This window comes from Homo sapiens, chromosome 6, assembly GCF_000001405.40.
Source record: "Homo sapiens chromosome 6, GRCh38.p14 Primary Assembly".
Taxonomy (NCBI): domain Eukaryota; kingdom Metazoa; phylum Chordata; class Mammalia; order Primates; family Hominidae; genus Homo; species Homo sapiens.
The window spans coordinates 157800562-158225479 of record NC_000006.12 but is presented as its reverse complement, the minus strand read 5'-3'; the positions used below and the strand labels follow the sequence as shown (position 1 = coordinate 158225479).

The window sequence follows — 424918 nt, the reverse complement described above, 5'->3', positions numbered from 1 at the left end:
GGGGGTCTCACCATCCTGGCTAACAGTAGTGAAACCCCGTCTCTACTAAAAATACAAAAAAATTAGCTGGGCATGGTGGCAGGTGCCTGTGGTCCCAGCTACACGGGAGGCTGAGACAGGAGAATGGCGTGAACCTAGGAGGCGGAGCTTGCAGTGAGCCGAGATTGCGCCACTGCACTCCAGCCTGGGCGACAGAGCAAGACTCTGTCTCAAAAAAAAAAAAAAAAAGGGGGGGGTCTCACTATGTTGCCCAGGTTGGTCTCAAACTCCTGGGCTCAAGCAATCCACCCACCTCGGCCTCCCAGAGTATTGGAATTACAGGTGGGAGCTGCTGCACCTCGCCCACACTTTCTTTAAGCAGGATGGTGGACAGTTCAAAAGGCATTGACTTGGGGCCAGAAGCAGTGGCTCACATCTGTAATCCCAGCACTTTGGGAGACCAAGGTTGGTGGATCACCTGAGGTCAGGAGTTTGAGACCAGACTGGCCAACATAGTGAAACCTCGTCTTTACTAAAAATATAAAAATTAGCTGGGTGTGGTGACGCACGCCTGTAATCCCAGCTACTCAGGAGGCTGAGGCAGGAGAATCACTTCAACCCGGGAGGCGGAGGTTGCAGTGAGCTAAGATAGTGCTACTGCACTCCAGCCTGGGGATAGAGCAAGACTCCGTCTCAAAACAAACAAACAGCAACAACAATAAAAAGGCACTGACTTGGTCTTAGGTAAGCAGCTGTTAAGGCAGGTAGCCATGACTCTTTGGGGAACAATTTTTTTCTGGTAGTTTTCGAAAAGCTTCCCCACCTCTTGTGTAGAAGTGTTCCCTGGGGCCGGACACGGTGGCTCATGCCTGTAATCCCAACACTTTGGGAGGCTGAGGTGGGTGGATTATCTGAGGTCAGGAGTTCGAGACCAGCCTGGCCAACATGGTGAAACCCCCATCTCTACTAAAAATACAAAAAAAATTAGCTGGGTGTGGTGGCACGCACCTGTAGTCCCAGCTACTCGGGAGGCTGAGGCACGAGGATTGCTTGAACCTGGGAGGTGGAGGTTGCAGTGAGCTGAGGTCGCACCACTGTACTCCAGCCAGGGTGACAGAGTGAGACTCCATCCCAAAAAAGAAAAAAAAGGAAAATGTTCTCTGGGACAGAGGAAGAGTGATTTTATTAAAGAAACTCGCGTTCCTCCTGGAGGAAAGGGATCAATGACCCCCACACCTTCCTCTACAAGGCTCAGCGTGAAGGGTGTGACAGGCTGGCCCTGTACAAGGCCTGAGGCAGGGGAGGGCTGGAGGCCTTGAAGTTTGGTGACTGAGAGAGCAAAGTGAGATGGAATCCGTGATTTACTTGTGGGGCCACGTGGGAAGGAGCCAGAATGGAGGCCCAGGGCTGGGAGGTGTCCGTGCTGGAGCCAGTTTTGAGCCAAGCCTCAGGAAGCTGGCTGCCTTCTGCAGAGCTGCTGGGTGGGAGAGCCGTGGAGCTGGCAGCCGAGGGTTGTCACATCTGAGCCTGAAGACTACTATAGCTGAAGCATCATTCACTGGACGTGACTTCTCTCAAATAGTGATCCCCTTAAATGCTTTGGTCTTATCTGTCGTGTAGAATCTGTTCTATCTGGTTTTGTGTTTGTGTTCACCACCACTTGGAAGAACTAACTGAGACTTCTGAAGAATAGACGGTCACATGGCCTGGGTTCTCATCTGTGCCGCCACCTGGGCACACCACTACATCTCTCCAGCCTCCATTTCAGAGTCTATGAAATGGGCAGGGGGCATTGTTCCCTGACCCTTCCCAACTCAAAAGCCCTGTAGCTCTTTAAATTCACTCATATAAATATATATAGGGCTCTTTTCTGACCCATGATTTTGCTGTAGTTTGGAATATTTATATCAACCTCCCATAAGAAGTATCTTGAAAACATTTTTTTAGGGCCAGGCGCGGTGGCTCCTGCCTGTAATCCCAGCACTTTGGGAGTCCAAGGCGGGTGGATCACCTGAGATCAGGAGTTCAAGACCAGCCTGGCTGATCTGGTGAAACCCTGTCTCTACTAAAAATACAAAAATTAGCTGGGTGTGGTGGTGGCTGCCTGTAATCCCAGCTACTCTGGAGGCTGAGGCAGGAGAATCACTTGAACCCAGGAGGTGGAGGTGGCAGTGAGCCGAGATCGCACCATTGGCCTGGAGCAAGACTCTTGCACCGTTGGAGCAAGACTGTGTCTCAAAAAAAGAAAAAAATAAACAAACTTTTTTTTAGAAACAGAGTCTCGTTCTGTCACCTAGGCTGGAGTGCAGTGGCATGCTCTTAGCTCACTGTAGCCTCCAATTCCAGGGCTGAAGGAATCCTCCCGCTTCCGCCTCTTGAGTAGCTAGGACTACAAGCACACACCTCCATGGCCAACTAATTTTTTAATTTTTTGTACAGATGAGGTCTCAGTCTGTAGCCAAGGCTGGTCTTGAACTCTCGGCCTCAAGCAATCCTCCCACCTCGCCCTTGCAAAGTGCTGGGATTATGGGGATGAGCTGCCACACTTGGCTCCCAATTATATTTTGTTTTTCCTCAGCAAGTTCATCCAATGTAAATTTCTCAAGCCAGGAGGGCTATAAAGAGAAAAACAAACAAAATAACAGCAACAACAAAAAAACAAACTGGGGCATTTTAAAGTTAAATTTCTTTCTTTCTTTCTTTTTAATAGATAGGGGTCTCAATATGTTGCCCAGGCTGTTCTCAAACTTCTGGGCTCAAGTGATGTTCCTGCCTCCATCTCCTAAAGTGTTGGGATTACAGGTGTGAGCCACGTGTTAGGCCCTAAAGTTAAATTTCTATCTCAATGCCATGCTTTCCTTTTTTTCCCTTTCGCCCTCCCCCACCCTTTTCTTCCCTTGACCGTGAATCCAAGATATACTTGATAACCAGTAAAAAGTCACTAACAGGACCATTGTTCAAGCATTTATTTTGGAGGAGTCCACCATAAATTTTCTGAGAATATAAGGATAGCAAATACTGTTGGTTGTACCCGCAGCCATTCTCCCGACTTGCTTGCTAATGAACCCTAGTTTATTAAGATATCCGCGTGTATCCATATCACAGTCCACTCCAGGAAGCCTGGCCACATCCCCACATCCTGATTGGGCTGTGCCAGTGGTTCCCACCATGTGGTCCCTGGCCCAGCAGCAGAAGCAGTCATGGGGATTGTTAAAAATGGACATTTTCAGGCTCCATGCCAAACTTCCTGAATGAGAGCCCTGCTGTTGGGGGCCTGAACAGTCCGTGGTTTAACACACTCCACAGGTGATTCTGATGCACACCAAGTTTGAGAGCCATTGGTATAAGCAAATCCTGCCAATGCTATTCTCTTTCCTTAGAAACAGGCAAATGATCCAGTTCTGGTCAGTTACGCTCGGGGGGGGTACCGTACTGGGAAAGCCTTTCAGAAACCGTTTCTTAGCCTTTATTTTTTTAATTTTATGTATTTTTTTTTTCAGATGGAGTCTAGCTCTGTCACCCAGGCTGGAGGGCAGTGGTGCAATCTCAGCTCACTGTAACCTCTGCCTCCCAAGTTCAAGCGATTCTCCTGCCTCAGCCTCCTGAGTAGCTGGGATTACAGGCACATGCAACCACGCCCGGCTAATTTTGTATTTTTAGTAGAGACTAGAAATGGGGTTTCACCATGTTGGCCAGGCTGGTCTCGAACTCCTGACCTCAAGTAATCCACCCACCTCGGCCTCCCAGAGTGCTGGGATTACAGGCATGAGCCCCTGAGCCCAGCCCGTTTCTTAGCTTTTGAAAGAGGCATAAGGACTCTCCCTTTCAGGGGGTCTTTGGGTCAAATCGTTTTCATAATAATAGTAAGATGTCATTTCCACTCTCACCTCTTGCGAGTGTACGCTGAACTCTTCCAGAGGCTATGTGATGATGTGCAATGTACAACAGATTGCATGAGAAGCAGATAGGAGAAACCGCCTGTCCTCACTGGAGCCCACATCAAAGACATGTAAAAATGTAAAACAGTGCCACCTTCTCACTAAATTTTTTATATAGTTTTTTAATAATTTTTAATAGTTATATAAATTTATTTGTATAAGTTTATATAGTTATATAAATTTATTTGTATAAGTTTATATAGTTATATAAATTTTTTATAGTTATTTTTGTCATAAAAATGTATGGTGTATGTTAACGTAATAGATTTATTATTTTTTAAATAATAAATCAATATTTTAAAATTTTCAGTTTATTATTTATAAAATGGTAAATATTGATTAACATTACATATATGTATTTTATATATATATATATTTTTTAATTTTTTTATTTTTTTATTTTTTTTTAAAGCTCTTTGGCGTCTTGGTTTTTAAGCCTGTGATAAGGAAGTAGTCCTGAGTCGGAGAACCGCTCCTCCAGGAAGGCTGCGGTGCCCGCGGCTGCTGCTGCCACCTTGTGGCCGTGAGAGGACACAGCCAACACAGTGAGGCCGGAGGACCAGAGACAATGGCCAGGTCACTGTCCCTCTGAAACAGCCAACCTGTGTATGTGCCACATGCCTTCACCATCTTTAAACCTCTTGTTCTCTGAGATGAGAAACTCCCTTGTTCCTTAAACAATTTTAGGTTGGGCTTTCTCGTACATACAAAATCTTCCCAGCTGTTTCAAGTTTGCCCTGAGGACCTCAGTAATTTTTTTTTTTTTTTGGCAATGTCTCCTTCTGTCACTCAGGCTGGAGTGCAATGGCACGATCTCGGCTCACTGCAACCTCCACCTCCCGGGTTCAAGCGATTCTCCTGCCTCAGCCTTCCGAGTAGCTGGGATTACAGGCGCGCACCACCATGCCCGGCTAATTTTTGTATTTTTAATAGAGACGAGGTTTCACCATGTTGACCAGGCTGGTCTCGAAGTCCTGGCCTCATGTGATTTGCCCACCTCGGCTTCCCAAAGTGCTGGGATTACAGGCCTGAGCCATTGCATCCGGTCCTCAATGACTTTTCTATGCACTGTTTGTTACCAGGTCTTTGTGGATGATGACACTATTTTCCAAATGAAGACACTGAAGCCTTAAGACAAAACTTTAAAAAAAAAGATCATAGATTGAAATGTGATAAAGGTGTCATTCATGAAATTAACAGAAATCATCAGCACTGTAAAAAAGCAGATGTCAAAAAGACAAAACCTAGTGAAAATACACTGGCACTCACATGCTCTTAGGAAAGTAAGCCTTCTAATTAGGACTGTGTGCCATTATCACTTCTATTTTGCAAAATTGTCCATTTTTATGTAAATGCTAGCCATTTTCAGTTTTACTCAGTAAAAAACTTAGATTTTGTAACTGCAAACTTCATACTCTGCAACTGATGTTTATTAATAGGACCAATGGATACAAATGTCATGTCATAACTTTATACTGTAATTAAGCATTGCTCCAAAGAGAATCACTTAGCAGACACTGAATAAATAAATTTTGTTATATTAAAAAAAAGCCACGCACTGTAGCTCAGCCTTGTAATCCCAGCAATTTGGGAGGCCTAGGTGGGAAGATAGCCTGAACCAAGGAGTTTATATATATATGTATTATATAACATATATAATACATATGTTATATATGTTATAACTGGGCAACACAGGGAAACGCCCATCTCTAAAAAAATTTTTAAAAATTAGTCAGGCATGGTGGCACAGGCTTGTAGTCCCAGCTACTCAGGAGGCTGAGGTGGGAGGATTGCTTGAACTTGGGAGGTTGAGGCTACAGTAAGCCATGATCATGCCATGGCACACTCCAGCCTGGGTGACAGAGCAAGACCTTGTATCAGAAAAAAAGAAAAATAAGGTAAACAAAACAAAAAAAATTAGATGGAGGAAGATAATCTCTGAAAGACTTAAACATTTAAGTATTATATAAGTATTAGACCACAAAAGTAAGCAATCCCAGCAGTGATTTATCTATGTCGAAATAATCTTACTCACAGCTGCAAAATCATGCAAGTGTTTTGGGTATTGCAGCAGAGACAGCTAATTGTACACCACGAGTCCTCTCATGTGATAGAACTGTAACCAGGAAGTCTCTGCCCAGCAAGAGACTGTATTTCCTAGTACCTCCCTACCTCCAAGTGGAGCCATGTGACTGATACTTGCAATCGGAATGATGTATCTCACTCCTGGCCAAGGCAGTTAAGAAATGGGTGTGTTTCTCCACATGTTCTCTTCCCCTGCCAGCCAGCTAGGTGTAAAGAACTTGAGGCCCTAGAGAATGAAGCCACCAGATGGAAAGGGCTGGGATTCCTGAATCACTTGTGATGGAGGGCTGACTACCAAGAAACATCTACATGGGACTGCTAAAGGAGTATAAAATAATCCCAGTGAAGTGGGAGCAGAAAAAAAAAAGTTAAAAAATAAAGACAAAAAACAGAAGAATAAAAACAATTTTAAAATTCCATTTTGTGAAGTCTCTGAAAACTACGCTAATATTAACATAGATACTAAGCTATTTTGAAGCACTGAAGCTCTACGTAGGCATCAGGAACATTTTGGGCCTTAGGAGAAAAAAGAGCAAGTTTCATGTTTACTGTTTTTTCCCTATTCCCATGCCGAGCCCAGCAGCAGGTAGTGAGTATGTGATGAATAATTGAATGGATGGTAAATAAACAAATTAACAGATGAATGGATGAGTGAATGGATGGATAAATTAGGAATTCACATAAAAATTGTCTTATTTCATTTTCTGTTGCTCTAAATGGAATATCACAGATGGGGTAATTTATTAAAAAGATGTTTATTTGGCTCATGGGTTCTGGAGGCTGGGAAGTCCAAGAGCATGGCACCAGCATCTGGTGAGGCTCATCCCATGGCCAAAGCCAGAGATGCAAGGCATCACATGGCAAGCAAGCACATGAAACAGAGTGGGGAATTGGGGTCGAACTTATCCTTGTATTAGGAGCCCACTCCCTCTAAAACTAAGCCACTCCCATAATAATAGCCTTAGTCCATTCAGAGGGCTGAGCCCTCATGGCCTAATTACCTCTTAAAGGCTCCACCTGTCGGCCAGGCACAGTGGCTCACGCCTGTAATCCCAGCACTTTGGGAGGCCGAGGCAGGTGGATCATAAGGTCAGGAGATCGAGACCATCCTGGCTAACACGGTGAAACCCCAACTCTACTAAAAATACAAAAAAATTAGCCGGACATGGTAGCAGGCACCTGTAGTCCCAGCTACTTGGGAGGCTGAGGCAAGAGAATGGCATGAACCTGGGAGGCAGAGCTTGCAGTGAGCTGAGATAGCACCACTGCACTCCAGCCTGGGAGACAGAGCAAGATTCTGTCTCAAAAAAAAAAAAAAAAAAAAAGCTCCACCTGTCAATGTGGTCACAATGGCAATGAAATTTCCTTTTTTTTTTTAAACAGTGTCTTGCTGTGTCACCCAGGCTGGAGTGCAGTGGTGCAATCTCGGCTCACTGCAACCTCCACCTCCCAGATTCAAACGATTCTCCTGTCTCAGCCTCCTGAGTAGCTGGGATTACAGGCGCACGCCATCATGCCTGGCTAATTTTTGTATTTTTAGTAGAGATGGGGTTTCACCAATGTTGGTCAGGCTGGTCTTGAACTCCTGACCTCATGATTCGCCCACCTCGGCTTCCCAAAGTGCTGGGATTACGACGTGAGCCACTACGCCCAGCCAGCAATGAAATTTCAACATGAGTTTAGAAGGGGACATTCAAATCATAGCAAAAGCTACAATAGTCTCAAATAAAATAATACTAAACATTTGTGGGAAAGGTTCTACAGATTAACTAGTATTTATTTATGTATATTTTAGGTAAAGAGAGAACTAGAGAAAGCTATGCTAAAAGGTAGTGAGTTTTCCTGGAGATACTAAAGACTAGACCAAGCAACAACTTGGCAGGGGTAGAACATGGGACAGAGAAGGTTCAAGCTTGGAAAGGTGGTTGGACTAGTTTTGCCTTGATATTACCTGACCTTTAAATAAAGTGATGAGGGATACTAGTTAAGGATTCTATCTTTAGCAATTTTAATAATGAGTGCTATTTTTAGGTTTTTAATTATTATTTTAAGAAGTACAAATATGAGATGAAAAATTCATATTTCTAAATGATTTCAGATCACATACCAAACGAATCATCATAAACTGAGTACATTTAATTATAGGCAAGAGTCCCTACACGAAATCATCAACCACTGAAGTTCAGGCCTTGCAGCCCTAAACACATACAGTGACAATAATGCCAGTACTAAAAAGACTTGCCTTTGATATCAGTTTTAAGAAAAACAGATTTTGGCTGGGTGCATTGGCTTACGCCTGTAATCCCAGCACTTTGGGAGGCCAAGGCGGGCGGATCACGAGGTCAGGAGATCGAGACCATCCTGGCTAACACGATGAAACCCCGTCTCTACTAAAAAAAATTCAAAAAATTATCCGGGCGTGGTGGCGGGCACCTGTAGTCCCAGCTACTCGGGAGGCTGAAGCAGGAGAATGGCGTGAACTCGGGAGGCGGAGCTGGCAGTGAGCTGAGATCGAGCCACTGCACTCCAGCCTGGGCGACAGAGTGAGACTCCATCTCAAAAGAAAAAAAGAAAAAAAAAAATAGCCGGGTATGGTGACACGCGCCTGTAATCCCAGTACTCGGGAGGCTGAGAGGCACGAGAATTGCTTGTACCCGGGAGGCGGAGGTTGCAGTGAGCCGAGATCGCACCATTGCACTCCAGCCTGGGCAACACGAGTGAAACTCTGTCTCAAAAACAAAACAAAACAAACAAACAAAAAAGAACAAAACAAAAATTAGCCGGGCATGGTGGCACGTGCCTGTGATCCCAGCTACTCGGGAGGATGAGGCAGGAGAGTCACTTGAACCCAGGAGGCGGAGGGTGCGGTGGGATCGTGCCAGTGCACCCCAGCCTGGGCAACAGAGCGAGACTCCTTCTGAAATAATAATAATAATAATGATAATAATAATAATAGTTGTCTTAGAAATGATTCTATTTTAGAAAAAATTATCTATCTATCTATCTATCTATCTATCTATCTATCTATCTATCTATCTAATATATATTTAACCTAAATAGTACATACTTTCTCCCAACCTTTCTGTATCTCCAGAGCAATAGAAGAGATGTAGTGGAATCGACTAGTTGCCTAGCAACCTGAAATTAGTGAGACATCTCCCCTTTCATTGATTTGATTTTAAATCATGCTTTTCTTTCTTTCTTTTTTTTTTTTTGAGACAGAGTCTCGCTCTGTTGCCCAGGCTGGAGTGCAGTGGCGCGATCTCGGCTCACTGCAAGCTCCGCCTCCCGGGTTCACGCCATTCTCCTGCCTCAGCCTCCTGAGTAGCTGGGACTACAGGCGCCCGCCACCACGCCCGGCTAATTTTTTGTATTTTTAGTAGAGATGGGGTTTCACCGTGTTAGTCAGGATAGTCTCAATCTCCTGACCTCATGATCTGTCCGCCTCAGCCTCCCAAAGTGCTGGGATTACAGGCGGGAGCCACAGCGCCTGGCCTAAATCATGCTTTTCAAGGGCGACTATGAAATAAATGACAAACATGTAAAAGCTCGGGATGCCAGCATGGTACAATGAGATTCAGGAACAAGCTACATATGTGGTCCACATGTTAGGATATTGTGGTTTATTTGGAAAATAATTTTAGTCCAGAATCCTCTTTTTCCTGTAATGATTAAAATTATTTAAAATTATTTTTGCTAATGGGGATCTCCAGAGTGTCTGTGTAGCTTTTTATATATACCATGTAATAAAATGCTGCTACAAACTCTATATAACCATATATATATACACTATAGCTATATATATAGTTGTACAGGTTCTTTATAGACTTTTTTATATGGAAACATAAGGGTAAATTTGAAGTCTGAGGCCAAGAAAGCCTCGTAAACTTTTTTACATGGGTGGCATAAAAAGAAGAGAGGCTGGGTGCAGTGGCTCAAGCCTGTAATTTCAGCACTTTGGGAGGCCAAGGTGGGCAGATCACGAGGTCAAGAGATTGAGACCATCCTGGCCAACATGCTGAAACCCTGTCTCTACTAAAAATACAAAAATTAGCTGGGCGTGGTGGTGCACACCTGTAGTCCCAGCTACTCAGGAGGCTGAGGCAGGAGAATCACTTGAACCCGGGAGGTGGAGGTTGCAGTGAGCCGAGATGGCGCCACTGCACTCCAGCCTGGGTGACAGAGTGAGACTCCAGCCTGGGTGACAGATTGAGACTCCATCTAAAAAAAAATAAAAATAAAAATAAAAATAAATAGAAGAGAAACATATAAAGAGACTGTAACCTCCAAATATAGAAGTTTATAAGTTAGGAATTCATACTTTTTTTTTTTTTTTTTGAGATGGAGTTTCACTCTTGTTGCCCAGGCTGGAGTGCAATGGCGTGATCTTGGCTCCCGGGTTCAACCTCCACCTCCCGGTTCAAGCGATTTTCCTGCCTCAGCCTCCCAAGTAACTGGGATTACAGGCATGCGCCACCACACCCGGCTTATTTTGTATTTTTAGTTAGAGACAGGGTTTCTCCATGTGGGTCAGGCTGGTCTCGAACTCTTGACTTCAGGTGATCTGCCCTCCTCGGCCTCCCGAAGTGCTGGGATTAGAGGCATGAGCCACCACGCCCGGCCCAGCAATTTATACTTTTTTTTTTTTTTTTACCAATACAACATGAATGCATTATTTCTCTAGTGGAAATTAAGTCTGAAATCTGAAACAAATTCATTTATTCCAATGTACTGCTTCTAAGGGAAAAAGATAGATAGATAGATAGATGATAGATAGATAGATAGATAGATAGATAGATAGATAGATAGATAGATAGTTTGTAGCAGCATTTTATTTCCTTATTGCCCTACCATGACACAGAGAGCTAAGTAAGGACAAATTCTAGAGACATGGAAGGTCTGGCTCCCCCAGGGACCTTATCGATGTTTTTGTTTTGTTTTGTTTTGTTTTGTTTTGTTTTTTTGAGACAGAGTCTCACTATGTTGCCCAGGCTGGAGCAGTGGCTATTCATTGTGCCCTACAGCCTTGAACTGCTGGGCTGAAGCTATCCTCCCACTCTAGCCGCCCAAGTAGCTGAGACTGCAGGCGGGCTGGGCTCTGTGTCTGTGCTTTTAAACTCTTGCTGAGAGCTCCTCCTACTGGAATAACGCATTCAGTACCATGTCATATCAGACTGCATCACGATTCAAAATTTTAATACATGTAACACAGTGTTGCAGACTCACTACACCACAAATTCCTTCTTTGTGGCAGGGAAAAGATTTCACATTAACTGCTGATTTTTAAAAAATGCTTATCACCTCTTCCATTTACCTTATAATTGATCTGTACATTGAGATTTGGCTTAACATTTACATAGGGCTTATGACCTGCCTAGTACTATTCTAAGTGTTTAAATATAACTATTCACTTGATCCTTACAACAACCATGTAAAGGAGGTACTGCTAATCTTCGTTTCACAGGTGAGAAAGTGAGATACAGAAACGAAGTATTTTAAAAACTTGCCCAATGTCACACAGCTGGTAAATGACAGACTCAGAATTTGAGCCAAGGCAGTCTGACTCCAGACTCCAGTGCTCCTAATCACAGGTTATGCTGTCACAACTTGGAGTAACCAAAAAATGTCACCATATGTATTGAACACATTCTGAAGTGTTAAGAGTCAACGATGTCAAGATGATCTTTTAAAGTAGCTTTTGTTGTTGTTATTGAGATATAATTAACATATAATAAAATGAACAAAACTTAAGTGTTTAGTTGAATGAGTTTCACAAATGTATCCATGTGTGCAAACACCACCCACAATAAGAAATAGTTTATTTCCACCAATTTTGGAAGTTGCTCTATTACAATCAAACCTCACCCCTCTCCCTGCACCCCCACCTCTGAACACTACAGTTCTAATTTCCATCACCATAAATTATTCTTGTCTGTTTCTCGACTTCATATGAATTATACAATATGTATTCTTTTGTATCTGGCTTTGCTTTCTCACTATAATTTTTTTTTTTTTTTTTGAGGCAGAGTCTTGCTCTGTCGCCCAGGCTGGAGTGCAGTGGTGCAATCTCGGCTCACTGCAAGCTCCACCTCCCGGGTTCACACCATTCTCCTGCCTCAGCCTCCCGAGTAGCTGGGACTACAGGCGCCCGCCACCGCCCGGCTAATTTTTTGTATTTTTAGTAGAGACAAGGTTTCACCATGTTAGCTAGGATGGTCTCGATTTCTTGACCTCGTGATCTGCCCACCTCGGCCTCCTAAAGTGCTGGGATTACAGGCGTGAGCCACTGTGCCTGGCCTCACTATAATGTTTTTGATATGCATCCATGTGTTAATTCAACTTATTGAATTTGCTTCTGCAATTTGCATATTTGCTTCTGCAATTCCTCTGTTGATGGACTTTTTTTTTTTTTCTTGAGATGGAGACTCACTCTGTCGCCCAGGCTGGAGTGCAGTGGCGCAATTTCAGCTCGCTGCAACCTCCACCTCACGGGTACAAGCAATTCTCCTGTCTCAGCCTCCTGAGTAGCTGGGACTACAGGTGCCCGCCACCACGTGGTCTCGAACTCCTGACATCAGGTGATCCACCTGCCTTGGCCTCCCAAAGTGCTGGGATTGCAGGTGTGAGCCACTGCGCCCAGCCGATGGATGTTTAAGATGCTGCTAGTTTTTCGCTATTATGAATAATGCTGCCATGAACTTTATTGTACAGGTTCTTTGTAGACTTTTTAATTTTTAATTTTTTTTTTTTTGAGACAGGGTCTCTGTTGCAAAAACTGGGGTACAGTAGCATGGTCTCAGCTCACTGCAGCCTCAGCCTCCCGGGCTCAAGCAATCCTCCCGTCTCAGCCCCACAAGTAGCTGGGATTATAGGTGCACACCAACATACCCAGCTAATTTTTTTTTTTTTTTTTGTAGACAGGGTCTTACCATTTTGCCCAGGCTGGTCTTGAACTCCTGAGCTCAAGGGATCCACCCACCTCGGCCTCCCAAAGTGCTAGGGTTACAGGTGTGAGCCACCATGCCCAGCCAACATGTGTTTTCATTTCTCCTGAGGTGATACCTAGGAGAGGAATTGTTGGGCCATGGAATAGATGATCATTTAACTTTATAAAAACTGTCAGGCCAGGTGCAGAGGCTCACGCTTGTAATCCCAGCACTTTGGGAGGCAGAGGCGGGTGGATTATGAGGTCAGGAGTTCGAGACCAGCCTGGCCAACACAGGGAAACTCCGTCTCTACTAAAAATACAAAAATTAGCTAGGCGTGGTGGCAGGCGCCTGTAATCCCAGCTATGCGGGAGGCTGAGGCAGGAGAATCGCTTGAACCCAGGAGGTGAAGGTTGCAGTGAGCTGAGATCGCACCACTGCACTCCAGCCTAAGCAACAGAGCTAGACTCCGTCTCAAAAAAAAAAAAAAAAAAAAAAAAGAACAGTCAAATAGCTCTCCAAAGTGGATGCACCACTTCACACAACCAGCAATGTGTGAGTCCCAGCTGCGCCACATCCTCCTCAACACTGGGTACTGTCAGTCTTTTTGCTTTCAGCCATTCCAGCCAGTGTAAAATGGAATTGCATTGTGATTTTAACTTGGATTTCTCTAATGATGTTGAGCAACATTTTACATACTGTTTGGCCATGTGAATATTTTCTTTTGTTGAATGTTGTTAAATCTTGTTAAATGATGAAGTCTGTTGGTCATTTTATAATTTTTGTTTTGGTTTTTGCTCATTTTAGAATTTGAATTGACTTTTTGCTGATTCATGGAGTACTTCATACTCTGAATATGAGTCATTTATCAGATATACATATTGAAAATATTTTTCCTAATCTGTGGCTTCAGTTTTTTAAAATGGTATCTACTGATTAGAAGAAATGTTAGCCTTTACATTCAGTTTATTAATTTTTAATTTTATAGTTATGCCTATCTCAATGCTGTAAAGATATTCTACAATATTCTCTTCCATTAAGTCACGGGTCCATCACAACTTAATATATAAAGAGAGGCAAACATCTGTTTAAGATTTTCCTTTCCATATGGTCTTGGCCTGGCTCTTTTGTCAAAACTCAACTGAACAGATATGTGTGGGTCTATTTCCTAGGTATGTGATATTTTTAATGCTATGGAAATTATATTGTTAAAACTTTATTTTCCAGGGTCGGGCATGGTGGCTCATGCCTGTAATCCCAACACTTCCAGAGGCCAAGGTGGGTGGATCACCTGAGGTCAGGAGTTTGTGAACAGCCTGGCCAACATGATGAAACCCTGTCTCTACTAAAAATACAAAAATTAGCGGGATGTGTTAGCAGGCGCCTGTAATCCCAGCTACCGGGGAGGCTGAGGCACACTGCTTGAACCCGGGAGGCGGATTTTGCAGTGAGCCGAGATTGTGCCACTGCACCCCAGCCTGGGTGACAGAGCGAGACTCTGTCTCAAAACAAAATGAAAGGCTGGGCTGGGCGCAGTGGCTCACGCCTGTAATCCCAGCACTTTAGGAGGCCCAGGCGGGTGGATCAAGAGGTCAGGAGTTCGAGACCATCCTGGCTAACACGGTGAAACCCTGCCTCTACTAAAAATACAAAAAATTAGCCAGGCATGGTGGCGGGTGCCTGTAGTCCCAGCTACTCTGGGAGGATGAGGCAGGAGAATGGCGTGAACCCAGGAAGCAGAGCTTGCAGTGAGCTGAGATTGCCCCACTGCACTCTAGCCTGGGGGACAGAGCAAAACTCTGTCTCAAAAAAAAAAAAAAAAAAAAAAACCAAAAAAACCCAAGAAAGGCTGGGCACAGTAGCTCATGCCTGTAATCCCAGCACTCTGAGAGGCCGAGGAGGGTGGATCACCTCCTGAGTTCAGGAGTTCGAGATCAGCCTCACCAACATGGAGAAACTAAAAATACAAAATTAGCCTGGCGTGGTGGCGCATGCCTGTAATTCCAGCTACTTGAGAGGCTGAGGCAGGAGGATTGCTTGAACCCCGGGAGGTGGAGGTTGGGGTGAGCCGAGATTGCGCCATTGCACTCCAGCCTGAGCAACAAGAGCAAAACTCCATATCAAAACAAAACAAAACCACTTCATTTTCCAATCAATGTTTTTATTGTTAGTATGTAGAAAAATGATTTTTATTTATTATTGAGAGGTGACAGAGTGCAGGCAGTCCTCACAGCCCTTGCTCGCTCTCGGCGCCTCCTCTGCCTGGGCTCCCACTTTGGCGGCACTTGAGGAGCCCTTCAGCCCACCGCTGCACTGTGGGAGCCCCCTTCTAGGCTGGCCAAGGCCAGAGCCGGCTCCCTCAGCTTGCAGGGAGGTGTGGAGCAAGAGGCGCGAGCGGGAACCCGGCCTGTGCGCGGCGCTTGCGGGCCAGCTGGAGTTCTGAGTGGGCGTGGGCTTGGCGGGCCCCGCACTCGGAGCAGCCGGCCGGCCCTGCTGGCCCCGGGCAATGAGGGGCTTAGCACCCGGGCCAGCGGCTGCGGAGGGTGTACTGGGTCCCCCAGCAGTGCCGGCCCACCAGCGCTGCGCTCGATTTCTCGCCGGGCCTTAGCTGCCTTCCCGCGAGGCAGGGCTCGGGACCTGCAGCCCGCCATGCCTGAGCCTCCCACCCCCTCCACGGGCTCCTGTGCAGCCCGAGCCTCCCACCCGCTCCATGGGCTCCTGTGCAGCCCGAGCCTCCCCGATGAGCGCCGCCTCCTGCTCCAGGGCACCCAGTCCCATCGACCACCCAAAGGCTGAGGAGTGCGGGCGCACGGCGCGGGACTGGCGGGCAGCTCCACCTGCAGCCCCGGTGCGGGGATCCACTGGGTGAAACCAGCTGGGCTCCTGAGTCTGGTGGAGACGTGGAGAACCTTTACGTCTAGCTCAGGGATTGTAAATACACCAATGGGCACTCTGTGTCTAGCTCAAGGTTTGTAAATACACCAGTCAGCACCCTGTGTCTAGCTCAGGGTTTGTGAATGCACCAATGGACACTCTGTATCTAGTTACTCTGGTGGGGCCTTGGAGAACCTTTGTGTCCACACTCTGTATCTAGCTAATCTGGTGGAGACGTGGAGAACCTTTGTGTCCACACTCTGTATCTAGCTAATCTGGTGGGGACGTGGAGAACCTTTGTGTCTAGCTCTGGGATTGTAAACGCACCAATCAGCGCCCTGTCAAAACAGACCACTCAGCTCTGCCAATCAGCAGGATGTGAGTGGGGCCAGATAAGAGAATAAAAGCAGGCTGCCCGAGCCAGCAGTGGCAACCCACTCGGGTCCCCTTCCACACTGGAAGCTTTGTTCTTTCGCTCTTTGCAATAAATCTTGCTACTGCTCACTCTTTGGGTCCACGCTGCTTTTATGAGCTGTAACACTCACCGCGAAGGTCTGCAGCTTCACTCCTGAAGCCAGCGAGACCACGAGCCCACTGGGAGGAACAAACAACTCCAGACGCGCTGCTTTAAGAGCTGTAACACTCATCGCGAAGGTCTGCAGCTTCACTCCTGAGCCAGCGAGACCACGAACCCACCAGAAGGAAGAAACTCCGGACACATCCGAACATCAGAAGGAACAAACTCCAGACGCACCAACTTAAGAGCTGTAACACTCATCGCGAGGGTCTGCGGCTTCATTCTTGAAGTCAGTGAGACCAAGAACCCACCAATTCCGGACACATTATCACTATAGCATCCTATGACTTAGCTAAATTCTTTTTTTTTTTTTTTAAACAGAGTCTTGCTCTATCATGCGGGTTGGAGTGCCGAGGCCCAATCTCGGCTCACTGCAAACTGCACCTCCAGGTTCAAGTGATTCTCGTGCCTCAGCCTCCCAAGTAGCTGGGATTACAGGATTGCGCCACCGCACCCAGCTAATTTTTGTTTTGTAAAGATGGGGTTTCACCATGTTGGCCAGGCTGGTCTTGAACTCCTGACCTCAGGTGATCTGCCCACCTTGGCCTCCCAAAGTGCTGGGATTTTTCTAATGACTAATGATGTTGAGCAACAGTTCAGATACTTATTGGCCATGTGGATATTTATCTCTTGACACCAAAGCTCTCTTTTTCCTTCGAAGAGCTCACAAAGAAGAGGTCATATGAGAACATAGTGAGAAGGCTGCAAGCCAGGAAGAGAGCCTTCACCAGGGAACCAAACCAGCTGACACCCTGATCTTGAATTTCCCAGCCTCTAGAACTGTGGAAAATAAATGTTTTTTGAGGAGTCTCCCTCTGTTTCCCAGGCTGGAGTGAAGTGGTGCGATCTCTCTCGGCTTACTGTAACCTCCACCTCCCAGGTTCAAGTGATTCTCCTGCTTCAGCTTCCTGAGTAGCTGGGATTACAGGCACACACCACCATGCCCAGCTAATTTTTGTATTTTTTAGTAGAGATGGGGTTACACCATGCTGGCCAGGCTGGTATCAAAATCCTGACCTCATGATCTGCCCACCTCAGCCTCCCAAAGTGCTAGGATTACATGCGTGAGCCACCGTACCTGGCAGAGACAACTTCTTAATGAGTTCTGCTTCTGGTCCACTTCCACTCCATTCATTCTTCATACTCCTGCCAATGGCTTTTTGCTTTTATAAAAAGATACCAGAAACAAATCTATATCAGAATCTATAATCAGGGGTAAATGAAGGCAAATCATGAAATTATTTTGCTTAAAATGCTTCCGTGGCTTCCCATTGCCTACAGGATGAAATCCAGACATTTTGTCATAAAAGTACAAACTTCTACAGGATCTCCTCTCCTGCCCTTCTCCCAAACACACTCTATTTGTCTGCAAGCCTAACTGAACAGCTTTTTTGCCATTCTTGGAACATGACGTGCTATTCACCTCCATTGTTTGGTTTTGCCCGTGTTGTTGTCTCTGCTTGAAAGCCCTCTCTTTTCCTGTTGCCTGGTGAATCACTCATTCTTTCAATTTCAGTATGAATGTCATCTCCTCTGTGAAGTTTCAGGCAGCATTAGATGTTCCCATCTGTCTCATGTAGCATCTGATAAGTACTTACGTGATGGTATTTTCCATGTTGTTGTCTCTTTCCTGCACTGGAATCTGAGCTCTGCAGCAGCAAGAATTTTGTTTTCATCTCACCAGCCCCTAAGACAGTACCTGTTTGTTGAAGGATGAAAGAAGACATTCTGAGCAATGTGCTGTGAAACCAGTATGCCTAGACATCACTGGTGGCATTTTCAGCTGGTACCGTCATTTTGGAGAGCAATTTGAGAAATATATACCAAGGACCACAAAAATATTGAAATTCTGTAAACCAGTGACTCTACATCTAGGAATGTTTCTTAGGAAAATAATTCAAAATTTTTGGTACAAGTTATTCATCACTGTATTAGTTAGGTATTCAAAATATTGGAAACCACCTCAATTCCAGCAATTGGGAAATGGCTAAGCAAATTATGACATGTTACAAAGATACGTCAGTCATTAAAATTTGATTTTAAAGAATTATCGGGCAACATGGAAAACATTTTATTTTACACCATAGGACACACATTTGCATGCTTACTCGATTGCAAATGCTCCTCTAGGATTGCCTCAGGACCTCGCTGAGAAGAGGTCGGCTTTGGGAATTGTCAAGGGCAGACAGAGCAAAGAACTTGACTAACTTGAATCCAAACCAAAACCCTTCCAGGCTGGGCGTGGTGGTTCATGCCTGTAATCCCAGCACTTTGGGAGGCTGAGGCAGGAGGATCACTGGAGGTCAGGAGTTTGAGACCAGCCTGGCCAACATGGTGAAACCTCATCTCTACTAAAATAAAAAAAAATTAGCTGGGCATGGTGGCGGGTGCCTGTAATCCCAGCTACTTGGGAGGCTGAGGCACAAGAATCACTTGAACCTGGGAGGTGGAGGTTGCAGTGAGCTGAGATGGCGGCATTGCACTCCAGACTGGGCGACAGAGCAAGACTCCGTCTCACCATCTCAAAAAAAGAAAAGAAAAGAAAAGAAAAGAAAAGAAAAGAAAAGAAAAGAAAAGAAGAAACCCTTCCAGAGCAGAAAGTCAGAAGTCAGAGAAACTAGGCACAACTCAGGTTACTCAGATTCAAAATAATCTCAGCTGGCTAACTTCTTGTGCATTTGGAATCCCTCCTGCAGGGCTTGTCCATCTGGCGATGTGTGGATCTCAAGATCAGCTGTTAGAACTAATATGATATTTTAAAAACTTGTTTGAAGATTTTTTTAATATTCAAAAAGCCACAATAAGATTTTTCAAAAGAGGATTGGTGGTGCATTAAAGGCCAAATGAGTACAAACAGAAAGGAGGGTTTGGGTACTTGCTGTGAACTCTGTTGATCTCGGGAGGCCCTATAGCTGAAATGACTTAAGGCGTAGGGTCAAGGCAGACAGCAATCAAGTAAGATGATATATGCATATAGGAAAAGGACCCAAATTCCATCCGCTGGGTTCAAGGCGGGAAGGAAATGGTTCTGGACTATACCATTTGGTCAACGTAGAGATCATAGTTAGCTGGGCTCTGGACTGAGCCAAGTGGGAGCTTTCCCCAGGCCAACTGCCTAAAGAGGCCCTGAGCTACGGAGGAGCAAGCAAATTGGCAACGAGGGGGTGGGGAGAGAAGGAGTGGGCATCACAAGTCAGGAGGGGGCCTAAGGTGCTGACCAACAGATCACCAAACTCAAGATCAGAGACAATGGGAAGACAGCTGCACGGGGAAGGGATGGGAACCAGGAGGGAGAGCTCATATCACTGTGCAGGGGGACTGAAGGCCGGTTCTGACATGAGTTTCTAGAATGTGCTCATCTTCCCTACACGCAGGGCCTGGAATGTGTCACTGGGCCAGGAGATGTCCACAGAGCAGCAGCGCTCACCTGAGGAGATTTGGAGGAAATACACCAAAATGCTAATTTGCATTAGATTAGGGTAGTGAGGTTGTGGCTGACGTTTTTCTTATTTTTCTGTAATATGATGATATTCTTTTTGTAAGGAGAAAATTAACATTTAAAAATAAGAAGTGGGCATTGTCAATAGATTCGAATAAATTCTGTTACCATGCTGGATAAGACCAGCAGATGACGCTGTTTTCTTGACTGACATAGCTGGAGGGACCCTGAGTGACCTGGCGCACAGGTGTTGGCCGCCCTGCTCTCTGGTCACATGTCTTTTCTGTTCTGTGGGTTTCCAGGTCACAGCTTAGGGCTGTACCCAAGGTATCCTGCTGACAGGGTGCATGGGGGCTGGAACCATGTGGAAGAGGGGCACCTCTTCCTTCACCTAAACGTGCTGTCCAGTAGCAAAGCCGGCTTCTGCCACCTTTTTCTAAGTCACACAAAGACACTGTATGTGGCAGGTGGGTGCTTCCCCTCGGTAAGGTGGGGCATCATGGAATTTATATTGCTTTTACTAATGTAACTTTGGCCCTATTTCTTGTGAAGTAATGAGCCTGGCTTTATTTTGCTAAAGGCGCATTTGCCCCCGGTTGGCATCCTAAAGCTTCTTCACATTAATGCCAGACCTTGTCTTTAATCCCCAAGTTTCTCCCCGGAACGGGGGTGGAAGTAGAAAGGAGTTTTAGGTCAGTGTTTGTGAGGTGCTAGGTGGATTGACAGCTAGATAATGAGTGCCGGGGAGACCCTCATCTGACGCCTTAACTTGCCATTTCTGTGGTTCCTGGAGTCAGCTTTCAAATCCTCCCCCTTGCCCCACAGTGGCTCCCTCATGGCCAGATTTAATGTGCATCCGACTCCTCTGGGAAACCCGGTAAGATGCAGATTCTGATTCAGTTAAGTTAGGAATGCGCTCCCAGGTTGGGGCCAGTGCTGCTGGTCTGGAAACCCTCTTGGTTTCTCAGGTCTCTGGAGCCTCCAGACTCCTCTGGCAGTGGCAGAAAAGAAGTTGGGGACTCCCCAGAGAAACCTGGTTAGTGGAAGAAAAGGGTACTTCCTTCACGGGGTCACTGCTCCTCCGAGTGGATTGTGGACTCACGGAGGGACGTTCTAGAACACTCTAGCCTGGCAGCCCAAAATTTGGCTTTCCAGGGAAGAAGAGGCCTCAACTGTGGTGATTCTGAGGCTCTTGGTTTCATAAGAAGAGAGGAAGATGCAGAGGGGACGGGGAAGACCTTTGATCATCACTTGAGGCCATGGAGTTTGTGGGCTTTGGGAGTGCTGAGGCTTCCTATGGACAGCTGTTCTCCTGGAGACCCAAGAGAGAGACCTGGCCCTCCCCTCCTTTAAGGCAAAATGATTTCAACATCACCTCACCTGGCTAACTTCTGGTGCATTTGGAATCCCTTCCACAGGGCTTGGCCACCTGGCAATGTGTAGATCTCAAGATCAGCTGTTAGAACTAATATTATTTTTAAAAAACTTGTTTGAAGAGTTAATGTGTTCAGCTGCTTTTGTTCTTCCCAAACGGAAGTGTCACATGAGCAAATAACATACTCTATGATTTGGGGATGGCAGAAAAAGAATCACCAAGCAGAATAAACTTCTATTTTTCTTTGGAGCTCTGTTAAGTACCCCATTGGACTGAATCTGGGTTTTAAGGAAACAGAAATCATTACAATCTACAAAGCAGTCGTATTTCCTTCTCATTACTCTTCCTCAGATTACTCCCTCTGCATTAATTCCTCCTGAGGATACGATTCAGAAAATGTGAACTGCTCAGGTCATCACGTTTCAAATCCTATGCCTGTCTTTCTTGCTGTGTTGATTAATATTTTCGGCTGTGCCTGCTTAATTGTCAATCAATAATGTTCCTTTCTGGCTTCTGCCAATATTTTATGTTCATTTTAGAATTTCCAATACAGAAGTTTAACCCAATATATTAATATCAATTTAGCAGAGAGAGTATATCTCCTAAAACATTACCACTTGTGAAGTATTAGAATGTTTATTTATTTATTTATTTATTTATTTATTTACTGAGACAGAGTCTTACTGTGTCACCCAGGCTGAAGTGCAGTGGTGCAGTATCGGCTCACCACAACGTCTGCCTCCCTGGTTTAAGCGATTCTCCTGCCTCAGCCTCCCAAGTAGCTGGGATTACAGGTGCTTGCCACCATGCCCGGCTAATTTTTGTATTTTTAGTGGAGATGGGGTTTCGCCATGTTGCCCAGGCTGGTCTTGAACTCCTGACCTCAGGTGATCTGCCCACCTCAGCCTCCCAAAGTGCTGGGATTACAGGCGTGAACCACCGTGCCCGGCCTAGAACATTTTATCAAGTATAAGGTTCTAAAACATCTGGTGTGAATATTTGTTATTAAGGACAGTTAACTTTGCCAAGTACTTGGGATTAAATTAAATTTGGAGATTAAATTTAAGTTTTTGTGACCTGAAGATTTTAATAATTTCTAGACACTTGCAGGAACAAGCCTGTCAAGAGAATTTATTGTATATCTTTTCTTCTTAACTAACAATCAAATGATCAATTGATAGATCAATTGGTGTATTTATGCAATACTTATTATCCCTTTCAAAAAAACGGTTTTGGGTTTGGGGAAGGAGACAGTATATATGCCATAAAGCAATCAGTTCAAGAAACTTGACAATCGAATACTTAATCATCATGAGGAGAAAGATATTGATGATAATGAATCTTTTATCTTTTAAAGGGAATCTACTGTCAGTTTTGTTCCACTTAAAACTTTGGGAGACGGATACATATAACACATATAGAATATTATCTATCCATATGGTCATGGTCTCTGCCTCATTAAACATTTTTCTTTTTCTTTTTTTTTGTTTTTTGGAGACAGAGTCTCACTCTGTTACCCAGGCTGGAGTGCAGTGGCATGATCTCGGCTCACTGCAATCTCCGCCTCCCAGATTCAAGTGATTCTCCTGTCTCAGCCTCCTGAGTAACTGGGATTACAAGCATGCACCACAACGCCTGGCTAATTTTTTGTATTTTTAGTAGAGATGGGGTTTCGCCATGTTGCCCAGGCTGGTCTTGAGCTCCTGAGCTCGGGTGATCCCCTGCCTTGGCCTCCCAAAATGCTGGGATTACAGGGTTGAGCCACTGCGTCCGGCCTAAACATTTTTCTTTAACTTCTATTTCTCTATGACACCATCACTTTGGGTGTTTGAGCTTAGCTACTCAAAATGTGACCTGCCAGACAGCAGCACTGCCATCCCCTGGAAGCCTTCTAGAAATGCAGAATCTCAGGCCCCAGCCCACACCCACTTAATCGGAATCTGCATTCTAAGGACTTCCAGATGATTTGTAAGTACTTTAAAGTTGAAAAGCACTGATATAGACTAAGAAGCCCTCAAAGGCATATCTGCCTCAGTCAAGACCATAACAACTTTATGCTGGAAAATTTTCAGAGTGGCTTTTGGACCAATTGCCCAGTATAGTCATAGTTAGAGGTTTAAACACTCATAGAACATTTACTTTTAGACATGGTAGCTTCTACTACCATATCCAAAGTGCAATAGTTACAAATTACAGCTGCAAATAGCACCTGATTTAATGTGTTTTTTTTTGTTTGTTTTTTTCTCTGTTGCCCAGGCTGGAGTGCAGTGGCACGATCTCGGCTCACTGCAACCTCCGCCTCCCGGGTTCAAGCAATTCTCCTGCCTCAGCCTCCTGAGTAGCTGGGATTACAGGTGCCCGCTACCACGCCCAGCTAATTTTTTTGTATTTTTAGTAGAGACGGGGTTTCACCATGTTGGTCAGGCTGGTCTCGAACCCCTGACCTCGTGATCCACCCGCCTTGGCCCCCCGAAGTGCTGGGATTATAGGCATGAGCCACCGCGCCCGGCAGATTTAATGTGTTTGATAAAACTGACATAAGACTAACCCTTCCATTCCATGTCCACAGAAGTTCAAAACCTTCCAAGATTTCTGTGAATTCTTCATGTCACTAAATTAGTTGTGTTTGTTTATCTCTCACGGACCTGCCTCTGCTCTCCCTGTTTTTGTGTGTCAAACTCAACTTCTGTCCTTAATTTAATAAAATATAAGTCACACATCCAAATACCTTATGTAAGTGCAGATGTTACTGAGGGCTTGAGGGAGCCGGAGGAGTGATGAGAGCTAGGTAAACCAGTTAATACTGAATTAGACATCTACCTCCGAAAGACTCTGCCTGAGAAAGGATATGCTGACATAGCTTAAGAGTTTGTTTCACACACACACACACACACACACACACACACACACACACACACACAAAAGCATGGTAAACAGTAAATAAACACAAGACTAAAATATCTTAGTGAATTTATGTTTAAAAAAAAAAAACTTAACCAATTATGAGTGCTGCAATGACTTTCCTCCGTCTAACCAAAGGATCCAACTCAAGCTAGCTACTGTCAATAAATAAGATCCTGCAACGACTTGGGGAATCAGTTATCTAATTAGTGAATTTTAACAAAAGCTGGTTCCTTGCTGGGCAGACTCAGCATTTCCTTGGCAGTAAAAGGAAACAGCTGTGCTGGTAGATTAGCCTACTGGAAACCGAACGAAACCCAAAAACAAAACCTCCTACCCAGAGTCTCCATTGTGCACACACCGGCCCAGGAGTTCTCAGCTCTGAATGCACAGCAGAAGCACCAGGCAGGCCTTTTAAAGATGCTGACGCTTGGGTCATATCCCAGAACAACTAAATTTGAATGACTGGGGGCTGAGGCCAGGCATCAACATTTTTAGAAAGCTCCCCATCTAAAATCAGAAAAAAAAACTTTCCTCTGAAATAGAAATCCTGCTTCAGGTTTTTCATAAAGGAGCATGAAAAATTAAGGGAAAAGGCAAGTGTCAAAGCAGTGTGATCTCATTGGGATAGGGAGTAGAACTCTTTTTTTTTTTTTTTTTTTTTGAGACAGTCTTGCTCTGTTGCCCGGGTTGGAGTGCAGTGGCGTGATCTCTGCATACTGCAAGCTCTGCCTCCCGGGTTCATGCCATTCTCCTATCTCAGCCTCCCAAGTAGCTGAGACTACAGGTGCCCGCCACCACGCCCGGCTAGTTTTTTGTATTTTTAGTAGAGACGGGGTTTCGCCGTGTCAGCCAAGATGGTCTCGATCTCCTGACCTCGTGATCTGCCTGCCTTGGCCTCCCAAAGTGCTGGGATTACAGGCGTGAGCCACCACGCCCAGCCAAAACTCTTTTTATATTCTTTAAAAAAGTGAAGATTGTCATTAGCTTTTAAAATTTTTTTTGAGGCTGGGCGTGGTGCCTCACGCCTGTAATCCCAGCACTTTGGGAGGCCAAGGCGGGTGGATCATGAGGTAAGGAGATCGAGACCATCCTGGCTAACACGGTGAAACCCCGTCTCTACTAAAAATACAAAAAACTAGCCGGGTGTGGTGGTGGGTGCCTGTAGTCCCAGCTACTTGGGAGGCTGAGGCAGGAGAATGGCGTGAACCCGGGAGGCGGAGCTTGCAGTGAGCCAAGATCGTGCCACTGCACTCCAGCCTGGGAGACAGCAAGACTCCGTCTAAAAAAAAAATGTTTTTTGACACAGGGTCTCACTTTGTTGCCCAGGCTGAAGTGCAGTGGTGCAATCACGGCTCACTACAGCCTTGACCTCGTGCTCAAGCGATCTTCCTGCCTCAGCACCTCCCCCAGCCCCAGTAGCTGGGACTACAGGCATGCATCATCATGCCGGTCTTTTTTTTTTTTTTTTTTTTTTGAGGCAGAGTCATGCTCTGTCATCCAGGGTGGAGTGCAGTGGTGCCATCTTAGCCCACTGCAACCTCTGCCTCTTGGGTTCAAGCGATTCTCATGCCTCAGCTTCCCCAGTAGCTGTGTGTGCACACCACCACATCTGGCTAACTTTCGTATTTTTAGTAGAGATGGGGTTTCGCAATGTTGGCCAGGTGGGTTTCGAACTTCTGGCCTCAAGTATCCACCCGCCTTGGGCTCCCAAAGTTCTGGGATTACAGGTGTGAGACCACGCCTGGCCTAATTTTTTTGATTTTTTTAGTGGAGACAAGGTCTATGTTACCCAAGCTGTTCTGGAACTCCTAAGCTCAAGGGATCCTCCTGCCTTGGCCTCCCAAAGTGCTAGGATTACAGGTGTGAACCATCATACCCAGCCTGTTATTAACATTTTAATTGTGGCTACTCCTGAGTGGTGGGATTATGGTTGAGTTGTATTTTCTTTTGTTTCCCTTTTTCAATCTGCCTGCAATGAATGTGTATCGCTCATAAAAAGAGAACTTCAATTAAAAATAAAAACAGGCTGTGACAGATATAGTTTTTTTAAAATTTTTATTTTAGACTCAGGGGGTGCATGTACATGCTTGTCCCATGGATATATTGGGTATAGGTGGGGATTGGGCTTCTATTGTACACATTACCCAAAGAGTGAACACTGTACTTAAACGGAGTAATTTTAAAGGGAGTGCAACGTAACCAAAAGCTCAGTAGCCAAGATTAAATCATGTTGGGAGCAGCAGAAACAGGTTTTCAAGAAAGTAAATCAATTTTAGTGACGAATTTGACAAGCATTCCTAAAACAGAGAATTAAAAAGGAATGAAAATAATGAGATAACCACATAAAGGTGCTAATCATGGAGAATTAACAAATTTCTGAAGAAAACAAACAAGACAGGTATTAAAGTTGTTAACAGCTTATTCAAAAACGTCAAAAGAATTCTCCCCAAAGCAAAACAAAACAAACCCCGTTTGAAGAGATCAGGAAGACTCATGTATTCCAGGCAACATTAAGAAGTTTTAAAATTTCAAAGAAATAATTAACTGCAGGAAAGGGAGGGAGGGATGAAGAATGATGGCCAACTAGAAGAAGAACAGCTGGGTGAGAAAACAAGAGATGAGCCGAGAGAACGCTCCTGCAATCTAAACAGAAAGAGTTCTTCAGAAGTTAAGTCCAGGCCGGGCGCGCTGGCTCACGCCTGTAATCCCACCACTTTGGGAGGCCAGATTACTTGAGGTTGGGAGTTCGAGACCAGCCTGGCCAACATGGTGCAAACCCCGTCTCTACCAAAAATACAAGATTAGCAAAGTGTGGTGGCGCATGCCTATAGGGATGGCTGAGGCACGAGAATTGCTTGAACCTGGGAGGTTGCAGTGAGCCGAGTTTGCGCTATTGCACTTCAGCCTGAGCAACAGAGCGAGATCTTGTTTCAAAAAAAATAAAATAAAATAAAGTCCAAACTGGACTCAGTAAATGTCTGAGGACAGTGAAAAAATAGCCTAGTCTTTCAATGGATTGTGATCCAAACATTCGAGACTAATTATCATTCAAGAATGAAGGCAAAGATAAAAATGGTTTCAGAAATGTTAACCCTCCAGACAACTTTCCTGGTAGAGTTACTCAGAGACAGTTTTGAGATCAATGAAAGCATCAGACCGCTGGTGGACTAGCTACCCAATGCTCTGTTTTTAGGGATTCTCCTCCTTCATCTGTTAGTTTCTGCACGGCATTGTGAAAGTGGGGAAAACAACGCATATGTGTGTGTTTCTATCTTCCCCTTTATCATTGTACTCTTCTAGATTCAAGGTAACTCAGTTTCATAACGTTCTGCTTTATATCTGAGGGGACTTCAAAAAGTTCATGGAAAAATAGAATTAAAAGATAAAAATAAAATATAATTTCTTTTATTTCTCAACATAAGCTCCATTAAGTTCAAGCAATGATACCAGCCATTCAGTCTATCCCTAAAGAACTGAGGGTCCTGGGAAATTAACCATGTCTTTTTTATTAGCTGAAGAAAAACAGGTGCCCTTCAGGGATTTTTTTAAGATTGGGAAACAAAAAGAAGTCAGAAGGAGCCAAATCAGGACTGGGAGATGGATACCTAATGATTTTTGATAGAAATTCTAGCTAAACTGCCCTTGCTTTATGAGAGGAATGCGCAGGGGAACTGTCACGGTGGAAGACCCTCTGGTGAAGCTTTCCCAGGCGTTTCTCTGCTAAGCTTTGGATTTCTCTCGAAACACTCTCATAATAAGCAGATGATATCTTTATTTGGCCCTCCAAAAAGTCAACAAGCAAAATGACTTGAGGATCCAAAAAACTGTTACCATGACCTTTGCTCTTGATCAATCTGCTCTTGCTGTGACTGGGCCACTTCCACCTCTTGGTAGCCATTGTTTTGTATTTTGTCTTGAGGGTCATACTGGTAAAGCCATGTTTCTGTTACAATTCTTTTTTTTTTCTTTTATGTTTGCAAAATAATTATTTTACAGCTCAGCAAAAGAAATATTATTGGATATTTTGAGCATAACGACTCAGACAACTATAGAGTTTTTGAATGAGTAGTGACTATTTTGCATGACGACTGTGCTTTTCTTTCTGCATTTGGGTATCTTATTTAAATGTGTGTTAGTGGGTTGGTTTGGCTGCCATGTTAAATTCTTGTTGTATCTGGTCATTTTCTGAAGATGATCTCTCCCAAAATGATCTCAGTCCTTTCAAAATCACCAAGCAGTCTTTATACCTGTCTCTGAATTCAAGGTTTTAAAAGTCTGTTTTTGCTACAATTCTTTGAAGAAATGCTTCAGGATCTTGATCTCACTTGTTTGACATTTCCATCGAAAGCTCTGCTTTTGTCTGCAGCTGACCTGGGCTGGATGGTTTTGGTATCCATTGAGTGGAAAGTGTGCTCAACTTTAATTTTTCAGTCAGATTTATAAAAGCTGAACCAACTGAGGAGCATATTGTGTTGGCTATCGTTTCTGCTGTTAATCATTGGTCCTCTTCAAGTAGGGCATGAATGAGATAATTTTTTCCTCACGAAGTGGCATGGTCTGCTGCTGTAGGTTTCATCTTCAACATTGTCTTGTCCTTTCTTAAAATGAATTATCCATTTGTAAACTGATTTCCTTGGGGCGTTGTTCCCATAAACTTTTTGCAAAGCATCAATGATTGCACCATTCTTCCACCTAAGCTTTGCCATAAATTTGATGTTTGTTCTTGCTTCAGTTTTAGCAGAATTCATATTGTTCTGACAGGGGCTCTATTTAAACTGATATCCTTCTTAGTGCCTCAAACTAGATCCTGTTCAGACATGTTATAATGATGAGTTTATTTTGCTGCAAAGATTTTTGAAATCTATGCATAATTTTTTTCATAATATGCATTTTCCATCAACTTTTTGAAGACCTCTTGTGTGTTAACTCACATTCATTTTAATAGTCTTTAAAGACGGGCATTCCTGTTTACACAAATGAGCACAAAGAAATCCAATCAACGAAACATCTGAGATCCCAGAGCTAGTAAGCAGAGATCTGACACTTGGACTCAAGGAATCTAGATTCAATCAGTGCTTTTCATTTTTATTTTTTTTGAGATGGGTGGGAGTCTCGCTCTGTCACCCCGGCTGGAGTGCAGTGGCACGATCTCGGCTCACTGCAACCTCCACCTCCCGGGATTACACCATTCTCCTGCCTCAGCCTCCCGAGTAGCTGGGACTACAGGCGTCCACCACCATGCCCAGCTAATTTTTTTGTATTTTTAGTAGAGACGGGGTTTCACCTTGTTAGCCAGGATTGTTTTGATCTCCTGACCTTGTGATTTGCCCGCCTCGGCCTCCCAAAGTGCTAGGATTATAGACGTGAGCCACCGCGCCCGGCCCAGTCAGTGCTCTTAATCACTTGCCTATCTTGAGAACAGTGTTTTTAAAAAAGTTTATCCAATAATCTCATCCATAGACATTTCAGTGTTATCTTTGCTGCAAATGAAATTGAGCTACGTACACTTGAGAATATTTATTGACTATATTTGCAAACTGCATCATTTCTCCATCTTTAAAATATACCCCTTCCCCATCTGTTAAGTTTGTTAAGATAGAATGATCTCAGTATTTTAGTTACAGCAGAGGCTTTTTGTCAGAGCTTTTACTCCTAGTTGTCAGCTAAGTAAGATTTATTGTATAACTGCAAAATAGAGTAGTAAGTACACTACCAACTTCTCAGAAAAAAGTACAATTATGTCAAATCACCTGTTCTAGAAAATGTAAAGAGCAATAAAATCATTAATCATTTGGATTACCACCTATAATGCCTATCAGAAATAAAATGCAGTAGTGTTTGTTGCCTATTATCAGTAATGCTGTTACTGTTCACCAAAACTGATTTCTCAAAATACATTGTTATATCCATCAACTGTGATGTTAGATAGGATCCCTGGAATTTTAAATTAATCACATGAAATTTCACAAGGAAATTGGAATTCAAGGAATTAAGACCTTGAATTTGACCTAATACAGTATTAAAAGAAAAAACCTTTATTGAGAAATATAACACTCAATATCACAACTTCAGTCCATAGTTCTATTAAGAGACAAAGTTTCACTCTGTCATCCAGGCTGCAGTGCAGTGGCACCTTCTTAGCTTACTGCAGCTTCAAACTCCTGGGCTTCAGTGATCCTCCTGCCTCCAGTTAAGTCATTTTAATGCTACCTTTAGGACTTTATTTAAAAAAAAAAAAAAAGTCATAAATTTCTTGGTGCCAAGCACCAACAGCCTTGTTCTGGACATGTAAAGTATGCCAAATCAAATAATGCTAGTCAGATTCCAATAAACAGCCTAGGTGAATGTCGCTTATTTCCTGTTCACCCATAGTTGGACATGTCAGCTAAGTGGTTACAGGTGGGCTTCCTATCATTCACATCACTCTATCTTTCTTAATAATGTCCAGAGAAAGAAAGATATTTAACATTTGCCCCAACACAACTTTTTAAAAATAAGAGCTCATATTTTCCTTCACTTATTTCACTTAATACTCTTTGCAGTTCTAATACCTAACCTTGTTTTTACTAACCTTGTTTTCAGACTGTCCCTTTCTCCCTTAATCACCTAGCCTTGTTTCCATGTGAATAAGCTCTCCCTTAGCTGAGAAAGCCGGAGGAACTCCATTTGGTTCCTTCATTTACAGGACATCAAGGACTCCTTACCCACCCCCTTTCCTCAAGGAGTTAACTTGTGTAAGCTGACTCTCAACATATCAAAGAGTCCAATTAACTCATAAGGTACTGAAGCAAGCAATGTACGAAGTTCCCAGGATTTCGCTCAAGAGATACACCATAAAGCCTTGAGTTTGTGTCTGGCAGAGCCCCCACACCTGACATCTTATGATAGATTTAGAGCCCCTGCACCTGGAACTGTTTGTTTCTCTGTAACCATTTGTCTTTTTAATTTTTTGCATGTTTTTACTTCTGTAGAATTGTTGCAACTGAGCTCCCGTCCCCTTCCTAAACCAAAGTATAAAGGAAAATCAAGCCCCTTCCTCGGAGCTGAGAGAATTCCAAGTGTGAGCCACCTCTTGGCTGCCAGCTAAATAAAGGACTTTTAAATTCGTCTCAAAGTGTGGCGTTCCTCTAACTTGCTCGGGTACAACACAGTCACTGTTCAATAGTTTTCTCATAAATATCTTTTTTTCTCTTTTTTACTTCAGTGGCAAAAATCCTAATACCTTTTGAACTCTGGGATTCTATCAAAAATTTTCTAAGTTTCATGTTAATATAAAAGGTTGGTGACAAATGCCTGAGGCATACTAAAAGTTGATTTAGACATGCCTGAAATATAAGATACATTAGTAACATTTTGGTATAGCTGGAAATTCATTTTTTTTTTTTTTTTTTTTTGAGATGGAGTCTCCCTCTGTCGCCCAGGCTGGAGTGCAGTGGCACAATCTCAGCTTACTGCAAGCTCCGCCTCCCGGGTTCACGCCATTCTCCTGCCTCAGCCTCCTGAGTAGATGGGACTACAGGCACCCGCCACCAGGCCCGGCTAATTTTTTGTATTTTTAATAGAGATGGGGTTTCACCGAGCAGGATGGTCTCGATCTCCTGACCTCGTGAGCTGCCTGCCTCAGCCTCCCAAAGTGCTGGGATTACAGGCGTGAGCCACCGTGCCCAGCCTGGAAATTCTTAAGAATCATCTTTTACTTAACTAGTTTTAGTAGTAGTAACTCATCAAAATTTTTTGCATTGCTATGAGGGAATGAAAACTGTGAACTGTATGGACTGAGTTATATGGGTGGGAATTATGTAAAATATACCTAACTGAAAATTTCCAGATTCAGTAATGCTGTGTAAGTGAATAAATATGGTACACAGGTGCTTTGAATAAACATACCATAAGGAAGCAGGTAAAATGGATTTGTAAGAGTCTACAGGTCATGAAAATTCTCTTTTCTCTTGGAAAATTCCCTTTACAGGAACCCACCCCAATGACATGATCTTCAGGAAGGGAAGCAAAGCCCCTCTCAGTGTTACTGTTTTTGCCTTCAATTGATCACAGAACTCTCTCTTGCTATATATACACACATACATATACACTTTTTTTTTTGGAGACAGGGTCTCACTCTGTCACCTAGGCTGGAGTGGCAGTAGCAATGATCAAGGTTCACTGCAGCCTTGACCTCCTACCTCAGCCTCCCCAGTGGCTGGGACAACAGGCAGATTTTTGTATTTTTTTTTTTGTAGAGACAGGGTTTCGACTCCTGGACTCAAGCGATCTGCCTGCCTCAGCCTCCCAAAGTGCTGGGATTACAGGTGTGAGCCACTAAGCCCAGGCCGCAATGTATTTTAATCTAATATGTCCTTTCCTGTTGGGCTGACTTTGCATATGGCTGTTCCTATTTTTCTTTTTTAGATAAGTTTGATAAGTATTCTCATAGGGAATAAGGTACAAGTAGAATTTTTTTTTTTTTTTTTTTTTTTTTTGAGGCAGGGTCTCTCTGTTGTCCAGGCCAGAGTGCAATGGTGTTTTTGTAGCAACCTCGGACTCCTGGGCTCAAGCAATCCTCCCACCTCAGCCTCCCTAAGCTGTTTTCTTAATAAAAAAGAATACAGATGGGAAAATGTGACCAACAAAGTTTGAACAAGGAAAAACTAAACAAAGCAGCATGTGCCTTTCCCACTGGTTGTTTCTAACCCTCTTAAAAACAATATTCTGTTTTCAGGGAAATGCAAACTGTAGTTTACATTAGTTTTACATTGTCTTCCTCAATAGAGCTGACTGGTATGCAGGTAGGATTTGTGAGACGTACATAATGTCTAAGTCCCCACCTTGGCATATTCAAACAGCAAATCTATGACGTTTCTAACTGAAACCAAACAATCACATCCACGCAGCAAAAATGCACAGATCACAGGGATGAGCAAAATAAATACCTATGTTACACTGACATGGTATTAAAAAGGCAGGAAAAGCATTGACATTTGTATTTTAATAAAGGATAATAAAAGCCAAATTACAGCCAACTGTTAAAGCTTTTTTTTTTTTTAAATTCTATGGTAACAAAATCAGTTCAGGGGCTTTTTTTCTGAACAAATGATCATGATCCCTCAGTCTTTCCCGTGGCATGCTCCTAAAACAACCCTCTATGTCTAATCAGTCACCTAAGATATTGAGTGGCAAGTCTTTCACAGTTGCTGCTTATAATTCCTAAATGGTCCATATTGAGTATTTTCATTTCTGGGTAAGGGAAAAAGCATTTTGGTCCATTAATTCACCCACTCGCTCCTGGAGGACATTAACCAATTCTGCTATTACAAAGACGTGAGTGTCATCAATGTCTTGAATGATGAACTTCTTCCCCAGGGCATTGGACTCATCCAAGTACAGCAGAAACTGCTTCATGGCAGGATCACTGTAAAGACAAACACATGATTGTAAGACAGCTTGTTGTCAAATCACATCACAGAGACTTGAGCAATTAAATGTGAACATGTAGAATTTTTAGAATGATTTTTAAAGTTCTGTTACTCAATCCCTCACTTCCTCTCTGCCTCAAGTGTTAACAATTTATAGACATGGCTTCATTTTAGAACTATTAGTGTAAGTTGGCCGGGTGCGATGGCTCACACCTGTGATCCCAGCACTTTGGGAGGCCGAGGTGGGTGGATCACCAGGTCAGGAGATCGAGACCATCCTGGCTAACACGGTGAAACCCCGTCTCTACTAAAAATACAAAAAATTAGCCGGGTGTGGTGGCGGGTGCCTGTAGTCCCAGCTACTTGGGAGGCTGAGGCAGGAGAATGGTGTGAACCTGGGAGGCAGAGCTTGCAGTGAGCGGAGATCGTGCCACTGCACTCCAGCCTGGGCGACAGAGCGAGACTCTGTCTCAAAAAAAAAAAAAAGAACTATTAGTGTAAGTTGAAGAGGCAGAGGCCAATGGCAAGATTTTTAAAGAATAATTTGTCACTAAGTGGAAAAAATAAAAGAATATTGAAAGCTTTGTAGTTAGTAGGGCCTAGAATCACAGCTTTCTTAACTGATTTAAACACTGAATTTCTTCCTTGTCTATGCCCATTACATCTAAGGAACCAGTAGGTGTTCAATGTTTTACCAGTGACAAATTAACTTACAAAACCAGTTAAACAGTCACTTTGGTCAGGCAGGGTGTATATCAAGAGTCATACCTGGATTCAACCCCAGCTTCATCACTTACTTGTGTGACCTTGAATAGAATAGGTACTTAATCTCCCAGAGCCTCTGTTCCCAACCTCAAAAGTGAGGCTACATAACAGAATTGTTTACGGAAATTAAAGGAGATAATGTCAAGGACAGTGCTTGGCTTGTAATAGGCATTCAAGGAAAGAGGTCCAAATTCAATTTTATTAACTTGTGGTTTTTGGTTTGGAAAGAATAGGATAGTCATAAGGGAAAAGAGGGATACAATTTCTTCTCGGGCAGTACAGATTTACAGCAAAATGTCTCTTTCATAAAAACCTTGAATCATGACAAAGGACACTCTTTAGATCTAATACACAATGTGTTTAGCAAAAAATGAATATAAAAATGTCAAGCTGCACCACAGATTTTTGCAATTCTTGAGAAAAAAATCTCATATAATCTTTTGGTGTCTTGAGAAATGTCAATATCAATTGTAAAGGTAACAATTTAATCCAAAAGATGTCACTATAATTTACTGAAAACAAGAAAAATAAGATTTAAGTACAAGCACAGGTATTAACTGATGCTAACACGGGATTTACTTCTATCCCTAGATGAGTATGAGCCTCAGAACTGATTTGGGGGACTTTGGGTTTTACCAAGTGACATGATTTAACTTACAAACTGACTTAAATTTTAACTGTAAGGATCATATTGGCTGCTGGGTTGAGAAAAGACTGGGAGTGGCAGAGGCAAGGATGGAAGCAGGGGACCCATGAGGTGACATCCAGGCAAGAGATGATGATTTTGATGTAGGTGGTAATAGTGGAGGTGATGAGAAGTGGTTGAATTCTAGATATATACTGACATAAAACCAACATAATTTGCTAATACTGGACATGAGCTTTGAGAAAGAGGAACAAGAAAACTCCAAGATTTTTCATCTGAGCAAATGGAAGACTGGAGGAGATTTTTACTGAGATAAAGAGGAATGTGTAAGATCTGCAGGTAAGATCAAGTTTGGTTTTAGGGTGGGCATGGTGGCTCATGCTGTAATCCCAGCACTTCGAGAGGCCTAGGCTGGAGGACTGCTTGAGGTCAGGAGTTAGAGACTAGCCTGGACAGCACAGTGAGACCCTGACTCTACTAAAAAAAAAAAAGGTTTAGTTTTTGATGTTATATTTTGAGATGCCTACTGGCCCCTGAGTGAAGAAGCTGAGTAAGAAGTGACCACCGAGGTAGAAAGAAAACCCAAAGAGTCCTGAAAGCGATGTGAACAAAGGCTACTCAGGAAGTGGGAGTGATCAATTCTGTCAAAGGCTTATAGGGTATAGCAAGGGCTGAAAATTGATCCCTGGATTCAGAAAGTCACTGGACCTTGGCAATAGCAGTTTTGGTGGAGTCATAATAGGGAAAGCATGACTGGAGTGGGTTTCATATGGGAGGAAAGAAATTAGAGACAGTGAAGAGAACCAAGTCTTCTCTTTACTGAGAAATTTTGCTACAACGACCAGAAAGGTAGACTGGAAGCTAGGAAGAGGTGTGGGACTCTGAACAGATGGGAATATCAACAGACCATAGGTCTGGCGAAGTTGAAGAAATGATGGAGTGAGGTATGAGAGGGAGTGAACTGGAAAGAGGAGGTGGTGGTCAGAGTCAGATGCCTGAAATGAGACTGAAGAGCTGGCACGAGGGTAAGGAAGGATAGGTCTAGCTACAACTATGTGAATGAGTGGCTGTGATGAGGTGGAGGACAAGCTCAGTGGAAGAGGAGGCCAGGGAACTGGGAGAACAGGGTATCTAAAGGACTACCCACACGGATACTAACATCACTAAGGATTTGAGAGAAGAGCTACTGAAGATAGTTTTTTCAAGGGAAAACCTTCAGGACAGATTGGGGTGTCTGTAGATGATTATAAAGAGGAGGGTTGGTGGGTAGTCCACTCTGATGATCTGGGATTGATAACTGGGGGTTTCTATGGAAGAGGGAGGGAGAATTTCTGGAAGTGGCAATAATAAGCAAGGTACTGATCCTGTTTCCTGACCCAATGGTACAAGAGGGTGCCTTTGTAGAGGAAAAAAGGCACCACCTGATAAGGTGGTGGGAGAAGCAGTGAGCTCAGGACAAAGTCAGGTTTTGTCACAGCAAAAAAGGAAAAGGTGGGTGGGGGAAGGAAAAAGGAAAGTTCAGAGAAGAGGCTGAGGCTACAGGGCATCCTGCTGCTGCCATCTCACTATGTCCCAGAGGGCAAAGTGGAAAGGATTGCGGTGGGTAGGTGGGGGAGGGTGGTGGGTAGGAGATGGTGAACAGGGCCATAGATCATGAAAATGCAAGAGACAGAGATAGCTTGGGAGTCTGTGGTTTATTGGGTGACTGAAAAAAAGGAAAAATCGGCATATAAGGCTTAATGAGAATGAGGATCTCCGGGATGACACTGACATGCAACTGAATGGCAACAACAGCTGGTGACAGGAGGATGAATGGGGTATTTTACAAACAGAGCATAATGGTCACTGATTTAAGCAGATACAAAAAAATGTTAAACTTCACATTTTCAGCAATTCTCTAATTTGAGTATTATACAGAATAAGAATTTAAATGAAAAGATTTTCTAGAACAGTAAGACACTGTACACTGAGAAATTTCAGAGGTAAACAATTGATTAATTATTGACAAAGAGCACAGGTGGAAACATAAAATAGAAAAAAGCTTGAAGAGCAATTCTAGAAGGAACGTGGGGTTGATGAAGCAGGTTAAACAGGGTGCTTCCCGATGATATTGCAGAAAGGAAAATGAGGCCTATAGGACAGAGAAACCAAAGTTTCAGTTTCTTGAAAACCATTGTTTTTCTACTCAGACTCTTTAAAAATTTAGTTGTTTCCCTCAAATCTTCCTTGCACATACAAATAAAGGTAGAAGGGGAGGGACTGGTGGGGAGAATAAAAGGAGAGTAATTCAACAGTAGACAGGTATGATGGCTGGGGAGGGGAGAGTCAGACAAAAACCTGGACTTCAGTGCTCTACAATTAAGCTTTCCTTGCAAACAAGGGAGGACTCATATGACCGTGGTGCCCACTTCACTCTCCAGGCCCCACAAGTACTTCAATATATTCTATAAAAATCATAGAGGTTTCTTAGTATACACTTTACACAATGGGATTGTAAACCAAAAATAAAGTTCTAAGCACCCCACCCCCCATCTGCCAACTGACTGATGGACCCTCCCCTTGGCTAAGGGCATTCCAAAGTTAACCTGAAAAACTAGTTCAGGCCATGATGGGAATGGGGGTTGGGCATGCCTCATACCCACCTCCCTTTGAATTCAGGCATAGCTGACCAGTATTAACATTAAAACAGAGATCTTGGCCGGGTGCGGTGGCTCACGCCTGTAATCCCAGCACTTTGGGAGGCCGAGGCAGGCGGATCACGAGGTCAGGAAATCAAGACCATCCTGGATAACACGGTGAAACCCCATCTCTACTAAAAATACAAAAATTAGCCAGATGTGGTGGCAGGCACCTGTAGTCCCAGCTACTCGGGAGGCTGAGGCAGGAGAATGGCATGAACCTGGGAGGCGGAGCTTGCAGTGAGCCAAGATCGCGCCACTGAACTCCAGCCTGTGCAACAGAGCGAGACTCCATTTCAAACAAACAAACAAAAAAACAGAGATCTTAAGACCCAGGTAACAGACTTTTTGTAGGAATAAAACACCAAATTCCAGCTTGACTTTTGTAAAGCATCACATGGCAGATGGCAGGCCCTGAAAGAAATTGTATTTTACACCAAAATATGTTTCTTTGACATATTTTGAGACGGCCCTGCAAAGCTGTCTCTTGTGGGAATAATCGACTCTGTAGAGACTCTCCATTCCTTTCCAGGTCTTTTCCCTGATCCAGGGGAGTCTGGCACCTTTTTAGGTCTGATAAGAGCTCTGGGCCAGGTGCGGTGGCTCACATCTGTAATCCCAGCACTTTGGGAGGCTGAGGTGGGTGGATCACCTGAGGTCAGGAGTTCGAGACCAGCCTGGCCAACATGATGAAACCCCGTCTCTACAAAAAAATACAAAAATTAGCCGGGCGTGGTGGCAGGCGCTTGTAATACTACCTACTCAGGAGGCTGAGGAAGGAGAATCGCTTGAACCCAGGAGGTGAGGGGTGTAGTGGGCCGAGATCACACCATTGCACTCCAGCCTGGGAGACAAGAGGGAGACTTCGTCTAATAAGAACAAAACAAAACAAAACACAAAACAAAACACAAAACAAAACAAAAACAACTCTGAAGCCTGCTACCTGGAGACTTCATCTGCGTGATAAAACCTTGGTCTCCACAGCTCTTTACCTTAACCCACACATTCCTTTCTATTGATTCCAGGTCTTTAGATAATAACTCTTTCAATCAACTGCCAATAAGAAAATCTTTGAATCTACCTATGACCGGGAAGCCCGCCCCCCATTCCCCTTGCTTTGAGTTGTCCTGCCTTTCCAGACTGAACCAATGTACATCTTACATGTATTGATTGATATTTTGTCTCCCTAAAATGTGTAAAACCAAGCTGTAGCCCGAACACCTTGGGCACAAGTTGTCTGGACCTTCTGAGGATATGTCATGGGCATGTCCTTAACCTTGGCAAAATAAACTTCAAAATTGATTGAGACTTGTCTCAGATACTTTTTGATTTACAGGACCAACAGTTGTTTTGTGTTAGCCCTTTAAAATAAACTTTGGATCCAAATGTAACAGTAATAAAAGACAAACTGGACATTGAAACATTGCTGTCTGCATGTGATAGATTAACTTGTTACAGTTTGAGCTCAGTACATTCAGATGACACCAATTTATTCTCAGTAACTGGCTACTACTAACAGGTATTAAAGGCAGCAAGAGTTAAGTGGTTATGAAGACTTTGGGAATTTTCTAAATGGAATAAATTTACATCATCTTAATGAAGTCAGAGCTAAACCACTAAAACCAAGAAGCGCCTCAGGACTCATATCTGTGCTGAATCATCACACCAATGCTTTCAAAATGTTTGCCATTTGTATACCATCCTTGCTATTTTAGCCATCTCTTGTAACATCTCTGTTGCAAATCACTTAATATTTTTCTTTAAATTGCCTTTAAATCAACTAACGTTTCATCTGGCATAAAACCAAGAGTTTGATATGTCAGTTTCCTCTTCTCCTCAAATAAATTAAACTGGTCATATAAAAAATTTTTTTGCTCTCTTTATTTTTTTTGAGACAGAGTCTCACCGTCACCCAGGCTGGAGGGCAGTAGGCGTCATCACGGCTCACTGCAGCCTTGACCTCCTGGGCTCAGATGATTCTCCCACCTCAGCCTTCCCAGTAGCTGGGACTACAGGCACATGTCACTGCACCCAGATTTTTTTTGTATTTTTTTGTAGAGATAGGGTTCTGTTATGTCGAACTCCTGGACTCAAGCAACCCACCCGCCTCGGCCTCCAAAAGTGTTGGGATTACAGTTGTGAGCCATTGAGCCTGGCCTATTTTTCTATTCTACTCCCCCAAAATGTATGTTCTTCAAATCATCTTGAACACTAATGGTATTCCGCACACTTGGGGAAATATGCTAACTGACAAATGAGACAGCTTAGAGGAATGACTGGCCAGTGAACACTGAAATAACGCTTTAATATCAATCGCTTCAAACTTTTTTTTTTTTTTTTTTTGAGACAGGGCCTCACTCTGTTGCCTAGGCTGGAGTGCAGTGGCACAATCCCAATTCACTGCAGCCTCAACCTCCTAGGGATGAGGTAATCCTCCCACCTCAGCCTCCTGACTAACTGGGTCTACAGGCGCACGCCACCATGCCTGGCTAATTTTTGTATTTTTTGTAGAAATGGGGTTTCACCACATTGCTCAGGCTGGTCTTGAACTCCTGGGCTTGGGCGATCCTCCAGCCTCGGCTTCCCAGTGTTGGGATTACAGGCGTGTGCCACCGTGTCTGGCATGCCTCAAACTTTTGAAAGACAATTTGAGATTGAATTTTCAAGCATGTACCTGAAGTAAAGATAACATGTAATGATTTAAAAAGACTCTTTAATTATTAAAAAAAAAAAAAAGACACTCAAAGTTTAAGGGACATTTTGTCATGAAACACAAAGAGCCTGGAATATTCCTATCTGAACACAGAGCCATTCCACTTCTATATTGAGAGTAGCAGAAAAAAAAACAAAACCCAAAGCCAAGAGCATATATACATACTTGAAGTCCCAGGATCAAGGCTATTGTACAGAAAAGAAACAACTTTGCCCTGGAAGTGTGAAGGGCAGATATCATGAAACCTTCTCCTAAAGAAGCTTAGTATAGCTCCTATAAAGTATGACTCTGAAAAGGATTATAGCATGATAATGGTATAATGGTAACCAGGATGATGCAGTGAGCTGTAAAATAGTCTGGTCAAAGCTGTCAGCACTGACAATCCATCAGAACAATCTTGGCTTAGTCAATGGTAAACTATCTTTCTTGATAATAACTGGCCAACAGATATTACTTAAAAAATTTTTAAGTATTACTCCATAAATTCCATATATCCTGGGAGTAGACTGTCTTAGGTTTATTTCCCCTTTAAAAGCATTTTCCAAAGTGTTTTCTGAGTCTGGGTTTTGTTCAATCTGAGATATGGGTGTCTAGATTAGAGCCCAGAACATTATAGGTGCTCAATAACAATTTGGTACATGAGTAGGGTCTTAAGAGAAGAGACACCATAGGAGACATTAAGTTAACCAGAAACACAGCTACCATTTTCCCAAGAAAACATATAATAGGGGTTTTACTGTTACAAAGACACAAAAGTCTAAAGAGAGTACTGGACCCAGAAAGCCTAGCCCCAGACCCCAGCTCTGCCAACCAAAATATGTATAATGTATAAAGTTACTCAACCTCTCAACTTCTCAGGCTTCTAACTAGAAATGAGAACAGGAATTCGATGCGGCTCCTCCTTCACATGTTTTTCCTTTTTTTTTTCCTTTTCTTGTCCCACTGATCAGAAAACCCAAATCACTACCTTGCTGGTGATGTACCCGCTAACCCCAAGGCTTTAATTATACAAAGAAAATAGCCATTCTTCTGTGCTCTCATGTGTAACCATGCCTTTTACTTAGGAAATCTAAGTATCAAACCAAGGTTGTGGAGTGTCCCACCTTGGAAAATAAAGCTGAACAACTGAGTCACTTCCAAGATGGCCAAATAGGAACAGCTCTGGTGTACAGCTCCCAGCAAGATCGACACAGAAGACAGGTGATTTCTGCATTTCCAACTGAGGTACCTGGTTCATCTCATTGGGACTGGTTGGACAGTGGGTGCAGCCCATGGAGGGCGAGCCGAAGCAGGGCAGGGTGTCGCCTCACCCAGGAAGTGCAAGGGGTCAGGGGATTTCCCTTTCCTAGCCAAGGGAAGCTATGAGTGACTATACCTGGAGGAGCAATACACTCCAGCCCAAATGCTGCACTTTTCCCACTGTCTTCGCAACAAGCGGACCAGGAGATCCCCTCCTGTGCCTGGCTCGGTGGGTCCCACGCCCACGGAGCCTTGCTTGCTGCTAGCGCAGCGTCTGAGATTGACTTGGGACACCGGAGCTTGGTGGGGGGAGGGGTGACCGCCATTGCTGAGGCTTGAGTAGGCGGTTCCATGCTCACAGTGTAAACAAAGCAGCAGGGAAGCTCAAATTGGGCAGAGTCCACTGCAGCTCAGCAAGGCCTACTGCCTCTCTAGATTCCACCTCTGAAGGCAGGACATATCTGAACAAAAGGCAGCACACAGCTTCTCCAGACTTAAACGTCCCTGCCTGACAGCTCTGAAGAGAGCAGTGGTTCTCCCAGCATGGCATTTGAGCTCCGATAATGGATAGACTGCCTCTTCAAATGGGTCCCTGACCCCCATGTAGCCTGACTGGGAGACACCTCCCAGTAGGGGCTGACAGACACCTCATACAGGCAGGTGCCCCTCTACGATGAAGCTTCCAGAGGAAGGATCAGGCAGCAATATTTACTGTTCTGCAGCCTCCACTGGTGATACCCAGGCAAACAGGGTCTGGAGTGGACCTCCAGCAAACTCCAACAGACCTGCAGCTGAGGGTCCTGTCTGTTAGAAGGAAAACTAACAAACAGAAAGGAGTAGCATCAACATCACCAAAAAGGACATCCACACCAAAACCCCATCCATAGGTCACCAACATCAAAGACCAAAGATAGATAAAACCACAGAGATGGGGAGAAACCAGAGCAGAAAGGCTGAAAATTCCAAAAACCAGAACACCTCTTCTCTTCCAAAGGAACACAACTCCTCACCAGCAAGGGAAGAAAACTGGATGGAGAATGAGTTTGACGAGATGACAGAAGTTGGCTTCAGAAGGTCGGTAATAACAAACTTCTGTGAGTTAAAGGAGGATGTTCTACCCATCGCAAGGAAGCTAAAAACCTTGAAAAAAGTTTAGACGAATGGTTAACTAGAATAACCAGTGTAGAGAAGAGCTTAAATGACCTGATGGTGCTGAAAACCACAGTACGAGAACTTCGTGAAGCACATACAAGCTTCAATAGCCGATTTGATCAAGCAGAAGAAAGGATATCATTGATTGAAGATCAAATTCATGAAATACAACAAGAAGACAAGATGAGAGGAAAAAGAATGAAAAGAAATGAACAAAGCCTCCAAGAAATATGCGACTATGTGAAAAGACCAAATCTACGTTTGATTGGTGTATCTGAAAGTGACGAGGAGAATGGAGCCAAGTTGGAAAACACTCTTCAGGATATTATCCAGGAGAATTTCCCCAACCTAGCAAGGCAGGCCAACATTGAAATTCGGGAAATACAGAGAACACCACAAAGATACTCCTCAAGAAGAGCAACCCCAAGACACATAATTGTCAGATTCACCAAGGTTGAAATGAAGGAAAAAATGTTAAGGGCAGTCAGAGAGAAAGGTCAGGTTACTCACAAAGGGAAGCCCATCAGACTAACAGCGGATCGCTCCGCATAAACCCTACAAGCCAGAAGAGAGTGGGGGCCAATATTCAATATTCTTAAAGAAAAGAATTTTCAACCCAGAATTTCATATCCAGCCAAACTAAGCTTCATAAGTGAAGGAGAAATAAAATCCTCTACAGACAAGCAAATGCTGAGAGATTTTGTCACCATCAGGCCTGTCTTACAAGAGCTCCTGAAGGAAACACTAAACATGGAAAGGAACAACCGGTACCAGCCACTGCAAAAACATGCCAAATTGTAAAGACCATCGATGCTAGGAAGAAACTGCCTCAATTAATGGGCGAAATAACCAGCTAGCCTCATAATGACAGGATCAAATTCACACATAACAATATTAACCTTAAATGTAAATGGGCTAAATGCCCCAATTGAAAGACACAGACTGCCAAATGGGATAGAGTCAAGACCCGTTGGTGTGCTGTATTCAGGAGACCCATCTAATGTGCAAAGACACACATAGGCCCAAAATAAAGGGATGGAGGAAGATCTACCAAGCGAAAGCAAAGCAAAAAAAAAAAGCAGAGGTTGCAATCCTGGTCTCTGATTAAAAACAGACTTTAAACCAACAAAGATCAAAAGAGACAAAGAAGGCCATTACATAATGGTAAAGGGATCAATTCAACAAGAAGAGCTAACTAACCTAAACGTATATGCACCCAATACAGGGGGACCCAGATTCGTAAAGCAAGTTCTTAGAGACCTACAAAGAGAGTTAGACTCCCACACAATAATAACAGGAGACTTTAACACCCCACCATCAATATTAGACAGATCAATGAGACAGAAAATTAACAAGGATATCCAGGACTTGAACTCAGCTCTGGACCAAGTGGACCTAACAGACATCTACAGAACTCCCCGACCCAAATCAACAGAATATACATTCTTCTCAGCATCCCATCACACTTATTCTAAAATTGACCATATAATTGGAAGTAAAACATTCCTCAGCAAATGTAAAAGAACAGAAATCACAACAAACTGTCTCTCAGACCACAGTGCAATCAAATTAGAACTCAGGATTAAGAATTCACTCAAAACCACACAACTACATGGAAACTGAACAATCTGCTCCTGAATGACTACTGGGTAAATAACAAAATTAACGCAGAAATAAAGATGTTCTTTGAAACCAGTGAGAACAAAGATACAACGTACCAGAATCTCTGGTACATATTTAAAGCAGTGTGTAGAGGGAAATTCATAGCACTAAATGCCCACAAGAGAAAGCAGGAGAGATCTAAAATCGACACCCTAATATCAAATTAAAAGAACTAGAGAAGCAAGAGCAAACAAATTCAAAACCTAGCAGAAGACAAGAAATAACTAAGATCAGAGCAGAACTGAAGGAGATAGAGACAAAAAAACCCTTCAAAAAAAAAAAAAATCAATGAATCCCGGAGCTGGTTTATTTTAAAGATCAACAAAATAGATAGACCGCTAGCAAGACTAATAAAGAAGAAAGAGAGAAAAATCAAACAGACACAATAAAAAATGATAAAGGGGATATCAACCCGATCCCACAGAAATATAAACTACCATCAGAATACTATAAACACCTCTATGCAAATAAACTAGAAAATGTAGAAGAAATGGACAAATTCCTGGACCATACACCCTCCCAAGTCTCAACCAGGAAGAAGGTGAATCTCTGAATAGACCAACAGCAGATTCTGAAATTGAGGCAATAATTAATAGCCTACCAACCAAAAAAAGTCCAGGACCAGATGGATTCACAGCCAAATTCTACCAGAGGTACAAAGTGGAGCTGGTACCATTCCTTCCGAAACTATTCCGATCAACAGAAAAAGAGGGAATCCTCCCTAACTCATTTTGAGGCCGGCATTGTCCTGATACCAAACCCTGGCAGAAACACAACAAAAAAAGAGAATTTTAGGCCAATATCCCTGATGAACATCTATGCAAAAATCTTCAATAAAATACGGGCAAACCGAATCCAGCAGCACATCAAAAAGCTTATCCACCACGATCAAGTCAGCTTCATCCCTGGGATGCAAGGCTGGTTCAACATACGCAAATCAATAAATGTAATCCATCACATAAACAGAACCAATGACAAAAACCACGATTATCTCAAAAGATGCGGAAAAGGCCTTCGACAAAATTCAACAGCAGAAAAGGCCTTCGACAAAATTCAACAGCCTTTCATGCTAAAAACTCTCCATAAACTACGTATCGATGGAATGTATCTCTTATTATCTCATAATAAGAGCTATTTATGACAAACCCACAGCCAATATCATACTGTATGGGCAAAAACTGGAAGCATTCCCTTTGAAAACCGGCACAAGACAAGGATGCCCTCTCTCACCACTCCTATTCCACATAGTATTGGAAGTTCTGGACAGGGCAATCAGGCAAGAGAAAGCAATAAAGGGTATTCAGATAGGAAGAGAGGAAGTCAAATCATCTCTGTTTGCAGATGACATGATTGTATATTTAGAAAACCCCACCATTTCAACCCAAAATCTTAAGCTGATAAGCAACTTCAGCAAAGTTTCAGGATACAAAATCAATGTGCAAAAATCACAAGCATTCCTATACACCAATAACAGACAAACAGAGAGCCAAATCATGAGTGAACTCCCATTCACAATTGCTACTAACAGAATAAAATACCTAGGAATACAACTTAACATGGGATGTGAAAGACCTCTTCAAGAACTACAAACCACTGCTCAAGGAAATAAGAGAGGACACAAAGGGAAAAACATTCCATGCTCGTGGATAGGAAGAATCAATATCGTGAAAATGGCCTTACTGCCCAAAGTAATTTATAGATTCAATGCTATCCCCATCAAGCTACCACCGACTTTCTTCACAGAATTGGAAAAAACTACTTTAAACTTCATATGGAACCAAAAAAGAGCCCACATAGCCAAGACAATCCTGTGCAAGAAGAACAAAACTAGAGGCATCACGCTACCTGACTTCAAACTATACTACAAGGCTACAGTAACCAAAACAGCATGATACTGGTACTAAAACAGATATATAGACCAATGGAACAAAACGGAGGCCTCAGAAATAACACCACACATCTACCACCATCTGATCTTTGACAAACCTGACACACACAAGCAATGGGGAAAAGATTCCCTATTTAATAAATGGTGTCGGGAAAACTGGCTAGCCATATGCAGCAAACTGAAACCGGACCCTTTCCTTACACCTTATACAAAAATCAACTCAAGATGGATCAAAGACTTAAACATAACACCTAGGACCATAAAAATCCTAGAAGAAAACCTGGGCTTCATTCAGGACACAGGCATGGGCAAAGACTTCATGTCTAAAACAAGAAAAGCAATGGCAACAAAAGCCAATAATGACAAGTGGGATCTAATTACACTAAAGAGCTTCTGCACAGCAAAAGAAACTATCATCAGAGTGAACAGGCAACCTACAGAATGGGAGATTTTTGCAATCTACCTGTCTGACAAAGGGCTAATATCCAGAATCTACAAAGAACTTAAACAAATTTACAAGAAAAAAGCAAACAACCCCATCAGAAAATGGGCAAAGGATATGAACAGACACTTCTCAAAAGACGACATCTATGCAGCCAACAGATATATAAAAAAATGCTCATCATCACTGGTCATTAGAGTAATGCAAATCAAAACCACAATGAGATACCATCTCACACCAGTTAGAATTGCGATCATTAAAAAGTCAGGAAACAACAGATGCTGGAGAGGTTGTGGAAAAATAGGAATGCTTTTTTTTTTTTTTTTTTTTTGAGATGGAGTCTCGCTCTGTCTCCCAGGCTGGAGTGCAGTGGCACAATCTTGGCTCACTGCAAGCTCCACCTCCTGGGTTCATGCCATTCTCCTGCCTCAGCCTCCTGAGTAGCCACCATGCCTGGCTAATTTTAATAGAGACGGGGTTTCACCGTGTTAGACAGGATGGTCTCGATCTCCTGACCTCGTGATCCGCCTGTCTTGGCCTCCCAAAGTGCTGGGATTACAGGGATTACAGGTGTGAGCCACCGCGCCCAGCCAGGAATGCTTTTACAATGTTGGTGGGAGTTCAACCATTGTGGAAGACAGCGTGGCGATTCCTTAAGGATCTAGAACTAGAAATACCATTTGACCCAGCAATCCCATTACTGGGCATATTCCCAGAGGATTATAAATCATTCTATGATAAAGACACATGCACATGTATGTTTATTGTGGCACTATTCACAATAGCTAAGACTTGGAACCAACCCAAATGTCCATCAATGATAGACTGGATTAAGAAAATGTGGCACATATACACCACGGAATACTATGCAGTCATAAAAAAGGATGAGTTCATGTCCTTTGTAGGGACATGGATGAAGCTGGAAACCATCATTTTCAGCAAACTATCACAAGATCAGAAAACCAAACACTGCATGTTCTCGCTCATAAGTGGGAGGTGAACAATGAGAACACATGGACACAGGGAGGCGATCATCACACACCAGGGCCTGTGGGGTGTTGGGGTCTAGGGGAGGGATAACATTAGGAGAAATACCTAGTGTAGGTGACGGGTAGATGGGTGCAGCAAACTACCATGGCACATGTATACCTATGTAACAAAACTGTACGTTCTGCACATTTAACCCAGAACTTAAAGTATGATAACCACTGCAACCACAGATGCTGACCACATACTGTACCCTTCATGTGCTTTACCCAGCGCAGCCTGCATACCTTATCCCTGATGTCAATTCCCATGCTTTGCCTAATCAAAAAGTCCCCATCAGCTTTTTTGGGGGTCAGCCGCAGAGTTCTTACTACTGTACTGTCTCCCTTGCATTTGTGGATAAACCCTGAAATAAAAGCCTCATCTGGGAAAACTGTATAGCTCTGTGTTAATTTTTATTACATAGGGAGCCAAAGAGCCTGTGATCTGTAACAGCAATGTTAGTACCATAGCTACACTGCAAAGTTGATGGACTACAGAATATTTCTAAAACATCTTGCTCATAGTAGGTACTCAAATGAGCAATTAAAATGCCAAGACCATGTGAGAGGATATAGGCAGAGAGGTTTAAATTACAATTAGTTCTATCCCTATCAAATGATTTACTGTTGGGAACAGGCACCCCAAAATCTGGCCATAAACTGGCCCCAAAACTAGCCATAAACAAAATCTCTGAAGCACTGTGACATGTTCATGATGGCCATGACACCCACGCTGGAAGGCTGTGGGTTTACTGGAATGAGGGCAAGGAACACCTGGCCCACCCAGGGCGGAAAACCGCTTAAAGGCTTTCTTAAACCACAAACAATAGCGTGAGTGATCTGTGCCTTAAGGACATGCTCCTGCTGCAGATAACTAGCCCAACCCATCCCTTTATTTTGGCCCATCCCTTTGTTTCCCATAAGGAATACTTTTAGGTAATCTATAATCTATAATCTATAGAAACAATGCTCATCCCTGGCTTGCTGTTAACAAATAAGTGGGTAAATCTCTGTTCGGGGCTCTCGGCTCTGAAGGCTGTGAGACCCCTGATTTCTCACCCCACACCTCTATATTTCTGTGTGTCTGTCTTTAATTCCTCTAGCGCTGCTGGGTTAGGGTCTCCCAGACCGAGCTGGTCTCGGCAATTTACTATTTCAATTACAAAACCATTAACCTATGAATATATATGGTATAATTCTAAGACATACGTATATCCTTTTAAAAAGCAAACATAGGCTGGGCGCAATGGCTCACATCTGTAATCCCAGCATTTTGGGAGGCCGAGGTGGGTGGATCACGAGGTCAGGAGTTCAAGACCAGCCTGGCCAAGATAGTGAAACCCCATCTCTACTAAAACTTCAAAAATTAGCCAGGCATGGTGGCAGGCACCTGTAATCCCAACTACTTGGGAGGCTGAAGCAGGAGAATCGTTTGAACCCAGGTGGCAGAGGCTGCAGTGAGCCAAGATTGTGCCACTGCACTCCAGGCTGGGTGACAGTGAGACTCCGTTTCAAAAAAAAAACAAAAGCAAACACAATATTATACTTAGTTTTATAATGGAGAGATAGTATATGTAACGTTTAGTAGCCTGGGCTCTGGAGCCAGAATACCGGGATTTAAAATCCCAGTTTAACAATAGCTATGTAACTGAGCAATTGATTAATTGATACAAAGTATCTCACTTTGTACATCCATAAATGGAGATGACAGCACTTACCTCAAAGGGCTGTTGTGAAAACTAAATTAATATTAGCAAGTGCTTAGTATAGCACATGTCACATGGAAAACAGCGTTAGTACAGGAATCCAGGTGTTTTCACTTAACATCATTGTACAGTGTCATTTCCCTGAATCACTTAAAATGTCTGCAAATATTTTAACAGCTATATTATTTGATTAAAATATGCCACAATCAACAAATTTCTTTTTCTAGCACATTAAATACATACATTTTTATTGGCAGTTCTGATCATTTCCTAAAATTTTTTTTTTTTTTGAAATGGGGTCTCACTGTGTTGCTCAGGCTGGAGTGCAGTGGCATGATCTTGGCTCACTGCAACCTCTGCCTCTTGGGTTCAAGTGATTCTCCTGCCTCAGCCTCCCCAGTAGCTGGGATTACAGGCGTCCACCACCATGCCCAGCTAATTTTTGTATTTTTAGTAGAGACAGGGTTTTACCATGTTGGCCAGGCTGGTCTCAAACTCCTGACCTCAAGCCATCCACCCGCCTCAGCCTCCTGAAGTGTTGGGATTACAGGCGTGAGCCACTGCACCCAGCGATTTCCTAAAGATAAACTTATAGAAACGGAGTTATTGTGTTAAAGGATATAAAAGCACAAAACACCCATCACAAGTTGCTTACAGTTGTTTCTTGGGATTACACTTCCATCAGCAGCTTGGTGGGGTGCTTGCTTTTTAAAAGCTATGACTGGAAGACAACAGCCTCCTCATTTAAAAGCTATTTTGATATACAACATGCTAAAAGGAGGCCTAGTATACACATCTGTTTCAAACTAAAACTTTAATTTATCAAGAATCCCATCTTATTCACTGTGAATCTCACTGTAGGAATAGAGAGGCTCTAAAGGAACATTAATAAATTTGGGATTTTGGCTGAGATCACAAACCTGGACTCAATTCTGTTAACAAAATTTATTCAGTACACAAATATTTACTAAGCCATATCTATATATGTGTATGTGTGTGTGTGTGTATACACACACACACACACACACACACACACACACACATCTCAGGCACAGTTTTGGGTGCCTGGAAAACTTCAGCGAACATGGCCCTACTAAGAGGCAAAGGCTGAGAAAAGATTTATACATGCTGAGAAAAAAACAGAACAATGGTTAGACTGGTTTTGCCATACTTCTTACTTCGCTTCTCATAAACGATATAGCTTTAGAAGCCAAACTCATAAGGATAAGTGTAGTTTAATAATACATATTTCTCCAGATTCTTTGCTATTGTGATGTAAACTGGTTGGAATTTGCACCTTGGCAACAAATCTTTGCTGAAGCACTTGCCAAACCAATTGTGGCAACTGTTATACCAGAGGTCTGCTCCAGCATCTGGAACTGGACACAGACATACTGTGGTCATGTGTTGCTTGCTTTGGTAATTGCTTGGTGGCTAGATTTGGGAGAATACTTAGTGTGAGCCTGGCAATTGATGGTGGATCCCAACAAAGAGGAAATTTTCACCAACCTTTCAGTTTTGACATAAAAGTGCAAATTTATAAACATAAAACTTCTTTTATAGCCTTCAATTTTAGTATTTGATAAGCCCTTGGGAGTTAAGATTATATCCAAGTGCCCTGATTTTTCAATTCTCTGAAGGTGAGAATAAATGGCCATCATCATAATTTGGTTTACTTCTTTAGCAAATCTCTGCAGACTCAAAATCAGTTAAACTTAACTGATAGAAATGGAGTTTAAATATGGCAGTTAAGTGAAGCCAATCTAAGATATATGTGGATCAGCACTATATAAGCTATTACACATCAGTTTCTATTAATACAATGATGGGACTGGAATTTGGAGAGATTCCTGGGACAGTGGAAGCAGCTGTGAGATAGGAATTCAGCAGGACTAGTTTCCAAGACAAGAGAGACAGTAAACAACAGGTCAGAAGACCCCACCGATAAGCGAGGATACAGTAAAGAAACCAGCCAGAACCAAGATGGCAACAAAAGCAACCTTCACCACTATCATACACAAATCATAATGCATGCGCACGCTAAAAACCACCCCCACCAGCACCACGACAGTTTACAAATGCCATGGCAATATCTAGAAGTTACCCCGTATGGTCTGGACTGGGGACTCCTGGTTCCACAGAATCCCTGCCTCTTTTCCAGAAAACTCACGAATAATCCACCCCTTGTTTAACATATACTCAAGAAATGGCCATAAAATAGCCAGTTAGCAGGCCCGCCTGCTTCCCACCCTCCCCACTCCACTCTGCCTATGGGGTAGCCACCCTTTTATTCCCTCATTTTTAATAAACTTGCTTTCACTTTACTCTGTGGCTCATTCTTGAATTCTTTCCTGCATGAAGCCAAAAACCAACTTGGCTTCCAGGGCTGAGCCTCAATTTTGGTATTCACCTGCAACAGCTGTAGAAGATCCTTGAGTGGTCTGCCTGTAAACTCCAGACCTATCAAATTCCATACTCCAATACACCTAAATGCTTCATACAATCCATGGATATTATGAAGTAATAAACAGACTTATACTGATAATCATATTATTAACAGGCTTCTCCTTGGCATCAAATATGGACATGAGGGAAACTGAAGGACTTTTCCAGTTACCATCCTAACATCTGCATCTAACTGTGAAAGGGAATCCACTAGCACTGGCCATACCCTTTCCTTTGGGAATCTATGTTATTTCTTAGGCCCAAAATCTTTTTGGAAGACTTGTGTTTTTGGGAAGACAGAGTTACCCTTTTGAAAAATTGTGCAGACTACACTTTAGAATTCACTTCAAAGGGAAAAATTAGTTTTGCAAGGATGGTACCTAACCTGCAAAATAAAATTTAATAGTCCTGGTGCAAAACACTTCTCCACAGGGAAACATTATTAAACTGAAGCTGATTAACAGTATTATTGCTTCTCAAAATTTAAATGCATCTTAACAAGATTCTTTGTATGCACAATTCTGATTTAGTAGATTTAGGGTGAGGTCTGAGATTTTGCATTTCTAACAAGCTCCAGATGATGCTATTACTGCTAGTCTGGGGATTACCCTGAAGTGCAAGGTGATGGACAGTCATTAGAGAGACCAGGTAGAATTCAGAGGTTAGATACGGGACAGCAAACCGGGCACTGAGACTTCAGAGTCTCCCCAGAGTTTTGTTCTTTAAGATGCAATCCAGTCATCTTTTTTTTCAAATTAAAACGTAGGTTTAATGCAATTCCAACCAATATGCCAAAAGGATTATTTTGGAAACAGACTAAGTTATTTCAAGGTTATTCTAGAATAGGCAACAAGAAAGATGAATGTGGGAAGGGATGAAAGAGAATAGCAAGGGGAGTAAAATTATGTGATTAAGGAGGCATCAAGCATCATTAAGAAAGGAAATAATGGTGGAGAACTAGATATTTGGCAAAATGAACAGACAAAAACACCCAAAACAAAAAAGAAGCTAGGCTGGGTGCAGTGGCTCATGCCTGTAATCCCAGCACTTTGGGAGGCCGGGGCAGGTGGATCATGAGGTCAAGAGATCGAGACCAGCCTGGCCAACATGGTGAAACCCCATTTCTACTAAAAATACAAAAATAAAATTAGCCGGGTGTGGTGGTGTGTGCCTGTAATCCCAGCTACTCGGGCAGCTGAGGCAGCAGTATCGCTTGAATCCAGGAGCCAAGATCGCGCCACTGCACTCCAACCTGGCAACAGAGCAAGACTCCGTGTCAAAAAAAAAAAAAAGAAGCTAATTTAGATCCTTATCTAATAATATGTCTCTTCTCTGAATAAATTCTAGATGAATGAATCTAACACACCAAGAAAAACACAAAATCCCCACAAGAGAGAAGTGAATATTTAACAAACCTATGCCACTCCTCCCAATAAATTCTAGATGAATGAATCTAAAACACCAAGAAAAACACAAAACCCTCAGAAGAGAGAAGTGAATATTTAACAAACCCAGGGGTGAAGATTAAACTTAGAATTGGAAGAAACGAGGGAAAAAAAGTGATAGCTGACACTCTGTGTATGTGTATCCTCTGTATTTAAAAATAACACTAAAGGCCAACGAGGAAAATGTTTATGTTATGTCAAATTAATAGGAAAATAAGTACATCAAACCTAGTGCCTTCAAAAGACAACAGAACAGTGTGTTTAGAACTTCTGGGGTCCAGATCCCACCCCCTTTGCTTTTCCAAGTGAATACCTCTCCCCCGCAGTGGTTTACTCTCATCAACGTACATTCTAGTCTTTCACATTAAAATAAAAATAGCAAGAACCTGAGCCCCTCACCATGTCCTTCGTCAGCTACCAATCCAGTTCTCTATGAGATTGCTCATGATCACAGTAAAACTTCTCCGAAGTCTCCATCTCCACCTCCTCACCTCCCTTTCCTTTTCCACAGTACTTCAATCTGGCATCTCCCCACCACTCCATTCAAATGGCTCTCATCAAAACTCCAGTCTTCATCTCATGCCAGTTCTCAATCAGTGCCCAACACAGCCGCTCATCCCTACAAAACACTTCCTCCTTTGGCTTTCCTCCCTCCAGCCTCACTGGCTATTTTCTTCTTAGTTGCCTTTGTTGGTGTCTCCTGTATCAAAACTCCAAATCTGCACTATGCATAAGGTAGCCCACTAGTCAGGTCACTACAGAGTCCTTGAAACACGGTTAGTCTGTGAGATGTGCTGTAAAATTAAAATATCCATTCGACTTTGAAGATGAAGATTTTTTTGAAGACTTAGTATGTGTTCAAAGCATAGTGTTTTGCATAGACAGGGTTAAACAAAAGATATTAACTTCACCTGTTTCATTTTACGTTACTTTTAAGATGGCTAGAAAAAATGTAAGACTATATCTGTGGCTTGCATTAGATTTCTATTGGCTAGTGCTGTTCTAAATGTTGGCAGTGTCCTAGGGTTTGGTCTTGCTCCTCCTTAGCCTTGCCATCACAGTAAACAGTATCATTATCCATGCACTGGCTCATATTAGAGGCACCGAAAGTAGACAGTAGTATTTTCAGACAATGGGAGTGTCCACAGAGCAGGGTTCCCGGGGTTCCTGGACACTGGATTGCTTTGAGGAACTCAACTCTGCCCATTTATGGTTTTTAGTTTCTCCTCTGGAATGTACCTAAAGGAATTTAAGAAACCTCCATTTGGCTCTGTTGTTTTTCTCTTTTTTAAAGTCCACAGTTTGTAATGGTAAAGACTTAAGCAAGTTCCTGAACTCTTTCAGGCCCTAAAATTCATCATGTTTGAGGAGAATGCAAGCACTGTTTCTCTAAAGACGACTCATCTAACAAATATGCTGCCTCTGATCATGCCAGTTCCATCAATTCAACAGAGGGACTGAAATCTGGCACCAGGAGCTTTGCAACAAAATCTGTGCCACTTGTTAAAAGCGAAAGACTTGATTTCATCCATATCTTAAAAACAACAGGGTTTTAGAAAAGACATACATACAAGTCAAGATTCAATATTTAAACTTAAAACTCATGCAGTATCAAAACTACTAACCATTCTATAAGCACTCCTTTCAAGACGTTGACCATGTTTTCTCAGAAGGTTCAGATGACCTGAAGAATGCTAATAAAAAGAGTAAGGTAACATTAAATTAAAAATCATTAACTTTCATATACTTTGGGGATCTGCCTCTGAAACGAGGCAAAATAATTAAATGTCAATATTTAACAGTTAAGTCTATGAAAGACAGTTAACATTAAGAAAAAAGACATTCTGATTTTTTAACAAAATTAAAATGAGTCTACTTGGAATATTAATGCCACATCTTACTCGCCAGCCAATTCTACCCAAGGTCAATTAGCCCTAATAGAAGCAAGAGGCCTAACTCTACACCAGTGTGCCCAACCCAGGTATAAACCGTCCATTATTCAAAGGATTTCTTTTCCCATTCAGGAGAATGACAAAGGGTAAGATCCTGGGAGACAGGAATCAAAGAAGATAGTTCTGAAAGGTGCTTCAAAAATTATACAGTGAGCCCAACCACCTCCTTTTAGTTTATATTTTATTTTACTGAGACAGGGTCTGGCTCTGCCGCCCAGGCTGTAGTGCAGTGGCGCGATCTCTGCTCCCTGCAACCTCTTGCCTCCTGGGTTCAAGCGATCCTCCCACCTCAGCCTCCCGAGTAGCTGGGACTACAGGCATGCACTACTAAGCCCAGCTAATGTACTGTGTTGTATCGTGTGTGTGTGTGTGTATATATATACACACTTTTATATATAATATATAATATACAATATATAATATATAATATACAATATATTATATATAATATACAATATATTATATAATATATAATATACAATATATTATATAATATATAATATACAATATATTATATAATATATATTATATATTATATAATATACAATATATTATATGTAATATACAATATATGTAATATACAATATATTATATGTAATATACAATATATGTAATATACAATATATTATATATAATATACAATATATTATATATAATATACAGTATATTATATATAATATACTGTATATTATATATAATATACAATATATTATATAATATACAATATATTATATATAATATACAATATAATATATATAATATATAATATATATAATATACAATATATTATATATAATATATAATATACAATATAATATTATATATAATATATAATATACATATTATATATATGTATTATATATAATATACGTATTATATATAATATACATAATATACATATTATATATTATATATAAAATAAATATATATTATATATAAAATACATATATAATATATATATATGTATATATACACTTCGAGACAGAGTCTCACTCTGTCGCCCAGGCTGGAGCGCAGTGTCGTGATGTCGGCTCACTGCAACCTCTGCCTCCCGGGCTCAAGCGATTCTCCTGCCTCAGCCTCCCAAGCAGCGGGGACTACAGGCGCCCGCCACCACGCCAGGCCAAATTTTGTATTTTTAGTAGAGGCAGGGTTTCACCATGTTGGCCAGGCTGGTCTCGAACTCCTGATCTCAAATGATCCACCTACCTCGGCCTCCCAAAGTGCTGGGACAACAGGTGTGAGCCACCGCGCCAGGCCAATTTATTGTATTTTTAGTGGAGACGGGGTTTCACCATGTTGGCCAGGCTGGTCTCGAACTCCTGGCCTCAAGTGATTTGCCCGCCTCGGCCTCCCAATGTGCTGGGATTGCAGGCGTGAGCCACCGCGCCCGGCCTCAGCCACCTCATTTTACATATGAGGAGACCAAAGGAAGAGATTAAGCCGTAGTTCCTGGCCAAAGGAAAAAAGTACAAGCCAGATCTCCAGATCTTGTGCCCCTTCACTAAATAAATCACGTCCCGTGCGGACCTAGGCTGGAAACAAACCACTCAGCGTACGCCCATTTAATTAACTTCCACTTACACCTGGGCGCAGGGCGAGCCCTAGCCCCACAGGAAACCCACGATTAAACGAGGGGGGGACTGCCGTGCGGCCCCGCCAGGAAGGGCCCGGAGAGAGTGGGGGACACCGCCCTGTGCCCCCAGCACCCGGTGGACAGGCTTCTGGGGCTTTTCTCTTCCTCTCCCCTTTCTTTGGGACCCCTCAGTGTTCCCACACCCCACTTTCCCCAGCCGCTCGGACGCTCGCCACACACCTCGGCCCACAGATGCAGAAGCGCCTCGGCGTTGCCGGCAGAGTGCGCCTGCGCCGATACGCCATCGCGCTAGGGACGCTATTGTGGGTGGAGCCAGCCGGCGGGAGGCGGGCCCAGAGCGGGCCGAGGGGGCGGGGTCACGAGCCGCCAGCCGCCGGGTGGAGGGTCCCGGCCGGGAGCCGCGGAAAGAGTAGGGCTCCCCAGACAACGGGGTCCGACGAGCAGTTGGGCACGGGCTGAGTCCGCCTGCCGGCAGGTAGGACGTGAAGGCAGGGGTGGTGTGGGGGCGGACGGGGGCGTCGGCGCAGCTGGGCGCGGTGGGGAGCGGAGAATGGGGAGGGCAGGGACCGGGCACGGCCGAGCACCGCCGTCTGGCGCGCGGACCGGACCGACCAGCTGACGCTCGGCTGGGCGTGAGGGCCTCTCTCTCTGGTGGTCGCGAGCCTGACTCGTCTTTCCCTGTCGCTGCCTTTCTCTGGCTGCTGTCGAGGCCTTGGGGAGTGCACCTGCCGGTCCGTCTTCCCGGGCTCGGTAGTCACGGAGAGATGAGGAGGAGGAGGAAAGGGCCTCACCAGTCACTTCTGAGCCTTGCAGACCACCGCTTCCTGCTCCCTCTCTAACCCCAGAGATGGAATAGATTGAATGCTGAGAGAGCTCTAAACTCGGCAACGGTCATTTTAAAGTGAAAGACCCCAGAAGGTTCTAAAGTTACTCCCTTTCCCCAAGTCTGTTCTGTAAGTCTAAAGGAACACTGTCATTATTTTTACTAGTTGAGATATGAGATTCTTGTTTTCTGTTCCTTAGGTTAAATTGTACTTCCCGCATTAAGCTCATGCTGCCTTTTTTTTTTTTTTTTTTGAGATGGAGTCTCGGTCTGTCTGCCAGGCTGGAGTGCAGTGGCGCGATCTGGGCTCACTGCAACCTCCGTCTCCTGGGTTCAAGCAATTATCCTGCCTCATTCTCCCTAGTAACTGGGATTACAGGCGTGCGCTACCACGCCCGGCTGATTTTCGTATTTTTAGTAGACACGGGGTTTGTCCATGTTGGCCAGGCTGGTCTGGAATTCCTGACATCAGGTGATCCCCCGCCTCGGCCTCCCAGAGTGCTGCGATTACAGGTGTGAGCCACCGCGCCCGACCTCATGCTGCCTTTTTTTTTTTTTTTTTTTTTTTAACATCGTGTGTGTTCATGTGATCGCTAAGGAACCCAGCTCTTCCATTTAGTTCCCTCTTTCTATCCCTCAAATCTTTTCCAACTGGTGATTTCCATATTGTTGCACTCTCTTTAAAATAAAAAAATTGCCTCCAAGTCTTCTTCTTCCCAAGTATCTTTTATTTGCTTTTTTTCATCTTGCATACATTCTCTTCCTTGATCTCATCAGTTCCATTTTTGTGCACTTGATGTGTGTCAGCTATTATTCTAGACGCTTGGGATACAATGGTGAACAGGTAACTAATTTTGGTGGGGGCAGAGAGACTCTGAAATCAGTTAAGGAATAAGTACCATTTGGTGATGTGATAAAGAGTGACTAGAGGGGTTATTTTGGCCAGGGGGATGTCAGAAATGGCCTTAATTTCTGCATTTAAAAACTTCTGTATACCAGTAACAATTAACTAGGAGTTTTAATAATAAAAAGACACTATTCATAATGGCATTCAAAACTAAAGGTACCTAGAAATAGATGAACCTAAAGCTGTGTAGTCCTTTAGACAGAAAATTGTAAGGCTCTGTTGGAACACAAAAGATGACCCAAGTAAATGGTGAGATATACCGTATTAATAGATGGAAAGACTCAACAAAAAGATGTCAGTTTTCCTCAGTTCTACGAATTCAGTGTAATGCCAATTAAAATCACCATATTGTTTTATGGAATTTGCCATGCTGAACTTAAAATTTATATGGAAAGGCAAGGGACCAAGAATAGTGAAGTCAATTTTGAAGAAGAAGAAAAATAAGGTCTCTCCCTATCAGATACCAAAGCTTAATATAAAGTTGTAATTATTAAGATGGTATGATATTGATTCAGGGATAGAGAATTAGATTCATGGAACAGAATAGAGACACTAGAAACATACCTATTTACATACGGGAGTTTAGTATACCACTAAGTGGTATTGCAAAGCAGGGGGAAAGCATAGACTATTCAATAAAGGATGATGAAATATATGGTTGCTGAGATATCTGGCATTGTTATGGTATACAGACAGGATTAGATTCTTACTTTCAAACTATTGACAACAGTTTCCAGATAAAGACCTAAATGTGAATGGCACAGCTGCAAGGTATTTGGAAAGGAATATAAGAGACCATTGTCTCTAGGAAAGATTTCTTTTTTGTTTGCTTTGTTAAATCTTGTTACACATAAGATTTATCATGTTAACCATGTTGAGTTGTTGAGTTCAGTGACATTCACATTGTGCAACCAGCACTACTATCTATCTCCAGAACTTTTTTTTTAAATGTCTCTGAGAAGGATTTCTTAAGTTACAAAAAGCACCTTTGAGGTGTCATTTTATTACTCCAAATGAGAGATGATGTTGGCTTGAACTAGACAAGAGTGTAGCAGTGAATACAGAGAAAAATGGATGGATTTGGGGGTATGTTTTGATGGTAGAGAAGAGCAACTCTGCGTGGTTTAGATGTAGAGTAAGGGGAAAACAAGGAATCAAGGGCAACATCTGTTTTTTTGCTTCAGTTAAGAGGTAGATCATTTACCATTTACAATCAAAAAGCATTGACCATTTGATGGATAGTGATGGAGAAGATTTGTGGAGGAAGAGTTTGGGGAGAAAAAGTAAAGAATTCTCTTTTGGACAGTTGAGTATGAAAGGCCTGTTGGACATCCAAGTGGAAATGTTCCAATAGCTGTTGGATAGATAGGTCAGGAAAGATCGTAGCTAGAGGTACTCTGAGATCACTGGCATATAGATATTAAGAACTGGGCCGGGCACGGTGGCTCACGCTTGTAATCCCAGCACTTTGGTAGGCCGAGGCGGGTGGATCACGAGGTCAGGAGATTGAGACCATCCTGGATAACACGGTGAAACCCCGTCTGTACTAAAAATACAAAAAAATAGCTGGGCGTGGTGGCAGCCGCCTGTAGTCCCAGCTACTTGGGAGGCTGAGGCAGGAGAATGGTGTGAACCTGGGAGACGGAGTTTGCAGTGAGCCGAGATCGCGCCACTGCACTCCAGCCTGGGTGACAGAGTGAGAGACTCTGTCTCAAAAAAAAAACCAAAAAACAAAAAACTGTGGTGTGTTGGAATCAGCTGTGTTACACAGAAAACAAGATAATACTGGCTTAAATATGTATGTAATTGCATAGGTAGGCAGCCATGCTTTTATGGAAGCAGCTCTGTAATCATCAGGGACTCGGATTCTTCTATCTGGCTGCTCTACCGTCCTTAATAAGATGCTTGGTGTTAAGATGACTGCTTTAATTCAAACTGTCAGTTGCTCATTCTAGCAAGAGGGAGGAGGGAAGGAGGAAGAAAGGCACATACCCTTCTTTTTAAGGACACTTTTCAGAAATTGCACATGACACATCCACTCATATTTCATTAGCCAATTCTTTGTAAGTGCCCATAGTTAACTAGAAAGAAAGAAAGGTGATGTAGTCTTTTTTGTTGTCTGTGTACCTAGCTACAACTCACGTTTTATTAATCAGAATGAAAGCATGAAATGATGTTTCACTCTGGCTTCCTCCACCAGGGCAATGAAGCTACTGATATGAAGATCCCAGTGACCTCCATATTGTTAAACTTAATGGAATTTTCAAATATTTGTTTTATTTTTAAATTATAATCTCTTCCCTTTTATTTTCTGTGTCTTTCTTAGTCTCAAAATTTCTCCGTTCTCTACTTAAAATCAGTGTTTCAGATTTTATGTAATCACCGTCATAATATATATATATATTTTTTTGAGATGGAGTCTCGCTCTGTCGCCCAGGCTGGACTGCCGTGGCGCAATCTTTGCTCACTGCAAGCTGCACCTCCTAGTTTCACGCCATTCTCCTGCCTCAGCCTCCTGAGTAGCTGGGACTACAGGTGCCCGCCACCACACCCAGCTAATTTTTTGAATTTTTAGTAGAGATGGGGTTTCACCGGGTTATCCAGGCTGGTCTCGATCTCCTGACCTCGTGATCCTCCTGCCTCGGCCTCCCAAAGTGCTGGGATTACAGGCGTGAGCCACCGTGCCTGGCCCCATAATCTTAAAGGTGCTTTTAAATAGAAATTGACAAGCAGACTCTAAAATTATGTGGAAGTACCAAGGACCTAGAATAGTCCGTCTTGAAAAGGAAGGACACAGCTGGAAAATTTATACTACTAGCTTCAAGACTTACTTTAAAAACTACAGTAATCTGCCTGGTGCGGTGGCTCACACCTGTAATCCCAGCACTTTGGGAAGCCGAGGCGGGTGGATCACGAGGTCAAGAGTTCAAGACCAGCCTGGCCAAGATGGTGAAACCCTGTCTCTACCCAAAATACAAAAATTAGCCAGGTATGGTGGTGGGCATCTGTAATCCCAGCTACTTGGGAGGCTGAGGCAGGAGAATTGCTTGAACCTGGGAGGCGGAGGTTGCAGTGAGCTGAGATCAGGCCACTGCACTCCATCCTGCCTGGGCGACAGAGTGAGACTCTGTCAAAAAGAAAACAAAAAACAACAAAAAACCTACATAATCTAAACAGTGCAGTGTTTATATAAGGATAGATAAATAGATCGATGGAGTGGAATAGGTCCATACATATGTATTCCATTAGGGTTTTTTGTTTGTTTGTTTTGAGATGTGGGTCTCACTGTATTGCCTAGGCTGGTGTTGGGCTCCTGAGCTCCAGCAGTCCTCCTGCCTCAGGCTTCTGAGTAGCTGGTATTACAGGCATGTGCCGCAGATATAGTCAGTTGATTTGTGGTCTCAAGCAATCATCCCACCTTGGCCTCCCAAATCACTGGGATTATAGGCATGAGCCACCACACTTGGCCCTATGGTATACTTTTTATTGTTATTTTATAGTGTATTCATCTATTCCCTCTACTTATAAAAAAATAAAATTTACTGTAAAACAAGTTATGCTGGCAGCAACCTCATATATCTCGTGTAAAGGAAAGTTTAGAAGTTACATGTCAGCTTTTTGAGGCATTATAAACCATCCCAAAGGCTACGGGCTAAAACAAACATTTATTATTGCTTGCAGGCTAAGGACTGAATATGGATTTGTAGGGTCACCTAGGGGCTGGCTAGTTTGATGTGGCTTCACATGCCTGGCGGCTGTTGCTGGCTGTCAGTTGGTACTTGTTGGCTTCATTAATGGGGATATTGGACATTTCTCTTGTGATCCAGCAGACTAACCTAGGCATCTTTACATGGTGCTGGTCACAGGTTTCTCAAGAGCAAAAAGACAGGAGCCTCGATGTGCACGTACTTCCCAAGTCTCAGCTTGCATCATGCTTCTATTGTCCTATGGCCAAAGTTACTCGTAAGATCAATCTAAAGTCACCGTGGGAGGGGACTACCAAAGATCATGGTTATAGGAAAAGGAATAATTTGTGGCCATTAAAAAAAATCTGCATTTAAGACAAAAACTATGTGTAAAAAAAGCAGGCAAGTATGAAAGTGAGCCAACTGGAAGTTTTAGAAATAAAAGTTTTTGAAATACTCAGTGGATGGATCGAATGATAGTCTAAATACAACTAAACAGAAGGTGATGAATTGGAAGATAGATTTGGGGAAATTATAGTGCATGTCAGACAGATAGAAAAAAATGGAAGAAGTTGAGATTTGAAGGTTAGACTTTAAAAATCTAGCATACATCTAATAGGAGTATCAGAAGGTAAAAGTTGAATGGGGGTCAAAGTGGTAATTGTTAAGAATATTGCAGAATTGAAGAAAAATGTGAGTTCTAAGATCAAAGGAGCATACCAAATCTTGAGTGGGGTATATAAAAACAAACCCATACCCAGACATAAAGTAGAGAATTGTAAGAACATCAAAAAGATCTTAAAACTGCCAGATGGAATATAATATTGATAGTAATGATAAGTAGCATTTATTGAACACTTAATTTGGAATAGGCACTATTCTGTGTGTTTTACATATATTAACTCATGTGATATTTGTAACAACCCTTTACAGTAGTTCCCTTATTATCACCATTTTATAGATGAGGAAAGTGAGACACAGAGGTTAAATAGCCCATTATCATATGTCTAGTGTTTTCAAATGTACCTGGATTTTGTTTTAATCAGGAATGGTAAGAAGACAGACACAGAGACAACTGCCTTGAAAGAAGAGCTTATTATGTACAGTTCCCAAGGAAGAGTGGGCGTGCCACACCATGCAAGGCCACATGGGGAAGTACCAGGGTCATTCAGGAGGCATAAGGAGCAATGTGAAAGCATGGGCCAGAGCTTTCTTTTATTGTGTTTTTTTGTGGGAAGGAATGAACGTTTTTTTTGTGGGAAGGAATGAGCGAGACAGGGTAGACGAGCTGAACAAACTTAGGATTGGATAGTTCGAATAATTTGGCAGACCAGAGAGGTGGTCTCTAGCTGCCTAGTACCTGGCTCTGAGGAGATTTAGAGTAAGGGAAGCATTGGCTGTGTGTGGTGGTTGGGGGTATGCACCTGGGATTGGTTGGTTTGCATATGAGAAGCATGCTCACAGGCAGGTTGTTTGCTACCTCTAGCAGTTAGCTATCCCAGAGAGGGGCAGTCACTCCCTGGGTCCTTAAGGTCCTAAGATGTCAAAGCATTCTTAAAAAAAAAAAAAAAATTACTAATACAAGTTGTTTGTGGAATTGGATTTGAAACCAGGCAGTGTGGTCCTACAGAGCACATTCTTAAACTTCTTTGCTATTATTTTGCCTACAAAGAAACAACAGTTAGACTTAGATTTCTCCTGAGCAACAAGAAATATCAGTGAAAATACCATTAATGTACCAAAGGAAACCTACTGTTATTCTAAATTCTAAACCCAGAATTCCAAACCCAGCTATTACTATTTTTTTTTTTTTTTCTGAGACAGAGTCTTACTCTGTCTCCCAGGCTAAAGTGTAGTGCGTGATCATGGCTCACTGAAACCTCTGTCTCCCAGGCTCAAGCAATTCCTCTGCCTCAGCCTCCCGAGTAGCTGGGAATACAGGCACATGCCAACAGGCCCAGCTAATTTTTTAAATTTTTTTGGAGAGATGAAGTCTCACTGGTCTTGAACTCCTGGGCTGGCCTAGAGCTCCTGGGCTCAAGCAGTCTGCCCACCTTGGCCTCCAAGTGCTGGGATTGCAGGCATGAGTCACCACGCCTGGCCCAAACACAACTATTTTTTAGTATATCTAAAATAGAGCATTTTTAGACATGCTGAGAGTGAGAGTGCTAACTACATATATGCCTTCATGAAGGAACTATCAAAGGATATACCTTCATCAAGAATGATTTGAACCTAGGAGGAAGTTGTGGATGCAAGAAACAAAAGTAAGGAAGGAAACTGACAAAATGTTGGTAAATATTTAGGTTGACTGCTTTTAAAAATGACTTCTTTTGGGATGTTTAAAAATAAAATGGAATTAAAATACTAGACAAGATAGGAGAGGATCGTATTTAAAGCATTCTAATATTCTCATTTGGGAGGATAATTATATTGTTTAAATTCATACTATATAGCACATTTAAAATGTGGCTGTTTACTAAAGGAATAGAAATAAATTGTATAACTTTAAGCCAATTAAAGAGTAATAAAAAAATCCTGATCTATCCAACATGCGATAAATGTAAATGGATTAAATTCATCTATTCAAAGAGAGGTTTTGAAATTATAAATGATACCAAAAGATTATAACCATGATGGGAAAAGGTAAGATAGTTAAATACTTAGAAAACTGGCAAGGAACTTAAAGCAATAAATGTTAATAGGGATAAAGGAAGATAGTATGTGATGACAAAAGGAAAAAAGTACTAAGTTTCTAATAATCATTCATTTGTGTGCACCTGATGGCATATCTTTTCACATTATGACCCCCCAAAAAGGGTAGTATTTGTTTGCCACAGATTGGGGTGTTTTGCACTAGAGAGTCAGATCCATGAAAGCAAGGGCAGATTTTTCTTTTTCATTGTTAAATTGCTAGCATCTAGAACAGTTCTTCGTTCCTAGGGACTCAGATAAGTATTTGCTTAATGAATAAAAAAAAAAAGGACAACAAAAGGGGTAAATCGACAAGTGCGCAAATCAGTATGAAACTTTTAAAAAACCCCTCTCGTACTGGTAGATCATGCAGACAAAATTAGGAAGGCTGTTCAATGGCCGTTTGGAGCTGTGAAAAATAAATTAGCAGGACTATAGAAACAACAAAATTAACAAGCCTAGTATAATGGATATATTCTGCTCGCAACAAAGAATAAGCTTGTATGATATATTTATAAATATTGACTGGAATCAGGTAACAAAGCAAGTCTTCACAATTTTAAATAATCTATGTCACATAGCAGAATAAGATAATCTTTGCCTGTAATCCCAGCACTTCGGGAGGCCGAGGCGGGTGGATCACTTGAGGTCAGGAGTTCAAGACCAGCCTGGGTAATATGGTGAAACCCTGTCTCTACAAAAAATACAAAAAATTAGTTGAGTGTGGTGGTGGGCACCTGTAGTCCCAGCTGCTCGGTAGGCTGAGGTGGGAGGATTGCTTGAGCCTGAGAGGCAGAGGTTGCAGTGGGTGGTGATTGCACCATTGCACTCCAGCCTGGGTGACAGAGCCATACCCTGTTTCAAAAAAAAAAAAAAGATAATCTTAAAAAGTTTTATATATTTGGAAACTAAAAGCTACACTCTTAAACAGCTCACAGATTAGAGAAAAATTACAGTGGAATTTTAGAGGGATAATTTATAGTCTTTTTTTTTTTTTTTTGAAACCGGGTCTCACTCTTGCTGGAGACGACAGGCTGGAGTACAGTGGCGCAATCTCAGCTCACTGCAACCTCAGCGTCCCAGGTTCAAGCAATTCTCCCACCTCAGCCTCCCGAGTAGCTGGGACTACAGGAGTGCACCACCACACCTGGCTAATTCTTTTTGGTAGAGTCAGGGTTTCACTATGTTGGCCAGGCTGGTCTTGAACTCCTGAGCTCACGTGATCTGCCCACCTCAGCCTCCCAATGTGCTGGGATTATAATAATTTCTAGTGTTAAATGCATTTGTGAAAGAACAAGAAATGCTCATCTTAGGCATTATTGAAGAAGTTAGGAAAAGGACAGGATGCACCCAAAGAAAGAAAGAAGAAAATAATAAAAAGCAGAAATAGAAAACAAAACAAAAGAGAGAGGTACCTTCAAGGTACCTTCCTTCCTTTCCCTTATAGCAAAAGGAAAAAGAAAAAAAAACCTCACTATCCAAAGACAACCTGATATGGGTCTAGAATACTGAGTTGTGTTCTGGGAATGATTGCAGCATATGATCATCTTTACTCAGTTGATGAATTAGGTGGATGACAGCTCTCCTTTGATAGAATGCCAACAATGAACAAATTTCAAAAATTTTAAACAACGTGGGTACTATCCTGAAAGAACTAGAGAAAAGCTAAATGCTTCTATGGATTCTAAGTGTACCGTCCACATAGAGCTTCTCATTTCTGTGGGGACTTCAGTCATCAGAGATAAATACATATATACATATATTTTCAAAGACATTAAATTTTTTTCATGCCTATATTGGTATTCTGATTAATAGTCTGTCTATTCTTGTTACCGTTTAATTCTTGTGTTCTGGGAATGATTGTATCATATTTAGATCATCTTTCCAATTGTGAAAACTATGCACAATTGGACACAGTGTGAGGAAGAATAATGAAAATTCTAACAAAATATTATTCTAATAAGTCCCTTTTAAGTTTTTAATGGAGAATTTTTTTTTTAATTGGAAAGTTTTCTTCGTAGTCTTGAAAAAGCTAACTCTGTGGGTCATCCACTGTGATGGTAACATGTTCTTGTAGTTAAAACAAGTGTTTTGATTTAGATGCTAAATTAAATTTGTTGTAATTGTTCTACTTACACAGAATGTCCCTGGCTGCTTATTGCGTCATCTGTTGCAGAAGAATAGGAACCTCTACTTCCCCACCAAAAAGTGGCACACACTGGAGAGATATCAGTGAGTACAGCTTAAACAACTCTTATTTTCTTATAGGAACAGTGATAGAATTGTGGCCATTTCTAAGATGGGCCACAAAAACTTTTTGAACCCATGATTAAATCTCAAATTTGTTTATGTCTTTCTGTACTAATAGTTCACCCCAAATTTATAGGCCCAGAGCCATACATACTCCTTTTTCTTGAGAATTATTTTCCCTCTTCTACTTCTTCTGTCAAATTTCATACTCATCATCCTAAACTTAAATATAACTGCATTTTCATTCAGCAGATATTTATTAAGCTCTTGCAAAACAACACCCATATTAGGTTCTGGGAATACACTGGTGAGCAAGGAAGATGTTGTCTTTGCCTTACGGGGGCTCGGGATATGGCTCCAGTCTACTCCATTTGGAGCCTTGCCTTCGTTTAGGAAGCTTTCTCTGACACCCTAGGCCCGGTTGGATCTGTTACTTGTCATTTCATAGGGTCAGTATAGAACTTAATTATCTGTCTTTCCCCATATGCTGTAAACTCTGTGAAGGCAGTATTTTATCTTGTTTACCACTATAACCTAGTTATTTATCATGCATGGCATGTAGTAGGTGATCAAATAGTGTTTGTTGAATGGAAGAATAAAATAACTTACCTTTTCTGAGCATTATTTCCTTTATGTGTAAAATGAGAAGATTGGCGTAGAACATCTTTTATTCATTTGACAATAAACAAAATATTTAATTGACCATCTACTGTGTGCCAGGTACAATTCTAGGCCCTAAGAATACAATATTGAATAAAACAAAGTCCTTTTCCTCATGGAGTTTCTTTTTGATCTTTAAGAGAAATCTGTTTTTAGGGATAGATCATTTTCATCTAGAAAATTCTGATACTGTGTTTTAAATACAAAAAGAGAAGTGAGGACAAATGTCATTTTGGCAGCATGAGTTGAAGCTCTGAACAAAGGACTGTCTCAATACGTGCAATAAATTATAGGTTAAGGCTGGGTGCGGTGACTCATGCCTGTAATCCCAGCACTTTGGGAGGCTGAGGTGGGTGGATCACTTGAAGTCAGGAGTTCAAGACCAGCCTGGTCAACATGGTGAAACCCTGTCACTACTAAAAATACAAAAATTAGCTGGGTGTGGTGGTGGGCGCCTGTAATCCTAGCTCCTCAGGAAGCTGAGGCAGGAGGATCGCTTCAACCCAGGAGGTGGAGATTGCAGTGAGCTGAGATTGTGTCATTGCACTCCAGCCTGGGCAACAGAATGAAACTCTGTCTATACATATATATATATATAGTTTATATGTATTTATTATATATAAATATATTAATATTTATATAAATATATTAATATCTATATAAATATATTAATATTTATATAAATATATTAATATCTATATAAATATATTAATATCTATATAAATATATTAATATTTATTATATATAAAATATATTTATATAATATATTAATATATTATATAAATATATTATACATTTAAACATATATAATATATTTATTATATATAAAATATATTTATATATAAAAATAATATATTTATATATATATAAAGATTTTTGTGGGCTAGCCTCAGTACCTAATCATGAGTACCATCAGTTAAGGTTGTGCTCAGTGCATGTAACAGAAGCTTGAGTCCAGTGGCTTAAGTTAATATGATTTTCATTCTTCTTACATAATAATAAGCCAAGGTGGAGACAGTTTAGGGCAGGAATTACAGTTTAGCAATCTTCTTGTCTTCCTGTTCCATTCTCTTTATTGTCCTCATGGTCACAAGATGCTTGCTGAATCCTTGGGCATCAAGAAGCAGAGGGCCAAAAGCCATTTTGAGGCTTTGTCTTTTTATGTGGGGAGGGATCCATCTCTATAGACTTCCATCTATATCCGATTGGCTACAACTGTGTTACACTGTTAGCCCTAGCTACAGAGTTGTCTAGGAATTTGAATATTTTTGGGTGGTAATCAGGTTGTGTATTTGTAAGGATTAAAGGGCATGTGTATTGGACAGGCAATTATCAGTGTCTGCCATAGGAATTTTTTAATATTAAAAAAGTTTTCCAAGACCCAAACAAACATTTATAAATAAACTTGTAGAATATAATCTGTATTTTATTTTATTTATTTATTTTAAGATGGAGTCTTGCTCTGTCGACCAGGCTGGAGTGCAGTGGCACAATCTCGGCTCACTGCAACCTCTGCCTCCGTGGTTCAAGCGATTCTCCTGCCTTAGCCTCCCGAGCAGCTGGGATTACAGGCATGCGCCACCATGCCTGGATAATTTTTTTTTTAATATTTAGTAGAGATGGGATTTCACCATGTTGGCCAGGCTGGTCTCGAACTCCTGACCTCAGGTGATCCACTCGCCTTGGCCTCCCAAAGTGTTGGAACTACAGGCGTGAGCCACCGCACCCGGCCTAATCTCTATTTTAAATGGGGCTACGTACGTATGTACCTAACCATCAATTATAACATAATTACTTTAGAAAACATTCTTTTATGTCCCCACTTGACAATATAATCCTTCAGTATAGTCCTAGTAGTGATAGGGACAATGCTTCCCATTTCTTTCTTTAATGGGTTGTTAACTAAAAGGGGTCAGAAGGGAAGTGAGCTGCCTGCATGTTGCATTTGGTGGAAGCATTGTAGTCCTACTAGCATCAGTAGTGGAACAGGGACTAGGAGGTGGAGAAAGGGGAGGTATGAAATGTCATCAATATACATTATATTTGCACTTAGTACTTGTTGATTTGTGTGTTTGTGTCTAAGGATAGGAGACCATTTATTAATAGCAACTGATTATATTAATAGAAAAATAATAACTTCTTATCTGATAATATATGATATAGGTAGAGACTTACACTGTTGCCTATTTCCTTTCACACTTTTAAAAATGAAATTCATCACATTGACTTTTTTTCTTTTGAAGGAAATATAATAAAGTTTACTGGATCACTTATTTTAGGGTAAGTCGTCAACTGTGGAATATTAATTGGCTTCATTATACTCTATTGGAAATCTCAATGGCAGTGATTGACAGGTTGCATGAGGTCTTGAAAGGGTATAGATTTTGGAATTAGACTGGTGGATTTAATCACTGATCCCACCACTTAAATGTTGTCATGATGTGGTTTCCTTACTTTCTGAGGAGTGCTTTCTCTTGGAGCCAAATGTGTACTAGGAACTCTGCCTGCCAGGCACTGCTGCTGTGAGGAAAGCACTTTGACACACTTAAATCAGGCACTCACTTAGCTCTGACACACTTAAATCAGGCACTCACTCAGCTCCGGCAGGCTTAAATTGGGCACTCACTCAGCTCCGGCGCACTTAAATCAGGCACTCACTCAGCTCCGGCACACTTAAATCAGGCACTCACTCAGCTCCGGCACGCTTAAATCGGGCACTCACTCAGCTCTGACACAGTTAAATCGGGCACTCACTCAGCTCTGACACACTTAGGGTCACATCTGGTATTAGGTTCTAAAGTGGGTGAAAAAGGTACAAATTGACTATGGTCAAAAGTATTTTGGAAAATCCCTTAACTCACCATAAAGCTCGCATGAAAGGAAATTGAGGCTGACTGAGAAAACCAACAGATGGACGTCTCCTATCTGATGCTCCCTCAGGAGCATGTGTAATGAATGCAGTGACCCTCTTTCAGCAAATTGTTATTTTTCATACTCTTTTACTTTTTTTTAGGGGGAGGAATATATATGTAATACTATCGTACTGTATTTGTTAATACTTTTTACTAGTACAAATATAAAATTAACTCTCAGATGCCGAAATGATAAAAGAGATATATTTGGCATTTTATCCAAATGCATACATTTCTCCATGACATTGTAATGTAAGGCAAAATATATTTAGATAATTTTTCCCTTTGACTCATTCTGGGCAAAGCATAAATGTATATGGAACCTTTTCTGTAATGCAGTTTGTCTAGCTCACAATTATATTCAGGAATATAGTGAACATTAATTACAGTTTTTTATTATAGTAAAGAATTTTGTCTTTCATGGAAAACAGGATAAAAGTACTGAATACATTTACCCCTTTTGTTGGCTGTTCAGATACATCCCGAAGAGAGCAGAGGATTCTTTTTTTTTTTTTTTTTTTTTGAGACAGAGTTTTCCTCTGTCACCCAGGCTAGAGTGCAGTAGCGTGATCTCCACTCAGTGCAGCCTCTGCCCCCTGGGTTCAGGTGATCCTCCCACCTCAGCCTCCCAAATAGCTGGATCACAGGTGTGTACCACCACACCTGGCTGTTATTATTATTGTTATTATTATTATTATTTGTATTTGTATTTTTAGTAGAGACGGGGTCTTGCCATGTTGCCCAGGCTAGTCTTGAACTCCTGAGCTCAGGTGATCTGCCCGTCTTGGCCTTCCAAAGTGCTGGGATTACAGGCCTGAGCCACTGCCCTTGGCCGAGGGCAGAGGATTCTAAAGAGGCTTCTTTGTGTTCCTCTGGTGCTAGCTAGTATCTGGACTTTGTTTTACCTGCTTGCCTGAGGGTAGAAACCAAAGGTCAGAAGAAGGTGCTAAGCTCTGAATCCAGAGTGCAATCTTTGTGTCAGGATTTAGGGAGTGTGTAAGTCAATCTGATTAGGAAAAAAGAAATCTTCATTTTGAGATTCACAACAAACAACATTTAAAGTTAACTTCAGGTGTTGCTCTTAGGAAAGGAAAAGCTTTCATATGCTGATGATGGGAGTACACATTGGCTAATCTTTTTGCAAAAACGGTTTGTCATTCTCTAGTAAAATTGAATATGTATACTATCAGAAGGTATGTAATTCTAGATACCTGTACGTGTAGATAGAGGAACACGTACTGTATGCACAGTACAGATGTATAAGATATGTCACAGCATTGTTGTAACAGACTCAAACTAGAAACGTTCTCAATACCCATCTATGGGAGAGTGAATAAGTAAGTTGTAGTATATCCATGCAATGGATAATTGCATACTATACGAAAATCTAAGTGCGGGAACTACATTTTACATGCAACAACATGGATAACTCACAAATACAAGGCTGAGCAAAAGAATACATGTAGTGTGATTCCATTGATATGAATTTCAAAAACAGGCAAAACTAAGCTCTGTTGTTTAAGGATGCATATATAGGTGGTAAAACTGTAAAGAAAAGCACATTGTTATAATAAAAATCAGAATCATATATAGAGATGAGAACAGATCATTATCCGGGAGGGACACATTGTGGGTTTCTGGGGTTCTGTTAACATTCTGTTTCTTGCCTGGATATGATTATGCAGCTATTTATTATTTGTAAGCCGAAATGTGTATATACATGTATATGTATATATACAGTCATGTGTCAATAATGGCGATACATTCTGAGTAATGTGTTGTTAGGTGATTTCATTGTTGTGCAATCATCACAGAGTGCACTTGCACAGACCTGGGTGGCAGAGCCTACTCCACACCTAGGCTGTATGGGACAGCCTGTTGCTCCTAGGCTCCAAACCTGTGCAGCCATGTGACTGTGCTGAACACGGTAGGCTATTATAACACAATGGGAAGTATTTGTGTACCTAAACGTATCCAAACAAAAAAAGGTACAGTAAATAAAATTTTAAAATGGTACACTTATATAGGGCACTTACCATGAGTGGAGCTTACAGGACCTGGAGTTGCTCTGGGTGAGTGAGAGTGAGGGCCTAGGACATTACTGCACACTACTATAGACTTTATCAACACTGTGTACTTAGGCTACATTACACTTTTTTTTTTTTCGGAGATGGAGTCTTGCTCCGTCGCCCTGGCTGGAGTGTAGTGGCATGATCTCGTCTCACTACAACCTCTGCCTCCTCGGTTCAAGCAATTCTCCTGTCTCAGCCTCCTGAGTAGCTGGGATTACAGGCGCCCGCCACCATGCCTGGCTAAGTTTTGTATTTTTAGTAGAGCCTTGGTTTTGCCATGTTGGCCAGGCCGGTCTTGAATTCCTGACCTCGGGTGATCCGCCCGCCTCGGCCTCCCAGAGTGTTGAGATTACAGGTGTGAGCCACTGTGCCTGGCTGAACTTTGTGTTTTCTTTAAAGGCAGAGTCTCACTGTGTTTTGCCTAGGCTGGCCTTGAACTCCTGGATGCAAGTGATCCTCCTGCCTCAGCCTTCTAACTAGCTGGTACTACAGGCATGCACCACTGCACCCAGCTACACTATATTTATAAAACAATATTTTTTTCTTCAATAATTAACCTAGCTGGATGTAGTGGTGTGGGCCTGTAGTCTCAGCTATTCGGGAGGCTGAGGCAGGAGGATGACATGACCCCAGAAGTTTGAGGCCAGCCTGGGCAACGTGGTTGAGACCCTGTCTCTAAATATAAATAAAGTCCTGGCTTTAATAATTAACCTCAGCTTACTGTATTTTTTTTTTTTAACTTATGAACTTAAATTTTTGAAAAACTTTTTGACTTTTGTAATTACACTTAGCTTAAAACACAAACACGTTGTATAGCTATACAAAAATATTTTCTTTCTTTATGTCTTTATTCTATAAACTTTTGTCTGTTAAAAAATATTTTCGAGGCCGGGCGCGGCAGCTCACGCCTGTAATCCCAGCACTTTGGGAGGCCGAGGTGGGTGGATCACAAGGTCAGGAGATTGAGACCATCCTGGCTAACATGGCGAAACCCCATCTCTACTAAAAATACAAAAACAAAATTACCCGGGCGTGGTGGCAGGCGCCTGTAGTCCCAGCTACTTGGGAGGCTGAGGTGAGAGAATGGCGTGAACCCAGGAGGTAGAGCTTGCGGTGAGCCGAGATTGTGCCACTGCACTTCAACCTGGGTGACAGAGTGAGACTCCACCTCAAAAAAAAAAATCTTTTTGAGACGAGGTCTTGCTCTGTCGCCCAGGCTGGAGAGCAGCGGCTACTCGTGGGTACAGTCATAGCATGCCGCAGGCTTGAACTCCTGGGCTCAAGGGATCCTTCTGCTTTAGCCTCCCGAATAGCTGAGACTACGTGCCTTGCTACTGTGCCAGCAAAATTTTTTTTTTTAACTTTTTAAATGTTTTTGTTAAAAATGAAACACAAACCCATTAGCCTAGGCCTACACAGGGTCAGGATCATCCATATCACTGTCTCCACCTCCGCATCTTGTCCCACTGTGAGGTCTTCAGGGGCAGTGACATGCATGGAGCTGTCATCTCCTGTGATAACAACACTTTCTTCTGGATGCCTCCTGATGGACCTGCCCTAGGCATTTTACAGGTAGGTAGAAGGAGTACACTCTGAAATAGCAATAAAAGTATACTATAGTGAATACATAAATCAGTAACATTTATTATTATCAAGTATTATGTACTATACGTAATTGTATGAGCTAGACTTTTATAGGACGGGCAGCACAGTAGATTTGTTTACACAGCATCACCACAAACGTGAGTAATGTGTTACGATGGCTACTCAGTCACTAGGAGACAGGAATTTTTTAGCTCCATTATAATCTTATGAGACCACTATCGTATATGAGGTCTGTCCTTGAACAAAAAGTCAGTATGTGATACATGACTGTATAAATGTTATATGCATATTACTGTATACATGTTATGTTTCCCAACAAAAAAGAAGTTTACTATGACAAGCTTAATAGAGAAGAGTAGCTCTTGTGTTACATTTTGATTGTCTATTTATGATGCATTTTTTCTTTTCTCTTTAAGAGGTTCTTTATTTCTTACATATGAAGTTCTGGCCCTGAAGAAGGCTGTGACATTAGATACTCAAGTGGTAGAACGAGAAAAAATGAAGTCATATATATATGTGCACACAGTTTCTTTAGACAAAGGAGAAAATCATGGTAAGTTTATTGTAAAGTAATCCTCTGTGAAAAATGGAAGCTAGTTATTGCATTTAAAAATGCGTCTATTTAAAACACAGTATTAGTAATACAGATTGAGCTAATTCTAAGAATCACCAAACCCCGTGAAAACCAAGTTCCTGAAGAATTAATTGAGGACCAAAGTTTAGGCTTCCGTATTTAATCCAGGTTTGCAACTCTCCTAAAATTAAGTGAAGACTAACTGGCATTTTTAGTCTGAACCTGGAATTCCACATCTTAGTGGGGCTGTCAATACAGAGGCTGGCTCTCAGTTTGGCAAGTACAAAAAACATGATTTTGTAATTTAGCTCAGTGATATTTCTACTTTAAGGGATGTATTCATGCAAACCAAACTCATGAGATATATTCATAAATATGAATGCCAACTCATTTATTATAATTATCTGTCACCAAGGCTAGAAAACCTGTCTTTACTAGTTAGGACACTCCACTTCTCAATATTTAGGACACATGGAAGCCCTCATTAGCGATCATATGGTTGCATGGGAACGTGAACTTTTAGAGCAGAGGAGTATATTTTCCTCAACATATGGATAGCATGGTGAGTCACATACTTGACTCACAGCTGCCTGTTCATACACTGTTAGCTAGAATGTGCCAGTTAACATGATGTTCCTCAAGTGAGGCAGGCTCTGCTGCTCGCCTGTGTCTGTCACCTTGCTGCCCTGTTGCTATTTGTTATTATATCATTTTGTGTATTTCAACATGCTTTTATGGTATGTTTACAATTTCAGTTACATAGATGATTGTTGTTGCTTATAATATACCTGTATATTGAGACTTAATCTCTTTAATAAAGTATCTCCAAACTTCAGTTTGAGGCGAGCTCATCATGAGGGACATTTTCCTGGATATTGCAAAACCTATGTTGTATATGAGGATTTTCATTAGCTTTAGTTAGTATTTTTGTAGTTAGTGTTTTTGTTTTTACTTTTCCCTGACTTGGAGAGCAATCTTATTTTGGAATTGAGAGCTCTGTGTTTCCATAATGGTTTTAGTTGCATCGATAGTGACAATAAAAAGACAACAGTGTTATTTTGTATTTTCTTTGTGAAAAAATATGGAGTTTATACATATCTCTTTGAAACGTTGGAGCATAGTGTTAAGAATACATTCTTGGGCCGGGTGTGATGGCTCACGCCTGTAATCCCAGCACTTTGGGAGGCCGAGGAGGGCGGATCATGAGGTCAGGAGATCAAGACCATCCTGGCTAACAAGGTGAAACCCTGTCTCTACTAAAAATACAAAAAAATTAGCCAGGCGTGGTGGCGAGGGCCTGTAGTCCCAGCTACTCGGGAGGCTGTGAAGCAGGAGAATGGGGTGAACCCGGGAGGCAGAGCTTGCAGTGAGCCGAGATTGTGCCACTGCACTCCAACCTGGGCGACAGAGTAAGATTCCATCTCAAAAGAAAAAAAAAATACATTCTTGGTTTTACTTAATTTTATAATCATTTTAGGTATTGCCTGGCAGGCAAGAAAAGAACTTCACAAAGCAGTAAGAAAAGTATTGGCAACATCAGCCAAGATACTGCGGAATCCATTTGCTGGTAAATATCCACTATATGACTTGGAATCCTTATCAGTAATCTGAAAGTCATTGGAATGATCAACCTGATACTTTTTTTCATTTCTTATACTAATATTTTTTATAGCTATGGAAAATTAATCAGGCCAGGTATGGTGGCTCACGCTTGTAATCCAAGCACTTTGGGAGGCTGAGGTGGGTGGGTCACCTGAGGTCAGGAGTTTGAAACCAGCCTGGCTAACATGGTGAAACCCTGTCTCTACTAAAAATACAAAAATTAGCCAGGTGTGGTGGTGGGTGCCTGTAATCCCAGCTACTCGGAAGGCTGAGGCAGGAGAATGACTTGAACTCAGGAGGCAGAGGTTGCAATGAGCCAAGATCATGCCACTGCACTCCAGCCTGGGTGACAGAGTGAGACTCTGTCTCAAAAAAAAAGCAAAGTAATTAACATTATTCTCTTGGACTGTATTTAATTTTAAGGGCTTAATGCTTTTGACAATTTTCTTCCTTCCTTAGGTAATTGTGAATAAATATGGAGATAAAATATACCCTATTCTCTTGATAAGTGTTTTATAATTTTAAATTTGTTAGAAAATCACTCCCATGCCTTCATAATGAGCATAGTATATCCAATATCATAGATTTCACAATCAGGTTAATCTACAGTGTGGAGCTAGATACAAAAGGGCTTATCTGATCTCCTTAAAAAGTTGGCATCGTGAAAATAAAAGGTGGGAAGACTTTCTATAATTGAAAGAGACTATTAAATCTTGGTTTTAAAAAACAGCTTTAAATATATTTTTTTGAAAAATTGGGGAAGCTTGAATATGGAATTAGACTGAATTTTAGATGATTTGGGAAGATTTTTGTTAGTGTTTTTGGGTGTGATAATAGCATTGTGGTTATTTAAGAGAATGCAGGATTGTTCTTAGGAGATGCAGGTTGAACTGTGAAAGGCTGAAATGTCATTTTGTCTACATCATCCTTTCAAATAGTTTGGGAAAAATTACATGTGAATATAGATGAAGAAAATACGGTAAAATAATAACAGTTATTGAATCTAGATGTGATGTATGGATGTTATTCTTTTTTTTTTTTTTTTTTTTTTTTTTTTTTTTGAGACAGAGCCTTCTCTGTCACCCAGGCTGGAGTGCAGTGGCGCGATCTCTGCTCACTGCAAGCTCTGCCTCCCGGGTTCACGCCATTCTCCTGCCTCAGCCTCCCGAGTAGCTGGGACTGCAGGCGCCCGCCACCACACCCAGCTAATTTTTTTTTTTTTTTTGTATTTTTAGTAGAGACAGGGTTTCACCGTGTTAGCCAGGATGGTCTGGATCTCCTGACCTCGTGATCCGCCTGCCTCGGCCTCCCAAAGTGCTGGGATTACAGGTGTGAGCCACCTCGCCCAGCCTATGTTAACTTATTAATTTCTTTCATATATTTGATCTTTTTGAAAAAGTTTTGGGGAGAAAAAGATTTTAAAAATGACCACATATGAAAGACACCAGAATATACAAAACAAAAGCACACACATTGAGCCTGGGCAATTTCTTGAGTCCCTGTCTCTAGAAAAAAAAAAAAAGATTAGCTGGGCCTGATGGTATACCCCTGTGATCTCAGCTACTCAGGAGGCTGAGGTGGGAGGATTGTTTGAGCCCAAGAGGTCGAAGCTGCAGTGAGCCACGATTGTGTCACTGCACTCCAGCCTGGGTAACAGAGCGAGACTGTCTCAAAAAACAAAACAAAACTGACCCCTGCCCCCCCATCCAAAAAAAAGCACACACAGTATTCATAATAACTGTAAAAGATAATATGACAGAATTGAGAACAAATAATATTAGTTTTTATCAATACCTATATATATGGATTTAACTCTCCAATTGTAGATTTCAGTGTTTATAAATTACCATCTTAAAGTGAAGATAAAAGTATTATCTTAACTTTTCACATTGTCTTGGCTTTTTCTTTTTGCAAAGATCCTTTTAGTACAGTTGATATAGAAGATCATGAGTGTGCTGTGTGGCTGCTCCTACGGAAGAGCAAGTCAGATGACAAAACCACGCGACTCGAGGCTGTGCGGGAAATGTCGGAGACCCATCACTGGCATGGTAATGAGACTACCTGAACAGGTGGCATGCCTTCAGCTGGCTCTTGATTGCTGACATAAAAGACAAGGGAGTGGCCAGGTGCGGTGGCTCACGCCTGTAATCCCAGCACTTTGGGAGGCCACGCTGGTTGGATCACAAGGTCAGGAGTTCAAGACCCACCCTGGCTAACATGGTGAAACCCCGTCTCTACTAAAAATACAAAAAAATTAGCCAGGCATGGTGGCGGGCGTCTGTAGTCCCAGCTACTCGAGAGGCTGAAGCAGGAGAATGGCGTGAACCCAGGAGGCAGAGCTTGCAGTGAGCCGAGATTGCGCCACTGCACTCCAGCCTGGGCAACAGAGCGAGACTCCATCTCAAAAAAAAAAAAAAAAAAAAAAAAAAAAGACAAGGGAGTGGGAGTGAGATTCAGGAAGGAAAATAATTCAGGCAGTGTTAGTATATATAGAAAGTATTTGAAAAATTTTAAGAAGCTTCAGTGATACGGAAAGTAGAAAGCCTGCTGAACTGGTAGTCAAATGTGTTTGGTAAGAATAAGCTCAAAAATGAGGTATATATATTTGTGTAACTTTCTACCAGAACAAAGTTTTATTTGGTTACATACTTCTTTGAGAGCAACTCTTGATTCTGATAGTTACCTAATGTACTTGAGTTTTCTTTTGGTTTCTATTTAATGAAGTACATTTAATTGCTTGCTACACCATACAATTATGTTTGCTTTTACTTTTACAATCTACTTGGCTCTAATACTAATAGTCGAATGTACCCAATTTGTATTTGTGTATATCATTTTTAATGGACTATTTGAAATATGTAATTGTGTTTAAAAATCACAAATTTTACAATAAAAATATTTTTAAAAGAACTCATATCTTCTCTGGTTATAGTACATGGATAAAACTATAATTTGTTAGTAGAGCTGTCTTGTAAAAATGGGAAAAGTAGAAAAAAATAATTTTCTCAGCCAGGCATGGTGGCTCACACCTGTAATCCCAGCACTTTGGGAGGCTGAGGAAGGCGGGTCACTTGAGGCCAGGAGTTCAAGACCAGCCTGGCTAACATGGCAAAACCCTGTCTCTACTAAAAAAATAGAAAAAATTTAGCTGGGCATGGTGACGTGTGCTTGTAATCTCAGCTACTTGGGAGGCTGAGGCACAAGAATTGCGAACCCACGAGGTGGAGTTGTTAGTGAGCCAAGATTGTACCACTCCACTCCAGCCTGGACAACAGAGCAAAACTGTCTCAAAAAAAAAAAAAAAAAAGAAAAATTCTCAAAGAAAAGTTAAGCTCAGAATGAGATCTCTGCAAATTAATTTGTTAATTGGTTGGTGGCTATAATTATAATTTATAATGTAAGTATAAGCTTACTTAATGTTGGTGGAGATTTAGAATAGAAATATTTTTCAAAATTTGCCTTCCAGGGCTCCATTCCAGACTTATTGTATCAGAGAAATCAGAGGAAGTGCCCTGGCCCACAGATTTTGGAAAAGTTCCCCACTTGATCCAGAAGTACTCACCCAGGTTATTATTATTATTGTTTTTTGAGACAGTCTTGTTCTGTCACCCAGGCTGAAGTATAGTGGTGTGACCTTGGCTCACTACAACCTCCGTCTCCTGGGTTCAAGCTATTTTCCTGCCTCAGCCTCCCGAATAGCTGGGGTTACAGGTGCCTGCCACCACGCCTGGCTAATTTTTGTATTTTTAGTAGAGACAGGGTTTCACCATGTTGGCCAGGCTGGTCTTGAACTCCTGACCTCAAATGATCCGCCCGCCTCGGCTTCCCAAAGTGCTGGTATTACAGGCCTGAACCATGGCGACTGGCCAACCCCAGGTTATAAACTGCCATTATTGAAAATAATGTTTGCTTTCATGGTTGGAATTTTGTTTTTGATATATAAAGAATGGCATGTTTAATTCAAAGTACTGCTATCTGGAACTGCAGACTAAATATTCATGGACACTATGAATACCAAAGCACCATATCATCACCACGGAGCAGTAGGCTTAAATGCCACCTCATGTGTTTTGAGTAGTGGTCAGAACATCTTTTGAATGCTGGAATTGTTTTAAAAAGAAGTTAAATTGGTTCTGACTTACCAGTTTCCACCTTTGAGCTTCCTTTTTTCCAAAAAGTTAGGCTGTGACCCGGTCTCCATATATATGTTGAGGAGAATTGTGAGATCAGTCCTGGAAACGTATCTAGCTTATAGGTGTTGTAAATGTAGTTGCACTTGGGAAATTTTGGATTACAAATTTGCAGAGCAGTTTAAAAATTAGAGTGCTTTCAAGTTGTTTGTTCAGTTAATCTTTATGACATCTGTCAGCTAGTTTTGGTATTAACAAAAGAAAATGCTTTTTCAATAGATTACCAGTATAGGATAATTGCTCAAGCCTGTGATCCGAAAACTCTTATTGGTTTGGCACGAAGCGAAGAGAGTGATCTTCGCTTTTTTCTCCTACCACCTCCTTTGCCATCTTTAAAAGAAGTAAGTAAAACAATAATAATAGTAATTTAGAGAGTGAAAAATGGTTTAATATATTATCTTCACTTGGGGTACAAAACACTTTAAAAAAGTAGTTGTTGGCTACTTCTCACAAGCAGATAAACTGGAATGTAAAACTGAAATCATAGTTTTTATACAAAGATTTGGTTCCTCAGGAGGGGCTGTTCCTTCTATATTATTTTCTGCCTTTGGGAATTTGGAGTCTCTATAAACCATTGGGTGACATGCCATAGCATATCAGCATCCATGAGTTGGTCCCTTCTGAGTTTCTGTAGGTCAGGTTTTCTCAGCCTCAACACTATTGACATTTTGGGCCAGATAATCCTTTGTGGTAGGAAGCTGTTGTGTAAATTGTAGGGTGTGTAGTAGCATCCCTGGACTCTACTCCCAAGATGCTAGTAGCACCCCCTAGTTGTAACAACCAAAAATGACCCCAGACGTTGCCAGATGTTTCTGGGGCAAAACAGGCCCTGGTTGAGAAACACTGCCATAGATTTAAAGCATGTTTCTTGAGTATCTTTCCTAGACTAGAAAATGAAACTCTTAAAACTTCTGTGTTAGCAGCTTTTTGAAAAATAGAAAAATGAACATACTAGATATTAATTATTAGAGAAAATGAGATAGTAACAAGTTCTGGATTTAAAAAGCAGTAGCTTTAATTAGTAAGGGTGCAATAATTCATTTTGAGTCAAGATGTTGAGAATGTCAAGATGTCAGATGAACATTGAGAGTTAAAGTTTACAATAGGTCTGTCAGTTTGAAGTAGCAGACATGAAAGTATAGAATTCAAAATTAAATGATTGTTTATTTACCTGGGTGGGTGACTGTTTTCAAGACTGAAAGCAGTAATTAATCTCTGATATCTCTTTCCCTAGATCTCTATATCATATATATATGTGTGTGTGTATATATATATATATATATATATATATAGAGAGAGAGAGAGAGAGAGAGAGAGAGAGAGAGAGAGAGAGACATGCACACATAATATATGGCTTTGATATATATGGCAAATATTGGCTTTGAGTCTTTGGATATTTTTTGTTGTACTCAGTTGTTGAGTATTTATGAAGAATTTCCTTTCCTTTTATTTCAGGATTCTTCCACTGAAGAAGAGCTCAGACAGTTGCTGGCTTCCTTACCTCAAACAGAGCTAGATGAGTGTATCCAGTATTTTACATCTTTGGCTCTTAGTGAAAGCAGTCAGAGTCTAGCTGCTCAGAAGGTTAGTTCATGTATTCATTCAGTAAATATTTTTGAGTGTCCACCCTTTCCAATGTATTGTGTCAGTGGCTGGCATTCACCCAGTAACTGAGTAAACATGCTAACTTCTGGTTGTGTGTCATGCCCTGGGCTGGATGTCAGGGATGACAGGGAGGCAGGTAAATGAACAGTCACAGAGTGTGTAAGAGAGATAAAGGTGATTTCAGGAGCCCTTCACTATGCTTAAGAGGTCATTTACAGCTTCACAGGAGGTAACTCTTAAATTTTATCTTAAAGAATGAGGGCCGGGCGCAGTGGCTCATGCCTGTGGTCCCAGCACGTTGGGAGGCCGAGGTGGGTGGATCACGAGGTCAAGAGATTGAGACCATCCTGGCCAACGTGGTGAAACCCCATCTCTACTAAAAATACAAAAATTAGCTGGGCGTGGTGGCACATGCCCATAGTCCCAGCTACTCGGGAGGCTGAGGCAGGAGAATCGCTTGAACCCGGGAGGCGGAGGTTGCAGTGAGCCGAGACTGTGCCACTGCACTCCAGCCTGGTGACAGAGCGAGACTCCGCCTCAAAAAAAAAAAAAAGAATGAATAGGGCTGAGGGCAGTGGCTCACAACTGTAATCCCAGTGCCCAGTGCTTTGTGAGGCTGAGGCAGGAGGATTGCCTGAGGCCAGGAGTTTGAGACCAGCTTGGGCAACACAGTGCGACCCCCGTCTCTTTAAAACATTAAAAAAAAATTAGCTGGACATGGTAGCATGTGCCTGTAGTTCCAGCTGTTTGAGAGGCTGAGCTGGGAGGATTGCTTGAGCCCAGGAGACTGAGGCTTCAGTGAGCTGTGATTGTGCCACTGCACTCCAGCCTGGGCAACAGCATGAGACCCTGTCTCAAAAAAAAAAAGAAAAGAAAAAGTAAAAGGCTATCAGTGAATACTGAATTCTGATATTCTTGGGGTGTTATGTCAGCGAGTTTTTCTTTATAAAAATCTCATATCTCTAAGAGAAATCAGAACGAATAACCACCATTATTAACTGCAATAACTATGTAATCTCAATGAGAGGAACGTATTTTGTCAGTAAAAAAAAAAAAATCAGTGTTTTATATTCTTTGACCAATTAAATGCGTTTTCTCATTTTTCCCTTTTGTGAGAAATTAGGGATGCATCAGTAGAAATGACTTGTCTAGTATACTTTACATAATTTCCCCTTTTGGGCCATGTCTTGGAATTGCTCCAGTGAATTATAATGGTTTTTCTTTTTGATGCTGAGAGTTCTGTCGTCTGGCCTCTATAGCCCTTTCTGTATGCTGACCTTCTTATGCTTTTAAATTCTGTTCCCAAAGTGGCTGGAAGGTGCCATGGTTTTTTGACAAGGTATCCCTGGCTCTTTTTGATTCTTCCTGCCCTACAAGATTTGGCCGCTTCTCCAAGGAGATCTGGTTCTTCTTACAGGAAAAGGTTAAGAGTCCAAAACCCAGGCACTAGGTGTGCATAGTAGTTCTTCATGAAGGTAGAGCTGGTGGACCCTGGGGGCTCCTAGACACCTAAGTGACGGAGCAGAACAATTACCTTTTTCTTAAAAGGTCTTAAATTTATGGTGATATTTCCAATTCAACTAGTTTTCTTTTTAATCCACATACCATAAAACCCTTTAAGACTATACAATTCATTGGGTTTTAATATACTCATAGAGTTGTATAATCATTACTCCAATCTAATTCCAGAATATTTTCACCATCCCCCAAAGAAACCCTGTAACCATTAGCTGTCACCACTCATTCCCCTCTCCAGCCCCTGGTAACCACTGATCTATTTTTCCTATGGATTGGCCTGTTCTGGACATTTCGTATGAATGGAATCATCCAATATGTGGCCTTTTGTGTCTGACTTCCTTCACTTAGCATAATGTTTTCAAGGCTCAGCCACACTGTGGCATATCAGTGCTTCATTCCTTTTTATGGCCAAGTAATAGTCCATTGTATGGCTATGCCGCATTTTATTTATCTGTTCATCAGTGATGGACATTTGGGTCATTCCTATTCTTTGGCTGTTATGTATGAATAATACTTCTATGAACATTCTATTGTTTGGCTATTATGTATGAATAATACTGCTATGAACATTTCTCATTGGAAAAAAAAACTGTACTGTACAAGATAGGAAAAAAGCAAAGCATTTTTCCTACTTTCTCACACCACTTAACACTTCTGACACCAGGAGTGTGGAGGGTTTTTCCCTACACACTCAGCAATTCTCCATCAAACATCAGCTCAGTGTCCTTCAATTTAGTTCAGTTCTGACATCTCTACCTAGAGATGGTGTCAGAGCCCATAGGTTAAGGGCTCTGTCCCACAGGACTGCCCCCCACTTCAGATACCAGTCACAAGTTCCAGGTGTGACCTGTGCTTCTGATCAACCAGCCATAAACTGGGAGTGCCCATGACCCCCACCTTGGGTTTGATTAATTTACTGGGACGACTCATGGAATTCAGAAAAACACCTTACTTATGCTTACCGTTTATTATAAAGGATATGACAGAGGAGAGGGATGGACAGCAGATGGAAGACATGCGTAGGGCAAGCTATGTAGGAAGGGGCGCTGAGCCTTCATGCCCCTCCGGGTGCATCACCCTCCAGACATCTCCACGGGTTCCGGTATCCAGAAACTTTCTGAACCCTGTCCTTCAGATTTTCATGGTTTTAATCAGTTGGCATGATTGATTGACTCATTGACCTTTGGTGATCACCTCAACCTTCAGGCCCTCTGTCCTCCCTAGAGGTTGAGTAGGGCAGAAAGTCCCTACCATCTAATCATGCCCTTAGTCTTTCTGGCCACCAGCCCCCTTCCTGAAACTATTTAGGGGCCCTCCGTCCACCAGTCATCTCATTAGCATACAAAAGACACTCATCACTCTGGAGGGAACCAGGGGTAGAGACCAAATACGTATTTCTTATTAGATCTCAATATCAACATTTATGTGCATGTCTTTGTGTGGATGTATGTGTTCAGTTTTCTTGAGTATATACCTAGGAGTGGAATTTCTGGGTGTTATGGTAAGTAACTTTTTGAGTAACTTTCAAATGTTTTCCACAGAGACTTTACCATTTTACATTCCCACCAGCAATATATGTTATTGTCCATCTTTTATTCTAGCCATCCCATTGTGTGTGAAGTAGTATCTTCATTCTGGCTTTGATTTGCATTTCCTAATGCTTAATGATGTTGGGCATCTTTTCACGTGCTGTTGGCACTTACATATCTTCTTTGGAGAAATACCTATTCAAATCCTTGGCCCAATTTTTTTTTAACTAGTGATTTTGTTTTTGTTTTTGAGATGAGGTCTCACTGTGTTGCCCAGGCTGGAATGCAGTAGCTATTCACAGGCAAAATCATAACATGCCCTACAGCCTTGAACTCCTGGGCTCAAGTGATCCTCCCACCTCAGCCTCCTGAATAGCTGAGGCTACAGGTGTGAGCCACCATGGCTCCCTTTGCTCATTTTAAAATTGGGTTACTTGTCCTTTTTGAAGCATCTTTTCATGTTGCAGCACCCAATTTAAAAATGGACTTTTTTTGTTGTTGTTGTTGAATTGTAAGAGTTCTTGATATATTCTAGATACAAATCTCTTATTAGATATGTTGAATTGTAAGAGTTGAAATTTTTTGTTGAGTTGTAAGAGTTCTTTATATTGTTGAATTGTAAGAATTCTTTATATTGATGAATTGTAAGAACTCTTTGTATATTCTGGATACAAATCTCTTATTAGATATGTAATTTGCAGATATTTCTCCCATTCTGTGGGTTCTTTTCACTTTCTTGATAGTGACCTGTGCACCCCAAATGTTTTAATTTTGATGAAGTCTGGGCAGGTATGGTGGCTTATGTCTGTAATCCTAGCACTTTGGGAGGCTGAGGTGGGAAGATCACTTGAGCCCAGGAGTTTGAGAACAGCCTGGGCAACATAGCAAGACTATCTCTACAAAGAAGAAAAACATTAACCAGTTGTGGGGTGTGTGCCTGTGGTCCCAGCTTCTCAGGAAGCTAAGGCAGGAGGATCACTTGAACCCAGGAATTCAAGGCTGCAGTGAGCAGTGATCATGCCACTGCACTCCAGCTTGGGCAACAGAACAAGTCCCTGTCTCTAAAAAAAATTTAAAAATAAAAAACATTTTTGATGAAGTCCAATTTATACATTTTTTCCTTTTGTTGTTTGTGCTGTTGGTGTCAAACCTAGGAAACCACAACCCTGTCATGCCAAGTAGTTTCTTATCTAAATCTGTATTCATCCCTTCTCTATTCTTATGCCCCTGCTTTTCATCTGGAAGCCAGGGAACCACCTCAATTTCAGCAGGCCTTGTCTAACATCTGATAGTTTCAGCTTGGTTGGGACCAGGCTATTTATAGACAGGGTCTTGTGTACTTCTCTGTGTTCTGCCATGGTGTCTCCCACTCCCATCACTAAATTATCTCCTGCACCCCCATGTCGGAGCTCCTGAGACCTGGCCTGACGTTACTATTTAGTTAATATTCCTCTACCTTCTGTAGTGTTCTGTAACCTTACCTTTTGCCAAGTGAAGAGAGGGAAAGTGGTTTAATACCACCATGCTACCTTTTTTTTTTTTTTTTTTTTTTGAGACAGAGTCTCCCTCTTGTCACCCAGGCTGGAGTTCAGTGGTGTGATCTCGACTCACTACCACCTCTGCCTCCTGGGCTCAAGCAATTCTCCTGCCTCAGCCTCCCGACTAGCTGGGACTACAGGCATGTGCCACCACACTAGGCTAATTTTTTTGTATTTTTAGTAGAGATGGGGTTTCACCATGTTGGTCAGGCTGGTCTCGAACTCCTGACCTCAGGTAATCTGCTCGCCTTGGCCTCCCAAAGTGCTGGGATTACAGGCGTGAGCCACTGTGACTGGCCCCACTATGCTGCTGCTTGGTGCAGAATTCTTGGCCTCAGCCAGTAGTTTAAAGAGTTACATAGTTTAAATTGGCCTTGTGCATATGTGTGTGTGTGTTCATAGTTAACATATCATGTGTTTGTGTGTTTTAACATTCACCGCCTTGGAGAGGACCTGCGTCTTCTGACAACTTCTCCACCACCCTCCCCTACCCATTTCAGGTGCCTCATTTTAAAGATCTTCCCCTAACCAAAGTTTTTCTGAAAAAGTAATTCGTATGACCTTTTTTTTGAGATGAGGGTCTCACTCTGTCACCCAGGTTGGAGTACGGTGGCATGGTCTCAGCTCACTACAACCTCCACCTTCTGGGCTCAAGTGATCCTCTCACCTCAGCCTCCCAAGTAGCTGGGACTACAGGCGTGTACCACTATGCCTGGCTAATTTTTTTTGTATTTTTGGTAGAGACGGGGTTTCGCCATGTTGCCCAGGCTGGTCTCGAACTCCTGGCTCAAGAGGTCCACCCTGCCTCAGCCTTCCAAAGTGCTAGTATAACAGGTGAGAGCCACCGTGCCTGGCCCGTATGACCTTTTGATTGCATTGTCTTTATGCTACTCCAATTCAGTGTGTTTAGGAGCCATAGATCACACTGGAAATGATGAAACTGACACTTGAAACATTTCCATTCTGCTTGGGCAGATCACAGACACATATATCCATCCTTTAAGTAAATACATTGTTTTTAGTATTTTTTTTTTAAATGACAGAGCAAGACTCCGTCTCAAAAAACAAACAAACAAACAAAAAACAACGAATGCTTTATGTTTAATGAAGCACCTTTGATTTTTCCACTTGGAAGGCACTAGTTTCACTTTGATTTGAGTCCCTGTTCTTTTTTTTTAAACAAGAGGTAGCATATATTTAATTAATTTAATATTTAAATAAATATTTAATTGTAATTCTAATGTCTCATCTCTTTAGGCGAGTAAGCACTGCTTTTTACTTTTTTTTTTTTTTGAGGCACAGCCTCGCTGTGTTGCCAGGCTGGGGTGCAGTGGCTTGATCTCGGCTCACTGCAAGCTCCATCTCCCGCATTCAAGCGATTCTCCTGCCTCAGCCTCCCAAGTAGCTGGGACTACAGGCGCGAGCCACCATGCCCAGCTGATTTTTGTATTTTTAGTAGAGACGGGGTTTCACCATGTTAGCCAGGATGGTCTCGATCTCTTGACCTCGTGATCCGCCTGCCTTGGCCTCCCAAAGTGCTGGGATTACAGGCATGAGCCACTGCACCTGGCTGCCTTTTAGTTATTCTTATTCCCCCTACTCTGCCTCAAGTTTATCATGCCTCCTGGATTTCACATATGCCAGGAAGCTGGGGGTGCTGACATGGTGGGTGGAGAGAGTCCATCTGGTTTGTAGTGATCTGTCTGCCCAGTTTATGACAGACCTGCCTCATAGTGGTCCCCAAGGGCCCTTCAGTGTCAGTGTGCTGTTTCTATATAAAACTGCTTTCAAGCTGGGCACAGTGGCCCATGCCTGTAGTCCCAGCTACTGAGGAGGCTGAGGCAGGAGGATACCTCAGTCCAGGAGTTCGAGGCTGCGGTGCTCTATGATAGTTTCTGTGAACAGCCACTGCACTCCAACCTGGGCAACATAGTGAAACCCCATCTCTAAAAAATAAAACAAAACTCCTCACGTACAGAGGCGACTGTCAGCCCCAGCATACAGCCAACACGATAATGCTTGGTTTTGGAACAGGGTTCTTAACCTTTGAATACCATGGACTCCTTTGGTGATTTGGTAAAGTCTAGGAACTCAGTTCTAAATGCATAAAATATAATACATAAGATTACAAAGGAAACAAATTATATTGAAATACTGTTATCAAAAGAGAAAATAAATTCTGATATAATTAATATATGTATGGATGCATTCAATAATAAGAAAATATATTTAAAACATGAAAGTTGAAGTTAATTAAAATTTTTCTCTTTTTATTTTGGAATAATTTCAAATTTAAATAATTGCGAAAATAATACATTTCATTAAGTTTTACCAATTACTGGCTGGGCGCAGTGGCTCACGCCTGTAATTCCAGCACTTTGGGACACCGAGGCAGGCGGATCATGAGGTCAGGAGATTGAGACCATGCTGGCTAACACAGTGAAACCCCATCTCTACTAAAAATACAAAAAAATTAGCCAGGCGTGGTGGCAGGTGCCTGTAGTCCCAGCTACCTGGGAGGCTGAGGCAGGAGAATGGTGTGAACCGGGGAGGCAGAGCTTGCAGTGAGCCAAGATTGCACCACTGCACTCCAGCCTGGGTGACAGAGTGAGACTCCGTCTCAAAAAAAAAGATTCACCAATTACTAACATTTTATCCCATTTGTTATATCATCCCTCCCTTTTACTTTCCATCTCTCTGCAGGTATATTTTAACGGACCTATTCACACACATTTAATATTTTTCTGCCTGAGCCATTCATTAGGTACAGACCTGATGCCCCAAGGACATTCCCTGAAAGAACCACAGTACAGTTATCGATTCAGAAAATTTAATATTGGTATAATATTGTTGTCTAATATTTGAATACTCCATATTTGAATTTTCCCGGTAATTCTTTTATGACAGCTTTTTTTTTGAGATGAAGTCTCGCTCTGTCACCCAGGCTGGAGTGCAGTGGCGCGATCTCGGCTCATTGCAACCTCCGCCTCCCCAGTTCAAGCAATTCTCCTGCCTCAGCCTCTTGAGTAGCTGGGATTATAGGCATATCCGCCACCATGCCTGACTAATTTTGTATTTTTAGTAGAGACGGGATGTCACCATGTTGATCAGGCTGGTCTCGAACTCCTGACCTCAGGTGATCTGCCTGCCTTGGCCTCCCAAAGTGCTGGGATTATAAGCATGAGCCACTGCACCCAGCCTATGACAGCTTTTTTCTTTTTAAAAAATCTATTTCAGGATCTAGTCTGGTATTAAGCATTGCATGTGAGTCTTGTGTATTTAGTCTCCTTTTACCTGAAAATTTTTTCAGCCTTTCTCTGTCTTCATGACATTGACATTTTTGAAGAGTACAAAGCAGTGGTTTGTAGATTGGCCCTTAGTTTAGTTTGTCTCATGCTTCCTCATGATTAAATTTGAGTGTGCATTTATTACAGGAATACGATAGAGGTGATTTTGTGTCCTTCCCAGTATGTCATGCCCAGAAGCACGTGATGCCAGCTCAACACTTATTGGCTGATGTTTCCTTTGTTCACTTGGTTAAAGTGATGTCTGCCAGTTTTCTCTGCTTGAATGTTAATATATTTATGTATTTGAAATTAATACACGATTTTAGGAGGAGGAGATACTTTGAGATTAGGAGACTGTCCTGTTGCTCTTCAAACTTTCAGCCAGTGGTTTTATTTAATAATAATCTTTGAATGAATGTTGCCTGAATAACAGTTATTGTTAGGTGGTTGCAAAATGCTGAGTTTTTCCCCCTAATTTTATTACTCCTTACTCATTTATTTAGTATTCTTCTGTAGGAAAAGCTTTCTTCTTCCTCTCATTTCTCCTTTCTGCTTTTCTAATCCATATGGGATAACACATGGTTATTTTTCTTCACTAGATTATAATCTCTTACTATCCTTATTCATACTGATGTTCAAATTGTCCCAGGTTTGGCTGTGGGAGCCCCTTCAGGTTGTCTCCCATGTCTTTTGTAAATGGTTTCATTCATTATTTTTGGAGTTCTTGCTTATTTTTTGGTATTAGAAAATGTTCATCTTAGACTTTCCCTGTTCTAGCCCTAGAATAAGCTGATTTTTTAAGCAGGCTTGGTTCCTTTTAGGGCTAATGGTATTTAGTAACCAAGTTCTGGGCTAGGTAAGCTCATTGCTGCTGTCATTGCTTTCAGGCCTTCAGTGGATAGAGCTGGGGAAAGAGGCAGCTTCATATGGTTCCATTCAATATGTACCTTTTATTTTTTAATGACATCAGTGTGAATGCTGTTGATGCTTCACTGAATAAGAACATTGAACTGTTGATCTCAAACCATTGTTGCTAGGGAATGCTGAAAGCAGTGTAGATTTGGGATCACTAGTATGAGAATGTGCAACTTCACCGTTTGGTGATAGTTGGCATTGAAAGGAAGAGTGAATATAACCGTATTTTCAGATAGCTGCAACATGAGATGTGATATGAAAATACCTGTGCTTTCCCTTACTGCTAGAATCACAGGTACTGCTAGTGTTACTGTGGTTTATTGTCTGTGTTCATAACTGAATACTATGCAGAATATCAGTTAGAGGTTAGGAAAAAACAAAGGTAATTTTTTTTTCCATCCAAGTTTACACCCTACCTGCCTTGAATTCTATCTACCCCATACCCCTAAGGACCCTTGTTAAAAACTCTTGCTTTAGAATGAACATCATTTTAAAGCCCAGTTAGTTTGCACAAATCACAGAGCTCTAAGGTTGTAACTTTTTATGAAGAAACACCAGAGATGGGCCAGGTGCAGTGGCTTACGCCTGTAATCCCAGCACTTTGGGAGGCCGAGGCGGGCGGATCACGAGGTCAGGAGATCGAGACCATCCTGTCTAACATGGTGAAACCCTATCTCTACTGAGAATACAAAAAATTAACTGGGCGTGGTGGCACATGCCTATAGTCCCAGCTACTCAGGAGGCTGAGGCAGGAGAATAACTTGAACCCGGGAGGCGGAGCTTGCAGCGAGCTGAGATTGCACCACTGCACTCCAGCCTGGGCGACAGAGAGAGACTCCATCTCAAAAAAAAAAAAAAAAAAAAAAAAATTAACACCAGAGATTAGCTCTTTTATATTACTGTTGCCTTTCCATTTTTCTACCTATTCCTTTTTTTTTTTTGTCTGTTTGAGACAGGGTCTCACTCTGTTGCCCAGGCTGGGGTGCAGTGGCATGATCATGGCTTACTGCAGCCTTGACCTCCCTGGGCTAGGCAATCCTCCCACCTCAGCCTCCCGGGTAGCTGGGACAGCAGGTGTGCACCACCTTGCCCAGCTAATTTTTTGTAGAGATGGGGTTTCACTGTATTGACCAGGCTGGTCTTGAACGCCTGGGCTCAAGCAATCCACTTGTCTCAGCCTCCCAAAGTGTTGGGATTACAGGCGTGAGCTACCACGCTCGGCCTGTACCTACTCTTTATTATTGTTTTTAATATTGTCATTCTCTAGCTTTTCCTGTGCACTTCCTTAATCCTTATAAAATTATTTTTTGTTGCACTCATAGAATTTGATGTTTGGTGTTTCTTAAATCTTTATGAATTTATTTAGTCTTGTCATATCTTAGTTCAGTATAAAGTAGCAGTAACTATGTACATTTATTTTTACATTAGGGTTTAGAATATAATCCATACAACCATACTGTGAGTTTGTTCCTTTGTATTCATTCCTTTTTGCTTGTACTTCTTACTGCCACAAAATCTGCCAATTCATAGGTAACAAGCTTCGCCAAAAGTGAGAATGAAATGGGAACTGCACTCTACATCACACTGCGGAAATGGCCAAGACAAATGAAAGTCCTAGATCATTTTTCTTTGCCTTCTCTCCTCTCTGTCCTTGGGGAATTTAGAGTAGAACTAGATGAGATAGATAATTCAAGGGTACAAGGTGGGAAGAGGGGTTTGGGGGAGCCAGGATGTGGCGATAAATCTTCAACTAAAAATTCCTACCCCCCGACAAAGCTTACCAATCCACTATTTACCATTGTCTCTGCCAGAGAAGGACGACTTTTCATGACTTAGCCCCATCTCAGTCCTCAGTTTAAATGATGTGACTCTGAGATCCAAGCATGTTTAAATTTAGAAAAAAATAATATTATATACGAGAAGAAGGCATGAATAAAAAGTATAGAGTGGCCAAAAATTATTTTTAGTTGGTTTACTGAACCATGGACCTTATAAATTAACTAAAAATGCAGAATCTTATGGATTATATTTCCTATGGAAAACACTGGGCTTTATATTAATATATACATTTTTTAGCCATTACCTTGTAGTTGTCCTCTTTTGCCAGCAGGTGGGCTGTATGCACACAATTATGACCCTAGCTCCAAAGTGAAGCACTTCCAAAGCACCTACAGCAATGCAGCAATACATCTTCTCTCCATTCCTTCCATCTCTCCTACCCCAACACACACACTCTCTCTCTCTACACGAGTAGTAGCATAGGATACATACACACTGTTCTATACCTTTTTCTCACTTAAGGATTATTGTGGAGATTGGTATATATCAGTGTAAGAAGAGACTCAAAATTTTCAGACCGGCATGGCATTCCATTGTACAACTGTACCATAATTGATTTAACTAACCCCCATTGATAAATATTAGCTGGTTTTCAGTCTTTATTATTATACAAACAATGCAGCAGCTAGCAAACTTGCATATCTATCACTTTCCCTGTGTGTGAGCATCTCTGTAGGATCAATTATTAAAGGGCATGTGCACTTGTGATCTTGATCACCGATGCCAGGTTGTCCTCCATAGAAGTCGTGCCATTGATACCACTCGCAGCAGGGTGCTGTGCGTGCTTGTTTCCCTAGAACCTCGTCTGTTCGATGGATGACAAATGTAGCTTCTTAGTGTCCTTTCAGTGTGCACGCCTCTCATTATGAACAGTGCTGAGCGTTGTTTATATATATTTATAAAATAAATATACAAAAAATATATTTATATTATATTTATGTATTTTATATATAATGAATTATATTTAGAAATATGCCTCTAAAATATAAAAATATAAATATAAATATATTATATAATTTACATATATAATATATAGATATAAATATATAGTATATTAGTATATAATAAATGTAAATATATACTATACAATATATAAATATATAATATATAATTTATAATATATTCTTATATATTTTAGAGGCATTGTATTTATTTTCCTAACAACTTTATGTTTATGACTGTGCTTGTATTTCTATAATAGTGTTGGTATTTTTTGTCACTGACTTGTAGGAGATTATTGCATATTAGTGACATTAACCCTTGATCTGTGATAAGAGTTGAAATTGAAATGCTTTAATTTTGAAAACATTCAATAGAAAATTGAAATGTTTTTATTTATGTTTTAATATGTTAGAAATAGTCCCCACTACTCTTCTGTTTTGTAATTTTTGTAACGATTTTTGTTTATCCTTCCATAAGAACTTGAATTGAATTTCAACTTAAGAAGAATTGAAAGCTCTGTGATCATTGTCATCGTGTTCTTTCTTTTTAACTTGTCCAATAATGCTTTATATCTTTTGAATTATATTGATTATTAGACTTTAAGTAGGCTATTAGCAGAATCTGGAAAATAATATACTGTAGTGACTACTGGGGGCTGAAAGAGATGACACTAGAACATCCTGGGCTTTTCTTACTTGTTAAAAGAATTGTGAGTTAGTCTTCACACTTTCATACAAAAGGACACAGAGGAGAGACTTGACGAGGACACAGGTTGCGCTCTTCTTGGAATAATTTGTATGTTTTCTATTCTGATAACCCACAGTTTGCATAAAGTTCCTTTTACATTTCCAACATATTTTGAGGCCCTACACATTAGTATTTTCTAACACCATCTATTAGTACAGAGATTTCTTTTTTTTTGTCAAACAAAAATATTAGTCACTTTTTTTCAGTAAAAATTTTAATTATTTTAATTTCAGGGTGGTTTATGGTGTTTTGGAGGAAATGGACTTCCTTATGCTGAAAGTTTTGGAGAAGTTCCTTCAGCAACAGTGGAAATGTTCTGTTTAGAAGCTATAGTAAAACATTCTGAGGTAATTTACATTTTCAAAATGTAGTTTACTTTTTATGATTTTATTGAAATAATTATATAGGTTGATTTTTGCAAGGGCAATAATCATTTACTGTAAAAGGAGAAAAGCCCTTCACTTATTTTTAAATTTCTGCTTTCCTCCAATTTTAATTGTTAGAATAATCATGATTTAGCACCAATAAATGAGATTCTATTTTGCTAAGTATTTCTAAAAATTTATTTAATTGCCTAAAAGAAAGCAGCCTATCATCTAAATGTGGCATTTGCCTTTGAGTTATGTTGTCTTCTACTGCCTTTCTCAGATATTTTTACATATTATTTTCAGATAATTTCCATTAAAACAACTGCCAAAGATGTGACAGGATAAAAGAAAAAACAGGCTGGGCGCGGTGGCTCACGCCTGTAATCCCAGCACTTTGGGAGGCTGAGGCGGGTGGGTCACCTGAGGTCAGGAGTTCAAGACCAGCCTGGCCAACATGGTGAAACTCCGTCTCTACTAAAAATACAAAAATTAGCCAGGTGTGGTGGTGCGCACCTGTAATCCCAGCTACTTGGAGGCTGAGGCAGGAGAATCGCTTGAACCTGGGTAGCAGAGGTTGCAGTGAACTGAGATTGTGCCACTGCACTGCAGCCTGGGCGACAGAGCAAGACTCCATCTCAAAAAAAAAAAAACAAAACAAAAAAAAACAAGGAAATATTAGATGACTATACTCTTGAAGTGTAACTGTAGCATATATCAATGATTGTTAAACTCTTTGGTACCATAGAAACTTTTCTGTCATGATGATAGTTTAAAAAAGAAAAAAGCAACAAACCTTGTAGTGCTCATAGTGCAGAAACATCACCCAGGAAATGTGTTTTAAAATGCACATTTTTCCACTCACTTGTATCAAGTTTAACATCATAGATTTGGTGTGGAGTCCAGGAATTTGCATTTGTAGCCAGCACCCTGGTGAGGTGAATGCAGGTGATCTGTCCCACATCAAGACAAACACCATCCTTGAGATTCGGAACTCTCCAGTTCAGTTTTGGGACACATTGGACATGGCTTAAAAGCCATGTGTAGAAAGTCATCTTTAGTTCTCGCCCATGAAATTAGGAACTGACCACAAAGCAGAGGGAATAAGGTGTTGTAGTACAGAAGGGACCTGGGAAAACTTGCTCGAGTGTGGTGTCTCCTGAGTTGTTTTTCTGAAGCAATAGCTGCATCTTCAGTAGAAAGGACAGTGCATGGAATATAATAGTTATCTTTCCAGAAATCTCTGAAATTATTGCAGATCTCACTTGATATACAGTATATTTAAAAGGCATACATTTTAAGGCACTTAAAATGTGATATAATGTAACAAAAATCTAGAAAGTGAAAATTGCTGTATGTACATATGGTGTCATGTCCTTGAGTAAAACTAGTGATGGGAAGAGGCAAAGCTGTGCCCAGTGACATTAGAAAGACTGACTTGTTGGTCAGTTCTCTTCCCTTAACTCAATATGCATGTTTTCTTTTTCTTTTATCTGTTTTCTCCATTAAAACTTCAAATCCCTTTTTATTTTTACCTGATCTTTCTCTTTTAAAAAATCTTCCAACTTCTAAGTTTGAGGCCAGCCCCATAGCTGTGGGCATTGTGTGGGATAGGGTGTGGGGCCACAGAGGTCACTGGTCTCGCCCTGTGTGAGTCCTTGTTTGCTGAATGAAATCTGTTCGCTTGCACAGGGGACTATTTCCTGAGAATAGGTGGCAGATTTTTCAAGGTGAGAACTGTTTTAAGGTAATTTCAAGTCAAAGTGTCACTATAAATTGAAACAATTTTGTAATAATGACATTGTCAGGTTACATCCAACCAAGAGCTAAGCAGAATGAGAATAATGATTTTAGTAGTCCTGGTGAGAGATGCCTTCTTGGGATTTTTTCTATGATTTTGAAGCACTTCCCACTTAAATAGGGATTTGCTTATTTAAGCAAGCTGAGACAAGAGCTTTGAGGAGTCTCCCTGCATCCCTGCCCTTGAGTGGGAGCTACCTAGCTGTCCCCATGACCAGGCTGTGTCATCTCACGTCATGAATTTGTACAATGTCAAGGGAGCTTCTGTTTATTTATTGTGCCAGATATCCACACATTGTGATAAAATCGAAGCAAATGGAGGCCTGCAGCTACTTCAGAGGCTGTACCGACTTCACAAGGACTGCCCTAAAGTACAGAGAAATATAATGCGTGTCATTGGAAATATGGCTTTGAATGAACATCTTCATTCTTCTATAGTTCGCTCAGGTAACAGCTTTATATACTGAGTATTTTTTACTTTGTTCTCCCACCTCTACCCCTCATGATATGTTCATTTTTCTTTTTTTTTTTTTTTTTTTTTTTTTTTAAATTTATTTTTTTATTGATAATTCTTGGGTGTTTCTCACAGAGGGGGATTTGGCAGGGTCATGGGACAATAGTGGAGGGAAGGTCAGCAGATAAACAAGTGAACAAAGGTCTCTGGTTTTCCTAGGCAGAGGACCCTGCGGCCTTCCGCAGTGTTTGTGTCCCTGATTACTTGAGATTAGGGATTGGTGATGACTCTTAACGAGCATGCTGCCTTCAAGCATCTGTTTAACAAAGCACATCTTGCACCGCCCTTAATCCATTTAACCCTGAGTGGACACAGCACATGTTTCAGAGAGCACAGGGTTGGGGGTAAGGTCACAGATCAACAGGATCCCAAGGCAGAGGAATTTTTCTTAGTGCAGAACAAAATGAAAAGTCTCCCATGTCTACTTCTTTCTACACAGACACGGCAACCATCCAATTTCTCAATCTTTTCCCCACCTTTCCCGCCTTTCTATTCCACAAAGCCGCCATTGTCATCCTGGCCCGTTCTCAATGAGCTGTTGGGCACACCTCCCAGACGGGGTGGTGGCCGGACAGAGGGGCTCCTCACTTCCCAGTAGGGGCGGCCGGGCAGAGGCGCCCCTCACCTCCCGGACGGGGCGGCTGGCCGGGCAGGGGGGCTGACCCCCCCACCTCCCTCCCGGACGGGGCGGCTGGCCGGGCAGAGGGGCTCCTCACTTCCCAGTAGGGGCGGCCGGGCAGAGGCGCCCCTCACCTCCCGGACAGGGCGGCTGGCTGGGCGGGGGGGCCGAGATATGTTCATTTTTCAATAGACAAGGCTCTACTTAGGGTTAGTTATGGGTCCTTAGAACATGTTATTTTGGTAGAGGCAAGGAATTGCTTGAGATTGTAGATAATCTGCGCCTAAGATAATCAGTATTGTAGATGATCATAGGAGAGCAGGTTTGCCATGATGATCATCTAATTATTTATGTAATTTTTTTTTTTTTTTGAGAGAATCTCACTGTGTTGCTGAAGCTAGAGTGCAGTGGTGTGGTCATAGCTCACTACAGCCTTAAACTCCTAGGCTCAATGGATCCTCCCACCTCAGCCTCCCGAGTAGCTGGGACTACAGGCACGTGCCATTGTGCATGGCTAATTTGAAAAACTTTTTGTAGAGACGGGGGTCCTACTTTGTTGCCTAGGTTGGTCTCGAACTCCTGGACTCAAGTGATCCCCCTGCCTTGGCCTCCCATAGTGTTGAGATTACCATGCCTGGCCTGTAATTTTTGATGTGATTTGGTTAACCAAGAGGCATAGTCAGACTAAAAAGAGATTCATTTTATGATTAATGATTTTCCCTCTTGCAAGTAATAAACCAGCTGTGGGGAGATACTTTAAGACCAAGCAAATATCCTGCTTTCTATCCTCTGACAGTTCCTGCCCGATCTAGTCTTTACCATAATGGTTTTAAAATGATTTTCTAGCTCCAGCACACCCTCTGCAGTTACTTTTTAGCATTTGGCATTCTACTGGAAGCAAGAGTCCTTCTCTTTCCCTCCTCCCTCCCTCCATCTCCTCCCTCCCTTCTATGGACAGGTACATGAATTCCTATTTTTAAAAGTTTATAATTTATTGCTGTACTTAATAATTTGGTGCCAAATTGTTCCAGCTTTGACTAATGGGAGCCCCAGCAAACTGGCCCATGTCCTTTATGATATGCCCACATTATTTTGGGGAGGCATTTCTTATTTCCTGGTATAACAAGATATTTTAGGTTCATTTCTCTGAAGAAACCTCTATACTTTTAGTGGAGAATGATTCTTAGAGACCAAGGTCTAAATGATAGGAGTGCATATTGCTCCTGGGGTGTCTTTGCTTCTTGCCTCTTTCACTAGAAAGAGCTGGATAATACATACACACATATATATATAGATATACATACATACACAAATATGTGTAAATGTATATGTACACATATATGTGTGTTGTGGGATGGAAGATATACTTTCAACACTTACTAATGTAATTATTGATATCGTTTGGTTATGTTGGTCATCTTGCTCTTTGCTTTCTATTTGTCCCTCTTTTTCTTCTTTTTTCTGACTTCTTGTATTACTTGAGTGTTTGTTTTTAAATTCTGTTGTTTCTCCTCTTTTGGCTTTTTATACTGTGTTTGTGTGTTTAATGGTTGTATCCTTACAGTCTACTTTGAATTAAGATTATGCCATTTCATATGATGTAAGATCCTTACAACCCCATAATTCAGTTCACATCCCCTGCCATTCTTTGTGGTATTGTTGTAATATGTTTTACTCTTATTTATAGACTTCACAATACATTATCATTGTTATTATTATTTTTTGAGACAGGGTCTTGCTGTGTTGCCCAGGCTGTCCTCAAACTCCTAGGCTCAAGTGATCTTCCTACCTTAGCCTCACGAGTAGCTGGGAGTATATGTTTGGGCCACTGTGCCTGGTTACATTGTTGTTATTTATAATAGTTGCTTTAGTTCATTTTGTGCTGCTGTAACCTGAGGCTGTATGTTGGAGGCTGGGTAATTTATAAATAACAGATTTATTGTGTCTCAGTTCTGGAGGCTGGGAAGTTCAAGATCAAGGTTCTGGCCATTGGTGTCTTGTGAGGGCCTCATTGTTTTATCGTCACATGGCAGAAGACTGAAGGGCAAGCTAGCCTGCATGTTGCATGAAGCCTCTTTTATTTTTTTATTTAAAAATTTTTGAATTTAAAATTTTATGTACATGATAGTTGTACATATTTATGAGGATGTAAATATGTAGTGATATTTTGATACAAGCATACAATGTGTAGTGATCAAGTCAGGGCAGTTGGGATAGCAATCACTTCAAACATGAATTAATTCTATTAATGTGGGAGGAACACTGATGGCCCAGTCACCTCTTAAAGGCTCACCTCTTCATACTGTCACATTGGCAACACTTGAATTTTGGAGGGGACACATTGAAACCATAGGAACAGTCGTGTGACATTTAAAGAATATAAGAAATCAAAAATCTTTTTTGTTTGCATATTTATAATCTCCAGTGCTCTCCCTTTTTTCTGTATATATGGATTTACATCTGATAATATTTCTCTTCAGCCTAAAGACTTTCCTTTAGTATTTCTTGTGTATTGGGTCCACTGGCAACAAATTCTCTCACCTCATTATTTGAAAATGTCTTTAATTTGCCTTTATTTTATGTCCAGGAAAAGGTATCTTCCCTGGATAAAGTATTCTTTGTTGAGTGTGTATGTGTGTGTGTGTGTGTGTGTGTGTGTGTGTGTGTGTGTGTTTTCCAGCATTTCTAAAATGTCATTCCACTCTCTTCTGGAGTCCATTGTCTGATGAGAAGTCTCTTTGAATTCCCACTTTTGTTCTCTTATACGTAATATCTTTTTTCCTCTGGCTTCTTTTAAGATCTTTCTGTTTGATTTTTGACTCTGAAATGCCTAGGTGTCATATTTATCCTGCTTGAGCTCCACTGAACTGAGAGAATTAACATATGCATTACCTTATACATATCATTTTTTGTGGTGAGAACATTTAAAATCTATTCTGTCAGCAATTTTCAAGAATACAATACCTTGTATTGATGGGTTGGTGTTTTTGATCAAATGTAGAAACTTTCCTGCCAGTATATCATCCAATATTTATTCTTTTGTCCTTTTTTATTCTTATCTTTTTCTGGAACTTCTGTTATGTATATTAGATCTCTTTTTTCTGTCCTGCAGGTTATTGAGATTCTATTCATTATGTTTAAATTTTTTCCTCTGTGCTTTACTTTGGATGGTTTCTATTGACCTATCTACAGGTTCATTGATGAGGTGGAGACTAAGGGATTCAAAGCAGGACAAAGACCTGATCAAATCAGTATCTTATTATAGAAAAAAAAATGACTCTTCTCTGAAACCTGGGTCTACCCCAAGTCTTCAGTCCTCTTATCTCCTGGATAGCCCACTCACCACCTTGGCCTCAATTCCATGACCTTCTCATCTTCATTGATTTCCTGCTCTGCTCCTGAGTTGTCTAGTACTCTACTCCTAAGTCATACATTGAACCTAATCACTGCCTGAAACCACTTCACCTAAAAATCAGCCCTGAGCACATCCTTCTTTCATTCAAGCTTGTTTTTGCATCTACCCCATAAGGACTGGTTTTCTTCTCTATTGAAATCTTCTATCCACAGACCCCTTTATCCTCTCCCAATCCATCACTCTTTTTATTCTTTACTTCCTCCCTGAACCCAGCTTATATTCCATGGTCTGTTATTTCAGTAATATTTTTGCCAGTACCTACAACTCCCTTTCCCTTTGATCCTGTTACCAGTCTCTTGGTCAAGACCTTGATGAAACCTACTGCCTGCTTACTACTCTGTGGCTGAACGTGGAATCATTGCAGATTGGTTGTCAGCATGCTTATGAGATCACAAATTAAAGAACCTTCAATATTGCTCAGCAATTATGTTTCTCCAATCAGCTACCTTAACATTCTTAGCAATGACTATTGTAAACCTTCTACGTGTTCCTTAAACCTTCCACATATTCCTTCCTCTCAGAGGATGACTTCTCCTCCTACTTTACTGAGACAATTGAAGCCCTAAAAGGAATTTTCTCACTAACAAAAACCAAACCCTGTTCTTTCCTTTTCTTGGTAATAGGAAAAGAGACACCTCTTTTATAAGCCCTCCAGCCATGTTTGGGCCTGTCTCCTTTCACAGTCTCAGGAATGTATACTTTTTTCTGGTCTCATGGTCAGCTGCTGCCTCATAGCTGGACCCTCTGATCACATACATTGGAGGAAGATGTGAAAAACATAATCTGCATCCCCTATAACATCCTGTCCTCCCTGTTATAGCTAAACTTCTGAAAGAGTTACCTACATATACCTTCTTTTTGCTCAGCCTTCATTACTTCTCAGTACTCCAATTTGAATTCTGCTAACTTGCCCTGTGTTTTTTTCTCTTTAGGCATCCTGTGTCTTTCCCTCTTTTTATATATTTTGTATCAATCTTAGTATCAGATCTGCAGATTTTTGCCTTCAGATTTACAAAAGTTGGAGCAACCTAAATGTCTGCCAATAGGAATGAATAGTGGTTAAACAATGGCGTACTCATGTGACGTAATACTATAGTTCAAAGGAATGAAGTTGATATATATAGAGAGCTCTCCAAGACATACTGCTGAAGTACAGACACAGAACAGTAGTATGATTCCATTTAGGTTTCAAAAAGTGCACATAGAGCTACATTTTTCTTTTTCTTTGAGACAGCGTCTCACTCTGTTGCCCAGGCTGGAGTGCAGTGGCGCTATCTTGGCTCCCTGCAACCTCCACCTCCCGGGTTCAAGTGATTCTCATGCCTCAGCCTTCTGAGTCGCTGGGATTACAGGCGCCCACCACCACACCCGGCTAATTTTGTAATTTTAGTAGAGATGGGGTTTCACATGTTGGCCAGGCTGGTCTTGAACTCCTGACCTCAAGTGATCTGCCTGCCTCAGCCTCCCAAAGTGTTGGGATTACAGGCATGAAACACCACGCCTGGCCCATTGTATGTGTTTAAATTATAGATATATGACTATATTTTTCAAAAGGGTGTCCACCAAACTTCTACCTTTCATTACTCTGAGGATGTAAATGGAGTTGGGAAATTATGGGAGTACTAAAGCAAGACTTTCATCATTAGATGCTACTTTTAGTTATTTCATTATTTTTTACAGTTAACATGTACAGACATGCATTGCTTAATAGTGGAGAAACATTCTGAGGAATGTATCGTTAGGCAGTTTTGTCACTGTGCAAACATCGCAAAGTATACTTACACAAACCTGGATGGTAGCACCTATTCCACACCTAGGCTGTATGGGACAGCCTATTGCTCCTAGGCTCCAAACCTATACAGCAGGTTACTGTACTGAACACTGTAGACAGTTGTAACACAATGGGAAATATTTGAGTATCTAAACACAGCTAAACATAGAAAAGGCACAGCAAAAATACTGTACTATAATCTTATGGGATCACCATAGTATTTGTGGTTCATTGTTGACTGAAACATTATTATGTGTTTTGCATGAGTGCATTCAGATGTTATATAATTTTAAAATGCTCAATGTTAAAGAAGTAAGTTTTCCAAAGGGCATTTGATATTTTTCAAAGGTGGAGTATCTCGGACATTGTGAACATATTTTGTCAACTGAAAAAAGCCAGAGATGGCTTGTACCATGCTTTTTCTTGTGACTTCATTAAAAATAAAGCCGTATTTTCATATATACCAATAACATACTTGTCTATCTCTATAGATATAATTTTTAAATATTCTTATTTTATTATTTTAAAATCTTTAACAGATTTTGAAGAGGAATCTTCTGATGTTATAAATTTGAATATTGTTAAGTACTGAGTCTGAAGCTTCTTTTAGGTTATTAAATGCTAGCTTCCCATCATCACAGTGACTCAACACTTTTGTCGTAAAGAGTGGGAGAAGGGCATGGGGACAGCTGTCGTGTATTGAGTGCCTGCTGGGCCTGGGCCCACGGTTTTCACATACATTAGTTTATTAAAACCTTCCTCTAGTTCAGTTGCTAAATAACTTGACTGAGGTTCCAGAGCAAGTAAGGAGGGAGCAGAAATGTGAGCCCAAGTCTAACTTCAAGGCCCATATTCTGCTTTATTTTAAATTAAATAAATTATATAAATAAATACATAGATTTTTCACCGTACTTCAGAAAATAGATATAGCGAAAAAGCTAAACATACGTTTTTTACAGAGCCCTCTTCTACCCTATCTCTCTCCTAAAAGGTAACGACTTTATAAGTTTAGTGTATAGATCTTTGTGTGTTTGTGTATGTGTGTGCACATGTACTTTTATATTTATGTATATAAAGTTTTAAAAACAAAAACATTAAAAAAAAGAAATCATAGCATAGATAGTATTATCCATGCATTTTCTGTTTGCCTCCCTTTAAAAAATGTTTTTTCCTTCCTGATCTCCAGATTCTACAAGAGTTTTGTGTCTCAAATTCATTGTTAAGAAATAGTTTCTTCATTTGTATGAAAGGGTATTACTGATTGCTGGTCAGGATGAAATAACTAGTATTAACCCACTGAGTTTCATAATTCTTGTTAAAAGCAAAACATCATGGTATTTTGTTCACTTTTGTGAACACCTCTATAACTGCTATGAACACCTCTATAATTGGTATTAGTGTTAGGCTTTCTAAATAAAGAAAATGGCTCTTCAACCCCTCTTTCCTTCTTTGAGGTCCCTTAAGGGGTATGTGGATGGTATTGTGCCACAGGTCTCAGAGGATCGTAGGGCAGAATGGGGTTGGAATAGTCGGACTTCTCCGCCAAGGACAGACACGCAAGGTTTGCCTTTCTCCCATCATATTCAGTTTGAAACCTCACTCTCTCTGTGGTCTGCGATGGATTCACATCAGTATTTAGGATATGTGTACTTTTCACCAGGCTGGGTTTCCATCATGGCAGAAGCAATGAAATCTCCCCACATTATGGAGTCCTCACACGCTGCCAGAATCCTGGCAAATCTAGACCGAGAAACTGTGCAAGAAAAATATCAGGATGGCGTATATGTGCTGCATCCCCAATATCGAACAAGGTAAGGAAGCAGAAGAGAGTTGCTTTGTCCCCTTTGGAAATGTGAAGCCTAGAGGCCTCAAATTTTTAACTTATTTCTGCATAATTCAGATAAGTTAAATAACTTATAAGTCAAATATCTTATTTACTAAAATAATTTGTCTATAGTAACCACAAAAGAATTGGAGGTTGTCATGAAAAGTATGTGAACTAGCTAAATTGTCATGGTTATTTTACAAAGGGCTTCCCTTCAGTTAGGTGGCATTCACATTTGATAATGCGTCACACTTAAACTTTGTAATACATATCTCCTTTGGTTCAAGGCATTTTCACTTAGATCTGAGTTAATAACTGATTTGGATTGTAGAAGTCAGCTGAATAGGAAGGAGATAAGACATTGTCTTATGTGGCAACCAAATTAGCCTGGGCCTAGAACTCAAGGGACTGGAGAAAGTTTATGCTAGTTATAAAAGGATGCATTAGAAAGAATAAGTTGTAATAAGTTTGACTCATGCCCCTTCTTAAGGTTATTTGTGGTCATTATATCTAGTTGTATAATTGCTAAGACAATAAATATAGAAGGGACCACACTGAAAAAATAACATATTTCTTGGTTTTCTTAGGGCACTTTACAAAAAGTACCTCAGAAAATAGCAAAAACTTTTAAATTAAAAAGTGGATTACCTGGTTAATTACAATTTGTAAATAAAATATTATGGTTATATATGTGCATTGCATAATTGTATGTGTACTGTAAATAGCTTGCAACTAACATACTATCTACAGTTTTTAATGCGTCATATGCAATGAGTGAATGTTACTTTGAAATCTCATTTTATAAGTATTAGTTTCCTTAACACATTTTTGAAAATCTCTTTTATATATACTGACTTTGAAACTGTTATTAGCACGTTCTTCTTTAATTTCTTAAATACTTTTATTGATTTGTAGAATATTCTCAAATGGAAGTCTTTAGAGGGTAATCTATGACATCTGTCAGTTGATTGATTGCTAAGCTCATTACAATTGATTGTGGTTGGTCTGCCTGACTAGAATAGTCTCCATTTTTAGAGAACAGTGAACATGCTTCATGTATGTCTTTGCCAAAGCTCCTTCTAGGTTTTCCCAGCAAACCTGTGCTTATAGAGCTTGCTTTAATTCAGTTTTATGTCACATAAGCCTGCTAAAGCACCATCCACAGAGAATGCTGTGTAGATTCTTACCAAAGCAGTAATGCATTTATTCTGCTTCTTTTTAAAACTCTCTCCCCTATTAGTCAGCCCATTAAAGCAGATGTCCTTTTTATTCATGGCCTTATGGGAGCAGCATTCAAAACATGGCGCCAGCAGGACAGTGAGCAGGCTGTAATTGAAAAACCTATGGAGGATGAAGACAGATATACGACGTGCTGGCCCAAGGTAAGGGAGCCACTGACTCTGGCCCTGGTTGCTGGGGCCCTGGTTGCTGGGGCCCTGATTGTGGCTTGCTTGTTTTTCTCTTTGTTCTGGGATTTTTTTCCCATGCAGTTCTTCTTTCCCTTAGGGAGATTTGTAGTATGTTTTGACAACAACTGGGCTTGTCACCCTATGTTGTATAATTTCCATTTGGGGTGCAGTGTATGACTCAAAAAATATTCTATTAAGTAAAAAATAGGGGCAAGAGCCAGTAATAGTTCACTTTTGTTGTAATATAATACAAAAATAACATAACAATACTTACATTTATAATAGTTACCTAATTCTATGACCTTAATAATTACAAAAATAGAAAGTCTTTGAAGAAGTAATTATACTTTGCATTTCTTTCCTTCTTTTTTTTTTTTTTTTTTGAGATGAGGGTCTCATTTTGTCACCCAGACTGGAGTGCAGTGGTGCGATCCTAGCGCACTGCAGTCTCAACCTCCCAGGCTCAAACAGTCATTCCCCCTCAGCCTCCTGAGTAGCTGGGACCACAGGCACATGCCATCATGCCTGGCTAATTAATACTTTACATTTCTTTGATACTATTTCTCCCAAAGAACCTTAATTCTGGAATGAATTCATTGAATGGAATTTATCTAAAGCTCATTTAAAAGTGATGCTGCATATACGTGTGAATAGTTTTTAGGGCATTGTTCCATTACTACTTATTCTCCTTCACAAAGGCTTATCAAGTAGAAGAATGATTTGCACTTTCTGGTGGCACTGAAGTACAGAGATGATGATAGACCTAGGGTATACAGAGATAGAACTGTGATGATTATTATTAGTGTCTCTGAATTCTCAGATCCAAAATCTGTCAGACTATGCCATCTGTCCTGAGATTATAGCATTCTACTAAATTCTTTCAAAAAGCCAACTTGATCTAGACTTTAAAACAGGCCTTGCTTTTGGCTATAGCAGCTTAAAATGGAAAATATTCTCTTGAAACCTTCATTGGCCTTATGCTATAAATACTGGTACCACTTCGAGACCAGAGACTTGAAAAGATAGTGCTGGAATTGTTTTTACGGTACCTTCAAACCTTATTCCAGTGCTATCTTTAATTATAGTGCAAGAGGCCTTTAGTTATAAATTTGATTTACTAGGCAGTAATTGCAGTGGTGAAGATTCATACTTGTTCTCACATATGTTTTATTTTACTTAGACATGGTTAGCAAAAGACTGTCCTGCTCTCCGAATTATATCTGTGGAGTATGACACCAGCCTCAGCGACTGGAGAGCAAGGTGCCCTATGGAAAGGTAACAGAGGCGACTTTAGACCAGGAGGACAGGGAAGAATTCAGGCCGCAAGTTTAGGTCCTCTTGGATGGGAAGTGATTTTAATTTTTTGATGCCACAGACAGGATTTTCTTATGAAGAACAAACCTAATCTTTTTTGTCTTCCTTCTAGAAGGAGTTTGCTGTCAATAAGCAGTGGAATAGTAGAAGGCTTAGGTATATCACCAATGGTGGGCTCCTAACATGGTTTATTTACAACTGTTCTAATAGTGAAGGATCGTGGATTGTCTAGCAGTCTCCTTTTCTATCAGAAGTAAAAGTGATGTTTTTTTGTTCTTGTGTCCACAATCATACTGGCTAAAGGAAGCAAAGAGAAAGATGCTGAGAAATATCAGCTGCTATTTCCCTTGTATGTCATCTGTGCCAGTTGTATACATGGGAAGGAGTGCTGGATTTCAGAGTTACTGGACTGAGAGTAGCCGGATCCTACCTTTGATTTGCTGTGCAGTCTTAGACCAGTCAGTTAACTTTTCCGGGAAGCTTTGTCTACAGATTGACAGAGTTGGTCTAAATCAGTGTTATCAAACTGCTTTCTGAATGAACCTCCCGTAGGTGCCCAAGAAGGGTGTCAAGGTGAGCAGGCAAGACCCCAGGTCTCCCTCCCCATTTCACCCAGAGGAGCTCTGGAGAACCTTTATTTTGAAGAAATGTGTCTACAAATAAACAGTTTGAAACTACCAGACTAGATAGTTTTGAAGTTCCTCTTTAGTTTAAAAATTACTTATTTCGAATTCTGATTCTATTAGCATCCTGTTTATGCTAGTTATAAAAGCATGCATTGGAAGGAATAAGTGCTAATAAACTTGACTCATTCTAGTTTTTCTAAATAGCACCCTAGTATTTCTAAAGAATAAACCAAAATTATGAAAGCTTAATATTTTTGCAGCCTAACTACCAGTAGAGAGACCACAGTCTTTGGTGATACTTTCATTGTCAGGCCTTGGATGAAAAAGGACATCCATATCCTAAGTGTTGGAGGGCAGTTGCAGGGAGACCCACATTTGACCCGAAAAAATTGCCTGACACAGGTGCTCCAACAATGTTCATGCAGTAAATGAATGGCCTGTTCTGGGCTTAGATATTCCTAATTAGGCCAATGTTAATAAGTTACAAATAGAGAATTAACGATTTCAGGAATTGAGCAGAGAGATCCCAGGCGTGGTGGCTCATGCCTATAATCCTAGTGCTTTGGGAGGCCGAGGTGGGAGGATTCCTTGGGGCCAGGAGTTCAATAAGAGAGAATAGGGGTATTTTATATTAAGCAGAGAGAATGGGGGTATTTCTTACTCTAAATGTAGTATGTAGCATTGGTCCTGTAGACTAAAGTTCTTAACTCTAAAAATTAGACAGCAAATTGAGGGGATCGATAGCCTTGTGTCATGCCTGCTGTTTTTGTTTTGTTCAGAAAGTCCATTGCATTCAGAAGCAACGAACTTCTTAGGAAGCTCAGAGCTGCTGGTGTTGGGGATAGGCCAGTGGTTTGGATATCACATAGCATGGGAGGTAAGTGTGGCTTCAACTTTGTGAAGTGGCCATTGTGATGTTATTTTCAGCCACTGTGGCCAACCTAAAGTTATTTTATCTTTCCATTTTACTTAATAGCGGCTCCCTTACCCCCCCTGCTAAATTAATCTGTGTAGCTATGGCTAGGACTTTTAAAATTACTACTCTTGTTCCATGCTGTTCCTTTCTCTAGAAAAGGGCAACCTGTTACAAATCATCTAAGAGGGATATGGGTTTGACAGCGTAGTGCTTTCACATAGCGGTAATGAATAAACATGAGAAGCAGCCCGTTTCATATACACCCACCTCGTCAACATGCCTCAGCATTCTTGGGTGGCCCCAGGGGTGCCCCTTTATTCTTCCTGCTCCCCCTCACCATTGCAGTCTATGGTCGCTTTAGTGCCCACAGTCCCAGACTCTGGGTGCCTGCTCACACCAGGCCCAGAGCTGCTGAGGTACAGGTGTGATCAAGTGTCTGTTCTTGGGGTCCTAGTGGTTGCTTATGGAATGGCCTCCCCTGTGTGCGACTCCCCCAGTCCACTTTGAAATTTTCACCACCCACCTTGCAGAAGGCCTTTCTGCAGCCCGTGGCCTAGTTTATCTGATGAAGCACTCAGGATTGCCTCTGAGGTGGGGATTTTTGCTGAGACAAAGGTGGGTGTAGCCCTTCGTGTCCTCAAAGACCTACTGTCATCATCCTTTAGATCTTTGTGTTTCATTATCGGTTCCAAAGCCGGGGCAGGGGGATGGAAGAAAAGGTGCCTCCAGAGGAACAGTTCCCATGAAAGCTGTGTTCTCCATGGGGGACTGTGTGCTGTGGAATAGTAGCACTGTCCTGACAGTGTGGTCATCAGCGGTCTGCCATAGCAGGCTGAGAGACCAGCCACACCACGCTCATGTCCTGAGGGAGCTCCCAGCTGGGCATACCTCATGTTCCTGCACTGGGACAGTAGATCCTGTGAGACAAGGCTCTGCCCTACAAATGAGTTTCTAGAATCCCTGTTTGTAGGCTTGCACTATAAGGATCAGGAGTATTATTAAGTGTTTTAAGGCCTTATTTCTTATACTACTGTACAGAGAATTGTTTAAACCATTTTTTTTAAAAAGAAAGCATCTCTTTTTATGTATTTCTTGTTTGGCCTTTTCTTTTTTTACAGTAATAAAGGGAAGGAAAATAGCTTATGCATTGTTTTTTTCCCTTGTCTGTGGCTAGGTCTTCTTGTCAAAAAGATGCTGTTGGAAGCCTCTACGAAGCCAGAAATGAGTACTGTTATCAACAATACCAGAGGAATAATTTTTTATAGTGTCCCTCATCATGGATCACGTTTGGCTGAATACTCTGTTAATATTCGCTATCTTCTCTTCCCCTCGTTGGAAGTCAAAGAACTCAGCAAGGGTAATACTTTTTGTCATAAAGGAAATTGGGGTTATATTAACATCAGTTACACAGAGAAGAAGAAAAAGTTTCTTCCTTGAATGTATTATCTCATTTTATAATTTGTATATAATTGTGTTTAGACTATTCATGGAAATTTTGGGTTGGGCTTGATTTTTCTTTGATAATTTCTCATTTTGTTCTTAAGCCATTATTTACTCAAGCATTGTAATAATTTTAATATTATCTTAAATACTTAAAATTAGAAAAATAATCAGATAATGTTTTGCTTTTAAGTATTATTCCAAATTACCAATAAATGGCTTTTTTCCCCCATGAGTGGAGAATCATCAACTGTTAAAATGTAAATGAAACTTTGAGATTGTTAGTATTAATTTTAAAGTACTCTGGTTTGATAAGCAGTTTTCTCTCTGGAACACCTGTTAATCGGAATTTGGATTCCCTGGCTCGAGCCTAAATATACCAGGTGTCTTTTTGCTCCTATTTTCTCTTTGTTCTACTTTATGGAGAATCTCTTGATTTCTTCTAAACCTTCTGTTGGACTTTCCTTTCGTGGAGTCAGATTGTGTTTTCCGTACGTGCCTTCTTTCCTGTGCCCTGGTGGTTCTGCACTCATGTCCTCTTCTTGTTTTGTGGCTCCTTTATCTTTTCAAATAATTCTAAAGATCCTAAGTAGAAGGTTTGTGAGTTCCCTTCTACTCCTCATCTAGCTGTTTTTTTTCTGTGGCCAGCTTTTCTGTTTGCTTATCTGATCCATCTCTTTTAGGTCATAGGCCTATCTGGTGCCTCTTGGTTGCTCTTTCATATGTGAGGGTGAGGGATGGGAAGGGACAGGCATTCTGTGATTGTAGACAGGCTTTGTTGGTGGGAGGCTGGGCTTTGGGGTGGGTGTTGTGGTGCCATCATCACACTGGAGGACCCCTGTGGTCCCACACACCAGACTGCCCTGGGAACTGCTTCCTGCCCCCAGTAATGTGATAAACCCTCTCCTGCTGCTGACTGTCCTGTCGATTCTTGGTTTTAGCTTTTTCCTTGAATCTTAGTGGCTTCTTGGCAGGGGAGAAAATAAACATGTGTACTCAAGCCACCGTCTTGAATCAGAATTCTAATTTCCTCTCTAAATTTGAAAGATTAATGCATTTTATTATGAATTGGGTAAACAACTTGTCACAGTCTTGTTCTGTATAATTTTACAGATTCTCCTGCACTTAAAACACTACAAGATGACTTTCTGGAGTTTGCTAAAGACAAAAACTTCCAGGTGCTGAATTTTGTGGAAACACTACCAACCTACATTGGCAGCATGATTAAGCTCCATGTGGTACCTGTGGAATCAGCAGGTATTCACTCTTTTGAAACTTGTTGGCTGTTAGATGCTTAATTATACCTAGCATTTACTTGTAAACAGCAATTTTTATATCCAGGTTCTCAGTTTTAAGAGATAGTTTATGAAGGTCTAGATTTGATTTCTTTTATTCTTTTCAGCAATAGATTAAAATTTCTCTGTAAACATATAACCCGGGTATTACCTCTCCCTGCCCTTTATGTAACTGATTAGATGAGAAGGGTTAATTGGCTAACTCTAAGTTAGGCATCAACAGTGAACTCTTTTGCAGTAAAGAAAGCTCTTCTATCAGCTAGATCAAAAGGGGCATTTATTTAATAGACTTAGACTTATATTTACATGCAGAACCCTTAAGAAAATCATCTAAAAGTGTGGAAGCTTTCGTAAATAGAAGATCCATGGGGAATAGTAAAGCTCCAGAAATATTCCAGTGGGAAAAACTAGTGTTGAACTACAATCTCTTCATGATCCTGGGGTTGAGGGAAATGGCCAGTGCTTGCTCTCTAGTGTCATATAATGTATTATAGATTCTTTGAGGGAGGAGCCCAGATCTTAATTAACTCTCTTCATAGACTCCTCTGTTACTCTGTACATACTAGATACCCTGTACATTTCACCACCTGAACTGCTTTTGCCTCACCTGGCCATGTCTTCAGCTTGCCTGTTATCTCTGGGAACCCCTTTCTTACTGCCTCTGAGGCTGGCTTAGGTGCTGTTCTGGTGGTAGCCAGCCACATTGTGGGTCCTTCAGGCTAGGGACAGCATGCATCTGGAGTGCTTGCCAGATGGTTCTTTTGTCTACATAATGAGTTTTGTCCTAATTTCATTATATGCTATCTACATAAAATGAAAAATGTCATACTGTGTAGTAGAACTGAAAAATTTTACCTTAAAGTAATATGCTGTAGGTTGAGGAGTTACTATTTAGTAGTTGAAGAACTTGAAGAGTTCCAAAGAACAGCTGCCAGATGTTTTTAAAAAGGACTTTGGAAGCTTGAAGCAACAGCATAGTTTTTTGTTTTTGTTTTTAAGAGACAGGGTCTCACTTTGTCATCCAGGCTGGAGTTCAGTGGTATAATCATAGCTCATTGCAGCCTCGAACTCCTGGGCTCAAGCGTTCCTCCCACTTCAGCCTCCTGAGTAGCTGGGACCACAGGCGCACACCACCACACCTGTCTAAATTTTTAAATTTTTTGTATAAATGGGGTCTTGCTGTGTTGCCCAGGCTGGTCTCAAATTCCTGGCCTCAAGCAGTCCTCCTGCGTTGGCCTCCCAAAGTGCTGGGATTACTGGTGTGAGCCACTGTGCCTCGCCCAAAAGCAAAGTTAATATCATGGACCAGCTGCTTGGAGTGGCATAGCCTTGCCCTAATTCTGTCACCAAGAGGCTTTTCTTCCTTCATAACCACCACCTGCATTCCTCACCTAGGTGGCCTCACTAGTACCTCTTATCACTTCCGTGCGAGGGGACTTTGTTAGACCGAAATATCTCAAGCACTAAATCATTTTTACCCTGAAAGTGATTATTGGGATTTAGGTATAGAATGGATCCCATGTGAGACATTCCCATTCATTTCACCAGGAGAAAGGAAGTTTATAATAGAAACTCTGAAGTAACTTAGCAATAACCTGCAGGTGTAAGAAGGTTTTGAATATGTTAGTGCTCAATCTCTGCTTGCTCTGAAATAAGGAAGTAGGCCAGAACACATACGAAAAGTTCATGGAAAGCATAAAACTATGGTTCTACTGACTGAGAATCCCTTCCTGCATGTTTCATCAAATGTAGTTTAGCTGCAATCAAACTTCAGGTTCCTTTATCTTTTAAGAGTCCCTTGTCACAACCAAAGCAATGTCTAGAACTACCCATTCGGCCTCTTTCAGTATTGTCAAGGGGAAAGCTTATATTTTTACTTAGGTTTATTGACTTTTTTATTTTCTTCAGATTTAGGCATTGGAGATCTAATTCCTGTGGATGTTAACCATTTGAACATTTGTAAGCCAAAGAAAAAGGATGCTTTTTTGTACCAGCGTACTTTACAATTCATTCGTGAAGCTTTAGCCAAAGACCTTGAAAACTAACAGTTGTGCTCTTCCAGTTTTCATATGTGAATTCAGTGCAAGAAACTTGGTGTTCTGTTTCTTCTTTTAAGCTCTATGCAATCATGCAAACATAGTGATCATAGCGTCAACATGGTCTGGAGTGTGTTGCAGACTACAGAACATTGTTCTCCCTTCAAGCGCTGTAAAGCACCAACCCGGAAGTGGCAGGCACAGAAGGAAGGGCTGGATTGGGCCCCTTTGGTGTAAAGAAGTCCCTGTGTGCTGCTTTATGGTTCGCAGTGTTGGGCTTGGTGACTGGAGCAAAGCTGCTGTGAGAGAGTGTCCTTTCCCATCTGTGACTTTCCTGGTGCATCCAGGAGGGGCACGGCAGGTTCTGAGGTAACTCAACTTACCATAAAAATGCCATTAAGAGAGTACCTAAAATGGAGAGAAGAATGAACTAGAACATTCAAGACTCTTTTACTTCTGGGTATTGATTTGCTGTACATTTTTAAAGTTTGAGTTTTTAGCTCAGTTCTACCTTTTATCTGACACATTATTACTAGTGTTAACTTTGTTAGACTTATTGTCATGTCTGGGTCAGTTCCTTGTATCTATTTTCGTATTCCTGAGAACAAATCTTTTTCTTAGAAAAATTCTAGCTTATAATAATTCTTTTCAGACTGTAGCTGCCTATGCTTGGAATTTGTCCTAGATAAGGATAAAGTAGCTAATCCATTATTGATCACAGTATGAAGTAAAACTATTCTAAGCCATTATATGAATTAGCAATTCTTAGTATCAAGATTCTCAGATTCTCTTTGGCTAAATAAACCTTTCTTCTTCCTTGCTCATTTGCAAGTGGTATTAATTGACCTCTATAGCATGTGAGTAGTAGATAATCATGTCGATGACCTTTTTTTCTTTAGAGTAACAGCATTATTGAGATATAATTTACATACCATAAGATTCACCCTTTTAAATTATACAATTCATTTTTGTTTTGTTTTGTTTGTTTAGAGACAGGGTCTGACTCTGTTGCCCAAGCTGGAGTGCAGTGGCATGATCATAGCTCATTGTAACCTCAAACTCCTGGGCTCAAGAGATCCTTTTGCTTCAGCCTCCCAAGCAGCTAGGACTACAGGCACATGCCACCACACTTGGGTAATTAAAAAATAAATAAATACTTTTTTGTAGAGACAGGGTCTCACTGTGTTGCCCAGGTCTCAAACTCCCGATCTCAAGCCACCCTCCCAAAATGCTGTGATTATAGGCCAGAGCCATTGTTCCCAGGCTCAATTCATTGGTTTTTAGTATAGTTCACTGAGTTGTGCAACATCATTGCTATTTAATTTCAGGCTATTTCATCATCCCCAAAAGAACCCCATACCCATGAGCAGTCAGTTCCCACCTCTGCTTTCCCAAGCCTGCGGTAAACACTAATCTGTTTTCTGTCTCTATGGATTTGGGAATTTTATGTAAATGGAATCATACAATATGTGGCCCTCTCTGCCTTCTTCCTTCTATTAGCATGTTTTCAAGGTTCATTCATGATATAGCATGTATCAGTACTACTTCATTTCTTTTTATGGCCGAAATTACTCCATTGTATGATATGCCATGTTTCTTTATCCATTCATCAGCTGATGGACATCTAGGTTCTGTTCATTTTTGTCTATGATAAATAATGCTACCATGATCATTTGTGTACAAATTTATGTGTGGATAGATGTTTTTGATTCTCTTGGGTGGAATTGCTGGTCAAATGGTAAGTCTATGTTTAAATTTTGAAGATGGTGAACTTTTGTAGAATGAGATAGTCGAAGCTAAAACTGGAGTATGGCATCTGAAGGTAAATGGCTCATCAATAAACTCGATATCAACAATTAATTGTTTCATTGTACAACAACCTAGCAAAACCCACTTATTTATTGCTGTAGTAGACATAGCAAATATGACAGTTGCTAACAACGAATGTACTACCCAATGTGATAACATGGGGAGAAGGGGTAGATATGTTTAGTACATTTTTTCTCTTTTTTTTTTTTTTTGTTTTTGAGATAGAGTCTCGCTCTGTCACCAGGCTGGAGTGCAGTGGCACGATCTCGGCTCACTGCAACCTCCACCTCCCCAGGTTCAAGCGATTCTCCTGCCTCAGCCTCCTGAGTAGCTGGGAATACAGCCACGCGCCACCATGCCCAGCTAATTTTTGTATTTTTAGTAGAAACGGGGTTTCACCATGTTGGCCAGGACGGTCTCGATCTCTGGACCTTGTGATCTGCCCGCCTCGGCCTCCCATAGTGCTGGGATTACAGGCGTGAGCCACCACACCTGGCCCTGTTTAGTAAATTTTCTTGTTCTGCTTTCTGTGAACCATGGCAGATAAACCACAGTTGAAACAACTGTTCATTAATTCAGAGTATGGAATGGAAACCCTGTTTCTTAAATTTTTAATAGAATACAGCCGTGCTTTAAAAATAAGATGTGGAAGAGATATCCAATGTATTCTTAACTAAATTAGAATAGTCTGGATAAAATTTATTATACACAAGCAAGATTAAAAGAAATGGTATAGCACATAAGCAACACAGTAAAGCAAAATAAACAAGTACAGATGGTCCCCAGCTTAACGATGGTTCAACTCACAATTTTTTGAGTTCACAATGGGTTTATCAGATTGTTAAATGCATTTTTGACTTACAATGGGTTTATGCGGTTGCAGCCCCATCGTAAATCAAGGAGCATCTGTATAAAATGATGGCTGAAGGTGCAATTCTAAAAGAAAATATAATCCCTGAACAACAAAAAAGTGATGAAGGAAAAGGTGGAAAGCACTTGAAAATCAAATCAGCACAATTACAGAAGTAGAAACAGCACATTAAAGAATAGAAATGGGGCTGGGTGTGGTGGCTCACGCCTGTAATCCCAGCACTTTGGGAGGCGAAGGTGGGTGGATCACAAGGTCAGGAGATCGAGACCATCCTGACCAACGTGTTGAAACTCCGTCTCTACTAAAATACAAAAAAAAAAAAAAAAAAAAAAATTAGGTGTGGTGGCACGCACCTGTAATCCCAGCTACTCAGGAGGCTGAGGCAGGGGAATTGCTTGACTCCAGGAGGCGGAGGTTGCAGTGAGCTGAGATCTCGCCACTGCACTCCAGCCTGGGCGACAGAGCAAGACTTCGTCTCAAAAAAAAAAAAAGAAATGGATGAAAATTCTATCAATAGAGAGGTGGCTGGATGGATATGGAACCACAATAGATGCAGAAGCAAAATAAAATAATTAGAAGATAATAGATAAGCTGTTCAATTGTAAAGGCAATAGACAGACAGGCATTGTCAACATCACCTCAAGGAATAGGGACCTATGTGCCTTTCCTGACAAATTTGCTTGTTAATTCAATCCAGACATTTAAAAAAAAGGGAATAAAAATAGCACACTTTAAAATGCAAACAAAAACCCTAAAAACAAAAACACTTATGTTAGAAAACAATAATGTTGGAGAGAAAGAATTGTGTGCTCAGCTAAGTTGCCCTTGAAATGGGTACAAAGGTAATGGACCAGCATGCTCAAGCCTGCAAGAATTGGGGAATACTGTGCAGTTCTAGTTTTACCTTCTTAGCCTAAGGTAAGTTTATTAGATAATGACATATAGTATGCCATCATACTATATGTCATTAATATTAAACATAATTTACAAACCATATGACATATAGCATACTATCTAAATATTAAACATTAAAAATATATGTATTCTAGAATATATATTTAATAACCTATATTTAATAAACATGTTTTATATATTCTAGAAATCTATGTGTATATGTATAGTAAAATGCCAGACACTATAATACACATAGAAAGATTTCTAAAGTAATGTTTATGATTACTTCTGGGTAGATTTTGGGTTAACTTTTCATATTTTAATGCTTAATTTTATGAGTATTTGTTACTTTTTTCTTTTCTTTTCTTTTTTTTTTTTTTTTTTTGAGACAGAGTCTCACTCTTGCCCAAGCTGGAGTGCAATGGCGCGATCTCGGCTTGCTGCAACCTCCGCCTCCTGGGTACAAGCGATTCTCCTGCTTCAGCCTCCCAAGTAGCTGGGATTAAAGGCACCTACCACCCACACCCGGCTAATTTTTGTATTTTTAGTAGAGATGGGAGTTTCACTGTGTTGGCCAGGCTGGTCTCAAATTCCTGACCTCAAGTGATCCACCCACCTCCGTTTCCAAAAGTGCTGGGATTACAGGCGTGAGCCACTGCACCCAGCTGAGTATTTGTTACTTTGATACACAATTTATTTTAAAAAGAAAGCTCTGTAAAAGTCAAAATCCAAATCATAGCCACTGTGCTCACTGGTCAAGTTATTGCAACATAAGATGGAATATTAGTGAAAAAGGAATCTTAAAAAATAATAACAGGCTTCTGCTTTCAGTAATAGCAGGATAGATCATTTGGATCTAATCTCCCAGTGAGGACAATTAAAGAATCTAGACGAAATGTTTTTAATTGATCAAAGAGCTACAAAGAAAATAATAATGATTTATTGGCAAAAATAAATTATTATTATTATTATGAGACAGAGTCTTGCTCTGTCGCCCAGGCTGGAGTGTGCAATCTCGGCTCACTGCAACCTCCGTCTTCCGGGTTCAAGCAATTCTCCTGCCTCAGCCTCCCAAGTAGCTGGGATGACAGGCATGTGTTACCATGCCCAGCTGATTTTTGTATTTTTAGTAGAGGCAGGTTTTCACCATATTGGTCAGGCTGGTCTCGAACTCCTGACCTCAGGTGATCCCACCACATCGGCCTCCCAAAGTGCTGGGATTATAGGCGTGAGCCACCATACCTGGCCCACTATTTTATCTATAGAAATAGCATCCAGGAGGCCGGGCGTGGTGGCTCATTCCACAGACTGAAGAAGTTAATCCAAAGCAGAGCATATAAAAATAAATCTGCATCTATACAGAGAATAGGGACACTGCAGAAAAGCCAAGACAAGAGGAAGATCTTAAAAGTAGTTAGAGAAAAATGTGTAAAGAACAACAGTTAAAATTGCTGCTGTTGAGAAGTCCTAAGTCAATGGAAGCCAGAAGACACTGGAATGATATTGTCAATGTGCTAAAAGAAAACCACTTGCAATCTAGAATTATACATCCAGTACAAATCATAAACACTTAAAATATTAAGATGAAATGGACATTTTATATAAAGAAAAAGAGTTTACTGCCAGCAGACCTTCATTAATGGAAGGCAGAAGGCAAGTGATCCAGCCAGAGGCACTGGAATTCAAGAAAGAATGTGGAGTGAAAAAAGAGGTAACTACTAGGATAAATTAAATAAAAATTTTATAAAACATAATATATCAAGTGGGTGTTAAAATATGTAAAATTAAAATACACAGCAACTATAGCATATAAGTTGGGGGTGGGTAAATGGAGTTAAGTGCTCCAAGGTTGTTGTGTTATTTAGGAGGAAGGTAAAACAATGATTATCACTAGACTTTGAGAATTTAATGATACGTATTTTGTTTCTAAGATAACCAATAATAGACAAAAAATAGTGTATATAATGAATTCCAAACTAGGAGAGAAGAAAAAGGGGAATAAAAAAAAAAAATCTTAAGGCACAAACAGAGGGGAAAAGAAATAAGGAACAGATGGTACTAAGAGAAAGCACAAAATGGCATGGCAAGTGAAAACCCAAATATAGTAATAATTGCATTAAATGTAAATGAGCTAAATGCCCCAGTTAAAAGATAGTGTGTCAGACTGGATAAGAAATAACACCCTACTATATGTGTTTATAAGAGACCCACCTGACACAATCAAGTGAAAAAAGAGGCACAAGTTGCCAATGTTAGGAAGGAAGAGGAAATATCACTACAATGCACACATTACAAGATAAGAGGATATTAATAGATACTTTCAGGCCAATACTACTCAATTTTTAATAGAAAACTCCAAGGAAAATACAGCTTACCCAAGTTGCCTATGAAATAGAAAACTTTTATAGTCCTATTCCTATAAAAGGAATAGAATAAGTGGTTTTAAAATCTCACAAACTATAGGCCCAAGTGAATTCAATGTACTGTTCCTTACTGGTCAGGAAGGACTAGCCATATTTATGACTTCGAGATTATCAGTATATTCTTACTGCTGAAAATCATCAGAGAACATTTATGACCTATATTTCATGTATTAAAATTAGCTTAGAACAAACCTAGACAGAACTTGACTGGTGAGTGCTACCGAAAGTTTAAGGAGGAAATAGTTCCAATGTTATCAAGTTTTCCCAGTTAATAGAAAAAGAGTGTAGTCCCCAGCTCATTTTATGAGGTTAACAAAACTCTGATACCAAAACCATTCAAGGACAGTATAAAAAAGGGACAGTTACAAGCCGTTCTCATGGATGTAGCTGCAAAAATCCCAAGCAAAAATATTGACAAATTAAAGCCAGCAATATTTAAGGGGGTAAAATAATCTCCCCAAGTTGGAGTTACGCAATGAATGAATGCAAGGTTTGCTTAGCACTGAAAAATTGATCAATGTAATTCCCCAAATTAAACAAAAGGAAAAATCATAATCATTGCAATACACACAAAATATCTGATAAAATTCAACCACTATTCATGCAAAAGATAAACTTAGCAAGCCAGGAAGAGAATTTTGTCAATAAAGGATATTAAAAGAAAAAAACAACAACAGTAAACATCATACTTAGTGGTAAAAATATTAACATCTTCCCTCTGAGAACAGGAATAACACAAGAATGCCTACCAGCAGCATTTTAAACATCGTCCTAAATGTCCTAGCCAACTCTGTAAGGCAAGAAAAAGACACAAAGATACAAGGATGAGAAAGGAATAAACAAAATTCATTGTTTGCTAATATGATTATTTACATAGAAAATCCAAAAAAACCACAGATACCATGTTTTATCAATTCCAAGACACATTTCACAATATTTGAACATCTCTGTAATTGGGCTGCATCTCACAATAGCTACTGAGTCTTAGTTGGAAGCCGTCTTAAGAATGATGGTACATAAATGGTGTGTCTGATAATTGATGGTATACTAGGTGTATCAAAATACAGTAAATTGTTAGAATTTTGAGAGTTTGGCAAGGTTGCTGATGCATTCAATATAAAAAGTCTGTAAGTATACTAGTAAAAAATAGCAAATGAATTTTAAAATAAGTATTGTCTGTTAGATATAATAATGACATTAAGGTTATGAAAGAAAATGTTGGAGATACACGTTGAAAGTACCGAGGAATCAAGTATGATAGCAGAATTGCTTTGAAATATTTCAGCAAAGGAAAAATATATAAAGCAAATATAGCAAAGGGTTATTACTGTTAAATCCCAGGTGACAGATATGCGAGGGTCCAGGCTATTCCCTCTGATTTAATGTATGTCTGAAACTTTTTACAAGTTAAAAACTAAGAAACATCAAGGAAAACCTTAAATGAAGAGATGTGATGGGTTCTTGGACTGAAGACTCAATACCGTAAAGCTGTCTATTCTATTCCATGCAATCCCAAAAATTGCAACAGGTTTTTAAAAAATGAAACTTCAATTGATTTTAAAATTGATCTAAAAATACAAAGACTCAAAAATAGCCAAGATACTCTTAAAGAAAAAGAATATGGTGAGAGTGCTTATCAGATAACAAAGTTAAATGAAATAAGGCAACGTTGTATTGGCACACGGATAGACAAGCAGGCCAATGCTACAGAACACGGAGAGCCCAGAAGGTCTACATTCTGGAACAGCTGTATGAGCTGCTCAGGGAAACCTCTCCCACAGAAAGACATCTATTAAACTGGTCAAAATTAGCAAAAGCCATCATTCAATGTCTCTAGAGATTGACCAAAAGGCTGACAACAAATCGTGAAACATTTATTCAGCAAGATCTAAGGAATCTTGGTAGGAGCAAGGCGAAGGCATCACTTTGGAACTAGAACTAGAGCCTTCACCATCCCCCACAGATCTGCCTTGCACAAAGACCTGTTCCAGCAGGTAGAGTGTAATTGACAGCAAATCAATTTCTCTCTCTCTCTCTCTCACACACACACACACAATTTTGTACCCTATGACTAAAAAAAAAAAATTATATTGATGAAACCACTTTGCAAATCAATCCTCCACATGGCCACATCGAACGTTAACACATTTTTAAAAGTAGATGGTTTTCTAGGTCATAGTCTCAGGTCACAGGCCAATAAAATTAGGGCTAAGTAATTTAAAATGCCAAAAAAAAAAAAAACAAAAAACCCAAAATCAAAAATAAAAACAAAAAACCCTTAACTATTTGGAAATTATACAGTCTCCTAAATAACCAATGGATCAAAGAGAACGCAACGACAAATTACAATCTAGCAATTAATGACAAGGAGGAAATTTCATTCCAAAATGTATAGGGTGCAGTTAAAGCTAAAATCAAGGGAAAATGTATAACTTTAATTAAATATCTTTATTATTAACTATGAAAGACCAAAAATGAAAACCCAGTTCTACTATTAAGATTAGGAAAAGAACAAAAGTAAAAGTACAAAACAGATCCAAGTTAAAGTTAAAAATTAATGAAAGATGTTTAAAAATACAAAGAAAAAATATATTTTTAGACAGTCTCACTCTGTCACCCAGGATGGAGTGCAGTGGCACAATCTTGGCTCACTGCAGCCTCCACCTCCTGGGTTCAAGCGATTCTTGTACCTCAGCCTCCCAAGTAGCTGGGATTACAGGCATGCACCACCATGCCTGGCTAATTTTTGTATTTGTAGTAGAGAATGGTTTTTCCCATATTTGGCCAGGCTGATCTTGAACTCCTGACCTCAAGTGATCTGCCTGCCTCGGCCTCCCAAAGTACTAAGATTACAGGTCTGAACCACTGCACTGTAGTCCCAGCACTTTGGGAGGCCAAGGGGGGAGGATTGCTCGAGGCCAGGAGTTCGAGACCAGCCTGGGCAACATGGTGAAACCCTGTCTCTACAAAAAATACAAAAAACTAGCCAGGCATGGTGGCAAGCCCCTATAGTTTCAGCTACTTGGGACCTGAGGTGGGAGTATTGCTTGAGCCCAGGAGGTCAAGGCTACAGTGAGCTATGATCATGCCACTGCACTCCAGCCTGGGTGACAGAGTGAGATCCTGTCTCTAAAAAGAAAAGAAAACAATAGAAAGGATATATAAATCCCAAAGGTGTTCTTTGAAAATGTCAATAAAATTGAATAACCCCTTGAGAAACCTAATTCGGGAAGCAAGAGCAATGGTTTATTACTTAACAAATGGTCATTGTATAGGCGTCCCTCAGGAAGAAGCTGTTGGGTCCACTTCATACCATTTCTAAACTATATTCCAGATGCTTTGAAGAGCTGCTATTATCCCAGGCAAAGCCTATAACCTTAACCATTCTACCACACAGATTTATTCAGATATTTCTACAAACAACTTCTTCTGTTATACACAGAATAAAATCCTAAACTATAGGTCCTCTGAAATTATCTTTACCATTGACTAACATCCTTTCTATTAATCGACTCTGTTACTTTTCAAATTCTTAATCCTCTTTCTGCTCTGCAAAAAGACAATGTCAAGAGAATCAAAAGACAAGCCACAGACTCAGAGAAAATACTTACAAAAGATGTATCTGATAAAGGACTGTTATCCAAAATGTATGAAGAACGCTTAAAACTCAACAGTAAGAAAATGAACTTTATCCATTTAAAAACTGGGCCAAATATATGAACAGATACCTCACCAAAGAAGACACACAGATGGCAAACATACGAGATGTTCAATATCATGTCATTAGGAAATTGCAAATTAAGACATCACAACATACCTGTTAGAATGGCCAAAATCCCAAAATGCTGTCAGCACCGGATGCTGGTGAGGATGTGGAGCAACAGGAACTCTCATTCACTGCTGGGGGGAATGCAAAATGGTACTGCCACTTTGGAAGACAGTTTGGCAGTTTCTTACAGACATACTCTTACCATATGATCCAGCAATTACACTCCTTCCTATTTACCCAAATGAATTGAAAACTTATGTCCACACAAAAACATGCACACAGATGTTGATAGCAGCTTTATTCATAATTGCCAAAACTTGAAGGCAACTAAGGTGTCTTTCAGTAGGAGAATGGATAAACTGGTACGTCCAGACAATGGATTATATTCAGCACTGAAAAAAAAGAGCTATCCACTCATGAAAAGACTACATACTGTGTGATTCCAACTCTATGACATTCAGGAAAGGGAAAAACCATGGAGACAGTAAAAGGTAAGTGGTTGCCAGGGATTGAGAGGAAGGAGGGATGAATAGGTGGGGCCCAGAGGATTTTTACGGTAAACTCCTCTGCATGATAATGCAATGGTGGATCCATGTCATTATACACTTGTCCAAGCCCATAGAATGTGCAACACCAAAAGTGAACCCTAAACTATGGACTTGGGAGGATGATGTACCAATGTAGTCAATTGATTGAAACAAATGTACCAGTCTGGTGGGGGGAAGTCAATAGTGGAGGAGGCTGTGCACGTGTTGGGGTAGGGAGGATATGGAAACTCTACTTTTTGGGCAATTTTGCCGTGAACATAAAACAGCTCTGAAAATATAATTAATTAAAAAAATAGTTCAAAATTCCTTTTTGAGACGGAGTCTCACTCTGTCGCCCAGGATGGAGTGCAGTCGCGCGATCTCAGCTCACTGCAAGCTCCGCCTCCTGGGTTCACGCCATTCTCCTGCCTCAGCCTCCCGAGTAGCTGGGACTACAGGCGCCCACCACCATGCCCGGCTAATTTTTTGTATTTTTAGTAGAGACGGGGTTTCACCGTGTTAGCTAGGATGGTCTCGATCTCCTGACCTCGTGATCCGCCTGCCTCGGCCTCCCAAAGTGCTGGGATTACAGGCATGAGCCACCGTGCCTGGCCCAAAATTCTTAATACTCTTCTCCCAAATCTTCCCTGTCTGTTCACAATTACTCTCTCATTTATACTCATTTATTTATTTATTTGAGACAGAGTCACACTCTGGCTGGAGTGCAGTGGTGCAATCTCGGCTCGCTGCAACCTCTGCCTCCTGGGCTTAAAGGGATTCTCCTGCCTCAGCCTCCTGAGGATTACAGGTGTGTGCCACCTCTCCCAGCTAATTTTCATATTTTTAGTAGAGACAGGGTTTCACCATGTTGGCCAGGCTGGTCTCAAACACCCGGCCTCAGGTGATCCACCCGCCTTGGCCTCCCAAAATGTTGAGATTACAGGCGTGAGCCACCGTGCCTGGCCTCATTTGTACTCTTATTACCTCATTGAGATAAATGCAAACAATTTGCCTTGGATGAGAGTGCGTTTTAAACCTATCTCCCCCAGTCCCTTGAAAAGGAAGTTTCTGCAACCGGCTGTCAGATTTAGTAAATTCAATATGCCTCCTTACTGGTCAGGAAGGACTAGCCATATTTATTAGAGATTTATTCTTATTCCTGAAAATCATCAGAGAACATTTATGATCTATATTGTATTAATTAGCTTAGAGCAAACCTAGACAGAACTTGAAGTGTTTACTTCCGTCTCCTGCTTCTATGCTGTAATGGACTCAAGCTAGCAGTTCAGTTTTTATAAGTTTGCTATAAAATCGTACAGAAAATGAATTCTAGCATCTCTAAGTAGCATAAAGTTATTATATGTTATGGCAGTATTCCCTGCTAGCAGCATTCAAGTCATAAATTCTTAACCAGATGATTACTTTTCTGGTTTTTGAACTTAATTTAATAGTTAAAAAAACGAACCGGTTGGGCGCAGTGGCTCACACCTGTAATCTCAGCACTTTGAGAGGCCTAGGCAGGCGGATCACAAGGTCAGGAGTTTGAGACCAGCTTGGCCAATATGGTGAAACCCCGTCTCTACTAAAAATACAAAAAAATTAGCCAGGCATGGTGGGACATGCCTGTAAGCCCAGCTATTCAGGAGACTGAGGCAGGAGAATTGCTTGAACCCGGGTTGCTCACTGCAGGTTGCAGTGAGCAAGATCGCACCACTGCACTCCACCCTGGGCGACAGAGTGAGACTGTCTCCAAAAAAAACAAAAACAAAAACAAAAAAAACAAAAAACCAAAACCCGAAACTCAAGAGGAATTACTAAATAACCAGTAATTACATTTGATCCAGAACAGAAGGTAGCCAAAGATATTCTAAGGTTCTCTTCATATCTGAAAAGAAATAAACCCAATTTAAAAAAAGACAAAAACATTTAATAGGTATCATGTACAATTTCAGTACAAATTTTCACTTCAAAAATATTACAGGATTTTATTAATCACTAGTCCCCCAATAATCTTTGCAGCTTTCCTTCCCAATGAAATGACTTCATTATAAAGTGAACGCTTTGATACATTACTTTGTTTATACTTACACACACATCAGGGAGAATTTTATTATGTGCCTTGAACTTCAACAACGTTAAACCGTTACAGGAATTGCTTAAGCTGATGTCCTAATTCAATCATTAACCAAAACATATTTTAAGAATAGGCAAGAAGTCTGAGAAGATGGTGATGTAAAAGGGACTAGGCTTGGGGTCAGAGAGACAATGGTGAGTTGTGAAGTACCTAAACCAGTCTGCGTGAACTGCACCATGTTAGAGAACAGCAGGAACAAAATAGGCTACAAGGTCACAATAAGAAGCCCTGGATGGTAGCATCAAAGACGAAACATTTAAAAAACCACAGAATGAAATCCCCCAAGATGGCAGCTGCTCATTGTCAAGATTATTTAATCAACCCTGCTGCTGACCTGGGAATCCTACCAACTAGTAAGCATTGATTTTAAAAATAAATAAGGCAATTCCAATTGTCCTTTTTTTTTTTTTTAAGAGAATTCTGGTATGAGAACCATACCTACTACCAACTCCAAATCCAATCTATGTTGTTCACTAAATTTGACAGCCACGATCAAATAATATTTAACTCTTAAACTCCTCGTAACTTTTTTGTGATTCACCTCCCCCAGTCAACACAATTCTGTGTGTTTTTACTTACGGTCAGACTCTGAAGAGCTACTTAGGAGATGAGCACATATTTTAACAAAAATTTTATTCTCTGTCCCATTTATTTGGTATCTGGAACGAAGAGAAAACCTAAAAATGAGATCTATTTCCAGCACTGCAAGCAACTTTGGAGGAGCTTACTTTTCCCCTGCTTCTTTGACTGGTTGTTACATTTATCTGTTTTCAAATTTATCTCCTTTTTGGTGAGAAAAGAGGTTATAGGGAAAAGAGCATTTGAATGAATTCTTCAATTTCATTTCATTTATGACTCTGGCTGTTAATAGCGATGTGCATCTTGGCAAATCAGCTTCTCCAAGGAACCCATCTTGCTCTCTCCCCCAAACTCTGTTAAGGACCATTCTGTTTATTTCTTGTGTTTGTTACAGAGGTAAAAATCATATAAAGCACGTAAATGCCACCAACGGCATCCTGATCACCTAAACACCGCCTTTTATGACTGGTCAACTATGCATCTTATCTGTCTAGCTCTGTGGGTCACGGATTCCTTTTTTTTTTTATCCTTTTCCAGGTATTAGTTTTCAGATGAAAAGAGATACGTGTTGTAACTTTTGTTTTGATGGCCATATTTAAGTAATCTGCAATATATCTTGACAGTGACAATGAAAACTAATTATGAAATTCCAGATGTCTAATTGGTAACAAGACAGTGGCATAGCCCAGGCAAGATGATCCTTACTATCCTAGCAGTCAGCTTTTAGGACAGACATCCCCCAGTCACGTAAGGGATGACACTTGATCACTGCTGTGCGAGCCTCTGTACGAGGCTCCCAGATACAACAGGCGGTACAGTAAGATTTCACTACTGAACTTCTTATTAAATAGCGAAAACACGGTATCTGCTCCAAATGGATTCCAGACCTTGTAACATTACTTTAAAAATGTAAAGCACTATGGTAATGTCTTTTTCAGTTATTGAATAGGTGAGAAGTGCTGTTGGAAACGTGGGAAAAATGTATAGGCAAAAAATATAGACAAACATATAGACAAGCAAACCCAGAAACACTGGCCTGGTGATTCTTATATGCAGGGACACATAGCACTTTCCATCCCGAAGCTCCAGCCGGACAGACGAGGCTGAAACACTCTCCATATTCTAACAATGAGAATCAATATCGCGTATCAGCAAGAGTTTTCGCACTGTGTGCTTTTATGTGGTATGCATGGAATATAAGCGGAACAAAGGATCCGTGAGGTTTCATTTAATAAGGACTAGATGGTGGATAAAAATTGGTTTCAGTAGCACACCATGGCTCAGGATTATAGTAATTGATAGGGCATGCAATGTCTAAGACATGGCACAGGAGCCTTCAGCTAGTTTAAGCTAAGGTTAAGCTAACGGTGTATGCCACCGGCTCCCTCGGGATTCACGCATCATCAAGGTTAACGCACATGTACACACTTAAACATGAAGGCTCATGGGAATGTACAGTCTAGTCATTAGGTTGACCTATTTGGCTGCTTCCGACTCTGATTTTTTGTAACCTTGTTTAAGTGGGCCAGGACAGCTACTAATGGTCACAACGACCTCTTTCTCTAATCCTTACTTTATACATCAACCTTCAGGTGGCTCCCCAAAATGTTATACCAAATCTGTAAAATGCAAATAAAACAAAAGACAAATCTCCATCACGTACAACATGAACTGAACAGCCATTTAAAAATTCAATGGGTGAGAACTTCTTGGACCTCATTGGCTAGATTCCTTTCTTAAAATCCATACACCGAATTTAACAGGAAGGTTCCCATTCCTTGAAGAGCAAACTTCAGATGTACAAGCCTTGAGTGAAATATATTTTGGTGGCTGAGTAACCATCTTACTGAATAAGAGACACGATTTTTGTAAACTACACGAGAGTGACAGATGCACAAACGTTTTGGCCAGTGTGCCTTTAAATAGATGTCTCTTCTGGTGGAGGGATGTCTAGAGGGAGGAAGGTATGCATTCTATAGGACTGCAGCCTTCAAAGCTGCTCAGTCATGTTTTTGCCAGTGGGTCAAACACCTGCAGTGCTGTCCTCTTTTCTTGGTCACTGATTGTCACCCAGTGACCTAAGGTTTTGTGTTCATGATCTGGTGGCAGCTCTGCCTTGGCAGCTGAAGCGCCAGCTGACACTGGGTCTATGGGATCTCTTTTGGGGCTCCTGGTTCCTGAGTCCAAAGGGTCTGAGCTCTTAGAAAGCCAAGTGTTATTCAACAGTTTAGGGTGGTGAAGAAGGTTCCAGAAGGGGTCCTGATAATCACCAAGAAGTGGGGCTGCCTCTGGCTTCATCGCTTTGGTGCCATCGCTGTCGGGGCTTGTAGCAGATGAAGTGCTGAGAAAGTCCCCTTGTGGGAAGACGGTGCCCGCGGCAGGTGGGTGCCCAGAGGGGCTGTCACTGCTATTGTAAGTGAGGCCCTGGAGAAGCTGGCTGTTGCTCTGCAGGACCTGCAGGTGGAAGGCTGCGGGGGCTGACTTCTTCCTCCTCGGGGGTACCTTGGGCACAAGAGGCGGCGCCTCCAGAGGTGGTGGCACAGAGGCTCCTGCCCCAGGAGGGGCTTCGTCTGATGCTGGCTTCCTGTGGCTTGGCCTCTCTGCAGCTTTCCCAGGCTGAAATGTTCTTGGTTTGGGAACAGGAGGGACTCGAGGGGCTGTCACGACAGGAGGGGCCTCAACGCTTGTCTCCGGGGGCCCGATTGTAAAATGGACAGTCTGTTGCTCAAACTGTTCTTCCGGTGACAGGGGCTGAGAAAAGGTGGGACAAAGAGTGTAAATAAGAAGCCAATAACTAGGCAGCTGAGGATCAGAGAACAGAGTGGCCAGCAGAGAACAGAGATGAGACCAAGCTGACATTCTAGCAAATTCGAGATTTGAGAATGTGTGGGGTGCCAGAAATGTGACCAGGTAAGAAAAAGAAAAAGCACAGGAGAAACACACATTTATCAGGTCACACCAGCAGGTCCAATGAAAACGAGTGGAAAATTTAAAACCAGGGCCACAGTAAATAATCAGACAAACTTTTCTTTGTCCTTTAGGAAATGGGGTGATGCTCTTCCTTTATTGAAAGCAAACCTCTCTGAAAACACTCTTTGAAGTTGCAACCTGGGCTGATTCATGGTCTGTATCATGCTAGGGTGAAGTAACTTGTGTTACAACATAAGCTAACTGAAGGACTAATGGATATACTTTCTCCTTGAATTTTTTTTTTTTTTTTGAGAAGGAGTCTCGCCCTGTCCCCCAGGCTGGAGTGCAATGGCGCAATCTCAGCTCACTGTAACCTCCGCCTCCCAGGTTCAAGCGATTCTCCTGCTTCAGCCTCCCGAGTAGCTGGGATTGCAGGCGCCTGCCACCATGCCTGGCTAATTTTTGTATTTTGTAGTAGAGACGGGGTTTCACCATGTTGGTCAGGCTGGTCTTGAACTCCTGACCTCAGGTGATCCACCCGCCTCAGCCTCCCAAAGTGCTGGGATTACACGCGTGAGCCACCGCGCCCAGCTCCTTGAATCTTTTATACTTAAATATTGGTAAAGAATGGAAACCTTGACACTGCCTTGGTTCTGGTTCAAATCTATCACAAAGAAAACAACTGCACAGGCAAAATGAAGCTTTTGTTCAGAAAAGGTGATCAGTAGACTAGTTAAACATTGGCGTTTCAGTGTTTCTTTGGTTCTTTAGAAAACAAACTAAGAAAAAAGAAAGTCTCTTTTCCAACAGCCTTTTAACTTTAACTCCTGTGCAGCAGGTTGGGAAAATGAATCTATTTCTGCTCCTGGCTTTTACAAGAAAAGACAAAGCAGGTGGTCCCCGACTTACAATGGTTCCACTGAGGATTTTCCACTTCACCCTAGTGCACAAGCGCTAATGTTCCGTAGAAAGCATACTTTGAATTTTGAAGTTTGATCTTTTATTTTTATTATTATAAAATAGGCTGTGTTGGATGGGTGTTTTTTTTTTTTTTTTTTTTTTTTGCCCAGCCGTAGGCTAATGTATGTGTTCTGAGTGTGTTCAAGGTCAGCGAGACCATGACGTTTGCTAGGTTAGGTGTATGAGATGCAGTTTTGACACGCTATTTTTCAACTTACGATGGGTTTATTGGGATGTAACCCCATTTTAAGTCGAGGAGCATCTGAACAGGGAAGAGGCGGAGGAAAAAGGTCCACTTTGTAAGGAAGCATGGACAAGGGACAGATGGCAATGAGCCAATGTGGGACAGAAGAGCAACCCAGGAAATACAAAGCAAGCGCTGTCAAGAGTGAAGCCGAAGCCCCCCTCACACTCTCTAGGGGGGAAGCAGCATCGTGCTGTGATGACCAGGAAGGGATTACCGAGGGTCCGTTACTAGAACACTGAGATCAAACGGAAGATCCAGATGTGTCTACAGATGCCAGTCTTTGGGCTGCTACTGTCCTTACAAACTCATGTCTTTGAAGCAGTAAGCAAGGCTGAGAAGCTTGAGAGCGAGAGCAAAAAACAATCTGCAAGAAAAGTGGCAAGAAAAGCTGTGGAACCTCTCGTAGGCTGAGGCCGCACGAGAGCATGTGAACATGGCGAATCTGGGAATCGGTTACTGTTTTCCTAATGCCTTGAAACCATGTGCACACAACACAGACCACACGCAAATGGGCGGTACCAGAACATGTGGGGAAAAGCATCCCACTATGGTTCCCTTTGGGGACTCAAAACACTTAGGAAGCATAATACCTCCAAGCTGTTCTTGTCACACTGACAATGTGCCAGACAGTGGACTCCTCGTTCTTCTCAGCCAGAGCCAAGACACAGTAGGATATGAGGGAAGAAGCAGTTGTCAAAACTTTCCCCAAAGACACACCTGTGTCTGGGACTCATGAACGTGAGGATGTCCATAGGGAACTAGATTTTTATCTGTGAGACGCAAATCTGTTTTTTTTTTTTTGTTTTTTTTTTTTTTGAGGTGGAGTCTCACTCTGCTGCTCAGGCTGGAATGCAGTGGCACGATTTCGGCTCACTGCAACCTCTGCCTCCTGGGTTCAAGTGATTCTCCTGCCTCAGCCTCCTGAGTAGCTGGGATTACAGGCGTGCGCCACCACGCCCGGCTAATTTTTCTATTTTTAGTAGAGACGGGGTTTCACACCATGTTGGTCAGGCTGGTCTTGAACTCCTGACCTCGTAATCCGCTTGCCTCGGCTTCCCAATGTGCTGGGATTACAGGCCACAATTCTTATCTATCGAGACATGTGAGCAACTTAGGAGTAAGAGGTTTTATGTTACCAGGCTTTTACCTTTCCTGTCCTTCTCAAGGTTGGCTTCTTGATGGCAGGAACTCTGGGTGGGGGCCGACGGGGAAGGAGTGGGGGCGCCTGTGGGGTCTCTGGTTTGGCTGCCCCCGGTGTGGGCTCTGGTTCAGAGGATGCTTCAAGGTCCCTTGGGGCCACGGCACTTAGGGCTTCTTCGGAGGCACCTGAAACATAAAACCACATGGCTGAAGTGTAAAGGACAAGGCAATTCACTGCATGATTTCGTCCTTAGACAGTCTACATCCTAAGTGTCATTTACTAATTCAGTGTATTTCAGGAGTAATCAGCTAGATTCAGTCCCAGCTTTTTTTCTTTTTTCTTTTTTAAGATGGGCTCTCGCTCTGCCACCCAGGCCGGAGTGCAGCGGCATGATCACGGCTCACTGCAGTCTCAACCTCCCAGGCTCGAGCAATTCTCCCATTTCAGCCTCCTGAGTAGCTGGGATTACGGGTGAGCACTGCCACGCCCAGCCAATTTTTAAAATTTTTAGTAGAGATGAGGTCTCACTATGTTGCTGGAACTCCTGGGCTCATGCAGTCTTCTTACCTCAGCCTCCCAAGTAGCTGGGACTACTGGTGTGAACCACCACGCCCAGCTAATTTTAAAATTTTTGTAGAGAGAGGGTCTCATTGTGTTGCCCAGACTTGTCTCGAACTCCTGGATTCAAGCAGTCCTCCCACCCCAGCCTCTCAAAGTGCTGGGATTACAGGCGTGAGCCACCGCACCCAGCAGTCCCAGGTTTTCATGCTCACCTTCCTAGCAGGGGTGGTGATCTGGGGTCTGTGGATAGTTTGGATGGGGACCAGTGAGACCCTGAGATCATATGCAAAGTCTCATGTGTACTTACATTTCTCAGGGTAGATGATCCAAAGACATCAAAATCTCAATGGGGCCATGACCAAGAAAGTGTTAAGCCGGGACTGTAGGTAGATTTCACACCTCTACTAACATCTACATCTCTAGAGTTTTTTTTTTTTTAACAGCTTTATTGTGACATAATTCACATACCGTGAAATTCACCCTTTCTAAGTGTACCATTCATTGGTTTTTAGTGTATCCACAAAGTTGTGCAACCATCATACGATCTAACTCCAGAACATTTTCATCACACAAAAAAGAAGCCCCACAGCAGCCACTCCCCACCCAGGCCTCCTTCCAGTCCCTGGAAAGCAAGAAGAACTTTCTGACCCCATGAATTTGCCTGCTGTGGCCATTTCATAAAAAGGGGATGGTACACTATGTGGCCTTTTTTTCTTTCTTTCACATAGTATAATGTCTTCAAGGTCCACCCATGAAGTAGTATGTATCAGCACTTCATTCTTTTTTTTTTTTTTTTTTATGAGACAGAGTCTAGCTCTGTCACCCAGGCTGGAGTGCAGTGGCGTTATCTTGGCTCACTGCAACCTCTGCCTCCCCAGTTCAAATGATTCTTCTGCCTCAGCCTCCCGAGTAACTGGGACTAACAGGCACGTGCCACCACGCCCGGCTAATTTTTTTGTATTTTTAGTAGAGATGGAGTTTCACTGTGTTAGCCAGGATGGTCTCGATCTCCTAACCTCGTGATCCGCCTGCCTCGGCCTCCCAAAGCGCTGGGATTACAGGCGTGAGCCACTGCACCCAGCACCCAGCCCCATTCTTTTTTTTTTTAATGGCTGAACAATATTCCATTGTATTGATGGACCACATTTTGTTTATCCATTTATCAGCTGATGGACACTTGGGTTGTTATATCCATAGTTTTAGTTATTTTTCTTTCTTTCTTTTTTCTTTTTTTGAGACGGAGTCTTGCTCTGTCACCCAGGCTGGAGTGCAGTGGTGCAATCTTGGCTCACTGCGAGCTCCACCTCCCGGGCTCAGCCATTCTCCTGCCTCAGCCTCCTGAGTAGCTGGGACTACAGTCACCCACCATCACGCCCGGCTAATTTTTTGAATTTTTAGTAGAGACGGGGTTTCACCGTGTTAGCCAGGATGGTCTCGATTTCCTGTCCTCGTGATCCACCCGCCTCGGCCTCCCAAAGTGCTGGGATTACAGGCGTGAGCCACCGCGCCCGGCCTAGTTTTAGTTATTTTTCTAAAATAAAAAAAAAGAAAGCATTTGTAGCAGTATCATTCTACAACAGTAGTTCTCGACCTTTTAACTCATGCCCCCTTAAATATTATTTGAGAATTCCAAAGAAGTTAAACATGCTGACTAAAAGCAAATTAAGCAATGGTGATTGCTTACACCTTTTTAAAGGGCACACTCGGCCAGGTGTGGTGGCTCACACCTGTAATCCCAGCACTTTAGGAGGCCAAGGTGGATGAATCACCTGAGGTTGGGAGTTCAAGACCAGCCTGGCCAACAAGGTGAAATCACATTTCTACTGAAAATACAAAAATTGGCTCATCATGGGGCTGCGCGCCTGTAGTCCCAGCTACTCAGGTGGCTGAGGCAGGATATTTGCTCGAACCTGGGAGGCGGAGGTTGCAGTGACCTGGGATTGAGCCACTGCACTCCAGTCCAGCTGACAGAGTGAAACTCAGTCTCAAAAAAAAAAAAAAAAAAAACAAAAAAAAAAACGAAGAAAAGGGCACACTCTCCTCTCTAGGAGATTCTGGAACAAAGCCAAGGCCAAAACTAAAAGTGTAAATTACCAGTGATTATGAATGAAGTGGGGGAGAGCCCAAGGTAACTAACATGGTTTAAGTAACAGCAACAAAAAATAATGTGGTGGGAAAGAGGTCCCTGCCTGACACTAAAAACTTTATTTCCACTTGCCAGTGATTTAAAAGGTAGATTTTGTGCCTGAAATTAGGACAAACACTATAACTGTCTCTGTTTTATAAAGCTGGCAGAATGACTTCATGCCGGCAGCATTCACCTTTTTTAAAAACTCATTTTGGTTTTTTTCGGTCTCTCCTTTAGACGCCGCTTAATAGCCCTGGGATGATTTTTATATACACACAGAATTTTGAAAATACAATTTTAAATGGACAATCAATCTTAGTATAGATTTATATAAAATGTTGCTAAAGGATGTTTTCATTTAATATTGCCTCCAGAAGAATAAAAAGAGTTATTTTCGTTTCTAGACCACTTTTAGCAGGGAGATAAAAAGAAAAGGAGAATTGGTTTTTCCCCTGCCCCCAGGAAAGCACCTACCTCCTCTGGCTTCCAGGAGACACCGGATTGCTGCTTCTGCCTCCTGGGCATTGGTGGTTTTGATCTGCTTGACATTATAAGGTTTACTTATTCCAGTCCGAGCCTTGGGCTTGAGGACAGAATGAGGAAGAGCAGAGTATCAGCAGAGGCAGGAGGACAGCCTCGTGGGACGTATCTGCTACCCGTGGGTCTGTGCAGGGCTCCACCAGACGATGCTGACCATACAAACTCCAGCCTCCACCACACCCTGCAATCCTCTCTTTCCTGGAGCACTCTCTTTCCAAGAGTGCCATACTACTTAGACCTGATGACCCTGGTCTTCAAAGCCGGGTGATTACAGATTTTTGCATATGGACAGACCATCTTCTATCTTTTTTTCAATAACCAGGTGAAAGCCAGAAAGCAAAATAAGAGGCCACTCTTTCCATGGTCCCACTGAGTTGTTAAAATACCTTCCTTAAAAGTGCTTTTTCTACTTCTTCATCCAGCATGTGGGTTGCCTTTATGACCTATTTTCACTACTGTAAAACACTGGCCTCCAGTCACCCCTCCACCTGCTGGGGCCGCACAAGCACTTAACCAGGCCCAGCACCCCAGAGGCATCCCGGTCATAGCAGTTTCCCCCTAGCACCCAGCTTCCCCTCTCTCCCCTCTACTTCCCTGCCTTCACCTGCTCTCTTCCCCAGCAGCTCATGGTACCCTCTGGAACCAGGCACCTCCACAATCCTCTATGGCTGTTAGTCTTCCTAGTGTGTTCCCCAACTTCATTATTTACATCTCTTTTTAGCCTCTTCTCTCAACCAACTTCACTCCAGAATGATCATCATTTTCCCAGGATAACGACCTGAATTTCTCCCATTTTCCCTTCTACCAAGCAATGCTCTGCCCATACACCAAGGTCAGAGGCAAGAATGGGAAGAGAGAGAAATGGATGAGTATGGAAACCAGGGATATTTGGGATTTTTCATCAAAAGTGATTTTTTCTAGAACACTCCATACAACCATTTAAAAGCCCTATGGAGAACCTGCGAGGAAGGGTTATGGGGTTTGGAGATGAGATGGTGAGCAGGTAGAGGGTTAAAGACACATAAATCTATATATTCACTGAGAAGAGAGATCCCACACTATCCCGGGGGCAAAACCCTTGGGATTGAAATGTATGCAGAAGAACTCACAGGTTGCTGAGGTGCTCCTGGTAGAAGTCTTGCCGTCTGCAAAATTGAATACTGTCCATGGGTGCCGGAGGAGATGGACGCATCTGAAGCCGACTTTTTCACCATTAAACCGGCTGTAAAAACCAACGAGGGCAGAGTCTCAATCTCAGTGAAGGCACAACTTCCCAGCCAGCTGCCAGGAGCCCGACTAGACGAGGCGGATGTCCCAGCAGACCACAGACACGGTGAGGTCCGAATACTCACTCGGCACTTAGGGCACCCACAGAGCCAGGCCTTCCTTGACTCTCTATGGAGTTTCTCACTTGATTCTACCAGTGTGTGCCTATTGATGTAGATGATCTGGAGAAGCATTACTAGAATGCAAACTTTAACATCTTGGGGGATTCAGATCTGATATAAAAACCAATTGATTTTGAAATGGTTCCAAATACTATTGCTAGGACCAGATTTTTAAAATATTTTGTGGGGAAAAAATATTTCAAAAACCCCAGCCTGGGCAACATGGTGAAACTGTCTCTACAAAATAAATAAATAAATGAATAAAAATAGCCAAGCCTGATGGTATGCGCCTGCAGTCCTAGCTACTTGGCAGGCTGAGGTAGGAGGATTGCTTGAGCCGGGGAGGTCAAGGCTTCAGTGAGCTGTGAGATCGCACCACTGCACTCCAGCCCGGGGGACAGAATGAGCCCATCTCAAAAAAAAAAAAAAAAAAAAAAAAAAAAAAAAAAAAAAAAAAAATTCCAAAGCAGGGGAATAAACTGTTAAAATATACTTGCAGCCATTAACAAATCATGTTTTAGAACATTCAATGACACAGAAAATATAACCCATTAAATAAAAGACAACCGACCAGAGAAAATGGGTATTAATTTTGTTAAAAAAAAAAAAAAAAAAAAAGAAGTATGTTGCTGCAGATACATGAAACTGGAAAAAGAAGACTTTTTTCAACAACTACGACCCGTAGGTCATCAAGTGAATTTTAAAATTTTGTTCTTCTTTGTAGTTATCTCTAAAATTTCCACAATAATACATGACTTATGCATTTTATTTTTGGGTTATTTTTATATCTGGGCTTGTGGCTTGCCATTGGTTACTACCGTGACGTCAGCCACAATGAGCCCAATTCTGAAGTAATGGCTTAGGAAGATCTAAGTCTGATCATCACATTTTTGGGGAGGGAGAAGTAAACAGTGGTGGGAAAATGCAAGTGGATCAAAAGCACATCACAGCTTTGCTTTCAGGTTATCAGGGAGGGCTGGACGGGCAAAGCATTGTTCGAACAACCAGAAGAAAATGCTCCTAGACCCAGGATAAGGGGGAACTTGTTCTGAGCCCGGGGAACAGGAGGCCTCGGAGCGCAGAGGGGTGACCAGGTCACCTCCAGGCGGGGACCTGGGTTTACCAGATTCCTCATAAGTAGAGGGAGGACTGCGCAGCAGCTGAGGAGAGACTTCTGACTGCGAAGCTCACGTCCCTCCCATGGCTGCGGCCCCCATTCTGCATCCTCTAATGCTGCCAAGGGAGAGCAGTTTGAAGCAATAGCACAGCTCCAGGGTGAACAGCAGCTTTGGAAAGGAGCTGTTTCATTTGCCATGAGAAACACAACCAGCCCTGACGTCAAACGTGTCCTGGATTTACAACAAAACGGAGCCCAAGGAGGAGGAAGCCCTGTGGGGACCGGAAGGCCGGGGAGAAGTGGATTCGGAGCCGTGTTTTCAGTAGCAGGGAACGCGCGGTTATTCCTGGCAGGCATCCAGGGAGCTGAAAGCAAGCAGAGTCTTACTTGGAGGGGGGGGTCTCTGCGGGGGTTGAGGTGGCCGAGGCCGGTTGGGGACCGACAGAGACCTGCTCGGAGAACGGTGGCGGAACTCCCCGACGGCTTCCAGCTCCCGCTTGAGCTCCACCAGGTCCGCGTCATCTGGAGGACATGGCGGGGCATGAGTACAATGGTCTGTTCCACACGTGAGCGTGTCAGACACGGATCTGAGCACAGGAGGCCGACTGTGGCAGGGGGACCTGCTGTAGGACAGCTGAAGGCTCTGTCCAGAAACGGGCACCTCTGTCTGCCGGCGAGGGGCGGGGGCGGGGAGGGCACCCAGTGCCTGCTTGGAACATTCAGTGAACCATGGATAATGGGTATTTCTCAGACTTGAGAGACACTGAGCTATTTCAAAGTGTGTTTTCTTGTGAAATAACAAGACTTGGGCAGAGTGGAGGAGACAGTTGCAAACCACAACCCCTGAAGAGTCAACCAACCACAGGCAGATGTTTTCAATTCCTCACTCTAGAACACACCGGCTGAGGAAGCTGAGGGTGTTCTCCCTGCTCTGGCAGCAGAGCAGCCTGGCATGCAGTGGCCAGTGCCTAGGACCAGGGGTCCTGCTTACTCATCAAATCCCAAACCCTGTGGGCCCATGGCTGGCCACTCCCAAGGGTCTGCCATCTTGACCTGCCCTGCACACACCTTCCAAGAGGCTGAGGGGTTTTCAGGAGGCACAGCTCCTGCTTCCTTACAGATCAAATCAGCAGCCCTAGGGCTCCCCCAAAGCATGGGCCTCTCCATTTCACTTTGACTCGGACACCCCACTCCCTGTATCCAGCAGCTCCACCCCATGTGTCCTGGAGACTGGAACTGGGGAAAGGCAGGATTTCTCCTACAAATGGGAATGGCTGAACACCCCACAGCATCAAGGGAAGACCCTCTCAATGCCCACCAGGTAGCAAAGCCACCCACGTGTCCCGTGTTGCGCTATTAGTTTCTTCATGCAAAGGACTATCTGTGCTCACACCTGCACTGGCTCCAGAGGCTGCCTGCATGACGGCCACCCCCGAGAGAAAGGTCCTTCTTATGGGAAGAGCACATCCCTCCAGCCACTTCAACTCCCGGGCAGAAGCCCCTGGCAGGAGCAACGTGCAGAACCACCGCGATGCTCCGGCGAAGGCTGCTGCTTCAGTCTTGGGCAGAAGTCCCCAAACCTAGCTGTGCGTCCAAACCACCTGGAAAGCTTGGTGAAACGCCAGGCTTCCAGGGTCCCACCCCACTCCTACCAAATCCAGATCTCTCTGGTAGGGCTCAAAAATCCATAAGTTTAAAAGCTCCTGATGGTTCGGTATAGGCAAGTTATTGGTCAGTGTGGGGACCAGCGTACGGTCAAAGGGGCTGGAGGTCTTCGCACCTCTCCTGGCAAAGTACCCTCCCTGAGAGGTACCTTAATCCACTTTCAGCCCTGTTCTCTGCTCTCAGCCCCAGCTCAATGGGCCCAATGCGTGGCTAAGCTCCTGCACCTGCTGGTTAGAGCTGTCCTCCAACTCGGGGCTCAGTGATTGACAGCTAGAGGCATGCCTGGCTATGAATGGAACAGCATCAATGTAGCTGACACTGAAATATGAACTACCCGACCTGCCAGCCACGTAACATTAGTGGGCTTTAAAAGTTACTCAGAACAGTTACTGGCCAGGTGCAGTGGCTCACACCTGTAATTCCAGCACTTTGGAAGGCCCAGGTAGGAGGGTCACTTGAGCCCAGGAGTTTGAGACCAGCTTGGACAACATAGTGAGACCCCGTCTCTACAAAAAATGCAAAAAATTATCTGGGCATGCTGGTGCAACCCTGTAGTCCCAGCTACTTGGGAGGCTGAGGTGGGAGGATCGCTTGAGCCTGGGAGGTGGAGGTTGTAGTGAGCTGAGATTGTATCACTGCACTCCAGCCTGGGAGACAGTGAGACCCTGTCTCAAAAAAAAAAAAAAAGTTGTATTATTTAATCTAGGGGTGTGTGGTTCAATCAATGTGACCTTTCAGGCCCTCTGAAGTCTAAAATGATACAATGATGTGACCGTATGACATGACTGTATAATAATATGATATTATATGAGTGTGACCATACGCCAGCAACTCAGGACATAGATATGGATTATGTCTCTACTGGGATTGAATCAGAAGTTTTTTTGTTGTTGTTGTTTTGAGACGGAATCTCACTTTGTCACCCAAGCTGGAGTGCAGTGGGGCGATCTCGGCTCATTGCAGCCTCTGCCTCCCCAGCTCAAGCGATTCTCCTGCTTCAGCTGCCTGAGTAGCTGGGATTACAGGCATGTGCACCACCATGCCCTGCTAATTTTTAAAAAATATTTTTAGTAGAGACAGGGTTTCACCATGTTGGCCAGGCTGGTCTTGAACTCCTGACCTCAAGCGATCCACCTGTCTCGGCCTCCCAAAGTGCTGGGATTACAGGTGTGAGCCACTGCGCCTGGCTGAATCAGAAGAGTTTTGTTGGGGGCGGGAAATAATCACAAATATAAAACCAGTTCAGAACCGTGGCCATTTGAATATCCAGAGGAAACAAGAATTATCTTGAATCTGGTGTGTTATGGGGGTACAAGTTATTGTAAAAAAATAAACTAACTAGAGGAAATCAGGGTGTTGGAGCTGGCTACCTCCACAGGGCTCAGTCCCTACCCCTCGCTTGGCCTGCCTGGTTGAGGTCTCTCCTGGGACCTGCATACTTGATATCACACAGTGCCCAATCGCCAAGAGAAAAAGGAAAGTCTGTCCTGAGCTGACTCCATCGCTGAGGCTCCTGAGAAAAGAAGGGTCAGGCTACCTTTGTACGTTGGATGCTGCTTCTTTTTGGTGAGAGCAGGTGACTTGCTGGGAGGAGCCAGTGCTGTGGGGCCGGGGACATCAGAGAGGTCGTCTCCCCCGAGTTCACTGTCCGAGACTCCAGGCTGATTGAATTCATCCACCAAGTAGTCTTCATCGTCTTCAAGAATATCCCCTGGGAGAAGGAAATGAATCACAATTCGGGTGAAAACAATGAGGGGGAAAGGCTCAGTCTTCCATCAGTGGGACTGGTTCAGCTCCTGTCAGGACACGTGCACCCTGCCCTGCAGCTCAGGGCCCAGGCGCCAGCAGGGACGGTACCCCAGTTCCATTGGTACACCCACAGCCCTGATATCCTCATAGCCACTGTTTGTAGCCTAAGTTTAGATGCCTCGGGTCCCAGGTAGCATGGCATGCATCGTCCACACATACAAACATGCTCATCACATGGGACAGAGGGCTTGCCCTGCGGGTGTCCTCCGTCACTTCTGCAAGGGAGGCTTTAGAAGGTGTCCTTAAAAGCTCAGGCCTGTTGCTAGAAGAACGGCTTGCCTGTCCCTCCCTGCAGGGTCACTAACCTTCTGACTCATAGTCCAAACTTGTGAAGTCAAAGTTTTCCTCCAGCAAACAGGAGTTGGCAGTGGGAGACACGGGGGCCATGCTGTCTCGTTTCCGAATGATCTCCTCTCGCAAACCTTTCAGCCAGTCCTTGGTCTTCGGTCTAATCTTCACTGCTCTGCCTTTCACCTGGGAGGGCAGAGCGGCCACCCAGGAATAAATAAAAATCATGACCCCTCCTGTTGATCACACAATGCTTCTCACCAAAACCCACACACCCTCAACGAGGCCAATCTTCACATTTGGCCCTGAAAAACCAAGGGTCCAGACCTCACGCAGGCTCAGCATAGCTCTCATACATCTGGTTGAAAAAAAAGTTGAACTGGGCTGGGTGCGGTGGCTCACACCTGTAATCCCAGCACTCTGAGAGGCCGAAGCAGGTAGATCCCTTGAGGTCAGGAGTTTGAGACCAGCCTGACCAACACGGTGAAACCCGATCTGTACTAAAAATACAAAAATTAGCTGGGCGTGGTGGTGAGTGCCTGTAGTCCCAGCTACTCGGGAGGCTGAGGCAGGAGAATCGCTTGAACCCGGGAGGCGGAAGCTGCGGTGAGCCGAGATTGCACCACTGCACTCTAGCCTGGGTGACAGAGCAAGACTCCATCTCAAAAAAAAAAAGTTGAACTCTCATCTCCAGCTTCCCATTTGGTACAGATTTAAAGCCAAGATACTATAAAAACGGAAACTATCTATGAGCTGCATATTCCAAAATACATACTCTAAAGAGAAAGACTGGAATAGTCTCCCACATGGCAGTGCGAGCATAGACAGATCAAGTAACTCGGCGAGAACTACACTCTAAAATGGCTAAGCTTCTGCAGCTGCTGGTAGAGCTGCCTTCCAACGTGAGACACAGTGACTGACATTCTTCTTCCCCATTCTGTTTGTTTGGTTTTTTGAGACAGGGTCTCGCTGTCACCCAGGCTGGAGTGCAGTGGCACGATCTCAGCTCACTGTAACCTCTGCCTCCCAGGTTCAAGCGATTCTCCTGCCTCAGCCTCCTGAGTAGCTGGGACTAGAGGCACGCGCCACCATGTCTGGCTACTTTTTTTTTTTTTTTTTTTTTTTTTGGAGACAGAGTCTCACACTGTTGCCTGGGCTGGAGTGCAATGGTGCGATCTCGGCTCACTGCAACCTCTGCCTCCTGGGTTCAAGTGATTCTCCTGCCTCAGCCTCCCAAGTAGCTGGGATTACAGGCACCTGCCACTATGCCTGGCTAATTTTTGTATTTTTAGTGGAGACGGGGTTTCACTATGTTGGCCAGGCTGGTCTCGAAATCCTGACCTCATGATTTGCCCGCCTCAGCCTCCCAAAGTGCTGAGATTACAGGCGTAAGCCACCACACCCAGCGCCTGGCTAATTTTTGTATTTTTACTAGAGACAGGATTTCGCCATGTTGGCCAGGCTGGTCTCGATCTCCTGACCTTGGGTGATCTACCCACCTTGGCCTGACAAAGTGCTGGGATTACAAGCATAAGCCACTGCGCCCACCCTTCCGCCCTATTTTGCAAGTAGCTAGAGCCGGACATGAGACACCTTAGAACCAGAGTGAAGAATCCAAACTCCCTCCCGCATATGGCGTCTATACATAAAGACAGATTGGTGGCCAGGCATGAAAGCTCATGCCTGTAATCTCAACACATTGGGAGATCGAGGCGGGAGGATGACTGGAGCCCAGGAGGCTGAGGTTATAGTGAGCCATAACTGTCCCAATGCACTCCAGCCGGGGCTACAGAGTGAGATCCTCTCTCTACAAAATTTAAAAAAAATTAGCTGGGTGTGGTGGCACGTGCCTGCGGTCCCAGCTACTTGAGAGGCTGAGATGGGAGGATTGCTTAAGCCTGGCAGTTCAAGGCTGCAGCGAGCTGTGATTGCATCACTGTACTCCAGCCTGAATGACAGAGCAAGACTTTGTCTCAGAGAAAAAAAAAAAAAAAAAAAAAAAAAAAAAAGGCACAGGTCAGGGCAAGAGGAGGAAGAAGACATGCCCACATAAAAAGAGGGATTGATCAGACCCCACTCCACAGTGTGGCCAAGTACAGCGTACCTTCATACCGTCCACGTCCAGGACACTGAGAGCCGAGTGACTGTCTGCAAAAGTTACCAGCATCTGCCCTTGGTTGATCCTGGAATAAATGATACTCCAAGTCAATGCCAAGAACGACCTGGCAGCTCTCACGGATCCTCATCGACATCCCCTGGAACCCACATCAGCCAGGGGAGCAGTTACCTGACAAGAACAATTGTCCCATAACTCCCCAAGGTCTGCATGAGCTCAGTACGCAGGTCCTCTGGAAACTCGTTTTTCTCTTCTAAGGTCGGTGATTGAAGGTTTACTACAACAGTGGCATCCAGGGGGCCCTGGAAGGAGGACACTTCCTGGAAAACCCTCTCCCGAGCACCCACATCGACTTCCTGAACTTCCACCTCCACGATCGCCAGCACAGGTCTGCGTTAGGAACAAAAGAGGGATGACAGTTAGCCTGGGACAGATGTCCACACCCCCGGCCTCCAGTCCCCAGTTAGCCTGGGACAGATGTCCACATCTCCAGCCCCCAGTCCCCAGCTGCTGTCCCCCAGGGCTCTTTGTAAACAGTCAACACCAACAACCTGCGAATGTGGCCACCAGCAGGTGGATTTGCAGGCTAGCTGCCCTGCTCTGGCGTTTTAGTCTTCATCTTTCCTTAACCTTAGTATCACCTTGGCATTTTTATCTAAAGATGATTTGAGGGGGAAAATAAAGTGTGGCACCTTAAAGATGTATCCCAGTACTTGGAAAATAACCAGCCATCAGCAAAGATTTTTGACATGGTAATCCTCAGTACCACCAAGGAGGTGGGGAAGCAGACATCTGCACTCTGCCAGGGGTGCAAGCTTTTCAGAGGGTTACTTGGCACTTTACATAGAGTTCCAAAATTGTTCATCTCTTTTCACCTAGTAATCTCACTTCTCGGACTTTATTCTAAGGAAATGACCAGGGATTCAGACAAAGATTTAATGCATGAGGTTGATCATTTACAGCATTGTTGATGGGAGGGAAAAAAAAAAAGGGAAATGCTCGTTTTTTTTTTTTTTTTTATTTTGAGTCAGAGTCTCCCTCTGTTGTCCAGGCTGGAGTGCAGTGGCGCGATCTCAGCCCACTGCAACCTCCGCCTCCCGGGCTCAAGTGATTCTCCTGCCTCAGCTTCCCAAGTAGCTGGGATTACAGGCGCATGCCACCATGACCAGCTAATTTTTGTATTTTTGGTAGAGATGGGGTTTTGCTGTGTTGGCTAGGCTGGTCTTGAACTCCTGACTTTAGGTGATCCGCCTGCCTCAGCCTCCCAAAGTGCTGGGATAAAGGCGTGAGCCACTGCGCCAGGCCAAAATGCTCTGTTTCTTAATGGGGAAACAGTTATGATACCTTCATATAATACCCTACGCAATCATTAGGAATAATGTAAAAATCAATGATGTAAACAGGAAAACAGTCCAGCAGGAAATAATGCAATCCTTATAGTAATTCTGACACAGGGATGGTTATTACTCTATAAATTTCCAGAAAATCCTATATTACGAAAATTACACAGCCTGATTGAAAATAGCTCGACTCTGGCCTGACTCCTGCCACTACTTTTTTTCTTTCATAGCACACATGTTTGTTTATTGTCTGTTTGTCCTGTCCAGAAAATTCCATGATAACATGGTCTCATCTGTTTTGTTCACTGCTTTTCTCCAGGCCAGCAACAGGGCCTGGCATGTAAGGGCCCCTCAAGAAATATTGGTTAAATTAAGGTTTCAAAATACATTGAGCTAGCAAACCTTGATGTCACATATCTGAAGATTCCTCAAGATTCACTTCTAGGTATGTATTTGCAACAACAGGTATCTAAAGAATTTAGAATTATCTAAAGAGTCTGGGCATGGTGGCTGTAATCCCAGTACTTTGGGAGGCTGAGGCGGGCACATCACTGGAGGCCAGGAGTTGGAGACCAGCCTGGCTAACATGGCAAAACCGTTTCTACTAAAAATACAAAAATCAGCCGGGCATGGTGATGCACGCCTGTAATCCCAGCTACTTGGGAGGCTGAGACATGAAAATCACTTATACCCTGGGGGTGGAGGTTGCAATGAGCCAAGATTGTGCCACTGCACTCCAGCCTGGAGGACTCTGTCTCAAAAAAAAAAAAAAAAGGTTTTTTCGTTGACCAACTGTTCTTACCTTCTTTTTCTTAATTTCTTTCCTTGTAAAAGTTGAAACTGACATGAGAGTTTAGGCAGCAGCCTTGGGAAGATCAAACTCTTCCTTCTTCACACCCTCAAATGCCATCCTCTCCTCTGTCTTTAAAGACATTCTGCAGGGTGAGTCTTCCTCTGCAGCAATCCCAGGGCACAGGTGCTGGTGCCCACGGTGCTCCCTCTGCTGCCTCCACTCTATCCTCAATGCATGATGCACAGAGCATTTAAAAAGCCCTGCATCCTAGGGCCAGGTGCGGTGGCTCACGCCTGTAATCCCAACACTTTGAGAGGCCAAGGTGGGTGGATCACCTGAGGTCAGGAGTTTGGGACCAGCCTGGCCAACATGGTGAAACCCCGTCTCTACTAAAAACACAAAAATTAGCCAGGCATGGTGGTGTGCACCTGTAATCCCAGCTACTTGGGAGGCTGAGGCAGGAGAATTGCTTGAATCTGGGAAGCGGAGGTTGCAGTGAGCTGAGATCACACCACTGTACTCCATCCAGCCTGGGCAATAGAGCAAGACTCTCTCTCAAAAAAAAAAAAAAAAAAAAGGTTGTGCATCCCAGATTTAAAAACCCTATGGTGTTTGTAATCATAAAATCCTGGAGAAAATATTCATCAAGAGGTGAATGGATAAGTTGTAAGTTCCATGGATATATTTAGTGGGATACTAGACAGCAGTTACAAATGAATGCACCAGAGCTATAACATCAACACGACTGTATCTCAAAAATAGTAACAAAAAAGCAAGTTGCACAACGACATCATTTAAGAAAATATAAAAGCCGCAAAATACGTAGGTTGCATCTTTGAAATTTTCATCAATGATGTCATTTATGATATGGAGCAATGACAAAATGCTAAGATTAATTAGTTCTTGGTGGTGGGTCCACAGATATTTGTTCCATCATTCTTTGTTCTTTGGTGTATTGTATGCACACAAAATGCACCCCCATGCGCACACACATCCTTATGGGGACAGCATGCATTTTCCTGCGGAGAGGGAGACGCTGCCTTGCCCAGCACAGGAGAAAACGCCATGGAAGTCAGGACCTCACCTGTGATCAGACGCTTGTAGCTCCGCACGACCATAATACTGCAGGGCACCAGGAGACCAGGTGTGTCTGACTTTGGTGTCAACATCTAGATCACTGTCTAGAAGGTTGAGTTCTCCAGCTACTCGCAGGGGTTCCATTCGAGAGACCCATATAGAATCGAGTCAATATCCAAGAATGCGATCATGACACTTCCACAATAGAGGTCTGCGCCACGAACCACCCCACGTCCCAGACTCATCCTCCTTACTCCTCCACCTTGAAGCCAGGCTTCGGATGCTTTGGGGCCTTTGGTTAAAAACATTCCTCGCATATAATTATTCAAAACAGTCATGACCATGCCTGCAGTCCTCGCCAGCATGCCCACTGTAGGCTTGAGACACAGTGTTGCTGCCGGGTTTCCAGGACCCAGGAATCCCAGAAGGTTGGCAGCAATTGGTATGGTAAGAGCTGCAGGAGCTGAGAACACTCGGACTCATTCTAGGCCCCACCTCTCAGAGCGCTGGGGCCACACAGGCGTTCACAAACTCATCTAGAGGAAAATTTGTATTTTCTTTTCACAGATGCAATTTCCTGGCTATGCTCTCCCAAAATGTGTAATTAGGTTTTTTTTTTTTTTTTTTTTTTTTTTTTTATGTACTAGTTACAGATATTCTAACTTTAAATAAACTTCACTTCCTAGCTGGGCATCAACAGTTGTTCAAAACATACTTGACAACTAATGATTTTTAAAAACTAACTTATTTTTACTGTGTCTTGCTCGTGTCCAATTTGGAATTAGGGCTTTAAGCAGGTAAAAGTGTAGCTGAACAAAATAGGCTGGATAAAGAACATGAGGGGGAGCATGGGGGGCAGGGAGGGAGGCAACCTCATGCTCCCCGCTTTCCCCACCCAGAAAAAAGAGGTGGGGGTGTGGGGGGGAGCTGTGATGCAGGGGCAGCCAGGAGCAGACCTATTTGCAGGTCACTGTCTCTAGAAAGAGACCAGAGGAGGCCAGGCGCAGTGGCTTATGCCTGTAATCCCAGCACTTTGGGAGGCCGAGGTGGGCAGATCACCTGAGGTTGGGAGTTCAAGACCAGCCTGACCAACATGGAGAAACCCCGTCTCTACTAAAAATACAAAATTAGCTGGGCATGGTGGTGCATGCCTGTAATCCCAGCACTCAGGAGGCTGAGGCAGGAGAATGGCTTGAACCCAGGAGGTGGAGGTTGTGGTGAGCCAAGATCACGCCATTGCACTCCAGCCTAGGCAACAAGAGTGAAACTCTGTCTCAAAAAAAAAAAAGAAAAGAAAAGGGAAAAAAAGAGGCCAGAAGCAGAGGCTCCCTGAAAGCACAACTTCCAAAGCTTAGGGGTTAAGGTCTGGGATGACTTTTGTGTCATCTGGGGTTATGAAGAAACTGATTTATGTAGCAGCGCCTGGGGTTGGGTAAACGTGACTCTCCCTCCGTCGCATTTCTTATTCACCCTCTGCCGACTCTCGAACGGGCACGGCCCCCTCACCTGTTTTATCAAAGGGATGTTTCTTCCTCCACCACAGCACCCTGTCTGTCCAGGCGGGGGTGCGGCATTTGTCGCTTGTATCGTAGGCGGCTGAGCCAACGTCATACTTGTAGGTGGGTCCAAAGTTAATGGCTCCTTCGTGAAAGTCCTTAAAAATCTATTGGGAGAAAAAGAAGTCATCAGGCCACCGTAGTTTTCGATCCTGAATGTTATATACAAAAACGAAAACTGAAAAGGCAAGTCCCTATTCTTAAAAAGTAACAGAAGCTCCATTACATTTGAAAATCTATCTGAAACTGGACATATGTGTCTTTTAATTAGCAAAAAAGTGATCCTCAGCTCATCCCACTGAGGGACACACCGCCCTCGTATCTATCTCCCCACCCACTCCAGTGTCTGATCTATCCACTGTCTTCTTGTTGCCCCCCAGGAGACAGTGCAGGGTCCGAGGCACGGGTCAGGGGTGCTCATCTTTACAGTCCCATGCCTGGTGCCATGTCTGGCCCACAACCCCGAGGCCTTCATCTATGTTTGTTGACTAAATGAGCTAAGTACATAGAAGCGCAGAGTGAAAGTCAGCTCTCCTCTCTCTCTCCCCCTGGGGTCTCGCTCTTTTGCTCAGGCTGGAATACAGTGGTGCAATCACGGCTCCCTACAGCTTCAACCTCTGGGGCTCATGTGATCCTCCTGCCTCAGCCTCCCAAGTAGCTGGGACTACAGGCACGCACCATCATGCCTGGCTAATTTTAGTTTTTGTAGAGACAAAGTCTCCCTATGTTTCCCAGGCTGGTCTCAAACTCCTGGGCTTAGGCAATCCTCCCGCCTTACAGTCGTGAGCCCCCATGCACATCCTTCTTTTCTTTGTTTAACTTTGGATTGGCCTTGCTTCCATGGGAAGACCAAGGGACAAACACACCCTCATTCTCTTGGGCATCACTGAGAGGATGTGAGAATGTTGGTAGTAGGAAGACAGGAAAACCTGCTTTAGGAGGTTGGTATGGTCACTCGTCCATGTGGCAACCCTTTAGCACTCCACACACTGGAAGGGGCTCAAGTGGGAAGACACAGTAAACCTCGAAGAACGTCCAAATCTTGCTTCAGGAGAGACCTTATCTGCCCTGTCCTCACACTTTTTTTTTTTTTGAGACGGAGTTTTGCTCGTTGCCCAAGCTGGAGTGCAGTGGTGCGATCTCGGCTCACTGCAACTTCCGCCTCCCAGGTTCAAGCGATTCTCCTGCCTCAGTCTCCTGAGTAGCTGGGATTACAGGCGCCTGCCACCATACCCAGGTAATTTTTGGATTTTTAGTAGAGATGGGGTTTCACCAAGTTGGCCAGGCTGGTCTTGAACTCCTGACCTCAGGTGATCCGCACGCCTCGGCCTCCCAAAGTGTTGGGATTACAGGCAAGAGCCACCGCACCTGGCCCTCACACATTTAACCAGCTTCTTTCTCCACAGCTAAATGGAATTTAAATGTACTCCCCTCATCTCAGCTCATCCTGCTAGGAAGCAAACAGGCACTAAAATAACAGTATTAGAAGGAGGAGAAGGTTGACCGGGCATGGTGGCTCATGCCTGTAATCCCAGCACTTTGGGAGGCTGAGGCGCACAGATCACCTGAGGCCAGGAGTTCGAGACCAGCCTGGCCAACATGGTGAAAACCCGTCTCTACTAAAAATACAAAAATTAGCCAGGTGTGGCGGCACACGCCTGTAATCGCAGCTACTCGGGAGGCTGAGGCACAAGAATTGCTTGAACCCAGGAAGGTGGAGGTTGCAGTGAGCCAAGATAGTGCCACTGCACTCCAACCTGGGTGACTGAACAAGACTCTGCCTCAGGAAAAAAAAAAAAAAAAAAAAAAGGACAGGAAGTGTGTATGAACAGCCACTCCTGTACTGTAACCTCACAAGCCCACCTATTTTCTACAATGTTGGAAACAGTGAAATCCACTCACGGAACTGAATTTGCTGCACCAGCCTCTACATCTCACAGATGTCATTCCATCTTGGAGCAGCTGCTAAAAAATGTTTTTAAAGCACAACTTACTTTTCCACTTGATTTCTGTAGCTGTAGTTGATCAAATTCCAGAAGTTTCTTCCAGTCTTGGCGTTTAACAAAATAGAAGACTTCTTCATAAGTAAGATCAATGCGGTAGTTGAAATCGCCACACCAAAATACATAATCATGAGAAAAAACATTTCTCCCCTAAGTTGAAAAGAAAATCATAATCATTCAGCCCATCTTGCAAGGAAGGTGGGAGAGAGGAGAAAAACAAGCTCACTGGGGCAAGCAGGAGTATTTTTCTCAAAATGCTACTTAGAAAAAAGAAAGTTTTCTACTAGAGCATCTTGTTTTTCACTCATCCCATAAAACTATGGAGGAATTTTTACATGGCTTACTTTTTAATTTTAAATAATAGTGTTTCTGAGTGGTTTGAAGAAAGCTCCTACCCTAAACGGAGGAGAGCAACATGGCCAGCATTTCCTCCATGGATCCCCGTCCTGAAGATCAGATGCACCCTTACTTTGGAGTGTCTACTCCTAGGAAGCAGCACCCAGCATTCAGCGTTAGGAGAATGAGGTTTCAAAAGAGCAGCAGAAATGCTCAGGATGTGCACCTTCATGTAACTTCCTGAGCTTTTTCAGGTGACCCTTCTCCATCTCTCTCTAGCTCCTCCTTCCCATCCTGCCCAGTCCTAGGAGCCCACGGCCCCAGCTCAGCCCCGGAGAGCTCCTGGGGTCCTTGCCTTCCCTGTCTCTTCCCCAGGAATGGGGAAGACAATGACAGCAGCTGCTGTGGATCAACTGTCCGCAAGGGCTGGGCTCTGTTCCAGGTGCACAAAGCAGATACCACCAGCTCTCTCTTAGATTAAAAAAAAAAAAACAAAGTTCAGAAACAAAGGCACTTGCTGAAGGTTACACAGCTAGTGCATGATACAGATGGGATTTCAGCTCCCATCTGCCTAGCTCCAAAATCAGCTTCTCTTCTCCTATAATATGAGGCATTTCCACTCCCCCCATGACAATAATCTGGACAGAAGATTAAACAGGTCCCAACCAAATAAAATGAGCGTCTAGATAACACTGTCAGACAGAACTTTCTGCAGCACCGAAATGTTCTCTGTGCCATCTGATGCAGGAGCCACTGGCCACATGGATACTGATCATTCTCACTGTGGCCAGGGAAAGCAAGGAATTTTAAATGTTATTTAATTTTAATTAATTTGAATTTAAATAGCTACTTATGGCCAGTGACTACGGTATCAGACAATACCAGTGTAGAATGTTGGCCAGGCACCATGGCTCACACCTGTAATCCCAGCACTTTGGGAGGCTGAGGCAGGCGGATCACTTGATGTCAGGAGTTCGAGACCAGCTGGGCCAACATGGCGAAACCCCATCTCTACTAAAAATACAAAAACTAGTTGGGCCTGGTGGTGCACGCCTGTAATCCCAATTACTCAGGAGGCTGAGCCAGGAGAATTGCTTGAACCTGGGAGGTGGAGTTTGCAGTGAGCCAAGATCATGTCACTGCACTCCAGCCTGGGTGGCAGAGTGAGACTGTCTCAAAAAACAAAAACAAAAAAGAAGTGTAGAATGTTAATAGGTCCCTCAATATTTTTATGGTAGAAAAGAACTACATTATAAATCCTTTAATTACTTATTATGTATCCCAAGTTTACTATGTCAAAGTAGCACTTTTTTTTTTTTTTTTTTAGACAGAGTCTCGCTCTGTTGCCGAGGCTGGAGTGTAGTGGTGCGATCTCAGCTCACTGCAACCTCTGCCTCCTGGGTTGCGATTCTCCTGTCTCAGCCTCCTGAGTAGCTGGGATTACAGGTGCACGCCACCACGCCTGGCTAATTTTTTTTGTATTTTCAGTAGAGGTGGGGTTTCACCACGTTGGCCAGGCTGGTCTCGAACTCCTGACCTCAGGTGATCTGCCCGCCTCGGCCTCCCAAAGTGCTGGGATTACAGGTGTGAGCCACTGTGCCTGGCCCCAAAGTAGCTATTTTTAAGTGAGAAGGGTTAGACTTTTTTTTTTTTTTTAAACTGCATTACACACAATTGAAAATTTCCCAACTCGTTTGTTTCTTTTTTAACATAAGAAATAAACAACACCAACAGGAATTATGGCACTTCTTAATGAAAACTAAGGAAATTTTGCCTTGAGTGCTCGTGCAGCCCAGTAAAATGGGACGTCAGTTTTAAGGATCTGTTCTCACAGGGAAGAGCTCTGTGACCCAACCCACCACCTCTCAGACAGTGGAAGATTTTGCAGCAAGAACAGCTGAAGTCTATCCTCACTTCGGGAAAGAGGTGGCCTCGTGTGCACCACACGCTGAAGCTGTGCCCGGGTAGCATCTTTGCACAGGAAGGAGAACATTAACGTCTAGATTTGAAAAGAAAATCCTCCAGTTTCAGAATGAAACCCTCCGGACCGCCACGAGAGGGCAGTGTGCGGTTCGCTATTGCAGCTTCGAGGACAGGCAGGATCTGGGCTCCTTGGTCAAGAACCGTGTTCCCAGTCAAAAAGGGTCCATTGGTCAAAAGGGTGTGCTTATCTGAGCCACCACAGAAAGTACATGTGAAGACTGTGAATCTCAGGAAGGTGGAGTCTTAGGCTGTGTGGATTCAAATGCTCTTCACCACTTGGACAGGACAGACCACGGACATGGTTTTCTTCCCTAAACCATCACTTGAATTAGAAAATCAGAAAATGCACACATACAAATCCAGTGGCCATGCAGACACTCAGGAATTGTACAGCAACGGGAAATGCTGCAAAGCTGGCCCCCTCCAGGCACGTGGCTAACCCTGCCCCAGGTCAATTCCATGGAGGGACATAGCCCTCTCCCCCTCCCCCAGCGCTGAGCCCTCCAGGAAGGGGCCCTCCCTGTGGTTGTGTCCCCAGTGCCTGGCTCCTATCAACAGTCACATTTGGGACTGAGCTGAGCAGGGAGGTGCTGGCTGTCCCCACGGCGCCGCTCACCATTGGGAAGCAGAGTTTCTGGGTGATCTCCTTGTAGTCTTCATTCCGCTCCTTCACCTGGGACTGCCCGGCCGTCAGGTGACTACATATGAAGCAGAAGCTGGTGCTGTGGAACTGGAAGCGGATGCCGACGGCGCCCTTGTTCCCCGCCTTGCCCCCCATGCCCGTCTTCACTGTGTCGATGGCTACGTCCCTGGAACAGAAGGATACGCGCATGCCGTCGGCTCCTGAAGGAGAAGTGTGACCCTGCTTTGCCACAGAGAAGGGCCCAGCAGCAGCTCGGGACCTGCTGCTCTGAGTGCTCCAAAATCATCAGCTCAACACAGTGGCCACCGTGGCCGTCATCGACTCCTGGTCAGGAGGCCGCCTCCCTCCTGCTGCCCACCGCTGCCTGGACATCTCCCCCACACCCCAACTGGGAAGTGCTCACTTGAGCACCCCATGAAGCCGAAGACAGGGCAATGCCTGCATCCGCCCAGGTTCTCACTGCCACCAGGAGCGGCGCAAACATCACCACCCACCAGCCCACCCCACTCCTGTGCAGCCATCACGCCATGCATGGGAGGTGTCATCTGGGCAATCAACACATTTTTAAATTATTATTGTTATTTTGAGACAGAGTCTCGCTCTGTCACCCTGGCTGGAGTGCAGCAGCGTGATCTCAGCTCACTGCAACTGTGGCCTCCCAGGTTCAAGCAATTCTCCTGCCTCAGCCTCCTGAGTAGCTGGGATTACAGGTACCCACCATCACGCCCGGCTAATTTTTGTATTTTTAGTAGAGGCAGGGTTTCACCATGTTGGCCAGGCTGGTCTCAAACTCCTCACCTCAAGTGATCTGCCTGCCTTGGCCTCCCAAAGTGCTGGGATTACAGGCGTGAGACACCGTGCCCAGCAATCAATGCACTTTAAGAGCTAGGAAACGGGCAGCTGTTTATGCTGGGCTGGGTAGATGGTCTCAAAAGGACTTTTATGCAATGCCAGAGCCTGCTTGCATTCAAATGCCCACTTATGACGCATACGAGTCCATAGAAACATGGGCTGCAAGCACATTTGTTAACATTTCCACAGCCATGCCACAGACTGAGGCCTGCTGGTGCATCTGCTCGCTGGCAGACAAGGTTGGGGGGATGACTGATGGAAGGGGTGTAGGCGGAAGCAGCTCAGGGCTAAAGGCACGTGAAGCCGAGGACACCGAGCCTGGGAAACCTGGCTCTCCTCAGCTCTGAGCCCTTTCTCAAATGCTTTACCTCTCACCCTCACCCCGCCCTTGCCTTTAACCTTTACTAACCTTCACCTGCTAACCTAGGACACTGCCAAGCTGCCCAAATAACACAAGCAGAGGGACAGGGACCTAAACATCTTCTGAAAGTCAGAGAAGAGGATTATGGGCAGCATAGTCTTAGTCTCCAGGTGCTGCAGGGGTGTACCCGTGGTGCTCTTGGCAGGCACAGGCCCTTCCCGGGACCCAGGGGCTCAGTGGGGAGGTCAGTTCAACGCCTGCTGCCAGCTCGCCGAAAGGCTGGTGGAAATTCAAAAGCCATGGGTAGGCCCAGGTGGTAAGATGAGGCCAACCACAAGCTGGGGAAAAGATGAGTTCCTCCAGCATCCAAACACCCACACCCACACCCCAAGAGGAATGCCGCCCCTAAGCTCGCCCCCTTTCTGATGCTCACAAAGCATGCACCTTGGAGAAATGACAATGAGGTCACAGTTGTAGAGGCCCACACGTTCTACTTAGAATTCTTTTAAAAAGGGACAAAAGAGTTGGCATTTCCCAGTGAGTTACTCAGCTCTTGGTCAGAGGTTTCCTGTCTATAAGATTCCAACAAGGAACCCTTTTCCTTGCACGGAATTGAGCTTGGGCGATGACAATCATGTAACACCCTTTCTAAGAGTTCAGCTTCCTGAGTTAGACATTTCCCATGGTGGCTTTTTAATCGCTAGACAATATTCTATTCAGCCCAGTTTTTCCTAGGGGGTTTTGCTACATTTATCTAAAATAATGGTAAGTCCCGATTCCTGTTACAGAAGGGGATGGGGGAGGAGGGGGAAGTCAAAGAACAAAACACAAAGACTAACAACCCCTTGTTCCCCAGATGTGTGTAAACAGAATGTTCTTACCTGATGAACGGGACATGGTATGGACGTACAAAGATATAAAGACAGACGCCCACCAGCTGTGCCGAAGTCAACAGAATGTATCTATGAGAGCGTGAGATGGCTTTCTGAAGCTGTTCACCCCACATCTTCTTGTTGGTAGTACTGGAAGAGAAAAGGAAAGGATGCTGTTTACAGGTAGCTGGAAGTACATCTATCTCCCACCTACCAAATGCTCCAGCCCAAGCCTATTCTGTTTGCAGAACTGATTTCACGCTGCCCGCACCCCAATATTAGTGTCATGCTTTCCTTCTTCTACTGGAGGATCTGCGTGTTTTTGGCTATGCCTCACACATCACAGCAGCCCTCCCTTGACCCCTGAAACCCAACCCAGGACCTTCTCATAGCAGCCCCACAGAGTCAGTCTTATTTATTTGTTCAGAAAGTTCCTTAAAATAAAGCCAGGCCAGTTCAGCAGGGGGTGGGGGGAGCGCCCAGTTGACTTCATATCAAATAAAAATCCAGTGGTTTTGATTTTTTCCTTTGCCCTGGTGTGCAGGAAGAAAGTACCTCTTCCCGGCACTCACACTTTCTCACCTCTCCCCAGGAAACATGAGTCAACTACTCTCCCAGTCCCAGCCCCGCCCTTCCCCTGCACCCCAGGTCCACACATGCCAGCTCCCTCTGGCAGCATAAATTAGCCTCAACAAGTGGCCGAGGCCAGAGCACTGCAAAGAAAACACAGCAATCATCAGCCCTTCCTTTTACTTCCTAAGTGGCAGGGAAAGAACGGGGTGGTGCATGTGTGAGCATAGAGAAGGAGCCAGGTGAGAGATCCCCACACAGCCAGGGCCACAGCTTAGCTGGCTCAGAAGCAGGCTGGCTCCCGGAGAGCCTCAGAGGCTCTGCTCCCAGCCAGGCACCTGACTCAGGAAGTCCCTGCCTGGCCCCGCACACCTGGCCCCTTACCTGGCATTGACAATATTCCCTGCGCTCAATTCCACCATCTCTTCAAACCCCACAGCAAATATGTCAGCTGGGCTGCTGTCATCTGGGGAGCAAGGCAAGAGATGACAGAAGTCAGAACCGCCAAGTCCCGCATTACGAGTTCATGGGGCTCCCCAGTGCCCTCTCCCGAGTCATGCTGTCCACTGCCTGAGTCCAACTCCAGGTGGCTACCATTGCTGCTGGGAACTGCCCCAGTGGAATCTGCTTCAGAAATGCCTGGCTTAAATGCAGCAGTGAGCCCAGAGGGGCCCTCCGTCCATTCTGTTCCCTTTGAACAGGGGAGGTCAGAATTTAATATAACCTTGTAGCCATTGACTGAATCTGTCCAGTCACGACCTCTGACACCCAGGCTCCTGAGCCACCAAGCCCAGTCATGGCTCCAGCTGCTGCAGAAAGTGAGAGGCCCACCTCCCCAGGGTCCAGCTAGGAGGACATGGCCTCTGTCAGCGAGAGGCCAGGCAGGCTGTCCACTTCCTTCTCTGTTGACCACAATGGGCAACCTGGAACCTCTAGTTTCCCTGACTTAAAGCTTTTTTTTTTTTTTTTTTTAAATAAAACAATCCCCGTCCCTCTGTCTGATCTGCTTGGCAATAGTAACCACAGCACTCCTTTCCTTCTCTGGAACCTGGTGTATCTCTAGTGGGACTGCTGGGGAGCCTGCTAGTGTCTACCCCAAAAAAATCCCCTGCAAAATACCAGCCAGCTTGCTAAAAACATGCACACCTTCCTGCAGGGAAAAGAAGAGGAGTCACTTTCGTGGGGACTGGAGGGACGGCTCTTGAGCCACGGCTGTGCTAAGCACTCTCCGCGTTGATGGGCCTGCTCCGGAGGGCATCCTGAATGGCTTCTGGAGGCACCACAAGCAGCAACCCAGGCTACCACCGACACAGAGAGCCCCAGTGGCTCTGAATGGTGGACTCTGCCACCTGCCCTTGGAGGCAGAAAGGAGGGCACAGATGGCGTGTGCACAGGAAGGGATGGGGCTCTGGGTACTACCCAGGCAGCTGTGGGGCATGAATGTACACATGGGCCACTGCATGTCAGCTAGACCACAGGTCACTCACCAACAGGCAAAAACCTGAACCACAAGTTCCTGAGTCCAAGGAAGCAAAACAAAAAACAAACAAACAAAAAAACCAAGGCCCGAGTCAACGATGACTGGACAAGAATCATTTATTCTTCAGATCCTAAGTTCTGGGGCCATTCAATAGTGTATCTTACAAGATAAAAGGTGAGGTGTCAACATTTGGAATTATTTTATTCCTAAATAGCACATGAATTATTTTGTGACTACTTAAAGCAGATTAATAGAGTTGGTTTGGGGAGAGGCAGGGATGAGCTGTTCTTGGTCAATATCAACACTGAAGGCAGGGCCAGGCGCGGTGGCGCATGCCTGTAATCCCAGCACTTTGGGAGGCTGTGGCAGAGGGATCCCCTGAGGTCAGGAGTTCGAGACCAGCCTGGCCAACATGGCAAAACCCCATCTCTACTAAAAATACAAAAATTAGCTGGGCGTGGTGGTGGGCGCCTGTAATCCCAGCTACTCGAGAGGCTGAGGCAGGATAACTGCTTGAACCTTGGAGATGGAGGTTGCAGTGAGCCGAGATTGCGTCACTACACTCTAGCCTGGGTGACAAGAGTGAAACTTGTCTCAAAAAAACAAACAACAACAAAACAAAACAAAAAACAAAAACAAAACACCGAAGACAGGCTTGGCTCCCAACCTCACAGTTACATGGCCCTAGAAGCCACACCTTCCGACTGGTGACGAAAAGATTCTACTGATGAAAGCCTAAGACTTCACCATCACTGTATGCAAAGAGAAAAGAGAGATTCACCATCTGCTAACTCTTCTAAACATCTGGGAAAGGAAAAAGGTCAGTTACTTGCGAGGCAGCATTCTTGAGAGTCAGGCCATGGTGCTATTTAGACATTGTGAGGAGGGAAGACACCAAAGATGAAATTCCACAAGACGATGGCCACTAAAGGGTCAAGCGTGACATGTCAGGTTAGGTGCAATTGGATTTTGTCTCCCCCAAAGTCACTGCCCTCACCCTGGGAGTCGGTAGCTCCCGAGAGCTGGGGCGAGTCGAGCAGCCAGTCTGTCAGCTCCGCCGTCCTGAGCACGTTGCTCCGGAACTGCTTTCCTCCGTTCACGTTCCAGGTCCCCATAGCAATCCGGATCCGCTTGAAATTTGTGAATTCGGACTGACGCTCAGTCATAGCTTTCAGGATCCTGGGAGTCACTGTCAGGAGGCATAAAAAGGCACATTTCTTTGCAGTTCCAAAGCTCAGGCATCCTCCAAAAAGACAGATGAGGCTGCCTGGCAGAGACAGATGGTTCATGAGCCTCTAGAGATAAACCAGGGTATGCTCCTTACGAAGACGACAAAAGGCTTAAAACCACGGTCACCACGGGGCTTCCCTTATGGCATTTCTACAATAAAGGCGTGAAAACATAAGACTGGAAACTCACCGTCTATACCCCTACCCCCAACTGAAGCCAGAAGCCATGGGACATCAGACCATAGGGATCTCAGACACGACAGGGAAAAGCCGTGTCCTCACTGTCCACTCCGTAGAAGAACAAGGCATAGGAATTTAAGCAAGGGCATGCTGTAACTGACCATATTTCATTGTGTATGCATCCATATACACTATAACTTTAAGTGTCTTACCAACCCAGACAGCCACCTTTGCATCCTCTGCCTTCCAGCCTGCATGTCTGATATGTTTTGTTTTGCCCCAGACTTAAGGCTTTAAAAAGTCACTACACAGAACCATCTCCATCCTCTAGATAGCCAAAATATATTCCACCTTTTAAACTTGTGATGTAAACCAAATCTAACTCATGTCTGCCTTGCTATTAAATAAGACTCACTGTACAACATGGAGCTTTGTTCACCTTTTACAGAGCTGGCACTGTTTCCAGAGTAGAAACTAAATATCACCGTGCCTATCGGAAGCCAAATTAGAGCTCCCCCAGTGACGGTGACAGTGGAAAGGGCCGTGAACCCATTTTAAGCATGGGCTAGTTCATTTTTCAAAAACACCTGACATTTCTAAAGCGACACTTGTACATTCTTATAAGGAAAAATGCTGGGTTTCCCCTACTTTTCCATGAGACCTAATATGTTTACAGGCTCAGGTAAGAAGATGCCATTAAAATGCTCCCAAAGGAACCTCCTATATTGATGGAATCACGATGTCTTGCCGCTGAGACCAGAAGGTGCCCTCATCCCCAGGGGATGACAGCATCCTCCTTCTCTGTTTCCACAGGGTCCTCAGGGGCCAAGAGAGAAACTGGAGGCCAACTTCATGGGAAGCTCCCAAAGCCAACATCACCTGCTAAGGGCCCAAGAGCCCAGGCAGCTGAGGAAGTTTCTGGAGTAGGTTAGCATTCAAAGGCACCGATGCGTTTAGGAGAGTGCACGGCCTCTCCCTGAGCCCGCCTGGTGTCTCTCGCTTCTCAGGATGGAAACACAGTCCAAGCCGAGACAGAGGAAGCGTGAGCTCCCAGGCCCAGCAGGAAAGCGCAGGCTCCCGGGAGAGGCAGTGACAGCTGCAAGGTGCATGGTCCACTGCTCAGATCCCAGGCACCTCTGCCACCCGCTCTCTGGATAGCACAGAGGCGGTGGGAAAGTGGGGCTGGGGAGCACCCTACCTCCCTGCCTCGCCCTGTCTGCGGCAGGCCCTACCCAGGAGCGCCGTGCTGTCCAGCAGCATGCCCCCTTTGTCTGCCACCTCCTCGCCGTAGACGTCCCCAACCAGCAGCAGCTTGATGGCCTCCTGCTTCACCCCGTCGAAGAAGTTGGACTGGATGGTTCGAGACATGGACCGGGCTCCATCCTTCAGCTTCCCCACCTGCCGAGAGCCCAGACCGCAGGCCGTGAGGGGGGTCCCTGGGGCCCCCACCCTGCCCCCTCGGCGGGGCCCTACCTTGGCCTTCCCTTCCAGGGCTCTGCTGCCTGTGAACACCTTGCTCAGGCTGTGGCCATTCAGAGACCACATGGCTTTGAAGGACTCCACAAAGCGGTCAACGATGGGTTTTGAACTCAGCCCCAGGGTCTTGAGCTGCAGATGCAGGACCTGGGGAGGAATAAGGGATGGCTGTCACTGGCTTCTCCCACAGAGGCCCTGCAGCCACTGTCCCAGGAGGTTCCTTATTCGGCAGCCTGTGGATTACGCTGTGCCTGGAAGACTCTGTGCCCCTCCAGAGGATGAGGAGTTCCCACAGCAGAGAGTGACTTCCCACATCTCACCCCAACTTTATCTATAGGGTCCACCCAAGCCCTCCTCTCACCCCCTGACACTTGAACGCCCCTGCACCCCGCCCCGCCCCACCCAATGCCAGAGGCTGAAGAGCAAACAGTGGTGGACAGCAGGGGGTGCTGACCCTACCCCCGACCCCCCAGCCAGGAGAGGTCAACCAGGCAGCTGGGGCCATGCAGACAGAGGTCTCCCTCCCCAGCTTCAAATCCAGCCTCATCCGGCCAGCCTCACACTGCCTTTGGCCAATGGTGCATCCACGATAATCATTACACACAACCGCTGTTCCCGAGGAGCCTTTGGGCCACCATGTCTGGGATGCATTTCACAAGAGGGTGTGAGAAAGTGTGCCTACGACAGAGAAAGCAGCCTCCTGGGGAACCCCTCTCTGGATGTCCCAGTGTCTCCCTGTCCACCTTCCCCATAGTCAGAAGGTTGTCTTGGTGATGCCACCCTCATCTTGCCGCTAAAGGTGCTCAGCCCAGCCTGTCCAGCTGAAGTCACAGGACCTGGCACAGATGGCCGAAAAGGCTGTGGCAGGGACGCACCTCGAGCGCGATGAAGCTCTGCACAGTGTTGGTTCGGTCCAGGCAGTCAAGACAGTTCATCCGCAAAGTGCCTTTCTGAAAACTTAGGACAAGAAGAAATGTAAACGGTTATATGTTGTTTTCAAAGAAGCAGTGGCCATAGCACAGAGGCCCATGTCTGACTTTTGACTCCCAAGGAAACATGGTTTTTTTTTTTTTTTTTTTTTTTTTTTTGAGACAGAGTCTCACCTCTGTCACCCAAGCTGGAGTGCAATGGCATGATCTCGGCTCACTGCAACCTCCGCCTCCCAGGTTCAAGCGATTCTCCTGTCTCAGCCTTCCAAGTAGCTGGGACTACAGGTGCGTGCCATCACACCCGGCTAATTTTTGTATTTTTAGTACAGACGGTGTTTCACCACATTGGCCAGGCTAGTCTCGAACTCCTGACCTTGTGATCCGCCCACCTCAGCCTTCCAAAGTGCTGGGATTACAGGTGTGAGGAAACATGTTCTAAGAGGGAACCCCTCACCTCCTCATCAATAGCCCCCCAGAAACCCCAGTGTCCATCCCAGTGGATCCCCAGCACTTCTGGAAAGGCAGGCAGACCCCAGGACACACACTCAGTAGCCTGCACAGCTGGGTCGTTTTACGTTTAGCTGGTCCTTGTTATTTATAGCAATTATGTTCTATAAAGTTGTAGGAACACTGAATTGGACATGAACACAGAACCATCGCTCCTAGGGGAAATATAGGGTTAGGTTCCTGCAAACCTCTGGTCACATTTTTATCAACTGATCAATATACAACCTTGTTTTATGTATGTTTCCATATAAAGACACCTTATTGAATATATATATTTGCTTAATTAACACTGAACCATGGCCGACAGCACTGTAGCTCATATAGGGACAAAGCTTATCTTAACGTGCATTTTCTCCATAAAGCACATCACCACCTTCTTGTGCTCAGAAGTACTAGACAGCTCTTCGGCACACTGCTTGGGGCCATTCTAAACCATGAGATCCCCGAACAAAGGGGGGCCCCTAACAAAGACCCCACAAATGTGAAAAACATGGTACTAAATCTTAAAAAGGAAACTTGTTTAAATACGAGGCCAGAGTATTTAAATACTCTGTCCAGCAAAAATGCTTTGCATACTGATTTTGGGGTTACAAATCAGTTTTAAGGAATAGGTAAATAAGCCAATATGGAATCTGCAAATAATGAGGACCCCCTGCATGTGACCTGAGGGAACTGGACTTCGTTTTTCTCCTCTGCTCTGAACAGGGAAGTCCATACCCTGGTCTCCTCTAGCAATCTAAGTCTATGCCAGCCATCCCACCGCGACTGTGGCCCTCACTCTCACAGGCCTGCGTCACAGCGTGGAGCTCCATGTTTTAATGCAGTCCCCTTTATTAGTTCATTTCTTTTGCCAGAAAACCATGACTCAACATCTCCTTGAGAAATTCAAAAGCCTGTCTCCTACTGTGGGAAGGGAGATGAGAAGCTGGAACCCAAGATTCCCGGCGTCGCCAAGCTTATGACCCAGGAAACCACAAGGGTAACTGAGTGGGGAGGGAAGGAAGCTGCCCCTCATAGGGCACATGTCCTAGACTGCACGGCCCCTCTGCCGCCTCACCCAGCAGAAGGCACAGCACGCAGCGAGCCTCACCGTGGACTGACGCTTCCCCCCAGCAGAAGACGCGGCACAGTGCGCAGCGAGCCTCACCGTGGACTGACGTTCTCCCCCTTTGTGAACACATCGAAGTCTTCCCAGTGCAGCTTTAACTGTGGCCTCAAGAGGGTCTCCAATTTCTCTAGCTTCCCACCTTTGGCAAACTGATGGAAGTCAAAATTGATCATAGGCGTGTCGCCCGCGTGGCAAGAAGCCCAGAGCAGCTTCTGAAAAGAGGAGGGGAGGGCGGTGAGGGGAGCAGAGGGAAGGGAGGACGAGGAGGGCAAGCTCCTTGCAGAGCTTGACCCGTGCGGCTAACCAAGGTGACTCGCCGCAGGACGTGCTTTAGCTGGAAGCTCACAGTGGACCAGGCAGTTGACCCCAAAAGGGAAGCACAGGACAAAGGCCCTGGGGGGACAAAACCCACAAAGAGCGTCTTGCCTGCGAAAGGGCAGAAGGTCCCCCTTGAGCAAAAGAAGCCAGAGCAGGTGTGGCTTCCTGGAGAGATCATACTCCTGCAGGGCTCTCTGGAGGGCACAGGTGAGGAAGGACTGCTCTGTTCTTCAGGTGGCCCAGGTGCCCCAGGCCCTCAGAGATAGCAGTGCTGTGGCAGGCTGCAGAGCTCATAATCCAGCTCCCCGTTGCCCTAGTAACCGGCCCCATCCTGCCGCGCACCAGCCTCTGGTGGTTATGCTCTGAAGAGACCAAGTCTCCAGCTGAAGTGGCCCAGGTGGGTCCCACATCCCGATGCTACTTCAGGATGGTCAGGGAGCCAGAGTGAAGGTGGGGAGAGATGGGAAGCAGGTCAAGGGGCTGCTGATGGCACCAGGATGCCCTTAAGAGCCCTCCCTTCCATATGAGGCTTCCCTGGCCTGGCAGCTCCCTGGCTTTCTCCCCAGAGAGCCCCGTGATGAAGGACAAACTGTCCGCCTACCCAGGCCACCCGGCTTCCAGGCCTCTCACCCTGCACTCATGCCCTTGTGGCTTCAGGTCAGGCCAGTCCAGCCTCTGCCCAGCCAGAGGTCCTAGTGACTTGGAAGGACTAGAAGGACTTGGGGGTCATCTGATCTGACTCAACGTGACTGCCTGTGATAGGTCTGAGTGTAAATCAATGCAGTGCTGCCATCATCAAGCAAGTCTTGCTGTGAGCAAGAAGCTGGAGGAGCCCAACAGTGCCTGGTGGCTCAGTGCCATGCATTCCACAGCCAGTGCTTCATCCAGCAGGACTGATGGCCATTGGGCCCTGGGCAGGCTGCTGGGCCACCAACCTTGGTCTGGGCCAAGCTGAGGTGGCTGAGGGCCACCCCAGGCAGGGCCATGACCCAGGTCTTCAGCTAGAGTGCCCCTCCCTACCTGGCCAGGAGCCCACCCTTCTCCGCATGAGGTGGCTGCCATCTCCCGCCCTCACCAGTGCCGGGCACTTCACCCACTGATGGGAGGGGCCACAACTCAAGGCATAGGGGAAAAGGACTTGGGGTTCTTATTATTATTCTTATTTTTTAGCTTTTTCCCTTCTTCCTTCAAATTAGCAGCCAGCATCACTGCCAAGATGGGTGGGAAGGGAGACACTTCTGGAGCTCGTTGCTAATAGCAACAAACCAAACAGGAAAAGCAGGTCTGGCCAAATAAAATTGGCAACCAGGAAGTGCCTGCTCTGAGCATGAGCATGTGGCATTTCTAAGCAGAGGGAAAGGCTCAGAGATCGCCCTAACCCCCAGTGAGGCGACTTCGAGCTCTCTCTGTAAGGGATATCTTTGAGCTTTAAACAACGAGAGAGTTTTTCTCTATTAGGCAGGGGACATGGAGGCTGGTAAAGGAACCAGGAGCCCCCTTGGCTCATTCTGGAACGTCTTGCGCCTGGGGAGCAGGGGGCGGGGGCTGGAGGCCTGGGATCCATGCACAGGGATGGAACCTGGCCAGGTGGGCGGAGTCTCTTGCTCCCATGGCTCTGTGACCCTGCCCAGGATCTGTCCAGGATCGCCAGGAAAAGCCCCCCAAGGAAGTCTGAAGGAGCCCACAGGAGCCCAGCAGCAGCAGGTCCAGGAGCTGCCATGAAAGCCCGAGGAAGAGGGGGAAATTTGAAGGCCAGCCGGCAAGCAGGGGAAAGCCACCGAAGTTCCTGCTCCTGAGCCCTGAGGCCGGGTGCCCTGTGGGGCTGGGGGAACTCACCCAGGACCAGCCAGGGCAGAAAGGGAGGCCTGCCTGCTCCTGGGCTGGACTGAGAGGGGTACCTTGAGAGGTCAGAAGCCCTCAAAGCCCCATGGGGAGGGAGGGTAAGGGACACATGGCTGGGGACAGGAGATGCTCTGTTTTGACTTTGAGCAAATTCTCCCAACCATCAGCTCACAGAAATTACACTCACTAGGCCGGGCGCGGTGGCTCACGCCTGCAATCCCAGCACTTTGGGAGGCCGAGGCGGGTGGATCACCTGAGGTCAGGAGTTCTTGACCAACCTGAACAACATGGTGAAACCCCGTCTCTACTAAAAATACAAAAATTAGCCAGGCGTGGTGGCAAGTGCCTGTAATCCCAGCTACTTGGGAGGCTGAGGGAGGAGAATCGCTTGTACCTGGGAGGCAGAGGTTGCAGTGAGCTGAGATTGCACCACTGCACTCCAGCCTGAGCGACAAGAGCCAAACTCTGTCTTAAAAAAAAAAAAAAAGAAAAGAAATTACACTCACTGTATCAGGGCCCGAGTCACTGAGCACTGCCGTGTTCACTGGTCGGAATGCTGGGGAAGCCTCAGGAAACGAAGGAGGGCTGGGCTGTCAGCTCCAGTCCCTGCAGGAGCCACCTCCAGGCTCAACGCTCCACCATGGCCACCTGCCGCCCAGCCCAGCTGTGGAGAGGACAGCCTGGCCTTACCTTGAAGGCTCTGTTGAGCACCTCCTCTCCGCCTCTGCTTCCCAGAAGGTTCACGACCACCTGCTGCCCGTACTGCTCCTTCAGAAGCACCATGTGCCTGCAAAGGCAGCGGGGTGGGCGTGATGCTGGGCACGGGCACAGGTGCAGACTCTGCCCTGTTCTGCCCCTCAAGGGAAGACGGGGCAGGAGTCATGCTTTCTTAGTGCCACAGTCCAGGACCAGCTGTCCCCCATGACCCAAATCGTGGAAAATGAGCCTGGGTGGAGAGAACCTGCACCTCCCAGCTGCCATTACTACTAGCTAGCGTAGACTTCTACATTTGTTTGGAATCAGACAAAGGATATGCTGCACTTTCTATAAAGCACCTCCCATTATATCTAGAACACCTAACCTGAACTTTCATCAAGAGAATTTTGTTTTTGAGACAGGATCTCAGTCTGTTGTCCAGGCTAGAGTGCAGTGGCACGATCATAGCTCACTGCTGCCTCAAACTCCTGGGCTCAAGCAATCCTCCCAACTCAGCCTCTCAAGTAATAGGGACTACAGGTACATGCCACCACATCTGGCTAATTTTTACTTATTTATTTTTCATAGAGACAGGGTCTTGCTATGTTGTCCAGGCTGGTCTCGAACTCCTGGCTTCAAGCAATCTTCCCACCTCAGCGTCCCAAAGTGTTGGGATTACAGGCATAAGCCACCGTGCCTGGGCTAGAGTCTTACACATGCAATGTGCACATGTGTGAAATGAATCTCTTATTTTGCTTGGTACCCACCCTTCTCAAAACTAGAACAACTGGCAGGAGAGCTCTCAACTCAGCATCCTGTTTTCAATCTAAGTGCTATATTGCATTATGCTAAACCACAACAAGGAGATACAACAAAACTTGCAGGCTTTGGAAAACATTCCTTGTATTGGAAGCTACTTTCTAAATATGTATGTTGAAATATTAGGGAGAGATTCCAATATTTATTCTTGATCACCAGCTTTTTAAAAGTAACCTTACATTTCAAATTTAAACATGTTGAAATGTAGTGCCTTAAACAAAACATAGGGAAATGATACAATGCAAAAAGCAGATGTCAAATTATCGTTTAATGGTGCAATCTTTATGCCTAAATATAGAAAAAACACTGGAAAAAAACACATGATGTCAAAAGTGGTAGAATTTTATATGATTCAAGTTCTTTTCTTCTTTAAACATCTTTCTCTTTTCCAAATTTCTGTAATGACACGTTTATGAGCGGAATTTTTTAAAGAGCTAATAATGATCATGAAAAAAATCATTTTTTTTCTTATGCAGTAAGAGAAAACATTCTCTTACTAACTTTAAGGGACAGTAGTAGAAAGACTATGGATTTTGAAGTGGGTAGTTTGAAGTTAGGCTTGCCTGCTGACTCCCTGGCCTAAGTTAAGGGTGAGCACCCTCCCGGGCTCCCGTCTCCACGTGCAGCTCCAGGCAGCCCTGGGGCGGGCTGTGTGTGGCTTCAGCCCTTGTGGGCTTTCTTTTGGGTCGGTCTGCCCAGAGAAGGTGCATCCCAGGCCTGGCTCTGACACGTGCAGGCTCTGCCCCTGGTGAGGGAGCCCACCGTGGCCACACATCCAAGCCACATCCCACAATGTGGCTCATCGGAAACAAGGCCCATTTCTGATCTCTTCCTGTCTCATTCCTGCCCCTTCTTCTCAACTGGTTCCAAAGCCCAGGGCCAGAAGGAAACTGTTATTACTCATTATTACTCACTATTCCTCATCATTACTCTATGCTGTCCCAACCCCAAACTCCCCTGATCAAATGATTCATCCCTTCTGAGCTGGCTCCTTCATCTATAAAGCAGGGCTACTTCCCCTCCTGCGGAGAATGGCGAGGAGGACTAAAAAGACGAGTGAAAGTGACAAGGACAGTGCTTGGTGTGTGGGACGTGGTTCCTCTTTCTTTCCCTTTATTGTAAAATGCTCGTTATTGGTGAGCTGAGAGGCCCTGCCGACCCAGGTAAGGGGACGCTGGCACCCAGGGCGTAAGGGAGCGCTGGCACCCAGGGTGTAAGGGGACGCTGGCACCAGCAGCAAGGTCGGCATCATACGGGCTTCTTCCTGGGTCACCCTGAGCATTGAGGCCTTTTTTTCACTTCCCCTGCCTACGGGTTACTGTCATAGGAAGCTACTTGGAAAACAGGAGTTTTTCGGGATACTGAGGAATCAGATTTCTATTTGGAAGCATCCTTCTCATCTTCAGGGAGGGACCAAGAGTTCAGCACACCCTGATGTGCACAGCAGCCGCCCGCAGAGCGGGGCGGGGAAGGAGAAGGGGTTCACTGTCCTGTGAGGAGAGACTGAGGCACCGCCCTGTGAAAGGTTAGCCCTTCCACCGAGACTCATCACCACACAGAGATGACAAGACCCCACTCAAGCAGCTGCAGCCAAAGTCCTGCTGCAAACAGCCCTCCTCAGATATGGAGCACATACAGCAAAGTGACAAGAGACCGCCTCGGCTAACAGGGGCACCCATGCAGCTCAGGCAAAGGAAAACAAGCATCCTCTGGGAAGAAAAACTATCTGTGTGAAGGTTTTGCGGGGGAAAGAAAGGATTTACTCTCAACCAAATCCATCAGAGAACCGCACGACTCTTGAGAGCGCAGTGATGTCCCAGAGAAGAGAATTGGGAAGCACCCAGGACAATGCACATGCCAGTCCAGGGACACCATCGAGGACCTGGGCAGCCTGCTTTCAGGGGGACCCTCATGGTGCCCCACTGCGGCCACTAGGCAGACATGTCACCTTATTTCCAAACGTTATCTCGAATGAGGGGAACATAGTCAGCAATGAACATGAGAGCAGCAGCACCTGCAAGGGAACGGGAGGGCTCCTGCCTCCAGCCCAGTGTCGTGGGTAAGAAGCATTACAGAAGAGACTTCCTGGACACAGTAGCTGCCTGTAGAAAGACTCACCCTTTCAGCAGCTTGTCCTGTGATTTGCAGAAGAGATCTAAGTGTACCCCTAGATTTAGGAATGCTTTCCAAGGGGCAAGGCAGCCTCTGGGGTGCTTGTGAGGAGAGAGAGGTCTCATTCTCTGTGGTACGTGCATCTCACACACCATGCATTACCAGGATTCTGAAAAATCTGCAGTCTATGCAAATGTGCTTCAACTAGATGTATGTATTTTTTAAGAAAGCTCCTAAACATAGGAGGGTTCCTGAAGCGAACCCAGCATGACCCTTCCCTCTTGTTTTGGGTCAGCTTCGGGTAGAATATTTTTGTTTTTTGTTTGTTTTGTTTTGAGATGGAGTCTCGCTCTGTCACCCAGGCGACTCCCTAAAATCTGAGCCACCAAGCTCAGCCAGGTAGAATTTCATTTTTGGTTTCATGTTCACTATTTCCTAAGACAATTTAGTATAGATGAATGTCAACTGAAAGAACTCCGCATGTAGAATGCTCAGGACATACTAATAATGCTTTGGAAAAGGCAATGGTCTTGTCTATACTTGATTAAATATCTCTTTAAAGAAAAGCGCATTACATGTCACACACTAATCAGGGGGTCACATCTGGGCTCATATGACAAGTGTTATGTTTAACAAGAGTATGAAAGCAAACTTAAAGTCTCAATAAAGCTTCAGGTAGAAGGACTCAAACACTTAACACATTACTTTCGAGAATTTTTACTATATTCACTAAGACAATTTTAAAATATTGAGTATTTAGATTAAATAAGCAAATCTTTTAAGAAGTTATTATTTCAAATACATATTACAAATAGCTCTGCTTTTCTTAAGCAAGCTGCAAAACAGTAAATGTGTTATGATCCAATTTGTGTATTTAAATACACACACACACACACACACACACACACACACATAAAATGCCAAAATTGTTTTCTAGAATGACATGTAAAAAACTACTAATAGTAAAATCTCTGAGAGTGGTAACTGGGAGTTAGGGTACTTTTATTTTTCACTTTATACTTTTCTATACTTATTTATTCTATACTATTTTAAAACAAAAAACAAACAGCTTCAAATACCCTATAATTTAGATGATCCCTTATTAACCAGGGCATAGAGATGAAGCCTCATTGCAAGAAACTGGTAAGATAAAATAATTATAAAGTGCTACCTGAACATTCATTAATTTACCTTCAGGAAACCTGAGAACAAAGTAAAAATCCCATTTTGTCATCTCCCTTCTTGCATAAAGGACCAAAGGGAAAGCAGCTTTAGATTCAGGGTTCAGGGTCCTCCCTTTCCCGTCGCACCCTCTCCCTTGTGTCTGATGGGAGGACGATGTCTAAGGATGACAATGACAGGCTTGGATGGTGTCAGACAATCCCTACCTGTCGAAAGCAGGGGCATTGGCTTCCAGGCCTCTGTGGAGTCTCAGATGATGGGAGCCAACCTAAAGCAAAGAGAAGTAACAACAGTGATTCTTCCTTCTCTGCAAACCAAGGAGGCCATGGTTTTTCCCATTCTCCTTCTTACTCCCAGCCAGGCTGCATGTGGCACCCACTAGGCCACCTCTGTGGTCTCTTCAGGGCTCAGGAAGGCTGAGCTCTCTGGATTCAGCTAACAGTGCTCCAAACTCAGGTCTAGGTGCCTCGAGTCTGGCTTTGCTGCTGCCCAGTCCTAACTGCAACATGACCATGTCTGCTGCAATTCTTCCACAGAAAGCAGATCCAGGGTAAGATGATGAGGCAGATGTCAGATCCTAAGCTCTCTGATAGCACAGAGGTCAGTGAAGCCAACTGTGGAGACAGAAACTGCTTCTCAGTCTCCTTTATGCCTTCAGGGACACTAATTTCCCCCTAAAATCTGAGTCATCCTAATGATCAAATTTGCCTTATTATTAATAGAACTATTTATTTAATACTCAACTTAGTTTTAGAAAATACATTTAAAATACATATTGTTGCTGGAGTCAGCTTAAAGGGGCTTTTGCTGGCCAAATCTGGGACAATCTGAACATCAAACTGTATGAGGACAGTAATGGATTTTAACCTGATGAATAAAATAGAAATTCATGAATCTATACTGATGATAACTAGATGGGTGAATAGATGGATGGATGGATGGATGGATGAATAGCTGGGTGGATGGGTAGGTGGGTGGATGGATGGATGAATGAATAGCTGAGTGGATGGATGGGTGGGTGGATGGATGAATAGCTGAGTGGATGGATGGATGGATGGATGGATGGATAGCTGAGTGGATGGATAGATGGGTGGATGGGTAGGTGGGTGGGTGAGTGGATGGATAGATGAATGGGTGAATGGATGGGTGGATGGCTGAATGGATGGATAATGGGTGGATGGATGAATGGGGGGATGGATGGATGGGTGAATAGATGGGCGACTGAATGGATAGATGGATGGGTGAATGGGGATGGATGGATGGGTGGGTGGATGGATGGATCAGTGGATGGATAGAAAGGTGGATAAGAGAATGGGTGGGTGGATGGATGGATCAGTGGATGCATCAGTAGATGGATAGGTGGGTGGATGGATGGACAGGTGAATGTGAGGATGGATGGATGGGTGGGTGAATGGGTAGATGAAAGATGGATGGATAGGTAAGTGGGTGAGTGGGTGGGTGGATGGGTGGGTGCATGGATGGGTGGATGGCTGGGTGGATTGATGGCTGGATGGCTGGATGGGTGGATGACTGGATGGATGGATGGATGACTGGCTGGATAGAGGGATGGGTGGATGGTGGGTAGACAAGTAGGTGGATAGGTGGATGGGTGGGTAGATAGGTGGACGATGAGTGGATAAGCAGGTGGGTGGGTGAATGAGTGGATGAATGGATGGGTTAATGGGTGACAGATGGGTGAATCAGTGTGCAGGTGGGTGGGTGTGTAGGTGGGTGAATGGGGAACAAGAGAGGGCTCTATAGTAGAATACCAAGTAATAAATTTGGAGGAAATCATTTAAAAATCATCATTTTACAACTGTCATAGTAAATAATTGTTCAGCAAAAATTATCTGTTGATGATAAATCTTAAGGGAAAGTTTAGTAAAAGGCAGGATACCAGCATGGTCTCAAAGTGTCTCCCATAGATTGCTGATTAGTTGGAAGGGAAAACATATTAACCGTAAGTGGAGAAACTGAATAGCACCTTGACTGGGTGACCAAAATTAACATCACTAATGAGTGGCAGATGGACACCGTGTGCCTCCAGATCTGGTACCCTGAGAAGGATACAGCATCATGTAGGTAGCATTCTGGTCAGGGATCCATACACTGAATGTGATTATAATGAAACACTAGGAAAATGTAAATGTAGGGACCCTCGACTTAACGGAAAAGAAGGCTTGCATTCTCCAAAAACATCAATGTTTTGAAAGACAGAAAGCCGAGGAACAGATGCAGATTAAAGACTAGAGACATGACCACAAAATGCAGTATGTGATGCTGGACTCAAGGCGGGAAAAGGTGCTTCAAAGGACATCACTGAGACAAGTGATCAATTTGGAATATTGCCTGCAGATGAGATTGAAGTACTTTGTCAATGTTAAATTTCCCAAATGTGTACCTATACTATATGTAGGAGAGTATATTTTGCACTTAAGTAAAGAGACACTGACATGGTTTGGATGTGTGTCCCTTCCAAATCTCACGTTAAAACGTGACCTCCAGTGTTGGAGGTGGGGCCTGGTGGGAGGTGTTTGGATCATATGGACAGATCCCTCATTAATAGCTTGGTGACAACCCCATGGTAATGAATGAGTTCTTGCTGGTTCACAGGAGAGCTAGTTGTTTAAAGGAACCTGCAACCTCCCTCTCCTTGCTCCCTCCCTCGTCATATGACACACTGGCTCCCCTTCCTCTTCCACCATGACTGTAAGCTTCCTGAGACCCTCCCCAGAAGCAGATGCTGGCACCATGCTTCCTGTATAGCCTGCATTACCATGAGCCAAATAAACCTCTTTCCTTTATAAATTACCCAGCCTCAGGTATTCCTTTACAGCAAGGCAAATGGACTAACACCAATGTGATATATGCAACCTACTTTCAAACGGTTCAAAAAATAATAACGTGTGTGGCAAAAGGTTAAAATTTAGTGAATCTGGGTGAAGGACATATGGGAGTTCCCTCTTGTTCTTAAATTTTTTCTGTAGGTCTGAAATTATTTCAAGAATAAGTAGTTAAAAATGCACTCTTTAGTTTTGCTTCTGTTTGAGTGTTGTAAAAGTAGTGTCAGCAGATTTATCTATGTTATGAGATGCAGCTATTATCATGCTTCATGTATCATTGTATAACTCAACACTGCAGGTGATACAACTGCCCCATCTCAGACTCAAGAAAAGCACCCATCTAGAGAACTGGTTTCTCAGCAATAGATTTAGAGATTCCTTGGAGAAGGTTTCCTTTTCTTTTCTTCTTATTCTTCTTCTTCTTTTTTTTTTCTTTGAGACAGGGTCTTACTCTGTTGCCCAGGCTGGAGTGCAGAGGTGCAATCACGGCTCACTGCAGCCTCAACCTCCCAGGTTCAAATGATCCTCCCACCTCAGCCTCCCAAGTTGCCGGGACTACAAGTGTACACTACAACACCTGGCTATTTTTTTTTTTTTTTGTATTTTTTGTAGAGATGGGGTTTCGCCATGCTGCCCACGTTGGTCTTGAACTCCCGGGCTCAAGTGATCCACCCACCTCGGCCTCTCAAAGTACTGAGATTACAGGCTTGAGCCATTGTGCCCAGCCAGGTTTTTTTTATATAAACAGTTCAACAAAGTCCCAAATCCCTTTTGGTCCTAAGACACTTTGGTCACAAGTGAAGTGAGTGCAAAATGAGGTATCTTGGCTGTTGGCTAATGGAGCTCCTAAGAAAGGCTCACCCCAAACCTGTGGGGTTTTTTTTTATTTTTTTGCTGCCTGTGTTACCTCTGTCCTTTATCCCCATGGCCATCAACACCTGGCTGAGGAAATCTCAGAAAATTTGAAAACTTTCATGGTCGCACTACCGAGAGGCCTGCTCCATCCTGCACCCTGAGGGAAGTCAGCGGGTCTGTGTACCCCTCAGCCACCCTATGAGAGGTCACCAGGGCTAAAACCCAAGAGAGGGGCTACCTGCTCTGTGTGGTCTGTCAGTCATCACAAGAAGTCTCCCCTGGCTTCAGCAATGAGCAGCAGCTGTTTATAGGATCATTCCCCATGGGAGCACAGTAAGAAGAGAATACAAGCTTGGCAGGCCAGGGCTGAGGAGCCTGGCTCTCCGTCGTGACAAGTTCTATTACTGGACATGTCTAACTGTCTCTCCCTGAGTCATAACCCAAAGCCTCTTCTTTTAATTAGGTAGAAACTGTTGCACAGATGACTGGACCTAGCAGGCTCCAATCCCCAGGCTCTATAGCTCCCCCGTTAACATATAAACTGCACTATCAGTCAGCAGTCCATTCCTCAGTTACTGAGCGCCCTCCGAGTCAACATGCCATTGGGTGTCATGGAAAGGTGGGAAAGGGATGGGAGACGCTGAATCCCCTGGCCTGGGTGATGACACCTAACCAGAACCCCCATGGAAAGACCCAGAAGCACTTCAAAGTTTCTAACAAACCTGCACAAGCGCAAATTAATTTGACAGAAACTATGCCCTTGAGTCCAGGGAACAGGCAGCAAAGCAGAGTGAAATGAGGCACCTGCCTTTGATGGGGTCCCCTCAACCACATCAGTGAGGACTCAGGGAATGTGGCAAGCAGACGGCATGCCCTGGAATCAGCTGCCCACAGCAGAAGGCACAGCCCGGACAGGGGCTGCAGCACATCTTTTCTGAGGCCTCAGGCTTGTCTTTTATCCTGGACTTAGACAAGCATTCCGTGTGGACAGGGCTGGGCCCAACTGTCACAGGCATGGTCAATATCCCCTGCAGTGGCTAGTCCAGTATCACTGCTGACAACAAACCTTTCTACCTCAGAGAACTAAGAAGTCAGTCGGGAGCACCACCCCCGGGTGAATGACCAGAGCAGGGAATGGGCAGAAGGGATCTGTTAAGTCTAGACCAGTGATTCTCAAAGTGTGGTCGTTGGACCTCCTCTGGGTGCTTGTTAGAAATGCGAAGTCCTGGGCCTACCCCAGATCTGCTGAGCCAGACTCTCCAGGGGTGGGGCCAGGAATCTGTGTTTTAACAAGCCCTCCAGGAGATTCCTATGCACACACGCTGAAGTTTGAGTGGTTCTGGTTTTGACTTATTTCTGGACTTGTTATGTTCCCTTTTGGCTTAGGTTACAAATGCCCATGAAGGGGTAGAAGGTACAGCAGGGAAGACAGCTCCAGGGGCCATGTGCATACCTGCAGAGGTGCATCCACACCTGTAGAGCTGCATGCACACCTGCAGAGCCCTGTCCACACCTGCAGAGCTGTGTCCATACCTGCAGAGCCGGGTGCACACCTGCAGAGCCACGTGCATACTGGTAGAGGCATGTCCCCACCTGCAGAGCTGCATGCATACCTGCAGAGCCACATGCATACCTGCAGAGCCGCAGGCATACCTGCAGAGCCATGTCCCCACCTGCAGAGCTGCGTGCATACCAGCAGAGGCATGTCGACACCTGCAGAGCCGTGTCCCCACCTGCAGAGCCACGTGCATACCTGCAGAGCCATGTCCCCACCTGCAGAGCCGTGTCCCCACCTGCAGAGCTGCATGCATACCAGCAGAGGCATGTCCATACCTGCAGAGCCTCAGGGACACCATGACCAGGCTCAGCTTGCCACAGCTGCTTCCCTGGGCTCAGGGCCTCAGGCTGGGTCCCTCCATCCCCTAAACAAGTTGTATTATTGGACTTGTCTAACCGCCTCTCCCTGAGTCATGACCCTAAGCTGCTTCTTTTAGGCAGGTGGAAAGGCAACACAGTGAGGCCTTGGGCAAAAGTGGAGGGGAGCTGGGCCTCATGTTCTCTCCGGAGCTCACCCTTCCTCCGTCACCCCGTGCATCCCTTTTGTCTGGGTTCCTTGGGCCTCATATCCTTCCTCCCCTCTGTCCTGCTCCAACACTGACCAGCATCCACCTTCTCTGGTGTCACCTAGTCCTGAGGTCACTGGGTGTCAGAAGCCACAGGCACGAGCTGCAGCTGAGGGCAGGGTCCACCACTGTCACTGCATTTTGTAGCTTCCCTTCTCCTCCACCCCGTCCTCCTCCCCTCTGGGCAAAGGGCCAGCTACTCTTATCTGGCCCCTAAAGTCATTAGTTCAATCCTATAGACCAGAGACTGAGGTTAGGTAGACAGCCATGAGGATAGTCGGGGTCTGGAGAACTCCTGGCTGTGGAAGTCACAGCAGAGTCTCGATCAGCACTCAAGAGGCCCAAGGATCGCAGACAGCACCTCCACACCTCTCCCCTGCACCCCACCACTCCTACCAGACTTAAGGTTACCCAAAAATCTCAGCTCAACGGCCTCCCATCTGGTGTCTTTCCCCTCCAAACTAACACTGCCTAGACTTCTGTCTAATTGTGTCTCTACCTCTTGCAGCCCTTTAGCAGTGTCCAGTGTGTGCTGGAGCCAGCTCCTGCAGGCTTGCAAGCCGACGGTGCACCCAGCTGGTCCCAACTCTGAGCTCAGTGATGTGGAGCCGTAGGTTGAAAGTGGCCACGATGGGAGAATTTACACCACAGCAATGGACAAATGCTACAAACCAAAGCTCCCTGCACCCAGTCTGACCCCAATAAAACTGGCTTGCCAGCACAGCACCGAGTGGTTCCCATACTTTTCTGCATGCTGGAGTCACCCATGGGTCTTCAAAAAGGACAGCTGCCTGGCTCCCGGCCCCAGATATTGTGACTTAATGTGTATGGTATCAACCTGGGTATCAGGATTTTTCAAGCTCCCCAGCAGAGTCTTCTGTGCAGCAAGGTTGGGGAGTACTGCTTGAGTAGCTGCTGGTATGGGATGCAAACTCCTCAGTGTAGCATCCACAGGCCCTTGACCCAGCCCTGCTCACCTCTCCTATCTCTCCTCCCATTCCCTTCATGCCCAGGACTTCAAGAAGCTACCCAGTGATGCTCCCTGATCACTGTGAACCCAAGGGTTACAACACCTGCACCCATTGTTCCCTCTGCAAGGGCTGCCTTCCTTGCCTGAGTGCTTCTTCCTCACCCCTCCCCAGTCTGGACCCTTGGGCAGCCCACCCCACACCCTCAGCCTGGGAGAGCTGCCCCCGGGGCCTCTCCCTTCCTCCAACACGGCTCTGTCCACACAACACTGCCCTGTCCTGCCCCCTGCTCCCTGAAGGTAGGGACTGTATCTGATCCCTGGTGCCCCCTACACCTGGCAGACGCTCAGTGAATGTTTGGGATGAATAAATGGCTTCATCTGGGGTTACTGATTTACGATGAGTCTATGAGGGATGAGAGATAAGACTGACCAGGAAGCTGTCTTCATGTTACTACATCTCACGGTGTCCCTGTTCCCACAAAGACAGGAGGAAACTCTCATTCAGTGCTCACGGCACCAAGAGCCATGCTTCTCCGGATGCCACCATTGGTTTTATCTCCTGGGTGTTATCATTTGTTTCTATTAGTATCAATAGCAGCTGCCATTTTGAGTACTTTTTAGATTCTAGATACTGTGTGTTTTTTTTTTTTTTTTTTTTTTTTTTTTTTTGACAGAGTCGCACTCTGTTGACCAGGCTAGAGTGTGGTGGCACAATCTTGGCTCACTGCAAACTCCGCCTCCCAGGTTCAAGTGATTCTCCTGCCTCAGCCTCCTGAATAACTGGGATTACAGGAACCTGACACCATGCCTAGCTAATTTTTGCATTTTTAGTGGGGATGGGATTTCACCATGTTGGCCAGGCTTGTCTTAAACTCCTGACCTCAAGTGATCTGTCCACCTTGGCCTCCCAAATTGCTGGAATTACAGGCATGAGCCCCCATGCCCAGCCAAATTCTTATATTACGCTCTTTAATCCTCTCTAGAACCCTATAAGGTAGATATTGTTAGCCCCATTTTACAGAAAAGTAAACTAAGGCTTGGCACAGATAAGAGCCTCTCAAACACACATGGTTACAAAGCAGGGGAGCCAGAGTTTGAATTTGAGCCCAGGTCTGCGTCGCTTCAAAGCTCGTGCTCTGAGTCACTGTCATAAACTGGCTGTGACTGTGGTTCTTTCTGTGGTGGCTGCGGGGAAGCTTGGAACAAGCGTCAGGTTCCTTCCCACGCACACAAGACCCACGGCATGCATCGTGGGCACCAATTCGACTCTTGCCCTTCATCCAGACCTCTTCACTTATTTTTGAAACTGTTATACTACAAGCCATCTCATGTCCTTTTTGGAAAAAAGGAAGGTACAAACACACAAGCCCATCCAGCGCCACGACTCCACAAACTTGGCGAATGGTTTCTGGCAGGAAAGAGGTGAAGGCAGGGCAAGAGGGGTCTGCTCTACTCGGCATCCTCCTCCGTTTGGTTCAGTTGCAGGAAACTTCAAAAGACAGACTGAACTCACCTTGGCAAGGCACGTGTCTATACAGCATATGGTGGGGGGAAGCTTCTACAATGACCAGGGGAGCAACGTTGTCAACCACAGACACAGATCATAAATAGATTCTCGAACTAGCTAGACCAGGGAGCAATTTGCTTTAAGGGTAAAATTTCAATGTGGCTATTTATAAACTGCACAGCCCATTTACACGTAAAAATGAAATTTATTAAAGGTACACGGCTGCTAGAAATGGAGTCAGGAAGTACTGAAGGTACCATTACCCAGGAAAACATGCAGACAAATCCTCATCCACCACCCTCTGCTCAACCCTGCCCCATCCTGCTGGGCTCCTGGGTTTCCAACGGCAGCTGTCAAGGAGGGACAGCATTGCAGCTTAATACGCAAGCTACTCACCCCAAAATCTTTGCACTTTTCATCTAACCTAAGTGAAGAAGGAAGAGAAAAAGTTCAAAGTGGAGAAAAATAACTAGAAGCAGCCTTAGGCTTGATAGTGACAGTTGAAGCCGGTGACGGTAGACCACCACTTCCCGCTGCCCTCCCGGCCCCCTGTGAAGATGACTTCATCTCTCTTTGATGATGAGTGGTGTTTAGAGGCTAAACACAGGTATTAGGCCCAAAGGTTAGCAAATCCTTAATAAGATTAAGGAACACTAAAGCCTTCTGAAGCTTGTTTTGAAGAAACCATGGAGGCCGGGCGCGATGGCTCACGCCTGTAATCCTAGCACTTTGGGAGGCCGAAGCGGGCAGATCACTTGAGGTCAGAAGTTCAAAACCAGCCTGGTCAACGTGATGAAACCCTGTCTCTACTAAAAATACAAAAAAAATTAGCCAGGCATGGTGGTGGGTGCCTGTAACCCCAGCTACTTGTGAGGCTGAGGCAGGAGAATCTCTTGAACCCAGGAAGTGGAGGTTGCAGTGAGCCGAGGTCGTGCCATTGCACTCCAGCCTGGGTGACAGAGCAAGACTTCGTCTCAAAAACAAAACAAAACAAGAAACAAAAAGAAGAAACCATGGAGGCTTTGGTGCAGCACAAATGTTAGGAATTTAAGAGGGTGAAACAGCTGCCAAAAAGCTGAGACCTCGTGGTCCACTGCTCCTGGCCCCTGACAGACCAAGGCACAGTCATCCCATGGCGGGTCAGGCTACATCTGAGGCAGCACGAAGGTCAAGGTAAGACCAAAATGAAATCCAAGAGGGGAACGACAAAAAGGAGTGTCATTTTTTAGATGAGGGAGATGAGAACATTGAGAGTCTTAGAAACAGGAGGGAAGGTGGCCAAAGGAGTTGGGAGGCCTTAGAGAAGACAAGAAGAAGAAGAGGGAACCAGAAGACTCCCTCCAAGGACTGAGGGTGAGTCACACGGAGAAGAATCAGACATATTCCCGCGCACCCCAAAACACTCTAGAGTCAGACAGACGCAGCAGTGCAATACAGGAGGAATTCACCAAGAGTCGGAACCATCCCCAGTTGTGGCCTGGAGGACAGCCCTTTGGAGGTCCTGGAAGAGGATCCCTGAACTGGCCTGGCTAGGTGCGGTGGCTCACGCCTGTAATCCCAGCACTTTGGGAGGCTGAGGCGGGTGGATCACCTGAAGTCAGGAGTTCAAGACCAGCCTGGCTAACATGGTGAAACTCCATCTCTACTAAAAATACAACAAAATTAGCTGGGTGTGGTAGTGGGCACCTGTAGTCCCAGCTACTCTGGAGGCTGAGGCAGGGGAACGGCTTGAACTCGGGGGGCAGATGTTGCAGTGAGCCGAGATTGCACCACTGCACTCCAGCCTGGGCAACAGAGTGAGACTCCATCTCAAAAAAAAAAAAAAAAAAAAAAAAAAGGAGGACCCCTGAACTGAGAGTCAGAGGGTGGAATGGATGAATTCCAAAGGGTCCTTCCCAAATTCTAAGAATCCATCATGACCATTCCCCTAATTTTTGGATTTCTTACAAACTTTACATGAAACACAACATGGTCTCCCTGTCTCCTTTTTGTGCCACACTCATTCGATCAATTCTTTCATTCTCCTGAATACAGAGCTCGAGAAGTTTCCAAAGGAAAACTCCATATTTAAAGAAAATCAGGTTTCAAAAACTCTTTTGGAACGTCTGGAATGGGAAATCTATAGATAAAGACAGTAGATGAACAGTCGAGTTGGCATGAGGGAGACTTGGAGGGGATGGGAGAGACCACTAACGGGGACAAAGTTTGTTAGTGGTGATCAAAGTGTTCTAAGATTAGATTACAGTGGTGGTTACACAACACCATAAATGCAGTAAAAGCACCAAGTTGTAGGCTTTAAATGGGTGTGTAAGTTATATTGCAATAAAGCTATTTTTCCAAAAACCTCCTTTGGGCAGCCCTCCGGAGGAGTTTCTGTGTCACAGCTGTCCTCAGGAGCGTTTCTCCGGAGGCCGTCAGTTATCTCGTGCAGTGTGGTGCGCTCTTTCTAGTGGAAAGACTGAATGTTAATCAAGACTTTTCTCCCTACCAGAGCGTGGAGCCTAAACGAGACCTCCATTCATCCATCTCACTGCCCAGGCTGACCCAGTACTTCACCAATGCTGTCACTGCAGCGTGCTGACAGCCATGGGGACAAGTGACTCACCTGCTCCTGGCACAGGGTCAAGTCAAAGAGCAGGCTAAGAAGCTGAACCCAGGACTGGGGACCCTGAGTCCAGCGTTGTCAAACACCCCCTGGAACCTGGCAGATGGCACTCTGGGCCCCAGTAGCCACTGGCTGGCAACCCAAATGCAGTCACACGAGAGCTGTCGGTAAGAAGAGCCGAGAGGCGACAAAGGCCCTGGCCGAGAGGCTTTCTGAAGGCACCCACGTCCCCTCGGGACAGGGAGGAAGACTGGGGATTAGTGGGGAGGCCCCTCCAGTCCACTCGGCCCATAACCCACCTTGTTAGAGACCCTGGTGAAGGAGGCAGCGTGTCATTCCATTGATGACAAATGTGTTCTTGGAATGTGTCCCCACCCTGTGCTCTTCCCAGGAGAAAGAATGCCAAATCTCTCTGGCACTGACCAGAGCCCTGCTTTGGACGGCAAGGGGTATTTTTAGAAATCACGGGAAAGCTGTGGAAGTCTCACGTGGCCCCACAACAGGCAGCACCGGGTGCCAGACCTACGCAGCCACAGAGCCTTCCTGAAGCCCTCCATGAGAGTCACGGCTCTCAGAAACGTCCTCAGTACACCGAACTCAGGGTCTAACCTCAGGCAGTGCTACCCAAGCTCACTTCGCGGCACCCACTCAGCAGGCACCGCAGCACCGTTCCCGAGTCAGCGGTTTCACACAGCATCCTTGACGACCAGAAACAACAAAGTGGTGTCTGTGTTTTCTACACACACGCACGCATGCATATGCACACACGTGTGCACACTTTGATAGCTCAGCTCAACACAACAGGGCTGAGGAAAAAGACTGGAAACTATGCCATGAAACGAACGTGTTAAAAGAAATCTTCCCCAGCTATTGAAGGGAAGGGCAGGGCGGACAACATCACAAGGGGACATTTAAGTTTTTTCATGACCTACCTGAAGCCCTGGCTGTTCCCAGAACAGCGGAACGGAGCCTCTGATCTGGACAAAAGATGACACTCCATCGTCCATGTAAATCATCTGCGGCACAAGGAAACAGAAAGGGAAAGGTATTCTTCAATGAAACCGAACGTCCTGGGCTGGGTAACGGGATCCGGCCACCTGTGACCCGACACCAGCCAGAATGAAGGGCGGACGGTGGACTCCGGCGTCCTCTGCTCCCCCATCCGGCAATGCGCCCTGACCTCTCGCCAGGTACTGGGCGGGCATGCTGGCTGTCGACCAGCCTCTGAGGAGGGGGTCTGCTGGGGGTTGGGGCCTCCCAGGGTCTCCGGGAATTCACACTTCTAGGGCACAACCTTATCGTCACCCTGAAAATCCCAGGAACAGCCTTCCGCCACCCCCTGTATGAATAGAAGTCAGTGTGCTCTGGAATGTAACCTTCCTTAGAGCCCTCTATTTTTGCCTTGGCAAATAGCTAAGCAGAAGAGAGCTATGAGAAAAGGACTGAATGAAATAAAATGCACCAGTGATAGCCAAAAGACCTCACTGACTGTGCTAGCCAGTCTCGTACTTGACAATGCAAGACTCAACCTGATCTTGTACTTGGTCCTGGCCCTGCCCCACTGTGTTCTTAAACACACCACTCAGTTAACACACACAACACGGTTTCCACAAGCTTCCAGTGTGACAGCACCTGCAGAGAAACAAATGATCCGTACACTTTAAGACATCTATCTCCTCCCCACCCACACGTACAGCTATTTCAGAGTGTGCCTGCAGGCCTCCAATGACGCTGGAGTGCAAGGGAGTTTTAAAAGGACAAGAAGTACGATCCTGAGCGCCAGCAGGGGCAGGCGGCGACACTTATCAGATGCGGGGCCTTTATCTGCGCAACTCTAGCCTGGCCTGGCAGGGCGGCCTGGGCGCTGCTGTGGTCCTTTCCGTTCCTCACCGGCCTGCTCCCTTACAGGGCAGCTTCCCATGCAGGCGAGATCACGCTCAGATCACACAGGAATGAGTCATTCTGCAGTGGAGGACCTGAAAATTAGAGCCACTGTTTCCCTGGGCCACAGGAATTACAGGAGCCTGGTATCTACATTGTCAAACTGGAATACTATCCCTTAATCTCCAAAGGAAAAAAGCATGTGTTAAGAACATGCTGTCTGTTTCCAGGTATTGAGTACCAGCAAAGCTGTTGAACTCCATTCTTCTACTGACAAAACAGAATAAAATAGCAGGTTGCTTGAACGGCTACAGACATAGTTGGCTACCGTGAAATTAGGTACATACAACTGACCGGCGTGTGTGCCCTGCATAGGCCCAGGTTCCTGGAAAAGAAACCAACATTTGTATATAAAGACAATGTTTAACAATATCCAGGCTGGGCGCAGTGACTCACGCCTACGGTCCCACCACTTTGGGAGGCCAAGGTGGGAGGCGGGCTTGAGCCCAAAAGTTCGAGACCAGCCTGGGTAATAAAGTGAGACCCCCATCTCTACCAAAACAATTTTTAAAAAGTTAGCCGGGTATGGTGGCGTATGCCTGTAGTCCCAGCTATTCGGGAGGCTGAGGCAAGAAGATCACCTGAGCCCAGGAGGATGAGGCTGCAGTGAGCTATGATTGCACCACGACACTCCAGCTGGGGCAACAGAGTGAAATCCAAAAAACACCAAACAACAACAAAAACCAATGCCCACGATCTATTTAGGCTGAGGAATGTCTCCCTTCACTCTGACTGCCCCAAGTGCTAACAATGCCACTTCCAGCATCACATCAGGCTCCTCCCAAGCTGAGACTTGCCCAGAACCAGCTTCTGAAAACACTGAGGGCTGTCAGTGCTCTGTATGCCCCTCCCTGCCCACACTGGAGCAAGAAGAAAGGAGCTCCAAAGTTCTCCACCCCGTCCTCCACAGGGGAAGTAGGTGACATCTGCACCCCGTCCTATCATCAAGACTGTCTTCTTTGTTCCCAAGGCAGTAGGCATAACTTGACCATCAAATGCAAGTGATACATTTCCATTCTGGGCGAACAACTTTTAATACCAGTGGAAGAAGTGATGTCTCACCTCACAGATGTCATTTTGACAGAGGGCTCTTGGGGTGGGGAGGCAGGACAGAGAGTGGAAGCAGGAGAGAAAGTGGGCTCTGGTATTAGCACAAGCTGGGTCCGACTGCCACTTTGCAAACCCCCATTTGCCCAGCAGGGTGGCCCTGGGCACATTACTTAGCCATCTTCAGCCTCAGTTTCCCTCTCTCTACATGAAGTTCATGTCACCTTGTGCACGGAGAAGGGATGAGCTGTGAGGGGTAAATGAGGGGGGCATAGTCCCAGCACAGAGTAGCCACTCAAAAAACGAAGCTGTTTTCTCTTCCCCAGAGGCCCTGACGCTATGACTATGCATGCGGGCACCTGCTGGCGTCGGAGAGAGCTTGGGTCGTGGGAAGAAGGAGGGATTCAAGAAGGAACAGACAAGAGGTGGGAGGGAGACCGGGAAGAGCAGTGGGGCCACGGGAAGAAAAGTCGGAGGCCCGTGCCAGTGCTGTGATGAGGCCAGGCCAGTGCCTAGACCCCAGACTGAGCAGCCAGAGGGTGACCCTGAGTGACGCTTCCAGAGCAGTGGGAACAGAAACCTAATGGCCATAAAAAGAGAGCGACGAGGCAGGAAAACTCACAGGGGTACATATACCTTCTATCTGAAAGGCTTTCTGCTGACCTTCTGCTTCCAGATACAGTGTCTGCAAACCAATTATCTCCAAGTCTGCATTCCTGGGAGGACACGCAGTCATCCTAACCTCCCTGAATGAGTCAGTGGCCTTATCTTGAATAGCCAAATATTTATCTTACATCCTTTTTTTTTTTTAATAGACTGAGGGGACTTTTTGGTCTTGTTTTTCTGTGTGGTGAGTCAGCACTGCAGAGCAAGCCCACCAGCTATGACTCAGCAGAGCCAAAAAGACTCAAGGCTTCCTCCCAAGGAGGCTGAGATGCTATCTACACATGTACACAACATCTGTGCGTGCAGACACACAACACATACACAACCCACACATGTGTGTATACAACACATAAATGCACACACTGCACACATACACATGAAAAACAAACACAAGGCACACACCACACACATGTATACACAAATGCACAATGCACATGACACATACACACATGTACAACACATAAATGCACATACCACGCACACACTGTACACATACAACCCATGCACACACACACACAGCCTGCCTCAGAGAAAGAAGATTAATTATTCCTCCTAGGAAACATGTTAAACCAAAGCAAAAGCAGAGGGTGCCACAGGGTCCCCCTTTTCTGGCTTCCTGAGAATTAATTCCTAAGAAGCCGATCCGCCTGCCAAGAGTCCCCACCACAGGGAGCCAGTCTGCTCCTGGTCCGGTCCCATCATTTGTTTGCCAGACGATGACCGCACAGCCGCCTGTGTGCACGCTCCACTTCCAAATGGTCAGCGGGCCTGGCTGGTGGATCCTGTTTCCTCTGCAGGGGCCCCAGGCCAGTGTGACCTGCGGGCGGCACCACAAGGGGCTCACCTGCCTCCCCAGCACAGTCCTCCTTCCTACTGGAGGCTCAGCACTAATTTCCTCAAAGTTGCTCCCTGCACCCTGGGGCGAGGCCACCGAGATGCAGAGCCTGCCACTTCCTCAGATGTCAGGTGGAGGGGGAGGCCACGCTGTGCTACCAGAATGAGTTTACCCGACTGTCTACAGGAGCACGTTAAAGGTCTCCAGAAGCGCCAGACAGTCTGCTCCTGTACCATAAGCAAAGCTTATGGAGAGCTCATGACACCGTCCCAACCCAGGCCCTCAGTTGTGACTTTGCAAACTCAAGGGGGTAGGAAGTGCCAGGCTCCCCTGAGGGACCTCTCCAGAATCCCAGCAGATCACTGGCACCTGAAACAGGTAAATCTCACAGGGTCCCAGGCAGGTTCCCCTGCAGACCACGCAGCCCGATCCTCACGGGGCTGCTTCCCTGAGCTCAGCAAGGACCTGCAGGCTGAGCCTTGCTCCACTCTCCTGACTCATCCTAGAAGAACCATCCTCAGCAGGTGGCCGCAGAGCCAGGGAGGGCAGCGGGGCTGCCGCTTCGCAGGAGCATACTAACTGTGCATTCCACTTAAAGACGTGTTTTGTGTTTTAAAAACGAACTTAGATCAACCTAAGCATCAGTACTGCTATAAAGTGACATAAACAAAAATATTCAGTGACTCCAGAGACAGAAAGCGAGGGGTTCCCTTGGCTTATACAAGTGAGGCAACAGGAGTTTCTTGCTTTTGGGGAACAGTCACTTCCCTGCAGCCATCTCTGCTCCTGCTGCCTCTGTAATGTTTTAGAAAAAGGGCTGTCACACCTGTGTTTTTTGGCTTGGAGGAATGCTGACCCCCCACCAGGCCCATGCCCTGGTCCCATGTGTGCAGGAAGCATGAACCCTCTCTGCTCTTCCAGTTCACCTGTGTTTCTTTCTGCTCCATGCCCCTCCTTCCTGGGCTGCGCGCAGCACACGCTTCTCCCTGCCCTGGCTCTGCTGTGCTTCCCCTCGACCTCCAGGCAGGGGTCACCAGCCGAACACCACCTATCGGAAGTACCACCTGGAAGGGCGGCAGCACCTGGCAGGACCAGCTTCACCTGCCCCACTCCTGCTGCGCCCCCATCACACCACCACTGCCCCCCATGCCCACCCACCTGGGAGCAGAGCCTGGGACCTGGCAGGCTCAGTCAGGCTTTGCTGAAGGCCCACGTGGACAGCCCTGGACTCAGCGCTGGGAAGTGACAGCTCCCCTTCCTGGGTAGCCAGGCTGTCCGGGGTCTCCGATGGATGGGCCAGCCCAGGCACCTCCAGGCTCATCAGCACAGCCTGAAACATAGGCACCCAACCAAGAGCTACCGTGGGTGTAGGGCCACCTTCCTGGGGCCCCGCTACGCATCTCTTGTTAACGAAGTCACCATGGGTTAAGTTATGCTCTCTAGGTGGGGCGGGGGCAGCATCCGCAGCGGCTGCATCTGTGGGTGAGCGGCAGGTGGTGGTGCCCAGCTGTCTGTCAATCACTGCTGCTCCTGGGAGTAAGGTTGGGTGGGGACTTCATGGAGAGCAGCCCTGTCTAGCCCAGAGCCCAGAGGACGAAAAAGGACAAAACACACACACTAGGAAGCCCACAAAGGCTTATGGGAGCCAAGAAATCCCTCCCCAGCCCAGACAAGGAAGGGAGGTGGAGGCAATGTCAACAGCATCGGGCTGTACCCCAGGAGCTGGAAGGGCAGGCTGTTCATATCTCTATGGCCTTGCCAGGCTGCCCGAGGTGGGAGATTCAGGAGATGTGGGGGCAAGGTCCCTGCCTCTGAGCTCTAACAAGCAGGCTGGCAACACAGGAGACAAGCGCCAGTCAGCAGGCACGCGACACGAAGTGGCCAGAGCCAAGGCCCAGCCTGGTCTGTGGTAGGGCTTGTTGGTCTGTAAAAGTGAGAAAGCAAAGATTGCAGCGAGAGTTCTCACAGGGCCACAGGCGCTGCCTGTAAAGCACAGTCCTCTAACAGGAGCCAGCATCCGCGGCCCAGGGTGAGCTGTGTCCCTTCCAAAAACCATATGGTGAAGTACCAACTCCCAGTACTTTAGAACTTGTTTGGAAATAGGGTCTTTGCAGAAGTAATGGGTTAAGATGAGGACAACTGGGCCGGGCTCAGTGGCTCACACCTGTAATCTCAGCACTTTGGGAGGCCGAGGCGGGCAGATCACGAGGTCAGGAGATCGAGACCATCCTGGCTAACACGGTGAAACCCTGTCTCTACTAAAAATACAAAAAATTAGCCGGGCGTGGTGGCGGGCGCCTGTAGTCCCAGCTACTCAGGAGGCTGAGGCAGGAGAATGGTGTGAACCCGGGAGGCAGAGCTTGCAGTGAGCCGAGATTGTGCCACTGAACTCCAGCCTGGGTGACAGAGCGAGACTCCGTCTCCAAAAAAAAAAAAAAAAAAAAAAAGATGAGGACAACTGGAGTAGGGTGGGTCCCTGATCCAGTACGACTGGAGTCCTGGAGAGACACAGGCAGAGAAGGCCACACGAAAACGGAGGCAGAGATGATGGAGAGATGCTTGCCAGAGGCCACCAAGAGCCGGGGCGGTCAGGTGGGCTCAGAAGGGTTCTCCCCAGGGGGACTTCGAAGAGACAGCAGTCCTGCCGACACCTGGATTGCAGACTTCCAGTCTCCAGAACTGGGAGAGAATAAGTGTGTTGTTTTCGGCCACCCAGTTTGGGGTACTTTATTATGGGCAGTCCTAGGAAATGCATGCGGTTTGCTTTCATTTTCCGTGTTAGAATGTCCGGTGTTTTAGGAAGGACAGTGCCGCTAAAGGACAGTGGTTCCCAGGGACTTACTCGATGAGATGCAATAGATGAGACCCCAAGTCTTAAAATTCTGGTTGAAATCCAAAACCAGTATTTTAAATAAAAGTTCAAAATAAAAGGCAAGTGGTAATGAAGTGGGGCAGGGAAGGGACTCTCCCCATGCAGACATCAGCCAGAAAAGAGAAAACCACCCAGCTGGGGCCACAGCTTCTCTCTCTGTCCCCTTTTTAAAATTTTTCAAAATTTAACTTTTATTTTAAGTTCAGGGGTACTTGTGCAGGTTTGTTACATAGGTAAACGCATGTTATGTGGGTTTGTTGTACAGGTTATTTTGTCACCCAGTATTAAGCCTAGCAGCACCCACTAGTTATTTTTCCTGATCCTCTCCCTCCTCCTACCCTCCATCCTCCACCCTCTGATAGGCCCCAGTGTGTGTTGTTCCCCTCTTTGTATCCATGTGTTCTCATCATTTAGCTCCCACTTGTAAGTAAGAACATGCAGTGTTTGGTTTTCTGCTCCTGCCTTAGTCTGCTTAGGGTAATGGCCTCCAGCTGCATCCGTGTTGCTGGAAAGGACACGATCTCATTCCTTTTCATGACTGCATACTATTCCATGCTGTATACAAACCACATTTTCTTTATCCAGTCTACCACTGATGGACATTCAGGTTGATTCCATGTCTTTGCTATTGTGAGTAGGTCTCTGAGGAATCACCACATTGTTCTCCACAATGGTGGAACTAATTTACACTCCCACCAACAGCGTATGAGCGTTCCTTTTTCTCTGCAATCTTGCCAGCATCTGTTATTTTTCGACTTTTTAACAATAGCCATTATTGTGTGAGGAGGTATCTCATTTCACACAAGTCAAATAATATTCACGCAAGTCAAATAATAGCCATTTGACTTGTGTGAGGGGGTAGCTCATTGTGGCTTTGATTCTCATTTCTCTAATGATCAGTGATGTTAAGCTTTTTTCCATGATTGCTGGCCGCATGTATGCCTTCTTTTGAAAAGTGTCTGTTTATGTCCTTTGCCCAGTTTTTAATGTTTTTTTTTTTTTTCTTGGAAATTTGTTTAAGTTCCTTATAGATGCTGGGTGTTAGACCTTTGTCAGATGCATAGTTTGCAAAAATTTTCTCCCATTCTGTAGGTTGTCTGTTCACTCTGTTGATAGTTTCTTCAGCTGTGCAGAAGCTCTTTAGTTTGGTTAGATCCACAATCCTCAAACTAATAAGAGCCATTTATGACAAACCCACAGCCAACACCATACTGAATGGGCAAAAGCTGAAAACCAGCACAGGACAAGGATGCCCTCTCTCATCACTCCTATTTAACATATTAATAGTATTAGAAGTTTTGACCAGGGCAATCAGGCAAGAGAAAGAAATAAAGGGCATCCCAATAGGAAGAGAGGAATCAAACTATCCCTGTTTGCAATCAACATGATTCTATATCTAGAAAACACCACAGTCTCAGCCCAAAATCTCCTTAACCTGATAAACAGCTTCGGCAAAGTCTCAGAATACAAAATCAATACACCAACAACAGTCAAGCAGAGAGCCAAATCAGGAACACAATCCCATTCACAACTGCTGTGAGAAGAATAAAATACCTAGCAATACAGTTTATGAGGGAGGTGAAAGATCTCTACAATGAGAATTACAAAACACTGCTCAAAGAAATTGGAGATGACACAAATGGAAAAACATTCCATCCTCATGGATAAGAAGAATCAATATCATTAAAATGGACATAATGCCCAAAGCAATTTATGGATTCAAAGCTATTCCTATTAAACTACCATTGACATTCTTCATAGAACTAGAAAAAACTATTTTAAAATTCATATGGAACCAAAAAAGAGCCCGAATAGCCAAGGCAATCCTAAGCAAAAAGAACAAAGCTGGAGGCATCACACTACCTGAATTCAAACTATACTACAGGGCTATAGTAACCAAAGCAGCATGGCACTGGTACAAAAACAGATACGTAGACCAATGAAACAGAATAGACAACCCAGAAATAAGGCCGTACACCTACAACCATGTGATCTTTGACCAACCTGACAAAAACAAGCAATGGGAAAAGGATTCTCTATTCAATAAACGGTGCTGGGATAACTGGCTAGCCATATGCAGAAGACTGAAACTGGACCCCTTCCTTACACCATATACAAAAATCAACTCAAGATGGGTTAAAGACTTGAATGTAAAACGCAAAACTATAAAAACCCTGGAAGACAACCTAGGCAATACCATTCTAGACATAGGAACAGTCAAAGACTTCATGACGAAGATGCCAAAAGCAATCTCATTTTTAACCAGATATTTACATAATAGCCTCGTTGATATCCACAGTGCAGACATTCTGAGCAGAATTACAGGCAAGTAATTGCAGCTGTTGCCCATCTTAGGGCCCCCTGCTCTGATGTTCCTCTGAGTGGGGACTCTGAGAGCAGCCTCCTCATCTCTGTATCTACCCTCTGAACACTGGAGCAGGCAGAAAGTCCCACACAGTAAAGGTAGGTGCTCAAACCTCTGCTGGATTAAAGTGGCCAAAGTCCGCATAAGGCATTCCTCTCCCAGCAGCGGCAGCGAGGGGGGACGCACAGCCACGCCTTCACTCAGTAAACACAGGGCACCCAGCTTGCCCTGGCAGGAGTACCATACATGTGCCTTCCGGGGTTTTCCTTTCTTATGGCTTACACCACTGTATTCCACATGGTGGCCTTATCTTACAGATTGCAAGTTAGAGCAAAAATTTAAAAGTTGTAAGACAGCATCTCTGGAAATGAGAACAGAATTTAGAAAAAACTCCAGGAGAAATTAAGCAGATGGCTATATTCTAGGGGAACGGATGGGAGCGGCTGCTTAACACGCAGATTTCACAACTCTAGGGTGCTAATACTGGCTTCCAGGAGAAGCTTCAGTTGATTTAGAATAAAAAATAATGGTTTCTTCTTTCATCCCCCCATTGTATTGATCTACTTATTTTTGTCCTAAAAGGATTTTCAAACCCTATTTGTTCATCTGTCAGCTGCCCTTGGAATACTGCCCACCTTTCACGACCAAGGCAAAAATTCCTGATTCCGTTTAGTTAAAAATACCTCGGCTAAGCAGCATTTTCCCTGCATGAGATGTGAATCAGAAAGGATACACCATGCAAACCAGAGGTCACATTTTCATGTGGAGCCCAATTACACGTGCTGTTCTCCACTTATAGGAGGAAGCCTGATCAGAGACCACCACAAATATGCCAGGGCCTCTTCTGCCCCAAGTGGAAAGCGCGTGTGCAAGAGCTGCAGCCACTCGGAACCATTTGGTGCCACAGATGGGCCTGGGCACTCACCTGCTCTGTCTCCACGAAGTTGGACACATGGCCGTCGTCGTTCACGCCACGGGTGTGGAAGCGAGTGCCTGTGCGCTCACAGCTAACGCGAGAGACGAGGCAGGCCTTGGCCTGCTTGTGGGAGGCATACACGGTGCGGATGGTGACCACCCCGCAGATGATCTTCAGCAGCCAGTCACAGCAGCTCACCTGGTGCTGCCTCAAGGGCACGTGCAACAGCTGGTTCCTGCAAAACACAGTCCCACACCAATTCCAGTCACTTGACATCCTCCAATACATGCTGCCTGGACAGCGAGTGTGGCTGAGGAACTGGGGGGCGCACGGTGCAGCATTTCGGGTCAGCGAATGCATGCTGCTCCCCAGTGGACTCTGCACTTGGGCTGTACAGATCTGGGAAGTTCATGTGCTTCAAAGAGATCCCAAATAGCAGGACCACTGTGTCACGTAGAGGAGGATGGCCAGGGAGTCCTTTCCCAAAGCCACTACCAGGTCGTCACTGTCGCTAAATGGAAGCAAAGCTGGAGAGTGAGCCAGCGTGCACTTTTCGGGGAATCGCAAAGGGGCCTCTGGTTAGCCCTGTGGGCCCCACAGTTTTCATCGCAGGCCCCATTGGTAAAAAATTAATCATCTTTTATTATTAAACAATCATGATCAATAAGTGATTAAAAATCATATTAAATATGGGAACAGTTATTTAAATTATCCACATATACACACACATGCACCATGAGATGATTATGACGAGAGCGCTACAAAGCAATCCAAAATAAATTTTAAAAAGATCCGAGGAAAATAAAATGTAATGAAAGTTCAAGTATTCCCTCTCCATGCCTAGTGGATTGCTGTAGGCTCTAGAGTCCATGATGATAACGACAGGGTGACAGCCAACATTTATCCTGTGCACTAAGCCCCATTCTAAGTACTTTGGGGTGGATTAACTCATTTCACCCTTGAAGTGACCCTATGTGAAAGGTATCATCAGTGACCCCCTTTCACAGATAAAGCAGCTGAGGCACAGAGAAGTGAAGTGCTTGTCTAATGCCACAGAGCCAGCCAGTGGCGTCATGGAGCTTGGAGCCCGCGCTCTTCACGCCGAGCCTTTCTTCATGAGGCCCTACGTTTCCATGTGCACCTGCGAACGACCACGTAGTTCTCTCATCCCTGAGCTGGCCTGGCCCCCTTGCTTTAGCACCCAGGGGACCTGAGTGGTACCATCCTGAGGGCCCATACTCACTCTCAGGGAGGAGGACCCATCATCAGGAGATGCCCTCTTACAGGGCACTGAGTGAATCTAGATCACAGTGCCCTACTTGTTTAAAAAAGGCAACACAATTCCTGCCCTTGAGCCTTCCTCAAAGACAGCAGCAGCATTTTCTCATTGCTGGAAATCTGTGCTGTGAGCTCTGATGGGTCCCAGGGGGCTTCTCCAAGCTTCCTGCTCTCAGGCCAGCCTCCCCGACTGTGACCAAAGCCACATGCACCCCCACAGGGAGCACAGCCCGCGTCTGACCCCGTCTGAGGTCGCACAGTCACATGCACCCCCACAGGGAGCACAGCCCGCGTCTGACCCCATCTGAGGTCGCACAGCCACAGCGCTCCTCTGCTTGAAAAATGCTGCTGAAGCATTGCTGTACAAAAACACATGTCCCTCTTCCAAATCACTCTCTCAAATTCAGATGATAAGCCAGCTTCCGAAACACATATATGAAATCTGCATGTGGCATCAAGGCAAAGCCTCCAGAATATTTCAGAGTCTGCCAGCTACACAGCTATGGCCACTATCACCAGGGCTCAGGAGAAGAAACCTTTTGCCAAGTGGACAACCCTTAAATCAGCCCTGTTTCTAGTGACACTGCCTGGCCCTCTGGCAGGAGGATGACTCATATCCAGGACCCCCAAAGAGTTTCCTCCCAGGACCTGATTGTACTGGGAGGCAATTGTCAGTGTGATCAATTACCAGCCCAGAAAGATGACTTCACCCTGCTGCTCACTCTGCCTTATGTGCCAGCCACGCTGAGCGTTGACCCCATCTGACTCCTGCTGTGGGTCTCCAGACCTCACGCTGCGCCACAACAGTGGGGGTTCAGGCGATCAAGCCCAGAACCACACTGCCCGTGGTGACTCAGTTGTGGTCAGTTCTGGGGGCTCCACCCTGAGCCTAAACACCACGCCCTGGCGTGTTACAGCTGAGGAGCCTGGCGACCTCCAGAGTTACTTCCTCCTCTCCCTTCAGAAAGGGACACCATGGGGCTCCTCCTTCCAAAGCTCCTCTCAGCCTCCACCTCGTGAATCCCCTTTGCCTCGCTTTGTTAGTGCCCCTCACACCTCCAGCCACAGAGCTGGCATAGGGAAGAGAACTTGCAAAGGTGCTGGTGCAATTCAGATACCCCAAGGATCCCCTAGGGGTTCCAAGGACCCTCACTGCCGCTGAGAGCTCTCACCTCTGCTCCCCTGACAGTTCTGGTTTAAAATAGTTTCACGGACTCCACACAAAGATACCTCATAATACACAGCCCCTCTGTGCTTAAGCTTGGCTGCCTTTAGGGGAACATGTAACAGCTCGCGGGGCACATGCTGGGCCCTGCAAAATGTAACCAGCGATTCACAGAAATGCCATCCCCAGAGGCTGCTACTCAACCTGCCGTCTGCAGACAAGCAGCACTGGCAGCTTATTAGAAATGCAGAATCCTGGGCCCAGCCCAGACCTGCCATCCCAGAATCTGCATTTTTAATGAGATCAGCATGAGATTCACGATTTTATTTATTTTATTTTATTTATTTATTTTGAGACAGAGTCTCACCCTGTAGCCCAGGCTGGAGTGCAATGGTGCGATCTCGGCTCACTGCAATCTCAGCCTCCTGGGTTCAAACGATTCTTCTGCCTCAGCCTCCCATGTAGCTGGGATTACAGGTGTGCGCCACCACACCTGGCTAATTTTCTTTGTATCTTTAGTAGAGACAGGGTTTCACCATGTTGGCCAGGCTGGTCTCAAACTGCTGACCTCAGGTGATCCGCCTGCCTTGGCCTCCCAAAGTGCTGGGATTGCAGGCGTGAGCTACCATGCCCAGCCTTGATTCACGTGCATTTTGAAGTCTGGGCACATTACTGCCCCCAAATATCCACAATACCAGAGAACCAAAGAGGATGTGGGGGTGGGGAGCGTTGGGATGGACACAGGGATGTGGGGAGGGTCCCCTTCTTCCGGCAGAAATCAGGAATTCACTTCTGGGGAATCCAAAGCACCAAGGCCAGATGAAAACCTGTGGCTGCCTCTGGCAAAGGGAGAGAGGCACAAACAGGTCAGAAATAAACCTCACGAGTCCCGTCTCAGAGCTGGGAAAACTGATATAGCTTCAAAAGGCAGACACTGGATTCTAAAACATTACATTAGATGAGGTTCATTGGAACGACTCCCATGGCAGGACTTTCCTCACTTTTGCTTCTACCTGGCATCTCTAGGCATCAGTGCGAATCTGACAGAAACAGCATTATGTCCAGAAAGGGCAATAGATAATTTATGTATTTACAGGGTTGTCCACTCTTGTCTCTGTCCTGCTGTGGAGTGAAAAAGCACCAGGAGATCTTAAACATACAGAAATCCAGCCGCCTCTGCCTGGGCTCCGGGACTAGTCTTAGTGCATTGCTACAAGTCCCTTTGGGCAGGGTGACTCAGCTTCCCCATTGATGGGACTGGTTTAGCACTGTGATTACCAGCTTGGGACCTGGACCCAGAAAGCCTGGGTTCAAATCCTGGCTCTGCCACTTAGTAAGTGTGTGGAGTTTGGCAAAATTCCCTCGACTATTCGTGCCTCAGTCTCTCTACCTGTAAAATGGGGTAACAGAGCCTCCGCATAATTATTATAAAGGTTTTTATAATAATGATGAGTTATTACCAGCAGAGAGATCTTAGCACGGTGACCCGAACACAGTGCTTTATAAACATCAGCGGTAAACGGCTGCACACTGGAGGTAACCATGATTGAGAAGACTGAAAGAGTGAATCCAGGCAGAAGCACTGAGCTCGGCACCCGGGACTGAGGAAGCACTCAGCAGACGTCGGCTCTTATGTTTTTTACTTATGGAACAGGGTTTCTTTTCTTTCTTTCTTTTTCTTTGAGACAGAGTCTTGCTCTGTCACCCAGGGTGGAGTGTAGTAGCACCATCTTGGCTCACAGCAACCTCCGTTTCCTGGGTTTAAGCGATTCTCCTGCCTCAGCCTCCCGAGTAGCTGGGATTACAGGCACCTGCCACCACGCCCAGCTAATTTTTTTTTTTTTTTTTTTTTGTATTTTTAGTAGAGATGGGCTTTCACCATGTTGGCCAGGCTTGTCTCAAACTCCTTAACTCAAGTGATCCACCTGCCTCAGCCTCCCAAAGTGCTGGGATTACAGGCATGAGGCACCATGCCTGGCGCAGGTTTCTTTTCCAAATCTACACTGAACACATTCCAGGGGCCAGGGGTGGGGGGTGGCAGGGAGTTCAGGGTTAGTTTTCCTCTCATTGTGCTGAGAGCAGGCCTGGGTCCTAACTCTCCAGAGGTGCCCCATAACCCGGGGGTGGTGCAAGTGGAGGTCAAGGCCTCAGATGCCAACCAGGGCCCACCCTCTGCAGGAGACCCAGGGCCCACCCTCTGCAGGGGACCCAGGGCCTCACCAGAAGAAGGAGTTCCCCCATTCAGAGCTGTCATCCCCCTGCTTCTGCGTGCGGACAGTCAGGTCAAAGCGAGACCCATCGTTTGGCCATGAGAAATAGAACACCCCCGAGCTGAGGATTTTCTTCAAAGCTATGAGGCGTTCCTCCTCCTTGGCCTCTTCCTGAAGAGGGTAAAAGTCAGTGGCAGTGATTTTGTAGATTTCAGCATCTGGAATTCTGCCCACAGATGTGCAGCCTGTCACCAACACCAGGAAGCTCAGAGACGTGCCACCTGGAAAGGAAATCAGACAGGAGAGCTCAGGGTCGAAGTCGGCCCGGCCGCCTGGAGCTCCAAGGGGACAAATGGAGCCCAGGTTCAACCGCAGCCAGGAAGGCAACGTCTGTGCACCTGCAACTTCCCATGGCATTGCCCAACTCAATGGCTCAAGAACCTGCCCTGTCCTGTAAGCTTCAGGCGGGGCTTCTCAAAGTGTGGGACCCTGGCCAGCAAGTCAGCATCCCCTGGGAGCCTGTTAGACATGCAGATTCCTGCCGCCCAGCTGCCTGAGGCTGGGGGCAAGCTTTGCTTTAACAAGCCCTCCAGGTGATTCTGATGCCCCCAGGAGTCTGAAAATTCCTGGCCTAGAGCCCTTCCAGACCCCCAGGACCTACCCCCAAAGCCTCTCCAAATCACCTTCCCCAGTGCCTCCTCAGCCACTGCCTTGACTCAGGACCCCTGGCCTGGGGTCTGTCTTCCCCCACTCCATCACAGGAGTGGCCTTCCCAAAGTCATTGGATCACAGCCGCTCCGCCCTTCCTTCTTGCACAGCTCCCACTCCCTGCAGGACTACGACAGAAGCTCCCAAATCCCTCCCCGCTGCAGCCCATCCCTGCCCCACACGTGGGCAGACACCCCAGCCGGCTGCTCTCCTGAGCTGGCTGTCCTCCAGCTGGTCCAATGTGCCATAAGCATGACCTCGCACCCTGGGCTCTTGCCCAAGATGCTCCCCCTGCCTGGGACGTCCCACCGCCATCTGCCCAACAAGACCTCCATGACCCCTTCTCCACGCACCTCCCGCCTGTCTCTACCCTAACAATACTTCAGGCTTCGGGCCCAGCATTCCATCCTCTGGAAGAACACGAGCGTCCCCACATGCTCCGTAGGGACCATCCTGCCTCTGCCCTCCCCACTTCACCAGAAGAACTCCTCCTCATCCTTCTGGGCCAACTTGGCAGCAACTCCTCCGGGAAGCCTTCCTTGCTCTCCCAAGACACGGACAGGCACCCCTCGTACGTGCCAATAGCATTCCCATCAGCAGTTGTCACACACACAAAGCTCATGACCTCCCTCCCCACCTGTGCCCCCAGGGGAGGGGCTTCCTTGGGGGCAGGGCCATTTCGTCGTCATCTCCCAGCACCACACACACTCGGTTTGCTGAATGCTTCCTAAATAAATTCCTGCCAAATGCTACCAAGACGACCTCGGACCCTGCAGCCAGGCGAATGAGGCAGCCCTCTCTGGGGCACCACCTCGCTGTCGCTGACAGCTGGTTTTCTGTTCCCTATCCCCCGCTGCTCACAAGGGCACTTCACAACACGCTGCGTATCGGGGGTGCCTGGTGGCGCCGTGCCTCACTCTCGGGACGGGGCCCAAGAGATCATCGGGTAGAAACCGGCCTTTGGGGTCTGGCAGGGCTCTAGTCCCAAGGACACTCTTCCCACCCCGCTGAGGTCTGAAGGATCCGCCCAGCGAGATCTTCTGTGAATGATCAAGGGCCGCTGTCTACAGCCATGGTCTGGAGATGGTTCTGATCTCTCCACACTCCAGGAAGAGACCCCCAAAACAACCAGTTCCACCACCCTCTCACCCCAATTTCCTCACCACACTTCATAGGGAGAAGAGCGCTGCTTGTGGCAGGGTGGCGTGTGGCTGTCATTAAAGTGCGTTCCTTTAATGAGCGCTCAGGGCTCCCAGGGGCCTGCTGCTATGCCATGGGGTGGGGCTGCCAGCAGGGCAGGGGGTTGATCCCATCACATCTCCCCAGACACATCCTCAGGAAACCACCTCAAAACCACCTAAGAACAAAGGAAGTTATCACACTGGGGACAGGGACAGGGGTCAGAGTTCAGCTTCTCAAGTAGGATAGGTGGGGTTCCGGGGTTGGCAGCTTGTGATCAGAGCCTTGGCCACAGAGCGCTCCCGGCACCCACCTGCCTCTTCTGACACAGTGCAGGGAAAAGCACAGTTCAGCAGAAGTGCCCTCGGAGAGGCAGGAGGATGGCCCCTGTGGCTGCCAGAGCTATGGAAAATTTTGCATGACATCACTCCGTGAGAGTCATGAGCTGATTTCTAGCACCACTTCCTCAACAGCCTCCGTGTGGGGGGCCTGAGTGCCTGGCAACAGTCCCAGGTGCATTTCCTGGGCAGGACCACGGCCTGGGGGAGGCTGGGGAGAGGAGCACTGTAGCAGCCAGGAGAGGCTCTTAACATTGCCACAGAGCACTGGGGCTCCTGGGTCCAGGGAGGAGGGGGTCGGGAGTGGTACAGGGGAGTGAGGAGAGCCGGTATCTGGTGAGCGCAGTGGAGGCAGGGGAGCTGTACAGGCGCGGACTCCATCCTCCCGCCCACCGCAAGGGGCGCCCTTACCAGCCCCATCTCACAGGGAGGGAAACAGACGCACAGAGAGGTTAAGCAGCCTGCCCAAGGTGACAGAGCGGGGAGCTGGGATCCAAATCCACTTTCTAGCTACAGTGCCTGGGCAAGTTTCTCAAGCCAAGTCTGGCCCCAGAGCTGGTGCTCCTAATTACACCTCCTTGCAGATGACGTCGCCAGCCTGCTTACCCATGCTGCTGTCTCAGGGCTACCACTGCCATTTCACACACGCATGACTGTCCCCCAGGGAAGCTGAATCACCCGCCCAAGCACACAGCTAGTCTGTGTTGGAGCCAAAATGTAGGTTTCACTTTAAGCCCATGCTCCATCTAGCCCCAAAGTCCGGCAGTTTCCAATCGGATTAGTTTGCTGTACCCTGTATGTATGTATGTATGTACGTATGTATGTATGTATGCATGTATTATTTATTTATTTATTTTTTGAGACAGAGTTTTACTCTTGTTGCCCAAGCTGGAGTGCAATGGTGTGATCTCGGCTCACCGCAACCTCTGCCTCCCAGGTTCTAGTGATTCTCCTGCCTCACCCTCTGGAGTAACTGAGATTACAAGCATGCGTCACCACGCCCAGCTAATTTTATATTTTTAGTAGAGATGGGATTTCTCCATGTAGGTCAGGCTGGTCTCAAACTCCCGACCTCAGGTGATCTGCCTGCTTCGGCCTCCCAAAGTGCTGGGATTACAGGCGTGAGCCACCACGCCCGGCTATTTTTTTTTGAGATGGAGTTTCACTCTTGTTGCCCAGGCTGGAGTGGAGTGGTGCAATCTCAGCTCACTGCTACCTCCGCCTCCTGGGTTCAAGTAATTCTCTTGCCTCAGCCTCCCGAGTTGCTGGGATTATACCGGCTAATTTTTTGTATTTTTGGTAGAGATGGGGTGTTACCATGTTGGCCAGGCTGGTCTCGAACTCCTGACCTCAGGTGATTCACCTGCCTCAGCCTCCCAAAGTGCTGGGATTACAGGTGTGAACCACTGCACCTGGCCTGCTGTACCCTTTAAAAGAGTGTGGTCAACCAGTGTACCTGCTATTGACTGAATGTGTGCACCCCCAAGTTAATATGCTGAAGTACGAACACCCAAGGTGATGGTTTGAGGTGGTGGGGGTATTTGGGAGGTGACTGGGTTATGGCAGTGGAGCCCTCATGAATGGGGTTTGTGCCCAGAGATCTCCTGCACCTCTCCCACCATGTCAGATGCAGAGAAAAGGCAGCATCTATGGAGCAAGAAGCAGGTCCTCACAGCCGGCCAATCTGCGGGCCGCTGGTCTCGGACTTCCAGCCTCCAGAACTGCGCGAAATAAATGTCTGTTGCTGATAAGCCACCCCGTCTACTACGGAACTTTGTCACAGCAACACACTGGACTCAGACAGCGTTCCCTGCCCATTTTAAAACTGCCATTGAAGGTTTTCATCGGTAGTTGAAATGCCTGTAAATAATATATTGTGCAGTGTATTCTAAATATTGACACGTAAAACTAAAACTCTGGGAGCCTCTTGTCAGTATCCCATGGAATCTACACAGTAACGTGATACTCATTGCCATCTATTATTTACAGGATTGCAGGAGCATGCTCTTTCTTACCACATGGAACTTTCACTCATATTTCCAGTCCCCCCTCTTCAGAATTCCATCCTAATGTAGCATATCTGGTGCTTCTACGTCCTGTTCTGATCACCCCATCAGCCCCTGCAGCCGTGTGTTCCTCAACTCCAAGTGTTTAAAAAGAGAGCGTTCTGGTTTATCGTTCCAGTGATACCTAACTGGTCAAACAATGTAAACAATACAATGTAAATAAAACACTGCCAAATAATTTTTTTTGGCTGTCCTCTTTAAGAGTGTGGTCAACCAGTGTACCTGCTATTGGCTGAATGTGTGCACCCCCAAATTAATATGCTGAAGTATGAACACCCAAGGCGATGGTTTTAGGAGGTGGGGTCTCTGGGAGGTGACAGTCTTGCTCTGTCGCCCAGGCTAGAGTGCAGTGGCGCAATCTGGGCTCACTGCAACCTCTGTCTCCCGGGTTCAACTTTCGCCTTTCAGGTTTACTGCCTCAGCCTCTTGAGTAGCCGGGATTACAGGCATGAGCCCCCATGCCCAGCTAATTTTTGTATTTTTAGTAGAGATGGGGTTTCACCATGTTGACTGGGCTGGTCTAGAACTCCTGACCTCTAGTGGTCCGCCCACCTTGGCCTCCCAAAGTGCTGGGATTACAGGCATGAGCCACCGTGCCTGGCCGACAAATAATCATTTGATACAAAAAGTCATAATGTGTTGGAAAGGCATCTCTTAATGAGATGAATAAATATTTATTGAAGGAATGAAAGTAGGTTCTGCACCAATTCTAATTCTAGTTTTCATTTTTGTAGACGCAAACACTAAAAGATCCTGTTCACATTAATAAATAGATGGGAATGGAAAGGGCTTCATTGTAGAAATGTCACTCGATTCTTCAAAGTCCTTCTGAGTTAGCGCTAAGAAATGACAATAACCTGCTGATAAAATGGTTACTAATGTGTCAGCTGATACCCCAATTAAATTCTCCTTCCGTTATGGGGGAAGCAAACAATTGGACATCACCTGACTTGCAAACAGATTGCTACCTAGTCCTGACCTTATTGCAATGCTGTTGACAAGCTTTTGAACTGTCCCTTTGTCTGGAATCCTAGGGGGAGTTACTTCCTGGAGCACGGCACACGGTGAGCTTCCAGAAGAGAGAAGGGCCTACCCTCTACCCTAACATGGAAGCAGGGAGACCTCAGAGGGGAATAAGAACCCTGTCCTCCATCACAGGTGCTCCATGATAGAAAAAAGCCAAGGACCTGGACACTTTTCCTTAGAACTGCCCCTGCCTGTGTGTCCCAGACAGTTGGTGGGACGGGTGTAACCACAGAGGCCTCTGTGGAAGAGCCTTACCCAAACCTCAGGACCGCTGTGTGGAGCGCTGCCTCTCCGGGAAGGCCCCGCCCTGCCTACCTGACCCAGCACTGATGGCTTCCTCCTCCTTCAATCCCAGCCTCACTGTGTCCTGCCTAATCTCATTGACAGCCTGACTGCCTGACTGTGTTCTCTGTATACCATGGGTTTTTTGTTTGTTTGCTTTTTTTTTTTTTTTTAAATTTAGAGACAGGTTCTTGCACTGTCACCCAGGCTGGAGTGCAGTGACTTGATCTCAGTACACTGCAACTTCCCCTTTCTGGGTTCCAGCGATCCTCCCATGTCAGCCTCCCAAGTAGCTGGGACTACAGGCGTGCACCACCGCTCCTGGCATGGTGCTGTAGATACCATCACTATGTAGAGACATAGTCTTGCTACATAGCCCAGGCTGGTCTTGAACTTCTAGGCTCAAGTGATCCTCCTGCCTCGGCCCCCTGAGGTGCTAGGATTACAGGTATGAGCCACCATGCCTGGCCTGTACTATGGGTTTTAAGGAAAGTGTCCTGGCTTGAGCCTAGCACCAGGCTGTGGGGGGTCGCTGACTCCCGGGCCACCGTCAGTGTGGTACAAGCCACTGGTCCCCACCTGCCCCAGGTGTGTGAGGCCCCTCCCGATGCTCACCTAGAGCACAGGATTTGCTTTTGTGAGGCAGGATCAATTCTCTGACAGCCAAGAAGCTAACTAGGCTTGCGGGGTTCTTGGCAGTCCTCAGCTGAGGGAGAGACCAGGGCCCTGAAACCATCAAGGATCTCATAGCAAGTGGAAAAACAAAACTCAGAAGAGTGGGGCTCCAGGCTCTGCACACCTCCAGTGGCCTGTGTGGCCTCAGGCAAGGCTCTTACCCTCTCTGGGCCTCCCAGGAGGATGCGCCAATAGTCTCAATGTCCCCTCCAGGTAAAGGGCTTTGGTTCCAGGGCTCTGGCCAAAGCAAAGCCATGCATGGGTCAGAGGGAGCTGCCAGAGTGAGGTGGAGGGAGGCAAGAGCCAGTGGCAGGTCCTAGGCAATTTGTTATCAGGCCAGGAAAGCTGGCTGTTGGAGTCATGATACGTGGCTTGCAGACCCAAGGCCCCGTTTACCGGGACCACCCCAGGCCTCCCACAAGGCTCTGGGCTGGCATTTCCTTGTGTTGTCTCAGCTCTGAGTTCACCTTCCCAGCCTGGTCTGTGCCAATCCCAACCCTGGGGTCCCTCCAGCCATCCTATCTGTCCCTCTGCTCACACAGACACCCTCAGACTTAAAGCTCCAAACAAAGGACTAAAGATGTCTAGGCTTTCCCACCTGTGAAGGGGGAAGCTTCGGCCAGATGACCCTTGAGCCTCCCCCGCCACCCGCAGGTTCAGAACCCTAAGCACTGTGTGCCCATGCGGCATGGTCTCAGGGCCTTCTCCCGCCTCCCTTCTGCAGAACATGAGGGAGGTGTAGGCAGCGGCGGCCACAGCAGTGAACACCCGCAGTGAGCACCCCTGGTGCAGATCCTTCCTCAGCTCCACGCTGGGAACCTGAAATCAGCCCTGGCCCGTGAATTTACACCTTGGAAACTGGCAAATGCTGCATCATCTCAGAGCTTCCCCCTCAGGGAGCTGGGTGTCAACTCTCTTGGTAATATCCCACCACTGGGCACAGGAATTAAATTAATCTAAGACCGACAAAGGCCAGTTCGCTTCAAGACTTGCTAGAGAACACTGCATCCCAAAAGACTAAGGGTTCAAACTCCCCTCCAGGGAATCCTCCTTCTGAAGTGACTGCCCATGAAACCAGCCCTCTGCTAGCCTGTGCAGAGGAGCCCCCCACCAGGAGTCCACACCCCGAGGCCACACAGCCTGGCCTTCCAGCTCACACCTCGTCCTCAGCCCTCTGCAGGCCAGGTCCCTCTCACTCAGCACCCTCCTCCCTCCAGCCCTCCCAGGGACAGAGGAGAGACAGCAGAGCTTCTCAGTGGTGGCAGCGTCCCCAGGCCACACTCTAAGAAACTGCCTGTGGCCAGCCCGCCTGGTGTTGGAGGAGCACTCCACACTCTTCATGGCTACCATGTGCATGGCCCATGTGGACCTCCTGAGAACTAGGCAACATAGAGATGAGGCAGTTTTCCCAGGTTTACAGACAGGAAAACAGTCCTACAGAGATTAAATGCAGTTCAGCTGTGAAGTGGGAACTAGAATCTAGGAGGGCTGTCTGCTAGAGAATTTATAGGGCTGTCGTGTACAGCTTCACAGGTTGCGTACTGCACAACTCCAGGAGACACAATTCATTATAGTCTGGGATAGGAGTAGAGTCCCTTGAGGCTATAAAACAGGTAGGCCTTGAGAGCTTGGGTTCAAGAGAATTTAAATTGCTATAATCATTGGGATAAGTTCTTTTTTCTGCTACATTCTCACTTAATATGCTTTGTATTGTGTAAACTTCAGGAAGCCTGACTCCCTGGCTAATCACGGGAGCTCCAACCCCTTCCTGCTGGCATTTCAGGAAGGAAAGGGGAACTTTGGGCTTTCTACAAAAACCTTGGAACCTGGAAAAAGGCTTTTATGAATTTTTGTGCATATTTCTCGATTTCTAATGTAAAAGGCTAATTTAGGTAGATTGAAATTTTTCCCAAACTAAGGGAAAACTTGTCCCAAATTAAGAGCCTGTGGGGAAGCCTCTTTCTTTGCGCAGAGATGCTTAGCTAAAAACATTGAAAGGGAGGCCCACTCCTGACTCAGCTGGTTGTCTTCGTGGCAACTGAAAGTTGGAGTCACACAGCTAGGGTCACATACATGGAGTCACACAGCTGAAGTCACGCAGCTGGAGTCAGGCAACAGTGGAGTTAGCCACGCAGTGAAATCAGTCACACAACTGGAGTCACACAGGTGGGGTCACACGGTTGAAGTCAGTCATATAGTTGGAGTCATACAGGTGGAGTCAGTCACACAGAGTCAGTACACAGTTGGAGTCACACAGGTGGGGTCACACAGTTGAGGTCAGTCATACAGATGGAGTCACAGTTGGAGTCACACAGTTAGAGTCAGTCATACAATTGGAGTCACACAGGTGGGGTCACACGGTTGAAGTCAATCATATAGTTGGAGTCATACAGGTGGAGTTAGTCACACAGTTGGAGTCAGTCACATAGTTAGAGTCAGTCCACAGTTGGAGTCACACAGGTGGGGGTCACACAGTCGGAGTCACGCAGGTGGGGGTCACACAGTCAGAGTCACGCAGGTGGGGGTCACACAGTCAGAGTCACGCAGGTGGGGGTCACACAGTCAGAGTCACACAGGTGGGGGTCACACAATTGGAGTCATACAGATGGAGTCACAGTTGGAGTCACGCAGAGTCACACAGGTGGAGTTAGTCACACAATTGGAGTCAGTTACACAGTTGTAGTTGGTCACACGACTGGAGTCACACAGGTGGAGTCAGTCACACAGGTGGGGTCACACAGTTGTAGCTACACTCCGTGCTGCCCAACATGCTCAACAGCTGAAAACACAAAAGAAAATAGATCACAGTTCTGGGTCAGGGACTTACAGGGGAAAAAGAAAATCAAGTTAAAGTCAAACGCCCCTTAAGATAACCAATGGGGACTGAAAAAACTTGATTTAAAGCCCAATCCTTCCATCCTTCAGATGCTCAGGGTGCTTTCCAGAATGTGTTGAAAACAGACCAAATTATCCTGACATCGCCAAAGTCAAACTCATACACACCACACTCAGAGAAACTCCAACCCACTCCGGGGGGTGACTCTCACAGGTGGGCAGGGGTTGGGGGCACCCAAAGCCTCGGAGCAGGGCTGGTCTCGCATGGTCCACAAGAAGCCTCATTCCCTTCTGTGGGGTGTGGGGTGGCGGGGACTGGCTGAAGGCAGGGAGGAGGCCTCGCCTAGGGCAGCCCTGGGAGGTGGTCTCCTCTCTGAGCACTCCCTGCCCCATTAGACCCTGCTGACCCCCGCAGACACCCTGGCTCGCTCTAATAAGACATCTTTGGGGCTGCCACCCTTCCTGGTTAGGACCAATTTCCCACAGCTGATCTTAGATCACAGCCCTGGGAAAAAACACTTTTCCCCTGGGATGGGGGAAGGTACTGCACTTCCTGTCCCCCTTGTGAGCCCAGCCACCTGTCCCTTTCAGAAAGGAGAACAGCCTGGTGGTTGAAGGCAGTCCCTGGTGCCGCAAGGCATGAGTTTAAAACCCAGGGCACCACTTGAGAATGGCGTGACCTTGAGCCGGTTACTGTAATTCGTCGAATCCCAGTCCCTGTCGGATGCAAAATGAGTCATTCATGTAAGGACCAAAAGCAGCTGCCAACTATAACTGAAGGAAGCCAAGACTGTGAGGCATCCTGGGGGCCCAGATACTACCATGTGGAAAAAAGGGCATCAGCATGGATGGAACGCGGCATCCCTGCCACACCTGCAAGGCAGGGTGACAACAGCACAGGTGGCCTCGGGAGCCGTGTTAACAAGTTCCTAAGTGAGTCCCATGCAGGTGCAGGCCACCATCCTCACGGTCATCACCATGGAAGGCAAGGGCCACAGGGATTTCCTGCAACTTCAGGAAGATCGCTGCAGAGCGGAAAGTCCTGCAGAAAACCCTCGGCAGCCCGCACATTTCCACAGAAAAAGCAAGCGTTTGGAGGCGCTTCAAACCCCAACTAAGTTTCTGACCTAAGGCAAGTTACTTGAAGCTTCTGAGCCTGTTCCCGTTACTGTAAACGGGGACAAAGATGCATTATCACGGTAGCCTATTTTTAGGATTAAATAAGTGAATGTACGGCTAGCTCTTGGCACGAAACAGACATTTCATAAATGCACTTTGTCATGTGGGTACTGTGTATTTTTCCTAAATGCTATTTGGAAATGATCACTGTAATCGTCACAGTTCAGGGAAAAACATTCCATGACAGAAAACACCCAGAAAAGGAATGGCCAACGTAACCGTGCTTTTCTGGCAGCTTTAAACATCCTCAGTCTCTGAAAACAGCTGCTGTGAGCAGGGAAGGGAGGTGTGCGCTTGGCTCAGGGAAAGCCCGAATTCAGACAACCCATACAGCCATTCCCATCTCAGCCAGGTGGGACTGAGAATCAGGAATGCGACTGGGCTCTTGTCTCGGCCCCAGAAGTCACAAGAGATGTCCACAGCCAGGTCACAGATGGCAAGGGGGCCCCTGAGAGAGAAGGAAGGAAACAGGTGGTAGAACCTAAAGCCCCAGGGCTCCTGAGCTCCAGGAACAGCTGAGTTTGGCTGTGACCACCCACGACAGCCGGCCACCACCGGCTCACCCCCGAGTCTCTCAGAGTGAGCAGAGATGCCCACGTCTTCCTGGAAGTTCTCTCCCTTCGCAAGTCAGATCACACTGTCCCTTCCTCTCCCTCCCACCCCACACTGACTGACAGTCACACATCGGTGGCTTTTTTCTCCTGCTGACAACTCCCAGCCCACCCCTGTGCCCCCGGGCATCTGCCCTGGTCCCTGTCTTCACCCACCCGCCTTGGCACATCTTCTAGAGTACTGCGGACAATGCCCTGGGCAGAAGCCCCAGACCAGACTTTCGAAACACTTAGGCCCTCGCCGGCAAGCAATGAAGACGAGCTTCTCTGGCACAGGGTGGGGGTGCCGGGAACCCCACCCTGCTCCCCAGCACAGGCAGGTGACAACCAGGCAACACTCACCTTGACCTCCCCACCTGCAGGTTCCTGCAGGAGGAGCAGGTCCCGAGGCATAAAGAAACATCTTAAAAGAGAAGAGAGGTCGGCCAGGCACGGCGGCTCATGGCTGTAATCCCAGCACTTTGGGAGGCTGAGGCAGGTGGACCACCTGAGGTCGGAGTTTCAGACCAGCCTGACCAACATGGAAAAACCCCGTCTCTACTAAAAATACAAAAAATTAGTTGGGCATGGTGGCGCATGCCTGTAGTCCCAGCTATTCAGGAGGCTGAGGCAGGAGAATTGCTTGAACCCAGGAGGCAGAGGTTGTGGTGAGCCGAGATCGCGCCATTGCACTGCAGCCTGGGCAACAAGAGCAAAACTCTATCTCGGAGAAAAAAAAAAAAAAAAAAAAAAGAAGAGAGAGAGAAGAGCGGTCAAACAGAATGCCTGCACTGAGGCCCCTTCCGACACAGAGGCTCCTGCCCACCGGGGAGCCTGGCGCCTGCTCCTCCAGCGAGCGGCTACTCACCAGATTTCAGCCTCAGCTCCCCCAGGCAGCCGTACGCGTCCGTGAGCTTGCCATACTGTCCTTTAATGACTTCCTTTTCTTCTGGAGCTGGGGAAGAAACACATCACAGAAGGCATCAGCGAGCGTCTCCTGCTCATTCCTGTTCATTCACACCCGGCTTGCCAAGCTGGCTTCCCACCCACTCCAAAAAGAAAACACAAAGACAATAGCTCGGCCCACAAACACCAAGTGTGGAGGTTTTATGATTCGCGAATCACAGAGCTGCAAGGATTCAGACCTTCCCACCAACAGCTTGCTCTCTGGAAGTGCTGACAGCTTCCTGGGGGCTGGAGGAGCTGGGGTCCTGGGGTTCTGGCGTCCAGCTGGGGGCAGGCACCTGGGGCCTGGCCCTATTACTCTACCTTGCTGTCCCTGTCCACGGGTATCATCCACTAGAGGCTACATCCTGGAGATGCCCACTCACTCCAAGGCACCTGTGGAGGTGGTAACTTGGGGAGACTGGGCAGAGGTGCCTGAGTACCTCTGAGTGCCCAGGGCCTGGGTCCAACCCATCCCAAGGAAAGCTGCGTGCCTTGCCTGCCGGGTCTTTGGCAGTGATTGTCCATGCTCAAGCCAAGGCATGTACTAGTTTTAATGCAAAACTGACAGAGGGAAGAACCATTAGGCGCAGGGAGCCCTAATGGTTAGGGAGAGCCCTAACCTCTCCAATGATGCCACAGGCCCTTCTGGTGACGACGGGGCAGGCCTTTAGACCCCTTCTCAGAATAATGTTTTAAGTGCACAGAACAAAATACAAAGATAGATGAACCTTGAAAACATTATGCTACATGAAAAAAGCCAGTCACAAAAGACCTCAGAAAGATTCCATTTTGGCCGGGCACAGTGGCTTACTTTGTAACCTGTAACCCCAGCACTTTGGGAGGCGAAGGCAGGCGGATCACCTGAGGTCAGAAGTTCGAGACCAGCCTGGGCAACGTGGCGGAACCCTATCTCTACTAAAAATACAAAAATTAGCTGGGCGTGGTGGCACACGCCTGTAATCCCAGCTACTCGGGAGGCTGAGGCAGGGGGATGGCTTGAACCCAGGAGGTGGAGGTTGCAGTGAGCCGAAATTACGCCACTGCACTCCAGCCTGGGTGACAGAGTGAGACTCTGTCTCAAAAACAAGATTCCATTTCTATGAAACGTCCAGAACAGGCACATTTCTAGAGACAGAAAGTAGATGTTGTGGTTGCCAGGGGCTGAGAGTGGGGAAAGGGGGAATGTAGATAATTGCTAATGAGTACGAAGCTTCTTTTAAGGGGGACAAAAATATTCTAAAATTAGATTATGGTGATGGTGGTGGTGATGGTTGTACAATCCTGAAAATATATTTTAGAAACATGGAGTTGTACACTTTAATGAGTTGTATGGTACAGAAATTATATCTCAATAAAGCTGTTATAAAAATCAAGAAAATAAATATGATCACAAATACCAATCTTATTGAAATCTAGTTATCAAAATTTTTAAAAAATGTTATAGTATAGCAATATATGTGCCTTATCAGCATATTAAATCGCAAAATCCAGTGGGGTCTATTAACCACCTTAATTTAAAACTAGTAATGGGAACAAATGCTACTTCAAGATATCTGAAACAACACTAATGTGATGTGGAGACATCTGTAATTGCAATTGGTGACAGGGTCAGAGATACGGCTAACCCACATTGGTGACAGAGTCACAGACATAGCTAACATACTGGTTTTGTTGCCTGCCTTCCTAATTAGAGGAAATGCTGCATTTCAGGTAGGATTTATACAAATAAAGATGGACTTTTCTCCCCACCCAAGAAAACTAATCCTCAAATCCTATGCACAGAGCCCTTAAGGAGCTTTGGGCCCCAGAAGAACCCTTGGGCTGGATGGAACCATTTCTACATCATCATGGAGGTAAGAAAAGGGGCAGCTGGTTCCCTCTCTACCTCATTGTCTTAAGCAGCCGAAAAGGATTCTTAGGCTGCCTCGACTCCCACAGTTAAGGAATTTCAACCAGGAACTAAGATCCCAAAGTGAAATGTTAGAAAGGAGAAAATGACAGAAAACATCAGCCCCTCATACCAAGCCCTCAGAGCAGATGGACTGTGAACTGACTTTCATCACTTCCTGCTGTCTCTAAAGATGTTGACTCAGAGAGGCAAGTGTAGAAAGCTTGGATGAACATTTGAAGCAGGTGAACCTTGTTTTAGCTGACACACATCCCAACACCCCAACTCAAAAGATCCACCATGCCATGTTTTCCAGGACACATTTGATTTCCTGGTTCCTCTCAACCATCCCCATCCCCCTCAAAGGCACTTGTCCTCATCAGACCACAAGTCCCAACTGGGATTGGAAATATAGTCAGACAGTCCCATCCTCCCCTCTGAAGCTCTTCCTACCCTCAGCCCCCCAGGAGTGGGTGCTGGCAGCCCTAGAGCTGCCTCGCTCAGGAACCAGCATGGACTGGCTGCTCCTGCCTCATGCTCCTCTAGCGAGCACAGGAGGACAGAAGGCAGGCACCAGGGCCTCACAACATGACCTGCTACCACCCACCAATCAGATGGCTCTGTCCAGGCTGGTTCTCGGGACATAGCTGGTGGGGCAGAGAGTCGGGACAGACCGTAAGACCAGAGACCTCCCTTCCTCCATTTCTCTAGGCAGGACTGATGGTAAGATGTGATTTAAAGAGCAGGACTGATTACCAGCGTAGCTGGAGAGGCCAACAACTTGAAAATACACCCAATTCCCATTATTCACAGTAGCTATGTTCCATAGAGTTACCAGCAGATACTGAAGCAAGCAGCACTCCTAAAGGAAATGCAGAGTTAGGTTCCTGAAAGCCTCAGGTTGCAACATTTTTGTCAATCAATCAATACTAACCTTGTTTTATGTGTTTTTCTATTTAAAAGACACCTTACTGAATAAACAGATGGTCCTCAACTTACAATGGGGTCATGTCCTGATAAACCCAGGATAGGTTGAAAATATCCTAAGTTGACAATGCATTCAATACACCTAACCTACCAAACACCATAGAGGTATGTCTCAGCTTGCCTTCCACCTATCCAGAACACATGTTAGCCTACAGCTGGGCGAAATCATGAAATACAAAGCCTACTTTCTGAAAGAGTGTTGAATATCTTATGAAATGTATAGACTATTGAACAGAAAGTGAAAAACAGAATGGTCCCATGGGTATTTGAAAGATGGTTTCTACTGAATGCATATCACTTTCACACCGTTGTTAAGTTGAAAAATCATACTGGAAGGAACCATCGTAAGTCAGGAATCATCTGTACAGTGTTGATTCGTTAACACTCAACCAGTGGCACTAGAACACAAACCTGAATACAGTTTATCAAACACACATATTTTCCCCATAAGGCACATCACTGCCTTCTTGCACTTGGAAACACTAGACAGCACTTTCAAACAGTGAAACCACGAAGAAAAAGCACAAAACATGGAAAACATGGCACTAAACAAATCATGAAAACCACACTCGTTTACACCAAGAGGCTGAAACAAGATGGCAGAGCATCCTTTTCAGCTGGGAAAAGGCTCATCGGGTAACACATTTTTGCCACTCTGCTGGTGTCTATGAGTTCTGATCTTGGGGTGACAAACAAATTTTAGAGAGCAGATGAATTTACAAATATGGAATCCACAAATAATGAGGATCCACTGAACATGGTTTAAGGACCTGGCAAACAGCGAGGAGACTTACTAGGAAAACAGCCATTCATCAGCCTTAATGTGAATTAATCTGTACAAGGGCTCTTCACCTGGGGTGACAGAGGAAGCCCCTGGCAGCCATTGGAGCTTCAAGGGGTAGCTCCTGGGGGAATCTGTATACAAAATTGTTCTCAAAATTGTATGCAATTTTTTTTTTGACAGTCTCGCTGTGTTGCCCAGGCTGGAGTACAATGGTGCAATCTCAGCTCACTGTAACCTCCACCTCCTGGGTTCAAGCTATTCTTCCACCTCAGCCACTCAAGCAGCTGGGATTACAGGCATGCGCCACCATACCCAGCTATTTTTTGTAGTTTTAGTAGGGACGGCATTTCGCCATGTTGCCAGGCTGGTCTTGAACTCCCGACCTCAAGTGATCTGCCCGTCTCGGCCTTCCAAAGTGCTGAGATTACAGGCATGAGCCACTGTGCCTGGCCAAAATTTATGCAAATTTTTGATATGTATTTTTATGGGGGCTAAAATCCCATTTTCAACAGAATCTCAAGAGGTCGGTGCCCCCAAAAAGGTTAAGAACCAGTTTAATGAATGAATATTTTCCCCAATGCTCACTTGAATTTGACTGGGTTTTCTCTGGGGAAGGGAGAGTGCAGAGTAACTTAAAGATAATCAATGAAATCATCAACCTCTGAGAGCAGCAGAAGCCCCTCGTCTTGAGGACTAAGCAGACTCTGCTGGCAGCAGGGTGGAGAGTTACAGAATATGAAGTGCCTGGGATATTAGGTTCTCAGGATCACTTAGAAAAGTACTGGGAAGCCACTGTCCCACCTTTTCCATCAGCCTGCCTCAAAAGCTCAGAATGGTGGCAAAATAGCATATTAGTCTCCTTTACTACCGCAACAAATGACTACAAACACAGTGGCTTAAGCAGCACAGACTCATGACCTTACAGCTCTGCACTCAAAATTCTGAAATGGATTTCGCTGAGCTGAAAGGAAGGTGTCGGCAGGTCTGCATCTGCTCCGAAGGCTGCAGGACAGAATCCATTTCCTTGTCTCTTGCAGCTCCCAGAGGCTGCCTGGATTCCTTGGCTCTCGGCTCCTTCCTTCCTCTTCAAATTCAGCAATCGCGGCAATCGGATCCCTCTTCCATCCTCACATTTCCTTCCCTCTCCCTGCCTGGCCTCCCTCTTCCAGCTTTTAAGGACCCTGTGAGTGCGATGGACTCATCCAGATCATCCAGGATAATGTCTCCTCTCAAGGTCCTGATCACATCTGCAAAGTCCTCCTGCCATGTAAGTGCCACATTCACAGCCTGGGAAGGAGGATGTGGGCCTTCCAGCCCACAGGTCTCCTGCCTCTGCTCACACACTGATGAAGGGTGAGGAGAAGGAAGAGGCATCCTCTCCCCCAGCATCTGCTTGGGTGCAATGACAAACCCACTGGTGAGACACTCGGACTCTGTCATGCACCTACAGGGCCCTCCTGGGAGGTGGCCTATGAAACCCCAACTTCACAGGCAGAAACAAAGGCTGTGTGCATTGCCAAATGTCTTCCCCCAGCCTTCAGGTACTGCAGACAGGGCTGCAGAGAGGTAAATCAGCAGTTCTCAGTGCCCCATCTCAGTAGATAAACTGATAAATGCAATAAAATAATTCCGACACCAAAAATACCTATTTCAACCCTAGCAGCTTTACAAAGCCTTGAAACAGAACCCGTATGCCCTGGTATGATCCAGTTCTGACTTTGTGAACCACGAAACAAGGAGGCCTTTGTGCATTCATTCAACTATGCAAATAAGCCTGACCAAATAAAACAAAATGACAGGAAATTGCTAAACAAAGTGTTGTGGCCAAATCCACACTTGAGGGGTGGGAAGATGACCCTGGGAGAAGCTATGCAAACAAAACCGACCCCTTGCCCTGGTGCATTACAGATGACAGGCGTGGACTTCACATCCCGGCCACTGGGAAAATTAAGCACAAGTAAAAACACGACTTTCTATCCTCATATTTTAAAAACAAACAAACAAAACCCAACAGGACCACCTTGTCCCATTCCAATACTGTCAATTATTGACCCCTTGAGAAAAACAGCTTTACCTCTGACTTATACAATGCAGGAGCTCAAAACAGGCCTTGACCATGGTGGACAGGAACATCATGAGAAGATGTTTCTCCACCATGAACAGACTCACTGTAAACAAACTGGGAGGCCCCAGGCAGCAGAACTTCATTCTCTTCTGGGTCCAGAGGCCAGAGAGCTGAAATCCAGGCATCAGCAGGGCTCCTCTGATACCTGGAGCCGGGGACCTCCTTACCTGGCCCTGTGTCTTGTGTTTGCTGCTTGTTCTGTCCTTGGCGTTCCTTGGCTTATGACTTCCTCACTCCAGTCCCTTCCTCCGTCGTCGCGTGGCAATTCTCTCCCAATATGTCCCCTCGTTGTTATGTGGTCATCCTCTCCCCGCGTGGTGTCCCCCAATTGTCATGTGGCCATCCTCTCCTCACGTGTCCCCCCACCATTATGTGGCCATTCTCTCTCCATGTGTCCCCCCACCATTATGTGGCCATTCTCTCCCCACATGTCCTCCCATCATCACGTGGCCATCCCCTCCCCACATGTCCTGTCGTCCCAAGGCCATCCTCTCCCCATGTGTCCCCTGTCATCACGAGGCCATCCTCTTTTGGCATTCCCCCGTTGTCACGAGGCCATCCTCTCCTGACATCCCCCTGTTGTCACGTGGCCATCCTCTCCCAACATGTCCCCCCCATCATCACGTGGCCATCCTCTCCCCACATGTCCCTCCATTGTCACATGTACATCTTCTTAGAACAGCAGTCACACTGGATTAAGGGCCCACCCTACTCCAGTATAATCTCATCTCAGCGTTACAACTGCAACAACCCTATCTCCAAATAAGATCCCCTTCTGAGGTCCCGGGGGTTAGGCTTCAACATATCCTTTTGGAGGACACAATTCAGCCCAAACACTTGGTCATCTTTTCACTTGGTGGGCCCGTCCTTTTAAAGCCTGACTGCCCCATTGACCGTCTCTCCAGTAAGCTTCCTCTCTTCCTGCAGTGCCTTCACCTCCAAGTCCTCCCCCGACCCTTCTGATGTATCAGGAGCATGCACCCCACCCCAGAAGGCAGGGGCCTGGCAGCCTCACTGCCCACCTCCAGCACTCCCAGAGGCCTGGCTTCCCAGGAGGCCGGTTCCAGAGTCACCCCGCACCCTACTTGCCCCCAAACAACTGTATTTTCTCAATTATGTTTGAAGGAAGAAGAAATCCTTTTTGCTTTCCAAAATGGGGGTGACAACACAGATGTCTACACACACCAGGAAGGTAGCAAATGAAGCTAGCCAGGCATGGTGGCTCGCACCTGTAATCCTAGCACTTTGGGAGGCCAAGGCAGGAGGATTGCTTCAGCCCAGGAGTTCAAGACCAGCCTGGGCAACACAGGGAGACTCCATCCCTACAAAAATTCTTTTAAAAAGTAACCAGGCATGGTGGTGGGAACCTGTGGTCCCAGCTACTTGGGAGGCTGAGATAGCAGGATTGCTTGAGCCCAGGAGGTCAAGACTGCAGTGAGCTGTGATTGTACCACTACCCTGTCTCAAAAACAAATAAACAACAACAACAAAATGAAGCTGCTGGAAGGGCTTTGGGTGAGCAGAGAACACACACCTGCCATTAGCTGGTGGGCAGCTGCTGCAGGTGCCAGTCATGCTCACCAGCCCAGTGGTGCCAGGCTGCAGTGTTTCCAGGAGACAGGGCACTCCAGACCTTCCAGTGCTGGCAACCATCTCCATTTATTTTAAGCACTGCGTGGGCTGGAAGCACACCTCTGCAGACTGAATTTGGCCTGCCCATTTGCAACTTCCATCCCCCCTTTCTTGATAATCTCAGAAATACACAGACTTCCTGTCTCCCACGCTTTTAGTTGCATTTCCTGTAAGTTTTCCTACACGAGAATGTCTTTGCTTCCCCTTTGGCTGGCCACGAATTTCTGGCCTTTTGAGGAAAGCCCTCCCTTCTACCTCCTCAGCCCCCTTCCTCGACTCCTCTTGCCAGATTTTTAGCCGCCGGCTCTGTGGACACATCTTCGTGCCTTCTGTGGCTGGCACCCTTCCAGGGACAGAGACACTGCAGTGAACCAAACAGATGGAAACCATCCAGCATTTGGCAGTGGCCAAGAGGAACAGGAGGAATGAATGGATGAGTGATGGCAGGGGGTGCAGACCAAGATGGGGTGGGAGGCTGGGGTGGGGGCACTGCCGAGGCACAGCCAGGAAGAGGCGGGCGCTGCTCAAGCTTCCTGCCAGGATAGATAAGATCAATCAGTGCAATATAGACAGTGACAGGCGCGGAGCAGAAAAAGTGAGCAGGGAGTAGGGTATGAATAGTGGGGAAGGGGAAGTGACATTTTAGATGGTGTTGTCTGAGAAGGCCTCATTGCAAGGGTGACATCTGAATGCGGACCTGAAGGAAGCCAGGGAGATGGCTGCATGGAGAGTGGAGGAGCACTGTAGGCCCAGAAGGGCACGTGCAAAGGTCCTGCGGCAGAAGCACTCCTGACCAGTGCAAGCCCCAGCGAGGCGGGCAGTGTGACTGAAGGTTCATGGAGGAAGTGGCGTGGGGAACACACTGCACAGAAGTTTGAGGTCACAGAAAGGTTTTGGGTGTCACTCTGAATGCCACTGCAGGGGTCTGGGGATCATCCTGGCTGCTCTGTTGAGAACTGACTCTAGAGGAACAAGGAGAGAAGGAAGGAGACCAGTTAGGAGGTGCTAGCGCCACCTGGGCAAGAGAGGACTCTAGCCTGAGCCAGGGCGCAGCAATGGAAGAGCTGAAGAGTTCTGGAGACAGACAGACAGACAGACACACATACACACGTGCTTTTTAGTTGCGGAACTTTCCAAAGAAAAGTAGGGTGACATAATAAACCCTTGTACCTTCATTACCACGTACCCACCAACTCCACCTTCTCCCAGCCCACGCCCAGGCTACTCACTCTCCTATACCTTAGATCAGCTCAACTCAAAATGGGCTCCTCACACCAGCAGCACCAAGCATTAGAAATACAAGTTACGGGGCCCACCCCAGGCCTTGTGAATCAGAAGCTCTGGGCTCAAGACCTAGAAAGCTGTTTTAATGAGCCCTCCAGGGGACTTGAATGCATGCCAAAGCTTGAGAAGCACTGCCCTAGGTTATTGTGAGTAAATTCCAGGCATCACATTATTTCATCTGTAAATATTTCAGTAAGACTCTGGAAAAGATAAGAGCTCTTTTAAAAAACACAACCATGGCCAGACGTGGTGGCTCATGCCTGTAATCCCAGCACTTTGGGAGGCCAAGGGGAATGGATCACCTGAGGTCAGGAGTTCAAGACCAGCCTGGCCAACATGGTGAAACCCCATGTTGCTCTCCACAATGGAGGTGACAAAGCAGATGTCTACACACACCAGGCAGATAACAAATGAAACTAGCTAGGCATGGTATCTCCCTCCCTGTAATCCCAGCACTTTAGGAGGCTAGGGCAGGAGGACTGGTTGAGCCCAGGAGTTCAAGACAAGACTGGGCAACACAGTGAGACTCCATCCCTATAAAAATTTTTAAAGAAATTAGCCAGGCGTGGTGGTGGGAGCCTGTGGTCCCAGCTATTTGGGAGGCTGAGACAGGAGGATTGCTTGAGCCCAAGAGGTCAAGACTACAGTGAGCTGTGATCACACCACTACCCTGTTTTTAGTCTCTACTAAAAATATAAAAATTAGCCAGGTGAGGTGGTGCATGCCTGTAACTCCAGCTACTCAGGAGGCTGAGGCAGGAAAATTGCTTAAACCTGGGAGGCGGAGGTTGCAGGGAGCCATGGTCACGCCACTGCACTCCAGCCTGCGTGACAAGAGCGAAACTCCGTCTAAAACAAAAACAAAAACAAAACACAACCACAATACCATTATCACATCTAAAAAAGTTACCAGCAATTCCTCAACATCATCACATATCTGGGTATATTTTGAAGGTGGAACCATGGACAGATTGGTTATGGGATATGAGAGAAAGACAGGGTTCAAGGATGATGCCATGTTCATTGCCTGAACAATGGAAGGGATGGAGTGGCCCTGGCGTGACAGCAAAGAGTGAGAGGACAGGTCTGGGCAGAGCATCTGCTGGGACCAGACATGCCGTGGCTCTGTTGCAGCCCTGCGTGGAGGCTGACGACAGAGCTCTGCAAGTCTGGAGTCCAGCAGAGAAATCTGGTTGGAAAGATCCCCCAGGCGTCCCAGCAGACAGAGTTATTTACAATCATGGGGCCGGGTGTGGGGGCTCCTGCCTCTAATCCCAGCACTTTGGGAGGCTGAGATGGGAGGATCACTTGAGCTCAGGAGTTCGAGAACAACCTGGACAACATAGGGAGACTCCATCTCTAAAAATATAATAAAAAATATTAGTCGGGCAAGGTGTGCACACTTGTGGTCTCAGCTTCTTGGGAGGCTGAGGTGAGAGGATCATCTGAACCTGGGAGGTGGAGGCTGCAGTTAGCCATGATTGCGCCACTGCAATCCAGCCTGGTTGACAGAGTGAGACACTGTCTCAAAAATAAACAGATCGGTGCCATGGCTCATGCCTGTAATCCCAGCACTTTGGGAGGCTGAGGTGAGTGCATCACCTGAGGTTTAGGAGTTCGAGACCAGCCTGGCCAGCATGGTGAAACCCCACCTCCACTAAAAATACAAAATTTAGCTGGGTGTGGTGGCATGCGCCTGTAATCACAGCTACTTGGGAGGCTGAGGCAGGAGAATCACTTGAACCCAGGAGGCGAAGGTTGCAGTGAGCCGAGATCGCACCACTGCACTCCAGCCAGGGCGACAGAGTGAGACTCCGTCTCAAACAACAACAAAAATTAGCTGGGAGTGTGGCGTGCACCTGTAATCCCAGCAATAAAATAAAATAATCATGAGGTTGGAGGGGATCCCCTAGGGAGTGAGTGGAGGGCACCGACTTCTGGGTGCAGCATGTTTGAAGGTCAGGGTGGACTGAGAAGTGACCAAGAAGATACAAGAAAACCCAGCAGTGCGTGGCATCCTGGCGGCCAGGAGAAGAAAGCGTTTCAAGGAAGCAAGAGCAGTCAGCAGGTCAGAGGCTGCTTCTGCATCTATAATTTGAGGACTGAGAATTTGTCACTTTAGTCAGACTTTGGCAGCTCAGAGAGGAACAGTTTCAGTAAAGTTGAGGGGCAAAAACCTGAATGGGGAGGGAGAGAGAAAATGGACACAGTGGCAACAGATGATTCTCTGAGGAATTTCCTGTGTGTGCATGCATTGTGTGCATGGATCGTGCGTGTGTGCATACGTGTGTGCGCATGTGTGTGCGTGTGCATATGTGCATGTGTGCGTGTGGCAAGCAGAGAAATGGAGAGGCTGCTGGAGAGGAAAGTGGGTCAAAAGATTTCCTTAGGCCAGGGGCATTTATACCAAGTTTTGTGCTGGCAGAAATGAGCCAGGAGAGAGGCGAGGATTGATGCAGCTGAGAGAGAGGTCAGGACCAATGCAGCCAAGAGAGAGGTCAGGACGGATGTGGCAGGAGCAGGGAGCTCCGAAAGCCATGCCCTGGAGCAGGCCATGGGCATCTGCACACAGGTAGCACTGGCCTGAAACGTAGACAGTGCACTGCGGGGAGCAGGTGGGAAGGGGGACAGACATGGTGGGCGGGTAGTGGTGGTGCAGGGAGCCAGCGGGAATTCTCTTCCAGTGGCTTCAAATTTTGGGGTGGAATGAGAGGACGAGGCCATCAGCTGAAAGTGAGGATGGGGAGGAGGCACAGCAGAGCTGAGGAAAGGGGAGGGTGGAGTTGCCATCTGGGAGGGTGGGGGAGTGGACAGAGCACAGAAACGCAAGTGAAAGGCCCACCTTGGCTCAGGGGTTGTGACCTGATGGTACGCTCTGCCCGTGTGGTAGTGGGGCATCTCCAGAAACTTCTACTGCACAGCGGCTGGTGCAGGCGTGGAGTGCAGGATGTAACCAGGGCTGAGGTTTCACCAGGTGGGGAGGACCCAGCAAGAGAAGGGCGGGTGGGGAGGGTGAGTGCAAGGCAGGGCTGGTCACTGACATGGCAAAGAGGGAAGGTGTGAGACAGACGAGGGGCTATGAGAAGGCCATGGGTTCTAAGGGTCGCCATCCCAGTGGGGTCAAAGATCACTGGGGGCCGGGCGTGGTGGCTCACGCCTCTAATCCCAGCACTTTGGAAGGCCAAGGTGGGTGGATCACGAGGTCAGGAGATTGAGACCATCCTGGCTAACATGGTGAAACCCCATCTCTATTAAAAATACAAAAAATTAGCCGGGCGTCGTTGCGGGCACCTGTAGTCCCAGCTACTAGGGAGGCTGAGGCAGGAGAATGGCGTGAACCTGGGAGGCGGAGCTTGCAGTGAGCCGAGATCGCGCCACTGCACTCCAGCCTGGGCGACAGAGCAAGACTGTCTCAAAAAAAAAAAAAAAAAATAGTCACTGGGACTGGGAATTGCAGGATGAGTGACAAGGTGAAAGTGGAGAAAGAAGAGTGGGATGTTTGAGACAGATGCTGGAGGGGTCAGGGGCGTGGCATGGGAGCGAGTGGCTGCAGGGGTGGGGTCACTCACTGGAGGAGAGGGGGCGAAGGTCCTCCGAAGGATCAACGACGTGGCCACTGAAGACACCAAGAACAAGCGCCAGACTCATAGTGAGAAATGACAGCGAGAAAGAGGGAAAACTCACCAAGGAACCATGCAACTGCCGAAACGAGGGGCAGTGAGGGACGCAGTCTCGTGGTGTTACTGGAAAGGGGTCCCGATCCAGACCCCGAGAGAGAGTTCTTAGATCTCATGCAAGAGAGAATTCAGAGCAAGTCCATGAAGTGAAAGCAAGTTTATTAGGAAAGTAAAGGAATAAAAGAATGGCTACTCTATAGGCAGGGCAGCAGTATGAGCTGCTGGTTGCCCATTTTTATGATTATTTCTGGATTATATGCTAAATAAGGGGTGGATTATTCATTTCTGGGAAAGGGGTAGGCAATTCCCAGGAACTGAGGGTTCTTCCCCTTTTTAGAGGATATAGGGTAACTTCCTGATTTTGCCATGGCATTTGTAAACTGTCATGGTGCTGGTGCGAGTGTCTCTTAGCATGCTAATACATTATAATTAGCATATAATGAGCAGTGAGTATGGCCAGACGTCACTTTCATTGCCATCTTGGTTTTGGTGGGTTTTGGCCGGCTTCTGTACCACAACCTGTTTTAGCAGTAAGGCCTTTATGACCTGTATCTTGTGCTGACCTCTTATCTCATCCTGTGGCTAAGAATGCCTAACCTCCTGGGAATGCAGCCCAGCAGGTCTCAGATCCATTTGACCCAGCCCCTATTCAAGATGGAGTCGCTCTGGTTCATACGCCTCTGACAATGGCGTGTGGGGTCAAGGGTTAACTGAGCTGGTTCCCTTTCGGCAAGGTAATTTGATCGTGGGTTGACTTTCTAGTCCTGTTTCCCTGGTAACCTGAGAAAGTTGTCTATGCTACTCGAACAACATGGCTTATGATAAAAATAAATAATGATGGGGCTTGTGGAGGCTTAAGGAATAGGCTTATCCTTGGAGGAGGCTGGGGAACTCCCCGTCTCCAGCTCCAGTGGTCCAAGGGTGTGGAAGAGAAACAGCCACCACTTGAGAGGCTCCCAAGGAAACTGTGGTTTGTCCCACAGCACAGCAAATGTGGCTCATGGATTCTGGGTCCCAAAACAGAGCTCCGTGGGTCAGACCATCCCGAGGCAGAGGCTGGTCTCAGTGGGAGCAGCCGTGCACGGCTCTGCGTGAGAGCTCTGGTCACCCAGAGCCAGTCCAGCTCAGTAACCAAGCAAACCACATGCTCTTCTTTCTTGAATAATATTTTCCACAATAACACGCCTTAAGGAAATGCCAACGAAGCCCGGCCCACAGGTCAGAAAAATAATGAGGTCATTTAACAATGCAGACAGCCCGAGACTGAGGTAGCATTTGTGGCCACATTCTTGGACATGACATGAAACCATCTTCTTGTATTTCAGGGTCTCAAGAGGCCAAAGTCTCCTTCATGTGTTAATTCGGAGCTCAGTTCTGACTGGCTGGTGGCTGCTCCTTCCAGAGTTATCAGTTTTGGAGCTGAAGCAGCTCTTCAGAAAGACAGTGGTTTTCCCAAGACAGAGCAAGGCTGCAGCTGGTTGCTAAGCAAAGGGGGATCAAAACATCTGTCTGAAACAGAAGCTGCGAGCCAAGACAAAGCCAACTGGCAGACACACATCAGCCCGCTAAAGGACTCTCCTGTCCTCCCACTGCTGCTCCCTCACCAAAAAGTCCAGGCCACATGAAAGAGCCACGGAGTGAGGGGACACTCAGAACACATCACCCTCAGCAAATGCACTACCTCCCACCAACGCCATGCCCACATCACAACCCAGCCAGAGAAAATACAAGAAAGTTTGGTTTCCCGCAGTCAGAGCCAGAAACCCATCTGTGGGGAGGGTGGGTCCTCCCCCTTTCCCAGCACTTTCCACACCCCTCCCTGCACTGAGCTGTGGCCAAAGAGGGAGGCCAGCTCCCCTAACAAGAGGGCTTGAGCACAGGACTGGCCACTGAGTCTTTGTAGTTGAGTTTTTTCCCTTAAAAATAAGAAATCCAGGAAAACAGTTTGCACCTTAAAAAGCCAGGCCCAGTGCCACATATGCCTCGGGCAGAGCCAGTGACAGGGCCCAGCACAATGGGCAGTTCCTTACACTTCAGGATGAGGCAGAACAGGCAGGGCTGGGCTGTGTTTTCACTGGGCCTGGTAGCCCCAACCCTCCTACCCAACAGGGAACAAGAAAGAAGCACAAAAATACCCATTTCTCTCCAAGTGTGTGCACCTTCTCTTTTGACAAGAGGGAGGGGTGGAGCAATGTTTCCTAGCCACCAGGGAAGTCCTGGAGTGGGGCTTCCATGCTGCACTGCCTTGCACAATCACCCCTAATTTAGGTCCTAACAAATTAGGTCCTGCGGCTGCAGGTTCTGATCCTGGCTACTTTTCCAGTTTCTTCACTCACTTCTTCCTGAACCTGCCAAACCAGTTCCTCAGTTCCTCCCCAGCTCTTCTTCCTCTCTCAGGTGATTCCTCTTGGGAAGGCTCCTCCCACCTCAGGGCCGCCTCCCTATTTCCACATGAACATGAACACATTCACACATACTCCTCTAGAAGCCATGTGGTGCGACCCACGTATGCCTCCTTGTGCTACATGAGATCCAGGAAGGAGCACAGCTTTGGGAACTGAGGGAGCCTGAGCAGGGAAGCCACGCACCCTGTCACACTTCAATTTCACCACTCAGCAAAGGGTCTAGATGCCCACTGTGTGCCAGGCATGGTTCTAGGCTCTGGAGAAAAACAGGCAGTGAGGAAGCAATATGATGAGAACAGAGCGTAAGACAAGCCAAGCGAAGAAAATGCTTCATCTGTGGGATGCTGTTGGATGGAAGACTGAGCAGCCAGAAGGTCCTGGAGGCCTTGAGGAAAGGTTTCAGAAGAGTGGGAGGACACAGCCTGGCTGGAGTCACTTCAAGGGAGACTGGGAAGAGGGAAGGTGTGTAGACAACCTCGTCACATGGGAAAACCAAGAGATGAGGTGGAGGCCAGGGTCAAGAGAGGGTTTCTTAATGTGAGCTAAGACAGCCTGTTGGTATAATGGTGCAAATGACCGAGTTAGGAAGGAAAGGGGGAAACTGCGGGAGCGAGGTCTTAAAAGATGAGAGGGGTCAAGGTCACTGGGAGGGGGGACAAGCCTGGGAGGCTGTCCACTGTACCAGAGCCAGGGAGTAGGTGTGGGGGCTGTTGAAAGTTCTTAGCTACCTTTGGCTGGGCGCGGTGGCTCATGCCTGTAATCCCAGCACTTTGGGAGGCCGAGGTGGGCGGCTCACGAGGTCAGAAGATCGAGACCAGCCTGGCCAACATGATGAAACCCCGTCCCTACTAAAAATACAAGACAATTAGCCGGGCGTGGTGGCGGGCGCCTGTAGTCCCAGCTACTTGGGAGGCTGAGGCAGGAGAAATCGCTTGAACCCGGGAGGTGGAGGTTGCAGTGAGCCGAGATCGTGCCATTGCACTCCAGCCTGGGGAACAAGAGCCAGGCTCCATCTCAAAAAAAAAAAAAAAAAAAAAAGAAAGTTCTCAGTTACCTTCATTTTCCCAGTGAAATAGGAAGCAAAATCATCAGGTGTGAGGGGGATGAGATGTGAAAGGCTTGAGGAGATGTGAAATAGTCATCCTGGAGGCCAGATGGCTGGGGAAATGCAGGAAGATTTTTTGATTCCACACAGCCCTGGAAATCTATGAAGTCTCACAGAACAGTCAAGATGGCTGTGTTTTTCTCCGGCCACATTCAGCAACACAAGTGCATGCAGGGTGCAGAGGAGGGCGGGAGAGGGCTAGAGTCACTAAGAGCTGGGGATACCGCGGACAGGTGTGCAGGAGAGGGAACGGGGCAGAGAGGACGGCAAGTGAGAGGCCAACAGAGCAGGCGGGTGAGGCTCTCTGTGACCTCACCCAGACAGGGACAGAGGAGGGGTAGAGAGACCCAGTGAGCAGGGAACTCTGCTCCTTAATGAATGGAGAGGTGTGGTCAAGGAGGAAGATGGATTCCAGATGGTTCCTCCTACGGAGGGAAGAGGAGCTGTGGCCCAAAGGAGCACCACGAGACAGGGACAGGGTGTCTACCCCGCCTCCACCATCACTCCCAAGGACAGCAGAGTGGTCTCAAGAGAAGGCCCAGCTTGGGGGGAGTGCGTGCTGTAAGGGAAGTGTTCAAAGAAGAGGCCGACCACAGTGCGGTGCGGGTAGGTCAGGGGTGGCGGGGGTTGTGTTTACTGAAGACAGTTCCAGAAGGCTAGGGGGTCGGCGGGGAGAGTTGATCAACTTACTAAAAGTCAGCTCCTACTCCATATTTCAATCCAGAATCCAGAAAACAGGCCAGAATTCATTTTTCAGGACTTTCTGATTTATTTGTTGTTGTTTGGTGAGAAAATGAGCATGGGTTAGGGACCCACTGGGACCTGTTTTCTCACCTGGGTTAGAGGGGCTATGAGACGGCCTACTGAGCCCCAGGCTCTCAGGAGCCTCTGAACACCAGGACATGTGGTCCAAGAAAGATGAAGGAACAAACAGCCAAATCCAGCTCTGAGTAAACACACTGATTCTGCTTCCTTATTCACAGCCCCACAGGTGGCACATCTCAGGCACATATGGTTTGTGACTCTCCGGCCTTCTCCATACATGTCTGCTCTTACGTACAGAGGCCCTGTCTGTCTCTAGGAGAAAACATCATGCTATTTTTTACAAAAGGGCAGAAGAAACCTTCTCAAGTGACGCTAGTTACCGTCATTCCGTGGATCTGGAAACAGCTTCCTCCACTTTACCAATGGTTTTCTGTACCTAGAATTAGCTCCTGCCTCAAAAAAAAAAAAAAAAAAAAAAAAAAAAAAAAAAAAAAAGCCTTTTGGCTTGGTGAGAACCTGGCCCCAGAATCTTAATCACATCATCGCCAGGATTCCCAAACTGCATGCCGAGGTGCACTCCTGGACCATAAGCTGTTGTGCTGTGTGCTGTCAACCAAAGGTCAAACATGTGTGAAAAACACTGGCCTGAGCAGGGCTTGAAATCTGTCATCCACTAACCGGAGCTGCACGGCTCGAAAGAGAACAGGTCTCCCAGTCACCTGCACATCACAGCTTTCTGCTCTAGGGCCCCTCCTTGGGGAAGCCTGCTTCACAGAACAAACACTACCTGCCCGGGATGCCTGCCCTGACTCCTGCCAGGGGCTTCCTTGCCCTCCCAAACCCTGGCCTTTAGAAGCAGGATGCCTTACCCACCACCTGCCCCAATTTCTGAACACCATGGCCCCCTTACTACCTCTTGCCACTCTGGGTCCTGCACCAGGCTGTTGTCCGCCTCTAGCACCTGAGCCCCACCTGGATGTTCGCAGCCCTGAGCTTGGCTCCCTGGGCCTGTGTCTCAAGGTCTCAGCTGGAAGCTACACAGGGGTGCTCCCTAGAGGGCAGGCTCAATCTGGGCTTGTCTGGAAGCCCATAGGGCTGGCTCAGAGCCTGTACAGAGACAACCAAACATCCCATGGGAAAAAGGTCAGCAGGCTAAGGGGAGGGAGACAGGTGCCAGGGCATGGCCATGAAGCCAGGAGCTGGGGTAACTGAGCAGAGTGCGCTGCCTGCCACCTGGGGCCTGAGCTCCATGCCTGAATCACAGGGGGAGATGGCAAGAGAGTGGGGCTGGAGACGGGGCAAGCAGCCCTCACCCACCCAACAGTGACCATGTGCAAATGGCCGTGCTGGGCAGAGCCGGCCACACTGGCTCCATTGTTTTGGCCATTTGTATTTTTCCTTTGGAGAATTGCTCATTATATCCTTTGCCAATTTCTCTGTTGAACTATTTGTCCTTCCTTCTTCATGATCTATAGGAGTTCTTTTATATGCTATGATCATCCATCTTTGGCCTTTTTCTATGTTACAAAAGGCTGCACAAACTTTCCTTCTGGGCTGTTGCTTGTCTTTTCACTACGTTTATGGTGTCTTTTGATATATTGGAGTTTTCCATTTTTATGTAGTCAAATCTATCATTCGGACACAGGGGGAATGGGAGGCAGGGGCCTGGGATGCAAACGTTCTCTCTCCAGATCTGCGTGCTGGCTATGTGGGTGTGTTCACCGGGTGAAGATTCATGGAGCTCAACGCTTCGAGTGTTCATTTTTCTCTATGTATGTTACACTTCAATAAAAATATTTCCCATATCTGTCAGGTTTATTTCCTTTATGACTTCTGAGTTTGATGCTTTCCTTAGAACATCTTTCCATGCCGTAACACTGTGAAAGCATAGCCTATATTTTCTAATACTTTGAAAGTTGTTTTTTTACACTTAAATACCTCTGCATTTATTTTAATGTATGATAAAACATAGGACTCTCACTTAGTGTCCATATGGATAGTTTTGGTCACAGGCTTAGCAAAATCTTTCTTCCCTTCTGTATGAGAATTTAATGTTTAATTATCTAGCTCTGGTTCCCTGGGAACCCCAATCAAGATGGAACGTCAACTCTGTTACTAGACAACATTGCTCATGGTAAAAATGACCTTGATTGGCAAATTGCCTCTGGACAGGGAAGACCCATAAGTGAATTATAACCACTCGGTGAAGAAGCCAGGCATGGGGCTTCCTTAGGTGTGGTAACTCTTGTAACATGGAATGTCCCCTGTGTGAACCCAGGGCTCTGTAAGGCTGGTAATTTTATAAGGGATTCTGGCTCCTTGGGGACCCAGGGCTTTCAGCTGGGGGAGGAGCTAGTGACCAGAAGGACACCTGTGTGTGCAGCCACCTGCAAAAACTGCCAGGAAGACCCCTCGCTCCCCTGGAAGCAGAGCAGCAGGCAGCATCCTGCTGGCCAGCCAAGGTTTCCAGCCTATTCCTCTCTGAGCAGACCGGCCAAGAATGCCTGCGTGAATATCCAGTTGAATAGAGCAGGGGCCTCTTAGGCACTGCACTGATCAACCACACCAACAGCAGGTGCTGAGTATCCACCCTTACCTTTCTCTGACCGACTGAAGTCATCACCTTTATAAGAAACAAAGTAACACTGCTCACACAAGTCTGTTCTGAGCCTTCCACTCTACTGTGTTGATTTGTGCTGACAGCCTCCACGATGGTTAGGGCTTTATAATATGTTGTGCTACCTGGTAAATCAGTCTGCCTTTGTGGATCCTTTTCAAAATCTTGGCTATTTTTTTTGCCAATGCTTCGTCATTCAACAGTGTTTGCCAAGCCTCATTTCCACACGAGGCAGTGTTAAGGTAAGGTACTGAACGAGATACACAATGCCCCTGTATTAGTTGCCTGGGTTGCTGTAACAAAGAACCACAGAACGGGGGGCTTGAAACAACAGCAAATTTATTGTCTCACAGTTCTGGAGGCCAGAAATCCAAGATCAAGGCGTGGGTAGGAGCATCTTCCCTTGCTTTTCCCAGCTTCCGGTAGCCCAGGCATTCCTTGTCTTGCGGCAGTGTCACTCCCATCTCTGCCTCCATTGTCATATGGCTGTCTTCCCTGTATGCCTTCACATGACATTCTCCCCTCTGCGTGCGTCTGCCTGTGTCCCTTTTCTTCTTATAAGCACGCCAGTCACATTGGATTAAAGGCCCACCCTATACCAGTACGATCCCATCTTAACTTACATCTTCATTGCATCTGCAAAGACCCTATTTCCAAATAAGATTGCAAGGTATCCCGGGTTAGGACAGCAATGTATTTTTCTGGGGCACACAATTCAACCCACAATGCATTTTTGCAGTGGACAACAGAAGACACCCACGTAAGCACACACATAAGGTAATTTCAGTGATAAGCGCCAAGAAGAAAGGAAACCAGGCATGGGGCAGAGACAGTTGGTGTGTGGGGGCTGCAGGGTATTCCAGCCACAGAGGTCAGGAAGGTCTTACTGCAGTCACGAAGCTGGGTGGGGGGGGGTGGGGTAGGTGGGGAGACGGAGGCAGCAGCAGCCAGGCCAACCCTTGGTGTACTAGTCTGTTCTCGCACTGCTATAAAGAAATGCCTGAGACTGGGTAATTTATAAAGAAAAGAGATTTAATTGGCTCATGGATCTGTAGGCTATACGGGAAGCATGGCAGCATCTGCTTCTTGGGAGGCCTCGGGGAGCTTTTACTCATGGTGGAAGGCAAAGTGGGAATAGGCAACTTACATGGCAGGAGCAGGACCAAGAGGGTGGGGTGGGTGCCACACACTTTTAAACAATCAGATCTTGTGGCAACTCACTGTTTCAATGATAACCCCAGGGGGGATGGTGCTGACCATTCATGAGAAACCACCACCATGGCCCAATCACCTCCCACTGGGCCCCATCTCCAGCACTGGGGATCACATTTCAACATGACTTCGGGTGGGGACATAGATCCAAACCATATCACCTGGGGGAGGGAGTGCATGCAGGTGGGTGTGAAGATTCTGAGCAGGAACAAGTCAGGCTGCTGAATGCAGTGAGCCCAGGAAATGGTGGGAGATGAGGGTGGAGAAAGAGGCAGGGGCAGAGGATCAGGGCTGTGTGAGCTTCAAGCAGATCCCTATACGGGGAGCAGGGGAAGAGCCAGGAGACTAGTTCAAAGGCTGCCAAGCAGACCAGGAAAGCACATGGGGCAGTGGCTGCACTCTCGATGTAGCAGCGATGACCGGGGGACTCGGTGGGATTCACCATCTGTTTTGGGGTGGGATTCACTACTGGCTGGTAGGTTGGATGAGGCTGAGGAAGGAAGGGGCGTCAGAATGACTCACAGGCTTTTATTACCAGCAGTTGCCTGGATGGTGCTGCCATTAACCAAAATGGGAGAATGAAGGTAAGAATAAGTTTGGATGTAGGGGGAGTCCAGCGATACTGTAAAATCAGCCTGTTACATTTTAGACCAGGCTCTTGTTGGAATTTAATTGGATTTACTCATCGATACTTGCACTTCCAGATTAACTGGAGAGGAACTGCCATCTCTATAGTGTTGATGTTCCCACTCCAAGAACATAGTATGCCTTTCCACAGATGTGGGCTTCAGTCAAGTTCTATAGCTTTCTTCTTTTAGGCCTTATACACTTTGTTTATTCCCAGAAACTGTGGGGGAGTGGCATCTGCTTTTCCCATTACAGACTCTAATTGATTAATGATGGCATTATGGGAAGGCTATTGATTTTTATCTGTCGATGTTGAAAAGCGGCCAATTTATAACTCCCTGTCTAGTGAACCACCAAGCAGCTTGTCACCCGGCTCACGGAGGTGTCAACATTTTCCCACTCTTATTTCACCAACTCCCCGTCCCCGCTGTGTGTGTGTGTGCATGCATGTGTCCGTCTGTCTCCTGGCGCATGCCAAACAGATCCCAGACATGGGATCACTTCACTCGCAGATGCTCATTTCAGGCACAGATGGGCATTTCCCGCACAGATGCTTCAGGATCTAGCTCTCGGCTTTCCTGAGTGTATGATCCTATCCTCCGCACTCAAAATACCTTAGGAGTGTTCAGAAGAGAAGGCAGGCACAAGACAGAGAGCTGCCCTAGGAGGGCCCAGCAGAGTGGATGTGATGGAACTGGAGTTTCAAGGTGCTCCTTTGAAGCTCACACACTGTTTGTTTTTTTTAATAGGAGCACCCCTCAAGTCTTTGTTCCAGGTGTATATTCTCTTTTAAGCCAAAATTCTGAGACGCTCTCAGCAACTTAATTTTCCTGACAGTAAACTGAGCCTGAAATCTAAAAGGAGAAGATGTTGCCCAAGACAGACACACTCAAAGGCCCTAGAAGTCTGGGGCTATTCATACGCAGTCATATTTCATCATATTTTCTCATTGCCTGTATATAGTCTGAACATAACTTGCTTTATGTTTTAAGGGTGAGCTCCAAATACCACTTCTGCAGTTGGCTGAATCACTACTGCTCAGGCTGGGAAAAGGCCTTTGCCAGTTTTAGCAGGATGGGCAGTCTGGGGCCCATATAGCTTCTTCTGTGAATTAGAAGGAAGTGCCCCCATGCCGTAGATTCAGACACACAGAGCCACAGCCTGGAAAGCAAGGTGGTGCAGGGCAATGGAGGGGCGCTCCTGGCCAGGAACCCCCTGGGACTCCCTGGGGTCTTCAGAATTGCCAATATTTTCAACATCCTCATGGAAATCATCTCTCATCTATCTTCCCCTGTCAAAAAGAGCCCAAATCTATTGCTTCTGGTTAAAATCAGTGTATACCACCAGACAGAATCCCTCAGGCCTCACCCAAAAATGCCATTTATGTGGTCTGCCTGGAGGGCGTGGCAGATGCCCTTTGAAATGAAAACACAAGCTTCTGTCTGTCCACTCTGGAGACATGAGATGCCATCATGGAATTCCATTCCTGCAGCTCGCTGCTGGCCCTCCCATTTTCCACCCAGCTGTGGTTCTGAGCTCGCCACCCACCGCCAGGTGGTCCAGGTGAAAAGAGAGGTAGATCCCCCACCCAGAAGGGCCTTGTTACAAGGGCCTGGCTCAGGCCTGGGCAGCTCCAGCCTTAGTTTTCAAAGATTCCTTTCTTTATTCACATCATTTAAATAAAAACAAACAACCTCCATTGTTGAAACAGACTGTGACAGCCAGTGTCACTGTTCTGCCCTGGAGCACGTGGACTGTCACTGCCAATGACAGCCTTCTAATCACTCATCTCTGCCCAGCTGGCTCCACCTGACCTCAGCTTTGCTGAATCAGCAGGAGCTGCAGAGAACGGTCACCTCCTCTTAAAGAGAATGTTTCCAATAGACAATATTTATCAGTCATTGATAAGATTCATGGTAAAGCGGGGTTCATGCAACATATAAAACAGACAGTTTAAACAGACAGATAAAAAAGACCACACACTGGCTGGGTGTGGTGGCTCACACCTGTAATGTAATCCCAGCACTTTTGAAGTCCGAGGCAGGTGGATCAAGAGGTCAGGAGATCGAGACCATCCTGACTAACATGGTGAAACCCCGTCTCTACTAAAAAATACAAAAAATTAGCCAGGGGTGGTGGCGGGCGCCTGTAGTCCCAGCTACTCGGGAGGCTGAGGCAGGAGAATGGTGTGAACCAGGGAGGCGGAGCTTGCAGTGAGCCGAGGTAGCTGCACTGCCCTCTAGCCTGGGAGACAGAGCGAGACTCCGTCCCAAAAAAAAAAAAAAAAAAAAAAAAAAAAAAAAAAACCCACACATTTCCAGACACACAAACTCCCGCCTCCCTAGCCAAATGACAGTCCAGGTTACTTAAAAAAAAAAAAAAAAAAAAAAAAAGCTATGCAAGAATGAAAGTTATGTTTTTAAGAATGCCATGGCCCTCAAACTATGAAGCTACTACAGTAAAACATTGGGAAAGACCTCCAGGACATTGACCTGGGCAAAAATGTATTGAGCAATACCCCACAAGCACAGGCAACCAAAGCAAAAATGAACAAAAGAGATCATATTAAGTTAAAAAGCTTTTGCACAGCAAAGGAAACAATCAACAAAGTGAAGAGACAGCCCACAGAATGGGAGGAAATATTTGCAAACTACTCATCTGACAAGGGACTAATAACCAGAATATATAAGGAGCTCAAACAATTCTACAGGAAAAAAATCTAATAATCCGATCCAAAAAATGAGCAAAAGATTTGAATGTACATTTCTCAAAAGAAGAAATACAAATGGTAAACAGGCATATGAAAAGGTGCCCAACATCACTGATCGTCAGAAAAAGGCAAATCAAAACTACACTGAGAGATCATCTTACCCCAATTACAATGGCTTACATCCAAAAGTCAGGCAATAACAAATGCTGGCAAGGATGTGGAGAAAAGGAAACCCTTGTACACAGTTGGTGGGAATGTAAATTAGTACAACCACTATATATGTTATATACTATATATACGTTATGTAGTATACATATGTTATATATGTTATGTACTATATGTACTATATGCGTACAACCACTATGGAGAACAGTTTGGAGGTTCCTCAAAAAACTAAAAGTAGAGCTATCATATGATCCAGCAATCCCACTGCTGGGTATCTACCCAAAAGAAAGGAAATCAGTATATCAAACAGATGTCTGCACTCCCATGTTAGTTGCAGCACTGTTCACAATAGCCAAGATTTGGAAGCAACTTCAGTGTCCACCAACAGATGAATGGATAAAGAAAATGTGGTACATATACACAGTGGAGTACTATTTATCCATAAAAAAGAATGAGATCCTGTTATCTGCAACAACATGGATGGAACTGGAGGTCATTATGTTAAGTGAAACAAGCCAGCCAGCCGAGTGCAGTTGCTCACACCTGCTCACACCTGTAATCCCAGCACTTTGGGAGGCCGAGGCGGGTGGATCACCAGAGGTCAGGAGTTCGAGACCAGCCTGGACAACATGGTGAAACCCTGTCTCTACTAAAAATACAAAAATTAGCTGGGTGTGGTGGTGGGTGCCTGTAATCCCAGCTACTTGGGAGGTTGAACCCAGAAGGCGGAGGTTGCAGTGAGCCGAGATCGCACCACTGCACTATAGCCTGTGTGACAGAGCAAGACTCTGTCTCAAAAAAAAGGAAAAAAAAAAAAAAAAAAAAAAGAAACAAGCCAGGCACAGAAAGACAAACATTGCATATTCTCACTTATTTGTGGGATCTAAAAATCAAAATTGAATTCATGGACATAGAGAATAGAAGGATGGTTACCAGAGGCTAGGAAGGGTAGCGGCGGGGGTCTAGGGAGGAGGTGGGGATGGTTAATGAGTAAAACAAATAAAAATAAAAGGAATGAATAAGAACTGGTACTTGATAGCACAACATGGTGACTATATAATTTAACTGTACATTTTAAAATAACTAAAAGAGTATAATTGGTTTGTAACACAAAAGATAAATGTGTGAGGGGATGGATGCCCCATTTTCCATGATGTGGTTATTACATATTACATGCCTGTATCAAAATATCTCATGTATCCCATAAATATATATACCTACTATGTACCCACAAAAAAATAAAAATTTTAAAAAGTCATGGCTTTTAACAAGAATCTGCTAAACCAGCCATGGAATCAGCACAGTCCATATTTTAATCAATCCCTTGGCATTCCCAAAGTAAGCTTCAATTGCTTTTTATAAGTTTTTGCTGGTTGTAGGAAAGGGTAGACTCAAGGAGAGATAATCTCATGTATTTTCATTAATTCATAAGCATCCCATAAAAAATGCAGAGCATCAGATTTCTAGGTTTAGCTGAGACCTCAAAGCCATCTTCGATTTTGCCTTGCCAGATCACATCTCCTAAGATTTGCATTTCTGAGTGGTTTATAACTTTAGGTGTGTGAAGTAGCGATGGTGACAGTGACATGTTTAGTTTTAAAACTTTTTTCTTTTAAGACGCATGGAATCTCAGAGTAGGAAAGGCAACTAGGTTGTCATTCATTTGTTTTCAGATTAAGATATTGGGGCCCGGAGCAATTAACTAAATTCCCCCACTGGAAAGAAGAGCCTAAGGAGCCAGGGCTAGGATTCAGGTCTCCTCCCTCCCAAGCTGATGCGAGATCCTGGTACTCAAAGCTGGTCGTGGATCAGCATCACCTGGGAGCTTGTTAGAACGGCAGGCTCTCAAGGCCCACCCCAGAGCCAACGAGGCAGAACCCGATTTGCCACAAGAATCTCCAGGTGAGGTGAACAAGTAAGGTTTTGGAAGCACTGCTGTCCCGGGTTTGTTGACTTAGGGTGAGGAGGGGAGGTGTTCTCAGCCAATCTCCTTAAGGTTCGTCCCTCACCTGGTCACAACGCACTCACCACTTTCTCCGGCAAATGTGTGTGCCAGGCTCCAGAGGCGTTCTCTCTTCCCCTCCTTAGAATCATTCAGACTGCGCAGTTAAGCTAGGCAGTCTCCATCTGTGATACACCCAAAGCCTCTCCTGGCGTGGCACATGCTCCCTCTCTGAAAGCAAAGGTATTGACTTTGCAGCTGAAAAAGAGACTGGGGCTTGGGATGGGAGAGGCAGGTGCTGAGGGCTGGGGTCTGGCTGTCCCATTGCCCAAGGTGTCTTGTAAGCCTCAGTTTTACCCACCGTGAGCAGCCACTTAGTTCCCTGTCCTCAGGGCAGAGAGGTGGGAAAGGACACAGGTGAAGAGTTTGGAGGTGGTATCACTGGAACATTCTAGGTTCAGAGCCGAGGAAAGGGAAGGAAGTCATTTGCCTCTTCCGGGTTACTCCCACCAGTCAGTAAGAAGTCAATGTAGAACCACCCCTCGCCTTAGCATTCACAGACAGGCAGCCAGCAGCAGGGGTGAGAAACTGCACGGGAGCCCGTGCTCACCTTAAATTTGGCCATTTTGCTACATCTTGCCGGGAGCCTGGAGCAGCCCGGTCCTCCGCTGGGTCTGAGCAGCAGCCGCTAACAACCTGCCCCCTCCCGCAACCCAAGTCCCACACCAACGCCAGAGCCAGGAGAGAATTTAGAGTCAGAGTTCTGCTCAGGGAGACCACATCCTACTTCAAAGGCCCCTGGGGACATGCATCTTCATTTCCTAGCAGCTGTGATGAAGAAGCAGGCGTGCGGGGGTGAGGCCCTGTCCTCAGGGGGTGTGTGGGCTCACTAGAAACATACAACTCCATCTGAGATGGAAGGCTGGCTTGGGGCACGCCAAGGAGAAGGAGAAGAAGGCATGAGAGAGTGGGCAGGAATGCAGGATGCAGGAATACAACCAGGTGCCCGAGAGCCCCATGTCCTCAAAAACCTGCCTTAGAATGAAGCTCAGACCTTCACACTGGAGCCGTGGAACTTGATCCCACCTCCTGCGGCCTGGGCCTGGGGCACAAGCACAAGCTGCCTCTGTGGCTGACAGGCTCCCAGTGAATCCGCTGCTCCGAGTCACCTTTTCAACCAGGAGGCTTTACAAGCAGTGGCAGCCTGCCAGCCTCGCGGGCCAAGGGCACAGACGGCGCAGCCCACAGGACCTGGCCGGGGCATCTAGCCTCCTGGCGCAGCACCAGACTCACGCTCCGAGGCTGGCTCCTGCCCAGTGCCCCCCAGGGCAAGGCACAGTTCCATCCACCAACTTGGCAGAGCCTCCTAGCCCCCCCCAGAAAAGCCCACAGGGTCAGGAAGACACGCTCTGCAGGAGCCCCAGCACCCTCCCGCAGACACTTCTCCAGCTCAAACCCAGGGGCATCTTGGAGCCGACCCAGTCTAACGTTCTGGGTTTGCCAGGCCTCATGTTCCTTGAGAAGCCTGGGGCCTTGTAGCATCCTTTGCACTGGGGGGCGCTTTCCTCAGCACCTTGGGGCCGCATCAGCCTCTGCTCCCAGTGCTGGGGACATCCGTGTGGAGGCTCAGCTCTGCCCCCAGGAGCGTGGGCTTCAAGCATGTTTCTCCCAGAGATCATGTTTCGCCTTTGTAGTGCCACACCCTCTGCTCAGAAAGGGGCTGGCTGTTTCCCCAAGTGGGAACCTCCTCGATCAAAAGTGTATGTCAGATGAAAACCAAGATAAGCCAGAGACAACAGGACAAAGGGAGTCTTTTTCCATATATATATATATATATATATATATATATATATATATATTCATTTTTTTACATAAGAATGAGATTTTACTGAACATATTGTTCTCTGGAGCCTTCCACTGGAGGTGGAGCCTCAGGCAAGTTCTTAGGCCTCTTGTGCCTCAGTTTCCCCAAGTGTAAAATGGAGATTACTAGTACTTGCCTTGACATAAGGATGAAGTAAGTTAATAAATGTAAGCCACTTGGATCAGCACCTGGTAGGTGGTAAACACTCCACAAATGTCAGCTATTATGATCAAGTTGAACCAAAGTTTATTTAACCAGTGAAAAACTCAAAACAGCTTGCAATAAACATCCTTGAAGCAAAATGGGCTAGTGATCTGGGACTGTTTCCTGAGATAAACTTCTGCATGTAGAATAGCGGATTAAGCACTCCGGTTTTCATTCACCTGTCTAAATTTTCCTCCAGAAAGAAAGAATGACTTACATTTACATGAACAGTGCCAGAAGGCTCCTGCCCGTGAGATCTCGAAAAGAAGCAGTACCCTGAACTGGGCTGTTTCGTATGGACTTTGAAGGTGGACCCAGCCTGCCCACTGACAGCCTCCTGTCCACAGTGTGTGGTTGATGGCACCGCAGCTCTGGGGGCTTTAAGTGTCATGTGCACCCTCCCAACCCAATTTGGTTTTCACCTCGAGGACAGCTGGCCACGACACCAACAAGCCCTGCCCAGAAATGCTAAAGGGACTCCGATCAAATTCCCAAGTCTGAGCCTGAACCAGTTTACCCATGGCTTTAAGGACAATTCAAGTGGAAAGAAAACAGAATATATTCCCCATCCTCAGTGGGAAGGCCGAAGGAGCCCAGCAACAGAAACTGAGCAGCCAAAAAGCACAAAGGGGACCCTGAGCACCCCAGGAACGCTCCAGAAGAGAGACACAGCAGAGAGACACGGGCTGGGACAGGTGCCCAGGACAGGTCTGCCTGAATATCTGTAGGGTCTGGGGCCAGAGTACTCATGAGTGCTGCATCCTGTATGCCCAGCTGTTCAGTTTTAAATCAAGCTAACAAAGTAAAACAGTTAAATAAAATAGGTTCTATCCTCCTACCTCGAAAAGTATGCCACCGTGACTACCTGGAAGGCCAGGTTCATTATGTAGCCAGTGGGGAGGGCGGCCCCAGCCTGGCCACCTTCTCTTCCCCGACTTCCCCCAACCTGGGCTTCATGCCCCCCTGCAGGGAGCCTCGTGCATACACACACAGAGTCCCAGCTAGTGTGTGTCCCGTTCCACCTGTAACATGCCCTTGCCACCCCAACGCCCGGGCCTGGGGTGGACATACGGCTGCACAGTCTGCCTGAGGCCCTGGGAGGGGGCTGAGCAGGCTGCACTATGTGCTTAGCACACTCCAGGGTCTTGAGCAGCAGGAATGTCATCCAGAAAGGGGAGCATAGAGGCCACTGGACATGGCCCTCGGCCCTCTCTTGCCCGGGGCTAGAGGCAGTGCCGTCAAAGGGCCCAGACCTTGTCCTCCCGAGCTCACCAGCAGAGCGCTCCCTGTTCTTCCAGGCTGTGGTCGACCCTTCCCAAGTGGTCACTTTGCTTTTAAAAATGTGTCTTGGCCAATGTCTCAGAATCAGTTCATGCCACCATTTCTGCTGCTGGCCACACGAAATCTGCCAAGTAAATTTCGAACTTGCATAGCATGGTAACTATAGTTAATAATAATGTATATTTTGAAATCACTAGGAGAGTAAATTTCAAATGTTCTCCCTACAAACAATAAGTGGTCAGGTGCAGTGGCTCATGTCTGTAATCCCAGAACTTTGGGAGGCCGAGGCGGGCGGATCACTTGAAGTCGGGAGTTCGAGACCAGCTTGGCCAACACGGCGAAACCCCATCTCTACTAAAAATACAAAAATTAGCCGGACGTGATGGCACGCGCCTGTAGTCCCAGCTACTCAGGAGGCTGAGGCAGGAGAATCGCTTGAACCTGGGAGGCGGAGGTTACAGTGAGCCGAGATCGGTGCCACTGCACTCCAGCCTGGGTGAGAGAGCAAGACTCCACCTCAAAAAAGATAAATAAATAAACAAAGAAGTATTTGAGGTGATGACTACGTTAATCATCTTGATTTAATCATTCCACATTGTACACATATATGATCACTTTGTACCCCATAATATATAATCATCCTAATCTGTTGGCCTAGCACAGTGGCTCACGCCTATAATCCCAGCACTTTGGGAGGCCGAAGCGGGTGGATCACCTGAGGTCAGGAGTTCGATACCAGCCTGGCCAACATGGTGAAATGCCATCTCTACTAAAAATACAAAAATTAGCCGGGCATGGTAGCACACGCCTATAGTCCCAGCTACTCGGAAGGCTAAGGCCAGAGAATCACTTGAACCTGGGAGGAAGAGGTTGCAGTGAGCCAAGATTGTGCCACAGCACTCCCAGCTGGGCGACAGAGCAAGACTCCATCTCAAAAAACGATAATAATTTGTCAATTTACAATAAAATAAAAAAATTGAACTTCTATATCTAAATGCAAGAAAAAAAAAAAAGCCAACCCAACAAATTAGAATCTTGCCTGGCTTTAAACAAACTAAATTTTAGGAGATTCACGTTTTCATAAAAAATACAGGGACAAGTGAAATAAAAATGGCAATATATTGATAACTATCAATGCCGAATGGCAGGTAGACAGGGGATTCATTTTTCCCTCTACTTTTGTGTTTGAACGTTTTCACAATTAAAGGCTAAAAGCCAAGTTTTTGAGCCACACAGCCAAAACAAGAGCCTGGTAAGATTTGAAATCACGATCTTACAGGTGAGCTACAAAAATCACGGGGAAGGCCGGGCGTGGTGGCTCATTGCCTGTAACCCCAGCACTTTGAGAGGCTGAGGTGGGCGGATCATTTGGGGCCAGGAGTTTGAGACCAGCCTGACCAACATGGTGAAACCCTTTCTCTACTAAAAATACAAATATTAGCCGGGCGTGGTGGTGCATGCCTGTAGTCCCAGCTACTCAGGAGGCTGAGGCAGGAGAATCCCTTGAACCTGGGAGGTGGGGGTTGCAGTGAGCCAAGATTGCGCCATTGTACTCCAGCTGGGCAAAGAGACTCCGTCTCAAACAAACAAACAAAACCCGCGGGAGAAGCACACACCATCCCAGTTTGCATTTTGTAAACACTACGCTGAGACAGCCTCCGGCTAGGAGAGGAGGCAAACCAGTCCTGGAGGCAGACAGACCACTGTGGTCCCGGGTCGCTGCTCTAGTTTCCCACGTCAGGGGCCCCGGAACCCTTGCCTGGTCCTACCTGTGGTTTCAACTTTGTCCAGGAGCATTTATAAAATGGTGACTTATTTGATTCTCTGTGGTCCTCTCTAGCAGATCAAAATTCCAGTCCGTGACCAAATAAATCTGGCCATAATGCCTGAGAAAGTGATCTAGGCAACAGTTCAGACTGAGTCCTGCTCTGCCCTGGGGCCATCTCACCAATTCAAACAAAGCTAAACTCGAGACGTGGCCTCGCACAACAGCAGCTGGGAGAACCTGGGGGCCTGGTGTTTACACAGAACCTTTCCCCCCAGAAGCTCAAAGTAATTTAGGGACACCCATTAATTAACTTAATTAATTCTCTCAAGTCTCCTGCCCCATCCCTCCCTCCCTGCTGCCTGTTCACAGCAAAGCCCGGCTGGGCGGCAGGAGGCACGACTTCACTCACACACAGCCCGCACTGTAAACACAGGGACACCCTCAGGCCACCGTTCCTGGGGGCTGTTGGAGAACCTTGAACTTTGGAACACTGTCGCTTACTCTGAAAATACACAAAATCCATTAACAATAAGCACTTTTCCCTAAGTTTACAAGAGACAGAGACAGGAGTAGGTTTTTGTCCCATGTGCAAATAAGGGAACATCTGTTTGCTAATTGTGGATTGTTGGCCAGGGATGCTGGTACCGGCTACGGGGCTTCCCACCTGTGCTGAGAAGGCCAACTACCCTCCAGTCAGGTTCCCGAGACTTCATAAAAGCCTTTTAAATCAGTGCCAATACATTTGGCTTTTCTGCCTCTGGAATTTTTGCTCCCACTGATCTACATAAAAGACAGATTCAGATTCACAACCTAATTCTTTTAGAAGCAGGAATTTGGAATAATTCCTTCAACAATCCTGCTAGCAGGCCAGACGGCCCTAGTGTGAAGAGTTCACTTTAGAGCAGGACAGGTGAAGACAGGTGAAGACAGGTTCAGATGGAAGGAGTCCAGCAATCAACGAATCATGGACCATCCGTTTTTCCTAAAAATCACAGCCCAGTTCAAGCCCCTGTCTCCAGGCCTTGCCTGAAAATGATAAGGAACCACCCAGCCCCTTCGGCGAGAGGTACTTTTCCAGTTAGGATCCTTCAGGAATAAAATGTGCTATGAAGGGGCAGCGCCTGTGGTCATCAGGCCCAGTCCCCTCATCTCCTCTCGCCCCTAGGAAAGCAGCTATGTGCATCCGCAGCGGAGCAGGATGGAAGTTAGAATGACTCAGGGGCCGGGAAAGACCACTACCCACGAAGCAGTTACCACAACTTGTCTCTCAGCCTCTCATTACTAACTGGGAGGGACCCATCACAGGAAAACCACAGCTGAAGAGAAAAGGAAGCTACCCCCGACTCGGAACTTCAAGGAAAGGGTGAAAGGTCAAGATTAGACCACCAGCTACGCCAGCTGCCACAAGTGTCCTGTCCCATACAAAAGTAGAGATTGCAGCCTTCTTGTAAAAATTCACCTTCTCGGGTCAGGCATGGTGGCTCACGCCTGTAATCCTAGCACTTTGGGAGGCCAAAGCAGGTGGATCACCTAAGGTCAGGAGTTAGAAACCAGCCTGGCCAAAATGGCACAACCCCGTCTCTACTAAAAATACAAAAATTAGCCAGGCATGGTGGCGTGTGCCTGTAATCCTAGCTACTGGGGAGGCTGAGGCAGGAGAATCACTTGAACCCAGGTGGGGGTGGCGGTGTTGCAGTCAGCCGAGATCGCACCACTTCACTCAGCCCAGGCAACAAGAGTGAAGCTCCATCTCAAAAAAAAGAAAAAAAATAATCACTTTCTCCAAGAAAGGAAAGTAAAACAGCTAGCTAGCCCTTTGGAACACAGATGGGAATTTCAAGTTCAGAGCCATTTTATCCAATAGTGATGCATTTAGGATATGTTGAAAGTTTTAAACAACTTTCTAGTAACATAAGGCTCTCTCCTACAAACATTCTCTGGACCAGCAAAGCCACCAAATGCTACAGCTGCTTTTTAAAAATAGTTTCATTTTACTTAAACAAAACAGACTTTAAAAAATTAAGTTTTCAGGCCAGACGCAGTAAGTAGTTCATGCCTGTAATCCCAACGCTTTGGGAGACCAAGGCGGAAAGATCACCTGAGCCCAGGAGTTCGAGAACAGCATGGGCAACATAGTAAGACCCCATTTAAAGAAAAGAAAAGAAAGAGAAAAAATTAGCCAGGCATGGTGGCATGTGCCTATAGTCCCAGCTACTCAGGAGGCTGAGGCAGGAGGATCGCTTGAGCCTGGGAAGTTGAGGCTGCAGTGGGCTGTGACTGTGCCACTGCATGCCAGCCTAGGCAACAGAAGAAGCCTCTGTTTCAAAAAAAAAAAAAATTTTTTTTTAAAGTTTTCTACTGAAAAATGAATGCTAGGTTAAATGACAAATGTGGACTGCACATGAGTTGAAGACGAGCCAATTCCTTTCTTACATTCTCTGTTCTAAAATCTGGTATACTGTAATCACCACCGTGATGTAAATCTCAGCCCAAACTTCAGCTCCTAATGGAAAATATGCACTACATTACTGTCATTAATCATTTTTAAATCTTCACTTTTGAAAAAATAAAATCTCTTTTTTCTAAGCTGCTTCAAAGAATTCTTGAATGTGTATGAACTTGGCTTAATGTTGCCGTAATCCAACTGAAGGACATCTTAATCTATTTGATGAAACAGTAGTTTTGTACCATGAAATTACTCTTTCGCTTCCGATAAATGTGGTATGAAGTAGACATCTAAAATGGAATGGAAATTTCTGTGGTTTTCTTTCAAGGCCACACCAAATAACCAAACTTAGACTCTTCAGGACAGCACAAATTAGAATAATCTGAAAATAACTTAATCTACAATTCACTGCCTACTTTTGATGCTGAGACTACTGGAGACATTGTTTCAGTAATCAAGTGACTGAGAACAAGCTGGATAAATGCATGTTAATGAAATGATTAGGGAATCAGAAATAGGAGAGATAGTCCTTCCAAGACATACATCCGAACGGGAGTCGATGCATACAAATGTGAAAAGAAGGCTAGAGGCATCTACAAAGCAGCCTGCTGCATTTGCCGACCACCTCAAGTACGAGTGACCCCGGGCTGCACCTTGTTTAGCTAGGAATACCGGCAAGCTGTTACAGCTGGACGCCTAGTGGTGGGAGCTTACTCTCGGGTGTCCACATTTAGAAGTCTAACAATCAGACCTGGTTTCACGTGCTTTGGTGCTACCCAGGTTTTCCTTATAATGGTTAGCACAAAACAAGGGACCCAGGTTAGCGATACCAGGAAGCCACGCATTGAATGACATTACAGAAACAGCCACATAAAAGTCAGGTGGATGGTGTCACCTTGGCAAGCAACTTAGCCTCTTTAGGCCTCAGTTTGCTCATCTGCAAAATGGGGATAATAATAGCTTTTTAGTAGAATTGTGAGAATTAAGTGAGATCACGTACTAAAGCCCATAGCACAATGCCAGTTTCAAGGCTTCTGAAGTCCATAGGTGAAATTCGCTGGCTTGGCAGGATCTAAGACAGCATAAAGGTCATGGTATATTTGTTTACAAGTTCTATAAATTGCAGCACCGATGCTTCTCGACCAAGTATTTACGTGGGACAAAGCTGCCATCAGCGGTTTCTCCAGAGCCTATGTTTTGGGGCTTTTGTCCCCATCCCCTCCAGGAGTGGAGCCGCCAACACAAACCAAAGGGCAATCACTGGTTTCATCAACAGGTGCAAAAGAAAAGGCGCCAGGCACAGGGTCAGGCCGGCTAAGTCAACACCCCGGGATCCTCATGAATACGCAAAGCGCCCCAGCCGGCTATCCAGCAACCATATCCTCTGGCGGCGCGGGCCGGAGATCCCCGTGGAGGGGCGGCCGGCCTCCGTGCGCCACCGGCCCAGCCAGAGTGCTCTCTCGAGTCCCCAGCCCCACTTCATTCAAACAGCCACCCCTCTGCGCGCGACCCCTACGCCCCGGCAGTCCCAGCGCCGCCCGATCCCCTCGGGAAGGGGGGGTACCCGTCTTCCCGAGGCTGGGCGAATGCGGGCGCCCTCTCCTCCGGGCGTCGCTGCCCCCGGCCCGGACTCACCCAGCGTGGCCACCGTGCCGGCCTCGAACAGCAGGCAGTCGTCGCGGCCGCGCGCCTCCAGCAGCACGCTACAGTCCCCCTCGGCCCCCAGGCGCCCCAGCAGCCGCAGCCCTTTGCTCAGGGCCATGAGGGTCGGGCCCACTGCGGGCGGGGGCCGGGGCCACGTCCTCCCGAGGGCGCGCTGCCCGCGACAGCTCCCCGCGCGCCCGCAACTTGCCAGAGTTTCACTTTGCGCCGCCGCTCCCGCCGCGCCAGGCTCCTCCCCGGCCTCCTCCCCTTCCTCCTCCTCCCCACTCGCGCCTCCCCAGCCTGGGGCAGGTGAGGGCGCGCCGCCGCCTCCCGCCCGGCCCCGCGCTCCCCCCAGCGGCCAGGCAGCTGCGCGAGGCCGCGCCCCGGGGCTGAGGCTCCCCGCAGGCGGGCGTGGAGCGGAAGAGCCTCCCGGATGCCACGCATTCCTCGCTGCGGAGGAGGATGCCCCGCGCGGGGCGACCCCGGGAGCCTGGCTGCGATGCCGGCCGCCCGCAGCCTTATATGGGCAGCCCGGCCCGGGAGTCCGCCAGGCTGGACCCGCTGACTGTTCCCGCCGGGGGCGCTGCGCCTCCCTGTGTGGTCGGCTCCTGCGACCCTGGACGAGTCCTTTCGACCCTGCGTGCCTCGGTCTCCCTGCGGGGAAGCGGGGTCATAACTGCGCCTACTTCGGCGCGGAGGCCTGAGTTAATTCGCGGAGGCGCTTAGCGGGTGCGGAGCGCGTGGAGCGGGCTGGAGAAAGGTTACCTTTCACTAGCGTTCTATCCCGGAGGCTGTTGCGGTCACCGACCCCGCCAGGGAGAGGTGTTGGGGGTCAACGGTGCGTTGTCGCGAAGAGACCTGGAGCCGTGATCCCCAGACCACGACCCCCACTTACCACGTGACCCTGACTTCTCTGCGCTCCACCTTCCTCTCCTGTCAGATGGTGACAGCGCCTCTCCCACCGGCTCTGGACACCGGCACGTGTCCGCGCGTGTACGCTGGAGTGTGTGGCCCGGCCTTCTGGCGCGGGGTTCTAGCGCCCAGGCTTGGCCTGTCAGAGCTGCAGGGGAGGTGGGGTGGGTATGGGTGTTTAGGGCTGAGTTGGAGTCACTCTTTGGGGTGGTTTGGCGGCTTAATTCCCTTCGCTTGTGATGGGTACGTGAGGATGGCCCGAGAAGCCTCCATCAGCTGTTTCCATCCTGCCCGCAAACGAACTCAGTTCCTCTCTCACCCCATTCTGCTGTACTGGGCCAAGCTGTTTGTCTCTGGGACTTGTCCTAGAAAGGGCAGAGCCCCCAGAGCCAAGCAGAACACTGCCATGCCCCTGCAGACATTCAGTAATGACCAGACAAGCCATCCTCAGGGGACAACCTCTCAGGTGATGGTTGGGTAATAAATTTGAACAACCCCAGCAGAGATTATCTTGACCCTTAGCCCCTTTCCTTGCCCACAAACTCTGCCCAGGTCAAGCATGATGTGCTCAATATCCCAGGCATGATGCTCATCAGCTGTCCGAGCAGCTTCTTTCTGTGTAGATGGAAACATTACTACCTCATGAAAACAGTGTGCCCATTCAGTGAGGCAGATCAGCCTTTGGCCCACTTTTTGACCTGAAACTCACTTCTTCCAGGAAGCTTTCCTGGAATGCTGAGGTCCCAGATAATAGTGCTTATATAACACCCAGATTTACAGACTTCAGTTCTCACCTACTCATATGTTGCTTGAGAAGTGTTTTTATGTTTTCTCTTAGCCCTGTTTTGCAAATTGAGTGGTAAGGCCTTAGGGAGGGGACCCAGTCTTCCATTTATCTCTCTCTCCTCTTTCCTAACTAGCATCATATAGTCTAAAGTCCTGCACAGTGGCATGCCATACCTATTTTAGAAATTTTCCTGCAGTCAGGACCAGCAGTTGAGCCTCACAGCTTATAGAATCCAAGTCACCATCAACTGTAAAATGAACCACTATTTTATGTACCACTGAGAAAAAAAAAAAAACTTCCAATTAAACTAGAACATGCCACCAATAGTCATCTCTGCCCTGATTTAGACAATGTTAAAATGCACGTCTCAGACTCAAGGAACTACAGTGGCTGTTCCTCCGTCTCTGAGAAATGGCTGGGTGAGCCAAGAGCCTGCTGGGTTTTGGGGCCTCTGCTGTCTGGTTTCAGGTGGGACAGCCCACCTGGGTGGCAGAGGGAGCAGCTTCCTCACATGCGCACTGGCTTGATAGACCAAGGGTACCCAGGCACAGGCACCTTTCGCAGATGGAGCAACTGACCTTGAGGCCTTCAAGGAAAAGGTTGGCTCAGACACCTAAACCCCCAGCGGCGTTTGGGCAAAGGGGTGGGCCCATCTGCGGCAGGAGAGTTGGGCGCTTCCCCTCTCTGAGATGTATAATGCCTGGAGGGTAGGGAATTGGGAAGGGGAGGAGATGGGGAAGGAAGCAAAAGCCAACTCCACCAGCCCCAGAGTAAGCCACAGCAGGAAATGTAGCTCAGCGTGGTGTGGGTGAGGGAGTCAGGAACCCCAACAGGTTATCAGAGGAAACAAAGAGGGGAAGTAGGGGAGACATGCACTGAACGTTTGAGCCACCCTATCCCCACCCCCTGTTGCCCTACCAAATCCATATGTTGAAGCCCTGACCCCCAGTGGAATGGTTTTTAGAGATGGAACCTTTAGGAGCTCGTTAGGGTCAGATGACGTCATGCCAGTGGGGCCCTCTCAATAAGAATGATAGGATTAGTGTCCTTAGAAGAAGAGACAGGCCAGGCGCGGTGGCTCATGCCTGTAATCCCAGCACTTTGGGAAGCCAAGGTGGGTGAATCACTTGAGATCAGGAGTTTGAGACCACCCTGGCCAACATGGCAAAACCCCATCTCTACTAAAAATACAAAAAAATTCACTGGATGTGGTGGTGTGTGCCTGTAATCCCAGCTACTCGGGAGACTGAGGCAGGAGAATCACTTGAACCCGGGAGGCAGAGGTTGCAGTGAGCAGAGATGGAGCCACTGTACTCCAGCCTGGGCAATAGAGCACGACTCTGTCTCAAAGAAGGAAAAACAAAAAAAAAAAAAAAGAAGAGACACAGAGGGAAGGGCCTGAGCATCTGCCGGCCAGGAAGACGGCCCTCAGCAAGAGCCACATCAGCTGGCACCTTGATCTCAGAATTTCTAGCTTCTAGAACTGAGAAATAAATTTCTATTGTTTAAGCCACTGGCCTGTGGTATTTTATTGCGGAAGCCTGTATTATTAGTCTATTTGTGTTACTATAAAGGAATACCTGAGACTGGGTATTTATAAAGAAAATAGATGTCATTGGCTCACGCTTCCACAGGCTGTACAGGAAGCATGGTGCTGGCGTCTGCTTCTGGGGAGGCCTCAGGAGGCTTACAGTCATGGTGGAAGGCAACCAGGAACCAGCATGTCACGTGGTGAGATTAGAGCAGGAGAGCTGGGGGGAGGTGCCGCACTCTTTCAAACACTCAGATCTCCCGTGAACTAACTGAGCAAGAACTCACTTATCATCAAGAAGATGGTACTAAACCATTCATGAGAGGTCCACCCTCATGATGCAATCCTCCCACCAGGCCCCACCTCCAGCACTGGGGATTACATTTCAACAGGAGATTTGGAGTGGACAGACATCTAACCCCTATCAGAGCCCGAGCCGAGTAAGACAGGAGAGGTTTAAAGGAAATACAAATCTGTATTTGGTGCCTGATTGTATGATATGAGCTGCACAAAGGAAAGTGGGAAGTCAGACAGGACCCTGGCATTTTGAGAATGGGACAGCAGCGATACCATCCCAGAGTGAGGAGGAGGCGAGTTTAATTGGAGACAGAGACCGGGTGGGCAGGTCGTCCAGTGGGAAATGCCTACAGATGAGGGGCCAGAAATGAGTATGGCAGCGATCAAAGGGGAGTGGAGACAGACAGGGGTAGAAGGCAGGGGCAGGAGGAAAAGACGATCAAGAAGTACCCCGAGAAAGCAGAGGGGCCAAGGGCGTGACCTGGACAGCTCTGGATCTCACATGAACTGAGTGAAAACTCATCGTCTAGAGGATGGCGCTAAACCATTCCTGAGGGCTCCTCCCTCTCAGAAAAGGAGGCATTTTTTAACAGACCGGAAGGAGGTAAGAGAAACAGCCATCAGGCATCTGGGGCTACAGCCTCCCACATGCAAAAGCCCTGAGAGGTGACTGGTTTAAAAACCTCAGGAAGGTATCCAAGAATCAGGACTCAGAAAAGAAACTTGGTTTGGTGAGAAGGTAACGGGGACCTTTGAGGGGGCAGCTTCACTAGAGGGCTGGGCAAAAAAGCCAGCTTGCAAAGAAATAAGGAAGAAATGGCGCTGTGAGTGTAGTCTGCTGGCTCTGGAAGCCAGGCTGGGAGAAACACAAGATGAACAGAATGGGGGGCAGACGGGATAGCAGAGACCCTCGAGGACTGGCCAGACCTGCACATGGTGGAAGGCAAATAGCAAAGAGCAGAGCAGGAGAGCTCACTCCCCAGCACAGAGAGGCACCTGTCTCTAGAGGGGAGAAAGGAAGTCCCCTGAAAAGGAGGTGGCAGGATCTTCAGAGGGAGGGAGAGGAGGTTGGGAGGACAGGTATGGAGGCAGAAGGGAGCAGGCAGTGGGACAGGGCTGTGGGCAAGCTGGAGGAGGAGGCGCCATCCTCCCAAGAACTGGCCCTTGGTGAGCTCCCCATGAGGACACGAGGGTGGGAATGGGAGTTAGCGAGAGTGGGAAAGGCCCAGGACGCTGGCCACGGTGCACACAATCTAGAAGTCATAGTCAAGATCCTCTGGGCCTAAACCCAGGGTGGACTGAAGTACTGGAGGTAGCCTTGGCTGACCGGCTCTCTGGTTCCTCTGCAAAACGAGGAGAAAGCCTCAAGCCTGCCAGTTCTAACTGAAAATCATATCCAGGCTCGGAGCACGGTTCACTGGCTCACTGTTTCAGGTTTGGTTCCCTGTGGCAGGGACTCTGAGCAGGGGATGTGCCTGCGGGGTCTGTGCTGGGGAGAAAGATGGACGGGGAGGGGGAGGATGAGGAGTCGAGTTGCCTGAGTGCATCCGGCGGTCCTGGCTTCTGAAGAGGGGCGACCTGGGCAGGGCACCCCAGCCGGGAGCAACACTCGCAGCACTGGGGGAATAGATGCTCCCTCCAGGACCTACAGTTTGAGGTCAGGGCAGACACCCACTGTCCCCACCTGGTCTGGCATCTTTAGCTTGGATCTAGTCACCCTTCTTCTCCCCAACCTCGCTGGCAGCCAGAGTGGCCCTGCTGACACCGTCAATCTGCACAGCTCACTCTGTGGAGGCTGAAGTCCAGGCGCTCTGTGGTCTGGCCGGTCTCCCGTCCCATATGTGGCTGCTCTCTGCCTTGTCCAGCCAGGCTCGCCGTGGTCCTCATGCTGGTGCACCAGGTGAGCCCCCACACAGGGCTTCTGCATGTGGAAGGCAGCTGCCCCAGAGGCCCGACGCTACTTCTCTTACCTCCTTCACAACCATCAAAAAACAGCTTCTTAGTGAGGCCTTCCCGAGCCTCTCTATCTAAACTTCCTCCCCCCATCCACTCCGTTATGAGCTGAATTTTGCCCCCCAAATCCATGTGTTGAACTCCTAACCCCCAGTACCTCAGAATGGGACTGCATTTAGAGGTGTGATCTTTAAATAGATGGTTAAGTCAAAAGGAGGTCTTTGGGGTAGGCTCTAATCTATCAGGACTGGAAATTTTTGCCAGGTGCGGTGGTTCACGCCTGTAATCCAGCACTTTGAAAGGCCAAGGCAGGAGGATCACTTGAGGCCAGGAGTTTGAGACCAGCTTGGACAACATGGTGAGGCTCCGTCTCTACAAAAAATTAAAAGAAAGATAGGCAGGCATGGTGGCATGCATCTGTAGCCCCAGCTACTCAGGAGGCTGAGGTAGGCGGATCATGTGAGCCCAGGAGTTTGACATTACAGTGAGCTATGGTCACACCACTGGACTCCAGCCTGGGTGACAGAGCGAGACCCTGTCTCTTAAAACAAAAAACAAAGGCCGGGCGCAGTGGTTCACGCCTGTAATCCTAGCACTTTGGGAGGCCGAGGAGGGTGGATCGCTTGAGCCTGCGAGCTCAAGACTAACCTGGGCAACATAGTGAAACTCCATCTCTACACAAAATACAAAAAAAGTAGCTGGGGCAGTGGTGCACACCTGTAGTCCCAGCTACTTGGGAGGCTGAGGTAGGAGGACCACTTGAGCCCAGGAGTATGAGGTTGCTCTGAGCTGAGATCATGCCACTGCACTCCGCCCTGGCTGACAGAGCAAGACCCTGTCTCAAAACAAAACAAACAAACAAACAAAAATCTAAAAATAAAACATAAAAAGATGAAATTTGGACGCAGACATGTGCCCACAGAGGGAAGCCCATGTGAGGACAGAGGGAGAAGAAAGCCATATTGCACAAGCCAAGGAGAGAGGCCTCAGAAGAAAGCAACCCTGCCAGCACCTTGATCTTGGACTTCCAGCTTCCAGAACTGAGAAAATAAATGTCTGCTCTTTCAGCCACCCAGTTGTTGGTACTTTGTTCTGGCAGCCTGAGCAGACAAATTCACCCCCAACTTTTCATGTCTTTCCCTGTTTGATTTCTCTCCTTAGTGCTTATTAGTCTCTATTATAATAAATCTTTGACTGGTTTACCCTGTTGTCATCCAGGTCTCCCCCTGTCAGGTAAGCTCCTGTGCAGGGTTTCTTCTGTTTTGCTTTGTTTAGTCCTATTTGTTCGTGGTGTATCCCTGGTGCCTAGAACAGTGCCTGGCACCTGCTAGGCAGCCAGGAGTCCTTGTGCAATGAGTAAGTGGATCTCCTTCCTACCATCTGATCTCTGTGGGAGTGGAGGATTCACAACCTTCTGGGGCTGTCCATTGCAGAGATTCTTATGCTGCTTGCTGGATTGATTGAATAAATATTTACTAGGCACCTACTATACGGCAAGCATTGTTCCAGGTGCTGGGGGATACAGGAACAAAGAAAACAGACAAAAATCCCTGGTACGGAGAAGAAATCAAACAAAGAAATCAAACAAAGTACATCATGTGCTCATGGCAGTAGTGCCATGGAAGACAAATGAGTGGGGAAAAGGGGGTGCAGAACTCTAAATGGGGGACAGCTGAGGCCTTGCAGGGAAGTGGCATTTGAGTGAAAAATGAAACAAGTGAGGGGCGAGCCGTGTGGGCATCTGAGGGCAGGGCATGTCAGGGAAAAACTGGGAGGAGGAAGAGGAACCCCGGGGAGCAGGGGGAGGTGGTTGAAGAGGAGGCCAGAGGAGGAAAGGGGCCCAGGCTGTTGGCCACTATAATAACTTGGGCCTTTATGCTGAGTGACAGGGCAGAGAAAGAGACATGCTCAGATTTATGTTTTCACCAAGCATTCTAGCTGCTGAGTTGAAACTTGAGTGGAAGGGTGGAGGCAGGGAGACCAGGTGAGACCAGGAAGGAGGCTGCTGCCGTTGCCCAGGGTGGGAGAACAAGGCTGATGGTGGCGGGGTGGTGAGAAACGGTTGGATTCTGGCTAGATTTTTGAAGGGTGAGTCAGCAGGAGTTGCTTTTACAGCAGATGTGGGATGTAAGGGAAAGACAGGGGTTTGGAAGATGGAGATTTTGGTCAGGGCAACTGGAAGGATGGCGTTGCATCAGCAGAGACGAGTTTGCATGGGGAGGAGCAGGTGGCTGGGGGTGGAGCGGGCAATTTGGGGCAGGCTGGTTTTGAGACGCAGATTACACATTCAGTCGCAGGTGTTGAGTGGACAGTAGAGTATGCAAGCCTGAGGTCCAAGGGCGAGATCTGGACAGAGATGAAAATATGGAGGTCATCGGTGTCAAAAATAAAATCAGATAAAATATTACAATTTTAGAAGTGTACTGTGCATACTAAACAATAATTTGCAAACTGGGTTGCAAATTGTTTGCAAACCAAACATGGTAGGAAGCCCCATTCACAACAGTTCATTGAATCATGCTGACAAGGTTGTAAAGCTTATGTTTTGTGTTTCTATGGTTAGAGCTAGCGTTTGGGGAAATCGGGATGACTTCAGTTTTAGTTATACGGTTATGGGTGATTGGCCTGGGGGTCCATCTGGACCATAGCCCCCATTTCTCTTCAACATCAGCACACAGACAGCATTTAAAGCCTTGAGCCTAAGTGAGTTTACCAAGGGCCAAATGCTGATCAGAAAGGGAAGAGGCCCGGGCCCGTGCCCTGGCGCGCTCTGACAAGTGGGAGAGGAAGAGGAACCGGCACCGGCCACTGAGTAGGAGACCGGTGAAGGAGGACGATGACCAGCAGGATCCCAGTGTCCTGGATCCAATGGAAGGAAACATTTCAGGGAGCAGCCAGTGGTCAGTGATGGCCAAGGCTGTGAGGGGTCCAGGAGGACGAGGTCTGGGAATTGTCCTTGGGATTTGGCAACGTGGAGGTCGTTGCTGACCCTATAAGAGCAGTCTCGAAGGAAGGCTGGGGGGCACCAGTGCTTTTTCACAGCCCATTTCTTCCTGCTTGACCCTCTGTATATGTGAGGATCTAGTTATCAACTTGAGATCGCGAAAAGTACACAGCCTGCCTGTGCACAGTAGCTCACACCTGTAATCCCAGCACTTTGGGAGGCCGAGGCAGGGCAGATCGCCTGAGGGCAGAAGTTCGAGGCCAGCCTGGCCAGCATGGTGAAACATCATCTCTACTAAAAATACAAAAATTAGCTGGGCATGGTGGTGGGCGCCTGTAATCCCAGCTACTTGGGAGGCTGAGGCAGGAGAATTGCTTGAACCCAGGAGGCAGAGGTTGTGGTGATCCAAGATTGTGCCACTGTACTCCAGCCTGGGCGACAGCGTGAGACTCTATCTCGAAATAAAAATAAAAAGAAAAAAAGAAAAAAAAAAGAAAAAAGAAGAAAAGCACGCAGCCAACTTGGAGACAGTGATTCTGACTGGCTCCTCCGTGGCTTCTCCCGGTGACCCCTGTAAAGGCCCCTCAGACTCCCAGCATCCACTGCTCTCATTACACTTGCTCTTCTTGGACTATCCTGAGTTCCCCCACTTCTGAAATGTGAAGTCACCAAAGAGTTCCCTAAGGTCTAACTCATGCAGAACATAATGAAGGCGATAATTCATGTGATGTTCTGAGTTGATTTCAATTTTATGTAACTTTGCACTTTCCTTAAAGCAGATTCATTAAATGTACAACTAATTATGATTAAGTTTTTATACCTTAATAAGAGTTTTCATCTAAATACATTCATAAACTAGAAAACATCCTTTTGTCAGACCACATGTTCCTTTTGGAGGTTCAGAAAAGTATGATCTCTGGCTAGGAGCAGTGGCTCACGCCTGTAATCCCAGCACTTTGGGAGGCCAAGGGGAAGGGGGGTAGATCACCTGAGGTCAGGAGTTCAAGACCAGCCTGGCCAACAGGTGAAACCTCGTTTCTACTAAAAATACAAAAATTAGCCAGGCGTGGTGGCACACACCTCTAATCCCAGCTACTCAAGAGGCTGAGGCATGAGAATCACTTGAACCCAGGAGGCAGAGGTTGCAGTGAGCCAAGATCCTGCCACTGTACTACAGCTTGGGCGACAGAGTGAAACTCTGTCTCAAACAAACAAACAAACAAACAAACAAACAAACAAACAAAAAACCAGAAAAATATGATCTCCATAATTATGCCAGCAAAGTAAATTGATGCATCAGCAAAGAACGGATTGATTCAGCCTCTCTGTCTTTCTGGCGCTCCAAGATTTTAGCTCTAATTTTTGAATAAAACTTTGCAGTTTTTCAAAGTACTTTTTAATATAAATATTATATTAGATATTAAAAACCCATGAATATTTAAGGCAAAACATCCCAATATTCTTAACTTATTAATTCATTTATTCAACCAAACTTCAACCTCCAATGAATTTCTTTAGTAGCCTCCTTGAACTCTGAATCCTTAAAGTTACTGGAGAAATTGCATAGCTTTGCAGGCTGGTGTCATTTTTCAAAGCAGTAATTATTTAATGTTATCAGTTAGAGTTCATGTTTCTAATTATTTCATAAATGTCATAAATTTGTGTGAATCAGAACTGAAATAATGCTTACACAAAATAACTGATATGTCCTTTTTAATATCTAGTTCCCCTCTACTTCTTTTTTTTAATCTCCTTGCAATTTATTTGTTGAAAAAAACGAAGCTGTGTGTCCAGCCATCCTCCCCAGCCCGGATTTTGCTGAGCATGTCGCTGTGATGTTGTTTAGCCAGTTCCTTTGCCCTGTGTTTCATCTGTAGCTCGGTGGCTGGATCTAGAAGCTTCATTAGATTCCGTTTCATGGGTGGTGGTGTGTTCCTCCACCAGGAAGCCTGTGTCTGATTTTCTCTTTGTGATATAGCAGCCATTAATCATCAATGCCTTAATCCTTGTGAAATGGTTATGTTCCAATTCTGTCATTCCTTCTTCATTCAGTAGCTAAAATTCTTCTATAAATGGAAAAATTCTCTTCTGCTACTTGTTTACCCAATGGTGACACAAACAAAAATAAAGCAGGTAGAATAGGACTCTTTTCCTCTGTTTCCTGGTGTTCAGAATAATGAGTTGTTTTCCTGTCTTTCTGAACTCAGAGTTTAAACATATTTGATGTGTTTCAGTCCATCGCCATTACTATTCTGACTGATGCTCACATGTTCCCTCTTTGGCCAGTGAGAGCCTCTTTGAGGTGGCTCCTGGGTCCTTCTGACATGACCCAATGGCCTTTGATGGTTTCCTTGCCTTCTGGTATAGCAGTATCAACCTCATCTTGTGCATTTTTTTTTCTCTAGACATGAAATCGACCATTTTTACAAGAAGTCTTGATTCTTTTTGGTGGAAAAAGGAATTTCAAGACCACAGTTGGTGTTATGACATCTACTCATTTTACCCCCAGGATCTCAAAATGTAACTGCCTTTTAATCTCAGAAGTTTTACAGTTAAGCTCGTTTCCTTTAGAATGATGATGTGAACCTTTTCCTCTTTCCTCACATTTCCTATTTCCCTCTACCTCCTTCATCTCAGCAATCTGTCTTGCCTCATACTTTCCTGAGAAATAGAGTCAACCGAAAAGAACTGCCTCACGATATTTTCCAGGGTGCCAACATTTTCCCATCATCTTCTTCCAAAGTCCCTGTTTCCTTCACCCCAGCCATTTGCTCTCTCTCCCTCCCTGAGGATTGTGTCCCTTCTTTCATCCCAGTGCCCACAGCACTCATCTCTCCCTCTCTCCTGGGTGGCTCATTCCCAGCAGGGTACAAATGTGCTCTAGTGGCTCCCACCAAAAAAGGAAGCCCTCCCCTCACCCCACAGCCCCCTACACTCTTCCCACTATACCTTTCTCATCGACCATGCAGTGCTTTGGCTGTGTGCAGTGGCTCATGTCTGTAATCTCAGCATTTTGGGAGGCCAAGGCAGGAGGATCACTTGAGGCGAGGAGTTCGAGACCAACCTGGGTAACATGGCAAGACCCCATATCTACAAAAAATTTAAAAATTAGCCAGGTGTGATGGTATATGCCTGTAGTCCTGGCTACTCAGGAGGCTGAGACAGGAGGATTGCTTGAGCCCAGGAGTTTGAGGCTGCAGTGAGCTAAAATCGTGCTATTGCAGTCCAGCTTGGGTGACAGAGCGAAACTCGATCTCTAAAAATAAATAAATAATCAAACACAATAATAAAACAAGGATTGTTTGTCAATGTCAAATGAAGCCAATCTGCAGGACTGTGGAATTTTCTCCCAACACTGTTTGGGGTGTTGGAATTGTTAAAAAAAAAAAATTTATGGAAGACATTGTTTCAGCCTGAGCTCTGGCACTAGGTCCCAACAAACCAGACAAAACCAAAGTGAAGTCACTAATGCTAAATGCCACAAAGTCAAATGAAGCTTTAAGGAGGCAGATAGATCCCAAACCAGACCAGTTTTTCCTGAAAACAGGAGATTCCAGTCTATCTGAGTCCATGTAACGAGGAGCTGCTCTCTGCTTTAACCCTTACAAAAAAAAAGTAACGAAAAAAGTTAACCAGTTTTTTTTCCTATTCTGTTTCCTTGTTGCCATTTTATAAAACCCAGTTTTCTGCTATTGCCCAGTGAAAGCTTTTATTTTATTTTATTTTTTGAGACAGAGTTTCACTCTTGTCGCCCAGGCTGGAGTGCAGTGGTGCCATCTCGGCTCACTGCAATCTCCACCTCCTGGGTTCAAGTGATTCTCCTGCCTCAGCCTCCTGAGTAGCTGGGATTACAGGCACCCACCACCATGCCCAGCTAATTTTTGTATTTTTAGTAGAGACGGGGTTTCACCATGTTGGCCAGGCTGGTCTCGCACTCCTGAGCTCAGGTGATCTGCCGGCCCCAGCCTCCCAAAGTGCTGGCATTACAGGCGTGAGCCACCGCACCCGGCCTTGTTTTATTTTGTATAAGGGTGGTTTCCCTGATTCATGACTCCTGAATAAGAGCCAATTAGATCTACATCTAAATTGGTTGTTATTCTGTCTTTTGACAGTTCTGGCGACTGCAAAGGGACCCAAAAGAGACTACTGACAACTCCCAAGATCCCTTAAGAAATGCAGAAGAGGCCCTGCTGGCCCTGTTTGAGGTCTCCTGTCCTTATGCAGTCCAGAGGGATGTCAGTTCTTCTCAAATTAGACCTGCTCTTTTTGCAATGAAGCCCCTGATCTTTTTGGCTTTTGAATTAAGGATTAGTTTGTGACCTTGGAAAGGATCCCCAGGGTAGTTTGCGCTGTGAGAGGGCACTTGTCCTCCAGGTTGCTGTGGCTGATGACTCACTGGCAAGAGCTGCAGTCTTAAAGGCAACTAGCGGTGTTTGCAGTGAGTGGTTATTCTTACAGGGGCCAAGAAATCTGACTTTCAGAATCTACAGGTATTTGTGTTTCTATCCTCTTCATTTCTTTTTCTTGCATGCTTAGGTTGCGGGAAATCACTGGCTAAGTTGATCAAGGGTATCTCAGAGCCAAAGCCATAATTTGGTTGGTGGGCATGGTTCAGGCACTTAACCACTATTGGAGCACTTACCAACAATACTCCTGCCAGGCGCAGTGGCTCATGCCTGTAATCCCAGCACTTTGGGAGGCTGAGGCGGCGGATCACCTGAGGTCAGGAGTTCGAAATCAGCCTGGCCAACATAGCGAAACTCCATCTCTACTAAAAATACAAAAATAAGCTGGTGTGGTGGCGCACGTCTGTAATCCCATCTACTCAGGAGGCTGAGGCAGGAGAATAGCTTGAACCCGGGAGGTGGAGGTTACAGTGAGCCGAGATGGTGCCACTGCACTCCAGCCTGGGAGACACAGCAAGACTCCGTCTCAGAAAAAAAAAAGAAAAAGAATAAGACTTCTGTGAAAGGCTTAGCTGGTCATGGAATGGGCTAGTTGATATTAGGTCACCCACCAGCTGCAAGAAAATGTTCATGCAATGAAGTACACTGTGGAAGGATTGTATGAGCCAGAAACGGGATCCTTAATTTCTGGCCATGCCTGCCTTTCCATGTATAATAATATGGCCCCAAATACCTAACGTAGATGACGCGTTGATGGGTGCAGGAAACCACCATGGCAGGTGTATACCTATGTAACAAACCTGCATATTCTGCACGTGTACCCCAGAACTTAAAGTATAATAATTAAAAAAAAAGAGGCTTTAAGAGAGTGCATCATTCACTCTCTTTTGCCCTTCTGCCATGTCAGGAAATAGCGTTCCTCGTCCCCCCCCACCCAAAAAAAAGAATATGTCCCTAGAAGCTGCAAATATTTACAAAATCGCAAAAGATATTTTAGAGTCACGGTGTCATCACATTTTAGAATTACAGTATAAAAGATCTTACGAAAAATGTTTTAGAATTACAGTGGCCAGGGAGGGAGAGCTTCAGCATAAATAGCTAGTGCACGCGGGGCTTAAAACCTAGATGATGGGTTGATGGGTGCAGCAAACCACCATGGCACACATCGACTTATGTAACAAACCTGCACATTCTGCACATGTATCCTGGAACTTGAAGTAAAATAAAATACAATTAGAAAAAAAAAGGAATTGCAGTGGCCATCTGTGGAACGTTCTAGATGAACAAGACCATTTATCTAAGAAGTGCACTTGAAGCCCAAGCCTCCCAAATTCTGCAAAGAGAATGGGATTTTTATTTTAATTGGCGTTTAGAAGCCTCAAAGAGACAACAGGACTCGTGAGCCTAGGCAGTCTAAGGCCAGGAAAAACAGGGGCTGTCCATCAGAGCGCGCCAACAGCCACCAGTCAGGAGGAAAGCAAGTCCGTCCCTTTCGAGTTCCCTGGTGTCAGTCATCAGTGAAGCAGCTGGGGCGCTTTGCCAACATCACCCCCCCACAATCCCCACCCCACACACCCCTGGAGGTGTTAGGAAGACCCATGGGGCACAGGTGAGGACTGAGCTCCCTCTGCTCAGCTCCCTGGGAAAGCCAGTCTGGGTGCCGCTGGGTGGGACAGGTGCTGGACAGCTGTGAATAGGAAGGGTAGGTTTGGAAGTTCATTATAAGTTATTAGTTTTTGTAAAAAAAAAAAAAAGGCATATGAGGCACTATCTGTCCATATCTACACACACGCAAGACTTGACTTACAGCCTTACGACTGGATATAGAGACTGATCTCTCAGAGGATTGTACCCGAGTCAGCCCAGGAACAGGGGCTTTCCAGACACAAATTATCTTCTCTACTCCTGCTCAGAGTGTGCCTGGCAGCCACAGGCTACCGTTCACACTCTGCAAACTCTAGGCCCTGGGGTTGGAGAGTGTGGGGCCTCCCTCTGTCCAGGTCCCTGGGTCCCTGCATGTTCCTTCCTCCTGGTCTGTTGCTGAAAGTCAACAAGCCTGTTGGTTGGGTTGCTATAGAGACTGCAGGTGCCTGTGGGCTCTGGGGACCGGGGAGCTTTATTCACCTCCGTGGCCGAGACCAAGCTCCCCACACAGGTGTGCCAGCCTGTCGGCCAGGCCCCAGGCCCCAACCCAGCATCACAGCTGGAAAAACAACCCAAAGCACACCTGTCCCAGGTATGTGGGAAAGAAGGGGGCTTTCACATGCCAAGAACAGCAAGGTGTGCTTGTCCTTAATAGAAACATTGTTCAAATCAGTTCCACATTGGAGGGGAACCTACTAGGGACAGGATGAGTTTTCAGGCTGGGGTCTGGCTGTTCCATTGTTGTCAACTGAGGAAGCTCACCAGGACCTCTGACAATGCAGGTCTGTCCCTGAACCCCCAGGCCCAGCATGGGAGCTGGGCCAACAGACGGGCAGGGAAGAAGGGAGGGCACCGCTGCCGAGCGCCTCCTCCCCAGCGTTCCCTCGCAGAAGGAGGAACAGGACTCCCAATGTGCCCTCGATTCGGGGGCTGGCAGGCCTCCTTCCTGTCTGTCCTTAACCTTCTCCAGAAATACCCCTTTTCTGATTGGCCTGCAAGATTCACATGGGGAGAAAATGCCATGACTATTTTATAAAAAGGCCTGCACACTGCACATTGTCACTTCAGAGACCGAAGTAAAAAGTTACAGGGCGGAAAGGTTTGATGGAACATCCAGAAGACCTTTCTGGCAATTCTAGGTGTGCCATGGAGAAAGGGAGTGCCTTGGGTGGGAGCAAGCTCGCCTGCCCTGGAGGGAGGAGACAGGCTGAGCCGTGACTGTGGCTGGAGCGGCTGAGAAAGGAGTCCTTTTACGATGTTTATGTATGTTTAAAAATGTTCAAAATAGAAATTAAAAAAAATTATTCCTACATTTTGCTTCATCATATAGTTTTGAAAAGTAAAGCAAAATTGCAAATTACTATATGGTAATTTCCTTTTAAGAAAAATCAATTTAGTTAAGTCTAAATATATAGCCTATAACATATTATAGCGCTTCATACTATCAGGAACAAAGTGTACTTTGGAATTAGGTGTACTTTAGAATGCTTTGGCTGGAAGTAACAGAAAACTCAACTATTGAAGTCTTAAATAGGCGGGTGTGGTAGCTCACGCCTGTAATCCCAGCACTTTGGGAGGCCGAGGTGGGCGGATCACCTGATGTCAGGAGCTCGAGACCAGCCTGGCCAACACGGTGAAACCCCATCTCTACTAAAAATACAAAAATTAGCTGGGTGTGGTGGCAGGCACCTGTAATCCCAGCTACTCAGGAGCCTGAGGCAGGAGAATCGCTTGAACCCTGGAAGGCAGAGGTTGCAGTGAGCCAAGATCCTGCCACTGTATTCTAGCCTGGGCAACAAGATGAGACTCTGTCTCAAAAAAAAGAAACAAACAAAAAACAAACAAAAAAAACCCACCTGCCTCCGCTCACCAAAAAAGTCTTAAATAAACAAGAAGTCTCCAGGTAGGCCACCCAGAGCTGGGGTAGCACCTCCTCAGTGTCATCAAAGACCCAAGCAAGCTGGTTCTTTCTCTTCATGATACCTAGCATGTTGGCTTGTTGCCTCACGATCACAAAATAGTTGCTCCAGCTCCAGACATTACAGCAATATTCAAGGTAGAAAGAAGAGAGGAATTCACACCAACTGTATCTGTCCCTTTTATAAGAAAAAGGCAAAAGCTTCTCTCTCTGCAAGTCCACAACAAATGTCTACTTAAGACTCTTCGGCCAGAATGGTGTCATGTGGCCTCCATTAGACACAAAGGAAACTTTTGCAGCCTTTTCAGTTGAGATGGACAAGAGAGAAAGCAGTTAGGAATGAATGAGTTTGGGTCAGATGGCCAACAATGTCCTCCATGTCTAGTGCAGCCAATATCTGATAATCAGTCTTGTTCTTTTAGTGTAAGGCTTAGCACTGCCTTAGAAACTTCGTTATAAATTCTTTCTCCAAATTTATGATAATACTATGATTCCTATTAAAATGTATTCCTATGAAAATATACCTCCTATTTTCATTTTTTTCCACGTATTTCCTCTCCAGGGCAATCATGGTAAAGTAAATAGGACAGGAGTTATTTCTGATTTGTGTAGAATGCTGAAGTCCTGATAGGATTGCTGTGAGGCACTGAGTCTCCAAACTGCTCGCCTAGTGGATTGTTGTTGTTTTATTTTATTTTTTATTTTTTGAGATGGAATCTCACTCTGTCACCCAGGCTGGAGTGCAATGGCGCAATCTTGGCTGACTGCAACCTCTGCCTTCCGGGTTCAAGCCATTCTCCTGCCTCAGCCTCCCAAGTAGTTGAGACTACAGGTGTGCGCCACCATACCAGGCTAATTTTTGTATTCTTAGTAGAGATGGGGTTTCGCCATGTTGGCCAGGCTGGTCTTGAACTCCTGACCTCAAGTGATCCTCCCGCCTTGGCCTCCCAAAGTACTGAGATTACAGGCATGAGCCACTGCGCCCGGCCTCATTTTATTTTTGAGACAGGGTCTCATTCTGTCGCCCAGGCTGGAGCACAGTGGTGTGAACAGGGCTCACCGCAGCCTCAACCTCCTGTTCTCAAACAATCCTCCCACCTCAGCCTCCCAGGTAGCTGGGACCACAAGTGCCTAACTTTTTATCTTTTGTAGAGATGAGGTCTCACTTTTTTGCCCAGGCTGGTCTCCAACTCCTGGACTCAAGTGATCCTCCTACCTCAGGCTCTGAAAGTGCTGGGATTACAGGTGTGAGCCACTGCACCCAGCCTCACCCATTGTTTTTTCTGTTGGCCACACTGCCTCTCTGGTTTCATATTTTATCTCTTTGAGACAACTTGTTTGTCTACTGCATTGCTGTCTAATTCAGCAGAGTTAAGAGGGTGTCCTCATTTGCTGACTAATGCACAGATCGCTGTTCCTCTCACCATAGCTCTAGAAACAGCAACTTAACCACTGTACCCGTGGATAGATTTCTACAGCAAATGTGGAAAAAAAGGGAGAGTGAAATAAAAAGCCAATAGCAATGAAAAAATATTACAGCACTTTTGCAGATCAAGCTATGTGACTATTTTAACCACAAAACCGAACACGAATCCTTGTAAGACATAATAAAAATGAGAGCAAAAAAAAGGATCTGCCGCGGTTTCGTGTGCACGATAAAGAGGAAAATAGAGCTCTGTCCGAGGTCAGCCACCTCCCTTCCGTCTTTGGAGTCCTCACTTCTGTAGCACCTTAAAAAGGTATTCTGCTCAATCTTCAACCAGAGCATGGCTTTTGTCCTATAAAAGTGCCCCCACGGTGTGTGTTTTTAAGTAAATTGATATATTCGGACTCAGTGGGCCGAGCACGATGGCTCACGCCTGTAATCTCAGCACTTTGGGAGGCTGAGGTGAGTGGATCATCTGAGGTCAGGAATTTGAGACCCAGCCTGGCCAACATGATGAAACCCCACCTCTATTAAAAATACAAAAATTAGCCAGGCATGGTGGCAGTTGCCTGTAGTCCCAGCTACTCGGGAGGCTGAGGCAGGAGAATGGCTTGAGCCTGGGAGGCAGAGGTTGCAGTGAGCCAAGATGGCGCCATTGCACTCCAGCCTGGGCTACAGAGTGAGACTCTGTCTCAAAAAAAAAAAAAAAAAAAAAAAAAGAAAAAAAAAAAGAAAAAGAAAAGAAAAAAAAGACCTGGTGGCATGTGAGCAGGAAGACTCCAGGCCTGGCCCCATTTCAGGAGCTGCAGCTGTTTTTAAGGCCAACTTGCTTCCTGCCTGAGCGATACCCAGTGGCCCACTGCTGGCCTGCGTGGATTTATTTAGACAGTAATGTTGACCAGACAGCCAGAATTTTCCCACTCTCTTTACTTCCGGAAGGGTTTGCTCATAATTAGTTAAATCAGCTTTCTCTGCCTCTCAGTGCCAAGATGTTTATAGAAATCTCACTACTTCTGCTGTTGGCTATACTTTTCATCCTCTTTGCCACCACAACGTTCCCCATTGTTTCTAAAACCCTTCATCCAAAAACCTAAAGTTCCTCACTGAGCCAAACAGGGCAATTGGCTTTGAAAGGGAACACACCTGTTCAGCACAGACTTTCTCTCCTTTCTCCTTGAGGCTCATCTACTTGCCATCTCTCCCCTTCTTGAGCGCCAGAGGGTGAGCAAAGATCTTGGATTGGCTGTCGCTTGCCGGAGCTGTTCTGCGCCAGAAAGATCCTCCGGGCGCCCTTCACAGTGGTGGCTTGGGTTCAATACTGTCTTGCTCAGACAGCTGACCTGCTAATCAGCCCGCACCTTTGAGGACTAAGAGGAAACTGACCTCCCCTGACCTGTGAAAGTATCCATCCCTGCTTCTCCATGACACACTCCTTCAGCGCGTGTGTAGTCAGAAAAAGGAGAGGAGGAGAAGCAGTTCCAAGAAAAATAACAGGATGTGGTTGATGAAATATGAAATATGAAATGAAAGTCTGGTATGGTATGGAAACTGACTTTGTCTTTTTTTCTTTTAGACAGAGTCTCACTCTGTCACCCTGGCTGGAGTGCAGTGATGCGATCTCGGCACACTCCAACCTCCTCCTCCCAGGTTCAAGTGATTCTCCTGCCTCAGCCTGCCGTGTAGCTGGGATTACAGGCACACACCACGATGCCCGTTTGGTTTTTTTTTAAATTTTTTTATTTTTAATAGAGACGGGGCTTCACCATGTTGGCCAGACTGGTCTCAAACTCCTGGCCTCAAGTGATCCACCCACCTCGGCCTCCCAGAGTGCTGGGATTACAGGCATGAGCCACCGCACCGGGCCTGACTTTGTCTTTAAGGCAGTGGCTCCTAACCTTTATTGAGTCACCCAGATCTTTAAGAATCTGATGACAGGTACAAATCCTTTCCCCAGAAAAAATGTAAAATATGCACTTGAACAATTTGCCTAAAGTCTCACATGGTTCATTGGTACACCTTCCCCCAACCCCCCAGAATTATCTGGACCACAGGTGACAAATTCCTATTTTAAGGCCAGGTGTGATGGATCACACCTGTAATCCCAGCACTTTGGGAGGCTGAGGAGGGTGGATTGCTTAAGCCCAGCGATTTGAGACCTGCCTGAGTAACAATGGCGAAACCCCGTCTACAAAAAATACAAACATTAGCTGGGTGCGGTGCGGTGCGCCTGTAATCCCAGCTACTCAGGGTCTGAGGCGGGAGGGTCCTTGAGCCTGGGAGGTCAAGGCTTCAATGAGCCAAGATTACACCACTGCACTCCAGACTGGGTGACAAAGTGAGACCCCCATCTAAAAAAAAGAAAAAAGAAAAGAAAGAAAGAAAAGATTCCTATTTTAGAAGCTTGTACTTGTAATAGTACCCCTTAAAGGTGGTTGGAATATAAATCTTAACTACAAATAAATTCCCAATGACATTAGGAAATGCAGAGTTAATATCATGCAAAAGAAGAGGATTAGGAGCTGGGAGCTCCTCAAAGAAAAATTTTAATTCACCAGCGGTCAATTCCTCTCCTGTTGTGGCTATATACCTCCCATTTATGCTAATGACTTTGCTACCCTCTGTGTAGATGTGTGGCAAGGGAAGAATAATCTCTTCTCAGTTGCAACCAATTGATCCATCTGGAAGTGATTTAAACATCAACAAAATAATTCAATCTCACAAAAATCATTTGTTTTGTTTGCATTTGCAAATTCATGTTTTGCTTTGCTTCCTCTTCCTCTGCATTTTAGAGTGGATGAATAGTTTTCTATATGGCACATCTTCAAACACTCCTGCTTCATTACACCAATACATTTTTAGACATGTGTTTAGAGGCAGAGTGAGCACACACTCTGGCTCAAAAAAGAAAGAGAGACAAGACCAGTCAGGACAGGCAGGAATAGTTCCTGCTGCATAACACGCAACTCCAAGTCTCAATGGCCCAACATAGTAGGAGTTGATTTCTTGCTTGAGCACATTCTGCTACAGGTCTGAGCGGCCATCCAGGCCGTCTCTCCTCTGTGTGCTGGCTCTGCCTTCTAAGCTGCTGCAACTCTTCGGCCCCTTTATGCCAACGCTTAGTCCCATCATCACCATGGGAAGTGGGAGGACAGCTAGAGGGATGAACATCGCAATGACATGCTTCCACCTGGAACCATACACATCTCCCCAGCTATGTTTTTCTGGCCAAAGTGAATCACATAGTGATGTCTGGTTTTACAGAGACAGGAAAGCATGAGCCATGGAAGGGGTTCAGAAAAGCTGACAACCAAAGGATAGAAAAGCTGTAAGATCTACTACAGAGACTGCTGACACATGCTTGGGAATTAGAACAAATTTTGAGAAATGTCTGTTAAGATGTTCTCTGTGAATGGGAAAACTACCCTTGCCCTAGATTTTAAAAATAAATCAGGCTGGGCTCACGCCTGTAATCCCAGCACTTTAGGAGGCTGAGGCAGGCAGATCACTGGAGGTCAAAGTTTGAGACCAGCCTGGCTAACATGGTGAAACCCCGTCTCTACTAAAAATACAAAAATTAGCTGAACGTGGTGGTGAACTCTTATAATACCAGCTACTCAGGAGGCTGAGGTAGAAGAATTGCTTAAACTTGGAAGGCAGAGTTTGCAGTGAGCCAAGATCACACCACTGCACTCCAACCTGGGCGACAGAGCAAGACTCTGTCTCAAAAACAAAATAAATAAAATAAAAATAAATCATGAGTGTTCTACTTCCAGCCATGATGGTGTAACAGACGGCAGTTTACACCTTCTCTTATCCTTAGATAAAGAGAAAGCCAGACCCAATATATGAAAAATATATTCAGACACTAGATGTCAGGCAGTGCAAGACTTTGATCACTGGAGAAAAGAAACAAACAAGATGAGACCCATGAGGGCTCCGCATTACTGTCTGAGGCAGTTCCTAAGCCCAGGAAAGGGAGGGGAAACCAAAGAGATCTCAGTGGTCTCACTGAATGGAGGAGACTGATCAGAGTTTGGGGAGGCCAAGGTGGCTAGAGTTTGAAGGGCAAAGTGTGGGAGTGAAGGGAGCTACAGAGAGAGAGAGAGAGAGAGAGGGAGACAGAGACAGACAGAGAGACACAGTCCATTCAGACTGTTATAACAAAAATACCATAAACTATGTAGCTTATAAACAATAAACATTTATTTCTCACAGTTCTAGAGGATGGGAAGTCCAAGATCAAGGTAGCAGCAGATTCAGTGTCTAGGGAGGTTCCATTCCTTATAGATGGCAACTGTGTGCTGCATCCTCACATGGAGGAAGGAGCAGACAAGCTCCCTTGGGCCTCTTTTATAAGGGCACTAATCCCATTCATGACCTAATCACCTCCCAAAGGCCCCACCTCTTAATACTATCACCTTAGGAATTAAGATTTCAACGTATGAATTTGGGCAGGACATGGACATTCAGACCATAGTGGAGGGTTTGTGTGTGTGTGTGTGTGTGTGTGTGTGTGTGTGTTTGTGTGTGTTTGTGTTTGTGTCTGTGTCTGGTGTGTGTGTCTATGTTTCAGAGAGAGAGAGAGAGAAATTGCTTGTTTTGGAGGTCTGCTGAAGAGTCCCCTAGAGAGACTTTGCTGAACATTGTATGCACTCATGTGAGAAAACTATGTGAGGATAGTGATCATAACCACCAAAACTCCACAGGCAGGCCAAACAATTCCTGGGACTCACAGGGCTGGAAATAGATCATATAATCACCAGCCAGAGTGTGAAGATATCTTAATACAGGGCATCTGGCAGGATCCACTTGGTAGGAAGACAAAATTAGTTCTACCCAAAGAGACTGCTCTGATCCCACTCTATAAAATTTAAAAGCAAACCTTGAAAGGATCAAATTGATTTCAAATTACTGAACTACATGCCAGAAAAAAAGCTGAACACTATTTAAAAGAATACAACAAAATCCAGCACCCAGCAATGTAAAATTTTACAATGCCAACATCTAACCAAAAACTACCAGGCACGCAAAGAAACAGGAAAATATGAACATCACCAAGAGAAATATCAATCAACAGAAAAGACCCAGAAATAAAATACATGATGGTATTAACAGACAAAGACTTTAAAACAATTATTACAAATATATTCCATATATTCATGAAGGTAGGGAAAAATAGAAACATAAATGAGGAGAGAAATTAATAATATAAGAAAGATCCAAATGGAATTTACTAGAGATAAAAATATAATATCTGGAATAAAAAATACATGACATGGGATTAACAGCAGAGAGATGCTGCAGAAGAAGACATCAGTGAGCTTGAAGACATAGCAATAGCAACTGTCCAAAAATGAAGCCCATTGAGAAAACAAATTAACAGAGAATCCAGTGATCTGTGGACAAGATCAAGTGGTTTAACATGTATATCTCTGCAGTTTCAGAAATAAAGGAGGGAGAAAGGAAGAATATTTGAAGAAATAGGGCCAACATTTTTTCACATTTAATGAAAACTTTATAGCCATAGATCCAAGAACCTTAACCAAACCAAAGCAGAAGGTGCATGGAGAAAACTATATTAAGGCACATGATAATCAAATTGCCGGAAACTAGTGACAAAGAGAAAATCTTTAAAGCAGGTCAGGGAAGGCCAGGCACAGTGGCTCACGCCTGTAATCCCAGCACTTTGGGAGGCCAAAGTGGGCGTATCATGAGGTCTGGAGATTGAGACCATCTTGGCTAACGTGGTGAAACCCTGTCTCTACTGAAAATACAAAAAATTAGCCGGGTGTGGTGGTGGGCACCTGTAATCCCAGCTACTTGGGAGGCTGAGGCAGGAGAATGGCGTGAACCCAGGAGGCAGAGCTTGCAGTGAGTGGAGATTGCACTGCTGCACTCCAGCCTGGGTGACAGAGCGAGACTCCGTCTCAAAAAAAAAAAAAAAAAGCAGGTCAGGGAAAAAAAAACCCATTGCTTACAAACGAGCAAGGTAAGAGTGATGGCAGATTTGTCATCAGAAACTATGCAAGCCAGGAGACAATAGAGTGACATCCTTAAAGTACTGAAAGGAGGCCAGGTGTGGAGGCTCACGCCTGTAATCCCAGCAATTTGGGAGGCCGAGACGGGAGGATCAGGAGTTTGAGACCAGCCTGGGCAACATAGCAAGACCTCTTGTCTGCTAAAAATAATTTTAAAAAAGATTAGCCAGGTGTGGTGGCATGGGCCTGTGGTCCTAGCTACTTGGGAGGCTGAGGTGAGAGAATTACTTGAGCCCGGGAGCTTGAGGCTGCAGTGAGCCATGATCACACCACTGCACTGCAGCTTGGGTGCCAGAGCCAGACCCTGTCTCAAAAAAAGTACTGAAAAGAAAAAGAAAGCAATCAATCCAGAATTCTATCCTGCATAAAATTTCTTTCAAAATCAGCTTTTCAGACAAACAGAAACTGAGAGAATTAATTAACTAGGGAACCTACATTCCAAGAAATGTTACAGGACACTCCTCAGGTAGAAGGAAAATGGCACTAGAGGGAAATTTGGATGTACACAAGGATTCGAAATGATAAACACATCAGTAAATGTAAAAGACTTTTTTATAATTGAAAATACTCTTTAAAAGATAATTAACTGTGGCCAGGCGCAGTGGCTCATACCTGTAATCCCAGCACTTTGGGAGGCCGAGGCGGGCGGATCACAAGGTCAGGAGATGGAGACAAGATGGAGACCATCCTGGCTAACACGGTGAAACCCCGTCTCTAATAAAAAATACAAAACATTAGCCAGGTGTAGTGGCGAGCACCTGTAGTCCCAGCTACTCGGGAGGCTGAGGCAGGAGAATGGCATGAACCCGGGAGGTGGAGCTTGCAGTGAGCCGAGATTGCGCCACTGCACTCCAGCCTGGGCAACAAAGCAAGACTCCATCTCAAAAAAAAAAAAAAATTAACTGTTTAAAGCAAAAATATTAACAGTGTATTTTTGAGTTTATAGTATATGTAGAATAAAATATATGACAACAATAAGGTACAAGAGGGGAAAATGGAAGTAACATATTGTAAGGTTCATAAGCTGTGTATGAGGTGGCACTATTATTTAAAAATAGACGATGATAAGTTAAATACATATAGCAAAGAGGGAAAAGGGAGGTTTTATTGGAGGTAAAATAAAATCATAAAAAGTACTCAATTCAAAAGAGGGAAAAAAAGGAATGAAGAACAGATTGAACAAATAAGAGACCAATGGCAAGATAATGGATTTAAACCCAGCCATGTTGATAATCACATTAAATATAAACCGTCTAACAATAATTGGGTGCTTTACGACTCCAGTTCAGGAACAAACAAATATAAATAAATTGTATGTAGGAAGGAAACAGTGAAGACTTTACCCTCTATAATGGAAATGACTATAACAGTGAAATGCTTCCACCCAGAGGCACAAGAGCCCCTCAAAGCTTTAAGCCCTGGCTGCTGCTTGGTCTCTTCAGCTCTTTTTTATTAATTTTTTTTATTTTTTAGAGACAGGGTCTCACTCTGCTACCCAGCCTGGAGTGCAGTGGTGTAATCATAGCTCACTGCAGCCTTGAACCCCTAAGCTTGAGCCATTCCCCCTGCCTCAGCCTCCCAAGTAGCTGGGACTACAGGCATGCGCCACCATGCCTGGCGAAGTTTTAAATGTTTTCGTAGAGTCAGAATCTTGCTATGTTGCCCAGGCTGGTTTCAAGCTCCTGGCCTCAAGTGATCCTCCTGCTTCGGCTTCCCAAAGCACTGGGATTACAGGCATCAGCCACCTTGCTTGGCCTCTTCAGGCCCTTGATTCAAGAAAGCAGAAGGCAAGGAGGGGAGTCACCATCCTGTTGGAAAACTGACCAGTTGTCAGGAGGCTGTCATTCGTAGGGCTGCTTTTCCAAGACAGGGGCAGGGAAGAATACGCTTGGCACCAGGTAATCTATCGAGGGTCCCTGGGTGCTCACGTACTCCATTTGCATGGCACATAGATAAGTGCACGCATGTTTCAGAGGGGGCACGAGGAGGCACCCGTGTCAGGAGGTTCAGTTGAATCACTAAATTAGAGTGGTACAGGCCGGGTGTGGTGGCTCATGCCTGTAGTCTTAGCACTTTGGGAGGCCAAGGTGAGCAGATCACCTGAGGTCAGAAGTTTGAGACCAGCCTGGCCAACATGATGACACCCTGTCTCTACTAAGAACACAAAAATTAGCCAGGCATGGTGGCGGGCCCCTGTAATCCTAGCTGCTTGGGAGGCTGAGGCAGGAGAATTGCTTGAACCCGGGAGGCGGAGGTTGCAGTGAGTCAAGATCACACCATTACGTTCCAGCCTGGATGACAGAGGGAGACTCAGCCTCAGAAAAAAAAAAAAAATTAGAGCAGTACAAAGGCACTGTTGTACAACTGCACTACTATCCTCCACATGCATGTGTGGCAGGGCAGGAACTCTGCAATGTAAAAGTACATTTTTTCCCTTTGTAATTCACAAGTAATCTGTGGGCTCATACGATGGCACCTTGAAATGAACTTTTGCCTAATTGTTTAAGCATCAATTAATGACTCCTGCAGAAATAACGATTCCACTGGTGGTTGTAAATGGTCTTTTAAAAATTCTTTTTCATTTTCGAGACAGAGTCTTGCTCTGTTCCCCAGACTGGAGTGCAGTGGCGCAATCTTGGTTCACTGCAACCTCCGCCTCCTGGGTTCAACCAATTCCCCCTGCCTCAGCCTCCCAAGTAGCTGGGATTGCAGGTGCCCACCACCGCATCTGGCTAATTTTTGTATTTTTAGTAGAGGTGGGGTTTTGCCATGTTGGCCAGGCTGGTCTTGAACTCCTGACCTCAGGTGATCTGCCCGCTTTGGCCTCCCAGAGTGCTGGGAATACAGGCGTGAGCCATCACGCCTGGCCGTCTTTAAAAAATTCTACCGTTTCTATACATCTATGAGCAGAAAATTGGTAGATGAGGAAATTCCCTTCTTTGACCAAGATAAATTGATGGTCCTCCTAAAAAGGGAGAGAAATGCTCAGTTCTTTTCCTTTACTTACTGTATCTAGGTATCTACTCTTCTTCAGAGTGCAGGGGCGAGAACAGCTGTGCCAGAAAGCCCCTCCCGGCGGTGGGGCCCTCTCTGCATCACTTAGAGAATGGCAGGAGCTTGGGCCCAGGCAGGGACTCCCGGCTTCTGTTGGGGGCAGCACCTCTCTAGTACAGCCTCCCTGGGACTGCCTCCCACGTGTCCCCCTAGGTGGCTCGGACAGTCACAGTTAAGGGCAGGACAGAGTGTGTCCTCAGACTTCCCGCGTTCATCCCTCTCTCAATCCTGAGGTTCGAAAGTGGGAACCAGGCGTTGCCACCAGGTGTGTTCCCTCGGCTGCTCCAGGCGCTTCTTGTCTAGCAGGAAAGAAAGGAGGGCTTCCGAGTGGAGGTGGCCCAGGTGAGTTTCTACAGAGCCCTCCTTATCTCAGAGGCGGCAGCAAGCGCTCACTGATGCCCGCAGCAGGTGACAAGCGCGTGAGGGCGCCAGCTCTCCTATCATCATCATAGTCACTGCTTCCACAAACACGGGGGTTAAAGTCCAGGAGCCGCCGCTCCCCTGCTCCGAGCCTCCCGAGCACCTGATCAATTCCAAGCCTGAGTAAATAGTTTTGATTCTCTTTGCCTTGACAAACTCTGATCCTTCACACAATGATAAGCCTCTGGATAGTGAGGGAGTTCTGAAAGCTTCCTACTTCCCTCAAGGAGGTATTTGTTAGGCTGCAGAAAAGGAAACCGGTTCTTTCCAGGTTTTTAAAACATTCTTCCCAGTTCTTTGGCATGTGAGTTCCTGTGACCGCCGCAGCTACGTGCTCAGCAGTGCAATCTCAGAGAAGTCCAAACTGCCAGAGACTCTGCGCTTATTGCTTGGACAGTAAAGCCAGTATCATGTGATATAGTTTGCCTGGAAAATTACCGTGAGGCATGTGGCAGACCCAAAGAATGAGGACCGCACCTTGTTAGTAATAAAATCAGGTCCTGGCGCTGGAGGCTGAGCCTTCTGAGGGCTTGCAGCTGGGCGCCCGCCTGCTCCACTTCCTTTTCTGGAGGGAGTTGCGTGATTATCGGCTTCTCACGCTCTGTTTGCCTAATTTAGATTATTTTTAAAATTAATTCTGTCCTCTGAGCAGCTACCAGTATATTTTGGGGGGTCAGGTATGAGTAGTGGTTTTCTATTTTGTTTTTTTTAAGCTATCAGATAGAAATAATGACTGAGTGCAGCGGTAAAGGGAGGGTAGTAGTAGAAGGTAGTAGTAGAATCACATGCAGGAAATGAGCTCTGCTGACGTGATCCCACTCACCAGACCCTTCCTTAGACAGAGAGGGGAGCAACGTCAGGTGAAATTCAATCCACTCCATCTAATAAGGGCTAGTGATGACTGCACTGATTGGTCTGGGCCTCAAGGAGATGCCATGTCTTAGCCTGAGAAGGACCACAGTTAGCTGAAGGGACAGCAAGCAGACAGGCCACCAGGTGGGACACAGCAGGCTGGGTTCAGAGAACGGAAGGAGCCCAGGATGTCAGGAGAGATGACACCTGCCGGTGCTCCATGTTAATCCTGGCTTTGAGCCGGGCATGGTGGCTCACACCTGTAATCCTAGCACTTTGGGAGGTCGAGGCAGGAGGACTACTTGAGGCCAGGAGTTCAAGACCAGCCTGGCCAACGTGCTGAGACCCCATGTCTACAAAAAAATTGAAAAAATTAGCCAGGCTTGGCGGTGGGTGCCTGTAGCCCCACCTACTTGGGGAGGCTGAGGTGGGACAATCAGTTGAGGGAGGTCAGGGCTGCAGTGAGCTGTGATTGTCACTGCACTCCAGCCTGGGTGACAGAGCAAAACCCTTTCTCTAAAAAAAAACCCCAAAACAAACAAACAAACAAAACTCTCACCACCCCCACCAAAAGAAACCAAACCAGCTTTGCTCCTGAGAGTCACCAGAGCGACACTTGGTTTGCATTTGTCGCAGCTCCTCTGGCTGCCTAGAGTGGCGGGAATGGGTTATTTATAGAGGACTAGTTTGGATGCAGAGATAATTAAAGGGGTATCACAATGATTCAGGCCAGAGATGACAGTGGTGTGAACTAGCAAGGAGGGGCAGAGATAGAGCAACATGGGTGAATTACAGAAATGTTTCCATGGTAGACCCACTGGCTTGGAGATAGACGGGAAGCAGGGCAGGGGAAGATGCCCAGGTTTCTGGCTGCTGACTGGAGGGTGGTGCCTCTCCCTGGGCTCCAGAACAGGAAGGGAATGACTCAGAGAGTGAGCACACACAGGACACAGTTGGTTTCAGGGCGGCCATGGGACCTCCAGGTGGGGACAGTGAGTGGACAAGGACAGGCGCGGATGTGCAGCTACCAAGAAAGGCTGCTATACAGACCCACATTTAAGAGTCAAGAAGGCCGGGTGCGGTGGCTCATGCCTGTAATCTCAGCATTTTGGGAGGTCAAAGCGGGCGGATCACCCGAGGTCAGGAGTTCAAGACCACCCTGGCCAACATGGTGGAACCCCCGTATTTACTAAAAATACAAAAATTAGCAGGGCATGATGGCGAGTGCCTCTAATCCCAGCTACTTGGGAGGCTGAGGCAGGAGACTCCCTTGAACCCCGGAGGCGGAGGTTGCAGTGAGCTGAGATGGTGCCACTGCACTCCAGCTTGGGTGACAGAGTGAGACTCCGGCTCAAAAAAAAAAAGAGTCAAGGAAAGGGTGTCCTGAAATCAAGGCTGTCACTGTAATTACCTAGGAAGAGAAAGCGAGTACAGAGGAAGGAGAGAATCGAGCCAAGGACAGAAGGAGGTATATAAGCAGATAATGTAATATTTTCAAAGTAGTTTCTTTCCATCTTTTTCTTTACATGCACTGTTTTTACATAGCAGGAACCTTACTGGCTGTACAAAAATACAAACTGGACCTGCAGGTGTGTTTCTGCTCTTGGCATTAGCTTTCCCTTGCTGCTTTAGAACTACTTTTATAAACATAATTTTTAATGGCTGCATAATTCCACCATTTACTTTTTACATTTAAGAAGCCACATTTGAAGCTAGCTTGATAAAGTCATAAGCAAGCAACGGTGAGAAATGGAATAAGGGCAGGTGTGTGCAAAGGTCAGGGAACATTGTCGGAGCTACTCAATGCTGTGGGGGGTGGGGTCAGGTAAGCTTGATGTCGCAGTTGGACACAGCTGCTGTAACGAAATACCTTAGACTGGATAGTAGCTCACCATGCTACTGCAGCGGAGGCTGGGATGTGCCAAATCAAGGTGCCGCAGATGCAGCGTCTGGCCAGACCTCTCTGCTTCCAAATGGTGCCTTGTTGCCACGTCCTCCACGGCAGAAGGGGTGGAAAGGACTAGGACACTCCCTCCAACCTCCAAAAGGCTCCACTTCTTAATACCATCACATTGGGTATTAGGTCCCAACATGTAAATTTTATGGGGACACCCACATTCAGACCATAACTTGGGAAGGCAAGTGGCATTTGAACAGGGCCCTGGGACACAGGTGGCCTTCTCAGGGTTCAGTCAGTGCCCACTGAAACTAGCTCAGTCCTCAGATTCCCCTCCAACCTAGTTAGCTCTATTTTTTTTCTAACTTTTGTGGGTACATAGTAGGTGTATATATTGGTGGGGTACATGAGATGTTTTGATGCAGGCATGCAATGTGAAATAATCACCTCATGGAGAATGGGGTAGCCATCCCCTCCAGCATTTATCCTATGTGTTACAAACAATCCAGTTACACTTCTACTTGTTTTAAAATGTACAGTTGTTATTGACTATAGTCACGCTGTTGTGTGATCAAATAGTATGTCCTATTCTATTTTTTTTTGTACCCATTAACCATCCCCACCTCCCCACCTTCAGTCTCCCCACTACACTTCCCAGCCTCTGGTAACTATCCTTCAAGTCTCTATGTCCATGAGTTTGTTCTAACTTTTAGTTCCCACAAATGAGTGAGAACATGAGATGTTTGTCTTTCTGTGCCTGACTTATTTCACTTAACATAATAATCTCCAGTTCCATCCATGTTGTTGCAAATGACAGGATCTCATTCTTTTTATGGCTGAATAGTACTCCATTGTGTATATGTACCACATTTTCTTTATCCATTCATCTGTTGATGGACACTTGGGTTGCTTCCAAATCTTGGCGATTGTGAACAGTGCTGCAACTAGCATGGGAGTGCAGACATCTCTTTGATATACTGACTTCCTTTCTTTTGGGTAGATACCCAGCAGTGGGATTGCTGGATCATATGGTAGCTTTACTTTTAGTTTTTTGAGGAACCTCCAAACTACTGTCCATAGTGGGTGCACTAATTTACATTCCCATCAACAGTGTATGAGGGTTCCTTTTTCTCAAAATCCTCACTGGCATTTGTTACTGCTTTTTAGATAAAAGCCATTTTAACTGGGGTGAGATGACATCTCATTGTAGTTTTGATTTGCATTTCTCTGATGATCAGTGATGTTGGGCACCTTTTCATATGCCTGTTTGCCATTTGTGTGTGTTTTGAGAAATGTCTATTCAAATATTTTGCTCATTTTTTGATCAGATAATAAGATTTTTTCCTATAGAGTTGTTTGAGATCCTTATATATTCTGGTTATCAATCCCTTGTCAGATGGGTAGTTTGCAAATATTTTCTTCCATTCTGTGGGTTGTCTCTTCACTTGGCTGATTGTTTCCTTTGCTCTGCAGAAGCTTTTTAACTTGATTTGATCCCATCTTTCCATGTTTGCTTTGGTTACCTATGGTTTTGGGGTACTGCTCAAGAAATTTTTGCCCAGACCAATGTCCTGGAGACTTTCCTCAATGTTTTCTTGTAGTAGTTTCGTAGTTTGAGGTCTTAGATTTAAGTCTTAAATACATTTTAATTTGATTTTTGTGTATGGCAAGAGACAGTGGTCTAGTTTCATTCTTCTGCATATTGATATCCAGTTTTCCCAGCACCATTTAAGATACTGTCTTCCCCAGCATATGTTCTCAGCACCTTTTTTGAAAATGAATTCACAAGTGTGTGGGTTTGTTTCTGGGTTCTCTATTCTGTTCCATTGGTCTATGTAGTTGTTTTTATGCCAGTGTCATGCTGTTTTGGTTACTATAGCTTTGTCATATAATTTGAAGTCAGGTAATGTCTTGTTCTTTTTGTTGAGGATAGCTTCAGCTATTCTGCATCTTTTGTCATTCCATATAAATTTTAGGATTTTTTAAAATTTAAGAATGTTGTTGGTATTTGGATAGGGATTGCATTGAATCTGTAGATTGTTTTGGGTAGTATGGACATTTTAACAATATTTTTTCTTCTAATCCATGAACATGGAATATTTTTCCATTTTTGGTGTCTTTTTCAATTCTTCATCAGTGTTTTATAGTTTTCATTATAGGGATCTTACACTTCTTTGGTTAATTCCTAGGTATTTAATTTTATGTGTGGCTATTGTAAATGAGATCACTTTTTAAAGTTTCTTTTTCAGATTGCTCACTGTTGGCATATAGAACCACTACTGATTTTTGTATGTTGATTTTGTATCCTGTAACTTTACTGAATTTATCAGTTCTATAAGTGCTTTTGTGTGTAGACTCTTCAGGTTTTTTTCAAGTATAAGATCATATCATCTGCAAACGAGGATAATTTGACTTCTTCCATTCCAATTGGGATGCTTTTTCTTTCTCGTCATAGCTAGGCTGTGTTAAGTAGTGAAAGTGAGCATCCAGATCTTAGGGGAAAGGCTTTCAGGTTTTTCCCATTTAGTAATGATACTATCTGGGGGTGTGTTGCATATGGCTTTTATTATGCTGAGGTATGTTCCTTTTATCCCTTTTTAAAGGGTTTTTTTTTTTTTATCATGAAGGGATGTTGAATTTTGTCAAATGCCTTTTCAGCATCAATTGAAATGATATGATTTTTATCCTTCATTCTGTTTCGATAATGTATCACATTGATTTGTTGTGATACATTACAAATGTTGAACCATCCTTGCATCCCAGAGATAAATCTCATTTGGTCATGATGAATGATCTTTTTAATGTATTGTTGAATTCGGTTTGCTAGTATTTTGTTCAGGATTTTTGCATCAACATTCATCAGAGATATTGGCTTGTAGTTTTCTTTTTTTGATGTGTCTTTGTCTGGTTTTGATATCAGGGTAATACTGGCCTAGTAGAATGAATTTGGAAGTATTCCCTCCTCTATTTTTTGGAGTAGTTTGAGTAGGTCTCCCTATGTTTTACAACTATACTTTAAAAATACTTTGTCTTTTCAGAATCAAACCTATAAAAATTCTTATGAGAAAACACATGGAGAAATCTTTATGATAGACCTTGTAGACATCATGCTAAGTGAACTAGGTCAGTCATAGAGAATATATATCAACTAATTCCACCTATGAGGTCCCTAGAGCAGTCACAGTCACAGAGACAGAGAGTAGAAGGGTGGGTGCCAGGGTGGAGACGAAGTGGGGAATTACTGTTTAATGGGTATAGGGTTTCAGTTTGGGAAGATGAAAAAGGTCTGGAGATGGATGATGGTGATGGTTACACAACAATGTAAAAGTACTTAATGCCACAGAACTGTGCACTTAAAAATGGCTAAAATGGTACATTTCATGCTATGTATATTTTACAATAAAATAAAAAAATCTTTGTCTTAATTACCCCATGACGATGGTGCATTAGTGCTCACTGATGTAGTCAGAAATAAAAGCTAAAGAAAAATTTCACATCTAAATGTCCAACTCTTGGAAACTGGTATATAGACTTATGTGTAGGGTCATTATGAAGACTGCCATAGCATGAAAAAAACACAAAGAAAGCACAGATAAAGGATACAAAATTACATGAGACCACAATAATCAACCAATTTACATAAGAGAGATTCCCAATAGCCAAATTTGGGACAAATGAGGATCTAAAAATTATGTGTGTAAATAATTGTAATACATGGAATAACAGAAATCCATGCCTCCGTAAGATACTGAAACAAGGGAAAAAGAGCATCTGCCACCTTTGTAGGTGACTCTGTCAGGGTCACCTAGGGGGACACTTGGGAGGCAGGCCTTGGGAGTCTGTTTCAGAGGTGCTGCCCCTGGCCTGGAACCATGTCCCTGCTCTTCTCTAAGTGATGTAGGGAGGGTCCCGCAGGTGGGAAGGGCTTTTGGATGCATCTGTTTTCATCCCTGCACGCTGGAGATGAGTAGACAGCAGCTCACTGACTCGTTCAAGTGACAGGTATTGGCATCAGAGTTAGGACTCTTGGTTCCTGACAATTCAAATATCTTTACATTACCAAGTGTTTCTTCACTGGAAGGAAAGTCTCCAACCTTCTGACGATTCCCACATCCCATAGTATAAGCAGGAAATGAGATTTGTATGTGGAAAGGCAAATCAGTGCCTGGTTCGTAGCCGGTACTAATGAACGTTTAGTCAACACGTGATTTGGGAAACCAAATCTAACAGCTTAAATTTTTTTGGATTATAATACAACCTCATTGTAAAAAAAATTCAGAAAAACACGACTTTATAACAAAGATCACTCCTAATTACACCCCCAAAGAACAAATGGAGAAGCTGAATCCTTAATAGCCCATGGCCTACCTCCTAGCCCCAGTTCTGCATTTTTAGAGATTTCCCTGTCACTCTATTTCTGGGCCTCTTAGATTTTATTGATAATGGCTTTTTATCCTTATCCACAGGCATTTGAGCTCCTTCTGAATGTACCTGAAAATACCTATTGACCACAAGGCAAATAGCAGTTGTCTGCTTTAAAGCAGGGCTTCTCAACCTTGACATTACTGATGTTTTGGGCAGATAGTTCTTTATCACGGAGGCTGTGCTGTGCACTGTAGGATCCACTAGATGACAGTAACACCCCTCAGTAACTGTCTCCAGAAACAGCCAAGTGAGTCCTGGAGAGCACAAGTACTTCTGGTGGAGAACTACTGTTTTAAGGACAACTGATGGAGCTACCTGTTCCCTGCAGCCTTGGACATTTAGTGGTGGCAGCCACCTACGCCCATGCTCACCACCACCTCGTACCCAGCAGAGCAGTCCTTTCCAGCTTGCTGGCAAGCTAGCATGTTTTCAGTACAGCCAGTGGCTTCTCTCCAGAATTAATGACTTCCCCTAAGCCCACCTCTTGGCCTCCCTCACCCAGCACTAGGTACCTCCTCCTCTCAGAGTCGAGCCAGGTGGGAAGTTCCCCAACCTTTGAAGAATAGTGCTTCGACAGAGTGGTTCTTTCAAAGCTCACATGGTTCCTGGAGTCAAGCTCACATGACCTCACTCTCATTCTGTCTTCAGAGTTCTACAAATCCTACAGAATGATTCACTGGACTTGGCAATTTTTTCTAAGATATGGATCCCACCCAAAGACCTCTGAGCTTATTGTCAAGTCAGAAACGAAGCCATCCTCTCCCCATGGGGATTCATGGTCTTCAGACAACCTTGCTTTTTGTCCGTTGAATTGCCAATGGCATTCAAAACATTCTCATTTCTGCTTTGATGAAATCTCAACTTGCTTGTTCTTTTCTACTGTATGCTGACGGGGTGTGAAAGACCATTCCTCATCTTCCAACAGTCTAGGCTAGTGTATGTCTTTTTGGTGGCCTTATTCATTTATTCTGTCATTTAAAAAATGTTTTCTTACAAAAGCACCTGCTGGGTCAGGGATTTGATGTTGCCCTACTTACAAGCAAACGTCTGTTACTGTTCCATGGATACTGGCAGGGGACATGAGACAGTCTCCTGGGTCAGGGGCAAAGGACTTGATAAGCCATGACACAGCAAGTAACACAAACTCCAGTTCTCCTTGCCCTGCCAGTCCCCTGGTGGAACCTTGAGTGGCCAGAGGGTGCCTGCTCAGACAGTGGGTTTTTAGAGGAGGACCTGGAGCTGGAAAACCCACTGTTTTACAGCAAGCAGCAGGCAAGCCCATACTCCTTCCAAAACATGACCTTGTCCCTCAAGTAGCTTGCTACAGATGCAGTGTGGAGGGGCGGCCTGGGTGAAGAGCAGTCAGGGCTCTGTGTTCTTGACATAGCCAGCAAAAAAGCCAGGTGGAGTGCGAGAGACCCACGGAAAATATTCTCCCAAAAGGGGAACTCATTCTTCCTACTTGCTTGCGGAAAGGGATTTAAAATCGAACAGGTTGGGAAAATTGAGTTACACACACACAGGAAAAACAGGGCCATTCTCACCCATCACTGTTCAGTTCTGCTCAGCCATCACACCTTTTTTACTTTGACTACTTTATAGACTGTGAGGTTGGGTGTGGTGGCTCATGTCTGTAATCCCAGCACTTTTGGAAGCTGAGGTGGGCAGATCACCTGAGGTCAGGAGTTCAAGACCAGCCTGGCCAACATGGTGAAACCCCGTCTCAACTAAAGATACAAAAAAAATTAGCCACGCATGGTGGTGTGCGCCATGGGAGGCTGAGGCAGGAGAATCCCTTAAACCAGGAGGCAGAGGTTGCAGTGAGCTGACATCATGCCACTGCACTCCAGCCTGGGCCACAGAGTGAGATTATCTCATAAATAAATAAACAAGACTGTGAGATTCTGGATTCCCAGTTGTTAGGCAGGGATCTATGGATTTAGTGAAGATGTAGACCAGTGGTGCCGGGAGAGGCTGCCATGCACAGCCTGTCAACGCTGCCCACCGGGGGCGGGGGGATGGGGGGTGCCCACAGACCATCTCCCTGGGACTGAAGCCCATGACAGAAGTAGATCATGCTGTCTCTTCTCTATGTGAGTAGACCCACGAGTCTCATGGCCCCTTCCAGTATCCATGGAACAGCAACAGACTAAATTACTTGCTTGTAAGTAGGGCAACATCAAACCCCAGACCCAGCAGGTACTTTTGTAAGAAAACATTTTTAAAATGACAGAATAAGAAAATGAATAAAGCTACCACAAAAGAAAGAAAGTGAATAAAGTCACCAATAAGAAAATGAATCAAGTTACGTTGTTCCACCCAGTGCCTCTGTGAGTCATCTTTCTTGGTGACCCCAACACCTACAAACCATGCAGTGGGTTGACATCCCGGGACTGCTGCTCCTGGTGGGAGGCAACTGACGTCACTTGCTTGACAACGAGACTGACCTTTTCTTCCACCACGCCTTCATCTCTCCTCTCCAAATACTGACTTTTTTTCCACTATATTTGTAAAAGTTATGTGATTGTATGACTACAGCTCTTCTGTGGTACCTACAGGTTGATACAAATCATTAAAAATCAAAACATCAACGTATCTAAGAACCAAATGGTGCATGTGACTCCCCGGAGAAGGATATATATGCCATGTTGCCACTTGAAGGAGAATCTTCCAGGCATCAAATCCCGTGGATTCTCTTATTTTCTTTCACATTCCCTCTGCTTTTCCTCACAGTCGGCTACCACGCTCTGAGGAGCCCGTGCCATCTCCATTTCCCCCATCCCTTTTTCACTTTGCCTCACACCAGTCAAATCCAAATATCCGAGAGTCAGACACTGGGAGACTGTCTGCTTCTTGGCAACTCCCAGGTGGTTATGATACGCTTCCCGGACCGCAACACTGACCTACGGAACTGAAATGATGAATTCATGTCAGAAGAAATAGGATTTGGGGAAGAATTCATTACCTGGACCATTTTCAGCAGCTGGAATAAAAAGTACTTAACAACAACAACAAAAATCACACACAAAGTCCAAAAAGTGTTTTGAAAAAGTGCTTTGAGAATTTACTGTACAGTTTTTTTAAACAATTTATTTATATGTTGGCTTCTACATGCTCTTACATTCGTGTAAAACATTTATACATATTCTTTACAATTTGTACATATATTAAATGGCTATAGCATAAACATTGTTCTATGGGATTTTATAGAAGAAAAATCAAGTGGGGAGAATTACTTATGAAACATTAACAAAAACCCGTGATATTGAAGAACAAGATGTTCTCATATTCATTTGATTTCATCTACTTATTTTTGGTGTCATTTTATTGATGCTGGCCCAGACTTTCCATTTCCCGTAATTATTAGGTCAGAAAAATGAAAGCAGCGGGAGGGAACGCGGTAAGGCACCTGTGGGAGACGGGAGCGCTCCTCCGCAGGGGTGAGACGGTGGCTGCCAGTGTTGAGTTCGAGCTGACGGTGTGCCAAGGTCCTGTTTTGCTTTATGCCGTTAAGTGAAGCGCTGGAAGTGCTGGTGCTCAGAAACACCCTGTGTGAAGTTTCGGATGTAGTCGGGAAGGGCGCTGGTCTGTTCTTTCTCTCCAACCTCAGAGCGCCGGGGACTCTGTACACTGCTGAGGCTGCAGCCCTTCTCAGTCCCTACACTTTTCCATCTAATGGGGAGCTAACCTGTGCTTTTTCTCTTTGCTGATGACACCAACTGGCCATGAACCCGCCACCCAAGCCAAGCAGTGTGCCGTGGCCACAGCAGCGCTTCTCATCACGGTGGATGAGGAGCCAAAGAATAAGAAAGGGCCAGAGACGCCGGGGTGCTGGGTGCCCTCCTTCTCCCAGGCCCTCCCGAACACAGGCCTCCGCACAGCCACTCACCCGTTGGACCAAAGCCACAAAATTCTCTACAAAGTCCCTCAATTCTTCTAATGTATTCTTCATGGCATAAAACATGCCTTAACCAAGATTAGGAAGGAAGTGCAAAGAGAGAAAGCACTGGTCCTCACATAAGAGCAGCACATCAGAAATGTCGCTGAGGACATGGGTGGCCAGGGGTATCTGCTCATCTGCCAGGCTGTGGGGTCCCCCTGGAGGGACATGGGATGGCCCACCTGCCACACACCACGATGGCACTAGCAGCCCCAGGGGCCCCCAGCGTCCTCCCTCTTGAAGTGTAAGCACTTGAGCTGTAACTGTGGCAGTGAAAGGCGTAACGACTTCCCTCAATGACAGGAGCCCCAGAGGACTGAAAGGAGTTATAAAAATATACAAACATAGATATTTTTTATTCTGGCATAGTTCATGTTTTTAAGAAAGTAATTAGTAATTAATTATCTGACACTGGGTAAGAACTGGAAGATTGTGGGAGACTTATAAATTATATAAGACTTATAATTTATAAGACATATAAATTATGACTCTATGTAAAATATCAGTGGGGAGAAACCCCTCATTTTCCATTGAAAATTCTGGTAACTTTTAAGTACTTTCCAAAAATAGAGACAATTTCCACTGGTTTAAATAATGGATGCGGAAATGAACAAAAGACCATCCCTAAATAACTGACGCATTTAGGGTGGCTAATAAAATAAATGCAGTTTTTTGCAACTCTTTCTTTTTGGTTTTGTTTCCTTTTTTTTCTGAATAATAGGGGAAAAAAAGTTTTGAATTGCATTGCCCCAAGTCAGGAGAAAGCACGCGGCATTCTCTTCAAGGCCCGTTCTGTCCTACATCACTGGAAAGCGGCTGAGGGCCTGCCTCAGCTTTTCTGCAATCTGACAAGAAAGCAAAACAAAACAACGTTGAGATATCACTCCCATTACGACCTCACAGTGTTCTTTATTCACAACTCCAACAAGTTAAACATGACACAAATTCCAATTCTTTAACTGGTCTTTTTGGCACCAGCCCTGCCCCGCGTTGCTGCTGGACAGACCTTAACCCCGAATGACACCGGCAGCGCTGGGGCCCGAGCTGGCCCTGGTGGTCCCTTCCCGCCGGGAGGCGTCTACACATGCTCCCCACCTCTGCCCTAGCGGCGCTTCCAGACCACCTGCTTTTCCTCAGATGAGCTGGGGGCTCAGGCCTTCATGTTTGCCTAGAGCCCCCTCTTTCCTGGAGGAGTATGAGCTTCCAGAATCCCCTGAAGGTTGTGTCGCCCTGGCCACACCCTGCTGTCACTGCTGAGTGTGCAGACAGCACGAGCCTGCCTGTGAAGCTAACGAGGCGCTGCAGTGGTCTCTGCGCCAGGGCCTCTTGCTCCTTGAAGGCACAGCTGTCTTATCCATCCCTGGATGCTAAACATCCAGCACGAGGGCTTGGTATATAAGAAACACTCAATATATGTCTGCTCCATGAACACATACACAAATTTTAGTAACTTAAGGGTTACTTTGCCATAAAACTTAGATCTAAAACCTAACAATGTTATATCAGCTACTTAGGTTTATGCAAAGACAGTGATGAAATACATGGTTTTCTATTCTGAATTACAATGTCACTATACCATACCTGGACTTGAAAATCAATAAATCAACACTATCAAAATTTTGAGAGTTGCCCTTGCATTATTTTCTCACACAGACAAATGTAATCTGTTATATTCTAATATACAATGAAAGGCAAATCCACAATGGCACCAACTGACGGGAAAAGTGTGCATTTAAAGAGCATAGGGCCCACGTCCTGTAAGGGAGGACAGGGCTTAGGTGAGTTCCTCCCGTAAGTTAGTCTCCCAAACCAACTGTCCAAGACACAATTCACAAATATGCATTAGGTACATCAAGCACAGTTCTCCTTTAAGAACTGGCTGCTGGAGACAGGCGTTTTCAGCAGTGTCCAGCTCGCAGATGCCACCAGTATGGCTGAGCAGAGGGCTTGCTCACCACTCCCCATGAACATGGCTTAGATCCCATGGCCAGAGGGGAGCTGGGTAGGCAGCAAGGCCGCCAGCGGAGGCTGGATTCTACATTACAGACCTTACCTGCAGGTGTCTGAGGGAGACATGCTACTAGATTTTTGTTTTCTATAGACTCTGGTAAACAACAAAATTACTAAGCAGAGGTAAGAAAAATTTAAGTTTTCGTTATTGTTTTGTGAATAAAACCATCCCACATCTCGCTTTTTTGGTTTTCTCTCTGCGATTTCCATGGCGCACTGTGAAAACCTCATTCACAAAAAGCAAAGGCTGCCTTTGGTTTCCTGTGTGGTGCCAGGCTCCTGTTCCAGCTGCCAACGGAGTCCCAGGGACGGCTGGGTGACCTCATCTCATTCAGCACCGTTCCTGGTGCACAGAGGCACAGAGAGGCTGTGACGGGGGGAAGGAGCTGCACAATAAGGAACTTCTTGGGGCCTTGCAACTAGCATCCAAGACCCCTGCTTCAGAAGAAAATCTTTTTTAACCCAGTGTTATCCAAAAAGCAAAGGGCAGATGGAATTAGGAGATTAAAAAAATCCTGTCCAAAATTTAGGCTCCTTTGGTTTATTACTTAGGATTAAAGAATACAAACAGATTAACTTTACATGGTCAAAGTGGTTTACCAGGAACCCTCTCCTCAAGCACATGCGAAAGGCACGTGGACGCCCACTCACCGTTTCGTAAAATTGCACTTGCTGCTCCAGGTACAGGCGGATGACACTGTTGTAATCATAGATCCGGTTACTGTGAAAGTGATTCATCTCAGCTACAACCCAAATCAGAACATCAATCAGTTTTCCCTCAAGTTTTCAAATGACAACACCTGGTTTCTCTGCTCAGTTACAATTAATCATCAACCTGACCTAATCTGGTTGGCTGCTGTTGTCAGTTCTTGGTAAATCACTTTACTAAGAGGTTAGAAAAACAAGTTGAGCTGGGCGCAGTGGCTCACACCTGTAATCCCAGCACTCTGGGAGGTGAGGTGGGTGGATCACCTGAGGTCAGGAGTTCAAGACCAGCCTGGCCAGCATGGCAAAACCCCATCTCTACTAAGAATACAAAAATTAGCCGGGCATGGCAACAGGTGCCTGTAATCCCAGCTACTTGGGAGGCCGAGGCAGGAGAATTGCTTGAACTCAGGAGATGGAGGTTGCAGTGAGCCGGGATTGCACCACTGTACTCCAGCCTGGGTGACAGAGCGAGACTGTCTCAAACAAAACAAACAAAACAAAACAAGCTAATGACAAACATTACTTTCCAGTAAATGAATGACTTTCACTGTCTTGCATATTCAAAACTATAAAATCCAATACAGATAAATCACCCAAATGCAGCCTATTACTCTAACAGAATCGATCAAATAGAAAATACTTGGTCATATTTGTTACAGATGACTGCAGTTCAAAGCCTCTGGTGTGTCTGCACTGGACCTAGCAGGCAGCTGGGGTCCCTGCCCCGCTCCCTCCTGCACAGCAATTGCTTCAGCAGGTTTCTGGTGAAAGGCTGGGCAGCGTGTGGGACAGCGGGAGACCCTTCTTCAGTACGGGAAGCCTTGCTGCCCCTGAGCACCAGCGACGCTGTCAGAACTCAACCTCTCACAGGGCAGGAGGACTGGATGCTGAGGGACAACTTTCTTCATGTTTGCTGAATACATGGATTCCTTCTTTCTCTGTCCCCCCTGCCCCTGCCCCCAACTCTAGAGGAGTCTTCGTCATCAGAGGACCTCATTGCCTCCCTCGGATGCCTCCTATGCCGCCTTCTCCCAAACCCTCCAGGCTGAGAAAGCCAGCGGCTGCACAGATTCCCATGACATGCAAACTGTTCTACATTTTACATTCAGTTACTTGAAGTTATACAAAGCTTTGTATTTCTCAATTTGGATAACCTCAAACACAAGTTCAAAACCAAACTCCCCATTTCAAACCCTTCAAAACCCGAAACTTCAATCAGGGTTCCTCGTTTTTGCCGTAGTGGCCTGGCTCTGGACACCTCCCTCATCCTTCTCTTTCTCCCATGAATGCCCCAGTCTTGAAAGCTGTTCCTTGGAAAAGCCTGCAAATGTGCTTCATTCTCTTCTCCCCAGTACCACATCTTTAGGCCCTCAAAGCTCAGACTACAACAGTGAGATGGTCTTCTGGCTGGGCTCTTGGACAGTGTCTGCATCTTCCAATCTCCCCTCCATAACCAGCAAATCCTTCTCCCTTGAGGATTGATTTTTTTTTACTCCCTTTTAATGGCTTCTTAATGCCTGCATCAAGTCTAGAGCTTTCAAGTTCCTTCACAATCAAAATTTATTTCCCAATAACCTCTAAGTATGTTTTACTCTTTCATGCCCATGACACAATCTAGCACCACAATTTTGTGGCTTTTGTTCCTAACAGAACACGCTCTCCATTCTCTGCCCATCCAAGTGCCATCCACCCATCCGCCAACAGGAAAAATCCACTTGCTGCCCTCATCTGCTCAAAAACACTCAAACCTATAGAAATTCATCTTTTTTTTTTCTTGACACAAAAAAATTGTGCCTAAAATGACACACCCAAACCCCTTCACATTCCATGATCCCAAGGCACGCAGGTTACAGACTGCTAAAAGCTGGGCTCTGGCATTTAATAGAGCATTATGATACCACAGATTACAAAAGGAATCTTAAATGTCTCTCAGAAATAATAAAATGTACAGTTTTAATCAAGCTGTCATCTATAGCCAGATAAGGTGGACAGGTGAAAAATTAAATAAATATTACAGATTTTCATCAGCACCGGGATCCTGCAAACGAGGGGCTTAAAAGGTCTCACTTACTTAACTGCTGCTCACATCTGGATTTCTCTCTATCAAGGGAAACTTTGCTGGGGAAAAAAAAACTTCCACCAGCACCTCATAAGGACCCTTTCATCTTACCTTGCAACGCGTAAGACATGATGCTGACTCTCTTCACCATGTTCTGTTTGTCTTGTAGGGTGATTTTACTTGTTGCAACTAGTTTGTCACTTTCTTTCACTTTTTCTATTGCTCCCTGTGAAATATAAAATGCAACAGTATGAATAAAGCTGAAATGATTAGTCATTAGTTTAAAATATAACAATGCTAATATATTCTATAACTGATTTGCTACTGAACAGGAAATACCTCCACAAAATAAGAAGAGAGGAAAGCATCTAAATTTAACTTCCTTCAAGTCCCTTGGAAGCAAAAAGGTTGCTATTCTTGACAAATGTCACTAAGCTAAAATGAACAGTTTTATGCTACAACAAAAGAGAAAAGCAAACAGCACACCATCTCTGTAATATTCAGAAGCCGCTGCCATTTGAGGAGTAGCACGTAATGGAAATCAGGCATTAGCAGGTTTTGGAAGTCATGTGGCTAGGTACAGGGCAGCATGTGCACACAGGCACTCTCTCTCTTTTTTTATACAACAGAATATTTTATAAGCTAGTGCCTAAGTGTGCTGATTCTAAGTCCTGGGCTTTCCTTTGATTTTTTAAGAGGCGCTGAATCCATTTAAAGACTCAGATGGAAGCGGCTAGAAAAGCTGCCAAACATTTCCCACTCCAGTGTCATCACGCTGCTCGTTATTTACCGCTGTCTGGAAGGAACAACTCTATACTCATGCATTAATTAGGCTCCAGGCCTACAACTCTGATGCTGCTGGCATACATTTCGACAGCAAGCTAATTTTTCTGAGTTTTATATTAAGTTATCTGAAGTTGTACAAACCTAATTTACCTATGGTACCCCTTCATGATATTTAAGTTATAAAGCAGAATGCTAAAATGGCCACATGCCAGGACTGTTAAGATCACAGACCAGCCCTTTGCAGAGATTTTCCTAACAAATCCAAGTACATCATAATATACGATAGACTACTATGGTTGACATAAAATATAAAATACTCACAACTCATGCCTGAGGTGATGTACAGATTTTTAAAAAGGGAGAGAAAACCAGAATTCATATGTGAGGACACCCCAAACCAATGTCAAAATTCAGTTACAAAACCTTTCTAATGGGAATTATAGATTGTTTCTTTTTTAATAATAAACATATAAAACCAATACTGACTACTGCGCACATCTGCCTCCTTCACCTGCTGTTGTCTTCTATAAATGTCTACGATCAGGTTACCTTGTGAGTGCCAATGATGTCAGGGAAGCAGCCAAGAAAACCTTTATACTCGTGATTACATTCCATCAGGAAATGGAGATCTTTCTTTGGCTATAACAAGATACAAGCTGATTGTTACTGGCAGAGAAATTCAGAAAATCAAGGAAAAGAGAACTATTATACCCAAAGACTATAAATCCTGCATGTGCTACACTAAATTATTGAGTGTTAAGCATTCAGATCACTTTTTCTAAAAGAAAATAACTCCCAAGACTGCCATACTTTGAATCATATGTTGTAAAGAAAACAACAAAACATCATGTAATTTTTAAGTTGGTTTGTAAAATTAGTTATTTTGACGTGGCCCAAAATAATACCACCATGAAGGAAGTTCAGCTAATGCTGTATGTTTACACACAAACAAATGAGTTGTTGTAGTTTAACTTCTAAATATGAGCAGAGAATATAAAAATATTAAAACTAATCATTTTAAGTGGTAATTTTAAATTTTTCCATTTTTTCTGAATTATAACTTTAATAGCTATGTTATTAAAATGAATGCTTTTTTAGAAGTATCAGCAAAGTAGCCCACAACCACATTAGTGTGTGTACACATGTGTGCATCCATACACATAGTTTAAAGTCATCTGAAAAAAAATTTTTTTTAATTAAGGGATTAGAAAATAACTTAGATTCTTCTTAAGGGAACTTATTATCTGTTATCTAAAAAGCCCCTGAAACTGGGGTACTAAAGACTCCAATAAAAGCTATGTAGCTATGACAAGGACCTACCCTGTCCTGGGGACTGTAGCAGGTGCTTTTTATTTATGAGCTATTAAATCTTAAGAATCATACAGGGTAGGCACTACCACTGCAGATTAACAGATAAGGAAACCACAGCTCAGAGAGGCTAAGCAATGGTCCATACAGATCTGAGCCAGCATTCTTTCCTGTTCTTTAGAATCCCCTGATGGCTAAGAACAGATCAGAGGCATCAATACTGGAGTGCATTCATTTAGATGTCTTTTTTTCTTCTGAGATAGGGTCTCGCTCTGTCACCCAGGCTGGAGTGCAGTGGTATGATCATGGCTCACTGCAGCCTTGACTTCCCGGGCTCAAGCAATCTTCCTACCTCAGCCTCCCGAGTAGCTGGGACTACAGGTGTACACCACTACACCCAGCTAATTTTTGGGGGTTCACTGTGTTGCCCAGGCTGGTCTCGAACTCCTGGACTCAAGAGATTCACCCGCCTTGGCCTCCCAAAGTGCCAGATTACAGGTGTGAGCCACTGTGCCTGGCCTATTTAGATTTCTTGATGACAAATGTATTCATCCACTTTGTCTTAACCTAAGAAACCATGATTAAACACAATTAAAAAAGATACACAGAAACAGAAAAGAAGAGGGTACTTATTTGGGACGTTTGTCCTAAGACAGGTTTTAAATTAAATATGTGGACTAGATAGCAACAAATCTTAATTGGAATTGTGTGATTATGTTAGTACCTGTTCTGCCACGAGACTGGCAATTTCTTCATAAGTCTTTCCTGCTTCTGTTATTGCATCATTGAGATCTGTTTCACCTGAAAATGATCAATTTTATCAGTGGTTATAAGTTATGCATATTTTCTTTTCACTTGTTAAAATTTTATTATTGATTTTATTGGTAAATTTTATTATAGAAACTTTCAAACATTTTCAAAACTATTGGGAATAGAATGAATGCCCATCACCCACCATCTGCCTTCCCCACTGGCAGCTCTCGCCAGCCTGTGTTCGTCTACACCCCGACCCGCTTTCACCGGACATCAGCATCTCATTCATAAATCTTGCCTAATAGATGAGGACTCTAAAACATGAGGCAGTACCATTATGACACCTATGACGAGACTGTCATTCGGCTATAATGAGGCCTCTCAGGGAGAGCTGGCTGCTTGAATCAGGATGTAAAGGTCCATACGGCACAGAACTGATGCGTTTCTTAACTCTGTGGATTCTTCTCCCTCGGCCCCTTTTTTCCCTGCACCTTTCTTTTCGTGGGGTGTTGAATTTGTCGTGTGCCCTGGTGCCTGCATTCTGGATGCTGCTGGCTGTGTCTCTGGTGATATGTCACACACTCCCCTGTCCCTGTGTTCTCTTCACACTGGCTATTAGACCTAGAGGCCTGATCAGAGTCACACACCACCAGTTCAGTTATTTCTACTCTTAGAATGTTAGAAAATGATCGTTACCTAGAATGACCATTGTCTGGATCTTTTATTTTAGTATGAGTTTGCAAAATGGTGCTATTCTATTTCTACCATTCCTTCTTTATTAGCTGAAATACTTCCATAAGGATCAACTTTCCTTTATCAATATTCCGGTTACCCAGAGGTAGAGTTTGAACAGGAAAAGCAGGTTAAGTGCTTAATTCTTTCTCTTTATAGTTTTCAAAATAATGAGTTAATCCACCACCATTCTCCAAAAGTAACTGAGATTAATTTCTTAAAAAGCATCTTTATAATTCTGGATTTAAAAATATTTGATATGCTTCATTCCACATTAATTATTATTTTCACTAATGCTCACATTTTCTTTTCTTTGGCCAGTGGTAGGCTCTTCCAATTGGTATCTAAGTCTTTTGATAGGAACCCTGGTTCACTGTGGTGGGACGTGGACCTTACGATTGGTGCCAGGGAATGCTTCTTGCTACTGGATTGGGTAACTGTTTCTAGAGCTTTAACAGAAAGGCAAACTGTATTTTTTTTTAAGAAGGAAATCATGTAATGAGTTCACACTGTTTCCAAAGCAAATTTATGACTTTAGGGGTTTTCTTCATTTATTTTAAAACTTTTTATTTTAAAAATCTTAATTGCTAACAACAGTAACATAATTACGTATTTGCTTTATCCTACAATATGTAAATAGTTTTAGAAGTTTTAGAATAACAATACCAACATGATATTGACTACATGTTTAGTGAAAACAACTAACATTCTTATAGTCTTTCTGACCTTGAGGCACCCGCTCCTGGGGGCATATAAAATGCCATTTTAAGGTGTTTTGAAACAATTCCTCTGTGTGCTATGCCTTCATTTTGATGTATCATTTGTTTTATTTTGCTTTTGATTAGAAATTTTTTTTCCATTTTGATTTAAATTTGTTTTCTAATAATTATGTAAAGCATTTACATTATTCCAAAGTCAACTGTACAAAACAAGATATAATCAGTTTACCTTCCATCTCTCTCTCTCCTTCCCTATAATCATTTAAGAATTTTTATTGCTTATATTTCCATATGCTCATCCATAAGAATATGCAATGTTTCATGGTTTTGTGCAGGGGCCATGCTAATAGTCTGTATTATTTCAAGTTAGTACATGAACTTGTAAAGGAGCACTGGAAGTTATTTTTACTATAATCACAATATTTCCAGGAATCAAACCCATTTACATTATTGCAAGATCGCATAGTATAGCACTGCTCTAAGACGCCAACACATCTGAGCAAGTGGATGTGATGGACACAGTACTCCACACTGCTGACCTTCACTGTCCTTTGTAATGGGAGAAAAGCCAGTCAACAGGAACTTGAATGCTTCCTTAAAATATTATCTTAAGTAGAATGATATTCAACATAAAACATACACTGAGTATTTTTAATACTTGAAAAAGTGCTATTTGCAATATGGAACATTTAATTATGTATTGATAATCACAGTCCAGAAAATGTTAAAGAATCACGAAGCAGCTCCCAGTGGGGAACCCATGGATGCCTGTGGAGCCGGGCCATCATGATGGCCAAAATTCCAGCATCTCTAGGACAAATCTTCTCACCCTGTTGAGACATCACAGAGCCACCATGCTAAAAGGGCTCCAAGACCTCTGCCTCCTCCCTAAGCAATGGGCGTGGCTTGCTCTCAGCTCTTCCATCACCCACTTGTTACCTGGGCCAAGATGCTTCTCTGTTCTGGCCTTGAGTTCCCAGTCTAGACCTCAAAGCCCGCTTCTGGTCTAAAAGTGTCAACTGTAAGACATGGTAAGGCCAGGGCAATGAGAACTATTGCCATGTGGGAGCCCTAAATCTTACATTTTGGTGAGAAACTTCTTATTAGTTTATTATTAAAATATTCAGAAACCGACATCCAAAGCACTGTCTGCCTTGAGTATCAGGATCAACACCTGTACCAATTCTACCACTTCTATAAGTGACAGGAGATAACAGATTTAATAGGTGCCACCTAGCTGACAAATGCTTTTTCTTCTTTTTTTCTTGAGATGGGGTCTCACTCTGTTGCCCATATTGGAGTGCAGTGGTGTGATCATGGCACACTATAGCCTCGACCTCCTGGGCTCAAGCGATCCTTCTGCTTCAGCCTCCAGAACAGCTGAGACTACAGGTGTGTGACACCATGCCTGGCTAATTTTTATTTTATTATTTTTTTGTAGAGATGGGGTCTCCTTATGTTGCCTGGGTTCCTTTCCCTTTTAATAAAGAAAAAGAGCTAACTTGCTCTCATAAGTGCTGCCAATGTAAACCACAAAGGGATCCCTGGGTAAGATACACATTTATAGGATAAGCTGAAACAGTTATGAGTTAAGGAGAAAACAGGCAACACACACTTGTTACTTGGTCAAACATTTTTCCTTGAAATGGCCTTGATGAAATCTGGCTTTTTTTTTTTTTTTTTTTTTTTTTTTTGAGACAGGGTCTTGCTCTGTCACCCAGGCTGGAGTGCACTGGTAAGATCATGGCTCAGTGCAACCTCTGCCTCCCGGGCTTAAGTGATCCTCCCACCTCAGCCTCCCAAATAGTTGCAACTACCTGTATGCACCACCACACGTGGCTAATTTTTTATTTTTTTGTAGAGATGGGGGTCTCACCATGTTGCCCAGGCTGGTCTCAAACTCCTGGACTCAAGTGATTTGCCCACCTCAGCCTCCCAAAGTGTTGGAATTATAGGTGTGAGCCACTGTGCCCAGCCAAATCTGGCCTCTGTCACAGGAAGACTTGGCAGAGAAATGAAACTGATGGCATTGAAACAAAAGCGCTACACCAGAGAGCAAAAAAAGGCAAACGAGCTAGCAAGAAAATACAAATTATAACCACCTTTGGCTTTTCTCAAAAGTCCTAGGATGAGGGTGCAAAAGTCCTTAGTGCGGCAGCCTAGCCAATTTACACACCCACAACCAGGGTGCTTCACTGAGGAGGGAGTTAGCGTCTGCAGGATCCTAAGCAGGTGACAGGTCTACATAAGGCTCTAAAGGCCCACTGGATGAATGAAGAAAGACGCACCTTGATAGCCACTGGAACTGAACACTGTGGCCAAACTCTGCAAGGCCTTTCCTATCTTCTGATATTCCTTGGGTAATGCTGAAAGACAAAAAGGAATAAACGATTAGTCTTCTGAGCAAACTGAAATGGGATTAAACTATTTCCTAAAAGTGATTACAGTAACTTTTGAAGTGATTCAAAATAGTCTATATATTCCTTCACAAAATACTGTTGCAAAAGTGATTGTTTTTTCAATTGATTTCTTTCGATTATTTTAATTGACTGTTCAACTAATGGTGGATGCTATTATTACTGACAATCACTCCTACATTCTCATTCACCAAATGAGATGTAAGTGAAATGGAAGCTCCTTTAGATGATTTCTAGCTTACAAAGTACTTCTAGCGACACCGCGCTTGATCATCATGATAGCCCCTCTACCAGATGCAGAGACACCATCCTCATGCTGAGGATTAGGAAAATAAGGCTCAGATAACTGACTTGCCCAAGGTCACATGGCTAATAAATGCTGGACATGGACTTGTGATTCCAAATACGTAGCCTTTCCCACTCTGTTACAGGTGCATAAATGACCATTTGCAAACCATAACCACCAAAGACTGAAAGCAACAAGGTATGGAGAAAAATACAACAGTCAGACTTCGCATGACCAGGGAAGAGGGGTCTGAGTTTTCTCATCTGCATGAAGAGATGATTTCAATAAATGACCCCTAAGGTTTCTTTTTAAGGTGCTAAGATTCCAGGATCACTTTGGAGAACTTCCCAAGAGTCTCTGCACCTTAAGCTACTTTCTTTGCATCTGTATGGAGTCCCCTTAAATGGAGCATCTGTTTGCCTTTCAAAAGAAACCATTATTTGCATTTAAAGACTCACTGCAGTATTAAAGGAGAAAAAGAAAACTTTTAATGTTTCTTTAAAAAATATTTAGGCCAGAGACATTTGAGGTAAGGTCTATAAGCTGCAGTTATCAGGAAACATGAATCCAAATTACACGAGCTCAGTTAATTTTAATAAATTGTACCCCTGTGGTACCTCAGTTTTGCCTCTCTACCTAAAGGCACCTGGCATGTGGTTCACCATGCAGAGTGTGTGCTAGAGTTTTCATTCTACACATTAGGAATTTTAAAGAACTACTTTGAGAAACAGGAGGAGATATGCCTGAGTCAATCCCTTTCCCCACCCCACAAAAGAGCGGCCTGAGGCCAGTATTCCCTACTTTCTACATTTAGCCTTGTGAATTACACAGGACATGGAGTTGATCAGACATTAGACATAAGGGATTTAATTTTTAAAAAGATATCATAATCCCAAATTTTTATGATATCCTTAAAAAATGCAATTGTAAAATTTACACTCAGGAAAAATGGCTTTCAAAGAACATACAGATTTAAATGATGTGTTATGATGGTCTTGCAAGAGTTTACAGTCAAAATTAATTCATTGCCTTTAAAAACTGAATTCTTTCATTTATACTTTAGAGCAACGGTCCCCAACCTTTCTGGCACCAGGGACTGGTTTCATGGAAGACAATTTTTCCACAGATAGACAGTGGGTCGGGGGGATGGTTTGGGGATGAAACTGTTCCACCTCAGATTATCAGGCATTAGATTCTCATAAGGGCTCACAAGCTTGTATGCGTGGCTCTTAATAGGGTGCAAATTTCTATGAGAATCTAATGCCACCGCTGATCTGACAGGAGGCGGAGCTCAGGCGGTAATGTGAGTGATGGGGAGCACCTGTAGATAGAGATGAAGCTTCACTTGCCTCCTGCTGTGCGGTAATGGTCCATGTACCAGTCCATGGCCTGGGGATTGGGGGCCTCTGCTTTAGAGAACAACGTCAACTTTGCTTTTTGTTCCTGAGTCATCCTCTATGACTAAAGTCTTGACACAGGTTTTGTTTTCTAGATGCTGCATTTGTATACATTATTTTCTCAGGGCTAATTCTATATATTTAGGATACAGCATCATATTTCTTTGCCATGGGAAAGAAACAACTGTTATTCCTGATGTCTGCCCCTCAAGCACGAACAGCTGGTATGCTACAAGTTGTTTTGTTGGTATAAGATAATATGTGGATGGTAAAGCACCACTGGTACTGGTATTACTGCTAGTAGAGGAAGAGGCAGAGGTAGTTATTGGCCAATGGTTGAGGTAAGGCAGGGCCTGGCAAACTTCCTCTGCAAAGTGCCAGATAGTAAACGTTTTAGGCTTTATGGAGCCACAAGTTTCTGTTGAAACTACTCAACTCTACCATTATGACACAAATGTAGCCAAAGACAATATACAAATAAATGGGCATGGGTGTGTTCCAATAAAACTTTATTTACAAAATAAGTGGCAAGCCAAATATGGTGCTCGGACCATGGTTTACTGACTCCTGATGTAAGGCTTTGGATTTTCAGATCTGGATTGAATAGTAATACTGACATTGTCTTTGCTGTGCTATCTTATTAATTCATCTACAAGTCACTCCATATTTAGTTTCCTCTCTTTAAAATTATTATTGGATTTCAAATTCTGATTGTTTTCTTTTTTTAGTGTAAAAATATCACCTTTAAAAAAATCATTACAAGAACAGATCCCTTTCCTATGCTGAGCATCAAAGGCTGATAGAAAAGTAGGTATATGTTACTCATAATTCAAAATATAAAACATTTTTTTTAACTGAATACAACCAATATTCCTGTATGGTGTTATGAGGTGAAGGCCAGAAAATTCTTAGTGATAGATTAGAAGGCCCTGTTCTCTAGAGGTTAAGACACAGCAATAAGGGCAGACCAGATATAAAGGAGAGAAGTCCTAGGACTCTAAGGGAGTTAAAGGCATCTGCGCATGGGACAGCAGTGCAGTCGCAGCATTTCAGGGCCTGACAAGTCACTCTGCAGCCTCTGAGCCTGTGGGTGTAACAGGGCAGCAGCCCGTGGCATTAGCCCTACAGCTGGATACGGGACTATTTTTCTATCCTGGGCCACATGTGTGGTGACAGAGCTGCACAGTTCTAGGAAATACAGGAAAAACCTTCAGCAGAATGAAAGCCTACAAACAAAGGAGAAGGAGGGAGGCAGGAAGTTCTTAGGGACACAGCAGAGTGGTCAGAAAGCCGTGACTGACAGCGACACTCTCCCCTCGGCAGTGCTTCTGCTGTGACATATTTTCTACTACTAACTATATTGGTTTTTCTAAACACTATGGTTTTAGTCAAATACACAACATCTTACCAAATGGATGAAGATTAAAAAATAAAATCATGAGACTAAGAATAACTACAAGCACTCTGAAAACATGCAAAAATGATTAATTTTCCAAAGATTATAAAGCCCCAAATTACTGGAACTAATTAAGTGAACGTGGTGTTCCCTATGAGATTTCTTAACCTGGCTTTGCTGGTCAGTTTTCTGTGGTTTAACTCAGGTGAAGTGAGATCAAGCAGAATCACAGGAGGGACATTACTGCCGTCCACCAAATACACTTCTGTTCGAGGCAGCAGGTTCCCCTCTATGATAAGGGACATAAAACTGAGCCTGCATCACCCCCTACGAGCCCAGTGCACTGTGAGGAGTGGACTTACGGCCCGTGCAGCGCTTCCAGTGCTCCTGCCCCACCGTCAGCAGCTCCTTCACGCCGTCATCCATGGCCTTGGTGAACTTCCCCACAGCCTCGCACTTCTGCTCTCTGTGGGTGAAGGCGGCCGTCAGTCACATAAGCAGGAGAAACAGCACTGCTGTGGGGATACTCGGGCCAAATATAACCACAGACACTTGTTTTCTTGCATGATAACAACTCCCCTTTCACTAAGTTAGCCTTAAATACAGGCTTGATGCAGACATTTAAAGAACTACTTAAAAAGCGCTGATTTATATTTTAACTTCGCTTCCTTTCTGCCTATACAATTCTTTGTGAATTTTAAAATTATTCTAAAGTAAATAAAATAATAATTTCTTGAATATCTTATTTAGGAAAATTCCAATCACTGGGGGGACCATCAAATCTATAAAAGAATAACAGGGGTTGCTAATGCTAGCTGGCCATTCATTCCAAGTACTCCATGAAACGGAGACAATAACCTGGATACACAATCACCTAAGTGATCCTAAAGATACCAGTTCTTTCTAAGGATGTCAAAAGTGTATTTACCAACCTGAAAAGATCACAATATACTGTTAGATGAAAAAAGCAGATTATAAAACAAAATGTCTAGTGTGAGGTCATTTTTGTTTAAACAATCTTTCCTATAATTACATACGTACAGAGGAGGATTTGGGAGACTAAACACTAACATATTAACACTGATTTTCTCTCTGCGTGGTTGAAGGGTTATGTGTGTGTGTGTGTGTGTGTGTTACTTGTCTATACTTTTGGTAACACATACGCAATAATTTTATGATAACAAAGCTTAAAATTATGTAGTCCCAGCTACTCGAGAGGCTGAGGCAGGAGAATGGCGTGAACCTGGGAGGCGGAGCTTGCAGTGAGCGGAGATCGTGCCACTGCACTCCAGCCTGGGTGACAGAGCAAGACTCCGTCTCAAAAAAAAAAAAAAAAAAAAAAAAAAGCTTAAAATTAAAAACCACGCAAATTTCTTTTAAGTCCGTAAGAGAAAAGGAACTACTCCAAAGTTTCAACTGACCCTGCATTTAAAAAACTACATGATTAAAATCAATCAACAGATTAAAAAAGCATACAGAAAAAGCAGGTTAGAGACTGCTTCCTCAAGGCAATGTTCAAAGAGATTTGCTGTCTGAATATTGAGTGGGTTTTAGGTGGCTCCATGCCGCTTGGTTTCATCACACTATTGGAAACAGCTACTCAGCACCGTGTCAACTATGAAATCACTGGCTTCAAGGTGAAAGAAAGATTGTAATTTGATGTTGCGGTTAGAAAGACAGTACTTCTATGTACAAATGATGTTTCCCTTGTCATTGGACTACAAATCCCACTCATTTCATAAAAGTCTAGTCTGATTTGAGTTTCGGCTGCGGCTACACTGGCTGAAGCCTGATGGCCAAAGGAGGAGGGTGCGGATTGAGAAGAAAGAAAACCTGGCAGCGTCTCTCACATTTCTACTAAGTCCAAGTCAGGTGCCTCTGGTTCCATGGTGGAAAATATCATGACTCCCGCCAGCTCATCTCTCTCGGCCTTCCTCTTTCCAGTTTTCCATTCCTGTAAATGAGAATGTTGTAAGGTTCAAGTGGAGAGCACAGTCAAACTGGTCTTCAAAATTCCCAAACAGGACCAGCTCATTTATCACCTTTATCTTTCTAATTTTCAGGAAGCAGCTCCCACTCTATCTCCCTCTGCACCATGGACTAAATACCTTTATACTCCGAATGTAATCTCAGGGCATGAACAGTGTCATTCCACAGAATGGTCCTAATGGGACCAAATCTTTAAAGAATGAACCAATTCAGCCATGTTCTCTTTCCAATGGCTACCTATATAAAAACAGCAAACAGAAACACCCTATACTTTTTTTTTTTTTTTTTTTTTTTTGAGACAGAGTCTCACTTTGCCTTCTAGGCTGGAGTACAGTGGCATGATCTCAGCTCACTGTATCCTTGAGCTTCCAGGTTCAAGCAATCTTCCCACCTCAGCCCCCAAGTAGCTGGGACTTTAGGCGCATGCCACCATGCCTGGCTAATTTTTGTATTTTTTGTAGAGATGGGGTTTCACTGTGTTAGCCAGGCTGGTCTTGAACTCCTGTGCTCAAGCAATCTGCCCACCTCAGCCTCCAAAAGTTCTGGGATTCCAGGCATAAGCCACTGTGCTCGGCCCACCCTATGCATTCTGACCTAGTGCCTCAAATATTTAGGTTATCTGTTTTCTAAAAAGGTAAATGCTTTTCTAAAATATAAGACAGAAACCAGTATTATGAGCTATTTTTTTAAAAATATTAAGATATACACACACAGAGTACCCAAATCAAAAATATCCAGTGCAATGAATTGTCACAAAGTGAATACTTGCCTAACGACCAACTAGGCCAGGAAGGAGCAAAGAGCTCCCATTCCAAAAGCCCCCGCATTGTCCTTTCCCCAAACACTGCTACCTCTTCCCTTCCCCACAAAGGTAACCGGTAATCTCTCTCTTATGGTTTTCATTTCTTTGCTTTTCTGCTATGGTTTGAATGTGTTCCCTCCAAAATTCATGTTTTGAAACTTAATAGCCAATGTGATAATATTAAGAGGTGGGGCCTTTAAGAAGTGATTAGGTCATGAGAGCTTCTCCCCTTGTGAATGAGATTAGCATCCTGATAAAAGGGCTTGATGGAGGGGGTTTGTCCCTTTTTGCTCTTCCACCTTCCACCATGTGGGGACTCAGCATTTCTCTCCTTTGGAGGATGCAGCCCTCACCAGACAGCAAATGCTGGTGCCTTGATCTTCGACTTCCAGCCTCCGTAACTGTGAGAAATAAATTTCTGTTGTATATAAATTATCCAGTCTCAGGTATTTTGTTACAGCAGCACAAATGGACTCAGACACTTTGTTTAGAGTTTTACCACCTACGCATGCATGCTACCCTGTCCTGCTAGTTTTTCAAGCTAGCAAAGAGCCCTATAAATGCGTTCTTTGGTGCCTGGCTTCTTTTGCTCAATCTTGCTTAGGAACTACAGTCAAAATCTTGTGTAGAACTACAGTTCATTCATTTCATTGCTGTATAATATTCTACTTTATGAGTAATCCCCAATTTATTTATCTATTCTACTACTGGTAGCCACCCTTATCAAGTTATGAATGAAGCTGTTATGTAGATGTCTCCTGGTGTCTGTGTGCCTGCATTTCTATTCAGTACATATCCAGGAGTGGAAATGCCAGGTCATATGAGAGGGTTCAACTTCAGTAAATGCCAAACTTTTCCAAATTAGTCTTACCATTTTCCCCCAACACGTTATGAATCCCAGCAGCATCTCACCTCACCAAGATGACACTTGGTATGGTCAGTTTTAGCCATTCTGGCACGTGTGTAGTGGCATCTTATTGTGGTTTTAATGTGTATTTATTGATTGCTAATGAGATTAGGTACTTTTCTACACATCTGTTGTTGATTCAGATACCTTATTTTATGAAGTACATGATCACATCTCCTATTTTTCCACTGGGCTTACTGATGTTTTCCTATATTCTAAAATCTAGCCCTTCATTGCTTATATATGTTGCAAGTATCTTCTACTCAGTAGCTTGTTTTTCGCTTGTCATGGCTGAAAAAAGAAGTTCTAATGTAGTCTAATTTATCCACATCTTCCTGCATAGTCTTTTTCATGTCATATTTCAGAAATTCTTCCCTGCTCTCTAGGATAGGAGGATGTTCCACGTTATCTTCTGTAAGCATTACTATGTTGCTTTTCACATTTAAATCTGCGAGCCACATGGAATTCATTTTCAAGAAGACCATATACAATGAAAACTTTCAAACATATACAAAAGAAGAAAAGTATAATAAACCCCCCAGGTTCAGCTTCGATAATTACCAACACTTTTGCCAATCTTTTTAAAAATATCATTAGTTTAGTAAAAGAGATACGGAAGTCATTTACATGATGAAGGCTTTCGGAACTGTGGTGGCATGTGATGCCATTTCAGTAGGGATTTACTTCGGCTTACACACTTTCCAAGAATGGCACCACCTCTAAATAAGAAATGACCTTTGTCTAGAACTACTTTGCTGCCTCCATATTCTGGGAAAACTTTAACTTTCACTGAGCTAACTGGTTAAATCTTTCCACCCCCACCTTTAAGGTCTGATCCAATAGCTACTACTGTTGCTTGCAATACTTTTGAGATTTTTCTGGAAGTATAATGACTCCTTTGGCTATAGTTTTGGGTGCTTTCCTTTCAACCAAAACTCAGAGTGAAAGAAACTTTCCAAGTGCCTGTCTGCTGTGACTCCACAGGAGACCCACAGCTCCACCTTCAGCACATGTGGCCAAGGGAAAAGCTGCCCAGGCACCACTGCTCCCCGGGAGGTGCCAATCTTGTTTCATAGGTATTCTCCTCCATTTTACCTCTGGGATTTTTTTTTTCTTACTTTAAAGCTAATTTGAAATATAATACATACATATATATATTTATATATATTTGAGACAGAGTTTTGCTCTGTTGCCCAGGCTGGAGTGCAGTGGCATGATCTTGGCTCACTGCAACCTTTACCCCCGGGTTCCAACGATTCTCCTGCTTCAGCCTCCCAAGTAGCTGGGATTACAGGTGTGTGCCACCACACCTGGCGAATTTTTGTATTTTTAGTAGAGACAGGGTTTCGCCATATTGGCCTGGCTGGTCTCGAACTCTTGACCTCAAGTGATCCGCCACACCCAGCCTGGGACATGTTTTAAAAACATAACAATATCAATAACAACCTTAATAAAATCAACTGCAGATTGTAGTGAGGTAGCGAGCACATTTCATTTCCCTGCATTTTGCCATCCAACTGACCCAGCACCAATTACTGAAAAGACTATCCTTTGCCTACTACGCCCAGTGCCATCTTTGTCATAGATCAAGTGTCTACTCTGCTCTACTGGTTGGTTTGTCTAGCCTTATGCCAATGCCATGCTTTTAAACTTTTTTAGCTTCACAATGAGTTCTGATACGCAATAAAGTCCTCCTCCTATTTCATTATTTTCCAAGAGCATCCTGGCTATGCTTGGCATTTTGATTTTCTACATATGACATCTTTATTGTTTCCAGTCCATGAGACGCAGTATTAGAAAATTTATTTAGGTCTTCTATTATTTTTCTCAATAATGTTTCATAGTTTTCTATGTAGATCTTTTGTACATTTTCTTGTATTTATTCCTGGATATTTGATACTTTTGATGTTACTGTAAATGACAGGTTATTTTTTTTTTAGATTTTCAATTTCTGTTTTTGCTGATAAATATGCAATGTCTTGTATCCAGCTACCTTACTAACCACTTATTTCTAATAATGTCTCTGCAGATTCTTTGGGGGTTTCTGTGTCTACCATTTATTTACACGAGCTGCTACTTACCACAGAATCATAGTTTCTATGTAGTTCTACAGTGTCATTTAGCAAGTGAGGAAATTCTGGCCCAAAGGGATTAAATACCTTCACTAAGACCACAGAGGCAGCTAGAAGTGGCACTAAGACCAGAACTCAAGGGCCCTGACTCCAAGTTCTTTCTTTTTTCTCTTATACCACTTTTATGACACGTTGATCCCTCTTTGAAGGTGGCATTTAAAAAAACCAACACAACTGATGTCTAGGATTTATTAACTCCACCATGCAGAAAACATGACCTTCAGAAATGCTTTCTAAATCAAATCCTTGGAAAATCTATCAAATAAGCTCTTGTTAAAGTCTTGTGGGAACCAGGAAGGCAACAAACTTGGAGGTGGTTCCCTGTAGTTTCTGTAACTACAAAGTAACCCAAATATTTACTGAATTCAAAGAACTTAGTTTCACTACTATATAGCTACATGACACACAGTGTGACTGAGTACCCTATCTCACCATAAACATATACAAATTCATAAGACATGGTGAGGAGACCTGTGATATACACAAATTCACAAAGACATGGTGAAGCATCTCCATGTTGTCTAATTCCCAATCTGGTGACATATAACATATCACATGAGCTGGTCAATTCTAGAAATAGTCAATAACTGAAAATAAGGCCCAAATATGTATGTTAAGTGTATGCATACACCTGTAAACATACACCGATAGAGCCCTAATATTTAAGACTTACTATGTGTTCACTTCAACAAGTGAAAATTACTACAAAGAAGTTTAGCAAGTAAACCTCTCGAAGTTCCAAGAGGGTATATGATATTCTATTATTTCATTAAAGACAAAAATAGCTTCATAATTTATTTCCCAGGCTGATAATGTATTTAGCATCTGCTGTGGCTTCTGGGCCAACTCCTGCTTTTATTCTTTAGGGTGCTGAGAGATGCAGTATTTGTTGAGAGAAATTGTGGAGGAAACATCTTTAGAGAATAAAATGATACAATAAGGAGTACAGTAAATGCTTACTGAGAGAGAAAACTATTTCCAAAGCAGACACTTTTGAGATGTCAGGCAGCCAACGTTTCCTTGATTTTAATGAAGAACAGATGACCACTGGCAGACTACAGGCCACAGGGGCAGGCAGAGAGAGAGGCCAGCACTGACTCTGGACTCACCATTACAGTGATGAAAATGGCCTGGCTCTGAGAAGAGCGGCTCATGTCTGCCTCTCCCTTTCCTGCCATCATGCTGTTACATTGTAAGGGCAACGTGATCGGGAAAATCAGTCACTCCACTCCCCTCACTTCATGCTGATAATACCTTCAGAGTTTGGGGCCTATCCTCCTATTTTTAAAAACATCTAGGGAAAAACTGCTGACCCTATTACATCCCTCACCCTGCCCCTGCCCATCTTGAGCCAACCCACTCCCAGTGTAGGGGGAAGCCCTTCTGGCAGGCAGTTCTTCACACATCATGACAAATTTCCTATGGTGGGGATTTAGGTTTCTGTCCCCTCACTGTCACTGGAGGAAGTGAGAAATAACTAACCAACATAATTTTAACTCCTTTCAGAAATAAGTTTGGTGTGAATGAGACAACTCTCAATATTCTCTGATGCCATATTAACACAATGTCCTACCTTCTCATCTCGGAAATTTAGGAACTGCTGGAAAACTTCACTTTCTGAGATTACTGGATGGCGACACATCCTGGTCATCCAGGCCTGAAGTCTCTCCATGCGCATTTTGATAAATTCCTCTTCAAAGCGGCCTGCAAGCGACACACCAAGAATGACATACAACTTTGTCTAAAATGAATGACTGTTACCATACTGTAACTGAAAAACCATTTCTATGTCTACTGGCTATTGGGTAGAAAGCTATTTAGCAAAAGGTAAACCATGGAGATTTTTAACTAATCTAAAAAACAAGCAACACAACGAATGCTCAAAGGCCCACAGGTAAGATGCAACAGACTTCAGTTTTTAAGAACATAATTCCAATTTAACATATTCACATATTGTGACAAGAATAATGACAACCTCAAGGTGCTACTTTCTTCAAGTATCCTTAAAGTACTAAAAAAAAATTAAATCTTATCTCAACATGAAAACCTGTCTCTTTCCTATAAGCTAACAGGCCAGTTTCTGTGTGGCCACATGAAGTCCTATAAGCAAGAAAGGAGTGATGAGTGGAATTTAATGTCATTCTTACAAACGACATGGTATTTCCATATTATCAAAATGTGTCCAAATGCAATATAAATTACATCTATACAAGTTTAAATTTAGCATTATGAAGAGTAACCCAAGGCTATAGCTTTTTTCCTCCAGGTATTTTAAATTACTTAAACTGAAATACCAAAGGAATTTTTCCACTAATGCAATAATGGAAGTTGCTATTCTGGAACTTGTGACTCTACTAAAACAGTTTAATGAGTGGTCCTTTCTGTTTTAAAAGTAGAAAGTCAGCTTGACAAGAATAGCATAACAAACATCAAGTGAACACTAAGAATGTTTATAAACCTACAAACAAAAACTACTATTAGTTGAAAGCCTTCTAGTGGTAGAAGTTCCAGCTATGGCCTGGAGAGATCAGCTAACCCTACCCCTCAAAAGCAACTATAAAGCTAGACAACAGTAATAAAAACAACCAAATGAGTGCTCTAGAAATCAACAAAAGGCGAATGGCCACCTGAGAAGTGTTTATGCTTGAAGAACTGAACTTCAGGCGACGATGGTGGAAATCTGTGGTGGTGGGAGGCTGCTCCTGTCTCCCCCGCATCTGCTGCCTGTGTGCCACCCACCCCACGTGTTCGACATGGTGGTACCACTAGGGTGGACAGGCTGTGAAGATGGGCAGCTGCAGCTTCTCCGTGAGGGTAGAAGGCTCGCTTGGAGTGATGGGAGATGCCATGTTCAATGGTGGTGTCAGTGGCAGTGACAATCTCAGAGACAGATGAACAGGAAGGGACAACAGCCCTGATAGCCAAGGTTGAACCATGCATATTCCAGGCTGAGGCTGTATGCATACACATTGGAGACCAGAGAGGGTCCAAGCCAGGCACACAATCCTGGTCAACTCTGAGGCTGTACATACAAGTAAAGGAGACACAAAAGGGTCTGGTAGAAAGTAAAAGCCAGGGCAACTTAAAAATGACCTGAGCTTTGAATGAGTTACATCGAGTTACAGTTACATTGACAGAGGACAGGAGCCCCAACTTACTGGCCTGAGGTGGTTGGGTACAACCTCTGTCAGTCAATCAAAGGCTTACTACCAATCCACAGACACAGGAGCAAACTCTAGGAAGACAAATATAAAACAAACAAACAAACAAACAAACAAACAGCAATAACTGAACTTCCAGGGAGACAGACTTCAGAGATTTAATCTTAGGCAAGTTACTTAACAAATAAAAAGCAGAAACAACAACCTTCAGAGAGGTAAACTCAGAATCTGGAGTTGCTAAAATATATTCTCAAAAATGTCCAGTTTTCAACAAAAAATTAAGAGATACGCAAAGAAATAGCAAGATATGAACCATACTGAGAAAAAAACAAACAGTCAATAGACACTATCTCTGAGTGTCCGCAGATGTTGAATTTGGCAGAAAAAAACAATGTGGCAGATAAAGCAGATTCTATAAGGATTTTCAAAGAACTAAAGGAAGCCTAAAAAATTAAAGAAAAATATGACAGAGAATCAACACACAGAGTTTCAAAAAGGAGAGAGAAGTTACCAAAAAAGAATCACATGGAAATTCTGGAGTTGAAAGTATAGTAATTGAAATAAAAAATTCACTGCAGATAAGGCTCAACATAAGATTTAAGGTAGCAGAAGAAAAAAAACACCTAGTGAATTTGAAGATAGATCAACAGAAGTTAACTAACATGAAGAACACAGAGAAAAAAAACTTAAACGTAAAATATTAGAATACATCAAGCACACCAAACACTTGTAATGAGAATCCCAGAGGAAGAAGAGAGAGTGAGACAAAAAATATCTGAATGACTGATCATGCATAGTAGAGTGGGCACGTGAGATAAACAGCATTAACAGCTGACTTGCTTTCTGACACAATGGAGCCAGATCGGTACGACTATCCTCTAAAAATAAAGACATACCCAGATAAATAATGAGATAATTCACTGATAACAGACCTGCATTATAAGAAGTATTAAAGGAAGTCCTTCAGGCTAAAAAGAAATTACTAAAGATGGTGACTTGAATCTGCAGAGACAAATAAGCAGCACCGGAAATATAAGGATTAATGTAAAAGATTCTATAGATATATTTTTTTCTAATTTGTTTCCTTAGTGTCTTTAAAAGACAAAAGACTGTAGAAAGCAGTAATTACCACAATGTATTGTTGGATTCATAACATACAGATGTAATATATATAAAAATAATGGCATAAATGAGGGAAGGGAATAAAGCTATATAGGAGAAAAATTTCTTTATTTTACTGGAATTAATATTAATCTAAAGTGCACTGTGATGTTAAAAAAGATGCATATTATATCCCTTAGGGCAACCACTATGAAAATAACTTCAAAAATTTAGCTTAAACAATGAGAGGAATTAAAACAATACACCGTAAAATATTTAACACAAAGAAAAGGCAGTAAAGGAGGAAAAAGAAGCAAACACAGAAAACAAATAACAAAATGGCAAATGTGAATCTAACCATGTCAATAATTATATTAAATACAAATGGCCTAAAAACCCCAATCAAAAGCAGAGATTGTCAGACTTGATAAAAAAGTAAGATCCAACTATCTTGCCTATAAGAGAAACAGCTTGATTTCAAAGGCACACATATACTGAAAGTAAACGGATGGGAAAAGATATACCATACAAACAGTAACCATAACAGAAATGGAGTGGCTATATTAATATTAGACAAGTACACTTTAACACAGGAAATCTTACTAGAGACAATGGGGGACACCTCATGATATAAGAGGTCACTACATCAGGAAGATATTAAAATTACAAACTGTATGTCTACCTAACAAGAGAGACTCAAAATACATAAAACAAAGTGACAGAATTAAAAGGAGAGATAGTCCACTAATCATAATGTTAAATTTCAATACCCGATACTCAATAATTGATAGAACTAGAAAGAAAATTGGCAAGGATATAGAAACCTGAATAACACTATCAACCCAGCCTAACTGACATGAATGAAACACTCCACCCAGCTGCTACAGACACATATTCTTTTGAAGCACACATGGAATATTCCCTATGACAGACCATATGCTAGGCCATAAAATAAGTCTCAATAAATGTAAGAGGACTAAAAATCATGCAAAGTATGTTCTCTGAACATAATAAAACTGGAGGTCAAAAGAAAAAAATTCAGGAAATGGCCAGATAGTTGGAAATTAAACATAGAGTTGGTTCTCTGTATCCACGGTCTCTGCACCCATGGATTCAACCAACCTTAGATTGCAAATATTTGAGGGAAAAAATTTTTTTCTGTAATGAATATGTATGGACTTTTTTCCTTGTTATTATTCTCAAAACAATACAGTATAACAATGATTTACATAGCATTTACATTGTATTAGGTATTATAATTAATCTAGAGATGATTTAAAATATACGGGAGAATGTGCATAGGTTATATGCAAATACTATACCATTTTATATCAGGGACTTGAGCATCAATGGATTTTGGTATCTGTGGGAGGTTCTGGAACCAATTCCCATAGATACTGAGATATAGGTATATTTCTAAATAACCCATGGATCAAATAAGAACTTATGAGAAAAATTAGAAAATGTTTTGACCTGAATGAACATGAAAACTCAATAAGGTAGACTTTATAGAATGCAGCAAAAGCATGCTTAGAGGAAAGTTTTTAGCATTTAATGCCTGTGATAGCGGAAATATCTCAAAACAATAATCTAAGTTTCTATATTTAAGAAACTAGAAAAAGAATAAATCAAACCCAAACCAAGCGATAGAAATGATAAAAGAGCAGAAACAATATAATAGAAAAGAGAAAAATAAAAATACATAAAACCAAAGAAAAAAAGAGAGGTGACAATGATCAAAATCAGAAATGAAGGAGTAGACCTAACATCTTTAAAGGTACAAAGAAATACTATGAGCAACTCTAAAACTATACCTAACAACTTCTATGAAATAAATCGACTCCCTTAAAGACCCAAGCTACCAAAGCTCAGCCTGAATAGTCCTATAGCTATGAAGGAAATTAAATTCATAGTTAAAGCCTCCCCACAAAGAACACTCCAGGTCCAGATGATTTCAGTGGTGAGTTCTATCAAACACTTATAGAACAGTATCAATTCTATATAATCTCTTCCAGAATATAAACAAGGAGGGAATAGTTCCAAACTCATCCTATGAGACTAGCATTGCCCTGATACTAAAACCAAACAAATTACAAGAAAACTATAGACCAATAACCATCGTGAACCAAATCCTCAACCAGATATTATTAGCAAATTTAATCCAGCAATATATAAGAATAATCTATCACCATCGAGTGAGGTTTATTCCAGGCATGTAAGGCTGGTTCAGCAATGGAAAGCTGATCAGTGTGATTTGCTGTATTAATAGCAGAAGAAAAGCCATACAATCACTCGATGAGTACACAAAATACATGGGACAAAATCCAGCATCTATTCATGAACAAAAACTTTCAACAACCTAGAAATAGAAGAGAAATTCCTTAACTTGATAAAAGCACATCTAACAAAAAACCTACAGCTAACATCATAGTTAATGGTGAAAGACTGAATGCTTTGTCCCTAAGATCAGGAATAAGCCAAAGATGATTGCTCTCACTATTTCTACTCAAGAGCATACAGGAAGTCCTAGCAAGTGCAATAAGGCAGAAACAGAAGTAGAAGGCCCATGGATTGGAAAAGATGAAATAAAACTCTCTATTCCAAGCTGACATGATTGTCTACATTAAAAAAGAAAAGAGGGCCGGGCACGGTGGCTCACGCCTGTAATCCCAGCACTTTGGGAGGCCGAGGCGGGTGAATCATGAGGTCAGGAGATCGAGACCATCCTGGCTAACACAGTGAAACCCCATCTCTACTAAAAATATAAAAAATTAGCAGGGCGTGGTGGCGGGTGCCTGTAGTCCCAGCTACTCGGGAGGCTGAGGCACGAAAATGGTGTGAACCCAGGAGGTGGAGCTTGCAGTAAGCCGAGATAGCGCCACTGCACTCCAGCCTGGGCGACAGAGCGAGACTCCGTCTCAAACAAAAAAAAAAAAGAAAAGACAAAAAAACCAAAGAATCCATACCCACAAAAAAGCTCCTGGAACTATTGAGTGAGTTTAGCAAGGCCACAGATAAAAGGTGGATATACAAAAATCAAGCGATCTCTATATGCAATACATAACTAGAAAATGGAAATTTAAAAAACAGTACCATTTACAATACAACTCTCCAATGAAATTCTTACATATAAATCTTTTTTTTTTTTTTGACAGAGTCTAACTCTGTCGCCCAGACTGGAGTGCAGTGGTGCAATCTTGGCTCACGGCAACCTCCGCCTCCTGGATTCAAGTGACTCTCCTGACTCAGCCTCCTGAGTAGCTGGGACTACAGGTGTGTGCCACCACGCCTGGCTAATTTTTGTGTGTGTGTGTGTATATATATATATATATTTTTTTTTTTTTTTTTTAGTAGAGATGGGGTTTTGCCATGTTGGCCAGGTTGGTTTCAAACTCCTGACCTCAGGTGATCCACCCACCTTGGCCTACCAAAGTGCTGAGATTACAGGCATGAGCCACCGCGCCTGGCCTGAAATTCTTACACATAAATCTAACAAAATATATGCAGAATCTGTATGTTGAAGACTACAAAACCCTAATGAAAATCAAATACGATATATTTTTATATATGGATTAAAAGATGAGATATCAAGATGTGAAAATTGATCTACAGAATCAATGCGGTTTCAATAAAAATTCCAGCATGATTATAAATATCTACAAACTGACATTTAAATTTACTAGGAAAGGCAAAAGAAAAAGAATAGCCAAAACAATTTTGTAAAGGAACCAAGTTGGAGGATTCACGCTACTTGATTTAAAGACTTACCATAAAGCTACACAAGTCAAGACAGTGTAGGACTAGCGAAAAGGATGGACACATAAATCAATGGAGCAGAATAGAATCCAGAAATAAACCAACAAATACAATCAACTGATTTTTTTTCTCTTACAAACATGTTTCTAATAAATGGAAAACAGATCTGTCTTTCCAAAAGATGGTGTGAGACCCACTGGATATCCCGATGTGAAAAAAAAATGCACTACTTCTACCACACTGCACACCTTATACAAAAATAACCTCAAAATGCATCAAAGATCTAAACGAAAAGCCTAAAACCTTTAGAAGAAAATGTTGTGAACTGCTCTTAGCCATGACACCTCAAGCACAGTCCATGAAAGAAAAAACTGATATAGTGAACTTCATTAAAATTAAAAGCCTTTGTTATGCAAAAGACACTGTTAAGAAAGTAACAAGGCTAGTGTGGTAGCTCATGCCTCTAATCCCAACACTTTGGGAGGCCGAAGTGGGTGGACCGCTTGAGCTCAGGACTTCGAGACCAGCCTAGGCAACAGGGTGAAATCCTGTCTCTACCAAAAATACAAAAAATTAACAAGAAGTGTTGATGAGAGCCTGTAGTCCCAGCTACTCAGGAGGCTGAGGCTGGAAGACTGCTTGAGCCCGGGAGGTCAAGGTTGTAGTGAGCTGAGATGGTGCCACTGCACTCCAGCCTGGGCGACGACAGTGAGACCCTGTCTCCAAAAAAAAAAAAAAAAAAAAAAAGAAAAAGAAAATGACAAGCCAAGCCACAGCTGCGACAAGTTATTTGCAAATCACTTATCTAACAAAGAACTTGTTTCTAGAAAATACATATATATATTTTAAAAATCTCAGGATTCAACAATAAGAAAACAGACTGATAAAAAATGAGCACAAGAGCTGAACAGAAGCTTCAGCACCAAAGATCTACAGATGGGAAATAAGCACATGAAGAGATGCTCAACCCCACTCGCCATCAGGAAATGCAAATCAAAACCATGCTGAGATACCACTGCATACCTATCGGACTGGTTAAAATGAGGAAAAACTGACACTATCAAGTGCAGGTAGGGATGTGGAACTACTACTGATACTCTCATATATTGCTGGTGAGGATTCCAAAATGGTATAGCTTCTTTGAAAAACAGTTGGGCAATTTCTTAAACATTAAATATATACTTGCCAAATGACCCAGTCATTTTACTCTTATTTACCCAAGAGGAATGAAAACTTACATTCATACAAAAACCTGTATGCAAATGTTTACGGCAGCTTTATTCATAATTGCCAAAAGCTGGAAACCCAAATGTCTTTCAATGAGTGAATGGATAAACAAGCTATGGTATATCTAAACACTGGAATACTATTGGCCACGAAAAGAACAAACTATTGACACAACAAAATGATTGAATTGCAAATGTGTTATGCTAAATGAAAGCAGTCAGACTCGAAAGACTATACACTGCATGCTTCCATTTATAATGACATCCTAGAAAACGCAGAATTATGAACACAAAGAACACATCAGCTGTTGCCATGGTTAGGACCAGGGGGATGGGCAGCACGAGGGAACCTGGGGAGGTGACGGAGCTGTTCTGTATCATGAAATGTAGTGGTGGTTGCAGGACTGCAGTGGTAGCTGTCAAAACTCAGAACTGTACACCAAAAAGAGTGAATTTACTGTACCTAAGTTTAAAAATAAAATTTAAAAAATGAAACCTGAACTTTCCTTTAGAAATTATGAGTATAAGCCAGGCAATGGTGGCGTGCACCTATAATCCCAGCTACGTGGGAGGATCACTTGAGTCCAAGAGGTCAAGGCTGCAGTGAGCTATGATTGTGCCACTGCACTCCAGGCTGGGTGGCAGAGTGAGACCGTCTCCAAAAATAAATAAATAAATAAATAAATAAAATATAGATAGATAGTATTATGCACCTACATATCAAAAAACTTTTATTACCTAAAAAGTGGACTTGAACAGAACAATGAGTCTAGACACCATCATTGTACTAAAGCATTGCAAACTTTGCATTTACTAGCAGTAGATTAAGCAGAAACAAAGCCTTGTGCCTTGGAAAAAAGACAATTCACCTCCTGGCCGGAAAGCCAGTCTGGACCTGGGATACGATGAACTCCCCATTATGGCTAGGTGAGTTGTACCCAGAGTTCATTATCCTATCATTGGTTGAAATTTAGTGATCCTTATTTTATTCAAAAATTATTCTTGTGAAAATTTTTCTGACATAGCTGGTTTATCTCTAAGCTTATGACTTCAGATGTTATTTTATGCTTGGTAGAATTTTCAGACCAAGTTGCAAATAATTAGAAAAAAAGAGGAACTTTTATTTCCCTGTTTTCCATGAACCTTACTAAGGTTTTCACTAAGTATATGAATATGTCAGTTTGGTACCAGGAATAAAACTATATTCATTCAATATTATTTCCATAAAAAACAAAAATCTCTAAACAAATAAAGAAATGTTAACTGTACATTTTTTCATGAATTATCGAGTCCACAGGAATGTCATAGCATCACCTACTAAGCATTCCTTTTTCTTTTCTCCAGTAGTTGAGCGAGAGGGGAATTCTTACATAATAATGATCTGTGGGCATCCCAGGCAGGAGGCACACAAGTGAGGGGGAAATAGAGCCCTTCTGTGCTGTTCGGCTTCCTTGGCTCATATCCCAGTTAGTGAATCAAAGCTCAACTTTCTTCACACCGAGGGGCTGCTGCTTTCTTGCTTTTCTATGACTTTCTCCTCCCTGGCTGCATGCCGAACTTATTTTTTTTTAAACAAATCTTAGTATGGAAGGAGAACCGTGACTCTCTGAAGCTTTAAAAGAGCACTGAATTATCTGATTCAGAATAAACAATGTATTAAAATCTAAAAGATATGAGAATTTCTTACAAGCCTGAAATAGGCCATTAAGCCATGGATTTAAACACTGTGGAGCACACACTGTGCTAACCAAGTTGATAAAGGAGAGCACAAAATTCAAGGAAATAGACTATAATTTTATATGGCAGAACTGAAGTTTTCATGGAAAGAAATCTGTATTTTTTAAGAGAAAACTGTGATTGAAAGCAATAAGGATGACAAAAAGGAGGTACAGGGAGTGTCTGAACCGGGTTGAGGTACAGGGAGTGTCTGAACTGGGTTAGAAGCAGGGGTTCGGTCAGTGCCTCTGGGCAGAAGGCAGCAGCAGCCCACGGCCATCTGGCTGTCACTCCACCGCCCCAGCACCACGAGGGACCACTCAAGTGTCACCCAGGGGACTGGGGAGATGTGTTTATCTACCCAGTAGTGCAGCCCCATTTTCAATTTTGCTATGACAATTTGAAATTTTTGAAATGTGTTCCAAAAAAATCAAAATCAAAACTTCTTTTAAAACAAAAGTTTCCATCTCCACAAAACACTTCAGGGAAAAATAAACATAAAACAAAGTAAAATATAAAGTAATGTTTTAAGGAGAATAATTTACTCATTGTATGAATACTAATTCTAGGGAAAGATTAGTCAGTCCACATCTTAACAGAAACAGAGTAAGCTATGGGATCAGATTCGAATTCCTTTTTCAGCAATAGAGAGGGGAACCTGTTTAATGTCTGTGGATTTCCGTTTCCTCATCTATAAAGTGAAGATGAAAATGCCTATCTGTGAGGACAGATGAGAGGCACTCGGGAAGTGTCCAGGAACACGTGGGACAAACTCCACGGCAGTGCTGACATGTTTCCATCTGGCACTGCCACCTGGCTGTGAAGGGTCGCAGGCCCTCCCTGAACTGTTTCTCTCGACTCTTGCGAGTGCAGTGAGAATTCCACCGCCTCTTGTCTTCCCTGACCTTTGGGGAAAGAACCCTTCCTTCAGCCCTCCATGTTTCTTCTCCCTAGGTTCAGGTGAGCATCTCAGTGTCTCTTTTACATCTCTTACAGGCCTCTCTGGCTCTGACCTTTGAAGACCTCCTCTCACAATCCACTCCTTTCTATTTTCACTAGTTCATGTATGTGAACATTTTCTAGCAATATACTAAAACTCTGTCTAACCTTTAAGTCTGTTTCTTCACAACATTTATTTATTTATTTATTTATTTATTTATTTGAGACAGAGTCTCGCTCTGTCGCCTGGGCTGGAGTGCGGTGGCGCAATCTCGGCTCACCGCAACCTCTGCCTCCCGGGTTCATGCCATTCTCCTGCCTCAGCCTCCCTAGGAGCTGAGACTACAGGTGCACACCACCACACCGGGCTAATTTTTTAGTAGAGACAGGGTTACACCGTGTTAGCCTGGATGGTCTCGATCTCCTGACCTCGTGATCCGCCCGCCTCGGCCTCCCAAAGTGCTGGGATGCCACTGCACCTGGCACACAACCTTTATTTTAACACACACATGCTGAGTCCCTCAGTGACTACATAGAGTAGCAGAGTCTACCCTAGGCTGGAGATTAAAAACAAAAACAATTCCCTGACACAAAAACAAACCCTTTCTACCTGCATACTTACAAGGTGCCCTGCATACTTACAAGGTGCTCTAGTAACACTATGGGTTACTTACCAAAAGATTCTTGGGGCTGGGGGAGGGGAGGGAATGTGGCACTTAAAAAACAAGAGAAGGGAGAGGGTAATAATCAAAATAAATAGAAAATGGCACTTTTAAAAAACAAGAAAAGGGAGAGGGTAATAATCAAAATAAGTAGAAAACCTGGCAGCTTCTTCCTTCATTAACACTTAGTAGTTCTGTGGCTTCTCTGTCCAGTGCTCACTCATCTAATGAAATAATGCAGCTCATCTGCATAACCTGTTTGCATCATGTGGGTCATACATTTTTATTTCCATTTTAGGCTATTTGAATTATTTCTATTTTTTCAGGTGTCATTTTTCACATATTTTAAATGTACACATTTCTTTTGTAGAAAAGGTACAGCAATGAAGACAATGACTGCTGGAATTCCAGACACATACCAAAACCTGTGATTTGCACATTAAACGTTCTTGTGAGACGTTTAGGCAACTTCCAGATAGATGTACAACATGCAATGGTTCTCTCTTCATAGCTGTATTTAATTACTGTTTCCAACTCCTGCATCCTGCTGCTCTACAGGATGGAAAATGCCATCACTGACTTACAGGAAGATAATCTGACTGGAGTCTTTCTATTTGTCATCCTGGGTTTAGCATTACACACACTCACCTGTGACTTGTTTGTCTGGAAGAGAAGGGATTGGAATGGCTGACCCAAACTTAACCAGGAGACGCTCATATAACCAGTCAAAGTGCTTATACCTGTGGTTTACAGATCGATTAGTGTTCTACAAAATAAGGGAAAGAGAAAAGGTTACCAATGCCAACTCTAGAAAATGAAGAAAAAAGCAAGCTGCAATCAGTGATCCAAACATGATTCTGCTTTTGATAACGTGGATACTTACAGTAGGTGTTAGCTGATATTCGATGTAGCTCTTTAGACCATACATTTTGGAGCCTTTCCTGGGATCTGCTACCACACAGTCAAAAGTAGAGGTAGGATAAACCCACATTGGGCCATAATCTCCAACCTATGCCAATGTTCCAGAAAGAAGTAATTTTGTTACATGGAAAAATAATAAATACAATTGATGTGAATCAGCAAGTAATTCTTTTCAGAATGAGAAGTCCTTTGGAGGGTCATTCTTGTTCCTCTTTGAAAGGTACATAAATGGTTCAATGGTTTCTGTTCCTGTTAGATATTATGTTTAAAGAACACACCTGTGGGAAACCCTTCTGCTCCCACGTGAGTAGCTCAGCCCATGGAGAGGAGACACCAGCTTCCCTCTCCCAAGGACAGTGCTGGTTACAAGACAATGTTTCTTTCTAGTCTAGCTGTCTCAAGCTACACGTGATGAAGGACTAGTTTTTAAAAATTTCGAATCTATCACAGACTAATAGTTTGGTGAAATATAACATTACACATTTTGATTTTTCAACAATACCAAATTGTCCTCAAGTTTTCAAAATATTCTCATGTACTGTACCTATCTCACGGTGGATCAGGAACAAGCAGTTTTCAGATGGGCAAGTGGTCTGTGGACCATACTTTGAGTAGCATTGTTCTGGCTCATAGAAACGATTAATCAGATTGGCCAGAGCCTGATAGTCATTGTTTTACTACTAGTGGCAAGGTGGGGGGAGGGGGAGGTACTACATCTTAAAAGCAAGAACCAGGCTAGCTGTTTTCTTCCGTGGACTGCTATGTGCCTAAGCACAGTGGGCTGGCTCACTTCCAACCCCCGGGTATCACGTCCACCTGGGCAAGGCTTGCCTGAAGAGGGTAGGCCTCCATTCTTTTCTCACTGGCCTTCTCTTCTATCTGTGACTAGGGCAAAAGTTCACAAATTCAGGCGAGGCTTACACTAGCTCACTGGGGTTTTAGTTGTGGTGGGAGGTGAGGAAGGGAAACCAGCTAAATTCTATGTGGGGGTGTAGAGACCTCGTGTAAGTTTTGAGCCTGAGGATCATTTCTTCTAGGCACTGCTAGGTGACAATAGGTCTGCTGTCCCAAACCTGGTTTTTTCATCTTATTTAAAACAGCATCCAAGGCCATGGGGGCAGCTGCAGAGGAACCTGGATGCTGGAGCTCATGTACAGGCTTCTGGAATCACTACCTGAGTCACCAATAGTCTCAAGTTGGTTCTGCCTCATTCATTTCATAAACTTTGATCACAATGACAGATTCTAGAGGTTCAGACTGCAGGACAGTAGCTCTTATCAAAACACATTTCAGAGCAATAGAAGTCCTTATTATACTGAGAATGTTATCTATCTTCTTGGCTTGAAAATGAAAAATAATTGAGTTATAATCCAAGAAGAGAATGAAAAAACAAACACATGGACTGTAAAAGGACCACTATTCAGGAAGCAGATTCACTCAGAGATTCATTCAGAGATTCAAGGAGAATGAAATAATTTATGGAACAGGTTTTATTCTTGCAGACTTGAAAAAGTACCATAAGAAAGTAAAAAGAAAATGAGAAAAATCACACAGATTGCGCTGAAGGAAGAGAGATTTGTTTCGGCTGAGACCTCAGAGAGGCAAGGCCAGACAGACATAAAAAGGAAAAAAAGGTATACCCAGTCCTAATTTTTTTTTTTAAGAGGAAGATGGGAAAAGCGGATTGGGATATTAAAGTTCAGAGGCTGTTAGGTCAGGAAGGTGACCTACTCCAAGGATAAGAGTAGTTTAAAAAGAGACTAAAATCTCTGAGAACAATTACTATAACCCCCTCAGGGAGAGCCCAGATCCAAGAAACTAGCTGAAAGCTGCAGAGGAGATGACTTTCGGGACCTCCCTCAGTGAGTGGGCCGAGAGCAGCAACTGTGCTTGGCTAAGGCCCAATTTCACGGGGCTCTGTTTCATGAGTGGGCAAGGTTACTGCACTTTTAGAGCAAAGAGTTAGTCTCTGCTTTCTCTGGGCCTCCTGAAGACGCGGTGGCTTTCCTCAGCTTCTTCCATGTATAGACGCCCACACAGGCAGACCTGCCTACTGGGTGCATGGGTGCAGTTCTACTTAAAACTTGCCGGTCAATGAAAGGCTGGAACCCTTAGCTCTGTACCACCACTGCAAACCTGGGACAAAGTCCCCTTTAAGAATGTGAGGCAGGCCGGGCGCAGTGGCTCATACCTGTAATCCCAGCACTTTGGGAGGCCAATGTGGGCGGATCACAAGGTCAGGAGTTCAAGACCAGCCTGGCCAATATGGTGAAACCCCGTCTCTACTATAAAATACAAAAAAAATTAGCTAGGCGTGGTGGTGCATGCCTGTAATCCCAGCTACTCGGGAGGCTGAGGCAGGAGAATTGCTTGAACCCGGGAGGCAGAGGTTGCAGTGAGCCAAGATCACACCACTGCACTCCAGCCTGGGTGACAGAGTGAGACTCTGTCTTAAAAACAAACAAACAAACAAAAAAACAAAACTGAGGCAGAGCTGTGCGCTCTTGATTTTGAGGAGTTTTAAATGTCATGAAAAGAATAATGGTACATGTTCAATTTTTATTAAGTCCAGAGAAAACAGGAAAAAAAAATCTTTAATATAACTACTCAGAAGTTAATTATCCCAAATTTGCTTTGAGGGAAAAAGCATAAAAAGGGCTCTTGGTTACAGCTCTTCAGCTTGGAGGCTTCCAGGATTTGGAGTTTTTCAAACATGCAGGCACAAGTAATTAGAGAATCTAATACTATTCCTGCAATTTTATCAAGTTTCCAAAGACTACAGAATAAGACCAGATGTTTCCTCATCCTCGATTGAGTCCAGGATGAGAACACTCAAGGCTTCAGGTTCCCAATCTAATTGTTACAGGGTTAAGTCAATAGGATCAGAAGATAGCTACAGTTCTCTTTTCCAGAATTTCATTTGGGAATCTACAACTAAATATCACCTAGACAGAAAATCTACCACCAATCAAAATGTGGAATGAAACCGAAGGGCTTGTGTCACATTATGCAATAACCAAGTAATTCTAAGACAGATATTCTCAATGATGTCTTTAACTCCCAGCTTCCATTTGGTAGCTCCTTATCTCAATTTGACAGCTGGTTTACTGGAAAAAACACTATTACCAAAAACACTATTACCCATATATCTGAAAGGGTACCTTATTCTGATAACATACATGTACTTTACAAGGGAAGAAACATAAATATTTGAATTGAGTTCATCAGTTAAACATATAGGGCTGGCAGAAAAACTATGTAAAATACACTTCAAGACACTTTAGAAAAAAATGATCAAAATAGTATATTTGTTCAATACTAAAAGTCTGAAAGATAAAGAATAAACAATATAATGACAGGCATTAATTTGTGTTAATTATCTTCAGTACTCCTACAACACTAACATATATTATCAGTTATGTGGGGCATTAAATATATTTAAAAATACTTTCCAAAAGATGAATAACTCGCTTAGCTTTAAAGTACGGTATAAGAAAGAGCTTAATCAGAAAGAAAGCAAACAAAAATAAACAAACTTACAATGATGGGAATTTTCTCTTTGGGTTTTGCTAGTTGTTTGGCCAACAAATACTGTTCCGTGCCAGGTTTCGCAAATCCAGGAAATCTAATCATGAATATAAATGTTCATCAGTCTTAAGACTTTCCTTGTAAGAATTTTACAACTCTCGTCTACATTTACTTACCAGTTTTAACCTTGTCCTGTCTTTCGGGTGCACTAGAACTGGAAACTGTGGTAAATGAAACCTAATGTAATCAGATTGTTCAATGGCCAATTAGGCATTTAATTAAGCTTGATCTGGTAAACAGAACAGTTTGACTCCAGAAGGTGTGATGTTTACGGGCACTCTATTTGCTTGACTGTGTCTGAAACATTCGGTCACCCCAGAGTGAAGGGCAGACCTGAAAAAACGCCCCCCTAGTTCCCTGGGGCAGTGAGTAGTGAGCACGCCAATCTGAGTTGGCCACAGGGGGCAATAGCCACATGCTGGCATTTCTACATCCAAATTAAAGTTGCCTTTCAACAGGCTCTCTCCAGAGGCCACAACTGTCCCAAAGGGGCTGTCCTGCTCATCAGCATATGTGCTTGTTTCTTTTGGAATTGCCTTCAGAAGCAGTTCATGACAGCGGAAAACAAGTCTCTTTAGTAGAGACCCAAAGTGTAATCAATAAATTTGGCTATGGGGAGGGGGTGGGGGGGAGGTCACTTAAGACTCAAAAACTTAAATAAACTTGACTACTTCCAGAAATCACATCTATATCCAAAGGACATTTCTGAAATTAGAGGACAGCTAGAACATAGCCATCCAAAGGGCTACTGAAAAAGACAAGATTAATTTGGGTTTTAGAATTTTTCTTTTAGTAAACAGAAGAAAAGGAAGCAAAATATCTACAATGGGAAAAGGAATCTTATTTCTACGAAGTTCCAGTCGCATTGCTTCTACTTTCATTCATGTGCCAAGCCAAAGGCCAGTGTGATGCTCTCAGGGGCCCGTGTCTTCTTTTCCTGCATTCTCAGCTGACTTCCCTTGAGTCTCCTTTCTCTAGACATTCCTTTAAAACGCAGCTTACACAAGAGACCAGATGTGTCCTGCAGCTGGATGGCATGGGGTTTGAATTCTGACTCCAACACTTAGGTAGCCTTAGGGGCTGAAATCTCCTTGTGGAAGAATGAGACCAGAATGACCTACCTTCTAAGGTGATAAGGGAATTAAAGATTTATGTAAAGAACCTAGTATGTACTCAGTACATTTCAGTCATTGGCAACTAAGTCATCCTCTCTTTGGAAGTACTCCCTGCAGCCGCAGGTAGAGTCTTCCTAGGCATTTTGAGCATATTTTGTGATTCTATTCATCACACCTGACTGCCGCTATCCATTTACCTATTACAGCAGCCAGAGGGACTTAGAGGAAGCATTTGTGTTTTCAGGACCTGGAGGAGTTTTGGGAGCATACTGAATGCTTAATGAATTAGGCTAACCTGCAACACTTTTATTTATTAATTACTCTATTTTATTTATTTTTTTGAGACAGAGTCTCACTCTGTCGCCAGGCTGGAGTACAGTGGCGCGATCTCGGCTCACTGTAACCTCCACCTCCTGGTTCAAGCGATTATCCTGCCTCAGTCTCCCAAGTAGCTGGGACTACAGGTGCGCTTCTGTGGGGATTATATATCATGACAACTCCTTGACCAGCTTGTAAGCATTTCAATTTTTGGGCACTGTTATGGACCACAGAAAAATTTGAGGACAGCAATGTATTAATTATTTCAGCATCATCAAGATGCCTTTTATTTTTTTTTTGGAGACAGAGTCTCTGTGTCGCCCAAGCTGGAGTGCAGTGGTGCCATCTCGGCTCACTGCAACCTCCGTCTCCCGGGTTCAAGCGATTCTCCTGCCTGAGCCTTCCAAGTAGCTAGGATTACAGGCGTGCCACCACGCCCAGCTACTTTTTTATATTTTTGGTACAGATTGAGGTTTCACCATGTTGGCCAGGCTGGTCTCGAATTCCTGACCTCGTGATCTGCCTGCCTCGGCCTCCCAAAGTGCTAGGATTACAGACATGAGGCACTGCACCTGGCCCAAGGTGAATTCTTATAGTGCTCAAGTATATTTAATTTCAGATCTCTTTTTCTAGTATAAGATTTATGTTCCATGACTAGAATACAGCTGTCATATAAAATGGATTAATTGCTGAAAAAGTGTTAATACTTAAAAACATTTTTTATAATTGTTTTAAGTTTAAGTGACTCATTTATACAGTTTAGTTAAATACAAATACACAGGGTGTTAAATCGTTCACAGCACTACAGAGAGACAGAGATGCCTCAGAGGCACAGGTTCAAGTTAGGACTGCTTTAATGTGGTTTCAGCCTGGAATGATATTTTAGAGCAGAAAGAATTCTTAAAGCCAACCTCCTTGCTTTCGAGATGAAGAAACTGAGGTTCCAACAGGTCACGAAACTTGCCTTAAGGTTATAAGCAAATCAGAGAGCAAGTGTGGAGCAGAGGAGAGCACCAAAAACCAGAGTCAGAGACCCCCAGGCATGAGCTGGAACCTCACTCATCAGCCATGAAAACGTGGCCACTCATTTTTCTCAGTCTCTGCTTCCTTCGTTTTCAAAATGGGGCTAATTTATATGAATTTTCAATATACTTTATATTCACATTTAAAGAACAGCTGACAATGATGCACATCACTACTGACCATGACTGAAAACTTCAAATTTGACTCTGAAACAAGACACAGTTGACTAACAAGACAGAGAATTATTCACTTTATTATGCATGCAATTGAGCAGGAAAATATATAATGGAAGAAACTGGGTAAGAGGCAGCAAAAGTGTGCAGTCAAAAGAGAACTCATTTAATCACTGAAGCTATTTAAATATACTTTGGAGAACTTGTAGGACTTATTAAACTAGATCTAGACCTAGATCTTGATGTCTAAATATATGTCAAATGTTATGTTTTTAATTTTTCCAGACACAGATTAACATTCTTTGATATCTGCCTTGAATCATGGAATTGGAATATTGGGAAAAAGTATTAGTAATTTCAAAAAATAAACTAAACATAACTGCTGGAAGGAGTACTTGAAAATTCTGATGGAAGTCATAAATTACTAATATATCTCCTTCAAGCTACACTGGCATAGACTACAGCCTTATTTAGGTCTCTCCAAAGAATCCTACAGTGGTCACTGGTGCCCACATGCTTTCCTGTTAAGTAGGGTATCTACAAGTACTGTTAAAAACTTTTTTTTTTTGGCTAGGTGTGGTGGCTCAAGCCTGTAATCCCAGCACTTTGGGAGGTAGAGGCGGGCGGATCACTTGAGACCAGGAGCTTGAGACCAGCCTGGCCAACGTGGTAAAACCTCGTCTCTACTAAAAATACAAAAATTAGCTGGGCGCGGTGGCACATGTTTGTAATCCCAGCTACTCAGGTGGCTGAGGCACGAGAATTGCTTGAACCCGGGACGTTGGGGTTGCAGTGAACCAAGATCGCACCACTGCACTTCAGCCTGGGTGACAGAGCGAGACGCCTGTCTCAAAACAAAAAAATAAAACACAACACTTTTTTTTTTGTTTTAAATCTAAGAGAAACCTAAGCTAACACAAAGCTCCGGACCACGTTTTTAGGCACAGGAGCTGAAACACGTGCTTTGGCGCCTGAGGGCCTGGCTTCCTGACTGGAACACTCGATGCGTCTCTCTGGGCATCAGTTTGCCTGCAGTAAAACAGGGGTTTTATGTACCACAAAGGGATATGAGGGCTACATGCGAATGATACAAACCTCTCTGCACAATGCCTGGCACATGGCAAGTGATTAACAAAACAGTAAAACATTTAAAAGAGAGTTGTTATTATTATTCTTTTTAGCTTTCCTGTGACATTAGCAATGAAACCTTAATATGTCATAAATTGATAAAGCTAGAAGTAATGAAAACAGTTTGGGAAATCATTAAATAAAATAAATATTTCACTTATTAACCTTGTAAATCAAAAATCCTTTTTTTTTTTTAAGTAAGCTTCTCAGTTAAGATCCAAATAAAAATAACTGAATCATATCCAAAACTTAGGAGATCACTGGAAAGGGAAAAGGCCAGCTGCCTCTTGGTAGGGTATATACTTTGTATTAATGTATACTTCTACCACGGCCCTGGTTCCCTGGCTCCCCTTTAAACTTACTTGTTAAGGGGAATTTTCATGGATGAGGAACTAGCACGACTGTTTCCTCGCTGAGCGCCGCCTGCATCAGCTGACTCTGAATCCTTAAAGTAGGAAGAGGATTTGGGCCCATCCCAGTCTTCATCCCAGTCATCATCATCACCAGTTGCTAGAGGTGAAAATGGAAGATCATCAGTTAAAAAAAAAAAAAAGACCAAAATAAAAATGAAATTACTTAATTTTCTGACAGTAACTACCTACTGGGCAAATCAATTTTTTTTTGATGGAGAAAAGGGTATAGTATAGGAGTATAATATGGATGTTAAGAGTAAAGGCTGTGTAGTCAATTTTAAGCCTTGAATTACAGATTCTTTTAGTGCAAAAGACAAATCAGAAGCAACTTAAAGAGGGCTATCAGATTACTTTTAAATTTTTGACACGGGCACCGAGATGACACAGTGGAGAAAGGGCAGTCTCTTTAGTAAGTCGTGCTGGGAAAACCAGGTATCTACATGCAAAAGAATAAAACTGGACCTTGTCTTACACCACACACAAAAATCAACTTAAAATAGATTACAGACCTAAATGGAAGACCTGAAACCACACAACTCCTAGAAGGAAACACAGGGGAAAAGCTCCTTGGCGCTGGCCTTGGCAAATGTTTTTTTGAGTATTACACCAAAAGCACAGGGAACAAAGTCAAAAATAACAGGCGGGACTACATGGAACTAAAAAGCTTCTGAACAGCAAAGGAAACAATCAAAATGAAAAGGTAGCCTATGGGCTGGTGTAGGGAGACCCCCTGAAACTATTGCTATGGAATAAAAGATGAAATGCTCCTGATTATTGTAAATACAAAATTGCATGCAGGATTGTGTAAAGACAGTGCCAGGTGGGACTGCCAGAATGAGCCAACAGCATGTGATGTGCTTCCCCCTGCAGAGAGCCTATGAATGGATGTGCAGTCAGGGAGGTTTCACATCACCAAGATTCCTATCCCAGAAAAGCAGATATTCATAGCTCTGGGAATGGAAAGTGACCCTTGTAAAGAGCCTATAAACAGACACATGGGGGCACCGTCCATATGGATAAGATAGGGCTATAAACGCCCTCATCTTGCCAGGGCTCTTCTGGGCCTCTTTAGGGTTAAGGCATACTCCCTTCTGAGAATTTCTGGTCTAACAGGTTGTCTAGCTTCACGTCCTGTTTCTACGGATTGTTTGTAACCAGCTTTTGCTGCAACTGTTACTGCTGATTAATATCTTGCTAATCATAGGTTATGGAAAGACTGTGTTTCTGTTTTAAGGCTCTGTCAGAAATTACTGATGCATACACTATATTGTAAATTCTTATCTCTGTATACTGTACTTCTGCATACAGATGTTATGTTAAAGAATTACTTCATCCCCATGTGACCATCTCACCTCATAATCAAATGACCCTAAATCCCTCACTAACCTACCCCCGCCCTCACTAAACTTAATAATAAATGCTGGTATATCCAGTGCATTGTTGGCACTGCAGGACCAGAAGGCAGTGACCCCCCCGGACCCAGCTTTCGCTATCTTGTGTGTGTCTATTATTTCTCAACGGGCCGATCCGCCTGGGAACACAAAGAGAACCCCGTTGCATTGCGGGCTGCTGGCCAGATCCCGCAATAGGCTGGGAGAAAATATTTGCGAGCCATGTATCTGATAACCTGTTAATATTCAAAACATATAATGAACTCGCACAATTCAATAGCAAATAAAAAAAGCTCAATTAAAAAATGGACAAAGGACCCAAATTGACATTTTTCCAAAGAAGACCAAAAAATGGCCAAGAGGTATATGAAAATGCACTCAACATCACACACAAAGAAAAATACCACATGGATCTTATTTACATGTGGAACTTTTAACAGGTCTTTAAAAAAATCTAAAAAACTTATAGAAGCAGAAAGTAGAAAGGTGGTTACCAGGGGCAGGGAGACGGGGAACTAGGGAGATGCAGGTCAAAGGTACAAAGTTGCAGTCATGTAGGATAAGTCTAGAGATCTCATGTACAGCATGAGGACTACAGTTAATGATATTGCATTATATTTGGGAAACCTGCTGAGGGAGATTTTAGGTGCTCTTACCACACACACACCCACAGGCACGCACTTGCACATATACACGCGCACACACACACACTTAGGTAATCATGTGAGGTGAGGGATATGTTAAGCGCTTGGCTGTAGTAATGATTTCAGTATATACATGTATATTACAACATCACGCTGTATACCTCAAATATAGATAATTTTTTTTTTGAGACGGAGCCTCGCTTTGTTGGCCAGGCTGGAGTGCAGTGGCGCAATCTTGGCTCCCTGCAAGCTCCGCCTCCTGGGTTCAGGCCATTCTCCTGCCTCAGCTTCCCGAGTAGCTGGGACTACAGGCGCCTGCCACCACACCCGGCTAATTTTTTTTCTATTTTTAGTAGAGATGGGGTTTCACCGTGTTAGCCAGGATGGCCTTGATCTCCTGACCTTGTGATCCGCCTGCCTCGGCCTCCCAAACTGCTGGGATTACAGGCGTGAAAATATAGATAATTTTTTTAAAGGGCTGTCAGTCCACATCACTTCAGATAAATGCAGACTGTAAGAATGTTAAGTGGTACACAGTAGAAAAGACTTCTAGAGGCCTAGACACTGATAAATCTAGTCTTATACATTTACAAATAAGCAGAATACCCTTTAATTCTAGAGGCTTGGGGAGGACGAAAGGGACGACAGAACTTTGAAAAGCAGCTGTTTAACACTAACAATAAAGGGGAGAGAAGGGCAACGAGGGGGACATTAAAAAGACCGAGTTGGGGTGTGGGAGAAAAAGATGAGAGTGAAGAAGTAATTAAGCAGCATCAGTAGCTACTATTCTGACAATAATCCCCGTGTCAGATAAGGTGCTGTGGGCTCTCCTCCTTCTCCTTCCTCCCCTGTGGGCTCTCCTCCTTCTCCTTCCTCCCCTGTGGGCTCTCCTCCTTCTCCTTCCTCCCCTACTCTAACGGCCTGAGTGTCCTTTAGTGTCAGGTCCTAAGAGTGCCATTATGGAGAAGCCGAGAGACAAATGCCAAATGGGAGAAGAACAAACTATGAGAAGGATGTGGGCCAAGTGACCAGAGAGCCAGACCCCAGGAGTCTCCCAACGCTTCTACCCAGCCCACACCCCTGGTCCTGCTGACAGGCAGCTCCTGTCTATGACTGCCAGCCTTCAGCCGGGACCTGCACCCTGCTTTGGGCTTACAAGTGAGGTCCTTGCTGTTTAGAACAGACATTCAATTCTTGGCCCAATGTGCTTACAGAGGAGACAGGGTTCAGGAATTGTTAAAAAATAATGGGAGACTACCTTCTTATTTAATTTCAGATCAGACATAAATACCCTTAATTCCCAAATTATTTCCCATTCCACACATTTCTCTTCTGCCTCAGTATTTCTATTCATAGCCTAGTCAAACAGGAAGTTAAAACAGTGAATGCAGAGGTCTTAAACCAGCAGGATGAGCCACATCCCATCCACATACACGTTTCTGGCTCAAGATTTTAAAACAAACGTGTTAGCTGCTGAGATGTTAAAATCAGAAGGTGACAAATAACCAAGACTTCTCATCTCTCTGAAGATGTGGAGATCAGAACGTGGGCTCAGCTTCCCTGCAAATGCAGTGATCCACGGGCGACAGCAGGGGCCCTCAGCCTTCTGCAGCCTCCACCGCCCATTCTGCTTTTACTTTACCAACCCAGCGTTTGAATCTGTGACTTCACACAGATAAGTAAGACTGAACTAAAGTTAGAGTTAATGACCATCTACAATTGAATCCAGGTTTGCTACTAGTGAATAAGGGCAACTGCAAGCAGTTCTTTTGAATAAAATCTATTTTCAACTCAATGACCCAGAGTGGTATTGTGAGGTAAGAAATAGCCATCTGGTCTGCGTCCCTAGTTCCCGGCACAGAGCTCCTAAAACTCTTGTAACTTCCTGAATGTTAGGTGTGCAAGGTGTATCTTTTGTTCTGATATTTGGTCTCTGACCCTGGCTCCTGACACAGATCTCCTAACCCTTGGAATTTCCCGGGTGGTAGGAGCATCTTTTGTTCAAATGAGGTGACTCCTGGTGGGATGGGGGCTGGTCAACAGAAGGACCAAGCCAGGATTAGAAGCTTGGAACTTCCAGCTCCACCTCCCATTCTCTGGAAAGAAAAGTGGGGCCAGAGGTTGAGTTAATAATCAATCATGCCGGCCAGGCATGGTGGCTCACACCTGTAATCCCAGCACTTTGGGAGGCTGAGGCAGGTGGATCACCTGAGGTCAGGAGTTTGAGACCAGCCTGGCCAACATGGTGAAACCTTGCCTCTAATAAAAATACAAAAAATCAGCCGGGTGTGGCGGTGGGCGGTGGGCTCCTGTAATTCCAGCTACTCAGGAGGCTGAGGTGAGAGAATCACTTGAACCTGGGAGGCGGAGGTTGCAGTGAGCCGAGATTGTGCCACTGCACTCCAGCCTGGGCAACGAGAGCAAAACTCTGTCTCAAAGAATAATAATAACAATAATCGATCATGCCTATGTGATGAAACCGCCGTAAAAATCCTTGAGCTACAGGAAAAGAGATTCTGGGGTGCTGAACATGTAGGGGCACCTGGGGCAGGGGGGCATGGAAGCTCTGCGTCCCTTCCCCATGCCTCGCCCTATGCATCTCTTCATCTGGCTCTTTATTTGCATCCTGTAAATTGAGCTTTGTAATAAACTGACAGTAGTAAGTAAAGTGTTTCCCTGAGTTCTGTGAGCCGCTCCAGCAGATTAATTGAACCCAAGGTGGGAGTGGTGGGAACCCCCTTGATCTGACTCCAGGTAGACAGTGTCATGACTGTAGGACACTCAGCTGGTGTCTGCTGCACAGCTGCTTGGTGGGTGGGGCAATCCTCCCTTCCCATGCTGTGGTCACAAAACTGTTCTGTGTTGTGCTGAGTGTGGGAACAGCAAAAACAGTTCGGTCTTCCCTGTCTCTCCCACTCAGCCATGGGCGGGCAGGGTGGGACCTTGCACCCCTCTCCTCACCTGGTCCTTGGTAGGCCTGGGGGTGGCCGAAGGCAGTGTCCCAGTTGTTGGGAGTGTTTGTGTTTCTTTGGGCTCCAGCCCCCTCTGGCTGGGCCCCCCAGCCTTCTGAGCTTTCCCAGTTCCCAGATTTGGAGGCACTCCAGGCTGACCAGGGGTCATTGCCACTGCCAACCTATTGAGAGGGGTAAAAAGAAGGAGAATTTTTGTGACTTTTGGAAACCATGACTCAATTCAATAATGAACTGACACAATTGAATACAACAGGAGTACTAAAAACAATTAATAGAAATGTATTCAAAACAATTTTACATACATAATATTTTAATTTCCAAACATGTAGGAAAGCACAAAAGGTAGCATCAATCTAATTTTACTGATGTGAACACATTTTACCGTATTTGCTTAGGAACTTTGAAAACAGCAACAAAGAAACTATTAGATGCAGCTACAGCCCTCTCTTTCTTTCTCTCCAGAAGTAACCACTACTTTTCTGAACCTGTATCCATTCCTATGTGTGTTTTCATACTTCAGCTGCACATGTACACATTCACAAACAACTGCTTTATATTTTTAAAATTGACCTAAAGGATGTCATACTGTATGTATCTCTTTGCAAGTTTTCTTTTTCCCACTCAACATGAGGACCTATTTCTAACTGCTTTATAGCGATCTGTTGTATTTTTAAGTAGGCTTTTTAATTTGAAATGGAATACATGTATAATAAAAAAAATTCAAACAATAAAAGTATATGCAATTTGAGAAATACGCCTAACATCCTGAGATGCTAGTCATTCTAAGGAACTACTACTGTCAAAAGACACAAAATTACAACAAATTCAGTTACAGATCGACTTGGCCTTTACTTGAGATTCATGAATCTGGGCAGCCTCCTTCCTACAATCTAGAACGAGCACTCCCACTGGGCATTAACAGAACACTTGGTTTTTAAGGATGGGTTAATAAGGAAATAGAACAACAGAAAAAAAGTTGATGGTTAACATCAGTTTACTTCAGGTTACTTTTTCGTAAGGGTTAAAGCAGAGGGGACTCCTTATTATGCTAACTCAGGTAGACTGGGATCTCCTGTTCTCGAGAAAAAATCAGTTTGTTTTGGGACCTATCTGCTTCCTTCAAGTTTCAGTTTGACTATGGAGCATCTAGCACAAGGAACTCCATTCTGGTTTGGCCTGGTCTGCTGGGGCCTAGTGCAGGAACTCTGAAACAATGGCCTACTATAATTTTTGTTTCATGCTACTAACAAATTCCTTGTATATACTTACTCAAACATCCCATGGACAGAGATAGATCCTTTTTGTTTTTAAACACTAAGTTGGCCTAAATTGTATTATTTTTGCTCGGTACTTTTTTTTTTTCTCTTAACAGCATAAAACATTCTGCAAGGTACATCAGCACATATGGACACAATATTCTTTCACATTGTCTCCATAAAATTCCATTGTATATATTTCCTACAACTTGACCAGTATATGCTGATGTTCATTTATCTTGTTTTCAGTCTTTGGGTACTATAATACCATGTGATCGGACAGACCAAAACAGACACTGCTTTATCAACTAAGATGGATCCTAAGGTTAAGGGAATAGAGCAACTTTTTAAATTACTAGGGCTCTAAACTCACTAAGAACAGGACCTATCAGACCCCTCCTAACTCTGATTTACAACCCAGACCAAGACAACTCTGACTGGGCAGAGGACTGGCCTTAGAAACATTTTCTTCTGACAAGCAACTGCAGGCCTTAAAGCCAGTTTCAGCAGCTCGCTGAGGCTGTGCACAAACTGTGTCCCACAGTTCACCTTTTCACATAAAGAGCCCAATTCCACCTCATTTTAATGCTAAAATCTCACCTCAAAGTCAACAAGGATGGATGTTACATATGTTTACCTACTGCACATGCTCTTGACTCCTCTCATACATACGTATCGCTTTGCCCCCAAACTCCTAAATATATGTGACTCTAGTGTGATACAGGCCCTGTGAGGCATAAAACCCAATGTGTCCCTTCATCTTCAGCACACACCAGAGAAGGTCTCTTCCCAGTCTGTAAAATGTTACTGCCTATAAACCTCTCCTTTCTATTAATCAGCCATCCTGGTGGTTCTTTAGATGAAAACTGCAATCCAAAAGGTCTCTGAAATTTCCAGAAGAAAAAATGCTAGGCTTAAGGAGACTGTGTATTTAGAACCGATGGATTTTGTCAAATTGCTTTTGAAAGAGAATGCAATAACATTCCCACATTCTGACAACTGTCACGCTGAGGGGTTTTGTCTTACATAGAAAGGGACTTTCATACTTCTTTTTAAAAAGTATTTCTCTCCCATAATTCCTTTGAGTAATTTAATAGTTTAATTATTAATCTTACAAATAAACTTTTGGAATGGGAAATAGATGGCACCCAATCTCAAAGAATATTCCAGTAGAGAGTACACTTAGCACCTATTAGCCCTGCCCCCACCATCCCACCCTTGAGGCAAATACAGTTTTTTGTTAGCTTTTTTTTTTTTTTTTTTTTTAACATTTAAATCTTGTATCTGTCTGGAACTGAGTTAAGTAAAACAAATAATATAGGGGCCGGGCACAGTGGCTCATGCCTATAATCCTACCACTTTCGGAGGCCGAGGCGGGAGGATCACCTGAGGTCAGGAGTTTGAGATCAGCCTGGCCAACACGGTGAAACCCCATCTCTACTAAAAATACAAAAATTAGTCAGGTGTAGTGGTGGGCGCCTGTAATCCCAGCTACTTGGGAGGCTGAGGCAGGAGAATTGCTTGAATCCAGGAGGCGGAGATTGCAATGAGCTGAGATCACGCCACTGCACTCCAGACTGGGCGACACAGAGAGACTCTGTCTCAAAAAAAAAAAAAAAAAAAAAGAAAAGAAAAGCGAAAAGAAAAAGAAATGATACAGGGATCCAGCTGAACATCTTGTCCTCAGTCGGTCACCCTAATACCATTTCATGAACAATCCATCTTTCCCCCATGATTTGAAATGCCGCCTTCATCACATATCAGATTTGGGTCTATAGCTGGACTCTCTTGTTTCTTAGTGATCTATTTGTACTAGTACCACACTTTCATAGAAAAACCATCAATACTTTAGCATAACATCTCTTAGCTGTTTATTTTTATGTATAAACTTTAGCATCAGCTTAATATTTAAACTAAAACAATCTGAACTTTCACATTAGAATGTTGAGTTAAAATACTGATTTTCATTTGAATCACTGTTTACTGAATTCATAGAAAATTGATTAAAATTATTCATGCCTTTCACTCCACAATATTTCAGTACTGAATCTATTTCATAACATGAAATAGCAAGTCTTCCCCTTTATTTGAGTCTTATACACACACACACACACACACACACAAATGGTGCTAGTTAAAAAAAGAAAAAAATATAATTGCAAGAAAATTACCCACCCTGTCTAATATAGCCCCTAATGTTGTAGGACAGACACCCTAGTGGCTGGTCTGTTTTGACTCTTCACCAACCGACACATGGGGCAGACAGCTGGCTGTCACGTGCCAGGTGCATCAAAAACAGACTACATGCTTTTGATGTGCAAGTATGATGTCATTCTACTGCCCTATATACCTCTAAGGAAAAAACTGAAGTTACTTGTTATTTTACTCTATGTCAAATACTAACAGGAGAAAGATGTTTCATCCACAAGACTGTGACTTCTCAAACACACAGCTTTACAAGGTGACATTCGGCTTCGGGATGGACTCTCAGATGACCCCAGTGGACGCTGGAAATGAAGGCAATCATGCTGAGGGCCTGGCAGTCACACTTCAGCTAAGAGAAACCCTTCCTTCTACAGTTTTCTTTAAGGAAATGTAGTTTTATTCTCCTATTTAGCAATATATTCCGTGTCCTCCAAACTCTAAGTTACAAGTTTTTTCAAATAAGAACTTGAAAAAGTACCAAAGTTTGGGACACTAGGGACAGACTATCATTGGTACAGCAGCCTCAGCCTGGTTTCCATCAAGGACCGGCTGTGAAATGGAGGGGCTCGGAGGGCCACAGTCAAGAGCCTAGTGAGTTGGAATTCCGTTAACAGCTCTACCTCTCTTCCGCTGTGTAACCTCGGGCTAGAGTTCAGAAGTGAGTGGTCTGGATTCAGAAGACTGCCAGAAGCTAAGTGAGGTACATCACAAAGGAACACAGGACTGTGAGCTAGAACAGGAGAGTGAATGTTCGCTGGGGCCTTCCAGAAGACAGTTCAGTCTTAGCAAACTGGCCAGGAAGGATTTTCATCAAGATGGAGGAAAAACCTGGAGGTGAACTATTCATAGCAAGTGTCCTCAAAAAATTAAAATCCATTTAATTAGGGCAAAAACAAATAATTGTTCTTTGAAAATCACTTGGTCAATAATTTGTAGGTGTGTAGTAACTGTCATACTAGTTGGTTATGTATGTGATCTTAGCTCTCCACCTAAGTTATGAAATCTTTGTGGTTATGTTTGTTTCTATCTCTTTGGTTTTGTTTTTTTTTTTCCTGGAACGCTCTCTTTATCTTGTTTCAACCCAACTCCTGCTGATAACACATTTCTCAAAACCCTACCAACTGGAGATCTTTCCTGCAGCTTCCGTCACGGCCCTCGGACTCAGTCCCTCAGCAGATGGCCTTTTACTGCCCTGGCAGGTCCCTTCCCCTCTTAACTGTAACCAATCACTGGCTTTCTCTCTGAACCCATCCTTCCCATACGTCGATCTCTGCCTTCTTCACTCTCAACTCCCAAATCCCCTTGGTAGTTCCCTAACTACAGACACCTCGTCACGGTAAAACCTATTCAGCTCCTGGGCTGAGGTTTCCATCCTGTGGCGCCTCTCTGTCCTTTCCTTCCACCTTTCCCTCCTCTTCCTTTCTACTGAGCAGCATCTTCATCCTCTTTCTCTTCCCACTCCTTATTTTGCAAAGCTCTTAACTGTCCATCATGGGTAATTAAAATCCCTTCATTAGCACTCACTGCCCCTAGAGTCACCTCCAAGCTTCCTGTGGCTCAATCAGGAGTTTCTTCAGCACAGGTCTCAACTTTGCCTCGTGCTGCATTCCCCATTCTCCCTACCTGCCACTAACCTTCACTCTGAAGCTTCAAACTTCACACATTTCCCCAAACTTTTCTACATCTCTGCTGTTCCTCACACTATACTGTACTCTTATCTGCACACCTCATCTTCCTCAATTTAGCAAAGCCCTACCCCATCAGAAGGGCTCTGGCCTTCCCACAGCCTGCTGGCTGACATCCAGCCGCCTCCTTTCACTTTCTTCATTATTTGCAAATCAGATGGTCAGTCCCACCAGTGAATCACGGGGACAGCTCTGTCTTACCCGGAGAATGTTTCCCCCAAAAGATTCTCCAAATGCCTTGCATAAAGTGGCAAGGACTCAAATATTTTAAATGTGATGTTCTTGATCATTTGTATGAAATATATCTTACTCTTTGTCAGACCTCTAACCTTCATGACATGATCACCAAAAGGAGGAAATCAGATTTGCCTTATGTATACTAAGACTATGTATACTAAGACTTTGCCTTATGTATAAAAAGACTAAATTGAGTCTTTTTGAAAAAATTAACTTGTTGTGGTCGATCACAGAATAAGTGATTTTCAGCATGTGACTACAGAAAAAATGATTTTTGGCCAGGCGCAGCGGTTCACACTTGTAATCCCAACATTTTGGGAGGCTGAGGCAGGAGGATCACTTGAGGTCAGGAGTTTGAGACCAGCCTAGCCAACATGGTGAAACCCCATCTCTATTAAAAATACAAAAAGCCGGGTGTGGTGGCAGGAGCCTATAATCCCAGCTACTTGGGAGGCTGAAGCAGGAGAATCGCTTGAACCTGGAAGGCGGAGGTTGCAGTGAGCCGAGTTCACACCACTACACTCCAGCCTGGGTGACAGAGTGAGACTCTGTCTCAAAAAAAAAAAAAAAAAAAAAAGAGAAAGAAAAAAGAATTTTTAGCATGTGACACTATGAGTACCCTTAAAATAACAGTGTCTGAGTTCTGAAAGTGGATGATACAGACAGGCACAGGAGATGGAGGAATGGGCAAATATGAGAGAAAGCAAGAGCAGTAAAATGGGAATGGTAAAATCTAGAAGGTGGGTATATGATTATTCACTATGAAATTCGTTTAACTCTTCTATGCTTGAAATTTTAACAAACATTGGAAAATGCAACAAACAAAATCGACATATACAATCACTCTCGTCTGAGCTCCATTAGAAGGACACAGAGAAGGGCTGTGTCCATCAGGGTAACCTGCCATCTCCTGCTGCCCGTGAACGTGGGGCCCTGGGTAAACGCTTTGTAAATTAAGTATCTGTTGAATGAATACACTCCTACAGCATGTCTGGTTGGGTCTCTGGGACACGCTTAAATCTATGTAATCACCACAGGTAGATGATTATGTCCGACTCTCTTCCTAACTCCCACCCCAGCTAAATCAAATGCCCCTTTAGGCCCAGGAGCAATATACTAACAATTTGCTGGTTTAACGTTCTAAATTTAAAAGCTATCCTCTCCTCATAATGCAAATAGAGAAATATATTTATGCAGGCTTGACATTGGGAGACTTATTTAAACACATTCACTCAAAGGATTTACAGCATTAGCTAAATTTCTTCAGAAAGTAGACTGGCTTGTACCTGACTGCAGAGCCACTGGACCACAGAACAGACTGAGAATGGCCACGAGGGGTGGGGGAGACGGACACGCACACCCATGGTGGTGCTGTGTGGTGAGTGTAGGAAAGCTGCACATGGTACAAATATACAATATGGGATAAAAAGGGGCAAGACGAATCCTGGTACACTAGGTGGAGTTTAACTCCCTTTAGGAAGCTATTGGAATTGACTCAAGTAATCATTATACCACATGGGGATAGTGGTTAAGAACTTAGGCTCAAAGCCTGCTATCTGGGTTTGAATCCCAGCTTTATCACTTACCACTAGCTGTGTGGCCTTGGGTAATTTACTTAGCTCTCTTAGTCCCCACACTTATACAATGGCTATAACATTATCCTCCTGTAAGGATTAAATGACATAATGCATACAAAGCATCTAGCCCACAGTATGCATTCAGTAGAGGTTATCTTAATATGTGAGGGCTCATCTAAAATATAAAGAAAAGAATAAAGACTAGCATTTCTTTGAGTAAATCCCCATCTAAGTAACATACCTATTAGCTTATGCTATGCAGGAAAAGACCAGACAGTTATATTTACAAATAGCTGCACAGCCAGGTCATATTAATAGAGACTTTTAATTGAAGAGATAACAGGCTTAAGATATTTTCTATTCCAGCCAACGTTCTGTTACCTTCAGATACATAAAAGAGGAAGAAGACAGAAATATTTTTACTGTAAAGGTCAACAACAGCAACTCCTAATTCTTGGGACTTTCAGCACAAATATTTTCTGTTGCTAAATGCTGAGATCTTGACTTTTTTCAAAACCTAAGCTTTACTGTAACAAACTAGACTACAATGATCTGGTTGAAGGATCCTTTGGTGTCTTTTTTTTTTTTTTTTTTTTTGAGACAGGGTCTTGCTCTGTCACCCAGGCTGGAGTACAGTGGTGTGATCTCGGCTCACTGCAACCTCTGCCTCCCAGGTTTAAGCAATTCTCCTGCCTCAGCCTCCCAAGTAGCTAGGATTACAGGGGTGCACCACCACACCCAGCTAATTTTTGTATTTTTAGTAGAGATGGGGTTTCACCATGTTGGCCAGGCTGGTCTCGAACTCCTGACCTCAGGTAATCTGCCTGCCTCCGCCTCCCAAAGTGCTGGGATTACAGGCGTGAGCCACTGCGCCTGATGTCTCTGACATTTTTGTTCTCCATCCCCACAACCCCTTTGGTCTCTCAACTGCAGACATTTGGTCATGCAATAATCCCCTCGGCTCCTTCACTCAGGTTTCCAATGCTGAGATGCCTCTTCGTTTCTTTCCTTACACCTCCCCTTCCTCTTGAATTTTTACAGGACAATGTCTTCATTCTCCTCTTCTTTTCCCTCTCTCCGTGGTACCACACTCCTCCTCACAGTCAACCACAGAGTTAAAGACCTTTCATTAGATCTCACTGCCCGTGGGATGAATTCAGTAATCAAGCCTCCTCTAAGAGGCCTCCACGGTGTAAATCCTCACGATCTTCCCAGTTCCTACATATTCCACATCCCACATCACCATGCCCCAAGAAGAGCTCCTGTAAGATACTTTACCTGACATAATCACTTCACTTGGGAAAAAAAGATGACTTTTAGGGTTTATTAAATGTTTATTTCCTCTTGTGTTCAAGTTTGAAATTTACCTTATATATGGAAGAAGGAGAAGGAGAAGGAGAAGAAGGTGGTGACTGGCTGAGACTTTCGACACAACCAATCTGAGCCAAAATATCCACCTTAAAATAAAAAAGGTGCCCAGTGAACAAGAGTGAAAAAGCAGGTCAAAGTTTTTAACTAAAACCAGCACATTCATGGCAGGACCAAATTCTCCAGAAAACTCTAGCATGCCACTCACTCACAAACATTACATGCAAAAAGCCCCAACTGTGTAGCAATGGGTTATCTTCAATGCATTATATTTTCTAAAGTCTGTTGTTTGGCATCATGATACAGTATTAATGAAACCCTAAAAATAACTATAAGCAGCACAGAAAGAATGGATTAAGTATCATGCAAGTCATACAGCCAGAGAAACAAACTCCAGAGGAAAAAACAGAAATAGCCAAGTTAAAAAAAATGTTAATATTCTGAACCTTTTGCTTTCAGAGGCATTAGACATGTATGTGAGAGAGTCCAGACAAAATCAGCAAAGCCACCTGGTCAACTTGAAGCTAACCACAGAGCCACAGTGAGTCCTACCAATCGCAGCTGTGAATGACACAACAGCCCAGCTGGTCTGTGAACACAATGTCTCCCGGTGTGTGCTCTTAGGGTCTAACTGGCCTACAATACAGCATCTTGTGAGAAGAGGTAACTGACTGATGCGCTTCCAAGAAGCCAATTGATGGGTAAACTGCAGCAGATGTGTTAAGAGGACCATTCTGGAGCCCAGCTTCCAGGCTTCAAATCCCGGTTCCACAACTGTCCTGTAGGGAAGTCAGTACTACAAACATTTATATAGTGGACGACAGCATCCTTTTCAGGCGCAACTCTCCTGTGAAATAAGCGGTGGTATTATTCTCACCTGAGAGATGAAAATAAACTTGGAGTTGAAAATCAGTTAATACGCAAAGCAGACAACAAAGATGGAGTAACAGGGACCCAGTTTATGCTCCCAATGAAAACAAAAAATATGATGAAATATAGGAAACCGTGTTCAAATCACTGGACACCAGACAGTGAAGAAGTGATCCTGAGATACGGGAGACAGACAGAGTAAGCCCACAAGTGCCCATTCACTGCGTGGAGAGACTCTCCAGGACACGGAGCAGGCATGGAAAACCCACACAAAGCTCGGCGGTCTCTGTGGTGGGAGGATACAGAGTCTGGGGAAGACAGAGACGCAGAGAGAGAGCTCTGGAGACTGCAGAGGACACTGCAGATCTGCACTGATCAGCCCATCACGTGAGGGGTCTACCCAAGGTCAGGGAAAGACACACACGGAAGAATCAAGAGTGAATCAAGAGTGCAACCCCTCACACAGGGCTATTCCCACCAGCCTAGATGGAAAACTTCATGATTCACGGGGCATCGGGTACAATACTACAAAGGATTTGTTTCAGGAAAGGGGCAAAAATATCCCTAAGCTAAATGTTGCTCTGGGCTTAAAAATAAAACCTGAAATAATCAGATTATTTCAAAGTAACTTAGGTGCATCCCAGAACAAGGCTCAAAAATGTTTATGGGAATGCAAAAATATCCAGCATATAGCAAGGTGAAAATTGCAATGTCTGACATCCACTCATAATTTATCAGACATGAAAAGAAGCAAGGAAAATATGACCCATAATGAAGAGAAAGATTAAGCTGATACAGTACTGACAGAGATGAAAGACTTAGCACTATTTAAGAGCAAGAGAGGTTTCAAATATTAATGAGGTAGAAGACTCAGCTTGAATGGGCTTCCAAAAGGTGATAACTTTAAGCACAAAGAAAAAAAAAACAAAACACATTATGAAATCAATGTAAATCCATACATCCATGCTACTGTCAGAAAAAAAGACAGGAATGCTTTCTTCATTGGTCACTATTTGTAGTAGCTATAAAATAACTTCTTACTTTGAAACATGGCAATTAAGGAGAGGTGGAATTAGCCATCTATCCTGAATTCCAAATTGGAATTCGACATAATTAACTAGCTCCAGCTGATACAGGAAAGTGCTGCTTTCTAGATGAAACCAGCTAAGCGTGGAAGGAATAACATTTCTGATTCTGGCAAGGATTACCAACTGGTGGTAAACCATTACCATTTATATACAATTTATATCTGTATGTTTGTGTGTATACCCACGTTCACAGAGAGAAAATAAGACACCTAGTGTAAAGAGTAGTGATTGTGGAAATGGGATACTTTTCTTTTTCTAGTCTGAATTTTCTACAATGCATATGTACTGCTTCTGTAACAATAAAATAAAAGGTTACTTTACTAATTGTTTTTAAAGACAGTAATAATGCTAATTAGCAACTGCTGACCACAAAAATAGTAGTTTCTGGTTTTGTTATTTTTTTTTTATGTTGTATTCTTGCTCCTCATATGACATCCTTGGGGAACTGGGACCAGTAAGAAATAAACCCCTACTTCTGACAACAAAAAAATGCAGTAAGCAGGGCAAGCGCTTGTTTGGATGACATGGTTAGACCTGACTCAGTTCACTGGTTTCCTAGTAAGCAGCTAAGACATGGCCCAAGAGGAAGAGTTCTCACTGCACAGACCATGAGAACAGCAACTGTGGCGTGGCAGAGATGAGCAATGGCACCACGACGTCTGTCTGTCTCCATCGTAACTACATCAGGCCTCGAAGGAGGGCTAGGTTTAAGAATTAATGAAAATGGTAACATATTTAATTAAAGCTGCTTTCCGTTTGGCTTTCTACCAAACATGTACAAAGGGTCTATGAAAGCTCAAAACATACTGTGAGTGGTCGCAGCTCTTATGGGCCACCTAATTCCTTCCAGCAGACACCAAACGTCCACTTCAGGTCAGTACAGATCATCCCATCTGGTAAGTCCACCAGTTAAGAGGAGTTCCCAATCGCAGGCTAACTACTTTCTATGTTATTATCTTGGGATGGGGCCCTGTAGGCATTCAGGGGTCCGCCTATCACCACATAAGGAACTCCTCACTGTGCCTGTCACATCCTTCCACACCACCTGTGATGATGTCATCTGGCCTATCATGCCACGGCCCATCTTACGACTATACCACGTGCAACTGTGTTAGGAAGTAGGAATAGAAAGCAAATAATATCTGATTCTTAAACCAGAGAACATCTAAACCAGAATTTCTGACAAAAATTTAACTCTTTTCCTCAAAAGGGACTGAAGAGGTTATAATATTCTCTTATATAAAAAAATCTAACCACTTTAGCTCAAAATACGGAAGAATTTGACAAGTTTCCTGTTTTGTTCTTTACAGATCTTTGGCTCAAAGGACATGACCTAATTCTACAGATGAATCTGTACTGACGTTAGAAAACCACTGGTGGAACATAAAACTTGTACATTCTTCTAAAAATGAAGGTAGATCACAGCAGACTCAATCTATTTATAGCCAGTCATATCAACATTACTGATTGGGAATTACCAAAAGAGGTGAAATTATTTAACAAATCCTTTGTTAAGTCATATTCTGAACCTACAGATGTCAATTTCAGGTGTTTATTTTTTAAATAAAGATAATTAAAACACTAAAAATTTACTTAAGGTAAATGGATAATGTTTGTATTAGCTTAGAGAGTCTACTTACTCAGATAGCTCAAAGTCCTAAAATAGGTAGCTTTGAGTACAGAATAGGATGGCGCTACAATCAGCAAATAATTTGCTTCCAGACAGACCTAAGAGAAGTCCATGTGAAATAAGCTTTTACACTGTGCTGATGACAGGATGTACGTATAACAATGCTGGCTGGTCCTTCATCACTGCAGTTTTAAGGTTAAAAAAAAAGACTTTGCTTTAATAGTTTGTTTCCAGTTAGACAAAACAAACAAAAACCACCCTATATAACAAACTTCACCAGCATGTATTTTTGAAAGGTTCCTGAGATGAACAAAGCTGTCTCATAGATGTCAGGGATCTGTGAAAAAGCACACAAGGTTAGTAATGACAGCCTCATGCAGTTCTGAAGGCAAATGTCCATAAATCCTCTAACACTGGTATATGATCTTCCTTAAAAAGCCCTATTACCAACTAAAAAGAATTCATACGGGGGGGTGGGAGTGAGAGTGAAGAGATGGAAAGAACCTTTTCAATAAAGTTCTGTAAAGAGAAAGTCTCAATAAGCAATTACGAGATGTCTAAGGCATTATAAGACTTATGTGAGTTAATGAAGGTATAAGCACATCTAATACTGAACCTTTGTGAGGGTTTCTTTTATCAATTTATTTTTAAATGGACTACCAAAAAAGGCCTAAAATGGCCTAAAAATAGACTTTTGAGAACTAAGAAAGCAAAATGTAGTTCCAACATAAAATTACCATTGCCTTCCTCATCCTATAACCAATAAAAATTCCTTTGCAACAAATATAATTACATGGAAAATCTCTGTAGAGAAAAATGTTATATCCTTAAATACCACTTAACTTCAAGCATTTGTTTAATATCCAAACTGTTTTAAAAAAATAACAATGCCAGAGAATTTTCTGTAAGAGAATCTTCCCATTTTTGATTGGGTAGCCCGTCAGATGGGAGAATAACAGGCCAGTGATGGACAGCTCCTAGGCCTGTGGTCGGTGTTAAGAACACAAACTTCTCCAAGGCAGGGATTCAGGAAATCTGTAAGTCTTTTAATACCTTACATTGTAAAGTACCTTTTGATGTATTTATAACTGAAAAAAAATTATTCAAACAAGAACAGAGTATTATGGTACAAAGTCTCTTATAGGTCACTGGGAATAGAAAAAAAGATAAATTCTTTGCTTATCAAGCTTAACAATTTACAAATAAGCAATATAATTTGTATAAGAGTCACAAATTGTGCTAAGGGAATCCAGAGAAGTAAAACAGAAAACAAAAGGTTTTATAGAAGACATGGTATTTGAGCTGAACCTGAAGAGATGGGCTTCTGAAAGATGGAAGGAGTCACTCTGTTATTCTCAGAAGAGCAAGCCAAAGGTACAAATAAAAGGTGAGACAGCATGGGACATATTTGGAGAATCATCAGTTTGCCTGGAGACAAATACATAACTTAAAGATAAGGTGATGATGGGTAGCCACACTGAGGCATCACAGAAATAGAACTGAGCTTGGAAAAGTACTTCAACCTCAAATTCAGATGAATTTCTTCTACAGTTTCCCTACCATGAACCGTTCAGCGTCTGCTTGCCTAACTCTGATACACAAAGACCTTCTCCTGGGATAGCCCTGCTGACATGTAGCAAATGATTATTCCAGAAGGCAATAGAGGAGACTCTGAAGTTTCTTAAACAAGGAGATGACATAAAAGCATACGTCAGCAATGCTGAGGGTTTGGTTCCAGTCCATCACGTTAAAGTGAGTCATGTGGACTTTTTTGGTCCCCCAGTGTACATAACAGTTATGGTTACACTATACCGTATAAGTGTGCGAGAGCATTATGTATAAAAAATACATATCTTAATTAAAAATACTTTATTGCTAAAAATCGCTAACGATCATCTGAGCCTTCCACTAGTCAAGCTGCACCCTTTTTGCTGGGGTGGCGGGGGGGTCTTGTTTTGATGTTCATGACTGCTGACTGATCAGGGTGGTGGTTGCTGAAGGTTGGGGTGGCTGTGGCAACTTCTTAAAACAAGACAATGAAGTCTGCCATGTCAATTGACTCTTCCTTTCATGAAAGATTTCTCTGTAGCATGTGATGCTGTTTGATAGCATTTTGCCCACAGTAGAACTTCTTTCAAAACTGGAATCAATTCTCTCAAATCCTGCTGCTATTTTATCTACTAAGTTTATGGAATATTCTAAATCATTTGTTGTCAACAATGTTCATAGCATCCTCACCACGAATAGATTCCATCTCAGGAAACCACTTTCTTTGCTCATCCATAAGAAGCAACTCCTCATCTGTTCAAGTTTTATCATGAGGTTGAAGAAATTCAGTCACATCTTCAGGCTCCACTTCTAATTCTAGTTCTCTTAGTATTTCTACCACATCTGCAGTTACTTCCTTCATGAACATCTTCTATGAGGGTTGGAATCTACTTCTTCCAAACTCCTGTTAATGTTGACATTTTGACCTTCTTCCATGAATCATGAATGTTCTTCATGGCATCCAGAACGATGAATCCTTTTCAGAAGGTTTTCGATGTACTTTGCCCAGATCCATCAGAGGAATCACTATTTATGGCAGCCATAGCCTTGCGAAATGTATTTCTTATAGGACTTAGAAGTCAAAATTACTCCTCGATCCAAGGGCTGTAGAATAAGTGCTGTATTAGCAGGCATGAAAACATCAATCTTCATGTACATCTCCATCAGCGCTCTTAGGTGACCAGGGGCATTGTCAATGAGCAGTAATATTTTGAAAGAAATCTTTTTTTCTCAGCAGTTGGTCTCAACAGTGGGCTTGAAATATTCAGTAAATCATATTGCAAACAGATGTGCTGTCATCCAGGCTTGGCTATTCAATTTACAGAAGACAGGCAGAGTAGATTCCGCATAATTCTAAGGACCCTTAGGATTTTCAGAATGGTAAACGAGCACTGGTTTCAACATAAAGTTACCAGCCGCATTAGCCCCTTAAAGAGAGTCAGCCTGTTCTTTGAAACTTTGAAGCAGGCACTGGCTTCCCCTCTCCAGCTGTGCAAGTCCTAGATGGCATCTTCTTCCAATAATAGAAGGCTGTTTCATCTGCTCTGAAAATCTGTTTAGTGCAGCACCATCATCAATAATCTTTGCTAGATCTTCTGGATAATGTATTGCAGCTTCCACAGCAGCACCTGCTGCTTCACCGTGCACTTTTATATTATGAAGACAGCTTCTTTCCTTAAGCCTCATGAACCAACTTCTGCTAGCTTCAAACTTTTCTTCTGCAGCTTCCTCACCTCTCTCAGCCTTCACAGAATTGAAGATAGTTAAGACCTTGCTCTGCATTAGGCTTTGGCTTAAGGGAATGTTGTGGCCTGTTTGATCTTCTACCCAGACCACTCAAACCTTCTCCTTATCAGCAATAAGGCTATTTCACTTTCTTATCATTCAAGTGTTCACTGGACTACTACTTTTAATTTCCTTCAAGAACTTTTCCTTTGCAGTCACAACTTGGCTAAGTGTTTGGCTCAAGAGGACCTGGCTTTTGGCCTGCTTCAGCTTTTGACAAGCCTTCCTCACTAAGCTTAATAATTTCTAGCTCTTGATTTAAAGTGAGAGAAATGCGACTCTTCCTTTCACTGAAACACTTAGAGGCCACTGCAGGGTTAATAATTGGTTAACTGAAATACGGTTGTGTCTCAGAGAATAGGGAGGTCCAAGGAGAGGGAGAAAGACGAGGGTATGGCTGGCGGGTAGAACAGGCGGAACACATAAAACATGTCAATTAAGCTCGCCATTGTGGTGCCTCAAAACAATTACAATAGTAACATCAAAGATCACTCATCATGAATCATCAAAACAGATATAATAATGATGAAAAAGTATGAAACATTGCAAGAATTAACAAAACGTGAAACAGAGACACCAAGTGAGTACATGCTGTTGACAAAATGGCGCCCATAGACTTGCTCAATGCAGGGGGTGCCAAAAACTTTCAATCTGTAAATAATGCATTATCTGTCAAGTGCAATAAAGCAAAGGGCAATAAATGAAGTGTGCCTGTCCTTAATGTCTTGTTTTAGAAGCAGTGGTATATGAGATAACTATAATTAACAATTATTAAACCACTACTAAGTACCATGTACTCTTCTAAATACTTTAGAACTCTTTTTTCATTTACTTTTTCCAAAAATCCCATGAGGTTTTACAGATGAGGCACAGAGATGCTAAGCAGCTTACCCTGATTCACATAGGATGTGTGAGATCTGGGATTAAAACCTAGACAGTCTGGCTCCTAAACTCACTGCCTTGACACCAAGCTAGGTTGCCTCTTAAGGAGGAGAGAAAAGACAGGAAATCTGTTAGAACAATGGATCTCAATCAGTTCCCTCTTTCCACATCTCAAGGATGCAGAGCACGCCTCTCAATAACTGTGGCTCACGATGGCACTCGGTTAGGGTTTTAAAGCAGAATAAAAAGAGGGCACAGAAAGAAGTAACATTTCAGAGAAACAGAAACAGGAAAGTCAGGAAGAGAAACTAGTTTTGTGGGGAAATAAGTGATTCGGTTGAAGATGAATTTCAGATACAAAGGAGACATGCTGATAGAACTGTTCAACAAAAAGCTAGAAATTGGGCAAATCAAAGAGAAAATTCAAGATTAGAGAGACACTTTATAAGGGAATCTACACGATTAGAGAGGGTAGAATAGTGAGAGAGGCTGGAACACAAAAGGGTAAGTGGATTGAAGACCCCCTTTTAAAGGAGGGAAGAAGTGGGAAAAGAAGGAAAATATTTATGAAATATCTTCCATGTGTCCGGCACTACTTTATATTGGTGGCCTAATCCACTGACTATTCAGGAGGTTCAGGAGGCAGGTCTTATGCCAAAGCCACAATTCTTACACAGTGGAGCCGCACTGGCAAGCCTGGATCTAACAGCAAAGCTTACATGCTTCCCACCACACCACTCACCTGGGGACTGGCGGGGTGTGAAACAGAAAAACAGAGAGATGCCAGGGAGAGCATGTGACAGAGGCCAGAAGGGCTCTCAGCAAAACAAAAGCAGCTTTATTCCAAGTATACACATCTTTCTAGTATTTGAAGGAGACAGAAAACAAACCTCTCAAGTAGAAAACCTTCAGATAAGACATCTAGGTTTACAGAACTTTTAAGTAGCTTTTAAACCTCATTGTTCTCATTCTTTAGAAAGGTACAAACAAAAACTTTCTATTAATTTCTCAAAAGTAAGTACTCTAAAGAAGCAGTAATCTGAGAGTTTAAGATCTATACTGAAACCTTTTCAGAATCACAGCAGTGATGTAATCTAAACAACAATAACTGATGAAAAACAAGACTAGCACACACAGGAGTAGAGATTTTTAACAATTGAGATTCATTCCCATCAGCTGGTCCATTCATTCTAGTGGTTCAGCCACTAACGTGAAATACTCTTGAAACTGTGAAATAACCGATAAGTAACTAATAATGAAACTAATATTAACCACTAAAAACTATGCTTTCTTTTCAAAGGTAATAAAATGGTTGTCCTTATCTGGGTAATATAAAATCTGTATTTGAATAAGAAAATGAAGAGAGTTTGATTCAGTTCCTGGGTATCCTTCAATACATTTTCTACACACTTTGCATCTATGGTGTGTGTGTATGTGTGTGCACTGAAACACAAGAAAGATAACATTACCCATACTGAGGTGCCTTTTAAAAAAATCATACCTCTATCTGTACATCTAAATCTACCCTCACTCTCCCTAAGGGAAGCTCAGCTTTCCACTGCGTGGCTGCCTATAGTTCATCTGATCAGTCCCCTGCTGACAGACATTTACATTCCGGTTTTCTGCTGTTACAAACAATGCCGTAGGAAACGTTCTTGCCCAGAAACCTGCGTTCTGCGAGCAGATCTGCAGGAGGAACTCAGAACCGCTGGGCCTTAGAGATATGCATTGTAAATACTCATATACATTACCGAACCAGCCCCGAAAAGCTTCATCACTTTATCCTTTCCCTCGCTTTGTATGACATTGCCTGTCTGACCACACCTGTATGACACTAGCTTTTAAACTGTTTTCATTCTCTGCTAGTTTGATAGAAGAATCTTAAAATGAGCATTTTCCCAAGTATATTAACTATTAGTACCTTCCCCCACCAAAGGACAGCCTGTTTATACACTTTACCTATTTTTCTGAATTCTTCATCTTTTTCTTACAGATTAGCAAGAGTGTATGTATATGAATGGAATTAGCCTGTATCCGTCATAAGTCAGAAGTATTTTTGCTAATTTAATATTACTTGTTTACTTAAATGTATCAATTATATCCTTAATGGCCACTAGACTTTGTGCTGTCAGTCTCAGAAAGGGCTTCCATAGGCCGGATGCAATTGGGAGGCTGAAGTGGGCGGATCACAAGGTCAGGAGTTTGAGACCAGCCTGGCCAATATGGTGAAACCCCATCTCTACCAAAAATACAAAAATTACCTGGGCGTAGTGGCGGGCACCTGTAGTCCCAGCTACTCAGGAGATTGACGCAGGAGAATCATTTGAACCCAGGAGGAGGCAGAGGTTGCAGTGAGCTGACATCACGCCACTGCACTCCAGCCTGAGCGACTGAGCGAGACTCCGTCTCAAAAAAAAAAAAAAAATGGTGGGCTTCCATATTCCAAGATCATAAAAAAAATGCTGTCTATTATTTTCTCCAAGTAGTTTAATAAACAGCTTTATAATTTTCCAAATCAAACTGTTTCAGTCCATTTAAAGAACAACTCATCATATTCCTTTCACACTGACAATTCTAGTCTAAACTGCAGCCAAGCTGAACTGCGTTTTGGCTGATAAAGCGTTTTCTCACCACCAAAAGAGGAAAGCAATCACAGTGGGCCAGGGACCTGGATGCAGCAACACTGCCTTGACACCAGCAACTCTGCTCACCTGAGACTACTCAGTAAGAATCTAGAACCAAAGGGTCCCCCAAGCAACCTGAAATTAGGAGTTTTAAGAAAAACCAAAAGAAAGTGCTATCTTACATAGTAGGTTATACATTTATGAACTAGTTACTCTGAAATGCAGCACAGATTAAGAATACAAAGTCAAGGAAAGAGTAGCAGGCTCGAAATAAGTTATTCAAAGAGATCTTTAAAAAGATATACTTAAAGAAAAATACGACACTCAGGAAGTTGGATAACCAACTGAATGTGGGGCTTCAACTTGCTTGTGTGGGAGGAGAGTCAAATTTAAACTTACTGATGCTAAGATGAGTAAAGAGACACTGGCTCAGAAGTTGGCAGAGTGTGCCAAGCTGAAGAGATGCATGCCTGAGAGGGGATGTGCCCATGGGCCTGATGGACAGGAGAGAGGCCCAGCTTCTCTGAGGTTCCCGCTCTCAAAACAAAACCGACCCTGGGAGAGAGCACAGGCAATCAGAGCCTCCCAAGCAGCTCACCTCAGAGCACACATCTTCCTACCCGCATTCAGAAAATGAAAGCAATGGGCAAACCTGATAGGAAAATGTTTAAAAAGCTACCAATTAATGGTCATCTGGTTTCCTACTCGTGACATCTTTCATGGTATTTACAAAATGTACCCAAATTTTGGCCTACTTAAATTGTTCTCATATCCCAGATAACAGAGGGCAGAGATAGCAGTTAAAATATTTTTACTTGATTTACATTAAATTCAAATGCTCAAATTAATGACGGCTATGCTTTCTGCATTTTGTTAATTCTAGTTTCAGTTCATTTTTCTTTGCTTTCAAAGGATCTGATTAGATTCAATGTTAGACTAGATGCCCCCCCCGCTTTTTTTTTCTTTTATTACCTTCTAAATAACCTAAACGAAACAAATTTTAGACTTATACCAGTTTATATTAAACTACAAGTAAATACCAAGGAATATATTTCCTAACAGAACATGACTTAAATCTGAGTTTTAATTTCTTTTCATTAGCTAAACTGCCTCCACCTATCTTGAGATAATAGCTGGTCAGTCCCTAGAATTAAAATAAGATAAATATTTCTATTTTTTGTTTGCCTCACTTATTCTATGATCTCATTACCTCATTACAATTCTTTTATTAAAATCTTGTCCTTTATTAATGCAAACCCATTTCATGGGTGCTTCTGTATAACTCAGTGAATCTCAACTGGCTTGGCTTTGCTCCTAGGCAACACTTGGCTATATCTGGAGACATTTTTGGTTGTCACAACTGAGGTGGCGTGCATGTGACTGGCACCTGGTAGGTAGAAGCTAGGAAGGCTGCTCAATATCCTGCAGTGCCCAGGATGGGCCCGCCCCACTAGGAAAGGGCGCGGGGCCTCAAACGGCAATGAGGCTCAGGTTGAGAACCCCTGGGAAAACTTCCAGTGAGGTATAACTACTATTCACGTTTCACAGTGAGTAACCCTTACCTGGCCAATGTTCTCAAGTAGTATAGAATAATAAAATACAGAAGAGAATTCTTCAATTACAGTGATCAATCACCTTGCCTGCAAATTTTAAATATCTGAGTCTAATTTGTAATTCAGAATGTCTACAAAAAGCTGTTTTGAAATGTATAAAACCTGCAGTTAGTATATGGTGATAAACTTATATAAACTCACTTGGAAGGTCAATTGACAGATATTCTTTTTCTTTTGAGGAGTCTCACTCGCCCAGGCTGGAGTACAGTGGCACGATCTCGGCTTACTGCAGTGGCCGCCTCCCAGTTCAAGTCATTCTCCTGCTTCAGCCCCCCGAGCAGCTTGGATTACAGGTGCCTGCCACCACACCTAGCTAATTTTTGTATTTTTAGTAGAGATGGGGTTTCACCATGTTGGCCAGGATGGTCTCAAACTCCTGAACTCAGGTGATCCGCCCGCCTCGGCCTCCCAAAGTGCTGGTGGGATTACAGGCGTGAGCCACTGTGCCTGGCTAATAAACAGATATTTTATAAGCAAATACTTGTAAGTGATATGATTATCATCAGGCCTGATAGAATTTAAAACCTTTTATGTAGTTAAAAAAAAAATCAAGAAATAACATCTCCTAAAGCCCATTCATTTCTAAAGATGTAAGCAGTTAACAATATTTTAATTCTTTTTTTTTAACTTTTTTTTTAACGTGTGGAGATGGGGTTTCATCGTGTTGCCCAGGCTTGTCTCGAACTCCAGCACTCAAGCAATCCACCTGCCTTGGCCTCCCAAAGTGCTGGGATTACAGGCGTGAGCTACTGTGCCCAGCAGCAACAATATTTTGATACCTGTCTTCTCAATTTTCTTCTTGTCACTTACTCTGTGTCATCATTTGGCAATAAATGAACTAGACAAATTCACCTAAACTAGTCAAATTTTAATTAAAATTAATGTAAAATTTCCTTGTATTCTTCTCAAGTTATCCCACTATTCTAAGTTTCCTGGAAGCAATACAATAAGAGTACCAAGTGCTGAGTGCCTGGATCTGGTAGACTTTCACAGGCACTGCTTCTACTCGCAGGATGAGGGCCTCTAGCTCTGAGAGTGTAAGCAACATGCCAGGGCCAGGGCATCTATTTCCTGATCCAGGCCGAGGCTCTGACACTGACCTCCTCAACAACAAGAGCCTCCTCTTCTTCCTCTTCTTTCCATGCCTTTATCTAAGAGGGTATTTGCAGTTTCTGGGGTCTGTGTTCATATCATGACAGACTTCTAAAAGCAACCCTCAATACCCTGCCTTTTCTCTTATAATAAATTTTGCAAACAGTCATTATCAGGCTTAACAGGTGATTTCTTTGTTAGTACCCAACAGAAATGCCACAGAACAACCTAAAAGCGACTTTGTTTTTGCTTTTGGGGAATGGCAATAGCTATAATGCATCACAAGCCTTCACAAATACGCTCTGTTTTCCGTAAAGCCAGCCACATCCAGAAGGAGGAAGTGAGACGTACCTGGTGATTGTTGCTGGCAGCCGACGAACTGGCCTGAGCTGTGCTGGCTGAGAGAGAATCAAGGAAGGCTTGGTCAGCCACTGAATTTCCACAAGAAAATTGATCTTTTCCATCACTGGGTAAAATCTGAATAGGAGAAAGAGCCGCAATTATTTTCATAGATTACGGTCACTTCAGGGAGTCTTCGAGGGCAAGCAAGAATTGTCAAAAAGGGTTTATATTCTTCAATGCTACAAATTTCTCTGTAAGCACTGCTTTTGCCGCATACTCATATTTTAATGGGTTGTATTTTCATTTTTATTTAGTTCAAACTATTTTTTAATTTCTCGAGATTTCTTCTTTGATCCATGCATTATTTAGAAGTGGATTGTTCAATCTCTAAGTATTTACAGATTTTCCATCTATCTTTCTGTTTTGATTTCTAGTGTGATTCCATTGTGGTCTCAGGGCAGACACTGTATGATTTCTTTCAAACATGTTGAGGTATGTTTTATGGCTCAGAATATGTGGTCTGTCTTAGAGAATGTTCCATGTAAGCTTGAAAAGAATGTGTATGCTGCTGTGGTTTGATGAAGCAGTCTATAGATGTCCCTAAGTGGACATCAATTTATTGATGGTGCTGAGTTCAACCACGTCCTTACTGATTTTCTGCCTGCAGGATCTATTTCTAATAGAGGGGGTTTTATATTCTTAAAGGTAAGCAAACCCAAGAATATCTGTAATCACTATTCCTTTATATAAGCAGAATCCTAGAAAATCCAATTACTGCCAATATCAACTTAAATTCTCAGATTTTTCTCAATCTTGTCAATTTGTGGGCTCCTGGATGCAAAGTGCATACAAGTAAAACAAGACTTCAACATAAGACCTACGGAGTGAGGCCAGGGGCCTGTGAATAGGGGGTTGCAGTTGTATGGAAAAGGCTGTGGTGTGTGCATGGGCACACGTTTCTGAGGGAAAGCCTAGAGATTGCATCGGATTCTCTGAGGGGTCATGACTCCCCACCCTCACTGTCTATCAACAACAGAAGGACGGCCTTAGATCTCACTCTGCAGACAGGTCCCAGGTAAACATCCTCTGGGGGGAATTCTTTTCTCCTGGAGGTGAACCAAAGGTACCTTTATTCTTGATCTAGCTCCAGTTGTACTCACAGGGCATCAGGAAACCTTCGCTTCTTTCTGTCACCCAACATGAAAGACAAGCTTACCAAGAACCTTCGCTCGGTTTGGAGGGACCGAAAGACAACCAGCAGGGGGCGCCAGGTGGTTGGCTCAGCTTGGGGGTGTCCCAGGCAGGACCAGCCCAGGCTGCTGTGTTGCTCTCCTGGGTATCCATCCTAACAGCTCTACCCAGGAGATCCCCACAGCAGCTCCCCCAAGACACCCCTCTGTCTATGGGAATGGGAGAAGGAACTGAGATATGCACTTAAAAAAATCTATTTAAACTGTGAGTCTATTGTACAATAAACAATATTATAGATGGCAGCAATATCAGCAAAGGAAAAATACGTTATATGTGTCATATTATAAATATATATCTATATTTATAATTTATATAATTTATAATACATTTTATAAAATTTATATATTTTGCTTATAAAAATATAAATATATATTTAAAATGTATATATTAACAGATATATTGAGATATAATTTCATATATCTTATTGAATTTATACAATTTATAATATATATTTATAATATAGATAATATTAGCAAAGGAAAAATACTAACTTTTATTCAGACCAATTAAAAGTTGCTATCCCTGGAAGAAACTTAACCTAAATATCTGTAGTCATTCTTTGAAGCTTGGGTCTACAGGTAATATTTTTCTTAGTTCTATTTCAATGTAGTTTCCATATTTTATATAGTTAACATTTATTATATTTACAATGGAAATTTTGTTTTGCAAAAAGTTGCTGACTTCTTGTAAGTTGATAATTCATAAAAAGATGCCTGGCAAAGATGAGCTCTAATGAATGAATGACAGGAAGCTCTTACTTCAACGTAGTCTGTGGGAACCAGCCCTCGTTCTCCTTTGATGTTTCTTCCTTCCAGCCATCCTCCACCTACATCCTAATAAGTCACCAAAAAAAAAAAAAAAAGAAAAAGATTACAGTTGAGATTTCCTGGAGAAATTTTGTGTGGAGGAATTGTTATACATAAAAAAAGCAATTAACATTAAGCTTTTCATTCCTAGAGAACACCGTTCAAAATCTTAAATTCTTAAGCCTTCTCTTTACTTCAGAAAATGATGTAACCTAAAAACAAGAAAAATCAAACTTCAATAATAAGTGATCAAAGATTGAAAACAGCTGATGATTAGATGACCCTCATCTTGTCTGTGTACTGGTCTGCGGCAGATAATAAAAGTGGCTTGCAGCTCTGAATGTGAAGCGGTGGGATGCGCATCCCAGGCCTGGAATCTGCCCTCTGCCACCTCGCTGGTCAACAGAATCAAGTGGAAATCCTCCAGGGAATCCAGAACCTTGCCTCAAGGGCTTCTGCACACTTCAGCTGACTCTTCTGGCACCCAAGTCGCTATACGAATTAATGTGGGTTGCTAGATGATGACAGAGACCCAGTCTCCCTGTTGCCCCATTCAAAGCCAGCCAACCCAGAGAACTGGCAGACTCATGAGTGAGGCTACCTTAGACCAGTCAGTCCCCAGCAGGGTCCAGTGATTGCAGACACACGCAGTGCAGCTCAGGAGAACCATCAAGCTGACTTGTAGATTCCTAAGCAGTAACAAATGGTTACTGGGTTAAACTAGTAAGTTTTAGGATTGTTATGCAGAAAAAGTGAACTGATCCATGGTTCCTCAGTTCTTCTGGATAAATAATATTAATAAACTAAGTAATAAAGTAGAACTCTATATCCCAGTATTGCCATTTCAATCTATGATCAAAGGAAAAATTGTAACTTTTATTCAGAATAGAAGTTGCTATCCTTGGAAGAAACTTTATCTAAATATTAAACTATTAATGTTGATATTATTATTAATTATTAACAATGTTAAGGGGCAGGTCCCACTTTCTCATCTTAACATAGTAAGAGTTTTTACAGTTTTAAAATAATGCCCTAATTAGTTAATAATCTGAATCTGAATAATCACATTCTCTTAAAAAATCACTTTAAGCCACAACTTTTGTCACTTTCTGACCACAATAGCAACTTGAGGACAAGTTGCTATTTTACCAAGAAAAATTAAATACTTCAATAAAGAAATTAGATGAGGCTGGGTACAGTGGCTCACACCTGTAATCCCAGCTACTCGGGAGGCTGGGGCATGAGAATTGCTTAAACCCAGAAGGCAGAGGTTACAGTGAGCCAAGATCACACCACCTCACTCCAGCCTGGGTGACAGGGTGAGAGCCTGTCTGCAAAAAAAAAAAAAAAAAAAAGGTAAGACTGAAGAATCTTTAATCTCTGCTATGATTAAAACTGAATCTATTTAACTTATACACATCTAGCATTTTTAAAAATTTTTAAAAATTATTATTATACTTTAAGTTCTAGGGTACATGTGCACAACGTGCAGGTTTGTTACATAGGTATACATGTGCCATGTTGGTGTGCTGCACCCATTAACTTGTCATTTACATTAGGTATTTCTCCTAATGCTATCCCTCCCCCCTCCTCCCACCCGACGACAGGCCCTGGTGTGCGACGTTCCCCGCCCTGTGTCCAAGTGTTCTCATTGTTCAATTCCCACCTATGAATGAGAACATGCACACCTAGCATATTATACAAAATTACTACATAATCTTTTTCTACCCAGTGATTTTCTTTTTTTTGAGACACTGTCTCATTTTGTCTCCCAAGCTGACATGCAGTGGCACCATCTTGGCTCACTGCAGCCTGGAACTCCTGGGCTCAAGTGACCCTCCCACCTCAGTCTCCCAAGTAGCTGGGATTACAGGCACGCACTACCACACCCGGCTAAATTTTTGTATTTTTTGTAGAGATGAGGTTTTGCCATGTTACTAAGGCTGGTCTTGAACTGCTGAGCTCAAAGCGATCCCCCTGCCTCGGCCTCCAAAAGTGCTGGGATTACAAGTGTAAGCCACTGCACCTGGCCGATTCTTTTTTCAATCCAAGACATATAAAGTACGTTTTCTAAATATGCTCACTATTCAAAAACTACCATCACTTCTGCCGTTCCTCATTCTCCCTCCTCGATCTTGGCACTGCCACAGTTCTCACTCTCTCCTTCCACAGGAGCTCTGTGTGAGCATGCGAGTGTGCGTGTGCATGACAGCAGGTGAGTGTGTCTGAGGGGTGTGTGCGTGCTTGCACGGGTGAGTGCTGCATCTGTGTGAGAGCAGGAGAGTGTGGGTATGTGTGAGAGCAGGTGAGAGTGTCTGAGGGGTGTGTGTGCTTGCACGGGTGAGTGCATATATGTGTGAGAGCAGGTGAGTGTCTGAGGGGTGTGCATGCTTGCACAGGTGAGTGCATGTATGTATGAGAGCAGGTGAGACTATCTGCAGGGTGTATGTGCTTGCACAGGTGAGTGCTGCATCTGTGTGAGAGCAGGAGAGTGTGGGTATGTGTGAGGGCAGGTGAGAGTGTCTGAGGGGTGTGTGTGCTTGCACGGGTGAGTGCATATATGTGTGAGAGCAGGTGAGAGTGTCTGAGGGGTGTGCGTGCTTGCACAGGTGAGTGCATGTATGTGTGAGAGCAGGTGAGACTATCTGCAGGGTGTATGTGCTTGCACGGGTGAGTGCTGCATCTGTGTGACAGCATGTGAGTGTGCGTGTGTGAGAGCAGGTGACAGTGTCTGAGGGGTACATGCACTCACACGGGTGAGTGCTGCATGTGTGAGAGCATGAGTGTGAGTGTGAGCGCAGGTGAGAGAGTAGGTGTGTGTGCGTGCTCACACGTGAGTGCATATGTGAGAGCATGAGCGTGGGGATGTGAGAGAGCAGGTGAGAGTGTCTGAGGGGATGTGTGTGCTTGCATGTGTGAGTGCATATGTGTATGTGTGAGAGCATGAGTGTGGGTGTGCATGAGAGCAGGTGAGTGAGGGGTGTGTGTGCTCACATGTGTGAGTGCAGGTGTATGTGTGACAGCATGAGTGCGGATGAGGGCAAGTGAGAGTGAAGAGGGTGTGTGTGCGTGCTCACACGTGTGAGTGCTGCCTATGTGTGTGAGCATGCGACTGTGGGTGTGCATGAGAGGTGAGAGTGAGAAGGTACGTGTGTGTAAGAGTGCACACGTGAAAGAGTATGTAAAGTGTATGAGAGCATGAGAGGTGTATGAGGGTGCGAGGTGTGTGCGCATGTGTGTGCATGTGCACGCATAAGGGTGTGTGCGAGTGTGTGTGGGGGTATGCATAATGTGAGAGAGTGCGTGAGAGTACGTACATGGGTGCACGTGTGTGTGCCTGTGCACGTGCACAGGGAAAGGCTGGCGAGGTCTGATGGGGCCCATGGTGGGGTGTCTCACAGACCTACAGCTGACAGAAAATGCTGCCAGCGAGGAATGACCTGGCCACACTGGCCGTTTAGACAGACCCTGGGCTTGAGGCAAGGCCAGTGAGGAAGGTGCATGGTCCAGGCAAGAGGATGAGAGCTTAGCTCAGGGCGCTGGCAGGAAGCGCAGGGTGGAGAGAAGAGGCTGGACAGAGTAAAACTCTAGGGAGAGAAACCAATGGCTTTAAGTGACTTAGCCTTGGGGGCCTTGGTTCACTGAATGGAAAGGCGCCACAACAGAAATACAGAGAAATACAGAGAAGTAGGAGTAGGCTGAGCATCACATGGGTGATGAGCTGAGTCTGGACGTGGTCAGTGTGAAGTGCTTGTGAAAAAACTAGGTGAAGGTGTCTGGCCTCCTCTGAGGCTGGAGCCACAGGAGGAAGCTGCAGATACAGGTTTAAAGTCATCACCACAGAGACGGCAATACAAAAATCTGAGACCGCATAGTGTAAAGAAATGGGCTGAAGGTGGAATGACGTGGGAACCCCAACACTCGTGAGGCAGAGAGGGGAGGGACACAAGAGGACAGCCAGTGAGGCCGGGGAGAGGTGTGTGGGATCCAACATGTTCTACAGCACAGACACAACAAGTTCCCTTCTGGAAACATTCAGTAAGAAACACTGGCATGCAGACCTCTCTGGAAAACAAGGAGCACAGGGCAAGGGCCAGGTTTCCTGTCTTTGTATCTCCAGGGTACCTCTCCCAAGACTGCACACACATTAAGTATGAGTGACGGTCACGAGGGAGAGGACACAGAAGAGACACGTTGCAGTGTGGGGCCCAGAGGCGGAGGCGTGGACCAAGGACAGGCATGCACAGGGCAGTGTCACGAAATCAGCCAGGTGAAGAAAGCAGGTAACGATGGGTTCAAGTTTTACTCAGTTTACAAAGACAAATTCTCCCTATCTGCTTTTGTTCCTTCTCCATCTATATAAGCCTGCAATGAAATACTATTAATTGATACAATTTTTGTTACATTATTTCAAATGATGTTCATCTCATAATTTTGCTACATATTTTAAGAACAGTTACAATAAAGTTACATGTAAAAAGGACAATTAAATGTAATGAGACAAGTATCACACAGAAATAATGGAAAAAACTGTAACAGAATCTTGGGCAAAGAAGATTGGACACAAATGAATATTATGTTTGCCTCTAAGCTTCCTGACAACACAGACCATAACAGAAATCCAATAGTCTACAAAGATTTGACTTTATGAAACAAAATGTACCCAATCTCCAGGAGAAAGAACCTGAGATAAGAGATCACATAGATGCTTCTCTGGGAGGGCATAATAAACCCAGTTATATAAGCAGAGACACACATCTGAAGATGAGTGTATCTATGTGTACATATGTATACATATGAGTGTACCTGAAGATGCATGTGTGTATGTATATGTACACAATTTCAAACAGGGTTTGGTAAAGATGCAGAAATGCTTTTTATACATAGAGTTGCTTCTTGTTTGAATAAAAGCTGAGGCAATAACTTGTAATTCAGCAAAGAGAACTCCACTGGGAGCTGAGCTAACTCCACTGGAGCTGGTCTAAGTATATTGCTTTCTGGCAACCTAATCTGATTTAGGAAAAGAGCTTAGAAAAATGATGATAGGATCAATCAGTTAAGACATTTAGGAAAATCACCATCATCTTTTACTTATTCTAGAGATACAGTATTATCATGCTAGGGGTAAACACACTGAACCATGTTCCAGGACAACTATGGGGTACCTAAAAGGTTGTAAGTAATTTAAAAAATTGTAAGATAAACATATCGAAGAAGATACAAAATAAGCAGACATAATAAACTCAATTACATACATAACTGTCTTTAGGGAACTTTTTTCCTGTATTTATATAACAGCTTCTTACTTCACCATCAATATTTCATAAGCAACAGGAAAAAAATCATGTGGGTTTGAATGATTAACTTACAAAAAAATAAAATCTTAAAAATAAGTCCACATGGGACAATCAGACTCGAATGTACAGTTCTCTTACCGGATTTGTTAAAAATAAGTCCACATGGGACAATCAGACTCGAATGTACAGTTCTCTTACCGGATTTGTGATTGTGATGATTTCTCCTTCATTAACCGTCAGTTCATTATTTCCAGGTTCAGCAGCAAAATCATACATAACCCGAGCCTATCAGGAGTGGAGAGGAAAAGAGGATGTTACAAACACAAACAGAGTAGTAAAAACACAAAAGGTGTACAGTTCACTTTCTAAGCATGCTGGTACAAACATGATAGTGGCTGTGGCTGTTTTGGAAGAAAGGAAGACATTACCAAAATGACTCATCTGCTCTACTCTGAGGAAGAATAACACCAACGGTGATAGCCCTGTTCTGTTCCGGAGGCAGGGAAGGTTTCTGGCAGCTGCCCACATTGCATTTAGAGATCAACCCTAAAAAAGTTACTCGAAATATACCTATTTTGGTTGAGTGCAGCAGCTCACACCTGCAATCCCTGCTACTTGGGAGACTAAATAGCAGGAGGATTGCTTGAGGCCAGGGGTTCGAGACCAGCCTGAGCAACAAAGCGAGATTCCATCTCTACCAAAAAATTAAAGAAAAATTAGCTGGGCATTGTAGCCAGCACCTGTAGTACCAGCTACTGAAAAAACTGAGGCGGGAGGATTGCTTGAGCCCAGGAGGTCAAAGTTACAGTAAGCCAGGATCATGCCACTGCACTCCAGCCTGCACGACAGTGAGACCCTGCAGTCTCTTAAAAAAACAAACAAACAAACACCTATTTCATTAACAACAACAACAGACTATCTTCTTTCTCTTAGGAGGTAAGAAGTGGAAATACACAAACTGTTCATTCTGGGAACACTGACTCTCAGAAACTGAAGACAGAGACATACACACACGCACACACATCTAAGATTCACACATCTTTAGAAGAATCGCTTGCTATTAAAATGTTCACTGCTCCTTATCTAATAAGAATGATAATGCAGCATCTTTAGCCACATTAACTCAGAAATTTAAGATTTGGGTACTCTTCCACCATACCAAGACTTACATAGGGCAGTGTGTGCTGGTCGAGTTACCTAAACAGCCATGATTTTAAAACGTTTCCTTAAAATAAAAGCTTTTATTTATTTATTTTTCCAGACAGAGTTTCACTCTGTCACCCAGGCTGGAGTGCAGTGGTGCCATCATGGGTCAATGCAGCCTCGACCTACCAGGCTCAAGCAATCCTCCCACCTCAGCCTCCCCAGTAGCTGGGACTACTGGCACATGCCACCCTGCCCAGCTAATTTTTGTATTTTTTGTAGAGATAAGGTTTCACCATGTTGCCTAGGCTGGTCTCAAACTCCTGGGCTCAAGAGATCTTCCTCTCAAAGTATTTGGGTTACAGGTGTGAGCCACTATGACCAGCCCTAAATGAAATTTTTATTTCATATAAGACAGACTAGGACAAAGCTATTCTGGCTGGAGTAAGGAGGGACTGCTCTTGCAGGCTCTTCCTCAAGAGGATCCTTGAGACAGGGTCCAGAAACACTGACTCCTTGGAACACTGCTGTGCATGTATCCCAAGAGAGAATCACCGTGGTAAAAACAAGGTATGTGTTTAAAATGTTTTATATATACCTTTATAATATATAATACATAATTTAAATCCTTTTCAAATTCTAAGTGATTGTCTTTCACAGACTATCTTCCTCAAGTCCATCCTATAAACTGGGGATCACATGCGCCTAGGAAACATATGGTTTAAAAGTAATTGTTTGTCCTCAAAGGCAAATTCAAGTTTAGCGACAGGGCTAGTCTAACAGGGCTAATGCAAGTGCACTAATTTAACAATATTTACTGAACACCCACCATATGGCAAGAACTTGAAAGGCCCTTTTGTTGGCCATTGCCCTTTCTATGTATTTGCTTAATGATGCCTGAAATTATTTTAATGAGAATAAAGGTTCATATTTAGTGATAACAGACTAAGAAAAAAAAGCCAAAATGCTATCTTGAAATACATAAAAAATAGTAAGATGGACTGATGGACGAATATGTGACAAAGCAGGTACTGAATCTAGATGGTGGATCTATGGTATTCAATTCCAACCTTTCTCCATGTCTGAAATTTCTCCTAGTAAACTGTTGGGAAGAAACAAATGGTGGGAAAGCCTGTGAGTCAAGACATCCCAGCAGCTCCCCACCTCCATCCTTGGAGGCTGGGACCCGAGTGGAGATCATGGCAGGGCGCCCAGGCCAGCAGGACGGCTCCCCTCAGGGCGTCATGAAGAACAAAGCAGCCATGCTGAGGTGTTTTCCTGACATGGCTGCAAAAGTGGACAGAATTCTGCTTGTCATGTTATGTGGTGTTTTTTTTTTTTTTTTTTTCCTGAGACTGTTTCGCTCTTGTTGCCCAGGCTGGAGTGCAGTGATGCCATTTGGGCTCACTGCAACCTCTGCCTCCTGGGTTCAAGCGATTCTCCTGCCTCAGCCTCCCAAGTAGCTGGGACTACAGGCGCCTACCACCACACTTGGCTAATTTTCATATTTTTAGTAGAGACAGGGTTTCACCATGTTGGTCAGGCTGGTCTCAAACTCCTCACCTCAGGTGATCCACCCGCCTTGGCTTCCCAAAGTGTGGGATTACAGGCGTGAGCCACCATGCCTGGCTGCGGTAGTTTTTGTTTTTGTTTTGTTTTGTTTGAGCCAGAGTCTCTCTCTGTCGCCAGGCTAAAGTGCAGTGGCAAGTCTCAGCTCACTGCAACCTCCACCTCCTGGATTCAAGCAATTCTCCTGCCTCAGCCTCCCGAGTAGCTGGGATTACAGGCATGCGCCACCACACCCAGCTAATTTTTGTATTTTTGGTAGAGACGAGGTTTCACCACGTTGGCCAGGATGGTCTCGATCTGTTGACCTCATGATCTGCCCGCCTCGGCCTCCCAAAATACTGGGATTACAGGTGTGAGCCACCATGCCCGGCTGGTGTTTTTTAAAAACACATTGCATCAACCTGGATCCTTCCTGCCATGAGGACAGACAGGACAGAAATGCGGGCAGGGGACGGGCTGGAAGGAAGCGAGCCCTCAGAGTGGAGCCTGGGAGAAGCAAAGCCACACTCACGGGCATGAGGAACCTGCTGTTGTGTTATTGGTCCTCAAGAATCCTGCTGAAATTTTTAAAAATCCAGCTGAATCCAATTAGTTTCCAAATATAGAATACCTAAGCCTCTTGTTTACTAAACTTAGAATGTAGTGAAGCAGAATGTGAAACAAGTGAGAAAGAAAGAAATGGAAACAGCCTCACACACTTAAATATTACTAAGCACTTACTCACTGCTAAGGTTAGAGGGTTTGGACCCTCCAAAACTCATGTTGAAACTGAACCCCCAAGGCAGTGGTATTGGGAGGTGCGGCAAATGGGGGGCGTTTAGGTCACGGAGGCTTTGTCCTCAAGAGGGGATCAACACTGCTACAAAAAGGGCTCGTGGGAGTGGGTTTACTCTCGCTCACCCGTCTGCTGTGTCAGGACACAACACCCTTACCCCTGGAGGAGGGAGCACTCAAGGCGCCATCTTGGAAGCAGAGCCGGGCCCTACCCTGCCAGCACCTAGATCTTGAACCGCCTGCCTCCACAGTTATGAGGAATAAATTCTGTTCTTTATAAGTTACCCAGTCGTAGATCTCCTGTTGTAAGCACAAAACAGACAAGGACATTCACAGAAAAATGTTTATAAACCTTGTAAGTTTATCTAAAACACTGAATTAAGACTTAAACAGATGCTTCTTAGAAATCTGAACTGAGAATAATTTTGGAGAAAAAAGGATTTAATAACCATATCTCCAAATAAGTATAACATGTCAATAAAAAAACATATTGACCATTCAGCCTAGAGATGCTAAAGCTTCAATTAAACTGAAAGCTTTTGGGCGTCATCTCCCAGCACCCCTCTTTTCTCTTTCCTATCCTTGCATTTTGCCTCCACCTGTTTTCTCACTTTCCCCTTCTCACCCCTCTTGTCTACCACTAACAGTATCCAAACAGACAGAGGTGCTGGCCTCAACCCCAACTGCCATCTATTTTCCATGTGGTCTTTGAAAGAAATGGTCCATTTTCCTATACTGCATTTTCCACTATTAGCTATACTTCAAGAACTCATTCTTCAACTATTTCTAAGAGCTAAATTTCCACCTAGTCCTGGTCAGTGGATAACTCCAAACTATATATTCAATATATATTGTCAACCACAACTAATCTCTTCCTTTCAAAAAGTATTACAGATGACATGAATGGCTACTAGACATCAATCTCACGTATCTGTTCCATTAACTACTAATCTACTTATCAGTAAAATAAACATTAGTGGATTCAAAGCTCTCCATTCAATGCTCCAGACACTAGAATACCAAGTGTGCAAGCACACATCTGCCCACAATGTGCATAATCCATTCTTAACACATACCTCCTCTTCTGAGAAAAGAGAGGAGTATGACCATACACATTCTATCTGACCTATGTTGTACATATCTGTTATTCTGTCTGCCCCACATCCCTTCCTTTTGGAAACTGGATAATCAGAATTCTTTCTCAGAGCTCTTTGGTATGGGAGTTGGGGACAGTGCTCCTTCTCTCTGGTATTGCTGTCAATGGCTAACTGGCTGAGGTGTGGAGAAAGTCTGTCTGAAAAACGAAGTCAATGTAGCACAGAATGACAAAGAGAAACAGTGTCCTGTTTGAAGGACAAACTTGACACTCATTCTCCCCATGGAAGACTTCTCTGTTACTGGAGCCAATGTATCTCCTCATGAGCTTATTAAACTGTCAGTCCACATCTTGTCACTTGCAACCTAGAGAGTCCAAGTTAATACAAACCAATAACCCCAAACCAAAGAATTTATTAAGGAAACATTCTAATTTAAAAAAACACTGGCCATAAGAACTAAGAACTACCTGTATTTATTAAGCAAAAATGAAAACCAAAAAACTAGATCCTAAAATGCACAACAATAGAGAATAAAACAGTTCAAAATAGGAAGGAAAAAAAATTCACAAAACCCTGGCAATAAAAAAAGTTCATATGGGAGTTAGAATGCAAAAGCTAAGGCCCCATTCTTAAGTATCTACCTCTCTGATTGCATATAAATCACAATTACATCTTAGGGAAAAAAGCAGTAAATCTTCAACAGTGTTGCTCCTCATCTTTAAAACAGAAAAGTACAATTAAAAAATAAAATATGTAAATCTTCAGAAATTCCAGGGAAAGAATGATTTGACACCCTCGAGAAGTGAAGTTTTGCATAAAGAGTAGGTAATATTTCTATGTATAACTAGTTTACCTCTTTAAATGGCAAGCTTGTTTAACTTAAGCACATTCATGACTTACAAAATTGTATAATATTTAACGTCTTCCTCAATCTTATCTTGACTTATTAAGATCATCAGAAGAAACAGAACTTACTTTCACAGACCCTGAGCATTATTATGCTATTAACATATGTTGATGTATTTGTCCTTAATCTAAATGGTGAAGGCATAAATGCTTTTCAATATAAGTAGTCCCTCCTCCACAGTTTCACGTTCCTCGGTTTCAGTGAACTGCTATCAAATGCAGTTGGAAAATATTAAATAGAAAATTCCAGAAATAAACAATTTATCAGTTTTAGAGTCCATGCCATTCTGAGTAGCATGATGCAATCTCACACTCTCCCACTCAGGACATGAATCATCCCTTTGTCCAGCATCTCTACACCATAGACACTGCCCACCTGACTGTCATGTAGTAGCCGTCCCATTTAGTAGACTGACTATCAGGTATGGCAGTGCTCATCTTCAGGTCATCCTTATTTTACTTAATAATGACCCTGATGCACAAGAGTGGTGTTGCTGGCATACTATAATAACTGTTCTATTTTATTATTAGTTATTCTTGTGCATCTCTTACTGTATCTAATTTATAAATTAACTTTGTCATAGGCATATATAGAAAAAACATAGTACACACATAAGGTTTGGTATTATCCTTGGTTGCAGGCATCCCTGGAGGTCTCGGAACATATCCCCCGTCACTAAAGGGGGACTACTGCATATCAGTGATTTCCACAGCTTTTGCTCAACCTTGCGCTTACTCCACTGTTATGTGAACTAAATACAGAATATTATAGTTATCGCTATAAAATTTCAAGCTATTAGATTCAACCCACTGCTCCAACCTATTAAGAGCTTTCTGAATTCTGAAGCCATCATCCAATTCTCCCTTATCTTTTCTTGCTGGGAGTCATCGGAAAGCCTGATGAGCACGCTTTCTACAGTTTCACCAGTGTCATTATTCAAACTGTTAAACTATGGCAGGGCCAAGTCAGCTGCACCAGATAAGAAGCTCCAAGGGGATGCGGGTCAATTAATTATCATGTTCTCAGAATGTTGCTCTTAAAATTTCCAAAGAAGGAAATGAAGTTTCCTTAAATGTTGAGAAGCAATTTCTTTAATAATCCATTCAAAAGTATAGTCAAGATGATAGAACATTTTAACAGTTGTTCTAGCAAAAGATCTTTTCCAAACAGAAGAAATTTCTAAAAAGAATTGGTAGCAGCAATTGAGAATGAATAAAAATTTTTAAATATTCTGTATGTAAAATTTTCAAGAATAAACTACTGGTAAATTGATATGTTCTTTAAAAATGTTTTTTCCTAAAATAGGTTTATATCTGTTATTCTGAAACAAATGCACTTAGAGGAATTTTTTAAACTGATGGTCAATTAGACAAGCAGTTTGGGAAATTTCCAAGTCAAACAGAAATGTAAATAGAAATTCCCTGAGTAGAATTACAAATTCCCAAGAAATACTTAGTGTAAACTTAAATCTGAGTGTAACAAAAGGCGACTGTACAATTCTAGGGGAGCAGAGTTCTGAGTACTTAAAATACATAAATCAAATTGTACCATACTCTTCCAAACTGCTCTCCCTCTCTCTGTAGTTCACTCGTGCAGAACAGCTCTGGAAAGTACTTAAGACCACAGGAAATACAAACTGAGGCTACACTGTAACCAAACTTCTAGAGATTGGGATGATTTTAAGAGTCATTCTACCCACACTCACCCAGATCAAAGCTTCTATATGCGGTGCACACAAGAACAATTAGACAAAGATATCTTAACAGTGATTTGATGTGGTGGCATCAACTGGCCATATCACATGTACCATCACGATTACCAAGTAATGTGTCAAAACAGATACTTCTGAAACCTACGTGTGACTGCCTGTGCTGTGCCTTACTTCATAATTAAACACACAAAACTTGAATTTAATTGGATATTTTATTGTATTTGAGAGACCGCATCTTGCTCTGTCACCCAAGCTGGAGGGCAGTGGTGCAATCATGGCTCACTGCAGCCTTGAACTCCTGGGCTCAAGCAATTCTCCTGCCTCAGCCTCCTGATAGACAGGACTACAGGCACATGCCACCACTCCTGGCTAATATTTTATTTTTTAATTTTTTTAAAGAGACGAGATCTCACTATGTTGCCTAGGCTATTTTTTTAAGGCCATGTCAAAATGGCTGTATCATACAAAACACTTTGATTTTATTGCTTTAAATGAGGGGTTGCTTTTCCTTTTTCTGTACAGGACCAGATAGTAAATATTTTCGAGTTTGCAGGCCATTCAGTCTGTCTCTGCTGCCGCAGTGCAAAAGCCACCACAGACAATATATAAACAAATGGATATGGCCACGTTCCAGTGGAACTTTATTTACAAACTGCACATGACAGGCTAGATTTTGTTCATGGGCCAAAATTTGCTGACTCCTATAACATGACCCGGAACAAAATTATGTAAAAATCACTAGTCTTAACATACAGCAGAAGTCATAAAGGAAAGAGTATTTTCAATTCATATCACAAAGTGTTAATCTTCTGATACATAAAGAGTTTCTGGAACTCAAGAAAAAGACCAGCAACCTAATACAAAAATGGGCAGAGGAACAAACAGTTCATTAAAGAATACAATGGCCCTTAAATGCATGACAAAACGCTCAATCTCACACACTAAGAGAGACAAATTAATCTGGCAGACATTGCCAGATCCCCACGGCCACAATTTGGGGTTGTACTATTTAAACTTCTACCAGTATTATATACGAAAGTAACATTTTTCTACAGCTTCACAAACAGAATAAATCACTCCACTTTTCGATTTCTGCAAATCTGATGCTAAGGAATGCTACCCCAATATAGCTTCTACTAACAGGCAACTGATTAAATAAACCAGGCTATGCTGTCAAAATGGAATATTATACAGCAACAAGAGAATGAGAACAATCTATATACTCAGACATGGAATGAATACATGGTCAAAAAAGGTAACTTATGGAACAGGGCATATAGCATGCTACACCTTTTTCATGAGCAGAATATTTATATTTGCCAGTATTTCCATAAAGAAACATTAAATAAAACAAGAAATTAATTTTAAATTGGTCACCTAGAAACATGGGAGAAGAAACTCAGTGATAACACAAGTGGAAGTGACGTTTCTCATTATATTTCTTTTCATATCATTTAATTTTAACTGTGTGTGTGTATGTCACCTGTCCAAGAATTCTAAATTAAAATGAGAGGAAAAAGACATCATGTACAGTAATGGCGGAAGATGAAATATTTAGGAATAAACTTAAGAAATGTGTAAAACCTATCTGGAAAAAAACTTTAGAATTTCTTAAATAACACAGAAAATTGGAAAAAATGGAGAGTATGTGATATGGTTTGGCTGTGTCTCCACCCAAATCTCACCCTGAATTGTAATAATCTGCATGTGTCAAGGGCAGGGCCAGGTGGAGATAACTGAATCATGGGGGTGGTATCCCCCATACTGTTCTCGTGGTAGTGAGTAAGTCTCATGAGATCTGATGGTTTTATAAAGGGGAGTCCCCCTGCACAAGCTCTCTTGCCTGCTGCCATGTAAGATGTCCCTTTGCTTCTCCTTTGCCTTCCACCATGATTGTGAGGCCTCCCCAGCCATGTGGAATTGTGAGTCCATTAAATCTCTTTTCTTTATAAATTACCCAGTCTCAGGTATGTCTTTACTAGCAGTGTGAGAACATGCTAATACATCAAGGTAGATTGTAACAATGGCCACAGTAAATCCTCCCACCCCTATATCAATACCAATTTGCAATATGACTTTGTCACTCCTCCCATTAAGACTCTGGACAATGGCCGGGCATGGTGGCTCACACTTGTAATCCCAGCACTTTGGGAAGTCGAAACAGGCGGATCACGTGAGTACAGGAGTTTGAGACCAGCCTGACCAACATGGACAGACCCCGTCTCTACTAAACATACGTCCCTGTAATCCTAGCTACTCGCTAGGCTGAGGCAGGAGAATCACTTGAACCCGGGTGGTGGAGGCTGCGGTGAGCCGAGATTGCGCCATTGCACTCCAGCCTGGGCAACAAGAGCAAAACTCCATCTCAAAAAAAAAAAAAGAAAAAAGAAAAAGAAAAAAGACTCCGGACGAGTTCATGTGCTTACTCTGGCCAACAGAACGATAGCATATGTGATACTAACATAGGCATGAAAAGCACTTATACATGGGGTGGGGGCTGCCATCTCTTGCTGCCAGGATCACCTGTGCTACCACTGAACCTGGCTGGGTTAGTAACTCTGCAGATCCGAGACCATATGGAAAGAGGCCCGCATCATCCTAGCTGTGTAAGGTGAGACCCTAACATGAAGGAAAGGCCACCTAAGACTATCCAGCCTCAGATGGGCTCTCCAGACCACAAGAACCACGCATTGTCAGTCCACAGAACTGTAAGAAATACAAAGTATTTGTTGTTTTATGTCATTAAGTTTTGGGGTAGTTTGTTATACAATACAAATGGATTCAAAGAGTCTCCCCATATTTTTAGATGAGAAGCCCCAATATCATCAATAGCACCTCTCCCCTCTCCTTCAATAATTCTAATAAAAATACAAATAGGATTTTTTTTTTCTGAAACAGGACAAACTAATCCTAAAATTCAATTGGACATATAAACAAACAAGAATGGCCCCCAATCTTTTTCATGGAAAAAAAAAAAAACAAGGAAAAACTAGAAAAGTACGAAGTCCACAACAAGTCCCAAAGACATATAGAAACGTAGGTAACATGATAAAGATGGCATTTTATTGTTTTAGAACAAATAAGTAACTATCTGAAGGAAAAAAATGAATTCCTACCTCACTTCTCCCAACAAAATAAATCATATAATGGGTCAAAGATTAATTTTTTTTTAAAAAAGGTAATCACATATCTAGTGCCCAGATTGGGAATTCCGAGCAGCATTTTTCATTAAAAGGAACCAGATTTACTTAGAGAAATAGTTGACTCCAGGTTTCAGTGGGAAAAAACAAGAATCCCATATAAAACATACAAGATGGGCCTGGAACATCTTTTCCTATCAGATTATCAAAGACACTACTAGCAAAGCCTACTGGTTGTGTCAAAAAGACACAGGTACCAACCTGAAGATGAGCTTGCTGTCCAAATGTGGAAGAATACAAGCATCAATAGGGATAATGACCACAATGGACTGAAACATTAAATTTGCTTAAACTCATGAGTTCATGATGATAAAACTAATTGGTCATCATTATAGAATGGTAGGAAATGAATTCATTTTGACAACTGGTAAATAAAGGCAAAAAAATCAACCATTTATCCTTTAAGAACTGTACTATTAAGTAACCAAGTAGTAGATAAAAGTTTCTCTTTTACAAGCATTTCAGCTGATAAATGAAGGAATAATAGAATGAGATCATTTTTTTCAATCCCCAAAGATTTAATTCATCTAAGCATAGTGCATCACAAAGACAAGCAGACATTACTTGCCTTCTGATGGAATACAATCCTGCTTATGAAATATACTTGAAAAAAAAAGAATGTGAATCTATTCACCCTCTAAATCCTAGTAACAAGAAATACAAAAGAATATATTAAACTATGTAATGAGGGTAAGGTAAGAAATCAAGGTACTACAGAAATCCATCCCAACAAATACGTCCCAAAGACAAAACAAGTAGGGGATAAGGGTTGGGAGTGAGGTAAGGGAACCTATAAATGAAGAGAAGATTGATCGTGATAGTAATATGCAGACTTTATTAGGATTCTGAGTCCAACTGCAGAAATGATTATGAAATTTGAATTCTTAAAGGACTGTGATATTTAAAAGTATTCATTTTTTAGGGATCAAAGCAGCATTGTGGTTATATTCTTAAAAGACTTTCCTCTTTCCTCCCCATCTTTAGAGGTATACATGAAAATACTTACAGATGAAGTGTTAAAATACCTGCCATTTCTTCAAAAATAATGCAGGAGCAAGAGACACTGATGGGGTCTTGATGAAATAAGGCTATGAGCTGGTTAGTTGCCAAAGGTGGATAATGGTTACAAACAGCTTTATTATACTCTTCTACTTCTGAATGTGTTTGGCATGCTCCACAATAAAATGTCTTTTTAAAAAACCATAAAAAACACCAAAGAAAATCTTAGGAGAATTTCTAAAAATACTCTTGCAGTAGAGGAGACTTTATGAAATAAAATCGACAAGTCTTTTACAGGGAGAATGGGAGAAATGTCTCTTCACCCAAAATAAAACATACCCGCCTGGCAACAGCCAACATAAACAAGATAAAAATCAATGACAGGCCGGGCGTGGTGGCTCACGCCTGTAATCCCAGCACTCTGGGAGGCCGAGGCGGGTGGATCATCTGAGGTCAGGCGTTCAAGAGCAGCCTGGCCAACATGGTGAAACCCTGTCTCTACTAAAAATACAAAAAAACAAAAAAATATTAGCTTGGCGTGGTGGTGGCTGCCTGTAATCCCAACTACTTGGGAGGCTGAGGCAGGAGAATCACTTGAACTCAGGAGGTGGAGGTTGCAGTGAGCCGAGACTGTGCCACTGCACTCCACTCCAGCCTGGGCAACAAGAGCGAAACTCCATCTCAAAACAACAACAACAAAAATCAATGACAATCTGGGGAAAATGTCTGCAATTCATAACACAGACTAAAGATTGCTCCTGCTACTCTATATAAAGAGTACGAGTCAGTAAGAAAAGAATGGTTTTTAAAATGTAAAACTGTACTCAGAAAAGAATATAAAATGAAACAGTTTATTTTTCACCTATCAGTCTACCAAAAAACGAAAGCAAAACTCTGCTAACACCATGCTGGTAAGGGCATAAGGTTTAGGGAAACAGGTATCCTTACATCGCGCTAACAGAAGAGGCAATTTGGTAATGCCTATCAGGATTACAAACACACATGTATCTTAACGAGAAAGTCTAGGAACTTATCCTCTAGAAATAGACTTTTGCAAACTGACATATATACATGGTTATTCATATTTACTGCAATGCCACCCAGAATAGCAAAAGACCAAACACAACCTAAAAGGCAGGACTAGTTCATCAAGTATGGGATCTCTGCGAAACGGAGTACTATACCGCAGCCAAAAGAACAAGATTTGCTTACTTTTCTGGTGTGGAATGATCTCTAATATATATGTATTAAGTGAGAAAACAAATCAGGCACACCACTTGTGTAAGAAAGAGGGCCCAGCGATGCAGTACATGCATTTGCTTGTGTATGCACAGGAAATCTCGGTAACAATGTAAAAGAAATGGGTAACACTGCCCCTGAGGAAAGAAGATGGCTAAAGGAGAGGAGAGATAGGAAAGGAATTTTCAGTGGGGTTTTTTTGCCCTTTTGTAGTGTTGTGGGGTTTTTTTTTTTTTTTTAACATGAACCTATTATCCCGTCAAAAAAATTAAAAATTTAAAGCACTGTCTTGGATTGTCTCTACCTAGGATGCTCAGAGTCATGTTGCAAACATCAAAATTTATGAAAGAATGCTTCCCTGATTATAACAAAGCACAAAACACTCCAAAGTGTAACTAAAAAGCAGATTAGATGGCAAACAGAATCTGCATTAAAGGCCACATAAAAGGGGGTAAACCATATTCCTAGACTTTTCATTCTGAGAACCAATAATTTCAGTGTATATAAATACATACCTACACTTTTATTAATACAACAACAAAAGCAACACAATGAAGTTAAAAAGGAACAGTTTCTAAAAGTGCCAAAGGGCATTAGTGCTGATTTTTAAAATATCCCTCAAAATGTTATAAATTTGCCATACGTGTTTGCATGTACACAACTAGTCAAAGCACACACATGCACAGAAGCAATTAGAATCACAGTATATGCTTACATACTCTTAACATTTCTTATGTGCTCTTCTACATTTCATTTATTTAGGACTTTTATTTATTCATATTTTCTCTTAGGACTCTTCACATCAGCATAGCTACTTTGTTCTTTATCACAGCTGCAAGGTTACTAACCCACTATTTAACGCCTAGGGCAAGGCACATTAAAACTTACTTTGCTGTGGCTAAGAAAATAACTTCACCACCAGCCCCCAAATTAAAATAGCTTTATTGCTTTTCCCAATTGTAAAACTGCATGCTCACTGGGGGTGGGGAGACAGGAATACAAATATAGTAAAGTTTAAAATCAAACAGTAGCAAATACCAAACCCCAGAGACAACTGGCAGAAACTTACTCCCAGTTGAGAGTACCCATCTCCCACACCCTCACCAGTGTGTGTATTTACAAGGTCTCACTTCTTCCCCAAAGGGGGAGGAAATGGAATTACTGGCAACATACCAATGATAAGCTGGCTTTGAAGCCAGGCACATAGGTTCAAATCCTCACACCACTGTTTCACCAGTCTTGAAAACTTGGACCAATTCCTTAAAGTCTTGGTCTCAAACTGCCTGTGCCTTGTGACACAAAGGAGAAATGAAGTAATAAAAATAAAGCCCATAGAATAGGGACCGGCACATATGGCCCAGTAAATGCAGGCTATCACCACCTTTGTTGTTTTTTTTTTTTAAACATTACATGTACATTTGCATGTACTAAAAATTGTGGCATAACTATTTCCTCTTTCCAGTCCACCAAAGGTTCTGGAACTAGCCTAGAGTTCAAGGGAAAGTAAAGGGCCTGATAACTGATTCCTACAAAAGGTGGTTCTGCTACTTCACCGGATAGTAAGGGAACCAGACATTCCCCTACCCAGTTAGTCACCTATGAAACAACAACAGTTACTGTATACATGTAATTCAAATCCCAGAATGATGGAGGGGAAGACAGAAAAAGTGTCTGAAGAAGTAATGTCAAAAATTTCCAATTTGTGAAAACTATAACCTACAGATCCCAGAAGTTGAATAAATTCCACAGGAAAAAAACCACAAAGAAAACCACACAAAGACACATCATAGTCAAGTTTCAGAATATCAGCAACAAAGAGAAAAACCTTAAAATCAGAGAAAGGAGAAAAACATATATTATTACATACAGTGGAACAAAGAATAACTGCAGAATTCTCAAGAACAACATGTACAAGCCAAATGTCACCTTAAAAATGCTGAAAAATAACAAAAACTACCAACCTAGAATTCTATACCCAGCAAAAACATCCTTCAAAAATGATGGTGAAATAAAGGCATTTCAGACAAAAGCTGAGGAAGAATGTGTCACCAGCAAAGCAATACTACAGGAAATGTCAAACATGCTTTTACCAGAACGAAAATGATACTAGATGGAAAACTGAATCCACACAAAAGAAGGAAGAGCACCAGGAATGGTAAATACATGGGCCATGCAAAACAAACAAACAAACAAACAAAAAAACTCACCATTTAATTTTTCTGAAAGAAAACTAAGAAGATAACTGACTTTTAAAACAATAACAACAACATATTCTGGAGTCTATAATACTGGGAAATAAAATGTATGACAAAAATACAAAGGCCAGGCACAGTGGCTCATGCCTGTAACCCCAGCATTTTGGAGGCCGAGGTGGACAGATCGCACAAACTCAGGAATTTAAGACCAGCCAGGGCACCGTGGAGAGACCCTGTCTCTACAAATACAAAAATTAGCCGGGCATGGTGGTCTGCATCTGTAGTCCTAGCTACTTGGCAGGTAGAAGTGGGAGGATCGCTTAAACAGGAGGTTGAGGCTGCAGTGAGCTGTGATTACGCCACTGCCCTCCTGCCTGGGCAACAAAGCAAGACCCTGTCTCAAAAAAACAAAACAAAAAAGTAGCACATAGGACAGGAAAGGGAAATAGAGGTCTACTGTTACAGAGTTCTTACGTGTGAGGTGCTGTAGTATTTGAAGTTCAAATGCCCTAAGATACACGTGCTTATTGTGAAGCTGAGAGTGACCATGGTAGCGAGAGGAGGAAGGGAGGGAGGGAGGAAAAAATGGAAAGGAGGATTGTGAATTCTGAGAACCATGGCCTAATGCAAAGCAGCTTTTGATGTCCAGTAATCAGACATTTCATTATTTCAAATTAATTTCTACTCCAATTAATTCAAATAATTACAGTTTTGGAGTATGTGTAAAATTCAGATATACTTCTTTAAACAACAGAAGTCAAACTAAATCAATGGTTGGTGGGAATATAAAATGGTACAGCCACGGTAGAAAACAGTTTGGCAGTTCCTCCAAAAGTTAAACACGGAATTACCATATGATCCAGCAAATTCCACTCAAAAGAACTGAAAGCAGGGACTCAGATACTTGTAAGCCAAAGTTCACAGCAACACCATTCACAATAGCCAAAAGGTGGCAGCAACTCAAATGTCCATCAACGGATGAATAAACAAAATACAAAGGAATATTATTCAGCCATAAAAAGAAATGAAGTTCGGATACATGCTACATTACAGACGAACCTTGAAAACATTACGCTAATTGAAATAAGCCAGACACAAAAGGACAAACAGGCCGGGCACGGTGGCTCAGACCTGTAATCCCAGCACTTTGGGAGGCAGAGGCAGGTCACTCACTTGAGGTCAGAAGTTCAAGACCAGCTTGGCCAACATGGTGAACCCGTCTCTACTAAAAATACAAAAAATTAGCTGGGTGTGGTAGCGAACGCCTGTAATCCCAGCTACTCGGGAGGCTGAGGCAGGAAAATCGCTTGAACCCTGGAGGTGGAGGGTGCAGTGAGCCAAGATGGCACCACTGCACTCCAGCCTGGGTGACAGAGTGAGGCTCCGTTTCAAAAAGAAAAAAACAACGAATATATGATTCCACTATGTGAGATACCTAGAATAGGCAAATGAAGCCAGAAAGTAGAATGGGGGTTACCAGGGGCTACAGGGAGTGGGAAATGGGGAGTTATTGTTTAATGCAATACAGAGTTTCTATTTGGGATGGTGAAAAAAGTTCTAGAAATAGTGGCAATGGTTACACATCATTGTGAATGTATCTAATGTCACTGAATCATATACTTAAAATGGTAAATTTTATGTTATGTATTTTTACCACTATTTTTATTCTTTTTTAACTAAGATTTTGTATACTTTGTAGAGGTTTATTTATATTTATTTATTTTAGGGTTTTTTTTTTTTTTGAGACCATCTTGCTCTGTCACCCAAGCTGGAGTGCAGAGGCTTGATCTCGGCTCACTGTAGCCTCCACCTCCCAGGTTCAGGCAATTCTCCTGCCTCAGCCTTCTGAGCAGCTGGGATTACAGGCATGTGCCACCATGCCCCACTAATTTTTTTGTATTTTTAGTAGAAATAGGGTTTCACCATGTGGGCCAGGTTGGTCTTGAACTCCTGGCCTCAAGTGATTCACTCACTTCAGTCTCCCAAAGTGCTGGGATTACAGGCATGAGCCACCACGCCCAGCCTTATCACTATTTTCAAAAGACCATAGAAATAAGTAAAAATGTACAATTGTGGAATAAACCAGAATGGTATCCTAACTGCATGCTCCTTCCTTCTATGGCGTTAGCCTTATTCAGCTGACAGCTGGTGCACCCCAGCACAGGCCCAGCCCCTGGCAGCCAGCAGTGCCATGAGCTGAAAAGGCAAAGAAGATATATGCTCTTAAAAGTGACCTGCCAGGAGCCTTCAGGAAAAATAAAATATTTTAAATACAGTCACCAAGCATTATCAGATGTATGGAGCTTGACAATGAAACACCACTATCAAATTTTTGTTTAAGGGAGCTCTTGGGGGTTACATAACAGGCCCATGACCTTTACCCCAACTTCAGAAAGTGGAAAAAAAAGAGAAGCCAAGGGAAGAGACTCCCCCAGCAAACTCGAAAGATAATGTGCATGTGAGCCCACCCAGTTGCACTGGGACTGTTGGTTACTCCTCCCATCCACGCACTGATTACAACTTCGCCACGCTCTCCTTCCCATTAGTGTTTAACCCACCTGTCTGTCACATCCTTAAAAAGGAAGAAGAAACCATCCCTCAACCCCACATATTCCTTTGAATAATACCTTCTCTTAACATCAAGAAATTCAAATTTCAGAGAAGTTTTCCACATGCCCCGGGTCTACTTCATCTGCTACTCACTCTTCACCCTGCACTAGTCAAGCCTTGCCCACACTGACACCACTGAAACAGCTCTGGCCAAGGATACCGGCAGCTTTCTTACTGCTAAATCCAATCACCATGCTAGGCCCTCAACCCACCTGACTGCCTGACTGCGTCTGACATTGCTGTCCACTCTTCCTTCTTGAAACACTCTCCTCCCCTCGCCCCTCCACACCTGCCCTCCTCTGGTTTTCTTCCTTCCTTTCCACCTTCTCTCCTTGCCCAGGCATTAGCCAGGCCACACTGTAAATGTCTGTGTTTTCCAGGGTCCTACACTCTTCTTACTCTAGACATTCTCCCTGGGTAACATCCACTCTGACAACGTCACCTGCCATCTTTATACTGATGAATCCCAAGTCCATTTCTTAGATCTTTCCTCCTGAGGTTCAGACTTGAAAATCTGTCACCTATCAGATTCCTGCATGCAGTTCCAAGAGCACACAACACACCAAGCAAGGCCTCATCAGCATTCCAGCACAGACCCTGCCTTCTCTCCAGCATTCCCCAGCCTTCTAGATGGAACTTCTCCTATCCACTCACCCAAAAAGAAACTGAAAGGTACTCTTGACTCCTCCTCTCATTCCTTTCCACCTCTAAGAAAGGCCTGGCAAATCTACTTTCTAAATACTGCTACAATCTACTCACTTCTCTCCATCCCATGTGTGAGTTCCACAGTCCAAGTCATCTTTAATTATTTTCATTCACTTCAAAAGCCTCCTCCAGCCTCTGCACACCTGCTGCGCCTTGCTCCAATTCATCTTCCGCCTGCAGCGCCAAGGACCTTTTGAACATGCACACTAAGCATTGCCGCTCTTGACTCAAACCTTCCAGTGCTTCCCACAGCTCTTACAAGAAAGCCCAAGCACAATGCCTGGAACACAGTAGGTGCTCAACATCTATCTGTTCACTAAATAAACCCCAATGTTAATAAGCATGGCTTATAAAGAGGCTGACCATGTATCCTCATCTATCCAGGCCAGCCCCAGTTTATGCCTGTTATCTCAGTGTAATTAACTGTACCCTCTTTTTTCTTGAAAGTATTCCAGTTTGGACTAAAAAATTATATGATCACCTGACCCTGAACACCTCCGTGGCCTTATCACTTACAATTCTTACCTTCAATGATAAATTCCAGACTTATTGAACTATTTTCTTTTCTTTTCTTGAGACAAGGTCTCACTGTCACCCAGGCTGAAGTGCAGTGGTGCATCACAGCTTACTGCAGCCTCAAACTTCTGGGCTCAAGTGATCCTACTGCTGCGGTCTCTCAAAGTACTGGGATTACAGGCATGAGCTACCACACCCGGCCTGAACTATTTTCAATTCCATAAACATGTCACAACCTTCCCTCTTTCTTCACCTGACCAAATCCTACTCACCTTTCAGGTCTCAGCTTAGATGTCACCAGTGGGAAGCATTTTATGACGTGCAAAATCGGTTACGTATCTATCCCTCCCATGGACGGCCTTATAACACTACCCTTCCCCTATCATTTTACGGCTGCTGTACTATCGTTGCTTGTGGACATGTCTGCATTCTCTAAACTGTAAGCTCCCTGTCAGTCCTGCTCAGCACAGTACCTGACACAGCCATTTACCAGGTAGCACGGCATCTGCCACCTAAGAGGTGCTTACAGAGTTCAAGTTTCACTGCCATTTCCAAATAAATTCAATCTTACTAGTTCAGTTTTCAAAGTACAGAAAGTACAGTTTCTTTTAAATAAAAAACTTCACTTCATCTAGGTTTACTGCCCCAGCTAAAAGAACCAAAAGCCAATACTTTAACAGGCAATCATTAAACTTTTAAATTTACAAATTAAACTTTATTTTGCAAAATGCCAACGCTTATCCTTTTCATGTCTTAATTACACTTTTTCTAAATCTCTACCACGGTTTGGGGGAAGAATTTTCCCCTAATAGCCTGCCCAGTTTTTTCTGCTTAAAGCCATCAGAGCCAATTCTAAAATTCTGCATTCTCTGGGTGGGTAAAGCCAATGACTAGCTACCAGATTGAAGCTAGGTAGCCGGTATGTTTATATTTTATCAACACATATTGAATAGGCAGTTAGTACCATGAATGCTGTTCTAGGGGGACATAGTGGTGAAAAGCCAGGAACAAGATGTTCTCCTTCTCTCAGAAGCATTGTTTTAGGAGGAGACACAGCCATCAACACGCAAAGCAATTCCAGGTGGTGGTGAGTGCAATTACAGAAGTTAATCAGGTGATGCGACAGAGTAAGGGCTTTACAGCAGGCAGGTGAGGAGGGGTCTTGCCAGTGAGGAACAGGGGCTAGGGAGAATGTGGGGTGGGGAGGTGGCAGGAGGCCCAGATAAAGGACTGTGTAAAGCCAGGTCAAAACAATGCCAGAGGCCAAATAATGCAAAGGTACATTTACCAAGAGAGTTATAAAAATTAATACCTTATTTTCAACAGGGCTTCCCTGCTGCTGTTTTTGTGCAAATAAATTAGCATTCAGAGATGAAAAGGAGTATTTACACAACCGACAAGTAAAATATACTGAAAAATATGTTACAGGATTTTAGCACTACTAAAACCAGAATAGACGACGTGTAACCTATGATGAAGCTTCCTCCCTCCTTCCTGGGCCCACGTGGAAATTATTAATCCATCAGCACAGATATACATAGCCTGGCTCCTTCCCAGCAAGGCCTCCCCACATTCCTGCTTGCCACTTTAGTCCCAAAAACTCAACAATCGAAATGGATGAAATTTAAAAATATATATTTTTCAGAAAGAAAACTCCTATAGAATATATAGCATTTGGGTTATTCAGCTTTTCCAAAGATCTACACCATCAGGAAAACTTTAGCCTCATCATTTTTCTTGGTCTTTTTAAAATAAGTACTACAAGGCTGGGCGCAGTGGCTCACAACTGTGATTCTAGCATTTTGGGAGGTGGAGGTGGGCAGATCGCTTGAGCTCAGGAGTTCAAGACCAGTCTGGGCAACATGGCAAAACCCCATCTCTACCAAAAATACAAAAATTAGCCAAGCAGTGTGGTGCACACCTGTGGTCTCAGCTAACTTGGAGGCTGAGGTAGGAGGATCACCTGAGCCCAAGAGGTGGAAGCTGCAGTGAGCTGGTATCATGCTACTGCATTCTAGCTTGGGAGACAGAGCCAGACCCTGTCTCAAAAACAAAAACCTGCAGACTCTCCTAGTTTCATAAAAAGCTTACTCTGAAAGTATAATTAAGAATAATCTTTTTTTTGAGATGGAGCCTTGCTCTGTTGCCCAGGCTGGTGTGTAGTAGTGCTACCTGGGCTCACTTCTCCACTTCCCAGGTTCAAGTGATTCTCATCCCTCAGCCTCCCAAGTAGCTGGGACTGCAGGCACACGTCACCATGCCCAGCAAATTTTTGTATTTTTAGTTGAGATGAGGTTTCGCCACGTTGGCTAGGCTGGTCTCAAACTCCTGGCCTCAAGTGATCCGCCTGCCTTGGCCTCCCAAAGTGCTGGGATTACAGGTGTGAGCCACCACACTCCGCCAAGAAGAACCTTTTCTTATGACTCAAGGTCACCATCATAACCATGAATTATTGTGTAAGGTGAAAGACACTGAATACTTATTTCCCAGCTCTCAGCTTTCACACATGAAAAATGACAGGGTCAGCCTAGATGATCTGCAAGTCTCTGGGCCTTTTTAAAGAATTTAAATACTTTATATCAAAGTATGTAAAGAACATTACTAAAGTGAAACATACTGATCTTTAAGCTACTCAAAATGATACTTCCCCTTAAGGTCATCGACATAAATACATATACAACTAGGTTACATGAGGAATATGGGTCTCTGCTTTAAGCCATACTTGGCCTGAGGCCAGTATTCTTAACTACGATTTATTTTTATCAGCAGTTCCTCTTCAGGGCAATTTCTTTTCTAGATTCACAGAGCTAACATAAACCTCACCACAGAACTACAGCTGGCTTTTAATGCAGCACAAATGTAGGCTTAAGGATATGGTAAAATAAGACTGCCAAAGAGAGTTAAGTTGGAAAAATAAAATAAAATTTGAAGAGCTAACTTAAAGTTTATTACATAAAAATGGAAGAATGAATCATACTTGGACAAAGGAAGAGATTTTGCCTAACAGCAGCTGACAGAGGGGAAAAGGTGACCAAGTGAGGGATGCATCAGATGCGAAGGCAGAGAAGCCGAAGACAATCTCATCAGGAGGGCCGTAAGAGACACCTGCACAGCAGGACGGGCGCCTCTCACCAGAATTTTGCCAGGATCCTTTGTGCCTTCCAGCTGATCCTTCTTGCAAATCAATAACACTGAAAGTGTTACAAAAGCACCTCTGATCATTTTGTAAATTATGATATGGCACTAGGATACTGATTTATTAAGGGAGTCAATCAAGTTATAAGAGTAAAGAACAAAACAATACCAAATTCAGCATCTACTATCAATTCTTTTCAAAGTCCAATATTCAGTTCACAAGAACCATACTCCAACCTAAGCAACCACAGGAACCAGCCATAAATCTCAAAACTATGACTAATGGGAGAGTATCACACAGCCTGTATGCTACACAATCAATTTACCAGATTCACCAATGCCGTCTATGCTTTGTATAAAATATGTGGCATGTTGAACTCCTGCATTTTGCAGGATACTCTCTAGTATACACAGGAAATTCTGACCCCACCATCTGAATCATATACTTACCATGAACCAGTTGTGATTACAGTAAGTTACTATAGCTATGCAACTGAATTATTACATAGCTAATGAAACATGAGTTCAAAAAAGAGTAATTGTTTCCAAGAAATGTAAGTAGATGGCTAAAAAGTTTACTGTCAAAATAAGTGTAAGTGAGACAACAGTTAAGACAAATGGGGCCGGGCACGGTGGCTCGCACCTGTAATCCCAGCACTTTGGGAGGCCAAGGCAGGCAGACCACCTGAGGTCAGGAGTTTGAGAACAGCATGGCCAACATGGTGAAACGCCGTCTCTACTAAAATACAAAAAAAATTAGCTGGGCATGGTAGCGGGTGCCTGTAAGCCCAGCTATTCGGAAAGCTGAGGCAGGAGAATCGCTTCTACCCAGGAGGTGGAGGTTGCAGTGAGCTGAGGTCATACCATTGCACTCCAGCCTGGGCGACAAGAGCGGAACTCCGTCTTAAAAAAAAAAAAAAAAAAAAGACAAATGGGAAAGGGCCAGGTGCGGTGGCTGAAGCCTGTAATCCTGAAATTGCCTTTGCAAAATTATGACTGAGACAATGAAGGAGATCTAACTTAATTGACTCCATCTTGCTTCTAACTTCCAAGCTGTCCTTGTTCACTCCTGGACGCAGGCTGAACGAACTTTGGGAATTTATAGTTTGAAACAAAGATGTTTAAAACAAGGACGACGGCCAGGCGCAGTGGCTCATGCCTGTAATCCCAGCACTTTGGGAGACCAAGGTGGGTAAATCATTTGAGGTCAGGAGTTCAAGACCAGCCTGACCAACACGGTGAAATGCTGTCTCTACTAAAAACACAAAAAATTAGCCGGGCGTGGTGGCGGGTGCCTATAGTCCCAGCTACTCAGGAGGCTGAGGCAGGAGAACCCCTTGACCTTGGGAGGTGCAGGCTGCAGTGAGCCGAGATTGCACCACTGCACTCCAGCCTGGGCAACAGAGTGAGACTCTGTCTCAAAAAAAAAAACAAAAAAAAAAAACAAGGATTAGCCACAAGATTAAAAATTATGATTTAGGAGTCATGTAGCTGGAGGCTACAAGATTCTGATCCTCTCTAAACTGCTCCTAAGATCAGTGCTTGAGATACTTTGCAGACTCTGCACTTGATGGATCAGCTGGCACCACCCCGATCAATAAACTGGGCATCTGATCTTGTGGCCCCCACCCAGGAACTGACTCAGTGCAAGACAGCTTTGACTCCCTGTGATTTCACCCCTGACCAATCAGCACTCCTGGCTCACTGGCTTCCCCCACCCACCAAATTGTCCTTAAAAACTCTATGGGTAGACTGATTTGAGTAATAATAAAACTCCGGTCTCCTGCACTGCATGAATTACTCTTTCTCTATTGCAATTCCGCTTGTCCTGAGAAATCGGCTCTAAGAAATTGGCAGGCAAAGTGAACCCATTGGGCGGTTACAATCCCAGCATTCTGGGAGGCTGAGGTGGGCAGACAGCTTGGGGCCAGGAGTTCGAGACCAGCCAGGCCAAAGTGGTGAAACCCTGTCTCTACTAAAAATACAAAAATTAGGCAGGTGAGGAGGTATGGGCCTGTAATCCCAGCTATGCAGGAGGCTAAGGCAGGAAAATTGCTTGAACCTGGGTGGTGGAGGTTACAGTGAGCCAAGATCATGCCACTGCACTCTGGCCTGGGTGGTAGAGTGAGACTCCATCTCAAAAAAAAAAAAAAAAAAAAGACAAATGGGAAATAATTTTTTAAAATCTAGAATTCTGTACTCACGATGCTTTGAAATTGTCTTCAAACTATTTAAGCTCTTCTAAAAGAAACAAAAAATTAGAATTGCAATGAATTGAGTATGGATTATGCAAAATGGATCACTTAGCACTGCAATCAGAAGTACACAAAGACCATAGCTGTCTGTCTATCAAAGGATTGGTGAGTAAATGCACATTATACATTTTAAGTTAAAATAAGATAATCAGTACAGTTAACCTTTGAACAACACAGGTCTGGTCCACTTTACATGCACCGTTTCTTCTATTTCTGCCACTCCACCCTCCTTTTCCTCCACCTACTCAATGTGAAGACAATGAGGATGAAGGCCTAATGCTCTACTTCCACTTAGTAGTAAATATATTTTCTCTTCCTTATGATTTTCTCAATAACATTTTCTTTAGCTTAATTTACTGTAAGAATACCGTATGTAATACATATAACATACAAAATATGTGTTAACTGTTTGCGTTATAAGGCTTCCAGTCAACAGCAGGCTATTAGTAGTTAAGTTTTGGGGGAGTCGAAAGTTATACTTTAATTTTCAACTGGGCAGGCGGTCGGTGCTCCTAACCCCCACATTGTTCAAGGGTCAGCTATATTTCTTTTTCAATTTTCATTTTCGTCAATTCTTCAACCCTTGTCCTAAGCATCCTCCCATTGCTGGCACCACCTAAGCTGTACAGAAAGGCTTAGAAGGCTTCATCTCCTTGAAACCACCTTTGCAAAATTATAATTGAGGAAATTATGACACTGAAAGAAATCAGACCTAACCAACTCTATCTTGCTTGTAACCTTTAAGCTGTCCTTGTTCATTCCTGAGCACAGGCCAGAACTAACTTTGGGAAAGAATTTGATCCATGGTTTGACTCTGAAACAAAATTGGTAACAGCCCTTTCCTGAAAAGACCCCCTTCTTGTCTGGGGTCCAGTCTGCCTTTGCAGGACTAACAAAATAACTACAAGAAATTACAATTTCGGGGTCATGTAGCCTCTGGCTCCAAGAGTCTGAACCTCCCCAAATTGCTCCTGGGGATAACATCACTATTGTAAAACCTAAGATCAGTGATTAAGATATTTGCAGACCCTGCACTTGATGGACTCAGACCAGTAACCTGGCCCAACCAGTTCTGCCATCCAACCCAGGAACAGAAGACATTAAGAAAACCTAACTTCAACCCCTTAAGATTCCATCTGCAACCTGACCAATCAGCACTCCCCACTTCCCAAGCCCCTACCCACCAAATTATCTTTAAAAACACCAAATTATCTTTAAAAACTCCAATCCCCAAATGCTCGGGGAGACTGACTAACAAACTCAGGTCTCCCGCACAGCCAGCTCTACGTGAATTACTCTTACTCCATTGCAATCCCCCTGTCTTGATAAATCGATTCTGTCTAGGCAGTGGTGATGGTGAACCCATTGGGCAGTTGCATCATGAGGATTTTGATAAGAGCACTGGAGTCAACAAGATAAAAGCAAGACATGCATATATTTTTTAACTGTTAGATTATGTTACCTGTATGGTCACATTACCTGTGGCAAATCTGTTTTACATTAACATGGGCAGACTCATACAAATGTCAACCAGTAAGAGATGGCACTGTTCTCACCTTAATACTATCAAGCAACTTAATAGATACAGCAAACTTAATTTATGAATATGTTTACACTGCCTACCAACAGACTGGATATTTGAAGATATTAAGAATGTATTCTGAATTTTTAAGTATAACAGGAATTACAGTTATTTAAGTCTACAGTTTTGGAGATATATATTAAAATACTTATCATGAAACGATGTCTGGAATTTGCTTCAAAATAATGAGGAAAGGGGAAAATAGGGGAGGGGAGGCTAGAGGAAACAAAACGGGCCAGGATCACTGTGGAGGTGGGTGATGAGTACACAGGGGAGTGTCACTGTGCTGTTCTACTTTTGTCCATGTTTAAAATTTTTATAAATAAAAAGTTAAAATAGAAAATATTGAATCATGCCAAACCATTGAGATGATAGTTTAAAAGTCACAGTGTAGTAAATTCTTATCATTTTATGTTGCCTCAGCATGCACTTTGAAGATAAGTGGGACCTTGTCGTAGCAGAAGCAGGGCTCTGTCACCCTGGACATGGCAGAGGGTGCAGTTCTACACCTCCTCCCAGTTCCTCAACATGACTAATACAGATACCTGCCTTAGACAACTTCCTCCTGGCAACCACCTCCCCATGGGAAAGCTACACACAGCCTACTTCACTGGCCCCGATCCCCACACCCCACATGGGCTGTGCAGTCACAGTGTGACCTCCTGGAACCAATTAAACCTCCCTGGGGGAAACCTGTTTGGACCCCATGAAGGCCCATGGGTCTCTAGGTAGGTCTCAATCTCTCTCTCTCCCTTCACAATTCCTGACCTTCAAGCTCCCTGACCATCCTGTGTGTGACCTCCAGGATTGCTGTGTACTCCCAGGGCCTGTAGGTAATAAAATCTGTATTTCTATCTTGTGCCTCTCCTAATCATTGGGGGATGCCCTTCATCTTGAAGACCCTAAATTAAAACACACAGATGTGGAATTTTTCAGCATGACTAATATGAAATTCCAGTGATCTAATTCATATTAAAAATAATCACTTAATGGAACCATGAAAGAATAAAGATTCATTGAATCTCCAAATTCTAAGCCAAGATGATGCCATTTCTTCTTAGCCCATAACAGCATTCTGCCCCAGTTCTCAGGGTTCCAGCTGCTTTCTTCTACTGCTGCTCTCAAGACTGCTGGGGCTTCAGGAAGTTTATACCAGACACCCTGCAAACAGTGACCCTCATCGGAAGAGAAATGCAGTGAGTCGCTGATCAGAAATGGTTTCATCAGTCAGAAATCCAGCAGTCTGCAAGTACTTTGCTTATGTCTATGTGGCCACCAGTCGAGTGAACAGCATAACGGTAACAGCCAAATGGTCTGATGAGCCGTTTGTATTCACTTTCAGTATATCCAGGAAACATAATCTGAAATTTTCTATCAGACAAAATCTCGAATGCAAAATAATAGAGGTTTTTAAAAATTTCTTTACAAAGTTTTTTCTCCCAGCTGATTTGACTGGGGTATTCCTCATATAGAGAAGGATACTGTGTCAATCCTTCTGAAGCTCTCTTACTGATTGACTTAAATGGAGCACAGGATTTTCCTAGTGTGGCTTTAATAAGATACAATCAATTAAGTTTTAAGAAGGGATAAAATAAGGCTTAAATCCAGTATCAAAGCAAACTGACTGTTAACTCCTGCAGTTAGCTTTGGGTAATAAAGGCAAGCTCAACTCTTTAAAAAAGAAAGAAGAAAGAAAGAGAAAGAAAGAGAGAGAGAGAGAGAAGGGAGAAGGAAGGAAGGAAGGAAAGGAAAGAAAGGAAAGAAAAGAAAGAAAAGAAAGAAAGAAAGTATTTTTTGTAAAAGTCAGTCATTTTGGGTGTGGTGAAAACCCTCCAATGGTTTTATTGCCAAATAAATGTCAAAGCCCCCGTGGTCGCCTGGGCCTCCTCAGCCTGGGGAGCAGCCCCTCTTCCCTGAGCTCCCTCAGCTCTGGCCTCACTGTGCAAGCACCAGCCTGAGGGTCTGCTCTTTCCCGAGATCCAAAGACACCCCAAGCACCAGCCTGAGGGTCTGCTCTTTCCCGAGATCCAAAGACACCCCAAGCACCAGCCTGAGGGTCTGCTCTTTCCCGAGATCCAAAGACACCCCAAGCACCAGCCTGAGGGTCTGCTCTTTCCCGAGATCCAAAGACACCCCCACCTTCCCTCAGATCTCTACCTGAGTGTCACCTTCCCAGTGAGGCTTTCTTGTTTTTTTTCACCTGCTTTCAGAACCCTAGTGAAACCATGAAACAACCGGAGAGGATAGGAGAATCCAAACAGCTATGTATCACATTAAGACAGAAAGGTCTGAGCTTTGCAGAGATTCACGCCCCAATACTGCGCACAACCAGCAAGGTGGTTACCATGTCCTCAAGCAGCACAGCAAGGAAGTGGTGGAGAGAGTTACTAAACTGAGGGGCAGGAGGAAAGGCCTAAAGAGGAGACTGGAGGGCAAGATGGGGTCACACCTTCAAGGCCATGGCACTAGGTTACCATCCCCACCCTCAAATTATGCTTCACCCTGGGCAAGAGGCGGTGGCCTGGGAACTAAAATATTATAGGTCTGCTTCCCCAGCAGGACGGGGATGTAATTTGTTGTAAATTATTACAGAAAAGCAAAATTATAATTTTTCCCCCACTTGGACTGTGCAATGGAATTCACACCTGAATCCATTCAATTATTTGTATTTTACAGATAAGGAAAGTGAAGCAGTAAGTAACTTTTCAAAGTAATGTATTAATAACTGGACTGGGATTTGAACCCAGGCTCCTAATCTCTATGCTATATCACCATTACATGAAAATACATATGCTTCATAATCAGGTAGAACTAATTTTATTCATTCATTGCATCTCTAATAAAAGACATAATTTCTCTTTTATTCTAAATATAAAATTCAAGAGAAACAAAACACTAATAGGGGAAATAGGCTTTTATGTAACAGCTATAATGAATCACAGAGGAATGCCAATGACCTCAACATTAATTCATTACATATATACATCCCCACACACATATAACAGTAATTATACACAAGGACAATTCATTGATACCTAACACCAAAAAGGTACTATGAAGTCCAGCGTTTTTAAGTAAACCTGTATTTTATTAACCGAATCTATATACATTTTAAAGAGTTAAAGATCCCCTGACAATTCACCAGCTGGGAATCCCTTCTCTAGAATAAGCTCTGGGTATTGCAAACCAGGTAAACAAAACACATCAAACAACAGCTTACCTGGAAATCAAAAGGAGCAGATCCATTTTAACCATTCCAAGACGCTATGTCCTCGGCCACAAAGGATTTAGAACAAGCCTGGGCACAGACTACTTGCCTCGAATGTTCACTGGTTCCTAAGAGTGGCTTAGTTTAACCAGTGCCAGATAAAATTTTAGAGTACAACCAGGGAAAGTGGACATTTACACTTCTCTAAAATGTACTTTCTGTCCTGCAAGGTCAGTCACTAAAATAGGAGCTCTTTAAATGAGACCTCAAACTAAACATGCCTTCAAGTATTTAACACCATTCCCTAAACTAGAGAAATGATCCTCTTCTACATCATGAGTAACATAATGTCAGAATATTTAGCACTTCTACATAAAATTTTCACACTATGGCTCTTTATTGATATACATTTATTTTTACTCTTAAGTTTCCAATGGCTAAATGGAGGGAAACAGGTCAGAGGGTCTCATTTCTGACTCCAAATACTGAGCTATCTCACTGTACACTATGTATACATACTTTTACCACAGCAACCGTACACCTAATGGAAGATATCTAAGTGTCTGTGTTCTCCATTAGACTGTAAATTCTCTGGATAGAAAAATATACATGCATTTTCACTTACAGTATAAATTCTAGAGAGAGACTGTTGAATAAAAAAAAAAAAAATTATTGGTCGAGCACAGTGGTTCATGCCTGTAACCCTAGCACTTTGGGAGGCTGAGGTGGGCAGACTGCTTGAGCCCAGGAGTTCAAGACCAGCCTGGGCAACATGGCAAAACACCATCTCTATAAAAAATACAAAAATTAGCCAGGCATGGTGATGCATGCCTGTAGTCCCAGCTACTTGGGAGGCTGAGGTGGAAAGATTGTTCGAGCCCGGGAAATTGGGGCTGCAGTGAGCTGCTACTGTACTCCAGCCTGGGCAACAGGGTGAGGTTCTGTCTCAAAAAAACAAACAAAATTTGATTTTTGGAAGCAATGTAGCATACTGAATATTTCTGTCAATATCCCTTGATGTTCATGCATAATAATATTCTAATGTTAACCACAGCCAACAATTACATGTATTCCTTCCATAATTAATGGTACAGCATATGCTGTTCACGGAACCCACAAGAAACTGAACAGTGCAGTTCAGTTGCCACCTTGTTTAAATGCCAACGACGGCTTCACGATCTGCTGCCCTTCTCTTATTTAGACACCCGTTACTTCTTACTGACTGCAGAGACAGGTCATATGAACACAGACAGCATGCCCATGCCTTCATGCATATGGGTCCTATAATAATACATGGGTGGATTTGATTATTCAGAGGTAGATTTACCTAGTTTGGGGACTACATTCTTTTTTCTAGCTTTGACAAACATTTGTTTCTTTACTTCCTTAAAGCTTCTAAGTGGGCAAACAGGAAAAATGAAGCCGCTGAAATTCAAATTCATCAAAATTAGGTATGGGTACTTACCACACAAATAACATTAAAAACTGGATTTACACAAAGGCATGTATTATCTGACTTATAAGTAATTTAAGAACAGGATTCTTCTCTCCTAGTGAATTAAAAGTTATTTTCATTATATAATCACGGTAGGAACATATTATACAATGCAAATAAATCTGGACTGATTACTGTTTTAATAACACACAAAACTGTATCGCATGTTTTCTGGCTAACTTAAAAGGCAATAGGAAGAGTAGTAACCAGCCTCCATGGTAATGTGAGATTGTAACAGTGTTGAGACATTTTGCATATAATACCAACGATCAATCAAAAGAACTGAAAAGTTACTGACAACACTACAAGTTGGCGAGAAACTAAATAGCTTCTGAGAATATTTTACGGATCTGTGATTTTCTGCATCATATGAACCCAGTTAGATAAAATAATCCTTTAAGCAAGACACAAGTGTTCACTGCACACGGCATGCTAGTGCAGCCACCCAATTTACGGCCTCACAGATCTTAGGGACCAACCAAGGACAGAACCCAAGTTCTTTCTTTTATTTTTCCATCCCTCACAATAGTGGTTCTGGAAGTTAGGTCCCTAGACCAGCAGCATCAGCATCACCTGGGAACTGGTAGAAATGTGTGTTCTCGGCCGGGCGCGGTGGCTCACGCCTGTAATCCCAGCACTTTGGGAGGACAAGGTGGGCGGATCACGAGGTCAGGAGATCGAGACCATCCGGGCTAACATGGTGAAACCCCGTCTCTACTAAAAATACAAAAAAATTAGCCAGGCATGGTAGTGGGTGCCTGTAGTCCCAGCTACTTGGGAGGCTGAGGCAGGAAAATGGCGTGAACCTGGGAGGCGGAGTTTGCAGTGAGCTGAGATCGCGCCACTGCACTCCAGCCTGGGCGAGAGTAAGACTCTGTATCAAAAAAAAAAAAAGAAAGAAAAGAAATGTGTGTTCTCAGCCCCACCCCAGACCTCCTGAATCAGAAACTCTGTGTGATTTAACAAGCTCCCCGGGTTGGTGACTGTGATACAGCTAGTTAGAGTACCACAGCTCTACCATTAATTCCTAATCCTTAGGAAATATCATCACTTTAGCAAGAGTTCAATTTCTCTCTCAGATGGAAGCTTATTACCATTGCCATATCTTTCTGTATAGAAGAGAGTCCTAATGAATCAGAGAAGAGGGGAGTTTGAGAAAAAAATTTAATACTTGTAGCATTTTAGAGAATCACTATCTATCACTTTCATAATGAAAACTCCAGAACGTGCACAAGATGTTTCCACTTATCAAAAAGGGTAATGGCTATAATCCCAGCACTTTGGGAGGCTGAGGCAGGAGGAATGTTTGAGCCCAGAAGTTCAAGATCAGCCTGGGCACATAGAGAGACCCTGTCTCTACAAACAAACAAACAAACAAACAAAAAATTAAATATTAGCTGGCTCTGGTGGCATGTGCCTGTAGTCCCAGCTACTTGGGAGGCTGAGGCAGAAGGATTGCTTGTGCCTGGGAGGTCGAGGCTGCTGCTGTGAGCCCAGATCACGCCACGGCACTCCACCCTGAGCAACAGAGTGAGACCCTTCTCAACCAAAATAAAAAATAAATGGCTAGGCATGGTGGTGTATGCCTGTGGTCCCAGACTGTATTAGTCTGTTTTCACACGGCTATAAAGAACTGCCCAAGACTGGGTAATTTATACAGGAAAGAGGTTTAATTGACTCACAGTTCAGCATGGCTAGGGAGGCCTCATGAACCACGATGGAAAGTGAAGGGGAAGCAAGGCACCTTCTTCACAAGGTGGCAGGAAGGAGAAGTACTGAGTGAAGGTGGAAGAACCCCTTATAAAACCATCAGCTCAGTCAGCATGGGGGAAATCGACCCCGTGATTCAATTACCTCCACCTGGTCCCTCCTGTGACACTTGGAGATTACAGCGATTACAATTCAAGATGAGATTTGGGTGGGGACACGAAGCCTAACCATATCACAGATACTCAAGAGGATGAGGCAGGAGGATTGCTTCAGTGTGGGAGTTCAAGGCTTCAATGAGCCATGTTTGCACCACTGGACTCCAGCCTGGGCAACAGAGCAAGACTCTATTTAAAAAAAAAAAAAAAAAAAGAAGGGGAATGGGTTTTTAAAGGCTGAAAACTTTGCTTTTGGTCATTATATAGTAATTGAACTCTAATAGAAGTAAATATTAGAATATTTTAAAAATCTTGGCTGGGCATGGTGACTCACGCCTGTAATCCCAGCACTTTGAGGGGCCGAGGCAGGTGGATCACTTGGTGTCAGGAGTTTGAAACTGGGCTGGCCAATATGGTGAAACCCCATCTCCACTAAAAATACAGAAATTAGCTGAGCGTGGTGGCACACATCTGTAATCCCAGTTGCCTGGGAGGCTGAGGCAGGAGAACTGCTTGAACCCAGGAGGTGGAGGTTGCAGTGAGCTGAGATCATGCCACTGCACTCCAGCCTGGGTGACAAAGTAAGACTCTGTCTCAAAAATAAAATTAAATTTAAAATGTCTATACTTTTTGGTATCATCTTGGCTTTAGATGATTCAGACAGCTCAACCTATTGTAACCACAGATCTCAGTAACCTAACGGGTATTGATTTCCTAGGGTTTTGGAGCTTTTAGGGGTTGCAAGGACATTGAATACGCTTTACATACTGTTGGAATTGCATCAGACTAATCTGGTTCAACTTTTATGTAACAAAGTTATGAGCTGCTTTTCAGTTGGCATGGACCTCCAGGTTGAACGTCACATCACCAGAGCATGCCCAAAACTAAGTGTGCAGCCATGGATAGAACCCACGTGCTCAGATGGGCACTTGGAATGGAATGGGCATGAGGAATGAGCACTGAATTAAGAAGTGGACACTAACAGTTTGGGAGGCTGTAATCACAATTCTTTGGGAGGCTGACACAGGAGGATCGTTTGAGCCTAGGAGTTTGAGACCAACCTGGGGAACATGGCGAGACCTCAATTCTACTAAAGAAAAAAAAATTTAAAAAATTGGCCGGGGGGGTGGCACACAGCTGTAGTCCAAGCTACTTGTGAGGCTGAGGTGGGAGAATCACTTAAGCCCAGGAGTTCAAGGCTGCAGTGAGTTATTATCATGCCACTGCACTCCAGCCTGAGGAACAGACTGAGACCCCGTCTCTACAAAAAAAAAAAAAAATTCTTTTAAATTAGCCAGGTGTGCTGGCACGCACTTTGTGGTGTCAGCTTACTCAGGATGTTGAGGTGAGAGGATCGCTGGAGCCCAGGAGGTTGAGCTGCAGTCAGTGGAGGTTGCACCACTGCACTTCAGCCTGGGCAACAGAAGAGAGACCCTGACTCAAAAAAAAAAAAAAAAAAAAAAAAAAAAAAAAAAACCACAGTGGACACCACATGGCAGGATCCAAAATCCGATCAGATCAAGCCCTGGTGTCACCCCATGGCAGGATCCAGTCAGATTATGCCTCCAGCATCACCCCACTGCAAGATCCAATCAGATCACGCCTCATTACCTCTAAGTACAAAACCTGACGTAGCCCCCAGCGTGGAGAGACAGACTTAAGTCCAACTCCTGTCTCCTTGCTCAGCTGTCTGGCAATAAGCCTCTCTCACTACAAAAACCTGGTGCTTCAGTGTTTGGCTTTCCACTACATGGGCAAATGGACCCAGTTCAGTTCGGCAATACTGGTAGATAGTCACGGGACAAAGTAAATCTGATGCATCAACAAAACAACTGTAAAATCATATTATTCAACTCTTGACTCTAAAATCTGAGTCATGGTTTAGGAAGGCGGGAGGAGAAGTGCAGTGCTGGAAACCCTGCCTAACCACAAAGAATTAACCACCCTGCCTCTTCTAAGCTCCTGAGGGAGAAGGCACATGGTGGCAGGTAAAATTACCAATGTATTTATGAAACAGCAATTTGTAACACCTTCAGATTCAGTGCTAGTTGTTCAGTAAGTTTTCAGTTATGTTTTAAAGCTACTTTTAAAACATACTCTTTTTTTCCCCTGGAAGAAGAAAATTTCCTTAAGTACCATACTTAAGAAAATTACAAAATAATATTTGTAATCCTGAATGCATTAGCATTCTTCTATTGAAGTGCCCTTACTATGTGTAAGCATTAAAAAATTTTTCCAACCTAGTACAATTTGAAACAAATTAACAGAAGGTATATAAGTTTGGGAATCTGCTTTAGAGGCCTAAAGACAGTAAGTTTTTAATTAAAAAAAAATCTTTTTTTTCCTTGTTACAAAAGCAGCAAATATTCATTACTTAAAATCTTGAGACTATAAAACAAACTAAAACATAAAAAAACTTCTTATGTGCAGCCACTATGCAATAGGCAACTATTTATACATACGTCTAAATTTTCAAGCCTTTTTCTGTGAATTTAAATTAGGAAATACATTTAAACTCGCACATTTTAAATACACCAATTCATTAATATCTGAATGTCAACTGTCCTAGGGAGGATCCAAATCTTTATTCCCAGCATCCAAGTGGCACAAAATAGCTACTGAAATGTCTGCTGAACTGAATATCTGGGATCTGACAAGGCAAAGTCTGGACTTGCAGACTGTGGAGCTGTACTATGGAAGTATTTTTGAAGCAACTGAAGTGATAGAGTAAGGTTTAAAACTCACTCAAAGTACTAAGTAACAGACTGATATGGTTTGGCTGTGTCTCCCCAGATCTCATCTTGAATTGTAGTTCCCATAATCCCCACATGTTGTGGGAGGCACCTGGTGGGGGTAATTGAATCATGGGGGCAGTTACCCCCATGCTGTTCTCATGAATTCTCACAAGATCTGATGGTTTTATAAGGGTTTTCCCCCTTTTGCTCGGCACTTCTTCCTGCTGCCATGTGAAGAAGGACATGTTTGCTTCCCCTTCCACCATGGATTTGTAAGCTTCCTGAGGCCTCTCCAGCCCTTTGGAACTGTGAGTCATTTAAATCTCTTTTCTTTATAAATTACCTAGCCTCGGGTATTTCTTCATAGCAGCATGAGAACAGACTAATACACAGACATTTCAAGACTTGGGTCCTTTGAAAGCCTCTGGGCTTGAGGAACTGTGCCAGGAGCCTGCACTGTGCCCCTGCAGACAGCCTGCCCTCCTTCAAGACATTGTGCCCTTTGAGTACAAGGACAGGCCTTTCATACTGACATCCCAGAGGACCTGGCACATCTGAAGTTCAAATGAATGAGTTGTGGATGACAACGGGTGATAGGCAACAGAATGAAGCTGCATTTCCCCCTCTTTAATTTATCCCTAAAGTTAAGTGTCTGACTTAATGAACAATCACAAATCTGTGACTTCTGAGTACTGTCCCTGTGGGTAATAATACCATATGACTCGATTTTCAGATACTACAAATAACTTAGAAAAATTCAGTCAGACTGAATAGCATCCTTAAACACTGCATTTACAATGCCTAGAAATTAGTAAGTAGTCTATCATGTGCTTTTAATAGTCAAAAGAAAAATGACAAAGAAATATCAATTGGAAAGTTTTGAAATGCCCACAGTTTGACAGCTTGACTGAAGGTTTGGTTTCAACCAAAATGCTTAACAACTTTTTGACCTTTCCCTCTGCAAAGATCAGATTAACACTTTCATGCACATATTCCACTCCCTTCACTTGACAGTCTGCTATAAAGATGCTCTGACTTGGATTTTGTTCCAGCAACTAGAGCAAGCTAATACCTGAGCCACTGCCAGACTGAAACAACTGAAGTGCTGAATAAAATATTAAAAGCAAAAGATACAAACTAAACACCTTTTGAAACACACTGCTGAGTTAGCACAAAAGGAAAGGCTCCGGAGAGGCCACAAAGGAAGTGAAAGCAGAAACCCTGGGAGAACACATGTGCTGAGGCAGGATTTCCCGCTGGGAGACTCCACAAACCTGGGAGCCTGGCTCTGTGCTCTGGGGACTGTGTGGGGGCAGGGGAGGCAACACACAAAGTGTCCTGTATTAAGCTACAAGCTGGGACTCCAAAAGGACCTCAGCATAAGGGTAAAGAGGAAAACCTGTGTGCAAGGAAATGTCTCATCATTGATACAGAGTAGTGGGGATGAGGAAAATTTCTCCTGAGATGCCAGGTCCATATTTATTCTACCCAGTATGGCTGAGAAAACATTAAGCCAGGAATTAAAGATATAGTGACTCCAAGGATGTAATGTCCCCAGGAGACTGGTATCAGCACACACAAATCCTCCCTGGAAGGATACAACCTCAATCTAGGTAATAGGATTCCCACAGAGGAAGTTCCAAGGAAAACAAGCAACTCAAGGAAAAATCAAATCAAATCACAAAACACACAAGAAAACAAAGCACCATGAGTGAGAATGTGCAGAAACGGATGGCTGAATCAGACTTCTGAGATTAGGACGGAAAACTATTAATGTTTTGACATGCTTAAGAGAAGCTTAAAAATATGAGCAAAGAACCAGAAACTATAATGAATGATAAGCAGATTTGAAATAGAACCAAATACAATTTCTAAAAATAGAAGATAACCGAAACTGAAAATTAAATGGATGAATAAAAGAGCAGATTTGGCCTGACTGAGGAAAGAATAGTGAACAGAAGGTAAGAACAAATGAAATCATCCAGAATGTAGCACAAAGAAAACATGACAGGTTGACAGATGGGAAGTTAGATTTCCATCGGTCCTTTTCATGTTACTAGAGTTCCAGAAAGAAAGAATGGAGAAAAGGCAATTTTCATGAATAACCGCTGAGAATTTTCTAGAGCTGCACTCACCTATAAAGTAGCCATTAGCCACATGTGGCTACTGAAATTAAAATTTAAACACAGTTCCTCAGTCACACTAACCACATTTCAAGTTCTTGTTAGCCACAAGAGGCAGGCAGTTACCATATGGACGGCACAGATGTAGAACATCATCACAAAGAGTACACTGAACAGCACTGTTCTAGAACTAACGTAGCACCTGTCCTCAGATCCAAGATACCCAGGAAACCCAAGCTGTGCAACTAAAATCCACACATGGACACACTACAGTCAAACTGCAAAATACTAAAACTGAGAAAGTTAAAAACAGCCAGTGAGGAGTCACACCACGGACAAAGGAACAATAATTAGCTAACTGGCTTCCCAGCAGCAAATGTCAAAGCCAGTAGAAAACAAAGGAAGAATACCTTCATTGTACTAGGAGAAAATGCTGTCAACCTAGAACTCTTTCAAGACCAGGGTAATTTTCATACCTAAGAGACATATAAGAGATTTACCAACAACATACCTTCTCAATGGAAATTCCAATTCATTTTAGATGGAAGGGAAATTATCTCAAGAAAAGACTGAAATGTAAGAAGAAACAGTAAGCAAAGACACAGTACAATATGATTAGATCTAAAACATTTAACTGTATAAAAATAATGTTCAATTTGTGGTGAAAAAGATATAACTAAAATACTGGGCAATAATTGATCATATTGGGGGAGATGACTGGAGTTAAATAACCTTATGTCTTTTTGTAATTCAGGAAAAGGCTAATGATATTAAGTAATTTCAGACTTTAATGTTAACATCCTTATGATAACCACTGGAAAAAAGAGACTTATAACACAAACCTTCCACAAAGTTGGGAGTGGGCTCCTACAATCTATAAGATGGTAGACAGAAATCCAAATATATCAGTAAACACAATGCTGTACAGGCAGGCACCAAGATCAGACTGGATAAAAAGGTAAAATTCAGCTATTGGCTTTTATATATCTGGGAAATATTTACCAAAAGCTAGTGAAATCACATTAACATTAGAAATATAGTCTTTAAGAAAAAATGCATTACCAGAGGTAAAGAGGTTCACTTCATAATGATAAAAACTTCAATTCACCTAGAAAATAATACTAATTGTAAATGTAGAGAAAATTTTTAAATTCACCATTTTAGCATCACCATCAAGTAGACAGAGGATCAGTTAGATACAACAGATCAAATAGAGGAACACAATTAGTAAGGATATACATATAAACAGCACAGTAAGTCTAGTGGACATAGAGCATACAGAATAGACACACACATCAATAATATGTATACTCTTTTTGTGCACAGGTGAAACATAAAAGCTGACTGTATGCTGGGAATAAAGTTAGCCTCAACAAATTTCCAGGTACAGTATTGATTTTAATTAGGCTCCCTGATCACAATGCAATCAAGTTAGAAATCACCAACAAGAAAGAGAAAAACCCAATACATTTGGAAATTAAAGACAATTCTGACAACTTGTAGGTTAAAGACAACTCTTTAAAGTCTCAGAAATATGAAGCTTGTTCCAACTACCTTAAAACATCAGGCAATTTCTCATGTAATCATTAGTAAAATTGATTATGTTTTAAAAAATATAATTGCCAATACCTAAGCTGCAGATGTAAATTTTGTGTTGTACCTGTATACACTTTTAACAAATACACTAAAACACATGATTAAAAGAACAAAAGCTTACAGCTGGGGATTAATAGTTTTCTACTTCAATAATCGAGTCACTTATCTCACTAGAATATATTTTTGCTCTTTTAAACTTGTCATTGAAGATACAAAAGTGATCACAAACAGTCTCAGCTTCTTGAGGCTGACAGCATTCAAAGGAGCCAGCCATCAGTTATAGAAACAAATATAAAATGGCAGTCGGGGTGTGTAATGTGACCCTGAAACAGGGGCGGGGACATCAGGAAAGGCTTTCCCGGGGAAGTGATGCTTAGACGCATTAAGACCTAATATGTGGCCAGGCGTAGTGTCTCAAACCTGTAATCCCAATACTTTGCGGGGCTGAGGAGGAAGGATCACCTCAGTTCAGGACACATGGTGAAACCCCATCTCTACAAAAAATACAAAAAGTAGCTGGGCATGGTGGTGCACACCTGTAGTCCCAGCTACTTGGGAGACTGAGGTGGAAGGATCACCTGAGCCAGGGAAGTCGAGACTGCCGTGAGCTGTGTTCGTGCCACTGCACTCCAGCCTGGATGACAAAGTGAGACCCTGTCTCCAAAAAAAAAATAATAATAATCATAATCATAAAAACTTAACATCTAAAAACAAAGTACCTAGGGAAGGACAAGGGAGAACAGCATTCCAGAAAAGAAACAGCAGTACTGCAAAGCTACAAAGTTTTAAGTGGACAATTAAAGTAAAACTATAATTTAATTTTCAGATGGTCAATATAAAAACAAGGCACAGTAGAAAAACTGCAACATTTTTATGCTTTCTAATCTATTCCTTCTTTAATGAGACTTGTTCATCTTTCTACTGTCACAGAACTTATCTTTGACTATACAAATACTGCACACTCTACTTAAGACACATAGAAAATACTACTGTTATACAAAGTTAAATGGTTAGCATTTTCCAAACATTTTAAAAGCCATAAAAATCAACTTTAATCCTTAAGACCTGTTAGAAAGATATTTCTATTCTAGTCGTCAAATAAAGAAGTTTCTGCTCTGGAGGGGCTACAAAGTATGCCTTCTGAATTGTTCTCACTAATCTATGCATGGAATAAACAAGTCTTAAGTAATTCATTTATTCCCTACCATTATTTTTAACATTCCATACCCACTTAATTTAACCAGACAAGCTGTGTAACACATGTGTATAACTTTAGGTATTGGAACCGAAGAGTTAAAAAAAAAAAAAAAGCATCAGGAACTCCTAGAATCTTGTTATAGTTAGCCTAAAGGTGACTATGTAAGCACAAAAGGATCCAAATTAGTGACTGAAGGTTAACTTTGACGTAGAAATTACAGCTAAATTATATAGATATGGATTAACCTCCACTAACAATTTTCTTCATGTCCCCTTTGACAGACACTGAAAAAAAATTCTTCATTTCTTTTCCAGAACTTGATCTTTTAAATAAAACAGGATGACTGACAATGTATTATATATTTATATATCTCATATATATATAAACTATAATATAATATATATTTATATATTATATAAACTATAATATAATATATGTTTATATATTATATAAACTATATGTTTATATATTATATAAACTATAAGTTTATATATTATATAAACTATAAGTTTATATATTATATAAACTATAATATATGTTTATATATTATATAAACTATAATATATGTTTATATATTATATAAACTATAATATATGTTTATATATTATATAAACTATAATATATGTTTATATATTATATAAACTATAATATATGTTTATATATTATATAAACTATAATATATGTTTATATATTATATAAACTATAATATATGTTTATATATTATATAAACTATAATATATGTTTATATATTATATAAACTATAATATATGTTTATATATTATATAAACTATAATATATGTTTATATATTATATAAACTATAATATATATGTATATATTATATAAACTATAATATATATGTATATATTATATAAACTATAATATATGTTTATATATTATATAAACTATAATATATGTTTATATATTATATAAACTATAATATATATGTATATATTATATAAACTATAATATATATGTATATATTATATAAACTATAATATATATGTATATATTATATAAACTATAATATATTTTATATATTATATAAACTATAATATATTTTATATATTATATAAACTATAATATATATTTATATATTATATAAACTATAATATATATTTATATATAAAATATAATATATATATAAAATATAATATATATTTATATATAAAATATAATATATATATATAATATAATATATTTATATATCATATATATATAAAACCTATAATATAAATAGGTTATATTTTGGCTGGGTCGAAATATAACCTTTGGAGGCTTCCAATAAAGGTCAAGACTAAAATGCTCTGCAGCTTTTGTATTAATATTTGTAAAACAAGACTTGATTGCACTGAGTGAGTGTATACACTTAAACTGAATGCAGCACTCTACTGAGTAAGGAGTAGAAATAGAAAATAGATAATCCCCTTAAAATGTGCAGTTACTGATTAACTTTCCTTTTTTTTTTTTTTTTCTTGAGATGGAGTCTCACTCTGTCACCCAGGCTGGAGTGCAGTGGCGCAAAATCGGCTCACTGCAAGTTCTGCCTCCCGGGTTCACGCTATTCTCCTGCCTCAGCCTCCCGAGTAGCTGGGACTACAGGCGCCCGCCACCACGCCCAGCTAATTTTTTTTGTATTTTTAGTATAGATGGAGTTTCACCGTGTTAGCCAGGATGGTCTCGATCTCCCGACCTCGTGATCCGCCCGCCTCGGCCTCCCAAAGTGCTAGGATTACAGGCGTGAGACGGCGCCCGACCCTGATTAACTTTCTTTAGCAGTGAAGGACTGTCAAACTAAAGTTCTTCTTCTAAAAGATAATTTCCTTTTTTATTGTAAAATATAGTAGTGGAGTTTTTAAAAATCCCAATAGTTCAGTGATAACCACATCCTTAATACGTAAGAACAAACAAGAAAATTGTATCTGAAGATACTATAGCCAAGTCTCTGATAAATTCAAAGGGAAATCGACATCCCTTAAAATATCCAGATACTGAATTTACTTTTCATCAGTTAATACTTATAGCAACAGCCTGAGTGCCACTGGAGCCTACATTTTTATTAAAAGTTAGTCATTACTACTAAGCACATTCTCCCCACCCCTTGAAGAAGACAAAGAAAAAACACAACTACTCAGGTGTGGGGAAGGAGTGTGCATATGGGGGAAGGGAGGAAAGCACCAACTTGACTCTCTGGGAACAATTAAAAAATGAGACTTTGGTTTGACACAAGAATCACCAGCATGTCAGAAAACAAAGGAAGGGTCTTCTTTTAATAACTGCTTCGTTGCTCTTCTTTTTCTTAAAATGGAAATGGTTTGTCACAATGTAAACATGGAAATGAGCACCATGTGGAACAGTGATTAGGCAGCCGAAAGAAACTAACAGAACTACTGGAATTTGCCTTTGGAGTGGTGTAGATAACGAAGTAGGAAGTCCTTACGCATGCTTTAAGGCTCGTGTTTAATCAAAGACACATGCAATTCGAGATTAATATACAAGAACCACTTTTCGATTTTTTGGAAAAAAATTAAGTTCAGGATTAACTATGAAATAAAAATTTCACTATATATACCTGCACTAGTTGCTAAACTGCATTCCACTTAAAGGACAGTACAGATAACATGCCTCAGTAGACCAGAGTGTAAAAACACACTGACCACCACTAGACAGATCTCTATGTCATAAACCGTCTTCTCTTTTTTCAAACGGAGTCTCGTCTTTTCTTTTTTCAAACGGAGTCTCGCTCTGTCGCCCAGGCTGGAGTGCAGTGGCGCGATCTCGGATCACTGCAACCTCCGCCTCCCGGGTTCAAGCGATTCTCCTGCCTCAGCCTCCAGAGCAGCTGGGGCTACAGGCGCGCGCCACCACGCCCAGCTAATTTCTGTATTTTTAGTAGAGACAGGGTTTCACCATATTGGCCAGGCTTGTCTCGAGCTCCCGACCTCAGGTGAACCACCCACCGCGGCCTCCCAAAGTGCTGGAATTACAGGTGGGAGTGAGCCACCGCGCCCGGCCTATAAACCGCTTTTAAGGTTGCAAGATGAGCATGTACTAGGATGTGTAACTGGTAATTTCTGGAATGTCTGGCAACAAACCTCAAAATCAAATTTCCTTAGAAATCCTTGGCCTAAGTTTTATTTTTAAAAAGGTCAACACAAAATTAATACGTTAAAAAGGTGGCAAGTTCTATCGCATTAATAAAACCAAAGCACAGCACAGGCAATAATATATTAACAAGAAGGTAATTATTTCAGTAACAGCAGCAACAGGTTCCCTGGAGGAGAATCCCCATTTCTCTACAAACGCTGCACCTAGATGGATTCAGAGCACAAAATTTACCACAGCACAACATCTAGCAGACCGAAGTCAAGCAATGCTGATCTTTCAAAGAGATTTCACATTTCTTACCATTTTCTACCTTAACACTCCACAAAAAAAGCAAACACCTATCGAAAAATAAAAAATAACGTTTCTAGCAACCCAAAAGTAGCTCAGAGATCTCAAAAACAAATAGACAAAGGGGTGCTGATGCTAACAAAGTGACATTACAAAAACTAAGTGCAAAAGTAAACCCACTCCTCACAGTGTATCACAGATCAGTTAATGGCTCAGGTATAGAGCCTCCTCCCCCAGGTCCTCCCTTCCGTGACCGTGACTTCCCCAGTGGCTATTCTACATCAAGTAACTACTGAAAACGCCCAAGGAAAAGGAGCGGGGGAGGGTGGCTTTTGAAAATTCAGGTAGCCAAGAGTGACTGCTAATTTCATAAACAATAACGTAAAACAAGCAAACCACCGCTCCTAGCCAATGACGAAGCAGGAGTCAAAGTTCCACCACGTAATTCGGGCCTGGGCCTTTTTTCAGGCAAACACGTAATCGAAAGCACAGTCATTTCCCTCTTGATATTTTATTCATGCCGGCAATGCCATTCACAATGAAAAGGTAGCAAAACAAAAGAAAAAAATAACAGCAGCGAAGGCAAAGGGGCGCGGGGCGTCCCAGCCTCGGTCCCTCCCCGGCCGCGAGCCCCCGCAGGCCGGGACGGGAAGCGCCGCGTCCTCTCCGCCGAGGTCTCGACCCCCACCCGCCCCGCGGGGGCGAGGGTCCCCCAGGCGGCAGCGGGAGGGGACGTGGGGGCGGCGGGGACGCCGGACGCCACAGAGCGCCAGTCGCCTCGGGGGCCTCCCCGGGCTGCGGGAAGTTTCCGTCCCGCGGCCCCTCCCGGCGAGCCCGCCGCAGCCCACGCTCAGGTGCAAACTTCCCAAACCTCGCTGCGCCCGGGGTCCCAACCCGCGCCCAGACCCGACGCCGTCCCCCGGTGCGATCCTGGTGGTCTGTCTGCACTGCCCGCCGCACCCATGCCCAGAAGGGACTGGCTGGGCCGCGGACCCGCCCGGGGACTCCACCGAGGAAGCGGAGTGGCCCCTCGACCACCCCTGGCCCCGACCCTCCCCGCGGCCCCGGCCCCGACCCTCTCCGCGCCGCCCCGGGCCTGAGCGACCGGCCCGGCCTGCGCCGCGCGCCCCTCACCTTGGTGGCCATGGCGGGCGGGTCCCCCGGCCCGGGACGGCCGGCTCGTCTCCCGCGCCGCGGATGGTGATTCTGAGCCGCGCAGGCAAAGGCAAGGGCGAGGGCGGCGGCTCCGGCTGGGCCCCGGCGCGGCGGCCGCTCCTCCGCCTCGGCCCCGAGTCTCGACGCTCAGGCCCAGCCGCTGGGCGCTCGGCTACTCCCGCGCCGCACGCTCCTGCAGTTCCTGAAAGTCCCCGGCTGCGCGGCCCCCGCCCCTGTCGGCCGAGCCTCCCATTTACCGCGGCGCGCGCGACGCCCGCCGGAAGCGCGCCCTGGGCCCTCGGCCGCGGCCCGGCCTCCTCGCCTCCTGGCCGCCCCCGCGCCGCGCCGCCGCCCCGGGCAGTCACCGCCGCCGCCGCCGCCGCCGCCCCCGGGCGCCCTTGGTCGAGGCTGGGAGCGGCGTCCCGCGCAGCGGCGGGGTCCGGACGGGCGCCCCAGGCCATGGCCCGCAACCCTGCGTGGCCGCCCCAGGGGAAGCGATCCGCGGCCCACAGAGCCGCTCGGGGTAGCCGAACCCCGACTCCGGTTCACGCTCGGCCGGCGCCGCACGCCGTGGCTCGGCGCTTTCCGTGCATGAGGCGGGAGGGGGCGGCAGGAACTCTCGACGCCCCGGGCAGACAGGAGCCCCGCAACCCCGCTGTCTTTGCCCCACGCCTGGGGTGTTGCGGGGTCGCCGTGCCCTTGGCCGAGTACCCTGAGTACCACATAAACAGCTGGGAAGGAGCGGAGCGATGGCTTCCTGGGCCTCTTCCTCCTGCCCGGAGGCTCCCTCAGGCCGGGGTCCTGGCTTGAAGCCCCTGGGACGGGACGGTGGGGGGTTTCGTTCTGTGACGCCCCGTTAACCTCATTCTGGAATCTTGATAAGCTTAAAAATACCGGAGGGCCCGAGAGGTTTGGGGGACAACAGGCTCTCTGAAGTGGAAACGAGGTCTCTAAAATTTTCCATCTTTCTGTCAGTGTTTCTTTCCAGAGTTGGAGATATATATATGGGTGTTATGAATAAACGAATGACTTGAATTGAGCAGCAAGATTTTTCACTCAAGGACAAAACACGACTGGAAGATGTGTCTTAATTGGCATACTAGTGGAGTGCTTTTTTATTATTATGAGGGATATATTTGTAAGAAGAGACAACTATCAAATGTAAATCTCTGGTGTTTAATGTCAAGTTTGTGTCTTCTTAAATACATTCTATTTGACCTGAGATTTCACTAGTTATATTCAATAATGGGGTTTAAAATAGATACGGTATTGCAGAATTTTCTGTGAATTTTTGTGTTTGTTGAGCTCATGGTTAAGCTATAGTCATCATAATATGCATAAATAGTTGTCTTTCTCCGTAAAAAAAAATATTGGGAGGCCAACATTCATTGACGGCCTGCTTGCTGTATACTAGGCTTCCACATCCCCATCTCATTTAATCCTTATAAGAAACATTTGAGAAACTCATTATTGTCCACTGTTTACAAAGAAGAGCGACTCAGGGATCACTTAAATAACTTGCCCATTTGGTAATACTTATTCAAATCGAAAATGACCGTAGCCTTGGACCCAGCAGCCCTCCTGGGAATTTATCCTGTCAAACACTTGTACAAGTGTTCAAAGATGTTCATCAAAGATTGTTCTGTAATAACTCCAACCAGAAAGCAACCTATGTGTTTGTTAACAGGACTGTTTCAGTAAATAAGATACATCCATTCAAACAAAAATACTAGGAAGCCCGTAAGAAAATGATAATATTCTAAGAGGTGTTAAGAAAGATAAAAAGAACATTATGTATGGTACATTTATGTAAAAAAAAAAAAAAAAAGGAAATATGTGACACATTCCTAGAAAATTTCTGAGAAAGATTCGCCAGATCCTGTTGTCAGAGTTTTTGACCATGTGTATATATGACTTCATTTAAAAACAGCAGTTATATTTTAATAAACAATGGAAGAAATAACTTGGCTAAGAGCACACACTAGTATGTGGAAAAGCCAGGATTTGAACTCAGGCAATGTCATAAGTAATGAGTTTTCCATATTCTTTTAAATGTGAAGGCTGGGTACAGCTCTCTCTGCAGCCGTTCAACAATGCATCCCTTGATAGGAAGGTGCAAAGTTAGGGGCACACCTGTGAAGACAGGCCTTTCCACATGCTCATCTGGCAAATCCTATGCAAATAGTCATCCTGGGCACCCAGCACCATGAAAGCAAGAAGACTAGAGACTTCAAGCTTTTCCCACCAGAACAATTTCATAACCCTGGTTTTATTTTTTAGAAGTAATGGTGGAGGGCTAAGGTGGAAGGATTGCTTAAGCCCAGGTGTTCAACACCAGCCTGGGCAACATAGTGAGACCTCATTTCTAGAAGTTTTTTGTTGTTGTTGTTGTTTTAAAAAGAGCAAGACTGTGAAAAACAAATGAAAAAGTACATAAACAGAGATAAACATGGCCGGGCGCTGTGGCTCACGCCTGTAATCCCAGCACTTTGGGAGGCTGCGGCGGGCGGGTCACGAGGTGAAGAGATCGAAACCATCCTGGCCAACATGGTGAAACCCCGTCTCTACTAAAAATACAAAAATTAGCTGGGCATGGTGGCACGCGCCTGTAGTCCCAGCTACTCAGGAGGCTGAGGCAGGAGAATCACTTGAACCCGGAAGGCGGAGGTTGCAGTGGGCCGAGATCGAGCCACTGCACTCCAGCCTGGGCAAGACTCCGACTCAAAAAAAAAAAAAAAAAAAAAGAGATAAACATGTGCACTTTCACAATAAGCCACACCGAAGGGATCTTGAACATAACTAAAATCTTTTTCACATTTTTAGTAATGAATTGGGTAGTATATCTCCAGTAAATACTGCTAAACTTAGGAGTTTTATTTTTATATACGTCAGTCAAAATCAACATTACTTCATGAATGTTATAGAGGAGACCCACTTTCATAGAATATATTTGTATATAGAGAGAGAGACTGGGTCTTGTTCTGTCACCCAGGCTGGAGTGCAGTGGCCCAATCTCGGCTCACTGCAGCCTCCGCCTCCCAGGTTCAAGTGATTCTCCTGCCTCAGCCTCCGCAGTAGCTGGGATTACGGGCACCTGCCACCATGCCTGGCTAAGTTTTTTTTTATTTTTTATTTTTTATTTTTAGTAGAGACAGGGTTTTGCCACGTTGGCCAGGCTGGTCTCAAACTCCTTATCCTAAGTGATCCGTCTGCCTCAGCCTCCCAAAGTGCTGGGATTACAGTCGTGAGCCACTGCACCCGGTGGTGGCGTTTGTCTTCTGCTCCCACTTGATCAACCATGCATATCTCTCTTCTGTCCACCTCCGTCCTTTGAGCGAGCTTCCTTAGAGTTGATTCTCTACGCAGGCCTGCCTTTAGAACCCAGAACCCAGAACCCTGGGCCATGCTAAGTTCAGATTTTCTTCTACAGCATGAACTTCCATTACTCCAGGGGTGAGAACACAATTAGTTAAGCAATTGGATTTGCATTTGCAGACTGCGTTTGGTTATTACTAGATTGCACTTTCAAAAGAAAAAGACCTGGAGGCAGAGCAACAGAGCCACTCTGTTTAGGCTTTGTACTCTAGCTGCTTTTTTTTTTTTTTTTTTTGAATCATGCCACAGGAGGTAAAGTGATTAGGATTCACAGGAAGCTTCGTCCAGCCACACAGCTGGGGGGACAGGAAAATAATGACCACCACCTCTTCCCTGCGTTTGTTCAGTATGGCCAGGTGTTTTTATTCAAAATTAGATTCTCCTTTGGTTTTTAAGAGCTCAGAGCCCAACTAAATGCTTGGTCAACTAATGGGAAACTAGCATGGGAAAGTGCAACTATGGGAACTAATGTGGAACGGAGTGAAAATGTGTGATGGTCACCTAATGTAAGGATCGGAGGATGAGAATAATGTGTAACAATACAGAGTCAGCCTGGGTCTGGCACAAGGGGATACCTCCTCTCACTTTAGGGCATGAATTTAATGAGGTTAAAGAAAACCTTGGGGTGACCTTGAAAATAAACGTGGAAAGGAGTGCAGCTGGTGCCATTCCAATCCTAATAAACGTATGACGTCCTCACCTTGGACTGGATGCTGTTACAGGTGAGGGAGACAAAAGTCCCTGCTCTCTTAGAACTTAACAATCTGTAGAGGGTGGGGGAAGTCAATAAACTACAAATAAATGTCTAATGTGCCAGGTGCTTTTATAAGTGCTCTGAAGAATCTTTATAGGAATAAAGAGAAGCAGGAGAGGTTTTTTCCTATAAGGTTTCCCCTTGGCATTAGACTAGCTGAATGTATGTATGAAAAGTGTATGGTTTTAAAATTATGTTTGTTTTAGTTGGTTAGCTGATTGGTTGGTTTTCATTTTTGTTCCATTTTGACTAAGTCACATTTCTTTCTCCATCGTCTGGGAGACACAGAGCCGTAAACAGTAACGGGACATAGTGTCCAGAACTAGAAATTGAGCAGAAATCTGACTGCTAGGACCTGAGCAGTCCAGGAAGGGACAGTTGGCATGGGCAGAGAGAGACTGGAGGCTAGGGAGGCTGCATGGATGGCAGAGGTGGCAGCAGCAGGCGGTGTTAGGCTGGAACAGGAACCGTTTGCTCAAGGTTCTATACTAGACTGTTTGCTGAGTTTGGGTAGTTCCGACTCCCAGAAGGACTGAGCTGTGAGGTGAGGGCAGCAAGAGAAGATTGGCTCACCAGTTGGCTTCCCAAATGAAGTCCCAGCCTGTAGGATCCCTGGTGTCTCATGAAACTTTGCCCTAGGATATTGTTTTAATTCTTTGACCTGTTAAGGACAGGCTGGCGTGAGTCCTTGGAGACGTACTGGCATTCAGTGATTGGGCACAAAGAAGTAACAGTGGATATAGGACATTTTGCTAGTTCATGTGTCATTGCTCAAGTTACAAACTGTGATGGTTAAAACTGAGTGTCAACTTGATTGGATCGAAAGATGCAAAGTATTGATTCTGGGTGTGTCTGTGAGCCTGTTGACGAAGGAGATTAATATTTGAGTCACTGGGTTGGGGAAGGCAGACCCACCCTTAATCTGGGTGGACACCATCTAATCAGCTGCCAGCACAGCTAGAATATAAAGCAGGCAGAAAAACGTGAAAAGAATAGACTGGCCTAGCCTCCCAGCCTACATCTTTCTCCTGTGTTGGATGCTTCCTGCCTTTGAACATCAGACTTCAAGTTCTTCAGTTTTGGGACTCAGACTGGCTCTCCTAGCTCCTCAGCTTGCAGGTGGCCTATTGTGCGACCTTGTGATCATGTGTGTTAATACTTAAAAAACTCATATATATATGTATATATATATATGTGTGTGTGTGTGTGTGTGTGTTTGTGTATATATCCTATTAGTTCTGTCCCCTCTAGAGAACCCTGACTAATACACAAACTATAGAGAGTTCTTTTTTTTTTTTTTTTTTTTTTTGAGACAGGGTCTCACTTTGTTGCCCAGGCTACAAACCAGTGATGCAATCACAGCTCACTGCAACCTTGACCTCCAGGGCTCAAGTGCTATTTATTTATTTATTTATTTATTTAGAGTCAGAGTCTCCCTCTGTTGCCCAGGCTGGAGTGCAGTGGCACGATCTTGACTCACTGCAACCTCTGCCTCCCGGGTTCAAGCAATTCTCCGACCTCAGCCTCCCAAGTAGCTGGAATTACAGTGCCTGCCACCATGCCCAGCTAATTTTTGTATTTTTAGTACAGATGGGGTTTCACCATATTGGCCAGGCTGGTCTCTTTGGCGAGGCTGGTCTCAAACTCCTGACCTCGTGATCCACTGGTCTCGACCTCCCAACATGCTGGAATTACAGGCGTGAGCCACCACGCCTGGCTCAAGTGCTACTTTTAAAGCTAAAAGCCCCACATAACATGCCAGCACACACTGACACACTCTCATATCCTTGCTTTATGGAAGGCAACTCTAATGACAGTGCTTGCTAAATACAAGTACAGGACATTTGCTGTGACCGCCATGATTTAGAGCCAGACACTGCAAATTACAGCCTCCATCCCTTGTGAGTCCTGTTCTCCTTCCCCAGGGCTTTCATCAGAAAGCCCACCCACTGCTGAGTGCTGAGTGCTGAAGAGATGGCCTTGGTCGTGGCATCAGGCATCCTTGGCTTGAAACTCACTTCTGCTGCTTGTCACCTGTGTGAACTTGAGCAGGTACTTTCATCTTGATCCTCAGTACCAATGTCTGTCTTGTCTGTTCAGGCTGCTATAACAGAATACCATAGACTGGGTGGCTTATTAACGACAAATGTTTATTTCTCACAGTTCTGGAGGCTGAAAAGTCCAACATCAAGGCACCAGCAGATTCAGTGTCTGGTGAGTGCCCCCTGGTTCATGGACAGCCATCTTCTCGCTATGTCCTCACATGGTGGAAGGGTGAACAAGCGCGGTGGGATCTCTTTTATAAGGCATAACTCCAATCATGAGAGCTCTGTCCTCATGACCTGATCACCTCCCAAAGTCCTCACTTCCAAATACCATTACATTAGGGGTTAGGATTTCAACATCTGAATTTAAGGAGGACACAAACATTCAGTCAATAGCATAGCAGTGTTGCCCTGGGTTTGTTCTGAAGAGTCCGTGATTAACTGGAGTAGCAGGAAGTTCTAACAGATCTTAATAGTTATTATAACGATGTGCTGGGCTTCATGGTGGTGGTGGCCAATATCTTCTTGCAGTTCTCAGTTCTGTAACAAATTTCCCAAGATGCTGTTTTCCAATGACTACAGAGTATTGATCACACCCAGTACCTGTATTTGCTCACTCCTGTGGCATTCCTTTCTTCTTTTTCTTTCCAGTCATTCATTTCGTTCCTCAATATCCTCTATCTTTTACCCCACTGTATTTCATTTCAGTCCCTTGGTGTATTTCATCTCTTCTTTTCCATGTCTAGAGAATGTTCCTAACTCTAGTTTCTCAGGATTTTTCCAGGCACATCAGTAACTTTTCTGCTTTTTAAAATCATTAAAGCTTTTGATGAAGTAAGAAAATGTCAAAATGCAAAATATCCTTTTTAGTAAACAAGTGCATAAAGCTCACAATTCCAGTAAATACAAACTCCGCATTAGTTTCAAAACAGGTAACAAGTTTATTGTTATACTCTTTAGAAATTCTAGCTTAATTTAAAAAATATTAAGTAAATGACTGTTTAGAAACACAGATGGTTCTTATAAATAGTTATGATCTACCCGTTACCTCCCGTGTCAATATTTGCATAGCAAAGGGGCGGTTTTCAGGGGGCAATTGTGTGTTCATTGACTGGAGGGATACACACAAGAGCCCTGGCCTGGTGCTTGGCACTCGAGGAGTTTAGGAGGCAGGGGTTCCTCTCATGGCTGGTGTGGTCTATTAGCTGCTGCTTTTTTTTTTATTATTATACTTTAAGTTCTGGGATACATGTGCAGAATGTGCAGGTTTGTTACATAGGTATACACGTGCCATGGTGGTTCGCCGCATCCATCAACCCGTCACCTACATTAGGTATTTCTCCCTCCCCTAGCCCCCCACCCCCCGACAGGCCCTGGTGTGTGATGGTCCCCTCCCTGTGTCCATGGGTTCTCATTGTTCACCTCCCACTTATGAGTGAGAACATGAGGTGTTTGGTTTTCTGTTCCTGTGCTAGTTTGCTGAGAATGATGGTTTCCAGCTTCATCCATGTCCCTGCAAAGGACATGAACTCATCCGTTTTTATGGCTGCATCGTGTTCCATGGTGTATATGTGTATTAGCTGCTTCTTATTTCACGCCTAAGCTATCTATTGAGAGCCTACAATGTGCAAAGTGCTATAGGAGATAAGCTCAGTCATGAAAAACGCATTTTGTGCTCCTAGAACTTAAAATCTCATGAGAAAAAGAAAACCTTCCTCTTAACACCCTAAGAGAGCCCTGGGCCAGGTGTGGTAGCTCATGCCCATTATCCCGACACTTTGGGAGTTGGGAGTATTGTTTGAGTCCAGGAGTTCAAGACCAGCCTGAGCAACACAGTAAGACCCTGTCTCTACAAAAAATAAAAATTAGCTAGGCGTGGTGGCATGTGCCTGGAGTCCCAGCCACTTGGGAGGCTGAGGTGGGAGGTGGGAGGATTGCTTGAGCCCAGGAATCCGAGGCTGCAGTGAGCCAAGATCAGGCCACTGCACTCCAGTCTGGGCAACAGAGTGATACGCTGTCTAAAAAAAAAAAACCCACAGACAGCCCTGGCTGGCTCTTCACTCTTACTTAGTGTCCTCTGCTCCTTCCTGAAAACAAAACTCTTCTATTGTGGTGACGAGAACCACTGGGAGAAAAGAGAAACACCTGTGTTTTAGAGAACCTGTGGTTACGGAAATAAAGAAGGAGAAAAAGCAGAGAAAAGCAAAACAATTTAGGGAAATCAGTCAAACCGCACTGCTCCTGCCTCAAACTCCAGCACACCAACCCCAGGGCCAGCCTTGCAATCAGACCCAGCCTCCAAGCCTTCACTGAAACTTGGCAATTACAGACTAAGTTAGCATATTCTTTTGAAAATATAATTGTACTGGGGAGAAAGGGGGGATTAAGGACCTACTGATCTCTTGCATAAAACTGGCCTGATATTCAATAGATTGACTAGACAGAAATGGAGAGGAAGTGAATATTTTTGTACCATGGTTACTGACTCTGTGAGGAATTGGATATCCGTGATCTGAGCAGCCCAAATCACTTAAGATAGGGATACAAGTTCTTTCCTCAGGGGACAGTTATCAGGACTGGCTGCATAATTTGTGGGGCCACAGCATAATGAAAATGCAGGGCCCCTCACTGAAAAATTATTGAGAATTTCAAGACAGCAGAAGAGAAGTAAACTAAGTATGGGGCCTTTTATTCTTGAGGCCCTGTGAACTGTATAGGCCCATGACACTGGCCCTGACAATTGTTTTTTTCACAGATAGTTGTTGCTTGCAATTGGAATAATCAGGAAATTTCAAAAGAAGTGTAATCTGAGCTTTCTTGAAAGACAGGTACATTTTCCAGTTTTCAAGGAGGAAGGATGGCATGAATCAAGACACAACAAGGAAGCAGTTCAGGCTGCATTTCCCTGACATCGGCTAGACCATGTTTACTGGCACAGAAGTTGTCATGTGGGAATAAGTCTAGAAGGATGGCTAGAGGACAGATTATGACATTGGGAGGCCATGGGAAACCATTAAAAATTATCTTAGTAATGTTTTTGGAAGATTTGGCAGTGGCATATAGGATGCTTTGGGGCAGGCTCACTCTAGAGGAAGACCAGTTAAAAGGCTCTTATGTAGTTGAAGGCATTCATTCGCCCAGTGGTTATAGCCACACTATTCTGAAAAATTTCCTCCCTTCCCTTCTCCAAGAACTTGGAACTGTTAAATAACATTTACTGGAAGCCATTGGTTTGGACTGAGCTCCTGCACTAGGCCTGAGAGACCAAACCAAAATGGAACGACTCATGCTGAAGTTTCATGCCACCAAGCCAAAACTACATTGTTTATCTGACCTTCTAAAAAATCAGGAGAGAGAGAGAGAGATAATAGCAATTTCCCAAACAGGCCAGTTTTAGCTGGCACAGTAAGGAAGTTCCTTCTGCTTGAATCTTTACAAGGAAAGTAACTTTGAAAGGACCAGTGCGCGTTTTGTTCTCTGATACTGCTTTCCTCACCCCTTTTCTGTCTGGAAAGCCAAAGTCCTCTGCTGTATAGCATATTCTATAGTGTACCATGAAGTGTTGCCTGATTCTAGAATTGCAAAGAAAAGCCAGTTAGGATCTTGAAACTAAATTTGTTGTAATTGCGTCTTTTGACAGTATCTGGTGACCACAAAGGACCCAAAGCACACTGCTGACAACTCCTGAGACCCTCTGAGGAATGAGGAGAGGCGCTGCTGACCCCTTTTGAGGTCTCCTGTCTTCCTCATGGAGCCCTGAGGGTTGTAAATTCCTCTCCTCCCAGAGCTAACTGTGCACTGAGCTGCCGCCCCCACACCCTCTACCTCCTGATCTTTTTGGCTTTCAAACCCAGGGCTAGTGTGTGCTGTGAGAACACATGACCCTGGGCTCACTACCAAGGGTTAGTTTATGCTGTGAGTGCTGGGGAAGAGAATATGACCTTTTGGGGTTTGCAGTGGCTGACAAGTCACTGGCAAGAGTGGATGTCGTGACAGAAACAGGACGGGGTCCTGTAGGGAGGCCTCGGGTGTCTGACTGGGTCTGACAGAAATTGGCAGAATTGCCATTTACTGTATGAATTTTGACTTTCAGAAATTCTTTGTAGGAATTTTGTACTCTATCCTTTTCTTTTTCTTGCACACAGATCACTGATCACTAACAGTAGCTGTGTTGACATTTAAATCATTGTGGGATTGCTTTTGTGCATGGTGATAGAAATTTATCTTCAATTTCTTAAACATAGCTAATCAGTCAATTAATCATCATTAACTGACAAAGTCACTATATCCTCTCTGATCTGCAATGCCAACTGCATCATACTACATGTATGGGTGTGTTTCTGGCTTCCAGATTCCATTCTATTGGTGTATTTCCTATCTCTATGTCAATGCCACTTTGTCTTAATTACTCTATTTTTATAATATCTTATAGTATATTGTCTATTACAACAAATAACCCCCAAATTTCAGTGGCTTAACTCAAAATTTCCCCCACTCCCAAAGATATTGGTTGGTTGGGAGGCTGGGGAGAGCCCTGCTCTGCACAGTCATTCAGGGACCCAGGCTTTTCCATTTAGTGGCTTCCCCAAAGTCTTCAGGGGCCTTCACTGGATCATCACATCAGCATCTGGCTGGCATATAGGGGAGGAGGGAAACCATTTACACCCACTTTACACTGGCCAGGTCCAAGCACTTGGCCTCATCTAAGTTTTAAGCAAGGCTGGAAGTGCAGTCTAGTTGTATGCCCAGAGGAAGAAGGAAATGGGTTTGGTAAATACACTGTCTGCCATAATCTCACACAAGGACAAAAAATTAAACATGTAACTAAATTGATCTTACAAAATTTTCTCCCAATCTTACTATTGTTTCTCTATTTCCTAGCTCTTTGATTAATTGGACATGTATTTGTGGAGAGCCCACTAGACTTTTGTGGTAGGCAGCCCCTAAGATAGCCCCCAATGATACCCTTTTCCCCCATTCATTCCCTGTAAAATCCCTTCCCCTGGAATGTGAGCTGAACTTATTGAAATGTTTTTAATGAATGGAATCGGGTTGAAGGGATGGGTGTCACTTCCAAGATTAGGTTATAAAAAGACTGTAGTTTCCATCTTGGTTGCTCTATGATTCCCTGTCTTTCTCTTTCTGATTACTAGCTACCATGTCATGAGGATATCCGGGCAGCCATTGGAGGAGGTCCATGGCCAAGGAACTGAGGTCAGCCTGCAAAAACATGACTAAGTTTGGATCCTACTGAGATTTCTGAGGCCTGCCAACAGTCACATGACTGAGCTTGCATATAAATTCTCAAGCCCTAGTTGAGCCTTGACATAAGTGCAGCCTTGGGTGACACCTAACTGCAATCTCAAGAGAGACCTTCAGTCAGAGGCACCCAGCTAAGTCATGTCCCAGATAAATGTGCATTGTTTTAAGCTGCTGAATAGTGGAGTAATTTGTTTGGTGGCACTAGATCATCAATATACCTTTGTGTTAAATACTGGGGACAAAAGAGTTAACAAGGCGCATTTTGCTTAAGGAATCACCATGTTCTACCCCCAAGCATGAAATCTTAGGATCACCTTTGACTCCGACTTTTTAAAACATGAGTTCCCTGTGGAGTCACAAAGTTTGTAGTCTAGTGACCTCCATTATCTCTAACTTCCACATTTGAAGGTAGCCCACACTGACTCCCTATCTTATCTTTGTACATTTTCTTTTACCTTCCTAATCATCTTACACTGCATTTGTAGCAATTAGCCTCTACTCCAATAATGCTTTTTTATTTTTTAAGCAACTATAATATATTGAATAATTTGTACAGCAATACACTATCATATCTTCTGGATGGCAGAGTGGGGTGATCCCTAATTGTGGCTCTAGCATAGACTGCACTAATGACTCTTAAGTCTGAAAACCTCTTAAGGAGCCCAGGAGAGCCATCTCTGGAGGTGACACAAATGCAAACTGATTTTCATCAAGCCACTCTTTAGGCTCAAGCATTTTGACTCCTCATGACTCCAAGAAAACTGTACTTTTCTTTTTTTGTGAGTTGGTGTTAGTTGCATCTTTACTCACTTCAAGGAAGGTGAGTTGTTTGTTCCATAAATAAGGAGTGAGGAAACACAGGCATCAATAAAAGGTGATTCAAGGAAAAAAAATGGTATCAAACTATAGTTTTTGTTTTTTGTTTTTTGTTTTGGTGACAGGGTCTCGCTGAAGTGCAGTGATGCTATCGTAGTTAACTGTAGCCTCGAATTCCTGGGCTCGAGTGATTCTCCCACCTTAGCCTCCTGAGTAGCTGGGACTACAGGTGCATACCACCACACCTGGATAATTTTTTTATTTTTTATTTAGAAATGGAAGCTCACTATGTTGCCTAGGCTGGTCTTTAACTCCTGGGCTCAAGTGATCCTCCAGTCTTGGCCTCCCAAAGTCCTGGGACTCCAGGCATGAGCCACTACACCCAGCCAAACTACAGTTTTAAATGAGCTTTGCCAGAGAGAGATTGCATCAATTACTATTCAGCAGGAATTTACAAAATTCCTTCTGTATGTCAGACAGAAAAAAAAAAAACCCAACATCAAGGGTTCCGTTCCTGAAGATTTCATAAGTCAGTGGAGAAAGGAAGAATAAGCAAATGGTTACAATGCAATAACCGAAGAGTTAAGGGAACAGTTATCAGTTAGATTGATTAGAATGACTTCGCTTGCAAGTAGCCTGGGCAGATTTTATAGTTAATTGATTCCACAGCTCAACAGTATCATCAAAGACCTTGGAATTTTTTCCCAACAGCTTTATTAGGGAGTAATTTATAATACAATTCAGTGATTTTAAGTGTTTAATTCATTGAGTTTTGAAATATATAGAGACAGCTTACCACCCCCACAGTGGAGATACAAAACATCCAAGCAAGTTTCCTTGCATCCACTTGTAATCAATTTTCTATCACCAACCCTTGTCCCAAACAACCCACTTTCTGTCATTATATTTTTGTCTTTTATGATATAATGCCATATAAATTAAACCATACTGTATGTAGTATTTTGTGGCAGGCTTCTTTTACTTAGCATGATATTTAAAAAAATTCATTCATGCAGTTGTATATATCAGTGGTCATTCTTATTTATTGCCAAGTAGTATTTTGTTCAATGGATATGCCACAATTTGTTTATTCATTTACTCCTCGATAGACATTTGGGCTGTTTCCAGTTAAGGGTTATAGTGAATAATGTTACTATGAACATTGCATACCAGTGTTTTTGTAGACATGTGTTTTTATTTCTCTTGAGTATGGACCTAGAAATGAAATTGAGTGATCATATGATAAGAGGATGTTTAACTATATAATAACATGACATACTGTTCCAAAATGGCAGTACCATTTTCCATTCCCAATTCCCAACAGAAACATGTGAGATTTCTAGTTGCTCCACATCTTCACCAGCACATGATACTGTCAGTCTTTTTAGTTTTTGTCATTCTAGTGTGCATGCAGTTGTATCTCATCGTTTTCATGTGCATTTCCCTGGCAACAAACAATGTTGAGCATCATATAATATAGCATCTTTTGTGAAGTATCTGTTCAAATCCTTTGCCCATTTTAAAATTAGGTTTTTTGTCTTATTATTTAGAAGCAAAATTCTTAATCTGTTTTAGATATGTTCTTTATCAGATATTTGTTTTATAAATATTTTCCCCAAGTTCCTTTTTATGTATTTCTTGGCTTTTTATTTTTAATGGTATCTTTCGAAAACCAAAATAAGTCCAACTTATCATTTTTTTCTTTTACAGTTTATGCTCTAAGAAATCTTTGCCTATCATGAGATCATGAAGATTTTCTCATTTGTTTTATGGCTTTAGCTCTTACATTTAGGTCCATGAACCATTTTGAGCTAATTTCTGTGTATGATGTGAGCTAAAGGTTGGGGTTCATTGTTTTAAGTATGCAAACATCCAGTTGCTAAGACACCATTTGTTGAAAGGATTGTCTTTTCCCCCGTTGAAATGCCTGGACAACTTTGTTGAGCATTGATATGAGGTCTGTTTCAGGGCTCTCTATCCTGTTCTGTCAGTCTGTATGTCTAATCTTCTGCCAGCACTGCATTATCTTGAACATTTTTGGTTAATATTAAGTTACCTGATAGAGTCAAAGGCCTAAGCTTTCTTTTTAATGGGAAGACTTTTTGTTACAAATTCAATTTCTTTGGTTGATAGAGATTTATTTGCATCCTTTTTTACTTTGAGTCAGTTTTGGTAAAATGTGCCTTTCAAGGAATTTTTCATTTTATCTAAATTACCAAATTAATTAACATTATGCTGTTAATAATATTCCCCTATTATCCTTTTAATGTCTATAAAATCATTAGCGATGTCCTCTCTTTTATTCCAATTACTGTTGACATGTGTATTCTCTGATGTTTTCTGGGCATTAGGTGCTGCTGGTGGCTGCATCCTGCAGGAGTTGTGCTCTAGAGAAGATAAGAGCCCTGCAGAAGCCTGGTGCTGGGCACACTGCCCACACATCAGGAGTTCACTTCTGGGGAAGCCATGCACATCGTGAGCATACCAGAACAGAAGGAAAAACTCCTTGCTCTTCCAGGTGCCCTCTACTGACATAGCTTAATATCAAGCTATATGGCAAAGAAAACATGTTTAATGGGCTCAGATCCATTTTCACAGAGCTGGCAAAAAGGGTGAATTTGGAGCTGAGAGGCAAAAACATCATAAACAGACATACAGTGGTTTGTTAGGCAACAAAAGCTAACTGATGGAGATGTATATTAGACCTTTGAGTTTATCTTCTAAGTCTTTTAACCTGTTTACATTTTCCCCATCTCTTTATCTTTCTATGTTGTACTCTGGGATATTTCTTAAAGATCCAAGTCTTTCCTCAGTAAGTCCAATCTGTTGTTAACCTAGCAATTGAATTTTAAATTTCAAAAAATATATATTTTTATTTCTATAGGAGCTATATGGATCTTGTTATATAGTCCTATTTTTAAATGATGATATCTTTTAAAAATATAATTTTAAAGACTTATTTTACCAGCCATTTCCAGTTCTATTGTAATCTCAAGTTCTTGCTAATCTTTCTGTTTATTGTGTCTGTGGTGAATTGTTTCTTCCTGCAGTTTATAGTTTTTGTTTATGAGCTCATTTCTTTAGGATTTTTTTTTTCCTGAGAAAATCACTTGTATTTTCAACTAAGAAAATATCTTTGGGAAGTATCTTATATTTTATTCTGCCAGGTAACCAGAGATTTCACCAGTGTGAGACTAATTTTCATATTAAAATTTTAGCTTGTAAATTTTCACACAATGAAGGCACTGTAAATTTTGACTCCACACCTCTGCATAATGCAGGTTTGGAACTTCAGTATTTCACTGGGAATCTTTTTCCTTCCAGGACCCTGGCTAGGGTACACTTTATTGTTGTTTTCTTGGGAGAATATAGTTTTTTTTGGTCCCTCTTTCATTGAAAGGATAGCTTCTCCAGAGTCTTAGTTTATTTGGGGGTCTTAGTTCCAGCTCTTTGCCTCATGTGGGCCCAGGATGACACCTCCTGCCTTTACTTGAGTATTAAAATCCCTCCCCTAGCCTTTGGGGCCTAAATGCAAATCCAATTCCTGACCTCATCCCAATATCTGAGACCTCAAGTTATAAATTTACTACTCATTCTGACATTAAGTTCCTTCTTTGTTTCTGGTATCTAAGCTTTTGAGCTCAGCTATGCATTTTAAATAATTTTGCTATATTTTACATAGTGTTTCTATGTGTTTGTGGGGAGATGTGATAAAGAGAGAGTAGGGTCTGCATTAGCTAAGTATGCCATGTTTCTGGGACCTGAGTTTTAGATCTTTCATCATTTTAGGATTTACAATTGAATATTTTAAGTGACAGAGAAACATGATCAAATTTATTTTATAATATTCTGGTAGATCTAATAATGTAGAAGAAAGTGACTCATGACTTGGGGATCAGTTAGAATGCAATTGCAACAGCCACATTTTTCAAATGTTGAGGAAGTGAAGGGTCTCCCTTCTCCCTGCCCCACTCAAATAGAGTCCTTGTCCTATAACTGTGCAGGAAGAGTGTGAACTGTCATGGTCAAGGGAGGCTTAAGGAGGAGACGACAGCTGCTCCTATCTTTGAAGGATGGAGGGAAATTACTTACATTGTGTGAAGAGGAAAGAGCCTTCCTTTAGGTTGGAAAGGCACAGGGTGAAGCCAAGAAAGGGTAGTGGTAGGAATGCAGGTAGCTCATTAAAGGACTGGGGAGGAAGGCAGCTGGGCCAGAGTGGAGGGGCCGAGCAGCGGCCAGTGGAAGGCAGTTGGAATAATCAGCTGGAACCATCTTGGGAAGGGTATTTAATCTTCCTACAGGTATTCTCACTGTTGGTGATTAGTAATCACATTTTTGCAAGCACTGTACTGGGCTTTTCCAGGGCTGAAGCCAAATATATATATATAGTTTAGATTGACATAGAAAGGAAGTTGGGTCCAAAAATGCAGTTGTCCCAGTTTTCAGATCATCCAAATGTTGTGTTGCCATGACAACTGCATTTAAATTTCAGAAACACAAAGTAAATGTTTGGCAGGTGATTTAAATCATCTGCTTCTGACTACATCAAAACAAACAAACAGTTGGTTTGCATGCTACCAGCTGCCATTTTTTACTTGATTTTAAGATTATTTGGTAGACGGTAGGATACAGATGGACGTTTGATTTGCTTTATATTTTTTAAATGAGATTCATTTTAGAGTTGTAGACCATGTGGGTATTTAGAGGGAAACGTTAGGATGCTTCCTTTATTTTTTCCACTAAATGTTGCAAAGCCAAAATTATATCCATGGAATAATGTTTCACAAATGTGCTTCTCCCCACAATGATCAAATATTTTGGAGGGTTTGAGTAACTGTCACATCTGTTGAAGATAGGCAACTCAGTAACCTATGGCACATGCAGAAATGGAGGAAAAGAAATAAGGAGATGATGGCTTTACCAACTGGAGCAGAATAAGAAGCCAAGGAAAAGAAATGCCTTCTATTTTTTCTTTTTAAAATGATGAGAATTTATAGAGTAGCTCAATTTTAGGCTAACACTGTTTCAGCTGTTTATCCTTTCTTGTTAAGAGTCTGATGAAAGATATAACCGTACTTTTATTAATTTTTGTGTATGGAATTCCAATAAAACATTCAAATAATAACTTTCAACTCACAGACTACAGTGGGCTGAGTGCCTATTACTACGACAGGCACTTACTTCATACCCAGCCTGTGGCCGGGAAAAATTGATGCATGTGTGAAGCTACAATAGATAGCCCTGATCTTACACATCTGGGTACACTCAGCACCTGACCTAGTGCCTGACAGAGGATAGGCACTCAACAAAGCTTTGCTGAATGGTTGAATATACATGTAAAAGAATACAGAAGAAGGTATGATAGACTAACACAAACTTATATTTAGATAATAGAGTATACAATGGGGGCTGTAGACAGGCAAATTGAGTGAAAATATTATCCAGAAAAACATTTTGAGCAAAATGGAGTGAATCTAAGTTTTATTTCACCTCCTCAGGTGGGAAAGGTCGATTTATTTAAACTTCTATAGTTTCCAACTTTTTATTTGTGTCCTGTGTTCTGTCCTCATTTGTGGTGGACCATGATGGACCTGGCAGCTCCATTGATCACAGCACATTCATCAGTTGGGTCCAGAGTCCCCTACATCTGGAAGTTGGAGCAGACCCTCTCCACACTCTGGGAGCCCACATGGAGGCAGGTAATTGGCAAGGCTAAGGGCAGCAGTGTGTGGGTGGTTTCTTAGAAAGTCAAGCCAGGAGGCATGTGAAGGATGGTCAGCGATGGTAGAGAAGGCAGCTGGGAAGAAAGAGCAACCAGGAGGTTCAGGTAAGAGTCCAGGTGAGAGACGATGAGAACCTGGGTCAGGATGGCGGCCCCAGGGATAGAGGGGAGAGACACGGGAGATGGAGCGATTGGTGACTGCTGGGACACCAATGAGTCAGAGGGAGGGTCAGGATGAAGGCCAGCTCCTAGCTTGGTTGATGAGTGGCTTGTGATGCAGTCCCCCAACCTAGCCAAGGCCAGAAGTGGAAAGCACTGGGTGGGGATGGGGAGCTACCACTTCATCCAGTCATAAAACCATGCTTACATGACTCGTGCCTCCAAATCTCACCAAGGCCTTCCTGCTGAACTTACAAGTCCTTCGTAAAGAAAAATTATTTTTTTTGGTTATCTGTAAATGTAATTGTGCCAAATGTTTATCTTTTTAAAAAGCTGTGTAGCACCTGGCTCCCTCCCTGCTTCTGGGGCACCCCCCTCATGGGTGGTATTGGTGGAGCCCCGAGCACTGCTCCTCCCTACCGCAGTAAAGGCGGGCTCCTCCCTCCCTCCACGCTCCAGCTCACATCCTGGATTCAACCAACTGGATGCTGGGGTGATTATGTTATGTGTCAACTTGGCTAGGCCATGGTACTCAGATGTTTGGTTAAGTGCTAGTCTAGAAATTACTGTGAAGGTATTTTTTTAAATGAGATTAACATTTAAATCAGTAAACTTTAAGTAGAGCAGATAAAGTGTGGGTGGGCCTCATCCTATCAGTTGAAAACCTTAAGGGAAAGACTGATGTTCCCCTAAGCAGAGGGAATTCTGCCAACAGACGACTTTCAGACTCCAACAACATCTCTTCCCTGGGTCTCCATCCTGTTGGCCTACTTCCTCTCTCTCTTTCTACTACTGATTGCCTGTGTTTATAGGGAAAACCCTAATACAGATACACTCACCAAGTCCTTGAAACCAGCTAGAGGAATGCATAGGAGGAGAGAGGATGCATTCCCAGTAGTTTCAGCAGAGTAAAGGGCCAGCACTGAATACTTTTGTGAGAACATTTTGGGTGGGAGTACTAAGAATCAATTTGCCCCATTCATAAGTAAAACCAGGACATAAAAACCATAAACAAGCTGCTTTCATTACTATCATCACAGGCAAGTCCCTTAGGCCTCTCCTTGATTCAGTAAACTCTCAACAGCCTTCTAATACATTCTTTCATTTTTAAAAAAGCTTAAACAGTCAGAGTTAGGCTGGGCGTGGTGGATCACGCCTGTAATATGAGCACTTTGGGAGGCCAAGGGGTGGATCACTTGATGTCAGGAGTTTAAGACCAGCCTGGCCAACATGGTGAAACCCCATCTCTACTAAAAATACAAAAATTAGCCGGGCATGGTGGTGTATACCTGTAGTCACAGCTACTCTGAGTAGCTGAGGCAGGAGAATGGCTTGAACCTAGGAGGCAGAGATTGCAGCGAGCCAAGATCATGCCACTGTACTCCAGCCTGGGTGACAGAGTGAGACTCTATCTCAAAAAAAAAAAAAAAAAAAAAGTCAGAATTAGTTTCTATTGCTTGCAGTAATGAGCCCTGTACAGTAATACATGTTCATTGTTGACAAATTGCAAACCCCAGAAAAGGACAAAGAAACAGAAGAAATTCACATACAAGCAAAATGCAACTAATTTAAACACTTTTCCATACAGACTCTTCGATACATGTTTTAAATAATTGCATTCATATGTGTATGGTGTTGTATCCTACTTGTCATTAACCACTGATAATTCTAGTGATGCTCTTGGTCCTGTTTCAGTCGCCTTGATGTATGCTTCCTGCTCATTATGCGTCTTTGTTATTTTCTTGGTTTGCATCTCTTGTCATGTGGGATATATGGTATCTTTTATTTGCTTTCATCTCCTATAGTAATTTTGATGTAGGCATTCTGTTTTAAGACTATGTGAGGTTACATTTAGGTTTATGAGCTACATGCTTAAATCAATTTCTCTCATTATTAAAGTTAAGAACAACTTTTCCCTTAGGTACAGAACCCTCTTTCCCTTCACACGCTCTCTTTTTTGTTTGTTATTTCTAAAATATGTGAAGTATTTCCTCATATAGATCTTTTTCAAGAGTTTTATTTCTGTATCAGTTTTGAAACCATATTGGAAAGAATTATGTGTATGTTCAATTGGCTTCAATACTTACAGCATGACATTCCTATTTGAGTGATGTTTTCAGGAATGTATAGGATGGCATATTTTTTGAGCCCTTGCCTATTTAAGACCATCCTTGCTACATGCACACACGAAAGACAAGTTAGTCGGCTCAGAGAAGTGTTGTCAAGCTATTAAAGGGGCCTTCTAATTGAGTTGAGTCAGAAACTACCTTCTCTCCAGCCATCCATTACTGTGCTGGTTCAGGGACCAGGGACGTATGGTTCACAAGGGTAATTTTCAACCCAACCTCCTCCACCCCAAAGCAGTGAAAATTTCCCTATATTCTGGAACATGGCTTTCTCCCCTCTCTAATGTCCAGGGGTGTTGCAAGTTCATCGAGTTTTGTGTACACTCACAGGTATTCTACTGGAAAGTTCGGGGGGGCCCACCAAGCAAGATCCGGAGTCTGCTGCCATATTAACCCCTAAATGCTGGCACTATTTTGTCAGCTTTTCTTAGCCCTGTTTTCAGTAGGTATTTTAGATCCTTTTCATCTGTATTAGTCAAACTACTTTGGTTGCAGATAACTTAAAGTAACTTGAATTCGCACAAACACAAAAAGGAACTATCCTATAATAATACAGGAAAGTTTCTTGGAACCCAAGGTTAAAAATGTTATTACTGGGTCTCAATGGGGAAGTGGAAAGTTCTTAGGACTCTGTTTCTTATTTCTGTTTTGCCCTGTAGTGCTTTATAAAGATTAACAGAAATAGCTGACATCTACTGAGTGCTTAGTCTATGCCATAACAACCCTCAGAGAAGGGGATTTTAAAGCATCACCTCCATCCTACACACGAGGAAAGTCAGACACAGAGAAATCAAGTTGCCCCATTGTCACCTCATTAGGAAGCTGCTGGCATAAGATTTGGACCTCAGCAGCCTGGTCCCAGAGGTGACACCCTGAAGCTGTTCCATACACAGATGGGTCCAGATTGGACACCTCTCAGAGTTGCCCCTCTACAGCCTCCAGCATCTGTTTGAACACCTTCAATAGCAGCTGCGGAGGGCAGAGGGGAAGATGAGGATCCCACTGGGGGCAGCCTTAAGTAAACAAATCATTCCCTATCTTAGTCTATGCCATAAGAACCCTCAGATATCTGAAGAACATCTTGAATGAACATCCGCCTCTCTGAGAATATTCCCATTGGCCAAGTTTCTGTCCCCTGGGGCCACCCTGAGCCCATCCAAACCTCAGTGTGCTCAACTGCCTTTGAGGTATTTGAGGACTGAATATTGTGGATGCTCTGGGCTTGGCAACCTCAATTCCCTCAACTCTTCCCGCAGGGATCTTTTAAAAAGTGTCCCATCATGTTGCTTCCTGTCTTCACAACATGCCTCGGATGGTAGAAGCCACCTTTGACATGACAAGCAGTTCTTTCTGTCAGAGCACGCGTTCTCATCAGACACAACAGCCACCTTCTTCTCACAATGGATATTTTGTGGGTTTTTTTTTTTTTAAGTTTTTTTGAGACAGGGTCTCACTCTGTTTCCCAGGCTGGAGTACAGTGGTGAGATCATGGCTCACTGCAGCCTTTACCTCCCTGGCCAGGGGATCCTCCCACCTCAGCCCCCTGAGTAGCTGGGACTACAGGTGCACGCCACCATGCCTAGCTAATTTTTGTATTTTTTGTAGAGACAGGGTTTCACCATGTTGCCCAGGCTGGTCTCAAACTCCTGGGCTCAAGAGAGCCTCCTGCCTCAGCCTCCCACAGTGCTGGGATTACAGGCACAAACTACCATGCCTGGCACACAGTGGATATTTTGTAATGTCCCCTCTATGTATAGAAATAAAAGCTACCCACACACATAATTTTAAAGCACACATAATGTCCCAATTATAAAATTAAGGAGGGATAAAAGAGAAGTAATTATGAAAAAATATGTAACATATAAATGCTCACGCACAGCTACTTTGGAAAACATATGAAACAATGTTTGCACCTGCTTATAATGTTTGGTTTCACAAGAAGTGAAGAAGATCAGAAGCCCGTCTGTAGAAACAGTATAGAAAATGAAAGAGTAAAGGGAGGTGTATGCACTAGGGTAAATAACAGGCCAAAATTATGTCTATATGATGCAAGAAAGAGAAGATAACCTCACCTGAAGTCATACGCCCAAAGAAAGGTAGACTGTCGGAAGTGGGCAAGTGTGAGATCCTCACAGGTGAACTCAGAGCTCACCTCCAAGTGTAGTGTCAAAATAATTTCTTGCCTTTTGACATGGGACAGTGTTGTGACTGAGAATGGCCAAGATCATAGCTCCTAGATGGAGCTCCTTAATTCACACTACAGAAAGCTTTGGAGACGTGGGCTTCCATGGTCAATGGAGCAGACAGAATGGACTGGAAAGAGACAGAGTGAAATAGGGGCTGGGAGGCTGTGGTAGACCTCTGGAAACAGCATCTGAGTAAGACTGAGAGACTGTAGGCAAGTAAGGAATGAGTCACCACAGTATGCAGTTTCACAATGTATTTCTTACCATTAGGTAACAAAAGTAATATACATTTAATAGCTATCATAAAATATTTTATTTATTTTGAGACAGGGTCCCATTCTGCCATCCAGGCTGGAGTGCAGTGATGCAGTCACAGCTCCCTGCAGTCTTGACCTCCTGGGCTCAGCCAGTCCTCTCAC

The 424918-nt window shown here is 43.9% G+C and overlaps 4 protein-coding genes, 2 long non-coding RNA genes and 2 pseudogenes across 26 annotated transcripts, besides 41 other annotated features; 2 read left to right on the top strand and 6 right to left on the bottom strand.

The window, feature by feature from the left end:
- On the bottom strand, positions 26136–57130 carry GTF2H5 (general transcription factor IIH subunit 5). The gene is made up of 3 exons (NM_207118.3): positions 57085–57130; positions 54942–55010; positions 26136–33503 (listed from the first exon to the last, which is right to left on the bottom strand). Exons 2-3 carry the CDS (start codon positions 54974–54976, stop codon positions 33323–33325), a joined length of 216 nt encoding a protein of 71 aa, NP_997001.1. The 5' UTR covers positions 54977–55010; positions 57085–57130; the 3' UTR covers positions 26136–33322.
- Positions 30509–31109: an enhancer, noted in NCBI's record as "OCT4-NANOG hESC enhancer chr6:158615403-158616003 (GRCh37/hg19 assembly coordinates)". NCBI's record gives its function as "activates a minimal SCP1, AML or CMV promoter by ChIP-STARR-seq in naive H9 embryonic stem cells {active_cell/tissue: H9 hESC(naive)}" and the evidence as "EXISTENCE:reporter gene assay evidence [ECO:0000049][PMID:30033119]".
- Positions 41269–41771: an enhancer, noted in NCBI's record as "H3K27ac-H3K4me1 hESC enhancer chr6:158604741-158605243 (GRCh37/hg19 assembly coordinates)". NCBI's record gives its function as "activates a minimal SCP1, AML or CMV promoter by ChIP-STARR-seq in naive H9 embryonic stem cells {active_cell/tissue: H9 hESC(naive)}" and the evidence as "EXISTENCE:reporter gene assay evidence [ECO:0000049][PMID:30033119]".
- Positions 41772–42276: an enhancer, noted in NCBI's record as "H3K27ac-H3K4me1 hESC enhancer chr6:158604236-158604740 (GRCh37/hg19 assembly coordinates)". NCBI's record gives its function as "activates a minimal SCP1, AML or CMV promoter by ChIP-STARR-seq in naive H9 embryonic stem cells {active_cell/tissue: H9 hESC(naive)}" and the evidence as "EXISTENCE:reporter gene assay evidence [ECO:0000049][PMID:30033119]".
- Positions 57131–57310: a silencer, noted in NCBI's record as "silent region_17734". NCBI's record gives its function as "represses an Ori minimal core promoter by ATAC-STARR-seq in GM12878 lymphoblastoid cells {active_cell/tissue: GM12878}" and the evidence as "EXISTENCE:reporter gene assay evidence [ECO:0000049][PMID:35858748]".
- SERAC1 (serine active site containing 1) lies at positions 57218–115961 on the top strand. 7 transcript variants are annotated; one of them, XM_047419421.1, is made up of 18 exons: positions 57218–57340; positions 63328–63332; positions 64476–64548; positions 67116–67207; positions 74891–75027; positions 76526–76615; positions 78567–78698; positions 81060–81181; positions 82296–82424; positions 94994–95107; positions 97210–97372; positions 104905–105055; positions 106310–106451; positions 107659–107753; positions 109198–109295; positions 110509–110691; positions 111888–112031; positions 113978–115961. In XM_047419421.1, exons 3-18 carry the CDS (start codon positions 64534–64536, stop codon positions 114112–114114), a joined length of 1944 nt encoding a protein of 647 aa, XP_047275377.1. In that variant the 5' UTR covers positions 57218–57340; positions 63328–63332; positions 64476–64533; the 3' UTR covers positions 114115–115961. The 7 variants fall into 7 exon arrangements, 5 of the variants coding, with proteins under 5 accessions (XP_047275377.1, NP_116250.3, XP_006715649.1 ...); NM_032861.4 differs by lacking the exons at positions 63328–63332; positions 64476–64548 and adding an exon at positions 70129–70165; XM_024446573.2 differs by lacking the exons at positions 57218–57340; positions 63328–63332 and adding an exon at positions 70129–70165 and having other exon boundaries at positions 64354–64548.
- Positions 57351–57420: a silencer, noted in NCBI's record as "silent region_17733". NCBI's record gives its function as "represses an Ori minimal core promoter by ATAC-STARR-seq in GM12878 lymphoblastoid cells {active_cell/tissue: GM12878}" and the evidence as "EXISTENCE:reporter gene assay evidence [ECO:0000049][PMID:35858748]".
- Positions 105177–105377: a silencer, noted in NCBI's record as "peak6269 fragment used in MPRA reporter construct". NCBI's record gives its function as "represses an SCP1 promoter by STARR-seq MPRAs in K562 erythroleukemia cells {active_cell/tissue: K562}" and the evidence as "EXISTENCE:reporter gene assay evidence [ECO:0000049][PMID:32103011]".
- Positions 126304–244184, bottom strand: SYNJ2 (synaptojanin 2). Of its 14 annotated transcripts, NM_001410947.1 has the most exons (28): positions 243392–243617; positions 208190–208276; positions 196454–196724; positions 191800–192025; positions 182081–182164; positions 170452–170513; positions 166127–166223; positions 163316–163488; positions 161608–161689; positions 160730–160879; positions 160489–160654; positions 158845–159036; positions 156752–156833; positions 155807–155947; positions 153686–153878; positions 150742–150900; positions 148698–148854; positions 147199–147316; positions 144153–144371; positions 143970–144048; positions 141883–142051; positions 141306–141479; positions 138491–138625; positions 136708–136820; positions 135533–135641; positions 132376–132554; positions 131443–131592; positions 126304–129862 (listed from the first exon to the last, which is right to left on the bottom strand). In NM_001410947.1, exons 1-27 carry the CDS (start codon positions 243516–243518, stop codon positions 131470–131472), a joined length of 3867 nt encoding a protein of 1288 aa, NP_001397876.1. In that variant the 5' UTR covers positions 243519–243617; the 3' UTR covers positions 126304–129862; positions 131443–131469. The 14 variants fall into 14 exon arrangements, with proteins under 14 accessions (NP_001397876.1, XP_047275428.1, NP_003889.1 ...); XM_047419472.1 differs by lacking the exons at positions 131443–131592; positions 243392–243617 and adding an exon at positions 244166–244184; NM_003898.4 differs by lacking the exon at positions 131443–131592.
- Positions 129097–129597: an enhancer, noted in NCBI's record as "H3K4me1 hESC enhancer chr6:158516915-158517415 (GRCh37/hg19 assembly coordinates)". NCBI's record gives its function as "activates a minimal SCP1, AML or CMV promoter by ChIP-STARR-seq in primed H9 embryonic stem cells {active_cell/tissue: H9 hESC(primed)}" and the evidence as "EXISTENCE:reporter gene assay evidence [ECO:0000049][PMID:30033119]".
- Positions 138868–139017: a silencer, noted in NCBI's record as "silent region_17732". NCBI's record gives its function as "represses an Ori minimal core promoter by ATAC-STARR-seq in GM12878 lymphoblastoid cells {active_cell/tissue: GM12878}" and the evidence as "EXISTENCE:reporter gene assay evidence [ECO:0000049][PMID:35858748]".
- Positions 153190–153751: an enhancer, noted in NCBI's record as "H3K4me1 hESC enhancer chr6:158492761-158493322 (GRCh37/hg19 assembly coordinates)". NCBI's record gives its function as "activates a minimal SCP1, AML or CMV promoter by ChIP-STARR-seq in primed H9 embryonic stem cells {active_cell/tissue: H9 hESC(primed)}" and the evidence as "EXISTENCE:reporter gene assay evidence [ECO:0000049][PMID:30033119]".
- Positions 153752–154315: an enhancer, noted in NCBI's record as "H3K4me1 hESC enhancer chr6:158492197-158492760 (GRCh37/hg19 assembly coordinates)". NCBI's record gives its function as "activates a minimal SCP1, AML or CMV promoter by ChIP-STARR-seq in primed H9 embryonic stem cells {active_cell/tissue: H9 hESC(primed)}" and the evidence as "EXISTENCE:reporter gene assay evidence [ECO:0000049][PMID:30033119]".
- Positions 155299–156498: an enhancer, noted in NCBI's record as "BRD4-independent group 4 enhancer chr6:158490014-158491213 (GRCh37/hg19 assembly coordinates)". NCBI's record gives its function as "activates an origin of replication core promoter dependent on BRD2, P300/CBP, MED14 and CDK7 cofactors, and independent of BRD4, by STARR-seq in HCT116 cells {active_cell/tissue: HCT116}" and the evidence as "EXISTENCE:reporter gene assay evidence [ECO:0000049][PMID:35650434]".
- Positions 175400–176014: an enhancer, noted in NCBI's record as "H3K27ac-H3K4me1 hESC enhancer chr6:158470498-158471112 (GRCh37/hg19 assembly coordinates)". NCBI's record gives its function as "activates a minimal SCP1, AML or CMV promoter by ChIP-STARR-seq in primed H9 embryonic stem cells {active_cell/tissue: H9 hESC(primed)}" and the evidence as "EXISTENCE:reporter gene assay evidence [ECO:0000049][PMID:30033119]".
- Positions 184010–184545: an enhancer, noted in NCBI's record as "H3K27ac-H3K4me1 hESC enhancer chr6:158461967-158462502 (GRCh37/hg19 assembly coordinates)". NCBI's record gives its function as "activates a minimal SCP1, AML or CMV promoter by ChIP-STARR-seq in naive H9 embryonic stem cells {active_cell/tissue: H9 hESC(naive)}" and the evidence as "EXISTENCE:reporter gene assay evidence [ECO:0000049][PMID:30033119]".
- Positions 187232–187926: an enhancer, noted in NCBI's record as "H3K27ac-H3K4me1 hESC enhancer chr6:158458586-158459280 (GRCh37/hg19 assembly coordinates)". NCBI's record gives its function as "activates a minimal SCP1, AML or CMV promoter by ChIP-STARR-seq in naive H9 embryonic stem cells {active_cell/tissue: H9 hESC(naive)}" and the evidence as "EXISTENCE:reporter gene assay evidence [ECO:0000049][PMID:30033119]".
- Positions 193789–194083: an enhancer, noted in NCBI's record as "tiled region #12557; K562 Activating DNase matched - State 5:Enh". NCBI's record gives its function as "activates a minimal TATA promoter and a strong SV40 promoter by Sharpr-MPRA in K562 cells {active_cell/tissue: K562}" and the evidence as "EXISTENCE:reporter gene assay evidence [ECO:0000049][PMID:27701403]".
- Positions 198036–198723: an enhancer, noted in NCBI's record as "H3K4me1 hESC enhancer chr6:158447789-158448476 (GRCh37/hg19 assembly coordinates)". NCBI's record gives its function as "activates a minimal SCP1, AML or CMV promoter by ChIP-STARR-seq in naive H9 embryonic stem cells {active_cell/tissue: H9 hESC(naive)}" and the evidence as "EXISTENCE:reporter gene assay evidence [ECO:0000049][PMID:30033119]".
- Positions 198449–198518: an enhancer, noted in NCBI's record as "active region_25346". NCBI's record gives its function as "activates an Ori minimal core promoter by ATAC-STARR-seq in GM12878 lymphoblastoid cells {active_cell/tissue: GM12878}" and the evidence as "EXISTENCE:reporter gene assay evidence [ECO:0000049][PMID:35858748]".
- Positions 198724–199411: an enhancer, noted in NCBI's record as "H3K4me1 hESC enhancer chr6:158447101-158447788 (GRCh37/hg19 assembly coordinates)". NCBI's record gives its function as "activates a minimal SCP1, AML or CMV promoter by ChIP-STARR-seq in naive H9 embryonic stem cells {active_cell/tissue: H9 hESC(naive)}" and the evidence as "EXISTENCE:reporter gene assay evidence [ECO:0000049][PMID:30033119]".
- Positions 215911–216050: an enhancer, noted in NCBI's record as "active region_25345". NCBI's record gives its function as "activates an Ori minimal core promoter by ATAC-STARR-seq in GM12878 lymphoblastoid cells {active_cell/tissue: GM12878}" and the evidence as "EXISTENCE:reporter gene assay evidence [ECO:0000049][PMID:35858748]".
- SYNJ2-IT1 (SYNJ2 intronic transcript 1) lies at positions 223097–224373 on the bottom strand. The gene is made up of 3 exons (NR_046796.1): positions 224105–224373; positions 223779–223898; positions 223097–223306 (listed from the first exon to the last, which is right to left on the bottom strand). It is a non-coding gene; the product is annotated as an SYNJ2 intronic transcript 1 (long non-coding RNA).
- Positions 225546–226045: an enhancer, noted in NCBI's record as "H3K4me1 hESC enhancer chr6:158420467-158420966 (GRCh37/hg19 assembly coordinates)". NCBI's record gives its function as "activates a minimal SCP1, AML or CMV promoter by ChIP-STARR-seq in naive H9 embryonic stem cells {active_cell/tissue: H9 hESC(naive)}" and the evidence as "EXISTENCE:reporter gene assay evidence [ECO:0000049][PMID:30033119]".
- Positions 243336–243851: an enhancer, noted in NCBI's record as "NANOG-H3K27ac-H3K4me1 hESC enhancer chr6:158402661-158403176 (GRCh37/hg19 assembly coordinates)". NCBI's record gives its function as "activates a minimal SCP1, AML or CMV promoter by ChIP-STARR-seq in naive H9 embryonic stem cells {active_cell/tissue: H9 hESC(naive)}" and the evidence as "EXISTENCE:reporter gene assay evidence [ECO:0000049][PMID:30033119]".
- Positions 243336–243931: a biological region, named in NCBI's record as "NANOG-H3K27ac-H3K4me1 hESC enhancer GRCh37_chr6:158402661-158403176".
- Positions 243352–243931: a silencer, noted in NCBI's record as "silent region_17731". NCBI's record gives its function as "represses an Ori minimal core promoter by ATAC-STARR-seq in GM12878 lymphoblastoid cells {active_cell/tissue: GM12878}" and the evidence as "EXISTENCE:reporter gene assay evidence [ECO:0000049][PMID:35858748]".
- Positions 243852–244367: an enhancer, noted in NCBI's record as "H3K27ac-H3K4me1 hESC enhancer chr6:158402145-158402660 (GRCh37/hg19 assembly coordinates)". NCBI's record gives its function as "activates a minimal SCP1, AML or CMV promoter by ChIP-STARR-seq in naive H9 embryonic stem cells {active_cell/tissue: H9 hESC(naive)}" and the evidence as "EXISTENCE:reporter gene assay evidence [ECO:0000049][PMID:30033119]".
- Positions 243852–244381: a biological region, named in NCBI's record as "H3K27ac-H3K4me1 hESC enhancer GRCh37_chr6:158402145-158402660".
- Positions 244052–244101: an enhancer, noted in NCBI's record as "active region_25344". NCBI's record gives its function as "activates an Ori minimal core promoter by ATAC-STARR-seq in GM12878 lymphoblastoid cells {active_cell/tissue: GM12878}" and the evidence as "EXISTENCE:reporter gene assay evidence [ECO:0000049][PMID:35858748]".
- Positions 244122–244311: an enhancer, noted in NCBI's record as "active region_25343". NCBI's record gives its function as "activates an Ori minimal core promoter by ATAC-STARR-seq in GM12878 lymphoblastoid cells {active_cell/tissue: GM12878}" and the evidence as "EXISTENCE:reporter gene assay evidence [ECO:0000049][PMID:35858748]".
- Positions 244332–244381: an enhancer, noted in NCBI's record as "active region_25342". NCBI's record gives its function as "activates an Ori minimal core promoter by ATAC-STARR-seq in GM12878 lymphoblastoid cells {active_cell/tissue: GM12878}" and the evidence as "EXISTENCE:reporter gene assay evidence [ECO:0000049][PMID:35858748]".
- Positions 251220–251773: an enhancer, noted in NCBI's record as "H3K27ac-H3K4me1 hESC enhancer chr6:158394739-158395292 (GRCh37/hg19 assembly coordinates)". NCBI's record gives its function as "activates a minimal SCP1, AML or CMV promoter by ChIP-STARR-seq in naive H9 embryonic stem cells {active_cell/tissue: H9 hESC(naive)}" and the evidence as "EXISTENCE:reporter gene assay evidence [ECO:0000049][PMID:30033119]".
- Positions 261030–261372: a transcriptional cis regulatory region, noted in NCBI's record as "candidate enhancer chr6.5510 targeted for multiplex CRISPR interference". NCBI's record gives its function as "positively regulates SYNJ2 gene expression with high confidence in K562 cells {active_cell/tissue: K562}" and the evidence as "EXISTENCE:mutant phenotype evidence [ECO:0000015][PMID:30612741]".
- Positions 278087–278136: a silencer, noted in NCBI's record as "silent region_17730". NCBI's record gives its function as "represses an Ori minimal core promoter by ATAC-STARR-seq in GM12878 lymphoblastoid cells {active_cell/tissue: GM12878}" and the evidence as "EXISTENCE:reporter gene assay evidence [ECO:0000049][PMID:35858748]".
- Positions 280403–402234, bottom strand: SNX9 (sorting nexin 9). Of its 2 annotated transcripts, NM_016224.5 has the most exons (18): positions 402034–402234; positions 357847–357933; positions 352304–352378; positions 350304–350429; positions 328482–328653; positions 323435–323582; positions 319268–319352; positions 315690–315815; positions 315455–315572; positions 303819–303949; positions 298266–298369; positions 296778–296881; positions 293208–293285; positions 289440–289516; positions 287957–288046; positions 286733–286847; positions 284506–284597; positions 280403–282689 (listed from the first exon to the last, which is right to left on the bottom strand). In NM_016224.5, exons 1-18 carry the CDS (start codon positions 402043–402045, stop codon positions 282642–282644), a joined length of 1788 nt encoding a protein of 595 aa, NP_057308.1. In that variant the 5' UTR covers positions 402046–402234; the 3' UTR covers positions 280403–282641. The 2 variants fall into 2 exon arrangements, with proteins under 2 accessions (NP_057308.1, XP_011534188.1); XM_011535886.4 differs by lacking the exons at positions 350304–350429; positions 352304–352378; positions 357847–357933; positions 402034–402234 and adding an exon at positions 332153–335986.
- Positions 291223–291312, bottom strand: RNU6-786P (RNA, U6 small nuclear 786, pseudogene; annotated as a pseudogene).
- Positions 294508–295009: an enhancer, noted in NCBI's record as "NANOG hESC enhancer chr6:158351503-158352004 (GRCh37/hg19 assembly coordinates)". NCBI's record gives its function as "activates a minimal SCP1, AML or CMV promoter by ChIP-STARR-seq in primed H9 embryonic stem cells {active_cell/tissue: H9 hESC(primed)}" and the evidence as "EXISTENCE:reporter gene assay evidence [ECO:0000049][PMID:30033119]".
- HSPE1P26 (heat shock protein family E (Hsp10) member 1 pseudogene 26) lies at positions 300804–301078 on the bottom strand (annotated as a pseudogene).
- Positions 316599–316668: a silencer, noted in NCBI's record as "silent region_17729". NCBI's record gives its function as "represses an Ori minimal core promoter by ATAC-STARR-seq in GM12878 lymphoblastoid cells {active_cell/tissue: GM12878}" and the evidence as "EXISTENCE:reporter gene assay evidence [ECO:0000049][PMID:35858748]".
- Positions 318429–318723: a silencer, noted in NCBI's record as "tiled region #15079; HepG2 Repressive non-DNase unmatched - State 15:Elon". NCBI's record gives its function as "represses a minimal TATA promoter and a strong SV40 promoter by Sharpr-MPRA in HepG2 cells {active_cell/tissue: HepG2}" and the evidence as "EXISTENCE:reporter gene assay evidence [ECO:0000049][PMID:27701403]".
- On the top strand, positions 332598–340366 carry SNX9-AS1 (SNX9 antisense RNA 1). The gene is made up of 2 exons (NR_183542.1): positions 332598–332787; positions 340089–340366. It is a non-coding gene; the product is annotated as an SNX9 antisense RNA 1 (long non-coding RNA).
- Positions 351600–351669: a silencer, noted in NCBI's record as "silent region_17728". NCBI's record gives its function as "represses an Ori minimal core promoter by ATAC-STARR-seq in GM12878 lymphoblastoid cells {active_cell/tissue: GM12878}" and the evidence as "EXISTENCE:reporter gene assay evidence [ECO:0000049][PMID:35858748]".
- Positions 379135–379224: an enhancer, noted in NCBI's record as "active region_25341". NCBI's record gives its function as "activates an Ori minimal core promoter by ATAC-STARR-seq in GM12878 lymphoblastoid cells {active_cell/tissue: GM12878}" and the evidence as "EXISTENCE:reporter gene assay evidence [ECO:0000049][PMID:35858748]".
- Positions 382909–383203: a silencer, noted in NCBI's record as "tiled region #12251; K562 Repressive DNase matched - State 5:Enh". NCBI's record gives its function as "represses a minimal TATA promoter and a strong SV40 promoter by Sharpr-MPRA in K562 cells {active_cell/tissue: K562}" and the evidence as "EXISTENCE:reporter gene assay evidence [ECO:0000049][PMID:27701403]".
- Positions 383721–383870: an enhancer, noted in NCBI's record as "active region_25340". NCBI's record gives its function as "activates an Ori minimal core promoter by ATAC-STARR-seq in GM12878 lymphoblastoid cells {active_cell/tissue: GM12878}" and the evidence as "EXISTENCE:reporter gene assay evidence [ECO:0000049][PMID:35858748]".
- Positions 394650–395388: an enhancer, noted in NCBI's record as "NANOG-H3K27ac hESC enhancer chr6:158251124-158251862 (GRCh37/hg19 assembly coordinates)". NCBI's record gives its function as "activates a minimal SCP1, AML or CMV promoter by ChIP-STARR-seq in naive H9 embryonic stem cells {active_cell/tissue: H9 hESC(naive)}" and the evidence as "EXISTENCE:reporter gene assay evidence [ECO:0000049][PMID:30033119]".
- Positions 401406–401455: an enhancer, noted in NCBI's record as "active region_25339". NCBI's record gives its function as "activates an Ori minimal core promoter by ATAC-STARR-seq in GM12878 lymphoblastoid cells {active_cell/tissue: GM12878}" and the evidence as "EXISTENCE:reporter gene assay evidence [ECO:0000049][PMID:35858748]".
- Positions 402106–402425: a silencer, noted in NCBI's record as "silent region_17727". NCBI's record gives its function as "represses an Ori minimal core promoter by ATAC-STARR-seq in GM12878 lymphoblastoid cells {active_cell/tissue: GM12878}" and the evidence as "EXISTENCE:reporter gene assay evidence [ECO:0000049][PMID:35858748]".

Excerpts from the sequence above, each read along its gene's own strand:
- GTF2H5 (NM_207118.3), bottom strand. The coding sequence starts at position 54,976 with ATGGTCAACGTCTTGAAAGGAGTGCTTATAGAATG. Across the intron at positions 33,504-54,941 it reads AAAGGAGTGCTTATAGAATG|TGATCCTGCCATGAAGCAGT; the intron begins GTTAGTAGTTTT and ends TTGTCTTTACAG.
- SERAC1 (NM_032861.4), top strand. The coding sequence starts at position 67,117 with ATGTCCCTGGCTGCTTATTGCGTCATCTGTTGCAGAAGAATAGGAACC. Across the intron at positions 75,028-76,525 it reads AGACAAAGGAGAAAATCATG|GTATTGCCTGGCAGGCAAGA; the intron begins GTAAGTTTATTG and ends TAATCATTTTAG. Across the intron at positions 76,616-78,566 it reads ACTGCGGAATCCATTTGCTG|ATCCTTTTAGTACAGTTGAT; the intron begins GTAAATATCCAC and ends CTTTTTGCAAAG.
- SYNJ2 (NM_003898.4), bottom strand. The coding sequence starts at position 243,518 with ATGGCCCTGAGCAAAGGGCTGCGGCTGCTGGGGCGCCTGGGGGCCGAG. Across the intron at positions 144,049-144,152 it reads GGGACAATTGTTCTTGTCAG|GATCAACCAAGGGCAGATGC; the intron begins GTAACTGCTCCC and ends CATTTATTCCAG. Across the intron at positions 135,642-136,707 it reads CAGGAGCACCTCAGCAACCT|CCCAAGGCTCGGACTGGAAT; the intron begins GTGAGTTCTTCT and ends TCTGTCCTCAAG.
- SNX9 (NM_016224.5), bottom strand. Across the intron at positions 323,583-328,481 it reads CCAGGCCTACCAAGGACCAG|CAACTGGTGATGATGATGAC; the intron begins GTGAGGAGAGGG and ends TTTCACCTCTAG. Across the intron at positions 289,517-293,207 it reads CAGTTCCAGTGGCTATCAAG|GTGAAACAGATCTCAATGAT; the intron begins GTGCGTCTTTCT and ends GATCATTTTCAG.